This window comes from Microtus pennsylvanicus, chromosome 2 (genome assembly GCF_037038515.1).
Source record: "Microtus pennsylvanicus isolate mMicPen1 chromosome 2, mMicPen1.hap1, whole genome shotgun sequence".
In the NCBI taxonomy this organism is placed as follows: Eukaryota; Metazoa; Chordata; class Mammalia; order Rodentia; family Cricetidae; genus Microtus; species Microtus pennsylvanicus.
The window spans coordinates 5,309,229-5,885,944 of NC_134580.1; the positions used below are offsets into that span (position 1 = coordinate 5,309,229).

The 576,716-nt window shown below is 45.5% G+C and overlaps 11 protein-coding genes and 1 long non-coding RNA gene across 60 annotated transcripts; 2 read left to right on the plus strand and 10 right to left on the minus strand.

Moving 5' to 3' along the window:
- Window positions 1-20,689: 20,689 nt before the first annotated feature.
- Window positions 20,690-27,757, minus strand: Mb (myoglobin). Its single transcript, XM_075959734.1, has 3 exons — window positions 27,579-27,757; window positions 22,393-22,615; window positions 20,690-21,291 (listed from the first exon to the last, which is right to left on the minus strand). Exons 1-3 carry the CDS (start codon window positions 27,671-27,673, stop codon window positions 21,148-21,150), a joined length of 462 nt encoding a protein of 153 aa, XP_075815849.1. The 5' UTR covers window positions 27,674-27,757; the 3' UTR covers window positions 20,690-21,147.
- A 24,540-nt stretch (window positions 27,758-52,297) lies between these two features.
- LOC142843016 (apolipoprotein L6-like) lies at window positions 52,298-65,327 on the plus strand. The gene is made up of 4 exons (XM_075959735.1): window positions 52,298-52,395; window positions 56,095-56,164; window positions 58,116-58,965; window positions 63,328-65,327. The coding sequence occupies exons 2-4, from the start codon at window positions 56,127-56,129 to the stop codon at window positions 63,463-63,465; spliced, it is 1,026 nt and encodes a 341-aa protein (XP_075815850.1). The 5' UTR covers window positions 52,298-52,395; window positions 56,095-56,126; the 3' UTR covers window positions 63,466-65,327.
- Window positions 65,328-79,546: 14,219 nt separating this feature from the next.
- Rbfox2 (RNA binding fox-1 homolog 2) lies at window positions 79,547-312,433 on the minus strand. 37 transcript variants are annotated; one of them, XM_075959737.1, is made up of 15 exons: window positions 312,133-312,431; window positions 229,882-229,932; window positions 131,962-132,186; window positions 118,582-118,725; window positions 114,873-114,926; window positions 106,492-106,584; window positions 103,756-103,816; window positions 100,804-100,857; window positions 100,592-100,686; window positions 98,687-98,829; window positions 95,161-95,200; window positions 90,166-90,197; window positions 86,843-86,931; window positions 86,215-86,287; window positions 79,547-84,641 (listed from the first exon to the last, which is right to left on the minus strand). In XM_075959737.1, exons 1-15 carry the CDS (start codon window positions 312,310-312,312, stop codon window positions 84,587-84,589), a joined length of 1,389 nt encoding a protein of 462 aa, XP_075815852.1. In that variant the 5' UTR covers window positions 312,313-312,431; the 3' UTR covers window positions 79,547-84,586. The 37 variants fall into 37 exon arrangements, with proteins under 37 accessions (XP_075815852.1, XP_075815855.1, XP_075815851.1 ...); XM_075959740.1 differs by having other exon boundaries at window positions 98,687-98,819; window positions 100,594-100,686; window positions 312,133-312,430; XM_075959736.1 differs by having other exon boundaries at window positions 118,582-118,728; window positions 312,133-312,428.
- Window positions 312,434-373,032: 60,599 nt separating this feature from the next.
- Window positions 373,033-516,645, minus strand: LOC142843019 (apolipoprotein L3-like). 5 transcript variants are annotated; one of them, XM_075959781.1, is made up of 6 exons: window positions 462,907-462,926; window positions 417,141-417,285; window positions 380,935-381,037; window positions 377,744-377,870; window positions 377,158-377,241; window positions 373,034-375,236 (listed from the first exon to the last, which is right to left on the minus strand). In XM_075959781.1, exons 3-6 carry the CDS (start codon window positions 380,945-380,947, stop codon window positions 374,357-374,359), a joined length of 1,104 nt encoding a protein of 367 aa, XP_075815896.1. In that variant the 5' UTR covers window positions 380,948-381,037; window positions 417,141-417,285; window positions 462,907-462,926; the 3' UTR covers window positions 373,034-374,356. The 5 variants fall into 5 exon arrangements, with proteins under 5 accessions (XP_075815899.1, XP_075815900.1, XP_075815896.1 ...); XM_075959784.1 differs by lacking the exons at window positions 380,935-381,037; window positions 417,141-417,285 and adding an exon at window positions 415,086-415,188 and having other exon boundaries at window positions 373,033-375,236; window positions 462,907-463,009; XM_075959785.1 differs by lacking the exons at window positions 380,935-381,037; window positions 462,907-462,926 and adding an exon at window positions 415,086-415,188 and having other exon boundaries at window positions 373,033-375,236; window positions 417,141-417,284.
- On the minus strand, window positions 387,313-394,759 carry LOC142843021 (apolipoprotein L3-like). Its single transcript, XM_075959788.1, has 4 exons — window positions 394,731-394,759; window positions 391,598-391,686; window positions 390,357-390,483; window positions 387,313-388,631 (listed from the first exon to the last, which is right to left on the minus strand). The coding sequence occupies exons 2-4, from the start codon at window positions 391,608-391,610 to the stop codon at window positions 387,752-387,754; spliced, it is 1,020 nt and encodes a 339-aa protein (XP_075815903.1). The 5' UTR covers window positions 391,611-391,686; window positions 394,731-394,759; the 3' UTR covers window positions 387,313-387,751.
- Window positions 408,002-516,618, minus strand: LOC142843020 (apolipoprotein L2-like). Of its 2 annotated transcripts, XM_075959787.1 has the most exons (4): window positions 462,907-463,009; window positions 415,086-415,188; window positions 413,532-413,721; window positions 408,002-409,995 (listed from the first exon to the last, which is right to left on the minus strand). In XM_075959787.1, the coding sequence occupies exons 2-4, from the start codon at window positions 415,096-415,098 to the stop codon at window positions 409,104-409,106; spliced, it is 1,095 nt and encodes a 364-aa protein (XP_075815902.1). In that variant the 5' UTR covers window positions 415,099-415,188; window positions 462,907-463,009; the 3' UTR covers window positions 408,002-409,103. The 2 variants fall into 2 exon arrangements, with proteins under 2 accessions (XP_075815902.1, XP_075815901.1); XM_075959786.1 differs by lacking the exons at window positions 415,086-415,188; window positions 462,907-463,009 and adding an exon at window positions 516,516-516,618.
- On the minus strand, window positions 443,015-515,027 carry LOC142843024 (apolipoprotein L3-like). Of its 4 annotated transcripts, XR_012909550.1 has the most exons (5): window positions 494,638-494,738; window positions 482,808-482,910; window positions 476,274-476,463; window positions 473,283-474,142; window positions 443,015-443,098 (listed from the first exon to the last, which is right to left on the minus strand). XR_012909550.1 is itself a non-coding variant. In XM_075959793.1 (4 exons), the coding sequence occupies exons 2-4, from the start codon at window positions 482,818-482,820 to the stop codon at window positions 473,359-473,361; spliced, it is 987 nt and encodes a 328-aa protein (XP_075815908.1). In that variant the 5' UTR covers window positions 482,821-482,910; window positions 494,638-494,738; the 3' UTR covers window positions 472,404-473,358. The 4 variants fall into 4 exon arrangements, 3 of the variants coding, with proteins under 3 accessions (XP_075815908.1, XP_075815910.1, XP_075815909.1); XM_075959793.1 differs by lacking the exon at window positions 443,015-443,098 and having other exon boundaries at window positions 472,404-474,142; XM_075959795.1 differs by lacking the exons at window positions 443,015-443,098; window positions 494,638-494,738 and adding an exon at window positions 483,022-483,140 and having other exon boundaries at window positions 472,522-474,142.
- On the minus strand, window positions 443,096-463,030 carry LOC142843023 (apolipoprotein L6-like). Of its 2 annotated transcripts, XM_075959790.1 has the most exons (4): window positions 462,907-463,028; window positions 452,157-452,259; window positions 446,304-446,493; window positions 443,096-443,961 (listed from the first exon to the last, which is right to left on the minus strand). In XM_075959790.1, exons 2-4 carry the CDS (start codon window positions 452,167-452,169, stop codon window positions 443,166-443,168), a joined length of 999 nt encoding a protein of 332 aa, XP_075815905.1. In that variant the 5' UTR covers window positions 452,170-452,259; window positions 462,907-463,028; the 3' UTR covers window positions 443,096-443,165. The 2 variants fall into 2 exon arrangements, with proteins under 2 accessions (XP_075815905.1, XP_075815907.1); XM_075959792.1 differs by lacking the exon at window positions 452,157-452,259 and having other exon boundaries at window positions 462,907-463,030.
- Window positions 501,785-515,076, minus strand: LOC142843025 (apolipoprotein L3-like). Its single transcript, XM_075959796.1, has 3 exons — window positions 514,948-515,076; window positions 505,649-505,838; window positions 501,785-503,519 (listed from the first exon to the last, which is right to left on the minus strand). The coding sequence occupies exons 2-3, from the start codon at window positions 505,819-505,821 to the stop codon at window positions 502,736-502,738; spliced, it is 957 nt and encodes a 318-aa protein (XP_075815911.1). The 5' UTR covers window positions 505,822-505,838; window positions 514,948-515,076; the 3' UTR covers window positions 501,785-502,735.
- Window positions 516,646-527,701: 11,056 nt separating the features above from the next.
- On the minus strand, window positions 527,702-532,344 carry LOC142843022 (apolipoprotein L3-like). Its single transcript, XM_075959789.1, has 3 exons — window positions 532,248-532,344; window positions 529,847-529,973; window positions 527,702-529,352 (listed from the first exon to the last, which is right to left on the minus strand). Exons 1-3 carry the CDS (start codon window positions 532,258-532,260, stop codon window positions 528,488-528,490), a joined length of 1,005 nt encoding a protein of 334 aa, XP_075815904.1. The 5' UTR covers window positions 532,261-532,344; the 3' UTR covers window positions 527,702-528,487.
- A 10,190-nt stretch (window positions 532,345-542,534) lies between these two features.
- Window positions 542,535-554,162, minus strand: LOC142843018 (apolipoprotein L2-like). Of its 2 annotated transcripts, XM_075959778.1 has the most exons (7): window positions 554,118-554,162; window positions 553,582-553,684; window positions 549,184-549,373; window positions 546,469-546,579; window positions 546,285-546,314; window positions 545,446-545,559; window positions 542,535-543,641 (listed from the first exon to the last, which is right to left on the minus strand). In XM_075959778.1, exons 2-7 carry the CDS (start codon window positions 553,592-553,594, stop codon window positions 542,783-542,785), a joined length of 1,317 nt encoding a protein of 438 aa, XP_075815893.1. In that variant the 5' UTR covers window positions 553,595-553,684; window positions 554,118-554,162; the 3' UTR covers window positions 542,535-542,782. The 2 variants fall into 2 exon arrangements, with proteins under 2 accessions (XP_075815893.1, XP_075815894.1); XM_075959779.1 differs by lacking the exons at window positions 553,582-553,684; window positions 554,118-554,162 and having other exon boundaries at window positions 549,260-549,345.
- Window positions 554,163-560,187: 6,025 nt separating this feature from the next.
- Window positions 560,188-568,805, plus strand: LOC142843026 (uncharacterized). 3 transcript variants are annotated; one of them, XR_012909553.1, is made up of 4 exons: window positions 560,188-560,469; window positions 561,282-561,470; window positions 562,371-564,302; window positions 568,120-568,805. It is a non-coding gene; the product is annotated as an uncharacterized LOC142843026 (long non-coding RNA). The 3 variants fall into 3 exon arrangements; XR_012909552.1 differs by lacking the exon at window positions 568,120-568,805 and adding an exon at window positions 566,574-567,918; XR_012909551.1 differs by lacking the exon at window positions 568,120-568,805 and having other exon boundaries at window positions 560,193-560,469; window positions 562,371-565,577.
- Window positions 568,806-576,716: the final 7,911 nt, after the last annotated feature.

The window sequence follows — 576,716 nt, forward strand, 5'->3', positions numbered from 1 at the left end:
AAACAAAAGCAAAAAAAGATAGATAAATAGATGGATGGATAGATAAATAGATGATAGATAGATAGATAGATAGATAGATAGATAGATAGATAGATAGATAGATGGGAGAGCATGTCTGAATATGTACAGAGGCAGGAAGGCCTGGAAGAGTCCAGAATAGTCATGACCAGACTGAGCTGTACCATGTAAAGAGAAGGGAGAGGGGAGAGGGAGGAACCAGGTGCAGCAGCCAGGAGGCCCAAAAGCACAAAGAAGGCAGGTAACCAAAATGGTTGACTTATACAGGGAGGGGTAGCCCAGTCCCTGGGCTGGAGAAGATTAGGGTGATGGCTGTGTATGCCAGCCGGGAGGACCCTGTACCAGGCAGGGACTGAGGAATGCTGGGAGAATCAGGCTGCCAGCATCCACTATGGTATCTTAAATAGGGCACCTCAGCCATTTGTCCCAGGTTTGAGACCTAACAAAGGCCCGGTTCTGGTTCACCTACATAAACTCAGTTCTCAGCTTGGATCTGGCACAGATGAGCCCTCGGTCTTTGAGATCTAGTGTGACCGTTTCCATGACCACTGTCTGTGCACTTGGCAGGCATTGCTCAGAGCAGAGTCTACACTGCCCCTAACCATCAGCCTCTGCCAGTTCATGGCTGTGTAGTGACCTTTCCCAAGAATTGGCAGAGGCTGGTTGAAACCTAGCTTTGGGAGATGCGAGTGTCAACGGATGTAGCAACTGGACAGCCTCCAGAGACAGCCATATCCCAATTGGAGACATCTGTGTTACTTTATCTGGCACAGAGCCCCTTGCAGACGTGACTAACTTAAGAACTTGAGACAGGACGCAACCCGGGTGAACCCCTGGGGATACAGGAGTAGGACAGAGCAAAGAAGCAGCCACTCTCAAAAAGAGAAGAAACCTGCACTGCCCATCCCTGTGGTCAGTGAGGCAAGAGTTGAATTGTGCGGCTCAGATCTGGAAGTGTGTGTTCGGGACAGGAGCTGGGGCTCAGTTGGCATCGCTAAGCCCTGGGTCCCATTCTCAGAACCATATAAACTGGGTGGGGTACTGTATGTCCTTAATTCCAGGACTCAAGAGGTACATAGGACTCTGTGTCCAAGAAGAAACTAATACATTCTATTTGAAACTTCTAGAACCATAAGGTAACAAGATAATGCTCCAAGCATAGGTGGCCGCTGGAGAGGATGGTGAAGAGGGAGGACTTTGGGGGTCTCCTGGTTCAAAACCCCACTAGGCCTCTAAGCCCAGGCAAGAGCCATTCGGTGTTGTTTTTCAGGTATGGGGAGGGCACCACTTCTAGGGAAGGAGGCCTCAGGTTGCTCTGGCCCCTCACACTGGGCAGTCTGGGAGAAGCTGTCTGGCTGGAATCCATTTTCCAGGCAAAGAAACTGAGTTCTGGCATTGTCCTCCATGCTGATAGGGTGAGGGCAACCCTCAAGACCAGTGAATCTTTTTTTTTTTGATTTTCGAGACAGGGTTTCTCTGTAGCTTTTTGGTTCCTGTCCTGGAACTAGCTCTTGTAGACCAGGCTGGCCTCGAACTCACAGAGATCTGCCTGCCTCTGCCTCCCGAGTGCTGGGATTAAAAGCGTGCGCCACCACCGCCCAGCTCCAGTGAATCTTCTTAAAAACATGCTTCTCTCCCCTTCTGAGCTGGCTCCTGTTTGTCCCCAGAAGGCAGGAGATAGTGGGGTCTGGAAATGGACTTCACTGAGGGTTTAAGATGTCCCCTGGCTCATCCAGGTAGTCTCCTGGAGACCCAGGTGACTCTGTAACTCCCAGAGCCCCAGGCACAACCCTGCCTTGAGCTACCATGCTCACCAGGGTCCCCAGTTCTCACAGTTGCCCTGTGACTATGAAAAAAAAACTAACCAAAAAAAGAAAAAAGAAAGAAAGAAAGAAAGAAAGAGAAAAAGAAAACCTGCCGGGCGGTGGTGGCACATGCCCTTAGTTTAGTCTCAGCACTCAGAAGACAGAGGCAGATGGATCTCTGTGAGTTTGAGACCAACCTGGTCTACAAAGAGAGTTCCGAGGCAGCCAGGACTGTTACACAGAGAAACCCTGATCTCCAAGAAACAAACAAACAAACAAAAAACCCACAATGACCAAGACAACTTATAAAAGACAGCGTTTAATTTGGCTTACAGATTCAGGTGAGAGTCCGTGGTAGAAGCACACAGGAACAGCTGTGAGCTCACATCTTGACCCACAAGGCAGAGGCAGAGGGAGAGTGGATTAGGAATGATGGGAGACTTTTAAAACCTCAAAGCCTGTCCCCATTGACACACCTCCTCCAACAAGGCCACACCTTTTAATCCTATCCAAACAGTTCCACTAACAGCAGACCAAGTTGAACCATCCCTGCATCTGTGGGATGAAGCCGACTTGGTCATGGTGGATGATGATTCTGGTGTTCTTGGGTTTGATTTGCTAGTATTTTATTTAGTATTTTTGCATCAATGTTCATGAGTGAGATCAGTCTGTAATTCTCTTTCTTAGTAATGTCTTTCTGTGGTTTGGGTATCAGGGTAATTGTAGCCTCATAAAAAGAGTTTAGCAATGTTCCCTCTGTTTCTGTTGTATGGAATAATTTGAGGAGTATTGGTAATAGTTCTTTGAAAGTCTTGTAGAATTCTGAGCTGAAACCATCTGTCCTGGGCTTTTTTTTGGTTGGAAGACTTTTGATGACTGTTTTTATTTCTTCAGCAGTTATAGGTCTGTTTTAATTTGCTTATCTGGTCTTGATTTAATTTTAGTAAGTGATATTTATGTAGAAAGTTATCCATTTCCTTTAAGTTTTCCAATTTTGTGGAGTACAGGTTTTCAAAATAGGACCTGATGATTCTCTGGGTTTCCTCCGTGTCTGTTGTTATGTCCCTCTTTTCATTTCTGATTTTGTTAATTTAGATATTCTCTCTCTGCCTTTTGGTAAGTTTGGGTAAAGGTTTGTCTGTTTTGTTGATTTTCTTGAAGAACCAACTTTTTGTCTCATTGATTCTTTGTATTGTTTTCTTTGTTTATATTTTGTTGATTTCAGCTCTCAATTTGATTATTTCCTGCCATCTAGTTCTCTTAGGTGACTTTGCTTCTTTTTATTCTAAAGTTTTCAAATGTTCTGTTAATTCACTAGTGTGGGATTTTTCCAGCTTCTTTATGTACGCATTTAGTGCTATGAACTTGCCTCTTAACACTGCTTTCATTGTGTCCATTAAATTTGGGTATGTTGTGTGGTCATTTTCATTGAATTTTAGGAAGTCTTTAATTTCTCCACACATGTGGAGGTCAGGAGAATACGTGTAGGAATTGGTTTTGCCCTTCTCTATGTGGGTCCTTGGAACCAATTTTAGAAATTCAGATTATCCTCAGACTCTTATTTTAACTCTTTTTTTTTTGAGAAGACATTTAAAACACACAAAGGAAGAAAAAAATGCCAGTATGGAATTTACTAAAAATATCTTTCCGGGGGAGCAGTGGGGCTGGAGAGATGGCTCAGAGGTTAAGAGCACTGACTGCTTTTCCAGAGGCCCTGAGTTCAATTCCCGGCAACCATAAGGTGGCTCACAGCCATCTGTAATGAGATCTGATGCCCTCTTCTTGTGTGCAGGAAAACATGCTCTATATAACCAGTAAATAAATCCTTTAAAAAATATCTTTTTGGTAAGAGGCTGTAGAAGAACTGTGATGAAGACACAGAGATCAGGACTTCAGGTGTTATTGAGTGGCCTCTAAAGGAAAAGCTTTAACCGAGCAGTTGCTGACAAGATATTGACAAAGCCCTGAGGAATGAACCATAGCAAAGGCAGGAAGGGTCCTCAGAAATATCCTCGCCAAGAAAGAAAACCATCCCAGTTGTGTGGTCCCTAATGAGTTAATGGAACTCAGCAGCTCTTGTTAGTAGTCAATAGCTTCTACTAACTGCTAATAGCTAGTAGTTAACACCTGACAGAAGAGAAGCCCAGCGGTCTTGTCTCCCCCTCTCCCGAGTAAAGCTGGATGTGACACACGTCTAGACTCACCCTCTATCTGCAGGAATCTGAATTAGAGAATTCACTAACTAATGGAATTAGAAGGCACTGGGTGGGGGCATAGACAGCAGGTTAAACAACCTCTGGTTTCAAGCGGAAAAAAGAAAGAGAAAATTTATAAAGTAAAAGATCCTGTACTCAACTGCTTCTGTTGAAAATGCATATATGATACAAAAATTTTGCTGGGCGGTGGTGGTGCACACCTTTAATCCCAGCACTCGGGAGGCAGAGGCAGGAGGATCTCTGTGAGTTTGAGGCCAGCCTGGTCTACAGAGCTAGTTCCAGGATGGCCAGGCAGTGACACCTCTATCTCGGAAAAAAAAATTAGTTATATCTCCAGGAAATATAGTAATGATTATAAGTACACATATAAAAATATATACACAAGCCGGGCGGTGGTGGCGCACGCCTTTAATCCCAGCACTTGGGAGGCAGAGGCAGGCGGATCTCTGTGAGTTCGAGACCAGCCTGGTCTACAAGAGCTAGTTCCAGGACAGGCTCCAAAAACTACAGAGAAACCCTGTCTCGAAAAAGAAAAAAAAAAAATATATATATACACACATATACACATGTAAACACAAATGTGCACATGTACACATAAGTAAACATGTAATTATACACATGAACACACAAATGCACACAGAAGTACATGTACACATATACACAGAAGTGTATTATGTACACACAGATATACAAATGTACATACATGCATATACACACAAACATGAAAATGTACACAATAAACATATAGTCACATGTACACATATATATTCATATAACTATATGATGTACAGATACACAAATAAACATGTACAATAATTATACACACATATACACTCATACACATATGTACACACATAAATGTACAAACAAATATTTACATGTATACACATAATTTACACATGCAAACACACAGAAACACACAAAGTCACACACAAATATACACAAACACATATAAACATATATACACATGCAAAAACACATGAATATATATGTACACATAAATTTACACACGCACACACATAAATATACACATGTATGCTGTGGGATAATCCTGTACACTGTGAATATGTATTACTCTCATTGGTGAATAACAAAGCTAATTTGCCCTATAGCAAGACAAAATAAAGCTAGGCAGGAAAGCCAAACCGAAAATACAGAGAGGAAGAAGGGCAGGGTCAGGAAAAGAGAGACAAGCCAGCCACCAGGAAGCAGGTTGCTAGAGGACAGGTAAAGCCATTAGTCATGTGGCAAAATGTAGATTAATAAAAATGGGTTAAGTTGTAAGAGCTAGTTAGTGATAAGCCTGAGCAATAGGCCAAACATTTTGTAATTAACATAAGCCTTTGTGTGTTTATTTGGGACCGGGCAGTTGGACAGAAAAGCTCTGCCTCTGTTTATACATGTACACACAAAGAAACACATTTGAATGCATATATACAACATAAATCTACACATGTACACACAGGTAAAAAGGTGTACACATGCATGTGCACACACAAATATACACAAACATATACACGTACACAAATATAAACGTACACGTGCACACACATAAATACACACATGTACATATATGTGTGCATATTGAATATTCACATGTACACATGAAAGCATATGAATAGCATATAAATATGCATATGGACATGGTCTTAGTCATTTATTTCTGTAAAACAACACCATGACTAAGGCAACCTTTTTTTGTTTTCTGTTTTTGTTTACAGGGTTCTCTGTGAAACAGTCCTAGTTGTCCTGAAACTCACTCTGTACACCAGGCTGGTCTTGAACTCACAGAGATCTGCCTGCCTCTACCTGTTGATTCCTGGGAAGCAGAGTAAGGGATAGTCTGTGAAATGACTAAAGTAAACCCACCCTGTCCTCCAGTGTTGTTTTGTACCTGCCTGGTCACTGCTCAGCTGACCATCCCTAACAGCCACATTCATCATGGTGAGGCTTCCTGGATGGTCATGACCTTGATCATGGTCTAAACATATTATGTAGTGTCTGGAAGATGCAGCCGAGCCTTACAAAGAGAGATGTTACCAGACCACTCTAAATCCTCACTAAAGTATTCCCCACCCCCAGCCCTGATGTAATTGTGGTTTTTGTCTTTTAGAAAATGCTGTACCCCTGAGCTTGGGCACCAAGAATCTTACCAGAAGGGTGAGCCCTCTCTTGGTCTGGTCATTAAAAAGAACTCAGAACTTGTAATTGGCTTAATCACTGTGATTGCCAGTACCTATCAGAAGGGGGTCCTTTCATTTGGAGGACCCCAGTAAGATTTCCCACGCTTGGTGGGACTCAGCCTCGCTTCCAACCTTCCCGGCAAGAGAGAGGTCTCAGGGGAGGGTGTCCCATGACAAACATTCAAGGCCCTTCTCCTCTCAGAGTCCGGAGAGGTCCGGAGTAACTGCTGTGTCCCAACGCCACAACGGAGTTCTTTTGACACTGCTGGGAGGTGAGCCTGTGTGATGAATTCAGTTCTGGTTCTGGTTGAGGAGGACGAGCCCCACCGGGAGCCTTCTGGATAAGAGGATGCGCTCCAATGGAGTCTTCTTCTGGATAAGGGAATAGGCCCAAGAGAACCTGCTGGAGATTAGGAGGGTCCTTTTTCAGGGAGCCCTCTTCCTGGTTTGGGAAGAAACTTTCTGATGAGAAATTCTTCCCCAGTCTTCCCACACTATTAGCATTCCAGTAGTGGGGGACCCTGTATCCTGGCTGTCTCTCAGTAGAGAGATATGGTTTCAGTTTCGCTTGACTTAGGGAGTTAGTTGTTTATTTGATTTCTTGATTTTGTTGCTTGTGTTTCTGTTTTGTCTCGCCTCCCCCCAGCACCACCCCCTTCAACGGGAGCTGACTCTTGACGGGAATTCTGCGGGTTTTTTCGGATTCTGCCAGTAGGTGGCACCCTCTGTACGTCGTTGTTAGCAGTCTTTTTGTCTGCTAGGATTGTCTTTCCTCTCAGGACTGGAAATTTCCAGGTCCTGGAGGCACACCCCTTGCCCCACCCGCAGCGCCTTTCGTCGGGGGATCCGCAGTGGGGGGTGGTTCTCGGGCTCTGGCCGGACCTCTAGCTGGGGCCTGCTTCACTCCTCAAAGCCCCCGGGACCTAAACAGGCTGCGCTCCCTGTGTGCCCCGTCCCAGCTTGCTTCATCTGGGGTGTGGAACTCCTGTTCCTGGAGCGGGGGAGTGACCAAGAGATTATTATTTTTTAATTATTTATTTATTTATTTTGGTTTTTTGAGACAGGGTTTCTCTGTGTACCTTTGGAACCTGTCCTGGAACTTGCTCTGTAGATCGGGCTGGCCTTGAACTCACAGAGACCCACCAGCCTCTGCCTCCCAAGTGCTGGGATTAAAGGCGTGCACCACCACTGCCCGGTTTATTGTTATTTTTTTAATGCGAGATTATCCATTGGTTCCAGCTGCCCCTGTGAACTGGGTCAGATAACGACCCTACCTTCGCTTCGACCACAGCTCCAGTGGTCAGTAAGGCCTTACTGAAAAGTAACCTGGGAGCTCCCTTGCTCCTACTGACCTCGGAGCTCTGGACAGTTTGAACACACAAGCTGGACTGCTGTGTGACGATTTTTGCTCTTTTGGCTTTTTTGGGGGGTCCCGCCACCCAGCTCCCAAGTAAACACACACAGAAGCTTGGCCTTAGTTATGAATGCGCGGCCTTAGCTTGACTTGTTTCTCGCCAGCTTTTCTTAAATTATCCTGACGACCTTTTTCCTTTGGGCTTTAATCTTTCTTGCTGCTGTGTATCTTACTCTCCTTACTCCGTGGCTGGCTGGGTGGCTGGGCCCTGGTGTCCTCCTCTCCTTATTCTCTCCTTGTTCTCTTCCTCATTTCTCCTTCTATTTATTCTCTCTGCCTCCCAGCCCTGCCTGTCCTTGCTCCTGCCATACTATTGGCCGTTCAACTCTTTATTAGACAGACCATCAGGTGTTTTAGACAGATAAAGAACCACAGCTTCACAGAGTTAAACAAATGCAGCATAAACAAAAACAACATACCTTAAAATCATATTCCCCAACACCGGACTAGAGAATTCACTCCCTCTAAATTAATTTTGGAATCCAGTGAACACTGCCCCAACCTTTTACCCCTGGTCCTTCTTGGCACGTGATGGACTCCTTACAAGGCAGCTACCTCTGTGAGATTAAGATTGGAAGGCTGCCTCTCCCCCCTCACTGTTGTCCCATTTAAGAGAACCCATCTTTGAGGAAATTGTTCATCAGTCTCTTTTAGAGTCTTTCCAGGCTCTCCAGCAGGACGAGACTGCAGCCCCTCTGGGGTTCGAGGTGCCCGTGCAGCTCCCTCTTCGGTTGGTGCCTCGTCATTCATTCCAACCAGGGGACCAAGAACACATCAAGAAGTTTCAGAAAGAAGTACTGGAAAGGACCTCATACTGGTGTCCTGACAGTCCCTGGGATTCTTCACTCCCGTGCCAAGTCTGTTCCAGACTAAGACTAGAAATAAAACATCTCACCTGGACCAGATGCACTCAGGCTGAGACTCTTTGACACAGGACTCCTCTTTGGTTATCCCTCCCCCTTTCTGCCTCTTGTAATACCAGTCTCATGGCTACTCTTAATCCAGAAGCTCATTTCTCTTCCGCAGGACCCGGGTTTGCCTATACCACTGGTCTCATTCACTGTAGGACCTCAAAACATCTGCATACAAACACACAAACATACACACACACATGTATGTATTCTGCTGAGTCTGCTTAATGTCACTCATCTGTACGTGTGTTTAGAACTGATTACTTGGGACTGGCTAACCAATCAGGAGGTCTTGTCCAGGAATAAAATGGATTCTTTCTCTCTCAGCAACCATTGATTTCCTATAGTTTTTCATCTAGAGGTGGGGCCTTATATCATAATTCTTGGTATGTTTGTTTGTTTTTTTTTTTTTTGGTTTTTTGAGACAGGGTTTCTCTGTGGTTTTGGAGCCTGTCCTGGAACTAGCTCTTGTAGACCAGGCTGGTCTTGAACTCACAGAGATCCTCCTGCCTCTGCCTCCCGAGTGCTGGGATTAAAGGCGTGCGCCACCACCGCCCGGCCTTGGTATGTTTTTTAATACCTTTTTTCTTTGTTTTAATTTTATTTTATGTATCCTAGGTTTTACCTGGATATATGTCTGTTAGGCCGTGGCCATTAGTCAAGGAGAGCCCTATATAAGCTGCCCTGGAACATAATAAAGGCGGCTTTCTTGTTTCAGGGATGATCTCTCTCTCTCTCTCTCTCTCTCTCTCTCTCTCTCTCTCTCTCTTTGTGTGTGTGTGTGTGTGTTTCAATCTCCAGCCCCTTGCCTGACTTGTGAACAGTCCCATAGTACAGGCAGGCCACTGCAGGTGGAGGTCCCCAGCAGGATCAGGAACTAGGGATCCCTGAGAGATCGCCCTTGGGAATGGTGAAGATGTACTGAAGATGGGGATGTGTCTGTGTGATTTTTTTTTTTTTTTTTTGATTTTTCGAGACAGGGTTTCTCTGTAGCTTTTGGTTCCTGTCCTGGAACTAGCTCTTGTAGACCAGGCTGGCCTCGAACTCACAGAGATCCGCCTGCCTCTGCCTCCCGAGTGCTGGGATTAAAGGCGTGCGCCACCACCGCCCGGCTGTGTGATTTTTTTTTAAAGACTTATTTATTTATTATGTATTCAGTGTTTTGCCTGCATGTATCCCTAAAGGCCAGAAGAAGGTACCAAATCTCACTGCAGATGGTTGTGAGCCACCATGTGGTTGCTGGGAATTGAACTCAGGACCTTTGAAACAGCAGGCAAAGCTCTTAACCACTGAGCCATCTCTCCAGCCCCCGTCTGTGTGATTTTTACATCCCCAGACCCTTGCCCGATAGTGGTTCTGGGTAGTGCAGGCACCACAGGAGGCACCGCTGGGATTGGGAGCTAGGGACGCTCTGAGGGACGCCCTTCGGAAGACTGGCCAGCAGGAAAGTAATAAAGACAAGACGAGACGGTGAATTGAAGGATAGGGGCATATTTTTTTCAAGTCCATTCTGGTAAAGGAAAGTAATAGGACTATGGAATGTGCACAGAAAATCTGGATTATGTATATCACTGTGTTTTCTTTTGGTTTTTTGACTGGAGAGACATTTGATTCTGGGGACTACTAAGAAAGGTATCTTGATTTCAAAATATGGGCCTAAGGATTTGTTGCTTTGGAAAAAAGGTTCTGTTTTTGTTTCCACAGAAGATGAGAACCTGTGGAATCATTCCAGACTAATGTGGTTTTATGGGCCAACACCCCCTGAAAGGTCACCGTGAAGTCCCCCCCACCAAATCACTTTACCCAACCAACAGCAGGAAGCACTTTAGAGAGAACTACCCCCAAATTCCCTAAATGATTGTTTATTGAAGGTTGTGGGGTCGGGGAGCAGCTTGGGGGTGGCATTGGGCTTGTACCATAAGCCATGGCCAACAGGAACGATGGGCCCTGGTCAAAAATCTGCCAGCTGAGGCTGGTGGGCCTGGATATGACTAATCATATAAACCCATATGAATAATTGGGCTACAGGACAGACAGCCATTCTCATGCAGCTGTCTGTACCTTGAATGATTCTGCCCTCAACTGCTCTCAAGTTTAAACAGCTGTTGGGCAAAGGAGACAACTGCTGCTATGGTCCGGATTAATCAGCTGGTGCCAAGCCATCCCCACAGAGACTTCGGGATCAGCCCTGCTTGTAGTGGCCGCTGTTGTCACTGCTGCGACCTCCGCGGCAGCTGGATTTGCCATTAGCCAGACAGCTGCTGTGGCTAGCTTGTTGAACGTAGAATGAGCATGTTCACTAGGGCATTTTCCAGCTTACAAGAGCAGTTGGATTTCTTGTGGGATTTGCATGTGGTTAGTTGCTCTCCCTCCTTCCATCACATTTGTGACATCCCCGGGCCAGTTAAGAACCTTAGTGCTGATTATATAGAAAAGGGGGAGATGTTGGAGACTGCAGACCCTGAATTTTCTGTGACCCCCCTTGCCTGCCAGAGTAAACAACTTGTTTTTCTATGTTTGCAGCTGCTCTGAGCACAAGATCCTCAGAGTTCCTGATGGCAGGGGAGTGGTTTCTGGTGGGCTTGCAGCTGAAAAATCCAAAGAGTTAGGGCATGGCCATTAGTCAAGGAGAGCCCTCTATAAACTGCCCTGGAACACAATAAAGGGAGCATTCTTGTTTCAGGGATGGCGTGTGTGTGTGTGTGTGTGTGTGTTTCAATCTCCAGCCCCTTGCCTGACTCACAAACCATCCCATAGTACAGGCAGGACACCACAAACATTAAAACAGACAAAAATATATCCCTAAGCTTTATGAATTTCTGACCACAAAAGGTTATCACCTGATGTTCCTGCCCTAAAATCTTAAAACTGAGCAGAACAAGTTGTTCTAACTCTTGCTTTTGGTCCATGGAAATGCTGCAGAGGTAAAGGCATTGTTGTGTGGAGGTAATAAAGCTCCCAGTATGTGCCCTTGTGGGGAAGTAATAAAGGTCCCAGTATGTGCCACTGTGTGGAAGTAATAAAGGTCCCAGTATGTGCCACTGTGTGGAAGTAATAAAGGTCCCAGTATGTGCCATTGTGTGGAATAATAAAGGTCCCAGTATGTGCCATTGTGTGGAATAATAAAGCTCCCGGTAAGTGTAGTTTGTGAGTTAATACAATGGGAGATTAGCCAGAATGCATCTGACTTAATCAGGTCAAAACCCTTAAGAAGAGAAAGTGATTCCCTCTTGGGATTCCCTTTGCTGGTTCTATTCCTGAGCATTGTACGCGTCAGAAAACTTCCAGTGGCCTGTAGGACCTTAGCATGGCTTCCAGTCAACAGCCCGCAAAAAGCTAGAACCCTCAGCCACACAGCACATCTAATGAGCTAATTGTGCCAGCAACCTGAATGACGGTGGAGGCAGTCTTTAATTCCCCAGAGGAGAAAGTGCAGCCCTGACAATACCTTCATTACAGCACACGAGACGGGGAAAGAAGCCAGCTGTACCCTGCATGAACTATGAGTGGTTTTAAGTCATTGAACCTGTGTAACTTACTGTGGAGGGGAGAAAACCAGTCGGCCACCACATTTACGTGTGAGTGAATGACAACTGTAAAATTGGAAAATGCTGACGGTACATCTGCGTTGAGCGTTGCTAAGGGTCATGTTGCTAGGCTCTCCAGCTCCCTTTGGGAGGATTCAGGAGGCCTGTGCTGTACTAGGACTCGGTAAGGATGCTATCTGTGCCAGGTGCTAGCACCTTCTCTTTCTTGAGAGGTGAACCTGAGGTCGCAAAGACTCGGCAAGTTCATTGCCAAGGAGATCCAGGGCATTCACTAAGAGGAGGGCCTCCCAGGAGCTTCCAAGTTCAGGCTTACGGGGGGGGGGGGGGTGTTCCCCAAACCCCCTTTACCTTGGCCAGGCTGGGTTCAGTCAGGGCTCAGTGTTCAGGGGTGGAAATGCTTCAGATGGCCTTCCTTCAGGGAGATGGATGGCTACAGGGTGCCATCTAGTGGCAACGAAGAGACATGCTGTCCTTCCTGAACCTCCGAACCACAGCGCCCATTGGGATTCCAAAATAGAAGGCCCTAATCCTCTTTGCAGCCGGCTGGAGTCGAAAGTGAACAAAAGGGCTCTCTTAATTTTCAGTGGCGGCCTGGTTGAAGCAGCCCTGCCCAGTCAAGGACAGACCTGAGGGTCCTGCAGAGAGGCAAGGCTTGTCCTGAGTTTGAGCTGGAAAGCTGTGGGGGCTCTGGGAATGCAGAGGGGTCTCTGTGAGTGGAAGGATGATCCCTTAGGATTTGGTCTGGAGAGCCAACAGCTGAGGGTTACCAGGCAAAAGGAATTGGCCAGCACAGTAGCCCAGGCTGTTAATCCCAGCACTCAGGAGGCAGAGGCAGGTGGATCTCCGTAAGTATAAGGCTAGCCTGGTCTAACAGAGTGAGTTTCAGGACAGCCAGGGCTACACAGGGAGAACTTTTATTAAAGAAACCAACCAGCCAAATGAACAAAACAACAACAACAACAAAACAAACAAAAAAAACCTTAGAAATGGTTTCTTTCTGGAATTTTCCACTTAACATTTTCAGAGCACAGTTGGTTATGGGTCCCTGAGAAGTAGAGAGCTAGACCAAAGCTGAGAGGAAGGTTCTGGAGCTGGAAAGACAGTTCAGTGGTTAAGAGAGCTCATTGCTCTCCCAGGAGATCCAAATTCAGTACTTGGATCATGACCAAAATCATGAGCTTCTGTGTGACTTTAGGCAAGTTACCTGACCTCTAATCTTCAATCTTCCCACAGAAAAGAATGAGAGGTCAGAGGTCATCCTTCCTAGGTGACTGAGGTTCAGGTCATGCCTGTTGTGTTTCCTGCTGCTGTGGAAAGTGCCTGGTCTTCAAAAGAATGTAGCCTGTGTTGCCCGGTGGTGGCACATGCCTTTAATCCCAGACAAAGGAGTTGGAGGCAGGTGCATCTTTTGAGTTCAAGGCCAGCCTGGTCTACAGAGCTAGTTCTAGGACAGCCAAGGCTACACAGTGAGACCCTATCTTAAAACATTGCCCCCAAAAGAAAAGAATATAGCCTGTGTTGTGTTCCCTTTTGGATGCTGTGATCAAATGGGGTCACACAGAGCCCAAGGAGGCTCAAGTGCTATCACAGAGGTGTTTCAACCCTGGAGCACCACACTGTTGGCCAGACAGGAATCCTGGTATCCACCTTTGTACTGACTGAGTAGAGGTCCTGGGTCACCAGGAGGACAGTAGGGAAATGTCACTGTGACTTCTGGAGCTTGGCTGTAATGATTTGGTGGTCTCTTTATGGCCCCTCTGATAGCTTGAGTGAAGTCTGTGTGGTGCTGCAAGGACTCTTGGGTGCCATGTGTGGAAGTCTTTGGGAGGAGAAGCCTGCTGGCCTTGGGAGGAGCCACGTGGGGGTAGAGCTTCATGCCCCAGCCTAGCTCGGGATCTGACCATTCTTCGCTGGCACTGCTCTGTCTTTGAGTGACAATCACAGAGACGCTCTTGGGAGCCACCATCTGTGGCCATATCACAGATGCAGAGATGAGAACAGGCCCTTCCGGAACCCCTGACATCACTCTTGCGGTCCTGGACCTCCTCTGGTTGTACAGTTGTTCCACCTGCCTGGGTGACCCTGCCTGACATATGGGCTAGGACAGGATCCCTGCACCTCCGATTCTGGCTGAGACTGACACTGGAGGAACACTGGTGTGGGCAGCAGAGCTGGCAGTAATGTGGCTTGGAGTCATGAGAATGCTGTGCTGTGCCCTAAGTGTGCCAGCCCAGTGGAGGTGTGTGACCTCTGTGCAATCTCTCCCCACAGAGCCTAGTTGCTGGGTGGGAGCAGGCTCAGGGAGCTGGGATTCCAGGTGGCCACCGTTGCTGCATTCCCGCAAGCCTACTGAGATCCTACACCCCAGGGTGCTGAGGTCCTCCACCTCATGTTGCTCCTTGCATACAGGGAAGGACTCAGAGACCCCATCGTCTGGGTCAAAGTCAATGGTAGGGCAAAGCTGGAGACTCAGAGGAAAGCCTCAAGCTGTCCTTGTCTCCCCCAGAGGTTTCTGGGTTCTCACAGCACCTGGGCTCAAAGCCTAATGGGAAAAGCTGGGCTTCTCAAAGCTAGGACCCATGCGCGAAGGGTGAGATGCAAGGGCCCTAAAATGCAGGCAGCTCTGGGCTGGCTCCTGGCTTTATCTCCCACTCTCTGTTGCCTCAGGCAAGTTCCTTGCTCACTCTGTGTCTCTGAAAATGTCACATGAACAGCATAAGGGTATGAGTGGTACCTGCTCCCCAAGAATGGTTGAGCTCAGTAGAGACAAGTGCTCATGGGTCCCAAACTCTGGAGTCTAGGTGACTGTCATACATCCAGTTCCTTCCATGAGCACATGAGTAGATTAAGACCAAGGGGTTGGCATCACCCTGAATCTGTAATTGTACACAGGACGCGGGGCTATGGGCAACCTGAGGAAGCAGAAGGGACCCTAAGTCCCCGGGGTGGGGCTCACACAGGGGCTCCCTCTTCTCACAGATTCCAAAGGATAGAGGCCCTACCAGACCCTTCATTCCTTTCTGGCAGTGATTAGGGTGGAGCCCAGGGTCTCTGACTTGCTAGGCGATTGCTCTATGCCCAGCCCCTGCCCCAGCTTAGCATGGGAACCTCACTCACTGGCAGTGGGCAGTTTAGTGGGTCTTTGTATACCCGGGATTGAGCCCTGGTGCCCCAGGCTACCAAGGCTACCCTGTCCCCACCAGTTACTCTCTTCCCTCTGCTGCTTAACCTGGCACTGTGACCCGCATTTGGCCCCGATACAATGGAATAAGCGGTTTGAGATACCCGGAGCTCCTGTTTCTGCCGAGGAGGGATCTGAGGTGAGTGATCACATCCTGGACTGAGCCCACATGGCTCAGAAACTGAAGGTGGGTATGAATGATGTCGGTGAGACTTCCGAGGATCCTGGCCCCCCCTTCTTAGCCTGGAGCCCAGAGTTACTGAGCAGCTTTGGTGCCTGAGGTTGGGGTAGTGCTGAAGGTGAGGATTTGGGCTTTCTCCAGAGCTGCAGGGGCAGAGGACCTAGCCCTCAGTGTCCCAGGAAGAAAGGAACAAGTGGGGAGGTGGGTAGAGAAAGCCTTGTGACTGATTTACCCTGGGGAGTGGGGACATAGTCCTATGTCACTTAGATGACCCTCTTCCAGCCCTTGGCCATGAAGCATGACTCAGCTTGGCCATGGGACCATTGTCCTCTCTGCCCCTCACCTGTCACTCTGGTAAGGCTGCCTCTCAAGATGTCATGGCTGCCAACACCAGAAGCCTGTGCCAGGACGAGCCTGGCCAGCACTCAGGGCGGTGCATCCCTGCACGTCTCTTAGTGGCCTCAGCTGGCCCTGTGTTCTCACTGGGGCAGTCCTATCCCGGTACTGGCGTGTTCTGGGTCACCATCCGGCCAGGCCTTGCCTCTGACCTTGAGCCATTTGGCCCTTCCAAGAGCCAAGCGTCACTGTGTAGTAGCCACAGGGCCACAGCCCCCGGCCCACCTCATGCTTGTGAACCTTTCTCTCCACGTTCAACCGTTACGGAGTCCAGGAGACTTTATGGGACTGGAGGGTGAGAGAGAAGCCAGAAACCAAGACAGAGTCAGGAGTTCAGAGGCCAACATGCCTGCCCATGGGGTGAGGCACTCGGAGAGACAGAAACTGAGAGTGTCTGTATCCCCAACCATACAGTCAGAGCTAGGCAACCCCCAAAGACAGCCTAATTCTGCTGTACAGACACTGGGGTGGCAGCTCCCTGACCTGGGGCTGCCGAGAGCAGTGGGCAGAGCTCTTCTGATCATTTCTTCTCAGAGTGGACCTGATCTGAACCTATCCTTCGTGTCCCCTCACTGCCTGTCACCCGCTTCCTCTCATCTGATGCTCTGTCCCCTTGGATCCGGACAGGGGCGGTAGACCTGGCTGTGCCACATTGCCTTTGGGAGATTGAGGGACCTGAGGGATAGGCGCTTACCAGACTTCATCTCCTCCCTCCCTCGGTGACCCCTTGCACTTGGCTGGAGAGAAAGGAGGAGTGGGAGAAGTCAGCTCCTGCCACCACCCTGGTCAGAATGCCCTCTGAACTGCGTTCTGGTGACAGTGACAAGAACGAGCACTTCCAGGTGTATTCTAGGCCCGCAAGCTACTTTAGTTCTTCTGAGCCCCCCAAAACGTTAATAATAAGAAAATTATTGTTGTACTTCAAGAGGGGAGACTGAGGCACGGAGGGGTGGAACAACTCGCCCCAGGTCATATGGCTCAGGAGAGTCCCCCAGTTGCCTCAGTCAGGCGAGAGGTGAGTGACCTGGGTGGGACCTGGCTACCACTGAAGGCTGGATGTCGCCCTAGACTCGCAAGCCTGGCCTGACCGCAAACAGTCAGAGTAGGATTTGGCGTCTGGTTTCAGCTGGTGGGCTAGTGAGCTCTGGGCTTAGAACACCTGTGAATGTCTGTTCTCTGCTTATCCCAGGGAGCCGAGAGTGTAGGAGCAGGCTGTGCAAACATACACATGTACACACACGTAACCTTCCCTCTGGGACCATGCCATGCCATTACACACCACTCATTGCAAGCTGAAGTTCTGGGTACCAATGCTACTCTGCTTCTTCTTAGCAGGGTTATCTCGTGTGTGTGCACAGCGAGCTCCTTCTTTAACTGTACCTGTGTCCCCGTCATCTGTACACCAGGAATGGCAGTTGTACCGTTAAGGTTACCAGAGTCCCAGACCAAAAGGATGTAGAGAAAGAGGTTTAGAGTAGGGACCGGGTACTGGGACTGGTGCAGGTGAAGTCTGCAGGGTTGGAGGTCCAGGAGAGAGCCACACAGTCCCCGGGAACAGAATTCCTTTCTTACTGGGAACTCTTAGCATTTGGGACAAGGCCCACCATCAGATTGGAGGTCTTCTGCCTCTTGCAACATCTCTTGGTTTAAATGTTAAATTCCTCTCCACAGCAACATCAAGAATGGTGCTTGACTCCGATATGGGACACCATAGCCTGCCCAAGTGGCACATAGAAATATCATGTGTGCTGATGGCGATCATGGCCATATTCCACTCACAGAGCTATTGGAAGAACCAACAGGTTAGACTAAATAAACATTTTGGAAGTGCCTTTCACTCCTCATGCCTGGCTCCCCCATTACTACCGCAAAACACTCCCAGAAAAATTTAATCCTGCCCCGAAACACACACCATTCAGGCCCTGAGTTTAACCATTTCTGTAGGCTAACCCAGTTGGCTTGTTTTGGGGGAAATCTGGTGCAGAGTTTCCCGCATGGACACTGGTTGGCTTACCACTCACTGCTCAGTGGAACCAGAGATGCCCACCGCTTCCCTGGGTCCCACCCCCTCTCACCTGACTCAATCTTCGGTGTTGAAAGCCCCAGATGATCCCATGTCATAGCTCACTAGGTCCACAGTTCCCTGCTAGCTGGTGGGGATGGGGGTGGGCAGCCCTTTCTACCGTCACATGTGAGCATGTGCATATGCACGGGCTCAGACAGATGGACGCATAGACAGACACACAGAGAGCCACAGAGCTCAGAATCAGAGCTTCCAGTTTACAAGTCAAGCTCACATCAGGGCACACCCATCGGTGTTCCAAGCTGAACGGATGTGCCACGGGCTACTTGTGGAGCAAAAGCACACTGTCGCCCTACAGGGGACGTCAGTAATCGCAGCTTCTGTTTCGGGAAGCATGGTGGCCTTTGTGTCACGAATCCATTCCATCTCACTACTGTAATAATTCCAGATTTGAAACAAAGCAAAAAAACAGCTGGATGCGGTGGCAGACACACTTAATCCCAGTATTCAGGACGCTGAAATAGGCTAACTTGCCCCAGTGGGACAGTGTGTTTTGGACACTAGTGGGTATTAACCTCAGGAACTGCCTTTATTCTTTTTGGCCCACACCTTATCAGACTATAAATTTGTACTCACGCCTCAGGGAAGGCCGTGGCTGCTGAAAACAAACAAGAAACAACCCCTATCTTTGCCTGAGTGCGTGGAAGGGAAGCTTGGGTCCCTCTAGAGCCAGGAGGATTGCAGGCAGGGCAAAGGCTGGAATAACTCATAGGACTCTCTGCCACTTGGGGTGGGAAACCCCTCTCTGAAACACTCTGGAACATAAGCAAGATTGCAGGGTTCCCAGAAAAAGGGGTTCTGCTCAGGGTCACCTCCAGATCACAGAGCACCCCGTGTGGATTAGGAAAATACATTCTCTCTCTGTGGCCATAGCTTGGTACATGGAACAGAGACCCAAGCCTTAGAGGCTGCCTTTGTGTGGCACCGTGCAGAACACACACCTGCAGCCTGGAGGAGACAGCAAAACCCGGATGGATGTGTGGGGCCCGAGTACAGAGGGGATCCATGCCTCAACTCCAGGAGGGGCTTTCAGGAGCAGCTGGGGGTACAGTGGCCCCAAGGACAATACCAGGATCTAGTTAAAATTAAACTGCCGCCTCTGCCCTCACATACCAAGACTCAGCATGTGGGCTCTGCCAAAGCTTGGCTGGGGCTGAAGAGAATCCTCAAACTGAAGCGAGTGTCTGCCCCTGGCGCCACGAGGCCTCAGAGCAGACACTCAGCCGAGCGAGCGTGACAAAAGCAACTGGCGCGTGTGCACGCGGAGCTCTTAACGCACTTCTATTTTTACCTTCGGCTTTGACATGATTTGCCGGATGAATGCAGAGCAAATGACAAATACCTGGCATTCCTCCGCAGCCTGTGCTTCTTCCTGCTCATTTAACAACTGGGAGCCAGGAGTGTGTCCCTGACGGGAATGCTGACGGATGGCTAAGAGCAGGGGGGAGGGGGGGACCAGCTCCTTCGGCTCCTAGGAAGATCACATGTCAGGACGGGCCTGTTGTCTGAAAGTCAAGGGAATTTCTATAAGGAAAAGGCATAGCCACACAGAGGAATGAAGACATCATTATTATTATGAATCATCATTACTATTGTGTGTGCATGCTTGATATGTGTGTGTATGTGTGTGTACATGCACACACGCACAGATGTGCACACATGGATCCATGGTGGAGGTCAGAGAATAAATTCATGGAGCTGGATCTCTTCTGCCATCTTCTCGTGGGTCAAATTCAGGTCACAAGGTACTAAGAGACACCCCTCTCTTTGAAACAATGGACTCCCCAAGTTGGGATCTCATGTCAAGAGAGAAAAAGTTGAAGTTTTGTGCAGTCAGAGGAGGTGCTCTGTCTCCCAGGAAGAAATTTCTCACAGTTTAGACAGCTGTCAGAGCCCTTGCAGGACAGGGGAGAGGAGACAACAGTGCTGGGCGAGACCACACACGGACCAGGACTGATCAGCTACGCGTATCTCTGGCCCTGTATTTTAACCTCACCTCATATTAGGACCCTGAAGATTGACTTGAGGTACCCCCGAGCCTCTCTGTTCCTCTTTCCGAGGTGTGACCACACTGAATAACTCTCCTTTCTCTACTTTTCCGTGTTTCTATCTGTCTACTCAGCCTTTTGAGCACTGGTGGCTGAGCCTGGCTGATTGGGCTCTGACTGTATCAGCCCCAGGAACAGGCCTGCTCCAGGGTCCTTGGTGAGGCTCACACGCTCCATCGTGCAGGGACAGGGAAGGAAGGGCCCCTATCTGGGCTCCAATCGGTGTCATAATGGTGGCAATGTAAGCAGGACCAGTTGACCTTGGCAATGTGGGGATCAGTGCCAGGTGCCCAGGGCAGGCTACAGGGGGGAGATGTCACTGTGGATCCAACAGCGGAGGAAATGTGAGAAGGTCACCCAGCCAGGAAGTAGCAGAGCTGAGATCCAAACAGTGGCCTGGAAGGCAACAGGGACTCTGACCCCAGGACAGGGCCTGCAGCCAACAGTGGCAGCTGCTGACCTTCTGGCCATAAAGAGGACAGACAGCTGGGAGATACTACCCAAACACAGGAGGGGAGAAGAAACCCACGTCTCCGCTGTAGCCCGGTGTGTGCCTGCCATTGAGAGGTGACTGGCAAAAGGGGCTTGTCCAGCATCCTCTCTGTCTGCCTGCAATCCCAGAACACACCTTCCCGTTTCTTCCCAGGATGCTTGTGGGTGTTTCCCTTGCTAGACGGGCTAAAAGCACCATGCAGAGACAACAAATGAGGAGTTTCAGGGTGTTTTATTGAAACAAGGTGGGTCAGTGGGAACTTGAGTGGCAGGAGACGTCCAGATGCCTGTGGCCTCCATTTTACCCTCCACTCCTGCTAAGCAACCCTCCACCTCAACTGTCAGGGTCTGGCAGTCAGTGAGTTGGATTTGGGATCAAATGTGCCAGTGGGAAGAGGGATTTCCCTGAAACCAGAAGGAAGTGGGTTGGGACTTAGGTAACAGGAGGACTGAGCATGGCCTAACAGAACTGAGGAAGCAGAGGCCTCTTTGCACCTCCGGGTCCCAGGTGGTACCACCTGGAGCCCTGTCCCCAGGGGTGTGGGTGAGTTGCCTGGACGCCGTGCTGCGTTCTCCTCTCCTGCTCTCTGCTAACCTAGGACACTGCACACTCTACTTGCTACATGGCACTGGGTCCCAGCTTGGGGGGCCGGGCAGTGGGAGCAGGCTGCTTATCCCTGGAAGCCCAGCTCCTTGTACTTGGCGGCAATGTCATTCCGGAACAGCTCCAGGGCCTTCCCCAAGGCACCCTGAGCATCTGCTCCGAAGTCGGAATGTTTGCTCTTCAGAACGTCGATGATGACTTCTGAGATAAACTGCAAGGAGGGGACAAGAGGTTGCAAGTCCAGGGGCTGAGCCAGCCAGGAGCCGAGGGTGCCCACCCACTGCCCTCCTCTTTATTCCAGAGCCGTTTCCTGGGCCCTTATGATGTCCCAGGTGCCATTCTGTGCAATCATTGTGAGCCAACTCCTTTAAGCCCCCCTACCAATAGGAGGCAGGCACGACCACCATCCCTGCTTTGTAGATGGGGAAACTAAGGCAGAGAGGTGTGTCAGAGACTTCAGCTACATAGCACACCCTGAAATCACAGCCAGGAAGGGCACTTGAACCCAGGGGGTGTTACTTGAGCCCCCCCCCCCCCACTTCACCTCTGGAGCTCAGGATGCTTGCCCACCCAGCAGCCAGCCCATGAGAGCTCATACCAAGCAAGTGGTGGCATTTTACTGAGGAGATGACCAAGTGGCCTGGTCGAGGTCATGCAGCAGATTTACCAGCTGCTCATCATTTACAATAAGCTACGGTTGGTCCCAGGGACTGTGGACAGGCCCCTGATAGCTCAGGAGTGGGGTGCAACTCCTGTTTTGATCATTTCCACAAGGCCCTCATGTGCAAGTGACAAAGCAGACATGGGAGTGGGACACAGCAGAAGGAGGCACTGAGGGACACAGGGACACAAAGGAGCACAGGGCTCCTTTGTAAACACACCCCTGTTAAGTCTGCCCCACAACTCACAGATACAGCAAAGATAGTGGGGCTTGGGTCTGCAGAACCAAGCCCAGCATCAGGGAGTGGGGAGAGTCCTGTGCCTGACCCCGCTCTGCCCTGGGACTCCAGCTCCAAAATGGGGACTGAGAGGACCCCTGGGGACTCCTTGTCTGGCTTCTCTCCAGGTCACAGTACAACTGCTTGCTGGACCACCATGGAGTGGGGGCAGGCATGCATTGGAAAACAGAAGTACCCTTGGCTCCCAAGTGGGAATCCTGCCTCTGTGACTTGCATGAGCAGTCTGTGCCTCAGTTTCCCCATATGTCTAGTGGCTGCTTTAGTGGGAAGCAACCAGGCCACTCCCATAGAGCTACTGAGCTGGGGTTTAGATATATGCCTTCGGAGACTTGCCCTGCGCTGTGGCCACCTACCTCCAGGTACTTGACGGGGATCTTGTGCTTGGTGGCGTGTGACTGGGCCAGAGGCTGGATCTCTGCAGCATGCTGTCCCTTCTTTTTCAGGATGCCACCTAGGGCTGTGAGCACTGTGCAGCCATGCTTCTTCAGGTCCTCCGAGCCCTTCATATCATCCTCGGACTTCAGGTTCTTGAACTTTTCAAACTTATCCAGGGTCTCAGGGTGAGCCTTAAACAGCCTAAGGGACCAGGAGGGATGGAGTGAGACGGGTAGAGTCTGAAGGACTAGACTCCTGCTGTGTTTCTTCCCAGTTGTGGGGTGCACCACACCTCTCCCTGCTTCAGTATTCCCTATGGATGGAGGTGACATGACCTGATCTAACAGGTCAAACGCGTTTACCCATCGAGTGTCGGGCGCAGTGCATGCGGGATAAATGCCTGCTGTTCTGTTATCATCGGTACCCTCACCCTCTTCTTCTCCTGGTCACTGAGAGGGCAAGGGCAGTGACGTCTCTGCATCTTCACCCCATTTTCTCTGTTACCCAGAGAGTGGGGTGTGTTGGGGCTCAGCACCCGTATGTCAGCTCTATGCAGGGCTCACACCTACCCTTCCTTGTCTTCCACGTGCTTCGTATCCTATAGACAGGGACGGACTTTGAAATGGAAGGTCCCCAGCAGGATCTCAGGGCTGGTGTGCAGAGAAGCCAGGCAGCCGCTGGATCTGGGTGACTCAGAAGGCTACCCCGGTCTAGGACCTCTGGCCAGCTGTGACTGCCGTGAGACACCCCCTATCCCAGCGTAGACTTCAGAACCTCCCTCACTCCTTTTCTAAGGATGATGGCAAAGTGACCCACCAAAGGCCATAGCTGCTCCTGCCTGCCACCCTGGGAGCTCTGGCCTCTTCCAGTCGGGGACCCAAGCCCTGCTCTAGGAAGACGGTGAGGGCCGCAAGGACCACTGCCCTTCCCAGATGAGGCCAATCCCTGATCCACTTGGGGACAAATGAAACACCATCAAAGGCACTGGCCTGCCCTGGGTCACAACAAGTGGGCATCAGATCTCAAAACTGGAGCCTGACAGTAATAGAATTCTCATCCGGTCCCCCCTAGAGCCCCACCCTGACGTGTTTATCAGGGTGACCTTGGCTGCCCAGGCTCTGCGTTATCCTGATACCGTGTCTATGCGCACGTACGTTCCTCTTTGTGTATCAAGCCGTGTGGGAAGCACCTGGTCCCCATGGCCCCTGCCCAACAGTCCCATGGGGAGGGTCTCCTGTGACCAGGACACCAAGTTGCTTCAGCCAACCCAAGAGCTAGGTCTGGCTACTGAAGAGTCACTTCCCTCCACAGTCCCCCGAGTTTGTGGTCTGCTGATGCCCCAGCTCTTCTCTCGTGGTGCCCCATTTCCCCATGGGACCAATGGGGCCTGGGTGTGTGTGGGGGTGCTGGTGCTCCTCCCTGTTCCAGTCCCCCTTCCAGGCCTGCCAGTCTGGTTAGGACCACAGCGAGGGACGGGTGGTGGCTCCTGAGATTTGAGCGAGAGCACGAACGCCACCTGCGGTTTGCACAGAGGACACACTCGTGTAAAACACTACGGGTCTTACCTGCAAATTCACCCAATCCCCACAGTACACCTGAAGCAGAGTCTGCCATTGCATCAGGCCACAGAGGAGGAACTGAGGGGTTTAGTGCACAGCCAGCAGAGGGAGCCTGGGGGCTCTGCCTCTCAGTGCAGAACCCCTTCAGTGCAGGACAATAAGGGCGCGATGTCCCACAGCGGGGATAGTCCCACGTCCCTAGTGGATGGGTGCCTGATGCAGCCACCGGGGTATGTCTATGTCCCCCTTCCTCATCCGTGGTCATGCATTGCAGACAGGCCTTCCCACCACTCAAGCACTTCACTGTGTCAGTCATCAGCTCTGTTGACCACAGGGGCCCCTGATGTGCCCATTCCAGCTGCACAGACTCAGGAATGCCCAGGAATCACTACTTGCTCTTCAGGGAGGCAGCCATCACCACAGCACACCGCTAAGAGAGCCTGATGTTAGCAAGCATGTAGAAATGGAGGCACAGGAGGCCTGAACGTCCTGCAGGGCTTTCCCCCTTCACCTTCTGGGTGACCACTTGAGCCCTATCACAGTCACACAAAGGCATCCTGTTTGTAAACGGTAACATACGAACCCACGCCCTCCACACACCACACATGCTCGCAGAAGCACATACACACAGACGCACAAGTCTGTTCTTCATGTGTGTGGAGAGCCAGGCACACAAGCTGGTGCCATGACGATTGACGGGTCTGTCCCCAACCGTGGTTGTGTCCCAGCCGCACCCCGGGAGCCCATCCACAGCCGTGTGCGTCACTGACAGCTCGTCTCTGGCACCTTGTCCAGGGTCTCTGACTATTATTATCTAGCGACAATGATCCTTGAGTTCCTGCTGACAGATGGGTAGCCTGACACCCACCAGTGAGCCCAAGGTCATCAGGCTGGATGGGGCCCGAGGAGAGCAAGAACAGGAACTTGAGGCTTTAGGCTTTTAGAGATACTGCATTCTAGTTCTGGCTCTGTCCCAGAGTCCTGTGTGATGCCGAAATAGCCACTCATCCTTTCTGAGTCTTGGCTCATTGAATGCAAACCAATATGGTTGTTTAGGTGATTTCTAGAAGGCTTACCCCAGCCTCCCCATTCCCCAGCCCTAGGCAGAAGAGGACGAGGCTTGCTCACTTCGCAGGAGGAGAGGTACAGGCCCCATATAGTCACCTGGTTCTCTGACCCCTGAACTCCACAGGTGGAGTCCCTGTAGTGGCCCAGAGCCCATGCCCTTGAATTTCCTTGACTCTGGGGTTCCTTTCTTCATCCTGTTTCCAGGTGGCCAGGCTCAGAGGACAGGCTGGTCAGAGAAGGGAGGCTGCCTCTCTGTTGGCCTTTACACTGCCGCCCAATCAGAGCCCAGCCTAGGAGTACGTGGGGTGGTAGCTAGGAGGGTCACCAAGAGCATGGACTCCAGCCAAGTGGCATGGATTTGTATCCCATCCACATTCTTACTGCCTATGTGATTTGGGACAAGATGCCAAACCTCTCGGTTAGATATAATACATGAGCTCGTAAAGGTGTTCGTGACACAGGGGCTTGTCTGTGAGACTCCCTTCTCCTCTATGTCTCCAGCTTCACCACCACTATCACCACCTGGAGTCTTTCTTAGGGGCGCCATGGCACTGACACGGGCTGGTTCAGACTCTGTGAGTCGGTTCTGGCATTATGTGAGATGTTGCTTCCTTAGAAGTTTTTCCAAACCTTTCTTGGCTCCTAAATCCTTTCCCTAACAAAAATGACATCATAGGGGTTGGGGAGATGGCTCAGCAGGTAAGAGCACTTGTTGCTCTACCAGAGGAATGGGGTTCAGTTCCCATGTGTGGTGGCTCACAACCATCTGCAGTTCCAGGGATCCAGCGCCCTCTTCTGGCCTCCTTGGGCACTGCATGCATGTAGTGCACATCCAAACATGCAGGCAAAATACTCAAACCAAGTAAGAAAAATCTTAAAAGACCAAAAAAAAGAAGAAGAAGAAGAAGGAGAAGGAGAAGGAGAAGGAGAAGGAGAAGGAGAAGGAGAAGGAGAAGGAGAAGGAGAAGGAGAAGGAGAAGGAGAAGAAGAAGAAGAAGAAGAAGAAGAAGAAGAAGAAGAAGAAGAAAAATGCAGGTTTGAATGAACCAGAAAAGATCCAGACAGGAAGAGCTGAGGCTTTGGGGCAACCAGCCCCTTCCACCTGGAGCCCACAGCTCTGCTAGCGGCTGGATCTCCTAGTTCTAGAGCGCTGTGTTTTCCAGCTTAGGCCTGCTAGGGCACTTAGAGACATGACCTTGCTGAGGTCAGCAGACGAGGCTGGGGTTGGTATCTGGGACAGGCCAGGAGCCCAGTGTCCATGGGACACTTGCTACCCTGAGAGATGGCAATACTCCCTGGGAGGCCACCTTCTTGCACCCACAACCGGAGAAGGCTGGAATAGCTGGTGTGGCCCCGTGACCCAAGTCTGAGACATGACATGTACTGGGGGCTCTTCAGGGTCAGCAGCCCTGGGCATGATGTCCCACCTGGCCCTGGTTCCTGGCAGGCCTCCATTACTCCCCTGGGAAAGAAAGTATATCTCTCTGATTATACAATACCCCGAGTCTCCTTCAAAGCCCCAAGTCACTGCCCAGGGCCTGGCAGCCTTGGGATCTTGCAAGACTTTCTTCTACCTACTCTGGCCCCCAATAACCTGCTGTCCACAACAAAGGATAACAGAGACTCTGAGTCCCAGGGCAGTCTCAGAGAAGGGAAACAACTTGTCCAAGGTCACATAGGAAATCTGTGGCCTAGGATTGATGCTAACTTGGGGTAGGGGTTAGTCCAGTCAAATAGGCCTGTAGTCCCAGCACCGAAGCGGGGTGGGGGAGCAGTTGGAGAAGAAAGACAAGCAGGAAGAACCAGGGGTTCCAGCAGCTGCCCAGCCTCCTTCTAGTGTGGCTGCCCAAAGGGCTCTGACCTCAGATGACCTTGCCCCCAAGCTGAGGGGCTAGCAATGGACAGGGGCCGAGGGAGTATGCAAGACCATTGGGATCAGGAGGAAGACTCACCCTGGATCAAAAGTAGCAAGGAATTCATTTCCAAATTACAGCTTCAAGGACATTGTTGGGGCTGATAGCAACAGGGCCACCTCCTCCCAGAGCCAAAATATTGCTCATGAATATCCCACTGGGCTTCTGAGCCAGCCAAGCCCAGAGTCCAGGGAAGAGCCCCAGCCTCTGGGTGAGGCATGGCAAGTGAGGTCCCACGTACAAGCCTCAGCACCCTTCACTTGCCCAGACTCAGAATCTCGGGTTTTCTCGGCTTATCTAGGAGATCCTTGCAGTAGAAGGCAACCACTTGCTGCAAGCTTCCAGTTCTCACGAGTGGGCAAGCCCTCCCTCGGCTTTCATTATTCTGGCCATCTGCCATAATAAGCTTCTTCTCGGCGCTCAAGCTCATTCCAGCTGCTGACGTCAGTTGGGCTGGATGGGTCCCCTTTTCCTTTCCTCACTCCAGGCCCCAGCACTTAGAATCAAGTGAAATCTGAGCTCTTTATTGCAGCCAACTGGTCTACCCTGCCAACTTCCACCTTGCAGCCATACGCTGGTAATCTTAGGGGACAGGTGGCGGGATGGGGGGTCTCTCCCTCTTACCCGATGAGCACAGCCTGTCCATGGCCGGCAAGGTCAGCCTCCACCTTCCCCCAGGCATTCAGCACCAGCTGCCACTCCCCGTCACTGAGCCCCATGGCAGCTTCTGAAGAGGACCAGAGGAGTGAGCCGAAAGGAGTGAGTGTGGGCCGGCTGTCAGTTGTGGTTTGAGGCCACCTGGTCCTGGAGGGCTTTTATACCTTCCCGATGTTATTCTGGCCAGGATCACTGAGTACCACATGCTCCTCCTGCCTCCCTCCTCAACCCCCCAGGGGTCTAATCTCTGCCTTTCTCTGCCCTCACATGGGCAGCTATTTTGAGGCAAGTGCCATTGTGGGGAGCTAGGACAGCTTGGGGCAATAGGGGGTGGGGAACGGGGACCCGCCAGGCCACTGTCTGGGCTTGCACAAGCCCACGAAAGGGCACTGAAGCCACTGCCAGCAGCCACTGCCAGCAGCTGAAAGTTAATTCTCCCCGTCTGCTGCCCAAGGGGACTTGCCATGTTTCTAAGCTTGGGCACAGGCATCCAGCTGGCCCCCAGAAGTCTCCTATCACTTTCCGACTGCTTTTCTTTTTTACTACATGTGTGTGCGCGCACATGCATGTGTGTATGTGTGCCACAGCATGTTTGTAGAGGTCAGAAGACAACTTTCTTTCCTTTTAGAAAGACCCAAGGATCTTCAGATCCTTGGCCTTTGTGGCTAACCATTGTACTCACTAAGCCAACATGAAGCCCTCCGCTTACTTCCAGTCACCCCAAACTGAGCCGGAAGTGGTAAAAAGGAGCCACCGTGGGTCTGCAATTGCTGCTGAACCACAGACAAGTCTCTGAGTCTGGGTCCAGCTCTGGGCCTGCTCCCTGTTCCCTTTGGAAGGTTGTGCTACCATGCTCCATGAAGCCCTTAGCCCCTTGTCTTGCCTTGGGATCTCCTACCACTCAGCTCCCCTTGCTGCCTCATGTGGCATTTCCAGCAAGGTGGTAGCTGCCAGAGCTCCCAGATTCTGCCAGGCCCAGCCCCCCTTCTCTTTGCCTGGCTCTTGCAATTCTCCAAGAGTCCTCAGGGCAAACACCGACATGGGCCCCAGGATGAATAACACAGCTGGCATTTGATATTAGTGAGTCCAAACTCATGTTCTCAAAAGCCTTATTCAGGAGCTACGGAGGTGATGTTCAGTGGTTAAAGGTACTTGCCTCCAAGCCTGAGGATCTGAGTCCCATCCTCAAGACCCACATGGTGGAAGAAGAGAACAGACTCCTGCAAGCTGTCCTCTGAATTCTCTCTCTGTGTGTGCATATACAAAAAACAAATATAAAAATAAATTTTAAAATTTTGGGGGGGATTTTATGGGGTATCAGAGGGTCTGCTTCATTTATCTATGTATCTTTTGAGCCCCACACTGGTCGCTCTACCAAATTTGAGCTTGTTGAAGGAGCTGCAGGCTGCGTTCTGCCACCCAGCTCCCGCCACCGGCTAGCTTTACTCGAAATAACAACACACAAATTGTATTCATTTAAACACTGCCTGGCCCATTAGTTTCAGCCTCTTAACCCATTTCTAATAATCTGTGTAGCACCGAGGTGTGCTTACTGGGAAGATTCTAGCCTACGTCCATCCTGGGCCGGAGCTTCATCATGTCTGCTCGGGAGAGGGGAGCATGGCTTCTGAGCTCACTTCCTCTTCCTCCCAGCATTCTGTTCTGTTTACTCCACCCACCTATGTTCTAACCAATAAAATGGGCCAAGGCAGTTTCTTTATTAGCCAATGACCTTCCTCCATCATGAGCTGATGAAATACTGTTGAATAAAAGATAGATGGCTTTCTAAGGAAGACAGAGGCTGAGCAGAGTTCCCATCTATCTGTCCAGCTACCCATCCTTCAACCCATCCATTAGCCAGCCAGTCAGCAGGTGGCTATTATCCATCTATCCATCCATCCATCCATCTGTCCATTTATCCCCACACATCATTCACCAACCAATCATTACTCATCTATCAATCCATTCGTCATCCATCTTCATCCATTATCCGTCCATCTACCCATAATTTATCCATTATTATCATCCACCCATCCACTATCCATCCTTCATCCATGTTCCACCCATCAATTATCCATTATCTCTCTGTCTGTCTGTGTAGTAATAGGGAGCGGCGGCAGGGCTGCGTCCCCAAACACCCCAGCCGCCTCTCCTGACCGGCTAGCTTATGCCCCAAATAATTACACGGACACTGTATTCTTTTAAACACTGCTCTGGCCCATTTCTAATCATCTGTGTAGCGCCCCTAGGTGCGCTTACCGGGAAGATTCTAGCCTAAGTCCATCCTGGGTTGGAGCTTCATAGCGTGCGTCTTCCCTGGAGCAGGTAGCATGGCGTCTCTCTCTAGATTCTAGCCTAAGTCCATCCTGGGTCGGAGCTGGGGCATGGTGTGCGTCTTCCCTGGAGCAGGCAGCATGGCGTCTCTCCTGCGTCTGCTCCGGAGAGCGGAGCTGTGGAGTCTGACCTCACTTCCTCTTCCTCCCGGCATTCTGCTCTGTTTACTCCACCCACCTAAGGGTGGGCCTATCCAATGGGCCTAGCAGTTTCTTTATTGCTTAACCAAGGAAATCAACAGATTGATATATGACACTCCCCCATCATGTCTGTCTATCTATATCTATCCATCCATCATCCATCAGCCCTCATCCCTTCATGTCCCCTTCCTCCATCTACCCATCCGTCACTTACCTACCATCTAGCCAACAGTCACAGAATACACACGGTATGGCAGTCACTCTGTCACATGCTGACCAAACAAAATCAAGCACATCCTGTGGCCAAGAAATTCACAGCACTCCCAAGGAGGCTGCTCAGTGCTGTGATGGAGGTCCCAGGAACATTTTTGTTTGTTTAGGATTGTGGTAGTTTGAATGTCATTGGCCCCCATAAGCTCATAGAGAGTGGCACTATTAGGAGATGTGGTCTTGTTGAAGGAAGTGTGTCACTTTGGGGGCGGGCTTTGGGGTCTCTTGCTTAAGCCTCATTTGGTGTCCCAATCCACTGTTACCTTCTGATCAAGATATATCCAGCGTCACGTCTGCCTGCATGCTGCCATGCTCCCTGTCGTGATGATAATGGACTAACCCTCTGAAACTATAAGCCACCACTTCAATTAAATGTTTTCCTTTGAAAGAGTTGCCACGGTCATGGTGTCTCTTCACACCAATAGAAGCCCTAACAAAGATGAGGGTGTTCCAGTTTTTGTATTGTTTTGATTGAGACAGGATCTCACTGCGCAAACCTGACTGGCTCAGAACTTGATATGTAGCCCAAGATGGCCTCAAACTCACAACCGTTTGCCTTCATCTGTCTCCCAAATGCTTGAACTAGACCCAGTGGCTTTTCAGGTTTTAAAGTGTCTCCCTGGTTACCATTCAACCACCAAATGAGGACGGGGGCACTGTCTAGCTCAGAAAGAAGAGGCCACATACATCTGACAATGCTGGGTCTTCTCTGGGTATGTCAAGAGTGGCTGCCCAATCCACCCACTGAGACAAGGGGGCTGATCTAGTGGGAGCTCACCAAGGCCAGCTGGACTGTGACTGAAAAAGCATGGGATAAAACCGGACTCTCTGAACATGGCGAACAATGAGGGCTGATGAGAAGCCAAGGACATTGGCACTGGGCTTTGACCCTACTTCATGTTCTGGCTTTGTGGGAGCCTACCCAGTCTGGTTGTTCACCTTCCTAGACATGGACGGAGTGGTGCAGACCTTGGTCTTTCCACAGGGCAGAGAAACCTGACTGCTCTATGGACTGGAGAGGGAGGGGGAGAGGAGTTTGGGGGAGGGGGAGAGGGGTGGGAGGAGGGGGAGGGAAAGGGGAGGCTGGGAGGAAGCGGATACTTTTTTTCTTTTTCTCAATAAAAAAAAAAAAGAGAGAAATAGAGCCCAGCACACACTCCAAAAAAAAAAAAGAGTGGCTGCCCAACCTCCATGGTACTTCAGAGCGGTGGCTCTCAATGTGTGGCTCACGACCCCCACAGAACCAAATGACAGCAGACAGATATCCTGCATAACGGATATTTATATTACAATTCATAACGGAAACAAAATTATAGTTATGAAGGAGCAATGAAAATCACTTTATGGTTGGGGGTCACCACAACATAAGGAACTGTGTTAAAGGGACGCAGCATTCAGGAGGGTGAGAACCACTGCCTCAGGGAACCTGTTCTAGTGAGACCTGCTGAGCTGGGAAAGGGGAGCCACGTTCTGGGAGCATACGATTGATCCCCTCAAACCAACCACTGGCTGCAGATGGTGGGGTCAGGGATGATACCCGACTCAGGGCCGTCAATAACAGGACTCAACCTGATCAGCTGGGGCTGTTAACTCTGCAGCAGTCAGATCTCCCCTCAGACTGTGGCTAGAGGCAGACAGGCAGGGGGAAACACAACAGGAGAAGTGTGAAACTCTGTCCCGCCCTGGGGAAGAATGCCAGAACAGAGGGCTCTTGGCCGCCCTGGTTCCTACACCCTCTCGCAGGTCAATTCCCATGAGTCCTCACTTCCAGAGTCCTGCCCCAGCTGGGTTCTGAGCCGCAGGATGGAGGTGTGAAGTCGGCGAAAATGAAGAGCCAGGCGACTGGTTGCCTTTCAGACAGATGGCCCCGAATGGCTCGAGCTGTCTCTGTTTACACACGTTCCAATGCATCCATGCATGGGCAGCTTCAATTCATTTCTCCTCGTTAGCCATGTTCCCAGAGTCATTAACATTTATCCAGTTTAGTTCCTTTTTCTCTTCCCTGCTCCCTTGACGTCACTAACTGACCTTTACCCTGTATCTAAGCATTAATTTTATATTGTAAGCAAAATGATTATAACTAGCCAGGCACACCTTAGTACTGTGCCCAGGTTGGCAGCAAGCATGGTTAGAGAAATGGGAGCTACTCGGACCCTCTGGTTAGTCTTTAATGGTAGGATGCCTGGATATCTGTGTAGTCAGCTGAGAGCAGGAATCCATACCTAGAACATTGTCTACAGGTGTAAGAAAATTTCTAAGTGGCCTGCGTATCACCTTTGTGTGAGCAGCACTTGAATCCTGTTCTTTAGACAGTCTCTGAATGACAGTGATTATAATGCCTGACTCTTAGTTCTTGGGCCCAAGTTTGTATTCTTCCTGAAGTTCCTACCTGTTCCTTTACTCCCAAGGGGCTAGGAGCTCTAGATTGATATTTTGGCACTGAAATAAACGAAATAAATTTATGCCCTGGCACCTGACAGATGTCTGACCTTTCACATCCTTTATCTTTTCCTTATATGTCCTTACAAGTTTTTAATTGTCATCTTTTAAGAAATCGTCTCCTACCTGGGTGGTGGTGGTAAACGCCCTAAATCCTAGCACTCAGGAGCAGAGGCGGGCAGATCTCTGTGTTTGAGGCCAGCCTGGACAGTCAGGGCTACACAGAGAAACCCTGTCTCAAAAAACAAAAAACAAACAAACAAACAAACAAAAAAAAGGAAAGAAACTTTAACTACAAAGGCCGCCGGGGCGACCAGATGAACTGGTTTTTCTGGTAGACTGCAAAAAGGCTTAATTTCCTTGAAGAAACTTTAGAAGAATTATCAGTTTTTGTTCCCAGTAAACTCAACCTCAGCCACAATCACAACTGACAAACTAAGAATCATCATAGAAATAGGCACAACGGAAGTTAGAGCGGCCCGAGGCTCAGGAGCTTCCAGAGTTCTGGGCAGGAGCATCACCTCCATAGTCCTGGGCAGGAGCGGCACCCCTGCGGGTCCTGGGCAGGTGGGTGGGATTCTCCAAGGGGCCTGCATAACAAGCTCCATATTCCCAGAGGTGACAGCATGGTTTCCGCCGGTTCCTTCTGCAACAGCAGCCACTGTAGGGAGTGAAAGGCAAGAACCATTCTTGCTCATGCCTGCTGCCTGCCTAGGCTGCGGGCCACCAGGGCCCAAGCTGCTGAAGCAGGTTCAAAGGCACCGGCTCCAGAGTGAAAGTCCATGTGTCATTTATCTGTCTCTGTGTTCCTTCTCTGTCCCTGGCCTAGTCAGTGCTGGCCTTAGAGGAACTGACCCTCTTCCACTTCTTACCCCTCTGCATCTCTGAGGGGATGAGTTCTGGGTCAGGAGGAAAAGGCAGAAGGAAAGAGGCCAATTGTCCCAGGCTGGCCAGACCACCTAGGCCATCCCAGGCTGGCCAGACCACCTAGGCCACATGCTCACCTCCTTGACATGCCTGCTAGAACCAGCAGCTAGGTCCTTCCTTCCATCAGTGGAACACTGTGAGGGACTCACACTTTGTTGTGTGTCCCTGAGGAGCAGCCTCCAGGGATTAGCCTACCAGGGCTCATTGGTGCAGTACTACCCAGCTCTGCTCTGTCTCTAGCTCCCCAGAGTTGTCTGGTGGTAGCCCCGGTAGTTAAACCGTCATCAGTACCTCAGTGGTGCTGAGGTATTTAACTGGAAGCTGTCTCTGGTTTGGCAGGTGTCTCATGAGCCAGCCTGCTCGGGGAAGCCTATGGCTCTGAAGTAGATGAATTTTTTAAAGCTTTACCGTTAAGCTTTTGGGGAAGCATGCTGTCTTTGTTAGGGTTTCTGTTGGTGCGAGGAAAAGCCATGACTGAAAAGCAAGGTGGGGAGGAAAGGGTTTATTAGGCTTACACTTCAGTATTACACAGTTCTTCACTGAAGGAAGTCAGGACAGGAACTACAGGGCAGGAACCCAGAGGCAGGAGCTGATGTAGAGACCATGGAGGGGAGCTGCTTCTCCTGGCTTGCTCAGTTCTCCTTCTTATAGAACCCAGGGCCAACAACCCAGGACGGCACCACCCACCATGGGCTGGGCCCTCACCCATTGATCACTGAATGGCAGAAAATGCCTTACAGCTGGATCTCATCGAGGCTTTTCCTCAGCCGGAGCTCCAGCTTGTGTCAAGTTGACACATAATATCAGTCAGTACAATGTTCAACTGTGTGTACTTACACATTGCCACAACAAGTCCGCCTCTTGGTGGCTATGGATATCCAGAGCCAGCCCCTCTGTTTGATGCCTGCTAGTCTGTGACAGCTGTACCCTGGCCAGGCTGGGAGGCTGCAGACCCACCGTAAGGAGGCCAGGATACCTTGGTGTGCAAAGCTCCCGACAGCCTGATTTCTACACACTCTTGTCAGACGTGTGCACACGCGTGTTTGCTAGACGCCCGTGGGACAAGCTGAACTACCAGTCAGCCCACTCTCCACCTGTTCCAGAGTGTTTGCAACCCCAATGGTGAGGCCAGTAAAACCCATCTCAAGCCTTTGGAATCTTGAGTCTCAAGATCCATGGACGAAAGTTCTTGGTACACAGGAACTTTTCTTTTGGTTTCTAGATTCCAGGCATAGACATCTGGGATGGAGAGATCTAGAATGACAGCGCCATGGTGTCTAGGCGCTAAAGAGACTGTTTAAAGTGCACCATCCAGGTTCTCACTCAATGTCACCATCTGCTGCTCAAAGGCTTCTAGGGTCAGTGAACACTACCCAGAGATACAGGAACACTTTCTGTTGACCCCGAAGACACCTGCATGCTACTCACTCTCTTGCTTGGACTCTGCTTGCTTCTGGGCTGTAGAGGGCCTGCAGGGTCTCACACAGCAAGGGGAGGGGCTGGGGCTAAAAACTCATCTAACTTTTTTTTTTTTGTCCAGACCACACCTTCCAAGGATTCTGAGCACCACACCAGACAAGGGCAGCCAGATCCTCAGTCTGGGATAGAAGACTGGCTTCCATGTTCAATCTGCCAGTGCCCACTGGGCAGTTACATACCTTGGCAGCTGCAAACCTGGCCTTACTCAAGGCCCTAAACTTCTCTAGTTACCTGGGAATTTGATAGCCCTTGGGCAACTGACAAGCTTCTCTTGCAAGGGCGAGAGATGGCTCCTTCAGACTCTCCTGGGACTTAGGACACAGACAGGCGAGGGTGTGTGTGAGCACTCTGGCTCCTGAAACCTGGGCCCCCTCCCTCTTTCCTCCTTGATCTGGGCAGGGCTTATGCCTGAGTTCTCCCTCCCTCAGCTCAGACACATCCCTGGTCAAGCCTTCATTCTGGCTGTCACAGGCCAGGACACAGGTACAACAACCTGATGTTGGCAGGACTGGGACACCCTGACGGGGTGGGGGACCCACAGGCTCTCTTCGGATCTCTCATCAGCTCACCACCACGGTTGAGGCTGTCCCTCCCAGTCATTGTCATACTGGCCGTGCCAACCTTTTCCCAGATAGCCTCTGGAGCCTGAGCCAGTGACCAAGACTAAGAGCAAAGGAGGCGGCACACAGAGTCCAGGAGACACACGGAGCTAAAAATACAGTTTACACACAGGCTTCTCCTTCCCCGAAGGCCCTTAGGAGCTTGTTGGAGAGGCTGGCAGGGACACAGGATCTGCTTGTTCCGGTCAACAGGTGTGGCCCAGGGCACCAGCCTTCTTCCCTCGTACCCTCTACCGTTCCCCCAAACCTGTCACCTGAATGATCCAGGCCCCCTCCACAGTCCCTCATCCCAGGGCTTGCCCATTCATCTGCTTCCCTGGTCACACCCTGCCTTCACCTTCCAGGCTCCAATGCAGGCTTAGACCTCTTACCTCTCTGTTTTGGGGTGCAGCCAATCTAGACTAGCAGAACCCCATTTTTACTCTGCGAGTACACCAGAGCCAGGAGTATAGACTCAGGAGTGCAAAACACAGCTCTTGCTCCAGAAGAAGTTGGACCATTGTCAACTGAGCCAAACAAAGCTGAACAGTATTGGGAATGGGTTCATGTCCACACATCCACATACGCATGTATGGCATACACACACACACACATAGGTAGGTGTGACACTATTCACCGTGGAATGGCTATGTGAAGCGTTTGTTTCCTTGCTTGTTTTTGAGACAGGGTTTCATGTAGCCCAGGCTAGCATTGGTCTCCTCATTCTCCTGACTCTACCTACCAAACACTGAATTACACACATCCACTACTACACACATGTCCTACATGAACTCTTTATAGTCAGACAACAAACTAAAAATAATAAATTAAGGCACTTAGCAAACACATTGGTGAGGGTGGCCAGCAAGGCATGTTCTGGGTAATCCTTGATGATTTCAAAGGCTAGCTGAAGACATTCTTAGGTGTGGGGGTTTGGGGAGCTGGCGGTTTCACTTGGTAGTAGGAATATGTTATGCTCAGATAGAGGGGTGGGTGATAAATGGCTAAGAATATGGAAGATAGCCCAAGGTAAGGCTGGCCTTGGATCTGCAACACTCCAACTCTCCATAAGCACAGGGCTCTAAGCAGTCAGACTGCAGGATCTTCCATCTAGACACGACCTTACACAGCGAATCTTCCTTCACACACAGACTCCACAAACACACCACACTTGCTGTACACCCTGGCTGCCCCCTCCCTCCTCCCAGAGCCCTTCCTTTGGGGCAAACACTTTTAGAGTCCCCAGTCTCACACCTGAAGAAACAGAGGCACAGGAAGGTCAGGAACTTTATTCAAAGTCCCAGAACTACAGGTCCGCAAGCATGTCAGAGCCCAGGGCATCGGCGTCCACATCCGGACTTTCAGGCTCAGCGGTGGTCTGATTTAGTTCTCTTCGCCTCATCTCCCTCAGCACTAATAAGAACCAGGCCTGGGCGTTCTGAACACTTATTCTGGTGTATGGATTCCATCCAGGGTCCCGGGGCCAGAGAGAAAAGGTCTTTCCTAGTGGTTGGCAATGGGCGTGCCTTCTGCCATCTAGTGGCAACAAGAAGAAATGCCATTGCCGTGCATGCTTGAGATTCTGTGTTCACCACCCCTGGCTGGGAATGCATTCCACCGTGGTTAAAAGATGAGTCACACACACTCCTGGCTCTCAGGGTCTCAGAGTCAAATTCTTGTGAGGCAGATATCGTGGCAGAAACCATGGGAGGGCCGGCAGGCTGTGCCCAGCTTGTGGGCAGAGCGACAGTTCTCTCAGATGTTTGAGAACAGGAGGGAGCGTGGGTACTGAGGGAGGTTAGCCCGGGTGGAAGAACCTGGTGGCAGGCGCGGACTTGAGGGTGCAGAACTTGTGTGAAGCTCTCGGGGCTGCGGAGAGAAACGTGCTCCCTGGGCTTCCCAATGTGGTGGAGGAAACGTCGCTTTAGCGTGTGTGTGTGAGCAGCTATGAGGGCAGCTCAGCTGGGCTGTGACACTCTGGAGTCACATGGCTGGCTGGTTTCGGTGTTGTTCTAAGACATTTCTGCCACGAAGAGAAAGAGCGACCACTTAATTTCTTCCACCATCTGTAAAATGAGAATTTTAAAAGGTGTTCATTCTCAAGTGCCATCATGAATAGTGTATTGTATGTGCACGTCTATGTGAATATTTCTGTGTGTATGTCTCTGTGTGTCTGTGTGTGTCTCTGTGTGTATGTCTCTGTGTGTCTGTGTCTGTGTGTTTGTCTATGTATGTCTGTGTCTCTGTGTGTCTGTGTCTCTGTGTGTTTGTCTATGTGTGTCTGTGTCTCTGTGTGTATGTCTCTGTGTGTCTGTGTCTGTGTGTTTGTCTCTGTGTGTCTGTGTCTCTGTGTGTTTGTCTATGTATGTCTGTGTCTCTGTGTATGTCTATGTGTGTCTGTGTGTTTGTCTCTGTGTGTCTGTGTCTCTGTGTGTTTGTCTCTGTGTGTCTGTGTCTCTGTGTGTTTGTCTCTGTGTGTTTGTGTCTCTGTGTGTCTGTGTCTCTGTGTGTCTGTGTCTGTGTGTTTGTCTCTGTGTCTCTGTGTGTCTGTGTCTCTGTGTGTTTGTTTATGTGTGTCTCTGTGTGTCTGTGTCTCTGTGTGTCTGTGTCTCTGTGTGTCTGTGTCTCTGTGTGTTTGTTTATGTGTGTCTCTGTGTGTCTGTGTCTCTGTGTGTCTGTGTCTCTGTGTGTCTGTGTCTCTGTGTGTTTGTTTATGTGTGTCTCTGTGTGTCTGTGTCTCTGTGTGTCTGTGTCTCTGTGTGTCTGTGTCTCTGTGTGTCTGTGTCTCTTTGTGTATGTCTATGTGTGTCTGTGTCTCTGTGTGTTTGTCTCTGTGTGTCTGTGTCTCTGTGTGTTTGTCTCTGTGTGTTTGTGTCTCTGTGTGTTTGTCTCTGTGTGTTTGTCTCTGTGTGTCTGTGTCTCTGTGTGTCTGTGTCTGTGTGTTTGTCTCTGTGTCTCTGTGTGTCTGTGTCTCTGTGTGTTTGTTTATGTGTGTCTGTGTCTGTGTGTCTCTGTGTGTCTGTGTCTCTGTGTGTTTGTCTATGTGTGTCTGTGTGTCTGTGTGTCTGTGTGTTTGTCTCTGTGTGTCTGTGTCTCTGTGTGTGTGTCTCTGTGTGTCTGTGTCTCTGTGTGTTTGTCTCTGTGTGTCTGTGTCTGTGTGTCTGTGTCTCTGTGTGTGTGTCTCTGTGTGTCTGTGTCTCTGTGTGTCTGTGTCTCTGTGTGTTTGTCTCTGTGTGTCTGTGTCTCTGTGTGTCTGTGTCTCTGTGTGTCTGTGTCTCTGTGTGTTTGTCTATGTGTGTCTGTGTGTCTGTGTGTCTGTGTCTCTGTGTGTTTGTCTCTGTGTGTCTGTGTCTCTGTGTGTGTGTCTCTGTGTGTCTGTGTCTCTGTGTGTTTGTCTCTGTGTGTCTGTGTCTCTGTGTGTCTGTGTCTCTGTGTGTTTGTCTCTGTGTGTCTGTGTCTCTGTGTGTATGTCTCTGTGTGTCTGTGTCTCTTTGTGTTTGTCTATGTGTGTGTGTCTCTGTGTGTTTGTCTCTGTGTGTCTGTGTCTCTGTGTGTTTGTCTCTGTGTGTCTGTCTCTGTGTGTCTGTGTCTCTGTGTGTTTGTCTCTGTGTGTCTGTGTCTGTGTGTCTGTGTCTCTGTGTGTGTGTCTCTGTGTGTCTGTGTCTCTGTGTGTCTGTGTCTCTGTGTGTTTGTCTCTGTGTGTCTGTGTCTCTGTGTGTCTGTGTCTCTGTGTGTCTGTGTCTCTGTGTGTTTGTCTATGTGTGTCTGTGTGTCTGTGTGTCTGTGTCTCTGTGTGTTTGTCTCTGTGTGTCTGTGTCTCTGTGTGTGTGTCTCTGTGTGTCTGTGTCTCTGTGTGTTTGTCTCTGTGTGTCTGTGTCTCTGTGTGTCTGTGTCTCTGTGTGTTTGTCTCTGTGTGTCTGTGTCTCTGTGTGTATGTCTCTGTGTGTCTGTGTCTCTTTGTGTTTGTCTATGTGTGTGTGTCTCTGTGTGTTTGTCTCTGTGTGTCTGTGTCTCTGTGTGTTTGTCTCTGTGTGTCTGTGTCTCTGTGTGTTTGTCTCTGTGTGTCTGTGTCTCTGTGTGTTTGTCTCTGTGTGTCTGTGTCTCTGTGTGTTTGTCTCTGTGTGTCTGTGTCTCTGTGTGTTTGTCTCTGTGTGTCTGTGTCTCTTTGTGTTTGTTTATGTGTGTCTGTGTCTCTGGGCTCAGCAGACACCTTCCCCACTTGTCCTAGGGTCATTTTTTTTTCTGGATAACATCTAAAATGGCTCAATAAACCCTTCTATTTCAGATATCTTTTTGAAATGTTTTAGCTCACATAATCCCAGCACAAAGACTAAAGCTAGATCTGGGTTGGTGGGTTAGGACAGAGCTTGGGTGTGGGTGACACCAAATTCCAAATAATAGGGTGTCATAAGAGTCTATTCATTTCTCTTTCATTTGGAAGTGCATTGAGAAAAACACCTACTGGGTTCTGTGTGTGTGCGCTTGTGTGTGTGTGTGTCTGTGCTTGTGTATGTGTGTGTCTGCACATGCGTGTGTGCGCTTGTGTGTGTCTGCGCATGCGTGTGCACTTGCGTGTGTGCTTGTGTGTGTGTGTCTGCGCATGTGTGTGCACTTGCGTGTGTGCGTGTGCTTATGTGTGTGTGTCTGTGCATGCGTGTGTGCGTGTGCTTGTGTGTGTGTGTCTGCACATGCGTGTGTGCGCTTGTGTGTCTGCGCATGTGTGTGCACTTGCGTGTGTGCGTGTGCTTGTGTGTGTGTGCATGCGTGTGCTTGTGCACTTGTGTGTATGTCTGCGCATGCGTGTGTGCTCATCCACTCACCTGAACACAGAGGCTGGAGAAGGATGCCAGAAGTCTGCTCTATGACCCCCACCTATTTCTCGGCAGCTGAGTCTCTCTCACTGTCTCCACCTCCACAACGCTGGGTTATAGGTTACCCTTATAGTCACATCTGGCTTTTCCTGTGGGTGCTGGGCATTTTAACTCAGAGTCTAATACCTGTACAGCAAGAGCTCTTAACCAGTGGGCCATCTTCCCAGCCCTAAAGGATTGTTTTAAAATAAATTTCTTTACGACTTGTCTTCATTAAATGCTTGGTTTGTTTAGCTAGTTTATTTTTTGCCTTTTAATTTTTAAAACATGTTTTTAATTGTAATAGCATTTCATAATTTTCCTCCCCCAGCCCTCTAGAAACCCTCCCACGCTCCCCACTCTCAAGTTGAGAGCTTTTTTTTCTTTTATTATCGTTGTTGCCTACATATACATGTGTGCGTGCGTGTGTGTGTGTGTATGCACAGGTGTATGTGAACATTACCTGCCGAGTCTGTTTATGTTGGTGGTGTGTGTGTGTGTGTGTGTGTGTGTATGCACAGGTGTATGTGAACATTACCTGCCGAGTCTGTTTATGTTGGTGGTGTGTGTGGTTTCAAGGCCTGCTCTTGAGACAGGCTAACTCTCTATCTCTCGGCAGCCATTATGTGCCTGCAGCTCTTTGTGGGGGCTGGGACCCTGAAAAAATGTTTCCAGTGATATGGCCATCATCCTGATCTTGTATATGTAGCATTTCTCATAGAGACTGTTTTGCAGCAGACTTCTGGTCCTCTGTGATGTTCCCCGAGACATAGCTATGATGTACCTGTATCTTCTGGGGCTGGCTTCCCACAATCGGTTGGCCTCTGGATCGTGATCAGTTGTGGTTTTCTGTGATGGTCTTCATGTGCTGTAGAGAGAGGCTTCCTTGATGAGAGGTAGGAGCGACACTTATCTGTGGGCATAAGGGTAAGATAGAGGATGTAGAACTGGGCAGTGGTGGTGCGCGCCTTTAATCCCAGCACTAGGGAGGCAGAGGCAGGAGGATCTCTGGGTTCAAGGCCAGCCTGGTCTGTGGAGCAAGTTCTAGGGTTCCCGGTGCTACAAAGAAAAATTCTTTCTTGAAAAACAAACAACAAAACAAAACAAGAAAGCTTTGGAATGCAGAGAGGAGTTATGCTGGTCTAGCGAAATGGTGATAGCGGCTTCTCTTCTAATGTCCACGGCCTCAGTAGCTCCAGGAAAACCAGCATGATTCCCCTCCTGTTGACCGGGCCTTACGTCCAAATAGGGGATTAATATCCAGGGTATGCAAAGGCCTCAAAAACATAGAGACAAGGAAACAAGTGACATTAAAAATGGGCTAGGGATCGAAACAGAGAGTCCTCAATAGAAGAAATAAAAATGGCCACGAAATACCTCAAAATGTGTTCATCATCCTCAGCAATTAGAGAAATACAAACTGAAACAGCTGTGAGATTTCATCTCGCTCCATTCATAAGGCCTAAGCTCAGCCAAACAGCCAGCTGCAAACGCTGGCGACATTGTGGAGAAAGAGGCGCTTTCAGTCACCGTGGGCAGAATGTACATCTGTGCGTCGCTCTGGAAACCAGTGTGGAGAATCTTCAAAAAGTAAAACTAAACCCGCCATACGGCCCAGGGGTAGAACTCCCTGGCACGCATCCAAAGGGAGACATCCTACGCCACAGGTACTTGCTCAGCCGTGTTCACCGCCTCCCTATTTACAACAGTCAGGAAATGGAAAAGTAAAAAAACGAGGAAAACCTAACTGCCCTTCAACACATCCATGGATAACGGAAATGTGACAATAAACACAGTGGAATATTGTTCGGCTGTAAAGAGAAACGAACCGTGAAATTTTCAGCTAAATGGATGGCAGTAGAAAGGATCATCCTGAGGAGATAACCCTGACCCAGAGAGCGAATGCCGCGTGTTCTCTGTCTTTTGCGGTTCGCAGCCCCAAACCTGCAGGAGTGAGCACACACACGGAGTAACCACAGACAGCAGAGAATAACAGGGGAGCATAGGTGGGGGTGGGACCAGCGGGGGAAATAGGGCGGGGCTCTGACTGGGGATAGGGAAGGGAACTGTGTACCGAGGAGTGAGAACAGTCACACCAAGGTTGTTTAATAAGGTCCCGTGGAATCATTTTATTTTACATTCACCTAAAATTACATATAATATAAATACATTCTAAAGGAAGTTAGACCTCTCGGGGCGAGCATACACTCCGCAAGAACCACAGACCAACAAAAACTGCAATAGTAGGTATAATAAGCCTTTCCAACGGCTCAGGTTAGCCCTGGCAACTCCCCAAACCATAGAGATCATCCATGGAGCCCTTGGTTGCCTCTCAGGGGCTGAGAACCTTGGCATCTGCTGCTGAAGACACCACACACTTAGGACACAGGACTTGGAAGATTTGAACTAGATCTGACCTGAAAGTCTCTTTCCTGCAGTCGAGCGTCCGTGGTTCCAGAAAACACTGTGCAAGCTGCCGATGGAGGGAAGCCCTGCGCAGCCTAGATACCTATGAACCATAACAAGGACCAGCACAGTGAGGGTTGCGTAAAGGTGTAGAGTGTCACTCAAGGGCCAGAGGCAATCGGCAGCTATATAATGTTATTTTATATACCTATGTAGCTGAGTTTGCGGAACACTGCCTTAGGTGAAAAGGGGTCCCGAATTCAATGCCTGCAGTAAGCTACTCCATCTATGTGCTGTTCACACAAGGACCAGCAGTGACTTTTAAGAAGGGACCTGGTCCCCAAGCAATGCCTCCTGTGTGATGCTTCACCAGGCCTTCCAGATGAGAAGCAAGGCAGGCTTGCATTTAAGTTTCTTCCCAGTAACGCTCACCCTCGGCTCACCAAACTATCAGGACAATGTCACACACACACACACACACCCAAAAAAATTTCCCTTTCACACCTTGCCATCTGTCTCAGCCTCGCCCATCTCCTACACACTCTCTTAACTGGTGACAGAGGCAGAGAGACACATGCGCTCTCGGCCACGGAATTACAGCCAGGGCCTATTAGGTTTTTTAAACTATGGATAGGTTTGGGCAAGAAAGACACTTAAGAGCCTGCAGTGGGGGACGTGGCCAAGGCGGTGGTGGTGCTGGTAATGCAGAGGAGAGAGCGACCACGTGGCAGAGTGAGGGGGCGGGGGAGCAGCCGGAGTGGTCAGGGTGAATGACTCACCAACAGATGGCGTGCGTTACTAGGAGGCCCGGGCCGGCAGGCAGAGTCTGCGCAGCCACTGCAGTGGCATTGAGCTGCCAGCGCGTCCTGGGCAGAGGCTCCAGGGTCGGCAGCGTCCACGTGGAACGGGGTGTCCTCTGCTAGGTCCCCAGCTTCTCCACCCTGGACCTCTGTCCTCTGGAAAACCCAGGACCTACTCCCCAAAGCTTTTTCCCATGGGTGGGGATCTAGTAAGAAAAGGGGCCACCAAACACCCCTGGTCTCTTGGGTGAAGCCAAAATGGAAGAAGAGAAGTGCTTAGAACTAAGCAAGAGGTTTAGAGACCCCTCTGAGAGGGCTGCGAACTGATTTAGCCAGCCAGCTCTGCACACTTGCAGGGAGGACAAAGACAGGCCTCTCTGGGCCAGGGCCATGAGGCCAGAAGTGGGTGACCACACGGCTGCCGTGGGCATTGCTGGAGAACGGAAAACATCTGCTTCTACTAACGGTTGTGCTTGGCAAAAGCTAGGAGATGGTCAGGGGCAGGAGGGGGAGGTGAAGGGGCAGATGGAGGAGTAACAGCTCTGGTGGGGGGGCACTGGGGGATAATTAGCATACGCTTGGGGAAGCAGAAACATAACATCTGGAAACCCCAAAATGACCAGTCTGGCTGGGTGGGGAAGTTTGTGGAGTGGGTTGGTCAAGAAATGAGGTTTTAAAAGAGGGACTGAGTAGGAGCTCATTGGGCACGATTTTAAGCTTGGAGCATTTGGTGAAGCTCCAGCCATCCAAGGAATGGCTGGAGCAAGGGGCGGTTCCGGGGCTCTGGCATGAATCACAGGGCCAGTTAAAATTAGTCCCAGTGGCCCAGAAGCCAGAAGGCACAGTGTGTGAACTGTGTGGCAGCCAGCTACAGCCTCAGGGGAATCTTGGGCAGGGAGTGCTGTGTGGCATGGGGCTCTGTGTCCTCCCAGGAACTCATCTGGGGCTGTGGGCAACACCCTGGGGCCTTTTTGGTAGTGTGACCCACGGTTGACTCCCTGGTCAACCTCTCTGGAGCTGCCTCAGCCTGGAGAGCTCCCCCTTTCTTTGCAGCTCCTCCAGGGAAGCACTCTTCTCAAGAATGCTCACCAGGTGGCACTAACATAGGTTCCTTCCTTGTCTTTGTGGCTCAGTCCACTGTCACTTTAAACTGGACGATGAGGGAGAAGTTTTCACCCAGCAGCAGAGGCTGCAACCACTCAGTGACCCTGGTCCCCCCTTCATCCCTCCCCACACTTTCCTCTCATGAATTCAGGTCTTTAATGTCAGGCGATGGGAAGAAACAGTCAAAAATGAGTCAATTCTGGCAAATTCTGCAAGCCCTGTAGTTGCCTAAGCGTCTCTGGAATCATGTGGCTACAAGCTTCGATATTCTTTTCTTTGTTCTCACACATGTCTTCCTTGGAACGGAGGTGGGGGGCGCTCTGCTTGCAGGGACGCAGGCTAAGAGAGGCGGTGTCTGGGGCTGAAGTTCCTCCTCCTCCCCTTCCAGTCCTACTTGCCCCCAGGAGCCCCCATCCTCCCGTCTCTTTCAAGGACACTGCTGTTGGCGTCTCGGCCCCGACAAGCGGCAGGATGATCTCATCTCCAGATTTGAGTTGATTTTTTTTTAATCCTCAGAAAATGTTTCCAAATACGGTCCCATTGCAGGTCACATGGTCTCAGGCTCAGCTCTGGGGGAGGGGGTGTCATTATTTGACTGTCTACAGAAGGGAAAACGCAGGCTTGGCGAAGAAGGGTTAGTCTGCGGACCTCGGGGAGCGCATCAAGGCAGCCAAGGGAGGCCCTGACCCGGGGAGGGAGGCTAGGCCAGTGTCTGGACGGCCGTGGTTCCGGTTCTGGACTCTGGAAAAGCATTCATGTGAAAACCATCTGTAGCTCGGGCTGCACTGGGGAGTCCCCGCATATGATCACGCGGATCACTGGCGGGTTTCCCTGTCTGCTGGTGGCGGGGGGGAGGGAGCAGCTTCTCCCACCGCTCATGAACAGGACACGTCATTCCCATGGAGTCCTGGCCTCCACCCGCTTGTATAGGCCATTACCACCACAGGGTTGGGGGCCGGGGCACTCCCTGCCCTGCCTTCCCTGTCCTTTAGATCATGTTCTCCCTGGAGAGGGTCCCTGCTCTCGAGTGAAAACCCATGGTTCCATCCCCATGTCCTCAGCTTTCAGCGGTCATGGAGCAGAGGGAATTGGATTTAGCCTGGGAACCCAGGAGCCAGCCCATTCGGCCTCGGTTCCCTGAGACAGGGAGAGCTGGCTGCTCATTCTTACTGACAGGGTGACAGACCACAGACTAACTCCATACCAGGCACAGGGCCAGGAAAGCCCACTCCCCGAGTTTGCTCTGTGGTGGTCCTGCCCTAGCCCAACCTTTCCTTCTGGCCCATTTGGCCCATCCCCAGCCCACACCCACCCCACTGCCACATTCCACCATGGTTGTCATGGTGTGGCTCGGAAATGCCCCTAGAGGCCACACACTGGGCTTCATACATATGATGCTGCCGGAAGTAACATGACTTTAAAAAATTTTTAGTTATGTGTATGTCTGTGTGTAGGTATGCACACACCAGTGTATGCGCACACCAGTGTATGCGCACACCAGTGTATGCGCACACCAGTGTAGGCGCACACCAGTGTAGGCGCACACCAGTGTAGGCGCACACCAGTGTATGTGCACACCAGAGGATGTACACACCAGAGTAGGCACACACCAGTGTATGTGCACACCAGAGTAGGCGCACACCAGTGTAGACGCACTCCAGTGTAGACGCACTCCAGAGTAGGCGCACACCAGTGTAGACGCACTCCAGTGTAGGTCCACACCAGTGTAGGTCCACACCAGAGGATGTACACACCAGAGTAGGCACACACCAGTGTATGTGCACACCAGAGTAGGCGCACACCAGTGTAGACGCACTCCAGTGTAGACGCACACCAGTGTAGACGCACACCAGTGTAGACGCACTCCAGTGTAGACGCACTCCAGAGTAGGCGCACACCAGTGTAGACGCACACCAGTGTAGGTCCACACCAGTGTAGGTCCACACCAGAGGATGTACACACCAGAGTAGGCACACACCAGTGTATGTGCACACCAGAGTAGGCGCACACCAGTGTAGACGCACTCCAGTGTAGACGCACACCAGTGTAGACGCACACCAGTGTAGACGCACTCCAGAGTAGGCGCACACCAGTGTAGACGCACACCAGTGTAGACGCACACCAGTGTAGACGCACTCCAGAGTAGGCGCACACCAGTGTAGACGCACTCCAGTGTAGACGCACTCCAGAGTAGGCGCACACCAGTGTAGACGCACACCAGTGTAGACGCACACCAGTGTAGACGCACTCCAGTGTAGACGCACACCAGTGTAGACGCACACCAGTGTAGACGCACACCAGTGTAGACGCACTCCAGAGTAGACGCACTCCAGTGTAGACGCACACCAGTGTAGACGCACTCCAGTGTAGACGCACTCCAGTGTAGACGCACTCCAGTGTAGACGCACACCAGTGTAGACGCACACCAGTGTAGACGCACTCCAGAGTAGACGCACTCCAGTGTAGACGCACACCAGTGTAGACGCACTCCAGAGTAGACGCACTCCAGTGTAGACGCACACCAGTGTAGACGCACTCCAGAGTAGACGCACTCCAGAGTAGACGCACTCCAGTGTAGACGCACACCAGTGTAGACGCACTCCAGTGTAGACGCACTCCAGTGTAGACGCACACCAGTGTAGACGCACTCCAGTGTAGACGCACTCCAGTGTAGGTGCACACCAGTGTAGACGCACACCAGTGTAGACGCACTCCAGTGTAGACGCACTCCAGTGTAGACGCACACCAGTGTAGACGCACACCAGTGTAGACGCACACCAGTGTAGACGCACACCAGTGTAGACGCACACCAGTGTAGGCGCACACCAGTGTAGACGCACACCAGTGTAGACGCACACCAGTGTAGACGCACACCAGTGTAGACGCACACCAGTGTAGACGCACACCAGTGTAGACGCACACCAGTGTAGGCGCACACCAGTGTAGACGCACTCCAGTGTAGACGCACTCCAGTGTAGACGCACTCCAGTGTAGACGCACTCCAGTGTAGGTGCACACCAGTGTAGACGCACTCCAGTGTAGGTCCACACCAGTGTAGGCGCACACCAGTGTAGGTCCACACCAGTGTAGGTCCACACCAGAGGATGTACACACCAGAGTAGGCACACGCCAGTGTAGACGCACACCAGTGTAGGCGCACACCAGAGTAGGCGCACACCAGTGTAGACGCATACCAGTGTAGGTCCACACCAGAGGATGTACACACCAGAGTAGGCACACGCCAGTGTAGACGCACACCAGTGCAAGTGCTCAGCGAGCTCAGAGGAGTCGGATCTTCTAGAGACGGAGTTATGGGCAGCTGTGTTCCACCTAATATGGTTACCTGGAATTGAACTTGGGCCTTTGGAAGGTCGCTACATGTTCTTAAGAGCTGACCTGTATCTCCAGCCCAAAGGGTGATGGGCCCTCTAAGAAAAGAGACCTAGTGTCAGGAAGCGAGGTCACTATGTCCACACAAGGAAAGGGGTTGGAGCCCAGTTCTCTTCCCTTATACTCCTTTGTTGCCCTGCCCTGCCCTGCTCGCCTCTCCCCCTCCTTCCCACCTCCACTGCTTCCCTCTTGTCCTCCTCCTTCTCTCTCACCTCCTCTCCCTCCTCCCTGCCTGTCCTGAGGTGAGCTGTTTCCTCCACACTGCTTAGGGTGCCTCACCACAGACCCACGGGACCAGCTCACCACAAACTGAAGTCCCCGAAACCATGAGCCCAAACACATCTTTCAGCCCAGACTCCTCCGGCATTTCGTTTCCAGTGACTGCCCCCACCTGCTTCCCAGAGTTCAGAACAGGGTACCCTGTCTTATTTGCTTTACCCACAGTCCGGCCCTGAGCCTGCCTTATGCCAGCTGGAATAATTCCCCCCCTCACTGGTCTGGGGGCTAATTGAAGAAAGAGGAAAGAATGCGGGTGACATCAGCTTTTAATGCAAGGTGGGATGCAGTGGGTGGATATTCCTCCCATGAGCCCCAGAGGCAGCTGGGAGGGCAGTGGCACTTGCTGCCAGGCCTGAGAGTATCTGAGTTCAGTCCCTGAGACCCACAGGGTGGAAGATGAGAATCAGCTCCGGAAAGCTATCTGCCCTCCAGGTGAGGGCTGTGGCACGCACATTGTGTCGCATGTGCACAAATACAATAAATAAATATTTCTTTTCTTTTTTTTTTTGGTTTTTTGTTTTTCAAGACAGGGTTTCTCTGTAGCTTTGGAGCCTGTCCAGGAACTCAGGAACTAGCTCTTGTAGACCAGGTTGGCCTCAAACTCACAGAGATCCGCCTGCCTCTGCCTCCCAAGTGCTGGGATTAAAGGCGTGTGCCACCACTGCCTGGCTGTAAATGTTTTTTAAAAAGAGCATCTCCTAAGAGAGTCAAGTACAAAGCATACATATATTCATATATATCCTTCATGCATGCACATAAGTGCCTATAGGCGAGTTCACTCCTGGGTGATCTGCTGTGTGTGTGTGTGTGTGTGTGTGTGTGTGTGTGTGTGTGTGTGCGTGCGCCTGTACATGCGTAAACTCCTACTGCACTCAAGACAATCTGTTGTCTATAGGAACCTAAGTCAGGGAACGTCTGAGGAGCTACCAGAGCTGAAACACCATGCTTTTAGGATTAAGTTCAGTGCCCTCCCTGCTCCTCTCCACTCTACTCATAACCACTGCCTCCCTGTTCTGCTCTGCCTGTGGTTCCCAGGGTCCTAAACGTTGCTTCTAGGTGGAGCCTGGAGGGCAGAGATGGTAACTTATAACATTCAACACAGTGCAATCTCAAACATCTTCAACACAAAGCATGCTTACAAACAGAGGCCAGGAAAAGATAATTGTTTCCGGGAATCAGAGACTTGCAGGGTCAGAGTGCTCCCTGGGCCATCCCCCTGCGGTGGATGTGTCCACAGCCATGCATATATGTGTGTACATGTTGAAACTGTGGGTCTTTTCAGACATCAAACCCTGGGGCTGCTCAAGTCTCCTGGAGAACAATACATGCTATTTGCAGAAAGCCCCTGCAGGCACTCCTGTCTGATCCTGAACCTGGCTTCCTGTGACTTACAACACTCGATACAATATAAACGATATGCAAATCGGTAGCGATTTACGGTACCGGGAAGCATCTGTATGTGTTCAATGGTCGAGCAGTACTTTCCCAAGCCAAAGGGAAAAGGATGGTTGTGAAACAGTACGGTAATGTGGAGCTGGCAGGCTTTAACCTCCTCATCCTCCGGGCTCAACCTCCAGAGCGCTGGGATTACGGGAATGCATCCCTCTGCCAATCCAATATTGCTATTTGTGGTTGGTTGATCCACAGCTGTGGAAGCCCCAGATGTGGCCGACTGACTGTAGCATGTGTGTATGAACCACTGTAGCTTAAGCTGATAAAGATGAGGGTTAATTTAGAGGTCAATTTGATGCTCTGTGTCCCTCAGGGAAGTTTCTCCCTGCGGCGAATGGCGGTTAACTCAGGGCTCACAACTAATCAAAGTTCAGAGAGCAGGCGACCGCGGAGGGCTCAGGACACCCATGTCTTGCCTTCTCACGGGGGCTGAGGTCAGGTTTTCCCACCAAATGTGTGGGCTAATCCTGTGTAAGTATTCACGTATGTGTGCACACCTTTGTGCACAGGTGTGTGTGTGTGTGTAGGCCAGAGACTGACAAGAGTCTCTCCATCAGTCACCTTCCACCTTAATTTTGAGACAGTGTCTCCCACCGAACCTGGCTGCCTGGCAGGCAAACCTAGGATCCTCCTGTCTCCACCTCCCTAGCGGGGATTATAGGCATGGAGCTTTTTACTATGTATGCTGAGGACCAAACACAGGGTGTCATTCTTGCATGGCAGTTTACTGAGCCTTCTGTCTTTAAAGCACTTCATATCAAAGGATCTCAGATGTGGGTTATTAGTCCTGATGCTCTCTTCCTAGGGGGCTTGTGACGAGGGTCACACATCTGTATGAGATGCAATAGTGTATAGGCGTGAGGTCCTTGTGTACTGGGGACTGTGGACCCCCAGACCCTGAATTTCCTGTGACCCCCTGCCTGCCAGAGAAAACAGCTTGTTTTCCTATGCGAGCAGCTGCTCTGAGCACGAGACCCTCAGGAGTTCCTGATGGCAGGGGAGTGGTTTCTGGTGGGCTTGCATGGCCATTAGTCAAGGAGACCCTATGTAAGCTGCCCTGGAACACAATAAAAGGGACATTCTTGGCGGTTACCCGTGTCACTGTCTGTGTGTGTTTCAATCTCCAGGCCCTTGCCCAATACACGAACCATACCGTAACGTGTAGCGCATAGAGCAGAACCGCGTTGCGCTACGCTTGCGCTCACAGAACACACAAAGGCTTTTCTAAACAGGAGGGAGTTGTACCTCTTTCTGCCTTGGATTGGATATAGCTAATAACCTGGTGACCTATGCTGTCTGTAGGGTTAGTCTTCACCCGAATACCCCATTATTCTTATTCTTATTCCAGATGCTACCCAGACTCCTGAGCATCGTCTCTCCGTCAACGGGAACCATCTTTGTGAATGAGGTCATTGATCCTTTGCAAAAGACAAGTGTGTTGAGGAGTTTTAATGTAATCTTTGCTGTGAGACGTGTCACAAGGAAACTTGTTGCCAAAGTTGTTCTGTGTTTTGCTACATCAAAAATAAACCACTTGGTGTCAGGGTCTAGAAGTTTGAACCGATACTGGCTAAGTTGTATTGAACTGGATTTCCTTTCTGCCTCATGTGGATCTTACTCTGCTGTGTGGCAATTGCAGAGGACCCCCCCCCCACACACACACACAGTAAGAGACAGCCTGGGACGGGGGAGGGGTGGGGGGGAACCCAACACTGTAAATACCGCTGCTGCTGCGGCTCTATTACTTTCGGGCTGCCTGCTGGGTGACACAGTGCATGCTCAGGGGTGTCTCACAATTGTTTAAAGCCACCAGCACTAGCTTGGTGCCCACTCACAGGACTGCAGATGTAGATGCCCCGTGGACTTCCCTGTTCTGGCTCTGCAGGGACCACTCAGTATGGAGCCTGGCACCCAGCTGGGAAGCAGAAGTGAAAGGGTTTCTTTGGCAGAGCTGGGGATGGAATTCAGAGTCTGGCCTGTGCAAGCACTCTGACCCTGAGCCATGCCCCAGCCAGTCCTCTGCCCTCCCACCTCGCTGCGCACGTGGGAGAAACAGAAGAGCGTGAAATGTCAAAGCGGGCCGCTTCTCAGCAACGCCTGTTTTGCGGGAAACTGCCTTCCAAGGTTTCACAGCACCCTTTGAGGTTAAGAAATATTCAGTTTCATAATCCTATTCCCGCCTCCATGAGCCACCCCACTCCGACCATTGGCCCAGTTGGTGAATAAAAATGTTTGCCCTGGCTTCTGTCCCCGTTCAGCCCAGGCGCTGGTCCCAGCTCCTGCCACGCTGACCGGAGGGCTCTTGGTGAGGTGAGGTGAGTACTCAGACCCTGCTCCATACATCTGAGATTCCACTGGGAACCTCATGGGCTCGGATGGGCCGCTTGTGAGGGGCACATGGCTTGGCATGCTTATTTACTCGGAGTTCCTTCCTTTGAGTTGAGTTTGGTTTGTTTTTAATCCTCTGTGTAATTCTGAAAAGTTGAGGCGTGATGGATCCTTAGCAAGGGATTGGCTAGCTAGCTGTTCCCCAGACAAAGAGACACTTCTAAGAGCAAGCTAGAGTCCATGGAAATCATGGCCCTCAAGGCTGCGCCTGCACTGCTGAGAGGGTCTGTCTTCTGCAGGGAGGACAGAGAGCCCCTCTTCCCTGCTGCCCGCCCTAGCCACTTGGGCCCTGGAGGACAGCAGGGCCATCCTTCCTGTCATCACCACAGCAGAATCTGCCACGGTACATCCTGGGCCACCAGTTGACCCATGACAGACGAAGGTCATTATGGGTCAAAGGTGGAGAAATCAGGCTGGACATTGAAGAAAACCCAGAAGGCTGGAGTGGTCCCAGAGGCAGAGGATTTGAGAATGTGAGAGGCCAGGGTTCAATGCCCAGCAGTGTGTGCAGTGGCGGGGAGCCGGGCCCAGAGGACTGTCAAGCAGGTCCTCTTAAACATTCTCTTCAGCCACACTCACCTCTGCTTTCTCCTCCTCCTGAGCTGTGACATCGGGTGACTTAGCTTCTACTTTGCCTTTCTCACTTGCCATGTGGCTTTAGCTGTTCCCTCTGCTCTGGTTAGACACTCAGTCACCCCCAGCCCCTTCAGATCAGTGGGACGGCTCATGGCCTCTTGAGCTCAACCAGGGGCCGGCCTCCATCACACCCCACAACACAGAAACACCCATCAGCCTTTGCGTCAGCACAGAGGTCAGCTGAATCGCTGTTCACGCCTCAGGCTTGACATTGCCCTTGGACACACTGTGTGCCCACTGGGGAAATTTAAGGGCTTCTGTTACCTGGCCTAAGCTGTCACCCATTTGTTCCAAGAGTAACAATGCCAGACTTCCTGTGACTCCATTTCCTCTCCACAGCCTGAAAAACAGTCGTCTGCACACAGGTCAGTGTCCCTGCTGCCACCGAGCTCCCAATATCCCTGCAGACTAGGCCACCTCCAACAGTGGCAAGGTGGCTGACACAGAGGCCCTGGGATCTTGGGATTTCCTGGGTTCTCCTGAGGGTCCTTTTGAGTTTTATGGTGGCTCCCATATGGACGCGCGAGTGACAAAGTCATCCTCCTTTGGGTGGCTGAGTCAATCTCTAGCCCCTCTTCCTCTTGTAAGCCTTGGCACCTCCCCCCAATGTTTACAGGGTTTTCTGCAGTCACCTCATTACAGAAGCTCCACGGTAGTCAGGACTGCCATGAACAAGCCAGGGTAGTCTTTTTATCGCCACGGCCCAATCACGTGGGAATGCCTAGGGTCTTAGCTATCCTGAGAAGAGGGAAGAAGACGATGTATTTCTGCAATAACAGGGAAAAATCCTGGAGCTGGTAAGATGGCTCAGCAAGCGAAGAAGGTGTCTGCCACCAAGTCTGAGGACCTGACTTTGATGCCCAGGGACCAGAAGGTGGAGGGGAGGACCAATTCCTACGAGCAGTGCCCCACCCATCGCAAGGGCACAGTGGCACAAACGTGCTTCCTGGCCCCGCACTCACAACATTCAGTGATCGATGTAAAATGCTGAGGATAAAATCCAAGCGCATTTCACTTTCAAGAAATTGATTGGCCCCATTTTCACTTCTAAAATTGAGTAACACTTCACAAAATGGAGCGAGTGTTCCAGAGAGCTGAGTGGGCAGGCTGGGTTCACAGACCTGGAAGAGTCGGGGAAGGAGGCATAGCATAGAGAAGTGGTCACTTCAAAGTTACTGCTCTGCTTCAGCAGGGACCGCAAGTTCATTATTCATATATATTTATGTATAATATATATCAATTGATTAATTAATTTTGGTGAGGACTAGGCAGAGGGAACTTTTGCTGAAACTGGCGTTTAGGCAATGGGGTGTGGGCTCTCTCCTGAGGTCTCTGAGGGTGACAGACACCCTAGGTTCCTTTGGTCTGGAGCATCAGCGTGGGCCACCCCAGATTAGGCTTTTAGTTTGGTGTGTCAGAGCCCAGCACATGAGTTCAGTCAGATGATGACTTCTCTACTGAACATGTGTTAGAAAATCAAACATAATGTTAACATCTTCTATAAATATAATTTGTACAACATCCTTAACAGTGCCATGTTGTTCTGTGAAAATGAGCTTTGAATCATTATTACCGGTTTGTTCTCAGTAGCCAATAAGAAACAACCCCAATACATCAATCAATAAACACAGAGAAACCCCTTTGCAATGCATTTGCATCATTAAATGCTACACAGCAGTGGTGGTTTTTAAAACTCTGGATACCGTTGACAACATGGGTGGATTCCACAGAGGTCCTGGTGTATGACAGAAATGGCCTGGGGTGGTAGTTTAGTCCATAAAGGACTGTTCACGCAAACATGGAATCCCGAGCACCCAGAGCCCAGGTTAAAAAACAAAACAAAACAAAACAAAACAACAACAAAAAAACAGGCATGGTTGTGAGAGCTACACAGAAAGGAGGTGGAGACAGGATGATCCTGGGGCTCACTGGGCAGCCAGACCAATGCAATTGGGAGAGCTATAGGTCCGTGATAGACCCTGTCTCAAAAACAGTAATAGCAAACTGGAGAGATGGCTCAGCGGTTAAGAGCATTGGCTGCTCTTCCAGAGGTCTCGAGTTCAATTTCCAGCAACCACATGGCAATTCAGGCTTGTCTGTAACTTCTGTTCCAGGGTGTCTGATACCAATCAGATATAAATGCAGACAAAACACCAATGCACATGAAGTAAAAATAAACAAATAAAACCAAAACAGAAGAAAACCCAATCATAGTGCCCAAAGAACAACACACCTGAGGTTGGCCTCTGACATCCCATGCAAATGCATACGCATGTGCAGACACGTGTGCACCCACAGAACACGCATGCACACACATACACGTTAAAAAAAATAAGTCTACTTAACAATGGTTCTAGAAGTCAGAGTGTGGTGCTGAGAGGAAGGGGTGAGTCTTGACTCGGATAGTGACAATGTGGGGGGACAGTAACTCTGCAGTGCCTCTGTTTTGCTTTCAAGGTGTCAGTTACTGCAATCTAAGAAAATTAAATGGAAAATGCTAGAAGTAATCCATACATTCTAAACTGCACAATGCTCGGAGTAGTCCCGCCTGTGACAGCAATGATTTCTCTACCCGGTGTTTCTGCACTGTAGATGCCACCTGCTCATTAACCCAACACGGTCTGTGTAGGGCTCAGCATCCTCTTTGGTCTCAGCAGCCCGTCAAGATCTTAGGAGGAAAAGACTATCTGGTTCTCAACTACCTTGTGCTAAGAATTACCCTGTGCCAAAGTAGCCTTTCAATATAAATATTTACAATTTTTTTTCCAGTATAAATATTAACACTCATTGGACTGAGCACTTTACTGGGTATGCTGCTGTGTATAGGTTATACTTTAATTGTAAATTGAAAAACAATAGTTTGCAGATATTGTAGTTAGTATAAGCCATGGTTTAGTATGATTTCTGCATAATCTAAAATCCTTCCACACTTGAGTTTTATAATGTTTTATGATATTAGCAGTAAATTTGCTTTTTATTTTTCCAATTAGAAGACAACTTGACTCATAAGGACTTGGCTCAGATGGAGAAGGAATTTAAGGCTGGCGTTGACTTGCAAAGGTAACCCAGGGTGGGTTTCTTGGGAAGGGCTGGTTCTATAGAAGGCAGCATGTGTTCTTTTTTTTTTTTTTTAAGATTTATCTATTTATTTATTTATTTATTATGTATACAACATTCTGCTTCCATGTATGCCCGCACACCAGAGGAGGGTGCCAGATCTCATTACAGATGGTTGTCAGCCACCATGTGGTTGCTAGGAATTGAACTCAGGACCTTTGGAAGATCAGGCAGTGCTCTTAACCTCTGAGCCATCTCTCCAGCCCCCAAGGCAACCCTTACAAAGGAAAGCATCTAATTGGGGGCTGGCTCACAGTTTTAAAGGTTAGTCCATATCATCATGGCAGGGAACGTAGTTGGCACCCATGGGACTGGGGCAGTAGCTGAGTGCTTTAATCCTGATCCACAGGCAGGCAGGCAGAGAGAGATAGAGAGACCCTAGGCCTGGAGTGGACTTTTGAAACCCCAAAGCCCACCCCCAGTGACACACTTTCTCCAACAAGGCCACACCTCCTAACCCTGATCCTTTCAAACAGTTCCAGTCTTTGGTGAGTAAGCATTCTATGAGCCTATGGGGCCACTGTTATATAAAGCCTCATGCCACTCCAGGATGGCTGTGGGGGAAGGGTGGTTTATATTCTCAAAAGTCCCCACAATACCAGGGAAGTGTTTTCCCTGGGGAGAAAGTACTGCAAGGGATGACTGAAATACTTTGGAGAGATGATAAAGATTTAGTCAGAGACACAGTGTTGGGCTCCAGGGACAGAAATCTCCCCACTCTAAGGTTTCTCTGCTGTAAGCCCCAGAGAGAAGGAAGTCCTCCTGGCCCATATGCCACACAATTATATATGTGAAATAATACAACGAAAAGATCCCCTTTTCAATACATCAACGCATTCAAGGTCAGCCGTGCATTAGTCCAGATCCGGACCCAATGTCATGCAGAGGCTTATGGGAGGCGAGCAAGTGATGGCGAAATTTCCCAGGACTGGATGGGAGCTCACGCTATGCTGGGGGCATGGCTGCCCAATACAGGGGGTCCTGGACATAGCAGGCTACAGCGTTCATTGCCTAAAGCCATGTAGAAACGAGACGTCATATCCATGTAACACGTACCCTCTAACTAGATCTGTGTCCGTGAGTCGACCCACCGCAGATGGCGTGCCGTGCAGTCAGGCCTGTGACGGTTACATCTTCACTAACAAGGACAGACTTGCTTTCTCAAGTCAGTCCATACGATACTGCATCAATGTCCTACAAGATATTATATCATCTGGACTCGAGATTCTAGAGATTATTCAAAAAACAGGAGCTCCTGGATGGTGTTAGCACACACCTTTAATCCCAGCACTCGGGAGGCAGAGGCAGGCAGATCTCTGAGTTCAGGGCCAGCCTGGTCTACAGAGTGAGTTCCAAGACAGCCAGGACTGCACAGAGAAACCCTGTCTTGAAAAACAAACAAAACAAGAGAAACGAGAAGCCCAGCAACTGTAGCCATAGTCAAGTCAGTCAGAGTGGAGATATGTTATACAATATGGTCTCCTTCTCCTCTTCCTCCTCCTCACCTCCCTGTGCTCCACACCGGACCTCCTCTTTCTCCTCCTTTCCCCAGGCTCCCTCCCTCCCTCTCTGCTTCCTGGGCCCTTTCTTGGTCAGGATAGTGGCATTCACCCCTCTAGGGTGGTACTCTAGCTCTTCAGAGCGGGGCTGGGAATGTCCCTCAGAACCATTCTGTCTTCTTCCTGTCTTTGAACAGGGCCAAGGTCACCTCCAGGGTTGTCCCTCTTCTGGGATGCTTCTCCTCATTATACCAGTCACTTCCTGCAAAGGTTGAGCTCAGGGCTTTGTAGGAGATGTGGGAAGGGTTCAAAGTTAGGCATAAAAGCTGCCTGGAGGCCACATGGGCTTTTTCCTCTGGGAGGTTGAAGCTGTCTTTTTGTGTCCTCACCCACAGGGACAAGGATGGTGGTCCTCGGGGTGGAGATTCGACTGATGAGGAAGAAGTGGAGGTTGAAGATGATGCTCTAACAGATGAAGAACGAAGGTTTCTAGAACAATTCCACAGCTGGAGAAAGAACGAAAACAAGCGCATTAGAACACTCTATGCCATCGCTGACAACATTGACAAAAGAGACCGAAAAGCCACCAAAACCAAAGTGATGACTAACTCTGCGTCAGTCATCTCTGGAGCCATGTGTCTGCTGGGTTTGGTCCTTGCTCCAGTGACTGCAGGCGGAAGCCTGGTGCTCACTGCTGCTGGGACGGGTTTGGGGGCCGCTGCTGGGATCACCAACATCGTGACTGATGTGAAGGAAGACTCTCACAACAAAAGCGCCCTAGCTCAGGCCAACAGAATCATACCTAGTAGTGACCAAGAGCTTGAGGAGGTCACGGGAAAGAAGACAGCCTATGCCACGGCCGCCAGTGAGATTGTCTACAAATGTACGAGCGCCTGGGAAACCATCCGAAAGCACATCCGAGCCCTCCAGCTAACCAAAACACACCCCCATGTCGCCTCGGCTGCCAGCAAGCTCATGACTGCTGGCCGGGTCTCAACCCGAAGCAGCAGGCAGATACAAAAGGCCTTTGGGGGCACAGCTCTGGCAATGACCAAAGATGCCCTCAGGAGGAACAGTCTACCTGCCATCTTCTTTCTCGGCCAGGACATATATGCTCTCTCGAAGGACTGGGAGAAACTACAGGCTGGAAAGCCAACAGAGCTTGCAAAAGAGTTAAGATCGCGGGCTCAGAAGCATGAGCGGGTGGTATCAGAACGCACCTGTCGCTATGAAAGGCTGAAGAAGGTGAGGGCTGGGTTTTGGAAGGGGCCAGGTGGCAGAAACTGGCATCTGTGGGGCCAGTTTAGAAGAGCCATGGTTAAGGAAACCTTTGTATACACGCATGTGTGCGTGTGTGTGTGTGTGTGACTGTGTGTGTGTGCATGTGTTGTGTTGTCAAGTTTTCAGGGATGTCTCTCACCACATGGCATACGGTAGCCCCAGAGGTCTTTTCTAGTTAGGTTTCTATTGCTGTGCTAAAGACCATGATCAAAAGCACTTTGAGATTGAGAAGGAAAGGGTTTGTTTGGTTTACACATCCCGAGTCACATTCATCGGGGGAAGCCAGCCCAGGAGCTTAAGCAGGACCCTGGAGGCAGGAACACTACTCACTGGCTTGCTCCCGCCCCATGGGTTGCTCGGCCTGCTTTCTTATGCCACCCAGGACCACCTCGCAAGGGAGGCACCACCCATAGCAAGCCAGATCCTCCCATTGCAGGCACTAAACCAAGAAAATGCCCTACAGACATGCCCACAAGCCATCTGATGGAGGCGTGTCTTCAATTGAGGTTTCTTTTTCCAGATGATTCTCCGTTAAGTTGCTCCCCAAACAAACAAACAAACAAAACAACAACAACAACAAAAGCTAATCAGGACTAGATCCAAATAGTATCCAGGGCTCAAGTGCCCCTTGAAGAGCAGGAGGCCAGTCTTCAGCTGGCTTGGTTAGCCTTCTCTTTCTTCTTACAGCTTCCTGGTTGAATAGAATAGGTCTCCGAGTCACAGGGAGTGTTTGGACTACCTACCTTCTCAAACCCCATGTGGAATCTTTACTCTCTCTATATTTGGAGTGTGGGTGTGGTTAAGGTTGAATAAGGTTGAAGGGGTAGATAGAGCCTTCTAGGCCTGATGTCCACAAAAGAGAAGGCAGAAACTGGGGAGCCCATGCCATGCACCTGCACAGGGGAAAACTATGCAAAGGCTTCCTCTTAGGAGTAATCAGACATCTGCAAGCTGAGAAAAAGTCAGCATGCAATAGGAGTTGAACTGGCGAGGGACAGAGTAAACAGTCTGCCTCTCCCTGGGGTGCTGGGCAAGTGGTGAGCATTGAGAAGCACCTGTGGTGGCAGTAGTGGTGGATGGTTGTGGTGATGGAGAGTAGGGATGATTGGTGATGGTGGTGGAGGTGGTGATGGTGGTGGAGGTGGTGGTGGAGGTGGTGATGGTGGTGGAGGTGGTGATGGAGATGGTGGTGGAGGTGGTGATGGTGGTGGTGGTGGTGATGGTGGTGGTGATGGTGGTGGAGGTGGTGATGGTGGTGGAGGTGGTGATGGTGGTGGAGGTGGTGATGGTGATGGTGGTGGAGGTGGTGATGGAGATGATGGTGGTGGAGGTGGTGATGGTGGTGGAGGTGGTGATGGTGGTGGTGGTGGAGGTGGTGATGGTGGTGGAGGTGGTGATGGAGATGGTGGTGGAGGTGGTGATGGTGGTGGAGGTGGTGATGGAGATGGTGGTGGAGGTGGTGATGGTGGTGGAGGTGGTGATGGAGATGGTGGTGGAGGTGGTGATGGTGGTGGAGGTGGTGATGGTGGTGGAGGTGGTGATGGTGGTGGAGGTGGTGATGGAGATGATGGTGGTGGAGGTGGTGATGGTGGTGGAGGTGGTGATGGTGGTGGTGGTGGAGGTGGTGATGGTGGTGGAGGTGGTGATGGAGATGGTGGTGGAGGTGGTGATGGTGGTGGAGGTGGTGATGGTGGTGGAGGTGGTGATGGTGGTGGAGGTGGTGATGGTGATGATGGTGGTGGAGGTGGTGATGGAGATGGTGGTGGAGGTGGTGATGGTGGAGGTGGTGATGGTGGTGGAGGTGGTGATGGTGGAGGTGGTGATGGTGGTGGAGGTGGTGATGGTGGTGGTGGAGGTGATGGTGATGGAGATGGTGGTGGAGGTGGTGATGGTGGTGGAGGTGGTGATGGTGGTGGAGGTGGTGATGGAGATGGTGATGGTGGTGGTGATGGTGGTGGAGGTGGTGATGGTGGTGGAGGTGGTGATGGTGGTGGAGGTGGTGATGGTGGTGGTGATGGTGATGGAGATGGTGGTGGAGGTGGTGATGGTGGTGGAGGTGGTGATGGTGGTGGTGATGGTGATGGAGATGGTGGTGGAGGTGGTGATGGTGGTGGAGGTGGTGATGGTGGTGGAGGTGGTGATGGTGGTGGAGGTGGTGATGGAGATGGTGATGGTGGTGGTGATGGTGGTGGAGGTGGTGATGGTGGTGGTGATGGTGTTGGAGGTGGTGATGGTGGTGGAGGTGGTGATGGAGATGGTGATGGTGGTGGAGGTGGTGGTGGTGGTGGAGGTGGTGATGGTGGTGGAGGTGGTGATGGTGGTGGAGGTGGTGATGGTGGTGGAGGTGGTGATGGTGGTGGAGGTGGTGGTGGTGGTGGAGGTGGTGATGGTGGTGGAGGTGGTGATGGTGGTGGAGATGGTGATGGTTATGTAGTCCAGGCTGGCCTCAAGCCTATGATCCTACTGTCTTAGGCTCTCAAGTGCCAAGATTATGTGTTTGTGCCACAATCCCTGGCGTAAGCATTGTTAACTCACTGATAAAAATCACTATTAATATTAACGAGAAGTCTTTACTATAAGAACTCTTTCCAATGTTCATCTTACCTGTAGATAAGCTAAGATTTTGAGGGACAGGACAATTTGACTCCCTAGCTGGTAATTAACTGTTTAACTCCCTGGTTCTCTGGTTGCCTTGAGGGAAGAATTATCACCCAAGAGCCACTGAATGGTGCCCATGCCATCACTGGTTGCTTTGGTTGCCCCATAAATTCCCTGAGGAAGCTGCACGGCACTGACAGCTGCTTGCTGCTGAAGTCTAACTGCAGCTCCTGGGATCACAGCCCTGGAACCTGGATGGTTCCAGCTTTGGCCTTCACAACTCTCAGTGAAATGTAAATGACCCGGCCACCATTTCCACTGAGGAGCTTCTGCCGGTGCCCTGCACAGGGTATGCCTTAACTGGTGCAAAGGTTACCACCGATGTTAACAAAGACTGTAATTTGCATGCGGATGTGCTATGGTTTGGGTCAAACACCCGTGTTGGCAGTATACAAGCTGTTTGGCTCACTCCTATGCTGTCTGCTTCCAGTGTCACATTAGACCCAGTAAGGCTTCTCTCCCGTGGCCTTTCATTCGTCACTTGTAACACAGGCTGAGCTGGTGACACAGGGCGAAGGCAGCTGAGCATGAATGGCAAGCAGACCACCAGTGGTCCCTTTCCTAGGGCAGCTCTCTACCCCATCCTCTGGAGGCCCCGCTTCCTAATTCTGTCACATGGGGATTAGGTTTCTCAAAACTAGGTAGTGATAAACTGGATTTGGTGGCACACACCTTTAATTCCAGCACTCAAGAGGTTGAGGCAATGGATCTTCATGAGGTCAGGACCAGCCTGGACTACATACTGAGTTCCAAGTCAGTCAGGGTTACTTAGTGAGACCCTCTCTCAACACACGCATGCGCGCACACACACAAACACATGCACGCACACACGCACGCATGCACGCACGGTAGTAGAAGACCCGGATGGCAAATGCTGGCACTGACACCTGCCTGGCTGGAAAGCAGCTGCCTAGTGAAGCCAAACCTGGCCTGGGACTCTTCTACTTAGTGACTTTCCTCCTCCCTCTTCCCCTCCCCCTCCCTTTCTTCCTCCCCCTCTTCCTCCTCCCTCTCCTCCCCCTCCTCCTCTTCCTCCTCCCTCTCCTCCCCCTCCTCCTCTTTCTCCCCCTCCTCCCCTTTCTCCCCCTCCTCCCCTCCCTCCCCCTCCTCCTCCTCCTCTTCCTCCTCCCTTTCCTCCCCCTCCTCCTCCTCCTCTTCCTCCTCCCTTTCCTCCCCCTCCTCCTCTTTCTCCCCCTCCTCCCCTTTCTCCCCCTCCTCCCCTCCCTCCCTCTCCTCCCCCTCCTCCTCTTCCTCCTCCTCCTCCCTCTCCTCCTCTTTCTCCCCCTCCTCCCCTTTCTCCCCCTCCTCCCCTCCCTCCCTCTCCTCCCCCTCCTCCTCTTCCTCCTCCTCCTCCCTCTCCTCCTCTTCCTCCTCCTCCTTCCTCTCCTCCCCCTCCTCCCCTTCCTCCCTCTCCTCCCCCTCCTCTCCTTCCTCCCCCTCCTCATCCTCCCTCTCCTCCTCCTCCCCCTCCTCCCCCCCTCCTCCTCGACAGGCCCTCACTTACACCATCCGGGAAGGCCTTTAACTCATCATAACCAGGTTGTCATCCTGCCCCAGTCTCATGAATGCTGGAATTATGTTTACACCACGGAACCTGGCTCTTCTTTTCTAACAAGACTCAGACATGGATAATTATACAATGCTCACCTTCTTTTTCTTTCCTCTCAGAGACTCAGAGACTCAAAGAAGAGGCCTGTGAGATCTTTGAAAAGAACCATGGAGATTCAGCCTCGGCCTCTATCCTCCACTGAGAAAGCAAAGCCCAGGGGACAGCAGCGAAGACAAGCTGAGACCTTGGGGTTTTGAGATCAATAAAGGGGGACCAGGGTGGGAGTAGCAAGGCTGTCAGAGGTGATGCCTGAGACTCACACACAAGGAGGTGCCAGGAAGGTCCCTGGGGTCTCAGAAGGGAGGGCTCTGTTAACCCCACTCCTGAACCTGTCTTCCTTCTTCACTCTAACTCAACACCACATCCCCTCTCCCGGCCCCCATCACTCACACAGAGAACCAGATTGGTTTTTAGACAGATAACAGGCTTCCTGCCGGCCAGCTTCCCCAGTAATTAGCAATGATAAGGTAGGTGCGAGGATTCCCCGCCCACCTGGCCTCTTTGCTTTCTCTTCCTCTTGCCCAGGCCCAGTGGGAACTGCTGGCTCCGAGTCAGGTTTCCACACAAAGGCTGTCACTGGAACCTGCTAGGCCAGATTCCAGGGGAAGGACAGAGGCGGCCTGTCTCCACTCTTCGGACCCCCGCGTCCTGAGCCCTCAGCTGGCAATCTTCAGCACTTCACCTGGCTGCCGGGTCTCTCATCTTAAAAATCCTTTTCTGTCTGTGAAAGTCACACATGGGTAGTACAATACACGCACACACACACACACGCACATGCACACACACGCACACACACATACATACACACATACACTCTGGGAAGGCAAAGGCTGGGGGGAGAAACGGCACAGGAGGGTTGGGAGTGTGGCATATGCACACAGAACTTCCTGTTAGGTGTTGGCTGTCCACTGCTGTCCTTAGACTCTGCAGGGACCCTCCCTCCTAGTGAGTTGAGCCCCTTTCTCTAATCCCTCACTTGCCTGTGTCTGAACCTCCCACCCGGCTCTCTGAGGTACACAGAACTGCCTGCCTTCACCCCTTTCCACGGCAGGCAGGTATGTTGGCACACAGATGCTTGGGCTTAGGGGTATGGTGAGCACACACAGTTTACAGCTGTCTGTCTCCACCTGGGGGAGATACGTGAGTAAGGGTGCTCACTGCTGCCGGGGAGAGCTGTGTCTCCAGGCCACGCCCTCCAGGCTCTGCTCTAAGGAAGGGGACTGTGTAAGAATTCAGGACACACTCTGATTGGCCAGGAGGGGGGGGGTAAGAATACAGGACGTACTCTGATTGGCCAGGAGGGAACTGAGTAAGAATCCAGGGCATACTCTGGCCAGGGTAAGAATAGAGGACGCACTCTTATTGGCCAGAACCAGGCTTTTCTGGGACAAGCCTTAAGTACCGAGGGAAGAGAAAGAAGAAGGTGGGTTCTATCTGCACTCCCCTTTCCCAAGTGCTGAGGGCACGACTTTCTCCTGCCACTCACTGTAGCGGAAGAACATTGGCAGAAGCTTGCTCCGTGACTTTGGAGATGCTTTCCTCAAAACCAAGTCCACAAACTGGGATACTTGAGATAAAGACCCCTCGAAAGGGAAAGGAGAGGAACCCACAGGGACGCTGTAATGCAGTAAAGAAATTTGAGGCTTGTGTATGCATGCATCCATACGTGCAGTGCTTAGGATGCATCAGGGCCTCATGCATGCCACAGCAGTGCCGTATGGCTGAGCCGCACGGTGGCCCTGGCAGCTGTGGAAAGCAGAGAGAGACTGGGTTCACTGCACTGCCAAGTGGGGCTTGTTGAATGCATTTGTGACCTATGGACTTGAAACAACAATCAAATAGCAAACTAATGAAGCTGGGTGGTGGTGGCCAAGCCTTTTTAACCCCAGCACTTGGGAGGCAGAGGCAGGCAGATCTCTGAGTTCACAGCCAGCCTGGTCTATAGTTAGTTTCAGGACAGCCAGAGCTACACAGAAAAACTGTCTCAAAAAAAAAAAAACTTAAAAAAAAAGCAATAAGCTAACAAAAGCAAGCCCGAATAAACAGACTCCTGCACTGTATCATTTGGTGTCTGCTCCCATTGTTCTTACAACCATTCCACAGGTGTGTCTATGCGCAGTCTTCCCAGTAGAAGGCGCTGTAACAGGAGATGGTGCTTAGCACTGACTGTAGCCCACAGCTTGAACTGTCCCCTCCTTCATTAGGGACTTCCACTAATGAAGTGGGGTTTGTTGGAGGCATTGTTTGGGGAGGTTTAGAAGGTGTGGCCTTGCTGGAGGAAGTACATCTGTCTCCAGGCATGGCCTTGGAGAATTTCAGACCACTTCCTTCTCCCTGCTGGGTGCTTGCGGCTGAAGAGGTGGGCTTAGCTTCCTGATACCACTGTGTCTCCCCACAGTGTGGACTTGTATCCCCCTGGAACCAGAAGCCGAATACCTTCCTTCTCTAAGTTGCCTTGGCGATGACATGTTATCCCAGGATCAAAAGAGTTTTGCATTCTGTAAAAACCATCACTGGGCTTCTGGTAGGTTTCGACTGAACCTGTCGGCTCTTCGGTCAACATTAGCATCTACAACAGTAGTTCTCACCCTTCCTAATGCTGCGACCCTTTCATATAGTTCAGTCATGTCGCGGTGACCCCAACTATAAAAATGGTTCTTTATATTTTTATTTTCTTTTTTATCTTTTCTTTTTTTTTATTTATTTATTAAAGATTTCTGTCTCCTCCCCGCCACCGCTTCCCATTTCCCTCCCCCTCCTCCCCGCCACTGCCTCCCATTTCCCTCCCCCTCCTCCCCGCCACTGCCTCCCATTTCCCTCCCCCTCCCCCCATAAAAATGTTTTATCGCTACTTCATAACTGTAGTTTTGCTACTGCTATGAATCATAATGTAAACATCTGGGTCACGACCCACAGGTTGAGAACCACTGACCTACACAACATTAAAGCTTCCAACCCACAAACACAAGGTATCTCTTCATCCATATAGGTGATACTTCTTTCCATGATGTTTACGGTTTTTCTCTGTAACCTCTTCACTTTCTTGGGCACCAAAAATTTGAAGATGGTTTCTGCACATGTTATGTCTGTGACAGTATCTTTCAGAGCTCTGTGACAAAAACCCCTGAAAGGAACAACTTGCATGAGTGGGAAAAAATTCATTTCCGTTCACAGTTTCAGAGAGTCTCAGTCCCCTGGGGAGTGGGCAGTGTGGCTGAGTTCTCAACAGCAGGGGTGTGTGCTGGAGGATCCTGGCATCTTGGGGTCTGATCATGACTTCTAAAATCCCCACCCTTCTGAGTCACTTAGCCCCCATGCCTTCTAGCATAGCCACTAGCTGGGGACTGTTCCAAGCATGAGCCCGCAGAGTCTCCCAGATCTAAACATTTACCCACATTGCAGGCTGTGACTAATGCCATGCTCTAGAGAAGGCTCCGTGCAGCCCAAGAGACGCTGAAAAAAGGAGAAAATCTCGTTCTCGGTTACCCACTTCCCACCATCTACAGAGCCCCCAGGGCTGATTCCCGAGGCAGTGGGGGCTGGCTTGAACTAGGACCTACCCCTGTTAACTGAGAATTGAGCAAATGAAGCTGGCTCCACTTAAAACAATTGTATAACTGTCAAAGCCACCCAGTGCAGTGAGCACCAAGCATGGGACTTCACATAGACTTGTGTAACCACAACCCAAAGGCCGGAGCAATACAGTTTCTGAGTAATCTGATGCGCCATTGGAGGGTGCACCAGCCCAGGAGAAGACAGAAGAATTAACAGGGGGATTGGTGAGGTGGCTCAGCAGGGAGAGTGATGCTGACGGCCGGCCAGAGGGCCTGAGTTTGGTTCCTGAGACCCTTGCGGTAGAAAGAGAGACCTGACTTTCACCAGTCCTGTGACTTCACAGGTATGGAGTGGCAAGTGTTGCCCCCCCCCCCACCCCGACTCCCCATATCCAAAACAAATAAAATGCAAAGAATTCAGCAGAGGGCAGTCAACACTTGACCTTACTTCCTGTAGAGCTGTCGGAGAACGGGGCTCTGGCCTGAGTCATCTGAGAACATCTGGCCCACAGCTGAGCAGTGAGCCCCTCTCAGGTGCAGGCTTCCCCTGGAGCCTCCCTCTCACACTTCAGGAACAAAAGACCAAGTGTCCTGCAAGCAGGCAGGACCTAGGGACAGGAAAAGGAGGTGCTGGGCAGCTGAGGTCCCAGCCTAAAAAGCTAATGGGTAAACTCCTCCCTGGGGATCTGGGAGAGGGACGGGGAGGGGGCTGCCACGATTTCCTCAGTGGAAGCACAGGAAAGAAAGGCACTTTGCAGGCAATACGTCACCTAAAGGTCACCTAAGATGATTGTGTGGCATGTGCGTGTGTGCGCGCGCGCGTGCATGCGTGTGCATTTAGTCTTTCTGCCTTTTTTGTGGGGGAGGGGGACAACAACAGGGTCTCTCACTGAACCCAGAGCTTACTTGTTCCAGTAGACAATCCGCTGGGGGCCCCCTGGGCTCTTTATAGGTCACCACACTTGGCTTTTTAGATGAGTGCTGGGGATCCGAACTCAGGTCCTGATGCTCATGTGGTAGTCACTTTACCCACTCCCAAGCCAACACTTAAAATTTTGAAAATATTTATTTTGTGTGTGTGTATATTTGTGGGAACGTGGGCATGATCATATCCATGTGTCACACACACATACATACCATGGCGCGAGTGTGCAGGGTGTTAGCATGGCGAGTGCGCAGGGTGTTAGCATGGCGAGTGTGCAGGGTGTTAGCATGGCGCAGGGTGTTAGCATGGCGAGTGTGCAGGGTGTTAGCATGGCGAGTGTGCAGGGTGTTAGCATGGCGCGAGTGTGCAGGGTGTTAGCATGTGCAGGGTGTTAGCATGGCGAGTGTGCAGGGTGTTAGCATGGCGCAGGGTGTTAGCATGGCGAGTGTGCAGGGTGTCAGCATGGCGAGTGTGCAGGGTGTTAGCATGGCGCAGGGTGTCAGCATGGCGCAGGGTGTTAGCATGGCGAGTGTGCAGGGTGTTAGCATGGCGAGTGTGCAGGGTGTTAGCATGGCGAGTGTGCAGGGTGTTAGCATGGCGAGTGTGCAGGGTGTCAGCATGGCGAGTGTGCAGGGTGTCAGCATGGCGAGTGTGCAGGGTGTCAGCATGGCGAGTGTGCAGGGTGTCAGCATGGCGAGTGTGCAGGGTGTCAGCATGGCGAGTGTGCAGGGTGTCAGCATGGCGAGTGTGCAGGGTGTTAGCATGGCGCAGGGTGTTAGCATGGCGCAGGGTGTTAGCATGGCGAGTGTGCAGGGTGTTAGCATGGCGAGTGTGCAGGGTGTCAGCATGGCGAGTGTGCAGGGTGTCAGCATGGCGAGTGTGCAGGGTGTTAGCATGGCGAGTGTGCAGGGTGTTAGCATGGTGAGTGTGCAGGGTGTTAGCATGGCGAGTGTGCAGGGTGTTAGCATGGCGAGTGTGCAGGGTGTCAGCATGGCGAGTGTGCAGGGTGTTAGCATGGCGCAGGGTGTTAGCATGGCGAGTGTGCAGGGTGTCAGCATGGCGAGTGTGCAGGGTGTCAGCATGGCGAGTGTGCAGGGTGTCAGCATGGCGAGTGTGCAGGGTGTTAGCATGGCGAGTGTGCAGGGTGTCAGCATGGCGAGTGTGCAGAGTGTTAGCATGGCGAGTGTGCAGGGTGTTAGCATGGCGAGTGTGCAGGGTGTTAGCATGGCGAGTGTGCAGGGTGTTAGCATGGCGAGTGTGCAGGGTGTTAGCATGGCGAGTGTGCAGGGTGTTAGCATGGCGAGTGTGCAGGGTGTTAGCATGGCGCGAGTGTGCAGGGTGTTAGCATGGCGAGTGTGCAGGGTGTCAGCATGGCACAGGGTGTTAGCATGGCGAGTGTGCAGGGTGTCAGCATGGCACAGGGTGTTAGCATGGCGCAGGGTGTTAGCATGGCGATTGTGCAGGGTGTTAGCATGGCGTGAGTGTGCAGGGTGTTAGCATGGCGAGTGTGCAGGGTGTCAGCATGGCGAGTGTGCAGGGTGTTAGCATGGCGAGTGTGCAGGGTGTCAGCATGGCGTGAGTGTGCAGGGTGTTAGCATGGCGAGTGTGCAGGGTGTTAGCATCGCGAGTGTGCAGGGTGTTAGCATGGCGAGTGTGCAGGGTGTTAGCATGGCGAGTGTGCAGGGTGTTAGCACGGCGAGTGTGCAGGGTGTTAGCATGGCGCGAGTGTGCAGGGTGTTAGGCATTTGCCTTTCCACCTTATTTGAGACAAGTTCTCTTGCTCGCTTGTATATATGACAGACAACTGACCTTCCAGCTTCTGGGGACTCTCTTGTCCTCATCTGTCTCCTCCAGGGTAGAAGCTGGGATTCCAGGTGTCCTATCTATATGCTCTCACCTCTTTTCGGGATTTGAACTCAAGTCCTCCCACTTCTGTGGTGCGTATTTTAGCCGCTGGCCTATCTCCCTGCTAACTATTTTCTGTTGCATTTGACTTTTTACAAAGATTTATTTATTCTTTGTGTGTGTCTGTGTGAGGGTATGCTGTGTGCATGCTGGTATCAGCAGAGGCCAGGGGAGTGCATCAGAGCCCCTGGAAGGGAATTACTGCTTGTTGTGAGCTGCTCAACACGGAGGCTGGCAATGAATGGTTCCTGGAAGAACAGTGTATTAGCTAGTTTTCTATTGCTGTGATGAAGCACCATGACCACAGAAACTCCCAGAAAGATGAGTTTGTCTAGACTTATAATTGCAGAGTGTTAGTGTCAAGATGGCTGAGCAAAGGTGTGGCGACTGGAACAGGGAGCTGAGGCCAAAGGCATACGCCCTCAAAACCCACTACTAGTGACATACTTCTGCCCGCAAGACAACACTCCCGAACACTGCCACCATCTAGGGGTCAAGTGCTCAAATGCTCAAGACTATGGGGGACGTGTCATTCGGAGCCCCACAGGCAGCGGTGCCTTTCTTTAGAATACGTGATGGTTTGAATGAGAAATGTCCCTTGCAGACTCGGGCATTTGAACACTCTGTCTACAGTTGGTGGCGCTGCCTGGGGAAGTTTAGGCGGTGCAGCCTTGCCAGAGACAGCCCATCATCAGAGACAGGCTTTGAAATGCAAAGCCTCACCTACTACTTCCTGTTTGCTTTCTCTGCTTTATACTTTTGGCTCAAGATGTGAGCTCTCAGCTTCCAGCCCCTTCCTCCACGCTTCCCACCATGATGGCATTCTTATCCTTCTGGAACCCTGAGCCAAAATAAACTCTTATTTATATAAGTTGCCTTGGTCATGTTTTTTTTTGTTGTTGTTGTTTTGTTTTTGGTTTTGTTTATTTGATTGGTTTCAAGACTCTGTGTAGTCCTGGTCATCCTGGAACTCACTCTGTAGACCAGATTGGCCTTGAACTCAGAGATCTGCCTGCCTCTGCCTCCCAAGTGCTGGGGTTAAAGGTGTGCGCTGCCACACCAAGCTGGTCACGGTGTTTTGACACAGCAATAGAACAGTAACTGACACAGAATATTAAGTATGCAGCTTAATTTTTACATTCTTACTCATTATATGTGATCAAGGTGTCAAAGCTAGCTCCCTGAAGCTCCTCATCTTGTCCGCGGTCAGCATTCACTGACTCTGTTTTCTATGGTCGTAATAAACATCTGTGAACTTTGTTACTTTAAACAACACCCATCTATTCTGCCAGTTCGGTGTAAAAAGTCCCAGCAGCTCAGCTAGCTGGCAAGCTCTCCTTGGCTGGCCCAGCTCTTGTCTCGTTGCTGTGGGACAGAAGGCACTTCCAGGTCACAGTTGTCGACAGATCTAATTTCCTTCTAGGCTTCCCAGAACATGCCTGTTCATGTGTTCTCTCTCTCTCTCTCTCTCTCTCTCTCTCTCTCTCTCTCTCTCTCTCTCTCTCTCTCTCTCTCTCGTCACATTTTCTAATTGCCACATTTCTTTCACCTGCAGACACAGAAAGGTCCTACCCAGGTGACCCCTGTGTCCTAAGGTCACAGCAGCAGTTCTATCTGCAGAGTCCCTTTGCCCCATATAGTCAGTCACAGGTGACACTCCGTGGCAGACTCCTATGCACCCAGGCTGGACAGTCTTTACCCCAGTGTTGGTTGAGGATTTGGGGTGCTCCCAGACCCCAGCTCCTCTCCTGGTCTGGTGTGCTTCCTTCCTCTCTGGCTGTTGCATGGACTCTCGGCTCTGTAAAGCAGCAACGAGGTGGAGCTGGGCTCCGTGAGCACACTGTAGGGAATCCCTAGTAAGCTGCCTTGCTCATCACTCTGGGGGCTTTGGTGCACAGGTGCCAGCCCAGTGTGCAAGCCTGCTTCTTCCCAGTGATTTCCCCCTGGGAAATCCACACAGCCTTCATTCCCAGCTTTCACCAGTCTTCACAGCGGGGCTCCACAGCCTGTGGAACTGGTGTGGGGGAGGCATTTGGAAACACCTGGAAGCTAGTAAAACCCTAGAGCTTGCCGGGTCATTCTGGGGTGAGCTGAGAGAGTCGATGGCGGCAGAATGACAGTGACAGTGGGCTCAGAAGGGTTCCGGTGCAGCTGAGGCCAGACTCTTGTGGAAGTGGGATTCAGGGTGTTCACACCAGCCTGTAGAGATGATACTGAGGATGTCCACGGGCGTATTAGCCACTCTCATACTCCTTCTGGCCCACGTTTCTCAGGACAAATGGCTAACGGTGGTGCCTATCAGCACACCAAGGCACCGCTGGCCTCCAGGCCCCCTCGGTACCTGTGTCTCCTCTCTGCTCTTGTCACCCCGCCCCTACCCTAAACTTCTCCAGCTCATGGGCTTCTCTTCCCCTGTTCTCATTCCTATGTATCCTGCCATTCCAGTTACGCACCGTCTTTGCTCCTCCCCCCATGGCCCAGCTCAGTTTATGGGCCATGTCTAGTGACCACTTCCTGTCCCTGCTCTGTCTGTGCTCTTCCAGATGTCTCTGGCTGTTCTCTCCCTCATGTTTACAATAAAAACCTTCTCCTGAACCATACCTTGGAACGGTCATGTCCTCAATTTATACATTATAACTTAAAGATGGCCCCTAAGCACCCCTTTTTACTCATATATAACCTTCGATTGATATATATATATATATATATATATATATATATATATCCCACAATATCTTTAATCCCCAACTTATACCTCTAAGAACATTGACATTGCGATGCCCAGTCTGTACCCACCACTCATCTCCAGATCTCTCCTTGCAAGTTCAAATTCCACCCTGAGACAGTACCCCTCGCCTTGCTCCTCCATCAGCTCCGAGCGACCTTTGTTTTTCTGCGATAGGCTTTCTTCATATAGAGAAAGCCCACCGCATCTTTGTCTTAGAGAGGGGGGAGAATCGGTAAGTCAGACACTTTAAGTGTTTATATAGAATGTAATTAATCAAAGTATCTTTTCCCTCTTTGTCTGTCTGCCAGGATCCATCTGACTCATGGTCCCTGAAATCCACGTTGAAGCATGTATTAGAATTTTCTCCTTTAGGGTGGGTGACACTGTGTGCCTAGGTCTCATTCAGAACATTGTCCCCATCACAGGACAGGGGTCCCCGCTCTGGCTACTGTGAATAGAGCTGCGTGCCTTTCTGAGAGCCTGTGTGGCAGCCATCTCTCCGTCGCTGGAGGACAGGGACTCTGTCACCACCAAGTCCCGAGGCTGTACACTTCATAAAGAGCTCTATGTAGCTCATAGCTGTGATGCTTAGCAGTGAGTTCACTGTGATGAGGGCTTCTCGGTACATGATGTCACTGTGCGAGTCTGTTGGAGAGGGTCTAATCCCACAGACAAGCCAGAGAGGGATTTGAGGAGGGGCCATTATGGTGGCCACAGGCTTCATCTCCTGAAGGTTCCACAATCTCGTGACATTGCACCTCCCTAATACCTGGGCTGCCACCTACTCTGGGAAAGGGCCTCTCTTCTCAGTTAGTAAGTTCTTCCAGTAAATGTTCTCATAGATCGCCCAGAAGAAGAACTCTTAGTTGATTCTGGATCCAATCAAACTGATGAACGAGATTAAGCTGCAAAGGAGGCACTCATCAACATGTTCTTATCTGAATCTTTAAAACTGACTTTCACTGCGATTTTAATTTGCATTTCCTGAGGCAATGGACACCTTCTTTAGTGCCATTTGTCCCAGGTTTATCTTTCGATAAATATTTGCTCTTAGTTCTTTGCTCCTTAAATTAGACTGGTTGGCTCTGCATTGCACAATAATAATGTGTTGTGTTGTTTTGTTTCGTTTGTTTTTGTGTAAACCTTCTATGGTAGTTTGAATATAATTGGCCCTCATAAGCTCATGGGAAATGCCACTATTAGGAGTATATATAGCCTTGTTGGAGGAGGTGTGTCACTGTGGAGATGGGTTCCCCCGCTGCTGATCAAGATGTAGGACTCTCACCTCCAGCACCATGTCTGCCTGATGCCGCCAGGTCCCACCATGATGATAATGGACTAAACCTCTGAACTGTAAGCCACTCCGTTAACTGCCTTCCTTATGAGGGTTGCTGTGGTCACGGTGTCTTGAGGAAGCCCTATGGTTTGGGTCTGCACTGAGGCCGCTGTCGGGATCTTTGGTATCCCTCAACTGCAGGCCAGATTGCTCCCTGCCACCCAGGACACTCCATGACTTTCCCGAGAGCCAGGAAGTAGGCAGCTCACTGTCTTCGGGGCACATATCTCTCTCTAGAAAAATCTGATGGTGCTCTCCTCAGGGTGGGAAAGTCGGCCAGAGGCCCCTCCTGCTTCCCCAGAGGTGCACAGACAGGCTGGCCCATAGCCATCTAAAATGGTCTTGTTCAGGAGCTGGAGGACCCAGGTTGTTCCTGACACTGCTGTGAGGCCTTGGGGCTGTTTTGTGCAAGCCCACTTGGTCTGCAGTGCTGGCTTCCTTCTCACAGGTTTGTCCCTTGGAATCTGAGCCCACAGCTCAGAAGTGCAACCTCAGAAGAGCCTTGCTGTATATACCACAGGAAGGCTGCAGCCAACTGCATGGGTCAGCCGCAGCCGTTCGGGAAGCCTCCTAGCAGACAAATTGACGTAGAGCTGTGATTCTCAAACTCTGTAGACTGTAATGAGCCAGACTCGGACCAAAGGAATTCAGAAGGAAAACTGAACCTTTTTAAAGGGCATTTTAGTTAATAGAATTTTCTAGCTCCATCAGGTGGCACGGGCTTGTCATCCCAGCTACGTGGGAAGCTGAGGCAGGGGGATCACAAGTTCAAGGCCAGCTCCATGAATTTCCCTTACAAATGTTTAAGCTGGATGAGAACACCAGAGAACTATTGGCCATTGCAGGGCAAGTTGACAGGACCCCAGGATGGTCCGTGAACCCCGCCTCGTGGCTAGCTCTTCATAGTTGCTCCTGGAGTCGTGTGTGCATTCAAGGCCCTAGTCCCTGCCACACTGCAACTTCCGTGTTCTCAACAGTTGCTGTCACCAATGTTTTGATAAATGTCTTAGGAAACAAAACTAATTTAGTGGTAAGAAAGCAGAGACTAGTGTCAAAGGACGGCAGTGGAGTTTGAGGCTCCTGCTCCCCTCCTCCACCCCTGCTCCCCTCCTCCACCCCTGCTCCCCTCCTCCACCCCTGCTCCCCTCCTCCACCCCTGCTCCCCTCCTCCACCCCTGCTCCCCTCCTTCACCCCTGCTCCTCCTCCACCCCTGCTCCCCTCCTCCACCTCTGCTCCGCTCCTCCACCTCTGCTCCGCTCCTCCACCCCTGCTCCTCCTCCATCCCTGCTCCCTTCCTCCACCCGCCCTGCTCCCCTCCTCCACCCACCCTGCTCCCCTCCTCCACCCCTGCTCCCCTCCTTCACCCCTGCTCCTCCTCCACCCCTGCTCCTCCTCCACCCCTGCTCCACTCCTCCACCCCTGCTCCCCTCCTTCACCCCTGCTCCCTTCCTCCACCCGCCCTGCTCCTCCTCCACCCCTGCTCCTCCTCCACCCCTGCTCCACTCCTCCACCCCTGCTCCCCTCCTCCACCCCTGCTCCCCTCCTTCACCCCTGCTCCCTTCCTCCACCCGCCCTGCTCCCCTCCTCCACCCCTGCTCCCCTCCTTCACCCCTGCTCCTCCTCCACCCCTGCTACCCTCCTTCACCCCTGCTCCTCCTCCACCCCTGCTCCACTCCTTCACCCCTGCTCCTCCTCCACCCCTGCTCCACTCCTTCACCCCTGCTCCTCCTTCACCCCTGCTCCTTCTCCACCCCTGCTCCACTCCTTCACCCCTGCTCCACTACTCCACCTCTGCTCCGCTCCTCCACCGGCCCTGCTATCTCCTCTCACTCTGTGCTTGTGCTTTTCATTGAAGATTCTCATGACCAAGCTGAGATTGAGTCTACATCCCCACTGGCCTGTAGTGGAAAGTGGTTTAAAATATTCCACCACTCATGACCTCTCACCCACACGCATACAAATTGGATTCTGACTTGGTTATTAAAAAGAAAAAAAAAGACGTGAAATTGTGGTGCATGTGCATGTTGGGATAGAAGAGGTTTCTCTAGATTACAAAATGGATGAAATAATCCCTGGTAGTGGCCTGCCTGTGAAGACAGATCTGCATTTATGACTCAGTGCTCAGCATAACCAGGAAAGCTTGCACACACTCCTTCTGTAACGGGTAGTATTTCTAAACCGCTGGTGGTGGTCTCAGTGAGAATGGAACTGTTTAGGAGAGAGCAGAGGCGTGGCCTTGTTGGAGGCTTCAAAAGTCCACCTCATGAATGTAAGCTCTCAGCTACGGCTCTAGCGCCATGCGTACCAGCCTGCAACCATGGTCATGTACTCTAACCCTCTGCAACTGTAAGTGCCAAATTAAACTTGTTAAAACACGTTACCTTGGTCAAGGCAATAGAAAAGAAATTAAGACATCCCCACTTATCTTTTTAAAAATCATTTCCTATCCCCAAGAGATTCCAACCTGGAAAACTTTCCCATGCACTTCCGGACCACGTCACGAAGAGAGGCAACCCTCGGCACTTATTTGCTTGGACTATGGAAAGGAACAGACTTTGGTTCCCAAACCATAGTGTCGGACTTGGGATGGGTAAGGTCAAGGGTGCGAAGAGCGAATATCGAGGGGATGACAATCGCCTTTCCACTTTTGGCGAAACCCTAACACCCCAGAGGCAGGGGCAGGCAGTTCAAAGCCAGGTTGGTCTGCATATTAAGTTTCAGGCCAGCTGAGGCTATATAGAGACCTTCTCCCCATCCCCAATCCGAAAGACTCATCACTTATCCGGCTGGCATTATCCCAGCTCCAGCGAAGCTACTAGCTTATTGGAAAGTAACTGTTTACACATTGTGCTTGGGGGGGGGGAGCAAGGGTAGGGCAAGAAGCCAAGTGAGGCCATTGTCATAGACCGGGTAACATGAGGTGTAAAAATGCCTTTAGTAGGTAAAATAGTGCATGCAATCCCAGTGCCTGGGAAGGCAGGAAGTCTCGAGTTCAAGGACGCCAGGGTAATACAGTAAGACCCTATTTTTATCTTTAAAAAAAAAAAAAGCCTTGGGGCTGGAGAGATGGCTCAGCGGTTAAGAGCATTGCCTGCTCTTCCAAAGGTCCTGAGTTCAATTCCCAGCAACCATCCGTAATGAGGTCTGGTGCCGTCTTCTGGCCTGCAGGCATACACACAGGCAGAACATTGTATACATAATAATTTTTTTTTTTTTATAAAAAGCCTCTTGTATGCCTTCATGGTGACATTTCCCCAGGTGACTGGGTGCTGATCCACAGTGGCGTTTGATCCCTCTTCCTGAGAGAATTGGGTCACCCATCCCAGCACTTTAGATGGCACAGGGACACACTTTTCTTTTAAAGACTTCTTACGTGTGTGCGTGTGTGTGATTCATGTGTACAGCTGCCTGTGGAAGCCAGAAGAGGCCATCAGATCCTTTGGAGTTGGAATTACAGGGCGTTGTAGTCGCCCCATATGGGTGCTAGGGATCGAACTTAGGTCCTCTGGAAGAACAGCTGGTGCTTTTAACCACTGGGCCAGCTCTACCAGCTGGGTACATATGCTCAGTTGGTTTTTGACCTCCTTCCTAATGAACACAGCTCATTAGCACCCCCGAGTGCTGACACACACAAACCTATGCTTGCAGGGTGGGATGCAAGCACAGAAGCGGCTGGGGCTTGGAGAACTGTACTGAGTTTAGATTGTAGACTGGAAAACGGAACTTTAGGGAGCTGGATATATGGTCATACTTTTTACAAGGATCCAGGTGAAAGCCTGGAGAACTGACTGAGAAGCCAGGAAGCCTGTTTTCCTTACAACTGAGATGAATGCATTAGCAAGCTCCCAAGAGGCCAAGGTCAGTCATGTACCTTCAGACTCACCGGTGCCATGAGAGCGAACCAGGTAGGTACAGAGGCAGTACTGGGAAGTCATTTAAGCTGATGGGTGGTCAGGGCTTCCCAGAAGGGTGCTTAGATCATGACCAAGGGGAGAGCTGGGGCAGAGCTTGGGCAAGCATCTGAGACAGGAATGAGCTCAGCTGTCAGGGCAGGGTGCAGCCAGGGTTCAGTGAGAGGCAGGTGGAGAGGAGCAACTCAGAGCTCAGAAACTGGCTGGTGATGCTGTCTCCAAGGGAACATGATACAGCAACAAGGGTTTCTGAGCAGTGTGGTTAGAACAGGGTCCGGGGTCAGTGATAACTGACCCGGAAGAGGAAGGACAACTGGAGTGTTGCCTCCTTTCAAAAGGTTTTTCTTCTTTAATTAGAGCAGCAGCTCTCAACCTGTGGGTCATGACCCCTTGGGTGGGATGTCAAACAACCCTTTTACAGGGGTCGCAGATCAGATATTTATATGATGATCCCTAATAGTAGCAAAACTTCAGCTATAAAGTAGCAAGGAAATAATTTTATGGTTGGGGTCACCACAACACGACGAACCGCATTAAAAAGTCACAGAGTTATGAAGGTTGAGAACCACCACTCTAAAGTATATTCATCACACAAAACTGTGTGTGTGTGACAAGGTCTCACTCTGTAGACCAGACTGGCCTTGAACTCAGAGATCCGCTTGCATCTGCCTTCAGATAGCTGTGATTAATGGTGATTGTACCACTGCTGGCTAAAATATAGCCAAAATTTATGACACAGTTTGGTTGGTAATCTCAAGGGCTTTGGCAGGTGCCACTCAGCCCTGGTCACTCTTCTTACCACACAGGCCTGCTGACGACTTGACCTTGGTGGTGAGAAACGAGCGTCTGCTGTACTCCACCCAGATTATGGGCAGAAATACTGTTGGAATTAGTGACATTTTGGGATGCACACAGGGTAAGAAAGGGGTCAGCTAGATATGAGCTGGGATGCCTGGGGCTGGACCCTGCCCTGCTACTTCCCATGTGACTTTGGACACAATGCCTACTCCATGCTTTAGCTTATGTGTTTAGTAAGGGGACACGGTAAGGGCTAGGACCAGTTTCTCTCCTTGAAGTGATCACACTATCCTGCCACCGTGTCACAGACCCAGAGCACAGGGGACAGTCCCATGAGCCCCAAGTTCTCCAGCCAAGTGCTGCTGCTGTGTATTAAATGGGTTTCTCAGTTTAGGGAATGTGCCAGTTACCGGGGCCAGCAGAGGCAGCTGAGAGACACCACACAGGACGGAGCAGTGTTGGCTTTCACCTGAGGGAGAGCCTCGTGTGGGAGGTGGAGTCAGGCGGCAGCAGAGCAAAGAGCAGGCAGAGAGAAGGTGGGAGCTTATTCTGGGTTACCATGGAGAAAACTTGGGATTTTTGGGGGGTGGGAGAGGAGGAGAAAGCATTAAAGATTTAAGAGCCTAGGCAGGAAAAGGCTCACGCTGTGAGAGAGGAGACAAACCCCGTAGAGACAAAGTGGTAAGGTCAGGTGCAGGGCACAGGGGGGTTCACCTGAGAGCTGAGGACAGGAAGAGGCAAGGCTCACACATTTGCGAGTCTACCAGAGGATCCCACTCTCCCCAGGACTCAGGGAGTGGCTGAGAAACCACTAGTGAGGGATGGTTGAAGGCCAGTCCAACAGCAGAAGCCTTCCACACAGTTAAGGTGAAGAAAGGAGTCGGGTGGCAGAGGCCAGGGAAGCAGGCACCCCAGGAGGGTTCAGCTGGTCAGCGGAGCTGGCATATACGCAAGTGGGCAGCAGGGGTTGAAGAGGAGCTGGCTGCCAGCCAGAGCAGGTGGAGTCACCTACCTCCCAGCTCCTGGACAGCCTTCCAGGACAAGTGCTGTGGCTTCTCCTTCTCTTTCCCTATTAGAGCCTGGGCTTCAGGCAAGAAAGAAAGATCCACAGGCAGCCAGGTGGTGTTTCTCTCTTTTATTTAAAAACAGTGCTTCATTACCGTCTGCAAAGGCTGAGGCAGGGCCCCTCCTCTGCTTAGAGTTTATAAAAGCCAGCAACATGATCAATAATTTATACACATGGAGAGTAATACAAAAAATAAGGAATAAAAGCTAAAGATCTAACTACTCCAACCTTCACAATTCCAGCTACTTGATAATAATAGGAGTAACCCAATGAATACTGTATGGTCTGAAAGCTACTATACAATATGATTCTTAGGGAGAGGAGGAGGGAGTTAGAGACTGTCACAAGCCCCGAGAGCTTCTCTGGAGTTAGCAGGGAAACAGGGCCCTGGGCAAGCAGCTCCGGTGTCCTAGGGGGTGATTGAGGGAGAGGCTGGGAGGGAAAGGGACATGGCTAGGTGGTCAATTGTACAAGCGTCCGAGTATGTCCCCATGCCCCAGTGGTACCTGTCCTGCCACAGGGAAGCTGCACGTGCTAGGCAGACCACTCCCTGCCACAGGGGTGTGGAGAAGAGAGAGGCTCTGTGGTACAAGACTGAGATTCAAAAACCTGGAGCCTCAGTTCTCTCGGCAGCTCTAGCTTCGGGCGTGTCAGCCCCAGGTGGCTCTAGCTATTCACAAGCATAATGGTGACATAAGGGGAAAATTCATGTCCCTTGGGGGAAAAAAACAAGGATCAGTTCATCACTCAATATATAATGCAGCCAAAATGAGCTGCCCAACAAGCACGCACACACAAAAATACTGTGAACAGAAAATACAAGAGAACAGCTAAGCTAGGAGTCCTGATGGTGACAGACAGCGATTAAAGCATGTCAGTCCCCGGAAAAACCAAACCAAAAGCATTTTCTGAAAAACTCAAAAACTTGCGTGCCCCTGGGAATCTGGCATTGGTAACCGGAAGGGGGAGGGGAAGGAAAGAGCATCGCTGTTCCCTTTTTGCCTGCCAGGGTAAATGCAGCCCTCCCAGTGCTGGCATGGACAGAACTAGCAGACAGAGGGCTGCCCCCTAGGCCGGAGGTCTCTGTCAAGGCAAGGTTGAGTTTTGGCTGATGAGCAGTTCTCAGTTACCAATCCCTGCCAGCCAGCACCACCATGGCTGAACTCAACTACCGTTTTCCTGAGTACACTGTAACTGGCTACAGTTTTGGTAACTTGCATAAGAACATGGCTTCCACAGCCAACCACAATATTTCAGGGACCTGTGCCCCCTGGCTCACTTCCAGTGCCTCGCTGAAGAGTTCGGCAACCTGTGGTAGTTGGTGAGCCTTTCAAAAGGATAGTTGCCAAGGACTGTCCTGCACTCAGTAACCTAGAGGGCACATGCTGGTTAGGACACCCAGAGCCTGCTTGGGGTGGGGCCCTGTTTCCCGCTCTGGCTCGGGAATGGCAATTGCCTGGCTGATGAGGAAAGCAAAGGTAAAGGAAGAACACAGGAGAGGGAAGGCGTGGGAAGAGGCTTCCGGACAGCAACATTTCCAAAAATATAGTGTTTTATGCAACAGAGAATCAAGTGTCACTGGTGTATACTACAAATGGTCAGACATTCTCAAGAGCATGACAAAATAAAACACACGTTCACATCAGATGTTCACCGTGCCCACTATTGTTTCCTATCTGAAAACAGTGCAAACAGGTAACTTATGCTTTAAAACACCACAACCCCTTCCCCACCCCCCAAAGTCCCTTTCCTCCTAATATCCGGGGAAAAGTCTGCAGTTCTGCAAACATTGCCATGCTAGAGTTTCGAGTAGTGGAGAACTGGCTGGGCCAAAGGGGAAGGTTCGGCAGGCAGCTCCCTGCCCCCCCCGACACACCTGTGTTCCAGACTGCCCTTGGTTGGTCTTGTTCGCCTGGCACAGGAAAAGGGGTGCACTATGCTCTTCTTGCATATCCTTGGGGATGCTCCATTCATCTCACAGTCCCTTATGTCTGGAAGCTACATGACTAGGTACAGGATGGAGGTGGTCACAGATCTGGAGGCTGCTCCTCTAGGAACACACAGCCTAAACTAAGCAGTTCAGCCCCTGAAGAGCTCCCCTTAAACTAAGAGCCAAGTGTCAGGTCGTTTCCAAGAGAAGAAAGCATGCTGGCTCAATTCAGACTGTGGCCGCTGCAGGGGTGATGGTGACTGGTGACAGGAGGTTCCGGGAAACCTGAGAGCCTTAAAAATGACAGGTAACACGGTGGATCTGGGCTGAGGTCGAACTAAGTAACACAGAAATGCTAGAAAAGACCTAAGGCAGCTCTCCGGGCTGAAAGAGGGACAGCCAGACAAACGTTTTCACTACAAGTCTCCTTAAAGGAGCCCAGCCTCTAAGTAAGAGTCGCAGCATAGAAAGCTCAGGCTACACCAGCCTGTCAGCATGTCAGTCCCATGCTGTGTTCTAACATCAGTCATCTTGGAGACCACCACCCAGCATCCTCTATAGTCACAAATGCCCGTCTCCTCCAGCTCGCTTCCCAAAGCCGTCCAACATGCCAGCACTGTGGCCTTGAGGACCAACTATGAGGCAGATACAATGGAATCCAGACACTTGGGAGCCCCAACTCTCAGTGCTCACCCTGAAATCCAAAGACCCTTGCATAAAAAGCCAATTCCATCTAGTCTTCCTTGGAAAAGGAAGCCGAGGAAGTGGCATGGGAGAGTGTCCTTGTACAAGAAGCACAGACACACTGGCAAACAACTGGCCTTGGAGGCCTCAGCCAGAACCAGCTGAACTGAAGTGCGTGAAGGCCCCTCCAGCACTTCCTCACCCTGCCAGGGCCACTCTTATTCCTGTCTAGGAGAAAAGAAAAGATGCCTTCTTTAGTTCTTTTCCCATTTCTCCCCTTTGTGGATACAGCTGTTGAGGGATTGGCCTAGTCTTCCTTGGGTGAAGAGGCCTTTTTATTAAAATGGCCCTTATTAAACATGACCCCAAATTTCTGTTCCTTTAGTCAGGAAATTCTCTCAAAATGAAATAAAAGAAACAAAAATATCTCTGCCCTCATTCTCTAGAACTCCAAAAGGCCTTAGCCCATCCCTTCCCCCAACTAAAATATTTATGTACAGACAAAGAAAACTGTCACAACAGCAACAACAAACCAAACTTTGGCCTTGGGGAAGGGACTCCATAAATGGCCAGTGGATGGCCAATCTTATTTCCCAATCTACACATTGCCCCAGAATCAATGACTACACTGAAGTCTCTGGCTTCCATGCTGTCTCCTCAGATATCACAGGAGATAGGATCTGAGAGCAGGATGGTCTGTTCAACTGCAGGCCAGGGCCCGGCTTACAAAGGATGCTTGATGCGGTCAAACGTCAGCCATTTTAATTCAGGGATATGAATCATTTATCAGTCAAAAACGTGTAGAGGCAGAGGCAAAAACAGTAACAAAAGAATCAAAATCCCAATAAAAATAAACCTAAAACAAACCAAAACAAAGCCAAAGCTAGTGTCTCTAAACTACTCCCTTTAGCAGCGACTCCTTAGGTAAACTGACCAGGGAGCCATCTGATGTGCCCTTTTCCTACTGCTTTCATTCTGGAGCCTCTATGGGACCCTTGTCATATCAGGCACACCTCAAATCGAGGGGAGAAGTCCTTTGGAAACAAAACTGAAGCCAGGTTTTACTGTCAAGGCCCCTGCAGGAGGACCTTGCATTTTACACCCTTCTTCCAAGGTAGGCTTGGATTCCATGGCCTGTCCTGTTTATGTTCCCCAAGGGGCTTGGGTGCTTGCTGGGACTCTGGAGGACAGTGTGAAGCTGGGTGCAGCGGTCACAGGGGCAGGAGACTCATGAGGCTTTGGAAGATGGAAGTTCCTATGGCTTTGGAGTGAGTACAAAGTGCCTCTGCCTGCCCTATCTGATTACCACAATGCAGGGACAGCCGACCTAGGGCTCGGCTCCTCGTCCTGCCCTAGCAGAGGCTTTCTGATGCCCGTGTCACTCTGTACTGACTTTGTGCTGCAGGAGAAGGAAGGGACACCAGGCTGGACTTCCCTTCTCTCCTACACACTCTTTAATGGCTCTAACAATCTGTACTTTCAGTCCTCAAGCTGTGCCCAGATACCTGGGGGATCTGGCCACTGACTACTCATTCTTCTGTCCCTGGGTCCTAGATTCCTGAATCTTGAGGACATGGGAGTAGCATGTTAATAAAAGAATAGATGAGCTGCACAGTGGCTCAACTAAAGGGGCAGCAGCCCAGCAGGAATGCTGGGGTTTTCTGTTTCCTATTCTGGAGCTCACTCCAAGGTCAGTTTTCTACTGAGGTGTCTCTTACCCGCAGCCTGAGAGCATGCTGGGAAATACCAGCTCTGTATTCCCAAACTATGCCAGCACTCGCAGGCTGTGAGTGTAAATGATTGTAAAAAGAATGCAAAGCCAGGAGGGAAGAGGAGAGAAAAGCATCTTTTAAATTCTCCTGTTTTACAAGCACAAATAGACTCCTACCTAGCGGCCTGTGGATTCCAGCCACAGCCAGTCAGAGTCTCCGGCCAAAGACAGGCCAGAAGAACACACTGCTGCAGAGCTGGCCCACTCTGCTTGCCCCCAGCCACTCAGCACCAGATACACTTTGGTAATTCTGTCTGCTGGCTTCTGATCCAATACGTTTCTCCGCTCCTTCCTCCTGGGCTGCCTCTTCTGTGACTGACAGAACAAGCTAAGCACGAACGTATAGATGTGGAAATGCAGTTATCTTTTTTTTAACCAGTTTTACAAAATTAAAATAACAAAAAAAAAAATCAAAAACAATCCTCCCCCAAAAAACCAAAAACAATCCTCCCCCCAAAACAAAAAACCCAAAAAAATCAAAAACAAAAAAACAAACAAACAAACAAAAAGCACAATCTTTGGAACAAAAGAATTAAAGGCAGAAATTTAAAGGAAAAATACATATTCAAAGAACATAGTGAGGTATAAAAAAGTATTCTCTCTTTTTTGTTTGTCTGTTTTCCTCTTCATCTTGCTCTAGAGTCCTCTACTAGTAAATATTGCAATAGCCAGGCCTCATGAACTGGGGGCTGTCCCATTTGCAGGGGTCTCACGTCACTTCAGTAGGGGGCAAATCGGCTGTAGCCACCTCGGTACAAACTCGCCTGCAGTGATTAGAGACATAAAAATATTGAAAGGTGATGAGAAGCATTAAAAACAAAGCACCAAGTCCCGAGAAGGGGTCAGTCACCATCACTCGGGCAGCCCAGGTGGGGGGCAGCACAATGGCTTATCCCATAATTCCCACAATGACTAGGCAGAGAAGGCAGACCTGGCACAGTTTCTAACTAGTTCTTTAAAGAGAAGTCCTACAAGTTTGCATTTGTGATGCTATTAGCATCCTGACAGGAACTGGACTGGGAACTCCCTTCTCACATGTGACCTGGGAGAGTGTGTTACTTCTGACTTCTTCTTGGCAGAGGTGGTCACATCCTGGCTTGAGATGATTCTAAATCAGTCTTTCAACCAATGAAACAGATCTCCTCCATACATCTACAAAATACAGGTATCTCAATATCATGGGGCACCGATTTCTGAAATGCTCAGGGATGCCCAAACTCATCAGCTCTAGTCCTCTGTTAGCAAGGTTTAGTGTTCTTGTATAAGCAGACACATGCTCTGCAAATGACTACTCTCTCTAGTGTACGAAAGCCTACAGAAGGTAACGTGCTCTCTGCAAACCACTGTCATACTGCATTGTTTGGGGAGTAATGGGAGTGAGTTCCATGAGGATAATCTCTTCCTGATATTGGAGTCTGTGTGAGCTGTAGATGTGCAGCGTCACCCTGGCTAGTTCCTCACTGTTATCAACTCACTTTCTCTGGTATCTTGTTTCTTTCTATGAGAAACTTCTCAGGAATCTTACCCTGAATCTTTCTTTCAGTGTAGGGGCTTTATTGTTTAGCATGAGATAAAACAGTGTCATTATGGAATGGCTTGTCCTTGTAGCTATGAATCCCAACCAGCAGGAAAGGCATCTAAGCCACATCCAAGAGGGCTGCAGAGAGAACATTAGTCCTATGGGTTATTCTAGACATGCTCTAGATGCTCCTTCCCTACAACTGCTACTAGAAACTGCCTCTACAGTGTTGACAATACCGTGAGTCCCATATATCAAAAGGCAGGGGGATAGCAGGGATATTGTTAGACCTTGGCAATTAAAAATTGAATACACTACTGTGAAAACTGGGCATCTTAACATAACGAAGCCCTTGATACTATCGGAACACTATGCATGCACCTGGCACTGGAACCCAGTCCCTTCATCTTCTTTAAATGATGTCCTTACGTGGGGAAGACTGTCACCATCAATCCCTTCCTTCGCACTGCCTTTCCAGACATACAGTAAAGAAAAGAACAGAAACTCCCAGAGTCTCAAATGGCTTCCATACCTTGGCAACAGATGACAATGTATCACTTCCCCAGATCTTTCCAAGTTTGTGTGTAAAAGTCAGGAGTAACATAGTTTAAGAAAAAAATGGTATGCACAAGGTGGATACACACACCTTTGATTCCAGAACTTGGGAGGCAGAGGCAGGCAGATCTCTGAATTCTAGGCCAGCCTGGTCTACAAAGCAAATTCCAGGACAGCCAGAGCTGCTACACACAAAAAACCCTTGTCTCAAAAAAAAAAAAAAAAAAAAAGAAAGAAAGAAAAAAAAAAGCATATAAACTTACCACAGCGCCAACTCCATAGCTGGCGGCAGGGGCGAGGGCATGGTAGGGGTCAGCTGTGTACACCCTGCCGTAACTGGAAAAGAGAAGGACGTCAGATGAAGAAAGGCGAGACTGAAACAGAAGGCCCTGTGCTGCAGACTTGGATTCATGATAGGGAAAATGGCAGATGGAAAGAGCCTTCCTAGGGCTGTTCCTAAATGCAGTACCTGGGAAATCCTTATGCACTTTTGTAAAATGGCAGAGGAGGGATCAGATGAGGAAAAAAACTGGCTGTGATCATAGCCCATGAAGAGACAGGACAACAGAGTGAGAACAGCTAGGTGGTGGCAGTGCACGCCTTTAATCCTAGCACTCGGGATGCAGAGGCAGGCGGATCTCTGTGAGCTAGAGGCCAGCCTGGTCTACAAGAGCTAGTTCCCAGGACAGGAACCAAAGCTACAGAGAAACCCTGTCTGTGGGGGTGGGAGGGGAAGGCGCAGGAACAGGAAGAGCCGAGGCCTGGGTACTGGCATGGCAGGAGACCGGTCACTGAGGGCAGGTCTAGACATGATGAGAGGAAAGGGGTGACGCTCAGATGACACGGGGCTCAGGGCATCCAAGAGCCTGCTTGCCTTGGCTCTGTACATACCCGTCGCTGTAAGCGGCTGCAGCGGCTGCAGCAGCTGTGGCTGCGGTTGCAGTAGCAGGCTGTGCATATCTGTAGGCTGCATATCCACCCTACAGGAGAGAAGAGAACTGACTTTACAGCTACCTCTCCCTGAGATAGACACCCCCCCTCCCCAATACAGACACACACGTGTAGACACAAGGACAGACACAAACACAGACACACATGGGAAGGGATGTTTCAAACTGCACCAGTCTGCATGTTCCTCCTATGGTAGGAAATCAAGCATTAGCCAATGTCAGAATTTGGTTTTCAGTTTGTGACAGTAAGAAAAATAAAGCACACAAATACTATATAGTAATTTTAAGAAATACAGATATGATTTTGAATCTTACTTCACAGTGTTTTCTGGAACTCTTGATAGGGGAAATATTCATGGTATGTTGGGAGAACTCTGAGTACATGTATATAACAGAGCTAAAATCTATTACACCCAGAGGTGTCAAGTTCAGATTCTCTGTCCTGGGACTAGTTGGTTGCTAGGGAATGTAGCAGGTTATAGGAAGGTCTGACCCAGAGATTAGATCCATCTGGCCTATCAGGTCTGTGGAGCATAACCCTGAGAAGGAAGCAACCAAGCATACCAGGCAGGAGAGCATCAATGCCTGTGAGACAACTGAGCCTGCCACCTGCAGAGAATGTGGTTGTAAAAGGCAAATGTCTGACCCTAGTTCTCTAAAGAAAACCCTGTTAAATCCAGCCCACAACCCAGGGAAATCGTTGCAAGTGGTTTAGAAGCACTGGCTAGCACTGACAAAATCAGACATGCCTCTTAATCATTTAACTGTTATTTTTTCCCCCTTCTGGAAGGATTCAAGGACAGTCATGTAATCAGGGCTCTTGAGATAGGATACAACTGGTAAGGCCTCATTTCACTTATTCTTCTACAATTCACCTAGTTTATCTAAATCTAATTCAGATACACATCTTTCTTTTTTCTTTTTGCATTGGGGTGGGGGTGCTTTGAGGCAGGGTTTCTCTCTATAGTCCTGGCTGTGCTGGAACTCACTCTGTAGACCAGGCTGTCCTTGAACTTCAAGATCTGCCTGCCTCTGCCTCCCGAGTGCTGGAATTAAAGGTGTGTGCCACCACCACCAAAGTATTTTCTTTCTTTTTAAAAATTAATTTATATTTTTTAATATATGAATGCTCTGCATGTATTCCTACACGCCAGAAGAGAGCACTAGATTCTATTAGGTAGATGGTTGTGAGCCACCATGTGGTTGCTGAGAATTGAACTCAGGACCTTTGAAAGAGCAGTCGGTGCTTTTAACCACTGAGCCACGTTTCCAGCCCCAGGCTAAAGTATTTTCTAATGGGATCCTTGCTCTTCTCTGGCACCCTACCTAGCAGCTCTGGCTGATAAATCTCATTTTGGGAACATGTATAATTTTATGAACGTCTAAGCTTCCTCTAGTAAACTGCCAGCAGTATGAGGGAGCATCCATCCTGTTCTAAGACTATGGTGTAGGAAGTCCCTGTCAGCAACTTCAAATATACCTTTCATGTCCGTGGTCCAGCTGCCATGCAGCATTCCTTTGCTGACACTCTATAGGTGTCCAAAAGGGACAATCTGAGTCACATTACAAAACCCCAGCAGTGGCATGGTCCAGGTAGGAAAGTGGCAGGAAGCACCCTGTGACACTGAGCCTCCGGAGAGGACATGGGATGGTGAAACCGCTGGTTAGAGAAGAAAAAGTTCATCGTTATGTTCCATCTTTATCTGGGCCATAAAGGCTCAGCTATTCATTCTGTTTAGATTAGAAGCTGAATCTTTAGGGAAATGTCTTTGTAATAAAAGTAATTTAGCACCATGTGCTTTGTCTCTTTAGCATTCCTTCAAAATAACCTTTACAAATTTAGAAAGCTAAGACAGTGAAAGGAGCTAAGGCCTGGCAACCACTTAGCTAGATACAGCACTTACAGACTGGAGCAGGGCTGTAGGTTCCCACTGGTAGGACAGACTCAGGCCTGATCCCTGAGAGCTCTGAGTTGTGGCTGCTAACTGGGAGAAAGGGCTCCAGAACCAGGTAACTGACAGCAATGGCTCCCTCAGTAGCTGAAGTCCTTCCCACTGGGCAGGAAGTGGGCCTTTTCCATCTGCAGTATTTGCTTCCATGAGTGGCTTCTAACTTTGGGGTTTGATTGATAAAGCTCTCTGTGGTTCAAGTGCAGGATGGGATGAAATACTTTACTGGCACTGAGGGGCTTGGGAGAATACTGGCAATAAGAAAACCCCATTAAAGTTCTTGGGAAGCTTTGAATCTTTCAGCAGTTACCGAGAAGTCATTGAAAGGAGGGTTGCATGTGGGAGGGAGAGGTAATACTTTTTACCAAGCAAGCCGGGAATTCACCAATGCCTAAGGAAAAGAGCATCATCTGGAAACTAGCAGGAAGCTATTTCTTTCAGATCCGAAGTCTTTTTGCTGCTGCTGCAATTGGGTATTCTACAGAACATTACACAAAACTCAGGACAAAGTCTACAAAATACAATCTACTTAATTGTATTCTAGGTTTCAGAGTGTGCAAGGGGCTAAGAAATTTCCCCCAGACTTTACTTTAGACAGCAAATTTGAAGGTTTTTATAGAACACGAGAACAAACTGCAGTTTGAAACACCAAGGTTTTCATTACTGTTTCTTAAAATTTTCAAAAGAACAAGGTGGGAGAAGGAGAAGAGGGCTCAGGCGTGGGGGGTGGCGCCACATTAATATTAATCACATTAAAACTGAGCATGCCGACATCCGGAGCTAAAACAACAGCAAAACCACCACGTCCAGACTGGCACTGGCTAACTCTATCTATCCCAGCATTCTCTTGGGACAGCGGTTTGCCCTAGGCTCTACCACAAGCTCGGTGAAGTACACAGCCTCAATTACTAGAGCGTGCAGCCACAACGACCTGGCATTACGGAGACAGTCAGTCACCACTTGAGTTAACATTCCATACCCTAACAACTGGCCCTCCCCAGCCCAAAGGAGGAGTAAATCTTGCCCACCCGAGCCCTGGCCCATACCACAATGTTAATAATTATAACAAGCAGTAACCCATCTGTTATATCAGAGAAGGGAACAGAGACTCCACTGAGAGATTTAGAGTGAGATGTTAACATTTCTTCAGCTGACTGCACAAACAAACAAACAAAAAAAGAGGAGAAATAATTCGTTTGGAGATATGAGGTCATGAATAGCTGATGTGTATTGCTTTTAACCATGCACTGATGCAAAACTGAAGCAACCATTAATAAAAATTAAAAAGGACATATGTATTTACACACAATCAGACCTGTTTGATCTGAAGCAGTTTGCAGATTCTATCTGTGTGTGATTTGAAATAAAACAAAAAATGGGGATTAGCATGGCCACAGCACACCATAGTGTAGGAGGGCACACACAGACGGCTTCTGGAACTCTAAGAGCTGCCTAAGTTTAGCATGGCTAAGCCTGGTTTAAATACACACATGCCCCTTGGAAAATACTTAATTTCTTTGTAACCTTTCTAAACAATACCTAGTGTTCCCAATTAGGTGGTCCAATCCTACATTGTTCTGCTATTCAACCTGCTTGGTTCTGGCGCTAGAATTCAGACCCAATCCACAGAGCTCACCCAGCTGCTCACTCTCTGGGAACAACTGCATATTCTTATCTAGTGTTCTTCCAAGGTTTCTCCTATATCTGAGAATTTTGTTTTCTCAATAATTTGCCATATCTTTGCTTCTATTTCCAGCTTCTCAAAGCTAAATGCTGTTGCTTTTGCCCCTTTGCTAATGACTTTCCAAAGATGTTAAAGGAAAGTCTATTTCCTGCAGCCCAGTGTTACCTCCTGGAGGTTGGCTACTCTTCCTCCCTGAATCAGTTTTATCACTGAATTAACTCTGTACCACTGGGACTCTTTTGTACCATTTCTATAGCTATGTTTGAGTCAAAACAGATTCTAACCATCATTCCCCTGCTCGTGACCCTTGCCTGCACATCTACAGATTTTTTATCTTATCTTGATTTTAACCTTGACTTTAATTTTATTGTATTTTTGTTTTAGGTTTACATTAAAACAGGACTTTGGTGAGCATGTGATGTCAAGACACCTTCTCTCTATCTGAAAGACAATGACATGTGACACCAAGGAGGAAAGTGTGCAGTTCAAGACCAGCAGACAAATGGAAGCTTGTTATCTCATGTAGTGTGCACATGGACAGAGCAAGGCAAGTGTGTGCACGTGTGCGTTCGCATGTGTTTAGGGGACTGGCAGGCATGATGGTTAATGGCATCAGCAAGGAGTAGATCTATTCCACTCAGCAAAGGCCTAATGTTTGGCCTCTAACTATTGGTTTTGGCCCTAGGTGATCCTAGTGCCCTCTTTTCCCACTGCAGCTGAGAGCCACCGCCTCATGAAACAGTGAGTTCTCATGAAGACATGGCACAGACAAACATTTTGTAATTACAAAATTACAATCTGTGCTCTAGATGGCCAGATCGATCTACTCTGGAAAGTGTCAGTTAAAGTTCTATCTCATGATTAAATTTGTGGCTAAGGAGAGATTATTATGATCAACTTAAATATCTTTGACTTACATGATAGAGAGATAATCTTTAATGAATTTCAAATACTTTACTATTCCATATCTCTCCAAATTAGTTCATATCTAAAACGTGAGCTAACTGGGTTATAAAGTAGTGGTCAATGTTCCTCTGCTAGCACCCAGCTGTCTGCAAGCCCTCTAACAGGCTGCTATTATCCAACACTTGCTGACCTTATCTGGGGATAGGAAAGAGGGCACAGGAGCTACAAGTCCCAGTGTGTCCAGACCTGTAGCAGGCTCACACTTCTGCAGCAGCACAGTCCACCTCTGACTAGGACTTCACTATGCAGCTCAACACGGGACTCAAGGAAGCAAGAAAGCCTTGTGTAGGCAGACGTCTGTTTCCTCAGCTGACAAGATCTCTGATACCGAAGACTAGTTTAAACAGCACAGGCAAATGTGACTGACAGGCTGAAAGAGGCAGCAGGGATGGGCTAGTGCAAGTGGCGTGTCTGTGCAGATGTGTGCTGATGCGACTGGAAGGCTCATCTTGCAGTAAGTGCCGTGATGTGTGGATGTGATGTGTGCACTGCTGAGGTAGCAGGCCTTAGATCACACGCTCACAAGTCTTGATTGTCCAAAAAAGCCTCTGTTCCCATCTCTAACGTGGAGCTGGAATGGTTAGTATAATTCAATTTTTTCACTGCAATCCACAATCTGATTGATTGGCAGGTCACACTGGCACTCCTACCTGAGGTATTTTAGCGCTAATGATTGGTTCCTGTAAGACTATTCTATAACAGAACACAGGAAGAGCAGTTCAAAAACACAGCTGTGGAAGAAAACAATCATACAAAGAGCCCACCATGGGCTGCCAGCCTTTTCTTTCCTTTGGATGCAAGCATGCTTTTCACAGGTGAGAATCAGGAACAGTTGTTATCCCATTTAGAGGATGAATTAGGGTGAACTACGGCTTTTTCTACCGGGAAAAAAGGGGACAGCAGGGATGGGGATGGGCACACACCTATCCTGGAAGACCAGACCTCTTTACAAATGGAGGACATGATGGCTAGATCATCTCCAAACACAAGTGTACCATGAGTAAGCAGAAGTGCCATCAGGAACTGCTCTGAGAGCAGAACAGGGAAGAGGACTTGAGAAGTAAAGCCAGCCTCCCCATGTCTTCTGCTCATGCTCTGGCTGGGCTAGCATCTTTACACACTAAATCCTGCACTCATCCCATTCCAGGACACACTTCTGAGGAAACACAGCTAAGGGTGCAGTGATAGATTCCCAGTTAGGAAAATGTGCAGAGAAAAGCAGAACAAATTCAAAGCCAGACAGACATCTGTTGCTTGTGATTTTAAGACTTTCTTAGCTCCCTCACACTCAACCTCAGACAATCCGTTTAAGCAGTTATAGTTTGAAGAAGATACTGTGGTCTTGGTTTTCACTAGAGGGCTCAGATATGGTCTCAGCACTAGGGATCAACTTTTTTTTTTTCTCCTCCTAGCAATACCAACATAGATGGGAGAAAGAAAAAGGCAGCAAACAGGCAGCAGAGCTTTAGCAAGGGCCACTGGGAATGAAGGGTACTGTGGCCAAACCACTGTATTTCTTGCTTAGCTTCTATAGATTACTTATTTAGATTAAAAATAAGAACAGCGCTGGGTAGTGGCAACTCACGCCTTTAGTCCCAGCACTCGGGAGGCAGAGGCAGGTGGATCTCTGTGAGTTTGAGGCCAGCCTGGTCTACAAGAGCTAGTTCCAGTACAGGCTCCAAAGCTACAGAGAAACCCTGTCTTGGGAAATAAAACAAAACACCCCCCAAAAAACCCCAAAAAACCAAAAAAACCCCCAAAACTAAAAAAGAGAAACCCTTAAGAACACCTTCTTGATGGCATTGAAAAGTCAAAAATCATCTCTTATTAAGATGTTACAATGTAAAATAAGGAAATAGGAGAACCACAAACAAATATTTAGTTGGTTGGTTTAAGGTAGAAATAGGCAAAACCAGAATAGAAGTAGGATATATTTTAGAAAAATCAGGGTGGTGGTGGCACATGCCTTTAATCCCAGCATTTGGGAGGCAGAGGCAGGTGGATATCTGTGAGTCAAGGCCAGCCTGGTAGAGAGAGAGAGAGAGAGAGAGAGAGAGAGAGAGAGAGACAGAGAGAGAGAGAGAGAGAGAGACAGAGAGAGAGAGAGAGAGACAGAGAGAGACAGAGATAGATATCCAAAACACTCAGCGTTACACAGAGAAACCCTGTCTCAAAAAACCAAGAAAAAACCCAAAACAACAAATCCTTGCCCCCTAAAACAACACAAAGTCCTAAACAAACAACAAAACCCTCAGTTAAGGAAATAATTCAAATGGTAAGCCTGCTCTACCAGAGCAGATTCCAAAAAAAGTAAATGATACGAAGTTGAGTTTTCTAAGAATATGGAGGATGCATATGCTAACATAGTATGTAAATATGCACATTCAGAAATGCATAATCTGCCCAGTCTTCAACTATAAATATGGGAAAGGTACTTCTAGAAAATTTGCTGAACAAGTATTAGAATTAAAATACAAAGAGAGCTTGTATGCAATTCTGGCAATCACAATCTGAGACACGGACTGATGACTCATGACTAAGGATCTTTACTAGGTAGACACGCTTAAGGCCTACTCTAGTACATGCTCAGCATGCTATCCTGACTCGGTGCCTTCTGAATGGTCTGACCTCAGACTGCCGAATAAGCAGGTATCAACAGCCTCAAAGCCCAGAGAGGCGAGGCTACAGAAAGCACCTCCTGGGTATGCTGACCTGCCCTACCGAGTAACTTCCTATTTATAAAACTGTCTTAATAATTTGGGTCGGTAGACTATGCTAGCATTCAGAAAAAGACCATTTGGAAAGCTTCCTTCAAACAGTCTTCTAAACTCAAAAGCTCTTCCTGTTAGCTACCACACTTTGTCCATCGTTTAAGAGTATGTGACCAAAAAATCATGTAACTTCACCTCCAGCTAGATGGATGATGGATTAAATGCCACTCCGGCTGATGGAATTGGCAAATCTTCACCATAACTGAATGGTATTAAGAGTCCAGGCTGTGAGTTATGCTCCTCAGATTCCCTGGCTGACCCCTAAGGAACAGACCCCTGACTGTGGTCTTCATCTGAGATCCCCTAGTTTCTACATGAGCCTCTGAATATCAGCTCCTTGATGGCACTTTCACAAGTTTATGCTCTTTAGATGATGTAAAATCAGAAAGAACACAGCTCAGAAAGCGTATTGCCGTTTACACACACCAAAGCCCTAATGCTCTGAAGAGGGTGTGAGATGGGAAGGGAAGCACAAAGAGGGAAGAGCTGGTCAGGCTAAACTTGTCCTGCTATTCATGTATGCAGATGATGAGACAACAATACGACTTTAAACCTGCTGATCATCTCACAAGGTAAGAGATGCCCAGAACACTCGTGAGCATAGGGAAGGGGAAGAATATGTCCAGTAGACTGACCCCAGCAACCGTCATGAGACCCAAAGGCTTAGTTTTTGCACCCAGGGGCAAGCGCAGTGGCAGAGAAGCATGCTTGCATTCTTAAAATATATAATATATATATCCACAAGGAAAAAGTAAAACAAAAATTAAATTATAATTTTTAAAAAGGAAAACAAAATAAAACGAAAATAAAAACAAAACAAACTAAACAGAAAAAAAAAGGCTGGCTTGTCAGGGGATGGGGTCAAAAAGGCCCCGGTGTATGTACTTACATAGAGGTCAGCACCGTAAAATCCGTCCTGGTAAACCACACTGCAGAAATCCACACAAAAACAAAAACAAAAAAACAAAAGAACAGAAACACATTCCGGTTATTGAGGACGGCAGCATGCACATGCGCTACACAGGCAGGTGATGTATGAATGTGACCTGGACATGGGGCCGCGGCAAGCTGTGACAGAGATGTGCCAAGTGCACACGTGCGTTCCACGGCTCCAGGACATGCAAGGAGAGCTAAGGGTCTGCAAAACTAGACCGAGCACCTGGACACTGGGTAACTCAGACTAATGACACAAACAGTGCTCCTGGCAGGGCCTCATGTAGCTGTCTGAGATCTGCTGGTTTAACAGATCGACTTTAGAATCTGGAGTATTTTTAAATGTAAGTGTGTCCTAGGAGAACGCTGTTCTTTAAAAGCGTACAAAGGGTAGGGGTGGTGAGGGATTAACTTCAGGAAGAGAGTGAACAAAACGAATTCCAGAACCTGTGTGCAAAGTGTGTTCCAAATGATGCTTATTAGTGTATTTTCATTTTCAAAGTAAAGTGTAGGCTTTTCCTGTTATCCATACATCACCTGCTTTTCACCCTGCACATTAGACATGCGATAAGATTTGGCTGATCACACAAGCATGCAAAGTATTATTATTCAGCATTTTTGAGAACCAATGCAACACCTTGGAAAAACAAGTCAATCAATTCTGACCAAAGTAAACAGAGAAATGTAATTAAAATAAAAACCAAAAGAACAAAACAACCAAAAATACCCACAATGCATTGCTTTCACAAGCAGAGGTAATGAGCTCAAGGTTAAGGTGATTGGTCCAAGAATTGAAAGGTGCAGTGGGATCCCAGATAGTAACAATATAATCCAGAGTGGGAAGGAGCAACTGGAAGATTTTAAGGGTTCTTTCTTAACTAATAGTCTAAGAATTCTGAAAACTACAATTGGTGATGGAAGCACTGTGCATGCCGAGGCCTGTCCTGTTTGATTTAAACAGTGACCGAGGCAGCTGCGGGCAGGCCTCACCCTCCTATTTGGTAATGGGCTTTGTCAAGCAGGCAATGTTAGTTTTTTTAAACATAAATCTGGAGCAGCACTACACTGTTATGCTTAAAATGTAGAAGTGCTTTTGTATACACAGATTTCCCTCAGAACATTATTTTGGGACCAGAAGACATGAACAGTGGTAGAGAAAAGACAAGCTTTCTCTCACATTTGTCAGGTCAAAACTTGGCTGTTTAAATGTATTTTCAAAAATCTGTTTTTGTTTATTCAGCTAGATAAAATGGACAGTTTCTCCAGTTATAATGAATAAGCTAACAAGTCGCAAGGTCACACCTTGCGATGCACCGATTGCTAGGCCTGTTTTGCGCTGCAGAAAAAGCAGACACACTTCCGGTGCCTGTAAGCAGGCTTTCCCTGTTCAGTCTCCATTTGCAGCTAGAGTCTGGTATCAGGTTGAATGTGCCTCTCCAATGCATTTTCAAAAAAGACCCGTGTAGGAGAAGGCTGATGAGTGGTAAGCATGGAGGTCAAGAGGATTAATCTCCATTAATGTCAGTGAGGGGACACAGGCAAAGACTACAACACATTCCTCCTATAAAGAATGTTGCCATTAAAAACAAGGATATTTTTGTTCTAAGGCAAATCACTTATTGTAACTATTTGAATTCTAGAAGAATTCTGATCATCCCTGTACCCAGTGCCGTAAGAGGTGAGAGCACAGTGACTCACAAGGCTGAAAGCAGTTCTAGGCCATTCCCCATGAAATACTGGACTTATTCCTTGCCATCTTCCATGTAAACAGATGGTATAGTTAATAAAAAAGAATACAAGGGAAATTAGTGTTCAATGCAACGCACAGAAACTGACATGATCAGACAAAAAAGATTTGTTTAAGCAAATCTATATGCCTGACAGAGACTTAGTAGAGAATGGTTCTTAAGTTTGGCCAGTATACTGAAAGGACCTACACTGAACAGAAGTGAATTCTGCTACTTTATGAAGTAGCTCAGGAAGTTACAATAGGTAGTCCGTAGAGTCTGTGCACTATCCCTGCAAATGTGGCGACAGTGAATGCTTTCGGGTTGGAATGGGAGACGCATCATGAGCGGTTTTTCTAGTGTGCTGAGCTTGCAAAAGATGCACTTTCATGTTTCACTCAATTATTTCTTGGTGAAACAAAGCTGTATCTTCAATTAATTTTTTAAAAAAGAGATGTCAGAGGTTGAAGGTCAAAGGTCAAGTTGAGACAAAAAAGGATAAAATTAAAAGCAAGTCATGGCAGAAGATGGAGATGATGGAATGCATGGGATTTAATTATCTATAAATTGCAAATGAAAGTTATTCTCTGAAGCAGTTCCCTTGCAGTGTCTTGGAGTCTGCCCACTTCAGCATGCATACTTGCCTTGTCTAATAAAAATGCTTTAATTCTGTGGCATGGAGGACTCCTAATGGTATGTCCATTGGTCTATGAATGAATGAATGTTAAATTAGTATACCTCCTGGTGAAGCCAATTTTGCTATCAGAAAGGGACATGCTATCTTCCTTTATGTTTTAACTAAAAAGCAGCTAATTGGTTTTTCTGCAGCTCTTTATATTTCTCCAGAATATAGGAAAAAACAAAACAAAAACAACAACAGCAAAAAAAAACTTCATAGGCAGAGAAAAGATGAAGAAGAGAAATGTCAAATCTTTTAAAAGAGAAAGTCCTTGGTACAACTGAATTAGAGAAGTTCACTTTATATAAAAATATACGTTAGGCTGACACAGATAAACAACTGAAAGCCAATCTGCCATCTTCCCTCCTTTTTCCCATTCAAAAACAAAGGATTTTTTTGTTGCTATGGAATCTTTCCACTGCATGAGACACCCTCCACTCCAAACGGAAGACGAGGATGCTCAGCTACACCAGCTGCTACTGTCTCAGAAGCCAGCTGCAGCTGATTCCTCCTACTTCTCCCTCTCTCCCTCGATTCAATTGGACTTGGTTTGTCTTTGAATTCACCTCTTTCAATCTGTTTCCTACAAAGAAAGCAAATCCATTGTGGGTAACTAGCTTTGCTGCTCACTACCCAGGCAGAGAAACCATGGGGTGGGCACATGTGCTGGCCTCTGGCCCCACATGGGGTGGTGAGACGGGGTGAGCACAGCAGACGCAGTCTGGCACTAAAATCTCCAGCTCCTTTCTCAGTTCTCTGTAGTAGTGTTAATTCACACTCGTGCGCTGCTGAGTGAGCTCCATGCCAACACACCGCTAGCAAACACAAGACGGCTCTGGCTACTATCTTAAGCCATCACCATGAAGGCTTAAGGTGGCCAAAACGAGGGTTTGTATAACGAATTGACCCTCGGACACATTTCTGTATTTTGGTTCTTGCCCTCTATCCATTGATTTGAAAATATTCACACAGCATCTAAATGCTGCCCAGCAACATCCTAGAAATCAGAGAGGTCTTCCCTTCTTTTTTATTCAATTGCTCATTTTAGAAACATGATTCTGGAATCTAATGCTTACCCTGGATAGGCGGGGATGGCTGTTGGAGGTACCGCTCGGACTGCACCATACACTGTCCGCCCTCTGCCCCTCAGATGGGCTCCTCTGAATGCAGCTGCCGTGGTGGCTGCAGTTGGGTAAGGAAAGCCAGGAACTAAAGGGAGACCCAAAATATAACAGAAACTTCAACTTGCTTTCAGGAGCTGGACAAAACCAGACTAAGAATTAACTGTGGAAAAGGTAGAAAAACAGGCACCAAATCTTTCCTGAAAAAATAGCAAGTACACTTATTAATACACCCCTGACACTGCAGCTTTGAGGGAAGAAGTGGAAAGAGAGACACAGGATGATCAAGCGATGATTCCATGGCTCACTCATCACAAATCTTGAATTTACTCTCCCTTTTAGGTGTTCCCAGTAATAATACATGAGAAGAGGGGTTTCTGCCAGAAGCAGCTCTGAAGACCACCTCAGTAAGATGCACAACACTTAGTTTCTGTGGCGGTTTAAGTCAGAGTAATATACATTTTAACTAGTCAATTATTAATTTCATTTCTAGTTTATTTATCTATTTAGTTTTTTGGATTTTTTGAGACAGGGTTTCTCTGCAGCTTTGGAGCTTATCCTGGAACTCACTCTGTAGACCACATTGGCATCGAAATAACAGTGACCCACCAGTCTCTTAACTTCATTTCTATATGTTATCATGTAATATTTATTACTCAAAAGGAATGTTCTTTATATATTTTTACATGGTACTAACCTCAAAGGAAAACAACAGTTTTTAGAGAATTCATTTGTCAATTTTCTCTAAAATATATATACATTTGTTTTTTTAAGACAGGGGTTTTCTGTGTAGCCCTGGCTGTACTGAAACTCGCTCTGTAGACCAGGCTGGCCTCGAACTCACAGAGAGCTGCCTGCCCCTGCCTCCCTAGTGCTGGGACTAAAGGCATGCACCACCACTGTCTAGGCGGCTCTACAATATTAACCTTTCCAGCTATGCTGTATCCTTTTACGAGGCAGACATTTTCCAAAGGCCTGTTCTAAATATGCTTTGCTCTGGAAGTCATGCAGAAACACCCCACTCTGCTGAATCCAGTTGAGTCACACCTCTTCCCAGGGGAAGAGGGCTTGGGTCAGAGTGACCTAGAAAGAGTAAGAGAGTGGAGGGTAGTCCCTGACAGTGGAGCTGTACTAAGTGGTACTCCATGGGAGAGTGGGCCTGGGGTGGTGAGAAGGCTTGAGTAATGCAGTCTATACACACTCATGTCTTTGACTCCCTTATGATCAAATATAGAGAGGATATTTACATTTTACCCTCTGCATACTTTCCAATGAAATTTGTTTAGTGGAAGCTTCCAGAGTGTGAGTTACACAGAACAGAACACTGTGGTATCTATTATCCTTTCAAGAATGCCCCCTTACCCTAGCCAGACATTGATGGCGCACGCCTTTAATCCCAGCACTACAGAGGCAGATGCAGGAGAATCTCAGTGAGTTCAAGGCCAGCCTGGTCTACAAAGAGAGCAGCACGGCAGCCATACACGGAGAAACCCTATTAAAAAAAAACAAAACAAAACATCAACAAAAAAGAATGGTTCTCTTTTTTTTTGGCAGTTCTATATCATGCTAGAAGAAAAACAGACCAAATCAGCATGCCAGCGGCAATAGTAAAAACCCATGCCAGGCCGGGCATGGTGGTGCACACCTTTAATCCCAGCACTTGGGAGGCAGAGGTAGGCGATCTCCGGGAGTTCAAGGTCAGCCTGGTCTACAGAGCAAGTGTCAGACAGGCTCCAAAGCTACAGAGACAAACCCTGTCTCGAAAAACTAAAACCAACCCCTCCCCCCAAAAAACAAAAACAAACAAACAAAACAAACCAAAAACCAAAAAATCCCATGCTAGATCAGTGTAGGCTACTTACTGATTAGAGGAATGTAAGTGTTGATGCCTCCTCTTCCTGACAAGGGCACAGCCGCCTCATTGCCTAGGGACACATCAGCTTGAAAGCTGGAGGCTAGGCACATTTAAAAAATTAAATAAAAAATAGAAACGTGAAAAGATTACAAAGACACAGCCACATGAAAAGCACAGAAGGCATTATGTGTCAGAAAGGGAAGCAGTACAATACTACCTGCATATAATTCAGGGCCATACACAGCTCCAACTACTGGACTTAATTTCCAGCCTGAAACAGAAAAGAAGACAGTGAATGGGTTATAACTATGTGAACTCTGCATGTCAAGATGGTTCCAGGCCTCTCTGGACTGCTTTTCCTCCCGAGGTTAGACTTTGTAGGAAAGGGCAATGGTATCATCTTTAAGCAGCACCACTGAGGGGATGAGGGCTTGGGCAGGTAGGCAGGGGTGTACAGTACTGAGTGAAGGGCTGGGAAGACAGAGGGACTGTCCAGATCCGATTGTCTATGGATACACCTGTGGGGACTGGCTTGATTATTAACTGATACAGGAGAGCCAAGCCCGCTGTGGGTGACATCATTCCCTGGGCAAGTAGTCCTGTGTTATATAGCTAAGTCTGAGCTTTTCAGCGGTCCAGTAAGCACTGTCCCTCCAGTTTCTGCTTGAGAGCTGCTCTGAATCCCCTAACAATAAATACTTGCTTTTAGTCTGAGTGTTTTATCACAGCAACAGACTAACTAGAGCAGAGGAAGAAAATGGAGAGAAGAAGGTGGAGGGGTGAGAAGAAGAGGAAACAGAGATGCACCGTGGGGTTTGGCAGACAGGACCTGCTCTGAGCTTAGAAGACAGGCAACTGGTGCCAATGACAACACTTTCTCATCCACCACCTTAACAGTACTTTCCATTAGAGGCTTCGGTAAAGTCAACTCTGACTGAATTCAAATGTGACCTGGAACCTGATGGCACATTCTGCTGTACCACACAAGTTTTGCAGGTAAATGAAATCCCCTTTCATAGTAAAAGCTGAGAATCAGTAAGTAGAAAGGGAAAGATAGGCAGTAATAAAATACGAAGTCCATTCCCATCTTTTGAGCATGGCTTCATGGCTTCTGAGGTTTTAATTTGTAACAAACATATTTGATGAGCATATTACTCAAACTCTGAAGGACAACATAGTGATGTCAAACATTAAGTTCAAGATTTAGAAATGTGGAGTTTCCAAATAATACTATGTTGGGAGAAAATTTTATTGTTTTATATACTTACAGGAATACGGCAAGTATTTTGTTGGTAAGCAAGGGAAATATGCTACTCTCTCTAGTAGTGAGTAAAACTCTATATAAAAACTCAAATATCAGCCGGGCGGTGGTGGCGCACACCTTTAATCCCAGCACTCGGGAGGCAGAGGCAGGTGGATCTCTGTGAGTTCGAGGCAAGCACGGTCTATAGAACTAGTTCCAGGACAGGAACCAAAAGCTACGGAGAAACCCTGTCTCGAAAATCAAAAGAAAAAAACAAAAAAAAAAAAACAAAACAAAACAAAAAAAAGAACAAAACAAAAACCCCAAATAACTACCAACTTTTCCACAGGAGAAGCAGCACACCTGCATTTATTTCCTTGAGGGGCCCGGGCTATGACTTCACTTTCCAGCCCCTGCCATTGCAACACTATGGAAATAGGACACAGAGAAGGAAAGGCCAGTTCTATTGAAATTAGAGATTTTCTTACTTTTCTTTTACATTTACCGTGTGTGCGCGTGTGTTTGTGTGCATATGAAAAACACATATGAAGCAGTCAGAGGACAACTCACAGGAACTGATTTTCTCCATCATGCATGTATGTGGGTTTCATCAGGCTTGGAGGTAAGCATCTTTACTTACTGGACCCTATGCAATCCAAGCTATGTGCTCTGAACTCATTATCCTCCTGCCTTAGCCTTGCTAGTGGCCAGGGTTACAGGTATAAGCCACCATTATCTGGCTAAAACACCTCAGTCCAATCCCCGTTCTGATAAAAATGCTCACGAGGGCCAACAAGACGGACGGCTCAGTGAGTCAAAGCATCCGACACCATGCCTGCTTGATCCATGGGTCTGTATGGTGAAAGGAGACCAGACTAGTGTAGGTCTGAGGGTGTCTGATTTCCATGTACATGGACCTGCACACACCTCCCAAAATGAACACGATGCTCATGTGGGCACTCATGAACAAATTCATTTCCTCCAGAGCCAGAGTTTCAGGTAGTTCGGGGCCACCTGACAGGAGTGCTGGGAACTGTACTTGGGTCCTCTGCAAGATCAGTATGGGCTCTTACCCTGAGCTGTTACTTCAGCCTAAATTTTTTATTTTTCAGAGAACTTAAACTTATTTTGTATATGAGAGTATGGGTGTGCCAACGGAGGGCAGTGGAAGTCTGCGGTCTCCTTTTCCCTTGCTGAAGCAAAGGCCTTTATTGTCTCTGCTACTATATGGTGTATTTCAGGCTGGCTGGCCCAAACTTCTTCCTGTTCTTCTGTGTCTGTCTCGGATCCCTGGGTAAAGTGCTGAGATTACAGCTATGGGTCAGCAGACATGGCTTCTCCTGGAGGTTCCAGCTCCTGAACTCCACTGTCAAAGTTTGTACGCCTAGTACTTTTACCTTAGAAGCCACCTTTCCAGCTTTTGTTTGTGTTGGGGCAAATTATTCACTGAAAATCCCACTCTCACTAATATTCATTAAACTTACTACATGACATGCCATCTTGGAATAAGAAGCTACACCATAAAGCCCCATGGAAAGCAAGGGATTGAGACCTACAAGAGACTAGGCTTTTCCTTCCCACTAATCCAGATCACAGTCATCTGAAGAGACCAGCGGGAAAACACACCAGGGCCACCAGGGCAACCCGGGCAATCCCCACATTACAAGGAACTATAGGAGACTGAAAAGGAGGATGCTCACAGGCTACCTAGTCTGCTTTAACAGGTAGCCTCAAGCAATGGTATTGTGTATAGATGAAAGTTACTGAGAACAAAACACCTTTGTAAGTAAAAAGCTTAGCTTAGTTTTAAGGAAAAAACTTGAAAGAGGCTGGATGTGAACTGAGCAGATGGTCCTAGAAAGCCATGAAAACTCCATGTATTTATGTGAGGACAACATTCCCCCAAGGCAGCTAGTAACTCCTCACCATTTGCATATGGTGTGACCATCTTCTTATTGGTCATGACGCGTGCTGTGGCATTATTCACCTAAAAATAATAGGCAGACAAGAGGGGAGGGAGGGATATATTAGGAAACATGACACTGCTTATCCAGTAATACAGTACATAATTTAAAATGTAAATTCCTGATAGCATTTAGATAATTAACACAGCATTATGAAATATTCATAGGATTTTAATGCAAGTGCTTATTAAATGAGGCTAACAAGAGTAAAATGCAGTTTCCTGGTGTCTTAAGAGAAAACTGTGGTTGTTCTTCCTCTCGGCACTCAGAGAAAAGGAGCAGTTACAGGTTCTCTGGCCGGCCTTGGGCTGTCTCTGTACTGAGGACAATTTGGCAAAAAGTAAACAGGGAACAAGTGTGTCTGCAAATGAATCTGGAGCTTGTTTGTAAAACAGAGGCTTGCCACCTTCCTCTCCTGCGGGTCTACTTTTTTTCTTTTCTCTATACTGTCTGGGATTAGTACATAAATACAGGAACTATAGATTCCCAAGTTAACAGTTGGAGGGCCATCCTCAATTTCCTAGACCACATGAATCACTCATTTAAGATGAAGTTTCCTGAGGGCCTTTGGCACAGGTGCTCACAGTGAAGATTTGAGTGTTTCTCCTGTGCTGTGGTCCTCTCTAACCCCTAACAAAAGCATACAATCTGGGCATTCTCCACACCAAGGGAAGTAGGCCTCACAAAGATGGTATTGCTACAAAAAGGAGTGATGAAACCTAGGAGCCAGGACACTGTGGGCGTCCTCAAGACCAACCCCAGAGTTCCTGTCAGAAAAATAAAACCTCACCATAAACTCAACCATAGCCAGCCTTAAGCTCAGAGCTTATGAAATATGAATGTGTCTCATTTACTGTTTGAAGCAAAGCCTTACTAGGCAGCTTGGGCTGAGCCTGCAATTTGCTATGTAGTCAGGTTGGCTTCAAACTTGTGATCCTCCTGCCTCAGCCTACTGAACACTTAGATTATATATAGACTTGTGCCACCAAGGCCAGCCTACATTGTCTCTAGGAATATACATTTGTGCTAGATTTATGTTATGAAGACCAATTTTAGGTAAAATTGGAATTTAGAAACATCTGATATCTTTTATGATTTGTAGGGTGACCTCCCCGCCCCTCTCTATGTGAGACAGCTTGAAACTCCATTTACTCTAGTTTGACCACCAGATAATGTAAACATTTCACACTTACAAGGAAAGAATGGAAGACAACAAGGATGAGACTGCGAGCATGCAATTAACACACACCAAGAAAAGAAAGAAACAGCATCGGAAAAAGAGGGGAAATGAACAGCAAGGTCGGAATGGAACAAGAGCTTGAACTAGCGACTAGAGCAGAAAGCCACCAAGCAATTCAAAGGAAAAACAGCCAGAACCAACCAGACACTACCAGTCAGCAAGAGACACCAACAGCTGCCAGACAGAGGAATGGGAAGGAAGAAAGGAAGGAATGAGAAGCCACAGAAAGAGAACAGAGTGGTGGGGAAAATAGGAGAGAATGTGAGGAAGGTATCAGCGGAAAAGAGCTGCACAGTGGTTTGGGAAAAAGGGAAAAGTTGGGGTAGGAAGTGCATTAATAAAACCAGCCAAACTGGAGTTCAGTAACTCTGAGTAAGATGCGCAAGGGGAAAAAAAAAATCATCATGAAGTCAGTAACCAAACAGCTCAGACTGCTACAAGACAGGATGTACATCCAAAGTCCAGGCGACATCACCCCACAGCAGTGAAAATAAAAGGGGCGGGAAGGGAGAGAAGCAAGTCAAACCACATCTGGTAGTGTTAATGTGAGATGGCAGATGGACTTTTCTCTCTTAATTGTTTTGTGATTACATTTTAAAAGCTTCTTCTCTAGCACTTTCGATTCACTTACCGCCAACGGGCACCATCGCCAGCATTGTGTATAGTTACCATGGAAAGAGTGAGTCAAGTGAAGGGCCCTAAATGCTAAACCATTGAAAAGGGGGAAAAAGCAAAATATGCAGACATCTTACTCGAATGGTGGCTTTTATATTTAATACTTAAAAAAAAAAACCGGTAAAGAAGAGAGGAGCCAGTTAACCTTCAATGCGTTAGTCCCTCTAGTGCTGGTGAGCCCAGGGGCTGACTTAGCAATCACAGTATCTGTCCATCTATGCCACCAGCTGCCCTTGAGCCCTCTGCTATCAACTCTGTAATCAAGTCTTGAAATTCTTGGTATTAAGTAAAGTTTAGAACTACCAGAGCTTTGGACTCTGTCTCCCCCCCCCCCCAACCTCCACCATTGTCTATCCACACTTATCAAACGCAAACGGAGGGGAACTGGCCTCCAAGACACAACGTTACAAGCTAGGTAGTTTTTAAACATTTTAAAAGTTAGTTTTGTTTAGGCCTCATACAGGAATTCAGAGTCTTGCAGAAACTGAAGCAAAGAAAAAAACATCAAGAGAGCAAAGGATAAACATTTTGGAAGAGGAAAAAAGGGAATGAGAGCACAGGTAAGCACACATTCCCCGCCCCCAACTACACCTCAGACAGCCAAGGGGGGAGGGAGAAGCAGACAGGGTGTTACTTTTATATAGTGTGGTGCAAGGAGGTGAAGACAGACACAGACAGGTGTGCACACACGGACAGGACAGGCTCCAAATGTGAAATAAGTGAGGCAGTACACAAAGAGAAAGAAAAATATAAACAAGAAATTGAATTATTGAAGACATGCACCTCGATTTTACGGCCCTCTACCACGGTGCCGTGCAATTTCTCCCTGGCCCTGTCTGCATCAGCACTATTCTCGAAAGTTACGAACCCGAATCCCTGCATGCAGCGGGAGAAGGGGAAAACATGCACATGGTTATATTTAAATACTCATCTCTTGGTAAACAGAGAAAACATCACAGTATGAAGTGACGCCAGCACAACTAACACCAGCAATTTCTTCCAAAGGCACATTTTTATCCATGCATATTTTGTAAAGGGAAATTTAAACTCAATAAAAAGATAAAGAACTGTAATAATAGTAACAGTAACTTAATTAACAACAATAACAATAACAATAAAATATAAAGTACGTGAGACCAGACCAAGAGTAAGGTAGGAAGTTACTTGGGTTAAACTATTTTACCAAAAATCTGAACATAAAAACAGAACCAAACCACAGAACTATTATTACCATGTGCACAGGCACACATTGGTGCATGTGGCCAGCAGAGGTAAATGTAGTGTCTTCCCCAACTGCTTTCTACCTTATTTTTATTTATTCTTTAAACATGTACTTATTTAGTGTGTATGTGATGGGCATGCACGTGCCGTGGCACACAAGAGCAGGGTATGGGTTAGAGGACAACTTCCAGGAGTTGGTTCTCTCCTTCTAGCTAGTGGGTCCCAAGGATAGGACTCAAGCCACCATATATACATACAGCTTTAAAAAATATTTGTTTATGTGTGTGCGCGTATGTGTGTTACAATGTGTGGATGGAGGTCAGAGGACAACTTGAGTGAGCTGGTAATCCTTCCATTATGAGTTCCAGAAATCAGTCTCAGGTTATCAGGTTTGGCAGCAGGTACCTTTAATCTGCTGAGCCATCTTGATATGTCTGGCTCCCCCACCGCATGAGTGCGGAGGATCAAACTCAGGTCATCATGCTTACAAGGAAAATACAAACTGAGTCATCTTTGCAGACTCTGTGTTTTTCTCTCAGTTGACTTGCTGACCCCCAAATCTATACTTCTTTCACATTCAAGGTTAATGGCTCCATGACAGGATTTAAAGTCATTATTTTAGCTCCACTTTACCTTTGGGAGTAGGATAATTTAGGACAATAGTGAAGTCTAGTTCTGTGGGTAACAGTTGTAGAAGCAAGGGAGACTGCCAACAAATTACAAACAACTAGAATGTTTCTTCAAAAACAATTTTAAACGATCAGATTGGCACTTTACAGAAAACCTGTGTACAGCTGAATTATGGAAAACTGATACCCTAAATTGCCTAAATATCATGTATCTGTTGATGTCTATCTCTGCTGTTAAAGGTAAACCAGTGATTTTCCACATGAGAAAGAGAAGAAACAGGCAGCTCACGACCTGCTTACAGACTACCTCAGCAAGTGCCCACCAAGTCCACCACCGGGGCACTGGCTCTATCCACCCTCCACACTGTAAATTCTCACTTCCTAGAAGCTAACACCTGCAGAGGGGACCCTCAGGACTCCTGGGGAGTCCCTGCTGTGTAAGCATAAGCAGGCCTCCACATATAAACCCAGCTTAGGCAGATGTGACCCTTCAGCAGTCCAACCGAGCCTTTCCACCTACAATTTGCATACTGCTACAGATACTACAGGAGGGCATGCTCTGACAGAGAGCGAATGGACGTTTCCTGTGGTGGAATATCAGGGGTAACTGTTCTTAGTACTCTCCTATAGAATGTATACATTTGTTGAAAACAGTAATAGGAAAGCATTTTCAGATATACATTTTTATGTTAACCTGTTGTAGGTACTTTGATAACCTCAAGGTACAAAAGGCAAGTTACTGAGGATGCCAGTGTCTTTCTTTTTTCTGAAGATGACCAGATCCTGAAGACAAGAAGCCTAACTTTCCTACCCGAGACTCTATCAATTGGCAGGCAAGGAGAACTGGTTTTTAAGAAAGGTCACATACAGTGATGAGTTTTTAAAGATTTATTTGACTTTTAATTGCCAGTGTGTCTGTGTGCACATTAGGTGCAGGTGCCTGAGGAGCCCAGAGGCATCAGGTTCCCCTGGAGCTGGGCTTAGGAGAAAATGAGCTGTTTGACTTGAGCTCTGGGAACCAAATTCAGGGTCCTGTGCAAACACGACACATTTGTGGCCTACTGACCCATCTTCCCAGGTCTACATTAAGAGTTTTTACATCAACCTGAAAAGAATTATAAACTTCCTTCCAACTGATTCTCAGAGCCATAACTCTTACGTCTTTGGTTAAGCTAATAAATTATAGACAGCTCTGACTGTTATGTGGAAATGTAGACTTGGTTTTAACAACAAGACTGCCCATGTGTACCTGTGCACCAACACCCAAACTGCACACAGCTGTCCTAGTACAGCTATGGGGACAGGGCAGTGAGGGCAGATCTGGTAGATACATTCTACAGGTAAAGAATGATTTAAAATGAAAGGTACCAGCCTGTGTTACACAGTGATGTTAGAACTTCAGCTTGATGGACTGCCTGCGGACTCTATTTGTTAAGTTGCATTATTCTGCAAATGACAAAGTTTAACACTAACATTCATGTTAGGGGGTTCTCAGTAATGACTATTTGGGGGAAAACTTCATTTTCAAATGTCTAAGTGTTTTATATTCTAAGGTGATCAAATGCCAAAGGAAATGCTAATCAAACTAAAGACATCAAATTAAAGCAGTCTTCCCAGCAAGTCTTCCCTGGTGAGCGAGGAAGAAGGTCACTTGATGGTTGGGATACTCTGATATGAAGCAGAGGTAAGATTTCATTCTTCCCTTTGAAGATAAACAGATCCTGTGTAGGCAGAATAATGCTCTCCGCCCCCTAAGTCCCTCAGATCTTAATCCCTGAAGCCACAGAATATGTTACCCTGCAAGGCAAAAGGGATTTTGTAGATATGATTAGATTAAATGATTTCAAGGTAGGGAGATTACCCTGACAATCCTGGTAGGCTCAATGCAATACCAATGGTATCTACAAAGCAAAGGAACACAAGAGGGCCAAACTCCAAAATCCAATGTTAGTAGCTTCAAAAAGGTCTGGCCCTGAAAACAGAGGGGGCCACAGACCAGTAACAGCAGGCATCCTCCAGAGGCCCAGAAAGGTAAGGAGCTTCCCAAAGCAACATAGCAGAACTTTCAGTTCAACTCCCTAAGACTCACTTTAGATGCCTGACCTCTAATGTGTAAGGCAATAGACACATAGCTCTTAGCCATCTGACTTTGATGTGGGATTCCCCTCTGTATGCTGTGATTACCACTGATTGATAAAGAAACGGCTTTGGGCATGTAGCAGAGCAGAACAGAGGTAGGCCGGGAAAACTAAACTGAATGCTGGGAGAAAGAAGGTGGAGTCAGGAGAAGCCAAGTAGCCCCCACCCCCACCAGAGACAGATGCTGGGACAGAACTTTACCCAGTAGGCCACAGCCACATGGTGATACACAGATTAATGAGGATAGGTTAGTTTAAGATGTAAGAGCTAGCCAATAAGAAGCTAGAGGTAATAGGCCAAGCAGTGATTTAAATAATGTAGCTTCTGTATGATTATTTCTGGTCTGGGCGGCCAGGAACTTGTGGTCAGAGCACACCCCCTTAAGAATCAAAGTCTATTTGTTAGGAGGGTAGCCAAGCATTTTTGTTAAAACTTTAAAAAGACATTTTTCCCCATCAACCTAAACCCCATGCTTCCTTATCTAACACATTAATATTCCAGTTTCAATACTATAAACTTGAAGTTTAGAAAAGGCACAGGAACTATACTAAGGACAACAACAGCTTCTCTGGGCTTAAGGGTCATCCACAGAAAAACATGCTCCGAAAACCAGGCTTTAATGTACCTCTATCCTTCAAAACTGAAGTAAGTTAAGTCCGAACCTCTAGTTTTAAAGGGAAAAAAATAAAAAAGTAAATTTAACACAAGCAGCTTTAAAATGACCATAAGTTATGCTGAAATATAAAACTCAACCTGCATTAGTATAATATATACTAATAAATATGTGATATAATTTGTAATAAAGGTAATTACTCATTTTTTTTTTTTTTGAGACAGGGTCTTACTATATAATCCTGCTATCCTGGAACTCTCTATGTAAACCAGGTTGCCCTTGATTTCAGAGATCCACCTGTCTCTTGCCTTTCAGAGTACTGGGATTAAAAATGTGTGTCATCATGCCCAATTTACTTTTTTTTTGGGGGGGGGGGGTGTTTCTCTGTGTTACCCTGGCCATCCTGGAACTCACTTTGTAGACCAGGCCGGCCTTGAACTCACAGAGATCCACCTGTCTCAGACTCCCTGAGTGCTAGGATTAAAGGCCCATGCTCCTACGCCTGGCTTACTCTTAAATTCTTAATAGGAGAAAACAGTTCAAGTGTGTAAGGCAATGATAATACTCTCATTGATAAAGTAAACTTTTTTTCATTAAAAAAGATGCCACGTTTGCTTACATCAACCTATGCAAAAGAAATAAATGTGTGCCACATGTACTTTCTGATAGTCATTAAAATAGGAGATGAAATTAATTTTAACAACATATTCAATCCAGTGTAATCATGTATTTTCATTTCAACATGACAGTAATATAAAAATCCTATTAGGTGTCTAGCGTTCTTCCTGTGCTAAGCCTCTGCAGTGCGATGTGTGCTCATGGTGTGAATCTCAGACTTCTTCACATTTCCAAGGCTCACAGTGGCTGCCACAGTGGACCACACAGGTCTATACATACTTCCTGTAGGGCTCTCTGTCCTCCAATGCTAATGAAACATTCTAGTGCTGCAGCAGCTCTTGCCCAACTGTCTTAGCTGTACTTAAGAAACAGGGCGTCGTGTAAAGGGCATGGCCGTGCTCCAACTTCTATCAAGGGGAATAGTATGTGCATACCTGCCTTGAAACCCATTTATCATCAATGACACACAGGAGCCAAGTAACTGTCACCTTTTTGGTCTGGTCTCAGGCTGTAATAAGCAACAAGCAGTAAGATGAAACAGTGTAAAAACATTTTTTTAAGTTGTGATAATTTTTTAATTTTTCCATCTCAGAAGAATGAGAGAGAAAATTTACCACGTAGTTTTTAAAGGAGAAATCAAAAGCAGATCTCCTGGGTGTGGCCAGAACACAGAGATTACAAAAATAAATGGGGGGAGGGAAACTAAAACTCAGGAAGTGGTCACAAATAAAAATAAACGAAGCCTTCTGGACACATATATTGTTAATTAAGTACAGTGGAAAACATTTCACACCATCATCTACCAACTCTACTGAAAACCATAAAGGCTCACTTAGTGTGACTTCAAAAAAAAATCTTTTAACCATATTTGGAAATAATTTATCTTTATGTGAAAACAGAAGCAAAGGCAATGGTCAAGACAGCAGAGCACAGCTCGTGTGTGAGGACAGGAAGACACTGTGCGTCTCGGGCACTCCATCTGAAGCAGGGCCTGTCACAAGGATCCACCTGAGAGAAGGAATGAAAGCACACAGGCACGCACCAATAAGCGTGGGGATCGTCACGAAAACCTGCTCTGTAGTTAGGTGATGGCGAAGAGGAGTGGAAAGTCCCAAGTTCAACAATGGGGTGAATGTAGGAAAAAACTCTCAGGTATTGGAACCTACAAGCAAGAACTACCAGCTCAAGTATCCCACAGCTAAATGGCAGCCATGACTTAGAGTTCTGTTGAGTCCACATGGGACACCAGTACAGAAGTGAAAACCAGACTCACGGGCGGATGTGCTGTTATGGTTTTTCTTTTACGTTCTACTTTTCATTAAGGGTCTGTTTTCCCTCTAAAAAGGTATTTTACAGTTGGTACTCAAAGGAGTTACAAAAAGAGTAATACTGTAGTTTATTATTTAAATTGGGTCATTTTGAGGAAGAAGGGACATTATGAATAGCTAACAAGACACCAGGAACAGACTTGGCCTAATCTAAAATGTATGACTAGTCTGTCTAGGTAACCGCATGATACGCTGTCACTCTGCTTCTACTAGTGAAATCTGAGAATTAAGAAAGCTGTGGATCAATTCACACTCACTTCTTAGAGCCTTTGAGGGAACGAGCTAATTTTTGGGTCAGGAATATTACTTCTCATCACACATTCACAGCAGACTCTACAGGGGGAGCTGGAGAAGGCTAAGCAGAGTGCAGGGAGCACTGCTCATCCCCTTCCAAATGAACTCACTATAAAAAAAGACAGTTTGGGATGCAGCCCATTGGCTGAGTGCTTGCCTAACAGGCAAAAGGTCCCGTGTTCCAGATCTAGTACAGGGTGGGGGAGGGTGTTTTCGTTTTGGTTTGGTTTTTGGTCTAGAATAATTTGGCTAAACAATGTACATGTCAATATCACTTATTGTGGGCTAATTTATGACTAGTTTCATTACTACTTAAAAACTTTAATAAAGCTAATTTCTGCAAAGAAGAGTATGCTGTTTAAAAGCCAGGGCAGGGCTTCTGCTAAAACCACAGTACCACAAGAAAATCTTTCTGAAATTTTGTAGTCAACTCCAAATATATAAAAGAAATGAGAAGCCACGTGTGGTGCACACCTTTAATCCCAGCACTCAGGAGACAGAGGCAGGAAGATCTCTGTGAGTTCAAGACCAGACTGGTCTACAGAGTGTTTCAGGACAGCCAGGACCACATAGTGAAACCCTGTCTCAGAACACAAACAAACAAAACAAACAAACAGAGAAAGGAAAAAGGAAAGAAAAGAAGAATGCTTATTCCTTCTCTTGGGTGGATCCCAGGAGACATCGCTGGCCTGACTCCACCCTCACTTCTTAGTAGATCTTCAGTAGAGTCCCAGGGCTGCCTACAATGGGAAAGGCCTCACAGAAGTCAGGAAGGCAAAGGTCCCATCCAGGGTTTTCTCTTCTGAATTCTATGCTTTGCTCTGGATACACTTACCAAACAGCAGTGTCTATAATACAGCCCAAAGAAAGCAGGGGCAGTGAGGACACTGAAGTTACAGAAGCAATACACACCTTGAGGGTCCCCAAAGGGAAAAAGGCAGGCACGTGCCATTCTTTTAAAATGAGATTTCATGGGAGAGGTAACTGGTTATGGCGAAATTAAATATTGGAAGCAGATGAATCCTAAAGTCAGTGAAAACCTTTAGAAAGCTCAGTTTCCTTCTAAGAATTCAGTCATTCTTTTCTGTCAGGAGCAAGTGTTCGGTACCTGGGGCAATTACACTGGCCTTCAGGCTGGTACAGCTTAGCCAAGGTTATTTGAAGTACTCACAACTTAAGGCCAAAACTGTCTCAATTAACTACTGTAGATAAATAGTGTGGTCAATGATCTTCATTTACTGATTTTCATTTTCATCTTCATTCATATGCTACCACCTTGAAGCCATGGTTAGTTTCCCACTTTGTAACTAAACGCTTAATAAAAATAAATGTAAGGAAATACAAGCATCAATAATTTAACAGGTTAGTTAACAGATTCACTTGAAAGATACTTACCAGGTTAAGTGCTGGAGGAAGGTCTGTATAGACATATTAATCTTTTTTTGTTTTAAATGAAAGCTGGAAGCTTAAAGTATAATTACCTCTTTACAATGAATAAATACCAGTTATTGGTATACTCTATAAGGGATGCAAGGGTACTGAGGCATCAGGATAGTGTGCATGTGTGCATCCGTGAAGGTGGGCGGGAGGTGAGGGCTAGCAACTACTAAAGCACAGGAATCTGCAGTGGACTGAAGAAAGGTAAATGTTAACTCATTTACTCCATTTAGCTTTTCCTTAAATTCTATTCTTGGGGCTTTAATCATGGCCAAGACCTATTTGAAAGCAGCAGACATGACCAAATAAACATTAGTTTTAAAATGACTAATTAATAAGGAAAATATTTAAACTGAAATGTGTAGAGGGACTGACTACATAACTAGCATGGACAGATATTCTGCTCATTCTAATATAAACCCTGTTGTCAGCCCAGAGTACCCTGAGGCTCGCTCATGGCTGTGACCTCACTACTAACTGAGTGGAGGCTTGTCAAAATTACTCCAAAGAGAACAAGCGACCGGGGAACTGAGAGAAAGCAGCCCTCACCGAGTTGTTCTAACTAAGCATGCCATGTTGGCATATCATAAATTGACTCATTCCAAGAGAACTCAGAACGGATTTTCACATCCTCTTGGTGCCTCTCTGCCTTTGAGACAGTGTAGGCTGACCCAGGCTGGCTGAGGAACCTTGCCTCCTGCCCTTGGATCTACCATACTCCTCCTCTCTAGCTCCCCTGCTTCCTGACACCCTCCCAATGTGAGCAGCCTCTTTCTGGAGAATTTAACCCAGGGAAGATACTTGGCAACACGGGACCCACTTCTGCTCTGTTCCAGTGAAACAAGTCTCAGGAAGCTGAGCACCAGACACTGACACAGGGCTTACCTTGGAGCCGCGCTCATTAAAGATTATTTCCACATCTAGGATTTTGCCAAACTGCTGCAGAGACAAAAACAAAGGCACTTACTTAAGGTCAGGCTTTGTCTAGACACTAGCCCTCCTTCTGAAGGAGACAGCTTTTCTTCTCTGAACTAGTACTCATTTAACCTGCATGTTCCCACGTGTCAGCAGATCCAACATGAGCTTCTGAAAGGGCCCCATTGGGCCAGTGGCTCCTCTATCAACTCAGGTGCGTATATGTCCATGTGTGGAAGTCACAATCCAAACACTGCACACAGATGTCCTACTGGGTCTTTTTCTAAATGCTACCTTAATTTTTTTTTTTAATGTCTCAGTTTTAAAAAGTTAAATTTCACCAAACAGAATCAGTACACTGTTGAGGGCACTCTGCTCCAACCCTCCCTCCCTTAAAAACGGTACAAAAGTTAGATAATATAAGGAAAAAGAAAACAGAGATTAACCACAGGCCTTCCTTCTATCCTTCTCCTCAGGCATACAGATATAACAGCAGATGAACGTCACATACTGTTTTTGTCTTTTGAAACTGTGAACAATGACTGGTCCCAATAAACATGCATTTGTTACAATCTCTATACTTAAAACATTTTTTGACATAAAAATGATTTCCACTTATTTGCCATTTTAATAGTTCTGTAACAAAATTTTAGGAGTCTTTTAAAGTAACAATTTGATCAATAGTTATTTAAATATCATCTCAGAGCTAAACCATACAGAGGCACAAAGCTCTACTCTTAGTAGCTAAGCCCCACACATCTATGCAGGGTTTGCACCTAGTCACTCGAGAGAGGTGCTTGGGGACAGCCTGAGTGAGAGGGAGGCTGCAGGGCCCACCCAGGCAGCACTGACTTGACCTGTCTCCCATTATCTGCTTCATTTGGGTTTCAAACTAAACTATACAAGGTTGGAGAAAAAGTCCTGAAAAATAGAAAAACATAAAGCAGAAATGCCGTTTTCATACTAAAGTGTTAATGCTTCAAACAGTAAATTGTTAAAAGCCCAAGTTTTCTATGTTAGATACTTGTACTTGATTCTAGCTTCATCATTAACAGAAAACTGAGAAAATGAAGGAAAAGAAAAATGGTTTTTATTATATAATAGTATTTGAGAAATTATTTCTATGCCTATCTTATAATAACTAACATGGAATGTTAGGCTGTTATTATTTTTTTTTTAAATCTTTTCACAGGGTCTCTCAGTGTAGCCCTGGCTGTCCTGGAATCTGTTCTGTAGACCAGGCTGGCCTTGAACTCAGAGATTTGCCTGCCTCTGCCTCCCAGGTGCTGGGAATAAAGGAAAGTGTCACCAGAGTCTGCCTCTACTGCATTTTTTTTTTAAATTATTTTTTTGTACATTGGTGTCTTGCCTCCATGTATGTCAGTGTGAGGGTGTTGGGTATCCTGGAACTGGTGAGAAATGCCATGTGGGTGATGGGGATTGAACCTGGGGCCTCTGGAAGAACAGCCAGTACTCTTAACCGTGGAGCCATTTCTCCAGCCCCTTCTATTGTATTCTTTTTTTTTTTGTGAATGAATTCCTTTTTTTATTTTTATTATTTTTTTTTTATTAAGAAAATGAGAAAAAAAAAACAAGTTTCCACCTCCCAGCCTCCCATTTCCCTCCCCCTCCTCCCACCCTTCTCCCCCTCCCCCCACTCCTTTCCCCCTCCCTTTCCAGTCCAAAGAGCTGTCAGGGTTCCCTGCCCTGTGGTAAGTCCTAGGTCCTCCCCCCTCCGTCCATATCTAGGAAGGTATTCTTATAGCGTCTTTTTTATATAAAAGTTTTTTTTTTTTTAAATTTGTATATGTGTATGTCTGTGTGTGTACACGCATGCACATATCTATGTGGGTATCCACGAGGGCCAGAAGACTGTGTTGGAACTTCGGGGCCTGGAGTCACAGAGGTTGTGTGATTCACCATGTGGTGCTGGGCCTCTGCCATAGCAGCAAGTGCTCTAACAGCTGGGCCATTTTCTCAGCCCTTTCATAACCATTTTTTTTGAGCAAGGTCTACCCTCTTTTATGATTAAAAAGAATGAAGCTGAAGTAGCTGTGCTGGCTAACTGAATACAGCATGGAATCCCTGCTTTCTCATTGTTACTGTTCTAACGACAGGCAACCAGAAAGAAGAGACAGTCAAATGTCCTTTGTAAAGAAAAAAACTTCTTTCTACTTTATGCTTTAGGATAAGGCATGAATCATTTTGAGAAATCACTAAAGGACCAAGGCAGCTCTTGGAAGGCCACATCCTTCTGACTCAAGAGAAAACATCACTAACAGATGCCAAGCCTGCTGTCCTCAGCATCCAAGACTGAGTGAGTCTCTACTGTCTTTGATGGGTGGTCAGAAGAGAACCAGACAACTCATTTTCTTAGACGTGCCTTCTTCCACGTGTCTCTTCTACTGTCTGTCCACTCTCCTTCCTCTAAGATGGGAAACAGCTGTCACCATGACACATGGGAAAACTTTTTAGGTACTTCAAGAATGTCATTACACCTTAACTCTGACCTTATCTTTGATGGCAAAAATATATCCAGGTAGTTAGCTGTGACAGAACTTGGCTCCCATGCCTTGTCACCATGAAGTGGCACAGCCAAGCCATAGGAGGGCATCTGTTCTGACAAGCTATCCTATGAAACATTTAGGGAACTATTGACTGTTTCCTGTCCTAGGTCAAGTTAATAGCAGCCAAAATAAAAAAGACTTAGAAGTCATTCACTTTCAGCAATAGGACTTTGTGCTAATATACATTTGCTTTTGTGATGGTAATCTGGGGAGGAAGCGAACAGTTGAAGGAACTCATCAGAGGTAGGAAATCAGTGTCCCACGTTTTTAGGTGCTGGACCTGACACTACTGAATATGAGGGTTGGAAACAAAGTCCTGGAGATACTGGTATTACTTCATTTACTTCTAACACTCAAGTTAGAAATTATTACTTCATTTTTAAATATAAACTTCAAGGTCAAAAAAGAGATTATATAAATTTCCCAAGGCCCTAAATAACTAGGCTCTTTAAAATGCCATTCCTTATTTGTTCCATTTAGATGCGCCACCTGTAAACCTGTATTATCTACACTGCATGTGTCCTGAGACAGTGCAGCACAGAGACCAGAACTAATGCATCCGGAACAAGGGAAATGAAGAGGATTGTGAGGGGCAGGAGGCAGAAACATGTCAGGAAAATGAACATGCCGTTACACAGAATCTCTTGGGAATCTTTTATAGTGCAGATGTCCAAACTGCGCCCTAGGAAAACTAAATCATACCTGGGTGGACAGTACTTTTTAGGCTCCCCGGAGGATTCTAATGCACCCACAGGTTAGGAATCATGCTATAAAGGATCGTGGATGTCTGTTCTTTTAGTGAAACCAAGAATATTCCTGACATGTTCACTAAGGTTGGTGTGAGAAGGGTGATCACCTCCGTGGTTTGGGCACTGACTATCTCATCTTCAGGAACGACCTCAGTCCTAGCTAGCTGCATGTAGTTTCTATGTCTGTGTGACAACCTGTAACACTAATGTCTAGGGTAGGAAAAGGTTTTCAGACAAAAGTGATTTACTTAAGGCTCTTTCTTAACTTCCTTATAGTTTCACCCTAAAGTCCTAATGACTAATAGTATCTCTGGTGGATTAAATTGTTCCAGTTAAATCCATAAAAAGGTATTAGAGACTTACCCCAAACATCTGCCGGAGGTCAGGGTCCCGGAAGCGGAAGGGAATATTAGAGACATGTAGTCGCTTGGGGGTGGATTTACTCTCTGAATTTTCACTACTTTGTGTCTGTGACTGTTGTCCATCTGTCTGTGCTCCACCTTCTGTCTGCTAAAGAAACAAGTAAACACAATGAACACCTTGAAACACAGTAATTCTTTCCCAAGAATGATATAAAATGAATTCTCCTCTACTACAGTACCTGTCAAACAGTGGATGTGTAAGCAAAGATTTGTTACTGTCCTTTTAAAGAAGAAAAAGCTCAAGGTGTCATTGATGCTCAAAATGCTTTTAGTCTACAAACAAAATTTGGGTCTTTTGATTATTTTTAGTCCATTAGCAAAATGGGAGCACTGGCACAGAACCCTCTGTGGTTTGCTGGAGCCCACGTGGAGATGTAAAAATAGCCCTTCTCTTCTCAAGCCCCGAGTAGAGCCTTCTATTTTTTGAGACCTCTCTGTTTTGAAAACAAAGCATCCCTTGTGCTTGGTTGTAGAGGTCATAGCCTCTTTAGCTCCATTGCCTCAGACTCTCAAGGAAACCAGTAAGGCAGTACTTTAACATTCTATTCTCTTTTTGGTTTCAGAGTTTACAATGCTATTACTTATGAAGGTGGAAAAACCTAGTGATGACAGTCAATTTACCTAAAAACTGAGGCAGCTTCTTATCTTGAATTCATCTTTATTCTCACCTCTCCCTGATTCAATTCCAGGTGACTCTGGTATTAGGGGATACTTACCTGTGTCCTAAATGCAGGTTATGTTTCCAAGGCTTTATGGGGCCTGGGCTATTAGATAACACACTAGTCTGTTTGTGTCCATGGTGACAGAGTACGAGCATCCTTTCCTTTGAAATTTTATTGTGTCTGTATGAGTGTATGCATGGGGTGGGGTATGGTGCGCTGTGGAAGCCAGACAAGGGTACCATATTGCCTGGAGGTGGAGTTAGACTGCTGTTAGCTCCCATGTGGGTGCTGAGAATGGAAAGAGGGTCCTCTGCAAGAGCAGTCAGTGTCCTTAACCACAGAGTCATCTCTCCAGCTCCAGGTAGTAGACAGTTTTAACCAAAATAACATACACATCTGACCTAAATTTTCCCACACCAACTCTTCAAAGTTCCTATGTTGATAAACAATATTTTAAGGCATTTATAGGACTGATATATTCCTTGTGGTCCTCATTTGGCAATTTAGCCTTACATTTTTACCATTCCCTATGCAGTGCATGTCAAACCTAATAATTTGAGCTGGTTAGTGAAATGGGCTGTTCTTTCTAGCCTTTTAAACAAAATAACGCAAACAAGACAGGGTCTCTCATGTAGCCCAGGCTGTCCTGGAACTCTAGAGATTCACCAGCCTCTGCCTCCCAAGTGCTAGGATTAAAGGTGTGCACTACCACCACCCAGCTTTATTATCTTAATTGAAACAGAACTGAGTCTAGCAGATTCTTCTGAGTGACACAGGGAAAACTTTCCTTAACCCAATGTTCAGGCTAAAGGACACTGTGAATCAGAGGCACTTCTTTTGGCTTAATATGAATCCTGAAATAAAGTCAGCAACTTAAAATATAAAGGATAATCAAGAATAAACTTTGAATGAAATAAACATTTGCTTCTTAAGTTATTCTAAGGATGGCAGCTTTTTTTTAATTTATTTTTTGTTTTATGCACATTGGTGTTCTGCCTGCATGTATGTCTGTGTAAGGGTGTCAGATCCCCTGGAGGTAGAATCAAACCTGGGTCCTCTGGAAGAAGAGCCAGTGCTCTTAACCACTGAGCCATCTCTCTAGTCCCAGGATGGCAGCTTTGCACTTCATCCCATATAGGCCTTCCTGGTGCATTAAATGTGTAATGGCTTGTAGGATGTAAAAATAGCAAAAAAAGAAAGGTTGTAGAGCAATGTTCTGTAAAAGTGCAGGGTTTAACTCCCAAAGGGAGCACAATGCAGACTAAACAAATTCAAAGATGAAATAGTATCATGAGCACCTCTACATAGTCAAAGCAAGAATCATCAACTGTAACGAAATCTTATTCAAGTCTCTCTTATCTCACAACTTATCACGTAAACCCCTTTCAATCTTTAAAAGCACCAGATTCAGTCTTCAGAATGCCAGCCTGCCACACAGCGAGTTTTACACACGCTTACATTGCCACCATGCTGCCTGTCATGGTGCACGGGCACTGGCAGAATAAACAGGAAGGAGGGATTCTGCAGAGCTGTTGTTCCTGAGGATTTACTGTCCTGAAGACTAAATTTAGGAAGGTCATAAGCAAAGAGTGGCTGGGTTCTCCAGTCTCTAGTGAGTACTTGTTAATTCTGGGAAGACCTGGCAAGTAGCAAGCTGATAGCCATTTTCAAAATTTTTAAGTCTTCTAAAATTTCTTTTTTTTTAAGTAAATTTATTTTTATTCAAAACATTGGGTGTTTTGCCTACATGCACGTCTGTGTGAGGGCGTCAGATTCCCTGGAACTGGAGTTACAGATAGTTATGGTGACTTGCCATGTGGTTGCGGGGAATTGCTTTTAGCCACTGAGCCATCTCTCCAACCTCCAAAATCTTAAGTCTAGGGCAATTTAAAGAGATTTGCCAGGCAGTGGTGATGGTAGTGGCTCACACCTTTAATCCCAGCACTCAGGAGGCAAAGGCAAGTGGCTCTCTAAGTTTGAGGCCAGCCTGGTCTACAGGGTAAGTTACAAGACAGTCAGAGCAACACAGAAAAACCTTGTTTCAAAAAAATCAAAATAACAACAAGTAACTAATTTAAAAAGGAGATTTAATAGTAAAATATAATCAGTAAAAATATACAAATCAGGAGAGATGGCTCAGTGGTTAAGAGCAGTTGCTACTCTTGCAGAACCATAAGCACAGGCCTGTATGAATCTTCATCAGAAAGTACACCCATATAGCCAAGAAACTGGAGCAAGAAGCAGGGCCCACTCCAGTCCTCAGTCCTTGCCAAAGTCATTGCTGTGCTAATTTGTACACCCACCCTCCCTTCCTTAAAGTACCCCACTGCATAAATAAACAGAATTCATCTTAGTTAGTGCCTGTTAACAGTAATTTCTTTGTAAGCATCTAATTCACATCTTTGGGTACTAGCTGAATACATACCCAGGAGTGGACCTGTTGGGTCAAGGACATGTGTACCTTAGCAATACCACCCCATCCAAAGTGGTTGTACCTGCTGGGCTTGTGCTCTCCGTACTTGCAATACAGTTGTTGGAGTCCTTTTGGTAGGAGACAATGGCTTTACATTGAAGCCAAACGTATGTTTTTTAGGACACTGGCAATCTTAAATATCTATGCAAATCTTTTATCCATTTTTAACTGGGATGTTTGGCATTTGCTTATGATTACAGGTGTTCTTTATAAAACAATTATTCCAAAAATTAATTTACTTACTATATGAACACTGTATGTGTGTGTATGTGTGTATGAGCATGTGGGGGATGGGGGTTGCCCTTAGCTGAGGGATCTTAGACTTGCCTTGAGGGAACAAGGGTTTGCCTCCCATGAACAGGGCTTCAGACTGTCTTTCCCCTCTTTTTTTTCCTGCCTGTTTTTCTCCCTTCCCCTTCTCCACTTGCATAATTTTACTGGAAAACAGGAATTCCCCACATGATAACTGTAACTATTTATTTAATGCATATTGTATGTTAGACCTGACCTAGGTTTACTAGCGATCATATACTAGCTAAGGATATCTATCTATCTATCTATCTATCTATCTATCTATCTATCTATCTATCTATCTATCTATCTATCATCTACCTATCTATTTATTTTGGATACAATATTCTGTTTGCATATATGCCTTCAGGCTAGAAGAGGACACCAGACCTCATTACAGATGGTTGTGAGCCACCATGTCGTTGCTGGGAATCAAACTTGGGTCCTTTGGAAGAGCATGCAATGCTCTTAACCGCTGAGCCATCTCTCCAGCCCCCTAGCAAAGGATTTTAATGTAAATTTTTCATAACCCTACACAGTAGGTAATTTTTTTCTTAACGAGCATAGTAGATGTTATTTTAATCCTCATTTCTAGATAAGAAGTCTGAGGAATAAAAAGGCCGGGACAGTATTTTAACCCAGGTAACCTAGCTCCACAGCATATGTTCTTGGTTGTTTTTTTTTAAAGATTTAAAAATTATATTAGTTATGTATAGTTTTTTATGACTATATGTAGGTATGAGCACATAAGTGAAGAAGCCTGCTAAGGCCAGATGCATGAGATTGTCTGGAGCAGGACTTACAGATGATCACATAGCAAACTGTCTCCAAAAACAAGTAAGACCCCAAAGATGAAAAAGTGTACATCTGCACAGGGCACATGTGAGAAGTATCTGAAGGACTGGAAAATGTCTGTGTAAGTTCATGATGAATGTGAGCACTCAGGCTGTTGCTGCCCTACCACACACCACATTAGGATATACAAAACACATTATAATGTTTTAAGTAATAAATGAATCATAGACGATGATGACTGACACAAAGTTCTTGCTATGTAGCCTTGCATGGCCTGGAACTCATAGAGATCCCCTGCTATTTTATGATTATTACAAAACTTTATTATAAAAATTTTCAATAAAAATTTATACTATTTGTTTCATATTTTTTTAATTAAAGAGACAGAGTACCATGTAGCAGAGTGGTTCTTAACCTTCCTAACACTGTGACCCTTTAATACTGTTCCTCATGCTACGGTGACCCCCCAAAATTATTCTCATTGTTACTTCATAACTGTAATTTTGCTACTGTTATGAATGATAATATAAATATCTGTTATACAGATGGTCTTAGGTGACCCCTGTGAAGGGCAGCGAACCAAAGGCTGAGAACTGCTGACTGCAGAAGCTCCTGGATGGAGCTCCTGACCCTGCTTTCTCCATCTTCCAAGAACTGGAATAAAAATGTGTGTCACCAGGGCCAACTCGTTTTTAAAACTCTTGTGATAACACTTAGTTTTAAAAACATAAACACTGTACAGCTACAGAAAATGTTTTCTTTTTATCTGTGATGGTTAGCGTTGTCAACCTGACACAACCTAGATCACCTGGGAAGAGGGTGTGGTCACTGAGTGACAGGAGTTTTCTGGCTCCATTATAACACTCTTTTGAGATAGGGACTTACTATACAGCCCTGGCTGGTCTGGAACTTGCTACATAGACCAGGCTTGCTTCAGACACAGAGACCTACCTGGCTCTGACACACCCAATTCTCCAAGATAGCCTTAAAGAACCACTGTCCTACATTTGGCCCATCACTGACCAGGACGTTGTCCTACTGTTTCTGAGCATAACTTAGGAGCCATAAAGATCACAGGGGATACAAAAATTTCTGATATTTGAAGTAAAGTCTGGATTTGTTATTAGCACCTTTGGTCAGTTTCCCCCTCAAAAAGATGGGTCTACTCCTTCTCAAGAGAATGTCTGTCACATATTCAGATCAGAGTATCAGCCTGCAGCCCAGTGACAATGCTCGTGCTTGTGGCAAGGAAAGAATTTTGGCATAGATAACACATGCTATGAACACCTTTCTTTCTACCACAGGAAATATAAAAAGGAGCAGCTAGCTATTCAGTGGTGGGAATGACAGTCTTAGTAGCTTTCATTGGTGACATGAAGGGTACAATGATTGCCACCAGCATGGTTTACTATCACTGTTTTGATTCCTGCTAAGATATTGTAATTTTGCCTATTATTGCTTTTGGACTGATGCAAAAGCCAACAAATGTAGTGAAAATGGCAGGTGTTGTATTATCATGGAAACTTCTTAACCCAGTGTCCTTCCAAAAACAAACAAACAAAACCAAAACCCTTGGGAACTGCCCATGACCTGTGACAACATGAGGAGAGCCACTGCCACAAACAAGTGTTTCATCCTGCATTCTCCTCCAACTCACTGCAGTTTTCATTTATTCATTTATTTTCTATCAGGTATAGAAAAACAGTATCTGTCTCCTAAAAGCATCATTAAATTCTTTTCTTTTAGATTTTTATTTTTGTCTGCAATGTGTATATCTGTCATACACAAGCTTGGGATCCACAGAAGTCAAAAGACAAAGGTGAATTCCCTGGAACTGAAGTTATGGGTGGTTATAAACCACCACATAGGTACTGGGAATTGAACCTGGGTCCCCTGCAAGAGCAACAAGTACTCTTAGATTCTGAGTCAACTCTCCAACTCCAGTGATGTATTACTAAAACCTTACTACCGCCAATCAGTCACGGAAGCTGAATTATACCACTAAGCTCTCTCCCATTAAGTGTTTTGTTTTGTTTTTAGAAAGGGGCAGGCATAGCTGGGCAGTGGTGGCACACGCCTCTAATCCCAGCACTTGGGAGGCAGAAACAGGTGGATCTCTGTGAGTTTGAGGCCAGCCTGGTCTACAAGAGCTAGTTCCAGGACAGCCAGGTCTGTTACACAGAGAAATCATGTCTTGAAAAACCAAACCAAACAAAAAACAAACAAAAACAAAAAATAGGCTTGGGCTCTCAGGAAAAATGTAATTCAGTAGATACACTTTTTACGCTCGACTGCTTCAAAAGTTTTGGTATATAAGCTTGCTGTCATTTAGAAGAATTATCTGTACATGTAGGACTGGGCTCCTCTCCTCTTTACAGGACAGGATGCAATCCTTAACTGCTATTGTGCTCACCAACACACCGTGAGGGACCAAATGACCATCAAAACAAGCTCTCAGACATATGTTAACATTAATTTCTAAAATTCCTTTTAAAAATAAAGACTCCAGAATTCAATGTTCAGTTCTCATCTTTGAATGAGAAGTCCTTTCTCTCCCAACAAGACAGGAGTATCCAATCCAACACAAGCAAGAGCTGCACTCAGAACAGCTGAGCTTACAGCAATAAGCAACAAAACACTGGCCACGTGCAGTAGTATACTGCAATCCCAGGACTCGGAGGATGAGGCAGAAGAGTATTGAGTTTAAGGCCTGTCTGGGATACAAAGCGAACCCTGCCTCAAAAATCCCTGGGCTAGGGAATGTAACTCAGAAGCAAGCACTTGCCTAGTTCTCATATGCAAAGTCCTGGGTTGACCTGCGCATCACCAGAATGACATGAGGTGCCCACAGCAACCGTGTCAAAGGTGTGTGCATTTCTCGTTTATTTTCACTGAATTCCAACAAAGGTGATTATTAGCTTCATCGCACAGAGAAGGATGCTTTATTCAGCCATTATATGGCTGCCTACTTGTCTACTTATTTTGCTTAAATCATTATTTCTCTTGCATTCACTTCCTCTACATAGCCATTATGGCCCCTAGTAAGAACCACACTAGTGACTCACTATAGAGCTGGGCACTTAAGCTTCTGGCATCCCTGCTGCCTATGCTGCAACAAACCATGTTCTAGAAGTACATTTTACTCACTTTATTTCTTTGCTCAAAACTTCCAACAAAGTCCTTGATTCTCATCCCAGTGTTCAAAAGTTCTTACCAATTCATGCTCAAATGATTTTTCTCCCACAAGCCTTCAACAAACACCCCTGACCTTTGTCCAAATGGGAATCCATGCTTTGACCTAGACATTTTGGTTCCTTCTCTTTAGCCTTGGACTGAGATGCGACTTTCTTAATCCTTTGTATCACCATCTATGCAGGCTTGAATTCCTACCGCTGATAATACAATACCAGACCAATTATAACAATTACAGAAATACCCAGCCTCTCCCTCTTGAGCATATCTATACCTTGCTTCATCTTTTCTACAAAAAGCATCAAGTTCTGGGCATTGGGAGAAGTTATGGGATGCAGAGATGAACACAACTGAACTTTGGCTTTAGAAGCTTCAGAAAGTCAGGAAGGCTTTCTGGTAATGACAACATCTACATGGACTGAGTGACAAGATGCTCACAGCATGATAAGACTAATAAATATGCATACAATCTATTTCCACTGGGCTTGAGCAGGAGAATCTGAGTGGCACAGTGAAGGGTATGGACCTAGAATTCCCTACTTGGGTTGTTTTATATGTCACAATAAAACAGTCTGAAAAAGTATTTTAAACTAAAAGGTGCTGTGCAAACTCAGGTTATGATTAATTAATTTGCTTCCTGTCATCTGCCTCTTGAATTTAATTGGCCATGCAAACTGCTAGACTATTTTATGAGACACACAAGCAGATGGTAAAATTTTAGTAGAGGAAATGTTAGGTCTGAGTTTTACTACTCAACTCAGTCTCTAAGTGATATATTCCCATCTCCTACAAGTGTGGGAGGAGAGTGAGGAAGAAGAAACCTCATGCAGCAACAAGTATCAAACTGGTAAGACTCTAACAGGACAGTCTGAGCTTATGGCTGTGGTCTGACTGGGATGAGAAGTGAACTCACCAGAGGGCTAAAAGGGAGATCCTAGGAAAAAGAGAACTACAGAAAGGCTAGATAAACTCTCCTTTTCCATGGAGGGTGCAAAACTAGACAGGTAAAAAGGAGGAAAGGAAGAGAAAATAGAAACAATGAAAAGAAAACCCAAGGCAGACTTGAGAATGAGCTGGCTGAATTCTGAATGCCATCTCCTAACGGTCAGGCAGCTAACAGAATGAACTGGATTCTCTGAAGCTGCAGGTGTTTCAGGAGCATCTGCCTTCTAGCTGGGAAGGTGAGGAGAGGGAAAAGGGTGAGGGTGAGGGAGAGGGAGAAAGAGAGCGAGAGCGAGCAAACGACAGGGAGAGAGAGAAGAAACATCAGGTAGAAACATCAGTGTCCTGGCAATGGGGTTCCAGTGTGGGCAGACCGCTTAGAACACATGTGCATATGCCTTCCCTCAGAAAACAAACAAAACAGAATCACTATGGAAAGAAGGAAAGAGCAAAGTGTGATCCAGATTAAATACATGCGCAGTAAAAACAAAAACAATAAAACAATAACATACAAAAAAGAGTGGTAGGAGAAAAATCTGTAGCATGAAAAAAAAGCAATAAAAAAGAAAAGAAAAAAAGGAAAAAAGGAAAAGAGGAGTAACCAGAAATGGACCCAGGCCTAGATGCTAAATTGAACATGACTGCCAATGTAGCAAATACAAATACAGCTCGGGAATTAAGAAAAAGTATCATAGCAAGTAAGAAATCTGTATACAGAGATACATAGAATAATGGCAAGTCAAGAATTAAAAAGTGAAATAACAAATAAATTTACTAGCTTGAGATCAATGGCAGATCTGAGATGGTTCAACAAAGGTGGAATCAGCTGAAAACAGAAATTATTAAATTTAACGACAAAAGAGAGATAAGTACTGAAGACAAACGTTCAGATTTTATTGAGATTTAGATTAAACTTTATAATGAAATAAAAGTCTCAGTAGGAAAATAACAAGTGTTCCCCTTACACAGAATAATAATAGAGATAAGCAAATGGAGCTGTGCTGGTTAGTCTTGAAATTAGTTTCAAATCAACTTGACACATCTAAAGTCATCTGGGAAGAGAGAACCTCAGCTGAGAAAGTGCCTCCCAGGGGCATTTTCTTGATTGGTTATTGATGTGGAGGGCTCAGCTCACTGTAGGTGGTGCCAGCCTGGGCTGGTGGTCCTGGGTGCCATAAGAAAGCAGGCTGAGTGAGCCATGAAACAATGTTCTCCATGACTTTGGCTTCAGTTCCTGCCTCCAGTTTCCTAACTTGAGTTTCTGTCTTTATTCCCCTTCGAAGTTGGACTGTAATGTAGAAGTTTAAGATAAAATAAACCCTTTCTTCACTAAGTTTTCTTTGGCCACGGTGTTTTACACAGTAACAGAAGCCCTAATTAACAGGAACAGAGGAAAGAGAAAGACATGAGACATGGGAACTGGCAGGCACACCTGCCCAGATTAACAATTACATGAGACATGGGAACTGGCAGGCACACCTGCCCAGATTAACAATTACATGAGACATGGGAACTGGCAGGCACACCTACCCAGATTAACAATTACATGAGACATGGGAACTGGCAGGCACACCTACCCAGATTAGGAAAGAGAAAGACATGAGACATGGGAAATGGCAGGCACACCTGCCCAGATTAACAATTACATGAGAACGCTGATGGATCAGAAAAAAGATGGACATTTCTAGAGTAGATAAAGAAACAAGATTTAATTTTTTGTTGTTGTTTGAGACAAGTTTTTTTTTCTCTGTGTAGCCCTGGTTGTTCTGGAGCTCACTATGTAGACCAAGCTGGCCTCAAACCCAGAGATCCACCTGCCTCTGCCTCTGGAGGGCTGGGATTAAAGGAGTGTGCCAACACTGTAGGCCTTGAAGCTCCTTAAAATGAGATATATGTTAAAGACACTAAAATAAATAAAAAAGACCTATCATATAAACAGCAAACACAAAAGGGCTCATGTGGTTATATTAAAATGAGACAAAGTATATTTTAAGGCAAGAAACGTGAATAGAGACAGAGAGGGCATTTCTCTCTACTATCTAGAGTAAACCACAAAATAAGTTTCATTAAACTTCAAAGGGTTTCAAACCACAATTGCTCTCTGTAGACCAGGTTGGCCTTGATCACACACAAATCTGCTTGCTTTTGCCTCCTGAGTGCTGGGATTAAAGGTGTACACCATCACTGCTCAGACCAAAACTAAGGAAGTTTTAAGAATATCTTAAAATGAAAATAATAGCACAATCTATCACTTCTTGTGGGTAGCACTTAAAAGAATTTTTACAGGAAACTTACAGCTTAAACACAGAAGGAAGAAATCCTGAAAAAAAAAAATCAATCACCTTAGTTTCTAACCTGAAAAGCTAAAAAGGGTCTATGCTACTTTTCCAGAGGATCTGGGTGAGATAGCACCCAAATAGCAGCTCACAGCCACCTGTAACTCCAGTCCCAGGGTACCTGCTGCCCTCTGAGGGCACTGTATACACATGGTGCACAGGCAGGCAGGCAGGCAGACACCCAACACAGAAAATAAAATGTAGAGGAGGAAGAGTCACATACTAGTCAAGAAGAAGACAGTGAGATCAGAAGGGGACAGTGGGGAGAAACTCAGTTGGGTGCAGTGCTTGCCTGATCACTGTGAGGATCTGAATCCAATTCCCAGAACTGAAGTGAAAAAGCCAAGTGTAAGGGCAGACACCTGTGATCCCAGCTCTGCGGAAGCAGAGGCAGACAGATGCCTGAGACCTGCTGGCTGACCAACCTCGCCTGCTCAGTGAGTTCCATACCAAGGAAAAAACAAGATGGGTGGCTTCCAAGGAACCACACCTGAGTGTGGCCTCTGGACTCTACATGTGGTACACACATACATACACCCACATCCTCACACACAAATAAATACAAATCTTAATTTGTAGACTGATCAGAGAAGGCATAAATTATCAAAACCAAGAATGAGCCAGGCATGGTGATTAATCCCATGCTTTTAATCCCAGCACTTGAGAGGCAGAGGCAGGTGGATCTCTGAGTTCAAGGTCAGCCTGATTTACAGAGCAAATTCTAACACAGGCTACCAGGCCACAAAGCTACAGAAACCCTGTCTCAAAAACCAACAACAACAAAAAACAAAACCTACCAAGAAAGTAAAAAAGGAGAAACAGCAGTTATAAAGACCATTAACTCTTCCTGAAATAGAGTTTGTGTTAAAATAACATGAAAAGCCTTGTATACATATTATTTTTCCCTTTTCATTCCTTTATAGCTATATATTTATTTATAAAAAATAAATTTATTTTTATAATTTATTTGGTTGAAATAGTTGTCTTAGAAAGTCTGTGAGTTCATTATCATTTGAAAGATAACTGGACCATGTCTGACACAGGAGTCTGTACATTCCTTGTCCTGAACAAATACTACAAGGAGCCTCTCATTACCTCTCAGATCTAGATACTGCCTTCGAACCAACTGGATATTAAATACACACAAGTAACTATCATTAGAAAGACAACATGTTTTCATGGAAACAACTTTTTTTTCATGGTGGAGTATCTGATATTTAGAAAAATAAAATGAATGTCTTTGCAGGTTCTATCCACGTTTATTTAACTGAAGTTTTTAGCTTCGTGAAGTGAATATTACCAAGATGTTTAAAGTCTAAATGATGCACCCCTGTTCTAATGATACTGAGGAAAAACGGGATCTAATCATGAGAAACAGATCTATCCACACAATAGAACATTTTGACATTTAGAATAAAATCCTACAGACAATATGATGTGATTGTGGCATGTGTGGTGATTGTATAGTATCTGTGTGATTGTAGGTATGTGTGAGATAGATATCTGTGGTAAGCTTAGGGCATTTTCTTTTCCTTTATTAAGCAGTTAGGGGTGAGGTCAAAGAGGTGGTTGAGCTAGGGAATGAAAACCAAGGACAGTCTGGATGGTTTTCTAACTGTGCTAGAAAATTATTAGGAGTTAGGCAGGCGCACAGGACAGCATAGACTAGAAAACAAAACCATCATGGCTGCTATGTAGGGGAAGAAAAGTTAGAGGTAACTAAAGTGGTGTTAACACATGAGCCTCACAACTGAGTTATCCCCAGCCCCTTTGTATTTTAGAGACAGGGTCTTGCAAGTATATCAAGACTGGCTTAGATTCTCTTTGTAACTCCAGTAGACCTTGAATTATGGCAATCCACCTGCCTCAGACTCTAGGGTGCTAAGATTTAAGACTGTGCCATCACCAGGCCCATCAAAAACTCTTGAGGTGGGCACTATGACCTTTATTTTCTTTTCTTTCAAGGAAAAGGAACATTAAATAACTTGCCTAAACTCATTCTTTTGAGGCCAGGTTGCGACTTAAGCTCAGCTCACCCGAGTCAATCCCAAACAGCTGGCAGAAGAGCTAAGCTCTGGGAGAGGACATGAGAAAAGGACTGAGTTGAACATAACTGTGGAACTGGATTCTAAGATGCTGAACTCCATAATGATCAATGGTAGAAATGAAGGCTAAGGAACCAGAGAAGCCTAGTGTTTGCTTACGAAAATGAGTGACTTAAGTCTAAGTTTTAAGTGTCTAAGTACAAATAAGACTGAAGAGTAAGACTTGAGTGTAAGAATATAGAAAAAGCACCATAAAAAAAAAGAAATAGGGGTTTCAATACCTAAACCCAGAATACCAAAACTGTTGAGAACAAGAGGAAGAAAAACCATCAGAACATCCATTGCTGAATAGGAAAACCAAGAGGGAGGCACAGTACTAGGGAACAGGGAGGGGCAACGAGCCTGCTGATTTGAGACGGTGTGGGTGAAAGCAGTGTGTAGGGAATGGTACGACAGATGGTGCAGGAAGGAGGGTTCCAGAAGGACAACCAATACATGCACAGACTAACTCAAAGGGCTTTCAGTCTTCGAGGAAAGGTGAAGATTTCATACATCCTTCGACTTTGAATCTTCTACCCCACATACCGTGAGAGATCCATTTTGGTTGCTGGGTGAATTGCTACTTTGCTCTCCGTGGGCCTGTGTACTCCCGTAGAGCGTCAGATTATGTTCACTGGTCTGGCCGGCATAGTCCTGAGTGTGTGGCACTCCGTATTCTGTGGGAATTCCGTTCTGTGGAGGTGGTGGGAACGGGATGGTAGTAAAAGGCTGAACCATTGCGTCAGGAGTTGTTGTTGGCTCCTGGTTACCCTAGAGCAAACCACAGGAGAGAGAACAGTGAGTGCATAAATCTTCATTATAGAATGACTTACAAGGTAAGTATACAGAGCTCTGGCATGCTTTCTCACTGTCTCCCACTCAGGAAAAAAATGTTTGGGTCATTAGATAACCCTCACTCTTAAAAAAAAAAAAAGATTACTTTTATTTTATTTGAGTGTTTTGCCTGAAAACATGTACATGTGCCACATGCATGCCTGGGGCTCACAAATGTCAGAAGGAAGAATAAGATCCCCTAGAATTGGAGTTACAAAAGGCCATGCCACCATTTGAGTGCTGTGAACTGAACGTGGCTCCCTCTGCCAGAGCAAAGTGTTCTTAACCACTGAGCCATTTCACCAGCCTAACCAAAATAAGGTAACTCTAATTCCTTATGAGGCAAGCCTGTGTAGGAAACCAAAAAGAAGCAATTAAAATGATAATACACGATATCTAGAAGACTGACACCACAAATTAAAGTCCTGAAACAAGACGGCCTCTAGAATCTTAGAGTTCAGAAGATAAAATAGTATTAAATAATCAGCTTAGAGTTTTAGACATCAAAGTAGAGAGCTACTTAAATTACTACTAGGTTAACAATAGAACTTTCCTTCAGTTAAAAATATAAGGGAGCAGTGAGATGGCCTGGTGGGTAAAAGCACATGCTTGACAACCTGAGTTTGATCCCTGTAACCCACAGTGAAGAGAAAACTGACTCCTGAAAGTTGTGAACCCAGTACCTACTCCCAAAAAACAAATGTCAAAAGATATTAAAATCAGACTAAATATGGCATGTTTTTCATAGTTATTATGAGCCTTGAAAGCTGAAGTCACAGTACCCCTCAACCTCCATTCCCAGATGCTCTCAGACAGAGATTTGGGATACATAATTTTAACTGTGTGACATGAAAGTGGGGGTTGTTGGAGGTGGGCGGGTGGGAGGAGAACAAGTGGATGTGAGGTAGGAGGAGAGATGATAACAAAATCAAGTCATGCTTGAAAATGCTGTAACGAAACTCATGCTTGGTATGCTAATTAAAAAAAATAAAAAAGTTTAAAAAGATGAAGTAACTACAGAAACTGGAGCCATTTTGGAGTCATGGCCTCTGTCTTCTGTCTGTTCAGTCTTGAAGGTCAAATATAAAAAGAAATCTTATGTTACAGATTCAAAAAAGCCCATCATTGTCCCACTTCTCAACAAGACCTCCTAATCTTCCAACTCACCCAAGAAAAGCAAATGCCACTATTTTACTGATCATACAAGTCTGCAATATCTTAGGCTACTGGAAATAGATTCTAAGATGGCCAGGTATCACAATAAAGGCAAGCACTTAGCTAAGTTGCATCTTCCCTAATGTTTAAGATGTTAAAAGACTGAGTATCACAGAAAAGTTGGGTAACACCGGTTCCCTGTTAGCTATGAACAGAGGCAATAATTCCCCCTCTCCCTGTTCCTGATTATCCACTTTGCCCTTGATTTGAGAGGGAATTCTCTAGCCTGTGAAAACTGCAGTGAGCGAAACTCCGAGCATTTTCTAAACATTACTTCAGGCTTTCACCATCAAACATGTTAGCTGTTAACATGTCTCAAAAAAGACAAATTCAAAACTATCCAAAGGTCTCATGCTGCCGGGCGGTGCACGCATTTTATCCCAGAACTGGGGAGGCAGAGGCTGGCAGATCTCAGTGAATTCAAGGCCAGCTTGGTCTACAAAGTGAGTTCCAGGACAGCCTGGACTGCTACACAAAGAAACTCTGTCTCAAAAACCGAAGTCCCAAGTCTCTTGTGTGCTAGAAAAGCACTCCACCATTGAGGCCATACCCAGCCTGCTCAGGTCACTTTTATCTGTCTGTCTGTCTATCTCTCTATCTATTTATCTATTTATTTTTAGTTAGTTACTTAGTTAGTGTAGTATTCTGCCTGTATATATGCCTGCAGGCCAGAAGAGAGCACCAGATCTCATTATAGATGGTTGTGTGATGGAGGAAGGTCATTGGTTAAATAAAAAGAAACTGCTTGGCCCTCATTGTTAGAAGATAGGTGGGAGGAGTAAACAGAACAGAACGCTGGGAGGAAGAGGAAGTGAGCTCAGACTCCACAGCTCTCCTCTCGGGAGCAGACGCCTCAGAGAGACGCCATGCTCCCAGCTCCCAGGCAGAAGCACGCGATGAAGCTCCGACCCAGGATGGACATAGGCTAGAATCTTCCAGGTAAGCGCACATAGGGGTGCCACACAGATGATTAGAAATGGGCTAAATTAATATGTGAGAATTAGCCTAGAAGAGGCTAGATAGAAATGGGCCAAGCAGTGATTAAATGAATACAGTTTGTGTGTTGTTATTTTGGGCATAAGCTAGCCAGACAGCCGGGGTGCTGGGGACGCAGCCCTGCAGCCCTTATTACTACAGTTGTGAGCCACCATGCGGTTGCTGGGAATTGAATTCAAGCCTTTGGAAGAGCAGAAAGTGCTCTTAACTGCTGAGCCATCTCTCCAGCCCCCTCAGGTATTTTAAAAGAAGCTTTAGCTAGCATTAGTACAGTTATTCTGCAAACACTGAAACATAACAATGAACAAAGGCTATTATAAATGAAAAACAAAGATGTGGTGGAAGATTCATTGTTCTTAAAAATGATCATCCACTCCAATCAACCACCATAAACCCAACCAAACTCTCAGGCATTTTCACCTGGAGATGCAAAAGGCAGCATGAAAGAAATAACAAAACTAACCAAGATTTCCAGACGTATAAGAAAAATCAATGAAAAAATCCTTAGGACAGAAGCAAGAACCATTAAGAAGAAACCAATAAACAAAATTCATCAATATTTTAAAAAAATTGTTCTTTGAAAGACACCATCAAGACACCAATTAAAAAAAAATGCCTCAGAGACTATGAGACAATATACAGCTAGCAAACGACCAGAGATAGGATTTAGCAAGAAACTTTTTATAAATATATATAACAGTCAAAAGAACAAATTCACCAATGGCAAACAAGACTACGTGTTTAGAACTAAAACTGTGTAAGGTTTATATTTTTAAACTTGTTATTAAAATAGTTTATTATAAAATACAGCATATACAAAACAAAATTTGAATAACTAAAAGTTGTAATTTGTTTTGAATACTTAACACTAATCATCCAAATAAGAGGCCCCGATGCTCTTCTGATTAGAAGCACACGGCACACACACGTGGGAGGTGGCAGACTGGGTGTTTTCCTCATGTGTATAGGAAAGCTACCAGGGATGTTGGAGAAGGGAGAAAGGGAAGCCTGAAAAGGGGTGTGCATCATCATACAATGAAACTACCATAATCAGACAGAGCACCCGGAGGGCTAATAGAGTACCAAGGAGCCCAGACAGTTCGGCTCACACAGAAGCTTCTACAGGAGAACCAAAATAAGAGAAAAGATGAGAGTATAACTGGGGTGTGTGGAATTCTTAAGAAAGGAAACCTAAAAAATAGAAAGAAGTGAAAGGGAGCTTCAGCAATACTGATCAAGAAGTTAAGAAAAGAGGGGTGGGAAGAGATAGAACCTGGCAGACAAGTGGATTTTAAAGTCCAAAGAGGAAGCAACCAGAACAAAATGTGCAGAGGAAAGTCAGACACCAGGTTAACATGACTTGGAACCGAGAATTGCTTTACATAAAAATTTTTCCTTTACTTCTTAGAAATTATGCTATAAGGACACAATTTGTTGTTGTTGTTGTTTGAGACAAGGTTTCTCTGTGTAGCAGCTCTGGCTGTCCAGGAACTAGCTCTGTAGATCATGCTGACCTTGAAGGACATAAATTTTTTTATTTGTAAGTTTTTTCTGGAAAAATGTCCATTTTCCATTGCTAGGTAATTTATTATTATCTAGGAATATGGTTTAATGTACATAGAATTTGAAATCTTATTTTTTAAACCATTTCAAACCTTTACTATCTATCAATACATCCATCCATCTACCTACGTGTTTTGTGTGTGTGCGCACATGTGTGTGAGCATTATGGGACATGCGTGGAGGTAGGAGGACAAGCTGATTCCATGTCCTCCCTCGATGTGAGTCCCTGGGATCAAATTCAGATTTGGTGAAAAGTGTTTCTACCTACTGAGCCATCTTGGTAGCCCAGAATTTTAATACTTGATCATCTCTTCCAAATCTTTTGGTGCTCTGCCTGTACCCATAGTTGGTAAAGCACACTGCTTCCACAGTCCTTAGAAGATTGAGGCCTGAAGACAGGCATGAAACATAAAAAAATTCAAATTCAGGTGGATTGGAGGATGAACAGAGCCTAACATATTGTCTTTTAGAAACCTTCAGAAAGGGTCTACCAAGAAACACATGAGGGTTTAAAGACACAATTTTCTAAGTTCAGATTAGTGGCTAAGGGACTTGCCTCTGGCTCTGATGTTGCTCTTCTTGAACTCTAACCTCCATTCTCTACCCCGTCCCTGATGGTAGTGAGACTAGATACACAAGTACACAGTATGAATCACCCATGGGGCCACTCCTGACAGGGCGGGCTCAGTCAACTGAATAAACACACCAAGTGGTGGGAGATGGGGGAAAGGTAATCTTTCTAGGGTTCAGTCGCAGTCTAAGCACTGCAGAGATACAGCCACAGTGGGACTATGTCTTCCAGAAGAGGGGTGCAAGCCTCCACCAGGAGGTCAGGAATATTTTTACTTGAGAGATGTGACTGACAGCAAATACTTTTTCAATTGTCTGCTAAAATATAAAGCAACTGTTTATTTGCTAAGAGAATACACTTTGGGATAAAGCTTATGTTTTGTACACAAGCTGAGGGAATTATAGAAACAGAACTCATGAGAAAACGATCAGGAACCACAAATGCAAGCATAAACATCAGAATACAAGAGATGGAAAAGAGAATCTCAAGCGCTGAAGATACAATAGAGGACATAGACTCATCAGTCAAAGAGAATATTCAATCTAACAAAGGCTTAACACAAAATATCCAGGAAATATGGGACACCATGAAAAGACCAAACCTAAGAATAATAGGTATAGAAAAAGAAGTCCAACTCAAAAGCACAGAAAATATATTCAACAAAGTGTATGTTTTGTAGCATTTGTTTTGGCAAATATATTGTGGTTAATTGTTTTTCATCAGAAATCTGAAGTCATTTAACAGTCTTAAATGTTAAGAATTGTGGTTCTGGCGCACGGCTTTAATCCCAGCACCTGGGAGGCAGAGGCAGGCAGATCTCTGTGAGTTGGAGGCCAGCCTGGTCTACAGAGGGAATTTAGGACAGCCAAGGCTACACAGAGAAACTCTGTCTTGAAAAACAAAAACAAACAAAAAACCCTAGTTTAACTAGGATGCTACTAATCAAAGGAATAAAATATTTTTCCTTTTAAGTATTTTACAAATGTCATTATTTATTCCTTGGGAATATCTTCAGTTGCCTTCTACCTTAGTTTTGAGACACCTCTGAGATTACAGGTGTATACTAAAATACCTGGCTTCCACATGGGTGGTGCTGGGGATCAAACCTGGGTCCTCATGCTTGCCCAACAAGCACCTTAACAACTGAGCCATCTTCCCAGCTCTATTGATTAATTGGTTTTTATAAAGGCAGACCAAGTTTGAAATCTGAGCCTACCAAAACAATTCCCAGGGAAAAAATAATGACACATGTGCAAACACATGCATATCAAAAGAGACATGAAAATCTCTCAGTTGAAAGAACCTGAGTAAAGAGGATTACTAGTTAGATCTGTTGGCAAAGTGGAGAATTTTGCCATATCTGTGACAAAAGGAAGAAAGCATCTACGTAACTGTCACCACAGAAAGATAAGGAAAAAAGCAGTAGATTTAAAATCTAGAGGCAGAGCCTGGGAGAAGGTTCAATGATCATTACACTTGTCTTGTAAATGTGAGGGCCATTTACAAGTCTGGAAACTCAGAACCCAGTAGTGATTAGCTGTCCTGGTGGCTGGCTGATGACCTCAGGCTGGAAAGCAGAGTTGAATCACTAGAGCACGCCAACTGGCCAGACTGGCCATTTGCAAGCTCAAAGTTTGTGACCCTGCCTCAAAAGATACCGTAGAAAGCAAGTGAGGAAGACTCCAGACATCCATCCACATGAATGTTCACACATGTGCATTCACATAGATAAGTGCACCCCCCCCCCCATAAACATATACATACCGACAAATCCACACCATACACACATATACATAAAAAAGAAAACAAGCTGGGCTGGGGTGACTCACACCTTTAATCCCAACACTTGGGAGGCAGAGGCAGACAGATTTTTCTGAGTTTGAGGTTAGCCTAGTCTACAGAGTAAGTTCCAGGACACCCAAGGCTACACAGAGAAACCCTGTCTAGAGGGAGGGAGAGGGAGAGAGGGAGGGAGGATAATAAAATCTAAACTCAATTTAAAAAGCAGTTTGTAAGGCTGAAGAAATGGTCCAGCAGTTAAGAGCACTGGCTGGTTGCTCGTCCAGAAGACTCAAGTACAACTCCCAGCATGGCAGCTCACACCTGTCTGTAATTCAGTTCCAGGGTAGTCAGCACAAAGACAGAAGATGTTAGGTAACCTGCAGAGCTTTAGAGGCATATCTAAACATGGTGCCTCCACGAAACTTTAAATTTTTACATCTGGATGGAAAATCCAAAAGTTATTTTTTTCACTTATGTTTCTGGAACTTGGTAAATAAATGACCTTAAAAGACTCACAAAATCAGATGAACTGATTATATATAATAAGGAGCCTACTAACAGAAAAATCTATTGCAACTGGAAAATGAACAAATTGTTATTTATTTCAATCGAGGATCTTTCTCTGTGGCAGTCTCAATAGTTAGCTGGAATACTGACCCCAGAGGCCAGGAACAAGTGCCACACCCCAGCTCTCCACTTCCATAAATTCACAGTTCACCTTTTTCCTGACAGCAGGTATGCCCATATTTTCTTGGCCCTAGTCCCCTACTCAGAAGAAACTATGTTTAAAAATCTAAGGATTGCTATCCCATGCGGTAAAGCTGCATTTGGAGTGATGCAGTGGTGGGAAGAGGTTGTGGGCTGCAGGGGGGACTAACATGTTCTGTAATTCAGTAGCACTGCTTTAGAGGAATGAGTGACGGGGAACCAGCAGCAGCAGCTCTCCAGGGCTGTGCTTCTAGAAGGGTGCTGGTCAGGAGGAAGAAAACAGCTGCTGTAAACACACATTTTCTGCAAGTAAAGGATCATCTTCTCAATAGAGCCTACAAAGAGAACAAACACTATCTTTTTTCCAAAACTGAAAACTTACTAAACTGCAAGCCTAACAGTTGATCCTTCTCTTATATAACCAAACTAAACCTAACTGTTGCTGCCATGTGACGTGCTGAACACAGCAGTGCAATCCCAAGCACTTGTGAACAGTGCTACAACAAAAACAAACAGGTAATGTACTATGTTTACTTCCATGCTTAGAACAAAAATAAACGAGTGTCTGTAAGCTTACCTCTAAATCAATTCTTCTCTCTCTCTCACACACACACACACACTTTGACTTACTTAGAGAAGTGACAAAGTGACAATACAAACTTCTCCCCTGAGGCTGAGCTTTGCTATCTCACACATCACTGAATATTTAAACAGGAAAATAAATATTTTAGAACAAAAATACCTGAACCAATAGTCTATTAGATTAAACGTGACAACTCTGTAATAGTCTTAATGTCTCCAAACTCTCAAAGACTCTTCCACTTCCCCTTAAAGCAGCACTCAGAGCCCCAACCTTCCATGAATCATGCCTTCCATCAGCAACAGAAGACCACCAATTCCATCACCTGCTGCCCTCCTCCAATTCCTTCCTTTGGATTATAAGTCTAGTCTTGTCAACGTGATTGATGGTTTATGCAGTCTACAGATGATTCTCTTTTCAGCCAAAATTCCCACAACAATTTAAGTTAATTTACTATGTTCTTCATGGATAATTAAGTTTACATCCTTCATATGTCAAAACTGGAATATTATTAGGAATAGTAACAACTCTGGTTCAGAATAAAACACTGTAGAAAGGCTTCAGAGTGTCTTCAGAATTATAAAATAACTTATGTTTTAAGGGTAGTGCTCTACTATAGTCTCCTTCTTCATGATGAGGAAAAAAATTCATAAGATACACATATAGTAACTGGGAAAATTCTTCCCTATTCCTTCCCCAGAACAAAACCAGATCGTGCCTACAATCACAATTCTATTATGGCTTGGGTGTTCAAGTCTCTAAGCTGGTCAAAAATGAACTACAGACTTACTCATTCTAAGCTCCAACCTGCATGAGTGTCCGATGGGAGAACAGTTGTGATTCTTTAGAGAATATCTATGGAAACGATCCCTTACTCTGATGTACCATCTGTGAAAAACGCAACTTCTCTTTCCCATCAGCTCAGGAAGAGACGAGTTATCAGCGCCACTAAAGCAGGTATAATCACTGGAAGGGTACAGTGAGAGTCCAGAGGGTTGTGTTATACACATACACACACACACACACACACACACACACTAAGGGAGAATGAAAAATCAGACGGCTGAGAATGCACAGAGTTCAAGGCCAGCCTGGGCTACATGGGACTCTACCAAAAATAGAGGTCGGAAGAGATGAGTGGTTAAGAGTACATACTGCTCTTGCAGAGGACCTGTGTCCAGTTCCCAGCACCTACATTGGGAAGCTCATAACTGCTTGTAACTTCAGTTCAATCATATGCCCTCTTCAGACTCCCTCTGCACTCTACAAGTGTATACACACACACACACACACACACACACACACACACACACACACACACACACAATTTAAAAATAAATGTAAAAAAAAATTAAACTTCAACTTGACTCATTTTAAAAGAAGTTACCAAAATAATTCTTTGAAATTAAAGGAGCTGTGCTCTGGTCTACTCTGCCCACTCAGCTCATTCTTGCAGTGTCATGGGACAGACCCAGTTTCTACTGGGGGCAGCCACCAGATTAGCCACAAAGTCCTTGTGGAGCTTACTTTCTAGTAGGGAGAGAAAAATAAAGGCAAACTAGTAAAGCAATGACCAGATGGACTGCTGGGAGGCAGGTGACAGGGGGACTTCTACCTTCAGCAGGAGGCCAGGGAAAGTGACATCTGGTCAGGTATCTTTGGAAATCAAGGCAGCAAGATGTCTGTTTGGATGGAAGAGCACAAGAGACAAAGGGAGCACAGTATTGAGGTCCAGAGCAAGAGACTTGAAGGCGTGTGACCAAACTGCAACAGAGAGGCAAGGTACAGTGACAAGTGATTAAGTGAGGAAGGTGGCAATGGGATAGACTGACAGCTGAGAGGGAGCTGGTCAAGCTGCAGGGAGCAGCATTCTGGCTTCTGTGGTCTAGGAAAGAGTTCCGGCAGGGACGTGATGTGGAAAGGCCAGGCTGTATGTGGTTCTTTCAGCAAGGTAAGAGCAGGTGGATCCATCCCAAACATCCACTCGAGATATGGTGCTCACAGTGTCGGAGATCCAGAAAAGACGTCTCATCCTGGCTTGTCCTTCAGTTTCTTTAAACCAATTACTCTGCTCACGTCTCCCTATCTAGCTAATTCACACACAATGTTTGAAATTGGCTCAAGCATTTACTCTTGTCTGGGCTCTTTACTCACTTCAAACAGATCCCTCTCTTCTTATCCCTACCCTGATATTTAACTTTCCTAGTTCTGTATCCTACATCCTTTGTTTGCTGACCCAATGACTTTCAACAGAGCAGGACTCCCTAACTAGGTGATGCCCCGTTCCAATTCTTCTTCTTAGGTTCCACGAATATTTGAAACCTTTCAACTATTCCATGGTTATTTTTTTAAAGATATAAAAGTTACAATTTACTGTATATAAGTTTCTGCCAAAGTGATACTGAATAAACACTAGAACAAAACCTAATATGGGGAAACAGCACTGCAGGGAGACAAGGAGCTTTGACAAAAGGCTTCTAACTCAGAAAGGTCCTTAAAGCTACCTCTAAGACATAACTGGCAATCCATTTTTCTCTTTTAAGTTTTATTTTTGACCTGAACAGACGGCTCGGTGCTTTAAGAGCATCTCTTGCTTCGCTAGAGGATCCAAGATTGGTTGTTACCAACCACACTGGATAGCTCACAACTGTTTATAACAGCATATCTAGGATCTGATGCCCTCTTCTGGCTCCTGCATACACGTGGCATGTACTGAACATAGACAAAGACACACATACATAAATAAAAAGTAAAAACCGCTAACCCTTTATTTTTATTAAATGTGTCCATTCAGGTGATGGCAAACCAAATAGTTCAGAGACTTGTGAGGAAGAGCAACTCTATTCCTAGCTCTTCAATGGGAGTGGTTCTCTTTTAACATCTCTTTTTTTAATTAATTAATTAATTAAAGATTTCTGCCTCCTCCCCTCCACCGCCTCCCATATCCCTCCCCCTCCCCCAATCAAGTCCCCCTCCCTCATCAGCCCGAAGAGCAGTCTGGGTTCCCTGCCTTGTAGGAAGTCCAATGACCTTCCACCTCCTACCAGGTATAGTAAGGTGAGCATCCAAACTGCCTAGGCTCCTACAAAGCCAGTACGTGCAGTAGGATCAAAACCCAGTGTCATTGATCTTGACTTCTCAGCAGTCCTCATTGTCCGCTATATTCAGCGAGTCCGGTTTTATCCCATGCTTTTTCAGACCCAGTCCAGCTGGCCTTGTTGAGTTCCCGATAGATCATCCCCAATGTCTCAGTATGTGGGTGCACCCCTCGCGGTCCTGAGTTCCTTGCTCATGCTCTCTCTCCTTCTGCTCCTGATTTGGACCTTGGGATTTCAGTCCGGTGTTCCAATTTGGGTCTCTGTCTCTGTCTGCTTTCATCGCCCGATGAAAGTTAATCTCCAGGAGGATGACTATATGTCTTTCTTTGGGTTCACCTTCTTATTTAGCTTCTCTAGGATCAGTAAGCCAGACCCAAAAAGAGGAACATGGGATGTACTCACTCATATTTGGTTTCTAGCCATAAATAAAGGACATTGAGCCTTCTAACATCTCTTAAAGAGGCAGAGATCCTAGGCAGGGGGCTGCAGATGCTTGGGATACTTCTAGACTTAGACAGGTCAACACAACACAGTGCACACATAGTAGGGCCTGACACCCCACTCCTGAGGCTCCTGGAGAAAGGAAGGAAGGACCACGTGAGCTTGCTCCTCACAAACTTGCACAGTGAGTGGGAAATGAGCCACAAACAGTACTCTGCCAGCCTTGCATAGGGCAGAGGAGTAGAGAGACACCCTCAATCAAATCTATCAATAAATAATACATACTGTTTTGGGCAGCATTATTGCCTCGCCCTGAGAACTTTCTTGGTAACAGTGTTAGCAGGTTTTGCCTTAGAGAACTAAGGAAGTCTTGTGTCTTCTATTATACACCATTTTCCTGCCCTCTCTCTGCATGTCCTTTTCTGAAGTATGTTGTTAGTCTCAAACCCTTTGCATTCTTAACTCTCCTTTGACATTCAGTTGCTAGTAATTATTATTATTACAATCCAAGATCTCTGAAACCTACATGGTTTCCTAAAGTTCCCTTCTGCTCCCATGGTTATCGGTTTCCCCTCAGGTCAGGGTTTCTTTTCATTCCCTCTGGCTCTTGGATGCTTCAAGTTCCTCTAGGATTGCCAATGATCTTCGTGCTCCAATTTCCCAGGTAGAAAGACCTGCTTATAATGATGTGGTTTCCTCTGCTCAGCTGTTTTCTGGCATTAAAATTCCAATTGTGAACTCAGAATGTGGTAGGGACAGAAGGACACCACAGGCTTCCTGTTAGTGTGGAATGTCTCTCCACTTCGCCAAGTATCACAGCAATGAATTAAACTTCTAGAGCTGGAGAGATGGCTCAGCAGTTAGAGAGCAAACTGTTCTTGTAGAGGATCTCAGTTTCATTCCCAGCATCTGTGTTGAACTGCAACTCCAATTCTAAGGAGATCTGATGCCTCTGTGGGTACCTCTATACACCCAGCCCCAACACCCCTGTGACAAGCACTCCTATGCACAGTTAACAATAATAAAATTTTTTAAAACTAAGGAGTTAGAGAGATTGTTTAGCAGTAAAAAGTACCTTTTGTTCTTTCACAGGATCCAGGTTTGTCGCAGCACCCACATGGCTGTTCACAACCATCTATTAACTCTAGTTTCAAGGATCCAATGCCCTTTTCAGGTCTCTGTGGCCACTGAACAAGTGGTTAATACATACAGATGCTGGTAAAACACCCACATACATAAAAAATAAACCTGGATGAGACAGAATGTGCCTTTAATGCCAGTATTCAGGAAGCAGGCAGATCTCTATGGGTTCCATGCCAGGTTGGTCTACATAGGGCAGTCAAGGCTACAATAGTAAGACCTGGTCTCAAAACAAAAAGCTAAAACCAAAACCAAACCCACAAACAACAACAACCCCCCAAAACCCCAAACACAAACAAAACAAAATATAATTAAATTTCTCATAACATGTTGATCAGGTTCCTTGGAGAGAAGTCATTACAACATTGGTTATCCCACTTTCAAGCTGAAGAAAGGGGGTGGCACAGTAGGCGGGGGAAGTGCTTGGAGAGTCCTGAGCAGTGCCAAGCAGCTAGCCACCCATCTAAACAGAACCTTCGGCTACTTTCCATCTTCATGTTGTGCTAGCTTCACTGCCTTTACCACAGCAGTCTCACAAGTCTGCCCCAGGCTTTAGCTCCTCCTCCTTTTTAACCTATCAGTTTTTTCATCTGCATTGTTTCCAGAACTTTGTTTAGCCCTGTGATCAGCTATGCCATGCCATCTCCACTTTCTTCTGCTGACTCTCCCTCCCTCCCTCCCTCCCTCCCTCCCTCCCTCCCTCCCTCCCTCCCTCCCTCTCTCTCTCTCTCTCTCTCTCAAACTGCTAGTGGATCTTACAACGGATGGGAGGCAATGTAAAGAGTTCTAACCCAGAAGTCAAGGCTTGCATTATGTAAGACAATCACAACTTTAAACAAGCTCTCAGTTCTAGACTTCATTGTAAGTGACAAAGGTTGGCTATCAAGGACACTGAGAAGTCACTAAAAACAAATTGGAGCTTCAAAGGAAAATGAATAGAGTTTGCTACGATTTCTGAGACAGTCCTTGTACTTAAGCTTCAAGAAAAAATTAGGTACACTGGCCAGGGTGATGGCTAGTGGGAAAAAGCACTTGCTGTGCAAATAAGTTCAGATCAGTTTACAGGAATCCATGCAAAACCCAGACCCAGTGATGCATGTCTGTAATTCCAACATTTCTCCAAGTGTGATGGGAGGAAGAGACTGGGGAAAGCTCTGGAAGCCTGTGAGCCAGCTGCCCTGGGATACACTGCCCAGGGGCAAACATCAGGAGATCCTGATTTAAGCCAGGCAGTGGTGGCGCATGCTTTTAATCCCAGCATTCGGGAGGCAAAGACAGGCGGATCTCTGTGAGTTCGAGGCCAGCCTGGTCTACAAGAGCGAGTTCCAGGACAGGGTCCAAAGCTACAGAGAAACACTGTCTCAACCCCCTACCACAAAAAAGAGAGAGAGAAAGAGAGATCCTACTTTAAACAAGGTAGGTGAGCCCTGAAACTGTACTCTGACCATCACACAAACATGCACACTCAGCGTTATGTACACACACCTCAAAACAAATCAGTATTTTAAAGGTAAAATTAGATGCAATGAGACTGTGGAAAACAGAGCAACTCAGAGGATCATCAGAGCCAAGTGCACGCTTCACTGTGCCATCAAAGTACACAAGACAATGTGGCAGCAATTATTCTAAAGCTGACACACGAAAGATTTGCAAGTGTCTATCCACTCAGGAAACACAAGAAAAGTCAACTATTTACCAACTGGAGGGCCTCCTCTTTAGTGAATGCAACAATGGCCTAGACAAGAATGCAGTACAAAGAGGAAAATGACTGCTGCCACCTCACTGATCTAACAGATGGATCTGTAAGGCACGTCATGGACTCTTACCCTTCAGGAGCAGCCACGAAACATAAACCAGCGATTACAAGGTTTAATCCCGGTTCACAAGACAAATCAGAGAAGGAATCACCAGCAAGCCTCTTCCCCTGTCTTAGAGGACAGAAAGGCATGCAAACCAGAAAGGAGGCATGCTGAAACCAGCCACTCAGAGTATCCTAGGGAAGGAATCTATCTTCCATTGGATCTAAAATGTACAACACATCCAGATTTTTCTCTACATTTCCTGTGAAAACCAAGTCAATGCTTAATTTTAAAAGGTGGTGGTGTATCAGCTATCTATTTCTTCTCTTTACCTAAATCTGATAATCCATATCAAAATTACACAGTTATTACTGAAAATAAAAATTCAGGTTGGAGATGCATGGGTGGAATACTGGTCTAACATGTGCAAGGCCCTGGGTTTGAATTCCACCGCAGGAAAAGCTGCAGGTAAATTATTTTTAGCAGGGCTGGAAGAGTGATGGCTCAGCAGTACAGGGCACTGGACTCTTTTCCAGAGGACCGGGGTTCAGTTCCCAGCACTCATGGTGGCTTATCTGTAACTTCAGTTTTAGGAAACTTTAGGCCTTCACTGACCTCCTTGGGCGTCAGGCATGGCACACGCAGTGCTCAGACATATAAGACAAAATAGTCATACACATAGAATAAATGAGGGGACATTTATTTAATCTAAGTGGGGGAGGGACGAGGTTGGGGGATGGGACAGTTGACAGCACAACTTTAACTTCTCATCCCTCCTTTCCTGAAGGAGGCACTATAAGCACCTGACACTTGGCAGTTCAGGTCAGCCCATCTGTTAGGCAGCAGGACACAGACAAAGGAATATGAGTTCTGGCTTCAATCCTGCCTTTAACATGTGCCTGAGCAACTCATAGCCTCTCTGGAGTGTACTCTCATTTCTAAATGAACACACTTGGGATTTAATAGTCTGTAGTTCTGATACAGGAGCCTTAATCAAGTTTCTAGAAAAAGAAGAAATGTGTCTAATAATATTACCATAGAAAAGTTTTTTTTTATAACAGAGTCAGCAAAATGTTATTAAACAGTTTATTTGTTCCCAAGCTCAAAGAGCTATAAGCTATTGCAGACAGCTAATAAAGCTGGCCCTCCATATCTGCAGATACATTTATTCCCAATATGTAGAAAAGGATGAGTCAGTATTAAAGATGCAGACCTTTCCCGTCTTTATTCCTGGAAGACTCAAGGATAGCAACTGTTCACAGCATTTACACTGCATCAGGGTTTGATAGCATACATGGGTTTATGTAAATACCTCACAGGAGTGGACCCAGCTCTTTAGGGGACACCTAGATGGTTGAGCATTCCAAGTCTTTAGCACCTTGCACAAAACTCTCCACAAGAATTACTACACTCTCAGACTCTCAACCATGGTGCTGATACAAAATGCCAACAGTTAAACTTTCCACTTCCACTTCCACAGTGGAAGTAAACAAACAGTTACACTTCCACTTATCCTAGAAGAACTTAAGGCTCTCAGAAAAGTAAGACATTTCTCAAAATATTGGATAAAATGGCTTACAAAAATTTAATAAAAATTGTCTCTTTAAAATGCCTTGCAAGAAAAGTCAGCAAGATGGCTTAGCAGGTAAGGATGTCTGTCACCAAGCCTAACGACCTGAGTTTGGCCCTTAGAACTCTAGAACTCCCATGTGGGAAGGACAGACACCAGCAAGTTGTCTCTGGCCTCCACACATGTGTGCTTACACACACACACACACACAGAGTTTTGTAAGTAATCTCATAATCATCACTAGGTTAAAATAAAAAAACAAAAACAAAACATAGTCATGGATATAAGTCACTCATGAATAATTTTACAAATAATTACTGCTTTCTATTACCATGTCTTCTATAAAAATTCTTTTAACCAAAAAGGAAATATCAGTCAAAATTTGGTGTCAAAATCTTTCCCTGTAATTTTAAATGAAATTAATATCTCTTTTTATGACTGTAAGTCTCACACACTTTTAAGTAATTAATTAATTGGAGACAGTCTTACTACACAGCCTGGTCTGGCTTTGAAGTCCCAATCCTGTCTCAGACTCCCATATACTGTATTACAAGTATATATGACTACACCTAGCTCAAACTATACTTTTTAAAAACTGTATCCTTATTAATAACTATCTGCTAACTTCTGAATTGGCTAAATAGGGAATGTTATTCTGACATCTGAGATCGATAGCCCCTTTAAAAGGAAAATTTAAAGCGTATGATGAGAATAATATGAAAATTTTTACTGTTAATTCAACTATCATTTTCAAAATAGTATTTCTAAAAGTAAGTTCAAATGAGAATCTTGTGTGGGTGAGATGATTTTTTGGTAAAGGTGTTTGTCACCAAGCTTGACAACCTGAGTTCAATTCCTGAGATGGCATGGTGGAAGAAGACAACCAACTCATCAAGCTGTTCTCTGACTTCCACCCATGAATATGAATGAGAATGCTCATACATAGGTGTACACACACACACACACTATCAGCCAATCAATAATTTTGATTTCCCATTCAGGATGAGTTGAGGCAAGTCTCATAGGCTAAATGACAAGCAGGTTCTTGCCAGTAAGGTGGTGGCATGTTATAAAATGAAACAGAAAAATAATACTTTAATGGGGAAAAAGATATTATAGCAAACTTTTGATAAAGACATGATCTTAATAATACTGAGTATATTAATATGCTAAAGCATATTATATATGAGTATATAATACATTAAATACAATACACTGATATTTATACGAATTAATACAATTAGTCTAGGACAGTAAAGATTCTTTTCTATGAAGATTAACTTAAAGAATTAGGTAAAATGGGTCAAGACAACAGAAGATTGAATGGAACAATCAGTAGTATCTAGTATCTTCCATTTGTGTGCGTGTAAAAGTGATAAAAACACTCAGGCGACTCTAGAGGAAAGAAGTAGGAGGGAGGTGTGAGAAGACAAAAGCAGAGACCGACCCAGTTCACCTTAAGGAAACGGTGTCTACTTTCCAGGAACCAACATGGAGTTGAAAGTATTGCAAGGCTGGCAACATAATCAAACAGCAGAGGAATCTGGACTCAGATTGGAAATCTCTCTGTACTCTAGATTTACGAGGTTGCATGACCTCTAGAATCTCAAAGTTTTATGCAATAAGGGCGATGGGGGAGACAGACATACACTGAACTACCTCAACAGAGTATGCTGTTTGTGTATGACAATTACTCAAAAGGTGACTGGCAAGCAATCATAATTCACATTTGTCAATGCGGTATGTATACATCAGTACAAAGTAGGTGTATAAAATGCAGTTCTTTTAACGACAGTCATTACTGGTGGCACTTAACAAGAATGTTGGACATAAACTCTTTGGGTTTACTCAAATTCCATTGTTGCCAGATTCAGTGAGTTCATTTAGGTAAAGTGCTGAGAATGGTATCTGAAAATGATATCACATAGTTGCATAATGATTAGCTACTATAATGACTGTTCTAGACAACAGGAAGGGAAGACTACTTATGAGACTCCTGCCGTCATGGAGTTTGGGGGATGATGAGAGAGACAACAGACAATGACAGGCACTAAGACCAGTGGCAAGAGGATGAAAGATGGTGGAGAACAGGAGCAGGCAGAGAGAGTCACAGGCACAGTCCCTTGAAGAGAAGGGTGGGGTGGGCAGAGGTGGCTCAGACGCACAGAGCACAGCAGCAAGGTGAGAGGGAAAGGCCTGGCAAGAAAGAGCAAGGTGCTTCAAGGAAACAGAGAGGGACCAGTACCACCAGAGGAATCTGGGTGACAGAGATGAGGCTGGATAAACAGGTTCCTGATTGTGCAGGGCTTTGGGGAACTGGAATGGATATGGGATTTTATTTGGGATTCTAAAAGGTTTAAATTCAGAACTGACAAAATCAGACTATGATTTTAGGTGATTAACCCTGGACAGTGTTCTCTAAGGAATTAAATGACTCCAAGGTTTCCTGAATTTAATCATTCCAAAAGTAACAGAGGAACACTCAGAATCTGGAAGGAAATGGGTATGATGCTCCACAGTGGAAGGCTGCAGCATTCTGACTGCTCACAAGAGGCCGAGCATCTGAGCTCAAGAACAAAGGCGCTGCAGTCCAAACTGCAGAGAGTTTTCTGGTAGGAAGCCCCATGACTGGGACTGGCAGAGCTCATGTACAACCTATGTGGTCAAAACATGCAAGGAAAGAACTGACAGTGGTTTTAGAATGTCAGGGGACACTGAGTGAAGTCTTGTGGCTCTAGAATCAAACATGTACAGTAGATCCCTGAGACTGGGGTCAGTGGAAGGAGCTCTTGAGTGACAGCATGAACATCACAAATAGGTTTTCCATGAGACAACCTAAAGAAAGGCATTACATCATGAGTGGTTAAAAGCTGAGCAGTTCACAAACCACAGGTCAGAAAGAGGTTCCCGATAGCCATCTGTACGATGTGACTTTGCAGTTTCTTCAGGGAGAACACAACCATGGAGAGGGCTCTCATTACCTTCCAGCATAGGCTGGCTTCTACCAATGCAGGCTTCAACGGGAAGCGGTAAAACACCAAGCTTTCTCAGTCTCAACTTCCAGACTGAGCAGTAAAAGGAAAAATTAAAGTGGGAAGGGACAAAAGAAAAGAGGGGGTATGGGATGGAGGCGAACACACTTATAGCCTCACAGATGCCGAGATTTGTAACAGCCCCATTTATGGAATTCTGGGTACCTTCCAGGAAAGATAAATAATTTTTAGAACAGTGATAGTTTTTAATAGTCAGTCTTGGTCTTAGTAAGGAAATGGTTAAAACTGAAGTTATGACCAGTGTAGAGGAATTCAGAAAGAAACAAAATCAATGTAAAAAGTATAGCGTTTTCTCTTTCTTTCTGGTTCACTGTAAAGGAACAGAAATTTAGCCTCCAATCCACATCCCCGCCTATCCCCAAACTTTCCCCAGAATCCTGTGCAGCCCATAGAAAGTGGAAAATATGCCAAAACAAACACTGTGGGCTCCACTCTGCGGGAGGAGGGGCTGAGGCTGTGTGGAAGGAGTGCAACTGGCAGGCAAGAGAATGGAATCACTTCAGATGAAGGCCACAAAATGGAGACTCAATGAAGGGCAGGACTCCCAGATTCACAGAAATGGGATGTGCTTAGCAAATTCACAGACCAGATTCCCAAAAACAGTCCATTTCAGAAAGCACAAACCCAAAGGGGAAGGGAAACCGAAACAAAGCAAACATACCTGATGTCTTATCTGCCTTTAATTAGAGCATAAAATATCCCCTCCACTCCTCTCCTCCCAACTACCCTGAACGCAGAGGGTACAGCTCAGGTGAAAGACTCAGGCCTTCCAGCTACAAAGGGGGAGATAGCAGACAATGGAGCTGGTGATTCATTACAAAAGAATACACTCTAGAGCAGCCTGCTGCCTCTTGGGCTACGGGAATTATTTAAAGGAATAGCAACCTCCTTCCTAACATCCCTTATTCCTAACACCTTCTCTCCTCCTGGTTCTGATGGAAAACAGATTTTGAAGAAAATGCCAGCAAAGCACTGAGTTGTCCAAGAAAGGGAGGGCCCTTGTGTTTCATAGAAGTTGGCAGTCTCACATCGTTGTGGAGTAAAACATCTGCTTTCAGGTTGTACTGTAAGCTTTTCCCCTTTGCCTGATAAACTTCCCCCCTCAACAATGAACAGAAATTGTGTTTTGCTAAATGTTTTTTAAAATGAATTAGGGAAAAATGGTTTTCAACCTTGCTTTTCTAGTTTACACATATTATGGGAATGATATTCTTTCCTTTTATCCCACCTTGCTTTTCTATAGATCTTTAATATGTCAATCAAGTTAAAGAGACTTCAGTCAAAAATTTCTGTGACATGAACATGAACAAGAGATAAAAGTATACTTAAGTGTCAATTGAGCATGTTTGGCTACTGCTGCATGAAAATTTTGCCACTAAAATACTATTTTTACTAAAAAGCCAAGTTCTATTTATTGTCAGTAATAAAGTTGTTAGCTAGTAAAACAAAAAAGGTCATATAAAGCTATAGTATATATATATATATATATATATATATATATATATATATATATATATATATATATATATATACATATAATAATCACAAAGCACAGACTGTGCAAAAAGGAATTACTAACAAAATGCTTTCTTCCACCCAGTGATGGGGATGAGGGACAGGCAGAAGAGTCTAAGGCAAACCAAGGTGTGAAGTGACCAAACACCTTACCACCTTTCCACAGCCTAGTTATGATACTCAGTATGGCAATAGCCATTTTAATTCTGACAGTGACCCCTGACAAACACAGTGACAGTGAAAACACTTAGGTGACAGGGCATTATCAAATGTTTGGATTTGCTGTCTGGCTCAAAACATCCAAACCTATACAACAAATTCAAACAAACAAAAAACAAACCACAGGATAGACCAAAGATTTGGCCCCACTTACTATTTCCTTTGACTTTTAGATTGCAAACAACCATCTCCATGACTTTCAGGTAGATGGTGAAGACACTGAAATAAATGTCACACAATTCTGAATTTCACAGATCCTACTGTATTAATTCAACATGAGAAAACGAGTTTTCTTTCCTTCAGCGCTTAGTACATCTGAGAAAACAAAGATTAAATTTATCTGTTGGACTCCTAGTCATTAAAAAAAATTTCCTTCCCAGGTTCCATTTATTTGTTCGACCTTGTTCCTAAAATTATACTTTCCATATATCTGATGATTAGGAGCACAACACAGAGTACAAACAAGCATGCACATTCTAACTTGTCACACACATTTCAATGTTTATAAAATTGCCAAGAGGTAATTCTCCATGAGGCCACAGAAGTCTGATCCTAACAGCTCCTGTTCAGATGACTCCTCCACTGGTTCTACAATGCGTGCGAGAGCTGCAGCATTAAAAGCCTTCCACAGAGCCGAGAGTGGCTGTTCTCTAACACAGCTCCTCGGTGGAGACCTGGTATGCACTCAGGTGAAGTAAGTAACAGCTCACACGGGCTTCGGAGAGAATCAAGACATGGAGATTTTGACAAAATAAAGTGATATTTCAAAAGCATTAATTAGCTTTTAAGAAGTATTAAAAAATAAAAGAGTTTTCTCCCCTTTCCAAAGGAGGAATTTCTTGACAATTCCCCAACTTAGATTTGGAGAAAATCTTCTTGGAAGGATTTATCTTTTAAAATTTCCCTATTCTCTGGATCAGGATAGATTCCTCCCTACAGGTTTCCCTCCTTCAAAACGGCACTGCAGGGCATTATATAACATTTAACTAAACAGGGCTCCAGCACCGAAGGCAATGCCTATCGGATAGCCTGCTGCCTCTCGCCCTCCGGTGGTGACTCTGAGAGGAAAAAAGAGGGGAGAGAATACAAAAAAGGGGCAACGTCCTTAAAAGGAAAGCCCTGTCCAGTGAGGGAAGCCTGGGGTGAACTGATCCCAAGTCTAAGACTAAAGGGTCTGAAAGTCCCATCATAAAAATGATGTCCTCTGATATGGCACAGCCTCACCACTTTCTCCCAAGCCACACACAAGGAAAAGGGGGTAAGGGAGCATACTGTAGGGTGACAACCAGAAAAACATCCCTGCCAGGAATGGAACAGCAGCCACCTTTCCATTTGTCGGGAATGACTTGCTAAAATGCAGAGTAGACACTGCTTGACACAAGCAGAGAGGCAGAGAGAAGGGGGTGGGGAGAAGAGACAGAGATGGAGATCTTCCATTTCCTACTCCATCTCCTTCAAACGTCGTTTAAAGCGGCAATTGTCACTTATGTACACATTTATCCGGTCAGGAAAAGCAGTACCTGCCTCTGCTACACCAAGATGCTCCATGGGTTCCTATGGAAAACATCATTTACCAAAGACAAAGCCACAGAAATGAAACATTCTTTCCTAGCCTTCATTTTTGATCGTCGGTTTAGAAAGAAGGCAGCAAACTGCAATTCCACAGCCAAGCCTGAGAAACCCCAGTGAATCAGCTTTCCCAGTAACACAAATTTTTCTGCAATTCTTAAAAGGAAGTCACTCCCTCTCCCCTTTCTGGCAGTCTACAAGAATCTCTTCCTACCTCTGCAGTCTCTCTCCCTCCCTCTTCTCAGAACCAAGACAAAGAGGTAGACAAATCCCCACAGGCTCCTTCCTGAGCTACAGCTGCACGCTACAGGAAACTGGGATCGGCTATGAGCCCAGGGAGGGGAGGAAAGGACACCGATATAGTACACACGTTCGGAGGACCAATACTTCAGCTGATAACAATAAATCTGCCTTTTAAAGAAGACGATCCTCATTAAAACTTGGCTGGCTATACTCCACCCCAAGACCTTCCTGCAGATCCCTGAGACAGAAATGTGTGGAGGACGCACAAGTCTTACCTGAGTTACCATTTTCTTTTTCTCCATAAACCAGAAGAAGCAGAAAAAAACTAGCTGGAAGCCGCGGTAGTGGGGCACACCTCCGTGGCTCTCTGCCACCCCGTCCCCAGCTAGCTGGCGAAGGGCGGGTGACTGGCTTCCCTTTATTCGTTTTCCTGTCTTTCTCTTTCTAGTGTTTCTTCCTTTCTTTTCTCTTCCTCTCTGGCAGTCTCTCCCCCTCCTTCTTTCTCCAGCTCCCTCCCATATCTCAGGCAGATGGCTGAAGGAAGCCCCACCCCTGAATGCCTAAGGTAATTAATCAGAGTAGAGCCCCACCTCTTCCTCCTCCCCCCGACCCCTCCCAGCAGGCTGACAGCTCCCAACTCCAGAAGCAGGCTTGCTGGAGAACAGGCAGCTTGGCCTGTGCTTTACTGTGCGCACGCGTGTGTGCGTGTGTATGTGTCTCGAGCACATACGGCAGAAGGAGGGGGGAGAGTGAAGGGGATAGGCGCCATGTGCTGGCATATTACAAGGTTGTAATGGTGATATTAATTATATTTCTCTAGAAGCACTTACCACAACTTATTACAGTTAATACAGATTTAAGAGATTATGGCGATGAATATCTGATAATAAAAAAAAGAAATGAAAGTTAAGTTTTCCCCCACTGATGGACATTTATAGATAAGAATGGGTCTAGTGAAAGGTGTGGAGCAAACTGCTGCTCAGTGACTAGCAGGAAGGTTTTCAAGGACAGCAATGCACAGAATGGTGCTGGAAGCCAGAGGCAATGTAATGAGGGCACAGGACTAGCAGAGAAGGGAGGTCAGTTACATGCCTATTTTTTTCTCCTCTAAAAACCCTGGAGATTCTGAAAAGGTGTCATCATAAATCTCAAGGTGTGCACATCTGACTACTGATGCTCAGGTTAACGAGAAGTGCTTTTCCTGCTTCCTCGATGGTGTTTCAGCTATAGTGAAAAAGAAGCTGCTATAGTGAAAAAGAACTTTTCTCAGATACCTGCAACGGCACTTCGTCTTTACTGCAAACAGTAACAGTTACTACAGAGCTCCAAGAACACAGTAGCTCAGGAGAATGTTTACTCCATAAAATGCTTCTTTTAAGTCCTCACATTTAAAACTCAAATACAAAAGCCTCAGTGATGAACTGGGCAGGAGGGTTCATTTCGTTCTGTCCTTTACTAGTGATCTCAGAGGAGAAAAATATCCATTGAATTTTGAACGTAAATTTCATCATCCCTATAGAAACCCTCAAATTATGTGAGTATTTGATAAATTTAGAACTTTTGCTAATTATCTCATAAATTTAAGATTTTTATGTGGATTCTGACAAGATTCTGTTCTAAAGATTACACATTTTAGTTCTACTATATTCACTGAAATTTAGAAGAGATCAATTACAAAATTACTTATTTTAAAAATACTCAAAACTATAAGTCTGTAATCACAATAGTACAGGTTCTTGCTGTCTCCACCAGGACTGTCTGGCACAATGTAGAACCAGGCTTTTTAAATCTAACACACCACCACCATGTTCTCTCAATTGCCAATTCTTTTAACAATTCCAAACAATGTACAGACTACAAAACCATGAACAAAATCTGGAGACTATAGTCAGGGCAGTGTACTCATTGCATGATAGAGCAGAAGTTGTCCTGATACTTTACAGATATAAAGAAATATGTGCAAAAGAATAATCTTGAGCTGAAGAGATGGCTCAGTAATTTAGAGTGTGCACTGTGCTTTGAAGAGGACCTGAGTTCAGTTCTCAGCACCTACGCTGGGCAGCCCCAGGTGACTTGGCACTCTCTTCTCAATTCCGCTGACACCCATACACATACACCTTTTTTTCAAAGGACGGGGTCTTCAAGTACTACATTAAGCAAACAAAAATGGGAGAGGAGGAGTAGACCATAAAATTAATACCTTAATGAACATACCGAAGTCTGAACATCCAGGGCTTTTGGAATGTACAACCAAATGACATTAAAAATTTTAAAAGGCGCTGGGTGGTGGCGGCACACGCCTTTAATCCCAGCACTCCGGAGACAGAGGCAGGCGGATCTCTGTGAGTTTGAGACCAGCCTGGTCTACAAGAGCTAGTTCCAGGACAGGCTCCAAAATGACAGAGAAACCCTGTCTCGAAAAACCAAAAAAAATTAGAAGGCAAAGAAAGAAACAAAGAAGGGGTAAACAAAAGCAGAATGTGGCAATGCACGCTTGCAATCCTTCCTGTACTTTTAAGAAAAAGGTCATATTTATAAAACAATTGTGTTTTCAGCTTTCACATACAAAATAAACCTGTAGGTAGGTCCCTGCATAGCACGTTTTGAATCCATCAGGTGATCATACTACCCTTGACAAAAGACAAAAGCACCAGAAAAGCTACTTGGATACTTGAGTGTGACTTCAGTCCCCTACTATAAAAAAGGGGGGGGGGTACTTTTTAAAAAATAATAATAAAAAAAAGGGAAATGAAAGGTTCCTATAAACAAAAGTGTCGGACAAGGATAAAGGTTTCACAGGTCCAGAAACTTAAAGGATTAGTATTTTAAACTCCAAATAATAGGCTTACAAATTCATTATCACAAGGAACAGTATAAGCTAAAATAAAATATGCTGAAATGATTTCTATAGCCTCTGAACAATAGGATCACCGTGACCACTGGCTGGTGGTATTCTGAAGTATGTCCCTGACTTTAAAAGCTGACAGACAGGACAATTTGCTCTTTGGCACCCAAGAGATAGAGGAGCAATTGAACTGCCTGAATCTGACCCAGGAAAACAACTGAAGTCCCTGGTGGCTGAGTGTACCAAGGAAAAGTTCCTTTGACAGTTTGCTGTTGTCTCTCTCTTAGAAGGATGGGGAGGTGGGTATCTGAACAGAGTGCAACAGTCAGCTAAAGAAGATCATGTCTACCCGGTGCAGGAGCCACTGGCTTTCAGAGGTATGCCTGGATGTGGGAGGCACTCGGAATATTTGCTGAATAAACAAACACAGGAAAGGGCACTTTGTGTCTCAATTTCTTGACCATTTCCTTGGCATTTCAGTCTTCAGAACCTTCTCTGCTGCTCAAGTGAAAGCCATCTCAGTGAGTCACTGAGGAATTCCAGGTGATGACCAAATTCAACAGACATGTCATATCTTTTCTGACATTTCTGTGCCATTTGGAATTCTGTTTTTGGGAAATTCACCCTTAGCTTCAAATTTTGCTTCATCTACTGTCACCCTGCCAGTCACAGCCAGTCTTGGTGCTGCTGTTGCTGGACCTCAGACTGAATACAGCTGTCCCTTGGCAGCATTCCAGGCAATGAGGTTCCCTCAGCTGTTTACCCATCTCAAAATGGGGGAGAGAGAGAGAAAGAGGGAGACAGGAAGAGAGGGGGACAATATACCAGTTTCTTCTAATTTTTCTTGCTCTCCATTCACTTCCTTCCTCGGCACTCCCTTAATGTTGATACTGCATGAGGTACTGTCCTCAGTCTCCTTTTAGTGCAACTCTGGTTTATCCTCCCAAAATGCACAGCTCCTCACACCAGCACCCTGGTGGAAATATGTCTTCTGTGCTTTTCTGTGCAGAGAGGAGCCAGGTACTTAAAAAAGCCCAACTCTTGCAGGCAGATCTGTCTAGCAGACCTGTCAGAACCACAGTTCCCATCCCTCTAGCACTCTGTCACGTTTTGCCACAGAGCAACTAGTTAGTTCAATGCTGTTTTTGTTCTGACCCTTGAAAACAGCTTCCTATTTGTGAATCCATTCTCCAAGCCTTACTTACAGAAATCCTCACCCCTGAAAACATTTCCTGATTTAATTGCTTTCCACATCCCAGTTAGTCGCCCAACATCTGTGTACACACTTTACCTTGGCATATATCAGGGACATAAGTCTCTGCATACTTCTGACTACACTGTAATCATCCAGAGGGTGGAAATCATGCTGTATATCACATCTCAGTTCTTACCAGTGCTTGGATGAACTACCACTACTACCACTACTACCACTACTACTACTGATGATGATGATGATCCTTGCTCAACTCAAACGATGGATTAATCTGTTTCTAGACATTATTTAGGCATACTTTGCTAAATAAGAATGGAAAGTATCACTGAGTAGTAGTGGCACATACCTTTAATCCCAACACTCAGGAGGCAGAGGCAGGTGGATCTCAGAGTTTGAGGTCAGCCTGGTCTACAGAGCAAGTTCTAGGACAGTCAGGGCTACACAGAGAAACCCTGTCTCAAAAAAAGAAGAAAACAAAAAAACCCACAAACAAATAAAAAACAAAAAAGAGGGTGGTGGTGGTAGAAAGTAGCTTGGTAGTTACTGAAGTACTATGAAAGCATTCTTTCTAAGAATATATTTGGTAATATTTTCAAACTTACAAATTTATTTCAGTATCTTTTAGAACACTAATCTGGAAACATATGTAAAAAATAAGGTGACAAAGATTTTTATTTTCTCCTTCATTAGAATACTTGAGACTGTAGACAGAATACCTGCTAATTAGAAACTCACTTCATGTTGGCTGTGGGGAGTGTACACCTTTAATCCTAGTTCTGGGGAGGCAGAGGCAGGTGGACCTCTGTGAGTTTGAGGTCAGCCTGGTCTACAAGAGCTAGCTCCAGGACAGCCAGAGCTGTTATATAGAGAAACCTTGTCTGGGGGAAAAAACAAAGTAAACAAATCTCTTCACATACTTTTTTATAATTTTATGCTTGTGACTCAACTTCCCTACTTCCCACCCACACACCAGCTATGCTATAAAAGGAGATCCAGAGTCTGGAAGCAGGGCCTCATACTTTCCCAGGCTGCCTCTGACACCCAAGTGAAGAGCAACGAGGAAACCTTGTTAGCACAAAAGCCCTTCACTATATGCCCCTGCAATAACCCTAAGTGACAGTTTATTCCTACATGGGATACCTTTCCAGAAGCATCTCAAGATATGACTTCAATGTCCTCCTTTGTTCCAACATTCCTTTCAATATAAATTAATTCTATAATTGCCAGCTGCTTTTTTCCTGTATTGCAGGATGCAATACAGTCAATTTCAGAAAAATGGATAAGAGTAGATTTTAAACCTTATACATTTATATATTCACAAATTCTTCACATTTACTTCTTACACCCCCAAATCCAACCATTAGAAAAGAACATTTAAAAATGTACTAACACCCTGGTAAGGCCAGATAGATCAAAACCTATTACTTTATTAACTACAATTTGGCTTTAGGTAACTTATTCATATCTTATAATAAATATTTCAACCTTAAACAATTTGAGTCATTTACACAACTGAAATGATGTCTACCTCCTTAGGATTTTCCATGACAAATGAAGGAGAAATTTCTCAGATCAATACTAAAAGGGTGCAATGTAAACAAATGTGTCAATACTAAATTATCAAGATAAAACATGATTAAACTGAAAACCAAAATGTGCTCTTTTTCTTTTTTTTATTTATTATGGATACAATATTCTGTTTGCATATATGCCTGCTAGAAGAGGACACTAGACCTCATTACAGATGGTTGTGAGCCACCATGTGGTTGCTGGGAATCGAACTCGGGTCCTTTGGAAGAGCACACAATGCTCTTAACCGCTGAGCCATCTCTCCAGCCCCAATGTGCTCTTTTTCTAACACTAAAATATGCCTCGTGTCTCTAACTAAATTACTAGAGACTATACAGACTTTGCTGTCACTGTATCTCTGTGTCTGGCATAGGTAACTGGCACATGGGAAGTACTTTTAAAAAGGTACAATAAACTAATTCAGGATGAGAAATTAAAGAATATGTATATCACTATATGTCATCATTTCTTGGAGAATCACAAAGCAAAGGCACTAAAATTCATGTTCTAGTGCACTCCCACACGTATTTTAGTATCAATGATATCTTTTGCAGAGGTAACTCTGTCTTATCCTTCCATAAGTCAAACATCCTTGGGCTGCCCTTGGCTGTCTAAACCCTCCAATTAGTACATTTAGTTGCCTCCAGTGATTTAAGAACCTGCTTCCTCTTCCTCTAACCACCTCACTACTAGTGGGTGATAGGACAGTACTTTGTAACATTTTTCACTAAGAAACAATTGTGACAATAAATAACACCCTAATTTGCAACAATAGCTACATTTTAACTATCTAGTCAGAGGTGGTAGTTATTTAATCTAAAACCACTTACAAGAATTTCAGATCCTGGCCCCTGGTTAATCCCAGCCCTAGGAAGGGAGAGACATGTGGATCTTAAAGTTCAGGCCAGCCTGGTTTTACATAGCAAGTTTTATAGTACAATACTGTCTAAAATAATAAAATAACTAAATAAACAAAGGAGAAAGAATGGAGGAATGTATTTTATGACAGGGTTTCTCTGTGTTACAGCTCTGGCCATCCTGGAACTAGCTTTGTAACATGGCTGGCCTCAAACTCAAGAGATTCAAACACCTTTGCCCCCCAAGTGCTGGAATTAAAGGTGTTAGCTACTATAGCCTGCTAGGAGAAAGAACTACTTTGGATATAATTTCTCTTCTTTTTTCTGGGCAAGGAAACTCAGTGTCTCTTAAACGCATCTCTAGCAAGCCTCTATCTTTTTTTAACTTACCTGTACTTTTAAACTGATTGGATTCTACAGGAATTATAACTAATAAAATAATAAATTTCAATTGCACGGTTTTAGCCAGGCATTACTTTATTAACATTAAGAGTAATGAAAGGTCAAGTATATGAAATACTTTACTGACTTGTGTTGAAGAGAACTCTCTTTGTTTCATTATCCCAACATTAGCAAATCTAGAAATACTCAATTAAAAACAGATATAAGTCTTATTGAAAAATACTATTCAGTCACATCCTTAAGCGTTTTTATTAGTACACAACCCCAAGTATTATGCATTGAGTTTTGATTAAAACAAGTGTAATAATATAATAGAAGCTTAGGGGAAAAAAGCATTTTATAGTCAGTGTAAGAGTGTGTAGCAAGAGTTTCAGGACCGCCAGGACAACCATACAGAAAAACCCTGTCTTGGACCAAAAAAAAAAAGTATATGGAGCAAACAACCATTTATCACTCATTTACAAATATACAGAAAGCTATTCCATCAAAATCTTAATAAATATGTTCATAAAATATAATCCTTCATGCAAATCTACTTTTTAATATTCCATTAGTTTACTGGAGAGGCAGAATGAAGAAACATTTTTAGTTTTAACCTCTCATTCCCTGTATTTCTTGGCTAACTTAATTTTAGATAGAATAAACCTACAAACAGAGTAAGGCCAGGGAAATACAGTTTAAAATACTAAACCCTGTATTCACCAATAATAAATCTGAGTGAATAATATTTAGAATATCAATTCATCTTATCACAAATGAACCAAAGTTTTACTGCTCACAGCTTTTATTCAACTGTATCAAAGTTTGAAGAGAACTCTTTTTCACTGAATGATCTTATGTATCTCACAGATGTATTTCATGAGGCCCACCAGTATTTACTCTTATGATTTGCTTCTAGTCTAGTCTCATGACACGTCCAGCCTTAAATGGGTAGAAATACAATACCCTGATGTGTCAGTAAAGAAACAGTCCACGGGTAAATGAAATTCATAAATGCAGCAAACCTCATTATGACAAATGGAATGTACAACTGCACTTTATCTAAAAACTCAAAAATCATGGAAAAGGCTATGTGCTTCCAATAAAACACCAAGATCAACATGTCAGGAGACAGAATACAGAGAAACAGACTACAACTTCTGCAAGGTTCTAAGACTGGGTCCTTGAGAAGGAGTTTACCAGGCCCCAAACTTCCAGTAAGACCTCTGGGAAATGGAGGTGGCTGGGGTTAAGATCCTGGCCATCTTTTTTAACTCTGTGCATCTCTGCTCAACCTGCAACTTAGGTGAAGGTTATTAGAACTGGCAACTAAAAGGACAGTAATTAAAGATCATAAAATATCTGTAATTCAGAATAATTCAAACAATCAACAAAAATGAAGTTCTTTGAGCATGGGTATATAGACTGACTACCACAGTGGGGCCAGGATCCAGAACTGTTCCCCATTTACTCTCTGTCCTGCTACCAGTCAAAAGGCATTTACACAATGTAATATGCTTTAGAATGGCTGAACCTTTTCTGGTTCTGGGTTTCAACAAGTTAACAATGAAAATGTCACTAATTCTACCACAAAATAATTGAAAATGTTAGGCTAAACCAAATTAAAATAGTCTAGGCCTGGCCTTGATTATGTATTACCTTTCTGAAAAAATATAGTAACACTTGGAGACTGTCACCCATACCTCTAAAGAGCCTGAAGTTTATTCTATCATGGTGGCATTATAAATATTACATCTATACTGCCTAACCCATTCTGTCTCCTCAGTCTCTAAAGCTCCAGAACTTCTAAAACTGAAAAGCCAACCACTCCTGTTCAGTTATCATCACTATTAAAATTAGATCTCTTACTACAGCAAATTAGCCCCTCAAAAAACAAAACAAAGAAAAAAACCACCACCACCACCACCAACAACAACAACAAAACCTTGAGAAATCTATCCCAAATGACACCAAGTCAAATGATAGAAAGCCTGTACTCTTCTATCATAACACTTTCACGTCAATCAAATGGTGTTTGGAAAACAAATCATAACCCAGCTTACCTGGACAAGAGGATACTGATAATCCATGCAATATACACCATACATAGCAGAGGAAAAGAGGCTCCAGATCTGGACAGCACAAAAATCACCTTAAGTTTTTGTCCTGGCTGATGTGTCCTGTCCAAGGGAACTAGAAGCACCCTCAAAAATTCTTGTCCTATTTTCCAGTCTACACAGATAGCTGTGCTGGCTCAGCTGGTGAGGTTAGAGTTTGGTTCAGACTAATAGGATTCAGCAGTATACATAAGAGATGTTCAAAGAAAGCAAACCGCTGCAACTGAGTTAGCTTTACACACTAAAGACAGCACGAGGGATTGGTTTTTAGCTGACAACTCCACCAGAAAGCCAAGAGGCAGAAGATGATAGCCAGGGAAGAGACCTCTGGCTCCTTAAAGTGGCAAACAAGGGCAGAAGCACAAGAGCCAAAATAATATGGTGCAGGCTGTGTGTCAAAGGGAATACTCGCAAGCTAGGACACGGAAGGCTAGTGGGACTGTATTATTTCTCTAGCCCTCCCTTGGGCAGGAATGTGCGTGCATGTGTTCTCTCTCTCTCTCTCTCTCTCTCTCTCTCTCTCTCTCTCTCTCTCTCTCTCCCTCCTTCCCTCCCTCCCTCCCTCCCTCCCTTCTCACTGTCTCCAGCAGAGACAGGTGTTAGGATTAACAGCATAAAAGCCAAGCCATGGAAAGAACTGGCAGAAAAGAGCCACACTGATACATGCAGTAAAAGGTCCCTTTCATGATACTGTATGTTTCTGTATCATTTAACACGCAGCCCCCTCCTGCTTCAACAGGAGCTAGGACAGCTGGCAGGATCAGCTAGAAAAGAGGAAGGTGGCCCCAACTCTGAGCAATATGAATCCACTGGAGGCTTGCAAATATGCAGGGCGTACTCTCAGCTGTTCCAGTCAAACTTGGAGGGATTAACTGTGGCTGCCTGTAAAGAGATGGGGGTGGAGAGGTCGCTACAGAAAAGCAGTTGCTTTTCTCCTTTTAGGAAGCAGCTTCAGCCACCCTGCCATTGTTTGCACACACATGTGCACACATATTTCTGTAACTGATATTAAAAGCAGTAACAAATACAGACAGGTGTGAGGTTAGTTAGCAGCCCACAGCAAGCTGAGTTGGCTTTCATCTACAATCGAGCCAGCTAAGTAGTCATTAGAAAATAACACACAATGCACAAAAGTGAAAATAAATGGCTCATAGAGATATACCGGTAAAACTATTTCTCTTAAGAAATATCCTATTTGGGACAAACATTCAAAAATTCAAACGATAATTCTAAGTTTGTTTCAGTGTTATGACCTCCTAATCTACTAAGGCAGAGTCAGTAATGCTAGGACATGCCTTCATGGGGTTGGTGAGGCTGAGTGTTGAGGGCCTGCACTAGCATGGCTGTTCCCACACATCTTAAGTGCAGCCTTCTATGACCATTGAAGTTAAGTGCAAGAGTGTCCAGGAGAAACTGTTCTTTAAGGTTCAAATTGCACTGACACATCTAGAGATGGTCTTCCAGGTACAACATGTACCTAAATCAATCAGATTACAAGGACCATACAAAATACTAGAATATTCCTAGCTTGGCAGCACTAATTCTCTATTAATTACAAATGAGAATAAAAAATAAACCAATTCAGCTTGGCAGAGATAGCACACACCTTTAATCCCAGTTCTCGGGAGGCAGAGGCAAATGGGTCTCTGTAAATTTGAGGGCAGTCTGGTCTACAGAGTGAGTTCCAGGATAGCCAGAGCTACATAGAAAACCCTTTTCTCAGGGAAGGGAGGCAATCCATTCAATGTAGTTAAAACATCTGGTATGATGGGGCATGCTTGTAAATCCCAGCTACTGAAAATCTGAGGCAAGAAGATCAGAGTTCAGGCTGGAGAGATGGATCAGCGGTTAAGAGCATTGCCTGCTCTTCCAAAGGTCCTGAGTTCAATTCCCAGCAACCACATGGTGGCTCACAACCATCTGTAATGAGGTCTGGTGCCCTCTTCTGACCTGCAGGCATACACTCAGACAGAATACTATATACATAATAAACAAACAAACAAATAAATAAATCAGAGCTCAAGGCCCAAATGGCAAAGGATAGAAAGATCACCTAGTCCCATACCAAAAGACAATTATTTACATCTACTCTACATGAGATATTATGCTAAGTACTAGAGAAATGAGTAGCAACAACCTGGTGCAAAACATATTGAAGGTACAGGTGAAGTAAGGGGTGAAATACCGCTGCAATACAAATCTAAGCACCGTGAGCAGCTCAGCACACGTGGACTAGTACTGCTAAAAGGCTCTCTACACACACTTCCCATCACTAACCTTTGCCAACTCTGAAGGAAGGTCAGCAGAGGCTCCCACCATCTTAACATTTGTCTGGCCACACCTTAAAGCCTATAATGTCCATTTCAACTGTTCTCTCTGAAGCTGATCAATAACAGAAGAGGGCTGGGGTAGGTCTCGGGGGAAAGCAATTGCCTAGTATGCAGAACATCCTGGGTCCTACTCTAAGGTAGGCAGGGGCAGGTGTTTGCAATAAAAATCTTACCCAAAATATCCTCTTAAATCAAGGAATTCTATGTGACTCCAACCTCACTACATGGTATATAGAAGAGTATTTCATGACTGGTCACATGACACTTGTCAGTTAGCCCCTTAAGTCACTAATAAATCTTCTGAGATTCTGTGTTGGTAGTCCAGTCAGTAAGAGCACAACTGCCCATTTTGATCATTGATACTGACTCAAAAAAGTTTTAGATTTAGCATTTTGTAATTCAGAATTTTGCATTAGGAATATCCAACCAGTGCAGCCTATGAAAATATTCCAAAGCCTCACAAACAGTCTGAAATCTAAAACTCTTCTGGTCCCTCACATTTTTGATAATGGGTATTCAACCTGTACTGTTAATAAGTAATACACTTTCATTTGCAGCACTGGGTAGGCAGTGCTAGGAACTCAAGGTCAGCCTGGTCTACATAGTGAGTTCCAGGATAGCTAGGGCTACATGTGAAACCCTGTTTCAAGAAAGAAAAAAGAAGGAAAAAAAAAAGGAAAGGAAGGGTAGTAAAATGTACCTATAAATAATAGCATCATAGTTACTTAAATCTTGATAGATAATATAAAGGAGTAAAAAAAAATAATGCTTAAGGCATTATTTATTATTATTATTATGTAGAATAACTAAAAATTAGCAAATGAAAGGCAGAGAATTTGGGGCTGGAAAGATGGCTCAGCGGTTAAAAGTATTGACTGCTCTTCCAGAGGTCCTGAGTTTAATTCCCACCAGCCATATGGTGGCTCACAACCATCCACGATGAGATCTGGCACCCTCTTCCGGCCTGCAGGTATAACACTGTAAGCAGGCAGAACACTGTATACATAATAAATAAACAGATTTTTAAAAAAGAAAGAAAAACAGAGAATTGTACAGGTGCCTTCCTCACTGTGGCTGGCCATCTTTTTCATCTCTCTTTGTCCTAATGCCAATGTGGAAAGGAATTTGACAGTGAGACAACTGGAACAAAAATGAGCTGTTCTAATTGAGACCCCTAAGATCAAACAACCTACTTACTCCCAGATACGAAGAGATCATTCTACAGTACCTATGTCCAGCCAATCCAATCCAACTAAAACCACCCAAATTCCTGGTCCACAAAATGCAGTGAATGAATAACTTTCACTGTTGTAAGAAAGTAGGTTTTAGAAAAGATGTTTAGTGTTTAAATATAAAATAGCTCCTACGGCGAGGGGAGAGGAGTAACAGCAGCTGAGTACTACAACTGAGACCTCTGAACTGTACCAACACCTCCCTTCTTAAACTGTTCTCTCAGATGCTCTGTCACAGGACAAGATACAACCAACACAGAAAGTGGAATTGCTGCTGTGACTGACCCTGACCACACCCTGTTGTTTCAGCTTCTTTCCTCTTATTATCTGGCTCCCAGTTCGAGATTAGAGGCCATCATTGCAGGTAAGTTTAGGTGGCAGGAACCTAGGGCAGCTGGTCCCATCTGCAGTCAATAGCAGAGAGATCATGTATACATGCTTGTACTCAGCTCACTCTTTCCAGGCTTACAAAATCTAGGACCCAACCCTAGGGAATCCTAGGTGGTTTCTACTTCTTATTTTGACCATGTACAATGGGCAGGTCTTTATGACTCAATTAACATAATCAAGACAATCACCACAAATATGTCCATTAGATAGCCATCTGTCTAGACAATCCCTCATTGAGAATTTCATCCTAAATCAACTCTAGATTGCATTAAGTTGATAATTAAAAACTATTCTATCATAAGTACATAAGCCTTTGAAACTGGTTTATCGAGAAGTTTAGAAGAATCTGAAGAAGTAGGCTATGGATTCGAGACGGCTCAGTGAGTAAGAACACTGAGGACCCAAGTTTTGATTCCTAGTTCACAACTGTTTGAAACTTCAGTTCCAGGGGATTCAATGCCCTCTGTTGGCCTTTGCAAGCGATGCATGCATATAGTACACAAACCATACATGCAGGCAAAAAACTTGTACATACAAAATTAAAATCAAAGAAAAGAAAGAAGTAGGCTAGAGAAAGCCTAGAATATAAACCAAGGTTACTGTGCAGCTCTGGATAGGAGGTCAGAAGACCAGGATGCCACAGAAATGTGACTAGGAAAGATTGTATTCATGTGATTTCAGATGGGAACACCAACTCTGGGAACTGGACTAGAGACCACTCATGTTACTTTACCAAAGAGAAAACTATCTTCATTTTGTCTGTGTGCGGAGACTTCGTGGAAGGCTTGTTTAAAGGTTACAAACAAATCTTGTAGAGAAATTCAAGTAGTTCATCCAATATGTAGACTACTACATGATTATTACTAACTGCTTTTAGCTAGGTTTAGTAAAAATCAGGCACAAAAAGCAGAGCACAAGGATTTTTAAAGCTTGTGGTTTGGACAAAAAAAAAAAGAGGCTACATAAAGTTTAGGCTTTAGAAATCAGGGTTGCTGAAGAGATGGAAAATAAATCTGGCATCAGAGCAGCAGGAAAGATGCCTCAAAGGCATCTCAGAAATTGGCTAGACCCCACCCACCTTAACATGTGTATGTATCTGAACAATTTTTCCTTTAGAAAAGAGAGCTATGTGGTCCCTTGTTTACACAGACCACTTAGGAAACGTTTCCCCAATTCAGACATGTGGGCATTCAGAAATCTCAGTATTTTGATTCTGGGGGTTCTAACTATGAGTCAAGCTGATAGGTACTTTGATATCATGTGTGTGATATTGGTTTTACAGGTATGCAGAAAAAGAGCTGAGACCATAAAGGTTTCTACCCAGATACAGAAGAAAGCCTAGGAGGCCACTAAATGTGTGGACAGTGTTGGCATCCCCATGGGCAGCCCCTAAAAGTATGTGAAGCTGTGAGAGAAAAGGAGAAGCTGCAATGGAGACTCCAGGAGATAAAAGATGAGTAGGAACATGAAACCTCTGCTAAAGATAGGGGCAGCCAGCCCAAGACAGGGGCCATGAAGGTAGCAGTGCTGAAGGGACAGGGTTGCCCATCTCTGATCTCTTATCACAAAAGCACATGCCCATGATGCCAGAAAGGGGCTACAGGATTTAGTCTTCGTCCTTTTGCTATTGTCTTATCCTCCCTTCTGGAATGGGATGTTACTGTGCATCAGTGCAGTTTGGAGGAACAGATCAGTGAAGTGTATCCTTGGAAACTGCAACCCCACCTCCTGCCCATCCCCACAAGGTGGGCTGCTTTCCCTCTACCATGCTACCTCACCGCAGACCAAAAACATCAGACCCAAACTGAAATCTCTGAAGCCACAAGCTAAAACAAGCCTTTTCCCCTTCAAAGCTGTTGTAACTATTCTAGGTCCTTAGGATTTCCATAGTAATTTTACAATAGGTTAGTCAATTCCTATAAAAATTTGGCTGGGATTCTGATTGAGGTTACACTGAATGTACAGACCAGTTGGAGCCAACTTAATAGTCTAGAACACAGAGTCCATGCACAGCTATTCTTCCACTTCCTTGTGCTATCCATGCTCTTCTATACAAGTGGAGACTGTGATTATCTTCCTCTATCCATTGTAATATCGACCACTTTTCTCAAGTTCTACTAGACTCCATCCCTACAAGAATGAGTGTATGGGAAGTACACTTGAACACATAGGCACAGGAGACCATTTTCTAAATATAACTCCAGCAGCACAGACACTGAGAGAAACAATTAATAAATGGGACCTCCTGAAACTGAAAAGCTTCTGTAAAGCAAAGGACATGGTCAACAAGACAAAATGACAGCCTAAAGAATGGGAAAAGATCTTCACTAACCCCACATCAGACACATCTGATCTCCAAAATATATAGAGAACTCAAGAAAATTGGACACCAAAAGAACACATAATCCAATTTAAAAAAATAGAGTACAGCCCTAAACAGAGGAATCTAAAATGGCTGAAAGACACTTAAGAAAATGTTCAACATCCTTAGTCATCAGAGAAATGCAAATCAAAACAACTCTGAGATTCCATCTTATACCTGAAAGAACGGCCAAAATCAAAACTGATAACAACTTATGCTGGAGAGGTTGTGGGAAAAAGGGAACACTTCTGCATTGCTGGTGGGAATGCAAGCTGGTACAACCCCTTTGGATGTCAGTGTGGTGATTTCTCAGAAAATTAGGAAACAACCTAACTCAAGACCCAGTAATACCATTTTTGGGTATCTATCCAAAGGATGCTCAATTGTGCCACAAGGACATGTGTTCAACTATGTTCATAGCAGCTTTGTCATAGCCAGAACCTGGAAACAACTTAAATGCCCCTCAATTGAAGAATGAATAAGGAAAATGTGGTACATTTACACAATGGAGTACTACACAGTGGAAAAAAATAACGGCAATTTGAATTTTGCAGGAAAATGGATGGAGCTAGAAAACATTATTTTGAGTGAGGCAACCCAACACAGAAAGATAATTATCACATATACTCACTCATAGGTGGTTTTTAAACATAAAGCAAAGAAAGCCAGCCTACAAACCACAATCCCAGAGAACTTAGACAACAATGAGGACACTAAAAGAGACTTATATAGATCTAATCTACATGGGAAGTAGAAAATAGAAAAAGACAAGATCTCCTGAGTAAACTGGGAGCAAGGGGACCTTGGGGGAGGATTGAAGGGGAGAGGGGAGCAGAGAAAAAGGTAGAGTTCAATAAAAATCAATTAAAAAAAAAGAATGAGTGTAATGATGTTGGGGGTGGGGTGGGGGAGACAACAGAAAAATCTAGAAACACAGTCAGAGGTACAGGGCAATTCAAAGAGAGAATAGTATTCCCAACAAACAGTATCTAACAACTGGAACTGGACATCTGCACAGTCACACATGGTAAAAATGAACCAACGTACACATTTGTACTGTACAGAAAATTTGACCACAGGCTGAAAACACAAAACAGGATACTACAAACTTCAGGAATAAAACTCCTTGGATTAAGCAAGATTTCTGAGCTATGATTGCCTAAAGGTGTTGCCCAGTTGTAGGGTGCATAGTCAATGCCCTTGGTCTGATACTTAGCACCAAACAAACAAAAAACAAGCCATAAAAGAACAAACCAACAAATCAGACTTCACTAAAAAAATTTTCCTTACCAATGAACACTGTGAGGAAAAGAAAGCAAGTCACACATTAGCAAAACCATTTATAAAGCATGTATTTGATAAAGGGCTTTAAGTCAAAAAACAAGAAAATTGTACAACTGACAACTGGAATCAGTACTTTGCAACTTCCTAAAATATCACAATATACCTCACGTAGTCTACCCAGTCTAATTTGCTAGTATTAATATTTACCAAGGAGAAATGAGAATGTATATTCATATAAATACCTGTACACAAACTCTAAAGTACAAACAACCCAAACGCCCATCAAAAGATAATGCTCACCATACTGTCACAGTCACAAATGAACTTCAAAATAATGATACTAGGTACAAGAAGTCCCAGGCATATGGCTTTTACCATATGATTTCATTTTTGTCAAATGCTAAAAGTGCAAACTTACATACAATGACAAGAAACAAATCACTGGTTGCTTGTTAATGTGCTGGGACAGGGGAGGCATCAGGACATGAAGAATCTGGAGATCTTCAATCTGATGATTATCTCAGTTGTGATGATGATTTCACTGGTGTGTACATGTCAAAACTTAATAAACTGACTTCAATGTGTACCACTTAACTGTGTATTAAGTACACCTCAGCAGAGCTGCCAATGAAAGACTCAGTTCCTGGCCCCCTCATTGCAGAGAGGTTTTGGAAGGTTAGTTGTGTGCTTTGAGGCGAGGGAAGTTTCGCAAAGGGAAATGGAGAAAGCCTCAGGCTGTCCTATGGTAAGTAAGGGATAATGATGTAGTGGAAATTAGGTCTGAAAGTAAGCAGAGACGGCCAGGCTGCTCTGGAAATGACTAACCACCCAGGCTAGGCTGCTGGCAGACTCCTTACTTAGCACTTGCACACAGCCTTTTCAGTTTGTTGTTCACATCCTTCTGTTACTCCTGGAAAGAGAAGGACTATGCAGTTTAGCTTTGTTCTGCAAGTATCTCCTACACTCAGCAGAATTCCAGAATGGCCTACACAACAGTGTGTGTGTGCTGGAGACGGTCTGAAGCCAGACTAGCTGGAGTCAAATCTTAGCAGCAAGGCTCTACAACTGTATGATTTGGTAGTTATTTAATGTCTCTCTGCCTCAAATTCTTCGTCTGAAAGAAGAAAGTAACAATAGCACTGTGTAAAATCAGTTAGTGCACAAACAAGGCCAGTACATAGTGAGGCTCCTCAGCAACATCTCCGATAATTTAGGAAGGAGAGAATATTATCTATATATGAGTTGTTTAGGGGGATGCATGTTTTTTATGCCTATCTCTTATTTATCTAGTAGTACCATAGATAGATTAGATAGATAGATAGATAGATAGATAGATAGATAGATAGATAGATAGATAGATAGATAGATAGATAGATAGATAGATAGAGATGATAGATAGATAGATAGAAAGACAGAGAGATAGACAGTCGGTCATCCCCTTGGGTCCACAGAAAAGTTAATAGAAAGAGAAGCTGTGGAGTCTTAGATGTGTGACTGCCTCTCTTCCCAGACTGTGTTTGTCACCTTGCATCCTACAATGCACATGCACAGTCAGACATCAGGGCAGCTCCCCTAACTATCATCCCTGCTGAGGAAGGGGCAGGGTTCTGACAACAACGAAGCAGTGTGGGAATCCCTGGGTCGGCACCAACCCCTTGCTCTATTCAGACCTGTAATCTCTTCTGACTTTGATTTAATGCAACAATTACTGGTAATGTGGTTTGAAGGAGATAAAATGCCCAGTGTAGCTATCTGTCGCTTGCTCTGCTCATGATGCAAGAACATTTTTAAATTAAAATTCCCTTTATGATAAAGGAGCCGCTCCACTGAATTTTTCTGTGCAGGCCTGATACGGAGCCTCCCTGAAAGAGGATTAGAAGCTAAAGCCCCTACCCCTTCCTATACAATTACCCTATACCGAAAGTAGGTCCTTTAGCCCTAAGTTTTTCTCATTTATGTAATTAGATTCTTCTTCTACTTTTCAAGACTGTAATGTCAGCATTGGAAATTCACTAAAGATCCAGTTCTCCTTTTGGTAAAGAAATTATAATAATTTCCTTTTAAATAAATAAACAAAGTATCATTCATATATACATGCCTAAAAAAGACATTGTGGGCCCAGCCTCTAACTCTAACTCTGGGGGAAACTACAAGATAAAGGCCAGATACCTAGTGAGATACTGTATTAAAAAAAAAAAAGTGGGGGTGGGAAGAGACTCAATTTATTGAGAAATCAATAAAACTCCCTCCCTAACCAGTTTTATATCACTTCAAACCACAACAGTTTGCTATATACAAACTGTATACAAGGAAATCTTAGTCATAAGAGTACTGTAAGGTATTCTTAACCCTTAAGTTGTATAATGGTTAAAAACATATTCTAAGGTTTCCACCTACAACATCAAAACATCACCTTACCACAATCCAAAGACTTCACTAAACACTCCTGCTCAAAACTGCATTCTGGGGCAGCAAGAAGGTGTCTGCCACCAAAGCAGCCAAGAGCTGGATACTCAGGATCCACATGGTGGAAAGCGTAAGTCATCTCTTGCACACTGTTCTCTGACCTCTACACAGGTACTGCAGCAGCCCCCTCCCAATAGAACCAACAAACAGCTAATGTGGACATGCTAGTTAAAAACAACCACGAGCACCACTCTACCCAGAGAACCGAGAGAGAGGGCACTCTTTAGACACCCAGTAGTCTTGACCAATCACAACACTGCTGATCCAATTAGGAAAGTTCCTACCCCCAAATAAGAACGTATAGCTATCTAAAATTTCTCATCTTGATTGCTGGGATGGTCAATAATAATTATCCTTTGGGGGAAAAAGTTAAAAATGAACTAGAGAGCGTAAGGTTTCATTCAGTTAAGAGTCTGCAAAGCGCCAGGTGGTGGTAGTGCATGCCTTTATCCACATGCCAGCATTTTGAAGGCAGAGGCAGGTGGATTTCTTTGAGTATGAGGCCAGCCTGGTCTACAGAGTAAGTTCCAGGATAGACAGGACTACTGTTTCACAAAGAAACCGTGTCTCGAAAAATAACCATGAAAAGAAGTCTGCAAAGTGAATACAAAAGCCACAAGTCTAAATGTGTATTTTTGTTTCCTAACACACACTGCACAATTTCAGTATAAATGTTAAAAAAAGAAAAACAAAACGAACTTTTTTCTGTTCTACCATAGGAGAGTAGTATACCAGTTATAGTTAATTTAACTAATATTTTGACTAAGAGCTTCTAAATGTGCATGCGCGTATGTAGACAGACAGACAGACAGACAGACAGACAGACACACACACACACACACACACACACACACACACACCCTTCCGCAGAGTAGCACATGCCTTCTCAGGAAATCCAAGATTAAGACTAGAGTCCCTCTCCAGAAGCCTGCCAAGACCTATTTTAATCTTAGCTATAGGAATATAGAACTCACATCATGCTTACAATAGTAATGTTAATCTGGAGACCTGTAAAGGGTTCTGTAGCTCTTCACGAGAAAGCTCAAGTTCTCTTTCAAAGACAGAAGGAGGGGCACGGCTATCTTAGAAAAAGAGTTATGTACATACACACACACACACACGCATGTACACATACAACTGCACATACACACACATGCATGCACGCAAGCACTAGCACTTTGGGAAAACAGCCCGGCATAATTAATAAGATTAAAAAGGACTTAGGATCAATAAGATGAGAAAGTCTGATCTTTACAGGATTAAACCCTAAATCCTAGCATCAATCCAATGATTTCTAAAATCAACGCCATGTAATAGGATTAAATCAATAGCTACTTTTGTTTTCACAATGTGAACAATCATAGTTCAGGCCTACCTCATCTCCTTATGGTTAACGACAGGGGCTTCTGCTGAGGCTAGTCCTGCTGATAAGCATACTTCAGGGTCCAAAAACCACATCTCCTTAGTTCCAAAGTCCAGTAGTCTAGAATAAAGTTTCTTTTTCATTCTTTTCCTCTACATGTGTGGTGGTAGGAGAGGTTTCATTGTATGACAAATGTGAGCTAAGCCAATGTAGACTTAGAACTATTCAGTGTGATTATCTAAAAACATCAACAAACTAACAAGTGGTTCACAAGCCATTACTCCTCCAGAAATCCAAGAATCCAGATGACAGCCCTGGGTGCTTTAAGTTAAGGCTGTGGGTCTGTATTCAGCTTCTAAATGTGTTACTGCTTTTATTGTTTTGAAACAGAATCTCTCTACATAGACCACGCTCTCCTTGAGCTTAGAGATCTGCCAGAGTGCCTTTGCCTCTCAAGTACTGTTCATTGTTTTCTTTGCTTTTGTTTTGTTTTGTTTGAAGACAGGGTTTCTCTGCAGCTTTGGAACCTGCCTTGGAACTCGTTCTTGTAGACCAGGCTGGTCTTGAACTCACAGAGATACGCCTCTCTCTGCCTCCCGAGTGTTGGGATTAAAGGAACGCACCACCACCGTCTGACTCTGCTCATTGTTTTTAAGAGGTAAGGTCTATCTTGCTGGGGCTAGCCCAGAACTCTTGGACTCAAGGAATTCTGGTACATCCACTCCCCATTGTTAGAAGAGCTGTGAACCAGTGTGTAAGGATGGTGTTCTCTATCTTACAGACGGTAGCACTGCCTCTGGTGATGGCAAATCCAGAAAATGTGCTCAACTGCTGACTCCATAAGCAAGAGCAAATGAACATCACTTATTTTTCTGGAAATATCTGCATGTTAATTTGTACACTTTTCTGTTTGGCAGTATTCAATTAGCATAACGAAACTACTGATTTCTTCTTCCAGGAAGATAGTGCATACACAATTTTCACTGCTCGCCCTTTGGGTACAATTTAAAAATCTACAACAATTCAGATTCACACAAGTCTAAGGAAGTCTTTCTTTGGGGGGGGGGGGTGTGCTTGACCACTGAGATCCATCTCCAGTCCTAGCTGTGCTCTGACAGTGAGCTGTATCTATAATCACAAAGACTCTTCAAGGCAGAGAAGAGAAAGCAAACTGGGTAGTGCCCTCAGGGCAGGGGGTGAGTTCCTAGATTTTCCTTGTTTCCTGTGGACCAGACCTGTGGCTCAAGCACCTAGAAATAACAGAGGGCATGGATAAGGAGCCCTGCATCTCTAACCAAAGGAAGAACAATATACACAGCTTTCAGACTTCTGAAATCGAGCCAAACAGAGTCACCAAGAAAGCAAATACTGTGTGCTGGGTCTTGACCTCTCCATTGCCAGGTGCCTCAGCGTGTCATTTACAATTACAGACATTTATCCCTGAGAAGCTAAAAAAACTTTTTGGAAGGGGGGGAGGGATACCAGAAAATTTCCAAGACTAAAAAACAAGGAAAAGTTCTTAGACACCAAAATCATGATCTGTAAGTGGAAAAAATAACTAGACTTTATCATAATTAGGCTTTTGTTTTGCTCTGTGACATGAAACAAGAAGAAAATCAACAAAATGGAAGAAAGTATTTGTAGACCATGTATCTGAAACTCTGTAATTATAAAAAGAACTGTCAAAATTCAAAAATAGAAATCATCCAATTAGAATATGGATAGACAGTGGCATCTCACCAAAGATATACAGCCAGTCAAAGAGACATGTAGACGGGCTCAGCATCTTTAATCAACAGAGAAATGTACCCTGAAACTATAGCAAGACAGAGTACACACTGACAAAAGGGTTAAAAAGAGGAATGACACCAAATGTGACGAGAACATGGAAAAAAATGAATCACCCAGGAGTCCAAAGTGCAGAAGTTTCTCTAAACTCCTAAGGTACTGACTAAAAAGATTTGAAAAGAAGGTAAGTTCCTCAAAACGCAGAATCTATTTCTACCTGTCACAGAACACAGCTCTAATGAACATGGATACTTCTATTCTGAATCTAATCCATCCTTTATCTGTATTATCAAGCAATAGTGAGCATCAGTTCACATTAATTGATTATTACTGGCTAGGCTCAGGTTCTGAACCCTAGCCTACCCCATACTGGTTCTTTCAAGGCAGGGACTGACAGACTCACTCCAGCTCCCAAGCTCCCCAGTGCCACTGTGGGGCACATCCACTGACAGACCAACATCCTCCTCTTTGAGAAAGCTGGGCAGTTAACAGCTCTTTGAACTAATCTGGCTTCAGATCTCCATGTGAAAATGTGGGGCTAGGAATGCATCACCCCTGTGGCCATGCTTACATTTTACTAAGTTGTCCCACATCTTGGAGTCAGAACAAGTTCTAATGACATGTTTCTACTGCAGATTTACAAAAGTAGAAATTCTTTTAGTCTGAGAAAATTAAAGACTTTAGACCAATGTTTCTTAACCATTTTCAAAACCCTTGTTTCTTAATACCTACTTTTATCTCCTGAATCTTCCAGCAACCCAGAATAGCATGTACCATCTATTTTCTGATGTGCTTATTATTACCTGGAGGTTTAACCTTTTCATTCTTTCCACAGGGTCTTACTATGTACTCCTGGCTGGTCTTGAATTAATGGAGATCTTCCCGCCTCATCCTCCACATTAAAAGAATGTGCCACCACACCCTGCAAAAACTCTGAGCCATAGAGTCTGTGTGTGTCACTTCCATGACCTCGCATTCCTTTCTAGGACTAGGGTTCTAAACATACAAACTGTCAACGCAGACTGGTAGGGCAAGGACCCTTTAAAAGGTTCAGAACAGTAACATATGAACAGAATAAGCTAACAGAAAATAGCACTGCTGGGCTGTCACATAAACTCCAGTGGTAATAAACAAATTTTCATTATTGACTATTATTTACATGCCAATATAACACTGTAGTCTGGGCAGCTGCATCTACACCGGTGTACTAGTAATTAGTGGTGATAGGATATGTCACATCATGACAAACATTTCAGGATCATGCTTCCTGTCACTTTTTAATAATAAAGACACTTTCAAAAATCAACAACAACAACAACAATAAACTGCAAAGACAAAAACAAGCACTAGGGAGCCAAGATGTGGGCTCCAAATATAAGCCTGTGACCATAGCCACTCTCCCCAATACCTGACCCAATCAAGTATGATGTGTCTCTGAAGATCGGAAGGGCATAGGTCAAGTGCTTTAACCTGAGGGCCCGGCTTAAACAGGAGTATCTGGTTTAGTACAAAGACCCCAACTGCCAAACACACATCAAAGATCCCGCTTTGATCCACTGGACCTATACAGTATCAACAAATATTTATCCTAATTTCAGACCCACCCCTGAGAACTCACTTCTAGGAGTCGTGTCGGCATTTGTGCCCCTTGTCTTCTGGTACTGTTTTCAAAACAGATATGGGGGAAGTAGAAAAAGACAAGATCTCCTGAGTAAACTGGGAGCATGGAGACCTTGAGACAGGGTTGAAGGGGAGAAGAGAGGCAGGGAGGGGAGCAGAGAAAAATGTAGAGCTCAATAAAAATCAATTAAAAAAAGACATGGACAGAAAGGAAAGATTTATCCAGGGAGAAAAATTGGACCAACTTTTAAGATTTCCTATTAAGTTTAGCAAGGATGACTCTATTCTTGAATAAATAAATCTTTTACTAATCACTGAAATAAAAAAAAAAGTCCAAAACTTATGGGCTACTTAAGCTGTGCTGAAAACATTAGGACCTTGCTGTGAATAGCAGCTGTTCTGTGAGAACACACATAGACAGTGTAGGACGCATGCTGGATTTACAACCTTTTTGAATAAAGTTTGAAAAATGCAGGTCTCATCTCCCCCCCCCCCCCCAAAAAAAAACCTAGGGGTATATTATTAGGTTAAACATCTAGTAATTTTAATTTTAGGGTCTGTTTAGTGATAGCATGCAAGAATCAACAAACTGTATGTGTTTAACTTTACATGCAAAAAGTGAATTCCAAAACTGAGTTTCGTCCACTTACCTTTACACTGACACAACTACACCAAACATGAAATTTAAAGAAAATACCTGCCGTGGATGTTTTTTAACCCTTTCAGTGCTAAGGGACAGCAGCATTTCTAGGCATGCTTTATTGCTTCCCTACTTTTGAAATTGCTTGTGTTAAGGGTTCACACTTCTCATTCTTAATTCATGGGCTGGCTTCCAGTCAACAGTCTTCTTGGGGAAGCTGGCACATTGACTGCTGCCCTTGAAAAAGACTCCAAAAGTCATTATATTCATTTGTGCTAATTACCTGGGGAGGAAGAAGAATAGCTTTGACAATGAACAGTTTCCAAGGCCCACATTGCAAAAAATAACTGTGTTTCTCCATGTACTTACAGATGTACCAGGAATCCAGACGAAAGAGAACATAAAAAATGTTAAGATCACAGAACAGGAAAATAGGAAATTGCGAATGGCCAAGCAGTAGAATTCTTCAGATCAAAAAAAGCCTCAAAAAAAAATGGGAATATAGGGAAACTGAAATAGTAGGAGCAAGAATTGTGTAAGGGAAATACAGCCTGATCAAAGTAGAACCTGAAGAAGCTGACCTTTCACAGAAAAGAAGCGAACATCCAAGTGTGTAAGCCTTGTGGATACATCAAACTAGCTTCATCTGGGCTGTTCTTTTCTAAGAGTTCAGTGGGGGTGTGGCAGGCAGTGCTCAGCCCTATACAAGAACTACAGGCAACTAAATAATGCTGAGAGCGGGAGAAATCATCTTCCCTTGGGAAGAACACAGCCAGTTATCCAGTACAAAAGGTCCTGACTGAAAACATACACACATACGAGAAACATTATACAAACTGAGCTTGTTATATTTATGTATTTAGAAATATATATGTATTATGTATTTAGGAATATAAATTTATATAAATATATTTATATATGGAAAACTATATATTCACATATATCCATGTATGTATGTATGTATGTATGTATGTATGTATGTATGTATGTATTTAGCAAGTAATGAAAATAAAAGGCCATAAATTTGAAAGACAGTAAGGAGGGATATATGGGAGAGCTTGGAGACAGAAAAGGGGGAAATGTAATTCTATTATAATCTCAAAAGTAAAAATAAAAGAATAAAATGCTTCAGTAAAAGTATGTATAAACGTCAGCATCTCTAGCAACTTCTGGATAACATCTGGGACCCATGCTGTGAGAAAGTGTACTTAGCAAAGGGCAGTCAGTAGCAAAAGAAAAACTAACCAAGTTTGTGCTACAGCAACTAAAAAGTAACTCAAATCAAGTAAATTTATGAGGTTTTAATATGCTTAACAGAAAGATATATAAAATATTTTGGACATTGCTTAATCTGTTAAAGAGTTAACACATAGATTAACTTTTAAGTTCTTAGAAATCATGTCTAATTCATGGAAGGAATAGACTGCTTTGGTGCCCTAGGTGCTGGGATTCTATTACAGCCATGTGCCACCACACTGGGCTACAAACTCCATTTTTCAGTGAATTAAAGTGTGTCTTCTTTGCCCGCCCATTCACATGCCTCTTAGCCTCCATTCTTAGCCTCCATTCTTAGCCTCCAGGTAGCTATTGATAGGAGCCCACTAAGGAAGGCAGTAAGGTTACCCTAGGCGTGGGGGGAAAGAGGCCAGATCCCACTTTTATTAGTATTCCTGTAAGAAAAGACACCGGAATTGTTTCCCCTCCTGGACCCCAACCACATACATATGAAAAAGGGATGTGAGCCAAAAGGTAAATGGCAAAAGCCTTGGAATAAAGCAGGCCTTGCTGGCAGGATGATATTCTGAGGTGAGGTTCTATTGGATTACTGGTCTGTGGTAATTTTTTTTTTTTTTGCATTAGTCCTAGCAGGCTAAGACAATCAAGCCCTGAAGTCTTCTGGGAAAGCCTTCAAAAGGTGAAGTTCTAACTTAAAGTACGAACACATGCCTTACCTTCTTTTTCCTTCTCCTTTCTTTCAGCAGATGAGAATAAAAATGTTACCAGAGGCCACTGACAGGGTTTAGTTTTAGCAAAACTCCAGACAATGGACTTATGTCTGTCTGTGATGGTGTTCACTACATAACCCAAAATAGCCTTGAACTTGATATAGCCCAAGTTGGCCTCAAATCTGTGTCCTCCTCTGTTTTTCTGCTTCCTACGTGCTGAGATTATAGGTATGTATGTGGGAGGATGGGAGGATTGCACATAAATTCTTTAAAGACACAGCAGAAACTCAGTGAACCTTCATTCAGCTAATGAGTGGGTAAATAGATGTAGTTATAAAAGTAATGTATCACTTTCCCAGTTCCCAAACAATGCACCAACTGCTCATAAGCAGGGATAAATCCTTCTCTCCTCTTCTTCTCCCCTCCCCTACTCTGAACTTTTTATTGGTTTCAGAAATCTTCTGAATAAATTTGTTTAAAGAAATAGTAGAAATATAAGTAAAAGACTTGTATTTCTGGGGGCAGGACCTGAACTCATGTAGAAGATACATCCCCTGACACATATGTGAAGGGGTTGCTAGACTGGGTTAAGGGAGGAGGAAATGTCCACTTTTGCTGTGGGAAGCACCACCTGGTGCCCAGGAATGAACAAAAAGGACAAAGGCAACTGGGCAGCAGAGCACTGTCTGTCAGCTTCTCCACTCCTCCAACCTCTTTCCCACTGTGACACTATCCTTCCGCAGTGAGCCAAAGAAATCCTTCCTAAATTAGTCAGGTATTTTGTCACAGGCAAGAGGGAAGTGATTAAATCAGAGCTCTACTGCTCAATTCAAATACAATTTTAAAAGGTATAAGTTAAAATTTAGTCTTCTTATGTGAAAGGAGCAAATTTTAGCATTTCAAAAGAAAATGAATGTTACTGAAAAATGATAAACTAACATTAAACCAAAGTATATGGCCTAACCCCCCCAAAAAAAAATTGATTCTATGAATAAATGGAGCAGAGGGCTGGAGAAATTGCTCAGCAGTTAAGAGCGCTGGCTGCTCTTCCAGAGGACCTGGGTCAGTTCCTAGCACTAAGATGGAGGTTCACAACCCATCTGTGAACTGCAGTTCCAGGGGATCCAGCACCACCTTCTGGCCTCCCTGGGCAATGAGCACACACATGATACACAAGACATACACAGAGGTAAAGCATCAATAATGTTTAAAATGCCAAGAAGGAAAAAGAATGTTGTTCTTTTATTACTGTAACAACAGAAAAAGTTGGCTCACCTTATAAATAAAGACTGCTAAGCTCAAGCTAAAGCCTTCCAAGTGCATGCTGAAAGGAGGGTACATCCTCTGTACAGACTCACAAAACCACAGACTAAAAACATGCTGGTTTTTTTTAAGTTAGGTTGTTTTGAACACTGATCACATTATATACATACATACATACACACACACACAGGTTTTTAAATGGTGGCTAGGTTTCCAGATTGGGCCACAAGAACTACTAATACAACAAAGGGTGTGTGTGTCGGGGGGTGTCTTTGAGACCACTGAGCTATAGCAACAGGAAATAGCAGGAAGCTTCAGATAGTGCTGAAGTGGCACACAGGAAACGGTTCCCCAGGCGTGTTCCCAGTTGGTAGGAGACTAAATCAATCACTGGCCACGGAAGTGGAGGTGTGGAGACAGGAGGGAGGAGCAGGAGTGCCTGGTTCAGTGCCTGGTCCTGGTACAACCTTTAAGGCTGGCTTTGTTTGTGGTTTTCCTCCTCTATAAAATATCAATTTTACCTTTGTTTGGACACCTATAACATTTCCTTTTGTGTATATACAAATGCATTTTGAGACAATGAACTGATAAGGAAATTTTACTACATTTTATACACAGAACAAAAAGATAGAAGGCAGGGAAAACAAAACAAAACAGGAAGATTCTGAGCAGACTGGGAAGGGAAAAGTCAAACTTACTATATGTTGCTGAACAGAGTGGGGGAAAGAAGCAGTAAGAACCCGAGGGCCTAAAAAGAGGCTGGAGGAATGAGAGAGGTGGGGGAAGAGGGCCCAACACACCTAGGGGATCCTTAAAGAGGGAAGAAAACAGGTGGCAAAGAGCCTGCTCAGTCCTGCTGCTTGGGAGCACAGCTGGCATTGCACAGCTGGTCTGGGGCTACAACAGTAGTAACTGCGGCAACATCTACATGCCAGGCATTCTTTGAGAGCTTTCTGTTCCACAAACATCTGTCTTCAATGCTGTTATAATTTTTAGTCAGGGGAGTACCATGGTTTGTCAAGAACCATTCAAACAGTACACCTCCCAGAATCAGGTGTGGCTCCACTGACGCACCAGTTGCCTCATGCACACAGGCGCCCATAAAAGAGTGACAAGTAGCAAGGGCAAAAGATGCTCCATCACTACTTCGTATCTCTTTGTAAAAGAAAGGGTCACAGGTAGCAAATGTCAGGAATTTAGCACCCATTTGACAAATACACTGGGGAGACAATAAACAAGCCAAATAAAAATCTCTACAGGACAAAGTCTTTAATCCCAGCACTCCTGAGGCAGAGGCAGAGGCAGAGGCAGGCAGATCTCTGAGTTGAGATCTCTGAGTTCGAACAAAGTCAGCCTGGTCCACAGAGTGAGTTCCAAGACAGTCAGGGCTACACAGAGAAACCTTGTTTTGGAAACAAAACAACAAACAAAACTCTGTATAGGACATGCAGGTAGGGTTGGTTTCTTTTGTGTGTGTGTGTGGGGGGGGTCTTTCAAGACATTTTTACAGTATTTAGAAGATATTTAAGTGTAAAAGAGAATTTGAAGGCTTGAAAGGGGAAAATAGTGAGAGATGGGAGAGCAGGAGGAACGGAAGAGCAGAGATGCTGAGGTGTCAAGCCATAGCAGACCTTGCAGGGCCCACGCTTTGCTCTGAGCAACACCCACAGTGAATTCCCAGCATGATTAACACTTTAAGAAGACTGTTTTAGATGAATTACTCAGGGCTGGAGGTGAGGAGACCAAGCAAAGAGCAGGAACAACAATCCAGGCAAACGAGGATGGTTCCCTGAATAGGATAGAGCTAGCAGTACTAGTGAAGGGTCCATACCTACATTACTTTTGAAAGGTAAAGCCTAGGGGACTTGCTAATGAGCAGGACTAGCACAAAGGAAAAAGATAAGGCCACAGTCACTACAGTGCTCTGTAGTTCTAAGGAGTTGAGAGATGTCATTATCTGAGAAGAGGAAAGCTATGGGCATGTCAGAGTACAGAAGAAAGCCAAGTGAAGACCAGAAGTTCACCAGATGGCTCAGTGCTAAAGCACTTGCCAAGCAAGCTTGTTAAATGCTATCCCTAATACCCACATGATGGAATCTGAACTGACTCCTACAAGTTACCCTCTGACCTCCACCAGTGTACTGTGGCTGGCAAGTAGAAATAAAAAACATCATAAGTTCAGCTTCAGAAATGGTAAGTTTAAGGTAGTTATTGCACATGGAAATGTCAAGTGAGCATTATCTGTAAGCTAGGAGAGGTCTGGCCAAGGGGTATGCATTTGAGAGCATCAGCATCCAGGCAGAATTTTGGCCCTCTGTATCAGTGTATCATCAGTCTATACGCTTTTCTTTTTTTCCCAAGGGGAATAGGAGTTGGGAATTTCTATTTGTGAGGATTTACATTTTATGACTTTTTAAAAAAATAAAACTATCCCAAAAATATTCTGTGATGTGGGAGTGTCATATATCAATCTGTTGATTTCATTGGTTAATAAACAAACTGCTTGGCCTCATAGCTTAGAACGTAGGTGGGTGGAGTAAACAGAACAGAATGCTGGAAGAGGAAGTGAGCTCAGAGACTCGACAGCTCTCCTCTCGGGAGCAGACGCCTCAGAGAGACGCCATGCTCCCGGCTCCTGGGCAGACACACGCGAAGAAGCTCCGACCCAGGATGGACGTAGGCTAGAATCTTCCCGGTAAGCGCACCTAGCTGTGCTACATCGAATATTAGAAATGGGCTAGTCCAGGTGCAAGAGTTAGCCTAGAAGAGGCTAGATAGAAATGGGCCAAGCAGTGATTAAAAGAATACAGTGTCCGTGTAATTATTTCGGGTAAAGCTAGCGGGGTGGCGGGACACAGCCCCGCGTGGGCGGCCAGGTGCCGGGGACGCAGCCCCGCTGCCCCTATTTCCAACAATTCTGAAAAGGTTACTTTTAAAACCTGGTTCTATTTTACTCTAGACAAAGAACTCCAGGCAACAAAGAGTGCCGAGAGTGGGAAACCTTCCTCAGGGAAGAGCGTACCAAATGGCTGTCCAATACACACATGCAAGTAACATTTTAAGGACTGGGCAGGTGGTTTTCATTTTTTAGGAATGAACACACACATGAGTATGTATGCAACAACAATTTAAAAAAAAAGAGGCCATGAATTTGAAAGAGAGCAAGGAGGTTATATGGAAGGGATTGAAGGGAGGCAAGAAAAGGGAGATATGATGTATTCTATTATAATCTCAAAAACTGAAAACAATTGTTTAAAAAACCCAACTCTATTTGATTAACAGAATTCCTTAGATCCTTTTATAAATCCAATACTTGTTATGAGATTTTAAGAGTATTATTACTATTATTTTGCATCATTGAAGCGTTTTCAGTGGACAGTGGTAGTGTACAGCTTTAATCTCAACACTTGGGAGGCAGAGACAGATCTCTGTGAATTCAAGGCCAGCCTGGTCTACAAAGTGAGCTCCAGGACAGCCAGGGCTGTTACAGAGAAACCCTGTCTCCAAAAAATGGAGGGAGGGAAGGAGAGAGGGAGGGAAAGAGAGAGGGAGGGAAAGAGAGAGGGAGGGAGGGAGGGAGGGAGGGAGGGAGGGAGGGAGGGAGGGAGGGAGAGAGGAAGGGAGGGTTGGTTGATTTTGTGTTGACCTTTTCTCACTTATGTGAAGTAAAGACTAAACACAGATCAACAGCACACAGCAACTCTGAAGAACAATGTAACCAGGAACGAGCCACTGTTTTCTCACCGAATCACAAAGCTTTGTGGCATCTTTCGAAAGCACATAAGTCTGAAGGCTGTGTTCTGCGGGTTGCTTAGTTTTCTCTGAACACTGACAAATTCAGTGTTTCAGTCTTTTACCCACAACAGTGAAGAAAGTAAAGTTTTAAAAGTAGGTACCCCACAATCACTACTGAATGACTCACAGGATGCAAAGAAAGCAATGTTCTAGACTCAATGGCCACAGACACGACAGGTTATGAGCAAAATCTAAAGGGTACTGACAGTTGTTTGTTTTGTGATACAGGGTCACATCTGTAGCTCAGGCTAGCCTGGGGCTTACTAGGTAGTCCAAGTAGCTACAAACTCATAGTAATACTACTGGCTCAACTCCCAGGTATTAAGATTACAGGCATAGAGCCATCAGGCTAGCTCAAAACTTTCATTCATTCATTCATTTATTTATTTGGGTTTTTTCGAGGCAGGGTTTCTCTGTGGCTTTGGAGCCTGTCCTGGAGCTAGCTCTTGTAGAACAGGCTGACCTCAAACTCACAAATCTGCCTGCCTCTGCCTCCCAAGTGCTGAGATTAAAGGCATGCGCCACCACTGCCTGGCTCTCAAAACTGATCTTTAGAGGATGTCCTAACAGATGGATTTTCTCACGTTAAAAATCAGTGAACAAGTGATAAGTTAGGGTGCCTACTCCTGTCCCCTTTTTCTTTCCCTCTCTTCTTCCTATCTACAATGAGGTAAAGGCACTCTTATCCTATGTGCCTGCTGCCATGATGTGGCACAGACCCAGGAAACTATTCCTTGAACCCTGTGAGAGTGTGAGTTAATATAAGCCTTCCTCCTCTGAGCCGTCCCCACTACTAGTCAATCATGGTAAAGATGAAGCACCTGGTGCAGTATGGCATGCACACAGTGAGCTGGAAATAAAGCATGACACGGAGAGTCTGCATCTATCATTCTGAATAATGCTTGTAAATAAGAAATAAAATGTTTTGCAACTATAAAGACACCCATTTTCTTCAATAAAATTAGCTTATGTTTAATTTTTATGCTATGTCTAGGTTACTATGGTTTTTGAAACCTTTGACTGCTCTCTAAGCTATGAATGAGAAGAACAGAAGCCATTGTAAGCAGGACCACTGGAAATACACATGGAAGTCTAGAATCAGAATTTGGAAGATGGCACAAAAGGTGCCGAGTGACAGTAATAAACTATCAGGTCCATATAAAGCCTTCTGAGGTAGATATACTTCTAAAGGAAAATGGGAAATCAAAATGTACACTAGGCAGATCCGGATCCGCACAGCTCGAGACCTACAAAAGGGCAGGAACAGAACGAAGGGTGGCATGACAGCGGTGCAAAGACTGATGGAACGACTCGCTCGCCACCACACCCGTGACAGTTCCAGAACTGGGACTAGCTTTAGCTGTGCCGAACAGAAAATCTGCCTCAGATGGCACTGATACAACAGGACTCAGCTTTTGTGTTTTTAAATTAGATTTATTCATTTCATTTGTGAGTGTTTTGCCTACATGAATGTATGTGCACCACATGTGTTCTTAGGATTAGTGGAGTTCATAAGAGGACATTGGATCCTTTGGAACGGAATTATGGACGGTTGTAAGCCACCAGGTGGTTGATGGGAACTGAACGTGGAGGTCCTCTCCTGAAAGAGCAACAAGCGGTCTTAACTACTGCGTAGTTCTCAGGGTTCAGTATTAATACATCTTCACAGTTTAAAAAAATGAGAAAGAGGCACTTCTGTAGACTTCAAAGACATCCAATAATTTTGCTCTAAGGAATACTAGGTGATCTCTATTCACCTCATTGTAAGATAGCAGATCCAAATCCTGCTACAAAACAACAACAAAGAAACTCCCAAAGTTGATGACCTATGGTGGTTGAGTACGCGTCTAGCAAGTAGAAGACCCTGACCTAAATTCCCAGTGCTAATAAAAACAAACAAACAAACAGCAAGGGCTGCACTTGTAGCTCAGTAAAGTGCTTGCCTGGCTCGTGGGAAGCCCTGTGTTCAATCCCCAGCACTGGTGGAACACACCCCATACCCCAATACTGAAGAGGTGAAGGAAAATGGATCAGGAATTCAAGGCTCAAGGCTGTCCTAGTCTATGTGAAACCCTGCCTTTAAAATATACACAAACATACATTCATGCATCATAAATAAACACAGAACAAAACAAACCTAAAATGATTTGATACTGTTACAAAACTAAAGGAGGGACAGACAAATGGGGAAGGTGGCCAGAGCCACAGCTGTAAAAGAGTGGCTAGAGGGTAGCTCACGTGATAATCTACAATATGGCTGATATCAAAGCAATGAATGCTTCTATGAGTAAAGAATCCCAAGTAAGACAATTCCTCACACACTAGAAAATGAGTCTGCAAGAATACAGAAGAGTAGCAGCAGCTCTCAGAAAACAGAAAATAGAAACAGAAAAAAAAACATGAAATATTATAAAGGGAGTTTAAAAAAGACAGGAGATGTAACTGGTGGGAACACGAAGTCTTGATTTTCATCCAGCACCCCAGAACAGAAATATTGGGGGGCACTCAAGTGTGACTTATAAACCCTGTAGAAGCAATATACATGAAATACACAAGAAAAAGCACGCTGCTTTGTATGGGGTAGAGGGGAGAAAGGCAAAGGGGCTTGTTCTGCAGTCCAGCTCTCCAAGTGCTATGACTACAAGTGTGCACCACCATACCCATCTGTTATTCCATTTGCCCTTTTAATTTTACTTCTAAATTAGTCATAAAGCTGAAAAATACAAAAAATTTAAAGGGCCCATTGGATTCAGATGCTAAACATTAAAAAAAAAATACTTTCCTTTTAACCGCGCTAAAGCATGAATGGAGAAGCCAATGACTAAAAGAAGAGCAAGGACTTGGCTTAGAGTATTATAAACCTCAAGCTGATAATGACAAACTTCACAAGTATCCAGGAAAATCAAACATCCAGCAAATTAAACCATAGGGGTGGGAATGGAAATGGGGCACAAACATGAGAGCTGAGGTCTGACCAACAGATTCATTAGCAGACAGGTTTCTGGCAATGTTGGCAGGAGCCATTTTAATAATACAATGGTAATAGAAACCTGTGTGGTTAAGAGGGAATGAAAGGAAAAGCGGCATCAACAGTCCTACTGCATCTGCTTCAAATGCAAAGAGAATCCGCAGTTGCTGGCAGAAATAATAAAGCGGGAGGTGAAAGGAAAGCATACTGTACACAGATGGAAAACCCAATAGAGAAAACTCAATGATTCCAGGCGGAGAGTAGCTGGATCCAAGATCCAACACACAGCCAGGACCTTGGCTGATGGTGGTGCACAGAAGATCCTCTCCTTGCTGTTTCAGGTTCTCACACACACTAAGCAGTTCATTTCAGACTCACAAAAAATAATATGACAGCTATTTTAAATAACAAACATTCAATTTGTCATTTAATTCAGTTAACTTCTGAATGATCTAGGGTATGAAGTCAAATAAGCAAGTAAACCCTAGAGGCATTCAGAATCACAACAGTGCAAAGCAATCAGGCTTCAGTTAAGTGGAATACAAACCTAGAATTTCAGGTGGACACTGCTACACTGCCAATTCATTATACCTACACATAATGTCTAGTCAGCCTTCCATGTAGTTTGTCAAGTACCCAGTTAGTAAGAGTGAAGACAATCAGAAGAAGCATGTAAAGAGCAGCAGTAGCTCATGTTCAGATAGGAATGTCATTCCACATTTCTAGAACCAAGAAAATGGGAAAGAGTAAGTGACTACCATTCCTAAGATGGTTTTTGTTGCTGGAGAAAAGGACCTCATGAAGTTACCTTAGGAGCTGCAGTACCATATTCCCTGGTCCATGTGTGGGTCACATAACCACAATGATGCTTTAGTCCTCCAAACAGTTTAAAATCCAAAAATGAGTCTCTACATACTTGGTTTCTTCTCTACATCCTTTCCACAAACCAAAATTTAAGAAAAGAGTGTTTCAAGTATGCTATGTGGCCGGGTGGTGGTGGCGCACGCCTTTAATCCCAGCACTCCGAAGGCAGAGGCAGGCGGATCTCTGTGAGTCCAGCCTGGTCTACAAGAGCTAGTTCTAGGACAGGCTCCAAAGCTACAGAGAAACTATGTCTCGAAAAACAAAAAAACAAAACAAAACAAAACAAAAAATTCTATATGATAGCGTGCTGTAAAACCTTCAAGAATTTTCTAGGCTCAGCAAACAGCAACTGAAAGCTCAAGGTCCTCCAGTGTACCCACAAACATCTCTTCCAAGCCTGTCACTTCCAATGATAATTGATGTCCTGGTTTTCCCACAAATTTTGCTTTCTTGCTTCTTTTCACTCTACAAATGTCCATTATGTGCCAGGTACCTTTCTAGGGACATATAAATAACCAACAACTTCATGAAGGAAGAACGTCAATTGGTAGGAGGTAGAGAAAAATAAAATTGAGAATAGAAGATGGACAAGAAGGTAATCAGCACATACATAAGCCATTCCTTTATGACATCTGAATACCAGACAGTGAAATGGCTAAGTGCTAAAGCCTGGAGGCAACAAGTGTGGTTGATATGTTCAAATAGTAGATGTTGGTCAGTGTGACACCTGAGGAGCAAACAGAGAAAAGCTTCTAAGGAAATGAAGCTACACTTAAGCAGGAGAACAAATAGTAGGGGCTCCCAGGCCAAAGTAGGACATGTGGACTTTAATCTGATTGAGATATGAACTACTCAAGAGTTTTGGTGAAAACAACAACACATGACATTCATTCTGGGTCTGAGAATATAAATCAGTGGCTTGCCTACAACACATGAAGCCTTGTGTTCAATTCCTAGTACTGAAAGTAAACCGTATCTCTATCTGTGTCAGTTCTTCTGCCTACTGCCAGGGTATTATTCACCACTGTGAGCTACAGTTCACAACTAGCCACATCCATCTCTCTAGACCAGTGGTTTTCAAAGTACGAACATACCTGCTCTACCTGCAGCATCAGCATCCATGGGAAACATACTAGAAATGTAAAGTTCTAGGCCCACTCAGATCCAAGGAATCTAGCTGGAGGCAGAGCTCAATCATCTGAATCTCTTAATACGTGACTATGTCTGAAATTGTTGCTACTGCCCAATGGGTTCATTAAGGTTCCTTGTTCTTCTGAGAGACTACCAAAATAATCCCACCGTGTCACTATCAAGGCAGTAAACCCAAGCCTTAAGGACAGCTCATGTTTGCCTGTCAACATTGTTCCCAATCCTGCCTACTACTCCCAAGAACTGAGGTCAACAGTATCCTCAGCAGGCTCATCTAAAAATCCACCCTTTAGTCCATGGTGCACCTTACTCCCTTGCTCTAAAGGAAACCTGGCAGCTCCTGGAATACATCTATTTCTGCAGCAAAAGATGCTCACCTGCTTTGGCAGAAGTGAGCATCCTCCTTGCTTCCCAGCACAGCTTCCGAAGCCACCCTCTGCTCCCATCCAAACTGCAGATCTTTTAAAAGAGGTTCCACTTCCTGTCGTCCTAGCCTTAGTCTTGTCTTCAACTCAGGACTTCAATAACCACACACAACCAACATTTAGTCTCCTAGGATTTGTTTTCAATGTTTCTAGCACCAAATATATTTTTCAGCTATTCACCTGAACCACCTACTAGCATCAGGCTAACACCAGCATCCCCTCTAAAAACGATAGCATCTAAAGAAGAGTTTGTGTATGCTAGTTTTCCACTGCAGCAGTTCTCAACCCTTGTTATGCTTTCTGGCCTACAAAATAAATCCACCCTTTTTCACTGTCTCTACTCCCCATCTGTTTCTCCTTTCTTCCTCGGACAGCTTAGATGTGACAATGTAACATTACTCATTGTTCTTTCTAGAAGGTTAACACCTTTCCTCCACATAACAGCTATGTTTTCAGCCAACATGTATTAACTGTTCAAGTCTTATTATTAACATGATAGATAACCTAAGAGTTTCCTGAGCTTTCTTCTCTTAATGTGTCTGGCTATGTGTATGTGTGCAGGTGCACGTGTATGAGCATGTGTGTAGAGGCCTGGAAACAACCCCAGGGTTGAGAGCACTGCCTTTTAAGTAGGATCTCTCACTGGCCTGGAGATTGCCAATTAGGTTAGTCTGGGAAGCCAGAGAGTCACAGGGAGCCATCTTCCTGTCTCCATCTTGACTTCCTAGCAGGAAGAGGTGTCCATTACCACACCTGGTATTTTCATACTTATCAAGTACTTTACTAACAGAGCCATTCCCCAAATCCAGTTTTCCGGATATTTGTTTGTTTGTTTGTTTAAAGATAGATTGTTGTTCTGTTGTCCAAGCTGCCTAGAACTCACTCATGTACACTAGCTGGTTTTGAACTTGAGGTGATTCTTTTTCCTTTGCCTCCCAACTGTTGGCATTACAGGTGTGACCCACCATGCCTGACTTACCAAGATGTTATGCACTAACCCAAATTTATTCCAATTGTAAACTCTGTAATAAGAAGGGAAGCCTTTGTTATCTAATATATAAATCTGATGACACAGTACCTTGCCTAGATTCATTAGTGGATCTTTATTAGAATATGCAGTCTCCTATGTTTTCTTTCTTACCAATAACTGTCATTCTACTTAGGCCCTGCACACAGGTTATGGGGGGCGGGGAGGAAGGGGGAATGAATATGAATGAGATTTGGTAACCTATTTATTCTCTTTTAGAAAATCCTTTTAACGCCTCAAAGCAATATTTATCTCTTTCCTCCTGAGCGTGTCCTACTCCCAAAGCCAGTTCTACCTTCTCAGAGCACAAGCAATTATCCTCTGTACTTTTATATACTTCACTTCTCTTATCCTAATGGATATGCTCAGTTCACTTTTAAACATGATAGTCTACTGTCTTTTCTTTTATATTCCTGGAGTACCTAAAATCAAACCTAGCATCTTGACCACTGAGCTATATGTCCAGTCCTAAGTCTCTTGTATTTAAAACAATACGAACATAGCTTCTTCCCACACCTAGCTACCTGCTGAATTCCTCAGAGTCAAACTTCTGCATCTACTGTTCTATCTTATTTTCTTGTCTCTCCCCCATGGACTGCCTCACCTGACTCCATAACAGGCAGGTTTCTGTCCTCATCATTTGCCCAAAATGGCTCTAGCTAAAGTCACTAGTAATCACCATGTTGCTGACCTCCAATCTCCTACCCAGGTTTCCACATCCTGGATTTACTCCAAAAGAACAGGCGCCCTGCTTCCTGTCAGGGCCTATCCCACTCTACCAGGAACTAACTCCCTTTCTTGCCCTCCATTTCCTTGTGAGGTCATTCTCATTTTCAGCATGCAGTTTCTGCGACACTTTACGGAGTCTTTCACAAATTAAACCTCGATCTTTCCATGTTTTCCTGGACCTGGGTAGACAGCTACCTAAACAGTATTTCCCCTACGAACATCTCAATTACCCCAAAATATTAAATCCAAAATCAAGTACATGATCCCCTTTACCTTTCCTTCTACAAAAACCTGTCACTCGTCCAGATCACGGCAACACCCTGCCTATTTTACCTGAGTCTCTCTCCCAGAGTGCCTCTTCTACCAGTCCCGTCCTGAGAGCGCTTCTCTATTATAGTCACTGTGCTTGGCTGCATTCTTACTCTGCCTTAAACTGTATAGATAGCTTTTAAAAAATAAAAATAAATCAAAACTAACTACAAATTCTATTTCATGTACTCCTAAGTGGGCTCCTTACTGTCAAATGCCCATTTGTAGTATTGAGTCTTAGGTTATCTGAACTGAACAGCTTCTACATTTTGTGATAGCCCAATTTACTACTGTCTCATTCTCTAGCCCTACAGACCAATTAGGATGGCAAGTAATTTCTGGAAGGTGGGCACTAAAAATAACTTCCATTTAAAAGGTGCTGTTATTATTGCCTTATATTTAGTTATCACAAAATAACCTCCAGAAAACTTTCAGAGACACTACATTTACAGTCTACCCATCCTGTTTTGGAAATCTGAACACTAACACTCCAATATGCTGCACACGGATGCACTGCACAAGCAAGGCCAAGGTCCAGTCTAAGATGCCCATGTGCTCTGCCACGTCACTCTAAAATGGCTAAAGGAGACTTTTTCCTGAGGACTCCATGAACATTTCCCACGAACATCACATCCTTTCCACAACCTGCGAAGGAAGGCTCAAGTAACCAGTGGTGGTGAAAACAGAATTCACATCTCCTTATTTTCCCTACTCGGCTCCTGGGTCATCCTGAGTGCAGGGGTGCCAACAGGAAACCACTGAACAAATAAGAGAGAGGGTAGGAGTGGTGCAATGTGTTTGAGGACACACAATTTTCTGCTCTCTAGTTTGTAACATGAAGAGATGGAGAATTCCCAGCGTTGTTGAGGACTAACGTGGTACATATATGTCCATCAGACATGCTCGCACTCAACAGGCTACTTAAATAAAGGCCATTGTTTAAGAGAGATGAGGCTGAGATTCTAGCCTGGCCATTTGCTAAGTATTATGAACTCTCTCTTGATCTCTTCCTCCTCACTTGTGCAGTAAGTAGTGACATCCTTTAGCAATGTTGTGAGAATGAAACAGAACAATGCAATACATAAAAGAACTTCCCTAACTAAATAAAACCAGACAACAATTCCTATTGTTAGATACACTCTTCATACACTGTATTTACTCTTGAAGGGCACATGTCTTTGACCATCTTTGTATTTTGCTGGTTCCATACATTGCAGGCACTCCTTAAACACTGGATAAACTGATTTACTAAGACAGAATTAACTGATGACCACACAGTTCAAACGAGATCCAGAAATCCAGCCATACAGTGTGTGGTAAGAGCTCCCGCTGCCAGACTAGCAAAGCTCGTTTGGACTGGAGAGCAATCGTGTCTTCTGAGGATTTTGGAAAGTGCAGTATAATTGTTTACTTGATAAAAGTCACAAAATCAAGCAAGTGTGTTTGCTTAACTTAAGAATCAAGTCTTTCTGTTTATTTCTTCCTTGTTGTCATCATTTGAGATGATGAAGACAGGGTGAATCAATGACATAAGGACTCTCCATAGTGCTGCATATACTCCCCCAAAGAGTTGAGAGGCAGCCTTAATGAGGGCTTCCTACCCACTAACACTTCTAATATCAATAAGGGCTGAACATAAAACTAATTTGTGTTTATCAAAGTTCTCCCTATGTGAATTCAAGGACATCTCAACACAATGGGGAAAAAACATTCAGGGATGGTCTGCAGTCTGCTTAAGCAAATATTCAAAGCAAAAAGCTAGCATGTGCAAGCAAGGCGGTGTACCTATAATCTCAGCAACTGCAAGATGAAATGGGAGGGGGGTCAGGAGTTCAAGGTTATCTTTGTCTGTTCATTTTGCGACCATCCTGGACCACATGAGACTATCAAACAAACAAAACGAAACACAAACAGGTGCTGTGTGCTAGTTATTTACTGAGCATCTACAGCGTGCCCCACACCGTGTCATGTGTGTCATCTCAAATCATGGTAATCACGTGATATGATTAATTCTCCCACACAACAAATGAGAAAACTGAGGTCTGCAGGTGAAGTAACTTGTTCACAGCCACACAATTGGCACAAGCAGCATTCAGTGAAGTCTCCAACACGCTAACTCTGCACTAGATTAGTCCTCCTATTGACACCACCAAATTCAAAGACACAAGGATGGCAAAGAGGCAAACAATACAGCATTTTCTCTCAGAGTTCTAAACACAAGGGCAAATTAATGATCTATACTTAACTGCACAGACTAAAACACCGAGATGGTCTGTAACCTTACCTTTCAATTACAGGTTAGATGAATGTCCGTCCACACCACTCAGAGGTACCAACAACTGAACATAGCTCAACAACTTTTCTGCAACACTAGAAACAGTGTGCTGACATATTATTACTACTGAACCAAGCAGACAGTTGGAGATAATACATGTGGCATAGGCTTGTGCTCAAAGAGCACACCTTTTGGGCATACTAACCACTATACAAAATTCTCAAAATCAGGTGCATCTGGGCTAATCCTATGTCTCATGAGTACAGAAACTGAGGCACAAACAGTTAAAGGGTTACTTGCAGTCAACCAGCTGATATCCACTACCACTGGCCCAGGCTAAACCTAGAGTGGAGCTCTGCTCTCCCATGTCTACCCTGGTAAGTTTCTCCCCACACAGCATCTCAGGGATTTCTGCCTGATTTAATCCTTGACCACTAGATAACCTCCTCCATGTTCAGGGGTTGTACACAGTTAGCTGTCTATGGGCCAGACAATGAAGGAGGTAAAGAGAATTTCTGGAGCTAACAACAACATCCAGGGGCCACAGTAAACATAACACAAAGCTTGGGGCATAGGGGATTTGTGTATGCACACATGAGTACATGTGGAGACCAGAGGATGACACAGTCTTTCACAAAACCTGGATCATTTTTAACTAGACAGGCTGGCCAATTTTCCTGTCTCTACCTCCTTTCCCCAGTGCTGAGGTTACAGGTACACACTGCCAACAACCAGATTTTCTTTTACATGGGTGCTAGGGCTCTGAACTCAGGTCTCACACTTGTACAAAAAGTACTTATCTACTGAGCTACTCTCCATCCCTAAAAATTAACATTTTTATGAACAGGGCTTGGTGACAAGCATCTTTAATTCCAGCACTCGGGAGACAGAGACAGGAGGATCTCTGTGAGTTTGAGGTCAGCCTGTTATACACATCAAATTCCAGGACTGCCAGGACTACATAAAGAGACCCTGTCTCCAATAAAGGGAGGGAGGGTGGGAGGGAGGGAGGGCAGGCTTAGGACATACAGTGGCAACTGCAACCAAGGAAATCACAAGACCTTTGGCTGTTCCAGTTCTCTTGGCACAACAACATCTCAATGCAACATGCGGTATATTAGTCGGCAAGGTGTTCTAGGGCTATAGTAAAGGGACTAAGATAAATGTGTAATGGTAGACAGAGGAAATAAGAAAGGAGACTGTCAGTGTCAGTTTCATCAAGTCTAAGTAAGCAGAAATTAGATTAATTCAACTCCTATCCCTTCATAAGGTCTCTTAAAAACAACCAAAAGACAGAAGAGCCATCCTTCCCGAGAAGGATGTGGACCAATCCCCCACCCAGCGAAACTACTTAGTGTGCACTCATGTGCCAGCAAACCCGAGTTCTCATAAACACAATACTACAAAAATAAATCAATAGAAGGGAGGAAATTACATTTCAAGGTCATATTCAAATGGAAAGGAGAAACAGATAAAGAAGCCTCCCTAAAACATGCCATATAGATACATATTCTGTAACCCAGCTCCATCTTCACAAACACTGTTAAAATACTGGCTTCTGGCATTTACAAATGTAACTTCCCGGAGCCAAGTAGGTTCCTGTGATTCCAGACATCTGGGCTGGAGGGCAAAGGGCAAAGCGAAACTTCCAAAACCTGGCTAGTAGCCAAAGGCATTACATGGAATAATAGTCTCCCTTAGCAACACACAACAGCTGTCTGCTCAAGACAACTATCGCCATCTTTACAAAGGATTATTGATACTAGTATTTTTGCAACTAAAAGCAAAGGGGGGAAGAGGACTCTGTATTTTTTTCCTTGACATTTTCCTAACAATTTTTATATTTCGTCATTTATAAACTTCTCTAACTATAGAATGTTCACTCTATCCCAAATTACACTGCCACAATTACCAGCAAATTAAAATTAAGTAAGGTACATATTAAGTTCTGGCTTTACAAATGTAAAATGTTTTATAATAGTAATAGTAATTTATAATAGTAATTTATTAATTACTATTCCAGTTGCCATGGGCCTTGTTTCTAAGTATGAGCAAGTCATTCTTTGTGACTTAATTACTTCCCTACAAGTTTTAGTAACAACAATGACCTATTTCACAAGACAACCTTGAAGGACATTAATTATTGGATAAAAACGCACAAAGGCTTATTAAGGACTGTGCCATCTACTGGTGCTATCTACAGATGTGTCTTGATTATCAAGGCCAGTGTTCTCTACACATACCACACAAGCCCATCCTGACCCACAAGGAAGACTGCCCTTCTGAAGCTTCCAGCTCATGCCACCCGCCCACTTGCCTTCTCCAAACCTACCAGGCCCAGGGGACAGCACTGCTCTGGGAGCTCAGCCCTTGCACCAAGTCTAACAAGATAAACAACATTTAGAAACCAGACTCTAATATTGTAATCTGCAGGGTTCAAAGGCCCGCACACCTGTGTGAGGAAGGGCTGTGTCCTGTGCTCTGCGGAGCATCTGTGCAGGCACAGAGCCTCAGCTTTCCACTCCTTATATGTGCAAGTGCGAGCCTCACCACAGCACTCTACTCACCCAGAGGTACATCATGGCAGAGCCGCCGCAGACTCAGCTGGCGTTGAGCCTGGACTGCAAAAAGGCACTTCAGTGAACCAGAGGAAAAAGGATACCAGAGTGGGGTGCAAGGGACCAAGTGGGGAAGAACCTCTAAAACCACTTGAGTTAAAAAAATCTTCTAAAAAAATAAAATAAAATAAAAAAAAACACCAGCTTTCTCCCCCTCCTCCCTCCTCTCCAGCCGACTGTTCTGTTGTTCTCTCCTCCCTCTCACCCTCCCCCCCCCTCTCAGGGAGTTCCCAGCCCAAGTGTCTAAACTGGAGCGTACAGCACACACTCTTTGTATTTGCCTTCAGGGAATCTCTCTAGTCATTCTCCTTCTAGAAGCACAATCGCCACCTTCAAAGATTATTGCAAAAGGTAGAACTGGGCAGGACTGGAAATGAACAACCAGCACCAGGTTCTAGTGCTAGACATAAATTAGTTCAAACATGACTGATGCAACCAACAAACTCTGCCCTCCAAGATCAAGGCAAATGCACCAAGCTTGCCCCTGTCCTGATTCTTCTAGGTCCCCCGGCAGAGGCTAGACACGTACACAGAATCTACTGGGTTTCTACATTTCTCCTCCATGACACTGGCCTGGGGCTTTTTGTCTCCTTACCCCTAAAAACTCTCAATCTATAAGACTTTAAAACATGGAAAAACTCAGATACACACTTTAGGGGGGGAACAAAAGCTTTTCATCTCCATCATTATTAGCTCTTGCTACCATCACTACTTAGCACAGCCTTCTGTCTGAAAGGACCAGCAACAAGGGTTTTAAGAGTCGCGTGGCTCTTCGGTCACTAGCCTGCCAAACAGACTCTTTACCTGAACGTGCTGACAGAGCAGGGTACAAGGCCTGAGTCTAAATTCCTCAACCAAAAAACACAGGTGTGCCACTCCCACCCTACACCCTCGGGAGTCAGACAGAAAGAAGATCCTACAGTCAGAAGTTAAATGGCCAGGGCTACAAAGTGAAACCAACAAAACAAAGCCCACCCTACTGCACTTGAGTCTCCTCATGGGCCTGGAGCTTGTAACACGGCATCCACTACCTCTACAACAGGTATTTCCATACCAGTCTTCTCTCCGCATCCTTCAGGTACAGTTTATCTAATTTTGGCCCTGGAATATTTTGCATAATGACTGACACAGAGCTACAAAATATCCTCAAAATGTTACTGTTTTTGAGGACCATTCTGCTTGGTTAATTTATTTAAAGAAAACCAAAACAAAATTGAAAACAAAAAGTCTAATACCTTCCAGATGCTTCTGATATGTTTAAACAGCTCTCTCCATCTTGGGAGACCCCCGAGAAGGGTTGCAAGTCCGTCCCAGGAAGGCTCGCCACCTCTGGTGCTTGTTGCTGTGCTGCTCTGGTTCCATATGCCTGCTAAAATAGTGTCGTTTCTCTGAGAGTCCGGGCCTAGTCCCTCGTAGTCCCTTTTCTGCTGCTTCCTCTCTAAATACAGCCTCTGCAGGGAGTCTATACAATTTTTGCTCCCTTCATCCCTTATCAGCTCTTTTGGACTTGGTGGATTGGGGTAGGGCTCTCATCTTTGTCCAGAGCAGTAGTTCTCAGTATTCCTAATGCTGCGACCCTTGAATAGGGTATCATGTGTGGTGACCCCCAACCATAAAATTATTTCTTTGCCACTTCATAACTGTAATTTTATTATTGTTATAAACAATTTAAATACTAATATATAGGATATCTGAGATGCGACACCCCCCAAAAGTAGGGCAAGGGTAACCTACAGGTTGAGAACCATTGGTTTTGATCCTTTCTGTTCTTTCTACAAAACATCTCTCTGCTTCCTCTGAGGGCAAGGTTGCCGCCTTTCTAGTATAAAAAGCAGAATAAAAGTTTCTATAAAGCTGGGACCAAATTTTTGTTTTTAATTTTTAAAAAAAATAAGAAAACAAATATTTCTTTTTTCTGAGAAACTCTAGAAACCCCAGCACTAAGAAAACACCTCTTAACAATGGTATTTAGAATTTGTAGTATGTCCACAATTAATCCATACATGAAATTTTCCTGTCTCACAGACAATGATCTAAATTTGAAGCTACCAGCCCTGTCCCTCTTCTACAAGAAATAAATACGTTAACATCACATTAAGAAACTGTAGTTAGGAGAAGGGTGGGAGTAAGACATGGTGTCACTGTGGAGCCCAAGTTAACACTGAACTCGCAGCAATCCTACTTCAGCTTCCTAAATTCTAGAAGGACCAGCTTATGCTACTACACTTAAGACTTTGTTGATGCTTTTTAATCATTCATCAACTGTGGCATGAATAAAATAAACATGACTAAGTTCAAATATTCAACTTTCATTTTAAGGGGTAAGATAAAAATAAAAACAAATCTGCAGCTAGGTGAGTTGGTGCACGCCTTTAATCCCAGCATTAGAGAGGCAGAGGGATCTCTGTTAAGTTCAAGGCCAGCCTGGTCTACAAAGTGAGTTCCAGGACTATAGAGAATAGCTCTATCTTGAAAAACAAAACAAAATAATAATAAAGCAAGAGAAAAATACATGGAAAAATCCTCAAAATGAAGCAAGGAAAGTCTAGATATGTCACAAATGTCAGAAAATCACCTTTACAATCTTCTCAGGTAGAACCACTTAGAAATGTCTTTGAAACCATATGAAATTTTTTGTTTTAAATGTATGTAATTCTTTCCTTATTATAACTTCTCAATTAGGTAGACAGTCAGAAAACAAACTGCTGTGTTGTTCCTTCACAAACAGGAAGAATACTAACAGACAAGTCAAGGGACTCTCCTGTGTTCATGCCCATGCATGTTCACATTCTCTACCTTTAAACAAAAGAAACAAAGAGGCAGGAGAAAAAAGTCTTTCCAATCATCAGAGTCAAACAAGGAAACCTGTAGTTTATAGCTGCATAGGATTCATGTTAAGGAGCTGGGGACACAGTAGAGTAAAACTGCTTGGGTAGCATGTGTGGGGCCCTGGGTACCACCACAAAAGAGCCTTAATGATTCCACACTCCGCAGCTACCTGAAAACTCACACACAGAGACTATGCCTCTATGTTCTGAATTCATGGGCCTCTGTATGAGAGTTCAGGGGGAATGGGTCAATTTGAGTACTAGAGGAGGCATTCTTCCAGGGAAGGTCTGAAAAATATCTAGCATGTTCAATTCTGGGAGAAAAAGGTAATTCTTAACAGCTTGTGGATGTTGTCAACAATATCAACAATACCCTCGGCAAACACACTTACGGAAGTGCTGGACTTTATACATGAAGAAAAGTAAGCTCCTGTGACTGAAAGGCTGGGGTAAAGTGTCTATATACAGAGAGGCAGCATAATTGCTCAGGAACACACCTGAAAAGTCAGGCACTGAGATTTAAGAACATGAGGCAAACATCTATATACACTTTATTTGTTTCACCTCCAGGCCTGGGAAAAACAGTAAGCCTCACTTCAATGATGTACACGTTAAATGGCTGGGCAGGGTGGCCCATGTTTTTAATCCTTGCATTTAGAGACAGAGACCAGGTTTACAAATGAGATCCTACCTTAAAAGGAAAAAAAGTAGGGTAGAGATATCAGATAGGAGGTCCAGCTGAATTTGACTTTTAATAAAAACTCAAAAGGATGAGCCTCTTTTTACCTTATTTCCTCTCAGCTTAAAATAGCAGGGTTCCCACAAGGTGGTTCTCTGACAGGACTTTGCTGCTCAAAATGAGCCCCAAGACCAGCACAGAGGAGCTTCTTAGATATGGAGATTCTTCGTCCCACTCCAAAAGACAGGCTCAAGATACACATTGCAACAAGAGCTCCAAGTGCTTCTAATGCACAGGCAATCTCAGGAGCTGGTCAGAGAGCACTGGCTCACGACAGACCAGCTGTGGAGAGACCCTGCACCAGCAGCAGCAGCACCATCTCTGTAAGCACTCCAAGCTCATTGTAAACTAGACATTCAGTACCTCACTACAACTTCCTAGTGTTCTTGTAAGCGGACCTTCTCTATCACATATATCAAAGTAAAATGAGGTCAAAAGAGGTTAAACACCACTCACACTCTGACTGAACTGACTAAAGGAGCTGTAAGCCGAGTACAAGACGCCATGATCATTTCTATGTCATACCTACTCATCAGCAACTGAGACTGGCAAGGTCACCCTGCATTCTACCTCTGCCCATTACGAAGACAAAAGCCAAAGCGAGAACTGTGACTCAGAAGAAACAGGCTGCTGAGGCACTGACTAAAGCAGACAGTAGGTGACAAAAGGTCCTGAGAGTTGTGGTTGTTCTAGGACAGCTAAAATAAGCTGTAGTTATATACATAAAAGGGAGGGAAATCTCAAAGTTGGCTTCTTGGCAAAGGCAAGCAGAACATCTGTTAGGGTTCCTTCTCCAATTCCAAGGCAAAGAAACCAGAGCCACCATCCCTGAAACAGACAACTTCATTATGTTAGGGGCCCTGTTTCAAATACTCTCTCAAAGAACCTCCCCAACTCGGACTTTCTCTAGTACCACCCCTCGCCATAATTTTAGACCTCAAGATGACTTCCTACCCCAGCCGCCTTGCATTGCCTGCTCACTCCACCTGACACCCGACCACATTCTCACTCACTACTTCACAGCAGAACTCAAAGAAGTCATCTACATCTGTCTCCTCTTCACCTCCCTCCAATCAAAGTTTCCAAGTCCTGCACTCCACTGAGTCTACCTCTTCCACCTAACCCAAAGAGTCAACTAAGTTGACAGTCTTTTAAAAATGTTCTCCTCTAGTTTTGGACATGCTACAACTTGGGAATTGTGCTGTTTTATTTTGTTTGAACATTATCACTGGTTTCTCCTTATTGACTTTCTGGGCTTTTCCCTCATAAGAAAATATTCCTTGTTATTCAATCTAATCATTCTCTTCTCTGAATTTTCTCTTCTATTCCCATTGATTTGATTACGGCATTAATGACAATGTGGCATACCTAGTAGTGATACTGGAACATGGGAAGGGAGGCAGTCTAGGTTAGGTATGGCAAAATACTACATGCTTAAAACTGCTTCTTTAACCTGTCACCACCATCACCTCTGAAATCTAGCGTGCCCCTGCCATTCCCTACCTAAATGACTGGCATCACCTGACAAGAACAACAGCAAGGAACCCTTCCTGGACCCCTATGCATCTGACTTCTCTTGATGTGGCTCTCATAACCCAGGAGGGTAACATCTCTTTCATGATAAACCTTACAACACTTTCCCCATTTCTGTTGCTGTTCCCCTTCAAAATATCCATCTCACTGCAGCCAGGAAACAAGATCATAGTACACACTGCCCTCCCCTTCCACAGAATACACAAGATTTTTTTTTCTATCCAAACTCCTTTAATATCCTCAGTGCTCTGCAAGGTTCCCAAACCTCCAACCTCTCTTCCAACCATTACCTCCTCTGTCACTACTCTGAATATACTGGGATCTTATTCTAGCTCCTGATCAGGTAAACTCCACCCCTCTCCTCCAGACTCCACACTCCTTTATTCCTTCATCTCAAAATCCCTCTACATTTGGTATCTGTTCTCGGCTAGGCTGCTCTTATCTTTTAAGTCTTAACTTAAACATCCTTCCCTGAAATGAGACTCCCCAGATACTATATCTAGATGAGGCCCTTCCTCCCAACCCCTGGTCCCCTATCACCATGCCCTGTTTCTTTTCTTCCTGACAGCTCCAGAAACTCTCTAAACGTTTTCTCCCTGTCTGTGGCTAGTTCCTCCTTTAGAAAGCAGTTCTTTGTGTATCAGACACACAAGTGAGACTTTCTATCACAGAACATTTATTTTATCCCTTGACTCTTTGTTATGGAAGGTCAAAGTTATTCATAGGCATTTCTGACACTCAGCAACTGTCTAACTGAGTCCTATAAATAAAATTAGAGTGCTACTAATTTCCTCCTAGTTACCAAAAGGACAGAAAGCTTTACCATCACTGAAAGTCATAAACAGACATCAGCATCAGTGACTTTAAAATATGACAAGTGAAAATAATAATACTAGTATTAAAAAAAGTGCCAACTTACTCATTTGTTTTAAGCTAATTTAATTATCAACATTCCAAACTGCCTCATTTTCCAATGCTGTAAATTTATTCTCAGTATGAATAAAACCATCCAACTGAAAACAGCACTCTAATCAAACTAGGCACATTAAGTCTAGATGAGGTGGTCCTATGTGAGTATTAAATTACTCAATTCCTCAGCCACAGTCAGGTGCCACACATGGCAAGTAGATATCACAGTGAACATGGCAACTACAAAACATTTTCATCAACAGGAAGCTCTATGGATAGACCTATTAAAGAATGGTGACAACCAGGAAGCAAAAGGACTCTTACATACATAGAAGATGACACTGTTGTGTGTGCCCAAGTGGGAAAGCTCCTGGGGCCTTTTCTCTGAAAGTACCTTAATTTAGGTTAGGAGAACTTCTGTCCTGGTGATCTGGCTAACTGTGCACCAAAGTTCAAAAGGCAAATGAGGAAAGGAATATAGGCAGTAGTGGGAGAAAGGGCACTGTGTTAGATGTAAGAAGACCCAAAGGAGAAGATCCAAAAGGCACAGAAGATATAAGGAAAATAAGGGCAGAATAGCATTTAGTAAGAAACACCAGCCCCCACTCCCACAGCACACACAGATGCTCCAGTCATTGCAGATGCTGACGGTTATGCTAAAATCCATTTTCAGAAGAGCCTGCATTTCACTGTTGGAAATCAACAGTTGTGCAGTGCTCTTAAAGGACTTACTTTCAATGACTAAAATTTAAATATCTTGGTTTTCAAAGGAGGGAAATCCTCTCAAGTAGCTAGGATACTCAACAACAACAACAGCAACAACAAAAATAAACAAACAAAACATCTAAAAATGCCCTGAATGGTTAAATTTAAGACTTAAGTTTAACTAATACAAGCAAATGTTGCTTACAAAGCAGGTGTCTACAAGTGTAAGGCAGGCTCCCAGCTTTCTTGAACTATGGGAGTATAGGGACTATTAAATAGTGTCACACAAAATAGCCTCATACACATCACAAGTGAAAAGAGAGAGGTTCAGAATGACACACATCACACTACCAATTATTTAACAAAGAGAAAGAGCCACACACAAGGCCGAAACACCAATGCCTTCAGAGCAGTGGTTCTCAACCTTCCTAATGTCATGACCCTTTAATACAGTTTCTCATGCTATGGTGATCCCAACCATAAGATTTTTCTCATTGTTACTTTGTAACTGTTATTTTGCTACTGTTAAGAATCATAATGTACATATCTGCTATGCAGGATATCTGATATGTGAACCCTATGAAAGGACCTTCACCCAAATAATGTATTTCATGCTAACCAGGAAACCCTGGCCAAGAAATCTAGGATTACTAGTCAACGCTCCTAACCCCCTGTTCCTACTCTGCACAGAGTAAAACTGAAATCAAAGTTTACCATAGCATTCCTAAGTACTACTAATAGAACAGTCCAAGTACAGGCTCAGAGGTAAAGTCACCTTAGCCTGGTGTCCTGAGTTCAACCCGAAGAATCCAATGGTGGGAGAGAACTGACTCTCCCAAAAGGTCCTCTGACCTCTACATACATAATCAGACCCACACATGATATCTCTCTCTCTCCACACACACACACACACACACACACACACACACACACACACACACACTTCTATAAAATTAAATATTTGTACTCATTATTCTCATCTGAAAATACAGAAAGAACAAAGACAATGAACAGAGATGTTGACAGATCCAAGATATGCTAAAACACAGCCTTATGTGCACATGTATTTACATAGTCACACATTCCCTATTACAGACAATGGGTAAGTGTGGTCAGAAAATGGAACACAAAAAAAATTACATGAAAGCAATTAAGTAGACAAAAACTTGGGCCTGGAGCTCAAATTGTCTAGCCTCTTTTATCAACTTTTCCCATTTCTGTATCTTTCAGAAACTATTCTATTTGGGAACTTCAATTCCCTTCTTCACAGTACCAGGAAAGTTGAGTGCAGTGGCATTTCGTCTGTATTTTATTTTATTTTTTTTAAATATTTATTTATTTGTTACATATACAATATTCTGTTTGTGTGTATGTCTGCATGCCAGAAGAGGGCACCAGGCCTCATTACAGATGGTTGTGAGCCACTATGTGGTTGCCGGGAATTGAACTCAGGACCTTTGGAAGAGCAGGCAGTACTCTTAACCACTGAGCCATCTCTCCAGCCCCCTCGTCTGTATTTTAATAAATAAAGTTTGCCTGAGGATCAGAAAAGTAAAACAGTCACACTGGCCAGCCTTACAGACCTTAATGACACCCACCTTTAATCCCAGTAGCCACACTAGCTTGCCATAGAAACCAGGTGGTAGTGGTGCACACCTTTAATCCCAGAACTAGAGAGGAATATGAAACAGGAGGAGACAGCTCTCAGTCAGAGTCTCATTCTGAGATTCCTGGAGGCAGGATCGCCATTTTAGACTGAGGTCGAGGTAAGAGCCAGTGGCAGGCTGTTTTGCTTTTCTGACCTTAAGGTTGAACCCCAATTTCTGTCTCTGAGTTTTTATTAATTGTGCTTCATTTGAGTAGCTAGAAAGGAGAAGGAAACAAAAATAAAACAAAGAATAATTAAAGATTTAAAAAGCCTTATGAATGGATTCTGCTCAAGTCTATAAGCTGCTCCATCATTTCACAAGCTGTCCATAGGTAGCCCAGATATATAATTTTATTGCTATCTTTAAGATTTGTTTACTTTTACTATGTGTCTCCAAGTATGCATATATACATATGTATATGCACGCTCACATGCGCACGCGTGTATATCACCTATGTGCCTAGTGCCCAAGGAGGCAAGAAGAAAGCATCAGATATCCACAGAACTGGAATTACATACAGTTGTTTGCTGCCAATGCGTGTGCTGGGAACCAAACCCATGTCCTGTGTGAGAGCAACTGCTAATAACTACTGAGTCATCTCTCTAGCGGCCCCCCCAAAAATTTTTTAAATGATCATATCATTTTAAAAAAATCTTGGGCAGGCTTTAATCCCAGCACTGTGGAGGCAGAGGCAGGAGGACCTCTGTGAGTTTGAGGCCAGCCTGTGAGTTCCAGGACAGCCAAAGCTGTTACACAGGGAAACTCTGTTTTGAAAAAACAAAAATACAAAAACAACAAGAAAAAAACAACAAAAACACCTTTCAAGTGAGAAAGGCCAAGCACACCAACAGCTCTACTTAGTAGACCTGAGGAGAGGGACATGGGAAGGGGAACTTAATCTGTGTGTCACACATGCAGTCTACTTTGAAGATAAATAAATCATAAATATTTAATTTCAACATTTTGAGATTTTATTTTCAAAATAAAACTGGCTTAGTTTCTTTTAAAATTTTTGTATTCCTAAATTGCTTACTATCTTCACAATGCACTTCACAGTTTGAAAAGGTAAATGAAATTACCTCTTTCGAGGTCACTTGTGATGACCCTTACTCCATATGAACTTGAGTCACCAGTACTGTGTTGTTCAATCTAGTATACTTTAAAGATATTCTAAGGCCAAATAAGTGAAAATTACATTTTAACCAATTTTACTATTTGCCTAATTTAAGAATGAACAGATATTTTTGACAAAGTTTACAAAAACTGATAGGAAGAAATTACTAAGGGGTGTCAGAGATGAGCTGACAGGCAGACAGATGCCAAGAATTTGCCACAAAATTTAAAGAGCTACAATCAGGATAAGGGGGTGTGAGAAACAGGCTCCCGACAGTGGCAGGTTTTCCTTCTTCACTGGAGGTTGGTTTGTGTAGTTCCTGCTCTGAACTGCCGCGCACATGCAGCTGTTAACAGTGAGAGCTGCCCTACCTGCCTAGATGGACACTTACAGCACCAGCTCCTGTGTCTGAAAGCAGGGGAAGGCTAGCACGTCTTCTGAGCTAGTAAGGAAAAGTGGCTGGAGTAGCCTCGTTCTCTAAGAAGGTAGCCTACCTAAAGCCACACAAGATGGACTACACGGTTCTATGCCAGATCTAGCCAATAAGGTTTCAAGAGCCAAGAGTTCATAAATATTAGTACAGACCACTAGTTTCAGGCCATGACAACACTTTTAATAACACAAATGAGTTCACTGTGATTTATTTTAATTATTTCTGAAAAATAGTTTATTTTTAGTAAATATTATAGTCCCCCACATGGGAAGCTACAAACCATGCCAGAAATGTTCTATGAGGAGATAAAATACTATTAATAGAACTATCAGTTGCTCCTTACTTAGGTTGTAACATAGTTTCCACTTTAAGCTGATATGACCTCCCCTGACTTCTCTGGGTCTAATGTTCTCTCATCTCAAGTCTCCACATTTATCTTTATCTCTAGGGTACTTAAGTGAAGCAAGCATGGCTGCGAGGAGGGAGAGAGAAGTTCCATTTCCTAAGCCTTTTCCTACAACAACGTGTAAGGTCAATTTTGGAAACTTAAAAGGGAGCCCTTACTTTTTTGTATTTGTGGGTGGGGATTCCATGGATGTTCAACAACCATCTGCAGCCATGCTCCACAGTGAGCACCAGTGCTGGCGAAGAACGCCCGTCTCCCCTCATCTGTGCTGATCTCACTCTGTAACTCTCCTTAACCTGGGGAAAACTGTCAAACAAAACACTCCAAAAGAATAAATATCAGTGTCTACATCCTCTAATTTAAAAAAAAAAAAAGGCTGAGCAAGGGGACCAAAGACAAACCGTAAGAGATTAACTTTTCCTAAAAATTGTGATCTCAAGGATTAGGGTGACGGTAGATGGGCTTTCTTTTTTTACTTTTGTTGCTGACATCTTTACAATCTCACTTTAAAAGCCGGGGGTGGTGGTCAGGTGTGGTGGTCAATGCCATTAACACCAGCACTTGGCAGGCAGATCTCTATAAGTCTAAGGCCAGCCTAGTCTGCACAGTAAGTTCAGGCCAGCCATGTCTTCATAGTAAGACTGTCTTTAACAAAAAAGTGGAGCTGGAGACGGCTCAGGGTTAAGAGCACTGCTGCTCTTCCAGAGGACCCCCAGGTTCAATCCCCAGCATCCATATGTCATCTCACAAAAGTCTATATAATTCTAGTCAAGGGCTCTAACTCCTCTTCTGGCCATTTTTACCTCTCACTAGCTGTGTCAGAACCCAGATTCCATCTCGTATCAGCCATGTTATCCCTATGGAAACTCTAGATTTTACTTCTCTGGCGACTCCTAAGTCCTATTTCTAGAGCTTTGAGACATCTTTAGTGTCTGGTTCAGCAACTTTTATTCATTCTGCCACTTGCTGCACAGTGGTCTTATCTATAAATGAGACTGTCCCTGGGAGACAAAGACGTGCCACACCCCCCTCTTTATCAACAATATCATGGCATGCATATCACAGGCACAGTAACTGGTGAACTCATAACTGTTGGATAAAAGGCATCCCATGAGCCTCACACAGCACAGGACTGGGAACCTCAACCTAACACCAGCAGAGTTAAACTGCAAGCATTTTCTGAGGATGAAAGGCAGGATTCATGGGTATTAAATAGCAAAGACCCACCTTTTCTAAGAGTCATCACAATTCACAAGAGTTCAGAAAAATGGACATGTACCAGGCCATGGGTACTTTTCTTTACCCCAGGAAAATTCCTTTTCCTTGTCTCTACCCTCCTGCATCTTATTCTTAAAGGCCTACTTAGACTTGATAAAGAAAAAAAAAATAAAGAGGAAACAAAAGAAAGAAGTTAGGATTGGGGTCCCTATTAAATCAGATGGTTAGGATATATGAGAAACAAAACTCTTCTTTTAATCCTCCCACCCAGACAAGCTTTCTCTGTGTACAGCTGCCCTGGAACTCACTCTATAGATCAAGCAGACCTCAAACTCAAGAGATCTGCCTGCCTCTGCCTCCTGAGTGCTGGGATTAAAGTATTGCACCACCGTGCCTGGCTTTAAACTTTATATATTGAGGAGTAGTGTTGACACTGGCATGTAGAATTCAGAACACGTTTTGGGAATCAGTTCTCTCTTTCTACCATGTTGGACCTAGGGATAAAACTCAGTTGGCAAGCACATGTACCCACTGAGCCATCTACCCAACACCAAAGTTTGTGTTTGTTTCAAGATCAAGCACAGGTGAGTGCACACATACACACTATTCTTTTCTATAGAAAGGAATATATGAGTGTATGTGTGCGTGTGTGTGTGAGAGAGAGAAAGAATGAATTCCAAGTAAAAGTGAACCAAATACTACTGATCTATGTGATGGAAAAGACTTAATAAAGGAGTTTTGTTTTGAACTTCTTCCAAACTCCATTTCTCCTTTAAACCACTGATACGAGACTGGTAATCACAAACACAAGACAAAGAGAAGGGAAAAAACAAAGGTGTGTGCACCTGCATTGGAGGGTGGGGTTTGGCAGCACAAGACCATGAAGGAAGGGGAATACCCAATGCTGAACCAGTTTTTGCTGTTGTTGCTGCTGCTGCTCATGAAAAATGTCTAGAGGCTGTCAGCCTGCTAGAGTAACAAAGCAGGAGGAAGTCCTGGCTCTTCAGGACAGGACTAAGAGCTAAGAACTCAAACTTTCAGAGTATTAGAGTAAGATGGCTGGCAGGATGTCCAGGGCTTTTCCTGCCATCCAGTGGAATGGAGGGAAGTCTGGGCACCAGAGCCAGTCAGGCCTTCCCAGCGAAGTGACCTTGGGCAGTAGGACAGACTCTCTGGTCTGCAGTTTTCTCATCTATAAAACTGAGCGGGCAGTAGTTGCTCTGCTGAGTTGTGAGAAACGAAAAGCAAGCTGTTTCAGAACAGGCACCCACTACAGGTCAAATGCTTTTCCCTTACACCTCAGACCCTGGCAATCTATAAAACACTAGTGGTTTGAATAAGAATATGCCATAATCCTTCTTCTCTCTCTTTTCTTCCCCTTTTCATTTTGCAGAATAGGGCATCAAGCCCAAGTAGGCAAAAAGCAGCTTTCCTAAGGTTATACTCCTGGTGAGCGACAGAATTCAAGCTAAAAACAACCTCCTCCCTGCTCACCCTGCTCAATGTGTCCACATCTCATGGGGGTGGCTCAGAGTCTATACTGTTACAATCATTTTCTGTGACCCAGACACCTAAGAGTTAATAAGCACTCAACCTTACTATGACAGGAGATGTCAGGCAGGGCCTTATGGGAGGAGGCCAGAAGCACTGAAATCTATTCCTCTTTGTGATTGGTTGGTTCCCAAAGGGGTGGGAAGAAGAGAAAAGAATGTCACCGGATCTCCACAGTAAACAACAGCAGGCGCATCTGGGCAGGTTTTCCACTAAATCTGTGACAGATTTCTGAATACTAGTGAGCACCACACTCGGGAAATGGTAACTTCTGACCTTCACCACCTTTGCTGTTCAAGGACTAGATTCCTAAGAATACGGTCGGGATGACTGAATACTTATTAGGAGCAGTTTCATATTTCCACAGTGCAAAATTAGTGCCCCATACTCCACCCTTCCCCCTTTAGAGTGGACCCAGCCTGCCGTCTCTCTCACTGGTTTTTTGGCTGTGTCATTTTAGAAACATGACTTGGCTACTCAATCACAATCCCTCCTCTGGTTTGCCTTACTATCTTTCAAAAGGAGCCTCTCCACTTTGAATGAACGGAATGGGGAGGGAGGGGGGAAGGAAGGAGGGAGGAAGAGAGGAAGGGAGGAAGGGAGGGAAAGCTATCTCATTGCAAGCTATAACTCTGCAATTGTTAACACACACGTGTGGAAGAAAGAGAACAGGGAAACCTAATACCCTGCCAAATCCATTGGGAGGTCTGCCCAAGTCATTAGCCAGGCCGGGGCTACTTAAATGAATTAGTTGAGGTGACGTCCTTCAGTCCTAGCTACATTCTCTCCCCCCAGGGTAGAGGTAGGACTGTGAGACCCCCTTACACCATAGCTATCCAACTCTTCATTGCTCAGGAGTTTCTCTGTCCCATTTTGAAATTTTACACGAAGTGTGTGTCTGTTCTGTGAAGAGAATTGGAGCAACATTTGCTCTGCCGGGTAGCTGACAAGGACTCCACATGCTCAAGCAGCAAGGAGCCACCAAAACTAGCTCTGTGGCCTTTGTACCTACAAACTGCCACAAATTCTAAACTGGAAAGAGGTGGGGTGAGGTGCTCGTACTCAGTGGCAAAGTTTCAGAACCTAAACCAAGTCAGTGCAAGAATGAACTTGAGCTCACCTTTGGGTGGCCTCAGAACCAGGGCTGGGCCAAATCCTCCCCTGCCCAACAGAACAAACCAGAAATGCTGGACAGCCCCATCTCTCCAGAAGACCTGCAATCATTCTGACCTGAAGGGCAAACATCTCCCTCAGCATAGAGGAAGTACGTGCAGGGTCTTCCTTCTTTTGTGTTGGCTGTTATCCCAAAGCCAAGTTTAATGTGTTGCTAATGCCCTTTCCTAACACAGGGGTCTCCTGTATACATCTTACAAGCACTAGTGACCAGGTAGTCTTTTCTTAGGAATGTTCAGTGAATTAACTACTCGGGGGAGACAGGAGCAGAGCTGTTAGAAGCACAGGCTGACTGTCGGGCAGGTCTAGATTTAAATACCCGTTCCACCACTTTCAGCCTCTGAGACTTGAACCTCACTAAAGCTCAGTCTATGCATCTGCAAAACACAGCTTCTCCTGTCGCCTTGGAAAGAGAGTGGTCATTAAGATAATGAGGAGTTGAAGGGATGTGTACATAGGTGTGTGTACTTAGTGTGGTACCTGATGCACAGTAAGCATTCAATAAAGAGTAGCTGTTGCTATAAATTATAATGGAGGACTGGAAAACAACTTCTGTGAAGGAGTAACACTGCCAGTTGACAACCATCCTATTAGCATTTCTGCACTTGACCCATCCATGGATGAGATATAAACAAGATGAGGCTGCCAGACCACTGAAGAAACAAAATGCATCTCTGCCAGAGGCTCATGGCTGGAAGGAAGCACAGAGAAAAGGAAGTCATGAAGTCAGATAGTGAGGAGGGTCTCAATACAGAGCAGCTTAAGTGCCCCACTGTAATAGGCTACCATAGCCAACAGATCTGTAGAGATAAAGTAGAGAGCTTAAAAGCAAACCCTTTGCAGATTTGAGCATGAAGAATGACAGAACAAGAGCAGGGAATGTGAACATGAAGAGGAAGGACTCTAGTCTCAACACTTCACATTTTACCAGGTATGGAGCTGACAACCACAACCAAACATTTTTAGGGAGACGCTGTAAGATTGTTCGGATAGGGTAGGTAGCAGCATGCTTTTATCGAATAGAAATAAGCTCTCAAGAAATTACAATCATATAATAACAGACAAACATACTACATGGGAGAGGATTCTGTGACTCTGGCCCCTGAGCTTTCAACCCAGTGCTGTTGAGATTGTTGTTTCTTGAGATTTTCATTATCATCACCCCAACCTGTCAAACTCACACTCACCCATAGCTCAAAGCTGTGTTGGAGTAGAGCAGGGCCAGGCCAAGTCTCGGTCACAACAGTACAAGTCCACCAGGAAACTCTCTGGGGAAAGTGCACACTGATAATAAGGGCCCTGTATCACAGGCCCAGCTCATTACTAGCTAGAGTATGGGCATACCACATTATGGCCTGGGGTTAACTTCAAGAACTACTCGACATGACTAAACCCAGCTCTGACCTTCAGTGATTTAGGACCTGTAGGCCCAGCTTCTGTTCCTTAGCCTGGGCTGTTTTAATGTTAGAAAAAAATGCCAGTGAAGAGATGGGGCATCAAGACAAGTAATTACAGCTCATTCTCCCAGACTGACAGTTCACATCAAGACACATCTCTGGAGTGTAAACTAAAAGCAAGTAGCAGGAAACAATGAGACAGATGTGTAAAGTCACCCTGGAAAGGCAACCTACTGGCTTGCTAAAGGGACCCCCCCAAATACCTTAGCTGAGAAGGACACACAGGGGCTGTCATACCCCATACACAGAAATGATGACTGGTGGATTAGGACCTAAATGAAAGAAAGGCGCTATCTGTACTGGACTAACCATATGGTCAAAAAGCAATCCCGCAACTGCCTGCACTCAGCAAACTGGCAGCTCTTTAGAAGGGGTTCTCAAGGGATCCAGAGCTTCAGGAACCATGGGAAATGTATCCAGATTAGATCAGCTAAGGCCTCTCCAGTTCCACACGAGGTGCTGTACAGGTGATGTGCTGGCCAACACACAAGATTTATACAATGGGTTCCTGAAAGCCACACGCGTTCAGGTCAGAAGCGCTGCTGCTCTACCACAATGACCCACGAAGAAGCGGGTACTAGCTATCCTACTTCCTAAGCTGTCAGTTGTAGATACTCAAGCATGCCTGGTTTGTCTGTTTTACATAGCAGTTCCCTATTCCCCAAGATTTATTTATTATTCTGCTTCCTTTACCCTTTTCTCTCTAGCATGAAAAAAAATACATTTTCTAGAAAAAGTAAGTTTTTACATGATAACCATGCAAAGGAACAAGACTTAGCAACAACAACAAAAAAAAGGAGCATCAACACAAACTCCCACCCAGCATGGACAGACATGTGAATACACAATGAAAGGAAGCCAGACTCCAAGGACCACAGGCCTGACTACATGCAAAGGAAAAAAATCTGTCGAGAAAAAGAACTAGTCACTGCCCACAACGTGGGGCATGGGTGGAATACAGGAATCAGGAAGTGATGACTAAGTGAGAAGCGGCTTTGTATGAAGTGATGGAATTGTTCTAAATCTGATGCTGGGGTGGCTGAACAATTCTGTGAGCATACAAAGTCAGTGGAATTATATATGCTAAATGATTCAACTGTATAACATGCAGGTTATAGCTCAGGGCAGGTGTTTTAAAATCATACTAAGAAATGACATCTTTCTTCAGGAAAAAAAAAAAAAACTACTGAGGGAGATTTGGTTTTTCCAGCCAGCCATCTCTGTTTGCAGAGCCTACCAACTCCTGCTCCTCGGTAGTAGTACCCATGCCAGGCTTCCACCTTCCCAAAAACAACAACTGGGCTCATGCCATCTTGATTTGGGTCTTATAGTCAGCCCATGCTTAGTCCTTCGACACACATCTAATTGTTTGTTTGTGCATCAGAAAAAGTGAAGCCACACAGAGAGAGACAGGCACTGCCATGAGCGAGTGTAAGATTTACAGTGACACGGCACATCATGGGAACAGGGAGAAAGCACAGGTTTGGGAGCATCAACACTTCAGGGTTGTGATCAAAGCAGTGAGTTCCTTTAATATCTGCGTTCAGCTCCCACTTCTGTAAAATGGAAGCACCACCTAGCAGTTAATAAATGTGGCTATAACAAAAGGTAAACAAGCAACAAAATCTAAGTGAATTATTAATATGGTGTCTACCACCCGAAAGTACTCGATAATAAAACCAATTACAGAAGCTGTACACCCAGTATTTCTCATGTTACCTAACCAGCAGGTTGGCCTCCATGTCAAAAAGTCAGTGATAAAAGCAGTTTACTAGCTCCAAGCAGGTCATAACCACTTCCCAGATGACACAGTCTACCTCAATCAGTCCAGGTGAATGCAGGGTATTACTGGCAGGCTCTTCAATTTGTTTTCCTATTTTTCAACTCACTTTTAATCTCAAACATGTTAAGTATGGCCTCTCTAACTTCACATTGCCTCCTCACCATCATCTGTATTTATCATCTTAATTATAACACTTTTTAGCTACTCTGGGTAACTGTTGCCCAGCACAACACTAATAATCCTAGTCTTCCTAAAAGTGTATCATGGAAACAGGACAGACTTAGAATTACAATGAAGCTTGATACTCTCACAGCGGGATCCTAGGGAATAACACAAAAAAATCTGTAGTAGTCAATAACGTGAGAAGAAATTCTCAGTAGGGTAGGATTGAGCTGCAAGTCTATTACAATACAACTGACACTCTGGAAAAAACTTAAGAGTGTGCATACACACAGAGCAGCTACGTACAAACAAGACTAGAACAATGAATGAAAGGTTCAACACACCAGGGAATTTTTAGTTTATCCTTTTGATCTACTGTGTATTTTACATTCTGTTTGATGGGTGTGTACGGCTTTTAAAGGGCTTAAAACATTAATTCAATGACTCAGCATTCTCTTAGTAACTAGCACATGGCTGTGAATCAGAAAGACCAGGCTCAGAGCTTCACCCATTACTGATCATAGGCAACTGACAAGTGAGTGGATGTTTCTGGGTTTGGAATCCTTGCCTAGAAAGTGAAGATGAAAATTCCTGGCACCCTTCATTAAGGACCAGTCTGTGCTCGGCTACCCCTTCCTCTATAACAGTGGCTCTCTCTGCTGAGAGTTTGAGCCAGAATTCTCTGGAGAGCATGCTGGAATGGGCTGCTGGACTCCACCTTGGAGGTTGGAAGACCATAAATTTACAGAAGCTCAAGTGGTGCTGATGCTGCTGGTCTAGGAGCCGCCCACTGAAGACCACCCTTCCGTGTAACAAGAATGAAGTCACCTGACAAAACACCACACAGCCCTTAAGGGCCTTTTTAGATCAATGTTATTCCAGGGCTACTTCATTACAGGATATGAAATAAACAGTGTCTAACACCACACAATCATCTAAGAGCCAGATCTATTGTGTAGGATAGCTCATGTCAGGACACTCTCTAGGAGCTGAGATTCTAGTGAAAATGGGCAACAAACAAGGCCAAACTCTGATGTGGATAAAAACATCTGAGAATGTTAATAGAAATCAAACAAAATGTAACAGATACTGTGAGCCCAGGACAAATTGTTTGGTGCCTATCCAAGATCAATGGGCACTTGCTTTGCTCTGGGTGCCCTCTGCTGACAAAACCCGACATTGCCATTTCTCCTTTGTTCCTTTCTTCTCCTACCAGGAGATTGAGGAGTCCACATAGTATGACTCAGATTGTAAAAAAGTTTCCAGTTAAGAAATTTCCCTCAGAGGCAGGCGGATCTCTGTGAGTTCGAGACCAGCCTGGTCTACAGAGCTAGTTCCAGGACAGGCTCCAAAGCCACAGAGAAACCCTGTCTCGAAAAAAAAAAAAAAAAGAAATTTCCCTCAGCCTACAGTAGGCAGGACGGACTTTCTTCAGGCAGCTTTCCAAGGCCCTTTTCCTATATGTAGGGTTCCATCTTGTCTCCACACATGTCTACTAGTTCAAGGTTGAAGAATAAGAGACTGGCATTTGCCAGAATGATTTTGTGGCTATAAGCCAAACTTGCCTGTCATTTTGGAAGTGGCAAGAAAAACAACAACAACAAAAACCTGTTCTTGTAAAGTACCCAGTACAACGTGAAATGTTGCTGGTATCTTGGGCATCTATGTTGGTGAGAACTTTACCAGCCCTGTTCCAGCTATCAAGTGTCTTCATGTCCACCTTCTTTAATACTTCACTTGAGAGAACAAATGGAACCAAAGGTAAAATGACAAATATGAGCCAAAAGAATCGGCAACAAACCCAAGACTCAAGGTCTTTTGTTATTTATAACATTTCTCCTTTGTTAGTTAGGGTCTTGCTATATAGCCCTGACTGGCCTAGAATTCAGAGATTCTTTCTCTCTCACAGAGGCCTGCCTCTAGGTCCCTAGTGACTAAAGACTTCTTTCATTAAGCCATTGAAGACAACCACATTTTAACCACCTCTATAAATGGGAGAATAAGAAAAACTAATAATGAACATGTAACAATTTACAGGGGTGAGATCCTGCCTTTTCTAGTACCACAACTAAGCTTTTCCTAACACCAATCTTTCATTAATAACAATCTCTTTTTTAAATTGTTTTTCATGGGGCCAAAAGCTACACAGACTATAGAAATATCTAAATTAGGGACCACTTAAGTATGATCTTTGGGCCAAAATCAGCTCGTTATTTGTTGTTTGACCCACATAGTACAGCCTATGTGTAAGATATGCAGTCTCCTCCCTCACCTCCCCTTTCCCAGGTGTTCTTGTGCATCTATTTTTTAGAGGTCCAAGGTCCACCTACCTTGTTTTTGAGACAGTCTGTCCCTGGGACCTAGGGTTTGAAGATTAGGTTAGGCTGGTCGTCCAGCAAAGCCCAGGGGATCTACCTGTCTCTGCCTCCCTTGTGGTGAAACTTAAAGTGTGCCACCATGTCCAGCTTTTTACACAACTGGGAGAGACTGCTTATGCACCAAGTCATTTTATCAGCTGAGATAGCTAGCTCCCTAGCCCTTTTGTTTTGTTTGTGGATGAAAACAAAAATCAAAAGCAGGTTTAATTTTTTTTAATTTTATTAAAAATTCTAATTTCTGGGCCCACCATGTTAGCAAAGGCTACACACACTGAATTTCCAACTAACACAGTGGACGGACCAGAGTCTGCATATCTAACTCAATACTTGACAAAAGCAGGCCTACCCGATTCTAAACTACTGAGACTGTGATTTAGGGATGCTCACTTTCATGCACCGTCTGAATGAGGTCTCTGCCTCTGCAGTCGCTCACCCAGAAACTCAGCTCAAGCCCTGCACACTGGGCACACCTGACCCATCTTGTTACCAGAAACACTATGAAAGGTGTTCATAGCTTTCCAGTTAATACTTTGCATTATTCCTTTTGTCAAATAATGAACCTCTCAGAGGGTTGAAACATCAGGCCCAAACTAGATCTGACACCAAAGTCCTAAATCATTCTCCAGTAGTTTTCAAACTGCTCCAGTCAACTGCAGGACCCCCCAAGCAAAAGAAACCAAGAGGACAGGCTCCAGCTTCCCTTTGTTTTTACCAGAACCAACCACCACTTACCTAAATGTACAAGCTGTCCAAGTAATTCAACTGTGAGCTATGAAATGACTTCAGGCATTTATGGTTTGCTACATAGTATGCATTCCCTCTCTCTTCTAGAGTATGACATCAGATCCCACTCCTTAGGAATGTTATCTCAAAACTTTTGGACAATACCCACATGTGAGTTACTAGCCTCATCTATTAGATTTCAACACATGCCTAACTCAGAAGTTTGATTAACACTGAGCATGTAGGCATGGCAGGGCTAGACTCTCTTTTTGTCCTCCAAGAACTGTCACAAGAAACACCATGTTACCTTGGAGCTCTGAAGTTTTTTTGTTTGTTTGTTTGTTTTGTTTTTTGTCTGACTACACAATACAACTGTCTAGCATCCAGGACTCCTGTATTGCCCAGATCTCCAATATGGTGGTAAGCAAGTTGGCATCTCCCAAGAACTTTAAGCATCCTTTCCACGGAGGCCTGCTTCCATCCAGTCCCCTCAGTGTGGTCAACATCCCTGTTCGACTGAGTGGACTCTGAGCATTTTATTCATATCATTCTACCTCCTCCTGAAAGCCTCAGAAGAAACCCTTTGCATAGCAATAAACTGTAGGATTCACCAAGCCTCTTACAGGTTCTGGCACCGTCGTGCTCTCCATGTTTCACTGCCTGCACCACATCACCCCTACCTGATACTTGCTATCCTGAGGTTAGAACACAGCTACTAGAACTAACATGTGGGTTGAGGATGGGGGCAATCACAAAACAGCAGAATTACCGAGCTCTTAGGTGAGTCTATGATCCATGATGCCAGGAAACTTATCAGAGCACTGGCTACAGGAGCACTGTCCTAATAATAGTAAGAGACATACAGAGAAAGTTCTACTATTCAATAAAGACATTTATTGGATGTTCTAAGAGTCTTCGTGGGATACATAAAATGACAGATTTACATTTAATACCCACTTGACCAAACTCATTAAACTTGTAAGAGGTGCTCTCTCACAGCAGATCAGATATCTTGCTTCTTGAGTATTAATTTTTCATAAAGCTCTGGCAAGGCAAAGGCGATAAAATCTGGCAAGTCTGGCCAAAGCTGTCCTGCTCCTCTTTGTTCAAATATATCAGGTTATTATGACAAGGCTGTATGGGTCATAACCCTTTAACCATCACCTAATGGCAGTGATAAAGTACCAACAGAAGCGGAAAGTATGTCCTTTGGAGGATAGAAAACACCAAGAATCTATTCCTTAAGAAAAAAAATGCATCCACAAGACTTCATAGCAGAGGTAGCAACTAAAGTGAGACTTAGGGATGGGCTGAATTTAAACATGGGAAGTACCCCAGTGATGGTCCTGAAATTCAAACCCATCCTAAAGAATCTACAACACCTTTCCCTTACCCAGTCCTACAGTAAGATTAGAATAAAGAGAACCTTACATGAGAAAGAAGGGAGGAGGTTGGGGCCAGTCCATGTACTCAGGGTAGTAAGACTCAGTGAGACCAGAGCTGTGTTTATGTATAAATACATTAGAGAGAACATGCTACAGAATTCTAGTGGCTCAAAACTTCAAAAACTAAAATACTGTTGATTAAAACATCATCTGGATGAGCCTCAAAAGCATTTTGCTAGGTGAGACTCACACATGATAGATTATATAGATCATATAAATCCATCAATAGGAAACATCCAGAAGAGAGATTTCATAATCAAAAATCTATCATAGCATTTGTCTTTCAATCAACAACTGACTCAAAGAGAATCTGTGTGAATACAGGGGTAACAGAGGTGCTCTAAAACTGGAATACAGTGATGGGCCATGACTCCACAAATTATCAAAAGTTGTTGAATGAAAACATTATACTGTTTGAACTTAATGGTATGGAGATTATATTTAAATAGAGCTTTTACAAAGCAATCGCCACACATACATTTAAATAGATTCATATACTTTATACATTTATACATCTGAGCAGAAAATAATATATAAGGAAATAGTCATAATACTTCACCAATTGACTATAAAAATATTTACAGTGCTAATGATGCATCATGTAACCTATAAAGCAACGATAAATAGTGGCTTAACAAATAATGATTTTATTAAATGGAAGACAGTATGCTTATAAAACAAAATTCCTACTTTTATCAGCAGAAAGCCAGAGGATATGAACAATTGATCAACAAGAAACAGAAGAATACAAGTTGGCAGATCCATGATGGTAACAACAGAAAAAAACTCTTTTCCAAGAGAATGCAGTTTGTGAACTACCTGAGGAATGAGATCCTGAAGCAAGAATTTAGGCTGAAATACCTATGCAGTTGAAATGCACATGCCTGCTCTTCCTCCACTAGAGAGGGTGTAAGGACAGTGTGTGTGTGTGTGTGTGTGTGTGTGTGAGAGAGAGAGAGAGAGAGAGAGAGAGAGAGAGAGAGAGAGAGAGAGAGAGAGAGAGAGAATATATTATGGGCTTTAAGAAACAGAAGGAATATTTAATTTAGGAATTAATCTAGCCTCTAGCTGGAGGAAGGTAGATCTGGGAGATCTAGGAACTGGGATGCGCAGGTAGGACAGTGAATGCTCAAAGATACCGGCATCCTTCTATGTTTTTGTTTGTATTTATGCTGGGGCTTACACCCAGGACCTCGTGTATGTCAAGTGTCCTTTACACTCCTGGCCCCTAAAGTTGAATTCTGAAGGACAGGAATGATTGGGATAATGTTTTCCAAGAGTCACAGATTATAATCCATTACCAAGTCCAGGGGAGGTGAACGTGCATGTACACACACTGGCTCAGGATCTGAAAGGCACACCTCACACAGACCTGTGTCCAGCACTGAGCTATGTAATTGAGCCCTTCCCCACATCCCCACCCACCATTCCTGCCACGGGAAGCACAGCAGCCAGCACTTCGTTGCTACAAGGTCAAATGGTTACAAGAGGTACCTTTGCTTTTGTCCTTACTTTCCCAGTCAAAATAACTAAAATTCTGGAAAGTTCATCACAAAAACTGGTCTCAGGGGCTGGAGAGGTGGCTCGGTAGTTAAGAGCACTAGTTTCTCTTACAGAGAATCTAGGTTCAGTTCCCAGCACCCATACAGGAGAGGAGCTCACAACCATCCATAACTCCAGAGAATCCAAGCCCCTCTTCTGGCCTCAGGGGCACCAAGGTACACACATAGTGTCCACCCATATATACAGGCAAAACAGTCATAAAAATAAACAAATATATAAATCTAAAAGAAAACTTTTAGACTGGTCTGAAATAAAGTCAATCACTTTGAGCCCCTCTCAGCATCAAAGGAGATGTGACTCCCTTGTACCTAACAACTTAAATGTCAGCTCTGAAATTTTCACTTATTTCTGTGAATAACTAAAGTATATCCATCCAATCAAATGAGCTTTAAAAGCAGAAAGAAGGCTGGGCTGTGGTGGAGCATGCCTGATGGAGGAAGGCCATTGGTTAATTAATAAAGAAACTGCTTGGCCTGATAGGTTAGAACATAGGTGGGTGGAGTAAACAGAACAGAATGCTGGGAAGAAGAGGAAGTGAGCTGAGACGCCATGCATTCTTCTCTAGGACAGATGCGATGAAGCAAGCCGCCAGGTCAGACATGCTGAATCTTTCCCAGTAAGACTGGTGCTACACAGATTATTACAGATGGGTTAAAGCAAGACATGAGAGTTAGCCAGAGAGGCTAGATATAATGGGCCAGGCAGTGTTTAAATGAATACAGTTTGTGTGTTGTTATTTCGGGGCATAAGCTAGCTGGTGGCCAGGAGCCGGGTGGCAGGAATGCAGCCCGCAGCTCCTACTACACATGCCTTTAATTCCAGCACTCGGGAGGCAGAGGCACACGAATCTCTGTGAGTTCGAGGTCAGCCTGGTCTACAAGAGCTACAGAGAAACCCTGTGTCAAAAAACAAACGAAACAAAAAAGCTGAAAGAAAAGTCTTTCTTCAATTAAATCAAGAACCTAACAATATAACGATAATTTCCTCTAATTTTAAAATAAAGAGATTAAACTATAGGCCATTAGTCCTTTAAAGCAAGACAAGAAGAAAACTTGACAGTTGGACTTTGGGACATGGGTGCTTCAGTTTTCTTTTTATGAAGTAGGAATAAAGCTAAATTTGGGAGAGTTACTCTGCAAATCAAATAACATAAAAGAGCTCTGTAAACAAAAGCCACAGAGCACTTTACAGACATTAGTTTTTGTAATTCACTGATAATCTCATTTCTACAGCGACTTCAACACCTGAACCTAAGGCAGTCTATGCTCTTGTCTCAAATCCTGACTGAAATACGTCATTCCCCAACAGCTTAAGTGGGAGACACTGAGATGTGCTTGAATTAAAGCTCCAAAAGAGTGCAAGAGGGCACTGTCACATTAGCTTTCAAAGCGTACTTTACAAATACCCCATACAACTGAGCATGTCTTAGATGGGCCACCCTGTTAATCTGTGCACGTCTGCTTCTACCCTTACCCATGCCTGCACCGAGGTGACTCCAAAACAATAGTCAACCTAGTAACTCTAGAGATGGACAGAGCTCCTGACAGTCAAACCATATCAGCTACAGCTGCTGGCAGTGTGCTTTTAACCAGCTCACGTATTACACACACTAGCTCTGTATTTCCTAGCCGACACGCTTCCAGTCATCCTGCTTGCTAAACCCATTCACAATTCTGTGGTCCTCCTCTAAGCCCTTCTCACAGCAGCTGAGCTACATGTAACCTGGCCATACAAACTTAAGTTCTTACAGTAGAACTAGATATTATATAAATTGTTTAAATTGAAATTAGCAGTTTCCCTGCAAACAGTTCACAATTGAAAGCTCTGAGAACATTAAAGACAGAAATTCTTGCTCAGTCATATTAGATATAGGCAAGACAAATGTAAAGACTGAGAGAACAAGAACAGACTTCCATGAAATACTAAGAATGCCATTAATGCCTTGCTTCTCTTTGGAAAAGCACACACACTGCCAAGTCTGGCGACATACCTGTGACCCCAGCACTTTGCAGGCTAAGGCAGAAAGAACCCAAATTGGAGGTGAGTTTAGAACACACGGGGAAGCTGTCTCAAAAAAAATAAAACAAAAATTAACAGACTCTGAACATTTTGTGAAGCCCCACTATCAAACAATTTAGTAGCATTTCTGGCAGTAGATCCATATGCACATAAGACACCTTGACCTCCTACTGAATGACTCCAGGGTAAACAGAATTTGTTTAAATTAAAATACAATACTTTAAGTTAAAACAAAGCTTAAAATTATTCTCCATTTTAACCAAATGTTTAGTTAACCCTTGGTAGCTTCCTAGTCCTTATCACACTACAAGAACATGACTGTTTAATCACAGCTGAAATGAGCCTTTATCCCATGCCACCCAGTTTGGTCTGGGGTTGTATCGGTGTAATTGTCAGCATCTCTTTCCATTTTCAGAACTGCCCCAACTTAACACAACAGATTAGTCACCTTAATAACAGCAGATACATAAAGTTGTGACACCCAGCGATGACACAGGACCACCAGCCTTAGGACTCCTGATGTACTTTCAAGGTTTCCTCTGACAGTCAATTCCAAAGCAATAATCTTAGAACATCAGTGAGGTTTTCATAGAGAACCAAGACCTCTTCTAATTGGATTACTATTCCTAAATCCCTTCTATACAAGAACTCAAGATGTGACACATGCAATTATCTTTCCATCTAAAAAATAATACAAGTCAACAAACAGCTTCGTTTTCACTATACCTGGGTACATTTATAAGCACATGCATGGCAGATTATAGCTGGCTGCCCACCAGAATTAGATGCTAAGACCCTGCAGCTGAAACTGCACACTCTGGTAGGGGGACATGGAAAGCTCAGGCTAGGACTGAGAAAGGAGCATCTTCGGCCGGCCAGCCTGCAGTGTCAGAAGCTGCTGTTCAGGTGCGGGGGAAGACTGTCAAAACTCTACTCAGTGGTAGACAGCGCTGTGATAACAAAAACAGCCAGGCAAAACATGCCCACTAGTGTGCAGTGGCATGACTTTCATGAAGATAACCAACCAACCACCTTCAGACTGGAATCAAATCTACTCTACAAGAAGAAATCCATGCTATAAATCTGGTCAAAAGCCTGTTGAGGATGGTATGGGGTCGTAGGTTCTAGCAGAGAAGTTGCAACTGTTGTTTTTCCTGAAAGGACATGATATCAAGTTGCTACCTAAGCAAATATGCTTATCCCTATGGATAAATACTGCTGACAGCTTTGATCAGAGGAACTCCTTGCCACTGGACAGTATTTACTCATACATAACCGTTGGTCAAGGTGCTAAGAATAAGTGATCATGTTGCACTCAGCTTTAATGAGACATCTATGTCACCCCCCTCCAAGACATCGCAAAAGAGAGGGCAGAAAGAATAAAGGAACTGAGAATGAGATGGAACATTACAGAATGCTGTCTTCTGGGCATAGAATGTTTGTGACAATCTTGAACTCAAAGAAGCTATAATTACCTGCATAAGACTGGGCCATCAACATTTATCATGGAGCAAGATGGGACTCAAGAGGTTCACCTATCCCTAAGGATTTATAAGTAGTTAATGGTTTCTTTTAGGATGCTCCCCCAATGATATAGCAATGCTACTGTAAATAACCTCTCACCTTGTCCTTCTAAAAACTGCCTTAATAAAATCCACTAAGTCACAGGGGCTGCATGATAAGGCAGAAGAAAGACAAACTGGGAAGAGGAAAGGGTTAGTAAAAGCAGTAAGAGGGAGACAAAAAGAGAGCAACAGGAGCAAAAACATGATTAATATACTATATACATGTAAGAAAATACCATTTTGAAACTCATATATAACAAATATATGCTAATACCATTTTTAAAAGGCAGTTAAGTAGCTAAGACTTTTAAATATTTTTTTTATTTTATGTGCATTGGTGTTTTGCCTGTATGTATGTTCATGTGAAGGTGTCAGATCCCCTGGAACTGGAGTTACAGACAGTTGTTAGCTGCCATGTGAATGATCAGAAATTGAACCAGGGTCCTCTGGAAGAGCAGTTCTTAACCACTGAGCCATCTCTCCAGCCCCCACTACTTAGGATTCTAAACGATTAAATGACATTACCAGTCTAAGATCCTGGATGGCTTTGATAAATACTTTTTTGAGTTGATTCTACATCTGTAAAAGTAGAACAATGTTAGCCTTCCCCAGTTAAATAGAAAGATCATACTGGCAAGTATCAGCGTGGATTTGAGCACTTTATGAATTAAATGGACTGCAGTCCCAGTCATTGCTCAGGAAAAAAGATTATGCCAACCGTGCTTAAGAAAGCCAAAGTAAGGCTAGAGAGATTGTTGAGAGCATTCGTTACTCTTGCAGAGGACTTGGTTTGGTTCCTAGCACCCACAGGGGAGCTAAAAACCATCAATAACTCCAGTTCCAGGAGATCAGAGCCCATTTCTGAACTCTGGGGTCACCAGGCACACATATATGCACGCAGAACACTCAAACACATAAAATAAAAATAAATCTTAAAACAACAGCAAAAAAATACCTTGTGCCAGGTATGATGATGCACACCTTTAATCCCAGCACTTGGGAAGCAGAGAGGCAGGCAAAGATCTCTTTTGCGTTGCAGACCTGGTCTATAAAGTGAGTTCCAGGACAGCCGGGGCTACATAGAAAGACCCTGTTTCAAAAACAAAACACCACCAAAAAGGAAGAAAGTGAAACTTTACCAGTAGATAAGTTCCCCTCTGCTTCTCTTCCTGAGTTATAACCATGTTTTATCATTTATAACAAGATGAACGTGTTGTATATACAATATGATGCTGGTCCACTAAGTTGACCATGAACTCCTACCTAGATCTATATCTAAACATCACAAAATCTAGGAAATCTCTAAGTGGAAGTAAAAACAGGAGCGAGCGAGTGTCAATCATCTTCCACCTCAAGAAGGGAAGGATCACAAGCACAAGAGCAGTTAAGGATCTGATTAAGAACTGACTTGGACTGCAGCCTTGGGGAAGGTGTTTTACTGGTTTCCTTACCTTTCCAAAGGGAACACTTGCCTGTCTTTTTGCCTGTCTATTTTAAGAGAAGTCTGGTAAAGTAAGATCTCCTGAGTAAATTGAGAGCGTGGGGACCTTGGGAGAGGGTTGAAGGGAAGGGGAGAGGCAGGGAGGGGAGCAGAGAAAAATGTAGAACTCAATAAAATCAAGAGGGAGGGAGGGAGGGAGGGAGGGAGGGAGGGAGGGAGGGAGGGAGGGAGGGAGGGAGGGAAGGAGGGAGGGAGGTCTGAGAGGAAGAAATAAGTCACCGATGACAGCATCCCACAACAGTCAGAAGAGCATCAGATGCTGCTGAAAGCCCTGGGTAGAAAGAGTTCTGACATGTTTAGAACAGAATCCTAAAAGAATTAGAAAAGCAAATAAAGGCTCACAATTAAAATTCACCCCACCACCCCACCTCCATCCCAGCTCCTGGATTTGCAAAGACAAATCCACACTGGGGAGCTGTAAAGATCACAAGTTCAGTTCCTGCCCAGCGCAGACTGTTCAGTGACCAGTGTTTCACACTGATAAATGCCTCCCAAGTCTCAAAGCACCAAGTGAGAGTTCACGAGGTTAGGTGCATTAATTAGCAGCACTTATTTGGATTCTGTATACATCAAATACAAAAAGCAGTTATTCAATACTTGTGTATTTGCAGTCTTCTATGATCCCTAATTCAAAGACCCAGCCGCAGTACAAAACAAAGCCCAAGAAAATAAACTGAAATAAACCTTTCACCAACAGAACATGCCTCAAGTAAAACCAGCAGCTCTGCCCCACTGCAAAGAGTCTGTACCAGCCTACAGCGCAGTAGCACAAATAATGAACACAGAGTTACACAAACAGCTCCCTGTGGCAAAGAAAGAGAAATGAAGGATTGTAGGGCAGAGACACTACTGTATGAGCTTTAACAATTCCTTACTAAGTCCTTTTGCTTACCTCCTCATTGATCTGCAGTCCCCACAGGAACACAAAACTGGACAGTATTCTTCCAGAGCCTTCAAATTCAGAAGTCTATTTCCCTATAGGTACATCATTACCCTACCTTCTAATACCCAAATATGCAATATTTTATAAATAATGAACTATGTGTGTTACTGTTTAAGACAAGATTAGGATACTGAACGTGATCTCTTATATGTTGGCACCCTGGGTAAAAAGCAAAAGACAATATAGAGAAAAACCACTCTGTGTAAAGCAGCCCCTAACACTACAGTTTCATTTCTGCATGCAGAAATCTGCAGCGATTTCTAACCTACAACCACTAAACCCAACCTGTGAGACTCTGTAAGGACTCATTTCTAGTCACCAGCATGTTCTTTCTGATGTATGCCAAGAATCAAAATTATCAAATGTCATAAATACCACTGTCAATAGAAATTCCAGGGCAGACCTACACTAAAAAGAAAAACAAACACACTTGACTTCTACATTCTCTTTAGATTTGGGGTCAGTAACCGTATCTTTCAAGAAAGGAGCCCATATTCTATTTGAACAGTAAAGATCCCACTGGGAGATGAACCCTGAGAAGAACAAATCTTCCTCTGTCCTTCCTCTCCTACCTGAAGGCATTCTGACATCAAGCTAGCAAAAATAAAAATACCAGGCAAAAAATCTTTAATGCAGAAGGCAGTCAAGGAGAGAATTGTTGATTATCCTAGTTGGTGATGAGACTTGAGTCACCTTCTAGAATGGGTACTACTCAAATCTTTCACTTATGGCACTGCCATTTCATGTGTCCCTTGGACAAGAGTAACATAGATGGCTTTTATGGACAGCCCTATAAAAACCTATAAAGCCTCTGAAAGTATCAGAAATGACCCTTTCAAATATCCTTTAAAATGTCAATATCCTAGCCAGGCAGTGGGGGTGCACACCTTTAATCCCACCACTCGGGAGGTAGAGACAGGCAGATCTCTGTGAGTTCAAGGCCAGCCTGGTCTACAGAGCAAGTTCCAAGACAGGCTCCAAAGTTACAGAGAAACCCTGTCTTGAAAAATAAAACGAAAAAAAAACAAAACAAAAATGTTAATATCCTACTGACAAGATGAAGTTAGTTCACACATTTCTCTAAGGTATGGTTTTATGGGTCCTACCTTATGCCTTCCAGTCTCGTCTGCTCAAATCTTTAAATACCAGAAACAGCATGTTTTACACACCAGCTGTACTGAGGCTGAGGCTTACACATCAGCTTTACTGAAGATGAGGGCTTTACACACTGGCTGTACTGAGGTTGAAGGTTGTACACACCGGCTGTACTGAGGCTGAGGGTTATACACACTGGCTGCCCTAAGGCTGAGGGTTTACACACCGGCTGGCTGTCCTGAGGCTCAGGGTTTACACACTGGCTTTCCTGAGGCTGAGGGTTTACACACCAGCTGGCTGTCCTGAGGCTCAGGGTTTACACACTGGCTGTCCTGAAGCTGTCTTCAGCCCAGGCTGCAATAGAGGTTGGAACCAACAAACCAACAACAAAGGCTTTCTCTCAAGTAAGCTTTTCCTTATTAAAACTCACCCAACTAAGAACACCCCAAGGAGAAGAATGAATTGTTTTGCTGCAGATTATTGCAAAGACTTAAGTAATCTGGGAAGGCAAAAGCCAAGTGATAGAAAATAAAAAGACAAGTCTAATATTAAGAACTAGGAGGTATCAAGAAAACCAGGCTAAAAAATTACACAGCCTAGAGATAAAAAAGCATCAGAGATATTACCACTAAAAGACCGTTCCTCCTATGAGATCCATAATTTAAATAACATGATTACAATACCTTTAAGATTAAGAAATGAACTTAATTCATAATCTCTAAAAGCAAATTCATTGGCAAAACAAACTGTATTACCTTCCAAAATAAGTAATTTCAGAAAAAAAGATACCATTTTTCTCTTAATGCAGCTTTTCAGAACACACATAAAAGAGTTAGACAAAACAGGCACCCACCTGACTGTCCCGTGCTGGGAATCCATGATAACCAGGGGTCAGTGGCTCGTTCTAAGACAAAGAGAAAAATAATAATCAAACTTTAAAAGAAAACGTTAAGAATCAAAATCATCCAAACCAATCAAAAATGAATTTCTGCCCAATTTCCCAAATTTGCCATTTCGGTATTCTACCTGCCTACTATACACACTCCCCAGCTAAGTTCTACAATGCCACAAACACAAATACACTACAGACAAAACCTACTTTCCTCTTTATGCAAGTAAACTGTTTTCTTTCACAGTGAACCTCAAGCAGAGTATTACTGAGACGCGGGGAGAATAATTCCTTAACTTCATTCACCCTTGGAGTTTGAGCAGACCCAAAAGTTCTCCACTAGGAGAACCAGAATTCCACACATTTCCAAGTGTATCGACCCTACCGAAATGTTTTCTAACCTAGAAGGTTTCAGTTTATTCTATCAGTTCTTTTAAACACAGATGAAATTCTACTTCTCTTTAAGACTTCCCTACCACTCAATCACCTGTGGACTGAAGGGACTCCTAGTGTGCATACATAGTAGTATCACTTAAATTCCTTGCACAGTTAACTTTCCATGTCATTATTTTAATTTCCTTCTTTAAAAAAGTCATCATATTTAGTGTGTCTCATCTTCACACCAATCAAGATCCACGAGGACAGAGGTGCTAGCTAACAGAAGCTATTGCAACTAATTCAGTCCCACAACACACTGCCTGAACATCCACTTATGGCTCAGAGAACCCACATGATCACTCAGGCAACAGACACTGACTACTAAAAATCCCAAATTAATGTTAAATGACTGAAGACATAAGAAACTTGAATAAAACGATGTCCTTGTATCCCAGTAAACGTTAGGAGGAGGCATTGTATACACAAAGGAGTAATAGCAGCATATACGTTCTTCGTAGCTTCTAAAGAAGCTTCTAAAGAATCTACAAAGAACTTGCAGCTACTTAAAGAACCCCATTCTCTTCCAGGCACCTGGACTTTCATTCATACTGATGGGAAGAGAATAATTTTTCTACTTAATGGTAGCTACATCAAAGATGTAATTACATTTAAAAGCATGAATATGTATGCATATACAGTCAAAGTAAGCACTCACTTCAAAGTATCAAAGAGTCAATTTAAGTTTAGACAGAGCCATTGTATCTTGTCCACTATGCTGTTCCCTCCCAAGATTTAGCACAATGACTAACACATGGTAGACACCTAAAACAATATTTAAGCAAATAAATGGAATTGGTTTTATATAAGCTAGAAATTCTAATCTAAGCTATTTTCTCTACCTAAATTTCTGTTGGTCATTTAAATATTTGTAGTCTCAAGTCAAAATAAAAACCACTAGTTGTTATAAGAGATAACTAACTGCCTTTAAAAATTATGGATATCAAAAACAAAAAATCTTGAGAAGAAAAGAGTTGAAGAACAGGATTTCCAAATTCACTACAAAGCTACAACAATCAGGACAGTGTGACACTGGCATGTCTGTTTCTACATAAAGATGAACTATCTTCCCCCATAACCATTCCTACGTGTGCATGTGTGTGCTGCTGGGAAGTTAACCCAGAGTCTTACATGTACTAGACAAGCACTCTACCACTGAGCTATGTCCCCAGCCCTTTTAAATTTACTTAAATAAAAGCCTTTGGATGAGGTGAGGACTAGATATGCAGGTCAATAAAGTACAACTGAGAAATGAACAGATTTTTTTAAAGCCTCACAATTATGACCAATTAATGTTTTAAAAAGATGCCAAAAAAGCCAAAGGTAGAAAGAATAGTCTTTTTAAGAAAAAATATGAGACAATTGAATAGCCACATGTAAAAGGATTAAGGCCCTGTGCTATGTAGCAAATTAACTCCAGACAGACTGACCTAAAATTGAAACTTAAAAAGGAAACCTTCAGTACCTCTGGATAGCAGCACTTTCTCCACTACAACACCAAGAGCACTGAAGACCAGAAAGTGAGGTCAACTAAACACCATTAAGATTTACAACTTTTGTCCTTCAAAGGACACCAGGGGGAAAAAGCAATCTACATAATGGAGACCATTTGCGAACCACATTTGATAAAGGAAAAGTGTCCAAAGCATAGAAAGCACTCTTACAACTCAGTAATCGAAGAAAAAATAACTTTAAAATGAAATTAGGGTTTGAATGGTCACTTCTCCTAAAGCTATGCAGATGCAGGTAAGAAAAGGGCAAGCAAGGAGACTCAGTCTCATAAGCCACTGCTACAGTCTAACCACACAGACAACACACAGTGAGGTAGTTAAAATCAAAAGTCTTGAAAACACCAAGTATTGAGGATGGAAAAATCAAGATTCTGTACACAACTGGTGAAAAAAGAAAAGTGGTAAATCACCTTATGAACATCCAAGTCGTCCCCCAAAAGGTAAAACACAAGGAGTATGACTCTGTGGTTAAGAACATAGACTGTTCTTGCAGAGGACCTGAGTTTCATGCCCAGCACCCAAGTCAGAAGGCTCATAACTGCCTACAACTCAGGCTTTGATGATGCCTGTGTATCACCTGTAGGATGGAAAGACAGATAGACAGACAGACAAACAGACATACACGATGAAAAAATAAAATAAAATAAGCCGGGCAGTGGTGGCACACATCTTTAATCCCAGCACTTGGGAGGCAGAGGCAGGCGGATCTCTCTGAGTTCGGTGCCAGCCTGGTCTACAAGAACTAGTTCCAGGACAGGCTCTAAAGCCACAGAGAAACCCTGTCTCAAAAAATAGATAGATAGATAGATAGATAGATAGATAGATAGATAGATAGATAGATAGATAGATAGATAGATAGATAGATAGATAAAGTTGGGCACACTGTTACTGCAGGACTCAGAAATTCCACAACAGGGAATACAGCCAAAGAAACAAAAACACACATCCAATCAGAACACTAAGTGTCCAGAGCAGCCTAATTTCAGAGCACCCAGAGAGTGACCAACAGAACAATTAAAGAAATGGGATGCTATGTGTGGATGAATCTTGAAAACAACACAGTAAGAAAAAAAAAAGACCAGAGAAAAAATGGCCACAAGTGTCAGCCTTCTATTTACAGGAAATGTCCAAACCTGACAAATCCATGGTGACCGAATAGATGAGTGGCTTCAGAGGCAACAGGGTAAGATGAGCAGTAACCACTAGCAGGTTTTATTTGTGGTGATGAAACTGCTCAGAATCGGGTACTAGTGAGAGATGTACAGCTCAGTGAAAAAACACCTCAGTCAATCTCGTACTTTAAAATAGTATTAGTAGAGGGCCAGCCAGACGGCTCAGTTGGTAAGGGAGCCTGTCACCAAGGCTGAGGACCTGAGTTCAGTCTCTCGGACCCACAGCATAAGAGGCAAGAACTGACTCCCAAAAGTTGTCCTCGTGGCATGTATTTGTATGTACGTACAAAATATATGTACGTGTATATACTAACATACATTTTTTAAATTAAAAACATAATAAAAATGAAAATAATAATAGTTAAAAAAGACAATGTTGGCTCTCTTTCACACTAGAAATTACAGGAGAGACATATAACAGATACGGCAGGGTAGGGCAGGAGAAAACAAGACAGGAGAGAATAGAGAACGTGGCTCCTGAAATCCACATGTACTATCCTTGTCCTAGATTCTGCACATTTACCTCACTACTATTCCCTAACAGTGATGATGACCAAGAAAAAACTCAGATCATGAGCAGTTCCCACAGTATACTCCAGGATGGGAAAATGGGGAAGAGGACAAAGCAAAGAGGAGATGATACAGGAATGTGTCAGGGTCTATTTCCTATCTTTGGAGAACTGCTGACCTTAGCCTATAGAACCCAGTACTCCAGAGTCCTGTTCTATTCATTCTGCAGGTTCTCATCTCAAGGACCATTCCATATTACCCTTTAATTATAAAAATTTCAACATTTTCTCAGAGAGATTATATGATTAAGAAAGTAGTCAAAGTTGCAAACTTGCAAACTTGGTCTCTTTGTAAGGCTCCTCGTAGTGAGATCAGGACCCGTCCCTGGCACTTAGCTGGCTTTTTGGAACCTGCTCCCCATGCTAGCAAGGGGAGGAGCTTGTTTCTACCTCAACTCAATATGCCATGCTTTGTTCAAGCCCATGAAAGGCCTGCCCCTTTCTGAATGGAGTTAGGAGTAGTGGACAGGGAGGGGAGCATATGGGAAGCGAGGAGGAGGGCATCACAGGGGAGGAGGAGGAATGGAGGGGGATAGGAGGAAGGGAAAACTGCAGTCAGCATGCAAAATAAATTTTAAAAAGCTATTGAAATTAAAAAAGAAAGTAATCAAAAGTCCAAGCACTTGTTAACAAGGACCCATTCTCCCAACATACATCCTGTGTTCTGACATCCTAGAAACCAACAATATAGAAACTCTGTTAAAAAAAAAAAGAGAGAGAGAGAGATAGAGAGATATCGTGGTCTTGGAAGTCAGTATCATCAAAAACACTAGAAGTGAAGACTGAAAACATCACTGCCTGTTGTACAACAAGGCTAAGGCTACTTACTGGGAACTATTCTGGGACTTGGAGAGCCAAGTCTCAGACTGGTCTGAAATAAATGAAAAAGCACGGCTTTCCTTTTCAGTTTTACTAGGTAGACTCCTATCTCTTTGCACTAACTTCGCATGACTTTGGATTTTCTAAATATGGATCTTGCAGTATGTGTTTTATAGCAACTTGCTCAATGCTGTGAGCTTTCATTTCCACTAATGCATGCCATTACGTTCCACTCATTCTGAATGCTGCTCTAGTACAGTATCCTTATAAATGCCAACAGGTATTTCCATCTGACTTTCTTGCTGATGAATACTGAAATTCCTCTTGGTTATACTGTGTTTACTAGCCACACAGCTGATATAGGATGTCCTTCTGTACATGTGCTGCTTTTTATTGGTTGGTAAACAGAGATGTTTTGGCCAATGGCTTAGCAGAGTAAAGCCAGGCAGGAAATCCAAACAGAGATATACATACAGAGTAGGCAGAGTCAAAGACACACGATGTCATTGCTGAAGGAGAAAGACGCCAGAACCTTTCCTGGAAGCCACAGTCTCGTGGCGATGCACAGATTAATAAAAATGGGTTAATTTAAGATATAGGAGCTAGGTAGGAATATGCCTAGGTTGTTGGACATGTAGTATTGTAATTAATATAGTTTCTGTGTGACTATTTAGGTCTGGGTGGCCAGGAAACCTAAGTGCAGTCTTGCACAGCCTGTAGGCATCCTTCTGAAGTTGAGACACCACTTCTCACTCATGAGATCAGCAAAATAAAATGAAACTATTACAATCGTCAAGATGCGCAAGCAGGGCTTGTCATACCTGGGGTAGAAAATAAGTATGCAGGGGCCACTGGCAATCAGTGGAACAAAATCACCTAGTGGAAACACATCATTCTCTCTACTCTGGAGAATCACTAGTCCATGTGCTCAGGAAGCATGTGTGCAGACTGTCAGTCACAGTGAAAACCTAGGAGGAACTTCAATTTATCATTTATGAGATTTCAACAACCTATGTGCACATTTAAAAATAAAGGCAAATCTCTAAGAATGATCTAAGCTCATATAATTTGGCTTGCATGGCATGCACTTTACTCACTTAAGATACCTTGCTGGCCCAATGTTGAGTTTTAAGCAGTGTGTGTAATCACTACCACAGAAATGCTCATTAGCTACTGAGGTCAGCGACTAAACCTGTGTGAACATGTGAAAAAGCAACAAAAGATCCATAAGTAAGCAAAACCATAATAAATGCAGAGTGTGCTAGTGGACACCGAGGAGTGACACAGCAAGACAAATGCCACCTGCTTTTCCATCTTTGCTGACACACCTGTGTTTGAAAGATCCACTCAAGCAGAAGAACCTTCCATTGTGGAGCAAGGATGAACCAGCAATGGTTATCTGACCATCAAGGCACCAGTGTCCTTGCTATTGACAGTACAGTCCTGATGATCACATGTAGTGTGGATAAAGCTATTTAGAACCATGGGGTTCTTTTTGAATGAGGGAGAGGCACAACAGCCTAGTATCCCTAGTTTCTTATTTAGGACAAAACCCCAAATAAAACTGACAGATTGGTGCATGCCGAATAGACAGCAGTATGGTTGGGTTTTGTTTGTTTGAGTACTGATCAGTTTCTGCCTTTGTCCCAAAGATGGGGGACCCAGCCCAAGGCTCCATGCATGCCAAGCAAGTGTTCTACCACACTCTTGTTCTTGAGACAAGGGTTTTTAAAGACACTTTTTAAAAACTGCTTTCTAGAGCTCGAGAGATGGCTCAGAGGTTAAGAGCCCTGGTTGCTCTTCCAGAGGTCGGGAGTTCAATTCCCAGCAACCACATGGTGGCTCACAGCCATCTATAATGAGATCTGGTGCCCTCTTCTGGCCTGCAGGCAGAACAGTGTATACACGATTTAATCTGGGGGAAAAAAACCCACCCTACTTTCTGAAAATTATCGGTATTAGCGTACAAAAACACCTTGCCACAAATACTGCTTGGGAGGAACCAATAAAGCAACTTTAAATACAACTAAGAGCACTTACCAATGCTGAGCTTCAAAGGTCCTGCTTCTGGTTCACAATTACAATTGTGAAACAGACCCCCAAGCAGCAGTCCATACAGCACTAAAGCTAAGTCTCCCAGGAGCCAAGGGGGTACCACACTGCACATCCTCCTGCCTTATGTACTCAACAGGTCATGCTTTACCAATCTAAAGATTATCATGAAAGCATGTCATCCTGGTCAGGATCACTGATGAAGGCTGGGTGGGAACAGAGGCAGAAACAATAAATATACAATAAGATAAACTAATCAGTGAAAAATGTTCAAAAGCTAAACCCCTGTTAGGTCTCAAGTTGTCCAGACATCAATAAATGAGCACACACTGAACTACCGGAAGATTTCTAGTGGTTAGGGAAAACCCAGCATTCCTCAGGAACTTGTGAAACTGGTTCTTCCCTTACTGCTAGAAGGGGTGCATGGCTCCACTGACATAGACCTATGGCTGCATAACAAAGCCCATTCCACCCGCAGGCTCTCTTAGTCCCTAGCTACAAGTACTTGTTACCCATCTCAACCCCCCCTTAGGGTGTCCTGGTCCATCCCTCACCCCAGCCACTCACACTCCTTATGATCACCTATTCTCTATATCCTGCACTCACTCTCTCTTATTCTCTAACTCTTGCTATCTCCACTATTCTCTTCTGCTCTCCCACTTTCCAAGCACTGGCCATGTCCAGTCTGATTCCCTTACACTCTGTTCTGGACTCTTCCAAATGCCTCTGTCTGTTTTTTCCCCCTCTCTCTCATATCTACAACAAAATCTTCCCTAATAATGGAGTGGTCATGTCAGCAGTTTGCTTACTGCCCCCTCCCCAAGACATCTGGTGTCAAAACTTAGAAGAGACACAAATGGACCCAGTTTAACACCACCACTACTTTTTATTTTTGTATCTAACAAAATCAAACCAATTTCACAAAATGGAAGAGGAAGGATAGTAAGAATAAAACAAAATTTGTGCCTTAGGAGAAGAAAGGAAACAAAAGAAGGTAGGAACTGGCCTCTTCTCCACCAGTCATATGTTTGAACTGAAATCATTGCCTTGCATATATTTGGAACAATGGAAGTAGAAATGATTTATGCCACACGTACTAGGGGCAATTCCTCCAGTCATTTCATTACTTTGCTCACTGCAAGTTGCTTCTTTTCAAGTATTGGCTCTAGTTTAAACAGAGAATGAAGTAAATACCACAGGCACTGAACATGAGCGTAAGCTGCATATGAATCCCCGCTGCAAACACCTCTAATAGAAGTGAGGCTGCTAAGCAATCATGGTATCACTCTGTTCCCAAACCACAGGGTTCAAAGTACTTAGAGATAAGGTGAAGGCTCTGAGGGGTGTAGATCTGGTAGGTCTAGCATGCTTCCAGTTCAAGGTTCAATTGCTAACTGCTAAAGCCATTACATAAACCTTCTTGCCATTACAAAATACAGCTCACTGCACCTACTGGTCACAATGGATGACAGTTCTTTGTCACACTCACACACACCCTGACCTTGATGATTTCACCATTTGTTTGCTTTAATTAGAAACACCTGGTTGAACACATCTCATATCAAACCTGAAAGAAGACTGTATTAGCTCCTCAGAGCCCATCTCTTTAATAAGCCATGAGATCTAAAACATAAATCAACCCCTTTCTTTTAGAGATGAGTAGGCTAAGAGGTTGAGAGATGTTCTCTATTTTACCTTTCAAAGAATCGGGTATCAAGTAAAAGGCCCTGCTAGGGAAATTAGAATTCTCTGTTCTCAAATCATATTGACCACTGACCTCACTCCAAGTCCTGCTTCCATGCAGCAGGGAAGGTGTGGGCTTTGGGAGTCAGAAAGATACGTTTTCAAATACTGGATATATTGCTTTCTAACTGTGTGATGCTAGCAAGGAAGCACACCTCAGTTTCTCGACTACGTAAGAGAGAATGCCTACCACACACAGCAGTGATGGTCAGGTAACACAGGACAAGTTTACCTGGCACAGAGATGCTCAAAAGAAGGACTCCCTTGTTGCAGTTTCTACAGCTGATCAATGACTCAGAGGAGAAATTACATGACAAGTGAACGTGCACTCCACAGCTTACTTACCAGGTCTTCAGTCAACTAACCTTTCTCTTAGCACCTTCTAACACCAGTCCCTCAGAAATCGTGCCAAATGACCACTCAGTTTCATAGAAGATGTTAAAAACTTGATATAGTGATGCTTCTACCTTTGACCACTGTAGTAAAGCTGCGAAGCATCTAGAAGGACAAGCACCCACTCACTACCTGCCTCCCGCTCAGCTGGGTTTACACTCTGGAGTGGTGACTCTAAACTTTGAGTTACCACCATGTCTAGCACCCGTGCCATCCACCTTCCATTCCTATCAGCAGTAATACAGAAGGACTCTAATTTCTCCCCATCCTTACAGACACGTGCTTATTTTGTCCTCTTTTTTCTTTATTAACAGTTATCCTGTGGGTGTGAAATAGCATCTAATGATTGCTTTAACTTTCTTTTTCTTATGATTAGTGACCTGAGCATCTTTCTGTGTCATTACTGGTCATTTAGATATGTTTACAGAACTATCCTGACAGTATATTAAATTATTTTGCTTAACTGGGCTGCTGAAGATTATTTTGTTACTAGATGCTATTGCTCATCTTGTGTTTAGATACCAATATAGTTTTCTCCTCCTCCTCCTTTTTTACAGGACTTCTCTTGAGTTTACCTGCCTATCCTGAAATTTGCCCTGTAGGCCAATCTGGCCTCAAACTGAGAGATCTGTCTGCCTCTGCCTCCACTACCAGGCTGCAAATATTTTTTTCCACCAGTAAGTTGCCCTTTATTCCATTATTAGTGTCCATTGACACATTAGAGTTTAAATCTCTGCATTTTTAGTTTGCTTTTTAAGATAGGATCTTGCTATGTAGCCCTGCTGACCTAAAATGTGACAATTCTGCTTCAGCCTCCTAAGTACTGACATTATAGGCAGGAGGTACTACATCCAGCTAAAATTTTTAATTTTCATAAAGTCAAACGGTTTCTTCTTTATTCTGTGCTTTTAGTGTTGTGCCCAAGAATCCATGGTAAAATCAAGGGTCATAGAGATTCACCCTAAGTTTACTCTGATGGTTCTAATGTCCTCACCTCATGTCTAGGTCTTGGTTCCACCCTGAGAACACCTCTCTACAAGCACATAAGGATCCACCTTCTTTGCATTTTTTTTAAAGGTCCCTTGGGATCCCACCCATTTACCATCGTCTTCAGTTTTAATGATATGTGTGCATCTGCAAAGATGTCTATCTCCAAACTGCCTTTTCGCCTGGGCTCTTTAATTTTGCTTTTCTAGCATGCATGATGTGGAACTTTGTCAGTAGAGGGCACAGCGGAGACACTTTAGGAGGAAAAGGTCTTGCTTCCAGGTCCTAGCTGTTCCTATAGGAAAAGCAGTTCTTCCTTCCAGCTCCTGTGACACAGGGCAGCCAACAGCTGGAAGCTTCCCCAGGAGCCCTCTGCAGGCTGTTACACAGCAGAAAGACCTCTGGGAATTCAGCTCCCCTTGAATTCTCCAGGATCCTGGAGGGTAAACTGGCAATTCAGTATGAGACTTTGTTCTCTGTAATCCAGAATTATGGCCATGCCCTCTCCAACAAAGTCCAGATCTGGTCTGGAGAGGTGAAAAGTGGGGAAGCCATTGGAGGAGCCAGCTCTTGGGTATCCTACTTCATAAGTGGGTGCTATCATATAAAAGTTACACTAATTTATGTTTTATCATGTATCAATCATAATAGCATATTATAACTACTACTATGTGTCCCATTCTTTCGAGTTTACCTTTATTAACATAAGCCAATCCTGTCCAAATTCCAGCAGTCTCTCTCTCCTGATTAGACCCAGACTGCTACATGTGAAATGAGTAAAATATTAAAAGTTACTGACTCGTACAAGATAAACTTTGTATTTAATGTCTCAATAACCCTCACTAAAACTCTGTGATACATCATTCTATAGTAAGGAAATGAACTCAGAAAAGACTATAAATTTTCTCCACAGTATTACATATCCAGGTCTATTTAATGCTCCAGTGTCTGCCAGTTCTCTACTCTGTTACTTCTTTTTCTTCACAAAGCCTAGAAATGCATCTATGTACAGAAGGACACAGCAAGCCCCACTGTTACCCTTCGAAGGAGCTTGATGTCTAAGAACTTAGATCTGGGCAGAGTTCTAGTTCAGAACCAGTCATAATGGCTCCTATCAGCTGAAGCTTGCTTTCCTACTGAGAACCTGAATTTAGGGGCAGCATACCCCTCTATGAAGAGCCCCAGCATATCCACCTCAGCACTCAAGTCTCTGCTAAGCTTCCTTGGTAGACACATTTGTCACAACTTACTGTGACAAAGTCTGTTCTGGTGTGAGAAAGGAAGCCTAACCCTTTCCTTTAGTGGTTCATTCACTACACCCTCTTGTTATATTACTGCACTCAATGCTGTTAAGTCCTAGCAAATCACCAGGCCTGGGATGTCTTGGGAGCCCCCAAAACATCCCCTGGCATGCTAATCACTTTATTAAATGCTGAGGTGTACAGATAAGTAGTTCCTTTGCCCTCAAGGAACTTCATAGGCTATTTATATTTCCCTTCCTTCACTACTCTGGTCTTCACTTCTTAGTCTGCACAACACTTAAGTGGATTAGATACATTTCCCTAAGCTAAATTCCATTCTTAGTGCTGAAGTGATGGCAAATAAATATTTAATAAGTCCATCAGACAAAATCTGAAATACAGAGCTCTAATAAACTCAAAAGGCTACATATACATTGTTCTCTTTACCTTCCCCACCTTAGTTTTCTTCATTAATAACAAATTGATAAACCCTTCATCATTCCAGGTAGGGATGTAAAAAAAAAAAATCAGCTGTTAGGGAAGACAGTTTGCCAGTTCCTTGGGAAGTTAAATGAAGACCTATCACATGACCCAGCCATTTCACTTCCAAGTACCATAAACCATAGACCAGGTACCCAAGCAAATTCTGGACACACTGCTCCCCAGCACTTCTTGCAACTGTAACCAGCACATCAGTGATAAATAAAGTGTGACTTCTATAAACAAGGGCCGTTATTAGGCACACCCATGTGAGCCATCTAGCAGCTTCTCATCCATTGCTGGAGAAAGGCAGACACAAAAAGGCATGAAATATAAAAAACAGAGTCAATATTCTAGAAACAGAAAATGGACTGGTGGTTGCTAAAGAGAAATAGAGGGTCAGATTTCCACTGGCTCATGGAAAATGTCAGGTGATATGGAAGCACTGCTAGTGCTTGACACCGAGAATCTGCTATATGCCAACAAATTTCCCACTTTAAGAAGTTAATCTTGAGGCTGGAGAGATGGCTCATCAATTAAGAGTACCAGCTCTTCTTCCAGAGAATGTAGCTTTAATGGCAGCTCACAACTGATACTCTAGCTACAAGTGTTCCAACAACCTCTTCTGGCTTCCAAAGGCATTGCCTGCACATGGTGCACAGACATACATGCAGACAAAACACCCACATACATAAAACAAAACAAAAAAAAAACCTACAATAACGGCCGGGCGGTGGTGGCACACACCTTTAATCCCAGCAGAGGCAGGCGGGTCTCTGTGAGTTCGAGGCCAGCCTGGTCTACAAAGGGAGTTCCAGGACAGGCTCCAAAGCTACAGAGAAACCCTGTCTAGAAAAACCAAAAACAACAACAACAACAACAACAAAAAAAAAAACCTACAATAAGTTTTTTATTTTATTTTTTGAGACAGGGTTTCTCTGTGTTGCTCCGGTGGCCTTGAACTCACAGAGATCTGCCTGCGACTGCCTCCCAAGTGCTGGTATTAAAGGCGTGCGCCACCACTGTCCAGCTCACAATAAATCTTTAAAAGAATAAATAAAAAAGTTAGTAATATGTAAATTTTTACTCAACTAAAATGATTTTGAAAGCAATACATTATACAGTACGCTAAAGCTGAAATAAACAAGCCTGATATTACTGAAGCTTAAGATAAACCCTACTGTAGCAGGTAAGACACATAAAGCCCTTATTGGACATTCAGCCTACATACAACACACTAGATACTACAACTATTGGGATATTCCTGATTTTCAAAGTACTCCTCAAATTAAATGCCTTAAGATGTACAGCAAAAACAATCTCCTTAACTTAGGACTGGGTTACCTCATGCCTGAATTCCTCTAATAACAGTCTCTTGGTTGGTCCAGCAACATGGTCATCAAAATGTACCTCCATGGCTTTCTTAAGGCCAGGGTTAACTGCCTACAACCACACCTTAAAACTTCGATATTAATAGCCCTCTTTATCTTATATGACTAATTCACAACATTCTAAGCTTGGTCTCACCAGTTTAGTGGCCTCTTAAACCAGTATTCCTATGGAACTTTTTAAAAAATATGTGTAGTTTTATGCAAATAATAGTTGTGTGTGATGATATATACCTGTAATCCCAGCACACAGGATGTGGAGGTGCAAGAGCCACAAGTTCAAGGCTAACCTAAACTACATAAAACAACCTCAACAAACCAAAAAAAAAAAAAAAAAAAAAAAAAAAGGAGGCAAACAACAAATTGTCCCATGGATTCTTGTCTCAAGGAACTTCGACTATTAAGGGAGAAGGACATATAAAAAATTAACATAAGCCATGCAATAAATTAAAACAAAGGCCAAGAAAAACAGGCGAATATGGCTGAAAGTGGGATAGGAAAGCGTAAATTAATCCTAATAAAGCACACCTCTGGGTAATTTTCAAAAAAAAATTTTTTTTTTTTGTTTTTGTTTTTCAAGGCAGGCTTTCTCTATGTTACAGTTCTGGGTGTCCTGGAACTCACTCTGTAGACCAGGCTGTCCTAGAACTCACTGAGATCTATCTGCCTACCTCTGCTTACTGAGTGCTGGGATTTAAGGCATGCACCACCATCACCCAACAATTTTCCAAAATTTTAATGTTTCCTTGAAAACTCAAAATACTGTCACTATTTTCCCTGAAATAACAAGCATCCTCTTTTAATAAAATGTCTGCCATGTCCCCAAGCCTCAGTACTCATGGTCTATGGGTTGTTCTTTCAACTAAAAATGGCATCCCTTGGAAAAGCAGCTAGTTCAACTGGTAACTCAAATAATCACAAAAGCACTTTTTACTGCAACAGACAATATGCTCAGTACACACCACACTGCTTTCTACATAATGTCATTTTACCACAAGATTAAAAAGAAGTATAATCAGGGTGAAGAATTAACAGTAACAGCAACTGTTGTGCCATTCTCCCCTTCTTTAATGCTGAGTATGTGTCAATGAAGAATATAATTTCTTGGAGGCTAAGGAGGTGGCTTGGTTGGTAAGGTGCCTGCTGTACAAAGCATGAGGACTTGAATTCTACCACCACATAAAAGCTGAGAGCAGCACACATCTGTAACCTCAGGGCTGAGGAGACAGAGACAGGAGAACCCCTGAAGCTCACTAGCCAGCCAGTCAGCCAAATCATCAAAGTTTAGGTCTAGTAAGATCTTATCTTAAAAACTAAGGTGGAAAGTGATCAATAACAACATCTAATACAACCTTTGACTTCAACCTACATGCCTGCACACACACAGGGACATGTGTATACATGGACACAATTGGAAAGCATGTTTGCGCATTCATGGATGTGTATACACTCACACAGAATGTAATTCAGTAGTCATTACATTCCTTTACACCAACGGTTTGTACATGGCATAATAGAACCACACCTTAGTCTGACATGTCATAATTTGTGAAAGAGAGTTACAAGAGGAGAGAACCATAGTTGTATCACAACTATCTGTGATCAGCCTCTCAGCCTCAAATTCTTCACCTTTTAAATGATATCACCATCTACTTGTTTTAAGGATTAACGTATTATTATATGCAAAATGGCCTGCATAGTCGCTGTTCCTTAATGGGGCAACCTTGCCAGAGAACAACAAAGATAATGAGAAACAATGCTTCAGCTATATATAAAACACTTCCACACCCCAAAAAGGGTGGGAGGGCAGGTCTGACCAGTACAGGTTGAGATTCCTGGTGTGTGCCCTCCTTACCTGCACCTATTCAAACAACACACATAGGAAAGCCAAAACAGGCTTATGGTGCCTTTCCTGTGGTTACAGAGCTGCAAAGAGGAAGGGCTTGCTGTGAAACATCTTACTGGAAACAGTCCTGGTGAACAGGTCACATTAAGCTCCACCCCCTAACCCCGCCCCATACCCTTAACTTCTGCATCTGTGGATTCATCTGACCTCAAATGAAAACATTCAGGGAGCAGCAGAGGGAACTTTCTGTATTGAACACAGCATACACTTTTTTTCTTATCAACACTCCCTAAACAACACAGAATAACAATTATTTACACAGCACTGACACTGGATTTGTAAATTTATAAAGAGATTTTTTTAAAGTATGCAGGTATATGCGTATGCGTTACTGAAAAAAAAACCCACTTCATTTATGTTAGACAGGTGAGCAGATTTGGGTGACTGAGTGGATCTTGACACCAATCCCTGCAGACACCGAGGAACAACTATGTTTCCTTCACGTTGACTCAGTTCAGACTGGTTGGGGTTAAATGACATGCCCAAGGGCTCATAGGCAGTAAATAACAAAATGGCAGGGAACCCAAGTTTTCTAACTACAAACTTGGGGTTCTTCCAGCTGGAACTTAGAACTCTCTAAGAAGATGAAATTTGTTTTGTGCAATAATTGATAATCATCTGCATCTGGATTTGAGTGGAACAGCAGCCATGATTACAATGCTTATTGTGACTAAATATGCCAAATGATAACCATTAACAAATTAGTGTGTTGTGATTCTCAGTTCAAACTGGCGCTTCACTGAGCCCAACCAAGGTTTCACAAGCTTTGGCACTTAAAACAACAACAACAACAACAACAAAAACCCTCTTAATTAGCTTCAGAGCACAAAATAAACATCCCAAATGATCATTCTGTAATATTCAAAAAGTCTGAGACACGCTAACATGTTGAATATTATGATATATTTAAATTAACAGTTCTATCCAAAAATCAATATAGACAAAACCATCATTTTTCCCCTTAATTGGTACATACTGACTGTTTCAATTTAGCTTTTACAGTTGTTTCTTGACTCACACTGCTATTCAACATGTCAAACCAGCTCTACCGCCTATTGGCACGGTGACTTAGGACAACCCTTCTAGGCATCTGGTTTTTTAGCTATAACATGCATGTAATTATACTTATACTGTACACGGATGTTAAGAGTCCGCATATCGCAGAGAAGCACCTGCAGGTCAGCCTACCTTACACAGAGAAGCTTACAGTCACTGGTACTGTGAGATTTGAGCTAGAAATCCTACCTTTCCTCTCGGTCCTTAAGATCTGCATGACTAAATACAAATGGGCCTTTCCTATTTCCTACTCCTGTGTCACTTCCAATGCCAACTCCCTGCTATCTGTCCTAGGGTCCCTAGAACAATTCCCTGAACTTCCTCTCATTGTGCTGATTCCTTGTTCAGAAAGAAGGCAACACTCACTGGTCAGTTGATAATTATCATGCTAAATCTTATTTGAGTGTTTTGCCTGAATGTATGTAAATGCACTACATGGGCGTGTCTGGTACCCATGGAAGCTAGAAGAAACAGCTGGATCCTCTGGAACTGTTTAAGGATGGGACAGCTGTAAGCCACCAAATGAATGCTGAGAGACAAACCCAGGTCATCTACAAGAGTGAGGACTCATAACTGCTGAGCCATCTCTCCAGGCCAGCATGATAAACTTCAAATAAAAGCACCTGAGAGCTTGATTCGGGTGAATGGGGGTATGTATATGCAATTTCTTCATTCACAAATTACAGACAAGTTTCCTCAATTTTGTGAATTTGCAGGGGTCAACACATTGGAAATGTAATGAATTTCATCCAAAATGCAATCATCTTCACGATCATGGTACCTTCCCTGCCAGGTAATTCTTTTTCTCTCAAAATCAAAATCTAAAACCCACAAACTCCCTTTTCTTAAACATGTGATCAGCTACCCGGAATTCACAAAACTGTCTTCATCAGTTCTCTTCTTCAAAACACTTGAATCCTGAGTCTACTCAACTAGTCAGCTCCTGCAGTTCCTCCTCTTATGACCCTTCTTGGCAATAATAAACATTTGGTAGAAGGTGTTTTGTAGGGAAAACCTCTGTGTGTACAGTTAAATATCTGAGATATCTGAGAGACAGGTTAAGTGGAGAGGAATCTAAAGAGATGATACTACGATTTAAGAAGGGGCCCTTCTGAGAAACAGGACTACTATACACATTTGCCAGTAAAAGGCTGAAGGAGAGGCAAGAGGGACCGTAACTTTTACACACAGACAAGGTGCTATACAATTCATATACTTTAAGTCATGACTGGTCTTATGTCACTATCAAATGATGACAGTGAGATTCAGAGAAGTTAACTGAGAAGCAAACAGCTACTTACGGTTGAACCATAGTCAGAACTGTAAATGTTCTTTCCATTATATGTTAAAGACAGTCTTAGTGCAGAAAAACCTTCTCTCTAGGGCCAGGCAAGAACGGGATGATCTGGACACTGGCTTAGCAAACTGATTCTCTTCTGGCAATGGAGAAAACCTATAGTATTATTCCCAGTGGTGCCTTTTACTTTAATGTAAAGACAGGCCACTTGGTTCCTTGTTAAAATGCAGGCTCTATAAATCAGAGCTGGTCTGAGTGACACCTGAAGTTCTCACCTCTTCTAGATGACACATGATGAAGCTGAGGTACCTGGTCCACACTCTAAATGGGTTACTCTGAGGAGTTCTCAATCCTAGCTGATAACTGGGCAACCATTTAAAACTACTGAGTTCTGGGTCCCAGAGTGATTCTAATAGCACACCGGGACCAATGGACTACACTATCCCAGATAACTTCTTCCCTACAGTTCTTAATCTCAAAAAATACATTTTTGGTGGGAAGTATACTTGAACACACTGGCACAGGGAACCGCTTCCTAAATATAACCCTGGCAGCACAGACACTGAGAGAAACAATTAATAAATAGGACCTCCTGAAATTAAAAAGCTTCTGTAAAGCAAAGGACACGGTCAACAAAACAAAAAGACAGCCTACAGAATGGGAAAAGATCTTCACTAACCCCACATCAGACAGAGGTCTGATCTCCAAATTATACAAAAAACTCAAGAAAATTGGACACCAAAAGAACACATAATCCAATAAAAAAAATGGAGTACAGACCAAAACAGAGAACTCTCAACAGAGGAATCTAAAATGGCTGAAAGACACTTAAGGAAATGTTCAACATCCTTAGTCATCAGAGAAATGCAAATCAAAACAACTCTGAGATTCTATCTTACGCCTGTAAAAATGGCCAAAATCAAAAACACTGATGACAACTTATGCTGGAGAGGTTGTGGGGAAAAGGGACCATTTCTGCATTGCTGGTGGGAATGCAAACTGGTACAACCCCTTTGGATGTCAGTGTGGTGATTTCTCAGAAAATTAGGAAACAACCTCCCTCAAGACCCAGTAATACCACTTTTGGGTATCTATCCAAAGGATGCTCAATTGTGCCTCAAGGACATGTGCTCAACTATATTCAGAGCAGCTTTGTTTGTCATATCCAGAACCTGAAAACAACCTAAATGCCCCTCGACCCAAGAATGGATAAGGAAAATGTGGCACATTTACACAATGGAGTACTACACAGCAGAAAAAAATGACATCTTGAATTTTGCAGGAAAATGGATGGAGCTAGAAAACATTATTTTGAGTGAAGTAACCCAGACACAGAAAGACAATTATCACATGTACTCACTCATAGGTGGTTTTTTAAACATAAAGCAAAGAAACCCAGCCTACAAACCACAATCCCAGAGAACTTAGACAACAATGAAGACCCTAAGAGAGACTTACATAGATCTAATCTACATGGGCAGTAGAAAGTAGAAAAAGACAAGATCTCCTGAGTAAATTGGGAGCATGGGGACCTTGGAGGAGGATTGGAGGGGAGGGAAGAGGCAGGGAGGGGAGCAGAGAAAAATGTAGAGCTCAATAAAAATCAATAAAAAAAATACATTTTTGTTTGGTGTGTGTGTACCCCATGTGTGGATGCATTGTGTGTAGGTGCAAGTTGGCTAGTGCATATGGAAGATTGAAGCTGATGGCAGTGGTCTTCCTCAATCTACAATTTTTGTGAGGCAGGGTCTCTTGCTGAACCCAGAGTTCACCAACTGTGGCCAGTGAAGCCAGCCTGCTTGCTGTGGGGATCCTGTCTCAGCCTCCTCCCTCACGGGAACACATGGTGCTGAGCATCCAAATTCCAGCCCTCACCTGCACAGCAACCACTTTACCGAGCCATCTCCCCAGTCCCTGTCAAGTCTTAATACTTTTCAAATAGCATTCTATTTAATTATTTGGGAGAGAGAGAGAGGCATGCCACACTATTTATATGGAGGTCAGAGCGCAGTTTGTAGAAGTCAGTTCTTTCCTTACACCATGTAGGTTACAGAGATCAAACTCAGGCCATCAGGCTTGAACGCCTTACCCACTGAGCCATCTCATTGACTCCTTTTGTTTTATGATACAAGGTCTCCAAATGTAGCCCAAACTGGCTTTGAACTCATAACTTTCCTGCCTCAACCTTCCCTGTGCTGCAATTCTAAGGATGTGTGTCCCATCACACTGACTTAAGAAATTATTAAATGACCAGTTAGCAAGCACTGAGAACAAATTTGGAAATGTTTTACATATTGGCTTGCTTACTCCTCAAGCTGCATTTTTGAGGCTGATTCCTACATCACAGCTCATTTATATATGAGGAAAAACAACCCAGCAAGAGACAGCGAATTGCCCAAGGTCAGCTATAGAAGAGCAGAGGCACATCTGAACATACAAACCACGTGAGTCACCTCAGAGATGTCATCTAGGGAAAGCTAATGCTCTTATTCCGACATGCCGCCATCATTTAAAACATCACCGCTAAACTACAGCACACAACAGTTCTTGTTCAGAAAACAAAAATGCCTTCAGAACCAACATGCGCTTAAAATAGCTTTAACTGGGCTAAAAGCTCGTTTGAGGATGGACGGAACCAGGCAAAGCAAATTCTGACTAAGTTTTTAAGAGGAAAATCCAGAGTCAGAATTGGAAAATGTATTCCTCTCACTGGTCTCTAAAGCTGACTGACTCAAACCAGTTCTTTCTGTTTTGCACAATGCTACTATCGCCAGAGCCAGGTGACTGTCTGAAGGACAGTACTCATTCGGACGGACGCACAGATTCCGTTACATGCTTTCCTTTTAGAAATCATCCTTTTAGTCACATCTAAACAAATACATTTGTCCTTGACTGCCAATATAAACATGTCTGTGCTCAGAACTGTCTTGAAGCTTATTAGTTTCCTCTCTGCTGAAAAGCAACTGCTTTAATTTCAGAATTTAAGCGTTTTATTTATTTACACCCATCCATATAAAAATAAATGCTTTAACTGGGCATTAATGAATCATTTAACTGCATGTAATACCATAAAAGAAATAGTGCAAAGGTAGCTAATTACATTTCTAAAATACGCACCCAAATGCCCTCACATACAAGGGATAAAAACATACACAAGTATTATAGGGATTTAGTTATAAAAAGATGATATATTTTTATATCTGGTGAGCTCCTTTGCGAAAGAAACATGTCCTTTTTCAACAAAGAAAATATTCTGCAATTCAGAAATGATTTACAAAATTTTTTCTCAAACGAAGCATTAATGCAGATCAGCATAATTCACGCAACCAACCTCTGCTTGAACTGGACTCCCCACACCTTACTGAGGGCACCGTTCCCCTCTACAAACTCCCACTCCACCCCCACCCCACACACACCCAACGCCCCACCAACCTCACAGGGGTTCCTGGGCTGGTCCATGGAATCTGATGACATCACTCTCTCTTCCTTCCTGGAATTCTAAACCCTGCTGCTCTCCCCTTGCATACAGCTACCATCTCCATGGCAACCTCACCTCCTCCTGCTTCCCTATTGGCTTCATGGAGCAGGATACACAAAAAGGTTTTCCGTTCTGCCCCCACTGCCCGCCCGCAAAAATGATGCTTTCAACAGGAACCTGAGCTAAATTTAGCCACTTGCGATTCTGTGTCTTATGACTCAGAAAACATGGAAATATCCTCCTTCCTATAGTCTACCCGCCCCTAAACCACACCCCAAAGGGGTTGTTTCTCCTCCTGTCTGGCCCCCAACTCAAACAGCAGTATGTGCTGGGCCTTTAGATCTTCTGTCCCACGTACAGAGAACATTCCACCACTCACCTCCTCCCATCAAGAGAGGAAAAAACAGAATAACAAAAACACAGTTGGGGCATTTCATGTAGGGAACATCAGTCTCTGCTGCCTCCTTCCACCCTAAGTCAAGAAGAGAAAAGCCATGCCTACAGGCAGAACAGTATCTGCCCTCTGACGGAACTTCCTCCATTACAGAAACAGAAGTGGGGAGGGGAGAGTGAAAGCTGACATACTGCAAATTCTGCACCCAATGCTCATCTCACAGGCTGACCTACTATGGAAACTGGAGCAGGATCTCACACCCATCATCTACAAAGTAGCTCCAAACAGGGATGCTCTCCAAACTGCTGACAAAAGGAATGGGAAGCAGTTTAGATCCCTGAGTCAAAGGGACTGAGTGAGTTGACACAATAAATTCCTGAAACATCCGAAACTGCCACAGAAGATGAACTTATAGAAAATGACCTTTTCATAATCATAGACATGCTATAAAATATGTATATAATATCTCAAATCCCTGGACAGTCCCTTCAAAGGTCTCCACTTCAGGAGCTGGTCTGTGCTTAGCGTGCATCTGGAACGGATCCTACTCTTCCCTTAATTCAAGCTCTATTTCTAAAGTGGCCCCCACTCTCCCTAAATAACAGCTAAAATTGGAGCAGGGCTTTGCTTCTCAATCCAGCTGTCCATTTCCCATCTAGGAAGAGATTCTTTCTAGAACCTACTTGGCTGATCTAAACTAAGAATGCCCTATGTGACTCTGTGATGTGGGATTCCCCTCTATATGCTGTGAATATCATTGGTTAATAAAGGAACTGCTTTGGGCCTATAGCAGAGCTACAGAGGAACAGAGCTAGACAGGAAAAACTAAACTGAATGCTGGGAGGCAGAGAGAGGAGAAGCCATGTAGCCCTACCAGAGAAAGGTGCCGGAACTTTAGCCAGTAAACCACAGCCACATGGTGATACACAGATTAATAGAAATGAGTTAAATTAAGGTATAAGAGTTAACCAATAAGAAGCTAGAGTTAATGGGCCAAGCAGTGGTTTAAATAATATAGTTTCTGTGTGATTATTTCGGGCTGAGCAGCCAGGAACCAACAAGCAGCTCCTCCTTCAACAACTCTGAAAGACTAAGCATAAGCTGTAACTAAGCTGGAAAAGCACCAAGCAGGTCAGAGCCTTCTATCAGAAAAGGGGGCAGATAATAAGGCACACCCAGGAAATTTGGGGGTTTGGTACTGGGCAGAAACTCAGCTCCAAGACACCCGTTTTCCAAGAGGGTGGCATCTAAGTAGCATAATTCTGCATGGCAAAAGATAGTGTTCTTAAACTAATATGCAAAGCCATCTAGAATAAGTTTCAAAAGCGCATGAGGGACACTAAAGACTCTTGTCCCAATAGTGGCGGCAGACATGATTAGCCTGCCTCTGAGATGGAGGTAGATGCTCTCCAAACTCACCCCTAACCAACCAGTCCTTGGATGAAATCACTCATACAGCACTGCTGTAAGTGACTCCATAGACTATCATAAGCACAATTTTTATATAATGTATATATATCCTTACTTCATGTGCATTCGTGTTTTACTGCATGTATGTCCACGTGAAGGTCAAGTCCCCTGGAACTGGAGTTACAGACAGTTGTGAACTGCCATGAAGATGTTGGGAATTGAACCCAGGTCCTCTGGAAAAGCAGTCTTAACTGTCAAGCCATCTCTCTAGCACTGAGCACAATTTTTAACACTCACAGATGGTGACCTTACTCTACATGGGAAGACCCAAGTGGCCTCTGAGACTGTCCATCATATCAGCTACTGAAGACAAAAATAGTGAGCTGGATATATTCTTATCTCCACTCTGAAAATGAAAGTTCAAGAAGTCAGTGTGTCTAATATCTCCCTCAGATCTCTCAACTCCAAAACCTATGCAGTTTTTCTACTCTCTTTCACACACAGTCATAATTATAAAAAAAAAGTCTAAAATATCATTTTGTGTCTATGTTCTCATGTCATCAAAAAAATATAAATTGTTGGACATCAAAGTTAATGTCATACTTTCACTGCATTAATAACCATTGTTAACTATAAATGGGTACTCAACAGTTACTAATTTATTATTCTAATCCTATTATTCTAAACTTCTGAACAAACGGTAATGGTTTTACTCAGATCTTTTAAAATTAAGATGAGCTTGAGAAATTACATGCTGAAGTGAAATTACAAAACTTCAGATAACATATTCTGGAATTTAATTTTCTTGTATTTGAGATAAAAAAATTATCAGAGTATTAATGTCTACATTGACCCAGTATAGTCATATATGCCTATATAGTCTCATTTGCTTGTTCTGCTCTGATGGGGAGCAATTGTAAATAGGTTTTGGTACCTGGAATGGAACCCAGAGCCTCACACATGCTAAGTATGAGCAGCTCACTCACTACTGATTGAGCTATGCCTCAGCTCCTCATCCATCAGCTTTACTCCAGAAACCCTAACACAGTCAGAATCTATATTACTTATAATTTCCACATTCTACATACAGAATCAGAGCATTTCTGCAGGGATCTCACTAAAATTAAATCAGATGATTAGAGGACCATGCTAAAGAGGCCAAGGTCACATGTCTGATACTCGTGGGATCCAGCTGGCATCACTTCTCTCCTACTGCCACACAGAATTAATTATTAACAACATATGTGCTTGCTTTTACTAAAAAGTAATGTAACCTACATCTTATGAAAACAAATTCTAAGCATGCATCTACCAACAATATATAATATAATTAGCTTTTATCCTTTAGAAAATAGATACTGAATTCTGATATTCATTAAACACTTATCACAAGCAAGTCTCAAAAGATAAGTGCTTTAGGCAAATGAACACAACAACTCATGACATGCAACACAGCAAAAGTATACACTTGTAGGGGGAGAGTAAACCACGTAGTTAGCACCAGAGAGTGCATGAAGCACACATTAGCAAAATTCATTAGGTAAAGATTCTTAGGTAAAGAATGGAGGCAAAGGCATCCCACGAAGAATGAACAAAAAGCTACAAACGAAGGAGAGAAGCAAGGCAACACAGCAAACAGAGAGAACTTTAAGGTACATTGTAAAGGCCAGGTTGAAAGTTGAGGAAAATGACCAGTCAATAGAAGGCACAGGCAATCTCTCTTAAGATCTTCCACAGCAGATAGGGTTTGCTTAGCATGTCCTTTTCTGTTAGTTCTTCAAAAAGTAATGAGTTAAAACATTTTAATGTCAGCCAGACATGGTGGTGCAGACCTTTATCCCAGCACTGAGGCAGAAATAGGAGGATCTATGTGAGTCTGAGGTGAGCCTGGTCTACAGAGCTAGTCTAGAACAGACACAGAGAAACCCTGTCTTGAAAAACAAAACAAAAAAAGTTTTGATATTATGTGGACAGTTTTTATCTTTAAAGTGTCCATGGCAAAATTAAAGACCAAAAAGAGGTTATACCCTGAAAACAAAGCAGCTAAGAACACTGATGAAGAATGTTCTTCTGTCCAGAGAACAAGTCCAAATTTGCTGTCTGATGAGGACAGTGAACATTTTCTTGTTCTTCTCAGAGATCTGGTTTGAAAGTAAACAGGAGATTATTTATCGTGTCTCTTTTCCTATGTCTCTTTAAAAAGATTATTAGCGGGGGCTGGAGAGATGGCTCAGCGGTTAAGAGCATTGCCTGCTCTTCCAAAGGTCCTTAGTTCAATTCCCAGCAACCACATGGTGGCTGACAACCATCTGTAATGAGGTCTGGACAGAATATTGTATGCATAATAAATAAATAAATATTTTTAAAAAAAGATTATTAGCATACTGAATATTTGGTAAGGAAATTATAATTTTCAAAAGGTCCCTTCATCCCCATGCAATACTCTAACACTTATATGTATGTGTGTATTACATCCTACCAGCTGGACAGGCGGAATACACCACATGTGAGAGGCCAGCTACCTATCAGCCGCAGCTACCAAAGGAAACTATTTGTTAATTTGATAATATGCAAAAGTCCTCTGTCTACGATGTAATACAATCTCACAAAGGGAACCCACCCCAAGAGAAACCTAGCACCAGGACAAAGAGAAAGAAAACATATTGACACCCTAGAAGCCCATCTTGTTGTGCCTTTGCAGTCACTCTCAGCTACTCACAACAACATAAACACCCCAATCTGACTCTGCTATGGCTTTTCTATAAAGGATCGCATGCCATGCTTCCTTCTGTACTAGCTCCTTCTCGGAAGAACTGTTTGTACTCAAGAACACGTGTGTGTGTTAAATACTCTATTTTACAAATGTATCATAATGTACTGGAAAGCACTTTGGTGAAAAACATTTCACTTATTTTCAGTTTGGACTATGTACAAGCTACTTTTCTGTGGTTATGACCAAACACCTGACAAGAGTAAATTTATGGAAGGCTTGGGAGGGGGTCTGCTGTGGATCAAATGGCAAGGAGCATGGTGGCAGGATGCTGCATGTCCACATCTGGGCAGGCCAGGTAGCAGAGAGATGAGCACTGGTGCTCAACTGGCTTTCTCCCTTTTCCTTTTTTAACTCGGCCTGACCCCCAGCAGGGGTTGATGCTGGCCACAACAAGGTAGGTCTCCTTCCTCAAAGAACAAGGAATAGCTCTAAGTGATTCCAAATCCATCCAAGTTGGCAACAAAGACTATCTCAAGTTTATAAATCATGCTGTCATGTACATTCTTGTACACACTCTTATGGCAATCATATATACACACTGCAGGTTTCTGCTGCTGTGGCAAGGAGTCGGATTGCTATAGAGAGAACTCCTGTTTTCAGCTTTGGGAGACACTGCCAACCATTAGTTCTCCAAAGCTATGCTACTTAACCTTTTCCCCAGCACTGTATGAGGACTCCAGATGCTGAATGTCTGCCTTCTTTGTTCAGTCATTCCGAAGGCGGGGTAAGAGAACCTCACGGTGGCCCTCTGCTTTACCTTAGAGAATAGTCATGTGACCATTTTTTTTTGAATGGCTGGATATCATATTTTGTAATGTACCTATTCATATATGCTGCCCGCTTTGCTACTGGGATTTTTTTAAGTTATTTGTAGAATTCCTTTTATATACTGAGTTGCAGGAATAATTGACCTATTCTGGATAGCAGCCAAATCTGTGTGTTGCAAATACTTGCTCCGACTCTGTAATTTGCTTTTTTACTTTCTTAACAGTGTCCTTTAATGAGTAGTTATTCCTAAAATTAATGCATTCAGATATCCTGAATCTTCTGAGTAGCCCTGTTCTGTGGTGATATTTTGTTTATGCGCTAACAAATAAAGCTTCCCTGAAGATTAGAGGGTGGAGCTAGTCACTAGTTAACTACAGAGTTCTGGAAGTCTGTACAGACAGACAGGAAGTCATATGGCTGGGCAGAGAGAGGAATATAAGGCAGGAGGAGACAGGAGCTAGGCCCTTTTTCAGCTGAGGAGTTAGCCAGGTAAAAGTTGGCTGTGGCTTGCTCCTTTGTCTCTCTGATCTTTCAGCATTTACCCTGATACCTGGCTCCAGGTTTTTATTATTAAGACCAATTAAAATTCATGCAACACTGTTCAAATAAAGAGTATCATGAAATGATGGCTGTGGTGGAGGAGTTATGCCAACTTGATACATGCTAAAGTCATCTGGAAAGATGGAACCTCAACTGAGAAAATACTCTCACCAGACTGGCCTGCAGGCAAGCCTGTGGTACACTTTACTGATGAGTGATGTGGGTGGTGGATCTCTGCGCAATAACAAAGCAGACTGAGCAATCCTCTGCCTTAGCTACTGTTTGAGCTCCTGCCCCGACTACCCTCAGCAATGAAGTGTGAGCTGACAGTTTTCAGCTGAGATAAGCCCTTTCTCCCTAAGTTGTCATGGTTGCGGTGTTTTAACACAGCAATAAAACCCTAAGACAATATCTGTCTGCTTTCCTCTAGAAACGTTAATAAAGTAGCACTTTAAAATCATTTAAGATTCCCAGGCATATTGTACACCAGATAGATATGCAGTTTCTGCTACCATATAGGTAGGACAACTCAAACTTTATCCTAGGGTTTAGAGGGGTCATCAGTCACAAGATAGTGTAGCTAACAAGCCTCTCCATAAGAAGTACTATACAGTTTAGACTTCCAGTTTTCAAAACTTTATACATATCTAGTCTTAAAATACTTCACTACATGAACAAAAACAAGCTCATACATTAACCTCAGTTGACAGCATGATTCAAATATTAGTTGTGTTAAGCAATTAGATCCAAGGACTCTGACATCAGCGTGCCCAAAATAATAAATAACCCTCCATTATCCTTGCTCTGAGCAATTTCTACTTCAACAAAGAACATGAGGGGAAATCTACTTTATTACCGCAACTGCCTCTTCAATTCACATATCTAAAATCCACATCATTTAACAATTTTCTTAAATATATAAAAAGATCTTTAAAGGGGAAGTTACAAGTTCAGTATTTTCGAAGCCAACTATCTAAAATAACAGGCTCCACAAATGATATAACATTTTCCACAATGTAAAAAACAAAACAACTAGGTCATTCCAGGCAGAAAAGAGAAGGGAAAACATGTATGTGTACACACATGCTGTCATACACCCAGACAACCCTACTCTTTTCCCCAAATGTTTTCTAATTCTTTTGCCCATAACTGTTTATCACTTTCTTCATGGTCTTGGAAAGGTTTTTAAGAAAAACAAAGCAAAACAAACAAACAAATCAAACAACAACAACAAAAACCCCTAGTCTTAAGAAAGAGAACCAGTAAGCTAGAGATTTTATATATACACACACTTTTCATAAAACAAAGATTTACATTTCAATTCAAGATCGAAAGCTAAAAGGGGCTAAATGAAAGAACAATTTTGTTAGATGAACAGAGTTTTTAAAAGAACAGTTACTGAATTCTCCCCACACCTATATTTTATTATATATCTTAAGATAGAACTTGTGCTCGAAACATGCAGAACAGGTGAGCAAGCTGCCTCCCACCCGGAATTCCAGGTTGTGAGCACATCCTCTAAACCAAGCAAGGACCGGCTGGTGAGCTTCAGAAAGACTCCAGGACAGTAACTGTCAAGAGAATCCGCTCCTCCTCTTTCCAATATGGGTGGGTCTGGATTAGCAGCTTTTTATACAGGTTCGTGTCATTCTACAATTGCTCTCAAAAATTTTCAACTAAAAAAAGGAGGGACATCTTTTAGAGACCTAAGTCTCCCTAAAAACAATAGCTAAACAGTTTGCCTTTTTCTCTCTCTAGTATTAACGTTTTATATATCAGAGGCAGGAAGTTAGCCAACCTAACAAAATAAGATAATGAAAACAAACAAAAAGCTTAGAATTGGGACTGGAGAGATGGCTCAGAACTTAACCCTAACCCTAACCCTAACCCTACCCTACCCTACCCTACCCTACCCTACCCTACCCTACCCTACCCTACCCTACCCTACCCTAACCTAATCCTAACCTTACCTTAATACTAACCCTACCCTAATAAGAGCACGGTCTGCTCTTCCTGAGAACCTGAAGTCAATTCCCAGCAACCATATGGAGGCTCACAACCATCTAATAATGAGATTCGTATGCTCTCTTCTGGCCTGCAGGCATTTATTCAGGCAGAATACTGTATATATAATAAATAAATCCTTAATAAAAAAGTGTAAAATTATTTCTGCCTTCTAGGTCACTGCACCCTTTTAAGGAGGTTCTGGGAAAGATGTGGCAGGAGAATGTGCAGTGCCTGGGACACAGAACACAGAGTTGATCCTGTGTCTACAGTCAGCAGTTCTGTGACGCGGTGAAAACAGCTTTCCTATGTGAAAGGGGAAATGAGGTTGCCTGCCTGACAATTCTAATGAAGAAGAGGTAATAGGGGCCTTGTACTCAACAAATGACAGCCACCCAAAAGGTGCACACCTTGGCTAATAATAATAAAGAGGATCCTATTGGTCACCTAAGAACTACAAGTCATGGGTGTTTAAATATGGGTAATCTCCTTCAGCTGCAAAGCTAGGGCTCATTCATAATAAAGGTGATCATATGACCTGTCTTAAGGCATTCTACTTCAAATACTCCAACCAATCATGAACATCGAAGCATCCAGATAGTAAATCTTACTACTCATTCATCAGTTACAATTCATGTTTGGCTCAAGAAAAATCTGAGGGGAAGGCCACACAGATGGTTCCATGAGTGCTGACACTTGCCGCCAAGTCCATTGACCTGAGTTCAATCACCAGAACCCACACGGAGGAAGGAGAAACGGGCTTCCATAAGATCTCCTCTAACAACTAAGCTAAACAGACGAATTTGGCTGCAAAGGCCCAGATAAACCCTAGGGATGGCAGAGTTTCTGCAATCATCAGCTAGATCTAAAAAAACTGAGCGTTGAGATCAGCACACCCTCAGTCATTAGGCACTTGAACTAAAATAGAAAGTCAAGTATATACATAAATATGTTTTTGATGGCATCTAGAAGGCCCCAAAGAATATTCATAGAGTCTATAGCAGAGCATCACAGAATCCTCTTTTAAGCCATGCAGGCCTGAGATACACTGCAGCGGCTGAAAGGACAGCCAAATTCAAGCTAGTGTCACACAGTACAGCAGGTATACTTCCTTGGTAACAGGGCTGCCCAGGGTCTGAAGGCAAAACACCTTCCTCTGAGTTCAAGGTCATGCTTGCCCTTTGGCACAGACACAGCTTTGTGGTCCACAGTGAGAGTGCTTCAAGTGAACAAACCACCACACACCAGTATTCTGGACTCTTTAGGAAGACTGCCAGGATGCTTTGAAAATTAAAAATAAAGAGGGCCTTGGTTTTCCTGGTCTAATTTACATGACAACCAACTCCCCTCAGATTCAGAAACGGGGAGGGGGGGCTGCCCTAAATAGTCGTAATCATCTTTGTTCTCATCCATAAGAATTATGCATACATTTGAGTCCCCTGAAAACAATGGAGAAGAAGAGGCTGGTAAAGAGAGCAAGCAAGAGGACAGGGTGGTTCAGAGACTGAGGCACAGAGACAGGACACCAACATGGCCACTCTGGGCTCCAGCAGTAAGGGCTGTTTCTTATTAGGTGAATACAATTGCAGAGCTGCACAGGAAGTACTCAGGGGCCCTCACAGTCAGCCTTAGCCCAAACACACTGAAAACCTTTATACTGTAGCAAGCCCATCTGGAATCAGTTAGGACCAGGCTTGTAGTTGGCCTTCTCTTAAGACAAAAAAAGAAAGGAAGGGGGGAGGGATGACAAAGGGAGATAGAAAACTTCACTTCTCCATCTCTTCCTGAGAGCCACAATTAGGAGACCCATATGATTAGCGGCTAGCATCCTCTCAGGGCCCAGCAACCCCAACAAAATTAAAGCATTCATGCAATCAAAATTCCTTTTAACAATTAGTACTTTTAAATGCTATATTTAGACATTCAGATATTGCTCCACTTTTTTAAAGCTGTAACTGAAGTATATCCTTTTGTGAAACTTTTGGCATTTATCCTGTCTTCTAAACTGTGCAAAAAGTACAAAAAAGATTTGTATAGTTGTCCTAGCATTCAAAAGGAATAATTCTGAGTTGATTATTAACACTTGTTTCTTCAGGAAGCCAATTTTTATTGATGCTTTCTATTAAAAATGGGAATCCTGACAGAGTAGAAAAAGCCTGGGACTCAGCTCAAGAAATCTGAGTCTTGACAACAATCTCAGCCATCATTTAGTAGCTGTTACTTAACTTTCCAGGTCTCTGTATTAAATAGAGTAAAATGTGCACAGCAGTCTCTTTCAGAATGCACTGAAACTGCTCCAGTTCCTCATACTTAATAAAACAGAAGCATAGATGAGAGCCATACTTCTAGGCAGTTTCTCATTCCCTCCAGGCGATAGATAGTTAAGTGTATTACAGAGGAATAGACGCAGCCTGTCCATTAGTTAGTAAAACTCCTGTTCAGGTCCTTCTCATAACCTGAGAGACCAACAGCCCAAGGCAGGTATGTACAGGGTTCAAGGAAGAAGTGTCTACTAACTAGCTCCTGGACCCAGCAACTATCAGAGTACAGCACCAAGACCAGAAGAACTAAATTTACAAATAAGCCACAGAAAGTGCTCCATCCATTGTTCTCAGTTTAAAAGCTTCTTATGTAACTAAATTACTTAAGGCCAATTTACCAAGACCAGACTGAGAAGAAAGCAGACTATGGAACCACCCTACACCCCAGGAGGCTACAGGCTAAGGAGAGGCTCAAGTGCTGGAAGGTGATTTTAGTTCATGCAGGTTCCACTCCTGCACCAACCATTAACTGGAAATATCTAAGGGAAACAAAACCAAAACACTACACTGCTATGAACATATACAGATTTTCTGTCCTTATTTCCTAAACAATACACCAATTTAATAGCCACTATTAGCCGGGCGATGTTGGCGCACGCCTTTAATCCCAGCACTCGGGAGGCAGAGGCAGAAGGATCTCTGTGAGTTCAAGACCAGCCTGGTCTACAGAGCTAGTTCCAGGACAGGCTCCAAAGCCACCGAGAAACCCTGTCTCGAAAAAAAAAAACAAAAAAACAAAAAAAATCCACTATTTACACAGTGTGCCAATGTATTAGATATCTTAAGTGCTCTTCAGTACCAAGAGAAGACTTATGTGCTGTGTACAACAACAGATACTTACTGGGAGTTCTGTCACTGGTGCTCCCCCAAGCCTTCCTTAAGGGGTACTTTTTTTTTTAAGGAAGAAAGGAAGGGATGAAGGGAGGGGAGGAGGGAAAAGGGGAAGGATTTTTTTTGAGGGTGTCAGATCCCTTGGAACTGGAGTTGCAGACAGCTGTGAGCTACCATGTGGGTGCTTGGGATTGAACCTGGGTTGCTCTAGAAGTAGCCAGTGCTCTTAACCGCTGAGCCATCTCTCCAGCCCCAAGTGGTACTTTTTAAAGAAGGTGTTTTTTTGTTTTGTTTTGCCTTCAGTATCTGTTACAAGAGTTAACAAATCTGAAAACTGTTTCACCATGAGATGTTCAGGCTGGCACTATAAACTGTCTAACCTCCCCATAGTGCTGATGAATGTTAAACAAGCAGTCTCTGTCTACACAGAGGGCCAGACCTAATAAGCCACATCAGGCCAAATTTAGCAGAGTACCACAACTGTGACCCTAATGGGCACTAGTTACACCTAGGCAGCCAGGAACCAGCTCCTGGCCTCAGGCTGAGTTCTAGCAACTAAACTTTGAGGGATTAAATTGCTATTTGCTGGCAGCCTTGCCTTCAGACACAACTAAGATGGCAGGGATTGCCACAGATGAAATGGAGAGTTTTCGGCAAGAGGGCCCACTTACACATCACACCTGCCCCGTCTCCAGTCAATAGCCAAGATGCTTTCCTCAAAACAGAAACTGATCTAGCTCCTTGATCAGCTAGAAGCAAAGAAACCCAATTTGTCCAGTCCTAGAGAATATTCCTTAGCCTCAAGTCCTGAGTAACAGATGTGGGATGGTTCTTCCACAGAACTACATGGGAGTCCCTAACAACAGTCTCCGCAGGTAGTTAACATTCTTCCTCCCCAGAGTGACAAAACCTCAGAAATTCAGAAAGGCTCCAGGACAGAGAGTGGAGGTTGGGGAGGGTGTTCTAAAAACACAAAGGTACACTCCCTGAGGAACAGTGGAAAACTGAACAGTAGGGGGCACGTCTGCCGGGTCCAACCCTCTCTGAAACATTACACTTCAAATTAAATCCAGAGCCTTGGCTGCTGGGCTGACTCCCAAACCAACTCTGAACAAAACTGGACTGGTCAGGATTCTTCTGGCAAACAGCAGAAGGGGCCAATCAAAACTCTTGACTCTGCCAAAAAGCTACAGCCTTTTCCTTAAAGGGAAACACCTCAAGGGTAATGGTGTGTGTGTGTCTTCTGAACTCCCATTTTCAATCAACTTCATTTCTATGATTTCCTTCTCCTACACTTCGTTCCTTCTGCATCACTGGCAGTAATTAGAATCACTGAGTCTAATAAAAAGCAAGTCAAGGTTCTACAAAAAGACAGCGAGCTGGGCATTCCTGACCACAGAAGATAGAGCAACCCCTCACCTTACTGCCATCACTGAGAGCCAGGCTCAGAGAACATTCTTCCCCTGGTCCTCACCTCTCCCCTCCTGCCTCTCACCAGTAACTCAAAACTCCACCAACCAAGTGTCAAAGCGTCAATGTAAAACTGCTGAAACAGGTATCCACAGCTAGGTTACCGCAAGGCCAGTAGGGCTTCTCAGAACAACTGTTAAAAAAAAAAAAAAAAACTTTTCTTTTTAGGTTTCTAACCACCAGTGAATAGCATTATTGTTTGTCTTCTTAAAATGAACTAAAACGTATTACTAAAGGTGTGAAATCAAATTTTCAAAGAAAATTTCAAAGACACATGGTCTTGTAGGATTGCACACTTACAAAACTATGGCCAAATTGCTATGAGTTTCTAAGTGCTTTCAATTTCTGTACCTATCCTGTCTGAACTGGTAATAAACAGTAAGTGAAATAATATCAGTCCATAAATGACACCGTGATTAACACTGACACATCAGAGGAAAAGCATGCTGGGACATCTTGCAATCCTCACAGGGAATCTCAGCTCAACAACTTCCTGGTCATATGACCTTGGCCATGTCGTCTAGTTTCTCTGAATCCCAGTTTGGGCGTTTATAAATAGAAATGTAATGTCACAAAACACTCCTCATTGTTATGAAGGATTAGGAAAATGTAGAGGCAAGGAGCCCAGTACCACTGTCAGGCCTCTAGGTACTTCCTTTGAAAAACTCTGCTAACCCAAAGGCAATTTGAACTTCAGCAAAGCCTCACCTTGGGAGTTTGTGTTTTCACAGCTAATTGTAACTAGCATAATCCAGGCCTACAATCTCTTGTATTTCCTTTCGGTCTCAGGAAAAACAAACTTCCTTGCTTGCCAACATGAATTCTCTTTTGATCTCTTGCAGTTTCTATTTGACCCAAGATATATTCCAATCTCATTTCAATCAAAATACTCCCAGTTCAGTCACTAACTGTACCACTGTGCTTTTGTTATTACTGTTATCATACTAAATACTACATCAATACAATTTTATTTATTTATTTGGGCTTTTTGAGGCAAGGTTTCTCTATGCAACAGCTCTGGCTGTCCTGGAACTCACTCTGTAGACCAGACTGACCTCAAACTCAGAGATCCACCTGCCTCTGCCTCCATAGTGCTGGGATTAAAGGTGTGCACACCACCGCTCAGCAAGGATATTCTTTTAAAAAAAAAACAAACAGCACTATGTATTTAACATTCTAGTTTTTCACCTCCCTCCCTGCTTCACAGGATGAGGAGTCTTCCTTACTGTTGTCCTAACTTAGCCACTCCATGACCCACCTGCTCTTCAGGATACCCCAACTCCTAGCTATCAAATGAAGACGTCGAGCAATACAGTTGCCAAAATTCTCTTCAGTTCTCTGTAAGATCTGATCTGGGCTGCCTGCTCTGACAAAGCCTCCTGCTCCGTCTTTCTGTTGCGAACAGTTTTAGCAGCCATTCTCCCCACGATGGCACTTAGCATGCTAACCCTACCATGTAAAGCTCTGAGCAGCACCACCCTCAGCCCTCCTTTCCTTTCCTTTCCTAGCCACCGAGGAGAGGCAGAACCCAAGAGATCCACCTCTGCACAAGGTTCCTTCCATCAAAATATGCATCCTCCCTGTGAAATCACAATCCAACGCTACACTTCTGTGTACTAAAAAGCTGCATTTCCATTTATACTAGTGTCAAAGGGAGAAAATACTTGCAAATGCACATGTAAAAAGGGGCTGCTGTATTAGTTCTATTTCTCATGATAACAAAATACCTGACATGAAAAGCCTAAGGAAGGATTTTCTAGGGATTACATCCTTTCAGTCTATGATTCAGACTGTGGCAGTGATTTAGAGTGGCAGTCTGGAGGGGAGAGAAAGCAAGGCTATGGTTACACACTGCTGAGACGACAGGATAAAAAATGGGTGGGACTGGAACCATGTCTGGGTATATTTTCTTTTTTAAAAAAATTATTTATTTTTATTTTATGTGCATTTGTGTTTTTGCCATGGCTGTCAGGCCCCTGAACTGGGATTACAGACAGCTGTGAGCTGCCATGTGGGTGCTGGGAATTGAACCCGGGTCCTCTGGAAAAGCAGTCAGTGCTCTTAACCACTAAGCCATCTTTCCAGCCCCTGGGTATATTTTTAAAGGTCACCTCCAGTAACCTAACTCCATCAGCCATCCCCCATTTCCTGAAGGCTCCATAACCTCCCAAAACAGCACTAGCAGCTTTGGATCACGAGTTCAAATACATTGACCTGGGGGCTGGAGAGATGGCTCAGAGGTTAAGAGCACTGATTGCTCTTCTGGAAGTCCTGAGTTCAATTCCCAGCAACCACATGGTGGCTCACAACCATCTATAATGAGATCTGGTGCCCTCTTCTGGCATACAAACATGCATGGAAGGAATGTTGTATACATAATAAATAAATAAATCTTTAAAAAAAAAAAAAACAAATACATTGACCTGTGGAGAACCTGTAACTGGTAAGAGATGAAGAACTTTCCAAACAAACTCAGAAAGACAATAAAAATTGGAGCTAGGGAAATGGCTCAGTGGTTAAGAACACTGGCTGCTCTTCTTGAGGTACTGAGTTCAAGTTCCAGCACATGACAACTCAAAAAAAAATACTATAACCATAATCTCGTGAGATCTAATGCCCTCTTCTTGTGTGCCAACATATATGCAGACCATACACCTAGCTATATAAAATATATAAATATTTTTAAATTAAAAAATAAATAAATGAAAGGGGCCAGAGTTGTGGCTTTAGTAGTACAGCACTTGCCTAGCATAAACAAGGTCTTGGGTTCCATTCCAGTCACCAGAAAAAGAAAAGGCAAAGATTTACAAAATCCATCAAAGAGGTTCAGAGGACAAAGACACAATGAAAAACACTCAACCCATTAGTACAAATTAAAATCACAAAGATAGACCATTGCACACCTCCTGGCATGACTTTGGTGGGGTTCTTAATCTGACAATACCAGGTGTAAAAAGAAGCAGATATAGTCTTTGCTGATGGAAATCCAAATACAACAGCTACTTTGAGAAACTTTGGTGTTCCCCATAAAGTTAACCATACATTTAACTACATGGTCCACCAATCCCACCTCTACTTATTTACCCCAAAGAAATAAAAACATAACTATGCATAAGAGTCCACAAATAAATCTTTATTGTAGCTTTATTTACAAATATCAAAAACTGGAGACAACCCAAATGCTCATCAAAGAGTGTATAAACTACTAGTTATTACACAAAACACAGTGGATTAATCCCAAAGGAATTGCACCAGAAGCCAGATTCAAAAAGGTATGTATTGCAGCATTTATGGAAAGGCCAGCAACTGGGAACAAGAAGAGAGGCCTACTTCAAAGGAGCCCAAGAGAACACTGTATGTACTTTGATAGTGACAATGGCTGCATGACTAAGTTTACCAGAATTCATAAAAATAAAATCTTCAAGGATGACTATCACTGCATATAAAATACACCTAGTAATTAAAATATACATAATCTTCCTCAAAAAATATATAGAAAGTGCCAGGTGGTGGTGGCGGCACACGCTCAGGAGGCAGAGTCAGGTGGATTTCCATGAGTTCGAGGCCAGCATGGTCTACAGAGCAAGTTCCAGGACAGGCTCCAAAGCTACACAGAGAAAGCCTGTCTCAAAAAAACAAAACAAAATAAAAAAGTTATAAAAAGCATCCCTTTCCTTCCATCACTGGGTAGTAAAACAACTAAGTAATGCCCACACCAGCAGACCTACAGCCAAGATACGGGAACTATCTGAGAGGGGCTAGTGGCAAAGCTAAGGCATGCAATCAAGAATGGGCCAACAGCTACTGACTGAGGACTCCAGGCATGAAGTGCAGTTGCAGAAGTGGAAGAGATAGTCACTGTGGTTAGAGAATATGCTCCACTGAGCAAAGCAGTAACTTTATATTAAGGCTAAGGCAGTCAAGTTTCTCCTACTGGAGAAGATATTTAAAAAACAGAAAGGGCGAGAGCAGGTGTTAAATGGAGTTATTTGTATAAACTCACATTTTACAATATAAAATGCATGGTTTATAACATATTTACACATACAAACAGTGGGCATGCATAGAACACAAAGATACAAAGATATGCATTATGTTGTATTTAAAGCACTTTACTCTGTCTGCTGACAGCCTAGAGGCAGTGACAAATCTAACAGTGCGCATACCTGCCACCCAGACCTTGGTTTCTAATCCCAGCCTCTATCTGAAAGAATCAGAGCTCCTTGGAAATGACTCATTCCAGGGCTTTGACAAGAATAATATATAACAAGCCAGGGGAAAAAAAAGAAAGAAAAAAAAACCTTATTCCAGAAAGCAAGGAAATGTCTCATAAATGATAGAGATAGACCAAATGGCAAAGAAGCTTAAGGTGGGTCCGACTAGCCCTACTCAAACGCAGGACAGCTTGAGTAGCAGAAATTATATAACTTCATTATTACACACTGAAAAAAGAAACACAGAGAAATGAATGAGAACACTCCTTCCTATAACAGAATGCACTGATAAACACAGACCACAAGAAATGGGGTCATTTCATCACTCAACTAGCACAGAAGGGGCTGACCCAGGGAGGAATTACCAATAGTATTAAGGTAAGGGCTGAGGCTGTAGCTCAGTGACACAACACCCTAGCATACTCAAACCCGGCCTTCAATCCCCACCACCATAAACATCACAAAACAAAAAGCTTAAGGCCTCAGGTAGAGATCTACTGTAAAACACAATAATGTATAATCTCAAAATACCTTTCCACAAGAAAGCAAACGATTATAACAGAGGAAATGGTGATCTGATAAGGTGATTTGATGTGGTCCTCCATGGAGGCCATACCCATTCAAAAGCTTGGCCTACTGAGAGTGACACTATGAGGAGGTGTGGCCTTGGAGTAGGTGTGGCTTGTTGAAGGTGTGCCACAGTGGGAGCGAGGTCTGAGGTCTCTTATATGTTTAAGAAAACCCAGTACGTGACAGTTCACTTCCTGTTGCAGAACTCTTAGCTCCTTCTCCAAGACCATGTCTGCCTACATGCCACCCACTAAGATGATAATAGACTAAACCTCTGAACTGTAAGCTAGCCCCAAATAAATGTGTTCCTTTTTAAGAGTTGCTACGATCATGGTGTCTCTTCACAGCAATAGAAACCCTAAGTGAGTTGGAAAGATGGCTTGGCAATTAAAAGCACTTCCAGAGAACCTGGGTTCAATTCCTAACACCCACATGGCAGCTCACAACTGTCTGTAAATCCAGTTCCAGAGGATCTGACACCTTCACTGCAGTGCACATAAAATAGTTAAATAAATCATTTTTTAAAAGTCCTTAAGCTGGGCAGTGGTGGTGCACGCCTTTAATCCCAGCAGTAGGGAGGCAGAGGCAGGTAGATCTCCGTGAGTTCAAGGACAGCCTGGTCTACGAGAGCTAGTTCCAGGACAGGCACCAAAGCTACAGAGAAACCCTGTCTCGAAAAACAAAAACAAACAAACAAAAAAAAAAAAACCTTTAAAAAACTCTAAGGCAGCTTAAGTGAAGACACTTGGCAGATACCAACTTTACAAGGTCATCCTAGTTAATGTTTTTTTTTTTTGGTTTGGGGACTACAGTGAGACAGGGATTAGAGGCAGCAAGAACACAGCACCATTTCTGCCCTATTCCTGACAAACTAACCACCATCAGGAGGAAACTGAGGAACTCAGAGATCTAGATCTTCAAAAATATCAAGCACATTGGCCAAGACCTGAGCGTGGACCTCAAGGTCATGCAGTGGAAGGAAAGAGACAACTCATTATCCAACCTCCACACTGCACCTGGACGAACCCTGGCGCCTGCTGGCCAGACAATCTAACCTAGTTGGTGACCTCCAAAGAGACCCTATGTCAAAAAAAGTCAATATTGACAGCCCCTGGAAGACAACACTCAAGGTCGACCTCTAGTTTCTACATGCATATGCATGCACACACACACACATTTAAAATGTGAGTTTAAAGAAGGACATGAAAGAACTAACAAGGACTAAGAAGAAACTATTTTCCTAATGTGAGAGCCATAAACAAAGCTACGTAGGAAAGTCTTGCCTAGAGGGTACATACTGGAGTATGTGCAGGGGTAAAAAGATTTCTCATCTGCAACCTGTTCTCAGAAAAATGTCAAAAAAGAAATAATGATAAAGGATCACATGTACACATACAGATGCCCCACACAGACACCCCACACCCACATACAGACCTCACACCCACCTCCATATAGAGACCCCACATAAACATACAGACCCCACACCCACATACAGACCTCACACCCACCTCCATATAGAGACCCCACATAAACATACAGACCCCACACCCACATAAACATACAGACCCCACATAAAAACACAGACCCCACACCCACATACATGCCTATCTGGCAACAGGCAATGAAGCAAACACAATAAAGTATGATAACTGCAAAATCTAAATGAAGGAAATCAAAAGTTATTAGATTAGGGAACATAACATCTGAGAACAGAACAGGCTAATGGCTAAAGTCATGTCAGTGAAGAACCCTATCTGACCAACACATTACACATAAGATACGAGCAATTAAAAACTCACAAAGCGAAAAACATACAAGGGTACTTGACGGGTCTTAAATAACCATTCTTTTTTTCTTTCTTTGTTTGTTTTTTTGTTTTGTTTTGTTTTTTGGTTTCTTGAGACAGGGTTTCTCTGTGTAACAGCATTGATTGTCCTGGAACTCTTTCTATAGACCAGGCTGGCCTTGAACTCACAGAGATCCACCTACCTCTGCCTCTTGAGTGCTAGGGTTAAAGGCGTGTGCCACTAAGCCCTGCTGAAACAACTATTCTTAACCATTCTTAAATATTCTTAAACAACTAACCCTTAGGTATTTTTCACCCTCAAAAGTTCTCTATGATTTATGAAGTAATTTATTAGAAAGAAAGCAGGGGTCATCATAGGACTAGAGCTGTTTGGCATAGCTGAGCTAAATTACTGTTATAAATTCTACCCTTTTTATGTATGAGTGCTCTATCTGCATGTACACCTGCACACCAGAAGAGGGAGTCAGATCACATTACAGATGGTTGTGAGCCTCCATGGGAACTGAACTCAGGACCGCTGGAAGAGTAATCAATGTTCTTAACTGCGGAACCATCTAGCTAGCTTTCTACCCTGGTTTTTTATGCCCCCCCCCCAAAGTTTCTGTGTAGAAAGACAGCACCAAGTAAATACAAATCATACCATCCTTAAAGAAGCAGGTCCTACCATTTAATCATGAGCACATGAAGTGATTTGCTTCTGATTACAAATCAAGTGGGGTCAAAGCAGGCTCTGTACATCTTTAAGGTCCACATCTTGTCCAGACATCATCTACAAAGGGCTCTGTGTAGTTCAAATGTGGGGATTACCCCTTACCAGTCAGTGCCTATGGTAAAGGCTTGGCCACAGTGTTATGTACTTAGGAGCTGGAACCCTTTAAAAAATTCTTAGGTCACCAGAAGCATGCCCTCAAAGGAACTACAGAAACTGGGTCTTTTCTCTTTTCTACCTCTCCCGCCTCCTGGATCCAGATGTAAGATTGCTCTGACCCACTGACTCACCAGGATATGCCACCCTCACCAGAGATCAGACCTTAGACTTCAATCTCCAGAACCATTAGTCAGAATAACCAAACATCACCTTCCTCAAAAAGAAAACACCACTTGGCCGACATTTAAGCAACAATAAAGTGCTAGGAGATGATTCAGTGAATAATATTTGCTGATCAAGCACAAAGACCTGAGTTCAGATCCCCAGAACTACATAAAAGCTGGTCCGCAGCGCACATGTCTGTAGTCTGTAGCACTCTTAAGGGAATACGGGAAGCAGAGACAGGAGGATTCCTAGAAGCTCCCAGGCCAGGGGTCTACTCTATCTCAAACAAGGTGGAAGGCAAGGACTAACACCAGGGGCTGTCCTCTGACTGGCACAATCACCACAGTTCTCTGGTAATTATCATTAGTTTCATTTTATTTATGAGAAAGCGGGGACTTCAGAGACTGAAGGTACACGCACACAAGCGACAGCCTGACTGAAAAAAATCCTCCTTCCTGCTCTACCTCCTCATAGTTTGTCAGACCTGACAGGCTGCTTGGATTCCACTAACAAGTCTCCTCTCCCTGGATATTCAAGTCCTTCGTATTTAATACTTTTAAATTCCAAACATTCACCAAAGTTAATCTGGCTCCGTTTGGAGACAGATCCTTCAGTAAAATCTAGTATATTCGCTTTTATGTTTTCACCAATGTGGGTTGTAAAAATATAACACTTTTCGCTTATGTTCCAGGAGCCCCAGAAGATTAAGGGAGCAGCCAGTAGTCAGCCCACCACAGAATTCACTGTATATTCTACAGCACACAACACATCCGCATCCATTTTATCTGGCAGCAGGAAGAGATATAAGTTAGGGCCCTACAATTATCCCTGTAGAGAGGCATACCGAAGGGAATGCAGGCATAACAGCTACAATAATGGCAACACAAATAGCCATCTGTACTTAGAGCCAGGCATGCCAAGAGCTTTTAAACACCCACATCCCTAATGCCATGCTCTCCCTCCATGCAGGTGGGCCAATTCCTTTCCATTCTTTTCCAGCCCACATAATTTCAAAGGAATAGATAATCTGCTGCCAGGAACAAGAAGCAAAGAAAGCCACTGTACTTCTAAACACAAAAGACCAAAAAGCAAAGGTCTTAAGGCTCCAACTGAATGAGCTGGCACTTCCCACTGCCCAGTCCCTTCTCTTTGACATCTACCCACATCCCCATATTCCCAGATATTCAGTTCTTCACTGTAATGTGGCCAGTACTAGTCTCCCCATGATAATAGAGCCACTGAGAATAGGGTTTCTCCCCTCCTCCACCAGGATCCTAAACAGCACCTATAGATAGTGCTGAGGACAACAGTGCAAAATAAAGATATGCTGGATCAATACAAAAAGTGCTGAATGAACATGGAAGTGAGTTGTGGAAAGGGAAATGGTAGTAATTTGAGGTGCAAGGGTACAGGACTACCAGCACAGAAACCACGCTAGCTCAAGTCTACACTGAACAAACTGCTGTGGTGAGCATATTTATATGGGAAAATTTCTTAACAGTCTTTAACAGAGAACTTTAGAATAAGATAAACTTAAGAGCATCACTTACTTAAAACAAAAACCCACTTCTCTTTTACTGTTATATCCTCAAGCACAAAGCAGAAATAACCAAACGACAGTCCTCCCACCCCGTTCTGATTTCCAGCTGTTCTCCAAGGGCTCCACTCTCAGCTTTGTCCTCACCACTTACCCGTGAGGTTCCCAAGAAAACAAGGAATGCATTCCAATCCTCATGAATTCTCAGAGGACTGTCTCCCCCGTTCTTCTGATTTGATTCTTAGGGTTTGTCAAAAAGATGTGCAATTTATTACCAATCACAGCAAACCTCATCTGGGGTGATGATGCAGTTAACAACTCAACAAAGCACCAGGAAGACAACTGTGAAGAGGACACACCAAAGCACCTACCCTGCCAGTCTTACCTGCAGAGAGCTGTCCTAGGACCTCCAGTTCTAACCTTCCAGCCACCCTGGACAACCCAGTTTACTAACTTCACTTGTAAAAATCAAATAGAACACAGTGTGATAAAGCAGTTATAAGGTCTTAAGGTTGCTTCTGTTTGTATCCTCAATCACAGTTTTGCTTAAGATGCTTTTCCCTCCTGATGAAAAACACAGCAATTACATTGGGGAGGCACTGGTCTTGACCAAATTTTATGTAATAGGAACATCAGAGCTTAAAGCAACCTCAGAAATAGCTTCCCCCAACTCTGAACAGATGGAGAAAGGTTCATAGGAGTCAAAAACTGCTAATGGCAGTTACACTGTCAAATCAAAAATGACAGAGCTGTATCTGATTTGCCCCTAGCAGTGCTGAGCACTTGGCATGAACTGAACTGGATGAGCACAGCTAACTCATGGGAATGCTAGAACTGTGGCCTGTGACACCCTACTTCAATACCCAGGCACACAATACTCCTTTATCCCTGAACCAGCACTGAGATTTCCAGCCTGTCTTTCTTCTAACTACTCTGGGCTTTTTGTTTTGTGACAGAGTTTCATCGTAGTATTTCATTTAGAGCCTGTCCTGGAACTACCACCTGTAGACCAGGCTGGCCTCGAACTCACAGAGATCCGCCTGCCTCTGCCTCCCAAATGCTGGGATTAAAGGCATGCGCCACCACTGCCAGGCTCTAACTACTCTGAAAACTATGCATTTCTAAACTAGTTTAGAAGACAACCCTCTTCAAAGAATTGAGGTCTTGGGTCTTGGGAGAAGTCAGTGGAGAGGAAGGTGGGTGATCATGCAATTACAGTACTCATATAAAAATCCTTTAACAATAACATTTAAGCTGGGCAGTAGTGGCACACGCCTTTAATGCCAGCATTCCAGAGGCAGAGGCAGGCAGATCTCTTGAGTTCGAGGCCAGTATGATGAGTTACTGGACAGCCAAGGTTAAACAGAAAAACCCTGTCTTAAAAACAACAAAATTTAAATTTAAAATTTAAATGAAAACATCCCTCTTTGTCCATTTAGAGTCCCTTCTAATAATTCCCTTAAAAACAACAAAATTTAAATTTAAAATTTAAATGAAAACATCCCTCTTTGTCCATTTAGAGTCCCTTCTAATAATTCCCTTAATTAACAAGCCTTCTCTCAAAGACTGTCCTCTCTGGAACTCTTCCTCATAATAACTTAACTTACAAACCATCCCAAAGTCTGCCCTTTCCCCTTGTGGGTAGCTTCCTAAGATAGTGGCATACATAGATTAGATAGATAGATAGATAGATAGATAGATAGATAGATAGATAGATAGATAGATAGATAGATACAGACAGACAGACAGACAGACAGACAGACAGACAGACAGACAGACAGACAGATTGGCCGAATTTTGAGATGCAGATTCCTAAACCCTATCCAAACAATTCTGGTTTTACACTCTGAATGAGGTGTGGCTGCCTAAGCTCGTAAGCACTGAATGTTAAGGTTCTAAGGAGGTTCTGATGCACAGCTAGCAAACGCTAGAAAACCTTTGCCCTGAAATCTCAAGCAGTTCATCATTTAGTCATTCTATATTCTAAAATGAATAGTAGACTGCTCTGGCCTGAGGCAGAGCACTCCTGATAGAAGGCCTGCTGGAGTACTCTCTGCTGCACTCAGGCAAGTCTGACCACAGAGTCCCAAAGCTCACTGATGATAATGATCTATCAGTCAGCGTCCCACTAAGCTAAAAGAACACAGAAGGAAAAGGGGCTGTATGGGGGGCTTTCCACTCAAAAACATTTTAGTTTTTCACTTTTTTTTAAAAAAAAAACCAAAAGCCCAGATGGTATTTCTGCATCAAAAATAGCTTTCTGTGGTACATGTACAAACCCAGCTCCAACAAAGCACAAGAATACATCATGCATTTTCATGTGTTCTCTTGTGCATACTAATTCCTGTTAAAGCCACGAAAACTATTCACGTTTTAAGTGATGCACTCAACAAACACTGAGAATCTACTATATGAAAGGTATGACCTAAGATATGTTACACATCTATGTTAAAGACTCTTAGAAGGCTAGATGATAGGTTAAAACTCCCTGATTATAAAATGTTGTAGATCCAAAAGCAAATTATCCTGGGCTACCTTTAGTTCCCTAATCAGTCAATAGCTGCCTACCTCTGTGTGAGTCTTAACATCTTTTTAAACTGCAGGTAAAATATCTGGAATGTATAACAGACCAGCAGCCTCCACCATATCAAAGGCTGAAAATGCCATCAGGTAACGCCTAACCTATAGTGTTCCCTGCTTTGCTGTAACTCACCCACTTAATGTTCCCACCATTTTTTTTTTAATGCCACCAATTAGCAGGGTAGTGGTAACACACACCTTTAATCCCAGCACTCAGGAGGCAGAGGGAGGCAAATTCTCTGTGAGTTCAAGGCCAGCCTGGGCTACAGATGGAGTTCCAAGACAGCCAGAGCTGTCCCCATACAGAGAAACACAATATACAGAGAAACCCTGTATCGAAAAACATAAGGAGGGGGGGGCGGAGACGATATCAATTTGTGGCTTTCTTTTGTTATGTGACTGTGTTATAAATGTTCATGTAAACACTCCCACACATTATGCCAACACATCATGTAAGGCAACATGAATCCCATTCCCAGGTCACAGTCACTCATATTTGACTTAGTATCTGTTATCTCTTAGTTTAAGGTGACAGCTGTATTTTGCATCGATCTACACGGGTACTGGAGTTACAGCAATGAAGTCGGGTGTGGAAGTGCATGCCTTTAAACACTGCACTGAGGAAGGCCACGGCAAGCCAATCTCTGTGAGATCAAAGCTAGCCTGGTCTATCTAGTTAAAGGTCGGCCAGGACTAAGCAGGACTATCTTTTAAAAATAAATGATAGATAGACAAACAGACAGATATATGATAGACAGACAGACAGAAGCAATGAACACATTAGTCTCATGGTGCTTATACTCTATTAAGAAGTCAGATAGTAAACTAGACAACAACTAAGATAATCTTACACGAAGCTGAGCATGGTGGCACATGCCTTTAATCCCAGCATTCAAGAAATACAGGCAGAAGGATCTCTGTGAGTTTGAGGTCAGCCTGGTCTACAGAGCTAGTTCCAGGACACCCAGGGCTACACAGAGAAACTGCCTTAGCCCTACCACCAAAAGATAATTCTAGATGGTGGTTAAGGTTGACAACAGAATGAAACAGTAGTTATCAATGGTAGTGGGCTCACTGGGTCCTCAAGGCCAAACCAAAAACAAGAAACTTTCCATGCTCCTTTTCACATTCTCAGTACACAATGAATGTTTTTGTATTGTTGTTTGCTTTTATTTTAAGACAGGGTCTCTCTTCAAAGCCCTGGCTATCCTGGAACACACTACATAGACCAGGTTGACCTCAAGCTCAGATATCCACCTGCCTCTGTCTCCTGAGTGCTTGGGACTAAAGGCATGCACCACCAGGCCTGGCTCATAGTGAGTATTTTTAATAAATCAATTTTTAAAATATAGAGGAGAAAGTAGAAATTTCTAGCTGGTAGCAGTAATCACAACCAACTAAAAGCCAAGAACTGTGAAGTCTGAGTTGCTCCTATCACCTATGGGACTGTAGACAAATCCTTCTCAGTAAAACAGGCAGACCTAACAAACTGGACTGGTGTCACACATAGAGGTACCATGATGTACACACACAGGGACTTCACAAAATTGAAGTGAAAGGTTGCTATCTACACAACTGCAGACTACTCCACATAAGAACGGGAGTTCTTATGCCAGGAGAAGCCAGAAATCTGAATTTCACCAGGCATGGAGGCACACAATTTCAATCTCAGCATTCAGGAGCTGAAGATAAGAATAACAGGAGGAGCCGGGTGGTGATGGCGCGTGCCTTTAATCCCAGCACTCCCAGAGGCAGAGGCAGGCGGATCTTTGTGAGTTCAAGACCAGCCTGGTCTACAAGAGCTAGTTCCAGGACAGGCACCAAAGCTACAGAGAAACCCTGTCTCAAAATACCAAAAAATTAAAAAATTAAAAAAAAAACAGGAGGTGCAGGGCCAGCATTAGATACAGAGTGAATTCAAGACCAGCCTGGGCTACATGAGACCCCACCTCAAACTTCCTTGCTACATTCCATGTGAGGTGTTTAACACACACACACACACACACACACACACACACACACACACACACACACAAAATCAGGATTTCACATAACCTTTCCCCAGTATTTCAATGATAAATCCAATGTCTTCAAAATGTTAGTCAAGGCTGGAAACATAGCTGAATTGATAGACTGTTCCTCTAGTATGTGATCTGTGTGGCCCTGGGTTCAATCTACAGCATTTAAACATGATCTGGTAGTGTAAGCCTGCAATCCCAGAACTCAAGAAGTGAAGGTAGGATGAGAAGTTCAAGGTCACTCTTGCACTCAAAACAATTCTGAAGTGTAGAGGCCAGCCCTTAAATAAAATACGGTTAGTCAAACACAATCCCACATGCAAGAGGAGTCTATCCACTCCCATACAGCTTGCTTCTCTAGCCCATATCATTCCTAACTTCTTCCTAGTTCTAAGAATCCAAGCTCTAAACAGCTTTTAAAGAAAAGGGCTAGAGAACATTCCCCTCCCAAATGATCTGATGAGACAGAGGAAAGTGGTTATCACTGCTCTGCAGGCAGCAAAGGAGTCAGCAGAAAAGAAGCCCTAATCTAGACTGTTACAATTTTGCCCACCTGTGTTCAACAGGCAGCTACCCTAGTTAATCGGGTGCTTAGACAGGTACAACCCATGTACACAGACACATGCACCACACAGGACGATGAGGAAATCAGTTACACTTAAGACTGGAGAGATGTCCCAAAAACACAGCAGGAATGTGGTATGAACAGCAGGATGGCGAAGACTGAATAATTCAGACGCCTGACTCATTTAACAAACTGAGTCCCATGGCTTGTGTGCTGGGTTTCCTCAGCTAAAAGCAACTGAACTGCTGTCTGAATGGACAGCCAACTGCACCTGTGGTAAGGGTAAAAGTTTATTTTTTTGAGTGCTAACTCGCCATAAATGACCAAACCTGAAAGTAAGCAGTGCTCACACACTGCTGGCTGGAAAGGACCAGTGTGAGCACTGCACTCACGCTCATCTTCTGAGAAAGCCCCCAGAGGCGGAGAGAGGGAAGCAGATCTGGGTTCAAGACCAGCCAGGGCAAAATAGTATGACTGCCTCAGAAAACAAGACAAACAGCAGCCACAAGCACCATGAAAGAAAGAAATATATCAGCCACAAGGGCTACAAGTACAGCCACTTCTCCCAGCCTTTTCCACTATTACCCACTGAGGAAGCAAGGTCAAAGCATTAACATCTACCTGCAAGATGGCAATGCCACTTCTGGCTTACGGGTGCCCATCCACTATTAACCCAAACCCTCAGGCCTGTTGAGAAAATAGATCCAGTTACACCCACAGCATCAGACAGTCATCATTAACTTTTTTTTTTCCTGTGGAACTTTGGAGCCTGTCCTGGAACTCACTTTGTAGACCAGGTTAGCCTTGAAATCACAGTGACCCACCTGCCTCTGCCTCAAGAGTGCTGGTATTAAAGGCTTGCGCCACCACTGCCCTGCTAATTGGCCCGACTTTATCATTAACTCTTAAGACTGATGGATGGGGTGTATGTAAAGATTTAAAATGTTAAAGCCTACTAATAAATGACACAGGGAAGGAAACTGGTGAGCGAGCGGCTCACTTCATGTGTCTCTGATCACGCTGGCATTTTAACTTCCAGTTTTGCCTGTTAATGACAACAGGAGAATATTCAAAATGGTTCAAGTATTTCAATTTCTGGAAGCTGCAATGCTGACGTGGTGCAGATTACTCTGTCCATGTTGAATCTGGGAAATACTACTTGTTAAGAACACACTGAGCACATGCCAGCTTCTAAATACTGCAACACTAATGTCACGCTGCTGCAACAATCAAGATGAAGAACGTATCTGGATATACTTCAAATCCTAAGGCTCTAAAGAAACAAAAGTTCTAAAGCAAAGAGCAGATCCTAACTATTGCACTAGTTAAGCAGTAGGAAGTGTGTCTTGTCAGGCAATTAATGCCACAGATAAATACACTTAGTGTGAGCTCATCCTTTTAAAAACCATTTTGAAAAGTAACCTGATTTCCCAAAGTTATCAACAGCCATAAAGAACTTCTCAAAATTCAAAGGCTGACTGGGAAATATTTCAGCTCTAAAAGCAAAGAAGAAATGGCATTAAAATTGAAAAGTAATTAAATAAAATCTGCTTCTTCCAGTGATAACAAGTTTTCCTACTTACATCCAGCCAAGCTCTAGGGAATTAATCTGCCGGTCCATTACACAGAGTGTGTAACACAACAGCAGTGACTCAACCCACAGAATCCTCTAGAGAAGACAAAAGATCGAAACTTATTCAAACTGGGCTACAGATCAAGATCCAAGGTCCATAAGGCAAACTCCGAAGAGTCTCAGACAGAAAAGCGCCCTGGATTTCCAAACGCTTAATGGCTGCTACACCTAGAAATGAGAATACAGTCTTACCTGCTCTTTCTTCTGTCCAAAAAAAGAAACGAAACAAAAACATTGCTGACTACTTTTAATATACCAGAAAATGGATGACAACCTTTCCAAAATGAATAAAATTATGTCATTCATGAGGTGATATTGGGACAATACTTCTTTTTTTCTTTTTAAAGTTAGGACCTCATGTAGTCCAGTCTTCGAATGACCTTGAACTTGGGATGTTCTGAGTCCTAGAATGATAGGACATGGCCAGAACTGGTTTTATGCAATGCTGGGGGAAATCAAACCCAGGGTTGTTTCATACACTGAAACAAGGTCTCATTATGTAATCCTGGCTGGCCTGGAACTCAATTTGTAGACCAGGTTTTCTTAAAGTCATAGAAATTAACCTGCCTCTCCCTCCCTAGTGTTGGTATTAAAGACATGTCCACAGGAACCAAATCAACACAACATCATTTACATTACATCTGGAATGTATGTGTTCTATACAAAAGGAATCGTTATATCCAAACACTAATCATCTAATTAAATATAGGGCTTACTGTTCACCAGGCTCTGTGCTAGATACTAGGGGAAATGATCAAGCATGGTATTCAACTGCCCTCGAGGAACTCAGTGGATCATATAAAATAAACAAGCATTTACAACATGGTCTGTACTAGCTTAGATCTTGAATGTGCCCAAGTCATGTGTCCAGAGCTTGTCTCTAGTCAGTATCACTACTGGAAGGTGCCAGAACCTTTAAGGGGTGGTGTTAGACTGGAGGTTTCAGGACAAATAAACCCCTGACCCCAGTCAGAAGCTGGCACTTGCAGAAGCCCATGAATGAGACAGAGATTTCCACCAGGACCCAGCATTTAAAAAGCCCATGCAAAACACTGGACACAGCAAGCACTTAGCTCTGGATTCCAAAGTGATCACTGGATTCAGGACACACCTACTGGACCCCTAAACCCAGACAATACTCCAATACCTTATTAAGGTCACTACCTCCCACCCTCTCTAACAAAAAGTTCTTAACCCTATCCAGTCCCTTGACTTCATGGACCTCCTACTGTGAGACTGTGAACTCGCCTGCAGGAAGTGACTAATCCCTACAGAAACTGCCTTTTACTTTTTAATTCAGCTCAACTGGATTTATTGCAGCAATGGAGAAACAACCATTCAGGTGGCCCTAGTGGAAGAAGCAGAACACAACTCCCAACACAACGTTCTGGCCACGACAAGCCCAAAGCAGCAGGGCCAGGAGACCATGAATCAAAACACCTCAAACCTTTTCTCCTTTGACAGCCGACTACTGTCTTGGACAATGTGCAGCCATAATGGAAGCTGACACACGGATCACAACACCGTTGAAACACTGAAGGGTCACTCTAAGATCACTACAGTGCAGTGACAGGGATCAAGAGTAAAACTAGGAGTAAAAGGATCATTTAAGAGGCTAAAGACAGTGGTTGCAAACTGGGCAAATGGTGGCACTGGTTCCTGAGTTTCATTCCAGTAGAGTTTGTCACCAAAAACAGATGAGGAATGTCAGTTTTATACAATGCTAGATCTGCAGTGGCTACAAAGTAACGAAATACAGATATAAGCACACAAGACACGGGCAGACACAGTTATCTAAATGTAAATCAATCACAAAAAGCAAACTGGAAATTGTCATCATACAGATAAAGGGATAAAGAGATGTGTTTGCCCAAACAGAGCATATGTAATAACGCAAAATGAAAGGCTGGAGCAGAGCTCTCCCTTTAAAGGACTGAGAACAGCAACGGCAGGCAGGGAGGCAACATTGTCAACGGATAATTCCAGACCAGCCAGCCAGCAGAGCAGAGGCACTGTAAGGACAAGACAGCAGAAAGGGAAACTCACCAGGATTAGCCATAGGATGATACTGAGGGAAACAGTAGTAGCTGAGATAAAAACCAGACCGTATCAAGCTCAACTGGACAGACAAGTATTCCAAGAAGGGGGCTGTAAGGAGGGAGAGAAGTGAAAAGAAATCGAGTGAAGGGGGCTGGAGAGATGGCTCGGAGGTTAAGAGCATTGCCTGCTCTTCCAAAGGTCCTGAGTTCAATCCTGAGCAACCACATGGTGGCTCACAACCATCTGTAACGGGGTCTGTTGCCCTCTTCTGGCCTGCAGACATACAGACAGAATATTGTATACATAATAAATAAATATTTAAAAAAAAAAGAAGTCGAGTGAACATAATCAATCATGAGAGAAAACATGCCGGATTTTAAACATTCTGTTCACAACTGATGAAACAAAACAGAAAGACAGGTCAAAATCTAGGAGAGTCAGGAGTATTTACTGTAGGAGAAAAGGTAGCAAAGGAAGGATGACATGTTCGTTGGTCTGCGAGGTAGTTCCTTGTATAAAAGCAATTGCCATACAAGCGTAAGACAAGAATTAAGTGAAAAGGGACAAAATGGCAGGAGCTCTGGTCTAGGAAAGCTGGAAACCATGAGGGCCCAAGGCTGAAGGCTGTAGTGACCTGGGCTGGATTTGCAAGGATACTGACCAAAGGGTTGTGTAAGCAAAAAGCAAACTAACAATTTGAACAAGCTGGAGAGGGGAACAGAGAGTAACAAAGACAAGAACACAGAGGCCAAAGCCAGGCATTTCTGTGACACTGGAGGCACAAAAGCTGCCAAGTGCCTGAAGCCAAGACTAGACAGACATAATGAGAGGACTCTATAACCTTTTCAGAAATGAAGTAGCTCCAGCCTGACAGAGCTAGACCTTAAAATAGGCGGGGGAGGGAGACTACAGTCAGTAGAGCAGATGTTAACTCTCCCCAGAGGCACTGGAGTCTCCTAAAATAATGGCTCACAGTCCAAGAGCCAGAAGTTGTTTTAAACGGGGAGGGGTTGGTAAGACAAACAAGACAACAAATGACATCAGAGTGTGAGACACCTGGGACTTTGTCCAGGGGAGGACTCAGGGACACCAGTGGAGAAGAGAGATGCGCAGGGGGAGAAGACCCTCATCTCCCTCGACAGGAGCACTAGGCGCACTCACTGGGAAGAAGGGACTCAGTTAGAAGGCGCAGGACAGAGCCAGTGAAGAGGCTGAGGAGGAGCTTTGCTATTAGACAACAGGAAAATGGACAGACCACAAGAGCACAAGCCACTGAATCAGATCCAGAGGAAAACTAAAGTCGGCTAGGCCTGAGATGGGAACACACGGACACCTGAGCTGTACCTTCTGCATGCAGACAAGAGCTGCAGAGCTGAACCCTAGGGCCACTGCAAATTCTTAAGGATGTTTTGTGTTTGTACTTTCCCTCTATTTTGCTAGATCAGACAAGACAACTCTCTAAATGGAGTCATTTAAGATCTGGATCAATTCAGGCTGGCAAGGTCTAACACTCAGACTTCTGACACCTCTGGCAGTAATGACTAACAAATAAATGTCAGGTAACTAAAGCTTTATTACTTCAAGACTCAAGCACTTTGATGCCTTTAGTGAAAAATAAAATAAATTAATCAATGTTACCGACCTAATCATATGCACAGCTCTTCTGTACCAAGTGCTGCATTTGTCACATAACATGCCTTTAATCTTCACCAATTTACGAGGCAGAAACTACTAGCAGCACCTTCCAGGTGAAGGCACTGACCCGCAGAGAAGCTAAGCAACTTGCCTGCAAAGCCAGGTGGCTCTAAACTTGAGATTCTTGACCACTGAGCTCTGTTTTCTGCTCACTGAAATTTATGGCCATGGCCATCCACACATACTTAAGAACATTTCCCCTCATACTTAAGAACATTTCCCCTCACCTATACAATTCAGAACTCAGCTGCCAAGGAGTACAACAAAATCAAAGGCACTAGTGTAAGAAAATTAAGTATGAAGAGAGTGACGAGATAATGACCAAAGGGCCAGAGATGCAACTCAGCTGACAGTGTCTGCCTGACACCAGGCCCTGGCTGATGTGGGATTTCCCTCTGTATGCTATGACTACCATTAATGAATAAAGAAACTGCTTTGGACCTATAGCAGGGCAGAATTTAGTTAGGCAGGGAAAATTAAACTGAATGCTGGGAGAAAGAAGGGTGGAGTCAGAGAGATACCATGTAACCCTGCAGGAGGCAGATGCAGGAACTTTAGCTAGTAAGCCGCAGCCACGTAGCCATATACAGATTAATATAAATGGGTTAAATTAATATGTAGGAGTTAGCCAATAAGAAGCTAGAGCTAATGGGCCAAACAGTGATTTAATTAATACAGTTTCTATGTGATTTCAGGGCTAACCGGCCAGGAACAAACTAGCGGCCTCCTTACTACAGCTGGCTTCAACCTCAGCACCACATACACAGGCAAGTTGGTCATGTGATCCGTGCACTTACTATGTACAGGCAAGATCAGCAGTTTAAGATCACTCTCACTTCACAGAAGGTTGGAATCCAGCCTGGGCTAGGTGCAACCATCTCTAAATTAAAAAGGAAAGGGTGCACCCAAAACTTAATTTTAATAGCTAAACAAGGGCAGAAAATACAAGGAGGAAGAGGACCCAAGTCAACAGCTTTTTAACTGTTATCTAAGAAAACAAATTTACACAGCCATGAGCCTATCGCAGACTTTCACGCTGAAGACATATTGTTATTTGGTTTGTTTGTTTTGTTTTTGTTTTTTTGAAACAGGATTTCTCTGTAGCTTTGGAACCTGTCCTGGAACTCACTTTATAGACCAGAATGGCCTCGAACACAGAGATCCACCTGTCTCTGCCTCCCGAGTGCTGGGATTAAAGGTGTGTACTACCATCGCCCAGTGACTGTTACATTCTTTAGGAAACACCTGGCTAAACCATAGTATACTATAAAACATGAAGTCAAGTGGTTTGAACTGAAACTTGCTCTCCTGAATCTTGGCCCTATCCTAACCCAATACTTTCCCCAGTACTCCTCTTAAACTTGTACTAAAGCTCATTTTCTGACCCAAGCAGAAATCTACTCTCAAGACTGTATCTCCTGGGCCACTTAACCTACAGCTCTTGCTTCTTGACTCAATATAAGCTTCAGAAGTTTGGGGCTGAGTCCAAAACAAAACAGCTACTGCGATAGGAGGTGCACATGAACCCACCTCTGGATACAACTGCATCTCTGCCTTTTCTACTTTTATATTTTTCACCTACCTTGACTTAGCCTCAAATGGAAATGAACACACTCATCTCCCTACTTACAACAAAGAAAGCTGGATATCCTACTGCATTTTCAAAGGCCCTGAATCTCATTTAACAGAAATGTGATGCATAGAGAGTTAATTTACTTGTACTTTTCAAAATGCCCTTAAGAAAAGGTGAACGATTAATTCACTAGTACTTTTAACACATTTACCATGCACAGTCCCGGCAGCATTGTTGCACTCCTGAGCCTCAGGTGATGCACATGTGACAGTGGAGCTCTCCCCACTAAAGGACTGTTTTTATAATAGGTCAGAATCTGAGGTCTCGAAATAAACAATTATTCCAGGTAATCCCGCAGAACTGAGAGCTGAGGGTGGAGTGACATTCAGCCACTGATTGGCCATAAGAAGCCAGTGATGTGCAGGCAGGCCTTAAAGCACATCACAAACACTCTGCTACTAGGTCCATTCAAGAAGTGGTGCCTCATTCTCCTCCCACCAGAAGCTAGACTTGCTTCTAATAGCACAGGAAGAAACAGCAGCAGATCCACTGTTGCAGCAATACCCCCAGGTGACCGAGGTCCAGGCAACTGCAAGCTTGAACCTCATGAGAGACCCCAGGCTTCTACCAAATTTGTGACCAGAAAAAAAACTGTTGTTTGAGGCCAGTTGGCATGGATGCATTGCTAGCCAGACATATGGGACATTTACACAAGTCAAATTTTTCTAATAATCACCTTTAAAAGGTTTAAAAAAAAAAGGTGAGACTAATTTAATAATATATTTTATTGACCCTAATATATCTAAAATATTGGAATTTCACACACTGATATAAAATGGTATTTTTAAAAGCATAGTGAAATAGTTCACCTAAGTTTTATGGGGTTTTGTGGGGGAGTGGGGTTGAAACAAGGTTTCGCTGTAGTTTTGGAGCCTGTCCTGGAACTAACTCTTGTAGACCAGGTTAGCCTTGAATTCACAGAAATTCACCTGCCTCTGCTTCCTGTTGCTGGATTAAAGGCGTGCGCCACCACTGCCCGGCTTCACCAAACTTTTGTAGTAATTCTTCAAAGCCTATGTTTAACATTTGCAGTGCATTTTAACCCAAACCAGTCAGTTAAGCTCCCTGACTGAACTGTGGCTGGCAGAGTCGGCCTGTACAGTGTCTGCTCTGCAGCTTGTTTCCCCTCTAGAAAGTGGCAATATGTAAAACACCAAACACCCAAAGGTTTCTTTCTCTTTTCTTCACTTGGCTATCTCATTTATACAGGTTCCAAAGCTGGAGAAAACAGTGTTTAATTGTTTGCTGCAGAGAAAAGGAAGGATCCCTTTGAAAAGCCCAAAAGAAATGAATTCTTCCTACAAAGTACCAAAGTCAAGAATATAGAAAACACTGCCTGCAGCTTCATTAGCGGGTGCTTCCCTCACACACACTGACCTAGGACTAAAGGCAAGATGTGGTCTGATCTGAAGTAGAAGCCTATGAAAGAAATAGAAGGGTAAAAAGTAGAGGAAGCCAGGGATGGTGGGGTATGCCGTTAATCCCAGCACTTGAGAGGCAGAGGCATGTGGATCTCCCCCGAGTCTACACAGTGAGTTCCAGGACAGCAGGGCTATGTAGAGACCCTGCCCCAAATGAAAGCGAGAACTGAACTAGAGCTCGAGTCCCAGCACCCACACGACAGCTCACCACCATCTATAACTCCAGTCCCAGGAGGAGCTGGTACCCTCTTCTGCTCTTCCCAGGTATTTCATACACAATGGTTCACAGACATACAAACAGGCAAAACTTTGCCCATACACATAAAATAAAAAGATTCAAATATTTAAAAATAAATAAATAAAAGCATGGAGAAGCAGAGGCAGCACATCTGGCTTTCTCCTCTGCCACCTCCTACCAATGCTACATCCTAGAGTCCGTAAGGAGGGACCAAACTAGGTAGGAGACAGTGATCGCCACTAAAAAACCTACTCCAGTGTAACCAACTCACCCTTTTCTTCCTCCACCATTTCTAGATTCAGATCATTATGGGGGTAAAGGAAAGTCCAGCTGTGTGAGTCACTGCAGCCATCCCAAGAGGCCTGGGCAAAAATCCCAAAGACGGCTGGAAACAGCTGCTATGAGATCAACAGCAATGAGAACAGGAGGCTAAGGAGGAAGAATTCATAGTTTATCACACATGATTCAATTCTGGCCTCACAAAAGCTACTTCTGAATTTTTCCTCCCAAACAATGTTTCTTCTCCCTTAAGATTATTTTCCTAATGAAGGAAATGACAGATTCACAACCAAAGACCCCATGAAAGTACTAGCCAGTCAGTGAGACCACTACCACCATGGGTTCCCACAATACATAGCAGACAAGAATCCACCAAGTGACAAAAGAATGTTTTAATAGTATCTGCTAAAGTCAGATACCTCTAACTTAAATAAAACTTTGAGAAGAAAAATGTCCATGGGTAAATTACTTGCTGCATGAGTGTAAGGGACCTGAATCCAAGTCCCTAGAACGCACACCAGACAGGCAGTAGTAGCACAAGTCTTTAAACGTAGCACTCCCATTGGCAAGATGGGAGGCAAGAGAGAGGAGTGCCCCCAGAAGCTTGTGGACCTGCAAGGCTGGCTTTAGCAGTGGTAAAACATCACCAAGGAAGCTCTATCTCAAACAAGGTGGAAGGTGGAGACTGATATGCAATGCAAGGCTGTCCACTGACCACTGTGGAACAGACTTACCTACACCCACAAATGGGAATGCATAAACATCTCACACACGAAAAAGGACAGGGAAAAAAGACATCGAGAAATACAAGGCTGCTTGAAACCAGAGAACTAGCTCTAGGGAAGTGGGGTTCTTCTCTTGGGCCTCATGTGACAAAGATTTTCAAGCACTGTTGATTAAGAAAGAAGACTCAGAAGAGTTTTTTTAGAGAAGTCCAAGACAACCAGCCTCAGTACTATTAGTCCACTTCCCACTGCGCCCCAAAACTGGTCACACATCAATTCCAGAAGGAAAAGTGGCTACACACAGGTCCTGATGCACTATCAGAATGAACAGCAGTGCTCCAGAAAGAAGGTACCAATTCTAGACAGGAACTTCTCGGTGACTGACAGGAAAGAACACAGACCTTTCCTGGCATCATGCCCACTAATAGTGACTTGGTGGGCACCAATTTATGAGACCTTGAAAACTAAGGAACAATCTCTTCCACTGGCTCTCTCTACACCCAGATGGCAATTCTTTAAAATCTCTGGCTTGCTGGACGGTGGTGGTGCACACCTTTAATCCCAGCACTTGGGGGGCAGAGACAGGTGAATCTCTGTGAGTTTGAGGCCAGCCTGGTCTGCAAGAGCTAGTCCCAGGACAGGCTCCAAAGTTACAGAGAAACAAAAAAAAAAAAACTTTGGCTTATGACTCAAATAAATTTGATCCACATACTCCTTGGTGGGTGGTCAGTCTGGCATTTTTCAGCCACTACAGACAGTCACATGATTGAAGCAGCCCAAACCGGAGCCAAACCATCATGAGAATGGAAGAAAAGCTGCCTTCAGAAGAGATGCAGAGATTACTAAAAGCCAATGGAGCCAGGTGTGGTGGCACACATTTTATCTCAGGCAGATGTCTGTCTGTAAGTTCAAAACCTATGTGATCCACATAGCCTCTTCCAGGCCAGCCAGGCTTATCTCAAAAAAAGAAAAGAAAGAAAAAAAAGAAAAAAAAAAAGAAAAGAAAGAAAAAAAAGAAAAAAAAAGAAAAGAAATGATCCAGGGAAAAGCCCCTTTCATCCCACCACCTGCTATCAGTAATACTATCCCCTAAACAAGACACAAAATAACAAATTCTCTACATGCTCCTCCCTCCCACTTTTTTTTCTCTATAGAATTTTATTTCTTCCACAAATGTTACTTACTCTGACATGATTCTGCAAAACATTTTGCAGTAACAAAGAGAGTCAAGGAAGTCCTGCAAGCAGACCAAGAGGCTGTTTCCAGGGTAGCACTGCTGTGGGAGCTCCTTCAGCCAATAGCCTTGAAGATACCAGCCCACTTGGGCGTGGTCTCTTATACTATATTTTCAGCTGTAAAGCGTGTTCGCTAGCTTTGCTAAACTGTTCTTGTTCCTCGTTTGTGCAGACGACCGTGATCTAGGACAGTGATCTGTGAATCTCCCCTAAATAAATAACCCCTTATTATACGTAATTCTGAACTAGCGTGGGATTATTTTGTTTGTTCTGCCATCATCTGGCGCCCAGGATGGGACTCAAACCCACGACCCTAAGATTTAGAGTTTCATGCTCTACCAACTGAGTACCAGCTGCGGAAATGGATCTCATAGAAAGAACATCGCCCCCGTGACAGCTGGAAGCAATTCTAGAAGATGATGTCCCCTCTCCCAACAAAGTTTGTACTCATTGTTAGAAACATCATTTAGGGGTTGATTTATTACTCGTATAGGGTTGGGGTTTGGGGTGGAAATTATGTAAGCCCAGATATCTCAAAAAATATACATATGGAAAATTGAATAGGATAATAGGTAATTTAGTGTGTGAACTTTTGACACTAATAATAATAGTAATAATGAGTAATAGAATGAATACTTGTGAGCTATTATTTATGGACAATTTACATTGGTATAGATTTTTGTATATTGAGACAAGTTCAAATTATATTTGTTATATTGAATATGCTCCTATTTGTTTACAATATTTGTACACCTATACATTATATATTTCTATCTCCGATCAAGATATTTATACATTGTTTACATTTTGAGGTTGTTGTCCTCCTTTAATGCACAGTTGTTTAAAGATTGTTTAATATTCTGATAGGAAATCTTAATCATTAAGTTATAAGTATTAAGTATTATAGGTCAATAGTCAGAGATTCCACCTTACACCTGTAAGAATGGCCAAGATCAAAAACACTGATGACAACCTATGCCGGAGAGGTTGTGGGGTAAAGGAAAGATTCCTGCATTGCTGGTGGAAGTGCAAGCTGGTACAGCCCCTTTGGATATCAATGTGGCGATTTCTCAGAAAATTAGGAAACAACCTTTCTCAAGACCCAGCAATACCACTTTTAGGTATATACCCAAAGAATGCTCTACCGTGCTACAAGGACATTTATGCTCAATTATGTTCACAGATAGCAGCATTGTTTGTCATAGCCAGATCCTGGAAACAACCTAAATGCCCTTCAACCAAAGAATGGATAAGGAAAATGTGGTACATTTACATAATGGAGTACTACAGAGCAGAAAAAAAATAACTACATCTTGAAATTTGCAGGTAAATGGATGGAGCTAGAAAATATCATTTTGAGTGAGGTAACCCAGACCCAGAAAGACAATTATCACATGTACTCACTCACAGGTGGTTTTTAAACATAAAGCAAAGAAAACCAGGCCACAAACCACAATCCCAGAGAACCTAGACAACAATGAGGACCCTAAGAGAGACTTACATACATCTAATCTACATGGCAAGTAGAAAAGACAAGATCTCCTGAGTAAATTGGGAGCATGGGACCTTGGGAGAGGGTGGAAGGGGACGGGAGAGGCAGGGAGGTGAGCAGAGAAAAATACAGAGCTCAATAAAAATAAATAAAAAGAAATTATGATGGGCTGAAGGGTCAGAGTATCGAACTCAAGTATGCACATAATAACAGAATTTTTCCTACAGGTTTTCCAGTTTTCAGCCAACATAACAACAAGATAGTCATAATTAGAATCTAAGGGCAAAGCACAGACTGACCTTCTTTAAAGCAGCTGGATTTTTTTTTTTTTTTTGCTTATTTACTTCATGTGTGTGTGTTCATGAGCTTGGTACCCATAGAAGTCAGAAAAAGACACTGGATCCACTGGAATTGGAGTTAGAAATGACTGTGAGCCACCAAATAGGTGCTTGGAACTCAACCCAGGTCCTCTGAAAACCAGCCAGTGCTCACTGAGGCATGCCACAACTGACCTTTTAAAAAGAACTGATACAAATAACCAATGCTTGAAGCCCATCCAACTCAAGACCTACAAGCACAGACAACTATAACACAGTCCAACACAAACTCATAAGCTTACTAAAACATGAAATTGTGTCCTTTTTTGTAAGTCAACTGCAGTTCTGAAGTATGAACTTTGTAAATGACATCATGTCACAACATCAAAAGGTTAAAACATCCCTGTGAGGAATTTGCCTTCCATACTGTGAGTTAGACAGTAACTTGGTACTCAATACACCAGGAAGCTATTAACACCCAAGCTCACAGTCCCACAGAGAATAGGCTCACCAGACAAAGGTTAATTTTCATGAAGGCACATGTGAAACACCAAACATACATAAGAACATTATCAATTTTACAATATCCAAAAGGAAGACTTGTCAAAGCCATAGACCCTAGAAAAACGGTAAAATGCCTACTAACATTTAAATAGATTTGTAGAGCTGGAAACAATAAATCATCAGAAGAACAACCCCGAAACATGCACCCAAGGACTTCACAGACCTGCTTTTAAATAAACACTATGTATGTGCAAAAAGACTTTGAAGCTCTGACTTATGCATTTATGATGCTTATTCATAACCTTTGCCTTATGCCTAACCTTGAAGAAAAAAAAGGAAACTAAAGAGAATTAGAAGAAAGGAAGGGCCAGGCAGTGGTGGTGCACGCCTTTGATCCCAGCACTTGGGAGGCAGAGGCAGGAGGATCTCTGTGAGTTCGAGACCAGCCTGGTCTACAGAGCTAGTTCCAGGACAGGCTCCAAAGTTACAAAAAAAAAAGAAAGAAAAGAAAGAAGGAGGGAGGAAGGGAGGGAGGGAGGGAGGGAGGGAGGGAGGGAGGGAGGGAGGGGGCAAAGGCAGGGAGCTCGAGGTGATGACTAAATAAAGGTGAACCAAGTGTTTTCTTCTTTAAAAAACTCCCATGTTTCTTGGGCTCTATGGCTCATGCCTGTAGTCTAGCTTCAGCAGGATTACCAAGAGTCCAGGCCAGTCTGGACTACTTAGTCAAACTGTCTCAAAAAGGAAAGAAAACAGAGAAAGACTCCTCAGTCTCTTGTATCTCTGTAGTAAGGGTCCTGTCTTCAGCTGTGCCCACCAGGACCCCACCACTCACCCCAGCAGCACACCTGCCTACGGGGCCTGAAGACCTTTACTGGGACTCGAGATTCTTTCACTCCCCACTGACAGTTCCTCTATTGGTTTATCTCATTTACTACACAACCAATGTTTACTGAGTGACAACTGTGTTCCATTATAAACAAAGGGAGAAAGGAAGAAAAGGTTAGTTCCCAGTCCTGATCTTCAGAAATTGCAACCTAGGGAGAGATTTTCAGCATTAAACTTCTTACCCATATAAGAATGGGTAAGAATCATCAGGCAATGGTGGTGCACACCTTTAATCCCAGCACTCGGAAGGCAGAGGCAGGTGGATCTCTGTGAGTTCAAGGCCAGTCTGGTCTACAAAAGAGAGTTCTAGGACAGCCAAGGCTGTTCCACAGAGAAACCCCATATCAAATTCCAAAGGAAAAAGAATGGGAAAGAAAAAGAATACAGAAGGCAAGAGTCATGCATTCAGCTACACAAAGCAAACTGCTAACACTGGGCACCTCTAGGGGACCAGCAGAAATTGGAGGTGGTGGTCACTGTGACAATGGTTTTGTATCTCAGAGAGTGTATGTGGAAGGGATATTTGTAAAAACAAATTTACATGTTAATTTGAAATTATAAACAAACTTTAAAGACTGGATGTGGTGGTATAATGCCTGTAATCCCAGCACTTAGGAGGCTGAGCCAGGAGGATCACAAGTCCAAAACCAGCCTAAACTACAAAGCAATACTCCTTTATTATGTTTAAATTAAATTTTTTAAAAAATGAGACAGTGAAAAAGAAACTTCAAGAAAGCGACAATGTCTAGTTAATCTACTGCCCCTGTGCCTGTCATGCACAGTGACTAGCAGTGACCAGAGCTCCACAGCCAGTACACAGCAGAATAGAAGAGAAAATCAAGTTTCATAAATTACTGTCTATAATCACCACTGTTCTGTAGGTTAGTGCCACGTCTCAACCTCCAAACTACTGGATGGCCCTTTCCTGTGGGACTGGGACAGGGCCTCTTAAGATGTAAAGCCTCACCCTGCCCTCTAACCACTAGATGCCAGCATCTCCACAATTACCAAGTCCAACGATGCCCTCCATCATCTACCTCCACTTTCTCAACTTGTGAAGCATTCTATATACAACTTGCCTAGTGATTTCAATGCTCGATCTTGTTTGTTCAACACTCAAGCTGACAGATATATCCTCACTCCAGGGATCACCCCACAGTCACCCACCAGACCCTCAGGAATCATCACTACCCAAACCTGCAATGTCCTGATCTCAGTCTCAGATCACCTGTCCTTCTTTTCTCCAACCCCTTTAGTCTACCCAAACCCTCAGCAGCAGATCAATGTTTGGTCCTGGGTAATGGCACTAGACTACATTCATGGACTTTTAAGTCTGCTTGATAAACTTAAGAAACCGGGGCTGGCAAGATGGCCCAACAGGTAAGGAAACTTGCCATGCAAGCCTGCCTGCCTGCCTCAATTTGATCCCTTAAACCCACATAACAGTGGAAGGGAAGAATTGATTTCAGTTATCCTAACCTACACAATGTACACCAGGGCATGTGTGTCTACACACGTCTATCATTCATACATACAGAAATCATCCATATACACTAATAAAAATTTGGGGGATTTTTTTTTTTTTTTTTTTTTTTTTTTTGCTTTTCCTCTGTAGCTTTGGAACCTGTCCTGGAACTCGCTCTATAGAGCAGGCTGGCCTCGAACTCCACCTGTCTCTGCCACCCAAATGCTGAGATTAAAGGCATGCACCACCATTACCCAGCTTGGAAAAAAAAATTTTTTGAAGCCATCCAGACCACCTGACTTCAAGCCTGAAAGTTTCTCACAAATCTTTACTACACAGAGGAGCAACTACTCTTTAACCTATTTCATTTGTGGTTGTTGTTGTTACTGCTGCAGCTATTTTAAATTTTTAATTAGCATACAAAGGGTGAAAGATAATTGTGACATTGCAAACAAAGTATGTTTTAGAAGATTCTCCTCTCCCTTATGTTCCCAACTCTCCTGTCCCCATCCCCTTATTACCTCCCTGCCCTGTCTTTCATGTCACAAAAGGAAGCTCCACTGATTAAGAGCACTGGATCCTCTAGCACCCCTGGGTTCAATTCCCAACACCCATAGAGTGGCTCACAACTGTCTGCAACTCCAGTCCCAGGGGAGCCTACATCCTCTCTGGTCTCTACAGACACCGGGCACACAAGCAGTACACAGACATACATGTAGGCAAAACACCATACACATAGAAATAAATACAATTTAAAAAAACATATGGAAAGGCTCGCAAATTTACATGCTACCATGCACATGGGCATGCTCACCTTCTTTACAGTTCCCACTCAGTGAGGTGCTGCCCACATGAGCACTGTGCTTACATTCCTGAGACAGCGGCTTGATATACAGTCTGGCCTTGTACTCACAGTGATCCTTCTGCCTTACCCTTATGGGATATAAGGGTTCACCACTGCTCTCAGACCAAGAGTAGCTCCTTGTACAGTCTCCCTCCTGTCCAGGAAAAGCACTCACCACCTACAATTCTCTCTTCCCCTAACCTCACATCCATGAGACACTCAAAACAAAGTAAATCTAGGCCAGCCTAGACTACATGAGCCCCCATTTCAAAAACCAAACAAACAAACCAAAAGAGTCACTTGGCCCCTACTGAATCCAAGGCAGAACACTTTTTACTAGCTTTTGTCTCATGAGGCAATTGTGGGGTAAGCAGCCTGGCAAAAGTTTTAGCAAATTAGAGCCAAATCCTTCTTAAAAATGTGTTCTAAACTTTTTCTTGACCTAAAAGCTTTGACAAGTGTCTTAAAAGCAGTTCTAGTGAGCCATTTTTGGTAACATGTGAGCAAAATTATTTTTAGCTGGAAAAGTTGACTTCAATCCCTCTCTCATAACTCAAGAGGCTCTGACCAGGTTCAGTTCAAGCTTTGTTTTTCAGAAAAGCTTGTCTTTGAGTGGATTCAAAGCATAGAACATTCAGCACCAAAGGAACAGCTTTCTCCAGAAAGGGCAGACTGTCACAATGCAATAATACCCGGGACATGCAGAAATCATCACTTGCCTAGCTGCACCTACTCAGTGCACTATGGCAATGAAGCACTCAGCTCTCTGGAGCGTCTCAAAGTTTCTCAGGCTTGAGCTGGCAGCAGCATCCCAGGCTATGAAATGCAAAACCTATACTTGCATAGGAGCAAGGGCTTTGATGAATTAAAAATAAACAGCACAAAGTTCAAGCTGTTTCCACAGAGCAAAACTGTGATTCCAAACTGAGGGCAAGTTTCTTCTATGATGACGACAGCGAGAAAGAAGAAAAGGGGGGAGTCCGCTGGAGGCAACACCTGACGCAGGGCAGGGGTGGAAACCAAGGCCTCGGGAGTGCTAAGCAAGTACCTTACTGCACTCTATGGCCAGCTGCAGCTTTCTACAGTTTTACTATACCAGCCCCACTACAGAGCATACTCCCTGAGGGAAAGAACAGCCACTCAGTTAGCTTGTGAACACTGGCATAGGACGGTCAGGTGATGGCTGTCTTCAGGATGTCAATGACACTGTGGAAAATCCCCACTGTCAGCCCCAACCCTAGCCTTGCAAGCCCTGTCCATTAACACGCCACTGCTTCTGCCTAGAATGGACTGCTTCTTTCTCTCCCTCTCAATGCTTCACTACAGCTCCAGCAGAACACTTGAGAACTCTGCACCCCACTCCTGTGCTCTCTCCTGTAGGTCACAAAGCCCCTCCAGCTACCTGCACCCCACTCCTGTAGGTCATAGAGCCCCTCAAGCTACCATCAGCTCAACTTTGGGAACAAAAGGCTTCTCCCAAGTCCATCTGCCCATAAAAATGCCAACAAATGTAATGAAAATGTAGATGCCCGCAGAGGCTTATGCACTAGTTCTAAGTCACCTGGTTTCTTCTCAGCCCATTGCCTGGCCTGCACTTGGCCTCTTATAACTGTACTGTTAAATGACTCACCTGCATGCACGTTCAATTTTCTAACATTATTTTCCATTTTTAATTCTTCTCTGCATTTGCCAATTCCTTCATATAAACACTTCCAGTCAACAATAAGTGACATAGCTAATAATAAATATACATAAAACTATGCATAATAGCAGACATTACATAAATATGCTTAGTAATGAAAATACCCCATGTGTTCACAAAACTTTGTATTTAAGACAAAATTAAGCTAGCTGCATGGCACTAGAAGTGCCACTTCTTGACTGTCACGGCAGAACCAGCAAACCTCTGCTCCAATGCACCACTTCACTCATTTCTATAACAAATACAGGTTAACAGATCTGAAGTTCTATAATTATTCCTACAATTATAAATATAAAAACTTTCTGCAGTGCTGGCATGAATCTCATGCTGCATGCTCAAACACTGAGTGGCACATCTAGTCAATGCATGCATATCAGTCCCCTTTATATACAGTTTAACTTCCAAAACTTCAGTTATTTGGTCAAACAATCTAAAAATACTAAAGAGAAAAGTCCAGAAATAAGATAAGTTTTCAATTGTATACTATTTTGAGAAATGAGAATAAATTATCCACTTTCCCACTTGGCCCTTGGAACTGGAGTTACAGGTGGTGTAAGCTGCCATGTATATGGGTGCTGGAAACTGAACGTAGGTCCTCTGCAAGAGCAGAAGAAACACTCTTAACCACTGAGCCAGCCTTCCAAATAGATCTTGATGAAAGATATGTGACCTTTCAGCCTCACAAACAATGTAGACCTGGCTGGCCTTGAACTCAACTCAGAGATCCGACCACCTCTGCCACTCCAGTGTTGGAATTAAAATGTAGTATCATGCTGAACTGAGAGATGTACTCATATTGCAAAGAACAAGAAAGTTCTTAAAACATTAGCAATTTTCTTTTCAGAGAGGAAAGAAAAAGGGCGCTAATAAATTTTGATCTAAAATGGCTTTTTTTTTTTCTTGGTTCTTCAAGACAGGGTTTCTCCATATAGCTCTGGCTGTCCTGGAACTCACTCTGTAAAATAAATGTCTTTGTGATTTATTACTAGTTAATGTTTTCACTGTGTACATATTATATATATATAAAACCCAGAGTTGTATTAAAAAAAAAAAAACTCTAGGGCCACCAGAACTACAGAATGTTATTAGCAAAAGCACCATACACCTCAGTAGTAAACAAAGGGAAAGTAGACTGAACAAGCTGGAAATGTCCTCCCTGATGCCTAGCATTCAAACCATCAGAAGGTGTTAACTGGAACTAAGCTGGGAGAAGGGGGGCATTATTACATTATTATATGAACCAAAACATCAACTTACCACTCAAGACATGTCCCCCCTCAACCCCTCTGATACAGTAAGCCCAGCTAACAGTTCCTATCTGGGAAGGCTGCAGATCCACGCAAGGAACCACACGAGGTAGATGTTTAACTAAACTGATAAGCTGCAAACTGCCTTCTAAGTATCTGTTCTTATACCCATACATAGGCAAAGGCGGATCAGACAGAGAAGGTGTCTCAGGATCTTATTACAATGTTCAGATTTGGTAATACATGTCACCAAAGAATTACCTCCATCAGTAGTCTACGCACACATCACTGCCCCACTGAAAATTCAAGACACTGTGCCCACCACTTCATGATTCAAACAAACTCTGGTTTTAGGTTAAGAAGTAAAGATTTTAAAAATAATAACCCTATCCCTTAGGCCTGCACCTCACGGCTCCTATAGTTAGGCTATGTTATGCCATCATTTCCTAAGCCACATTCTCCAGAAGGTAAGACAGACGACATATCAAATGAGTGCTGTTTCCCTAGAGATACTGGCTAGGCCTGTTAGGCTAACTGGGGGACATTCTACAGATTGTGAAGAGGCTCACATCACCTTTCCCACTGGCGACAACACTGGCAGCTTAGCCCCCACCTCCAGCAGCCACCAACCTAGATCGATGGCTCTTATCAAGATCACAGAGTAACCTGATCTCCCTGCCAACCCATCTCTAGACTGCTACAGCAGGCGCTTTTCGCTATCAGGTTGCACAAATGCCTGGAAACCTTACACTGGGTGTGAAGGAAAGAGCCATAGGTGAAACAACAGAGCATCTGGTGCCCTGTCTGCTTCCATTCACTATTGAGGCAAAAGACTCAGGCCAGTAAGACAGAGCAAACCTGATTCACCCATTGAGGAGCCTTAGAGGTCACAATGACTATGTGATGAGCCTGGACTGAGGAGAGGCTGACCTCCATCTGGAAAGGAAGGCACACTGGCCTCATTCTCATTTTCCAGGCTACTGGGATGTTGGTCCTCTATACATTCTTCCTCATGGGAACAAGGCCTCCTACAGAAGCCAACTCAAAAACAGTTCGTCAGGCATAGCAGCATTTGCCTTTAATCCCAGCCTTCAAGAGGCAGAAGCAGTCCAATCTGTGAGTTAAGACCAGCCTGGTCTACATAATAGTGAGTTCCAAGACTACACAGAGGAAACTTGTCTCAAAATGAAGTACAACAGTTCTTTCCCATCTTTAAATGAATTGATCTGTAAAGTAGTCAAGCTAGAATCAAGCCAAAGTTTGAAATCTAATCCTCTACCATCCAGAAAGCAAAATATTTCCTATATGTTGAGCAGCACCTTTATTTATTTGTTTGTTTGTTTGTTTGTTTTTCGAGATAGGGATTCGCTGTAGTTTTAGATCCTGGCTCTTGTAAACCAGGCTGGCCTCGAACTCACAGAGATCTGCCTAGCAGTACCTTTAAAAAAAAGATTGATTGATTGATTATGTATAGAGTGCTTTGCCTGCATGTATGCCTGCACACCAGAAGAGGGAACTAGATCTCATTCTAGATGGTTGTGAGCCACCATGTGGTTGCTGGGAATTGAATTCAGGATCTCTGGGAGGGCAGCCAATACCCTTAACCTCTGAGAATCTCTCCAGCCCCTAGCAGTACCTCTTTACTTTCCCTCAGGCCTTAGTTACGCAGAACCCACACTCTAGGAAACAACATCAACCTGGGGCCTTCCAAAAACAGGTGTTACATGCAGCGAATGGCAATTATGGTTGCTGAGATGCGAACATCTACTACCAATTAAACCTTTTCCCACAGCTCAACACCAAATTTCACTACATGGCAGTGACATTCAATCAAAATAAGCCTGGGTATCTGAGAGATGTCTGATCTACAAAAGATGCCATATGAAATAAAACCACTGCAGTGAGACTGCAAGTGCAGTGACTCAAGGCAGATCCTGAGGACCATGAGGAACCAGATCAATGACAAATGGGCTATCTAACACACAGCTTGCTCTACTAGTACAGAGACAGGCAACCCGAAACAGCTGGTTGAGAAGGGAGAAAGCTGATGCTACTTGTCTTTTACTCCAACAACTCTCTGGATATCAACAGTCAAGGATAAAGGTGCAATTTAGGTCTCTGGCCTTGTGCTTCTGCTTCCAGAAAAAAAAAAAAAAAAAACATGAAACCAAATAAAGTCCAGGACTAATCATTCATTCACACTAGACACACATATATGGTTATCTGAAAAGACCAAAACAAAACCATCTCAATTCTAGAAAGCTAACAAATAGATGGGGGGAAGAGTAGTCAAACTGGCAGAAGAGTATGCCTAAAAAGAGAAAAGAAGCAATCAGAGTTGAGGATTAGTCCTATGTTAGCGTTGTCAGAGGTCAGGAAATATATAGGAACTGTCTCTGTTGTGGAGAAGCCACAATTACCACCGCAACAGTTACCCCAGTAGAGAACAGAAAGCTGGCAGAAGGCAGACTTTCTACTCCTTAATCTCTGTGTATTCTGAATAGTAACCATGTGGATATACTGTAGGTTTATCAGGATGGCGGCATTCACCTTCAGTCTCATCACTCAGTGGGCAGAGGCAGGCAGATCTCTTGAATTTGAGGTCAACCTGGTCAATATAATGAATTCCAGGCCAGCCAGGGCTACAAAATGAGACCTTGTCCCAAAAATAAATTATTAAGTACATGAACTATTCCCCCTAACTAAGCCAAGGGCTGGGAAAAGCTACCTTCCAAACCTTTGGTCTTAATGGTTTTATTTTGCCTTCTATGATCAATCTCCTAACTGATGTGCTGTTTAGTTCATCATTCAATCAACAATTAGAAATGAGATAATTCTGAGACAAAACAACAAAACCAGCCCATCAGACACACCACAACCAGTGATCTCATGTAGCTTCCCACAAATCTAAACCACAGGAAACCAAGATAAACACACAAAGCCCTGACATAAGACTTGGTAAGACCCTAGCTGTATCCAAATAACATAGGAAAAAAACTGGGTTTCAGTGCTGCCTTCAAGTTCTACACTAAAGCAACATCACTCGAAATGTTTTTGAGACAGGCTTGGTGGACACACCCTTGATCACAGCACTTGGGAACCTGAAGGAGGGAGAAATGCTTTCAATATTAAATCATGTGGCATTCAAGGACAAAGAAGTACCTATTGCTCCATTTTTAATCTGTCATGCCAGTAATTCCTATGGAAGAACTTGATAAAGAGCCTCTAGATTGGCAAAGGACTCTCAGTTTGTCTCTCCCTAGTCCTACCTTTTAGGACTGCGCTATAGGGACTGGCTAAGGCCTGTGGGGAAGCCTTTTACAAACACACCAAGTTTCATAACCACTACATGCAACTTTAGGAAGCATACATGCTTCAGATTCAGGGATGTGAGCATTGAGAGATGTCTAGAGATACACACAGTTTGATCTGTTTTCAATAAACATTTGGTAAGTTATGACTATTCCCTGGCACTGGAAACTGCATACGTGGCACAGGGGAGAAGCTCAGTCACCAGCTAAGGGCTGTGTAAGGCCCGTTCTAGTCTTGTAATCGGGGACTGAGAAGAGCATCCCACACCTGAAACCGTGGCAGAACACTCACATTGTCATAGTAAAAGCATTTACACTCTAGTAGAGCAAATGAAAAATATAGGATCTACTACACAGCAGAAAAAAATGACATCTTGAAATCTGCGGGCAAATGGATGGATCTAGAAACATCATATTGAGTGAGGTAGCCCAGACCCAGAAAGACAAATGTCATATGTACTCACTCATAAGTGGGTTTTAGACATAAAGAGAAAAAAAAAAGCCATCCTACAATTCACAATCCCAGAGAACCTAGACAACAAAGAGGACCCTAAGAGAGGCATACATGGATCTATTATACATGGGAAGTAGAAAAAGCCAAGATCTCCTGAGCAAATTGGAAGCATGGGGACCGGATCATGGAGGAGTGTAGAAGTGGAAGGGAGAGGATGGGAGGGGAGTGGACAAAAATATATAGCTCAATAAAAAAAAGAAAAAGAAAATGTAGGATTCCAAAAACAAATGTTGACTACAGTGTGCTCACATCTGGGGCAGATGGGACTCACTAGGAGAGGGAGGCATTTCATTTCATGTTCTGTTTATAAAATCAGGAATCAGGAATTAACTTAGAAGTAGAAACCCTGGGCACAAATCCAGACTTCGTTAAGCCAGTTTGGAAACCCTGTATAAGACTTCACATCCACCACTGGGCAGTGGTGATGCACATCTTTAAATCCCAGCATTCAGGAGGCAGAGGCAGAGGCAGAAGGATCTCTGTGAGCTCAAGGCCAGCCTGATCTTCAGAGCAATCTCCAAGACAGCCAGAAACCTATCTCAAAAAAAAAAAAAAAAAAAAACCTGCAATCTGCTTTGAAATGTACAGTATGGCAGTTCTATCTTTTTAACTCTAATTCCCAGAGTGATCTGCCTTTTTAAAAAATGATATTTATTATGTTTCTCAAAGATCAACAGAATACAGTTTTGGATACTCTAATTTAAACAATTTGCTTTGCTTAAAACATGTTAAACTAGATGAATTGTTTAGGTTTGATCAAGCTCTGGAAAGATACTGTTAAATCAAGTTAAGTTTTTACTAACTGTCTAAACTAACACTAAAGTTAAAATCCAAATAAAGTAAATGAGCCTACAACTAAACCCAAGGATATCAAAGAATGCTTAAAATAGGCTTTCCATGGCTAAAAGGCAAAGCCTAGTGTGACGTAAGTAAACATGAGACACAAACACACAGACACGCACAGGATCATCTATCATCACAGCATTTTTAGCCAGTTGACAAAAATCATTAATGGTCCTGATAAGCATCTTTCTGAGTGACTACCATCCCACACAGTAACAGGAGTCTGAAGGCAGGTTGTGCCCAAGAAACCAACTGATCACTAATACTGTAAAACAAACAACTCAAAGCCAAATTGTTTTTGTTTTGCTTTGTTAGTTTTTCAAGACAGGATTTCTCTGTGTAACAGTCCTGGCTGTCTTGGAACTCGCTTTGTAGACCAGGCTGGCCTCAGACTCACTGAGATCCGCCTGCCTCTGCCTCCCAAGTGCTTGTGCTAGAACTAATGGCGTGCGCCACCACTGCCGGTCAAGGCCAAATTGTTAGAGCAAAATGACCTATTTAACATGTTAGGAAGCAGCTACAGACCTATGCACAGAAGGGAGCCAAAAGATATCTACAACGAGCAATGAGTAATATGAGCCGGAGGTAATCAAAATGTTAGTATCTACAGCAAGGATGTAATCATCCTTTGCTTGTGGTACTTCCAATCGGGATCAGGAGAGAAAAAAAAATCAAGGCAACCTGAAAGAAAAATAAACAGAATGTCCCCTTTAAATGTGATAAATGCCGGGCTGGAGAGATGGCTCAGCAGTTAAGAGCATTGCCTGCTCTTCCAAAGGTTCTGAGTTCAATTCCCAGCAACCACATGGTGGCTCACAACCATCTGTAATGAGGTCTGGTGCCCTCTTCTGGCCTTCAGGCATACGTGCAGGCAGAATATTGTATACATAATAAATAAATAATTTTTTAAAAAATGTGATAAATGCCAAGAATGGTGGTGCACACCTTTAGTCCTAGAACTTGGGAGGCAGAGGCAGGCGGATCTCTGTAAGTCTGAGGACAGTCTGGTCTACACAGTGAGTTCCAGGACAGCCAGGGCTAGAGAGATACCCCATATCAAAAACAAACAAATAAACAAAAAAAATATGCCTGGAATAAAGCCTAATACCCAAAGCAAAAGTGCTTTTCCTCAACAAAAGAGAAAACAAGGAAGCAGCCTCTATATGGGAAAGACCTCATATACAAGAATGTTATTGGAGGCCGGGCGGTGGTGGCGCACGCCTTTAATCCCAGCACTCGGGAGGCAGAGGCAGGCGGATCTCTGTGAGTTCGAGACCAGCCTGGTCTACAGAGCTAGTTCCAGGACAGGCTCCAAAGCCACAGAGAAACCCTGTCTCGAAAAAAAACCAAAAAAAAAAAAAGAAAGAAAAAAAAGAATGTTATTGGGGACTTGGGTCCTTTAAAAAGGAAGGAACCTATGTGTACGGCTTAACACACCCATCTTAAAAACTCAGCTTCCTCCCTTGGAAAAGCAGGTACTTAATGCTATCAGCCAACCACTATCTTTGATAATTCAAGAATATTACCAACTTTGTGATGGTGTTTACCATGAATACTCATGAAATCATAAAATTTCTAGATGCCACACAGTGCAAGACAAGACAAAAGGAAGGGGTGCTGTAGCCGTTCTCCCTCTTCCTCTTAGAACCTGCTGCATTAGCCGGGCGGTGGTGGCGCACGCCTTTAATCCCAGCACTCGGGAGGCAGAGGCAGGCGGATCTCTGTGAGTTCGAGACCAGCCTGGTCTACAGAGCGAGTTCCAGGACAGGCTCCAAAGCCACAGAGAAACCCTGTCTCGAAAAACCAAAAAAAAAAAAAAAAGAACCTGCTGCATCCACTCAGAATCTAAAAAGCCAGGTAACACATAGCATGACCACTAGCCCTCAAGAAGCCTCTATTATACTAACCAGGGAAGTCTGGAAGATGAAAAGCAAGCCAGAGTTATAAAGGAACGAGTAGCTCCAAGTGAAAACAGAGAACAAGGGCCAGAAGAAAATGTGTGTAAAATTCTTCTATGAATCTACCTCCAAAGCTGAGATTTAAAGAAATGTGCCAAGCTTCCTCATTTTCAAACATACCCAACATGAGTGATCTAAAAAACAAACATGCAGGTAGGCATGGTGGTGCACTCAGGAGGCAGAGGCAGGTGGATCTCTGTGAGTCAGAGGCCAGCCTAGTCTACATAGAGAGTTCTAGGACAACCAGAGCTGCTTGCTACACTAGCCCAAAAAAGGGGGGGAGGGGGTATATAAAATGTTTCCACTTACTAATCTTCCTGGACCCCTTACAGTATCTAATGAAACTGATGAGGTAATCTTGTGGCAACTGTAGCCATACACCTCAACCACAGCCCTCCACACTCTCTGGGCAGCATGGTAAAAGGCAAGTCAACAAGCTGCTCCACTGAGCCTGACATGTTACTTCTAAATGCCCTTCTCACTGATGTGGCTCCTGTTTTCCTTGACACACTATTACAAAGGAGCTTTTACAGATACACACGTGCAGTCAATTAACATCTGAGTACAGGAAACCAAATATCAGGTTGCCATGCCCACCTGACACATTTGGCTGTTCAACTCCACCCCAGCTTCTGTTCTGAGAAAGTCTTTTCTCACCTTTAACCCTGATACCAATGGAGAGATCCAGTAACACACAGAGCATGCAACACCCAGCTGTTCACAGGAGCTGCAAGGCAGACACTAAGGGCCAGACCCTCAGGGAAAATCTGGGGAAACTATTAAAGCCATCTGTGATCCACAACTGAGAAACAGAAGAAACATCTTCACTTCTACAAGAACAGGGTTCCTTGGCCACTTGGGGCAGGTACAGGTACAGTCTTATGGACCCCTAAGAATTTCACAGGCTAGGCAGGAGAGGAGGTGTGGACATTTGATCAAATGTTAAATCTAGAAAGTCCTATAACAGGGACTGAGGAGATGGCTGGGGGGAAGGAGGTAAAGTGCTTGCCACACAAGTGTGAGGACTGGAGTTCAGCTCTCTAGAACCCAAATAAATGTCAGTGGGAGTGGAAGCCAGCCTAAGATCTGAGTGAAAGGGAGGCAGAAATGGGGAACTGGACCCCAACAAGCTCATTAGCTAGGCTAGCAGAAAAGGCAAGCTCAAGGTTCAGCAGAAGACCTACCTATACAAGATGTAAGTATATGAGGGACAGCGATCATGGGAGACAACAGACATCAGTTTCAGGCTTCCAAACCCACATGTGCGCCATACACACACATGCAAACACACATGCACATGTGCATACAAAGCACACACATATGCATACCAAAAGAAAATAGAAAAAAACAACTAACAAAACCATAAACATGGTAGATAGAAGTAGTCAGGAGACATCCGGGAACAATCAACACTCTGGGAAGTCTTAAATACTGGGCCTTACAAATAAGGGGTAAGGAGGCAGAGGCAAAGGTAGAGAAAAGAGGCAGGGGTTTCCTGAAAAAGGAACAGAAACAAAGTGGAGGCCTTGGTGTTCTCAGAAACTACAAGTCTCTGTATATGGACATGGAGGTTGAGTGCAGAAAAAAAAGGGGCTGGTAGGCTAAACAGGAGAATGGACATGATTCTGAGGAAAGCACAGTTCCAACAATATTTTGAGCAGAGTTAACAGTAGATCTGCTTCTGGGGAGTCACTCCAATCAACAGTCTGAAGCTGGTTTGAAGAACTGAGAAAAGAGGTTCCCCTGTTCAATTCCACAAATTCAAGCCACAACAAAACAAACAAGACAGAAATCAATCTACTTAATGCAACATAGTTATTCAACAAACTTTAAAGATTTGAAACATGTTTTCACTAATCCTGTATCCCAGGTCCTCTGGAAGAACAACAACCAACCTGTCACCCACCTCCCAGGAAGGCTCCCTGGATTCTACAGACTAGCTACATTACCCTCAGCCCCAGCAAGAACCAAGATATTTCAGTAGCCTTCACTTCTTACAAAGAATGAAGCTCCCCCCAACACACACACACACACACACACACACACACACACACACACACACAGACCTTAATGCCAGGTTCATTCTCTTCCTCCTCCTGAATATAGAGCAATGAGGTTTCCCAGTTTGACACACAGCTCATCTCTAAGTCCCCAACTCTGGCACTTAATCAATCAGAAGCACATTAACCACTCTATGCTGATCAAGCAGTAAGCAGGAACTTACTGAGTGCTGTACAGCAGGATATAAGGAGAGCTGGGAATCAACGTTTAGCACTGATAGGCACTTTAAATAATCTCAGTTACTCATTGTAGCAGCTCATAAGCATTAACTCTCCCAGGTCACAGATACGCAGGAAAGCACTCAGGACCTTGCCAAGGGATGGTAAGTGGAGAAGCCAGGACTCAAATCCAAACGGGAGACTCCAGGGGTGTTTACCACACCACCAGTAAAATATATTGATAACAAATGTTTAGACAGCCAGCTTGGTAATAACAGGCTCTCCCCCTTTAAAGGAGGAGAGAACCCTTTAAAGTCTCAGATAAGGGATCACCCAGAAAAAAACAGGCACAATTAGATGATAACAAATGTAATCCCCAAATGGTGCTAAAAGGATGACTCCCAAACATTAATAATCAAAACCGTTCAGGCTTAGGAACTAAAGAGATGACTCACCAGGGTAAGAGCACTTGCTACTCCCATTCCCAGTCTCCATATTGTGGCCCGAATTCCAGGAGCCACAACAGGCACATGTGCTACACATACATGCACACAGGCAAACAAATATTCATATACATAATGTAAAATAAACAAATCTAAAAAAATTATTTTTTTAACGCTCAGGTTCAAATAATCAAAGCAACTTAGCCATACTCCAGAGAAATGTACCCTCCACACACACTGCCCTCAGGGTCCCTAAGATAATATGTAGGGGGTGGGGAAGAAACACCCTGCTGCTCCCTTGCTCTCTCAGTTGATTTCCCAAACCATTTTGCTAATCCAAATTATAGAAATATGCGCAGGATTCACATGGCAGTTCTGATCCGCTTTGTCCCAATCCTGGCTCAAGCAGCTTTGCACTACCCTAACTGGATCAGCATCGGCCAATGGGCTTATTCAAGCTGATCTGTGATGGATTAGATAATGAAACCTTAGCCATGTAAGCTGCCTGCTCCGACTGGGGCGGCAGGGGAAAAGAATAAGAAACTCAATACTGCTAGGGGCCACCTAAACACGGCAAGCACTCGCCATGTCCCGCTCCATCTGCCCCGCTCACGCTCCAGGGGCTGCCATCTCATGCCCACCATCTCTACAGTTCTCTCCCTCTTGTCTCTACTTGAAGTTTAAGTGTGCACCAGAATAAAGACGTTTATGATGTTGTGTTCGCAAACATATAGCAAAGATTCAAACAAATCCGCTCACTAAACAATTGTTTCTGCAATTAAAGCCCAACAGCTACTAAAGGCCTGAGACATCACTGGCGCATCACCATGCATGTTTACAGTAAGGCTTCTGCCCTGCTTTCCCCTCATCCTGTAATCTTGAGGCCTGTCCGCACTAGTCTGCTTCACAATAACATGAAAGTTCAATCTCTAGTTAACTCAGGTTATGTTCAGATGTCAGTGAGATAGGGAAAAGACTGAAAAGCTGGCTGGGAGACGAGAGGAAGCTAAGACACAATCCCCTCAGCCTGAGTTACCCAGAAGAATAACTCTACCTGTGACTCAAATACATCCCCAGGTTTACATTCTGGGCTGCCAAGTCATACATGAAAGGAAATTTTTCAAAAGCAAAACAAAACAAAAATAAAAAACTCAGTGATTTTTTTCCCCTTGACCATGCCTCACTTTTCTCCACCTGAATGAGTCCTCAAACTTCAGTAGACGCCCTAGCTCCCAGAGTGACAGCATTTGGAGATGGAGACTCCGGGATGTATTAGGATTTGATGAGGGCATGAGGGTGGGGTCACTGAGGTAAGTATCATTGCATAGCTCTGGCTCTCTCTACCCTTGATGCACTCAGTGAGCAAAGACCACCTTGGCAGACAGCCAGAAGGCACTATTTGCAAGCCCCAAAGCAGACCCTCACTGGGTCCCAAACCTCTGGCTGGCACCGTCTTGGGCTTTCACAGCTGTCAGATAAAAATGTCTGTTATTTCACCACCAGTGGATGACTTTTGGTTGTCGCAGCCTAAGAAAACTAAGGCAGAGAGAAGTAAGGTTTAAGTCACTTACATGAGATACTATCCACAAAATTACTTGTAAGAAAAGCATGTTATTGAGTAACTTTACTGAGAGTAGCACAATGCCCAGCTTCAGAACCAAAAACCCAAGCGAGGGTCCAAACACATACCCACCTAGAAGGAATCAACCCGGAAACGAGCAAATAGAAAGATCCACGACTTCAGTCGACACCAAATTCACACACAGGATACCTGGGAGCCCTCCCGAGACCAGAAAGAGCCTCCCTACTACTAGAGTCACTAAGACATGAGCTACACCTGAGGGCCAGGATCTGCATGTAGTCCTAACTACTCAAGAAACTGACTTCAGAAGACAGCAGGCCTGCCTAGGCCACAGAAAGTCTGAGGCCAGCCCAAGCAGAGTAATAGATACGATCACAAAATATAGAGTAAAAACAGGACTGGGAATGTAGCTCAATGGTAAAATGCTTGCCAAGCATGATCAAGGGTTTGCTCTCCAGAACTGGAAAAACAAAAAAAGAAAAAAAAAGCACACAACTCTCACAGACTACAGATGAAGCTCAGTGGTAGGGCAAGTAAGTACCAGCCATACATGAGGCCCTAGGTTCACTCCCCAATGTGTATGCACTTATATACACATTAATACACACCACATTTGTACACATTTGTACACCACAGTTGTTCACACTGCTGGACTCAGAAGCAGTTACTAAGCCGCAAAATCATCACATATCAAATTTCCACTGCCATAAAGACTTTTGCTGAAGGTTATAAGTAATAATTAAGAAACATCTTACCCTATACTAGAGCCAAATTCCTAGAAGGTTACATAAAATCACAATTCTTGATGATTCAATTGTTTGCAATGACTAGAAAGGATGACCCAAAGAATTCCTTGGTGTGTTTGGTAAAACCTCCGTGTCTCCATATCAGCCTTGCTAGAAGTGAGAGGATGGGCTGACCTCTATTCATGCCACACACTCAGCTTTCCAGTAAGGACAGGAACTATTTCCGGGCCCCATTTTTTTTTTAAGAATTTTTTTTAAATTTTTTATTTATTTATTATATATACTGTATTCTGCACCAGATCTCATTACAGATGGTTGTGAGCCCCCATGTGGTTGCTGGGAATTGAACTCAGGACCTTCGGAAAAACAGGCAGTGCTCCTAACCTCTGAGCCATCTCTCCAGCCCTCCAGGCCCCAATTTTAAGAGCCACATTTCTCACCCATGCTTCAATTTCACACCAATCCCATCTCTTTCCTCCAACTCCACAGTCCACGTTTCTCTATTTCCCTACTCTTCCCCAGGCTAAGTAGCCTCTTCTCCCCTCATGGGGCTTCTGTGTACTGGTCTAGAGAACACTGTTTTCCTCTCTCCCCAGAGTTCCTCCTGAACTGAAGGTTTATAGCACAAGCCCAGACTCTGGAGCCCCAGAATTCCACTTTGGAAATAATGATGTCCAAAAGTTAGTGGGCCAATCCAACAAGACTCAGTCTTGGAACCTAATTTAGGATTGTAGTTCCATTAAGTAGAATTAACTCAGTCAACTACTGCATTGGGGGGGGGGGGGGGGTTAATCCTTTGCACTCTAGGGCACTGAGTAATTTTATGATCGTCCCTTTACTCAGGAATCTCATGATTAATTTAATCCCTAGGTTATTTTTAAGTGGTAAATTTCAGCTTCAACTTAACAGACATTCAACGTTTATTATAAACTCAGGTATTATGAAGAATAAACAAAGGAAATACAATTTCTGCCTTGTAAACGCTTACAGTTTAAGGAAGTAGGCACAAAAAGCCTCTGATGACAATAAAAGATGAAACTTAAGTACGTATAAATATACCAGCAGGCAAAAACAGAGTCTGATAGTGCCAATTATGCTGTAGGTAAGTCTTCAAAGACCCAGTATGACTTCAGAAAGACTCCAGCTGTCTTTCAGATATGAGAAAAATATATACTCCTAGAGAAAGCCATACACTAAAATGCCTGTATGACAATAAGGTACTTACATAGAGCCTCCAGGCCCGTCTAAAGTGCTGATGTTATCTCCTGACAAGGCCTGTACCTGCGCCTTCTGTCCCACCTACACTGGCCTCCTGTGCAGCACACCAAGCTGTTTCTCTGCCAGTGTCTCAGCCCTCTGGGTTCCTCTTCCCTAAACCACTGAATGGCCTCAATCCTCTTCCCTAAAACCTCTGAATGAACCACATCTTCATTTCAAAGGTCACCTATAGAGAGACCTTCCTGCACTACCTCTAAAGTTGTCTGTTTCTCTGCTTAATTTTCTCACAAGCTAACAAAAACTGCTGATTTGTCTCTTTCCGTGGGCTATTCAATAAAAGTAGGATTTCTTTATATATCCTCTAGCGTTAAAACAGTGCCAAAACACCGCCACTCAGGAGGCAAAGGCAGGAAAATCTCCAAATTCAAAGCTAGCCTGGTATACACAGCAAGCTCCAAGACAGTCAGGAGTAGATAGAGAGCTGCAGCCTCAAAAACAAAACAAACAAACAAAACAGTGCCTAAGAGTGTCACAACTGCTGGGTAAACACTAAAGAATTACACACCCACTTTTTGTTTAACTTTTCATTCATTTGTCTCCCTGCCCCAATCACATGCACAGTTAGGAAAGGAAACTTGGCTTTTAAGAAGACAACCTAGAAATCATTTTATACAAACACTTTTCTAAATAAGAAAACAGAGGTCCCAAAAAGTGGGTTTTCCCCAGGATAATAGAGCTAGTTAAAAACAGAGGGAGGACTAAGTCAATGATGATGTTAATACCTGTATGAAGTGGCGCAAAAACTACAATAATGAGCTGGGTATGGTGGTACTCGTCTGTCATCTCAGAAATCTACTAGGAAGGTAGAAGCAGGAAGGTCAGGAGTCCAGGAGTTCAAGGTCACCCTCAGCTACCACAATGAGTTCAAGACCAACCTAGGCTACAAATAAGGCCCTGTCTCAAAAACAGGGAAAAGTAAAGAATATCCATAAATATACAGAGTAAAATAATTCTCCCAAAGGACTTAATTCACCCTTCCTCTGAACATCCCAAAGTCCCTATGCATTACTCCATTCCCAAGAATCACTACCCTTAGCCAATGTAAAAGCAGTCAGCAAATAACAGACCCCAGGCAAAAGAATGGGAAAGCAAAGAGAACTATTAACTAAGACTAACACAGAGAAAGTGACCACACTGTGTGTACTCCTATGTGTACACACACCAAGTGAATATGCCCACCCACGGCCTCTCTGTCATCCAGTGCTAACACACCTCACTTTGTCTCCCCATTCTTCTGAGGCTCTGAGATTGACCTCACAATCCCTCTGCCTGACAGACTTCTTCAACGGGAAATAAAAGCCAGCAAACAAAAGAATTCAAAAATAAACACCAAGGGAGTCTTTTTTAACCAACAGAGGTAGGTAAGAGGGTGGATTCTGCAAAGCAGACAAGAGGCACACAGCAAACATGCCAGGCTTTAAGTACAGCTCCTTCCCTGCCACAGGAAGTCAGGCAGAGCATGGGAAGTCTTTGAGCACTGCAGAGATTCCCAAGAGTGGTGTAATAGGGAGAGCACAGGAATTAGAACCAGCTAACTGGGTGGCTTTAGTCAAGCCACTGTCTGCTCTGGACTTCTAATTCCCTATCTATAAAAAAGGAGGTTGTTAAAACATGCTGGAACTTGAGTACACCCTTTCCCACCACACACACACAAAAGAAGCAAAGTACTGACTTCACTGAAAGTGCACATAAGCCATTCTGCATAACTCTTCCAAGTCTATTGGACTGAGAACTCCTGGCAGAAAAGAAGATGGGTATCTCTGGCCCCTTCCATCTCTAACATTCTATGGTTCTAAAAAGAATTTAACAGCATCCCATTGCTGCTGGGTGAGCCCCTCCATTTCATAGCTAATATTTTCTAAACAGAGACTAAATCCTAAAGCCTATAAAGGATTCATGCCCTTCCTCAAACTAAGTCAACCCCTCATCAGTCAGCTTACCCTTGAGGCCACAACTCAGAAACCAGTCTCCTAACAACCCTATAAATTTTCTTTTCTACCCCGGGACACTAAGGAACTCGTCCGACGAATAAAGAATGCAACGGGTAAAGCATGCCTGCCGGTGTCCCTCTTCAGACTTACTAACATGCTGCACAAAATTAATGAGACTGAGCAACACGGTCCCTCCACACTACCAAACTCCGCGGACTTCTCGGGACTCCACAAGCTAAGCCACATCCCCTTCAGGCTCTCTCCAGGAGTTAGTCGGCTGGCTTTTCAGTCTGTCCTCCACATGCCGCTCCCCTCTCCCCATCCCAATGTGCCCAGAGTAAACCAAAAGGCGCCCCCTTCTCGGGAGCTTGCCCACTAGCTTCCACCGCTCTCGACTCGGCCCAACAGTTCTCCTCTGGACAAACAGATCCAGGACGCCCCAACTTCTAGAGGAACTGGGGACGGGCTTAAGAAACAGACTGCATCCCAATCCTGATCAATCTCCCAACTCCAAAAGGAAAACCCCACTCCCTCGCGCTGCCTCCGGGGCCCCTTTATGGGCGCAGCCCCTGCACCGGGCCCCAAGCCCACTCTCTAGCCAGGCCCACCCGGCCCCCCAAGGCCCGAGCCCGCCGCGGCCCGCCGTAACCCGGCGCCCGTCCCGCGCGGTCACCTGCATCCCGCCGTCGGCCGCCTCCTCGGTGCGCGGCCGCTTGCTCACGCTGGGCTCGGGTCCGTCTGGCCCCGCTCCGGGCACCGGCAGTTCCAGCTCCGACTCCCGCTTCATGCCCCGGGCAGCGGCACCGGGCCCAAGCTGAGGCGGCTGCTGCTGCGGCTGGCCGCCTTCCGCCATCCGCCCGCGCCCCCTTCGCCTCCGGGAGCCGGGCGACCCGCGACAGGCCACCTCCCCCTGGGCCTAGGAGCCGACAGTCGCGACAAGCGGGCGCGCGCCGGCCCCGCCCCCCGCGTGCGTGCGTGCGTGCGCGCCGGCCCGGAGTCCCGCTTCGGCTTCGGCTTCGGTACCGCTCCGACTCAGGCTTCGGCTGCGGCTCCGGTTTCTGCTCCGGCTTCGCGCTAGCCGGCCGCTCGCTCACTCGCTCAGACCCGCGTGCGCCGCTCCCTCGGTCCCTTGGTCCTTCGGTCCCGCGCTCCCTCACCACTTGCCGGCTGCGCGAGGAAGGGGGCGGCCCGGGCTCCCGGCGTGGGGAGGGCTGTTTATTTGGGAGGAGGAGGAGCGCGAAGCCGCAGGCACCTCACTGGTCGGGATCCTCAATCCCGCCACTGTGGCAGCGCCGGGAAGGCGGGGAGAGAAAAAGGACGGAGCGAGGGAGGGACCTGGATGTGAGGGACTCGGGCCGCCCGCGCGAGAGGAGGCTGTGGCGAGGGGGCGTGGCTACGCCCCTCGGCAATGCTGCCGCCTCCGCGCGGGCAGCCCGCAGGAGGTCGGGAAGGGATCGGAAAAGCTCGGGAATCTCCGGGATGCTCAGGGAGGCTTGGAGAGGGAAGGGTCCGCCTCTTTTAGGGCGGCGGCCGGAGGGAGGAGCTTGAAGGGCCTGAGTACGGGGCTGCCGCTCTGGCTAGTTGTATTAGTTGTGCGAAGTGGAGACCCGATCGATTGATCCCTGACTGTCTGAGATTTAGGGGAACAGTGGGGCACTCGGCGAGAGGAGAGTCTCTTTGCCTGCTCCTCTCCCTCCCAAAAACTGGGAAGTTCAGGGATGAAGGCTCCCATATATACTTTTCTGAGAAATTTTGCTATGAATAGAATGATCGCATTCCTGATTATCTTAATGATGCCTGATGTTTATTAGAGCTTTACGGTTTACACAATGTATTCACGGACCCGTTTTGAGCCTGCTAATAAAAAGAGCATACTTTCAGTCTGGGTGGATGAACCTGAATTTGCTCGTGTCCTGGAGCAGAAACGTGGTCCATCCAGCATTCTCTTGTTTTCACGGTTGCTGCCTGAGTAGCCCTTCACTGCTTATCATCTTCATGCAGTTAGGTCTGTCCAGTAGGTTTTCTCTGCCTGGTTGTAAATGGATACTGAATCTGCCTCTCTGGGTCCCATACTATCACACGTACATTGTCAGGGAATGTTGCACAATAGCATAAATTCTAGCCTTTCCCTCGCTTGCTACTTTAAACAAGTTAGTTTTTCTCTTTGGATCCCAACTGCAGTATCTGTAAAATAGTCTTTTGGGTCAGTGGTTCCCAACCAGGGGAGGGTTGGTACCTTTCCAACACCTCCTATTTCCTTATTTGCTGTTTGATAAATTTTCTTTTACACAAATGGAGGCTGCTGCTAGCATCTAGTGAATATCTAGTGAATAGAGGCTGGGTATGTTGGTCAAGACTTTACTGTGCTTAGGACAGTCCCCACAGGAGAGAGCTGTCCAAATCAGAATGTCAATATAGTTCAGAGATTGGGAAACCCCGGGTTGGATGACTTCTAAGGTCACTTGCAACAGCTATGACTTGGCCTTTAAACTTGAACTAAGCCCCTAAAAATGGACCAAGTGGTGAAGATCTCTGCTGCAGAGTCAGACCAGCCCAGTAAGGCCTGATGTGCAGGCTAATTGGGAAAGACTGCCTTGAAGCTGAGCTTTCCTACTGAGCACACTGTATGTTTCTAGGCAGCAATAGCTCAGCCGTTTACAAGTCTTGACACCTTATGGAAGGGAGCCAATTAGTGACTCTTGTCCCTCTGCTTCTACAACTAAATTAGCATAATGGTATTTTTAAAAGAATTATTATGAAGATCAAATGAGTTATCAGCATTCAGAATTTGATCATGTTGTGACTCGAATCAAAAAATGTCCTCCAAAGGCTCCTGTGGTAACAGCTGATAGACTTGTGTCAAGTATTTGGGTCATGAGGACCTAATTACTATGGTCTAATGACCTACACAGTGGATTAATGCATTGATTGATTCATAAATGGGGGGGTGTTGGGGGATGGTAGAAGCCGTGGAAGATGAGGACAGATTGAAGGAAGTGGGTTGCTAGGGCCATGCTCTGAAAGCCTATCCCTAGTCCCCGACCTCTTCCTCTGTCTCTAGCCTCCTCTAGTAAACCTGGAGGTGAGTTTGTTTGTTCCACCAGGGAATCCTTGCTGTGGTGGTGTTTATGCCTTGCCACCCTCTCTCAGACCCAGGAGCCACGGAGTGACCAGGACCTGGAATCATGAGGCAAAATAAATCCTTCTCCTTTACATTGTTGTCTCAGATTCTTTCCCACCGAGACAAAAAAAACTAACCAACAAGTTCAGGACGTTATTTGTGTTAGTTACTGACATTATTGCCATTGTGAATTTTATTTATTTAAGTGTGTGTGGGTGTGTGTGTGCACAGGCATCTACATGACACAGCACCCATGTGGAGGTCAGAAGACAACCTTCAGGAGTTGGTTCTGTCCTTCCACTGTGAGTTCCTGGGACCAGAATTTCTCAGCCAGAACTTTTACCCACTGAGCCATCTTACTGGTCCAGTCGTTATGATTTTATTCCCATTGTAACTCAGATGGACCAAATAAATGTTTTTTACCAAAATCAAAGACTGTCACCACTATTTTTTAGGCTATTAAGTGTTTGGGGGCACAGTGAGCTAGCAAGATCTCTTTTAGGGGCTAGATAGTCTTGAATAATCTACTCAGTGAAGGGCACTTAGTCCAACTTAATGTGCGTGTGTCCTTTCCATACTGGCAGAAACCCTGCTGGCTCATGCTTAGCCGGTACTTCTGGATCCAACTGTGACAGCTAGCAGACACAAGAGTGAGAACCCTTGCTGAATTTTCAGGGGTGATTCCAGGAGAGCTGCAGTGGCCAAGCTTGCCTTCAGATGCCCAGCAAAAGAAACGAGTTAATTATTATTGCGGTTGCTGCATAAGGTGTCTTAGATGAGGCTCCATCAGATTCAGATGGGATGGACAAAGCTCCACAAGTCACCCAGGGATGTAACCACTAATGTTAAACCAATTATTCATTTGTACTAAGCCTTGCCTCCCTCTTTTTTTTTGTTTGTTTGTTTGTTTTTTGTTTTTTCGAGACAGGGTTTCTCTGTGGCTTTTGAGCCTGTTCTGGAACTAGCTCTGTTGACCAGGCTGGTCTCGAACTCACAGAGATCCACCTGCCTCTGCCTCCCGAGTGCTGGGATTAAAGGGGTGCGCCACCATCACCTGGCTTGCCTCCCTCTTTTGTAAGATGACAATAATAATCATAGTCATGATGTTTTTCTGAACCTTAAATGAAAGCATTTAAAAGAATGTCTAACGTAGTAACTGCTTAATAGGTAGTAATTATTTGTCATCTAATTTATACGGTGCCAATAAGCTACTGGCCAGGAGTTCATAGGTCTGGGAGTGGAAACCCAGACATCTCTTACTATGACTGCTTGCGCCACCAAAGTGGAAGCCCCCCTCCCTACCAGCTTATTGTGCTTAACTAGACAGCTCCCACTTGAGTCCAGGGTCTCCTACAGGCAGTGTCCTACACGGAACAGACGGAGCCTATTCTGTCCACCCAACCGTGATAGTTAGAAGGAAAATCAGGGTGTCTCAGGGCTGGCCTGTGGAGCAACAGTGGCTGGGTTTTTTTTTTTCAAGTCTAAGAACATAAATAGTTGTTTTCTTGATTTTTTTTAACTTGCTAAACTGCTATCTTTAGAATAATTCTCCCCTCCCTACCTGCTTTGCCAAAAATCTATCATCTAAATAATACCAGCTCTTTGAAAAATAAGATTTGGGAACAGAGGGCTGGAGAGATGGCTCAGAGGTTAAGAGCACTGACTGCTCTTCCAGAGGTCCTGAGTTCAATTCCCAGCAACCACATGGTGGCTCACAACCATCTGTACTGAGATCTGGCGCCCTCCTCTGGTGTGCGGGCATACATCGAGGCAGAATGTTGTGTACATAATAAATGAATAAATCTTTAAAAAAAAGATTTGGGAACAGAGCTGCTTATTACTCCAATTATAGCTGCTTGAGTAGTACCAAAATTCCTAGGAAGTAGAGCGGTAAAATGGAGGAATGTTTGGATGATTTGGAACAAAGAGGAACAGCACCATGCTTTGTAAACACACATAAAGCATTTAAGGAACAAGAAGAGACTAGAAGAAGGCCCATAAGATGGCTCAGCAGTTATGAGCATTTGCTGCCCTTGCAGAAGACCTGGGTTTGATTTTCAGCACTTGCATGGCAGCTCACAACTGACTGTAACTCTAGTTTCAGGTCATTCAACACCCTTTTCTAGCCTTTGAGGATGATACACACGTATGGTACACAGACATATATGCAGGCAAAAACATAGGTATAATATAAAAATAAATAAACTTTTTTTTAAAAAAGAGAAGATATAGCCAGGCGGTGTTTAATCCCAGGACTCGGGAGGCAGAGGCAAGCAGATCTCTGTGAGTTCGAGGCCAGCCTGATCTATACAGAGAAACCCTGTCTCAAAAACGAAAAACCAAAAGAGAGAGAGAGAGAGAAGAGATTAGAAGTCTGCCAATGAGCATGTCAAATACAACTATAATTGCAAAAGACAGTTGATGACTTTTTTTACAATCTGAAACTACTTGTCTAGAAATAATACCCAGTAGCAGTTTCCTCCTCTAATTCAATATCCCATCCTAGAGGTTCAAAATCAAGAAGTAAACAACTCCCAGGTCTCAGGAAAGTCCTGAAACTTAAAAAAGTCACAATGTCCCCTCCCCCAAGGCTATATAAGCAACAGGATCCCCAGAGGTTCTCTTACTTGTGGAACTACCTATAAATCCTACAATGGGCTCCAGGGATGCAGTTCATATGAGTCAGCACCCATGTTAGAATGGGCTTTTCTTTGATGCACCTGCCTTTAGGTTGTCCACGTTGCTAAAGGTAACCCCTCATTCATGTTACTGTAACCAGCCCTCATAAACTTAATGTCTCGCAAGCTATGTCTGGGTGGTGGAAGTGTTTATTTGATCTGTCATTGGTGCTCTGTCTGGGGCAAGGAGATATTTATTCACATTACCTCAAGAAAAAAATCATACAACAAAGCATGGAAGAGAACAGAAGAAAACACATTAAAGATTATTTTCAAACCAAGCAGTGGTGGCGCATACCTTTAATCCCAACATTCAAGAGGCAGAGGCAGGCAAATCTCTGTGAGTTCGAGGCCAGCCTGGTCTACAAGAGCTAGTTCCAGGACAGGCTCCAAAGCTACAGAAGCTACAGAGAAACCCTGTCTCAAAAGAGAAAAAAAAATTAAAAAAAAAGATTATTTTCGAGATGGGGAGATGGCTCCATGGTTAAGGCACCTGCCGCACTGGGGTGAGGGCAAGAGTTCAGGTCTGAGCATGACAGCCTGCCTACCTGTAATTCCAGCACTCCAGAGGCGGAGCCAAGGGATACCTGGAGTGAGCCTAGCCAGACGAGACTCATCAATGAACTCTGGATTCTGCTGAGGCCCTGCTACAAAGAACAAGGTGGCTAGTGACTGAGGAAGACCCTCAGGCCTCCTCACACACGAGCACATTCCAGATACAAGGGTTCACATACCAAGCACACATATGTATGCATGAGGAGGTAAATTTTTATTGTTCCTTGGCCTTTCTGCTAAAATCAACTGCAGTACCTGTTTTTACTTTAATATCTAGTGCATGCTCTGAGGACATTAAACGGATTTTGGGAACAGAGAAATAGAGTACGAACTTGCTTGAAAAAAGAAAGGGAAAAAGAATTTCTGAGAAAAAAAATTATCTTGAGAAATTACTGTTTCCCTGAGGTCTTTTCATCTATCCATTTAACAAACTATGGACAGGCTTCTCAAATACCAAGGTGACTAAAATTTGCTCTAAGTACCGAACAGTCCGCCACACCGGAAGAACAAATAAAGAGCTAATTGCAATGCAGCATGATTGGCGCTCATCTCTCACAGTGGGCAAGAACACACACTTTGGCTTCTGCTGGACATGAGTTTAAGTCTGGGTTTCCTTGGGCTCCATTTGTACAAGACTGTTAGCGTTGATGATGACCAGTTTGCCTTTTACAGCACATACACTGCCCAACATCCACTTTCTTACTTCAAGATCACAATTTTGTTCAATTTCCCCAGCCTTGAAAAAGAAGGGAAGGGGGAGGGGGTGAGGAGCCTGGTAAGATGGCCCAGCCAGGAAAGGCAATTACTGCTAAGCTTGATGACCTGAGTTTGACCACCAGGACACACATGATGGAGGGAGAAAACTGACTTCTCTACATTGTCCTCTGACCTCCACGTTCAGCGCCTCCCCCCCCACACACACACTAAATGTAAAGAAAAAGGAAAGAAGGAAGGAAGGAGGGAGGGAGGGAGGGAGGGAGGGAAGGAAGGAAGGAAGGAACGAACGAACGAACGAACGAACTCCAGGCTTGCTGGCAGCGAAGGACAGCCATGTCACACAACTGTGGCCCTCAAGATGTACATAGGAGACAGCTTCCCTTCTCAGCTAACAACAAAGCCACTAGAAGAAAAGGATTTTTGCCCTTTATCCTCCCGCCTGCCTAGATTGCAAACTGGGGAAACAGCAGTCAGCTCATCCCGCAACAGCAAGGCAGCGTTCTGAGAGAGGTATTTTAGAACTGCCAGATCCACACGAACCCGGCTACCTGTTATTTGAGAAAAGGAAGCTCGCATTTGGCTAAACCACTGTGGATAGGTTTCAACATGCCGGCAGCCCAACTCAAGTCCTAACTGATAGGGATCTATAAACAGGATAAAGGTAGTGTGTTCCCTGGGGTTCTTTTGAGCATTAAATAATGCATGTAAAACAGCCAGCATAACACCTGGTTCTCAGACACCGAGGGGGGGGGGTGCCAAAGACCTTTTGCTCCTCCCACTATGTATCTCATCCCTATTAACATGGCTGTCTCATGTGCTGCAGAAGTGGATGCTACTCCCATGACTGAAGGAGATAGAACGGTTATCACCCAGAATGTTGCATTTAACTGGATCTTTAAAGATGAACAAGTTCCAGGCTATGGTTGGGTTTGGGGTTTCTTTTGTTTGTTTGTTTCTTTCTTTTTGTTTTCTGCTCTATTTCTGCATCTATGTGTTTATTTTGTGTGCGTGGAGGTCAAAGGACAACTTGCTACCTTCAGTTTTTTCCAGCAAGTGGGTGGGGGCCTGAGGGGTCAAACTCACGCTTGAAGGCAAGGACTTTAACTCACTTAGCCACCCTGGCAGCCCCAGGCTATGGTTTCAGATGAAAGAGAAGTAAATTCTTGTGTCTGTCTTTCCTCAGTAGGAAATCAGGCACTAACAGTTTGGCTCAGAACAATGACAGTGGTCTTCAAATAAACTATGAAAAGCTAGTGACACTTCCCTCTGGAAGTGGGGACCAGAGCCCAGGCCCACAAGACTATTATTACAAGGCCCCCGAGGTGAACAAAGATCTTAGAAAGATGGGTTCAAACCGGTTAGTTAACCCAGTCCCTTAGTATCACAGTCAGTCACAAGCTGGTGATGTCTATAAGCTCTTAGAGAACATTAGCTTGACGTAATTCTTTTCTTGATTCCCGCGTCCCTCGAATCTAGCAGGGACACAGAATGTAGGTAAGACTGCCACAGAATGTAGCTTTTCCAACAGTCATACAGCTATTTCAGCCTGGAGGACCAGGAACCCTCAGTGGTACAGTCAGGTCTAAGAACCACCCCCAGAACAGGTAAAGACTCCCAGCAGAGCAGGTGCTCCTAAACTGTATAGCCCACCAAACAGAATTCTCAGAGCCCAGTCCACCCCATCTCCAGAACTGACCATCTTTCTAATCAGAGACCAAAGAGTGCACATAAATAGAAGAGACCGCTTTCTAAGCCAAAGCTTCAGTTTTCCCCAAAAAAGAAAGGCGGAGAATACCCTTGGTGATTCAGCAGCCAGAGGAAGTGGAAGCAACTCCTGCCGAGAAGCTGGCAGATCCCGGAGCAGACACAGAGTCTAATAAGAAATTGAGTTCCTCAAAAAAAGGGCCAGGAGATGCTTAAGCCTCATTAGAACTGTAAAAGCAGCCATTCGAACCCAAGCCCTGCTATTGACTCTGACCTCGCTTCCCTACGTCCTCTCGGCTTGTGGCATTATTGAACCTGGGTTTTTCCTATAGGCCAGGACTTTGCCAACCCTTTCGCCCTTCACATAATGTGTTTGTCTGGTTTCTATTTCTGTAGTTTGATGAAGGATGATAGCAGGGTATTGAGCTGTTGTTTTTCATTTAGTGCACTCTCCACCCTCGCCCTGCCCCCTGCCCGCTACCCTGCTCTTAAGTCATGTTGTCATTGTCTGATTTGTGACTGGCCCTAGGTTTTTATTGCTTCCTCACAGAATGGAGGAAAGCCTTGTTTTATTCCATTTTCCAGGCCCAGCTATACATAGCCTCACGTACCCGTCCTTCCTGAAGACAATTACCGGGTTTCAGTACTGGCAATGACCTCAGAAGGGAAGGGCAAGGAAGTGCAGATATTTATTTGCCCAGCCCCTCATAGATAGCAGCCCTGAACTAGTTATGTGCTTTGTTTTGTTTGCCTTTCTCTCTCTCTCTCTCTCTCTCTCTCTCTCTCTCTCTCTCTTTTTTTTTTTTTTTTTTGATTTTCGAGACAGGGTTTCTCTGTAGCTTTTGGTTCCTGTCCTGGAACTAGCTCTTCTAGACCAGGCTGGCCTCGAACTCACAGGGATCCGCCTGCCTCTGCCTCCCGAGTCCTGGGATTAAAGGCGTGCTCCACCGAGTGCTGGGAATAAAGCCGTGCTCCACCACCGCCCGGCTCACTTTGCTTTTAATTCTCACAAAAGGCCTGTTAAGTAGGTAGCATTACGTCTCCTTTTATAAATAAATAAAAAAAAATGGAGACCTAGAGAAATGAAATGACATGTTCAAGGTCACACGGGATAATTAATGACAAGGACATTCCTGGCCTTTTACCCCATTTCTATCCCTTCCAGTGCAGTCCTGACTTTATGGGGCAAAGTTTGCGCAAGTGTATGTGGAGGTCAGAGGTAAATCTTGACACATAGTCTCCTTTTTTTTTTTTTTGGTCATATCACTACATACACTACGTAATCTTAGCTGGCCTGGAACTTGCTGCGGGGATCTGCTGTCTCTGCCACCCCTGTGCTGGGGTCCTTAAATGTGCTCTCCGGAGTCTGGGTTTGTTTGTTTGTTTGTTTTGACTGGGTTCTTGAGACTGACTTCAAATCCTCCTTACTGCCTGAGGCATCTCACCAGTTCTGTAGATACCTCTTTAGGGACCTTTTAATGTGTTTTCATTTAGCAGGTCCAAATTTTACAGGAAAAAAAGAGACCAGAAAGGCTTAACCTTTCATTCTCAGACACAGAATGTAAGTGCCTTGTTCCGTGTTGGTGGCATGGACTTCTGGACTTTTGGAATCAAAGCATGAAGTCTTTGTTATGTTTGCTGTCCCTGCTGGCCTCTGCTCCAGTGTCCTCCTCTGAGTTCCTGTGTGGCTGTCAGTATCAATCCCAGCAGCCTTCACTGGGCTGCTATCTGATCGACAGTCCTTGATCCGTGCAGGTTGCCTCAGTCAAGAGCACAGAAAAACATGGTGGCATCCCGCAGTTTCTGGGACCTTGGGACTCCAAGTTGCTGACTCAGGCCCCTATTGTGAAGCCACTTGGGCATCTCTGCTCTCAACACCTTGCTAGAGGGGACCTGCTAAACTGCTGCTCCCCAAACCCTTAAGAGCAAGAGTGAACAAGAAAGGGCTCCTCCCCTCTCAGATGTCACACAGGCCTGGAGTGCTCCACCTCACTTCTCTGAGGTTTCACATTGGACACAGGCATCAACCTCCTGACATCCTTGCCAGCCCTGGCCCTGGTTCCCTGCAGCCCCAAGCTGCACCTGCCTCTTCTGAGCGGCGTGCCAGACTGGTCCAGCTGATTCTGACTCTTTTGAACCCCTGCTTTCTTCCGGAGCATAGACTTCCCATCCAGAGTCATACAGGGTTAGGTTTGGCCAGTAAAAAAGACCAGGCTTTTTTAAAAACAGAGATTTTCTTAAAAATTCATTCCAAAAGTACAGTTTTTTTATTTTGGTGTTTGGTTTTTTCAGGACAGGGTTTCTCTGCAGCTTTGGAGTCTGTCCTGGAACTCACTCTGTAGACCAGGCTAGTCTTGAACTCACAGAGATCCGCCAGCCTCTGCCTCCTGAGTGCTGGGATTAAAGGCATGCATCACCACTGCCCAACCCCAAAAGTATGTTTTGAGATTCAAAAGCTAGGTCCTGGTTATTTCTCTTTCCATTTTCATTTTAGCAACAATGTGTATGTGTATACATATGTGGCATGCATGTATGTGCATGTGTATGTATTTATACATGTACTTTGCATGTGCATGTGTGCATATTCATATATGTACTTGTGTGTGCATGTGTATGCATGTGTGTGAAGGGCAGAGGTTGATGTTGGGGTCTCCTTAACCACTCTTCACCTTACTTGTTTGTTTGTTTGTTTGATTGGTTGGTTGGTTGATTGGTTGATTGGTTACTTGGCTGAGACAGGTCCATTGTCACTGAGCCTGAAACTCACTGCTTCAGCTACCCTGCCTGGCCGCCAGCTGCTGCACTGAAGTCCTTCTGTCTTTGCCATCCCAGGTCTGGGATTCTGGGTACATTCTGCTGACTTTTTTCCCGGGGACCCAAACTCAGGTCCTTATATTTGCTTCCAGTGGGCATTTTACCCACTGAACCATCTCTCCAGCCCCACTGTAGCAGTTTTGTTCATGGAAGGAGGGAGAGTGGAAAGGCAAAAGGTGCGGAGGAGCCCAAGGAGAGGGAGAGGCACAGTTAGTGTCTCTGTGCTAAAGACAGCTCTGGGTCTGTTTTCCTGTGAAACCAGATAACAGTCCCAGCCTCCCCTGGAGTCAGGATGGGCATGGGAGACAACTCTGGCCATGGAGTGTGGGTAAAAATGATGATGAAAGCCATTTCCAGCTCCGGCTCCTATGGTTCTCCTGCCAGCCCTCTTGCCCTCTTTCTTCCTTCTATGGTGGCTGGGGAGACCTGAATCTGAAGACATGAACATCGCAAGAGGAAGGGACCCAAGCCCCCATTATCCAGTGGAAGCAGCTGTGGGTGACGCTCGGAGGCAAGTGAGGCATAGACTTTTACCTGGTTAAACCTGCTGAAGTCTTCATGAAATTTGAGGGCAAATGGATGGAACTAGAAAAAAGTCATCCTGAGTGAGGTAACCCAGAAAAACAAACACGGTATGTACTCACTCATAAGTGGATGTTAGATGTAAAGCAAAGAATGATCAGGCTACAACCCACAGCCCTAGAGAAACAGGTAACAAAGAGGACTCTAAGAGGGATGCCTGGATCACCTTAGGAAGGGGAACTAGATCTCCTGGGTAAACTGGAAAGGAAGTAAAAGGGAAGGGCATGGGGGATGGGAACGTGAGGGATCAGGATGGTCAAGTTGGGGGAGGGACGGAGAGGGAAAGCAACAAAGAAATATCTTGATAGAGGGGGCCATTATGGGGTTAGGGAGAAACTTGGTGCTAGGGAAACTGCCAGGAATCCACAAGGATGACCCTCAACTAAGACTCCTAACAATAATGGAGAGGGTGCCTGAACTGGCCTCTTCCTGTGATCAGTTTAGACTACCCATAGAATCTTAATCCAGTAACTAATGGAAGCAGAGATCCACTGGGCCAAGTTCTGGGAGGGAAGAAGGGTCATATAAGCAAGGAGGTGGGGTCATAATCATGATGGGGAAACCCACAGAGAGAGCTGACCAAACCTGTGGGAGCTCACGGACTCTAGACCAACAGCTAGGAAGCCCGCACGGGACTGACCTAGGCCCTGAGTATGTGGGTGACAATTGTGTAGCTTGGTCTGTTTGTAGGGCCCCTAGTAGTGGGACCAGAATCTGTCCCTGGCACATGAGCTGGCTCTTTGGAACCCATTAACCCTATACTGTTATGCCTCCCTCAGCTTTGATGCAGGGGACTAACAACTATAAAAGTGGAACTCACAGAAGTAGCGAGGAGAACGCTGGTTTCCAGGGGCCACGGGGGTGGACTGGACATGGCTGGTCTCAGGGCTGAGAGTTTGAGGGAGGCTGGAGGAAAGAGTCTGGAGATCTACTGCACAGCATCACATGGTTATACTGTCTCAGAGACCTGAAAGTTGCTCAGAAAACAGACTGTAAGTGTTCATCACACATGCACAAAGTAGTGGAAGAATGAATGTTAGTTAATTAGCTTGAACTAATCATTTCACAATCTATATACACATATCAAAACACCATACTGTATTCCATAAGTGTGTGTAATTTTATCTGTTCATTTAAAAATAAATATAAACTTGTCATTTCTTTAAGAAATGAAAATCTCTTGTCATTCAACAGTAAGCCTTCTGTCAAATTATTTGGCCATATACTCCTGACCCTGATTTTTGTCACCAAGGAACATCTGATGTCCAGTCCACTCTGGACACTCTCAGAGAGGCTTCTGGTTTTCTGTCAAACCACTGTGACCTCGTGATCATCCATGCTGGTGCCAGCCAGCTTTGGCTTAGACATCTCAAAGCCCTCCTTTCTTTCCAGCCTGTAATTTAGGACTCGACCGCTGTCCCTTTATATCCGTTCAGCCAGTGTTGAGCGACTCCTCATTGGGAACGGGACCATGAAGAAGACAAAGGCCTTGCTCTCAGGAGCTTACTTACATTCTAGTGTGGAGAGCAAGAAAGTAGCAGGAGAGAAGAGTGATCTGGGTAAGTGCCATTCAGAGGCCAAAAGTGGGTGGAAGACTGATAGAAGCAGGCCTGCTTTGGATGGGAAGCCCACGGAAGGCTTCTTTGTGAGGGCCACCTTTAAGATAGAAGCAGAATACAAGATGGTGTTAGCTATAGAAAAATAGAGTGGGGAGATAGTCCGTAAAGAGAGAACACCTTGGTGGAAGGCCAAGGGGTGGAATGGGGGCTTTCTAGGGGCCAGAATCACTCTCTTTCTTGTCCCTCTCTTAGGAGAACGCTGAGCACACAGTAGGTATGCCGAGAACTGCAGGCTGAACAGCTCCTTGACAGCTTGTATGATATACAATCTTTGTTATTAACACACTTCCTGATAGAGGAAAGTCCACCGAATGGGGCAAGTCCACGCCTGTAGCACTTGAAGGAAGCCAGGTAATAGCAGCCAATTCTCATGCAATTCCATGAAGTTGTGTGTGTGTGTGTGTGTGTGTGTGTGTGTGTGTGTGTGTGTGTGTGAAATCTCCAGATATTTAAGTGTTAGGTTACTTTCAGAGTATGAGAAAAGTGTTAGAATTAGTTCATCACTTTGAAGGGTCAAGTGTTTTCTGTGCCTATATCAAAATAGTCCATGCTGGGTAATTTTATAAAGAAAGATAGTTTCCTCCACAATTTGTTTGTTTAGTGTGTGTCAGAGAGGAGGAGAGAGAGAGAGCGAGAGAACATGAGTAGCATCTAGCAGTCAGAGGACAACTCGTGGAAGTCTGTCCTCTCCCTCCACCCAGTTGGCTCTGGGGCTTGAACTCAGATCCTCAGGCTTGGCAGCAAGCACATTTTCATGCTGGGCACTATGACAAGCCCAGATCTCACAGCTTTGGAGGCTGAAATCTAAGATCCAGCAGCCCCATCTTGTTCAATCTCCGGCGAGCGCGTGATGGCAGATGGCATCACAATGGCAAGACGGGCAGCCTAGCGCAGAGCAGCTCAGCTCGCTCCTTTAATGACAGCCACTCTCTAGAGAACTGGCTTACTCCAGGAGGCTGGCTGGCAAGGATGCCCTCCAGGGGCAGCACCTGCAGGGAGCTTTCCAGGAAGGTTCCCCCACCTCACACTGCTGCACTGGAGACGGCTTCCAGCACGTGTACCCTCAGGGGACAGACTGAGCTTCCACCACACCTGACCTGCAGACTCCAGGGCCTCAAGCACGAGGACTTCCTTTTACGTAACCACTCTCAGTATCTGTTACTTTTTGGTTCCTGTGATAAAAATACCCCAAGAAAGGCAACTGAGGGGAGAAAAGAGTTTCTCCTAGCGTATGGCTCGGGAAGGAGAGTCCATCACAGACTCAGCAGAGGAGGCTCACAACGGTCAGGAGAAGCATGACGGCAGGAGCCGGGGTTGACTGATCATGTTTTCATCCACACACAGGAAGAGGGAAGAACTGGGTCCAGGCTAGGACCCCTTCAAAGCCATCTCCAGTGGCATACTTCTTATAGCAAGATCCCACCTTTTAAAAGTCCCTTAACCTTCCATCTGGGGACCAAGTCTTCAAATACATGAGCCTATGGTGGCATCTCTCATCGAAACCACTACAGCATCTTACTACCTAATGGCAGACCATAGCTACTGAACATTATTTGTTAATTGAATGAATTTTTTTTTAAGGAACATATCCTGGGCGGGGTTTGGAGAGATGGCTCAGCAGTTAAGAACACTGACTGCTCTTCTAGAGGACCTGGGTTCAATGCCCAGCACCCACAATGGCAGATAGTAACTCCGTAACTCCAAAGTCTGACACCCTTACACAGATAAACATGGAGGCAAAACACCAGGGCACATTAAAAAAAAAAAGAGAGAGAGAGCACATCTCACCCACAAGAATGAATCTCATTGGCTCATCTCAACGTGATCCAAGACTTAAATCAGCACCGTTTGGCCAGGTTTGTGTTCCAGTGGGGCAGGGCACGAACTTTGTTTACTGTACAAGTGTATGTGATGGGGTTCAGTGTTTTCTTCATGATGCCGCTGTCCCAAATAACTTGAGTGGCCCAGGGGCTTTCTGGAGAGGAGATCAAATGTCTCCAAAACTGGCTAATTTTCCCAGGCAGCTCAGCTGGATGAAGCTGTAATGAGACAGACATGTCTTGGCCAAGTGTGTCACTGTTGGTGCTAACAAAACTGTAGACTCGGGCCGGGCGGTGGGGTCGCACTCCTTTAATCCCAGCACTCAGGAGGCAGAGGCAGAGGGGGATCTCTGTGAGTTCGAGGCCAGCCTAGTCTACAGGAGCTAGTTCCAGGACAGGCACCAAAACTACAGAGAAACCTTGCCTCTAAAAAACAAAAACAAAAACAAAAACAAAAAAAAAACCAAAAAAACAAAACAAAACAAAAACCCTGTAGACTGCGTACCCTGGAAGCCCAAAATATCTCTCCCCAAGGGACTAAACTGTAGTGTGTAGTTTTTTTTTCTTTTTTTTTCTTTTTTTTTTAAATTTATTTATTTATTAAGGATTTCTGCCTCCTCCCCGCCACCGCCTCCCATTTCCCTCCCCCTCCCCCAATCAAGTCCCCCTCCCTCAGCTGCTCGAAGAGCAATCAGGGTTCCCTGACCTGTGGGAAGCCCAAGGACCGCCCACCTCTATCCAGGTGAGCATCCAAACTGCCTAGGCTCCCCCAAAGCCAGTACGTGCAGTAGGATCAAAAACCCACTGCGATTGTTCTTGAGTTCCCATTCTTCCTCATTGGCCGCTATGTTCAGCTAGTCCAAATTTATCCCATGCTTTTTCAGACCCAGGCCAGCTGGCCTTGGTGAGTTCCCGATAGAACATCCTCATTGTCTCAGTGTGTGGGTGCACCCCTCGCGGTCCTGAGTTCCTTGCTCGTGCTTCGTCTCCTTCTGCTCCTGATTTGGACCTTGAGATTTCTGTCCGGTGCTCCAATGTGGGTCTCTGTCTCTGTCTCCTTTCATCACCTGATGAAGGTTAATATTCAGGAAGATGCCTATGTGTTTGTCTTTGGATTCACCTTCTTATTTAGCTTCTCTAGGAACATGAATTATAGGCTCAATGTCCTTTATTTATGTCTAGAAACCAAATATGAGTGAGTACTTCCCATGTTCCTCTTTTTGGGTTTGGCTTACCTCACTCAGTGTAGTGTGTAGTTTTAATTAGCAGAGGAGGAAACTGACTGGCAAAGAGACCTTCCCAAGGCTGGACGACTCTTGGACCTGTGTGGGCTCTCTCCACCTTTGTAAGAGGCACCCAAATATGTCACAAAGCCTCCCAAATGGGAGCAGCAAAGTTGGCTGTGGGGTGAGTTCTCTTCTTTCATCTTTTATTTGTGTTTGGGGACTCTGAACAGGTGACCTGGCTTATGTACCGACTACCAGCTGAGCCAACTCACTAGCCCTGTAGACTCTGCACTAACACCAGGCCTGCAGCCCTGAAAGGGTTTTTCTAGAAACAGAATTTGAACACTAGACGATGTGACAGATACTTTGCTTGGCTCCTTCCACATACCTGAGATAGGGTCTTGTATATCCCTGGCTGGCAATCCTTCTGCTTCGCTGTCCCAAGTGTTAGAATCTAAGGCATGCACCACCACGCCCCGCTCCTCTGATATACTTCAAGACTTCCCTGTTAACTTGTATTGCCCAGTGCTGAGTGAGTGATGTGTACACAGCTATTATACGGTGTCGCTTTGGAAGGTTGGGGAAAGAAACTGTACATGTTCGGGACACATGCAATATTTTTTCAGATTTTTTAATTCATGGTTGGTTGAATCCACAGATGAGAAAACTAGGAAGGAAGAGTGGACAGTAATACTGTCTTCTATCAGATATCTCAGAAGGGGTCTGTAGGATGGGAGTTGGGTGGGTGGAGGTTTTCCTACGTGAGAAACATCTGCAACACCTGGCATAGGCTTCCTGTCCGCACCACGGGCCAACCATTGTTCTAAGCCATGGCTCTCAGAATTTTGTCCAGGTCTGGTGAGGGTTTTTCAGGCCCTTTCAGGGGATTGTTAGGATAAAGTGTTTTAGAGCAATGCCAAACTTTGTCCATATTTTTCTTTTCCTTCCTTCCTTCCTTCCGTCCTTCCTTCCTTCCTTCCTTCCTTCCTTCCTTCCTTCCTTTCTATCTTTCTTTCTTTCTAGCCAGGGTTTCTCTGTGTTACATCCTGGAATTCACTCTGCAGACCAGCCTGGCTCACAGAGATCCGCCTGGCTCACAGAGATCCGCCTGCCTCTGCCTCTTAAGTGCTGGGATTAAAGGCGTGCTCCACCATGCCCGGCTCTTTTTCATTCTTGTTACCTCATCAGTTACAGCAGAACTTTCCAAAACTATAAGAGAGTTGACAAGATAGCATACAAATTGTTTATCTGTGGCTCTTCTGCTCGTTTTATTTATTATTTTTAATCTTTTAAGGATTAATTATTATTTCACTATTTTATGTGTATGGATGGTATGGATGTTTGGTCTGTGTGTATCTGTACTGTGTGCATGCCTGGTACTCTGAGACATCAGAAGAGGGCATCAGATCCCCTGGAAATGGAGCAGAGTTGCCACCATGTGGGTCCTCTGCAAGAACAGTCAGGGCTGTTAACTGATGAGCCAATTCTCCAGCCCCCTTTGAAGGATTTTTATTACATTTATTTATTCTGTGTGTGCATATCTATTATGGTTTTGGGCACATGTGTGTCACAGCATGTATGGAAGTCAGAGGACAGTTTGTGAAAGTCAGTTCTCTCCTTCTACCATGTGGGTCCCAGGGATGAAACTCTTGTCAGGCCAGGCCAAAAGTACCTTTATCTACTGAGCCTCTGCTTTTTAGTTTAGTTTTGTTGTTGTTTTGTTTTGTTTTTTGAGACAGGGTTTCTCTGTAGTTTTGAAGCCTGTTTAAACATGCCCTAGAACTAGCTCTTGTAGACCAGGCTGGTTTCGAACTCACAGAGATCCATCTGCCTCTGCCTCCCAAGGTATGCCACTACTACCCCCAGTTCTTGTAACATGAGGGCCTTGCTTGTTGGGGTTTCTGTCCTGCCTGGTTCCCACAGTCGTTAGGTCCCATAGAATCACACAGAAGTCTACATAAGTTATAAACCAATTGGCCCATTGGCTCAGGCTTCGTATTAGCTCTTATAACTTATATTAGCCCATTATTCTAGTATATGTTAGCCACATGGCTCAGTACCTTTTTCAGCAGGGCAGGTCATATCCTCCTTCTTCAGTGTCTGGACAGGTCTGCAGGAAAAAACTTCCTTCTTCCCAGAATATTCCTGTTCTCATTGTCCCGCCTCTATTTCCTGTTGGTTGTCCCGCCTATACTTTCTGCCTGGCTACTGGCCAATTAGCGTTTATTTAAAACATAATTGACAGAATACAGAATTATTCCGCACCAGGTTCTACTGAGCATCTTACTGACCTTTAAAAAAGCATTGTTTGTTTATTTATTTTTAAGATAGGGCTCTGTGCCTTGAATTCACTACCCCTACCTCCTGGGTGCTGGCATCACAAGTATGAGCATCAGGCTCACCTGACTTTATTTCTAAAACCTGATGAGGGGCAACAGATAATAACCCTGTAATGGGTTTGTTACAGCTTTCAATCATATTTAAAATACACTATGGCGGGGGTCCAAAATTTTGAGATCCTTGTTATTGTAGACGCTATAAGAAGTTAAACTGGGTGGTGGTGACACACACCTTTAATCCTAGCACTCGGGAGACAGAGACAGGTGGATCTCTGTGAGTTGAGCATGTTCCAGGACAGGCTCCAAAGCTACACAGAGAAACCCTGTCTCAAAAAAACAAAAACAAACAACCCCCCTCCAAAAAAAGTTAATAAGAAGTATAAGAAAATGAAAAAGGAGAAGGAATGGGAAGGGCTGAAAGGGGGAGGTGTAGGGCAGAGAGGGAGCTGTCTGCAGTATTAAATTAAGAATTATAGGGGGCTGGAGAGATGGTTCAGTGGTTAAGAGCACATACTGCTCTTCCTGAGGGCCTGAGTTCAATTCCCAGCACCCATGACAGGAGGTTTACAACTGTCTCTAATCCCAGCTCCAGGGGATCTGACACCTCAGACCCCTGTGGGCACTTGCGTTCATATGCATATACCCATACCCATACACATAATTAAAATAGTAAAAACAAACCTTTAAGAAAACGAATTATAAGCTGGGTGGTGGTGGGACATGTCTTTAATCCTGGCACTTGGGAGGCAGAGGCAGGGGTATCTCTGAGTTTGAGCCTAGCCTGGTCTATGTTGCGTCTCAAACCCTGGGACAAAAGGCTGAGATGCCTATTTAACACATCAAAGTGGACTTGGCCAGGTTTTCTCAGCATCTCTCTGTTCCTAACTATTGCAGGGTATGGCTGGCACACCTTAACCTCTGCCCTGAACTCTCCAGCCCAGGAGTTGGGCTGCCTGAATTCCCAGAGAGGCTTTTCCCTTTATAATGCAGACATTCTATTCCCAGAGAAGCTTTTCCCTTTATAATGCAGACATTCTGATTACCTTCCTCTTTTCACCTTTTGCCCTCTTGGCTGTTGCAGCTGGTTTCCCTTTCTCCTCTCCGTCCCCCACCCCCATCTTCTCACAAGCCTCAGGGTCAGGTCCACTCTGGACTCTCCCAGATGTCCCTGCCTCTGGCTATCCTCTCCCTTTTATCTACAATAAGCTTTCTTCTCCACCACGCTTAGGAGTAAACACGTCCTTCCTTTTCACTCTTCTTACACAGAGAAACCCTCATTAAAAGAAAGAAGAAGAAGGAGAAGAAGAGGAAGAGGAAGAAGGGGGTTATAACTTGGAGTGAAAAGATAAACATAAATCAAATATTTGGTATTTCCAAGTGGCTTTTTAAATTTTTTTTTAATTTTTGGTTTTTTGACACAGGGTTTCTCTGTAGCTTTGGGCCCTATCCTGGAACTAACTTTTGTAGACCAGGCTGGTCTTGAACTTACAGATATCTGCCTGCCTTTGCCTCCCAAGTGCTGGGATTAAAGGCGTGCACCACCACCACCCAGCTCTGAGAGGTTTTTTAAAATTCTTTCTATACAGACAGGGAGATGGTGTCAAACACCTTTAATCCCAGGACTTGGGAAGCAGAGGCAGATGGATCAAATCTCTGTAAATTCGAGGACAGCCTGGTCTACAGAATGAGCTCTAGGACAGCCAAGGCTGTTACACAGAGAAAGCCTGTCTTGAGAAACCAAAGCAAAATTCTTTCTATACTCCATAAATATGCACACGTATGCTAGCAAAACTTGAAATAAAACAAAAGAAAAAATGCTCCCTGTTGTGGGTATTTGATAGCATGGTATGAAAATGGCTCTGTTTCACCTCTCCCGCCTGAGGTACCCTCTGATTGGTTTAATAGAGTTGAATGCAGTAGCAAGGCAGGGAAGGGCAGGCCTTCCAGGGAGAGAGTGGAACTCAGGAAGAGTCTGAGAGGCTGGGGGGATTCACCATCCAGAAGCCGAGGAAGTCAGATGTATTGTACCGAGGAGAGTTAATGAGTCACATGGCAGAGCATAGATTGATATAAATGAGTTAATTTAAATTTTAAGAGCTAGTTCGGAACAAGTCTAAGCTAAGGCCAAGCTTTCGTAATTAGTAAAAAGTCTCCATGTCATTATTTGGGAACGGGTGGTCCAAAGAAAGCCCAGCTATTGCTCCCATTTATCCTGTTATCCTTTTTATCATGAATTATAAATAAATATATAGGAACTTATCATTCAAAGAAATAAAGAGGGCTGGAGAGATGGCTCAGAGGTTAAGAGCACTGGCTGCTCTTTCAGAGGTCCTGAGTTCAATTCCCAGCAACCACATGGTGGCTCACAACCATCCATAATGAGATCTGGTGCCCTCTTCTGCCCTGCAGGCATACATGCTTATAGAACACTGTACATAATAAATAAATAAATCTTTTAAAAAAAGAAATAAAGAAAAATTCTTCCTGTACTTTGAAATTCTACTTGATATTTCATTCTCCTCCTTCTGCAAAAGAAACCTCTGTTTTTTTTGTTGTTGCTGTTCCTTTGGTTTTGGTTTTGTTTGAGACAGGGTTTCTCTGTGTAGCCCTGACTGTCCTGGAACTCATTTTTTTATTTTATAGATCAGGCTGGCCTTGAACTCACATGTTCTGATGCTTTTAAAAGATGTTCCTCTCCTTGGGGGGCTGTGGGAATGGAAACCAAATCTTCCCTTCTACCACCAAGCCACAGACAGACAGAGTCCTCTGTCCCGACGCTGTCTGAGTTCTGTTCCCCCCACACCAAGAGTTGTACTATCTACGTGTCTTTTTTAGTTTCGGGAAACAAAGAGGCCATCTGCTCCTGTGGTAAGGGATGGCAATATGGGTCCGAATGAAGTCCCCTAGCAGAATAGGCTGGCCAGACAGACAGAGCACAGTCACAGGCTGCCCCGGCTGGCTGGAGTCTTCCTCCAGGGATGTCCAGAGCACAGGGCAACTGCTGGAGAGTGATACACAGACTTCGGTCTTGCGCGAATGGGCAAGATCTTGTTTCACTGATTTGTCTGATTTGCTTCCTAGCTCAGTGCCTATCTCTAGGCCTTAAGGTAGCACAGAATTGAAATGTGCTGACTCTGTAGGCAGAAGAGGGACGCGGAGCGCTCCTGCCTGGGGCTAGACGGACCAGGAGGGGCCAGCAGGAGCTCCTGCTCGGGGCTAAGCTAGGATCTTGCGATAACAGCCAAAGCGTGTCCATCTGCTGACTTGCAGGACTCTGGACTAGTCGAACAGCCTGTCCTGCCCTCTGGACAATCCGGCACAACTGTCACTCTTTTTTTTTTTTTTTTTTTGAGACAGGGTTTCTCTGAATCTTTGATGCCTGTCCTGGAACTAGCTCTTTTTTTTTTTTTTTTTTTTTTTTTGGTTTTTTTGAGACAGGGTTTCTCTGTGGCTTTGGAGCCTGTCCTGGAACTAGCTCTGTAGACCAGGCTGGTCTCGAATGGAACTAGCTCTTGTAGACCAGGCTGGTCTCGAACTCACAGAGATCCTCCTGCCTCTTCCTCCCGAGTGCTGGGATTAAAGGTGTGTGCTACCATCGTCCAGCTACAGCTGTCACTCTTGAACCACAGCTCTGAACTGTCTTTGTCCAAACAAATTTTTCTCAGACTTTTAAAGGCCCTGTGTCGTTTCTGGCTGCTGGTGTTATCAGATGTCTGAAGTGATCTTGATTGAGGTTTACTTTTTCTCTCTAGTTGCTTACAGAACCCTCCTCTCCCTCCTTCTCCTCTCCCTCGCTTCCTTCTCCTCTGCATTCTCCTCTTCCCTCTCTTCATTTCCCATCTCCCTCCTCCTCCACCTCTCAGTGTTCTGAACTGTAACGGTGGTATGCCTTAATGGGAATTAGTTTTACCCCATTGTGCCCACTCAGCACTGGTTGGACTCCAGTTTTTAGGCTTTTATTTATTCATATTTTAATCATTGATCCTCTCTAGCAGATAGTGATGGTGCACACCTGCCTTTAATCCCAGCACACAGGAGACATAAGCAGGCAAATCTCCATGAGTTAGAGGTTAGCCTGGTCTACAGTGTGAGTTCCAGGACAGCCAGTGCTGTTGCACAGAGAAAACCAGTCTTGGGGGAGAAAAAGCAAAACAAGGGAGATATCTGTGATCCCTGGGTGGTGGTGTCACACACCTTTAATCCCAGCACTCAGGAGGTATGGACCAGTGGTCCTCTCTGGTCTTCTGCTCTCTTCTAGAATGTCAGTTACCTAGTAACAGGGTGGTCTCCACTAGACTTTCACTTACTCCTCTCCCCCCCACTTACAATCTCTGTCTTTTTTGGTCCTTTCCTTCATCAGTTTGGAGGGAAATAATAACTCTTTTATTATTATTTTAAATATTTCAGTGATCAAGCCTGCTCTCCCTCTCATTTTCCTTCTTCTTTTCCTTTCCTTCTCTCTCTTTAAGATTTATTTATTTATTATTATGTAACAATGTTCTGTCTGCATGTATGCCTGCGGACCAAAAGAGAGTACCAGATCTCATTACTGATGGTTGTGAAACACTATGTGGTTGCTGGGAATTGAATTCAGGACCTCTGGAAGAGCAGCCAGTGCTCTTAACCATCACTCTACCTCCCCTTTCTTTTTTTCCTTCCTTTCTTTTTTTTAATTTCTTTTTGAGATAGTCTCTCTGGCCGACCTCAAACTTGCTCTGCAGTGAAGATAGGATAGCCTTGAACTCCTGATCTTCCTGTTCATCTCCTTTAGTATTGGAATTACAAGGGTGTACCCCACATCCTAATCAGATCTTTGCTTTTTTTTTCAAGAGTAGGGGAGCCACAACAGGGTTTCACTGTGTAGCCCTGGTTAGCTTATAATTCTTCATGTAGGCCAGGCTGGCTTTGAATTTGTAGAGCTCTGCTCACCTCTGCATTCTGAGAGCTGGGACTAGAGAGAGGTGTGTACCTTTAGTCTCAAGACAAATGCTTCACACACACACATGCGTGTACACACACACACACACACACACCTCCATACACCTTGTCTGTTTCTTCCAGGCTGCTTATTCTATTTATTCTGGTCTCTTCAGCACACTGCTTTCCCAGACTCTGAGGTATCCCCTGGCTTTCCTCTCAGGGTGCCGCTGACTGACCTTCTGGCAGCTCTGAGCACATATGGGCTGTCTGCTCCAAGCTTCACCACAGGGTGCTCTGGGTAGCTGTTTGCTGGGAATCCCAGTATGCCAGAGTTTTCATGAGTTTTCATTAGGTTGGTCATCCTCCACTGCTCTCCCTGGAGGTTGAGGTCATACTGAGTAATGGCTGAGGGCTGGGCAATGGGAATGGGGAATGTGCTGTTTCCACGTTTGGCTCTTAAAACATACTCGTTTCTTTTGTTTTTTTGTTTTTGTTTTTGTTTTTGTTTTTCGAGACAGGGTTTCTCTGTGGCTTTGGAGCCTGTCCTGGAACTAGCTCTGTAGACCAGGCTGGTCTCGAACTCACAGAGATCCGCCTGCCTCTGCCTCCCGAGTGCTGGGATTAAAGGCGTGCGCCACCACCGCCCGGCTGCATTTTCTAATTGTATTTTATGTATATGTGTGAGTGCCTACATGTATGTGTGTGTACCACGCACATGCTTGGGACCCTCAGAGGACAGAAGACGACACTAGAGCCTCTGAAACTGGAGTTCTAGGCAATCGTGAACATCCAGGTAGATGCTGGAAACCAAACTCGAGTCCCCTGCAAGAACAGCAAGTGCCCTTACCTGCTAACCCACCTCTCAAATTTGGTTTTGAGACAAGGTTTTACAATGTAGCTCAAGATAGCCTCGAACTCACAGCAATCCTCCTGCCTCAGCTTCTCAAGTGCTCAGATTACATTCACCACACCCCAGTTCATTTTTTCCCTTTTCTTTGTTTTTGTTATTTTTAAACCTTTTTTTTTTTTTTTGGTTTTATATTTCGTTTGTTTTGAGATAGGGTCTTGCTATGTAGCCCAGGTTAGCATCCAACTTGGGATCTTTCTGCTTCCACCTACTCCGTTGCCCGGATCACAGCAACACCCTCATGCCTCCGAGACCAGAGAACAATCTTAGAGTTGTCTTACAGACTAGGAGGGTGGGGTGGGTAATGGGAGGCAAACCTAGGACTCTGACTGAGTCCCCTCAGCTCCCCTGCCAGGTCTTATTTTAGCTCCACCCCCACTGCTGAGGCACCCTGGCAGCCAGCCACTTCTCTCTGGCAGACTCCACCGAGTAAACCACTGGTGCTCAGCCTTCACACCGCTACCTCGGACTTGGCTTTCCCAGCCTGCTAGCTTAGTCACCACCAGCCCTCTCGCGGCTGTGGCTTCCCAACCTGCTTTTTCTCAACAGTGTGGGTTTGTCTTTTTTTTTTTTTTCTAGAAATTCTGGCGAGGGTTCAGGAGACAGCAAACTCTGATGCATATTCAACCTGTCGATGTAACCTGAAAGAACCAGAAAGTTCTGAGCTATAGTCCTGCTTCATGAGATGTGAGGTGGAAGATCCCCACAGGGTTAGGGAGAACTTATAAATTCAGCTAACTCTGAAACTTTGCTGCCTGCCACTGTTCCCAGGTACTCTGTTGGAACTGAGGGCATATCGGTCTTGATCACATATTGGTTAAGCAGAAGAATGGTAAAGTGGTTTGGATGAAATTATTTCCCCGTAGACTTGAGCACTCGATTCCCCTTTTGGAGACTCTAGTTGGGGAGGTCTAGGTGGTGGACCCTTGCTGGAGTAACTGCAAGGGGGTTCCACGAGCAGATTAGGCAAGGTACAGAGGTCATGAAATGTCATTTTGCGCGTCCTCCCTGAGAAAATAACCCATGAGGCGGCTTGAATTCCACAGCCAGATATCCCTCTCCAGAAGGAGCCCAGTGTTTCTGGGGGGTGGAATGGGAAGTCTGCATGGAGCCATTTGGTTTCCTAGCAAAGTGCCCTGGTTGTCTCTAGGGAGAGCTCATGTAGATGTTGCGTCTCAGGGGCAGCAGGCAAAGCCCCACCACCACCCAGGGGCAGCAGGCAAAGCCCACCCAGGGGCAGCAGGCAAAGCCCCCCCAGGGGCAGCAAGCAAAGCCCCCCCAGTTTTGTTTATTCACATGCGTGTATTGGGCAGGGGCTTTCTTGAAAATAAATGCAGTGAGCATAACACTCCAAGCAAAACCACTGTCCGCTTTGGTTGCCAATGATAAAAATGTGAGGTTTTAAGCATAAGTTAAATTTGTTTGTTTGTTTGTTTTTTGAAACAGGGTTTTTATGTGCAGCCCTGATCCTGGAACTCATTTTTGTAGTCAAAGCTGGTCTCAAATTCACAGAGATTTGTGACTCCAGTCTCAGGGGGTCCAACGACTTCTTCTGGCCTCCTCCGGCACCAGGCATGCATGTGGTACATAGACATACACGCAGGCAAAACACCCATAAACATAAAAACAAGGGGCTGGAGAGATGGCTTGGTGGTTAAGAGCACTGGCTGCTTTTGCAGAGAACCCGGGGTTCCATTCCCAACACCTACAAGGAAACTCACAGCTGTCTGTAACTCCATTTCCATGGGGTCTGACGCCCTCTTCTGTCTTCCGAGGGCATCAAGCACACATACATAAAGGCAGGCAAAAACATATATAAACGATGAAGACAGTTTCTCAGAAAGAAGAAAGTACCACTTGTTGACTTCCATAAAAAGGCTGCACAACCATCTAGGAGATTATTAAAACTTTCCTCCTTATCCCAGGTTCAAGTTCCTGTGAAGTACATGTGGGTCTGAGTTCCTCCGTGAATCTCAATCAGAGCAGTCCATGCTCCAGGTTGTGCAAACAAAACTGAGAAGAAATAGAAGTTCTATTCCGTTTCAGCCACACAAGGAAAACACGGACGAGACCGGGAAACGCCATCATGCTGCTCACCAGGTATCTGTGCAAAGTAAGATTTAGCTTTTTTCTTCTTCTTCACAAAATATTGGATATGATGGATTTACTATTTTCATTTAATTTTTGAAAGATTAAAACAACGCTCGCGGGCATGCGCCTGTGCCTGTAGAGGGTATTGGGTCCCCTGGAGCTGGAGTTACAGATGACTGTCAACTGGCATCTTTGGGGGATCTGTGTGTATGAGTTATGGTTTCTCTGTAGCTTTGGAAGCCTGTCCTGGAACTAGATCTTGTATACCAGGCTAGCCTCGAACTCACAGAGATCCACCTGCCTCTGCCTCTCGAGTGCTGAGTTTAATGGCGTGAGCCACTACCGCCCGGCTGTGTGTGAGGTTCTGATGGCTTGTAACAGCCCAGGATGAGAGCTACCTCTTCTGTGCCCACGCAGGGCTCAGTCCGAGGGCATAACGTGACTCAGAAAGCCTGGCTGGAGAGATTCTAGTTTACTAAAGCTCCTTCACTTCAGCCTCTCCATTCCTTCCAGCCTGCGGTGGCAAAGGTCAGCCACTGCGGCATGTAATAACGGCCTGCAGGTTTTCCCAATGCCGGCATGTTTTAACGGACGCCCTTCCTATCCTGCCTCACAGCGTGGTCTGCAGAATCGAAGGAACGCTCCTGGACTACACTAGGGTAAATGACAACAGGCATGTTCAAACAGATCAAACCGAAAGCCTGGGTCATTCAGGGACCCAAGGAGAAACCAGCCTGGCTCCAAGAAATTCAGACTGGCCCGTAACGCAGACAGGGCCACGTGATAGGTGTGCGAATCTGGCAGTGCGAATGGAGTTACAGGCGCAGTGTTACCCGGGATTGCAAACGCTTGCGGTTCCCACCCATTTCGTGGCAGGAAGTCCAGTGTTTTCCAAAGGTTTTCCAAGAACGCCCAGAAGCCGGAGCTTCCCACCCGCGACCGCAGCAGAAGCTCTATTGCGCCCCCTGGAAGCTGCTCGCCGCTGGCTCCTGCCTCCTGGTGCGAGAGGAGTGGCCTGCCTTCATCTCTGCTTGGAGTGCTTCGGTGGTGGCCCATCACGTGCCTCCTACAAGTATCCTTTAATTGATGGAGAAAAGAAACCTGCTTGTGCTGCAAAGCTTCACAACAAAGCTGCCAGTGTCCCTAAAGATGAAAACATCCTTCAAGCCCTCTCGCTTCAAGACCAATTTTGGAACCAGGGTCCAGGAGTTTGGCCTGCCCACTTACCTTGTGAGGCGCTCAGGGTAGCAGAGTTATACAATGAGCTTGCGTGGTTTGGTTTCAAGCCCCTTTCACGTTCTTGGGCCTTTGATTTTCGTTACAGCCGTACCACATAGAGAACTATAGCCATCTCCATTTCACAGTCGGGAAACTGAGGCATAGGGGGCTCACCAAGATTGAACGGTATTACAAGGCTAATGTTGGCCGAGCAGATTCAAGCCTAGGACATGCGAGGGAGCCCAGGTTCCTCCGGACACGTGTTGACGGAGGCTGCTCCAGAGGTCTGTGTTATTTGTGTACTCTGCTAGGCTCTGAGCTCCACACATCCACGCCCTAGGCACTGTCTCTGTTACTACCGAGTTACCTGAGGGCATTTGTTAGCTGTGCTCAGCTTATGATTCCTTTTGGTCACCTAGTAGCTGGGTGGGTCTCAGTCCATCTGTGGAGGAGCCCTCTAAGAATAGCTGAGGCTCTTGGACGCCGAGGAAGTTCTGCTAAGAACAGCAGGGCTAATTGTACTCTCTTTGCAGCCCTTCTGCCAGCTGCCCTCCAAATTTTGGATTTACCCAGTCAGCTCCCATAAGCAAATAATTTCTTTCTATAATCTCGCATGTGTGTATGCCCCCGCCCTGCCGTCAAGTTCCCCTGTCCCACCAATGGTACCTGGAGCAACCAGCACTGGAGCAGCCCCAGCAGAGTGGTCATTTCACCTGCAGTTCTGACTTCACACAACTTTCCCCATCAAACTCTGCTTGGATTCTGAGACTCACAGCTGGCTTGGAGTGGAGCAGGATGGGCCCCTCCCTTTGTGACCAGCAGCCCCCCTCTCGGTTTCTTGAGCAGTCCTGATCTCCAGAGGTGCCCATACCTCTCCCCAGCCTGCCCCTCCTTTGCCTTCCACTGTGTGAATGAATGAGAACTTCTTCAGGACACGGAAGCCTTGGGGGGTTTGGAGCCAAGACAAGGGATAGCTTAGTGTAGGACCAGAGCATGGCTGCTGAGCCTGGCTGGCTGCCCTTAAACCAGGGGCACTTTCTCCATCAGAGTAAGAGGGATGACTTACGTGAAACGACTTAGCACTGCAGTGTGGGAAGTCTCTTGCTCTCATTTGGGTCCTCTTCCTCCTCCTCTCCTCCTCCTCATCATCATCATCACCATCTTCATTATCATCATTGGCAGCATTATTATCATCATCATCCTCATCTCTCTCTGGGTTTTTTGAGACAAGGCCTAGCTATTTTTATTGGATTTGTCATAACCGTATATGGACTTTATGGCTAAAGCGATTAGGGCTCGAATCCTAGACTCTCGTCTTCCCAGCTGTGTTGCTTTGAGGAAGTAACTTGATTTCTCCGTTGTTTGGTTTTGGTTTCCTCATTCGTTAATTGGGTGTAATTACTTATCTTGAGATATTTATTTCAAGAAGTCAGTAATGAGCTGGGCATGGTGGCACCAGCTTTTAATCCCAGCAGAGGCAGAATGGAGGCAGAATGGGTCCACTCAGGTGGATCTCCAAGTTTGAGGCCAGTCTGGTCTGCAGAGTGAGTTCCAGGACAGCCAGGGCTACACAGAGAAACCCTGTCTCAAAAAACCAAAATAAAGAAGTAGTAGTAGCAGTCAATAACGTAATGTATGCAATGTACTTTACACCTCAAGGATGCGGGTAGACGGTGTCTCACCATCACAGCATCCCCGGCATCCCCAGCATCTCCATCCTAGCAACAAGGTAGACTTGAGTGGCTTCCACAAGGCGTCTTGATGAGCATCACCACAAGGAGGTAGCTATGATCACACTGGGCATCTGTCTCTCTGGAGCAAAAAACCGACCTGGGGCCCATTGTCTCTGAGGGCTGTGTTGGGAATGGAGAGCTTATAAAAATAATGTCACGTTCACAGACTGACTAATAAGCTGAGTGCTAGGCTCCCTGCCCCACAGAGGGGAAGCCCTGCACGAGGATCCAGGTATCCCGTCCTCCTTCTCTGAACCTGCACTCAGTCCTTCTGCTGCTCTATCTCTCACAGGGTGACACCCTCTCCCACATCCTCCCAGGCCTGTCTGGCCCCTGCCAGACCCTCAGGTCCCGAGTTCATCCCTCTCCTGACTCTTGTTTTAGCCACTTCAGCTTAGGTTGTTTTCAGCTCCCTGCTTTTGCTTCTTGCTTGCAGCTCAGGTCTCAGCATCTATAGAAGCTTCGGCTGTTGCGTCTACTCCCAGGTCAGGTCTGACTTCACCCTAGGAGCCTTTCCTACCCTTTTCACAAAACCCAGGTGGCAGGAGGAATGTCGCATGTTGTTCACACAGCTTCTTTCACCCTCTGTGGACTCTGACCTCTGTAGGGCAGGAAGCCCAGCACCAGGTTCCTTACTTCAATCTGTAAATATTTACTGTGTTCCTTCTCCATTAAGTGCCATGGCCCTGCTGGTGACCTTTTTCAAAATAAACAAATAAGAACCCTACAAACAAAGGCTTCCACAAAGGGCGTGGTTAGACCTGGACACACTGTGTGCTTCCGTTTGCAACATGGTAGCCGGATAAAGTACAGATTTCTTGGCTAACCTTGAATTTCAGACAAACAAGAAATGATTTTTGAGTGTTCATATGTTCCATATGATACACAGGACATAAAATAAAGGACATGTAACACAGTGGGCTGGGGATTTGGCTTAGATGTGGTGTGCTTACCTACCATGCACCATGTCCTAGATTTGGTTCTTAGCACCACATAAAGAAAGGCCTGTTGGTGCCCACATCGTCAGTGTGATCCCAGCGTTTAGGAGAGAAAGTGAGAAGAGAGGTTCAGCGTTACCTACCAGTGTGGCAGGAGATCTGTCTCAAAAAAAAAAAAAAAAAAGAAACAATATATCCCATCTGGTGTGATCTGTGAAGCTTCGAGGGGAAACAGGTAGACCCGTACTCAGCAGGAGTGGGTGCAGCCGGTCAGTAGCTGCCCCAGTACTTCTCATCAACGTTCCATGTTCCAAGGAAGCACAGGCCCGACAAAATCCACATTTGTTTGTTTGTTTGCTTGAGATCTATGTAGCCCAGGCTGGCCTCAAGCTCTTGATCTTTCTGCTTTAGCCTTCCTTGTCCTGGGATTACAGGTGTGGCCACCACGCTGGACTGACATCCACATTTTTAGGAGGATTAAGTTTGTAGCACTCAGCAACACTTTAAAAAAAATTATCTGTCTGTCAGGTGGTGGTGGTGCACACCTCTAATTCAGGCACTCGTGTTGTAGGAGCTGCGGGCTGCGTTTCTGCCACCCGGCTCCCGGCCGCCTGGTTAGCTTATGCCCCGAAATAATTACACGGAAACTGTATTCTTTTAAACACTGCTTGGCCCATTAGTTCTAGCCTCTTAATGGCTAATTCTCACATCTTGCCTAACCCATATTTAGTAATCTGTGTAGCACCAATCTTACCAGGAAAGATTCAGCATGTCTGACCTGGCGGCTTGCTTCATCATGTCTGCCCTGGAGAGGAGAGGCATGGCGTATGCCTCACTTCCTCTTCCTCCCAGCATTCTGTTCTGTTTACTCCACCCACCTATGTTCTAACCTATCAGGCCAAGCAGTTTCTTTATTTAACCAATGACCTTCCTCCATCACACTAGGGAGGCAGAGACAGGTAGATCTCTGAGTTCCTGGTCTGCAGAGTGAGTTCCGGAACTGCCAAGGCTACACAGAGAAACCCTGTCTTGAAAAAAACAAAAACAAACAAAAATTGTCTGCTGTGGGATTTGGATAAGATGATAGAACAAACACATGTTTTTATGGCTCCTTCCATCTCTAGTTCCTAACAAGGACGGAAAAGAAATACCTTTAAACAACAGATTCAGACACGTGTGTGGAAAACAGAGCAGCAGGAGTGGATCAGGAATATCAGCAGAGTGCAGAAAGAGAACCTCGAAAGGGATACATACTGATACCAAGAAGCCTGGGATATAGAATATATGCAGGAGGACATGGCTGGGGACAATGGGATTCCCTGGAGTTGTCCAAATCCCACAGAGCATCTGAGGGTTCGTGTGACATCTTGAGGCTATCATGAAGGTAGCCATAAAATGTTTACCACTTCTTTTCCCTACTCGGCCAGGAAACACTGAGCAATGGATCTTGACTCCAGACCTGAGGAGCAAGTCTCGGATGTGGGTGGGAGAAGCAGGAAATGGAACAGTGCTGGTCAGCTGAGGGAACCCGGGAGTAAAAGGAGACACCATTCTCTCTGCTCTCACACGTTGTCTCATCGTCACGCTGGCTCCAGGCAGGTGACAAACGTCCCTCAGCGCGATAAAAGACAAATCCACTAAAGAGAAGCACCAAGCTCCATAAAATGTGGGTCAGCACTTAAGGAAATAGGAGGAAGTGTAATAGAAGTCATTACACGTCTTCAGAGACTGTGACAATCAGTGTAGCCAGGAATTCGATTGTCTAGATTCCTTGCTCAGGTGTCCTCGCACCACTTCGGTTCTCGGTGACTCTGACTCGGCTCCAACTGGGAGCTGCTGTATTTCTTTATTTGAATTCCGTCCTCATCATCCCCAGAGTTCCCGTTGCCAACCGTGTGCCTGTCTGATGCATCAAAGAATTAACACTTTGTATTCTGAAAGTAGCCCTCAGCCAACGGTCGATAAGACCTGGAAGAAATACCGCAATTCTCCTGCACCTTGGTTGGAATGAGTCTGAGTGTGTTCCGCCCTGGCATTTGCCAGCACGACTGTGACTGTTGTCTTGACAACACATACTTCCTTGGCTACCTCCCTTCCTCATCTTACTGCCCTCGCTGCTCTGCAGGTACTTCCTGGTATCAGGTTCCAAATGCGCTTCTGCACACAAGCAATTTAAAGACTTGTTTATTGAAGAACCCAGCTAGGCTTAAGTAACAGGCAGCTGCAAGGAAGGAAGTCGGAAAACAGACTGATTAGCATGGGGAGCATAGATGTAGAAGAAGCAAAGCAGATTTGAAAAACAGGAAAGTTATCATATCAGTGACCGTATTGGTCTGACTATCGTATCTTCCAATGTTCGCCTAAAAGGATAAATAATTTAAGGAAAGAAATAATCTAAGAAATAGTACAAGAGAAGACGAGTATCTGCTTCTGATGGAATTCGTGAGCATCCAGGGTAAGAAGGAGCCTTAACCATGGGCAGATCACTGGCAAAGAAACGACTGTGAGGTTCTATCAGCGACACTGAACAGGGAAGACAATGGGCCATCTCGCCAAAGCTCTCCTGAACTGTTTGCAACTTAAAATTCCATGCCGTCAAAGCCAGGGTGTGAGGGGTAAATAAAGGCATTTATAAACGTATGAGGGTCTTGACTGGAACCCTCTTTCAAGCAAAACTCAAAACTGGGTTCAATAGCAAAGCTCAAAACAGCTAAGTTTTAGCCTCCCCCAGGCTGCACAGATGGTAGACTTTCGAGAACTAGGGCTGTATCTCACACACAGTCAAATCGCCACTGACTTTCAAACACAATCAAATTCCCCTCTTCTCAGAACATCGCAGTGGGTCTCCTGCCCCAGCCAACTCTACTCCAGTGGTTCTCAACTTTCCTGATGCTGAAACCCTTTAATTCAGTTCCTCATGTTTGGTGACACTCAACCTTAAATTATCTTTGTTGCTGCTTCATAACTATAATTTGACTATTGTTGTGAAGAGTAATGTAAATATCTGATACGCTACCTGTGAAAGGGTTTTTAGTCTTCTGGTGGTCACAGGTTGAGAGCTTCTGCTCTTCACCCTTCTGAGTATTGCCTGCTGGCAGAGTGCCCCCTGCTGGATTCTCCAGTCCTTCACTCCATCCCTCTCCCATTCTTGACACACTATGGCCTATTGACCTCAGTGGTTTTCTCAGATGGTCCTCTCTACTCTTCCCTTGATGGGTAGGGTTAAACCCAAGAGCCCTGACGGTGTCATTGGGAAGTGGCGGGAACTGAGACGCCAGAAGGAGTCACTGGGAACGTGTCCTAGGGGAGGGTATCTTACACCCAGCCATTTGCTTCTTGTTTCTCGGCATCCTGGCATCCCGAGTGCATCCCTGTACCTCCCCACCATGATGCTCTGCCTTCACAGAGGCCCAGAAGCCACAGAGCCAGCAGACCACAGGCTGAGACGCAGAGGCCATGAGGCAGTGTTAATTTTTTTCCCCTTGGCTTTTTCAGGTGTTTATGATGGTGGTGGAGCACGGCTTACACACCTTCTCGCATCCCTGTTGACTGGGGACAGAGGAGAAAGCTCTAGAACAGAACTGGGAACTGGGATGGGGGTTTAACGGGAGACACTTTGGTAGATGAAGCACGTATTGATACATGATGGAATGTGTGCGTATGTGTGATACTGCCTTACTCAGGGAGTTTACAGCGTGTGTCTGCTTGCTTTATACATTACTTTGTCCTGAATGTGTGCGTATGTGTGATACTGCCTTACTCAGGGAGTTTATAGCGTGTGTCTGCTTGCTTTATACATTACTTTGTCCTGGCAGCAATATTTTGAGGAAGGCTGGCAGGGAATCATAAGTTTTCCATTTTATAAACTTGAAGTCCAAGACCCAGAGAGGTTAAATTACTTGTTTAAGGTCACACAGTCAAGGGCAAGGCAGGGCAGGGCAGGCACCTGATCACAGTCCTTACCTCACTCCAGGTGTGCATAAATTGAACACATGGGACTGAGTGGGATAAGAAATGCCTGCGATTGTGGCGATAGGATGTGTTTCTATTTATAGCACCATTGTCTGCCGACTCTGCTGAGATCCGTTGTGTTTAGGGATTTCCTGTTCCACGGGGGCAAGCCTGGACACTCCTGCCCATGCTTGTATGCACTCCCTGCCAGGGCCATGTCCGGAAAGGATGGTGGGCAGAAGGACTGAAGGAAGGTGTATGAGAGGAACCTGTAGACACGTTTCCAAGCTGAAAGAGTGACAGTCTCCCCTCTGTATCCCATGGTCATGAGATGTTGCATATCCTTACCTGGGCGTGAGGCTGGCAGAGTGGGAATTGGAAGACTGGCCGAGCGCATGGTGAGGCCGAAGCTGACGATGGGGACCATAGTGCAGGAGCCTTGTGCCTTCAGAGAAGCTGTAAGGAAAACAGTGGCCCTTGTCATTGTTCCTTTCTTAGATTTGGCGCAAGGACCTCACAGAAAGCCCTGGGTGCACAGGGGACCGCAGAAAGGAAGAATCCAGCAGGGGGCGCTCTGCCAGCGGACTTGCCCGGCTTTGCCAGCACAGAGTCCCTCTGACTCCGTAGGAAGTGCCTTCTCTCAGGGTTTCCTGAGCATCCAGTACTTGCCCCTTCCTTGAAGAGTTGTCCCACAGCTTTCCATGCGTCTAGTGTGGTCAGATGTGCTCCCTGGCTCATGTGGGAACACAGCAAGAAGGTCTAGGGCTCAGAGAACCAAGTCAGGGCTCCCGGGCATCCTGGCTTTGTGCCTGAGCGAGCCGCTTGACTTTCTTAGGTTTCCGCTCCTTTTCTGTGAGATGTACTGCTCTCAAGTACCTCAGTGTGGCTGAGAGGAGACCGGCACAGCGGGGATGGGGAAATAGTGGGAAGGGGCAGCTGCTCACTGGCCAGTTGTCACCATAATTGACACCCTTCATAGCATAAAGGACGGGCTTCTGGAGACGAGGTGGCTGGAGTCCAGGGAAGATTGAAGGGCGGGGTGCAGAGGCAGCAGAGGTCCCAGGAGGGGAGGGAAGAGAGGGTTAAGTGAACAGACAGTTACCTTTCCACACTTCCTTGCTGTAGCTGAGAGCCTGAGGAAAGATCTGCTAAGGGCAGGGAACGGGATCAGGTTCAGGGAAGGGAGTCTGGGTTAGGGAGAGCCTGCCCCTCTTCTCTGGGCCCACACCTCCCGTCTCTGCCCAGGCAGGCAGCTTCCCACTAGGCTGCGGTATTGTGGCAGCAGGCGTGTTTCTGTTTGAGCATGTGTTTTGGAGCCAGTATGAAGGTGAAGAATCTCCAGTTACCAGCATTCCTGAAACAGAGGCAAAGGACGCAGGCCTGACAGAAGGAAGAGACACCAACAGGGAGGAGGAGGGGCCAGAGGGGTTGAAGGACAGAGGTGCTGGGACAGCCACCTTTGTTCAGTTTTACAGCCGTTCCCAGGCCCTCTCTAGAGTCACCAAGATGGAGTGGAGCCATTGTCTTCCCTGGGCTCATGTTTGAGGAAAGGATTGGAGATCAGCATGGGACCCCAGCCTTGAACACTAGGTCAGGTAGGCTTCAAAAAATGCTTGTGATGCCCACTCACAGAGGGCAGAAGGACTAGGGCTCCCCAAGGTCAGCCCTTTCCATGTGTGTGAGAGTGTGTACAATCTTGTGTCATGCCACAAGAGACAGCTTGCACGGCCACTGTCCTCCAGCAAGTCGGCTGGGGGCTCCAGGGTTTCTTGTGAATTAGAGTTTGTATGACTCAAGACAGTGTACATCCACGGCACATGGAGTACATTATTGTCCCTGTTTTTCCGACGAAGACACCGAGGGTCAGAGAGGCCAAGTGACCTCATGAAGGTCGCAGCCACACTTAACTGGAGCTCTGGGACCCTGATCCTCCCCTTGGTTCAGGAAGTGTCTCTCAGGTTTGCAGGGCTCTGACCTTATAGATTTTTCTACCTTTGAAAACTGCTCAAATCCCAGCAGACCCAGGGAATGTCACTTCCCAGAAGCAGCACGGCATCTGTGGCTTCTCTTGAATTCTGGCTGCCTCTTTATGCCTTGACTGTGCCTAAGTGGATCATCTGGGGGCAAATTGTTGGGTTTGAGTAATAATCTCAGGCTCTGGGCTTGCAGATCTGGGTTTTAACCCTGTTTTTGGAAGCTAAGAAACTTACATCCAGGCAGCAAAGCACAGGGGTTGAGTAAAAGCTACAGCAGGAGGCTGGGCAGTGGTGGATCACACCTTTAATCCCAGCACTCGGGAGGCAGAGGCAGGCGGATCTCTGTGAGTTCAAGGCTAGCCTGGTCTGCAAGAGCTCCAAGACAGGCTCTAAAGCTACAGAGAAACCCTGTCTCGAGGGGTGGTGGTGGGAAGCTACTGCTGGGAGGGGTGCTACTTAGTGGCTAAGAGCACTGGCTGCTTTTACAGAGGACCTGGGTTCAGTTCCCAGCACCCACATGGCAGTTAACTGTCTGTCACTCCAGTTCCAGGAGATTCGACACCTTCTTCTGCCCTCTGTGGGCACAAGACAAACAGGAGGTGCACATAAATACGCAGATAAAATACCCAAGTACATTTAAAGAGTCCTTCCTTAACGGGTGGGGATGTAGCTCAGTGATAGAATACTTACTCACTTGCCTACTTTGTGCAAGGTCCTGGGTTCAATACTCAGTACCATAAAAACACATAGTATATAGATGGGTAGATAAATAAACAGATAAACAAATAAAAAGTGAAATTCTTGCCTGCATCTCTGTACTCTGGAGGCTGAGGCAAGAGGATGGCAAGTTCGCCAGTCTGGGATGCTTAGGGAGATATTTTCTTTTCTTTTTTTTTTAAATTTATTTATTTATTATGTATACAGTGTTCTGTCTGTTTGTATGCTTGCTGGACATGAAGAGGGCACCAGACCTCATTACAGATGGTTGTGAGCCACCATGTGGTTGCTGGGAATTGAACTCAGGACCTCTGGAAGAACAGTCAGTGCTTTTAACCTCTGAGCCATCTCTCCAGCCCAGGGAGATCTTTTCTCAACAATAACAACAACAACCCACAAAGAAAAAGGGACAAGAAACCCTTCCTCGCCCCAAGGGCAGGCATAGAGCAGTTATTTCCCTGTCCCAAGGGCAGGCATAGAGCAGTTATTTCCCTGTCCCAAGGGCAGGCACAGAGTAGTTATTTCCCTGTCCCAAAGGCAGGCGTAGATCCACTATTTCACATTACTTTTCCTCTAGAAGTCTGAAAGGTTCGTCTCTCACAGTGCTGCTTGACATGGGTTTATATAGCATGAGGTAGGGATCTGCTTGCATTTTCCCCTTTGGATGCACACCCACTAAATTGACAAACCCACTCAGGTTAGAGAAACAGATTGGGGCAGGCTATACACAGGCTTCCGTCACAAGCTGTGCAGCGGAGGGGTTACTCATAAAAAATGACCGTGATGCCAAGGCCGATGAGAGAGTAGATTTGATCAGGCAGGGAGGAACCCTTAGGTGAGGCTGCAGGAACACAAGAGGGATGTATTGGTAACCATGGTGATCTCACAGCGGTCCTATAGACACACAGCTGATGAATTGAGTTTCCTTCCAAAGGAGGCTAAAAATCAGACTGGACAATGGCTTGGGGCTGAGCAGAGACCCAAGCTCTCTTCTGCCAGTTCTTACTGAAGCCTAGCCTTGCCCTTGGCCAACAGGCCCAACCCCCTCAAGGCCCCAAGGGCACTCAGGTACTCAATGGACTCTTTCTTTTATCCATGACCCCAGATCCCGGAGTCATGAACCACTGTATTAGCTGCAGTTAGGGGCAGAGGAGGGTCTGACAGGAGGACCCACCAGAGCAGGTAGCTTGGCGGAGTGTCACGTCCTACAGGATCAAGTCCAGACAACCCACTGCAGGTGGCACTAGAACGTGGCACGCTGCTGGAGTGTTCCACTCTGGCCCTACTAAGGTGTGATCCAAGGGAACTGACTTCATCTCTAGCCTTCACCGCAAGTGGGAGTCTAATAAGAAGTAGTTATCGTGAGTCCAAGAGCTCTCGAAGTGAATGATGCCTGTACATGAGCAAAATTCTTTCTTTCTTTCTTTCTTTCTTTCTTTCTTTCTTTCTTTCTTTCTTTCTTTTTCTTTTGTGACACTGAAAACACTTTTATTTTAAAATTTTTATTCATTTTACACAGCAACCACAGTTCCCCTCCCGCGCCGTTCTTCATTTGCGTCAAGCTGTGTAGCTGAGCATGGCAAGCCACAGAATTTCCCCTCAACCTGTGTTTGTGCAGCGGACTCATCCATTTCAGCTGTGCAGAGCCACTTCCCTGGGCTGCCACCATCCTCTCCAGGGATCTGGTTCAGTGCAAAGAGCCATGATAAGCTGCAGACTGAGAAGCCCTTAAACAGAGGGGTGCCTCAGAACCGGCTGAAAAGGAAAAATGCCCAGACGTGCTCTCTTTGGGATGAGTCAGGGAGCAGGAACTCCATAACACAGATGCCGTGACACCATCCTTGCGAAGATATTGCTCAGCACAGCCGAACACGCACGCATGCACGCCACGCACGCATGCACGCACACGCACGCATGCACGCACATGCACACATGCTCACATAGCGAGTTTCCTGTAGGGCTCCACAGAGAGCGGCTCACGCTGATTACCTTAGAGCCCACAGTCCGGGCTCGCAATTTTTTGCTCTTCTTTTGAGTCTCATCTGTGGCATTGACATTCCTGGCAAACGCTGACTGGGTGCTGTTCTGCCAAGGTCCCAGCTTCTGGTGCTTTGTGCAGGTTGAGGATTGGGGGGAAACTCGGCTCCCCACCCCCTCTCAGCCTCAGCAGACTCTGCTCTTCTCCCTGCTGTCCAGGCAAAGGCACAGAGATATTGAATAACCTTCTTGAAAACACCTGCCATAGAAGGAGGGGAGCTGGGATTTGAATGCAGGCAGTGGAGGTTCCGTTTTAGCTAGCTTGCAACACTGCCTCTCTTTATATATTTAATAATCTACTGTCATTTTCTTAGGGACCATTTTTATTTTTACTTCTTTATATGCTTTTAAAAAAATAAAAGCAAAACCAACAAATGGCTTGAAATTGATGACTCCATTGTCTGATTTCTTATTGTCTTCTGGCAGCTTTCATCTTTTGCGTATTGTGGCCCGATAGGATGTACAGGTGAGGAAATAGTGTGACTTCGGAAGACCGGAGGCCAGTCCTACTCAGGCCTGCTTTGATGGCGATATGACCTTCCTTTCCCGGGCTTCAGCCTCCATCTGCAGAGGTAGGACGATGCCAGAGCTGACAGGCTCCATGCGCCCTCCTGCACAAGGAGTCTCTGGCTCTCTCTGATCTATTTTTGCCTGATACCTCTCCCAGGGGCTTGTGGGCTGAGCTAATTTCTTTGGCTGGCCCTGATCCAGGCAGCTCAGGTGGAGAGTGCTAAGCTAATGAGGCCAAGGTCATGGGCCAGTTAGCATCCCCTGGAGAAAACCCGTGGCCTTGTGGCCGGACTGCAGCTCTTGCTGCTACCCAGCTCTGCACTGAGGCAGCCCTGGAGGGAGGAAGGAGTGCACAGCCAGCCGCTGCGAGTCACCACCACGTCCAGTAGGAACCACTGGAAGGCCCAGGTCCCAGGAACCCCTGCGACTTCAGGGTGGTACATCCTGATGTTATGTCCATATGCCAGAGGGACTAAAGTGTGGGAGGCGGGGGTGGGGAGAGGACCAGATGGCCCACCAGAGTTTTCCCCTGGCAGCCAGTCAGCCCGAGGAGGGCCAGTTCTGCTTTAGAAAAACTAAAGCACAGGGCATGACCATGTGCCCCCAAGGTCAGCATTGCACGGCTGGCTGCTGGCAGCAGACTTCATCTGTGTATCAGTCTGGAGCTGGAGCTGGGAAATAGCTTCCCTTCTTCATATTGATCCTGCCATGAGAGATGCTGTGACCACATTTGAATGGATGCAGAATCACCAGTGGGTTCAGCTGTGTTGTTGTCAAATATTTGTATTTCACTGAGTCTGGGGAGTTCATTATTTGCAAGGAAATTATGCGATGGCTCCAGAAAAAGAATCGTTTCTTTCAGAACGTGCTGCCACTTTCTGCTCCGAACATTTTGCAAGTCTGCGTTTCCTCATCCCAGACTTTTCAGTTCTGTCCAGTGTATGTACAGTATTAATTATAATTAATAATTGTGAATTATGTTCTGACTGCAAGGCGGCGGTGGACTAAACACAGGCCATGGCAACCGTCTGAGATCGGTGCCGCCCTGATCCCTACTTCACAACTGAAGAAACAGACAGATGGAAGTGACATCATTTGCCTGCTCTCACCTGCACGTTTGTGTTTGGGGTTCCCTATTCCAGAGCCTACTCTCTGAGTCATAGTCCATGCACTCTTTTTTTTTAAAGAAGATTTATTTATTCATGTATTTTATATATATGAGTGCTCCATCTTCATGCACACCAGAAGAAGGAATCTGATCCCATTACAGATGGTTGTGAGCCACCATATCGTTGCTGGGAATTGAACTCAGGACCTCTGGAAGACCAGTCAGTGCTCTTAACCTCTGAGCCATCTCTCCAGCCCCCAGTCCATACATTCTTAAGCACTTACTTTGCATCCCAGTATCTGTGTATGAAGCACTGGTGAGTGAAAAATGAAGGGGCCCTTCCTTCCCCAGGGGCATGACCGGGCAACCCAGCGCTATTGGCAGCTCTGATCCCGTGTAAATGGCGTGGGTGAGTCTGCAGGTCATTGTGCTGGACATAAAGAGCCAGTTCTCAAGGTTGTTTGAATGGTTCCATTCATATCACACATGCAACCATCTTGGAAGGTAAGATTATAGAAGAGAAGGTGGCTAGGGTTAAAGAAGGCAGGGCGGGAAGGGAGTGGGTGTGGTTGTGCAGCTCTAGGTGGGAAGAGAGCTTGGGAATGCTTGCTGCTAAGCTTGCCGCCTCGGTTCCAGCCCTGGAACCCACACGGTGGAAGGAAAGAAACGACTTGTACAAGTTGTTCCCGGCCTTTGTGCTGCGGCACTGACAGTCGTGTTCTCCCTGCCCCCACGACCGCCCCCATGGGTGTACAGCACAGGCATAGAAGTACACCACAGGGAGGGCAGCCACAGGAGTACCCCGGCAGCCCACATGGCCAAACCCAGATCTGTCTGAGTAGATACGAACGCATGGCTCCCGTGTTTGTAACGTCTGAGGCTTTTCTCTGGCCTCCGCATCCATCCACCCACCCACCTCCCCCACACAGCAAGAAAGTGCTATGTGCTCTCGCCTTTGCTAGGCGCAGGTCTGGAGATGGCATTTTACATCCTCCCACAAGCAGTGGTGACAGAAAAGCCCTGCCTGGTGCGGTAGGAAGGGCAGCACTGGGGATGGTAGGGTGGCTATGCAGCGCTGTGGGCTTCTGGGCCTCAAGGGAGAGGAGGACGCCTCGGTAGGCAGGAAGGTGTCAAGCCAGCCCTGTGGCTTCTTTTTCCCACCAGGCCTGAAGACCAGGGCCATTCATTCTGCTATGCAAAATGCATAACGCAGCCTGTTTCCCAGCTTGTTCAGAGCAATTTTAAGTGACAGACAAAATGATCCCTTTGAATTTTTCTCAAACCTTTGCTGCTTGCCGCAGCTTATCTGGCGAAGCACCTAATTGGAGGAGAAAATGAAAGAAGTTTCCGGCACGGCGTCTCCGCCTGTGGGTCTGGCTCACCTTTCACATCCGATTCGTTCCTAATGCTGATGATCATGTTTCTCCTGCTAAGGAATCATTTCTTTAAAAACTCCTTACTTTTTTTCCCCTCTTGGAATGCCTAGTCTAGCTTCATACATATTCACAGTAAAAGGAATGATAAAAAGCTGCTGAAACCAGAAACTTCTATATTGGAATCTTAATTTCCGTTGCATACTAGATATTATCATGACCTTCAGGTGTTCTTTAGCCCTAGCCCTTGAACTCTGTGATGAAATTGATAATACAAAACAGGATAATAACCTCAAATCCAGAGGACCATGAAAGGGGTTAATGAGAAACCATCTACCCCAAAGCCCAATGTCATTCGTGACACATAGTGGTCAAGCGATACTCAATATTGTTAGTTATCACAGTTAGTGTAAGAAAACACACACTTTCACAACAACTCCGGTACCCTACGTGCTACAGGAGTTTGCATGTACCAGTCAGGAGAGTCAAGGTTATGCTGCAGTAACAAACAGCCCCAGCAGAGTCCTTGTTCATGCCGCATGTTCATTATGACTTACCTCCTTTTCTGAATCTAGAGTTGTGGAGCAGCTAAGTGTCAGGGACATCAGAGATTGTCAGGATACAGGGAAATTTCTTCTATCAGCATTAATGCTTGGCTTAGAAACGGAGCAGGGTTGACTATACATACTTGTGTAAATATGTGTGTGTGTGTGTGTGTGTGTTTGGGCATGTGCACATGTGAAGGCCAGAGGTCTCCCCTATCACTCTCCACCTTACGTTTTTGAGACGGGGTCTGTTACTGAATGTAGAGCTTACCCATTTAGTTAGACTGTCTGGCCAGTGTGCCCCACAGATCTATCTGTCTGCCTTCGCCCCCTAGTGCTGGGATCACAGGTACACAGCTTTTTATATGGGTGCTGAGGACCCATATAAACTCAGGACCTCGTGGTATTTCTGCAAGCACTTTTCATACCTAGCCATCTCCATAGCCCTTAGTTGTACAGTCTCACCTGAGGTGACGAGATCAGAAAGAATAAGCCTACCACGTTCAGAAAGGAGGAAGGCAGGAAGAATGTGGCCAGCGGCCCTAACAACTACCACAATGGATTTGAAAACTGCGGCCCAGGCCAGAGGTATGGAGGCTCAGACAGTGAACAAAGATAGGAATTAGAGGGCAGGGAGGAAGAGGACGGTCCAGCACAAAGGTTCAACGTACTGGAATGCAGGGCAAGGTTGAAGCCATGGGAACACTGGGTACCTTTCTCAGATGGGCCTGAACCCGAACAGCCCAGGGACTATTTTTGCTGCAGGCACAGCAGCTGGTTCTGTTGAAAGTGGAGCATTGGATTGTTCCCACTGATGGGAAGCATTGGAGAAGCAGTGTCTTCCCGGCCCTTACATTTAGACAACAGCCACAGAACAACACCGCCCACTCTCTTGGATTCCAGAACCTAGTCACTGCTTTCAGCGGTTTAGGGAGCCCCAAGGTAGTGTTGCTGGTGTGTTTTCAATTTAGAGCCTCCTCCTTCTTCCTGGCCGCGGCCCCTCGCAGATCCCCAGGCTTTGTACATCTCCTGTTACTTTTGACGTCAGGAGCAGCCGCTCTGTGGGCGCTGGCTTCCAGGTTCCCCGAGGCTGCGGAGGCACAGTTCCAACTGCCGATGACTGTGCCGACAGCGCCACCACCTGTCCTTGCTGAAGCTGCAGGCTATGCGCCGGCTTCCATTGTCCCAGATCTCACACAGCTCTGGCCTAAGGATTCAGGGGAACTCTCTACAGGGATTTGCCAATGGCTTGACCCGGTGGTGAGCTCGCTTTCTCTTCAGACCCCTGCTGTGTTCACACTCTGCATACAAGTTCCCCCTCTGACGTCTCCCCAGGCACGGGTCTTTTGGGATGCAGCCTGCTGCCCAGATCACCCTTGGACCCCTTTCCTTCCAGTCTCCATCTCTGTCAGTCTTCAAGACTCCAGCATCACTTCTGAGGAAGCTGTCTTCCGCTCTTTGGAGGAAGTCCAGTCCCCTGCCTGAGCTCTCCTCCCGATAACCATGGAGGCTATGGAAGAAGGAATGGTTACCAGCCAAAAGTATTTTCAAGGGGCAAATGATGTCCTCAGATTGGCTGCTCACACTGTGACCCTCCAGAGTGAGATGCAAACTTGCCCAGCATGCTGGCTTTACTGAGAAGTCTTTGTGTCTTTGGTCCTAATCTGCTACTATGGGTGGCCAGGAGAGAAAGCCTTTCCTATACTCTCTCTTTGCCAAGGGCGGCTCCCAGCTTCCTTGTACACGGGGAAATATATTGATCCTCTAGTTACAGGAGGCCTTGCTCCCGGCACCTTCAGGAGCTCAATGAACGGACCCTAGATTAGAATCCAGGCTGTTACCTCAGAGGGGACTATTTGCCCGATTAGGACAATGGCTACTTCCTTTAAAGGCAGTTGGAAGGGAAGCCTTGTTCCCATGTTGACCCTGAAATCACTGACTGTTTGAGGCTTTTAGCCACTTACACGGTCTAGTATCCAAGAGACACAGGGAGGCAAACTGAAACTACACAGAAGGAAGTGGTTCCATCCTCAGCATCAGTGCCCCCAGGATGCCAGGTCCAACCTCACCTCATTCTCCAGAATCCTGTCCTGTTGGGGGCCTGCTAGGGGCGGGGCTCTAGCAGGAGGCTGGCTGCATATTTGTCTTTGGTCCTGACACCACTTCCCCGTGGCCTTAGTTTTTCTCTCCACTCTAGGTTCACCTTTTGCAGACTCCAAGCCCTATCTCAGCCAGCTCCGAGTCAGGGTACAGAGTGAAACCAGTGCCCCAGAACACAGCCCACGCTGTTTTATTGAGTCTTTTATTTACTCACTCCTCGGCTTTTTTTAAATATTTATTTATTTATTTATTATGTATACAATATTCTGTCTGTGTATATGCCTGAAAGCCAGAAGAGGGCACCAGATCCCATTACAGATGGTTGTGAGCCACCATGTGGTTGCTGGGAATTGAACTCAAGACCTTTGGAAGAGCAGGCAATGCTCTTACCCTCTGAGCCATCTCTCCAGTTCCTCGGCTTTTTTTTTTTATTTTTGGTTTTATTTAGTTTTATTTTGCTTTTTCCCAAAACCTCTAATAGAAGGTTTTCATAGAAGGCTGTGGGTGTCGTTCAGGTGCCCCGGCACAGTTAAGTTTTGAAACATATCCAGGTCAAGTTTTCACACAGGCATCTGAAAATCCAGTACTTCCTCCTTCTCTGTTGTCTTTTCAACGAGTCAGTTACCTGAGATCTGAAACTGTTAAATGAAAATTTCCAGAAATAAAATAACTCCCTGACTGGAAGCTCCTTTACATTTTTATATTTTTAAATATTTATTTTTATTTTATGGGAACGGCTGTTTTGCCTGGGTGTATGTGTGTACAACGTGTCCATGCCTGGTGCCCATGGAAGTCAGAAGAAGATGTCAGGTCCCGTGGAACTGAGTGACAGGTGATCGTGAGCCACCATGTGGGTGCTGGGAATTGAACCCAGGCACAAGCAAACAGTGACTTTAAGCTCTGAGCCATCTTTCCAGCCCCCACTGAAGAGCTTCAAGTCATAAGGGAAGCTGGTAGCACAGGGAGGAAGACATGAGACGCTGTCCACACTATTCAGGTGGTGGGTTAATCAAGAAAGCGTCCTAATTCTGATAAAAATAGCTTCTATTCAAAGCAAAGATTCCCCAGTATGCCTCCAGGGAAGACTCAGGGGTTGGGGTTTGAGGCAGAAGAGTTAACTGATTGTGATATCTGAGGAAACACAGGTGGAATGAGCAGAGACTGTCGTCAAATCATCGCTGTGCACCCGGCAGGGTGGCACACGCCTTTAATCCCAGCACTTGGGAAGCAGGTTGATCTCTTTGAGTTCTGAGTTCGAGGCCGGCTCAGGCCAATAGCACACTTTTGCTCAGGATTTCTCTCACTCAGGGCTCCTCACTTCCCTACACTAAGTGTGATGGGCACTTGGAGAACTGCAGTCTCAGAAGAAGAACTAGAATATAATAAAAATATTTAAAGAAATAATGGCCAGAGCCATCCCAATTTTGGTGAACGAGATACATGTATGTAAAGAAGAGGTTTGGCGAATCCCAGAGTCAATATACAAATTCCCCTAAGCCCATCATAGTAAGCTTGCTGGAAACCAAAACCAAACACAAAACTTTAAAATTATCCTGAGAACACATTGCATAACGCTACATATGTGTTACACACATGTCAGCCACACAAACGACAGGGACGCTTGGTATGAAGCTGTGTGTGGCAAGAGTGTGACTGTATGCTATCTTAGCATGCATTTGTTTGGGTTGTGGAGACAGGGTCTCTCTATGTAGTCCTAACTGTCCTGGAACTCATTTCTCACCAAGATCCCACTGCCTCTGACTCCCCAGTGCTGGGATTAAAAGTATGCACCATCACACCCAGCCCTTAGCCTCAATTTTTAAATAGAAGTTTGCTTCCTCTTGCCAGAAGCAGAGTGTCATCACCTCTGACACAGTTTCCAAGTCTATTTTTCACAACTGTTTGGATTGCTCCGTGCATCTAATAAAGGTGTGGGCTTGTGAGTCCCCTCTACCCTTCAGCCAATGCCTCTCTCTCTCTCTCTCTCTCTCTTTCTCTTTCTCTCTGCACCCCCCCCATCCACCAGGCATGCTGGGTACCCCCCCCCCGGGGGGGGGCCTGCAAACACCACAACCTCTTAAACCTTCACATTACAGCTGTGCTATTGAAGTCTGCTGCATGCTAACCCCTGACAGCCAGGGCCACATCAGAGGGACCCATTCAGGGGGGCTCCCTGCAGGTATTCTGCCTGGGTCTATAGTGGCTGCTGGGGACAGGAGCTACCTGCTGAGTTGATAGAAAATACTCAAAGAGACTCATTCAAACCCCAGGGGAGCTGGGAGACAGTGGTCCAGCATCATTAAGCGTTTGGGGAAAGCCTGCCAGCTCCAAATCCTATATTTAGAAGAAAATTATCTCTGCGAATGAAGACAGGGCCTGGTGATGTAGCTCAGCTAGGGGTAGAGTCTAGCACATTTGATCATCAGTAATACACAAACTGGGCAAGGCAGTACAGGCCTTAATCCCAGCACCTGGCAGATAGAGGCAGGAAAATCAGGAGTTCAAGGCCATCCTCAGCTATGTAGTTAGCTCAAGGCTAGCTTGGGGGGCTGCATGAGACCCTGTCTTAAATGAACAAATAGATCAAAACATGATGACAATGGCATTTCTAGATAAATGACAGAAGTCACCACTGCCTGGAGAGATGGCTCTGTGGTTAGGAGCATGTGCTGCTCTCGCAGAGGACCTGGGTTTGGTCCTCAGCACCCACATGGCGCCTCACAAGTATCTGTAAGTATCTGTCCCAGGGTTTCTGACACCCTCTTCTGACTTCCTGTGGTACCACTGTGCTCTGGTGCACATAGATACATTCAGACTGAACAGTCACATGTGTGGAAGGGATGGATGGAGGAAGGGAGAGAGAGAGAGGGAGGGACAGACAGATATAAAGAACAAAGATGGCCTGACCTCCAGAAACTGTAGACAGTTTACAGAAGCAAATCCCTCAGGCCCAACTCCAATGACACCAAATGGAGAATCGATTCTCCAGATAACAAACAAACATCAGAAATTATAAATATGGCATGTGCCTATAATCCCACCCACAGGGGAAGCTGAGGCAGGACTGTGGCTCCAAGACCAGTCTGGGCTACACAGCGAGACCTGTTTCCAAAAGAAAGGGAAAAAAAACCGAAATTATTAGTAACCAAAGGACTATTATTTCTTTATTTTTAATTAATTGATTAAGTTATTTTTAATTAATTAAGTCATTTTTTGGTTTTCGGAGACAAGGTTTCTCTGTGTAGCCTTGGCTGTCCTGGAACTTGCTCTGTAGTCCAGGCTGGCCTTGAACTCACAGAGATCTGCCTCTTTCTGCCTCCCAAGTGCTGGGATGAAAAGATGTGTGTCACCACCGCTAGACTATTTTTTTTTTCAAATACCTGTTGTTTGGGGCTCAAGAAGTTCAGAGCACTTGTTATTCTTGCAGAGGATCCAAGTTCAGTTTCCAGAGCCCACCTGGCAGCTTACAACCATTGTGACTCCAGTTCCAGGGTGCCCTCTTCTGGTCTCCTCTGGCACCAAGCAGTCATATGATACACATACATAGATGAAGACAAAACATTCATACACATAAAATTAAAAAAAAAATAAAAAAACAAAAAAGAAGCAGAGTGGTGGCGGTCACGCCTTTAATCCCAGCACTCGGGAGGCAGAGACAGGCGGATCTCTGTGAGTTCGAGGCCAGCCTGAGCTACAGAGCGAGTTCCAGGAAAGGCACCAAAGCCACAGAGAAACCCTGTCTTGTAAGGTTTCTGCTCTGGGCATACCTGGCGGCAACAACACAAAGGTTAGACGGTGTTACACTTAGCTTCGCAGATGCAAGGCCCCTGTGCTTTACAGGATGGCAGATAGAGGGTACCAAATGGGAAATAGGTCAGAGGAAGCCTGTGGGACGATGGGAGCCCACCAGAGAAGCATCAGAATCACAGCGAGGGGCCAGGCCGATCCCTGGAAGAACTCCCTCCATGTTGTGTGTGTTACAAAGAACAAACAGATGTGTAAGGTGGAGAGGGGAGAACACACAGAGGAGGAGTGTCCTGGAGGTGAGGGGAGGGGTAGTCAGAACTTCAGTGCAGCTGGAGCACAGGGGTGAGGCAGGGACAGAGAGAAGAGAAATACCCGCAAGGCCTGTGTCCTGGTGCACAGTCTGTGTGTCTGCATGTGTGCCTTAGCTCAGAGTCTGTGTGTCTGCGTGTGTGCCCCAGCTCGGAGTCTGTGTGTCTGCGTGTGTGTCACAGCTCACAGTCTCTCTGTCTGCGTGTGTGCCCCCAGCGCACAGACTCTGTGTCTGAGTGTGTGCCCCAGCGCACAATCTGTGTGTCTGCGTGTGTGCCCCAGCGCACAATCTGTGTGTCTGCGTGTGTGCCCCAGCGCACAATCTGTGTGTCTGCGTGTGTGCCCCAGCGCACAATCTGTGTGTCTGCGTGTGTGCCCCAGCGCACAATCTGTGTGTCTGCGTGTGTGCCCCAGCGCAGTCTCTGTGTCTGCGTGTGTCCCAGCGCACAATCTGTGTGTCTGCGTGTGTGCCCCAGCGCACAATCTGTGTGTCTGCGTGTGTGCCCCAGCGCACAATCTGTGTGTCTGCGTGTGTGCCCCAGCGCACAGTCTCTGTGTCTGCGTGTGTCTCTCAGTACACAGTCTCTGTGTCTGCGTGTGTCTCCCAGGGCACAGTCTCTGTGTCTGCGTGTGTGCCCCAGCGCAGTCTCTGTGTCTGCGTGTGTGTCCCAGCGCACAGTCTCTGTGTCTGCGTGTGTGCCCCAGAGCACAATCTGTGTGTCTGCGTGTGTGCCCCAGCGCAGTCTCTGTGTCTGCGTGTGTCCCAGCGCACAGTCTCTGTGTCTGCGTGTGTCCCAGCGCACAGTCTCTGTGTCTGCGTGTGTCCCAGCGCACAGTCTCTGTGTCTGTGTGTGTGTCCCAGTGCACAGTCTCTGTGTCTGCGTGTGTGTGCCCCAGTGCACAGTCTCTGTGTCTGCGTGTGTCTCCCAGGGCACAGTCTCTGTGTCTGTGTGTGTCTCCCAGGGCACAGTCTCTGTGTCTGTGTGTGTCTCCCAGGGCACAGTCTCTGTGTCTGCGTGTGTCTCCCAGTACACAACCTCTGTGTCTGCGTGTGTGTTCCATCTTACCTTTGAGAGCCAAAGAGGAAAAGACTGCCTGACTCATTTTTATATTCTTGGAACCTAGGAAGTTACCAAAATTATCCATGAAGGTTTGATGGCTGGATGGGTAGATGAAGGAATGAATGAATGAATGAGTGAGTGGGTGAATGAATGAGGTGGGATGCTTTTCAGCTTCGTTCCTTCACCTCATTCTGCAGTCTCCTTGCAATTCCACATGTTCAGCTCTCCTTATTCTTTTGGGGGCAACACTTGCTCCAAGTCCTTTGTGTCTCTTGCTAGACTTCAGCTTTGTGACCTTGGAGTCGGACGGGTGGGTGAGAAGCAGATCCCAAGTGGACTCTTTAAATATTCATGGGAGAGAAGCAATCCCAGCTGGACCTTTTAAATATTCATAGGAGCAGAGGCTCTGGCAGGCCGGACAAATATGAAGAGAATCAGAAAGGCCTGTGCAGCCGACACGCTGAATTAAAATGAAGCTGTAGTGATGTGACTGGGGGTGACTGAGATGAGGAGACCCCCGAAACCTTCTGTCGTCCTTGGTCCTTCACTTCCAGGCTTTAGGAAATGTGTGCTGCTCCAGTGACAGCTGGATTGTTCCTCCCTGCAACCCCTGTCCACCTCTCGGCACTGTGGGCCCTGCTCCTTTTCAAACCTGGGCAGGGCTGGCATGGTTTTCTGGGTCACAGTACCTCTGTTTCTGTTCTTGGTTGTCCTGGGAAGTGGCATGAGTTTTTCCCAGGTAAGACTCTGGAGTTTCTTTCACAGCCTTTCAGCTGGCGAGACAGCAAACCAAGAAGCATGGGTCTCCAGAAGCTGCCATTGTGGGAAAAGTACAGCATCCCCCACCCACTTCCCAGAATGACTGAGTCACAGGAGAGGTCTCCTCCTACCAGCACCAGCCAACATCTAATTTGGGGTTGAACTCCACCCATGGTTCCCTTGTCTGAGCTTTTTGAATGTTACTTTCCTGGACCTTTTTGTCTTTCTTTCTTTCTTTCTTTCTTTCTTTCTTTCTTTCTTTCTTTCTTTCTTTCTTTCTTTCTTTCTTTCTTGGTGTGTGTATGTCTGGGTAGGTGGGCATGTGTGTGTATGTCTGGGTAGGCGGATATGTGTGTGTATGTCTGGATAGGTGGGTATGTGTGTGTATGTCTGGATAGGCGGGTATATGTGTGTGTGTGTGTGTGTGTAGGTAGGCAGGTATGTGTGTGTTGTGTGTCCGGGTAGGCGGGTATATGTGTGTGTGTGTCTAGGAAGGCAGGTACATGTATGTTGTGGGTCTGGGTAGGCAGGTATGTGTGTGTGTAGGTAGGCAGGTACGTGTGTGTTGTGTGTCTGGGTAAGTGGGTACGTGTGTGTGTCTGGGTAGGCAGGTACGTGTGTGTTGTGTGACTGGGTAGGCGGGTACATGTGTGTGTGTCTGGGTACATGTGTGTGTGTCTGGGTACATGTGTGTGTGTCTGGGTACGTGTGTGTGTCTGGATAGGTGGATATGTGTGTGTGTCTGGGTAGTTGGGTATGTGTGTGTCTGGGTAGGCAGGTACGTGTGTGTGTGTGTCTAGATAGGCAGGTACGTGTGTGTTGTGTGTCTGGGTAGGCGGGTACGTGTGTGTGTCTGGGTCTGGTAGGTGGGTACATGTGTGTATGTGTGTATGTGCATGTGGAAACTAGAGGTCAACCTTGGGGAATGTTTCTCAGGGGCTATTTTTAGACATAGGGTCTCTCATTGGCCTGAAGATCACCAACTAAGCTAGGCTCACTGGCCAGCAAGCTCCAGTACCCACCTGTCCCTGACTCCCCAGTTCTGCGATTACAGACAAGGGGCCACACCTGGCTCTTTTTAAATCTGGGTGCTGAGGATTGAACTCAGGTCCTCATCTTGTGCAACAAAGCATTTTTTTTTAACCATTCCTTTTCAGTCCTGTCCCTGTGTCCTCCCGCTCCCAGGGGCTGTTCCCACTTACCCCGAGTGCCCCCATGATCTGACTTCTGAAAGTCCCATCCTGGTCTGCCCAGATCTTAGCCGCTCTGCTGGAGTTTCTACGCAGCTCCTTCTGTCATCTCTAGGAAGCACCTTTTGCTCATCCCCTACATCTCAGCTCCTTATGGGGTGGGAAAGAGCCAGCCCCTTTGTCTCAGGGATCCTGCGCTCCGCTGGAACTGCAGTTGTTCTATAGTCTTTGCCGAGGAACAGCTGGAGGCAGCAGCTGGATTTTCCTGGTACATCTGGTTCTTACACTTCAGCCTCTCTCCCCTGCTCAGTCAGTGTGCTACCCCCCAGATGAGATCTACCCAGCATCCCAACGGCAGCTCCAAAGACTGCTTTTGAGCAGACTCCCCTTCTCCCTGCTCCTCGGAGCAGCTGGACTCCTAGAGACAGGCCTTTTAAATTCTTCTAGCTGATGGGACTAACTAATCCCCTGGAAAGACTTCACTCTTCCAGGATGACGGGACAGCCAGAGCTTGCACCCTCCAATTCTACCACCCAGGGGCTACGACTAATATAACAGCCCTCTGGGGATCCCTGCCCACATCTGTGCTGAGGGAAGGTTGGCTTTCCATGGTCATCTGTCTGAGAGGCTGGCCTCACTCTAGGTCCTTCTCCGATGGAAGAAGACAGGACAGAATCCAGGGAAGGGAAGAGGTGGGGGAGGGGAAGCGATCTATTGCCAGAGTCCTAGTTAGTTTTCCACGACCAAAGCTACTCGGAGAGAAAAGGGCTTATTTGGATCACACATCTCAATCACATTTATATCCTCATATGTACGCACATCCATGTGTACACACAGGTTTCAATAATTAGAATCTGCCTATGAGAGAAAACATGCAGTGTTTGTCTTTCTGAGTCTGAATTACCTCACTTATTATAATAATTGCCAGATCTATCCATTTTCCTGGAAATTTAAAAATAGAACCATCATATGACCCAGATATTCCACGCCTGGGCATGTACCCAAAGGACTCTGTACCTGCCCCAGAGATGCTTGTGCATTCACGTTGCTGCTCTAGTCACAAGAACGGGAAATGGAACCAGCCTGAATGCCTACCATCAGATGAAGGAACGGATAAGGAAATGTGGTTTTCACACACGGGATTTTATGCAATAGCAGAGATCTCACAGTTTCCACTGTGAGTCTGTGACAGGATCAAGAGATATTAGGGAAAGGAATGAAGGACGGTTGTCACCCTTACTAACCTTGGGAAGCCTGAGTGACAACAGCAGCCTGCCCCCTCCACCACCCAGCACAGCCTCATGGAATAGCATAGTCTCTTTCCATCTGCGTCAAACCTTTGCTTTGGCTCAGACCCCACAGCTGCAGCCACCACGTGAATGTTGGGGTCCCCACATTGTCCAGTGGTCCCTAAGTCCTAATCTAGGGGCATGCGCCTTCTCAGCACGTGGTTTACTCCTGTGCCGGGAGGGAGGCTCTGAGCCCAGCTGTAATCTCCAAATCCTGCCCCGCACCTCTCCTCCTCTGTCCTGGCCTTCCTGTGGCCGGCAACAAACTGACCACTGTGAGGAAACTTCAGCAGGGGCCACTGGTGGAGATCTATAACCCCACTATTGTGGAAGCTGAGGCAGGAGGATTACGAACTCAAGACCTGTCTGGGCTACAGAATTTCAACACCAACTGGGCAACTTGGTAAGATCCTGTCTTAAAATTGGGGAGGGAGGGTGTGAAAAGGAGGGAAGAAAGGAAAGAAAGAAAGAAAGAAAGAAAGAAAGAAAGAAAGAAAGAAAGAAGGAAGATAGTTCGGTGAGTTCCTGTCCCCCAGCCCAGTGCAAAAACCTGTTGGTGTTTGGCCCTGCACTGGAAACTGGCCTTGGAGCTTGGGGAGTCTCTCCCAGCGGCGTCTCCTGGGATCAGTGTGGCTGGCTCATGTGGTAACCAATTTATTCAGTCAGCTCCTCCTCCACCCGCCCTCTGCCAGATGTTGATGGAAAACTGAACCAGGAGGCTGGGGGTGGAAGCAGGGAGGACTTGGAAAGAAGGAAGTAGGAGGCAGCAGGGAAAGAAAGAACAGAGAAGTTAGCAGTCCCCGCTATCGAGGAAGAAGGCTTTGATTTATGTGTGGGAGAGCGAGAAGGAAGCTGCAGCTTCAGAGGCTCGGTCGCCCAGGTAGGCTAGTCCACCCAGCTGGCTCCGTTGCCAGCAGTTCCTGTCCTGTGTGAGGACGTGACAAAGACAGTGCCAGCATGTTGGTTTTCTCTACTGGTGCAGGGGGATGACGCGGAAGCTCTCCAAGGGCTCAGGTTAGCTGCCTGCTTGCTCAATCCTCCTCCCCCTGCGTACAGCCCTTTGCCAGTTTCTTAGCCATGGATCATGGCTCTAAGACCGCTCGGGATATTCGAACCTCCCCCCAGGAAACGTGGAAGCCTACAAGGAAATCCTCAGAAGCAGAAGGCTGTGAAGGGAAGGCCTGGAGGGAGGCTCAGCTCTGTCTGCCGCAGAGATTTCTGGTCTCTCTGGGTCCTGTTTGCGCTAAAGCCTCCTTTTTAAAGAGTGCGGGAGCCCCCGTGTGGACATTAAGGGAATACTGTGAGCTTTCTCATTCCTGAGTGTGTTCCATGGTTGGTGGTATTATTTCGGGAGGTTGCAGAACCCTTTGGAGGTAGGACTAGCTGACATACGTGAGTCCCCAGGGGTGGATCTCTGAAGGTTATGCCTGCGCCTTCCTCCAGGCCTGCAGTTTCCCTGGGCTAATGTTCCATGCTTCTGGCGTCTCTAACTCCCTGGTGTCTCCATTTTTACTTTCACAGCTTCCCTCCTGCCCCAGTAAGGGCTGGTCGAAGGGAATTTACACTGCTATGCATTCTCTGGCCCTCCAGGCCTTCCTTTGAAGAGTGGACATTTCGATGACTCTTTAACTTTTGTGTTCTCCGTGTGTTCAAATACAGCATCACACTGATGTTGGTGTCTGAATCGCATTGAATCATGGCTGCACTGGTCTCTGAGAGCCTGGTCATTTTCACAGGGAAAATCGCTTGGGAGGCCCCAGAGAAGCAATTTGTGGTGTGGGGTGCAGGGCAGAAGGTGCGTCCATGTGTCCATGCAGAGGTACGGGTTCACCCTCCATCCTTAAAACAGAGTCAAGAGCTGCTGGTAAAATGAAATCTCTCAGAACAAGGTTGACAAATCAATTTTGTTTTGATTTTTTGAGCCAGGGTTTCTCTGTGGAGCTCTGGCTATCCTGGAACTTGCTGTGTAGACCATACTGGCTTGAATTCAGAGGTCCACCTGCTTCTGCCTTCCGAGTGTTGGAATTAAAAGTGTGTGCTGCCACCATCTGGCAAAAAGATGACTGTTTTATACAATCTTCACATTCAACCTCCCGGCTAGTTATGATTACAGGCTTGGACCAGTAGGATAGGCGAGGACATTTTTCGGGAGGTCATTATTCAGCCTGGTACAGATTGAATATAAAACAATTTCAGTAGGTGGGCTGGGGAGACGGCTCAACGGTTAAGAGCACTTTGTCCTTCCAAAGGACCCAGGTTTGATTGTTAGCACCGACTTGATAGTTCACAATCACCTATAATTCCAGTTCTAGGGGATCTGATGCCCTTTTCTGGTCTCCAAGGGAAGTACATGGTGCAAATACAGGCACAACACCTATGCATATAAAACTAAAAAATGAAATTTTTTCATCAGGGATATCTGAGGGAATTTGTTGAATCCCAATTCCAAACAAAATCTAAGGCTCTTCAGGTGCGTAGGCTTTGGTAGAGTAACTATATTACTCTAGGACCATCTGGTCCAGGCCCTTCTCTGTGCTGTTAAATGGGCAAAGACTGGAAACCAGGGCTCCTCCCCCTAATCAGAGAAAAATGCAGACCAGGAAGGACAGAGGCACCAACGCATCAAGGCACACACTCTGTTGAAGCATCCCCGTGTGGACGTAATGTGTGGGTGGCATCCCAGGTTGATCAACAAGGCGAGGCCTTGCTTTTTGCTGTGATTCTCCTCAGCTGGCAATGCTTGCTCCAGCAAATGGCTGTGATTCCAGCTTCTGAGAATGTGCCCTGCAACTCTCAGCTGAATGCAGGCCAGCTCCCTGTGACCCCCCAAACCCAGAAAGGCTCTGTATGAACTAGAAAGAGGAGGGAGAAAATGAGATGGGGCATGAACAAGGAAGAAAATGAGAAGAGAAAGAAGTCAGGGAAGAAGAATAGAAGGGGCAAGGGGAGGAGAAAATGAACCAAGACCTGAAGGCAATGAGCGGTCGGAGTTAGGTTCTCAGGGTCTTCCCTCCACACTGTTCTTGCCTGGACACAGGAGAGTCAGTCTATGTTGGTGTGAAGAATAAGTGGATAAGCAGGAACTCTGTAGAACAGGGTGAACAGATAGGCCCGAATCCCTCTAGGGAGGGAGAAGTTCCAGGGGACCTCTCCTTAGAGGTGGACAGCCAATGGCTGAAAGAATACCAAGGCTGGTGCAGGATCAGGGATCAGGGATTGGTGACAGCTCAATAGGCAGAGATTCCCAGACAGATGCACAACAGACAGGGAGTCTACTTGCTTTGTAAAACTCCAAATCTACCAAGCCAGGACCACACAGAGGTCACAGCACGGTCCCTGCCTGTCATTCATTCCTCAGACCCAAGTCATAGAACAGGCTTGAAGGAAGGGAGGCAGGATCGTGTGCAACCTTTGAATCTTCCTCATATCTATTCTCCCTGGGTCTGGGGCATCCCTCAGGTGAGCTGGTCAAGACGGTCAGATACTGACCAAATTTACATAACTCTTTGGGATCCACAAGGACACAGGCTACCTCTGATGTCTGCTGATCAGAGAAGAAACAGGATCTGGCTTGCGTGTCCCTTGGCATCCCTTGCAATAGGTCCATGAAACCCTCTCCTCTCCTGGCCTTCTTTATTACAGCAATAGAAATCAAATTAAAACTAGAAAGATCTGTTACATCTCATCTTTAGTCAGTAGATTATATACGGAGGGAACTCAAAGGCAGCTTGGTCTTGTCCCTTTTGGCAGGAGGCTTACTTCGTCTCCGAGATTCTACTTTTTCCTCACTAAGATTTAACTCTGAGGGATCGGAGACACTAAGGCCATTTCTGTGTTTCTCCTGAGCTGTTGTATGACACCTAGAATTAAGGTTAACTCCAAAGGAACCATTGACAGCACGGTTGTGCAGATCCTGTCCTACCGAATGAAGTTCAAACATGCTCGTTACAGACTGTGAAGTGCCCCTATCAGGAGCTTCAGCTGGCCTAGCAGATCTGTGTTGGAGACCAGCTGCGGCAGGTATACCACTTACCAGGGTAGGAAAATGGGGATTAGAAAAGTTAGTAAAGAGAACAAAGACAGTCTTTGAAAATAATAAAACAGGGCTGGAGAGATGGCTCAGAGGTTAAGAGCATTGTCTGCTCTTCCAAAGGTCCAGAGTTCAGTTCCCAGCAACCACATGGTGGCTCACAACCATCTGTAATGAGATCTGGTGCCCTCTTCTGTCCTGCAGGCATACACACAGACAGAATATTGTATACATAATAAATAAATAAATATTTTAAAAAAGAAAATAATAAAACAGAAAGCAGGATAGTACTAGGAGGGAGTTCCAGTGAATACTGAAATCACTGGGTTTAATTTTCCATACACTTTTATATCCCAATACAATAGCGGGTGGGGGTGGGGAGAAGGCGAAAGACTGTTTTAACGTGATACAAAGGACAACTAGCACAGTCACTTGCTTCAATACTTAAGACATCAAGTTGGTCAAGTCATTAATTTTTTTTTTTTAAGACAGGGTTTCTCTGTGTAACAGCCACGGCTGTCCTGGAACTAGCTCTTGTAGACCAGGCTGCCTTCAAACTCACAGAGATCTGCCTGACTCCGTCTCCCAAATGCTGGGATTAAAGGTGTGTGCCACCTCCGCTCAGCCAAGTCATTAATTCTTGAGAAAAGCATTCTGTTGTTTAGGCATTGAACCCACACTAGACCAAGTATACTGAAGGCAGTCACTCCCTAGGTCAAGCCTTACTCAAGAGAAGGAACAGAAGTATGTTAGAATTCTCTGACCTTAGGTCATAGTGGAGTGGATCTACCTGTTTGGGTCATCTTAATGTCCAAACACCAAGTAACCACGCCCTAGGTTAGGGTGCGTAGCCACACTTGTCAACAACTTTGAGCAAGCCGAAACTCCCTGATCCTCCGACAAGGTGGAAATAGGCTCATATTTTTGGGCCTCCACAATCCAGGGGTGGGGGAGGAGAGCTGCTATTTCAGAAAGACTGTCTAATGGAAGCCACTGGGATCTACGTCTCTACTGGAACATCAAAGTAAAAAATCAGTACCAGTTAGTGCCGTCATCATGGTTTACAGGGACAGGAGTAGGGACATCCATATGACACTGGTTCACAGGGGAGCCATCATCCAGCAGCCTTGTGTCTTGGGAAACAAAGATGGGAGCTCTTGAATTCCTCGAGCTCGAACACTGATGCACTCAAGGTATTTTTGTTGACAACATAAGTAAAGTTCTGTCATAAGTAAAGATACCAAATATGTTATCTTAAGACAAAAACAATAGGAAAGATACCTCAAACCAGAAAGAGGCCAGATACCAGCCGTAGTAGAAACTAAGACATGGTGTCTAAGGCAGGAGGGGCAAGCATCATGCCAACCTGAGGCCACCATCACACTCTGCCCAGTATGGAGAGGAAGACCAACTCTACAAATCCATCCTGAAATGTCAGGGTTCTTAAAAAATCTTTCACATTTTCTCCTTGCATAGCATCAAACTCATCATGGAGAAACAGCAGGGAAGAAGGCAAGGTGGGAATGGTCATCGTGACTGTCCCCGTGGTTGAATTGCGAGACAATATGAAGATTAATAGAGCTTGCCTCTGGTTGTGTCAGAGTTTGCAAAGATTGCTTGGAGAAGGCTCTGGCTTTATTGGTTTAACTTACTGAATGAATAAAATTCTAAATACTGTATTAGGAAGTGAAGTATACATAGAGATACTGTTATGGTTTTGGTCCCTGGTCCCTTTAAGAGACAAGCCATGCCCACTCCCTCTCCCCCATCCGCTGAGGCAGGCTGATCTTCAGCTTCCGGCTTGAGCTTGCTCTCTTTTCCATCTTCCTCTTGGAGAGGCAGCTTCGCTTCTGCCTCTCTCCCCCCTTCTCCGCTTCCCCACTTCTCCGCTTCCCCCCTTCTCTGTCTCTTTTTTCTCTTCTCTTCTCTCTCTCTCTCTCTCTCTCTCTCTCTCTCTGTCCCCCCTCCCTGAATAAATATTCAACCTTACTCTGCAAGTCGAGTCTATCCATGTCTCTGTCTTTTGCCCACCCGCCATGTGTCTCCCTGCCTGGGACCAGCCACTGCTCGGGGACCGGCAGCCATTTCTGCCTGGGACTGGCTGCTCCCAGGGTCTGCTGTCTGCTGCCACATGGTCCGCCACCACCATTTGGGACCTACAGCATTTCTGCTGCCTACTGCTGCCAGGGATCTTGCAGCATTTGTAAAAAAAAAAATTATAAAAGATACAGTGGTTCACTTGGGAGCCAGACATTGGATGCTATGTCTTGGCTGTGTCTCCTTCCTGTGTATCTTTGCTGCTTGCTGGCTGCCATGTGGTAAACAGCTTTTCTTTGTCGTGCCTACCCGGTGAAGTTGACCACAGAACACACTGCAGTTTTGCTGGTGTTGACTGTTTGCTGCCATTTCTTGTTTTTGCTGTAGTTCTTGGTTATTATTCATAGAACCATTGTGACAATCAAGGTTTTCTTTTCTTTTTTTATATTTATTTATTTATTATGTATACAATATTCTGTCTGTGTGTATGTCTGCAGGACAGAAGAGGGCACCAGACCTCATTACAGATGGTTGTGAGCCATTATGTGGTTGCTGGGAATTGAACTCAGGACCTTTGGAAGAGCAGGCCATGCTCCTAATCGCTGAGCCATCTCTCCAGCCCACAATCAAGGTTTTCTATCACTACAAAGACACTCTGGTGCTCCTCTTTAGGGTCTTGTGCTTTTCCTACACCCAAGCACCCCCCCCGACTCTCCACAGTTTTCATCATTTTTCTTTTTAATTTATTTACTTTTGTTCTACGTGCATTGGTATTCCGCCCACAGGCAAGCCCGTGAGAAAGTGTCAGATCTTGGAGTTACAGACAGCTGTTAGCTGCCATGTGGGCACAGGGACTTGAACATAGGCCCCTTGGAGAAAAAAAGTCAGTGCCTCCAACCACTGAGTCATCTCTCCAGTCCCATATCCATCATTTTTATAACCAGGATCAGAAGTCACACCTGCTCTGTTGACTGAGCACGTGCCAGGGACAGCCATCTGCAATGCTGTGGGCTCCATGAATCCTTCCCTTTTTGTGGCTGAGGAGTCACAGCCCATCATGAGGACCATCCTATCTTCCCCACATACAGGACACCCCTGGTGCCTAAACTGAACACAGACCCCAGGGGCAGCAGCTGCAGGCACAGTCCTGCTGCCTGTCACTTGTGTTCAGCAGGGACAACCTGGTCACAGCTCCTCCTCTGCGCTGTCCTTCCTTCACCGTGTCCATCTCTCCTGTCCCTTTCTGGGCCTCTACTCATCTCTGAGCCTCACTGGTCTCTGTCCATAGCCTTTCTTTTGTTAAGAGCACTTCTAACACCCGAGACACATATTACATCACATACATTCATCTTAAGTTCTTTTTAAATGTATCTCTATTTTGAAAATATTTGGATACCTACTAGAATACTTTCACCAATCATTGCCCTATCTATGAGAAGTGACAACAAGTCATCTCAGTTCTCCCCCACACCCACCATGCTTGTTTGTCTCCTTTGTAAAGAAAGGTGTGCTCCTGGTGGGCAGAACCATGGAGGTGAGGTGGCCCTGGACTGGAAGCTGCAGGGAGCTCTCTGGGCACTGGACACCTAAAGTGGTCATTCACTGAAAGGGCTATGGTGCAGTTGTTTTGAGAGTCCTGAGAGCCTGGAAGAGTGCAGTGACAAAGGCACAGGCTCTTCAAGTAATCTGTGTCCTAAGGACCAGACTGAGGGAGTCAGGAGAGAGGGCAGGGTTCAAGGTCAAGGATGTGGTGAGCTCTGGCGATGGCTCCTGAGTTTGGTCAGGGTCAGAATCTGAGCCCTGGCACAGTGTTCACTAACATGGGTAAATGGGCTCAGCAGTAGAGAGGATGCCATGAACTTGGACACTGGGGAGCAAGTACTAGGCAGCTCAGGATGCAGATAGATTTCTTTCCCAAGGTCGCCCATGACTCCTGTCACTGCTCTCCACCCCCAGGGAGATGGTTACATCCACATCAGGCTTTCCCTTAGCCAATCATTCCAGCCCAAGGAAAGACAGAGGGGTCGTGGAACACAAGAATGTTCCTCTAATGGATAAGACCTAGAATATACACAGGTCATATCTCAGGCCAGTGTTCAGAACTTGGGAAGAAGGCCGCTTGAGCTGCAAGGGAGGAGGGGACCCTGCTCACTGTTGCAGCCTCAGGGTACATCTGTGGTCAGAAGGGGTGGCAACAGAAAGAAGAAAAATGGTTCTTATAAATCTGAAATATTCTTGTTAAACCACAATAAAGAAAACAGTCTGTAAAGGAGGAGATGATAAGAATCAGAATGGCAATTATCAACTTTCTGTAGTCAACAATCTAGAACACGTGTGATATCATTTACAGAAAATACACAAAGCATGACCAGGTCGGTGTTTATAAGTTTATTCTTCAGATATTATGGACCAAGTGGAGCCTCCATGTGCATCTCAGCAGATCTCATCCAATTACGGCAGCAGATCTGAAACTTCAGTAGGAATTAAGTCTTGGATATCTTCAAGAGTCTGCTTGCAGAGAGTAGAACTCACCAGCCATATCCCGTCACCTCTCCTTCCTTGTCGTGTCCACGGCTGGCACATAAAACCAAGAACCCGTGATGACCGTGCAGATGATGTTCCCAGCATTCCTTCCTCTCTACCCTCTGAGTATTTCATCAAAGGCACCCATCACTCCATGTGACCAAACCATGAAGAAAGAAATGGAATTCATATCCAAAGTTTGATTGTAAGATTTGGAAATATTTGGAATAAACACAGAATTAGGCAGAATTAGGAAGGAGGAGATGGTCTCTATCAGAAAGCAGTGGGAAAGTTGGCAGCTCAGGGACCTGTGAGGATGGTGAGCTTCAGTTAGGAGCAGTGTGGTGGGTGTGACTGAGGAGCAGCCATGCTGTGGCTTAGTCAGGCCTTGGATGTTCTCCCCAGCTTGGGAGCATGGTCCTCATGTGGGATGCTGGAGGTTGTTAGATCTAAGAGGAAGGTGGAGTCTAGTGGGAGGTAACAAGCCTGTCCCATCTGTGTTCTGTGTTCTGGCTTCCTTTCTCTTGATGTGGCCTCTCCTCTAGCAGGCACTACCACCATCCGGCATTGGTATAAAGAGGATACACTCAGGAGTCCATGGCTCTGTCCAGCACACCCCACCCCCAGTCCTCTGAGCTGCACTGAAGAAGAGGTCACTGAGTCAGGCTGTCATAAACCCGGATGAGCTCCTGCAACTTCTGCTCCAGTTCCTGAGCCTGCTGCCGCAGCTTTTCAGCAGACTCTGCCTTTGCACCCTCCTGCAAATGCTTTGATTCTTCTATGAGACTGACCACATCTAGCACAAGGGTGAGACCTGCAGTGGCTGCACCCATGATCCGGGCTCTTTTGGTCATTGCAAGAGCAGTGCCTCTAAAGGCTTTCTTCACTTGTCTAGTGCTTCGGGCTGACACCTTCCCTGTGGTCATTAGACGCTTGGCACTATTTGTCAGGCGAGGGCTGGCTTTGGTCAGCTTGATGGCATCAATGTTTTTCTTCATGCCTTCCAGGTTCCGGAAGGAATTCTTAGATGCAGAAATAAGCCTGGGGGTGTTCTTCTCCAAAACTTCTTTAATGACCTTCTCAGTGTTGTTGCTTTTAATGTCGTTCTCAGTGTCATTGCTCCTTGGCAGAAGCTTGCTGGCTTCAGCTTCCACCGACGCTGTGCTTACCTTTTCCACAATGGTTGTGGAAACACTCGTCACAGCTGCTGCTGCCCCAAGCCCCAAGCCTGTGGCTGAAAGTCCCAGACTGAATCCTGCTGACACAGGTGCCAGAGCGATACCAAGGATTGTCATGACTCCAGACACAGCACCAGTGGAGCTGGCCACCACTTGTGTGATGGAGCAGCCCCTGTGCACCTTGTCAATCTTGTCTGCAAGGGCGTGGAGCTTCCTGATGCTCTCCTCAAGCTCCCGTTTCACCTGAGGATAAACTTTCAAAAAGCTTTCCTTCTCCTGCAGGTCCTCTTCATCATCTACATCACTATCCACTGTGGTCTCACTGTGAGCATCATGTAAGTCATCTTCCTCGTCCCTGTAACAGGAGAGGCCAACTGAGTGAGGAAGAGAGTTTGCAAAGATCTGTCCTGTGGCAATCAGAGCATCTGCTGGGAGGAGACTGCTCCAGCTGTACAGGGCCTTTCTTTCATTGAGGAGCAGGTTTGAGCTACAGATGGTGATTTTAATTGTTAAGGACACAATGAGTTAAAAACTATTTTAATATGTTCTTTTAATTTTTATTTTATTTGTTTAAGTGTTTTGCCTGCAGATATGTGAGTAACATGTGCAGGCCTGGTTTCATGGAGGGCAGAAGAAGGAATTATATCTCTAGACCCAGAGTTACAGGCAGTTGTGAGCCATCATGAGGATGCTGGGAACTGGACTTCTGCCACCTGGCAGAGCACAAAGTGTTAACTCCTGAGTCATCTCTAGTCATTTATCACACCTTTTTATTGCTAGACATTTAATAAAGATGGCTTCCCATCAAGGCCAATGTTATCACTACCAAAATACTTCTCTGTAGGAACTCTAAAACACAGAGAAGTGAGGTTAGAGAAAAAATAACCCTTTATTTTAGGGAAGTTAGTTTTCACTGAAGAGAACACTTTCCCACCCCAAAAAAACTCCCCCTGGTATCAGCTACTGGGCACTGACCTGTCTACCCTACAGTGACCTGCTGGAGAGGAATGTCCACATTTGTCTCGGGACTTTTTATTCGAGAGTCTGCAAATTGCACACCCCTGAGAGAGAAACCCTGCACAGGTATTCTTTGAAGCTGATGTCTCTTTGCCCTGCAGCTGTGTGTACACCTGAGCTGCTGGGGCTGCTCACAGCCTAGACCCCTTCCCCTCAAAACCCAGCACACAAAGCTCCCTTCCAGCTGTGAGCAGAAGATAAAGAACCATGAGTGGATCCCCATGGCACCTCACTGTGCCTCTGCAAGTGTTTCCACGGCAGGCAAAACTGAGAAAACACAACATGTAGGTTCCCTAACTCTCGCTAGAATGAATTCCCAGCCTGAGAAAGGTGATGTGTGGTGGGATTTTGCTGTCATTTCTGACCTCCAGGGGATCTAGACACTAAAGGCATGGGCTCCAGGAGAGAGGGAGACCCCAGGACTCTCATTGGGACTGTGTATGTGATCAAGGCCCGAGAAACTTCTGGACACTGAGACTTAAGTAGACAAAGAATTTTTTTTCTTGAGAACACTTCAAGCTTATCTAAACTGTCTCCCCGGTATAGCTAGACCTTGCGTTTCCATGTCTTTCCTGTTTGTGCTAGGCCTGACCTGCCCACGCTTAGCAAGAGTCCCAAAGTCAGGTTGTGAGAACACTCTACCTTTGATTCTCAATATTCAGTCAGGTTCCCTATCATAGCACAAACACGTGAACCTGAGCTCAGTCTTGTAGAGTCCACAAAGAAAAACTTGGTGCTGGACCTGGCCTTCAATCCCTGTTTGGGGATGTAGAGTCACGAGGATCCCTGGTGCTCTCTGGTCAGCCAGTGGAGTCAAATTGATGACTTTTGGGTACATAAAGGTAATTGTTTTTAAAGGGGCTGGGGAGATGGCTGCTTCCTTCAGATTGTGTATTTCACCCACATTTGGTTGCTCCCAGCTGAAGGGGTCTGATGTCCCTTTTGGCCTTCATGGATAACACTGTGGTTTAGGGACCTCACTCATACTCTTGCTTAGTTTTAGTACCTTGGTTTCTTAAAGGTTCTATGTCCAAAAACAGTCACCTGTGTTTAGGACTTTTCCAGATGTGTTTAGGGACTCAACTCAGTCCTTACCGCTAGTGACACCATTAGAATACCTCCCGTGGCAGGAGCTCAGAAACACATTCAAACTGCTTCTCCCTGAAGCCGTTCAAGCTCTTATGCACAGTCCCCTTACCCCAGTCTCTCTTTTTTCCAAACCTGAGAGAAAAAGCTTCATTGACTCTGTTACTGCATACCTCTCCATCTTGTCCTCTTCATCTTGTACATCAGGATCTGGAACGATCTCAGCAAGAGCTTCACGCAAGACGACTTCCTCTTCCCTGTATCAGGAGAGACTGACTGAGTGAGGGAGAGAGCTTGTAAAATAAGCTCACTCAAGTGCAGGAAGTATACATGCACGCGCGCGCACACACATACACACACACACACACACACACACCACAAAAACTAAAACCAAAACTTTTTTCCAAAATCCCACTTTCAGTGAACTGCTGGGCACATACTGCATGCTGGCCATTTGCTGAGCCCCCCACATGCATCCTCTTATGAAATTTAATGGTCCCCAAATGAAGCAGAAGGAAAGAAACTAAGTTCTTATGGACACAGGAGTAGCAGTGGCAGAAACAATCCTGTCCCCTGTGACTGCCATCTCCCCTCAACAAGAGGCCATCTTCTGCTAGTGATTAGTACTGAGGAAATATTTACTGAGAAGGGACACCCTGAACACTAACTACTTGGTCTACCTGCATAGAGAATTCCTGCCCAGAAAAAGCCAGTGACACAAGGCCCTGGTGGCTTTGCTAGCATCCCTAGGGAGGTGACCTGGACAAACCAGCTTCTTCCACAAACTGTTTCCAGGCTTCCTCTTCACTCAGCATGAGCTGCAGGACCTCTGTGCTCCTTGTGTCCAGGAGGTACCCAACCATAGACTCAACGAACTCATTTCTCTCTAGATTGGTTGGAAAAAGAATGTGGTTAGAGAACCCTGCTAGAGAACTTGAACGACATCAGGAAGACACTGGTTAAATATTTCTGAGCATCTGTCCCTTGAAGTATACTTTGGCGTCACTAGGGATAGAGGCTGAGTTGTGAGCTTTAGCTCATTTGTAAAAGCCCCAACCCAGGCGACTGTATTTGGACATCTAGCCATTAAGGAAACAACGCAATGGAAATAAGTGAGGCCATGAGTGAGGTCCCCAATCCACAGTGTCAGTGCCTCATAGCAAGAGGAAGACACTCCCTCCCTCCCTTTCCCTCCTTCTCTATCTTAAACCTGCTCCCTTTTGTCTCTTCCCTTGCCTCTCTTCCTCTCTCGAGACACATATAGGGCCCATGGGCTGGTAGAGGTACAGGCTCCCTCTCTCCACCAGGAAGAGATGCTCACTATGGCCCAACTTGCCACACTTTGTTGAAGATCTTGGATTTTTGGGCAGTGAGAGAAGAGGTCTATTCTTTTAAAGCCACCTAACCAGTGTCATGTTGTGATGTCATCCGAGAAGACCAATGTACCAGAGTCTTACCATGGTGCTTTACAAAGATAGGTATTGTCTTCAGGCCAGAACAAGCAGGAAGTGAGTTCCCCATCCCCAGGAGGAGGGAAATTCTAATGAAGGCTTCCACATAACTGTGTGCCTGTGTCACGGTCCTTGAATGTAAGTTTTTCCCCTGATTTTTATTTTCTGTATGGGAATATTTGCCTGCTTGTACGCATATCTATGCACCATGTGTGTGTCTGGGGCCCAAGGAGGGCCTTGAATCCCCTGGAGTAGCAGTTACAACCTGCTGTGAACCTGATGTGGGCGTTGGGAACTGAACCCGTCCGTGTCCTCCGCATGAGCAGCAAGTGTTCTTAACCACTGAGCCACTCTCCAGTCGAAACATGACTTTCCACACTGGAATGGTTAATTATTAATCCCGAGTTTCACCCCAGTGGATGAATAAATATGTATGAGATCACCCGCCCTTCTCTATGCGGTCTGTGAGGAGGGTCCAGATATAAGTAGAGCAGGGGTGCTGGGAGCGAATGCGTGGTTCAAAGACTGAGCTGAGGCATCATGGGAAGTGGGGCCTGGCTGGAGTCAGGTGGGCACCTGGGATGTGTCTTTGGGGCTGATGGATGCCTTGTCTTGTTCCTTTCTTGTTTCTGCTTTGTCTGTTTTTTTGTGTGTGTGTGTGTGCCATCGTATGAGTTGCCCACCCTGTCTCCCTGCCAGGATGGATCGAATCATACAATATTGTAAGCAAAATAAGTCTATTCTCATTGGTCAAAATATAATCAAAGTGAGTAACAGTAGTTTTTTTTTTAAGTATGCACTGGTGTTTTGCCTGCATGTGTGTCTATGTGAGGGTGTCAGATCCCCTGGGACTGGAGTTACAGATACTTGTGAGCTGCCATGCAGGTGCTGGGAATTGAACCTGGATTCTCTGAAAGAGCAGCCAGTTTTCTCGACTGTTGGGCCGTCTCTCCAGCTTTGAGTAACACTAGTTTTAAAAACTAGCTTTTAGGAGAGGGAGAGGGAGAGGAGTGGGAGGAGGGGGAGAAGGAGGAGAAGGGTGGGAGGAGGGGGAGGGAAATGGGAGGCTGGGAGGAGGTGGAAACCTGTTTTTTTTCTTCCTTTTCTCAATAAAAAAAAAAAAACAAAAAACTAGCTTTTAGCGAATGAATGAATGAATGAATGGTCTACTGAGCCAATAGAAAAATTTTAAAAGGAAATGGAGGTGGCATGGTGGTGCATGACTTTAATCCCAGTACTTGGGAGGCTAAGGCAGGTGGATCTCTGGGATTTGAGACCAGGAGAAGCCAAGGAACACAGAGATTGGGGGACTGGTGTGGTTCAGGTTGGTGTGGGCTGTAGGGTGTTTTCTGGGTGTAGTGTGTTTCCTGGGTGTAGTGTGATTCCTGGGTGTAGTGTGGCTCCTGGGTGTAGTGTGGTTCCTGGGTGTAGTGTGGTTCCTGGGTGTAGTGTGGTTCCTGGGTGCAGGGTGGTTCCTGGGTGCAGGGTGGTTCCTGGGTGCAGGGTGGTTCCTGGGTGCAGGGTGGTTCCTGGGTGTAGTGTGGTTCCTGGGTGCAGGGTGGTTCCTGGGTGCAGGGTGGTTCCTGGGTGCAGGGTGGTTCCTGGGTGTAGTGTGGTTCCTGGGTGTAGTGTGGTTCCTGGGTGCAGCGTGGTTCCTGGGTGCAGGGTGGTTCCTGGTTGGGAGCCATTTGTGGGTGGAGTTTTTCTTTCAGTTTCTTTCAGGGTTTCAGCTTCAAGTTCAGACTTTTCTTTGGAATGAGAAAGGACACCATCAGGCCCCACCTTAGGTAGGCACACCTGGTAAAGGAGCTCTTGTCCTGCAGTGCAGGGCAGGTGCCCTAACACAGCCTGAAAGGGGAATTGGATTCCTTGGCATTACTGGGGTCCAGGGAGAGGAGGCTACCAGCAGGGAGGGTCTGCTGTGCAGCATGCACCAGCCTGCCTTATTTTATTCTGATCCCCAGACATGGGGACACTGGGCCCTGAAGGACAGGTAATTTGAGGTGAGAGTTTCCAGGTGACAGAGATGGACTGTGGGCAAGGCCTCACTGAAGTGCAGTTACTTCCTGCTCAGGCAGTTAGGAAAGGTGGGTGCCTGAGTTGGATAGGGTGGGCTCCCTCCTCAGGGACAGGGCCCCAGTGCCAGCTGAGAGCGAGTCTCCATGAGGGGCTGGAACTGCCTTCATCTGAACCTTATTGTCTCCTGTTCCCTCCGTTCTTGTTTCCTCCCTCCTTCAACTCCTCTCCTTTCTCTCCCTCAACCCTCTCTCCCTGCCACCCATCCTGGCATCCATTTTTCAGGCTGGTTATTGAGAAGGTGACTTCTGAAAATGCACCCCAAGACAAGGCCAGGAAGGGGGGCTACTCTGACCCAGGACTGGGGAACTCTCTGCTCCCCCTTGGGGTTCTCCTCCTGCATCTTTGACTCCTCAGCAGGCCTCAGCAGGGAGGCCCTGGCAGTCCTAGGCCATGAGCAGCAGCAGAGAACACACTGATTACCTGTGGAGCCCATGACAGCTGTGGGTCTTGGGGTCACTCACGGGATCCTGACAGCTTTCCTTACAGCTCACCGGGTGTCCAGGCTACAGGAGGAAATAACAACCTGTGGGACAGAATGGGGACAGCTCTGTGACCAGGGATCTGGTGACCCACAGATCATTCGATGTTGACTGCCAAGGGCAGAAAGAACTGAACCCAAAGCCTCTCTGCTCCTCTGGACTCTGTGACTGCTATTTAAGGAAGCCTGTCCTCTGGCTCCAGCCCTGCTGTCCTCTGTCCTGGCAAGGAGGAGGACTAATGGCATGCTGGGGACAGTGGAGAAGGTGGCAGCTGAGGACACAGCTGTGGAGAAACAAAGACCCTGAACATGGAATGAGAGATGGAGAAGAATGTTCTGGAAGCCACCTGGGTGTGGGCACCGTGTTTGTATTGATGGTCACTTCTTTCTTCCTTTTTTTCCTTCTTCACTCCCCCTCCTTCCCTCTCTTTCTCCTTCCCTCCCTCTCTCCCTCTTTTTTCTTCTTCTTCTTCCTTCGCTTCCTCCTCCTCCTCTTCTTTTTGTTTTTTTTGAGACAGAGTTTCTCTGTATAACAGTCCTGGCTGTCCTAGAACTTGCTTTGTAGTCTAGGCTGGCCTCAAATTCACAGAGATTCACCTGTCTCTGCCTCCCAAGTGCTGGGATTAAAGGAGTGTGCCACCACTGTGCTGCTCAATGGTAATTTCTTCTTCTTCTTCTTCTTCTTCTTCTTCTTCTTCTTCTTCTTCTTCTTCTTCTTCTCCTTCTCCTTCTCCTTCTCCTTCTCCTTCTCCTTCTCCTCCTCCTCCTCCTCCTCCTCCTCCTCCTCCTCCTCCTCCTCCTTTTCCTCCTCTTCCTCCTCCTCCTCCTCCTCCTCCTCCTCCTCCTCCTCCTCCTCCTCCTCCTCCTCCTCCTTCCTCTCTCTTTCTCTTGAAATTGTTTTTTGACACGGGGATTCTCCATGTAGCACTGGCTGTCCTAGAACTCACTCTGTAGACCAGGCTGGCCTCAAACTCACAGAGATCCATGTACCTCTGCTTCCTGAGTGCTGGGATTAAAAACATGCACCACCACTGCCTGGCTGTAATTTCTTATACTGACTGACTTAGTCCCTGCTCTGTTGCTGTGAGGAGACACCATGGCCAAGGAAACTCTTATAAAATAAAACATTTGGCTTGTTTACAGTTGCAGAGGTTTAGTCCATTTATCTTCATGTTGTGAGCATGGTGGCATGCAGGCAGACCTGGTGCTTTTATAGCTGCGAATTCTACAAACAGATCCACAGAGAGCAGGAAGTGAGAGACCCTGGGTCTGTCTTGAGCTATTGAAATCTCAAAGCCAACCCTCAGTGACACACTTCCTTCAACAAGGCCACACCTACTCCAACAACACCACATTTTCTAATCCCTCTCAAGTAGCGCCACACCCTAGAGACCAGGCATCAACATATGTGCCCATGGGGGCCGGTCCTATGCCAAGCCAGGATGCTTACTGTTCATGATGCTCTGGCTCCTTACACATACAAAATGAAGTCTTTACACATGCCTTAGTAGGTCGAGATCTTCTGAATCCATGTCAAGGAGGTGGTACAGGCACGTATTTAGCTAATATGAGTGTGTTTTCAGTGTTGATAGAGAAAGGACTTGAACCCAGAACATGATAATCCACATCTCACTCGCAGATGACTAAACTCCACTGTCTTAAAGACACAACTACATTTCCCCTTCTTTATATTACATGCGTGCATCATAGTCTGTGTGTGTTATAAATGGTTCTTCTGTTTCCACAGCACTGCCTGTGCCAAGTACCAGGTCCCCATATTAGTAAATGCACTGGGATCCTTTGATTCCAAGGGACCACAACCTCCTTGCTTCTGCAATATCTTTGTCCTATCAGGACCTGGAGTCCTGCCTGTTTCCCAGCCCTACTGTGTGTGTCTTTGACCCTGCTCTTCTCCCTTACTCCCGGACTTTGTGGTGATCCTAATCATTATTTAAATAGTGATACAAAGAATGTTCTCATTGCCTGTTAGAGCCTGCATTTGAGATTATTTCCTTATGACATTTGTAGGAGTAGAAGGACTGGGTTAAGGGCGTTAACACAGGCAGTGTGTGAGGACGCTCATTCCTTCATTCTGACCAGTCCTCAGGAGTCTTTGGGGGTGGGGAAGACTTCATTAAGAGAGAAACACAAGCTGCACTGGGATTGTCTGGAAGCTGGGAAGGAAAGAAACATGTTTTTAGCAGTGTGGGTCGGAGGCATCAGCTCTTCCTGGGACCTGACCAAAACGAGAGTGAATGACCTGGTGGTGTGGGAAGAGCTGAAGATACTGGCGGCTCACTCTCAGGACTGCACTCCGACCTTGTAACTGACAGATAAGTGTTCTGCCCAAACCCTCCAAGTGTGTACACAGCCCAGGCTGCCCTCAAACTCACTGTGTAGCCCAGGAGAACCTTGAACTCCTAATCTTAGACCTGCCTCATCCAAGTGTTAGAATCCCAGGTTTGTGCCCCTCCCCCCGTTCAAGCCTTCTCATATTCGCACCAATTTATAATGAAATAGAAAGAATATTTTAAAAGACCTAAGAATCAGTCAGAGTCTTAGACATAGCAGGTGTTCTCAAGTCCCCTCTCCAAAGTGAACCCCAGATTCAGCTCCTCAGGGCCAGCATTCTTTCTGTTCAGTAATGCTAAAAGGGACTTGGGACTTAAGGTGACGGGGATGGAGTCATCTCATCATTTGAAGGTGTAAAAAAAAAAATCACATTAATACAGAGATGCAACTTAAAAGTCATTTAATGCACAAAGCATTTAAAGCTCTGGAAGATGCCTATTGGTCCAGCTCTGGGTACACATCCCCACTGTAGCTGTTGGCTGTGGAAGATGGTAGAGTTTTGTAGAACAGATAACAACAACCATCCAGGACAGTAATATGCTCAGGTGGGGCCATAGCCACCCACATGTGCAGCAGGCAGACAGCAGAGCAAGTCCATGGAAGCCTGTGCTGGGGTGTGAGGTGCAGGTCAGAGTAGCTTGCTTAAGGCCAAATGGGGGTGAGGAGAAGTGACCATCTGTACTAGTCAGGATCTCTAGAGTAGCAGAACTCACAGAATCCATCTCTCCACATAGAAAGGGGTTTATTAGAATGACTCACGGGCTGTGGCTCAGCTGGTCCAACAGTGGCTGCCTACGAATGGAAGACTGAAGACTCCAGACGCTGCTCAGTCCACAAGGCTGGATGTCTCAGCTGGTCTTCAGTATATGCGGGAATCCTGAAGAAGGAGGCTGTAATGCAGTGAAGGGATCGACTTGTTAGTGACGCAAAAACAAGGAGGCAAAGATCAACAACTGCCTTCTTCCGTGACCTTATATAGACTTCCAGCAGAAGGCGTGGTCTAGATTAGAGTCAGAAGATCGTTATTAAAGAAGAGTCTTCCCACCATAAGATCCAGCTCACTGGTACATCTTCTCACTTCAAATTAAGCAAAAGTCCCTCACAGGTGGCCCCATATTTGGGTTTTAATTGAATTCCAGACGTTGACAACCAAGACTAGTCACACACCACTCAGCCAGAGTCCACCAACCCCAGGAGGTGCTCTGCCACCCAGACTCAGAAATTCAGTGGTAGGAAAGAAACCTTTTGAAAGCCCATGAGACAAATGCTGAAACTCAGCTTCGTGGAGCTAAGACTGACTGGGAAGTTTGTGTGTGCCTGTGTTTATGTGCACTGTGTGGGATGTTGTTTAAATTAGTTCAAGTGAAAACAGTTTACATTTTCACCATCTATACCCTGACTCTGACTTATCGGGATGCAGGATTTGGGGCCTGGCTTCTTCCCTCTGAGCATCTCCAGCATCAGAGACAAGCTCCTTCTTCCTGGTACCCACTTTCCCATGGCCTCTGCGGCATGTGTGCCAGACAGCCGGCTACCAAGGAGAGCAGTGCCTGCTAGGGATGAGCAGAGCAGACCATCCTAACTCTGTTTATCTGATTAAAAAGAGAGATTCTGAGAGGGAAAGTACTGTGCACAGCTGATTTTGACTTTGTGTGTTTTTTTTAAATAATTCCAAGGTTTCTAGAATGCTCTTTGTTTGTATAAACACACAGCTTGCCCCTCCCTTGACTGTGCCCTTTGATCTCTCAAACACACAGCCTATGCACTGTTTGCAGGATTGTGCACCTTGCCCTCTCTGTCCCCAGGCTGGCACTCTCTCCCACCCAGCACACAGAACAACCCTGGCCTTCTCTCTGCTGCCCCACAGACTGAAGAGAGCCTGGCTAAGGGCAGGGGGTGCAGGCTGGACATCCACTGACTTCCTTCCTTCTAGAATCCAGAACAGGACACTCTTTTCTGGGCCTCAGGTTCCACCATGGATCCTGGCACAGACACACATACTGAGAGATTCACGCTGCAGTCTCTGGGCTCCTTGTATCTCACACGTCCACATTTGCCACCATCCGTTCCTGTGGCAACATCTTAGGGAACTCCAGGATGGTCAGGACACAAGAATGGGAGGACTCTGGGTTCTCTGCTCTCTCCATTCACATCCTCAATTCCCCCATTTCCCAGAGGGCACCCAGAACAGCCACCTTCCCTCTGAGGTGCTATCGTCATAAGTCAGGTGGTCTGGAGGATCTGGGCAGCCAGGAAGGAATGAGCAGCTTTCGACAACACATCTAAGGATGTCTGACAGTCTCTTGTGCAGACTTCTGAGGGAGTGGAAAAAGCACCCAGATTATAACGTCGATGCAGTTCAGCCACAGGCTGATGAACCTGTGACCCTGCCCATTGCCTAAATCACAATTATAAAATGGGGCAATAGTCCTCTTTACAGTGGTTGTGGGGATGGGCCGATATTTCCTGACTTACGGAAGAATCTTCTCCCGACTAAGTTTGATGGGACACAGTGGTCCTTAGCAGTGTGTCCAGTCCCCAGTCCCAACCAGAGGCAAGCTATGGACCGATGTTCCCAGCCTGAGAAGGGCAAGTGGGGTCACACATTCTGAGCAGCTGATGATCCAGAGGACGCCTCAGACAAGCCACCCTCTTGGTGCCACTCTCTTCTCTGTCTTGCCATCTCTAATATCCACTCAGAGGAGCAACCCTCTCATCCCACAGTGCTTGATGAGTCTTTGTGGTCTCAGCCACCAGTGATTGTGGGACCCTCAATGGATCACTTGCCATCTCTAATATCCACTCAGAGGAGCAACCCTCTCATCTCACAGTGCTTGATGAGTCTTTGTGGTCTCAGTCACCAGTGATTGTGGGACCCTCAATGGATCACTTGCCATCTCTGCTGGGCTCTGTCCCTCTTTCTTGTACAAACTCCTCCCCATCCCTCACCTGGCTTCATGGGGTACAGACCCTGGCTCCAAGCTCAGGAGCAAATGTAGATGGTACAAATGGAAGTGTCCAGAAGGAATCCCAACTGAGGCTTCTAAGATCCTAATTAGCTCATGAGGACGTCAATAGCAGCAGGGAGGTTGGAATGTTACCGATCATGACCTAATAATACTTTGTCTCTGACTGTTCTTAGTCCCCTGAATATCCATTTATTGCCACTGCTGTGTTGGATTTAACACTCTCTGACTAAGATAAAAAGCACTTGAGATGTATTAACACAGTAGACCACTAGCTTCCTTCAGCCCACAAACTAAGACCTCTCACGGATGACACCCGAGGTCTGTAGCCCTCTCCAATGTCTCCCCGATTATCCTGGAAATGTGTTCATTTATGGCTTTCTTTGTCTGTTACTATAAAAGCTTCATGAAATGGTTACCATGTCAGAGGATGGACTTTGGGGTCATCTAAATCTGTCTTCCTGAGCCATGGTCACTCCTATTTGGTTCCACAATCAATTATATCTTTTCCCGCTTGAGATGAGAGTTGTTTTTTTTGTTGACTATAGCAATGAGCAGCTGCTGCCTCTCAACCCGGAGCCCAGGCCTGGGACTTCATGTCAATTCCTGTGCTGCTTTGTCCTGCCATCAGTTCCCTTACTGCCCCAGTTGGAGGAGAGGGATCACTCACACTGTTCACCTTGGCTGCACCATCTCCATGAAACACACACACACACACACACACACACACACACACACACACGGGAGAGGTGGGAGGAGAGGAGTGTTCCCACACATGGAGCCACCTGAGGGAGATTTCCTTGGAGTCCCTGAGCTTCTGGAAGGAGGGAACAGCACTTGCACCTGGTGTCCTTGCTAATGAAGAGTTCAGGAACCTTTGTGTTTAACCCCTGACCGGCTCACCAGCTGTTAGAGGAAACACGGAGAGCTAGGATACCTCCCAAATCTTCCAGGTTCTCATGCCCCAGGACAAATACACACAGTGAGGTCGTTACAGCAGGAGCAGTTTATTTAGGGCACGAAGACATGCCTGAGGACGGGAATGGACTGGGGAGCTGGGGAAGGCACAGGCTCCAAAGCACAGGGCTGGGGGCTCATGGCTTATCTGCATAGCACACACCTTCTCTTGGGTTTGTGTTCTGTGACTTCTTTCTCATGCTTTGTTTCCGGTAGCCGAGATGGGGAGGGCTTTCCAGTCTTTGTGATAACTGGCTTCTTCCATGTTTAGTCCAGAGGCCGTTCTCTCCAATCCCTCCCTGGCACCTCCTCTGGTCCCTGTCTCAGGCTCCAGTTGGACACACTTAACCCACTGCTGTGCACATGAACCTTCCATGATCAGCCATAGGCCTGCATCTCTGTCCCAAGGACTTGGCTGGACTCTTGTTCCCCTCTAACAGTGTCTCCACAGTCCCCATCTCTGTTCAGTTCCTATCCTCTGACCTCAGCATGTTTTGGGGGATGGGGAGACTAATTGGGAGATAAGCAGAGTGGTGTAGAATTTTTCGAGCTTCCCCATTGTCTCCTCCAGCTCTTCAGCCAGCTCCCTGAGAGCTTGAGCGGACTCTGACTGTGCCCCTTCGTACAGATGCTTTGATGTCTTCACAAGGCTGTCCACATCTTGCAAGAGAGACACACCTGCAGCGGTGGCCCTCTTGAGGCGGGCTTCATTGCTCATCGCCAGAGGGGTTCCTCTCAAGGTGGCCCTCACCTGTCTAGCACGCTGGTCGGGGATCTTTCCTGATTTAGCGAGGATCCTGGCATCTTCTTCTAAGCGAGGGTTGGCTCTTACCAGCCTGAGGGCATCCATGTGTCGCTCAAGGGCTTCAAGATCTTCGACGATATCTTTGGCAGCCTGAGGGAACTTGCTGGCAACCCTGGCCATGGCTGCTCCAGCCTCCAACATATCCATGCCAGTTGAATCATGGTGACCAGTTTTCACTTTATCCGAAAACCTGCTTGCTTCCTCCACAATGGAAGTAGCAACATTAGTCACGGTAGCTGCTACCCCCAGCCCCAAGCCAGTGGCAGAGAGCATCAGACTCCCCTCTGCTGTCACTGGTGCCAGAAACAGACCAAAGAGGTCCAGCGTGTCGGAGAAGGTGCTGAAGGAGTCAGCCACTACGTTGGAGATGGCGCAGCCCTTGCGCACCTCCTCAGCGTGGTCAGCCAGGGCGTGGAGCTGCCTGATGTGCTCCTCCACCTCTGCCTTCAGGTGACAAAACGCTTTCAGAAACCTCTTCCTGCCCTGCAGGTCTCTGTCTGCTAGGGCCGAGAGTGCTGTCAGGTCCCTCAGCACTTTGTGAAGAGCCACTGCCTTATCCCTGTAAGAGCGGAGGTCAAGTGCATGAGAAAGATGCCTCTCGTCTGTGTAAAACAGGCGGTCACACCCCCCTGCAGTTATGTATCCAGTCACCACCCAACAGGAACTCTAAAGGTGCGCAAGTTCCACTTTGGTGCGTGATATTAGGTATTTCAAAGACAAACTTTGGGGCTGGAGAGATGGCTCAGTGGTTAAGAGCATCGCCTGTTCTTCCAAAGGTCCTGAGTTCAATTCCCAGCAACCACATGGTGGCTCACAACCATCTGTAATGAGGTCTGGTGCCCTCTTCTGGTCTGGAGACATACAAACAGAATATTGTATACATAATAAATAAATAAATATTAAAAAAAAAAAAAGACAAACTTTGTTGTCCTTAGTATGGGGGAGTCACCATAAGGGCTGGAGAGACACTCAGTGGGGAAGGAGCTTGCCGTGTGAGTATGCAAGCTGGAGTCCCATCCCTCAAACAGCAGTAAAAAGAGCCCGACCCCGGGGATGGCTTTGTAATCTCGGTGCTGGGGAGGCAGAGACAGGTGGACCCTGGGACTCACTGGCCATGTCGTCCAGGCTACTTGGCAAACAAGAGTCCAGTGAGAAACTCTGCTTCAAAAACAAGGACAGTCCCTAAGGTACAGCTGAGGCTATCCTCTGACCTCTCCGTGTACTTATGCACACCTCGCACATACATGAACACACACATGTTTGCATGTGTCTCATCGTAGTCAACCTGAAAGGCAAGGTAGCTGTGGACATTGCAAAATTGTGCTTAACTACCAGGTAAACGCCATCACCTCCTGACAAATGTGCTGAGGGTTGACTCCTTGCCACTAGCACCACCACCATGTGTGTGCTGAGGGGAGTCTGCAGATGAACACAGAACCCCGAATGACATCAATGCCCCCTTCATTCACGGACTCTTTGTGTGCTGCAGAGAGATCGTTTTCTCCAAAGACAAGATTTCTCATTCTCCTCAGCTGCTGGAATGTCCTCTACAGCCCTGGCCTGCCAGACAGGTGTGTTCACCTGAGCACTTCAGCCGTGAGACCATCTAACTTGAGCATCCTGAATCTGGAAGATTCTAAAGACCAGACCAGTCTTTGACTAGGACTACTTCCAAGTTCATGTCTCTGCATCCTATTCAGAGTTTAATCTCACTCAGGACCCAAAGACAGACCCGAGGAGACACTGTACCCTGGTCTTCCTCTTTCCCATATGACTATTACCCGCTTTACAACCAATTCGGCTATTCTGGTTGGTTTATCGAGGAGGGGTGGCTGAACATGTCTTTTCCTGGCACAGACCGTGACCAGGAGTTTGGTACCACATGTGAGCGGTGGGCAGCAGCTGCCTCCCAGTCTTAAGCATAGGCTTAGCAGCTGTTACCAATCCATGTGTTTCTTTGGCTCTGCCCAAGTTCAGCCAAATTAGTAGTAAAGAATAATGCCATCTGACCTTGACATGCGTGTCCGTACCCATGTATTACACAAGCCTTACATACTCCAATCCACTAATCAAAAATGAAATGATCTTTTCCCCTGTGGGCGCCATGTCCCCTCAATCTGATGTGGCTGCTTGTCAGGGACAGCGTGTTAGAGTTGTTTCCAAGGATTGTTGAGGAATGCCCTTGACTCCATCTCCTGGGACTGTCTGAAGTGTATGTGCCTGCCCAGGAGATCCTGTCATGAAGGGGTTTGGGGGCAGTGCTGGGGCACCCCAGAGAGGTAACCTGGGCAACTTGGCCTTGGATACAAACGCCTCCCAGGCTCCATCTTCGGTCATCAGGCGATGCAGGCCACCTCTGCCTGCTGTGTTCTGGAGGTGCCCAGGGGCTTTACCGGTGAAGAGTCTGCTCTCTACGTGAAACAAAGAATGAAGTTAGAGACAAGTCAGAGGGGCTGAGGTGACATGGAGAACAAGGTTCTTAGTGTCATGCCATGAGCGTTTGTCACATGCCGTTCTGCTGATGGACTCATCAGTGTTGTGGTGTTGTGTCCTTTGGTTTCTATGCAGTAGTTGTGAGGCCCTGTGTCTATATTTGTAGGTAGAGTCTACGTGGAGTGAAGCCATTGCAATGAAGCAATATAAACCGAGTCCCTAATACACCCCGGAGAACTCCCTCCTTTCCTCTTTCCTCCCTCCATCCCTCTCTCTCTTTTTCTCCCTCTCTCTTCTGTTACTTTTCATACAAACACAGCAGCAGAGGCTTCTGCACTTACAGTGAGCCTGCTCCCATTGCAAACCAGGCAGAGAGCCTCACGCTAACCAACCTGCCTCACCTTCCTCATTTACATTGGCGTCCAGAGCTGAGAGGAAAGACAGACTTCTGTTTTCCATCTGTCTGGTATTGTGAGACATATCGTGGGAAGGAGATATATATGGAGGTGTCACTGGGGAAGGGGAAACTTCAGGGCTGGTTTGCATTTACCTTGTGCATCTGCCACATCTGTGCCTCCAAAGGTGACTTTCTCTGCCTCTGACACCAGTTTATTGGGTCAAAGTGCAACATTGGAAAATGGAACAGAAATGATATCAGAGTGTGTTGAACACAGCAAGGTATTGTTTTTGGAGTTATCTTATATTCATAATGAATATGTCTAAGTAGATTACAGAGCCAATGATGACCTGCTTTGGACGAGACTGCAGAAGTATTTCTTCCCCGATGGGAGCTCTGCCCTCTCTGGATGTTTGGAAATTACACAATCAGTGTACCATGTCGGTGAACCACGCTGACTTTGGGAGGTGTGATGGCGCCACATGCCCTGCTGTCCTCTACATCACAGGGCTTGCTTGGTCACCGCAGAGAGGACAGGTGGAGGGAAAGTAACCCCTTATATGTCCCCATACAGGGCTAGGACATGGATCCCTAGAGACTTAGAATTAGGGCACACACCTTGGTCACTGGTGGCCTCATCCTTATCTGGTGTGCAGATAAGAGCAGAGGGCAGCAAGGTCAAGGGTCATGCCTACCTCTAGAGGCCATGAGTGTTTCTGGATCCTGGTTGCCCGTCACAGGATCAGTGAGGGATTTTTCTGACAGCTCACTGGATGTCCCGGCTCTAGGAAGAAGAAACACAGTTGGGCTAAAGTGGGGATAACTGTAGGAAAGGTGGGTGACCACATCTCTTGTTGTTCCACAGTTCCCTTCAGGGTGGCTGCCAAGAGTCAAAGTGACTTAATTCACAGAGCTCAGTCTTTCCCTGAATCACATAGCCGCTATTTAACAAAACCAGGCTTCTGGCTCCCTCCTGTCTCCCTCGCCCCAGCCTGGGAAGAAGCCTACTGTCCTGTGGGTTCCAAGGGAAGTGTGACACACTGAGGACATAGTTGTGAAAAACATTCAGATCAAGACAGAAAGTGGAGAGAAGGAAGAACATTCTGGCGACTACTCGTGGGTGGGAACTGTGTTTGAGCAATGCCAACTACCATCGACAGAGCAGCTCTGCTTCAGGGGCCTGAGCAGCCAGGCTGGGGCTTAGGACTCTGAGAAGAGGCAGAGAGTATGGAGTCTGCATTCTTACTCTGTCCTACTCTGTGATGACATCTTGTTTTGGTGTAATAAGAATATCCTGTCAAAAACTAAAGTTGAGGCCTGGGCCATGCTCTGAGACATCCCAGCCTCCTCCAGGGAGCTCAGTAAGTATCTCTCTTGTAAATTGCATCCTTGCAGGTACTGTGTTTCAGTCACATGGCCACATCGAGTCCCTGTGCCATGGCAGAAAAAATGAAGTCCCTTCCTGGTCAAGTACACCTTGGTGGGTCCTTTCTCAGGTCTCCTTATACAGGATACGGAGAGATTCCATGGCACAGCTGGCCCTCACCTTCTCCACATCCATCCAGACATTCCCGCTAGCACCACCCACCCGCAGCCTAGATCCTAATGAAGGTTCTATCTACCCTCCCTCCAGCCTCTGTGGTGAACCCTCTGCACCACTGAGAACAACCATTCCACTGAATGACAGGTATGTCCCTGGGTCCTTGGGCTGGAGGACATCAACTTCACAGAGATAAGTCACTTCTGTCTCTTGGAAGAAAGCTGTGAGGTGTCCCTACCTGGATAGCCAAAGGTTCTCTTCTCTATGAAGCCTTAGCAGCATGGGGTGTTCCCAGGAAGATGGCATCTCTGACTTCCTACTGTGTGTAATAGCCACCTCCACCCCTTTGCCCCCACTGTCCTCCACACAGAATTGGTTTTTCTCAGACTTGAGGTCAATAACACAGTGACTAAGTGACTTGGTCCTGACCAACAAGGCACAAGAAGGATCCTGAGGGGTTTCTTGGGGCACCTGCTAAAGGCACGGTGTGTGGAAGACATGCAGTCCCTACCACTTCCCTCCTGCCTCACAGGTACAGGACCTCAGAGGCTGTCAGCTGAAAAGTAGGAAATTCAGGCGACAGTAAGCATTGGTGAAGTGTCTGCAACGTGCATCTTATAGTTTTGTGTGAGTCTGGGCAGGAGAGATGACTCAGCGGTAGAGTTCTTGCCAGGCAGGCCCTAGGCCCTGGGATTGAAGCCCAGTACCACAAAAATGAATAAATATATAAAATTTTGTCTTGCTCTACCTGTATTAAGCCCTCCATCTGGCCAGCAGGACAGTGAGCCTTCTTGGATGAGTGACTCCCTGGTTATGTCCCAGGAAATGTGAGGGTGAGCCTGTCCTTTTCTGCTCCTGGCCGACTGAAGTCCCAGGCTGAGAGCCTGTGTCCTCCATCAGTGCTCAAGCTCTCAACACAGCATCTCCTGGTGTCTACTGACTTCTTCACTTGGGCAGAAGAGGTGAGGACAGCACGCTCCTCTCTGAGAGAATCCTTAATTCTCTCCCAGGGGCACGTTCAGAACCTTGAACCTATCACAGAGGTCCCCAGCCTGATGCAGGCTCTTCTCCTAATCTCCTCAAACAACGTCCAGTTTTTTTTTTCAGGCCTGTATTGGGCTGTTCCTCCCCATAAGATGCCTGCATCCTCCACCCACTGAACTCTCCCAGGCCTTCTCTTTCTGGCTGGCTTCTGCATTCCCTCTGTGGACTGAGCACAGTGTTTTCCTGGGCCCCTCTCTCCATTAGTCTTGGTCCAGCACCAGTGTGAGTCATGTTCCCCGTAGTAGCCCAATGCTGGTTCCAGAACCATCTAAGTGGGTACTGTCGTCCCGAGCCCACAGTGCCCCTGATCTGGGCTCTGGGGGACATTTATTGGACATAGAGTCACTAATCTCTGAGGACATGGCATCATTAAAAGATAATGAGTAATTGCTTTTTAATTTTCTTCTTCTTCCTCCTCCTCCCCTCATTTTATCTTCCCAATGTTTCTAGAACATTCTCCTCGTCAACAGTCATACAGAACTAAACCCCCTCCCTCCACACACACTTGAAGTCTGATCTTTGACCTTGTGGTTAACACACAGTTCAGTGAGTTGTTTACCTGATTGTTCACATTTTCCCTTCCTGCCCCAACACTGACACCCTTCCCCAGCTAATACACAGGGAACCATTTCTCTCTCCTCCATAGACTGGACAGAGGTCAGAGGATGTCCAGGGGAGGCGGGCCTGTGACCCACCTGCTCAGCCTCTTCAAAGACTCCCTCAGCAAAACCCACTCCCTAGGTCCTCAGTTTCCCCATGGCATGGCATAGATGCACACTCAGAGACAGTTGGTGGCACAATCTCCGGGCTTCCTGTATCTCCAAATCAGCATTTATCCCCAGCTGGTCTAGGCAGCCACAGTCCTGGTCCATCGTCAGATGCTCTCAAGGACCAGTGAGTTCTGAGTCTCCTGCCCTCCTCCACACCCTTCAGTTTCTCCATTTCCCCAGCTGCTGGACACCCAGAATCTGCTTTCTGTCAGGAGTCTGCTGTCTGGACCCCCTAGGCATCCTAGCTCCTGAGCTGAGCCCCAGACCACATGCTGACCCCATCTGAGGGTTTCTTGTGTTTAGTGCAGAGAGAAAGATCCAGATGCCAACCTGGCTGCAGGTTCTTCTGAACTCTGGGCTGTCAATGATGCTTGAGTTCCCTTGGTTCATCCCTACAATGAGGCAATTATCCCTCTTTCCCCGGGTAAAACTGTGAGGATGAGGAGGCAGAGCAGCCAAGGAGGCTCAGCTTACCAAGGAGTCTCTGCAGGGGTGAGTTTGTCAGGACCCAGATGGCCTAGGCTGTGTAGATCCGGTCACCAGCTGCACATCTGAGTCAGAAGGAGCAGCAGCCTCTGGCCTGATGAACTCAGCTGGGAAATGGAAAGCAAAAGTTTCACCTGGGCAGCCTTGATCCAATCAACACACTGGAATGGACACTTGGAGGGTGCCACCCACAGCCCCGCCCACCTTGCTGAGTCAACAGAGAGACCTCAGCTCAACATTCCCAATTCTGCTCTGGCCAACTCATCTCTGGTGGGCTCCCTGTGGAGGGAAGACACACCACCACAAACTGGGGAACCCTCCACAGATCACCTCCAGCTCCTTGCTGCTCTGCCAAGCCTCCCCAGTGCCCTAGCAACCCCCTTCCCATCCCCTACTGCACTTCAGCAGAATGTCCCTGTCCCAGATATTTGAAGAGGACAGCGCTGCTGATGGTGGCAGGCACAGTGCGTAGCCCCCCGTCTATGTGGATACTTCTGCCTCCCGTTTGTGCTCTGTGCTCAGATCCGTCACACAGAACCTCTGAGAAAGCCCAGGAGCTTTCACGGCAGACTCTCTGGCTCCCAGACTGGCTGCCATGACCCCTTGCATAGAGGAGCCAAAGCCCACTGCAGACAGGAAGTTTGAGTCAACAACAGGTAGTGACGACTGTGGAACAAGTCAGCTTTGTTCCAGGCTGCATGGAATTTAAACAAGGCTGGACCTCGTTGGCCATTGACCCTGTGGCAGGACAGGTTCCATTCCATTCGTGTGTCCTTGGAGCTTGTTGGCCATCCTCACTCTTGAGAAATCCACACTACTGCTGCCAACACACTTACCTCCACATCGGGCTGGAGTTTAATCATCATTTCTTATTATCCAGAACTTTCCTGGTTTATAACAGACAGCAGTGATTGTGTTAATATGGAGGGAGCACTGTGACTTTCTGTTGAGGATACTGAGCTACTGGGAGAGGTAATGGCTTAAATCTCAGGATTCAGAGACTTTCCAAGCCCAAGCCAAGATTTACCATCAGACATTAAACTCTTGTGACCATACTTTCTACCTTGAAGTTATTTGGAGTCTGGGCAGTTCAGTCTCAGCACCCACATCAAGCAGCTCACAGCCTCCTGTGATTCCAGGTCCAGAGGAGCTGACAGCCTGTTATGATCTCTGTAGGCACGGCACACAAGTGGAACACACAGACAACCAGGCACACACACACACACACACACACACACACACACACACAGAGAGAGAGAGAGAGAGAGAGAGAGAGAGAGAGAGAGAGAGAGAGAGAGAGAGAGAGAACCAATAAGATTATCAAATGTAAAGTTACTTTTTTGCTGCTCTTTTTCTCCACACTCCCCTGCTCTGTCTCTTTTCCCTCCATCACCAAGGATTTAGCCTGACAGTGAGAAATTCACAATCAGGTGCAGATCATTAAAATGTCCACAGACAGCTGAGTGACAGCCTGGAAGGGGATCTCAGAGTAGAGCATAGAATGAACAGGAACATTAATACAGTCATGAGGAGAGTCAACATGGAGCAATAGGACAGTCTACAGATTTGCCTGAAAGAGAGAAATAAGAATATCAACCTCCAGGGAAACAAGGAGAAACCATCTCACTTGGACATCCTGAAGACAATGCAAAGAAATGGATCACAGACCAGTGACATGACAAAAAATGTCATGCAGTGTGGCTGCCACTCCAGAGGTGGGGATGCCGAAAGGACCTTTGCTCCAGATGCAATTGGGAGTATGGCCTTAATGTATTTTTTTTAAAGATGCTAAGCCCTTCTTTTTTTTTTTATTGAGAAAAGGAAGAAAAAAAAACAAGTTTCCACCTCCTCCCAGCCTCCCATTTCCCTCCCCCTCCTCCCACCCTTCTCCCCCTCCTCCCACTCCTCTCCCCCTCCCTCTCCAGTCCAAAGAGCAGTCAGGGTTCCCTGCCCTGTGGTAAGTCCTAGGTCCTCCCCCCTCTGTCCATATCTAGGAAGGTGAACATCCAAACTGGCTAGGCTCCCACAAAGCCAGCACATTGCGTAGGATCAAAACCCCGTGCCATTGTCCTTGGTTTCTCATCAGCCCTCATTGTTCGCCATGTTCAGAGAGTCCAGTTTTAACCCATGCTTTTTCAGTCACAGTCCAGCTGGCCTTGGTGAGCTCCCAGTAGATCAGCTCTACTGTCTCAGTGGGTGGATGCACCCCTTGTGGTCCCGACTTCTCTGCTCATGTTCTCCCTCCTTCTGCTCCTCATTGGGACCTTGGGAGCTCAGTCCAGTGCTCCAGTGTGGGTCTCTGTCTCTATCTCCATCCATCACCAGATGAAGGTTCTATGATGATATGCAAGATATTCGTCAGTATTGCTATAGGCTAGGGTCATTTCAGGTTCCCTATCCTCAGCTGCCCAAGGAACTAACTGGGGACCTCGGCTTGGGCTCCTGGGAGCCACTCTAGGTTCAAGTCTCTTGCCAACCCTAAGGTGGCTCCCTTAACTAAGAATTGTGCTTCCGTGCTCCCCTATCCAACCTTCCTTTATCCCAATCCTCCTTTTCCCCCAAGTTCCCCCATCCTCCCTTTCTCCCTTTTCTCTCCCCATCTCCCCTTACCCCCATCCCACTCCACCCCCAAGATCCCAATTTTCTCCCCGGCAATTTTGTCTACTTCCCATAGCCAAGAGGGTAACTACATGTTTTTCCTTTGGTTCACCTTCTTACTTAGCTTCTTTAGGATCACCAATTGTAGACTCCGTGACCCTTATTTATGGCTAGAAACCAATTATGAGTGAGTACATCCCATATTCATCTTTTTGGGTCTGGGTTACCTCACTCAGAATAGTGTTTTCTATTTCCATCCATTTGCATGCAAAATTCGAGAAGTCATTGTTTTTTACCGCAGCGTAGTACTCTAGTGTGTAGATATTCCACACTTTCTTCATCCATTCTTCCATTGAGGGGCATCTAGGTTGTTTCCAGGTTCTGGCTATTACAAATAATACTGCTATGAACATGGTTGAACAAATTCTCTGGTCATATGATAGGGCATCTCTTGGGTATATTCCCAGGAGTGGTATTGCTGGGTCCAGGAGTAGGTTGATCCCGAATTTCCTGAGAAACCGAAACACTGATTTCCAAAGTGGTTGCACAAGATTGCATTCCCACCAGCAATGGATGAGGGTACCCCTTCCTCCACAGCCTCTCCAGCAAAGGCTATCATTGGTGTTTTTGATTTTAGCCATTCTGACAGGTGTAAGATGATATCTCAAAGTTGTTTTGATTTGCATTTCCCTGATCGCTAAGGAGGTTGAGCATGACCTTAAGTGTCTTTTGGCCATTTGAACTTCCTCTGCTGAGAATTCTCTGTTCAGTTCAGTGCCCCATTTTTTAATTGGGTTAATTAGCATTTTAAAGTCTAGTTTCCTGAGTTCTCTATATATTTTGGAGATCAGACTTTTGTCTGTTGCGGGGTTGGTGAAGATCTTCTCCCAGTCAGTAGGTTGCCTTTTTGTCTTGGTGACAGTGTCCTTTGCTTTACAGAAGCTTCTCAGTTTTAGTAGGTCCCATTTATTCAATGTTGCCCTTAATGTCTGTGCTGTTGGGGTTACACATAGGAAGCGATCTCCTGTGCCCATCTGTTGTAGGGTACTTCCCACTTTCTCTTCTATTAGGTTCAATGTGTTCTGACTGATAGTGAGGTCTTTAATCCATTTGGACTTGAGTTTTGTGCATGGTGATAGATATGGGTCTATTTTCATTCTTCTACAGGTTGACATCCAGTTATGCCAGCGCCATTTGTTGAAGATGCTTTCTTTCTTCCATTGTATACTTTTTGGCTCCTTTATAAAAAATGAGGTGTTCATAGGTTTGTGGGTTAAAATTCGGGTCTTCTATACGATTCCATTGGTCGACATCTCTGTTTTTATGCCAGTACAACACTGTTTTCATCACTGTAGCTCTGTAATAGAGTTTGAAGTCAGGGATGGTAATGCCTCCAGACAATCCTTTATTGTATAGGATTGTTTTGGCTATCCTGGGTTTTTTTGTTTTTCCATATAAAGTTGATTATTGTCCTCTCAAGATCTGTGAAGAATTTTAATGGGACCTTGATGGGGATTGCATTGAATCTATAAATTGCCTTTGGTAGAATTGCCATTTTTACTATGTTGATCCTCCCAATCCAAGAGCAAGGGAGTTCCTTCCATTTTCTGGTATACTCCTCAATTTCTTTCTTCAATGCCTTAAAGTTCTTGTCAAATAGATCTTTCACTTCCTTGGTTAGAGTTACCCCAAGATATTTTATGCTGTTTGTGGCTATCGTGAAAGGTGAAGCTTCTCTGATTTCCCTCTCTGCTTCCATATCCTTTGTGTATAAGAGAGCGACTGATTTTTTGGAGTTGATCTTGTATTCTGCCACATTACTAAAGCTGTTTATCAGCTGTAAAAGTTCTTTGGTGGAGTTTTGGGGGTTGCTTATGTACACTATCATATCATCTGCAAATAACGAAAGTTTCACTTCTTCCTTTCCAATTCGAATCCCCTTGATCCCCTTATGTTGTCTTATTGCTATTGCTAGAACTTCAAGCACTATATTGAAGAGGTATGGCGAGAGTGGACAGCCTTGTCGTGTTCCTGAGTTTAGTGGGATGGCTTTGAGTTTCTCTCCATTTAATTTGATGTTAGCTGTCGGCTTGCTGTATATAGCTTTTATTATATTTAGGTATGACCCTTGTATCCCTAATCTCTCCAATACTTTTATCATAAAGGGATGTTGAATTTTGTCAAATGCTTTTTCAGCATCTAATGAGATGATCATATGGTTTTTTTCTTTCAGTTTATTTATATGATGGATTACATTGATAGATTTTCGTATGTTGAACCAGCCCTGCATCCCTGGGATGAAGCCTACTTGATCATAATGGATAATTTTTCTGATGTGTTCTTGGATTCGGTTTGCCAGTATTTTGTTGAGGATTTTTGCATCGATGTTCATGAATGAGATTGGTCTATAATTCTCTTTCTTGGTTGAGTCTTTGTGCGGTTTTGGTATCAGAGTAACTGTAGCTTCATAAAAGGAATTTGGCAATGCCTCTTCTGTTTCTATATTGTGAAATACATTACGGAGTATAGGTATTAGGTCTTCTTGGAAGTTCTGGTAGAATTCCGCATTGAAACCATCTGGTCCTGGGCTTTTTTGGTAGGGAGGTTTTTGATAACCTCTTCTAATTCTTCGCGACTAACAGGTCTATTTAGATTGTTCACCTGGTCCTGGTTTAACTTTGGTATTTATCTAAAAAAGTGTCCATTTCCTTTACATTTCCAGTTTTGTGGCATATAGGCTTTTGTAGTAAGATCTAATGATTCTCTGAATTTCCTCTGTGTCTGTGGTTATGTCCCCCTTTTCATTTCTGATTTTATTAATTTGCAAATTCGCTCTCTGCCGTTTGATTAGTTTGGATAGGGGTTTGTCAATCTTGTTGATTTTCTCCAAGAACCAGCTTTTTGTTTCGTTGATCCTTTGTATTGTTTTCTGTGTTTCTATTTTGTTGATTTCAGCCCTCAGTTTGATTATTTCCAGTCTTCTACTCCTCCTAGGTGAGTCTGCTTCTTTTTTTTCTAGAGCTTTCAGGTGGGCTGTTAAGTCTCCAATGTGAGCTTTCTCTGTTTTCTTTAAGTGGGCACTTAGTGCTATGAACTTTCCTCTTAGGACTGCTTTCATAGTGTCCCATAAGTTTGAGTATGTTGTTTCTTTATTTTCATTGAATTCCAGGAAGACTTTAATTTCTTTCTTTATTTCTTCCTTAATCCAGGTATGGTTCAGTAATTGACTGTTCAGTTTCCATGAATTTGTAGGCTTTCTGGGGGTAGCATTGTTGTTGAATTCTAACTTTAATCCATGGTGATCTGATAAGACACAGGTGGTTAGTAATATTTTTTTGTAACTGTGGATGTTTGCTTTGTTACCAACTATGTGGTCGATTTTTGAGAAAGTTCCATGAGCTGCAGAGAAGAAGGTATATTCTTTCCTATTTGGGTGGAATGTTCTATAGATGTCTGTTAAGTCCATTTGACTCATTACCTCCTTTAATTCTCTTATTTCTCTGTTAGGTTTCTGTCTGATTGACCTGTCCATTGGTGAGAGAGGAGTGTTGAAGTCTCCTACTATTAGTGTGTGCGGTTTGATGGCTGCCTTGAGTTTTAGCAATGTTTCTTTTATGTACGTGGGTGCTTTTATATTAGGGGCATAGATGTTCAGGATTGAGACTTCATCCTGATGAACTGTTCCTGTTATGAGTATAAAATGCTCCTCTTCATCTCTTCTGATTGATTTAAGTTTGAAGTCAACTTTGTTAGAGATTAGTATGGCCACACCTGCTTGTTTCTTAGGTCCATTTCCTTGATAAGCCTTTTCCCAGCCCTTTACTCTGAGTAGGTGCCTGTCTTTGTGGTTGAGGTGTGTTTCTTGTAAACAGCAGAATGTTGGATCCTGTTTTTTATCCAATCTCTTAGCCTGTGCCTTTTTATAGGTGAGTTGAGTCCATTGACATTAAGTGATTTTAATGACCAGTGGTGTTAAAAAAGTGGTCACTTTTTTAGTCGTAGAGTTTGTGTGTTTCCCTTCTTTGATTTGTGTTGGTGAAGGGTCTCTAGATGTCTGAGTTATTGTGGTCATTGTTGGACTCCTTGGTTAGTGATTTTCCTTCTATTACTTTCTGTAAAGCTGGATTTGTGGCTGTGTATTGTTTAAATTTGTTTTTATCCTGGAAAATTTTATTTTCTCCATTTATAGTGAACGAAAGCTTGGCTGGGTATAGTAATCTGGGCTTGCATCCATGGTCTCTCAGTTTCTGCAGTACATCTATCCAGGACCTTCTGGCTTTCATGGTTTCCATGGAGAAGTCAGGTGTAAGTCTGATAGGTTTACCTTTATAAGTAATTTGGCCTTTTTCCTTTGCAGCTCTTAATATTCTTTCCTTATTCTGTATGCTTTGTGTTTTGATAATTATATGGCAAGGGGATTTTTTTTTTGATCCAGCCTATTCGGTGTTCTGTATGCTTCTTGAATCTTCATAGGTATATCTTTCTTTAGGTTGGGAAAGTTTTCTTCTATAATTTTATTAAATATATTTTCTGGACCATTGAGCTGCACTTCTTCTCCTTCTTCTACTCCTATTATTCTTAGGTTTGGTCTTTTTATTGTGTCCCATATTTCCTGAATGTTTTGTGATGAAAGTTTGTTGGACTTGCTGTTTTCTTTGATCAGTGTGTTTATTTTCTCTATGGTATCTTCAGAATCTGAAATTCTTTCTTCTAACTCTTGTATTCTGTTGGTTATGCTTGTTTCTGTAGACTCTGTTTGTTTACTTAAATTTTCCATGTCCAGCCGGCCCTCTGTTTGTGTTTTCTTCTTTGCCTCCATTTCAGTTTTCAAGTCTTGAACTGTTTTCATTATCTGTTTGATTGTTTTTCCTTGGTTTTCTAGGGTATCATTCACTGATTTATTCAATTCTTCAAACTTTCTGTTATATTTCTCATCCATTTCTATAAGGGTGTTTTTTACATGCTGTTTAAGGGCGTCAATCACTTTCATGAAGTCAATCTTTTCTACTTCTTCTTGATTAAGGTGTTCATGTCCTCTCGTTGTGAGGTCGCTGGTTTCTGGTGGCTTCATGTTGCTTTTCAGCTTGTTGGGTGAATTCTTGCCTTGGCGTCTGCCCATCTCTTCTTCCAAATGCTCCCTTATGGATCTTCTTTTACTGGATCAGGTCTCCTTGCCTACCCAACGCTGGCTCTCCCCAATGTTGGCTCTCCCCAACGCTGGCTCTCCTGGCGCCGAGAGATCAGGCCTCCATGCTGATGGAGCAGCTCGCAAACAAAGCGCCTACCCTGCATGGTGCAGGCAGGCCATAGAAGCAAAGGAAGTCCCACCCGCTTGGGTGCCCCGAGGATTCGGACCCAGTGCCCAGACAGGCTGGGCTGGGTGATGTTATGTGCCGAAAGAGGGTGGTGAGGCCGAAGTGGGGAGGGTTCTGGATGGAAGCGGTGTGGGCTAGGAAGAAAGAGGCGGTATGCCGGGAGTAGAGGCCCTGCAGAGAGCCCAAGAAGGATAGGGGGCCAAGGAACCTCTGAACTCCGTGTCCCCTGGCCTTAATGTAATGGGAAGCAACCCTGCTTTGGCTTTGGGAGGAAGGTGTGATCACTAGCACCACCTAGTGGACCTCAGAGGGCTCTGCAGCCACGGCATCTAGGTACCCTGGTTATTACAACCATCCAGTCCACACCATGGACTCAGTCAGACATGCTGGACACTGTACTAGGTGCCCAAAACACGTCCACCTCTCTCCTCGTCTCCCTTTCTCTAGGGACATCACATAGTAGGGACAAGTGTCTTTCAACTGACTATGTGAAAAATGGGGCATCTGAAGTCACTCAAGAGGCAAACATCCCAGGTCTGCAAAACCAGGGAAGAGAAGTGCATCCCTTGTTCACAGCTCTGGGTGAACACAGGGAAACAGAAGAGGCACTCATTGCCCCCGTCCCTGAGTCTAGCAAACCACCTGATTTCGAGAAGAAGCCTATTTGTCTTTGCTCAGATGAGACAGCAGAGCCCAAATCACAAGAGCCAACTTCCAGGAGGGTCTAGAGGAACTGTAGGCAGAGGATGGCGTGTAACCACAATTACCCTATTTCCATGACAAAGTGCAGATAACTCTCCTCAGTTTGACACACATATGCAGGTCAGGGATGGCAGGTGTGTCTATGGAGGGACCGCAGTAGCTCTGTGATTCCAGTTCAGACAGGCTCTAGGGACTGACACAGACCCTGTGGCTCACCTTCAAAACTCCTGCTGAGACCTGAGGATGCTGCCAGTGAGCTTTAAAGAGGGGATCCAGCTTCAATGGTGCCCACATAGGAGTGGGAGGAGAGAAAGGAGGGTCCATGAGAGTTGCTCTCCCTTCCCCTGCAGTTCCTCATAGTGAGGCAAGGGCACCACTCACTCCTTAGTCACCAGAGAGACGGTTGGCCGGCGTCCCTGTCAGGTCATTATGTTTAACATATCTCAAAATGTGGTCCTGGTCTCCACCTCCTTTGCTGTCGTAGATGTAGGGCGAATAGGGCCGCTGCTATTGATGCAAGCTAGTCAACGTATTCCAAAGCCAGTCCCCACATGAGTGAGCCCACAAGTGTTATAAGTAAATGGACAGCTGACAGATCAATCGGACTATCCACGGAGTGTATATGCTCACTCCACCTGGAGAACCTGTTTTTGCAGAGCTATGGGACAAGCTTTGGATAAGTGACTGTCAATTCTGTAAAAATCTTATAATATCCCTGCAGTGTATGAACCGACTTTTCCTGTAGGGTAACTGGATACCTCCCCCCACACCGTGAAGCCATGGTGTGAAAAATATTCAGTCAAGTCCTTTTCTCATAGCCAAAATCTACATAAAAATGCTCCCCACAAACTTTCTTTATTGACAGTAGTCACTGATAAGAAAGGAGCCAATAAGAAAGCAGGCAATGTGTCTGCTCCAACAGCAGACTCGGAAAGGTGGAATCTACTGTCTCCTGCTCTGATGTAACAGACTGCTAATATTCTGTATTTACCCTCCACCTTGGTTTCAACTAACATAGGATCATAGCTCAGGAAATTAACTGTTTGTACAGGAAAAAGGCCTGAGTCTCTAAAACTAGCTTCAGAGAGGAAAATTCTCACCCGGGCACCCTGCTTTTGTAGTGGCACGTGAGAGTTTACCACAGGCTGTGTTAAAAATGGGTCTAACATCCCGGATGTCAGTGAGACAAATATTAGTATTCAGGCATCTGTACGGCCCTTAGGGTCCTGACAGGATCCGTCCTCACTGCGGTCACTAAGAGCTCCTCCTGTGCACGTTTGCTATGTTCCCCTATAAAAGGTGGGCCTGCTCATCCCCCAGCCCCCCGCATCTCTTTTCTGGTGCTCCTGTCCGCAGAGGCTGGTCTCTCCTTTCCCCTTCCCCTTCCTCCCATTCCGTTTCCCCCAACAAACACCCTCCACGTGAGCTCTGTGGCACGGCATCTTTCTCACTCTCGCTGCTTTTGAAAATTACAACACTGGGAAATTCTGCACTGAGAAGTCACGTCCTGCAGTGAGGCTCACACAGGAGGTTTAGTGGAAGAGGAGGGAGAAGGGGGAGAGTGGAGCAGAGGGGGGCAGGAATGGGGCAAGACTGGTCCCTTCCCTGTGGACAAGAGTGGTGAAAGATAGAGATACATAAAGAGAGAGAGGAGAGAGAGAGACGGTAGGTGGGCAAGGCCCACCGTTTAAAGGGAATGTAGCAGATGTGCACAGGAAGTGCTGTTAGTGGCTGCAGCTGAGGACGGATCCTGTCAGGACCCCAAGGGCAGGCCAGTACAGATGCCTGAATACTAACGACAGGAGCAGCCACTTCCTGGCTCTGGTGAATGTCACCATTATCCTGCTCAGGACACAAACTCTCCCTCTAATCCTTGGAGGTCACCAGGTTTCCTGCTTCCCTTGACCTCACATCATCCATAGCTCCGCATTAAAGACTATGGCAGGTGGGATCCAACACTTCCTGTCCATTTCCTCTGTCCCACGCTGCCTCCTGTTACATGGTTGACTGTTTCATCCATTTTTCCTGAGCAGTAACTGATGTTTATCCATTCCAAGTCTATACAGCATCAGGCAGACAGCCTCAGGTGACCTGAGACATTGTCTAGGCCAGCACCCCATTCCCAGCTCTGGAAAAAGCTGAGGCTCATGGACTGAGCCTCCTCCTTCTTTCCAATTTCAGATAACCTCAATATCTTTTATAAATGATAATTAATTTCATTTATTAACTCAGTGTGTGCATGTGTTTTGGAGGGAATGAGTGGGTGCCATGGTGGGCTTAGGGGTGTCAGAGAACATCTTGAGGTGTTGGTGCTTGCCTTCCACAACAGGGGTCTCCCAGGATCAGGTTCACATCTCCATGTTTGGAGGAAAGTAACTTCATCCTTTGAGCCATCCTGCCAGGCCAAAACCATGTCTTCCGACCCCAAGGGGTTGCACACTACGCACCACAAACTGTTTGGCTTCTGATAAAATCAGTCTGCATCACCGGGCCCTGAATGCACTATTGTGAAAACGCTGAGCAGTAAAGAATCAAGCCATACAGAGGGCTGTGGAGCTCAAGGCTGTTTTCACTGTCTGGCCTGGACCCAGCCAGAGCTCTGCAAAGTCCAGCCCAGACTGGGGTTTTCTCACTGTGTTTATGGGCTGAACAACAGTGTTGAATTCATACCCTGCACAGCCACCTGCAGAGGGCGCTTGGAGAGGAGATCTAGTGCAGTCAGGCATGCCTTCAGAAGCCGGGCTGACAAGGTTCCAGCGGTTTCTGCTATTTCTAATTGAAGAGATAGCTTTCCTAAGTGTTAGCCGTTTCAAAGTCAGGGGAAGTGAAGGTACAGTTGGGTTTCAAGTGAAGCAACAAGAACACAGGTCTGAGGTGAGCACTTTATCCTAAGTACGTTAGAAGTGAAGTTTTAATTCTTCATAATTAAATTCCCTTGAGGAGGAATTGTTACTTAAGCTTCCGCGTGTACAAATAGGTTGACTGCCCCAGGTGCCCATTAAAGGTGATAAATGTGTAACACGTGTTTCTTTCTCACCTTTACCACCACTGTCCCAGCCCTGCACATGCGGATCCATTTTAATTTCATTGGTCCCTTAGGTGCCCTGACCCCTGCCAAGGGCTCCACCCTCTCTGCTGCCACCACCATACCACCCTCAACACCAACACCACCACTGTCACATCCAGAGGTCACTTTCCGATGGACAAAGCATGGGTTGGTGACATACAGGACACCCTCAGATGCCTGAACTGAACACAGACCCCTCCAGGGGCAGCAGCTGCAGGCACAGTCCTGTTGCCTGTCACTGGTGTTCAGCAGAGACAATCTGGTCACAGCTCCTCCTCTGTAGTAATATGAGCGGTGGGGCTGGGTCCCCAACACCCCAGCCGCCTGCTCGGCTAGCTTATGCCCTAAATAACAACACACAAACTGTATTCATCTAGTCACTGCTTGGCCCTATAGCTCTATCCCTTACTGGCTAATTCTGATATCCCGATCAACCCATCTCTAATAATCTGTGAGCACCGGTCTTACCGGGAAGATTCTAGCCTAAGTCCATCCTGGGTCGGAGCTGGGGCATGGCGTCTCTCTGAGGCGTCTGCTCTGGAGAGGAGAGCTGTGGAATCTGAGCTCACTTCCTCTTCCTCCCGGCATTCTGTTCTGTTTACTCCACCTACCTATGCCCTAACCAATAAAATGGGCCAAGGCAGTTCCTTTATTAGCCAATGACCTTCCTCCATCACTCCTCTGCACTGTCCTTCCTTCACCCTGTCCATCTCCCCTGTCCCTTTCTAGGCCTCTACTCATCTCTGAGCCTTACTGGTGTCTTTCCATAGCTTTCTCTTTTGTTAAGAGCACTCCTAACACCTGAGATACATCGTTACATCATAGAAATTCATTTTAATTTCTTTTTAAATGTATCTCTATCTTGAAGGTATCCTTCTACCTACTAGAATACTTTCACCACCCATGAAGTAATGCTGTATCTATGGAAAGTGACCACTGTCAATTCTCACTGACACCCACCATGGCTTGTTTGTGTCTTTCGTAAAGGAAGGTGTGTTCCTTGTGAGCAGAACCGTGGAGGTGAAGTGACCATGGACCGGAAGCTTCAGGGAGCTACGTGGACAGACACTGGACACCTAAGTGATCATTCACTGAAAGGGCTATGGTGCAGTTGTTTTGAGAGTCCTGAGAGCCTGGAAGAGTGCAGTGACAAAGGCACAGGCTCTTCAAGTAATCTGTGTCCTAAGGACCAGACTGATGGAGTCAGGAGAGAGGGCAGGGTTCAAGGTCAAGGATGTGGTGAGCTCTGGCGATGGCTCCTGAGTTTGGTCAGGGACAGAATCTGAGCCCTGGCACAGTGTTCACTATAACACGGGCACATGGGCTCAGCAGTAGAGAGGACGCCATGCACTTGGACACTGAGGAGCAAGTTGCTAGGAGGCTCATGATGCAGATTGATTTCTTTCCCATGTTTGTCCACTACTCAGTTCTCTTCCCACTCTGAGCCCCCAGGGCAATGGCTTTGTCCACATCCAGCTGTCCCTTGGCCAGACATCCCTTCCAAGCAAGGACAGAGGGGCTGTGTGACCCAAGAGTGATCCTCTAACAGACAAGACCCAGGAAGTACACAGGTCATCTCTCTGCCTCAGGTGTTCAGAACTTGGGAAGAAGGCCACTTGAGTGGTAAGGAACGAGGGGACACCGCTCACTGCTGTAGCCTCAGGGTGCTTCTGTGGCCAGAAGGGGAGGGTGAGATCAAGAAGGAAAACGGTTCTTGTATAAATTTCAAATATTCTTGTTAATCCACAATAAAGAAAACAGTTTTAAAAAGAGGAGATGATAGAAATCTGGAGACAATTATCAACTTTCTGTAGTCAACAACTTAGAAAACATGTGATATCATTTTCATACAACACAAAGCATCACCTGGCCGCTGTTTACAGTGTTTACAAACTAATTCTTCACATATAATGGAGCAAGTGCAGCTTTCGTGTGTATCTCAGCAGATCTCATCCAATTAGAGCAGGTTTTAAACTTCAGTAGGAATTAAGCCTTGAGATTTCCCCAAGAGTCTGCTTACAGAGAGCAGAACTCACCACCACATCCTGTCACCCCTCCTTCCTGTAGAGCCCACGGCTGGCACATAGGACCAAGAACCTGTGATGACCCTGCAGATGGTGTCCCCAGCATCTACCCTCTGAGCATTCCACTAAAATCTCCATCACTCCATGTGTCCAAACCATGAACAAAGAAATGGGATTCATATCCAGAGTCTGATTTAAGATTGGGAAATAATTGGAAAAACCCAGAATGAGGCAGAACTAGGAAGGAGAAGAAGTCTCTATCCAAGCATTCAGAAAGCAGTGGGAAAGTTGGCAGCTCAGGGACCTGTGAGGATGGTGAGCCTCAGTTAGGAGCAGTGTGGTGGGTGTGACTGAGGAGCAGCCATGCTGTGGCTTAGTCAGGCCTTGGATGTGCACCCCAGCTTGGGAGCGTGGTCCTTATGTGGGATGCTGGAGGTTTTTGGATCTAAAAGTGCAGGGAAGTGTAGAGGGAGATCACAAGCCTGTGTCCCACCTCTGTCCTGGCTTCCTTTCTCTTGATGTGGCCTCTCCTCTAGCAGGCACTACCACTGTTATGGCATTGGTATAAAGAGGATACACTAAGGAGCCATCAAGTGTCCATGGCTCTGCCCATCACACCCCACCCCCAGTCCTCTGAGCTGCACTGAAGAAGAGGTCACTGAGTCAGGATGTCATGAACCCAGATGAGCTCCTGCAACTTCTGCTCCAGTTCCTGAGCCTTCTGCCGCAGCTTTGCAGCAGACTCTGCCTTTGCACCCTCCTGCAAATGATTTGATTCTTCTATGAGACTGACCACATCTAGCACAAGGCTGAGACCTGCAGTGGCTGCACCCATGATCCGGGCTCCTTTGGTCATTGCCAGCGCAGTGCCTCCAAAGGCTTTCTTCACCTGTCTAGTGCTTCGGGCTGACACCTTTCCTGTGGTCATTAGACGCTTGGCACTATTTGTCAGGCGAGGGCTGGCTTTGGTCAGCTTGATGGCATCAATGTTCTTCTTCATGCCTTCCAGGTTCTTGGAGGATTTCATAAATACAGAAAACAGCTTGGGGGTGTTCTTCTCCACAACTTCTTTAATGACCTTCTCAGTGTCGTTGCTTTTAATGTCATTCTCAGTGTCATTGCTCCTTGGCAGAAGCTCGCTGGCTTCAGCTTCCACCGACGCCGTGCTTACCTTTTCCACAATGGTTGTGGAAACACTCGTCACAGCTGCTGCTGCCCCAAGTCCCAAGCCTGTGGCTGAAAGTCCCAGACTGACCCCTGCTGTCACAGGTGCCAGAGCGATACCAAGGACTGTCAGGACCCCAGACACAGCACCGGTGGAGCTGGCCACCACTTGTGTGATGGTGCAGTCCCTGTGCACCTTGTCAATCTTGTCTGCAAGGGCGTGGAGCTTCCTGATGCGCTCTTCGAGCTCCAGTTTCACCCGAGGATAAACTTCCAAAAACCTTTTCTTCTCCTGCAGGGCCTTTTGGTGTTTCTCTTCATCTGCTACTTCTGTATCTACTGTGGTCTCACCATGAGCTTTATGTGAGGCATCTTTCACTTTCCTGTAAAGGGAGAGACCAACTAACAGAGTGAGGAAGAGAGTTTGGAAAGATCTGTCCTGTGGCAATCAGAGCATCTGAGGGAATGAAATGGAGGATTGTCTTACAGCTGTACAATGTCGTTCTTGCATTGATGAGCAGGTTGGATCCATCACACAACATTTAATTGTTAAGGACACAATGAGTTAAAAATCGAATTAATGTGTCCTTTTAAATTTTTATTTTACTTCTTTGAGTGTTTTGCCTGCTGGTGTGTGTGTGTGTGTACCATCTGCAGGCCTGGTGCAATGGAGGGCAGAAGAAGAAATTGGATCACTAGACCCAAAGTTACAAACAGTTGTGAGTCATCACGAGGATGCTGGGAACTGGACTTCAGTCACCTGGAAGAGCAGTCAGTGCTCTTAACTCCTGACTTCCTACGTATAACCCCAGTAACACAGACAATAGGAGTAACAATGAATAAATGGGACTTCCTGAAACTGAGAAGCTTCTGTAAAGCAAAGGACACAGTCATTAAGACAAAAAGGCAACCTACTGAAATGGGAGAAGATCTTCACCAACCACACATCAGACAAAGGTCTGATCTCCAAAATATATAAAGAACTCAAGAAATTAGACATTAAAATTCTAAATAACCCAGTTAAAAATGGGGTACTGAACTAAACAGAGAATTCCCAACAGAAGAATTTCAAATGTCAAAAGATACTTAAGGACATGTTCAACTTTCTTAGCTATCAGGGAAATGCAAATTAAAACAACTTTGAGATACCATCTTACACCTGTCAGATGGCTAAAATCAAAAACACCAATGATAGCTTATGCTGGAATAGATGTGAAGTAAGTGGAACACTCATCCATTGCTGGTGGGAATGCAAACTTGTGCAACCATTTTGGAAATCAGTGTGGCTGTTTCTCCGAAAATTGGGAGTCAACCTACCTCAGGATCCAGCAATTCTACTCTTGGGAATATACCCAAAAGATGCCCAATCATACTACAAAAACATTTGTTCTACTATGTTCATAGCAGCATTATTTGTAATAGCCACAACCTGGAAACAACCCAGATGCCCTTCAATGGAAGAATGGATAAAGAAAGTGTGGCACATATACAATGTGTTAAAAACAATGACATCTTGGGGCTGGAGAGATGGCTCAGAGGTTAAGAGCATTGCTTGCTCTTCCAGAGGTCCTGAGTTCAATTCCCAGCAACCACATGGTGGCTCACAACCATCTGTCTGGTGCCCTCTTCTGGCCTGCAGGGTTATGTGCAGGCAGAACACTGTATACTAAATAAATAAATATTTTTAAAAAAACAATGACATCTTGAATTTTGCATGCAAATGGATGGAATTAGAAAACACTATCCTGAGTGAGAAAACCCAAACCCAAAAATATCAATATGCTATGTACTCACTCATTAGTGGATTCTAGCCATAAACAAAGGACATTGAGCCTATAGTTCATGATCCTAGAGAAGCTAAGTAATAAGGTGAACCCAAAGAAGAACACATATAGATCCTCCTGGAAATTGGAAGCAGACAAGATCGCCAGGCAAAAATTGGAAGCATGGGGGTGGGGGGTTGGAGTGAATGGGAGGGAGGGAGAGAGAAGGGAGAAGGGGAGGGTTAGGGAGAGCTTGGGGGAGTGGGATGGTTGAGATGGAGGAAGGACAGATATGGGAGCAGGGAAGGAGATATCTTAATTGAGGGAGCCATTTTAGGGTTGGCAAGAGGCTTGGCTCTGGAAGGGCTCCCAGGAGGCCATGGGGATGACCCCAGCTAGGACCCTGGGCAGCGGAAGAGAGGGTGACTTAACTGGCCTTGTCCTGTAGTCAGACTGATGACTACATTGAATATCACCATAGAACCTTCATCCAGAGACAGATGGAGACAGAGACCCACATTGGAGCAATGGACTGAGCTCCCATGGTCAAGTTGAAGAGCAGAAGGAGGGAGAATATGATCAAGGAAGTCAGGACCACGAGGGGTTGGTTCACCCACTGAGGCAGTGTGCCTGAGCTAATGGGAGCTCACTAACTCCAGCTGGACTGGGAATGAACGAGCATGGGATCAAACTGGACCCACTGAATGTGATGACATTTGGGGCAGACTGAGGGACCAATGATAATGGCACTGGGATTTGTCTCTAGTGCATGTATTGCCTTTTTGGGATCCTATTCTCTTTGGATGCACACCTTCCTAAGCCTGGATGTAGGGGGAGAGAGACTTGGACTTCCCACAGGACAGGGTGCCACGCCCTCTCTTAGGAGTGGAAAGGGGTGGGGAAGGGTGTGTGGGGGAGCAGGAGGAAAGTGGGAGGAGGTGAGGAAGTGGGAACTTTGATTGGTATTATTTATAAAGTAATAGAAAAAAGAAAGAATGAAAAAAAACCCAAATAGGTAGGCTCTCTAGCTCTCCGAAGGATGAATTTCAAGCCTGAGAATGGTGACATGTGGTGGGATTTTGCTGTCATTTCTGCCCTACAGGGGAATCTAGACACTAAAGGCATGGGCTCCAGGAGAAAGGCAGACCCCAGGACTCTCATGGGGACTGTGTATGTGATTAAGGCCCAACAAACTTCTGGACACTGAGGCTTATGTGGGTAAATATTTTTCCTTGAGTCACTTTATTAAACTTTTCTAAGCTACTTTCACAGGGTGGCTCAGTCTTGACTTTCCATGCCTTTCCTGTGTACGTTGGTGTTCCCTGCCCAGACTTGCCAAGAATCTTAAGTCAGGTTGTGAGACCGCTCTGCCTTTGATACTCAATACTCAATCAAGTTCCTGTGTTTATCTTCTGGTGTCTTAGTCTTGACCTCTTTCAGGAGGAATCCCATGAGTTCAGCTTCACAGTGCCCCTGCCCCCTGCTCACTACTGCCCCTCACTCAGCTTGTCTGCCAGAGTCCCCAGCTGAATGCCTATCCAGAAATGTTCTGTCTCTTTCCCTTAGGGCAACAGCCCAGACCAGCACCTTCCTGACTGCTAACTCGTGTCAGAACATGGCTTCTCTACCAAGGCATCTTTCTTGGTGTGTGTCACCCTGTGTGAGCTGTCACGTGACTGCGCTGTGTCTTGAGGACAGCAGACAATTCTCCCTTAATATCTAGATGCCTCCTTAGAATGTGGCTAATTAGGTAAAGTGTTTGCCATACAAACACGTGGACCTGAATTCTGAGTTCCAGAGTCCACATTGAAAAGCTGGGTGAAATTCTATCAGGCTACTGTTACCTTAATACCCAAACCACACAACGATGCAACAATGAAAGAGTCTCCATGTAGAACACTGATGCAAAAACTAGATAAAATTTGGCAAACTCAATCCTAGAATACTTAAAAACATTCACCATGAACAAGTAGGGTTCATCCCTTACATGCTGGGATGGTTCAATATAAGAAAGTCTGTCAATGTATCCACAATATAAACAGACAGAAAGACAAAAACCACATGATAACTTTCTTACATGCTGAAAAAAGCCTTTGGCAAAATCCACCCCATTTCATGATAAAGGTTTAGGAAAGATCAGGGATACAGGAACATACCTATATGTAATATAAACAATAAACAACAAGCCAACAGCCAACATCAAATTAAATGGAGAGAAACTGGACAGACCAGCTCTTTCCACAAGTTGTATTCCAGATTCCTCTTTAGTAGGCAGGCCCTGTAGGGCCTCTGTGTTCCTTGTGTCCCAGAGGTAGTCAACCACAGACATGATGAAGCCTTTCCTCTCTGGATGGGAAGGAAAAGGAATATGGTTAGAGGACCATGCTGGAGAGCTTGAATGGATTCATGAAACTAGGTTTCAAAATGTGTTTCTGAGCATCTGTCCCCTGTCACTTTTGGTAGGGACTGAGTTGTGACCCTTAACACATTTGTTAAAGCTTTATCACCAGGTGACTGTATTTGGAGATAGATAAGGAAGCAAGTGAGGTTGTGAGTGAGGTCCCTGACCCAGAGGGTTAGTGTCCTCACAAGCAGTCAGAAGAAGCACCCTCCCTCCATTCCCTCCTTCTCTTTCTCTCTTTTATAGTCTCTTCTCTCCAGACACACAAGAGAGACCTTGGGCTAGAACAGGGTATGGGCTCCCTCTACCAGCTTGGAAGAGAGTGCCCCCCCCCCAGGGCTAATCTGCCACACTTCAATTGTGGTTGCTGGATTCCAGAACAGTGAGAGAAGAGGTCTTTTCTCTTCAAACCACCTACCCAGTGTCACTTTGTGATGGCATCCTGAGAGGACAGATATATCAGGGAGATGTCATGGTGCTTTGCAGAGACACGTATGGTTTTCAGCTCAGAACAGCTAGAAAGTGAGTGTCTCATCCCCAGGAAGAGGGAGAGTCCAGTGATGGCATCCATCTACTGTGTGCCTGGGGCCCAGTCCTTGAATGTGATGTTTTCCCTTGATTTTTATTTATGTATGGGAATTTTTTGCCTGCTTGTATTTATGTCTATGCACCATGTGTGTGTCTGGTGACCAAAGAGGGCCTTGGATCCCCTGTAGCGGCAGTTACAGCCTGCTGTGAACCTGATGTGGGCGTTGGGATATGAACTCATGTCTTCTGAAAGAGCAGCAAGTGCTCTTAACCACTGAGCCACTCTCTAGTCCCAAATTGACTTTGTCGCTGGAATGATCAGTTATTAATCCTGCGTTTAATTCGCTGGATTAATAAATATCTGGGATATCAGTAGCCCTTCCCTCGGTGGGGTGTGAGGGAGTTCCCAGAAATAACAGATCCTAATTCTCTGAGTGCATGAGTGGTTCAGACTGAGCTGAGGCACCTTGGGAAGTTGAGCCTGGCTGGGGTCAGGACGGCAGCTGGGATGTGTCTTGGGGCTGATTGCCATCTTGTCTTGGCCCTTTCATATTACTGCTTTTGTGTGCCATGATGTGGGCTGCCCACCCTGCCTCCCTTCAAAGATGAACCAAAATATGCAATATTGTCAGTGAGATAATCTGCTTTCATTATTTACAACAATGACAAAAGTCAGCTTTAACAACTAACTTATGTTATCATCTTTGACTCCTCAGCAGGCCTCAGCAGGGAGGCCCTGGCAGTCCTAGGCCATGAGCAGCAGAGAGAACACACTGATTACCTGAGGAGCCCATGACAGCTGTGGGTCTTGGTGTCACTCAGAGGATCCTGACAGCTTTCCTTACAGCTCACCAGGTGTCCAGGCTACAGGAGGAAATAACAACCTGTGGGACAGAATGGGGACAGCTCTGTGACCAGGGATCTGGTGACCCACAGGTCTCTCAATGGTGACTCCTAGGACAGAAAGAACTGAACCCAAAGCCTGTCTGCCTCTCTGGACTCTGTGACTGTTATTTAAGAAGCCTGTCCTGTGGTCCAGCCCTGCTGTCCTTTTTCCAGGCAAGAAGGAGGACTAATGGCATGCTGGGGACAGTAGAGAAGGTGTCAGCTGAGGACACAGCTGTGGAGAAACAAAGACCCTGAACATGGAATGAGAGATGGAGAGGAATGTTCTGGAAGCCACATGTGGGTTGTTCCCAGTACCCAGTTTATATTCATTATATGTTCTTTTCTTCGTTTTTTTTTTTTGTTTGTGTTTTTGGGTTTGGGCACAGGGATTCTCCATGTAGCCTTGGCTGCTCTGGAACCCACTTGTTGATCAGGCTGACTTCAAACTCACTGAGTTCCACATACCTGTGTGTTGTTGGTTTTCTTTGGGGGCCTGTTATCCAGCTCCCAAATAAATCTCATGTGGAGGCTTATTCTTACTTAAGCCTTAGCTTGTCTTGTTTCTTGTCTGCTCTTCTTAAATTAACCTCTCTCTCTTTTGTCTCTTGGCCTTTTCCATCCTCTTACTTCAGTAAATCTTACTCTTATTTCATGGTTTGCTTTGTAGCTGGGTGACTTGCCCCCAAAAGAGTAATAAGAAAAACATCCACTATTTTAGCGAATTAATGTGGGCTGTATTTCCATTTGGCCTGAGAAAGTTGAAAAAAAAAAAAGGAGGATATGGCTCCTTTAAGAGTTTCTATGGGTGTATCGGTGTAAACGAATGCAGAGAAATTGTAAATATATATATATATATATATATATAGCTTTAATGGAGAAATAGACTTACAGAACTACTGTTCCTGCAGAGACCAGGAAAGCAGAAGCAAGCGCTGCGAGCACGCTTGCCAAATTTATAGGCAAACATTAGCCCGAGGTGAACACGCCCCCTAAGGGGCGGGACTTATCCCTACATATGGGGGCTGGAGAGATGGCTCAGTGGTTAAGAGCATTGCCTGCTCTTTCAAAGGTCCTGAGTTCAATTCCCAGCAACCACATGGTGGCTCACAACCATCTGGAATGAGTCTGGTGCCCTCTTCTGGCCTGCAGGCATATACACAGAATATTGTATGCATAATAAATAAATAAATAATTTTTTTTTTAAAAAAAAGAGTTTCAATGGGGTCCAGACAGTGGTAGCACATACATTAAATCTTAGCATTTGGGAGGCAGAGACTGTGAAATCTCTGTGCCTGTCACGCCCCACCTCGTCCAGCAAGGATGACGCACAACACACTGGAGCTCTTCTCACTGCAGTTTATTCCAGGACTTTATTCACTTTTCTCTCTCTCTCCCTCTCTCTCCTCCCAGGCAAACCTCTCCCAGCCCTTAAAAAGGCATGGGCTGCCAACCCTGGATTGCCAGATGGGCACTGCCCATAGGCCCACGCATATGCAAGCAGCTGATGATCATTGTGTGATAATAGCATAAGTCAGGTCTTAGTCATAATTAGGAGCTGATTATCAGGTGTGGCTTCATGCAGCTTGCTACAGTTCCCCCTTTTGTTTTGTAAAGCAACAGGTAATAGTAGAGGTCTGATCTCTGTTAAAAATTGAACATGTACTAGTGTTTGTCCAGGTGTCATCCACTCAGAGAACACTACACCTGTCCGGTGCCTTTTTACAGAGGTGGGAGCTAGACACCAACCCACTTGCAATCAGACTTGCTATTCTTGAGGCTGATGTATGCTTACCTCAAGTGCAGTGTGCAAGCCTCGCATCCTGTGCTCAAATATAGATAACCAAGCTTGAGGGGACTGTCCTGCTTCAATAGCCATGAAGGCCTGAATGATCATAACTGCATTGGGATGCTGTGAAACCCTTATGTGACAAATGCACCACAGGCATACCAGGGAGGCAAGCACCATTAAGCCTGTTAGGGCTCTTATCCCGCCCACTCCTTCAGATGATCCATGGAGTGATCCAGGAAGATAGTTCTTCTGCCAGGCTGGTATCCATGCATGTGGAATTTGCAGTCACCATTGCCACCTGCAACTTTTCCAGTTGTTGTTTGAATTTACCAGACCAATTGCCTAAAAGATATCTAGACAATTCTTTAAACAAATTAGTTGCATTAGTCATATTGAATGTTGGTCACACACAGCCCCGGATGGATAGAAATGTCTGACAGACTAGGCTATAGACTTGCCTCTAATAACATACGCCAGCTGCCATACCCCCGTGGCACATTCATTCTTATCAGCTGAGTGCATGGAAGACACCTTCTCCCTCATGCACCTCTTTGGCTTCCCTAGCAGCTCAGCTGATCCTGCTTCTACTAAGTAACCATATACCGCATTCTCATGGGTTGTCTGATCTTACACAGGATTTAAAATGAATGCCCATGGCAACAGGTGTTGAGATTGCCAGCAGTAGAATCCCCAATCACCACTAGACCCAACCTCCCATTTGGGCTATGGTATTCTACCAACCCTTTGGCTAAAACAGAACACACAGGTACCTGCTCCTACAATAGGGCAGTCTCTTGATTTAAATTTGCTCTGCTGCAGACTCTTCAGTGGCGTGCAGAGCCTGAAACTGCCATTGTCTTTTCCTTTCCTCGCGGCTACGCATTCTCGGGCAGCCCTGTGAGGTCTGTGCTCCAGCTTGTCTCAGCTCCAGCACTTGTTGTTGCGTTTGCTGATACTCTTGGCACTGCTGTGGCATCCGCCAGGCTAGGCACCGACTGGGCTGAGGCAATGTGCCTTCCACCACAGCCACTTAGCAAAGCTCTGCTCCAGCTACCTTCTCCAAACTGGTGCATGGAGTGGCACGGAACTCAGGAAAGCAGGCTGCTCTGCAACCACTGAAGGGTGGAGCAAAACTCAGGAGAAAGCAGGCTTGTTGCTCTGAAGGGACCCTGCTTAAATTATCTTATAGGGAATTTGGGCGTTGTCAATCCGTCTGGCTACTTCCTGCTGAGTGGGGATGCTGCATTCTTACTGCCATTTTCCAGTAGTGCTCGGACTCACAGCAACACTGGGGGAGAGGCGGAGGTTCCACTTCCCCACCCCCCACCGAGCTGTAAGGTGGAGGCACGGTAGGTAGGGCTGAACAGTGGCAGGCCCCAACCCAGTCCAGCCTGCCGGTTGCCCTCTAGGCCAACGGTTGTGGTTGTGCTGCGCTTCTACGCCCTGAGGCAGGTCCCGGATGTTTGCAGCTTTGCAGACCCTCAGCGCTGCTTTGCCTTGGAGCTGCCTGGAGCTCCTTGGCCTTGGATCCACAGCTGCTCACACTTCACTGCAATCTCAGGTGGTCTGGGTAATTCAAACCACGTGAATACAACTCCCTTCCTTAGCATACCTTGCTCAGTGGCAAAATTCAGATCTCTACCAGGCTTATCCCAGGATAACACATTAAGATTGCCAGAGATGGCAAACAAAGGTGCAATTGTGTCACATTTAGCCAAAAACCTCTCCAAAGTGCTCCGTAACAGCTCGTTAAGAGCCAGAAAAATCAGGTGTGGTGTTGAAGCGCCCATTCTAAAATCCCATTCTTCCTTTTAGTTTCACTTTAAACCGTCCACTTTGGTCGTGGCTCTGCTTTCCCGCTCTACCTTTTCTATAGGTGAGAGCATAAAATCCGCATTGATTGTGATTCCTCAATCTTACTGGTGCACCCCCTGACTGCAGCAAGTTCTGGGCTCCACAGAAAGAGGTTTAGAGGTTCCCCGTATGACTTGTCCCCGTATGACTTGTCCCCATACGAGGCCACCACTTGTGACAGCCAGTCTCATCCCGCAAGGATGACTCGCTACACACTGGAGCTCTTCTCACTGCAGTTTATTCCAGGACTTTATTCACTTTTCTCTCTCTCTTTCTCCTCCCAGGCAAACCTCTCCCAGCCCTTAAAAAGGCATGGGCTGCCATCCCTGGATTGCCAGGTGGGCACTGCCCATAGGCCCACACATATGCAAGCAGCTGATGATCATTGCATGATAATAGCATAAGTCAGGTCTTAGTCATAATTAGGAGCTGATTATCAGGTGTGGCTTCACATAGCTCGCTAACGTGCCTTCAAGGCCAGTCTGGTCCACAGAGCTAGTGCTAGGACAGGCTCCCAAACTACAGAGAAACCTTGTATGAAAAATAACAACAAAGAAAGAGTTTGTATGAGATAGTGAAACCTTGAGCAGCTAGTACATTAAGTAGAAAGAAATTAAAAAATAAAAATGGCAGAGCAGGGGATGGAGAGATGGCTCAGCGGTTAGGAGCATTGCCCGCTCTTCCAAAGGTCCTGAGTTCAATTCCCAGCAACCACATGGTGGCTCACAACCATCTGTAATGAGATCTGGTGGCCTCTTCTGGCCTTCAGGCATACACGCAGAAAGAATATTGTATACATAATGAATAAATAAATATTTAAAAAAAATGGCAGAGCAGGCCTGAGATAGTGAACTCCATAGGAACAGGACTGAGCCAGTGACCTAGTCCAAACAGGTCTGAAGCAGCGAACACCAAAAGAGCAGGTCTGAGCCAGCGACCTGGGCCAAAGCAGGCCTGGGACAGCGAACTCCATGGGAGCAGGAATAGACAAAGACCAGGGTAATTTGCAGAAGCAGGATTGGGCCAGGAACCTAGGCCAGAGCGGGCTTGAGACAGCAAGTTCCACAGGAGCAGGAATAGATCCAGACCAGGGACATTTGTGGAGGCAGGACTGAGCCAGCAACCTGGACCAGAGCAGACCTGAGACAGCAAACTCCACAGGAGCAGGTACAGGAGAGCAACCACTGAGTGAGTGGGCCAGATCCAGAGACTGCTGGGGGTCTGGGCATGAGTCTGGGACCTCAGAGGGAGTAGGCAGGAACCAGAGATATCTGCAGATCTAGGCATGAGTCTGGGACCTCTGAGGGAATAGGCCTGAGCCAGAACCTCTGTGGGTCTGGTTTTCGGTCTGGGACACCAAAGAAAGTAGGCAGGAACCAGAAACACTGTCGGTTCAAGTGTGAGTCTGGGACCTCTGAGGGAGAAGATCAGAGCCAGAAGAATTTACAGGCAACACCAAGCCAGGGACCTCTGCAGGAGTAGATCCAGATCAGGGACTTTTACAGAAACAGAACTGAGCCAATAACCTAGCTTAGAGCAGGCCTTAGACAGCAAACTCCATGGGAGTGGAGCAAAGTCCAGGAGCACTGAGCACCCTCCAGGAATAAGGAGTGACCAATGGGGTAACTAGAACTGTGGCACTAAGTGTAACATGAGGAACAACCCTCTGAACCTTGGATTCACTGGCACCTAGAAGATTAATCACTTCAGGAGCATGTTTGAGACTCTTAAAGAGGAAATGAGAAATTCCCTCAAAGAAATAGAAGAGAAGACAAACAAAAAATTGGAAGACATCAGCAAATCCCTTAAGGAAAACCAAGAAAAAAACAATCAAACATATGAAAGAAACTATTCAAGACTTGAAAACTGAAATAGAGACAATGAAGAAAACATAAGCCAATGGAATTATAAAAACAGAAGTTCTGAGAAAATGATCAGGAACCACAAATGCAAACAGAAACAGCAGAATACAAGAGATGGAAAAGAGAATCTCAAGCGCTGAAGATACAATAGAGGACATAGACTCACCAGTCAAAGAAAAATTAAATCTAACAAAAGCTTAACCCAAAATATCCAGGAAATATGGGACACCATGAAAAGACCAAACCTAAGAATATTAGAGATAATCCCAGAAACCACATGGTGGCTCAGAACCATCTGTAATGAGGTCTGGTGCCCTCTTCTGGCCTTCAGGCATACGCACAGAAAGAATATTGTATCATAATAAATAAATAAATAAATATTTAAAAAAAGAATATTAGAGATAGAAGAAGGAGAAGTTCAACTCAAAATCACAGAAAATATATTTAACAAAATCTTAGAAGAAAAGTTTCTAAACATAAAGGAAGATATGCCTATAAGATATAAGAAGCATATAGAACACCAAATAGACTAGATGGAAAAAAGTCCCGTCACCACTTAATAATCAAAACACTAGACATACAGAATAAAGAAAGAATATTAAGAGCTGTGAAGGAAATAGGTCAAGTAATATATAAAGGCATACCTATCAGAATTACACCTGACTTCTCATCGGAGACAATGAAAGCCAAAAGGTCGTGGTCAAGCATTATACAGACAATAAGAGACCACAGATGCCACCCATGACTATTACACCAGGAAAATCTTTCAATCACCATAGAAGGACAAAACAAGATATTCCATGACAAAACCACATTTAACCAATAGCTACCCACAAACTCAGCCCTACAAAATACTAGAAGGAAAACTCCAACTCAAGGAAGTTGGCTATATCAACAAAAACACAGACAATTGATGGTCTTATAGCAGCAAATCCCAAAGAAGTGGAAAACACACAAATTAACAACACCAACAATAAAAAGTAAATTAACAGGAGATAGCAATCACTGGTCATTAATATCATTTAATACAAATGGGCTCAACTCAACTGTAAAAAGATATAGGCTAACAGATTGGATACAAAAACAGAATCCATCCTTCTTCTGCATACAAGAAACACACCTCAACCTCAAAGACAGACATAGGGCCGGGTGGTGGTGGTGGTGCATGCCTTTAATCCCAGCACTCGGGAGGCAGAGGCAGGTGGATCTCTGGGAGTTCGAGGCCAGCCAGGTCTACAAGAGCTAGTTCCAGGACAGGAACCAAAAAAGCTACAGAGAAACCCTGTCTCGAAAAACAAAAACAAACAAACAAACAAACAAAAAAAAGACAGACATAGCCTTAGAGTAAAGGGTTGGGAAAAAATTTCCAATCAAATGGATCTAAGAAACAAGCTGGTGTAGCTATCACAATGTCTAACAAAGTAGACTTCAAACCAAAATCAATCAAAAGAGACAAAGAAGGACATTTCATATTAGTCACAGGAAAAATCCATCAAGAGGAAATCTTAATACTGAACATCTATGCCCCAAATACAAGGGCACCCTCATATGTAAAAGAAACACTACTAAAGTTTAAATCATACATTAAACCCCACACACTAATAGTGGGAGACTTCAACACTCCACTCTCACTTCTGGACAGTTCAGTCAGACATAAAAATTAACAGAGAAATAAGGTAACTAACAGATGTTATGACTCAAATGGACTTAACTGACACTATAGAATATTCCATCCAAACACAAAAGAATATACCTTATTCTCTGCATCTCATGGAAACTTCTCAAAAATTGACCTCATACTCGGTAACAAAACAAACCTCAACAAATACAAAAAATTGGAACAACCCCATGTATCTTTTCAGATTACCATGGATTAAAATTAGAATTCAATAGTAATACTAATTCCAGAAAGTCAACAAATACATGGAAATAAGCAATGTTCGCCTGAATCATCAATGGGTCAAGAAAGAAATAAAGGGGGAAATTAAAGACTTCCTAAAATTTATTGAAAATGACCACATAACATAACCAAGTTTATGGGACACAATGAAAGCAGTGTTAAGAGGAAAGTTGATAGCACTAGATGCCTACATAAAGAAGCTGGAAAAATCCCACACTAGTGAATTAACAGAACATGTGAAAACTTTAGAACAAAAAGAAGCAAACTCACCTAAGAGGACTAGATGGCAGGAAATAATCAAATTGAGAGCTGAAATCAACAGAATAGAAACAAAGAAAACAATACAAAGAATCAATGAGACAAAGAGCTGGTTCTTTGAGAAAATCAACAAAATAGACAAGCCTTTATTCAAACTAACAAAAAGGCAGAGAGAGAATATCCAAATTAACAAAATAAGAAATGAAAAAGGGGACATAACAACAGACCTGGTGGAAACACAGAGAATCATCAGGTCATATTTCAAAAACCTGTGCTCCACAAAATTGGAAAACTTAAAGGAAATGGAAAACTTTCTGGATAAATATCACTTACCAAAATTAAATCAAGACCAGATAAGCAAATTAAACAGACCTATAACTACTGAAGAAATAGAAACAGTCATCAAAATCTCCCAACCAAAAAAATCATAGGACCAGATGGTTTAGGCTCAGAATTCTACAAGACTTTCAAAGAAGAACTAATACCAATACTCCTCAAATTATTCCACACAATAGAAACAGAGGGAACAGTGCCAAACACTTTTTATGAGACTACAGTTACCCTGATACTCAAACCACACAAAGACATTACTAGGAAATAGAACTACAGACCATCTCACTCATGAACATTGATGCAAAAATACTAAATAAAATTCTGGCAAATCAAATCCAATAACACGTCAGAACCATCATCCACCATGATCAAATCAGCTTCATTCCAGAGATGCAGGGACGGATTAACATATGAAAATCTGTCAATGTAATCCATCATATAAACAAACTGAGAAATTAAAAACCACATGATCATCTCATTAGATGCTGAAAAAGCTTTTGACAAAATACAGCATCCCTTCATGATAAAAGTCTTGGCGAGAGCAGGGATACAAGGAACATAATTAAGGCAATATACAGCAAGCCAACAGCCAACATCAAACTAAATGGAGAGAAACTCCCAGCGATTCCACTGAAATCATGAACAAGACAAGGTTGTCCACTCTCTCCATATCTGTTCAATATGGAGAGAGTGGACAACCTTGTCCACTCTACTCTAGCTTGAGTTCCTAGCTAGAGCAATAAGTCAATAAAAGGAGATCAAGGGGGATACAAATTGGAAAAGACGATGCCAAACTCTCACTATTTGCTGATGATATGATAGTCTACATTAAGCAACCCCAAAAATTCTATGAAGGAACTTCTACAATTCATAAACACTTTCAGTAATGTAACAGGATACAAGATTAACTTAAAAAGATCAGTAGCCGTCCTGTACACAGATGATAAATGGGCTGAGAAAGATATTAGAGAAACATCACCCTTCACAATAGCCACAAATAGCATAAAATATCTCAGAGTAACTCTAACCAAACAAGTGGAAGATTTGTATGACAAGAATTTTATATCTTTGAAGAAAGAAATTGAAGAAGACACCAGAAAGTGGAAAGATCTCCCATGCTCTTGAGTAGGTAGAATTAACATAGTAAAAGTGGCAATCTTACCAGAAGCAATCTACAGATTCAATGCAATGTCCATCAAAATCCTAGAAAAATTCTTCACAGACCTTGAAAGAACGAAACTCAACTTCATATGGAAAAGCAAAAAACCCAGAATAGCCAAAACAATCTTGTACAATAAAAGAATTTCTGAAATCATCACAATCCCTGACTTCAAACTCGGCTGCAGAGCTACAGTACTGAAAACAGCCTGGCATTGCCATAAAAACAACCAACGGAACTGAATCGAAGACCTGGATATTAATCCACATACCTTCGAACACATGATTTTTGACAAAGAAGCAAAAAATATCAAATAGAAAAAAGAAAACATATTAACAAATGTGCTGGCATAACTGGATATCAACGTGAAGAATAATGAAAATAGATCCATATCTATCATGCATAAAACTCAAGTCCAAATGGATCAAAGACCTCACCATAAAACCAGCCACACCGAACCTTATAGAAGAGAAACTGGAAAGTACACTCCAATGCATTGGCACAGGAGACCACTTCCTTAATATAACCCTAGTAGTATAGACACTGAGAGAAACAATTAATAAATGGGACCACTTGAAACTGAAAAGCTTCCGTGAAGCAAAGGACATGGTCAACAAGACAAAATGACAGCCTACAGAATCAGAAAAGATCTTCACCAACCCTACATCAGACAGAGGGTTCATCTCCAAAATATACAAAGAATTCAAGAAATTGGTCATCACACAGACCTAAACAGAGAACTCTCAACAGAGGAATCTAAAATGACTGAAAGACACTTAAGAAAATGCTCAACATCATTAGTCATCAGAGAAATGCAAATCAAAACAACTCTGAGATTCTATCTTACAACTTAAGAATGGCCAAGATCAAAAACACTGATGAGAACTTATGCTGGAGGGGATGGAGAAGGGTTGAAGGGTAGGGGAGAGGCATGGAGGGGAGCAGAGAAAAATGTAAAGCTCAATAAAAATCAATAAAAAAGAGAAATTGATAATCAAAAGAACAAATAATCCAATAAAAATGGAGTACAGACCTAAACAGAAATTTCTCAACAGAGGAATCTAAAATGGCTGAAAGACACTTAAAGAAATGCTCAACATCCTTAGTCATCAGAGTGTAGTAATAGGGGCGGCGGCGGGGCTACATCCCCAAAACCCCCAGCCGCCTGCCCGGCTCGGCTAGCTTATGCCCCGAAATAATTACACAGACACTGTATTCTTTTAAACACTGCTTGGCCCTTAGCTCTAGCCCTTACTGGCTAATTCTGATATCCCTATCAACCCATCTCTAACAATCTGTGAGCACCGGTCTTACCGGGAAGATTCTAGCCTAAGTCCATCCTGGGTCGGAGCAGGTAGCATGGCGTCTCTCCTGCGTCTGCTCCCGAGAGGAGAGCTGTCGAGTCTGACCTCACTTCCTCTTCCTCCCAGCGTTCTGTTCTGTTTTCTACACCCACCTAAGGGTGGGCCTATCCAATGGGCCTAGCAGTTTCTTTATTGCTTAGCCAATGAAATCAACAGATTGATATATGACACTCCCACATCACTTCCCCTTTTTCTGTTTAAACAAAAAAAGGAAGGCTTTAACCTTAACATAGCAAAATTACATATAACGAAACAGTTATCAAGTAAAAGTTACAATAATCTTTATCATAACTAAGGAAAACTATAACTATAACTAACTATTCTTAACTTCATCAAAGACTCCAGAAAGATACAATACTACATAAACAAACAAGAAAAAAGCAACTTTTAAAACTCTAGAAATGACAGAGACATCTCGCTGCCTGGACAGTCACCCAAAGTTCCTCTGTACCGTTGGGGCATCCATATTCAGCCTTCAGGCCCATGGTATCCAGCAGACATTTCCATAAAGCAGGAAAATTCAAATTCAGTTCAGTCACTATCTGTTGTGTCCTGCATAATGTCTTGTAGACTCTTTCATGAATCAGGAACCCCGAAAGATCATCTCACCTTTAGGCAAGTTCAGCAGTCCTCTCTCTGTGGGTTCTCTGTGTCCAGTTTATGCAATAGTCCAGGCAAGAGCAGTTTCTTGCCCAAATGGCTATCAAACTCCAGAAGGATCCTCTTCGATGCCCATCTTCTTCTTGAAGTAGATTGGTGCTGCCAGGAGCAGAGTGTCTCATTCTCATGAAAAGTCCTAAGTTATTGAAACATTAAAGGCCATATTCTGCAGTCTTTGAAAGATATGAAGAATGTCTATCTAACTGAAATGTATCTCTATATATCTAGAAAATCTAACTAACATGACTACAATCTTGACTATTACTGATGATTATCCACTAATCTATATTTCTTAATTATACAGTACATATTTAAATGAACTACACAATCACAATACCTTAATCAAAATCAGAAACACTTATACATATAACAAAATTGACCTTAAATCTCTATCAATAAAGCAAAATCTATACTAATGCAAATTATTCATATCTATATCCTTTCCCCCTTTAAATGTAAAAGAACGTTTATAAACCATACTTGGGAACATGGGCGCAGTTTTTTCTCTCCAAACTGCTTCCTGCTGAATGGGGGCGTCGTTAATTAGGTCTTTCATGGTATAACCTGTGTGCCAGGGTCATCTCAGTTGGCAGTTGAGCAAAGCAATTTTCTGAAGATGTTCACAGCAACCCTTCAGGAGGACGTGGTCCATCATACCAAATCGTAATAGGAGAAATTAACAGGGTCTCATCCTCTGTGAAAACAAAAGAAGACTCTCTCCAAAGCATCATATCCTTAGACCCAAATTCTGAAATCATACCCTCATGATATCCGTTCTGGTTCCACTTGTCAGCCCATATAATGAAATGTCTCTCTGCACTCAGCTCCTTCACAGTCAAAAATTTTAAAGAAAACACAATAATACAAAGAATCCAGACTCTCTGTGAATTTTTCATCTTTACGCGGCTTATTTTTACTCTATCACTTTACTTTATTCTGTCTCTTTAAAGACTTTACCTTTTTTTTTTAAACCATTAACTTTATTCTCTATATTCTTTTTCTTCTCTCTCCCAAGCCTACGTACATTCATCCAACAGTGTGACTCATTTAGTGGTCTGAATCTGTCCTATTGTGAATCTGCAATTTTTTACTATCCAGGAGCAATTTTGATTTGCGCCTTTAAATCACTAGGCGCTTAAGAATCTAAGCTGTGACATTCCTAGGTTAACTTTTTGCTTTTTGAGCGCATATCTTTGACCTGGAACAACCCTGTAGACCAGGCTGTCTTTGAACTCTCAGAGATCCTCCTGTCTCTGCCTCCCAGGCATTGGGATTAAAGGTGTTAGCTACTACACCTTGAACTCACAGAGATCTGTTAGTCTCTGCCTTCTAGGCACTGGGATTAAAGGCGTGTGCTACCACACCTTGAAGTCACAGAGGTTTACTTTAAGAATTTTAACTTTTAGTCTGCATATATTTTTAACACAGTTTAAACCATTTAGAAATTTTCTTTGTCTTTGAATCTCTCTTTATTGTATATCTCTCTTTTTCTGACCACAAGAGCCTTTAATTTACCAAGCAATCTCAGTAGGACTAAAGGCGTGGCTTTGCCAGCTAGATCCAGTCCATTCCTTAGCTTTCCAGCCTCATGGCTGAGGTACTGGCTGCAAGGTCCCTGCCAGCCAGCGAGCTACAACAGACAACACTCAAATCCTCTCTCGGTAGCCGGCCCTCCTGCCTCAAACAGTAAGAGTTTGCCCTGGCAGGATGGCCCAGAAAGCCGGCATTTTTAAACGGCACAGCTTTTTTCCTGCTAAGGCTGAAAACCGAAAAGCATGTGTTCAGCTTTTCGTCAACACTGTTTAAGTGTTTCGTGGCAGAACCTCTTAATGAGCCGCAGTGTTTTGCAGCTAAAGCTGAGTCAGGAAGCCTCTTGGGGCTACCAGGTAGGAGCGGCACTCAGCACTTTAATCATGAGACTGAGCATACAGCACAGAAATTCTTTTCATCCAAGTTACATCCAACTCTGACACACAGAGCACTGCGCAGTCTGAAAACACGTCTCTGTATGGCGGCAGGAATCCGCCATGCTCTTCCGCCTGCCTAAGCCTGATTCTGCCTTCTGCCCAGGAGCAGGCCGGGAGCTCTGAGTCATCGTCATGGTCTCAGAGCACTCTCCTTCCGATCCCAAGCCGGAACACAAACATAAAGCCAGAGTTTGCACTGGTGGCACAGCCCCAGGAAGCCACGCTTTGAAATGACACAGCGTTTTTTTCTGCTGCTGTTGCCGAATCAGGAAATCTCTCTACGGCACGCCACGAACAAACAGCAAAAATCTGTGTTAAACGCTCTCTTCCTTATTTTTAAGCCTTCTCAGGTTTTTTAAATAGGTTTAGTCCATCACGTGGGCGCCATTTGTAGTAATAGGGGCGGCGGCGGGGCTACATCCCCAAAACCCTCAGCCGCCTGCCCGGCTCGGCTAGCTTATGCCCCGAAATAATTACACAGACACTGTATTCTTTTAAACACTGCTTGGCCCTTAGCTCTAGCCCTTACTGGCTAATTCTGATATCCCTATCAACCCATCTCTAACAATCTGTGAGCACCGGTCTTACCGGGAAGATTCTAGCCTAAGTCCATCCTGGGTCGGAGCAGGTAGCATGGCGTCTCTCCTGCGTCTGCTCCGGAGAGGAGAGCTGTCGAGTCTGACCTCACTTCCTCTTCCTCCCAGCGTTCTGTTCTGTTTTCTACACCCACCTAAGGGTGGGCCTATCCAATGGGCCTAGCAGTTTCTTTATTGCTTAGCCAATGAAATCAACAGATTGATTGATATATGACACTCCCACATCAATCAGAGAAATGCAAATCAAAAGAACTCTGAGATTCTATCTTACACCTGTAAAAATGGCCAAGATTAAAAACACTCATGACAACTTTTGCTGGAGAGGTTGTGGGGAAAAGGAAACATTCCTCATTGTTAGTGGGAGTGCAAGCTGGTACAACCCCTTTAGATGTCAGTGTGGCAATTTCTCAGAAAATTAGGAAAACAACCTTCCTCATGAACCAGTAATATTACTTTTGGGTATCCAAAGGATGCTCAATCGTGCCATAAGGACATGTGCTCAACTATGTTCATTGCGACATTGTTTGTCATAGCCAGAACCTGGAAACAACCTAAATGCAGCTTGACTGAAGAGTGAATAAGGAAAATGTGGCACATTTACACAATGGAGTACTACACAGTAGAAAAAAATGACAATTTGAATTTTGCAGGCAAATAGATGGAGCTAGAAAACATCATATTGAGTGAGGTAACCCAGACCCAGAAAGACAATTGTCATATGTACTCACTCATAAGTTGTAATTAAACATAAAACAAATAAAACCAGCCTACAAACCACAATCCCTGAGAACCTAGATAACAATGAGGACGCCAAGAGAGATCTAATCTATATGGGAAGTAGAAAATGACAAGATATCCTGAGTAAATTTGGAGCATCGGGACCATGGGAGAGGGCTGAAGGGTGGGGAGAGTCATGGAGGGGAACAAAGAAAATTGTAGAGCTCAATAAAAATCAATAAAATTAATAAAAAGTAAAAATGCCTGACACAGTGTAAGCATTGGAATTCTAGAGCTCTAGAAAGGGCCAATGCAGGTCTTGATCACCCACATATGACCGGGTTGTGGGTTTTAGCCCAAGCTTTCTTAACCTGAAAAGACGGAAGATCCAACTGTTAAAAGCCACGGTCGGGGGATCCAGGTGTATTTTAGCAGTTTCAAAGTTTGCTCGGGCAGTCAGAAAAGACACTTAATAAAAGATGTCTAGATGGAAAAACCTCTAACCAGGTTCCAGTGTGTTTTATAATGTACATACATTAAGAAATAAAGAAAAAGTGAATAGTCATAAAATGCATAGTTTATACAATAAAGTTGTTAAAGAGAGAGTAAAAGGAAAAAGTCACATAAGATGGGAAATCCATAGGGAGTCTGGATCCTGTGTAGTTGTGTGTTGATTTTGAATTTTTTGATGGCTGATGGGCAAGAGACAGCTGCTGGGAGAATGGGATTGTGAGTTGACTGCAAAACTGAACTTTAGGAAAGCGTTAAGTTGAAAAAGAAGTCAAAATATGTATTTTTTTTAACTAGAAATTAAAAGTGCTTTGCAGTTTTGTTCGCAGAGGAGATGAGAGGTTGTTGACTCCTACAGGAATCATCTGGATCAGGTTTGATCATGGGAGACCTCCTGAAACTTGACAGGTGAATTTTACTTAATTAAACAAATGTAACACTTCTTTGCACCATTAAATAAATAACCTAGAGCATAAACAAAAGTAGCACACGTTAAAATAATATTCTACAACACTTAGGCATCCTGAGGGCTGGGATTAAAGGCATGTGTAACCATGTCTGGCTGGAATTTCTTACACTTACTGTCTTAGTCACTGTTCTATTGCTGTGAAGAGACTCCATGGCCAATGAAACTGTTACAAAATACATTTATTTGGGGCTTGTCTACAGTTGCAGAGGTTTAGGCCATTTATCTTCATGTTGTGAGCATGGTGGCATGCAGGCAGACCTGGTGAAGTTATAGCTGAGAATTCTACATTCAGATCCGCAGGTAGCAGGAGAGAGAGAGACCCTGGCTTGCCCTGAGCTTGTGAAGCCTCAAGGTCCACCTCTAGTGACACACTTCCTCCATCATGGCCACACCTACTCCAACAACACCACACTTCCTAATCCCTCTAAAGTAGCCCCACACCCTAACGACCAGGCATCAAATGTATGAGCCTATGGGGGCCGTTCCCATTCCAAACCAGGACACTTACTGTCCATGATGTCTGGCTCCTTACTCACACATAGGAGTCTTTGGACATGCTGTATCAGGTTGAGACTCTTGAGACTCCATGTCATGGAGGTTGACAGGCACATATTTAGATAATGTGTGTGAGTTTTCAGTGTTGGCAGAGGAGGACTTGAACCCTGAACATGGTAATCCACATCTCACTCGCAGATGACTAAACTCCACTGTCTTAAAGACACAACTGCATCCCCCTCTCTTTATATTACATGTGTGCATCATTGTGTGTTATAAATGGTTCTTCTGTTTCCACAGCACTGCCTGTGCCAAGTACCAGGTCCACATCTTAGTAAATGCACTGGGGTCCTCTGTGATGCCAAAGGACCACACCCTCCTTGCTTCTGCAATATCCTTGTCCTATCAGGACCTGGAGTCCTGCCTGTCCCCAGCCCTGCTGTGTGTGTGTGTGTGTGTGTGTGTGTGTGTGTGTGTCTTTGACCCTGCTCTTCTCCCTTACTCCCGGACTTTGTGGTAATCCTAATCATTATGCAAATAGTGATACAAAGAATGTTCTCATTGCCTGTTAGAGCCTGCATTTGTGCTAATTTCCTTATGACATTTGTAGGACTAGAAGGACTGGGTTAAGGGCGTTAACACAGGCAGTGTGTGAGGACGCTCATTCCTTCATTCTGACCAGTCCTCAGGAGTCTTTGGGGGTGGGGAAGACTTCATAAAGAGAGAAACACAAACTGCACTGGGATTGTCTGGAAGCTGGGAAGGAAAGAAACATGTTTAGCAGTGTGGGTCGGAGGCATCAGCTCCTCCTGGGACCTGATCAAAATGAGAGTGAATGACCTGTTGGTGTGGGAAGAGCTGAAGATACAGGTGGCTCACTCTCAGGACTGCACTCTGACCTTGTAATTGATGACTCATTCAAACCCTGCAGGCACACACCTATCCAGGCTGTCCACACATTTACTCTGTAGCCTAGGAGAAACATGAACTCCTTACCTGCAGCCTCATAAATGCCTAATCTTAGACTTGCTCCACCCAAGTGTCAGGAGCCCAGGTTTGTGCCCCCTCCCCTGTGCAAGCCTTGAAATACTCACAGGAATTGACAATGAAATGAAAGAATATTTTTAAAATGTAAGAGCAAATCAGAGACTGACACATGGCAGGTGTTGAGAAGTCCCCTCCCTGAAGTGAAGCCTGGGTCAGCTCCTCAGGACCAACATCATACGTTTTCAGTAATTCTGTCAGGGACTTGGGTCAGGGTGACAGGGATGGAGTCATCTCCTCAATGCCAGGTTCAAAAATAATCATTAACACTGAGATGCATCTTAAAAGTAACTTACTGACCAAAGAATTTTAAATTCTGGAAGATGCCCTTGATCCATCTCCGGGTACACATCACCACTGTAACTGTTGGCTGTGGAAAGTTGTGGAGTTTTGTAGGACAGTCAACAACACTCACCCATGACTGTAGTATGATCAGGTGGGGTGACAGTCCCCGAATTATCCAGCAGATAGACAGAAGAGTGAGTCCATGGGAACCTTTGCTGGGCTTTGTAGAGGTCAGAGTAGCTTGCTTAAGGCCCACGTGGGGTAAGTTGGGGAGAAGTGACCATCTGTACTAGTCAGGTTCTCTAGAGTAGCAGAACTCACAGAATCCATCTCTCTACATAGAAAGGGGTTTATTAGAATGACTCACGGCTGTGGCTCAGCTGGTCCAACAGTGGCTGCCTACCGATGGAAGACTGAAGACTCCAGACGCTGCTCAGTCCCCAAGGCTGGATGTCTCAGCTGGTCTTCAGTATATGCGGGAATCCTGAAGAAGGAGGCTGTAATGCGGTGAAGAGATCGACTTGTTAATGAGGCGAAACCAAGGAGGCAAAGATCACCAGCTTCCTTCTTCCATGACCTTATAGACTTTCAGCGGAAGGCGTGGCTTACTTCCTCAATATATCTGTATAATGACACGCCTTCCTGCTTTAAATCTGACTTAGAAGTGAGCCTCACCACTTCAAATTTAGCAAAATCCCCTCACAGGTGTGCCCTACATTTGAGTTTTAATTTAATTCCAGATGTAGTCAAGTTGACAATCAAGACTAGTCACACACCACTCACCCAGAGTCCATGAACCCACGGGAGTGCACTGCCACCAAGACACAGAAATTAAGTGTTAGGTAATGAACACGTTTGGAAACTTGTGGTACAAAGTTTGAAACATAGCTCATTGAGCTAAGGCTGACTGGGAAGTTTGTGTGTGCCTGTGTTTATGTGCACTGTGTGGGATGTTGTTTAAATTAGTTCAAGTGAAAACAGTTTATATGTTAACCATCTGCATCCTGAGTCATTGACTGATCTGGGATCCAGGATTTGGTGCCTGGCTTCTTCCCTCTGAGCATCTCCGGGTTCAGAGACAAGCTCATTCTTCCTGGTACCCACTTTCCCATGGCCTCTGCGGCATGTGTGCTGGCCATCCAGCCACCAAGGAGAGCAGTGCCCTGGTATGCATGAGCAAAGCAGCCATAGTAACTTTGTTTATCTGACGAAAGAGAGAGATTCTGAGAGGGAATGTACTGTCACGATGTCACACAGCTGATTCTGACTTTGTGTTTTTTAATAATTCCAAGGTTTCTAGAATGCTCTTTGTTTGTACAGACACATAGCTTGTCCCTCCCTTGACTGTGCCCTTTGATCTCTCAAACACACAGCCTATGCACTGTTTGCAGGATTGTGCACCTTGCCCTCTCTGTCCCCAGGCTGGCACTCTCTCCCTCCCAGCACACAGAACAACCCTGGCCTTCTCTCTGCTACCCCACAGGCTGAAGAGAGGGTGGCTAAGGTCAGGGGGTGCAGGCTGGACATCCACTGACTTCCTTCCTACTATTCTCTGGAACGGGACACTCTTTTCTGGGTCTCAGGTTCCACCGTCGTACTTGGCACAGATACACTCCCATGCTGGGGCTCATGTTTCTGTGGAGAGGAGACTCTGACTGTGCACACTTGCTCTGTCCACACTCAGCCTCTTGCCCTGAGCCATCGGGTGAATGATACGTGGATCTGTTTCCTGAGGATCCCCAACTGTAATCCCATGTGAGATCTTTCTTTGGAATGGCATCACTGCCCACCCTGTACGCGGACAGTATTCTATGGTAAACGGTGCCCACAGGCTCTTCCCTTCCTTATGTATTTATTTTTTTCTCTGTCATGTGGACAGCAATGGAACGCGGCCACCATCACACTCCACCCAGTAGGGAGCAGAAGATCAACTCTATGAGTCCGTCCTGAAACTTGTCAGGGTTCTTAAATCTTGTACACTTTTCTCTCCCATAGCACTGTACTCGTCATAGAGAAATAGCAGGGAAGAAGGCGAGGTGTAAGGTCATCGTGATTGTCCCCTGGGCTGAATAGCAGACGGCATGTGTGTTAATAGAGCTTGTCTCTGGATGTGTCTGAATTTGCAGAGTTTGTTCTGGAAGGCTCTGACTGATCAGTGGTTTAACTTACCGAATGAGTAGAATTCTGGAGTCTGTAAGGAAGTGGACCACACTTAGAGACTATGGGTCACTCGGAGCATGTCATCAAATGCTAATTCTTGACTGTGTCCCCTCCTGTCACTGCTTGTTGTTTCCTGGCTTCCATGTGGTAGACACTTGCCTTTGCCGTGCCTGCCCTTCCATGAGCCACAGCTGTCCTGCTGCCTGTCACTGGTGTTCAGCAGGGACAGACCTGGTCACAGCTCCTCCTCTGCGCTGTCCTTCCTTCACCCTGTCCATCTCCCCACTCCTTTTCTGGGGTCTGAGCCTCACTGGTCTCTTTACATAGTTTTTTCTTTTTTAAAGTGCTCTTTTAATAACGGAGATACATTATTACATTACATAATTTCATTTTAAGTTTTTAAAACATGTACTCTATTTTGAAAATATTCTAGATTAATAATAATTACTAGATTACTTTCACCACCCATAAAGTTCGTGTATCTATGAGAGGTCACAATGAGCCATCTCAATTCTCTCCCTATTTTCTCTTTCCTAAAGAAAGGTGTGTTCCTACTTGGGCAGAACTGTGGAAGTGAGGTGGCCCTGAATTGGACAGCTGCAGGGAGATCTCTGGGCACTGGACACTGGGTGCATATAGTGGTCATTCGTTCAAAGGGCTATGATGTAGTGGTTCTGAGAGGCCTGAGAGCCTGGAAGAGGGCAAAGACAAAAGCACAGGCTCATCAAGGAATCTCTGTCCCTAGGCGCCAGACTGACAGGGTGAGGAAAGGGTACAGGGTTCACGTCAAAGATGTGGTGAGTTCTGGTGATGGCAAAGAAATGGATCACAGACCAGTGACATGACCAAAAATGTCATGCAGTGTGGCTGCCACTCCAGAGGTGGGGATGCCGAAAAGACCTTTGCTCCAGATGCAATTGCAGCCATTGGGAGTGTGGCCTTAATGTAATGGGAAGAAACCCTGCTTTGGCTTTGGGAGGAAGGGGGTGATCACCAGCACCACCTAGTGGACCTCAGAGAGTTCTGCAGCCATGGCATCCAGCTACCCTGGTATTACCATCCAGTCCACACCGTGGACTCAAACATGCTGGACACTGTACTAGGTGCCCAAAACATGTCCACCTCTCTCCTCCTCTCCCTTTCTCTAGGGACATCACATAGTAGGGATATCACATAGTAGGGATATCACATAGTAGGGACAAGTGTCTTTCAACTGACTATGTGAAAAATGGGGCATCTGAAGTCACTCAAGAGGCAAACATCCCAGGTCTGCAAAACCAGGGAAGAGAAGTGCATCCCTTGTTCACAGCTCTGGGTGAACACAGGGAAACAGAAGAGGCGCTCATTGCCCCCAGCCCTGAGTCTAGCTAACCACCTGATTTCGAGAAGAAGCCTATTTGTCTTTGCTCAGATGAGACAGCAGAGCCCAAATCACAAGTGCCAACTTCCAGGAGGGTCGTAGAAAAACATTAGGCAGAGGATGGCGTGTAACCACAATTACCCTATTTCCATGACAAAGTGCAGATAACTCTCCTCAGTTTGACACACATATGCAGGTCAGGGATGGCAGGTGTATCTATGGAGGGACAGCAGTAGCTCTGTGATTCCACTTCAGACAGGCTCTAGTGACTGACACAGACCCTGTGGCTCACCTTCAAAACTCCTGCTGAGCCCTGAAGATGCTGCCAGTGAGCATAAAAGAGAGAGGGGACCCAGCTGCAAGTTCAACGGTGCTCAAATAGTAATGGGGAGGAGAGAAGCAAGATTTCATGAGCGTCTCCTCACCAGACAGTTCTGCAGAATGGGGCAAGGTCCCCGCTCTCTCCTTATTCACCAGAGAGAAGGTTGGCTGTTGTCACTGTCATGACATTATGCCTCAAATATTTCAAAAATGTTGCCCAGATTCCTCCTCCTCTGTTGTAGTTGACATAGGGAGATGCATCTGCCTGGGTCTGCAATGACTCCAAGCCCAGTCCCCACAGCCAGGCAGCAACACCAACTGCAGTGTTGACAGTGCGTCTACCAGGCAGCAACACCAACCGCAGTGTTGACAGTGCCGTCTACCAGGCAGAAACACCAACTGCAGTGTTGACAGTGCCGTCTACCAGGCAGAAACACCAACCGCAGTGTTGACAGTGCCGTCTACCAGGCAGCAACACCAACCGCAGTGTTGACAGTGCCGTCTACCAGGCAGCAACACCAACCGCAGTGTTGACAGTGCCGTCTACCAGGCAGCAACACCAACTGCAGTGTTGACAGTGCGTCTACCAGGCAGCAACACCAACCGCAGTGTTGACAGTGCCGTCTACCAGGCAGAAACACCAACTGCAGTGTTGACAGTGCCGTCTACCAGGCAGAAACACCAACCGCAGTGTTGACAGTGCCGTCTACCAGGCAGCAACACCAACCGCAGTGTTGACAGTGCCGTCTACCAGGCAGCAACACCAACCGCAGTGTTGACAGTGCCGTCTACCAGGCAGCAACACCAACCGCAGTGTTGACAGTGCCGTCTACCAGGCAGAAACACCAACTGCAGTGTTGACAGTGCCGTCTACCAGGCAGAAACACCAACCGCAGTGTTGACAGTGCCGTCTACCAGGCAGAAACACCAACCGCAGTGTTGACAGTGCCGTCTACCAGGCAGAAACACCAACCGCAGTGTTGACAGTGCCGTCTACCAGGCAGCAACACCAACCGCAGTGTTGACAGTGCCGTCTACCAGGCAGCAACCGCAGGTTTTAGCCTCCACTGTACCATAGTTCCCACAAAAAGACTCCAGTAGGTGGCTTTACAACACGTCAAATATATTTATTTATCCTATGGCACCTTCTTTTGTATGGTTGACTGTTTCATCCATTTTTTTCTGAGCAGTAACTGATGTTTATTCATCCCAAGTCTATAGAGCATCAGGCAGTCAGAGCCAGGTGACCTGAGACATCGTCTTGGCCAGCACCCATATTCCCAACTGTGGAAGAAACTGAGGTTCATAGGCTGTGTATGCTTCTTTATTTCAATTTCAGATGATCTCAGCATCTTTTAAAAAAGATATTTCATTACATTTATTAACTCAGTGTATATGTGTGGTGTATGTGTGTGTGTGTTTTATAGGCAGCGGGTAGGTGCCATGACAGTCTTAGGGTGCCAAAGAACAGCTTGAGGAAGTCAGTGCTCAATTTTCCCAAAGAGGGTCCCCCAGGATCAAGTTCACATCTCCATGTTTAGAAGATAGTGCTTTCATCCTTTGAGTTGTCCTACCAGGGACAAAACCTGTCCTTTGACCTCAAATGGGTTGATGCTGCACACACACCTCATCCTGTGTGGCTTCTGGTAAGATCTGTCTGCACTCAGCAGGCCCGACTGTGCTGTTGTGCAGAAACTGTCCAGCGAAGAAGCAAGCAGCACACAGACAGCTGGGGAGCTCAGGATTATTTTTCACTGTCTGGTCTGGACCCAGCTAGTGCTCTGCGCTTTCCTGTCCCAACCTGGGTTTTCTTACTGTTTTTGTGGACTGAACAACAGTGTTTAATTTGTTCCCTATGTAGCCACCTGCACAGGGTTCTTAGAGTGGAAATTATTGCATCTGGACATGCCTTCAGATGCAGGGCTGACAAGGTTCCAATAGTTTCTGCCAGGTCTGTTCTGATGGAGGAAGGTCATTGGTTAAAAAATAAAGAAACTGCCTTGGCCCATTTTATTGGTTAGAACATAGGTAGGTGGAATAAACAGAACATAATGCTGGGAGGAAGAGGAAGTGAGCTCAGAGACGCCATGCTCCCCTCTCCCGGGCAGACACATGAAGCTCAGAACCAGGATGGACGTAGGCTAGAATCTTTCCCGGTAAGACTGATGCTACACAGATTATTAGAGATGGGTTAATCGGGATATGAGAATTAGCCTGTAAGGTCTAGAGTTAGTGGGCCAAGCAGGGTTTAAAAGAATACAGTGTCGGTGTAATTATTTCGGGGCATAAGCTAGCAGGCGGCCTGGGTACTGGGGACACAGCCCCGCATCTCATATCACTACACTGTTCTAAGAACTACCTGTCAGTTCCTCCTTGCCTTCCAGATCTGCTGTCCTAGCCTTCTACCTAGAGCTCTGTTATGCCCAGATCACAGAGTCCCTGCAAAACCAACTTGGAGACCGAGTCCTGTATGTAAAAGCAAAGAGCCTTTATTCTTACACAAGTTTGCAAACTTGGACTTTCTGTGTGTCTATCATATAGGAATAGTTGGGGAGTCCTGATGTCAGTTAGGGTAGGGTTTTTGTAGTAGTGAAGGTAGGGGTGAGGAATTTCTAAGGTTTAAGACCCTGACTGGGTGACGTTTGTCTAGGGGTGTCCTGGTGAAAAGTGATGGAGATGTGCTGGAAGGTGATCCTATTTACAAAGTTTGGAATTTCCTTCAGATGGGCTGTTCCTGGGTAGTTCCTCGGTGGTTCCTGGGTGGTCTCAGTTTGTGGCCTTTCTTGCAACCCTGTATTGCCTCAGGTAAACTATTGAGACTCAGGCCTCTATTGGACTGTCATCGCTGGGTCCTTCAAGCTCCTATCTAGGGTCACTCACAGTATCTCTTGAACCCTGACTATGACACTGCTACTGGACTCTCTGGGCTTTGGGAAGGGAGTTGGCATTTGGTTTTCCATCCCTGACCAGTTGCTCATCCTGGGCTCTCACTGTGTCCTATCAGCCTGCATTTCCCTTCCTACTGAACACAGCTGGGCTCCAGATCTCAGTAGGGACAGTCAGGGTCCACCCAGCTCTGTGCTGCTGCACTGGGGGGTCTTGGCCTCCTCAGTCCAGAGGATCCTGCTGTTGTTACAGCTCCTCACATGGGAGGAAAGTGACTGAGACAGAACCTGGGGACATGGGTTGATCATGTCTACAGCTTTCTGACTTGTCCCCAAATGAGTTCTTGAGTCTTCTCGCTTACAAGACTTTTGACTCTGGTTTTCTCACATGAGGCTTTCAATAGTAACTTTAGGAGCACCTACTGTGTGCTGACCATATTCTGAGCACTCCATGTCGTGTTCCTGTTCCTCTTACATTAAATAGCAGTAGCAATGACACTTAGTTGGGAAGTGGTAAGGAACTCGCCAAATTCACATAATTAACTGGCGATAGAAGTGGTCCTAACAGCTATGGGCATCCTAGCCAAGAGAATGGCCTCCTGTCCTATTTAGATTCAAGGAAAAGTTCATTAGTTGGACTTGTGACCACGAGAGGGAATGAAATGGGTACTTGAGAGAGAAGATGGCAATGTTCTGGCATCTGGGGGAGGGACCAGTGTGTAGCAGCCGTAATATGTAATATCAATGGAGGTAATAGCACCTGGGTGTGGACCCCCATGCTGAGCTCATGGCTCTGTGGGGAGGAGACCCCGACTGTGCACACTTGCTCTGTCTACATTAAGCCTCTTGCCTGGAACCAACTGGGTGACTGATATTTGGCTCTGCTTCCTGAGGATTTCACAACAGTAATCCCACGTGAGATCTTTCTTCAGAATGGCCTCACTGCCCACCCTGTAGACGGTATTTTGTGGTAAGCAGTGTTCACAGCCACTTCCCTTCCTTTGTATTTTTTTCCTTACTGTCATGTGGACAGCAATGGAATGAGGCCACCATCACACTCCACCCAGAAGGGAGCAGAAGATCAACTAACTCTATGAGTCCATTCTGAAACTTGTCTGAAATCTACATTTTTCCTCACACTGGACTCATCATGGAGAAATCGCAGGGAAGAAGGTGAGGTGTAAAATATCATCGTGATTGTCCCCTTGGCTGAATAGCAGACAGCGTGTGTGTTAACAGAGCTTGTTTCTGTTTGTATCTCTATTTGCAAAGATTGTTCTGGAAGGCTCTGACTTGATCAGTGGTTTAACTTACCGAATGAGTAGAATTCTGGAGTCTGTAAGGAAGTAGGCTACACCTAGAGACTATGGGTCACTCGGAGCATGTCATCGAATGCTAATTCTTGACTGTGTCTCCTCCTGTCACTCCTTGTTCCTGGCTTCCATGTGGTAAACACTTGCCTTTGCCGTGCCTGCCCAGTGAGCTTGACCTCAGCACAGCTTCGTTTTCCTCGCTGTGACTGCACTCAGTCCGTGTGCTCACAGGGTCCTTGATTACTCATCAGAGACATGGGTTCGTAGAGCCGTTGTGACAATCAGGTAAAGAACAGTCTATCACCATAAAGTGACACCCTGGTGATAATCCTTGAGGGTCCTGTGCCCTCCCAGTACACAGGACAACCGCCCAACTCTCCTTCTCCTCCATCATTTCCATTTCAATAGTTTATCTTTATAGCTGGGTTCAGATGTCACACGCGCTACAGCTGGGTCTGTGTTGACTGAGCACGTGCCAGGGACAGCCATCTGCAGTGCTGTGGACACCATGAATCCTTCCCTTTTTGTGGCTCTGGAGTAACAGCCCATCATGAGGACCATCCTATCTTCACACATACAGGACACCCTCAGCTGCCTGAGCTCAATGCAAACATCTCTGGGGGCAGCAGCTGCAGGCACAGTCCTGCTGCCTGTCACTGGTGTTCAGCAGGGACAACCTGGTCACAGCTCCTCCTCTGCGCTGTCCTTCCTTCACCGTGTCCATCTCTCCTGTCCCTTTCTGGGGCCTCTACTCATCTCTGAGCCTCACTGGTCTCTGTCTATAGCCTTTCTTTTGTTAAGAGCACTTCTAACACCTGAGATACATTATTATATCATAGAAATTCATTTTAAGTTCTTTTTAAATGTATTTCTATCTTGAAAGTATCCTTCTACCTGCTAGAATACTTTCACCACCCATGAAGTAATGCTGTATCTATGAAAAGAGACCACTGTCAATTCTCATTGACACCCACCATGCTTGTTTGTCTCTTTCGTAAAGGAAGGTGTGTTCCTGGTGGGCAGAACCATGGAGGTGAGGTGGCCCTGGACTGGAAGCTGCAGGGAGCTCTCTGGGCACTGGACACCTAAGTGATCATTCACTGAAAGGGTTATGGTGCAGTTGTTTTGAGAGTCCTGAGAGCCTGGAAGAGTGCAGTGACAAAGGCACAGGCTCTTCAAGTAATCTGTGTCCTAAGGACCAGACTGATGGAGTCAGGAGAGAGGGCAGGGTTCAAGGTCAAGGGTGTGGTGAGCTCTGGCGATGGCTCCTGAGTTTGGTCAGGATCAGAATCTGAGCCCTGGCACAGTGTTCACTATAACACGGTCACATGGGCTCAGCAGTAGAGAGGACTCCATGAGCTTGGACACTGAGGAGCAAGTTGCTAGGCAGCTCATGATGCAGATTGATTTCTTTCCCATGTTTGTCCACTGCTCAGTTCTCTTCCCACTCTGAGTCCCCAGGGCAATGGCTTTGTCCACATCCAGCTGTCCCTTGGCCAGACATCCCTTCCAAGCAAGGACAGAGGGGCTGTGTGACCCAAGAATGATCCTCTAACAGACAAGACCCAGGAAGTACACAGGTCTTCTCTCTGCCTCAGGTGTTCAGAACTTGGGAAGAAGGCCACTTGAGTGGTAAGGAACGAGGGGACACCGCTCACTGCTGCAGCCTCAGGGTGCTTCTGTGGCCAGAAGGGGAAGGTGAGATCAAGAAGGAAAACAGTTTTTGTATAAATTTCAAATATTCTTGTTAATCCACAATAAAGAAAACAGTTTTAAAAAGAGGAGATGATAGAAATCTGGAGACAATTATCAACTTTCTGTAGTCAACAATCTAGAAAACATGTGATATCATTTTCATATAACACAAAGCATGACCAGGCCGGTGTTTACAAATTAATTCTTCACATATAATGGAGCAAGTGCAGCTTTCATGTGCACCTCAGCAGATCTCATCCAATTAGAGCAGGTTTTAAACTTCAGTAGGAATTAAGCCTTGAGATTTCCCCAAGAGTCTGCTTACAGAGAGCAGAACTCACCACCACATCCTGTCACCCCTCCTTCCTGTAGAGCCCACGGCTGGCACATAGGACCAAGAACCTGTGATGACCCTGCAGATGGTGTCCCCAGCCTCCATTCCTTTCTACCCTCTGAGCATTCCACCAAAATCCATCACTCCATGTGACCAAACCATGAACAAAAAAATGGGGTTCATACCCAGAGTCTGATTATAAGATTGGGATACAATTGGAAAAACACAGAATGAGGCAGAACTACGAAGAAGGAAAAGGTCAATATGAAAGCAGTGGGAAAGTTGGCAGCTCGGGGACCTGTGAGGATGGTGAGCCTCAGTTAGGAGCAGTGTGGTAGGTGTGACTGAGGAGCAGCCATGCTGTGGCTTAGTAAGGCCTTGGATGTTCTCCCCAGCTTGGGAGCGTGGTCCCTATGTGGGATGCTGGAGGTTGTTAGATCTAAGAGGAAGGTGGAGTCTAGTGGGAGGTAACAAGCCTGTCCCATCTGTGTTCTGTGTTCTGGCTTCCTTTCTCTTGATGTGGCCTCTCCTCTAGCAGGCACTACCACCATCCGGCATTGGTATAAAGAGGATACACTCAGGAGTCCGTGGCTCTGTCCAACACACCCCACCCCCAGTCCTCTGAGCTGCACTGAAGAAGAGGTCACTGAGTCAGGATGTCATGAACCCGGATGAGCTCCTGCAACTTCTGCTCTAGATCCCAAGCCTGCTGCCGCAGCTTTGCAGCAAACTCTGCCTTTGCACCCTCCTGCAAATGCTTTGTATCTTTTACGATGCTGACTATATCTAGCGCTAGGGAGTGACCTGCAGTGGCTGCACCCATGATCCGGGCTCTTTTGTTCATTGCCAGAGCAGTGCCTCCAAAGGCTTTCATTACCTGTTTAGTGCTTTTGGCTGACACCTTCCCTGTGGTCATTAGACGCTTAGCTTTATTTGCTAGGCAAGGGTTGGCTTTGGTCAGCTTGATGGCATCAATGTTCTTCTTTATGTCATCCACAGTGTTAACAAATTTCTTAGATACAGAAACAAGCCTGGTGGTGATCTCCTTCAAAGAGTCTTGTATGTTCTCCTCGGTGTCGTTGTTTCTTGGCAGAAGCTCGCTGGCTTCAGCTTCCACGAACACCATGCTTACCTTTTCCACAATGGTTGCGGAAACACTCATCACAGCAGCTGCTGCCCCAAGCCCCAAGCCTGTGGCTGAAATTCCCAGACTGAATCCTGCTGACACAGGTGCCAGAGCGAGACCAAGGATTGTCAGGACTCCAGACACAGCACCAGTGGAGCTGGCCAGCACTTGCATGATGGTGTAGCCCCTGTAAACCTTGTCAATCTTGTCTGCAAGGGCATGGAGCTTCCTGATGCTCTCCTCAAGCTCCCGTTTCATCTGTGGATAAACTTCCAGAAACCTTTCCTTCTCACGTGAGGCATCTTTCACTTTCCTGTAAAGGGAGAGACCAACTAACAGAGTGAGGAAGAGAGTTTGGAAAGATCTGTCCTGTGGCAATCAGAGCATCTGCTGGGAATGAAATGGAGGATTGTCTTACAGCTGTACAATGTCGTTCTTGCATTGATGAGCAGGTTGGATCCACCACACAACATTTATTTGTTAAGGACACAATGAGTTAAAAACCATATTACTGAGTCCTTTAAAATTTTTATTTTAGGGCTGGAGAGACGGCTCAGCGGTTGAGAGCATTGCCTGCTCTTCCAAAGGTCCTGAGTTCAATTCCCAGCAACCACATGGTGGCTCACAGCAATCTGTAATGAGGTCTGGTGTCCTCTTCTGGCATGCAGGGATACACACAGACAGAACATTGTATACATAATAAATAAATAAATATTTAAAAAAATTTATTTTATTTGTTTGAGTGTTTTGCCTCTATGTGTGTGTGTGTGTGTGTGTGTGTGTGTGTGTGTGTACCATCTGCAGGCCTGGTGCCATGAAGGGCAGAAGAAGGAATTGGATCACTAGACCCAGAGTTACAGGCAGTTGTGAGCCATCATAAAAATGCTGGGAACTGGAATTCGGTCATCTGGAGCCAGTGCTCTTAACTCCTGAGTCATCTCAAGTCACTTACCACACATTTTTAAATGCATTTTTAAAAGATTTAATAAAGATGGATTTTCCTCAAGGCCAATGTCATCACTACCAACATATTTCTCTGTAGGAACTCTAAAACACAGAGAAGTGAGGTTAGAGGAAAAAAATAACCCTTTATTTTAGGGAAGTTAGTGTTCACTGAAGAGAACACTTTCCCAAATAAAAACCTCCTCTTGGCATCAGCTACTGGGAACTGACCTGTCTACCCTACAGTGACCTGCTGGTCAGGGATGTCCACATTTGCTTGGGTACTTGGATTTTGTGTGTGTGCAAATTGCACACCCGTGAGAGAGAAACCCTGCACAGGTATTCTCTGAAGCTGATGTCTCTTTGCCCTGCAGCTGTGTGTACACCTGAGCTGGTGGGGCCGCTCACAGCTAAGACCCTTCCCCTCAAAACCCAGCACACAAAGTTCCCTTCCAGCTGTGAGCAGAAGATAAAGAACCATGAGTGGATCCCCATTTCCATGTGGGTCCTACCCCAAGGCACCTCACTGTGCCTCTGTAAGTGTTTCCACGGCAGGCAGAACCAAGAAAACACATGTAGGTTCCCTAGCTCTCGCTAGAATTCCCAGGCTGAGAAAGGTGATGTGTGGTGGGATTTTGCTGTCATTTCTGACCTCCAGGGGACCTAGACACTAAAGGCGTGGACTCCAGGAGGGAGGGAGACCCCAGGTCTCTCATGGAGACTGTGTATGTGATCAAGGCCCAACAAACTTCTGGACACTGAGACTTATGTGGATAAATACTTTTCCTTGGTCAACTCTATTAAGCTTTTCTAAGCTACTTTTATAGTGTGGCTCGACCTTGGCTTTCCATGCCTTTTCTGGGATGGTTGATGTTCCCTGCCCAGACTTGTCAAGAATCTTAAGTCAGGTTGTGAGACTGCTCTGCTTTTGATACTCAATACTCAATCAAGTTCCCATGTTTAACTTTTGGTGTCTTATTCTTGACCTCTTTCAGGAGGAATCCCATGAGGTCAGCTTCACAGTGCCCCTGCTCCCTGCTCCCTACTGCCCCTCACTCAGATTGTCTGCCAGAGTCCCCTGCTGAATGCCTATCCAGAAATGTTCTGTCTCTTTCCCTTAGGGCAGCAGTCCTGAACAGCTCCTTCCTGACTGCTAACTCGTGTCAGAATATGGCTTCTCTGCCAAGGCATCTTTCTTGGTGTGTGTCACCCCGTGTGAACTCTCACGTAACTGTGCTGTGTCTTGAGGACAGCAGACAATTCTCCCTTAATATCTAGGTGCACTGTTAGGATGTGGCTAATTTGGTAAAGTGTTTGCCATACAAACACATGGACCTCAGTTCTGTGTTTCAGAGTCCACATAGAAAAGCTCGGTGCAATTCTTTCTATCAGGCTACTGTTACCTTAACCCAAACCACACAACGATGCAACAATGAAAGAGTCTCCATGTAGAACACTGATGCAAAAACTAGTTGAAATATTGGCTAACTCAATCCTAGAACACTTAAAAAAATCATTCATCATGAATAAGTAGGATTCATCTCTTACTTGATGGTTCAGTGTAAGAAAATCTGTCAATGTAATCCACAATATAAATGGACTGAAAGATAAAAACCACATGATCATCTTCTTAAATGCTGAAAAAGCCTTTGGCAAAATTCACTCCCCTACATGATAAAGATTTTGCAAAGATCAGGGATACAAGGAACATACCTATATATAATATAAACAATAAACAACAAGCCGACAGTCAACATCAAATCAAATGGAGAGAAACTGGACAGACCAGCTCTTTCCACAAGTTGTTGTCCGAATCCATCTATGGTCGGCAGGACCTGCAGGGCCACTGTGCTCCATGTGTCCCAGAGATACTCAACCACAGACATGACGAAGCCTTTCCTCTCTAGATGGGAAGGAAAAGGAATATGGTTAGAGGACCATGCTGGAGACCCTGAACGGCTTCAGGAACTAGGTTTTAAAATGTGTTCTGAGCATCTGTCCCTTCAGGTATAATCTGGTGTCACTTTTGATAGGGACTAAGTTATGTCTCTTAACACATTTGCTAAAGCTCTATCCCCAGGTGACTGTATTTGGAGATAGAGGAAGGAAGCAAGTGAGGTTGTGAGTGAGGTCCCTGACCCAGAGTGTTAGTGTCCTCACAGCAGCCAGAAGAAGCGCCCTCCCTCCATTCTCTCCTTCTCTGTCTCCCCCACCCTCCCCCTTCTCCCTTTCCATGACTCTCTTCTCTCCAGACACACAAAAGAGACCTTGAACTAGAACAGGGTAAAGGCTCCTTCTGCACTTGGAAGAGAGTGCCCCCCAGAACCAATCTGCCACACTTTGATTGTGGTTGCTGAATTCCAGAACATTGAGAGAAGAGGTCTTTTCTCTTTAAACCACCTACCCAGTGTCACTTTGTGATGGCATCCTGAGAGGACAGATATACCAGGGAACAGTCTTGGTGCCTTGCAGAGACACATATGGTTTTCAGCTCAGAACAGTTAGAAAGTGAGTCTCTCATCCCCAGGAAGAAGGAGAGTCCAGTGAATGCATCCATCTACTGTGTGCCTGTGTGAATGTGATGTTTTCCCTTGATTTTTATTTATGTATGGGAATTTTTTGCCTGCTTGTATTTATGTCTATGCACCATGTGTGTGTCTGGTGACCGAAGAGGTCCTTGGGCCCCCGGAGCTGCAGTTACAGCCTGCTGTGAACCTGATGTGGGCGTTGGGATCTGAACCCATGTCTTATGAAAGAGCAGCCAGTGCTCTTAACCACTGAGCCACTTTCTAGTCCCAAATTGACTTTGTCACTGGAATGATCAGTTATTAATCCTGTATTTCAATCCACTGGGTTAATAAATATCTGGGAGATCAGTAGCCCTTCTCTCGGTGGGGTGTGAGGGAGTTCCCAGAAATAACAGATCCTAATTCTCTGAGTGCATGAGTGGTTCAGACTGAGCTGAGGCACCTTGGGAAGTTGAGCCTGGCTGGGGTCAGGACGGCAGCTGGGATGTGTCTTGGGGCTGATTGCTGTTTTGTCTTGGCCCTTCATGTTACTGCTTTTGTGCGCCACGATATGGACTGCCCACCCTGCCTCCCAGGATGGAGCAAAATATGCAATATTGTCAGTGAGATAATCTGCTTTCATTATTTACAACAATGACAAAAGTGAGTGACGTCAGCTTTAACAACTAACTTGTACAGAATAAATGAGGAAGTGGTCTCAGAGCCAAGAGAAGAATTTTACAAAGCCAATACAGGCTGGCATGGTGGTGCACACCTTGAATCCCAGCACTCAGGAGGAGAGGCAGGTGGGTCTCTGTGTGTTCTAGGCCAGGCTGGTCCACATAGGGAGTTCCAGGAGAGGTAGAGCTACGAAGTGAGAGTCTGTATTGAAAAATAAATGAAAAAAACCCAAACAAAACATTAAAAAGAATTGGATTTGGCAATACCAGGCAAAGAAGACAGGAAGATGAGCATTTGTGGATTATTCCATGTATATACATATGCACACACACACACACACATATATGCCAACACTCTACTAATTCAGAATTTAAATTTTTAACAATAATTTTAAGTGATTTTTGAATTTTCATTTTTAATTGTCCCATTGTAATTGTGTGTATGTATGTAACACAGTAGGATATTTCATGATAAATTAGCATGTTATTAGTTTAAAATTTTATCATTCAGTTTAGAATGTTCAAAATAGGGCTAAAGAGATGGCTCAGCAGTTAAAGGCACTGGCCGTTCTTCCAGAGGTACTAGGTTCAATTCCCATCATTCACAGGCACCTCACAAACTGTCTGTAACTCCAGCGCCAGGGATCCAACACCCTCACACAGAAATACATGCAGGAAAAGACAAATTTACATAAAATTAAAATAAATAGATCATTAAAAAAGATTGTTCAAAATTCAATTCTCACTATCACTACCTGTTCTGAAATATCCAATTAATTATTGTTAAATATCGAATTACCTAGCATTTCTTTTTTTTGGTTTATTGAAACAGGTTTTCTTGTGTGGCAGCCATAGCTGTCCTAAAACTTACCCTGTAGAGCAGGCTGGCCCTGAACTCACAGAGCTCCTCGTGCCTCTGCTTCCTGATTACTGGGATTAAAGGCTTGGCCTCCACCACCCGGCCCTAGTCAGCATTTCTGATGTGTGATAAATGGAATCCTGAAATGACGGTGGGGACCCATAACCCAGCACATTGCAGATGAGGCAGGAGGATTGTGAGTTTGCAGTCAACTTGTGTGACATAGCAAGACTTCTTTTGAGTGACAGGGAAGAGAGAGGGAAGAGGGAAAGAGAGGGGTAGGGAGAAGAGGAGAATGAAGAATAAGAAGGGAGGAGGCATACGGGGCAGTTCTGGCAGTAAAGGCGGCAAAAGAACACATGAACTTCCCGTTAAAGGAGACCAACATCGTAATGACTACAAATCTTCTCAGGTCACTTGAGGTCAGTTCCTGCCCACGCGATGTGGGGGTTATGATATTAAAGAGAAGGTAGTGAGGACGAGCTGTGTTGTAACACACCTGGAGGGTGTGCCTCTCACGGTTGAAAATGACATTTCAAGGACACACTACTGAGACCAAGTGTCATTTGTAAAGGCTCCTGCTGTGATGAACACGCTAAGATCGTCAGCACACGGGGTCTCTGCTATTGTGATGACACACTAAGATCGTCAGCACACGGGGTCTCTGCTATTGTGATGTCACACTAAGATCGTCAGCACACGGGGTCTCTGCTATTGTGATGTCACACTAAGATCGTCAGCACACGGGGTCTCTGCTATTGTGATGTCACACTAAGATCGTCAGCACACGGGGTCTCTGCTATTGTGATGACACGCTAAGATCGTCAGCACACGGGGTCTCTGCTATTGTGATGGACACTAAGATCGTCAGCACACGGGGTCTCTGCTATTGTGATGACATGCTAAGATCGTCAGCACACGGGGTCTCTGCTATTGTGATGGACACTAAGATCGTCAGCACACGGGGTCACTGCTATTGTGATGACACACTAAGATCGTCAGCACACGGGGTCTCTGCTATTGTGATGGACACACTAAGATCGTCAGCACACGGGGTCTCTGCTATTGTGATGACACACTAAGATCGTCAGCACACGGGGTCTCTGCTATTGTGATGGACACACTAAGATCGTCAGCACACGGGGTCTCTGCTATTGTGATGACACACTAAGATCGTCAGCACACGGGGTCTCTGCTATTGTAATGGACACTAAGATCGTCAGCACACGGGGTCTCTGCTATTGTGATGAACACGCTAAGATCGTCAGCACACGGGGTCTCTGCTATTGTGATGGACACTAAGATCGTCAGCACACGGGGTCTCTGCTATTGTGATGACACACTAAGATCGTCAGCACACGGGGTCTCTGCTATTGTGATGACACACTAAGATCGTCAGCACACGGGGTCTCTGCTATTGTGATGACATGCTAAGATCGTCAGCACACGGGGTCTCTGCTATTGTGATGACACACTAAGATCGTCAGCATACGGGGTCTCTGCTATTGTGATGACATGCTCAGATCGTCAGCACACGGGGTCTCTGCTATTGTGATGACACGCTAAGATCGTCAGCACACGGGGTCTCTGCTATTGTGATGACATGCTAAGATCGTCAGCACACGGGGTCTCTGCTATTGTGATGAACACACTAAGATCGTCAGCACACGGGGTCTCTGCTATTGTGATGGACACTAAGATCGTCAGCACACGGGGTCTCTGCTATTGTGATGCACACGCTAAGATCGTCAGCATACGGGGGTCTCTGGTTGGTGGGACCCTCCACACTGACCCTGGTTTCCTCGTGTGTCAGGGTCTGACACCCCAGCACCTGCTCAGGCTTTCCAGGCTTCCCCATTTAGAAGGGAACACTTACCCTGCAGACTCCACGTGCTCTGTAGCCTTCCTCATGGACCCTAGAGCCTCTTGCATGCTCTAAGTGACCTACATCTAAGCTTTCCTCCCTTCCTTATTCTATTGCATGATTTCTCTGTTATTAACATCTATTTGTTGTCCAATGTGGAGAGATTTGAAACGCCATTTCATTCAAGTTTATCATATATGTTGGCAATATTCACTCGGTACCTTCTCCAGTTACTAGTCTGCCTTTGGCTAATAGTTCCCCTCTATGTCCCTCTATGTTCTCTCTCTCTCTCTCTCTCTCTCTCTCTGTCTCTCTCTCTGTCTCTCTCTCTGTCTCTCTCTCTCTCTCTCTCTGTCTCTCTCTCTCTCTCTCTCTCTCTCTCTCTCTCTCTCTCTCTCTCTCTCTCTGTCTCTCTCTTTCTCTAATCTAGGTTCCACATTTGAAAGAAAACAGTCAATATTTGTCTTTAAATCTGACTTATTTTGGTCAACAGGATGCCCCACAGTTCCACCATTTTCCTGCAGGTGGCACACTTTCATTCATCTTCATGTCTGAATAAATTCCATCGTCATGTGCACCTCATTGTCCCTATGATCTGTTGATGTGCAGGATTGCTCTTCCCATGTCTCAGTTATTGTGAATCTCACTGTGATGGCCATGAAGGCCCCAGCTCCTCTTTAACGCACGCATGGAGGCTCTTTGGGAAGTACATCTTTGGCTGGGATAAGTTGGCCACATTGAAGTTCTATTGATGTCCTGACCATGTACACAGCTCTGTAGTTTTTTTCTCTCATTCTTTAACACGCCTGCTGTGCAGTGTGGGTTGGTCAAATTGAGCAAATGACTTGACTGCCTAAGCAGCAGAGGTGAGGGAAGAAGACAGTGAGCACAGGGCTCAGGACACCAGTGTGGAACAAGGGCTGGTGTACGGGGCTTCCTGGGCTTAGGGCTGTTCCTGGGTAGAGTCACTTCTGAGCAGACTTTTGTTGTTGTTGTTGTTTTTCTGGTCTTCTGTTTCAACTTCATTTTTTTTTTTTAACGTGACAAAAGAAAAACCAGGCCTGACTTGAGACCAACACACCTGGTAAACAAGCTCTGGTCCTGGCTGTGCAGGGCTGTACAGTGGATGGGGATTAGGTCGCCTGAAGTTAATGGGGTGTAGTAGAGGCTGCAGCAGACTCCAGCCTGCCTGGACACATGGGGACACTCGACCCTGAATAGGTAATATGAAGAGACAGTCTCCAGGTAACATCTATGGACTGTGGGTGTAGAAACTTCCTGCTGAAGCAGTTAGAACAGGTGGGTGTCTGAGCTGGTGCGGGGTGGGCTCCCTCCTCAGGGACAGCACCACAGGGTCAGCTGAGAGCGAGCCACCAAGAGAGGGCTGGAGCTGCCTCCCATCTTCACATTCCCTGCCTCCTGCTCCCTCTGCTCCTCCCTCCTTGGCTTCCATTTTTCAGACTGTGTATTGCTGAAGTTACTCCTGAGAATGCATCCCAAAACAAAGCTAGGAGGGAGGCTGCTCTGACCCAGGACTGGGGAACTCTCTGCTCCCCCTTGGGGTTCTCCTCCTGAGGCTTTGACTCCTCAGCAGGCCTCAGCAGGGAGGCCCTGGCAGTCCTAGGCCATGAGCAGCACAGAGAACACACTGATTACCTGAGGAGCCCATGACAGCTGTGGGTCTTGGTGTCACTCAGAGGATCCTGACAGCTTTCCTTACAACTCACCGGATGTCCAGGCTACAGGAGGAAATAACAACCTGTGGGACAGAATGGGGACAGCTGCTGTGACCAGGGATCTGGTGACCCACAGGTCTCTCCATGGTGACTGCCAAGGGCCAAAACAAAGTGACTCAAACATGTCTGCTTACAGGCGCTGTGACCGCTATTCAAGAAGCCTGTCCTGTGGCTCCAGCATGCTGCCCTCTGTCCAGGCAAGGAGGAGGACTAATGGCATGCTGGGGACAGTGAGAAGGTGTCAGCTGAGGACACAGCTGTGGAGAAACAACAGACCCTGAACACTGAATGAAAGATGGAGAGGAATGTTTTGGTAGCCACGTGGGGGTTGTTCACAGTACCCTGTTTGTATTGATTATGCTTTCCTTCTTTCTTTCTTTCTTTCTTTCTTTCTTTCTTTCTTTCTTTCTCTTTCTTTCTTTCTTTCTTTCTTGTTTTTTTTTTGGGGGGGGGGAGTTGGCACAGGGATTCTCTATGTAGCCCTTTCTGTTCTGGAACCCACTTGTAGACCAGGCTGGTCTCTGACTCACTGAATTCCACATACCTGTGTGTTGTTGGTTTTCTTACTTCCTTGGGTTGCTGCCACCCAGTTCCCAAATAAATCACGCATGGAGGCTTATTCTTATTTATAAATGACCAGCCTTAGCTTGTCTTGTTTCTTATCAGCTCTTTGTAACTTAAATTAACCTGTTTTTCTTTTGCCTCTTGGCTTTTTCCATTCTTTTACTTCAGTAAATCTTACTCTTCATGGCTTGCTTTGTAGCTGGATGGCCGGCTCCCAAAAGAGTCATAAAAAAACCAACCACATTTGGCAAACTAATGTGGGCTATATTTCCATATGGCCTGAGAAAGTTGAAAAAAAATAAAGGGAGGATACGGCTCCTTAAGACTTTCTATGGGGACCAGACAGTGGTAGCACACACATTAAACCCCAGCACTTGGGAGGTAGAGACAGTGGAATCTTTGTGCCTTTGAAGCCAACCTGGTCTACAGAGCAAGTTCTAGGACAGGCTTCAAAACTACAGAGAAACTCTGTCTTGAAAAATAACAACAAAGAAAGAGTTTGTATGAGACAGTGATACCTTGAACAGCTAGTATATTAAGTAGGAACAAATTTAAAAAGTAAAAATGTCAGAGCAGGCATGAGGTCATGACTCCATAGGAGCAGACTGAGCCAGTGACCTGGGCCAAAGTGGGCCTGGGACAGTGAACGCCATGGGAGCAGGAGCGGACAGAGACCAGGGTCATTTGCAGAAGCAGGATTGGGTCAGCAACCTAGGTCAGAGCAGGCCTAAAGTGGAGAGCTCTACAGAAGTTTGATTGAGCCAACCTCCTAGGCCAGAGCGGGCCTGAGACAGCGAGCTCCACAGGAGCAGATCCAGACCAGGAACATTTGTGGAGGCAGGATTGAGCCAGCGCCCTGGGCCAGAGCAGACCTGAGACAGTGAACTCCACAGGAACAGATAGAAGGGAGCAACCACTGAGTGAGTGGGCCAGAGCCAAAGACTGCTGTGGGTCCAGGCATGAATCTGGAACCTTAGAGGGAGTAGACCTGAGCCAGGACCCCTATGGGTCTGGGCATGAGTCTGGGACCTCAGAGGGAGTAGGCGGGAACCAGAGATCTCTGCAAGTCCAGGCTGAGTCTGGGACCTCTAAGGGAGTAGGCCTGAGCCAAATCCTCTGGGAGTCTGAGCACACCTGAGTATGGGATCTCTGAGCGAGAAGATCAGAGCCAGAGACATTTACAGGACCAACCACAAGCCAGGGACCTCTGCAGGAAAGGATCCTGACCAGAAACTTTTATAGAAACAGACCTGAGCCGATACCTAGGCCAGAGCAGGCCTGAGACAGAAAACTCCATGGGAGCAGAGCAAAGCCCAGGAGTACTGAGCAACCTCCAGGAATATGACCAATGGGGTAACTAGAACTGTGGCACTAACTGTACCATGAGGAACAACCATCTGAGCCTTGGATTCACTGGCACCTAGAAAATTAATCACCAGAATCACAGACAGTCACGACCACACCCATTAGAGGAAAAGATGAGTACACAAGTTAAGAACACATGCAACAGCACAAAGAACAACAGACCACCAGTAAAATCTAGAGACCCTACAACAGCAAGACTTAAACACCAAATATAGATGAAGCAGAAGAAAATGACCTAAAAAATAACTTGAGGAGAATGTTTGAAACTCTTAAAGAGGAAATGAGAAATTCATTCACAGAAATGGAAGAAAAGACAGACAAAAAAATTGGAAGACATCAACAAATCCATTAAAGAAAACCGACCAAGAAAAAACAATCAAACATATGAAAGAAACTATTTAAGACTTGAAAACTGAAATAGAGACAATAAAGAAAACACAAGCCAAGGGAATTATAGAAACAGAAATCATGAGAAAAAGATTAGGAATCACAAATGCAAGCATAAACAGCAAAATACAAGAGATGGGGGAAAGAATCTCAAGCGCTGAAGATCCAATAGAGGAAATAGACTCATCAGTCAAAGAAAACATTAAATCTAACAAAAGCTTAACCCAAAATATTCAGGAAATATGGGACACCATGAAAAGACCAAATCTAAAAATAATAGGTTTAGAAGAAGGAGAAGAAGTTCAACTCAAAAGCACAGAAAATATATTTAACAAAATCATAGAAGAAAACGTTCCCAACCTAAAGAAATATATGCCTATGAAGACACTAGAAGCCTACAAAATAACTAACAGACTAGATGGAAAAAAGTCCCCTTGGCACTTAATAAAACACTAAACATACAGAATAAAGAAAGAATATTAAGAGCTACAAAGGAAAAAGGCCAAGTAACATAAAGGCAGAGCTATCAGAATTACAACTGATATCTCTTTGGAGACAATGAGCCAGAAGGTCATGGTCAAACGTTATGCAGACAATAAGACACGGTGGATGCAAGCCCAGACTATTATGCCAGGAAAACTTTCAATCATCACAGAAGGACAACACAAGACATTCCATGACAAAACCAGATTTAACCAACACCTAGCCACAAACCCAGCCCTATACAAAATTCTAGAAGGAAAACTACAACCCAAGGAAGTTGGCTACATCAACAAAAACACAGACAATTGATGAAATCACAGCAGCAAATCCCAAAAAAGGGGAAAACACACACAATAACATTACCAACAATATAAACTAAATTAAGAGGAGATAGCAATCACTGGTCATTAATATCCCTTAATATAAATGGCCTCAACTCAACTATTAAAAGACACAGGCTAACAGATTAGATACGAAAACAGAATCCATCCTTCTTCTGCATATAAGAAACATACCTCAACCTCAAAGAAAGACATCGCCTCAGAGTAAAGGTTTGGGAAAAATTTTTCCAATCAAATGGACCTAAAAAAAACAAGCTGAATTAGCTGTCCTAATATCTAATGAAATAGACTACAAACTAGAATCAATAAAAAGAGACAAAGGAGGTAATTTCATATTAGTCACAGGAAAAATCCATCAAGAGGAATTCTTAATACTAAACATCTATGCCCCAAATACAAGGGCACCCTCATATGTAAAAGAAACACTTCTAAAACTTAAATCATACATGAAACCCCACACACTAATAGTGGGAGACTTCAACATTCCATTCTCACCACTAAACAGTATAGTCAGGCAAAAAATTAACAGAGAAATAAGGGAACTAACAGATGTTATAACTCAAATGGACTTAACAAACATCTATAGAATATTCCATCTAAACACAAAAGAATATACCTTTTTCTCAGCACCTCATAAAACCTTCTCAAAAAATGACCTCATGCTCGGTAACAAAACAAACCACAACAAATATAAAAAAAATTGGAATAACCCCATGTATCTTATCAGATCACCATGGCTAAAAATTAGAATTCAACTGTAATACTAATTCCAGAAAGCCCATAAATACATGAAAATTAAACAATTCTCACCTGAATCATCAATGGGTCAAGGAAGAAATAAAGGGAGAGATTAAATACTTCCTATAATTTAATGAAAATGACCATAAAACATACCGAAATTTCTTGGACACAATGAAAGCAGTGTTAAAAGGAAAGTTGATAGCACTAAATGCCTACATAAAGAAGCTGGAAATAATCCCACACTAGTGAATTAAAAGAACATTTGAAAACATATGAAAGAACAAAAAGAAGCAAACTCACCAAAGAGAACTAGACAGCAGGAAATAATCAAATTGAGAGCTGAAATCAACAAAATAGAAACAAAGAAAATAATACAAAGAATCAGGGAGACAAAGAGTTGGTTCTTTGAGAAAATCAACAAAATAGACAAACCTTTATCCAAACTAACCAAAAGTCAGAGAGAGGATATCTAAATTAACAAAATCAAAAATGAAAAAGGGGACAGACATTACAACAGACCCTGAGGAAATACATCATATCATATTTCAAAAACCTGTACTCCACAAAATTGGAACATGTAAAGATATGGACTACTTTCTGATAAATATCACTTACCAAAATTAAATCACTACCAGATAAGCGAATTAAACAGACCTATAACTGCTGAAGAAATAGAAACAGTCATCAAAAGTCTCCCAACCAAAAAAGCCCAGGACCAAATGGTTTCAGCTCAGAATTCTACAAGATTTTCAAAGAAGAACTAATACCAATACTTTTCAAATTGTTCCACACAATAGAAACAGAAGGAACATTGCTAAACTCTTTTTATTAGGCTACAATTACCCTGATACTCAAACCACACAGAGACATTACTAAGAAAGAGAATTACAGACTATCTCACTCATGAACATTAATGCAAAAATACTAAACAAAATTCTGGCAAATCAAATCCAATAATACATCAGAACCATCATCTACCATGATCAAGTCTGCTTCATCCCAGAGATGCAGGGATGGTTCAACATATGAAAATCTGTCAACATAATCCACCATATAAACAAACTATGAAATAAAAACCACATGATCATCTTATTAGATGCTGAAAAAGTTTTTGACAAAATGCAGCATTCCTTCATGATAAAGGTCTTGGAGAGAGCAGGGATACAAGGAACATACCTAAACATAATAAAGGCAATATACAGCAAGCCAACAGCCAACATCAAACTAAATGGAGAGAAATTCTCAGCAATTCCACTGAAAATCAGGAACAAGACAAGGTTGTCCACTCTCTTTGTATCTATTCAATATTGTTCTTGAGGTCCTAGCTAGAGCAATAAGACAACAAAAGGAGATCAAGGGAATACAAATTGGAAAAGAAGAAGTCAAACTCTCACGATTTGCTATTGATATGACAGCTTGTATAAGCGACAACAAACATTCTACCAAGGAACTTCTACAACTCATAAACACTTTTAGTAATGTATCAGGACACAAGATTAACTAAAAAAATCAGTAGCCCTCCTGTACACAGATGATAAATGGATCGAGAACAAAAACAGAGAAACATCACCCTTCACAATAGCTACAAATAGCGTATCTTGCACTAACTCTAATCAAACAAGAGAAAGACTTGTATGACAAGAACTTTAAATCTTTGAAGAAAGAAATTGAAGAAGACACCAGAAAGTGGAAAGATCTCTCATGCTCTTGGGTATGCAGCATTGTAAAAATGGCAATTTAATCAAAAGCAATCTACACATTCAATGCAATGCCCAGAAAAATCACAGCAAAATTCTTCACAGACCTCAAAAGGACGGTACTCAACTTCATATGGAAAATCAAAAAACCCAAGATAGCCAAAACAAACCTGGACAATAAAATAACTTCAGGAGGAATCATAATCCCTGACTTCAAGCTCTACTACAAGAGCTACAGTACTGAAAACAGCCTGGTATTGTCATAAGAACAGAAAGGAGGACCAATGGAACTGAATCAAAGACCCGGATATTAATCCACATACCTTCGAACACCTGATTTTTGACAAAGAAGCAAAAAAATATCAAATGGAAAAAAGAGAATATTTAACAAATAATGCAGGCATAACTGGATATCAACATGTAGAAGAATGAAAATAGATCCATATCTATCACCATGCAAAGACTCAAGTCCAAATGGAGCAAAGACCTCAACATAAAGCCAGCCACACTGAATCTCATAGAAGAGAAAGTGGGAAGTACACTTGAACGCAATGGCACAGAAGACCACTTCCTAAATATAATCCCAATAGCACAGACACTGAAAGAAACAATTAATAAATAGAATCTCCTGAAACCGAGAAGTTTCTGTAAAGCAAAGGACACGGTCAACAAGACAAAATGACAGCCTACAGAATGGGAAAAGATCTTCACCAACCCCACATCAGACAGAGATCTGATCTCCAAAATATACAAAGAACTCAAGAAATCAGTCATCAAAAGAACAAATAATCCAATAAAAAATGGAGTACAGACCTAAGCAGAGAACTCTCAACAGAGGAATCTAAAAAGGCTAAAAGACACTTAAGGAAATATTCAACGTCCTTAGTCATCAGAGAAATGCAAATCAAAACAACTCTGAGATTCCATCTTACACCTGTAAGAATGGCCAAGATCAAAAACACTCATGACAACTTATGCTGGAGGGGTTGTGGGGTACAGGAAACATTCCTGCATTGCTGGTGGGAATGCAAGCTGGTACAACCCCTTTGGATGTCAGTGTGGCGATTTCTCAGAAAAATTAGGAAACAACCTTCCTCAAGACCCAGTAATACTACTTTTAACGTATATACCCAAAGTATGCTCAGTCGTGCCACAAGGATATGTGCTCAACTATGTTCATAACAGCATTGTTTGTCATAGCCAGAACCTGGAAACAACCTAAATTCCCCTTGACTGAAGAATGGATAAAGAAAATGTGGTATATTTACATAATGGAGTACTACACAGCAGAAAAAAAACGACATCTTGAATTTTGCAGGCAAATGGATAGAGCTAGAAAACGTCATTTTGAGTGAGGTAACTCAGACTCAGAAAGAAATTATCACATGTACTCACTCATAGGTGCTTTTTAAACATAAAACAAAGAAAGCCAGCTTATAAATCACAATCCTAGATACCCTAGACAGCAAGAGGACCCTCAGAGAGACTTACATAGATCTAATCTACATGTAAAGTAGAAAAGACAAGATCTCCTTAGTAAATTGGGAGCATGGGAATTTGTGGGAGGGTTGAAGGGGAGGGGAGAGGGAGGGAGGTGAGCAGAGAAATAGATAGAGCTCAATAAAAATCAATAAAAATTTAAAAAACTAAAAATGCCTGACACAGTGTAAGCATTGGAATTCTAGAGCTCTAGAAAGGGCCAATGCAGTTCTTGTTCACCTACCTATGATGGAGGAAGGTCATTGGCTAATAAAGGAACTGCCTTGGCCCATTTTATTGGTTAGGACATAGGTAGGTGGAGTAAACAGAACAGAATGCCGGGAGGAAGAGGAAGTGAGCTCAGACTCGACAGCTCTCCACTCGGGAGCAGACACCTCAGAGAGACGCCATGCTCCCAGCTCCCAGGCACACTATGAAGCTCCGACCCAGGATGGACAGAGGCTGGAATCTTCCCGGTAAGCGCACCTAGGGGCACTACACAGATGATTAGAAATGGGCTAAATTAATATGTGAGAATTAGCCTAGATAGAAATGGGCCAAGCAGTGATTAAATGAATACAGTTTGTGTGTTGTTATTTGGGGCATAAGCTAGCCGAGCAGGCGGCTGGGGTGTTGGGGACGCAGCCCCACCGCCGCGCCCATATTACTACATACCTATGACCAGGCTGGGGATTTAGCTCTAGCTTTCTTAACCTGAAAATAGGGAAGATCCTACCACTAAAAGCCATGCCCGAGGATCCAGGTGTATGTTAGCAGTTTTAAAGTTTGCTCGTGCAGTCAGAAAAGATACAAAATCAAAGAGGACCAGATGGAGAAACCTCTAACCAGATTCCAGTGTGTTTTATAAGGTATGTAGGCTTAAGAAAGAACGAAGAAGTGAATAATCATAAAAATGCAAAATTTATACACTTAAGTCTTTAAAGAGAGAGTAAAAGGAAAAAGTCACATAAGATGGGAAATCCATAGGGAGCCTAGATCCTGTGTAGTTGTGTGTTGATTTTGAATTTTTTGATGGCTGATGGGCAAGAGACAGCTGCTGGGAGAATGGGATTGTGAATTGACTGCAAAACTGAACTTTAGGAAAACCTTAAGTTGAAAAGAAGTCAAAATATGTATTTTCCAAGTAGATATCAAAATGCTTTAGTGTTTTGTTCCCAAAAGAGATGAGAGGTTGTTGATTTCTTTAGGAACGATATGGATCAGGTTTGATCAAGGGAGACCTCCTGAAACTTGATAGGTGAATTTTACTTAAATATTCTAAAGCATAAAAAAGTAGCACACATTAAAATAATATTCTACAACACTTCTGCATCCTGAGGGCTGGGATTAAAGGCATGTGTAACCAATGACTGGCTGGAATAACGTAAGCTTACTGTCTTAGTCACTGTTCTACTGTTGTGAAGAGACGCCACAGCCAATGCAACTCTTACAAAAGAGAGCATTTATTTGGGGCTTGTCTACAGTTGCAGAGGTTTAGTCCATTTATCTTCATGTCATGAGCATGGTGGCATGCAGGCAGACCTGGTGCTTTTATAGGTGAGAATTCTCCATTCAGATCCGTAGGTAGCAGGAAAGAAAGAGACACTGGCTTTCCCTGAGTTTGTGAAGCCTCAAGGTCCACCCCTAGTGACACACTTCCTTCATCATGGCCACACCTACTCCAGCAACACCACACTTCCTAATCCCTCTTAAGTAGCGAGCGCCACACCCTAACGACCAGGCATCAAATGTATGAGCCTATGGAGGCCATTCCTATTCCAAACCAAGACACTTACTGTCCATGATGCTCTGACGCCTTACTCACACATAGGAGTCTTTGGACATGCTCTATCAGGTTGAGACTCTTGAGACTCCATGTCATGGAGGTTGACAGGCACATATTTAGATAATGTGTGTGAATTTTCAGTGTTGGCAGAGGAGGACTTGAACCCTGACCATGGTAATCCACACCTCACTCTCAGATGACTAAACTCCACTGTCTTAAAGCTACAACTGCATTCCCCCTCTTTATATTACATGTGTGCATCATAGTCTGTATGTGTTATAAATGGTTCTTCTGTTTCCACAGCACTCCCTGTGCCAAGTATCAGGTCCACATATTAGTAAATGCACTGGGGTCCTCTGTGATTCAAAGGGACCACAATCTCCTTGCTTCTGCAATATCCTTGTCCTATCAGGACCTGGAGTCCTGCCTGTCCCCAGCCCTGCTGTGTGTGTGTGTGTCTTTGACCCTGCTCTTCTCCCTGACTCCTGGACTTTGTGGTGATCCTAATCATTATGTTAATAGTGATGCAAAGAATGTTCTCATTGCCAGTTAGAGCCTACATTTGTGCTAATTTCCTTATGACATTTGTAGGAGTAGAAGGACTAGATTAAGGGGCATTAACACAGGCATGTGTGAGGACGCTCATTCCTTCATTCTGACCAGTCCTCAGGAGTCTTTTGGGGGTGGGGAAGACTTCATTAAGATAGAAACACAAGCTGCACTGGGATTTCCTGGAAGCTGGGAAGGAAAGAAACATGTTTAGCAGTGTGGGTCGGAGGCATCAGCTCCTCCAGGGACCTGATCAAAACGAGAGTGAATGACCTGTTGGTGTGGGAAGAGCTGAAGATACTGACAGCTCACTCTCAGGACTGCACTCTGACCTTGTAACTAATGGCTAAGTGTTCTGCCCAAACCTTCCAAGTGTGTACACAGCCCAGGCCCTCAAACTCACTGTGTAGTCCAGGAGAATCCTGAACTCCTAATCTTAGACCTGCCACACCCACGTGTTAGTATCTCAGTTTTGTGCCTCTCCCTTGTTCAAGCCTTCTCATACTCACATGAATTTATAATGAAATAAAGAATATTTCAAGCCGGGCAATGGTGGTGCACGCCTTTAATCCCAGTACTTGAGAGGCATAGGCAAGTGGATCTTTGTGAGTTCGAGACCAGCCTAGTCTACAGAGCTAATTCCAGGACAGGCTTCAAAACCACAGAGAAACCCTGTCTTGAAAAACAAAAATAAAACAAAACAAAAAAAAAGAATATTTCAAAAACATAGGAGCTGGTCGGAGTCTGAGACATGGCAGGTGCTGTGAAGTCCCCTCCCCAATGTGAAGTCTGGGGCAGCTCCTCAGGGCAAATATCATATCTTTTCAATAATGCTAACACCCTGACTGAGATCAGGGTGACAGGGATGGAGTCATATCATTAATACCAGGTTCATAAAAATCAAATTAACACAGAGATGAAACTTAAAAATAACTTAATGACCAAAGGATTTAAACATCTGGAAGATGCCCATTGGTCCAGTTATGGGTACACATCCTCACTGTAGTTGTCAACTGTGGAAGCTTATGGAGTTTTGTAGGACAGTCAGCAACACCCACCCAGGACTGTAATGCATTCAGGTGGGGCCGCAGCTCCTCAGCTATGCAGCAGAGAAACAGGAATGTGAGTTCATGGAAACCTTTGCTGGCATGCATGGTGCAGGTCAGAGTAACTTGCTTAAGGCCCAAGTTGGAATCTGTACTAGTCAGGATCTCTAGAGTAGCAGAACTCACAGAATCCATCTCTCTACATAGAAAGGGGTTTATTAGAATGACTCACGGGCTGTGGCTCAGCTGGTCCAACAGTGGCTGCCTACGAATGGAAGACTGAAGACTCCAGACGCTGCTCAGTCCCCAAGGCTGGATGTCTCAGCTGGTCTTCAGTATATGTGGGAATCCTGAAGAAGGAGGCTGTAATGCAGTGAAGGAATGGACTTGTTAGTGAGGCGAAAACAATGAGCCAAAGATCAACAACTTCCTTCTTCTATGACCTTATATAGGCTTCCAGCAGAAGGCAAGGCTTAGAGTCAGGGCTTCCTTCCACAATAGATCTGTATTAAAGACACATCTTACAACTTTAAATATCTGGCTTGAAAGTGAGCCTCACCACTTCAAATTAAGTAAAATATCCTCACAGGTGTGCCCTACATTTGGTTTTAATTTAATTTCAGATGTAGTCAAGATGACAACCAAGACTAGTCACACACCACTCAACTAGAGTTCACGAAACCCAAGGAGTGTGCTGCCACCAAGACACAGAAATAAAGTGTTAAAAAAGAAACACGTTTTGAAGCCTGTGGTACAAAGTTTGCCAGATATCAGGCTACCAAGGAGAGCAGTGCCCTGCTAGGGATTAGCAGAGCAGCCAATCCTAACTCTGTTTATCTGAAGAAAAACAGAGATTCTGAGAGGGAAAGTACTGTGCACGATGTCACACAGCTGATTCTGATCCTGAGGGGAACATGTAATTTTTAATAATTCCAAAGTTTCTAGAATATTCTCTGCTTGTACAGAAACATGGCTGGCCTCTCTCTTGGCTCTGCCCTTTGATCTCTCAAACACACAGCCTTTGACGCTTTTGCAGGATTGTGCACTTTGCTCTCTGGGTCCCCAGGCTGGCAGTCTTTTCCACCCAGCACACAGAACATCCTCTGACCCCCTCTGCAGTCCCACAGACTGAAGAGAGCCTGGCTAAGGGCAGGGGGTGCAGGCTGGACATCCACTGACTTCCTTCCTTCTAGAATCCAGAACAGGACACTCTTTTCTAAGCCTCAGGTTCGACCGTGGATTCTGGCACAGACACTTATACTGAGAGATTCACAGTGCAGTCTCTGGGCTCCTTGTATCTCACACGTCCACATTGGCCACCCTCTGTCCATTTGACAACACCTAAAGGACAACTCCAGGTGGTCATGACACCAGGATGGGCGGACTCTGGGTTCTCTGCTCTCTCCATTCACATCCTCAATTCCCCCATTTCCCAGAGGGCACCCAGAACAGCCACCTTCCCTCTGAGGTGCCCTAGTCACACATCAGGCTGTCTGGAACTAACTGAACCCGTTAGTGAACCCATCTGTGGGTGTCCTACAGTCTCTTGTGCTGATTTCTGAGGCAGAGGAGAAAGCAGCCAGATTCCAAACTGGATGCTAGTTCAGCCATAGGCTGATGAACCTGTGACCCTGGCCAATACCTAAGTCACTTTATAAAATGGGGGAATTAGTCTTTTTGAGAGTGACCGTGGGCATAGACAGATATCTCCCTACTTACGGAAGAATCTTCTGGTTGTGTTAGATGGACACAGCTCTCCTTAGCAGTGTGTTCAGTCCCTGGCTATGCATTTGAGTCACAGACAGAGACAAGCGCGGGGCCAATGTTTCCAGCCCGAGTAGAGCAAGTGGACTCACAGCTGCTCAGCAGCTATGATCCTGGGGACACCCTTGTCAAGCTGCTATTTAGGTGCCAGTCTCTAAGATGAGCTGCTCTGCCGTAGCAAAGAAATCCAATTAGGTAAGATTAAACCAAATTATAAATGCCCATGTTTTATTAAATACAGCACTCTTAGGTTGCCAAGAGTGTGGCAAGGGAGACAGGAAAGTGGGGAGCACACGCAAACTCGGATCCGCGTGTTCCTCCTCTGCGAGCCCACTTAAGTACCCTGTGGGGGTGGTCCTGACCCTCCCCTGGGGAGAGATCTGGACCTGGCATGCTGGGATTTGGACTCCTGACCAATGCAACTCCCAGGCCAGAGGACTGGTATGGATGCCAGGGGCTGGGTAGGGCTGGGTTAACCTCCCAACTTAACATTCCAGACTCTTTGGATATAGGGGTGACAGCTGAGGTGATAATTATGACCAACATTTTCAGCTCTGTTTGGAAAAAGGGCATAGACACAAGTTTGACTACTTCCTGTGGGCATGGGACGATGTAGTAGAGGGGAGGGCTGAAAGTTGGAGGGTTCACGCTCAGTGGGAGTTGTGGCGGGAAAGGCATCCTGTTCACTGTCATCCTGGAGATGCCAGGCATTTGTTTCTTGAGTGAGGTAAGGAGGCAGGTGTCTAGGAGAAAAAAATATTGTTATTACTGGCCCTATGAAATCGGACTAGCCATGGAATGAGACACAATAGCAGATGAAACCAGAGTTTAGTTGGTAGGTGTCCTCGATCCAGAAGAGTTGGCAAGTGTCCCGATCCAGGAGAGCTGGTAACAATGGTAAATTCCCAGGACTGGTAAAGATGCTTTTGGTGTTATCCTGGGAGTGCTTTGTTGGTTGATCTTGACATTGGCCGCAGGAGTAACCTGCAAAAAATGCTTCAAACTGGCTGGGGTTAAAAGTTAAAAACCTTGGATTTTACCAGACCTGATTTTGATATAGCGATAGAACTTTTCCAGGAACCTGTAAGAGAACTGGAACAGATTTTATCTCTTGGTGTCATAACAAAAGGCTATTATTTTAGGTTAGAAGGCTATTCAAGGAAATTGGGAATCTGAACCTCTGAAGAGTGAAACCTGTTAATCCTGGACTATGAAGCCTGTTAAAGTACAGTACCTTGAGTTGTCAAATGCCTTTAGACAGATCTGGGAAGAATAGATGAGCAAAAACAAGACAGCTTTTGGCTAGGAGGCAATCCCAAGTCCTCTCCTTACCCTTGGAGAACATCAGTCTTAGAAGCTGTACTTATCAGACCCAAAGATTTTCCTGTGAGGGAGAAGGTTATTCTACATATCTTGGCAAGATGAGCAGATCGATTCCCCAGGTGAAGTGTCCAGGAAGCTGGAGTGGTAAAAGGCCTCTTTATACTTCTGTGTGGGTGGCTTTGCCAAACCCAGAGGCAAGGTGGAAGGTCTTCTGTCTTCTTAGAGGACACATAGGGTGTTGCCAAAACTGGCACGTCTCTGTGTTAGGAGCTCTATTATTGCTAAAATGCCATGATCTCAGCTCTATAAAGGTACTTGAGAACCAGGTACCATTACCTGGTATTAACTGGGCATATAAGCTAAATTTTTAGAGCTGTTGTAATCTGGAAGCACACATATACACAAAACTTAAATTCACATCACAAAAACACAGTTTCATACTTACATAAACACATTGTGGCCACATTATTTTAATAGAGAAACAAATAGGACAGCCTTAGAAACCTGTGTCAGCTGACTAGGAATTGCCAGAGGGTACAGAAACATAGGGATGAAACATTATTTACAGAGTTTTAGAGTAGAAAGATGGGGAAAAACAGATTTGTTGTCAGCAGGGAGTGGCGGGGCCGCGATGGAGATGCCAGAGTGGCCTGAGCGTGGATGGCAGAGACCAGGGAAACAGCTATGCAGAACATAAGGCCAAGCCCCCGGCCTGTGCCAGGGCCCCTCATAGCCATGCTGTCCATGTACTGGAGACTACGGAAGTCGGGGTGGGACTAAAGACCATCAGCAAATGAACAGACAGAAAGAGACAGAAGTGGGGGCGGAACAAAAGAGCTGTCTGTGGAGTGGAGCCTGAGCATTCCTATGCCGCACGAGGGAGTCACTGGGGCTCTCTGCGCTAGGTGGGAGCTGGGGTGGGGGGAGTCAGGTGGGATAAAAAGGCAGTTGAGAACCAGGTCCCAGCCACTAGGCGGGATCTGAGCGGGAGGCGGGAACGTAAGTCAGAGTGAGACAAAGGGGCCATCAATGAATGAACACACAGAGAGAGATGGAAGTGGGGGTGGAATGAACGGCGTGGTCATGAATGAACAGAGAAAGAAAAGCAGAAGGGGAAGGGAAGAACGAGAGCGCTGCACCTGGAAAAAAACGCGCGCTTTGGAGTATAATTTGTTGTAAGTTAGATCGTTCCAATTTTAAAACGTTTGTAAATGCCTACTTAAGGGCATTTTGAAATCGGCTAGGAATCGCAAGAAACCTGCATGCCTGTGACACGAGCCTGTTGCAGTGCGTCCACTGGAATGGTACTCAGGTAACCCGCGTACATGAGAAATTGGTTAAGGATGTCTCCGTTACCAGATATCATCTCAGCAGGAGGCCCAGCCTCCGCCATGTGTATGTGTGTTAGGCTTTGACATGGCAGAGACTTCAGCAAAAGCCTGAAAAGCAAATGTGTTACCCACTACCCTACTCAGTAACCTGCATGGATATATGGGAATCGATGCCCTAGTGTGGGCTCACACAGAGCCCTGCCACTTCTCCACAACAGAAGATTCTGAGAATGGTCCCTTACCGCCTCCTCAGAACGTTCTGGCAGGTGTATTCGTCAATGTGAAGAGGGAATGAAGACCATGTCATTTTGTCACCAATGCTCTTCCCTCTCTCACTCCTCACCGTCACTCAGCAGGCCCCAGAGTCTGTCCTTAACAAGCCACTGTGTGTGATCCTTACCCTGGAGGACCCCCTGGGTACAGCACTCACCTGTATTTATCATGAGGTTGTAGGGGTTGTCTAAAGGGAAGTAGAAGCTATTAGGGGGTTGCAAGCAAATATTTAAAGAAATCTGTGTTCTCAAGGTCAAGAAGGCCCCTGTGGAGAATGTGCAGGTGCAGTAACACAGAAGAAAATTTTGAACACTCTTGCAGGTCAAGGAGGGAGCCAAAAGCAGATTGAAGGAGGAGTTTTGCTGTCTAATTATCTCTCATCTCTCTGTACTGACCCTCACACACCCTTTATACAGGTCCCTGAGTCTAGGCGGTCTGGGCCTCACAGGGTGGGGAATGCACTTGTGCCCAGCCAGGCAGACAGGTGCGGCTTTCATCCATTGTTCCAGAGGGGTTTGTAGATGACAGAGGCCAAAGAAAGTGCCTGTGTGAGAGAGAGTGAGCACACAGGAAGGCCATGGAGGACTCAATTCCCTGACTCCCTGGGAGAAGTTTCACAATGAAGGGAAGCTAGGTATCTGGTACCAAGGTCATCAGTCAGGCAGTACTACACAGGTTCAGTGTGTCATGGCAGAGACCCAACTTGGCTTGACGGCAGCCATCTTGAGATACAACCATCAAGTGTGTCCATGGGAAATCCCACCCTACTTTCCCGGTAGGGTCTCCTTGCCATTTCAGTGGCACATGGGACTTTACCACAGGACCCTTGTGCTGTCTGTGTTAGAAATGGGCCTGACGTCCTCAGTGTTAGTGAGACAATAACAGCCACTTTCTGGCTCTGATGAATGTCACCATTATCCTGTTCATCCCAAAGGCCTCCCTCTAATCCCTGACTGGCCACCAGGCTTTCTGATTCCCTGACCACACATCGTCCATAGCTCTCCAATAAAGACTATATACAGTAAGTTGCATTCCAACACATCCTGTTTCTTTTTCCCATGCCACCTTCTCTTGTATAATTGTTCTTGCATCAATTTTTTCCTGAGCAGTAAATGCCATTTATTCTACCCAAGTCTATAGAACATCAGAGAGTCAGAGATGGGTGAGCTGAGACCTCATCTTGGCCAGCATCCCATTCCCAGTTCAGGAAGAACCCAAGACTCATGGGCTGTGCCTCCTCCTTTCTTTCAATTTCAGATAATCTCAAAATCTTTTTTAAAAAAGATATTTAATTATTTTTATTAACTCAGTATTTGTGTGTGTTTTGTAGGGAGTGCCATATTAGGGGTGTCAGAGAACAACTTGAAGAAGTCAGTGCTCACCTTCCACCATGGGTGTCCCTAGGATCAGTTCACATCACCATGTTTGGAGGATGTAAGGCCCTGGTCTCCCTTATTCCTGGGGTGCATTGGCGGGGACAGTTTATGATCAACTAACTAAGCTTCCTGTGTGTTTCTGTGCTATGCCTGCCTGCCCCGCCTGGTGGTTAGCTGCAGGGCATTCACTCCATTGTTAATATGGTAATATCCCACCTGCCTGAGCGGAGATCCTTGTGCTGCAGTTAGGTAGATAAGGACTCCCCCAATGCTGAATAAAGTGGCATTCGGCTGATCTCCTTTCGAATGACCCTGGTCTCTCTGTGTGTTCTTTTCAACCTCCAGGCCCTTGCCCGACTTGCTTTCAGTACAGTGGCGCGCGAACTGTACCGAGGGTGTAACACAAAATCGGGTGTTACAGGAGGAGGGTGCCTTCATCCTTTAAGTCAACCTGCTAGGCCAAAATTATGTCTTTTGACCTCTGATTGGTTGACACCACATACCACAAATTGTTTGGTTTCTGATAAAATCTGTCTGCTCTCACCAGGCACCCAATGTGCTGTTGTGTAGAAACTGTCCAGCAAAGAAGCAAGAAGCACACAGAGACTGGTGAGCTCAGGTTTATTTTTCATTGTCTGACATGGACCCAGCCAGTGCTCTGCAAAATCCAGCCTCAACCTGGGTTTTCTTACTGTTTTATGGATTGAACAACAGTGTTGAATTTGTTCCCTGCACAGAGTTCTTAGAGTAGAAATCCATTGTAGTGAGGCATGCCTTCAGAAGGAGGCCTTGCAAGGTTCCAGCAGTTTCTGCCATGTCTATTCTAAGAGACACCTGTCAACCCCCCCTCCCTTTTCCTTCCTGCCCTGCTTTCCCAGCCTTCTACCTACAGCTCCTATCTAGGGTCACTCACAGTATCTCCTGAACCCTGACTATGACACTGCTACTGGACTCTCTGGGCTTTGGGAAGGGAGCTGGCATTTGGTTTTCCATCCCTGACCAGTTGCTCATCCTGGGCTCTCACTGTGTCCTATCAGCCTGCATTTCCATTCCTATGAAGCATACCTGGGGCTCCAGATCTCAGTAGGGACAGCCAGGATCAGCCCAGCTCTGTGCTGCTGCACTGTGGGGTCTTGGCCTCCTCAGCCCAGAGGATTCTGCTGTTGTTACAGCTCCTCACATGGGAGGAGAGTGACTGAGACAGAACCTGGGGACATGGGTTGATCATGTCTACACCTTTCTGACTTGTCCCCAAATGAGTTCTTGAGTCTTCTCGCTTACAAGACTTTTGATTCTGATTTTCTCACATGCGGCTTTCAATAGTAACTTTCAGGAGCACCTACTGTGTGCTGACCATATTCTGAGCACTCCATGTCGTGTTCCTGTTCCTCTTACATTAAATAGCAGTAGCAATGACACTTAGTTGGGAAGTGGTAAGGAACTCGCCAAATTCACGTAATTAACCGACGATAGAAGTGGTCCTAACAGCTGTGGGCATCCTAGCCAAGAGAATGGCCTCCTGTCCTATTTAGATTCAAGGAAAAGTTCATTAGTTGGACTGTGACCATGAGAGGGAATGAAATGGGTACTTGAGAGAGAAGATGGCAATGTTCTGGCATCTGGGGGAGGGACCAGTGTGTAGCAGCCATAATAGTTAATATCAATGGAGGTAATAGCACCTGGGTGTGGACCCCCATGCTAGGGCTCATGGCTCTGTGGGGAGGAGACCCCGACTGTGCTCACTTGCTCTGTCCACACTCAGCCTTTTGCCCTGAGCCAACTTGGTGACTGATACTTGGATCTGTCTCTTGAGGATCTCATAACTATTATCCCAGATGAGATCTTTCTTCGGAGATCTTTCATTGCCCACCATGTACACGGTACCCTGTGGTAAGAGGTATCCACATTCACTTCACTTCCTTTTGTATTTACTTTTTTTCTTTGTCATGTGGACTGCATTAGAACAAGGCCACCATCACACTCCACCCAGCAGGGAGCAGAAGATCAACTCTATAAATTCATCCTAACACTTGTTTGAGTTCTTTAAAAAAATCTTCTCATTTTTCCTCTCATAGCACAGAACGCGTCATGGAGATAGCAGGGCAGAAGCTGAGGTGTGAAATGTTATAGGGATTGTAACTGAATTGCAGACAGCATGTGTGTTAATAGCGCATGCCTCTCATTGTGTCTGAATTTGCAGAGATTGTTCTAGAAGGCTCTGACTGATGAGTGGCTTAACTTACCGAATGAGTAGAATTCTGGAGTCTGTAAGGAAGTGGGCTACACCTAGAGACTATGGGTCACTCGGAGCATGTCATCGAATGCTAATTCTTGACTGTGTCTCCTCCTGTCACTCCTTGTTCCTGGCTTCCATGTGGTAAACACTTGCCTTTGCCGTGCCTGCCCAGTGAGCTTGACCTCAGCACAGCTTCGGTTTCCTCGCTGTGACTGCACTCAGTCCGTGTGCTCACAGGGTCCTTGATTACTCATCAGAGACATGGGTTCGTAGAGCCGTTGTGACAATCAGGTAAAGAACAGTCTATCACCATAAAGTGACACCCTGGTGATAATCCTTGAGGGTCCTGTGCCCTCCCTGTACACAGGACAACCGCCCAACTCTATTTCTCCTCCATCATTTCCATTTCAATAGTTTATCTTTATAGCAGGGTTCAGATGTCACACCTGCTATAGCTGGGTCTGTGTTGACTGAGCATGTGCCAGGGACAGCCATCTGCAGTGCTGTGGACACCACGAATCCTTCCCTTTTTGTGGCTGAGGAGTCACAGCCCATCATGAGGACCATCCTATCTTCCCCACATACAGGACACCCCTGGTGCCTGAACTGAACACAGACCCCAGGGGCAGCAGCTGAGGCACAGTCCTGCTGCCTGTCACTTGTGTTCAGCAGGGACAACCTGGTCACAGCTCCTCCTCTGCACTGTCCTTCCTTCACCCTGTCCATCTCTCCTGTCCCTTTCTGGGGCTTCTACTCATCTCTGAGCCTCACTGGTCTCTGTCCATAGCCTTTCTTTTGTTAAGAGCACTTCTAACACCTGAGATACATTATTATATCATAGAAATTCATTTTAAGTTCTTTTTAAATGTATTTCTATCTTGAAAGTATCCTTCTACCTACTAGAATACTTTCACCACACATGAACTAATGCTGCATCTATAAGAAGTGACAATGGGCTGTATCAATTCTCACTGACACCCACCATGCTTGTTTGTCTCTGTCATAAAAAAAGGAGTGTTCCAAGTGCACAGAACCATGGAGTGTGGTGGCCCTGGACTGGAAGCTGCAGGGAGCTCTCTGGGCACTGGACACATAAATGATCATTCATTGAAAGGGCTATGGTACTCAGTTCTCTTACTGCTTTGCACCCCCAGGGAGGTGGCTTTGTCCACATCCAGCTGTCCCTTGGCCAGACATCCCTTCCAAGGAAGGACAGAGGGGCTGTGTGACCCAAGAATGATCCTCTAACAGACAAGACCCAGGAATACACAGGTCATTTCTCTGCCTCAGGTGTTCAGAACTTGGGAAGAAGGCCACTTGAGTGGTAAGGAACGAGGGGACACCGCTCACTGCTGCAGCCTCAGGGTGCTTCTGTGGCCAGAAGGGGAAGGAGAGATCAAGAAGGAAAACAGTTTTTGTATAAATTTCAAATATTCTTGTTAATCCACAATAAAGAAAACAGTTTTAAAAAGAGGAGATGATAGAAATCTGGAGACAATTACCAACTTTCTGTAGTCAACAATCTAGAAAACATGTGATATCATTTTCAGAAAAGCATGACCAGGCTGGTGTTTACAGTGTTTACAAACTAATTCTTCACATATAATGGAGCAAGTGTAGCTTTCGTGTGCATCTCAGCAGATCTCATCCAATTAGAGCAGGTTTTAAACTTCAGTAGGAATTAAGCCTTGTGATTTCCCCAAGAGTCTGCTTACAGAGAGCAGAACCCACCACCACATCCTGTCACCCCTCCTTCCTGTAGAGCCCACGGCTAGCACATAGGACCAAGAACCTGTGATGACCCTGCAGATGGTGTCCCCAGCATCCCTCCCTTTCTACCCTCTGAGCATTCCACTAAAATCTCCATCACTCCATGTGTCCAAACCATGAACAAAGAAATGGGATTCATATTCAGAGTCTGATTGTAAGATTGGGAAATAATTGGAAAAACCCAGAATGAGGCAGAACTAGGAAGGAGAAGAAGTCTCTATGCAAGCATTCAGAAAGCAGTGGGAAAGTTGGCAGCTCGGGGACCTGTGAGGATGGTGAGCTTCAGTTAGGAGCAGTGTGGTGGGTGTGACTGAGGAGCAGCCATGCTGTGGCTTAGTCAGGCCTTGGATGTTCTTCCCAGCTTGGGAGCATGGTCCTTATGTGGGATGCTGGAGGTTGTTAGATCTAAGAGGAAGGTAGAGTCTAGTGGGAGGTAACAAGCCTGTTCCATCTGTGTTCTGGTTTCCTTTCTCTTGATGTGGCCGCACCTCTAGTAAGCACTACCACTACCGTAGTATTGTTATAAAGGGGATACATTCAGATCCATCAAGTGTCCATGGCTCTGCCCAGCACACCCCACCCCAGTCCTCTGAGCTGCACTGAAGAAGAGGTCACTGAGTCAGGCTGTCATGAACCCGGATGAGCTCCTGCAACTTCTGCTCCAGGTCCTGAGCCTGCTGCCGCAGCTTTTTAACAAACTCTGCCTTTGCCCCCTCCTGTAAATGCTTTGGGTCTTCTGTGATGCTGACTATATCTTGCATTAGGGAGTCACTTTCTGTGATTGCAGTAATGATCCAACCCCAATTGGTCATTGCCAGAAAGGTGCCTTCAAAAGCTTTGCCCTCCTCTTTAGTGCTTTTGGCATTTAGGCAAGGGTTGGCTTTGGTCATCTTGATGACATCAATGTTCTTCTTCATGACTTCCCATAAATGGACGGATTTCATAAATACAGAAAACAGCCTGGGGATGTTCTTCTTTACAAATTCTGTAATGTCCTCTCCAGTGTCATTGCTTTTAATGTCGTTCTCAGTGTCATCGCTCCTTGGCAGAAGCTCGCTGGCTTCAGCTTCCACCAACGCTGTGCTTACCTTTTCCACAATGGTTGCGGAAACACTCGTCACAGCTGCTGCTGCCCCAAGTCCCAAGCCTGTGGCTGAAATTCCCAGACTGAATCCTGCTGACACAGGTGCCAGAGTGAGACCAATGGCTGTCAGGGCCCCAGACGCAGCACCGGTGGTCTTGGCCACAACTTGTGTGATGGAGCAGCCCCTATGCACCTTGTCAATCTTGTCTGCAAGGGCGTGGAGCTTCCTGATGCTCTCCTCAAGCTCCTGTTTCATCTGAGGATAAACTTCCAGAAACCTTTTCTTCTTACGTGAGGCATCTTTCACGTTCCTGTAAAGGGAGAGACCAACTAACAGAGTGAGGAAGAGAGTTTGGAAAGATCTGTCCTGTGGCAATCAGAGCATCTGCTGGGAATGAAATGGAGGATTGTCTTACAGCTGAACAATGTCGTTCTTGCATTGATGAGCAGGTTGGATCCACCACACAATATTTAATTGTTAAGGACACAATGAGTTAAAAACCATATTCAAGTGTCCTTTAAATTTTTTATTTTATTTGTTTGAGTGTTTTGCCTGCAGGTGTGTGTGTACCATCTGCAGTCCTGGTGTCATGGAGGGCAGAAGAAGAAACTGGATCACTAGACCCAAAGTTACAGGCAGTTGTGAGCCATCATGAGGATGCTAAGAACTGGATGTCAGCCACCTGGAGGAGCAGCCAGGGCTCTTAACTCCTGAGTCATCTCTAGTCACTTACCACACATTTTTATTGCTAGACATTTAATAAATATGGCTTCCCCTCAAGGCCAATGTCATCATTACCAACATACTCCCCTGTAGGTTAGTAAAAAACAGAGAAATGAGGTTAGAGAAAAAATAACCTTGTATTTTAGGAAAGTTAGTGTTCTCCAAAGATTACACTTTTCCAAATTAAAAAAAAAAATCCTCCTCTTGGCATCAGCTACTGGGAACTGACCTGTCTACCATACAGTGACCTGATGGTCAGGGATGTCCACATTTGCTTGGGTACTTGGATTTTGTGTGTGTGCAAATTGCACACCCCTGAGAGAGAAACCCTGCACAGGTATTCTCTGAAGCTGATGTCTCTTTGCCCTGCAGCTGTGTGTACACCTGAGCTGGTGGGGCCGCTCACAGCTAAGACCCTTCCCCTCAAAACCCTGCACACAAAGCTCCCTTCCAGCTGTGAGCAGAAGATAAAGAACCATGAGTGGATCCCCATTTCTATGTGAGTCCCATCCCCAAGGCACCTCACTGTGCCTCTGCAAGTGTTTCCACGGCAGGCAGAACCGAGAAAACACAACATGTAGGTTCCCTAGCTTTCACTAGAATGAATTCCCAGGCTGAGGAAGGTGATGTGTGGTGGGATTTTGCTGTCATTTCTGACCTGCAGGGGATCTAGACACTAAAGGCCTGTGCTCCAAGAGGGAGGGAGACACTGGGTCTCTTGTGGAAACTCTGTATGTAATCAAGGACCACCAAATTTCTGGACACTGAGTCTCATGTTGTCAAATACTTTTCGTTGAATCAATTTTATTTAAGTTTTCATAAACTGCTTCCAGAGTGTGGCTCAATTTTGGCTTTCTGTGCCTTTTCTGAGCATGGTTGGTGTTCCCTGCCCAGACTTGTCAAGAATCTTAAGTCAGGTTGTAAGACTGCCCTACTTTTGATACTCCATACTCAATCAAGTTCCTGTGTTTAACTTCTGGTGTCTTAGTCTTGACCTCCCTCAGGAGGAATCCCATGAGGTCACCTTCACAGTGCCCCTGCTCCCTGCTCTCTACTGCACCTCACTCAGCTTGTCTGCCAGAGTCCCCAGCTAAGTGCCTATCCAGAAATGTTCTGTCTCTTTCCCTTAGGGCAGCAGTCCTGAACAGCTTCTTCCTGACTGCTAACTCGTGTCAGAACACGGCTTCTCTACCAAGGCATCTTTCTTGGTGTGTGTCACCCCGTGTGAGCTCTCACGTAACTGTGCTGTGTCTTGAGGACAGCAGACAATTCTCCCTTAATATCCAGATGCCCCCTTAGGATGTGGCTAATTTTGTACAGTGTTTGTCATGCAAACACGTGGGCCTGAGTTCTGTGTTTCAGAGTCAACATAGAAAAGCTGGGTGCAATTCTTTCTATCAGGCTACTGTTACCTTAACCCAATCTACAATGATGCAACAATGAAAGAGTCTCCATGTAGAACACTGATGCAAAAACTAGTTGAAATATTGGCAAACTCAATCCTAGAACATGTAAAAAAATCATTCATCATGAATAAGTAGGATTCATCTCTTACTTGATGGTTCAGTGTAAGAAAATCTGTCAATGTAATCCACAATATAAACAGACTAAAAGACAAATACCACATGATCATCTTAGATGCTGAAAAAAGCCTTTGGAAAAATCCACCCCCTCTCATGATAAAGATTTTGCAAAGATCAGGGATACAAGGAACATACCTATATATAATATAAACAATAAACAACAAGCCGACAGTCAACATCAAATCAAATGGAGAGAAACTGGACAGACCAGCTCTTTCCACAAGTTGTTGTCCAAATCCGTGTTTGATCGGCAGGAGCTGCAGGGCCACTGTGCTCCATGTGTCCCAGAGATACTCAGCCACAGACTCAATGAAGCCTTTCCTCTCTAGATGGGAAGGAAAAGGAATATGGTTAGAAGACCATGCTGGAGACCCTGAACGGCTTCAGGAACTAGGTTTTAAAATGTGTTCTGAGCATCTGTCCCTTCTGGTGTGACTTTTGATAGGGACTGAGTTGTGTCCCTTAACACACTTGTTAAAGCTCTATCCCCAGGTGACTGTATTTGGAGATAGAGAAGGAAGCAAGTGAGGTTGTGAGTGAGGTCCCTGACCCAGAGGGTTAGTGTCCTCACAGCAGCCAGAAGATGGTCCCTCCTTCATCCCACCCTCCTCTTTCTATCTTTCCTATTCTCTTCTTTCCAGACACACAAGAGAAACCTTGGACTAGAACAGGGTATGGGCTCCCTCTACCAGCTTTATAGAGAGTGCACCCCAGAACCAATCTGCCACACTTTGATTGTGGTTGCTGGAATCCAGAACATTGAGAGAAGAGGTCTTTTCTCTAAAACCACCTACCCAGTGTCACTTTGTGATGGCATCCTGAGAGGACAGATATACCAGGGAACAGTCTTGGTGCCTTGCAGAGACACATATGGTTTTCAGCTCAGAACAGTTAGAAAGTGAGTGTCTCATCCCCAGGAAGAAGGAGAATCCAGTGATGGCATCCATCTACTTGTGTGCCTGTGGCACAGTCCTTGAATGAGACAACTTTTCCTCTGATTTTGATTTTATGTATGGGAATATTTGCCTGCTTGTATGCATGTTTTTGCACCATGTGTGTCTCTGGTGACCAAAGAGGGCCTTGGGCCCACTGGAGCTGCAGTTACAGCCTGCTGTGAACCTGATGTGGGCGTTGGGAACTGAACTCATGTCTTATGAAAGAGCAGTAAGTGCTTTTAACCGCTGAGCCACTCTCTAGCCCCAAACTTGACTTTCCTCACTGGAATGATTAGTTCTTAATCGTGAGTTTCAATCCACTGGGTTAATAAATATCTAGGAGATCAGTAGCACTTCTCTCGGGGGGCTGTGAGGGAGTTCCCAGAAATAACAGATCCTAAGTTTTCTGAGTGCATGAGTGGTTCAGACTGAGCTGAGGCACCTTGGGAAATTGATCCTGGCTGGGGTCAGGATGGCAGCTGGGATGTGTCTTGGGGCTGATTGCTGTTTTGTCTTGGCCCTTTTGTTACTGCTTTTGTGCGCCACGATATGGACTGCCCACCCTGCCTCCCTTCCAGAATGGACCAAAATCTGCAATATTGTCTGTGAGATAATCTGCTTTCATTATTTACAACAATGACAAAAGTGAGTGACGTCAGCTTTAACAACTAACTTGTACAGAATAAATGAGCGAGTGGTCTCAGAGCCAAGAGAAGAATTTTACAAAGCCAATACAGGCTGGCATGGTGGTGCACACCTTGAATCCCAGCACTCGGGAGGAGAGGCAGATGGGTCACTGTGTGTTCTAGGCCAGCCTGGTGCACATAGGGAGTTCCAGGAGACGTAGAGCTACAAATTGAGAGTCTGTATTGAAAAATAAGTAAAAAAAAAAAATTAAAAAGAATTGGATTTGGCAATATCAGGCAAAGAAGACAAGAAGAGTATTTGTGTATTATTCCATGTATATACATATGCACACATACACACATGCATATATACGCCAACACACTACTAATTCAGAATTTAAATTTTTACCAATAATTTTAAGTGATTTTTGAATTTTCATTTTGTCTCATAGTAATTGTATGTATGTAACACAGTATGATATTTCATGATAAATTAGTATGTTATTAGTTTAAAATTTTATCATTCATTTTAGAATGTTCAAAATAGTGCTGGAAAGATGGCTCAGCTGATAAGGGCACTGGCTGTTTTTTCCAGAGGTACCGGGTTCAATTCCCATCACCCACAGGCACCTTACAAACTGTCTGTAACTCCAGCACCAGGGATCCCACACCCTCACACAGACATACATGCAGGAAAAAGACAAATTTACATAAAATTAAAATAAACAAAGCATTAACAAAGATTGTTCAAAAGTCAATTCTCACTATCACTACCTGCTCTGAAACATTCAATTAATTATTCTTAAACATCGAATTAGCTAGCATTTCTTTTTTTGGTTTTTTGAAACAGGTTTTCTTGTGAAACAACCGTAGCTGTGCTAAAACTTGCCCTGTAGAGCAGGCTGGCTTTGAACTCACAGAGATCCACCTGCCCCTCTGTTTCCTGACTGCTGGGATTAAAGGCTTGGCCACCACCACCTGGCCCTAGTCAGCATTTCTGATGTGTGATAAATGGAATCCTGAAATGACGGTGCAGATCTATAACCAGGACATTGAAGATGAGGCAGGATTGTGAGTTTGCGGTCAGCTTGGGAAACATAGCAAGACTTTTTTGAGTGGCAGGAGAGGGAGGGGTAGGGAGAAAAGGAGAATGAAGAAGGGAGGAGGCACACGGGACAGTTCCAGCAGTAAAGGCCTTCACTCACGACCAGCAGAACACGTGATCTTCCTGTTAAAGGAGACCAACATCGTAATGGCTGCAAATCTTCTCAGGTCACTTGAGGTCAGTTCCTGCCCACGCGATGTGGGGGTTATGATATTAAAGAGAAGGGAGTGAGGACGAGCTGTGTTGTAACATACCTGGAGGGTGTGCCTCTCCCGGTTGAAAATGACATTTCAAGGACACACTACTGAGACCAAGTGCCAGAAAGACTCCTGCTGTGATGGACACACTAAGATCGTCAGCACACGGGGTCTCTGCTATTGTGATGTTACACTAAGATCACAGCACACGGGGTCTCTGCTATTGTGATGAACACTAAGATCGTCAGCACACGGGGTCTCTGCTATTGTGATGGACACACTAAGATCGTCAGCACACGGGGTCTCTGCTATTGTGATGACACACTAAGATCGTCAGCACACGGGGTCTCTGCTATTGTGATGTTACACTAAGATCGTCAGCACACGGGGTCTGCTATTGTGATGACATGCTAAGATCGTCAGCACACGGGGTCTCTGCTATTGTGATGACACACTAAGATCGTCAGCACACGGGGTCTCTGCTATTGTGATGACACACTAAGATCGTCAGCACACGGGGTCTCTGCTATTGTGATGACATGCTAAGATCGTCAGCACACGGGGTCTCTGCTATTGTGATGGACACTAAGATCGTCAGCACACGGGGTCTCTGCTATTGTGATGGACACACTAAGATCGTCAGCACACGGGGTCTCTGCTATTGTGATGACATGCTAAGATCGTCAGCACACGGGGTCTCTGCTATTGTGATGGACACACTAAGATCGTCAGCACACGGGGTCTCTGCTATTGTGATGAACACACTAAGATCGTCAGCACACGGGGTCTCTGCTTTGTGATGGACACTAAGATCGTCAGCACACGGGGTCTCTGCTATTGTGATGACATGCTAAGATCGTCAGCACACGGGGTCTCTCCTATTGTGATGGACACTAAGATCGTCAGCACACGGGGTCTCTGCTATTGTTATGACACACTAAGATCGTCCGTGAGCACACGGGGTCTCTGCTATTGTGATGACATGCTAAGATCGTCAGCACACGGGGTCTCTGCTATTGTGATGAACATGCTAAGATCGTCAGCACACGGGGTCGCTGCTATTGTGATGGACACTAAGATCGTCAGCACACGGGGTCTCTGCTATTGTGATGGACACTAAGATCGTCAGCACACGGGGTCTCTGCTATTGTGATGGACACTAAGATCGTCAGCACACGGGGTCTCTGCTATTGTGATGACACACTAAGATCGTCAGCACACGGGGTCTCTGCTATTGTGATGACATGCTAAGATCGTCAGCACACGGGGTCTCTGCTATTGTGATGGACACTAAGATCGTCAGCACACGGGGTCTCTGCTATTGTGATGACACACTAAGATCGTCAGCACACGGGGTCTCTGCTATTGTGATGACATGCTAAGATCGTCAGCACACGGGGTCTCTGCTATTGTGATGACATGCTAAGATCGTCAGCACACGGGGTCTCTGCTATTGTGATGACACACTAAGATCGTCAGCACCTGGGGTCTCTGCTATTGTGATGTCACACTAAGATCGTCAGCACACGGGGTCTCTGCTATTGTGATGACATGCTAAGATCGTCAGCACACGGGGTCTCTGCTATTGTGATGACATGCTAAGATCGTCAGCACACGGGGTCTCTGCTATTGTGATGACATGCTAAGATCGTCAGCACACGGGGTCTCTGCTATTGTGATGACACACTAAGATCGTCAGCACACGGGGTCTCTGCTATTGTGATGGACACTAAGATCGTCAGCACACGGGGTCTCTGCTATTGTGATGACACACTAAGATCGTCAGCACACGGGGTCTCTGCTATTGTGATGGACACACTAAGATCGTCAGCACACGGGGTCTCTGCTATTGTGATGACACACTAAGATCGTCAGCACACGGGGTCTCTGCTATTGTGATGAACACACTAAGATCGTCAGCACACGGGGTCTCTGCTATTGTGATGACACACTAAGATCGTCAGCACACGGGGTCTCTGCTATTGTGATGACATGCTAAGATCGTCAGCATACGGGGTCTCTGCTATTGTGATGGACACTAAGATCGTCAGCACACGGGGTCTCTGCTATTGTGATGACACACTAAGATCGTCAGCACACGGGGTCTCTGCTATTGTGATGACATGCTAAGATCGTCAGCATACGGGGTCTCTGGTTGGTGGGACCCTCCATGCTGACCCTGGTTTCCTCGTGTGTCATGGTCTGACACCCCAGCACCTGCCCAGGCTTTCCCGGCCGCACCATTTAGAAGGGAATACTTATCCTGCAGACTCCACGTGCTCTGTATCCTTCCTCATGGACCCTAGAGCCTTCTGCATGCTCTAAGTGCCCCACATCTAAGCTTTCCTCCCTTCCTTACTCTACTGCATGATTTCTCTGTTATTAACGTCTATTTATTGTCCAATGTGGAGAGTTTTGAAACGCCATTTCAGTCAAGTTTATCATGTATGTTGGCAATATTCACTCGGTACCTTTTCCAGTTACTCGTCTGCCTTTGGCTAATAGTTCCCCTCTATGTTTACACTGTGTGTGTGTGTTTGTGTGTTCTAGGTTCCACATTTGACAGAAACAGTCAACATTTGTCTTTAAATCTGACTTATTTTTGTCAACAGGATGCCCCACAGTTCCACCATTTTCCTGCAGGTGGCACACTTTCATTCATCTTCATGTCTGAATAAATTCCATCGTCATGTGCACCTCATTGTCCCTATGATCTGTTGATGTGCAGGATTGCTCTTCCCATGTCTCAGTTATTGTGAATCTCACTGTGATGGCCATGAAGGCCCCAGCTCCTCTCTAACGGATGCGTGGAGGTTCCTTTGGGAGTACACCCTTGGGTGGGATAGCTTGGTCTCACTGAAGTTGTACTGGCATCCTGACCAATTGCACAGCTCTGTAGTTTTCTCTCTCTCATTCTTTAACACGCCTGCTGTGCAGTGTGGGTTGGCCAAGCTGAGCAAATGACTTGACTGCCTAAGCGGCAGAGGTGAGGGAAGAAGACAGTGAGCACAGGGCTCAGGACACCAGTGTGGAACAAGGGCTGGTGTAGGGGGCTTCCTGGGATTAGGGCTGTTCCTGGGTAGAGTCACTTCTGAGCAGACCTTTCTTGTTGTTGTTATTGTTTTTTTCTGGTCTTATGTTTCAACTTCACTTTTTTACATGACAAAAGAAAAACCAGGCCTGGCTTGAGACCAACACATTGGGAAAACAAGCTCTGGTCCTGGCTGTGTAGGGCAGGTGCCCTGACACAGCTTGGGGATGGGGATTAGGTCGTTGGAATTAGTGGGGTGCAGTAGAGGCTGCAGCAGGCTCTGCTCTGCCTGGACACATGGGGACACTCGGCTCTGAATAGGTTATAGGAGGTGAGAATCTCCAGGTAACATAGATGGACTGTGGGCAAGGTCTCTCTGGGGTGTAGTAACTTCCTGCTGAAGCAGTTAGAACAGGTGGGTGTCTGAGCTGGTGCGGGGTGGGCTCCCTCCTCAGGGACAGCGCCACAGGGTCAGCTGAGAGCGAGCCACCAAGAGAGGGCTGGAGCTGCCTTCCATCTTTACATTCCCTGCCCCTGCTCCCTCCGTTCCTCCCTCCCTCCTTGGCTTCCAATTTTCAAACTGGGTATTGCTGAAGTTACTCCTGAGAATGCATCCAAAGACATGGCTAGGAGGGCAGCTGCTCTAATCCAAACTGGGGAACTCTCTGCTTCCCGGTTGGGGTTCTCCTTCTGCATCTTTGACTCCTCAGCAGGCCTCAGCAGGGAGGCCCTGGCAGTCCTAGGCCATGAGCATCACAGAGAACACACTGATTACCTGAGGAGCCCATGACAGCTGTGGGTCTTGGTGTCACTCAGAGGATCCTGACAGCTTTCCTTACAGCTCACAGGGTGTCCAGGCTACAGGAGGAAATAACAACCTGTGGGACAGAATGGGGACAGCTGCTGTGACCAGGGATCTGGTGACCCACAGGTCTCTCCATGGTGACTGCCAAGGGCCAAAACAAAGTGACTCAAACATGTCTGCTTACAGGCGCTGTGACCGCTATTCAAGAAGCCTGTCCTGTGGCTCCAGCATGCTGCCCTCTGTCCAGGCAAGAAGGAGGACTTCTGTCAATGTGGGGACAGTGCAGAAGGTGTCAGCTGAGGACACAGCTGTGGAGAAACAAAGAACCTGAACACAGAATGAGAGATGGAGAGGAATATATTGGTAGCTACCTTTGGGTTCCTCCCAGTACCCTGTTAGTATTTATTATGAGTTCTTTTCTTTCTTTCTTTCTTTCTTTCTTTCTTTCTTTCTTTCTTTCTTTCTTTCTTTCTTTCTTTCTTTCTTTGTTTTTTTGTGTTTTGGCACAGGGATTCTCCATGTATCCTTGGCTGCTCTGGAACCCACTTGTAGACCAGTCTGGTTTCTAACTCACTGAGTTCCATATACCCGTGTGTTGTTGGTTTTCTTACTCCTTTGGGGGACTGCACCCAGCTGCCAAATAAATCACACATGGAAGCTTATTCTTACTTATAAATGACCAGCCTTAGCTTGTCTTGTTTTTTTTTTTTTTTTTTTTTTTTTTTTTTTTTTTTAGCTCTTCTTAAATTAACCTGTCTCTCTTTTGCCTCTTGGCTTTTTCCATTCTCTTACTTCAGTAAATCTTACTCTTATTTTATGGTTTGCTTTGTAGCTGGATGTCTGGCCCACAAAAGAGTAATAAAAAAAACCTCACAATATCTTAGCAAACTAGTGTGGTCTATATTTCCATATGGCCTGAGAAAGCTGAAAAAAAGGGAAAATATGGCTTCTTTAAGAGTTTCTGTGGGGGCCAGATGGTGGTGGCACACACATTAAATCCAAGAACTTGGGAGGCAGAGACAGTGGAATCTCTGTGCCTTTGAAGCCAGCCTGGTTTACAGAGCTAGTTCTAGGACAGGGTCCAAAACTACAGAGAAACCCTGTCTTGAAAATAACAACAATAAAGAAAGAGTTTGTATGAGATAGTGAAACCTTGAGCAGCTAGTATATTAAGTAGGAACAAATTTAAAAAGTAAAAATGTCAGAGCAGGCCTGAGGTAGTGAACTCCATAGGAGCAGGACCGAGCCAATGACCTAGGCCAAATCAGGACTGAGCCAGCAACCTAGGCCAGAATAGGTCTGAGGCATCAAACTCCAAAAGGGCAGGACTGAGGCAGCAACCTGGGACAAAGCAGGCTTAGGACAGTGAATGCTACAGGAGCAGGAGCAGGAGCTGAACAGACCAGGGTCATTTGTGGAGGCAGGATTGGGCCAGAGCAGACTTGAGACAACAAACTTAACAGGAGCAGGTACAGGGAGCGAATGGGCCAAAACCAGAGACTGGTGCAGGTGCAGGCATGAATCTTGGACCTATGGGGGACTAGACCTGAGTCAGGACCCCTGTGTGTCTGGGTGTGAGTCTGGGACCTTGGAGGGAGTAGATCAGAACCAGAGACGTTTATAGGACTAACCCCAAGCCAGGGACCCTGCAGGAGAAGATCTAGACCAGGGACTTTTACAGAAACAGATCTGAGCCAATAACCTAGCCTAGAGCAGGCCTTAGACAGCAAACTCCATGGGAGCAGAGCAAAGCCCAGGGGTGCTGAGCAACCTCCAGGAATAAGAAGTGATCAATGGGGTAACTAGAACTGTGGCACTGAGTGTAACATGAGGAACAACCATCTGAGCCTTGGATTCACTGGCACCTAGAAGATTAACCATCACAATCACAGACAGTCATGACCACACCCATTAGAGGAAAAGATGATTACACAAGGTAAGAACACATGCAACACCACAAAGAACAACACAGTACCAGTAAAATCTAGAGAGCATACTACAGCAAGACTTGGACAACCAAATATAGATGAAGCAGAAGAAAATGAATTAAAAATAACTTCAGGAGAATGTTTGAGACTCTTCAAGAGGAAATGAGAAATTCCCTCAAAGAAATAGAGGAAAAGACAAACAAAAAATTGGAAGAAATCAGCAAATCCCTTAAGAAAAACCAAGAAAAAACAATCAAATATGAAAGAAACTATTTGAGACTTGAAAACTGAAATAGAGACAATAAGGAAAACACAGGACAAGAGAATTATAGAAACAGAAATTATGAGAAAATGATCAGGAACCACAAACGGAAACATAAACAGCAGAATACAAAGAATGGAAGAGAGAATCTCAAGCACTGAAGATACAATAGAAAAAATAGACTCCTCAGTCAAAGAAAACCTTAAGTCTAACAAAAGCTTAACCCAAAATATTCAGGAAATATGGGACACCATAAAAAGGCCAAACCTAAGAGTAATAGGTATAGAAGAAGGAGAAGTTCAACTCAAAGCTACAGAAAATATATTTAACAAAACCATAGAAGAAAACTTTCCAAACCTAAAGAAAGATATGTCTATGAAAATATAAGAAGGGTACAGAACACCAAACAGACTAGATAAAAAAAAGTCCTGTTGCAACTTAATAATCAAAACACTAAACATACAGAATATAAAAAGAATATTAAGAGCTGTGAAGGGAAAAGCTAAGTAGCATATAAAGGCAGACCTATCAGAATTACACCTGATTTCTCATTGGAGACAATGAAAGCCAGAAGGTCGTGGTCAAGCATTATGCAGACAATAAGAGACCACAGATGCCACCCATGACTATTATACCCAGCAAATCTTTCAATCACTATAGAAGGAAAAAACAAGATATTCCACGACAAAACCACATTTAACCAATAGCTACACACAAACCCAGCCCTACTAAATACTAGAAGGAAAACTCCAACCCAAGGAAGTTGGCTACATCAACAAAAACACAGACAATTGATAGTCTAATAGTAGCAAATCCCAAAGAAGGGGAAAACACACAAATTAACATCACCAACAAGGAAAAGTAAACTAACAGGAGATAGCAATCACTGGTCATTAATATCCCTTAATACAAATGGGCTCAACTCAACTGTAAAACGATCCAGGCTAACAGATTGGATATAAAAACAGAATCCATCCTTATTCAGCATACAGAAACACACCTCAACCTCAAAGACAGACATCGCCTCGGCGTAAAGGGTAGGGAAAAATTTTCCAATCAAATGGATCTAAGAACTGTCGCTAAGACACAAACGCAACCCACTAACTGGGAGAAGATCTTCACCAACCCCGCAACTGACAAAGGTCTGATCTCCAAAGTATATAAAGAACTCAAGAAACTAGACCCTAAAAGGCTAATCAACCCAATTATAAAATGGGGCATTGAGCTGAACAGAGAATTCTCAACAGAAGAACTTCAAATGGCCAAAAGACACTTAAGGTCATGCTCAACCTCCTTAGCGATCAGGGAAATGCAAATCAAGACAACTTTAAGATACCATCTTACACCTGTCAGAATGGCTAAAATCAAAAACACCAATGATAGCCTTTGCTGGAGAGGTTGTGGAGAAAGGGGTACACTCATCCATTGCTGGTGGGAATGCAAACTTGTGCAACCACTTTGGAAAGCAGTATGGCGGTTTCTCAGGAAATTCGGGATCAACTTACCCCTGGACCCAGCAATACCACTCTTGGGAATATACCCAAGAGAGGCCTTATCATACAACAAAAGTATATGCTCTACGATGTTCATAGCAGCATTGTTTGTGATAGCCAGAACCTGGAAACACCCTAGATGCCCTTCAATGGAAGAATGGATGAAGAAAGTATGGAATTTATACATATTAGAGTACTACTCAGCAATAAAAAACAAGGACTTCTTGAATTTTGCATGCAAATGGATGGAAATAGAAAACACTATCCTGAGTGAGGTAAGCCAGACCCAAAAAGAGGAACATGGGATGTACTCACTCATATTTGGTTTCTAGCCATAAACCAAGGACATTGAGCCTATAATGAGTGATCCTAGAGAAGCTAAATAAGGAGAACCCAAAGAAAAACATATAGGCATCCTCCTGAATATTAACCTTCAGCAAGCGATGAAAGGAGACAGAGACAGAGACCCACATTGGAGCACAGGACTGAAATCTCAAGGTCCAAATCAGGAGCAGAAGGAGAGAGAGCACGAGCAAGGAACTCAGGACCGCGAGGGGTGCACCCACACACTGAGACAATGGGGATGTTCTACTGGGAACTCACCAAGACCAGCTGGCCTGGGTCTGGAAAAGCCTGGGATAAAACCGGACTCTCTGAACATAGCGGACAATGAGGACTACTGACAACTCAAGAACAATGGCAATGGGTTTCTGACCCTACTGCATGCACTGGCTTTGTGGGAGCCTAGGCAGTTTGGATGCTCACCTTACTAGACCTGGATGGAGGTGGGGGTTCCTTGGACTTCCCACAGGACAGGGAACCCTGATTGCTTTTCGGGCTGGGGGGGACTTAATTGGGGGAGAGGGAGGGAAATGGGAGGTGGTGGCGGGGAAGAGACAGAAATCTTTAATAAATAAATAAATTGAAAAAAAAAACAAATGGACCTAAGAAACAACTGGTGTAGCTATCCCAATGTCTAACAAAATAGACTTCAAACTAAAATCAATTAAAAGAGACAAAGAAGGACATTTCATATTAGTCACAGGAAAAATCCATCAAGAGGAAATCTTAATACTGAACATCTATGCCCCAAATACAAGGGCACAGTCATATGTAAAAGAAATACTTCTAAAGTTTAAACCATAGATTAAACCTCACACACTAATAGTGGGAGACTTCAACACTGCACTCTCACCACTGGACAGGTCAGTCAGACATAAAAATGAACAGAGAAATAAGGTAACTAACAGATGTTATGACTCAAATGGACTTAACAGCCACTATAGAATATTCCATCCAAACACAAAAGAATATACCTTATTCTCAGGACCTCAAGGAACTTTATCAAAAATTGACCTCATACTTGGTAACAAAAACCTCAACAAATACAAACAATTGGAATAACCCCATGTATCTTATCAGATTACCATGGCTTAAAATTAGAATTCAATAGTATTACTAATTCCAGAAAGCCCATAAATACACATGGAAATTAAACAATGCTCACCTGAATCATCAATGGGTCAAGGAAGAAATAAAGGGAGAAATTAAAGACTTCGTATAATTTAATGAAAATGACCACATAACATACCCAGATTTATGGGACACAATGAAAGCAGTGTTAACAGGAAAGTTTGTAGTACTAAATGTCTACATAAAGAAGCTGGAAAAATCCCACACTAGTGAATTAACAGAATGTTTGAAAACTTTAGAGCAAAAAGAAGCAAACTCACCCAAGAGAATTAGACGGCAGGAAATAATCAAATTGAAATCAACAAAATAGAAACAAAGAAAACAATACAAAGAATCAATGAGACAAAGAGCTGGTTCTTTGAGAAAATCAATGAAATAGACAAACCTTTATTCAAACTAACAAAAAGGCAGAGAGAGAATATTCCCATTAACAAAATAAGAAATGAAAAAGGGGACATAATAACAGACCTGGAGGAAATACAGAGAATCATCAGGTCATATTTCAAAAACCTGTACTCCACAAAATTGGAACACTTAAAGGAAATATACAACTTTCAGGATAAATATCACTTACCAAAATTAAATCAAAACCAGATAAGCAAATTAAACAGATCTATAACTGCTGAAGAAATGGAAACAGTCATCAAAATCTCCCAACCACAAAAAGCCCAGGAACAGGTGGTTTCAGCTCAGAATCCTACAATACTTTCAAAGAAGAACTAATACCAATATTCCTCAAATTATTCCACACACTAGAAACAGAAGGAATATTGCCAAACTCTTTTTATGAGGCCACAATTACACTGATACCCAAGCCACATAAAAACACGACTAAGAAATAGAATTACAGACCTTCTCACTCATGAACATTGATGCAAAAATACTAAATAAAATTCTGGCAAATCGCCGGGTGGTGGTGGCGCACCCCTTTAATCCCAGCACTCGGGAGGCAGAGGCAGGCGGATCTCTGTGAGTTCGAGACCAGCCTGGTCTACAAGAGATAGTTCCAGGAAAGGCTCCAAAACCACAGAGAAACCCTGTCTTGAAAAAAAAATTCTAGCAAATCAAATCCAACAACACATCAGAACCATCATCCACCATGATCAAGTTGGCTTCATCCCAGACATGCAGGGATGGTTTAACATACGAAAATCTGTCAATGTAATCCACCATATAAACAAACTGAGAAATTAAAAAAAAAACCACATGATCATCTCATTAGATGCCAAAAAAGCTTTAGAAAAAAATACAACATCCCTTCATGATAAAAGTCTTGGAGAGAGCAGGGATACAAGGAACATACCTACACATAATAAAGGCAATATACAGCAAGCAACAGCCAACATCAAACTAAATGGAGAGAAACTCCCAATGATTCCACTGAAATCAGGAAAAAGACAAGGTTGTTCCCTCTCTCCATATCTATTTAATATGGTTCTTGAGGTCCTAGCTAGAGCGAAAAGACAACAAAAGGAGATAAAGGGGATACAAATCAGAAAAGAAGTCAAACTCTCAGTGTTTGCTGATGATATGATAGTCTACATAAGCGACCCCAAAATTTCTACAAAGGAACTTCTACAACTCCTAAACACTTTCAGAAATGTAACAGGATACAAGGTTAACTCAGAAACATTATAGGCTGAGAAAGAAATCAGAGAAACATCACCCTTCACAATAGCCACCAATAGCATAAAATATCTCAGAGTAACTCTAACCAAACAAGTGGAAGACTTGTTTGACAAGAACATTAAATCTTTGAAGAAAGAAATTGAAGAAGACACCAGAAAGTGGAAAGATCTCCCATGCTTTTGGGGAGGTGAATTAACATAGTAAAAGTGGCAATCTTCCAAAAGCAATCTACAGATTCAATGCAATGCCTGTCAAAATCCCAGCAAAATTCTTCACAGACCTTGAAAGAACAGTACTCAAATTCATATGGAAAAGCAAAAAACCCAGGATAGCCAAAACAATCCTGTACAATAAAAGAACTTCTGGAGTCATCACACCCCTGACTTCAAACTCTACTGCAGAGCTACAGTACTAAAACAGCCTGGTAGTGGCATAAAAACAAACAGGAAGACCAATGGAACTGAATCAAAGACCCAGATATTAATCCACACACCTTCGAACACCTGATTTTTGACAAAGAAGCAAAAAATATCAAATAGAAAAAAGAAAGCATATTTAACAAATGGTGCTGGCATAACTGGATATCAACATGTAGAAGAATACAAATAGATCCATATCTATCATGCACAAAACTCAAGTCTAAATGGATCAAAACCTCAACCAAAGCCAGCCACACCGAACCTTATAGAAGAGAAAGTGGGAAGTACACTCGATTGCATTGGCACAGGAGACCTTCCTAAATATAACCCCAGTAGCCAAGATACTGTGAAATACAATTAATAAAAGGGACCTTCTGAAACTGAAAAGCTTCTGTAAAGCAAAGGACACGGTCAACAAGACAAAACGACAGCCGACAGAATGGGAAAAGATCTTCACCAACCCCCCTCATCGGACAGAGGGCTGATCTCCAAAATATACAAAGAAATCAAGACATTGTCAGCATACAGACCTAAACAGAGAATTCTCCACAGAGGAATCTAAAATGGCTGAAAGACACTTAAGGAAATGTTCAACATCCTTAGTCATCAAAGAAATGCAAATCAAAACAACTCTGAGATTCCATCTTACACCTGTAAGAATGGCCAAGATCAAAAACAATCATGACAACTTATGCCAGAGAGCTGTGGGGTAAAGGGAACACTTCTGCATTGCGGGTGGGAATGCAAGCTGGTACAGCCCCTTTGAATGTCAGTGATGTGATTTCTCAGAACATTAGAAAATAACCTTTCCCAAGACCCAGCAATACTGCTTAAGGGTATCTCTCCAAAGGATGCTCAATCGTGTCACAAGGACATGTGCTCAACTATGTTCATAGCAGCTTTGTTTGTCATAGCCAGAACCTAGATGATGTGGGAGTGTCATATGTCAATCTGTTGATTTCATTGGTTAAGCAATAAAGAAACTGTTTGGCCCTGTGGGTGGAGTAAACAGAACAGAATGCCGGGAGGAAGAGGAAGTGAGGTAAGACTCCGCAGCTCTCCTTTCCGGAGCAGACGCTTCAGAGAGACGCCATGCTACCTGCTCCAGGGAAGACGCACGCTATGAAGCTCCGACCCAGGATGGACTTAGGCTAGAATCTTCCCGGTAAGACCAGTGCTATACAGATGATAAGAAATGGGCTAGTCCAGGTGCGAGAGTTAGCCTAGAAGAGGCCAGGTAGAAATGAGCCAAGCAGTGATTAAAAGAATACAGTGTCTGTGTAATTATTTCGGGGTAAAAGCTAGCCGGGCAGGCGGCTGGGGTGTTGGGGACGCAGCCCCGCCGCTCTTATTACTACAAATGGCGCCCAACGTGGGGCTAACTGAGTCCACAGAAAGCCTGAGAAAGCTTGGAAAAGAATAGAGTAAAGCATGTTACTTATGGCAATTTCTTGGGTCTACTCTGCTTGCTAGAGGCAAGCAAGTGCTCTCTTCTAAGAGAGGCTTCCTGACTCAGCTTTAGCTGCAAAACCCTGCAGCTCATTAAGAGGTCCTGCCACGAAACACTTAAATGGTGTTGACGAAAAGCTGAACGCATGCTTTTCGGTTTTCAGCCGTAGCAGGAAAAAAGCTGTGCCATTTAAAAATGCCGGCTATCTGGGCCATCCTGCCAGGGCAAACTCTGACTCTTTTACGTAGGTGGTTCACGCGGTTTGCAAGCATAGGCTGCTGAAGCTCACTTGCTGGCAGGGACCTTGAAACGCCGTGTGGCTGGAAAGCTAAGGAATGGGCTACACCTAGCCTGCAAAGCCACGCCTTTAGTCCTACTGAGATTGCTTGGTAAATTAAAGACTCATGTGGTCAGAAAAAGAGAGATATAGAGTAAAGAGAGATTCAAAGACAGAGAAAATTTTTGAATGGTTTAAAGTGTGTTAAAAATATATGCAAGCTGAAAGTTGAAGTTCTTAAAGCAAAAAACAAAAAAAAGGAATAGAGTTGTTGTGTGTACACACCTTTAATCCCAACACTTGGGAGGCAGAGGGAGATAGACCTCTGTGACTTCAAGGTGTGGTAGCACACGCCTTTAATCCCAGTGCCTAAAAGGCAGAGACAAACAGATGTCTGTGAGTTCAAGTAGTAGCAAACACCTTTAATCCCAATGCCTGGGAGGCAGAGACAGGCGGATCTCTGAGAGTTCAAAGACAGCCTGGTCCAAAGGGTTATTCCAGGTCAAAGATATGTGCTCAAAAAGCAAAAAGTTAACCTAGGAATGTCACAGCTTAGATTCTTAAGCGCCTAGTGATTTAAAGGTGCAAATCAAAAGTGCTCCTGGATAGTAAAAAATTGCAGAGTCACAATAGGACAGATTCAGACCACTAAATGAGTCACACTGTTGAATGAATGTACATAGGCTTAGGAGAGAGAAGAAAAAGAATATAGAAAATAAAGTTAATGTTAAAAAAAAGGTAAAGTCTTTAAAGAGACAGAATAAAATAAAGTGATAGAGTAAAAAGCCACATAAAAATGAAAAATTCACAAAGAGTCTGGATTATGTACATTGTGTTTTCTTTAAAATTTTTGACTGTGAAGGAGCTAAGTACAGAGAGACATTTCATTATATGGGCTGCCAAGTGGAATCAGAACGGATATGATAAGGGTATTATGATTTCAGAATTTGGGTCTAAGGACATGATGCTTTGGAAAGGAGTTTCTTATTTTGTTTTCACAGAGGATGAGACCCTGTTCATTTCTTCTATTCCGATTTAGTATGATGCACCACGTCCTCCTGAAGGTTTGCTGTGAACATCTTCAGAAAATTGCTTTGCTCAACTGCCAACTGAGATGAAACTAGCACACAGGTTATACCATGAAAGACCTAATTAATGACGCCCCCATTCAGCAGGAAGCAGTTTGGAGAGAAAAAAACTGCGCCCATGTTCCCAAATATAGTTTATAAATGTTCTTTTATATTTAAAGGGGGATATGATATAGACATGAATAATTTGCATTAGTATAGATTTTGCTTTATTGATAGAGATTTATGGTCAATTTTGTTATATGTATAAACGTTTCTGATGTAACTTTTACTTGATAACTGTTCCGTTATATGTAATTTTGCTATGTTAAAGTTAAAGCCTTCCTTTTTTGTTTAAACAGAAAAAGGGGAAGTGATGTGGGAGTGTCATATATCAATCTGTTGATTTCATTGGTTAAGCAATAAAGAAACTGTTTGGCCCTGTGGGTGGAGTAAACAGAACAGAATGCCGGGAGGAAGAGGAAGTGAGGTCAGACTCCGCAGCTCTCCTCTCCGGAGCAGACGCTTCAGAGAGACCTATCACAGAGGTCCCAGCCTGTTGCAGTCCCTGCTGCTAATCCCCTCAAGCAACTTCCATTTTTTCAGTCCCACCCTAGCCTTTTCCTCCCAAGAAGATGCCTTCATCCTCCACCCACTGAACTCTCCTAGGCCTTCTCTTTCTGACTGGCTTCTGCATTTCCTCTGTGGACTGAGCACAGTGTTTTCCGGGGCCCCTCTCTCCATTAGTCTTGGTTCAGCACCAGTGTGAGCCATGTTCCGAGTAGTAGCCCAATAATGGTTCCAGATCCATCTAAGTGGGTACTGTCCTATTGAGCCCACAGTGCCCCTGATCTGGGCTCTGGGAGACATTTATTGGACACAGAGTCACCAATTTCTGAGGATATGGCATCATTAAAGGATAATAAGTGCTTGCTTTTTTAATTATCCTCTCTGTCCTCCTTGCCTCTTCTTATCCTCCAATGTTTCTAGAACGTTCTCCTCTTTGACGGGCACAGGGGACTAATACCCCTCCCTCCACACACACCTGAAGTCTGATCTTTGACCTTGTGGTTAACACACAGTTCAGCGAGTTGTTTACCTGATTGTTCACATTTTCCTTTCCTGCCCCAACACTGACGCCCTTCCCCAGCTAATACACAGGGAACCATTTCTCTCTTCTCCATCCCCTACAGGCTGGACAGAGGTCAGAGGAGGCCCAGTAGGTCAGGTCTGTGACCCACCTGTTCAGCCTCTTCAGAAAAAGACTCTTCAGAAAAAGCCACTCCCTAGATCCTCAGTTTCCCCATGGCATGGCAGAGATACATACTCAGAGACAGTTGGTGGCACAATCTCCGGGCTTCCTGTATCTCCAAATCAGCATTTGTCCCCAGCTGCTCTAGGCAGCCACAGTCCTGGTCCACTGTCAGATGCTCTCAAGGACCAGTGAGTTCTGAGTCTCCTGCCCTCCTCCACACCCTTCAGTTTCTCCATTTCCCCAGCTGCTGGACACCCAGAATCTGCTTTCTGTCAGGAGTTGCTGTCTGGACCCCTAAGCATCCTAGGCCCTGAGCTGAGCCCCAGACCACATGCTGACCCCATCTGAAGGTTTGCCCATCCTTTCTTGTGTTTAGTGCAGAGAGAAAGATCCAGATGCCAACCTGGCTGCAGGTTCTTCTGAACTCTGGGCTTGCGATGATGCTTGAGTTCCCTGGGTTCATCCCTACAATGAGGCAATTATCCCTCTTTCCCCAGGTAAAACTGTGAGGATGAGGAGGCAGAGCAGCCAAGGAGGCTCAGCTTACCAAGGAGTCTCTGCAGGGATGAGTTTTCCAGGACCCAGATGTTCTAGGCTGTGTAGATCCGGTCACGGCTGCGTAAGTCAGAAGGAGCAGCAGCCTCTGGCCTGATGGACCCTGCTGGGAAATGGAAAGCGAAAGTCTCCGGAGCAGCAGCCTCTGGCCTGATGGACCCTGCTGGGAAATGGAAAGCGAAAGTCTCCGGAGCAGCAGCCTCTGGCCTGATGGACCCTGCTGGGAAATGGAAAGTGAAAGTCTCTCCTGGGCAGCCCTGATCCAATCTACACACTGGAATGGACACTTGGAGGGTGCCACATACAGCCCTGCCCACCATACTAGTCAACCGAGTGACCTCAGTTTAACACTCCCAATTCTGCTCTGGCCAACCCTATCTCTGGTGGGCTCCCCACGGCAGTGAGACATACCAACACAAACTGAGGAGCCCTGCACAGATCACCCCCCCTTCCTGCTCTGGCAAGCCTCCCCCGTGTGTAACACGAGGCCAGGCTGCTGTTTGTTGGGGTTTTGGTCCCACCTGGTACCCCACAACTGTTTAGCCCCAAAGAAAATCACACATAGGTCTCCATAAATTATAAGCTGATTGGCCCATTAGCTCTAGCCTCTCACTGGCTAACTCTTACATCTTGATTAACCCATTTTTCTGATCTGTGTTAGATATGTGGCTCAGTACCTTTTTCAGTGGGGCAGATCACATCCTGCTGCTTTGGTGATCTGGGCAGGAGTGGGAGGAATCAACTTCCTCCTTCCCAGAATTCTCTTGTTCTCATTGTACCATTTCTACTTCCTGCCTGGTTTTCCCGCCTATACTTTCTGCCTGGCCAATCAGCGTTTATTTAAAACATGATTGACAGAATACGGACAATTCTCCTGCACCACCCTTCCCATCCCCTATTGCACTTCAGCAGAATGTCCCTCCCTGTCCCAGATATTTGAGGAGGACAGAGCTACTGATGGTGGCAGGCACAGTGCATAGCGGCCCCCTGCCAATATTGATACTTCTGCCACACATTGGATCACATGACCCCTTGCATAGAGGAGCCAAAGCCCACTGCAGACAGGAAATTTGAGTCAAAAACAGGTAGTGACGACTGTGGAACAAGTCAGCTTTGTTCCAGGCTGCATGGGATTTAAACAAGGCTGGACCTCGTTGGCCATTGACCCTGTGACAGGACAGGTTCCATTCCACTCGTGTGTCCTTGGAGCTTGGTGGCCATCCTCACTCTTGAGAGAAGGACAGTAGGTGACACGGCCTCTCCACACTACTGCTGCCAACACGCTTACTTCCACATCGGACTGGAGCTTAATCATCCTCCCTTATTATCCAGATCTTTCCTGGTTTATATCAGACAAGCAGCAATTGTGTTAATATGGAGGGAGCGCTGTGACTTTCTGCTGAGGAATTTTTGCTACTGGGAGAGGCAATGGCTTAAATCTCAGGATTCAGAGACTTTCCAAACCCAAGCCAAGATTTACCATCAGACATTAACTCTTGTGACGACACTTTCTACCTTGAAGTTATTTGGAGTCTGGGCAGTTCAGTCTCAGCACCCACATCAAGTAGCTCACAGCCTCCTGTGATTCCAGGTCCAGAGGAGCTGACAGCCTGTTATGATCTCTGTAGGCACGGCACACAAGTGGAGTACACACAGACAACCAGGCTCTAACACACACACACAGACAACCAGGCAGTAACACACACATACACAATCACACACACACATACAGACACACATATACAGACACACACACACACACACACACACACACACACACAGAGAGAGAGAGAGAGAGAGAGAGAGAGAGAGAGAGAGAACCAATAAGATTATCAAATGTAAAGTTATTTTTTTTGCTGCTCTCTTTCTCCACACTCCCCTGCTCTGTCTCTTTTCCCTCCATCACCAAGGGTTTAGCCTGACAGTGAGAAATTCACAGTCAGGTGCAGATAATTAAAATGTCCACAGACAGCTGAGTGACAGCCTGGAAGGGGATCTCAGAGCAGAGCAGAGAATGAACCAGAACATTAATACAGTCATGAGGAGAGTCAACATGGAGCAATAGGACAGTCTACAGATTTGCCTGAAAGAGAGAAATAAGTACATCAACCTCCAGGGAAACAAGGAGAAACCATCTCACTTGGACATCCTGAAGATAACGCAAAGAAATGGATCACAGACCAGTGACATGACAAAAAATGTCATGCAGTGTGGCTGCCACTCCAGAGGTGGGGATGCCGAAAGGACCTTTGCTCCAGATGCAATTGCAGCCATTGGGAGTGTGGCCTTAATGTAATGGGAAGCAACCCTGCTTTGGCTTTGGGAGGAAGAGGGTGATCACCAGCACCACCTAGTGGACCTCAAGCGGCTCTGCAGCCACGGCATCTAGCTACCCTGGTTATTACAACCATCCAGTCCACACCATAGACTCAGTCAGACATGCTGGACACTGTACCTGGTGCCCAAAACATGTCCACCTCTCTCCTCATCTCCCTTTCTCTATGAAAATCACATAGTAGGGACAAGTGTCTTTCAACTGACTATATGAAAAATGGGGCATCTGAAGTCACTCAAGAGGCAAACATCCCAGGTCTGCAAAACCAGGGAAGAGAAGTGCATCCCTTGTTCACAGCTCTGGGTGAACACAGGGAAACAGAAGAGGTGCTCACTGCCCCCAGCCCTGAGTCTAGCCAACCTCCTGATTTCGAGAAGAAGCCTATTTGTCTTTGCTCAGATGAGACAGCAGAGCCCAAATCACAAGTGCCAACTTCCAGGAGGGTCTAGAGGAACTGTAGGCAGAGGATGGCGTGTAACCACAATTACCCTATTTCCATGACAAAGTGCAGATAACTCTCCTCAGTTTGACACACATATGCAGGTCAGGGATGGCAGGTGTATCTATGGAGGGACCGCAGTAGCTCTGTGATTCCAGTTCAGACAGGCTCTAGGGACTGACACAGACCCTGTGGCTCACCTTCAAAACTCCTGCTGAGACCTGAGGATGCTGCCAGTGAGCTTTAAAGAGAGAGGGGATCCAGCTTCAATGGTGCCCACATAGGAGTGGGAGGAGAGAAAGGAGGGTCCATGAGAGTTGCTCCCCCTTCCCCTGCAGTTCCTCATAGTGGGGCAAGGGCACCACTCACTCCTTAGTCACCAGAGAGACGGTTGGCCGGCGTCCCTGTCAGGTCATTATGTTTAACATATCTCAAAATGTGGTCCTGGTCTCCACCTCCTTTGCTGTCGTAGATGTAGGGTGAATAGGGCCGCTGCTATTGATGCAAGCTAGTCAACGTATTCCAAAGCCAGTCCCCACATGAGTGAGCCCACAAGTGTTATAAGTAAATGGACAGCTGACAGATCAATCGGACTATCCACGGAGTGTATATGCTCACTCCACCTGGAGAACCTGTTTTTGCAGAGCTATGGGACAAGCTTTGGATAAGTCACTGTCAATTCTGTAAAAATCGTATAATATCCCTGCAGTGTATGAACCGACTTTTCCTGTAGGGTAACTGGATACCTCCCCCCACACCATGAAGCCATGGTGTGAAAAATATTCAGTCAAGTCCTTTTCTCATAGCCAAAATCTACATAAAAATGCTCCCCACAAACTTTCTTTATTGACAGTAGTCACTGATAAGAAAGGAGCCTCATACAGCAGGCAATGTGTCTGCTCCAACAGCAGACTCAGGAAGGTGGAATCTACTGTCTCCTGCTCTGATGTAACAGACTGCTAATATTCTGTATTTACCCTCCACCTTGGTTTCAACTAACATAGGATCATAGCTCAGGAAATTAACTGTTTGTACAGGAAAAGGGCCCGAGTCTCTAAAACTAGCTTCAGAGAGGAAAATTCTCACCCAGGCACCCTGCTTTTGTAGTGGCACGTGAGAGTTTACCACAGGCTGTGTTAAAAATGGGTCTAACGTCCCGGATGTCAGTGAGACAAATATTAGTATTCAGGCATCTGTACGGCCCTTAGGGTCCTGACAGGATCCGTCCTCACTGTGGTCACTAAGAGCTCCTCCTGTGCACGTTTGCTATGTTCCCCTATAAAAGGTGGGCCTGCTCACCCCCCCCCCCCATCTCTTCTGGTGCTCCTGTCCGCAGAGGCTGGTCTCTCCTTTCCCCTTCCCCTTCCTCCCATTCCCTTTCCCCCAACAAACACCCTCCATGTGAGCTCTGTGGCAAGGCATGTTTCTCACTCTCGCTGCTTTTGAAAATTACAACATTGGGAAATTCTGCACTGAGAAGTCACGTCCTGCAGTGAAGCTCACACAGGAGGTTTAGTGTAAGAGGAGGGAGAAGGGGGAGAGTGGAGCAGAGGGGGGCAGGAATGGGGCAAGACTGGTCCCTGTGGACAAGAGTGGTGAAAGATAGAGATACAGAAAGAGAGAGGAGAGAGGAGAGAGAGACGGTAGGTGGGCAAGGCCCACCGTTTAAAGGGAATGTAGCAGATGTGCACAGGAAGTGCTGTTAGTGGCTGCAGCTGAGGACGGATCCTGTCAGGACCCCAAGGGCAGGCCAGTGCAGATGCCTGAATACTAACGACAGGAGCAGCCACTTCCTGGCTCTGGTGAATGTCACCATTATCCTGCTCAGGACACAAACTCTCCCTCTAATCCTTGGAGGTCACCAGGTTTCCTGCTTCCCTTGACCTCACATCATCCATAGCTCCGCATCAAAGACTATGGCAGGTGGGATTCCAACACTTCCTGTCCATTTCCTCTGTCCCACGCTGCCTCCTGTTACATGGTTGACTGTTTCATCCATTTTTCCTGAGCAGTAACTGATGTTTATCCATCCCAAGTCTATACAGCATCAGGCAGACAGACTCAGGTGACCTGAGACATTGTCTAGGCCAGCACCCCATTCCCAGCTCTGGAAGAAGCTGAGGATCATAGGCTGAGCCTCCTCCTTCCTTCCAATTTCAGATAACCTCAGTATCTTTTATAAATGATATTTAATTTCATTTATTAACTCAGTGTGTGCATGTGTTTTGGAGGGAATGAGTGGGTGCCATGGCGGGCTTAGGGATGTCAGAGAACATCTTGAGGTGTTGGTGCTTGCCTTCCACAACAGGGGTCCCCCAGGATCAGGTTCACATCTCCATGTTTGGAGGAAAGTCACTTCATCCTTTGAGCCATCCTGCCAGGCCCAAACCATGTCTTCCGACCCCAAGGGGTTGCACACTACGCACCACAAACTGTTTGGCTTCTGATAAAATCTGTCTGCATTCACCGGGCCCTGAATGCACTGTTGTAAAAACGCTGAGCAGTAAAGAATCAAGCCACACAGAGGGCTGTGGAGCTCAGGGCTGTTTTCACTGTCTGGCCTGGACCCAGCCAGAGCTCTGCAAAGTCCAGCCCAGACTGGGGTTTTCTCACTGTGTTTATGGGCTGAACAACAGTGTTGAATTCATACCCTGCACAGCCACCTGCAGAGGGCGCTTGGAGAGGAGATCTAGTGCAGTCAGACATGCCTTCAGAAGCTGGGCTGACAAGGTTCCAGCAGTTTCTGCCATTTCTAATTGAAGAGATAGCCTTCCTAAGTGTTAGCCATTTCAAAGTCAGGGGAAGTGAAGGTACAGTTGGGTTTCAAGTGAAGCAACAAGAACACAGGTCTGAGGTGAGCACTTTATCCTAAATATGTTAGAAGTGAAGTTTTAATTCTTCATAATTAAATTCCCTTGAGGAGGAATTGTTACTTAAGCTTCCGCATGTACACATAGGTTGACTGCACCAGGTGCCCATTAAAGGTGATAAATGTGTAACACGTGTTTCTTTCTCACCTTTACCACCACTGTCCCAGCCCTGCACGTGCGGATCCATTTTAATTTCATTGGTCCCTTAGGTGCCCTGGCCCCTGCCAAGGGCTCCACCCTCTCTGCTGCCACCCCCATACCACCCTCAACACCAACACCACCACTGTCACATCCAGAGTTCACTTTACGATGGGCAAAGCATGGGTTGGTGACATACAGGACACCCTCAGATGCCTGAACTGAACACAGACCCCTCCAGGGGCAGCAGCTGCAGGCACAGTCGTTGCCTGTCACTGGTGTTCAGCAGGGACAACCTGGTCACAGCTCCTCCTCTGCGTTGTCCTTCCTTTACCCTGTCCATCTCCCCTGTCCCTTTCTAGGCCTCTACTCATCTCTGAGCCTCACTGGTCTCTGTCCATAGCCTTTTCTTTTGTTAAGAGCACTTCTAACACCTGAGATACATTATTACATCATAGAAATTCATTTTAATTTCTCTTTAAATGTATCTCTATCTTGAAAATATCCTTCTACCTACTAGAATACTTTCACCACACATGAACTAATGCTGCATCTATAAGTGACCATGGGCTGTGTCAATTCTCACCGACACCCACCATGCTTGTTTGTCTCTGTCATAAAGGAAGGTGTGTTCCTGGTGAGCAGAACCATGGAGGTGAAGTGACCATGGACCGGAGGCTTCAGGGAGCTATGTGGACAGACACTGGACACCTAAGTGGTCATTCACTGAAAGGGCTATGGTGCAGTTGTTTTGAGAGTCCTGAGAGCCTGGAAGAGTGTAGTGACAAAGGCACAGGCTCTTCAAGTAATCTGTGTCCTAAGGACCAGACTGAGGGAGTCAGGAGAGAGGGCAGGGTTCAAGGTCAAGGATGTGGTGAGCTCTGGTGATGGCTCCTGAGTTTGTTCAGGGTCAGAATCTGAGCCCTGGCACAGTGTTCACTATAACACGGGCACATGGGCTCAGCAGTAGAGAGGACTTCATGAGCTTGGACACTGAGGAGCAAGTTGCTAGGCAGCTCATGATGCAGATTGATTTCTTTCCCATGTTTGTCCACTGCTCAGTTCTCTTACCACTCTGAGTCCCCAGGGCAATGGCTTTGTCCACATCCAGCTGTCCCTTGGCCAGACATCCCTTTCAAGCAAGGACAGAGGGGCTGTGTGACCCAAGAATGATCCTCTAACAGACAAGACCCAGGAAGTACACAGGTCATCTCTCTGCCTCAGGTGTTCAGAACTTGGGAAGAAGGCCACTTGAGTGGTAAGGAACGAGGGGACACAGCTCACTGCTGCAGCCTCAGGGTGCTTCTGTGGCCAGAAGGGGAGGGTGAGATCAAGAAGGAAAACGGTTCTTGTATAAATTTCAAATATTCTTGTTAATCCACAATAAAGAAAACAGTTTTAAAAAGAGAAGGTGATAGAAATCTGGAGACAATTATCAACTTTCTGTAGTCAACAACCTAGAAAACACGTGATTTCATTTTCATACAACACAAAGCATGACCAGGTTGGTTTACAGTGTCTACAAATTAATTCTTCACATATAATGGAGCAAGTGCAGCTTTCGTGTGCATCTCAGCAGATCTCATCCAATTAGAGCAGGTTTTAAACTTCAGTAGGAATTAAACCTTGAGATTTCCCCAAGAGTCTGCTTACAGAGAGCAGAACTCACCACCACATCCTGTCACCCCTCCTTCCTGTAGAGCCCACGGCTGGCACATAGGACCAAGAACCTGTGATGACCCTGCAGATGGTGTCCCCAGCCTCCATTACTTTCTACCCTCTGAGCATTCCACCAAAATCCATCACTCCATGTGACCAAACCATAAAGAAAGAAATGGGGTTCACACCCAGAAAATGATTGTAAGATTGGGAAATAATTGGAAAAACCCAGAATGAGGCAGAACTACGAAGAAGGAAAAAGTCAATATGAAAGCAGTGGGAAAGTTGGCAGCTCGGGGACCTGTGAGGATGGTGAGCTTCAGTTAGGAGCAGTGTGGTAGGTGTGACTGAGGAGCAGCCATGCTGTGGCTTAGTCAGGCCTTGGATGTTCTCCCCAGCTTGGGAGCGTGGTCCTTATGTGGGATGCTGGAGGTTGTTAGATCTAAGAGGAAGGTGGAGTCTAGTGGGAGGTAACAAGCCTGTTCCATCTGTGTTCTGGTTTCCTTTCTCTTGATGTGGCCGCACCTCTAGTAAGCACTACCACTATCGTAGTATTGTTATAAAGGGGATACATTCAGATCCATCAAGTGTCCATGGCTCTGCCCAGCACACCCCACCCCCAGTCCTCTGAGCTGCACTGAAGAAGAGGTCACTGAGTCAGGATGTCATGAACCCGGATGAGCTCCTGCAACTTCTGCTCCAGGTTCTGAGCCTGCTGCCGCAGCTTTTTAACAAACTCTGCCTTTGCCCCCTCCTGAAAATGCTTTGGGTCTTCTGTGATGCTGACTATATCTTGCATTAGGGAGTCACTTTCTGTGATTGCAGTAATGATCCAACCCCAATTGGTCATTGCCAGAAAGGTGCCTTCAAAAGCTTTGTCCTCCTCTTTAGTGCTTTTGGCATTTAGGCAAGGGTTGGCTTTGGTCATCTTGATGACATCAATGTTCTTCTTCATGACTTCCCATAAATGGAAGGATTTCATAAATACAGAAAACAGCCTGGGGATGTTCTTCTTTACAAATTCTGTAATGTCCTCTCCAGTGTCAATGCTTTTAATGTCGTTCTCAGTGTCATCGCTCCTCGGCAGAAGCTCGCTGGCTTCAGCTTCCACCAACGCTGTGCTTACCTTTTCCACAATGGTTGTGGAAACACTCGTCACAGCTGCTGCTGCCCCAAGCCCCAAGCCTGTGGCTGAAAGTCCCAGACTTAATCCTGCTGACACAGGTGCCAGAGTGAGACCAATGGCTGTCAGGGCCCCAGACGCAGCACCGGTGGTCTTGGCCAAAACTTGTGTGATGGAGCAGCCCCTGTGCACCTTGTCAATCTTGTCTGCAAGGGCGTGGAGCTTCCTGATGCTCTCCTCAAGCTCCAGTTTCGTCTGAGGATAAACTTCCAGAAACCTTTTCTTCTCACGTGAGGCATCTTTCACGTTCCTGTAAAGGGAGAGACCAACTAACAGAGTGAGGAAGAGAGTTTGGAAAGATCTGTCCTGTGGCAATCAGAGCATCTGCTGGGAATGAAATGGAGGATTGTCTTACAGCTGAACAATGTCGTTCTTGCATTGATGAGCAGGTTGGATCCACCACACAATATTTAATTGTTAAGGACACAATGAGTTAAAAACCATATTCAAGTGTCCTTTAAATTTTTTATTTTATTTGTTTGAGTGTTTTGCCTGCAGGTGTGTGTGTACCATCTGCAGCCCTGGTGTCATGGAGGGCAGAAGAAGAAACTGGATCACTAGACCCAAAGTTACAGGCAGTTGTGAGCCATCATGAGGATGCTAAGAACTGGATGTCAGCCACCTGGAGGAGCAGCCAGGGCTCTTAACTCCTGAGTCATCTCTAGTCACTTACCACACATTTTTATTGCTAGACATTTAATAAATATGGCTTCCCCTCAAGGCCAATGTCATCATTACCAACATACTCCCCTGTAGGTTAGTAAAAAACAGAGAAATGAGGTTAGAGAAAAAATAACCTTGTATTTTAGGAAAGTTAGTGTTCTCCAAAGATTACACTTTTCCAAATTAAAAAAAAAATCCTCCTCTTGGCATCAGCTACTGGGAACTGACCTGTCTACCATACAGTGACCTGCTGGTCAGGGATGTCCACATTTGCTTGGGGACTTGGATTTTGTGTGTGTGCAAATTGCACACCCCTGAGAGAGAAACCCTGCACAGGTATTCTCTGAAGCTGATGTCTCTTTGCCCTGCAGCTGTGTGTACACCTGAGCTGGTGGGGCCGCTCACAGCTAAGACCCTTCCCCTCAAAACCCTGCACACAAAGCTCCCTTCCAGCTGTGAGCAGAAGATAAAGAACCATGAGTGGATCCCCATTTCTATGTGAGTCCCATCCCCAAGGCACCTCACTGTGCCTCTGTAAGTGTTTCCACGGCAGGCAGAACCGAGAAAACAAAACATGTAGGTTCCCTAACTCTCGCTAGAATGAATTCCCAGGCTGAGGAAGGTGATGTGTGGTGGGATTTTGCTGTCATTTCTGACCTGCAGGGGATCTAGACACTAAAGGCCTGTGCTCCAAGAGGGAGGGAGACACTGGGTCTCTTGTGGAAACTCTGTATGTGATCAAGGACCACCAAATTTCTGGACACTGAGTCTCATGTTGTCAAATACTTTTCGTTGAATCAATTTTATTTAAGTTTTCATAAACTGCTTCCAGAGTGTGGCTCAATTTTGGCTTTCTGTGCCTTTTCTGAGCATGGCTGGTGTTCCCTGCCCAGACTTGTCAAGAATCTTAAGTCAGGTTGTAAGACTGCCCTACTTTTGATACTCCATACTCAATCAAGTTCCTGTGTTTAACTTCTGGTGTCTTAGTCTTGACCTCCCTCAGGAGGAATCCCATGAGGTCACCTTCACAGTGCCCCTGCTCCCTGCTCCCTACTGCACCTCACTCAGCTTGTCTGCCAGAGTCCCCAGCTAAGTGCCTATCCAGAAATGTTCTGTCTCTTTCCCTTAGGGCAGCAGTCCTGAACAGCTTCTTCCTGACTGCTAACTCGTGTCAGAACACGGCTTCTCTACCAAGGCATCTTTCTTGGTGTGTGTCACCCCGTGTGAGCTCTCACGTAACTGTGCTGTGTCTTGAGGACAGCAGACAATTCTCCCTTAATATCCAGATGCCCCCTTAGGATGTGGCTAATTTTGTACAGTGTTTGTCATGCAAACACGTGGACCTGAGTTCTGTGTTTCAGAGTCCACATAGAAAAGCTCGGTGCAATTCTTTCTATCAGGCTACTGTTACCTTAAACCAAACCACAATGATGCAACAATGAAAGAGTCTCCATGTAGAACACTGATGCAAAAACTAGTTGAAATATTGGCAAACTCAATCCTCGAACATGTAAAAAAATCATTCATCATGAATAAGTAGGATTCATCTCTTACTTGATGGTTCAGTGTAAGAAAATCTGTCAATGTATCCACAATATAAACAGACTAAAAGACAAATACCACATGATCATCTTAGATGCTGAAAAAAGCCTTTGGAAAAATCCACCCCCTCTCATGATAAAGATTTTGCAAAGATCAGGGATACAAGGAACATACCTATATATAATATAAACAATAAACAACAAGCCGACAGTCAACATCAAATCAAATGGAGAGAAACTGGACAGACCAGCTCTTTCCACAAGTTGTTGTCCGAATCCGTGTTTGATCGGCAGGAGCTGCAGGGCCACTGTGCTCCATGTGTCCCAGAGATACTCAACCACAGACATGATGAAGCCTTTCCTCTCTAGATGGGAAGGAAAAGGAATATGGTTAGAGGACCATGCTGGAGACCCTGAACGGCTTCAGGAACTAGGTTTTAAAATGTGTTCTGAGCATCTGTCCCTTCTGGTGTCACTTTTGATAGGGACTGAGTTGTGTCCCTTAACACACTTGTTAAAGCTCTATCCCCAGGTGACTGTATTTGGAGACAGAGAAGGATGCAAGTGAGGTTGTGAGTGAGGTCCCTGACCCAGAGGGTTAGTGTCCTCACAGCAGCCAGAAGATGGTTCCTCCTTCATCCCACCCTCCTCTTTCTATCTTTCCTATTCTCTTCTTTCCAGACACACAAGAGAGACCTTGGACTAGAACAGGGTATGGGCTCCCTTTACCAGCTTTAAAGAGAGTGCACCCCAGAACCAATCTGCCACACTTTGATTGTGGTTGCTGGAATCCAGAACAGTGAGAGAAGAGGTCTTTTCTCTTTAAACCACCTACCCAGTGTCACTTTGTGATGGCATCCTAAGAGGACAGATATACCAGGGAGATGTCATGGTATTATAGAGACACGTATGGCTTTCAGCTCAGAACAGTTAGAAAGTGAGTCTCTCATCCCCAGAAAGAGGGAGAGTCCAGTGATGGCATCCATCTACTGTGTGCCTGGGGCCCAGTCCTTGAATGAGACAACTTTTCCTCTGATTTTTATTTTTTGTATGGGAATATTTGCCTGCTTGTATTTATGTTTTTGCACCATGTGTGTCTCTGGTGACCAAAGAGGGCCTTGGGCCCACTGGAGCTGCAGTTACAGCCTGCTGTGAACCTGATGTGGGCGTTGGGAACTGAACTCATGTCTTATGAAAGAGCAGTAAGTGCTCTTAACCACTGAGCCACTCTCTAGCCCCAAACTTGACTTTCCTCACTGGAATGATTAGTTCTTAATCGTGAGTTTCAATCCACTGGGTTAATAAATATCTAGGAGATCAGTAGCCCTTCTCTCGGTGGCTGTGAGGGAGTTACCAGAAATAACAGATCCTAAGTTCTCTGAGTGCATGAGTGGTTCAGACTGAGCTGAGGCACCTTGGGAAGTTGAGCCTGGCTGGGGTCAGGATGGCAGCTGGGATGTGTCTTTGGGGCTGATTGCTGTTTTGTCTTGGCCCTTCATGTTACTGTTTTTGTGCGCCACGATATGGACTGCCCACCCTGCCTCCCTTCCAGAATGGACCAAAATATGCAATATTGTCTGTGAGATAATCTGCTTTCATTATTTACAACAATGACAAAAGTGAGTGACGTCAGCTTTAACAACTAACTTGTACAGAATAAATGAGGAAGTGGTCTCAGAGCCAAGAGAAGAATTTTACAAAGCCAATACAGGCTGGCATGGTGGTGCACACCTTGAATCCCAGCACTCGGGAGGAGAGGCAGATGGGTCACTGTGTGTTCTAGGCCAGGCTGGTGCACATAGGGAGTTCCAGGGGACGTAGAGCTACAAATTGAGAGTCTGTATTGAAAAATAAGTAAAAAAAAAAAATTAAAAAGAATTGGATTTGGCAATATCAGGCAAAGAAGACAGGAAGAGTATTTGTGTATTATTCCATGTATATACATATACACACATACATATATACGCCAACACACTACTAATTCAGAATTTAAATTTTTACCAATAATTTTAAGTGATTTTTGAATTTTCATTTTGTCTCATAGTAATTGTATGTATGTAACACAGTATGATATTTCATGATAAATTAGTATGTTATTAGTATAAAATTTTATCATTCATTTTAGAATGTTCAAAATAGTGCTGGAAAGATGGCTCAGCTGATAAGGGCACTGGCTGTTTTTTCCAGAGGTACCGGGTTCAATTCCCATCACCCACAGGCACCTTACAAACTGTCTGTAACTCCAGCACCAGGGATCCCACACCCTCACACAGACATACATGCAGGAAAAAGACAAATTTACATAAAATTAAAAAAAAACAAAGCATTAATAAAGATTGTTCAAAAGTCAATTCTCACTATCACTACCTGCTCTGAAACATTCAATTAATTATTCTTAAACATCGAATTAGCTAGCATTTCTTTTTTTGGTTTGTTGAAACAGGTTTTCTTGTGTAACAGCCGTAGCTGTGCTAAAACTTGTCCTGTAGAGCAGGCTGGCTTTGAACTCACAGAGATCCACCTGCCCCTCTGCTTCCTGATTGCTGGGATTAAAGGCTTGGCCACCACCACCAGGCCCTAGTCAGCATTTCTGATGTGTGATAAATGGAATCCTGAAATGATGGTGCAGATCCATAACCAGGACATTGCAGATGAGGCAGGATTGTGAGTTTGCAGTCAGCTTGGGAAACATAGCAAGACTTTTTGAGTGACGGGAGAGAGAGACGAGGGAGAGAGAGGGGTAGGGAGAAAAGGAGAATGAAGAAGGGAGGAGGCACAGGGGGCAGTTCCAGCAGTAAAGGCCTTCATTCACAACCAGCAGCAGAACACGTGATCTTCCTGTTAAAGGAGACCAACATCGTAATGGCTGCAAATCTTCTCAGGTCACTTGAGGTCAGTTCCTGCCCACGCGATGTGGGGGTTATGATATTAAAGAGAAGGGAGTGAGGACGAGCTGTGTTGTAACACACCTGGAGGGTGTGCCTCTCACAGTTGAAAATGACATTTCAAGGACACACTACTGAGATCAAGTGCCAGAGAGACTCCTGCTGTGATGAACACGCTAAGATCGTCAGCACACGGGGTCTCTGCTATTGTGATGACACACTAAGATCGTCAGCACACGGGGTCTCTGCTATTGTGATGACATGCTAAGATCGTCAGCACACGGGGTCTCTGCTATTGTGATGAACACACTAAGATCGTCAGCACACGGGGTCTCTGCTATTGTGATGACATGCTAAGATCATCAGCACACGGGGTCTCTGCTATTGTGATGAACACACTAAGATCGTCAGCACACGGGGTCTCTGCTATTGTTATGACACACTAAGATCGTCAGCACACGGGGTCTCTGCTATTGTGATGACATGCTAAGATCGTCAGCACACGGGGTCTCTGCTATTGTGATGACATGCTAAGATCGTCAGCACACGGGGTCTCTGCTATTGTGATGACATGCTAAGATCGTCAGCACACGGGGTCTCTGCTATTGTGATGACACACTAAGATCGTCAGCACACGGGGTCTCTGCTATTGTGATGGACACTAAGATCGTCAGCACACGGGGTCTCTGCTATTGTGATGACACACTAAGATCGTCAGCACACGGGGTCTCTGCTATTGTGATGACACACTAAGATCGTCAGCACACGGGGTCTCTGCTATTGTGATGACACACTAAGATCGTCAGCACACGGGGTCTCTGCTATTGTGATGGACACTAAGATCGTCAGCACACGGGGTCTCTGCTATTGTGATGACACACTAAGATCGTCAGCACACGGGGTCTCTGCTACTGTGATGACACGCTAAGATCGTCAGCACACGGGGTCTCTGCTATTGTGATGACATGCTAAGATCGTCAGCACACGGGGTCTCTGCTATTGTGATGACATGCTAAGATCGTCAGCACACGGGGTCTCTGCTATTGTGATGACACACTAAGATCGTCAGCACACGGGGTCTCTGCTATTGTGATGAACACACTAAGATCGTCAGCACACGGGGTCTCTGCTATTGTGATGAACACACTAAGATCGTCAGCACACGGGGTCTCTGCTATTGTGATGACATGCTAAGATCGTCAGCACACGGGGTCTCTGCTATTGTGATGGACACTCAGATCGTCAGCACACGGGGTCTCTGCTATTGTGATGGACACACTAAGATCGTCAGCACACGGGGTCTCTGCTATTGTGATGGACACTCAGATCGTCAGCACACGGGGTCTCTGCTATTGTTATGACACACTAAGATCGTCAGCACACGGGGTCTCTGCTATTGTGATGGACACTAAGATCGTCAGCACACGGGGTCTCTGCTATTGTGATGACACACTAAGATCGTCAGCACACGGGGTCTCTGCTATTGTGATGGACACTAAGATCGTCAGCACACGGGGTCTCTGCTATTGTGATGACACACTAAGATCGTCAGCACACGGGGTCTCTGCTATTGTGATGGACACTAAGATCGTCAGCACACGGGGTCTCTGCTATTGTGATGACACACTAAGATCGTCAGCACACGGGGTCTCTGCTATTGTGATGGACACTAAGATCGTCAGCACACGGGGTCTCTGCTATTGTGATGACATGCTAAGATCGTCAGCACACGGGGTCTCTGCTATTGTGATGACACACTAAGATCGTCAGCACACGGGGTCTCTGCTATTGTGATGGACACACTAAGATCGTCAGCACACGGGGTCTCTGCTATTGTGATGAACACACTAAGATCGTCAGCACACGGGGTCTCTGCTATTGTGATGACACTAAGATCACAGCACACGGGGTCTCTCCTATTGTGATGGACACTAAGATCGTCAGCACACGGGGTCTCTGCTATTGTGATGACACACTAAGATCGTCAGCACACGGGGTCTCTGCTATTGTGATGACATGCTAAGATCGTCAGCACACGGGGTCTCTGCTATTGTGATGTCACACTAAGATCGTCAGCACACGGGGTCTCTCCTATTGTGATGGACACTAAGATCCTCAGCACACGGGGTCTCTGCTATTGTGATGGACACTAAGATCGTCAGCACACGGGGTCTCTGCTATTGTGATGTCACACTAAGATCGTCAGCACACGGGGTCTCTGCTATTGTGATGACACACTAAGATCGTCAGCACACGGGGTCTCTGCTATTGTGATGGACACTAAGATCGTCAGCACACGGGGTCTCTGCTATTGTGATGACACACTAAGATCGTCAGCACACGGGGTCTCTGCTATTGTGATGACACACTAAGATCGTCAGCACACGGGGTCTCTGCTATTGTGATGACACACTAAGATCGTCAGCACACGGGGTCTCTGCTATTGTGATGGACACTAAGATCGTCAGCACACGGGGTCTCTGCTATTGTGATGACACACTAAGATCGTCAGCACACGGGGTCTCTGCTACTGTGATGACACGCTAAGATCGTCAGCACACGGGGTCTCTGCTATTGTGATGACATGCTAAGATCGTCAGCACACGGGGTCTCTGCTATTGTGATGACATGCTAAGATCGTCAGCACACGGGGTCTCTGCTATTGTGATGACACACTAAGATCGTCAGCACACGGGGTCTCTGCTATTGTGATGACACACTAAGATCGTCAGCACACGGGGTCTCTGCTATTGTGATGACACACTAAGATCGTCAGCACACGGGGTCTCTCCTATTGTGATGGACACACTAAGATCGTCAGCACACGGGGTCTCTGCTATTGTGATGGACACTAAGATCGTCAGCACACGGGGTCTCTGCTATTGTGATGACATGCTAAGATCGTCAGCACACGGGGTCTCTGCTATTGTGATGACACACTAAGATCGTCAGCACACGGGGTCTCTGCTATTGTGATGAACACACTAAGATCGTCAGCACACGGGGTCTCTGCTATTGTGATGACACACTCAGATCGTCAGCACACGGGGTCTCTGCTATTGTGATGACACACTCAGATCGTCAGCACACGGGGTCTCTGCTATTGTGATGACATGCTAAGATCGTCAGCATACGGGGGTCTCTGGTTGGTGGGACTCTCCATGCTGACCCTGGTTTCCTCGTGTGTCAGGGTCTGACACCCCAGCACCTGCTCAGGCTTTCCAGGCCTCCCCATTTAGTAGAAGGGAATACTTACCCTGCAGACTCCACGTGCTCTGTATCCTTCCTCATTAACTCTAGAGCCTCCTGCATGCTCTAAGTGACCTACATCTAAGCTTTCCTCCCTTCCTTATTCTATTGCATGATTTCTCTGTTATTAACATCTATTTATTGTCAAAAGTGGAGAGTTTTGAAATGCCATTTCAGTCAAGTTTATCATGTATGTTGGCAATATTCACTTTGTACCTTCTCCTGTGACTAGTCTGCCTTTGGCTAATAGTTCACTTCTATGTTTACACTGTGTGTGTGTGTGTGTGTGTGTGTGTGGTCTATACTCCACATTTGAAAGAAACAGTCGATATTTGTCTTTAAATCTGACTTATTTTTGTCAACAGGATGCCCCACAGTTCCACCCTTTTCCTGCAGGTGGCACACTTTCATTCATCTTCATGTCTGAATAAATTCCATCGTCATGTGCACCGCATTGTGTCTATGATCTGTTGATGTGCAGGATTGCTCTTCCCATGTCTCAGTTATTGTGAATCACACTGTGATGGCCATGAAAGCTCCAGATTCTCTCTAACGGATGTATGGCGGTTCCTTGGGGTGTACACCCTTGGGTGGGATAACTTGGTCCCACTGAAGTTCTGTTTTCATTATTTGACGAATCTCCATGAGGATTTCCAAAGGGCCCAAAAGAACTTACATTCCTATGAAGAGCACATGTCCCTCTCCCCAATGTTTGTTGCTTATTTCCTTAGTGATGGCCGTCCTGACCATGTACACAGCTCTGTAGTTTTCTCTCTCTCATTCTTTAACACGCCTGCTGTGCAGTGTGGGTTGGCCAAGCTGAGCAAATGACTTGACCGCCTAAGCGGCAGAGGTGAGGGAAGAAGACAGTGAGCACAGGGCTCAGGACACCGGTGTGGACCAAAACAGACTTACATAGGAATAATCTACATGGGCAGTAGAAAGTAGAAAATGACAAGATCTCCTGAGTAAATTGGGAGCATGGAGACCTTGGGGGAAGATTGACGCAGGGAGGGGAGAGGCAGGGAGGGAGCAGAGAAAAATGTAGACCTCAATAAATATCAATAAAATTAAAATAAAAACAAAAAATAATTATAAAACGACTTTGCATTATTAAATATTCTAGAGCATAAAGACAAGTGGCACACCTTAAAATAATTTTCTACAACACTTCTGCATCCTGAGGGCTGGGATTAAAGGCATGTGTAACCAATGACTGGCTGGAATATCGTAAGCTTACTGTCTTAGTCACTGTTCTACTGCTGTGCAGAGACGCCATGGCCAATGAAACTCTTACAAAAGAGAGCATTTATTTGGGGCTTGTCTACAGTTGCAGAGGTTAGTCCATTTATGTTCATGTCGTGAGCATGGTGGCATGCAGGCAGACCTGGTGCTTTTATAGGTGAGAATTCTACATTCAGATCCCCAGGTAGCAGGAGAGAGAGAGAGAGAGAGAGACCCTGGCTTGCCCTGAGCTTGTGAAGCCTCAAGGTCCACCCTTAGTGACACACTTCCTTCATCATGGCCACACCTAGTCCAGCAACACCACACTTCCTCATCCCTCTCAAGTAGCCCCACACCCTAACGACCAGGCATCAAATGTATGAGCCTATGGGGGCCGTTCCTATTCCAAACCAGGACACTTACTGTCCATGATGCTCTGACGCCTTACTCACACATAGGAGTCTTTGGACATGCTGTATCAGGTTGAGACTCTTGAGACTCCATGTCATGGAGGTTGACAGGCACATATTTAGATAATGTGTGTGAGTTTTCCGTGTTGACAGAGGAGGACTTGAACCCTGAACATGGTAATCCACACCTCACTCTCAGATGACTAAACTCCACTGTCTTAAAGACACAACTGCATTCCCCCTCTTTATATTACATGTGTGCATCATAGTCTGTGTGCGTTATAAATGGTTCTTCTGTTTCCACAGCACTGCCTGTGCCAAGTGCCAGGTCCTCATCTTAGTAAATTCACTAGGGTCCTCTATTCCAAGGGACCACACTCTCTTTACCTCTGCAATATCCTTGTCCTATCAGGACCTGGAGTCCTGCCTGTCCCCAGCCCTACTGTGTGTGTGTGCGTGTGTGTGTGTGTGTGTGTGTGTGTGTGTGTGTGTCTTTGACCCTGCTCTTCTCCCTGACTCCGGGACTTTGTGGTGATCCTAATCATTATGTTAATAGTGATGCAAAGAATGTTCTCATTGCCAGTTAGAGCCTACATTTGTGCTAATTTCCTTATGACATTTGTAGGAGTAGAAGGACTAGATTAAGGGGCGTTAACACAGGCAGTGTGTGAGGACGCTCATTCCTTCATTCTGACCAGTCCTCAGGAGTCTTTTGGGGGTGGGGAAGACTTCATTAAGATAGAAACACAAGCTGCACTGGGATTTCCTGGAAGCTGGGAAGGAAAGAAACATGTTTTTAGCAGTGTGGGTCGGAGGCATCAGTTCTTCCTGGGACCTGACCAAAACGAGAGTGAATGACCTGGTGGTGTGGGAAGAGCTGAAGATACTGGCGGCTCACTCTCAGGACTGCACTCCGACCTTGTAACTGACAGATAAGTGTTCTGCCCAAACCCTCCAAGTGTGTACACAGCCCAGGCTGCCCTCAAACTCACTGTGTAGCCCAGGAGAACCTTGAACTCCTAATCTTAGACCTGCCACACCAGAGTGTTAGGATCCCAGTTTTGTGCCACTGCCCCCGTTCAAGCCTTCTCATACTTGCACAAAGTTACAATGAAAAGAAAGAATATTTCAAAAATGTAAGTGCCGGGTGGAGTCTGAGACATAGCAGGTGCTGTGAAGTCCCCTCCCGAAGTAAAAGCCTGGGTCAACTCCTCTGGGCCAGCATCGTACGTTTTCAGTAATTCTATCAAGGACTTGGGTAAGGGTGAAAGGGGTAGAGTCATCTCACCAATGCCAGGTTCACAAAAATCATATTAACACAGAGATGCATCTTAAAAGTAACTTACTGGCCCAAGAATCTAAACATCTGGAAGATGCCCATTGGTCCAGCTGTGGGTACATATCGCCACTGTAGCTGTTGGCTGCGGAAGGTTGTGGTGTTTTGTAGGACAGTCAGCAACACTCACCCAGGACTGTAATATGATCAGGTGTGCCCACAGCAACCCAATTATCCAGCAGGCAGGCAGCAGAGTGAGTTCATGGAAACCTTTGCCAGGGTGTGTGGTACAGGTCAGAGTAGCTTGCTTAAGGCCCAAGTGGGGAAAGTTGGGGAGAAGTGACCATCTGTACTAGTCAGGGTCTCTAGAGTAGCAGAACTCACAGAATCCATCTCTCTACATAGAAAGGGGTTTATTATAATGACTCACGGGCTGTGGCTCAGCTGGTCCAACAGTGGCTGCCTATGAATGGAAGACTGAAGACTCCAGACGCTGCTCAGTCCCCAAGGCTGGATGTCTCAGCTGGTCTTCAGTATATGTGGGAATCCTGAAGAAGGAGGCTGTAATGCTGGTGAGGGACTGGACTTGTTAGCAAGGTGAAAACAACAGGCAAAGATCACCAACTTCCTTCTTTTATTACCTTATATGGGCTTCCAGCAGAAGGCGTGGCTTAGAGTCAGGGCTTCCTTCCACAATAGATCTGTATTAAAGACACAGCTTCCCACTTTAAATATCTGACTTAGAAGTGAATCTCGCCACTTCAAATTAAGCAAAATCACCTCACAGGTGTGCCCTACATTTGGGTTTTAATTTAATTTCAGATGTAGTCAAGTTGACAACCAAGACTAGTCACACACCACTCAGCCAGAGTCCACGAACCCCAAGGAGTGCGCTGCCACCAAGACACAGAAATTAAATGTTAGGTAATGAACACTTTTGGAAACTTGTGGTACAAAGTTTGAAACATAGCTCATTGAGCTAAGGCTGACTGGGAAGTATGTGTGTGCTTCCTGATGTAGAGTGGTTTCTGGTTAGGAGCTATTTGTGGGTGGAGTTTTTCTTTCTTTTTTCTCTTTTCTGGGTTTCAGCTTCAAATTCAGACATTTCGTTTAAATGAGGAAAGGAATCATCAGGCCCCGCCTTAGGTAGGCACACCTGGTTAGCAAGCACTGGTCCTGTGAGTGCAGGGCAGGTGCCCTAATACTGCCTAGAGTGGGAATTGGATCCTGGGAATTTAAAGGGGTCCAGGGAGAGGAGACAACCAGCAAGGAAGGTCTGCTGTGCAGCATGCACCAGCCTGTCTGTATTTTATTCTGATCCCCAGAACAACATGGGGACACTGGGCCCTAAGGGCACAGGTCATTTGAGGTGAGAGTCTCCAGGTAACATAGCTGGAGTGGGCAAGGTCTCACTGAGGTGCAGTAACTTCCTGCTGAGGCAGTTAGAAAAGGTGGGTTCCTGAGCTGGAGCAGGGTGAGCTCCCTCTGCTCAGAAAGCAATCCGAGGTCAGCTGAGAGCAAGTCTCCACGAAGGGGCTGGGGCTCCCTTCAATCTCAACACTTCCTGCTTCTGCTCCCTCCATTCTTTCGCTCTTTCCTTCACCTCCCTCTCTCTCCCACAACCACTTACATCTTCTGTCCTTCCACTCCTTCTCATCTCCTTCTATCCCTTCCTTTTCTCCTCCAATCCCTTCCCTCTCACCTCCTTCATCTCCTCCCCTCTTCTATCCTTCAGCCCCTGTCCTCGTCTCTCTCTCAACTCCCTCTCTCCCTTCATCTCCTCCTGACTTCTATTCTTTAGGTTGGTTATTGAGAAGGTGACTTCTGAGAATGCACCCCGAGACAAGGCCAGAAGGGAGGCTGCTCTTACCCAGGACTGGGGACCTTTCTATGTCCCCGCTTGGGGTTCTCCTCCTGCATCTTTGACTCCTCAGCAGGCCTCAGCAGGGAGGCCCTGGAGTCCTAGGCCATGAGCAGCACAGAGAACAGACTGATTACCTGGGGAGCCCATGACAGCTGTGGGTCTTGGTGTCACTCAGAGGATCCTGACAGCTTTCCTTACAGCTCACCGGGTGTCCAGGCTACAGGAGGAAATAACAACCTGTGGGACAGAATGGGGACAGCTCTGTGACCAGGGATCTGGTGACCCACAGGTCTCTCCATGGTGACTGCTAAGGGCCAAAAGTAAGTGACCCAAAGCCTGTCTGCTTCCAGGTGCTGTGACTGCTATTCAAGAAGCCTGTCCTCTGGCTCCAGCCCTGCTGTCATCTGTCCTGGCAAGGAGGAGGACTAATGGCATGCTGGGGACAGTGGAGAAGGTGTAAGCTGAGGACACAGCTGTGAAGAAACAAAGACCCTGCACATACACTGAGAGATGGAGAAGAATGTTCTGGTAGCCACCTGGGGGTTCCTAGTACCCTGTTTAGATGGTAAATTCTTTTCTTTCTATCGTGTGGGGGGGTGGGGGGGGTGGGTGTTAGGGCACAGGGATTCTCCATGTAGCCCTGGCTGCTCTGGGCCCCACTTGTAGACAAGGCTGGCCTCTAACTCATGGAGTTCCACATACCTGTGTATTGTTGGTTGTATTACTCCTTTAGGGGCCTTGTAATGGTGGAAGTCTTAAACATAATAACAACAGAGACAAAGAGGCTGTGTAGAACATCCATTTAAAACAGAATCACATCTGTGTGGCCACACCATTCACACATTCTTTCATACATGAAGTAGAGACGAAATTACTCAGCACCATAATCTGACCTGTCACCGAGCCGCTGTGCCACAACCCATGGTGGAGAGCAAAGCCTGGATTTAGAAACAGCTGCCTCGCGAATTCAACTAATCTTGTTGGTTTCCGAGGGACCAGTGGTAGTGGTGGCAGGGATAGACTAGAAGGAATGGGAGCGAGAGAAAAAAAGCATTTTCAGAATGGTGGGGAAGGGGCTGCACAGCGAAAAGAAAAGTGGAGCCGGCAGAACACCAGCAAGGCATTCATAGGCAGGTGGCTGATGATTTGAGGGTTTCTATTCCATAGCTGAAAACATGATACCCACGAAAACAGCGACACCACAAAGCCTATAGGAGAATGTCTTCTCTCTACAAGCAGGGTATTGATAAAACCAACTGTCCCCAGATCAGGTGACTGTGAAGCCAGAGGCTACAGGCTACCTTGGATGATTTCTCACAGTGGGGACCAATTACGAGCAGTTGAAAAGAAAAGAAAAAGAATAATAATAAAAATCCGAAGGATACCAGGTCCCAGAGCAAAGGCACACACTGCTGAGTATGCGCAGTGCTTGAGTGGGAGACCAACCTGCTTAGTCCAGTCACGTTCTTAGCTATGGGAAGCAACCATAGCTGTAAAGGCTGTGGTTGGGTTTATCACCTCCCCCCGTTTCTAAGTACGCCATAGGACTGCTGGGAACTCAACAGTCCATTCTTTGGGTTCAGAGAAATGATTTAGCTGACTGGAAGAGGAAAAGTCTCCACAGAAACTGCTGGTGTGCGTAAAGGTCAACGTTCTGGCAGATAGAACATGGGGCTTTTGTAAACAAACCTGGTTCCAGAGCCCAGGGTTTCACAAGTCCTGAGCTGGCCTGCCTGTGGGCAGGAAGGAAGGTAGAGAGAGCCTGGCCAAGTCATGAGCACCAATGCAATGGTAAAACTGCAAAGTGCAGTTCCGCAAGGGGCTGCAATGGGCCACTGCGGGTGGTTTAGGGCCGTGACAGGTTGGAGAACACAGCAGGCCATGAAGGGCAGCTGGTCCCACCACCCTAGGCTTATGCGGGTTCCAGGTGTGTGGGCGACAGCAGGTGAGAGACCAGTCCCATGAGTAGCCATGGCAGATGAGAAACAGAGATGGATAGGCATGCCATGCAGAGAAAGTGGGTATTTATTTAGTGGGTTATGGAGGGGAAAGGAAAGGGAAAGGGGGAAAAGGGGAAAGAGCAGAGAGAGAGAGAGAGAGAGAGAGAGAGAGAGAGAGAGAGAGAAGGAGTGAGAGAAGAAGAGAAGCTACCTCTTGGAGGAAGAGAGAGAAAAGAGAGGAAAAAGGCAGGTAAGGAGCAGAAGGAAGATCTGATTCCCTTGGTAGATGGGGGAGGGAGTGGGTGGGGCTTGTCTCTTAAAGGGACAGGACAGACCATTATAGGCCTGCCACCCAGCTCCCAAATAAATCACACTTGTAGGCTTATTCTTACTTATAAATGACTCGCCTTAGCTTGGCATTTCTTGTCAGCTCTTCTTAAATTAACCTGTCACTCTTTTGCCTCTTGGCTTTTTCCATTCTCTTCTGTCAATCTTACAAACAACATTTTAGCATACTAATGTGGGCTGTATTTCCATAGGGACTGCGAAAGCTGAAAATAAAGGGGGAGGATACGGCTCCTTTAAGAGTTTCTATGGGGGCTAGATGGTGGTGGCCCACACATTACATCCCAGCATTTGGGAGGCAGACACAAATGGATTTCTGTGAGTTTGAGGCCAGGCGGGTCTACAGAGTAAGTTCCAGGACGGGCTCCAAAACTACTGAGAAACCCTGTCTTGACAAACAAACAAACAAACAAAAAAAGTTTTTATGAGACAGTGAATCCTTGAGCAGCTAGTATGTTTTTTTTAATATTCATTTATTATGTATACAATATTCTGTCTGTGTGTATGCCTGCAGGCCAGAAGAGGGCACCAGACCCAATTACAGATGGTTGTGAGCCACCATGTGGTTGCTGGGAATTGAACTCAGGACCTCTGGAAGAGCAGGCAATGCTCTTAACCTCTGAGCCATCTCTCCAGCCCCAGCAGCTAGTATGTTAAGAAGGGACAAATAAAAAAAGTTAAAATCCTGACACAGTGTAAGCATTGAAATTCTAGAGCTCTAGAAAGGGTCAATACAGTTCTTGGTCACCCACCTATGACCAGGCTGGGGATTTAGCCCTAGCTTTCTTAACCTGAAAAGAAGGCAGATCCTACCATTAAAGCCACAGTCAGAGGACCCAGGTGTATGTTAGCAGTTTTAAAGCTTGTTTGTGCAGTCAGAAAAGATACACAATAAAAGAGGTCCAGATGAAAAATCCTCTAACCAGGTTCCAGTGTGTTTTATAATGTACATAGGCTTAAGAAAGAAAGAAAAAGTGAATAGTCATAAAAATGCATAATTTATGCAATAAAGTCTTTTTAGAGAGAGTTAAAGGAAAAAGCCACGTAAGATGGGAAACGCACAGAAAGTCTAGATCCTGTATAGGATTGTGTGGATTTTGAATTTTTTTTTGATGGCTGATGGGCCAGAGACAGCTGCTGGGAGAATGGGATTGTCAGCTGATTGTAAAACTGAACCAATATAGACACTTTAGGAAAGCCTTAACTTTGAAAAAAAGTTAAAATATGTATTTTTCAATTAGAAATCAAAACTGCTTTGGAGGTTTTTTTGTACAGGAGATAAGAGGTTGTGGTTTCCTTTATAAATGGTATGGATCACGTTTGATCAAGGGAGACCTCCTGAAACTTGACAGGTGAATTTTACTTAAACAAATGTAACACATATTATATCATTAATCAAATATTCTAGAGGATAAACAAAAGTGGCACACCTTAAATTAATATTCTACAAAACTTCTGCATCCCGAGGGCTGGGATTAAAGGCACATGTAACCAATGTCTGGCTGGAATGTCTTTTTTTTTCCTGAATATAATTTTTTGATATTTATTGAGTTCTACATTTTTCTCTGCTTCCCTCCCTGCCTCTTCCCTACCCACTTTAATCCTCCCCCAAGGTCCCCATGCTCCCATTTTACTCAGGAGATCTTGTCATTTTCTACTTTCTACTTCCCATGTAGATTGTTTCTATGTAAGTCTCTCTTAGTGTCCTATTATTGTCTAAATTCTCTGGGATTTTGGTTTGTAGGCTGGCTTTCTTTGCTTTATGTTTAAAAACCACCTATGAGTGAGTACATGTAATAATTGTCTTTCTGTGTCTGGGTTACCTCACTCAAAATAAAGTTTTCTAGTTCCATCCATTTTCCTGCAAAATTCAAGCTGTCGTTATTTTTTCTGCTGTGTAGTACTCCATTGTGTAAATGTGCCACATTTTTCTTATCCATTGTTTAATCGAGGGGTATTTAGGATGTTTCCTGGTTCTGGCTATGACAAACAACGCTGCTATGAATATAGTTGAGCACATGTCCTTGTGACACAACTGAGCATCCTTTAGATATATACCTAAAAGTAGTATTACTGGGTCTTGAGGAAGGTTGTTTCCTAATTTTCTGAGAAATCGCCTCACTGACATCCAAAGGGGTTGTGCCAGTTTGCGTTCCCACCAGCAGTGCCGAAGTGTTCCTTTTCCCCACAACCTCTCCAGCATAAGCTGTCATTAGTGGTTTTGTTTTTTTTTTGTTTGTTTGTTTGGTTGGTTGGTTTTTTTTTTTTTTGGTTGTTCAATACAGGGTTTCTCTGTGGCTTTGGAGCCTGTCCTGGAACTAGCTCTGTAGACCAGGTTGGTCTCGAACTCACATAGATCCGCCTACCTCTGCCTCCTGAGTACTGGGATTAAAGGCATGCACCACCACCGCCCGGCTGTCATTAGTGTTTTTGAACTTGGCCATTCTTAGAGATGGAATCTCAGAGTTGTTTTGATTTGCATTTCTCTGATGACTAAAGATGCTGAACATTTCCTTAAGTGCCTTTCAGCCATTTTAGATTCCTCTGTTGAGAGTTCTCTGTTTAGGTCTGTACTCCATTTTTTTTATTGGATTTTGTGATCTTTTAGTGTCCAATTTCTTCAGTTCTTTGTATATTTTGGAGATCAGACCTCTGTCTGATATGGGGTTAGTAAAGATCTCTTCCCATCTGTAGGCTGTCATTTTGTCTTGTTGACCTTTGTTTTACAGAATCTTTTCAGTTTCAGGAGGTCCCATTTATTAATTGTTTCTCTCAGTGTCTGTGCTGCTGGGGTTCTATTTAGGAAGTGGTTCCCTGTGCCAACGCGTTCAAGTGTACTTTCCACTTTCTCTTCTATGAGGTTCAGTGTGACTGGTTTTATATTGAGGTCTTTGATCCATTTGGACTTGAGTTTTGTGCATGGTCATAGATATGGGTCTATTTTCATTCTTCTACATGTTAATATCCAGTTATTATGCTTTCTACTACTTGTTAAATATGCTTTCCTTTTTCCATTTGATATCTTTTTTCCTTCTTTATCAAAGATCAGGTGTTAGAAGGTGTGTGGATTGATATCCGGGTCTTCTATTTGGTTCCATTGTTCCTCCTATCTGTTCTTATGCCAGTACCAGGCTGTTTTCAGTACTGTAGCTCTGTAGTAGAATTTGAAGTCAGGGATTGTGATGCCTCCAGAAGTTCTTTTATTGTACAGGATTGTTTTGGCTATCCTGCATTTTTTTGCTTCTCCAAATGAAGTTGAGTACTGTTCTCTCAAGTTCTATTAAAAATTTTGGTGGGATTTTGATGGGCATTGAGTTGAATGGCTGTAATTTCTTAAACTTACGTCTTAGTCACTGTTCTATTACTGTCAAGAGACGCCATTGCCCATGTAACCCTTACAAAAGAGAGCATTTATTTGGGGCTTGTCTACAGTTGTAGAGGTTTAGTCCATTTATGTTCATGTCGTGAGCATGGTGGCATGCAGGCAGACCTGGTGCTTTTATAGGTGAGAATTCTACATTCAGATCCCCAGGTAGCAGGAGAGAGAGAGAGAGAGAGAGACCCTGGCTTGCCCTGAGCTTGTGAAGCCTCAAGGTCCACCCTTAGTGACACACTTCCTTCATCATGGCCACACCTAGTCCAGCAACACCACACTTCCTAATCCCTCTCAAGTAGCCCCACACCCTAACGACCAGGCATCAAATGTATGAGCCTATGGGGGCCGTTCCTATTCCAAACCAGGACACTTACTGTCCATGATGCTCTGACGCCTTACTCACACATAGGAGTCTTTGGACATGCTGTATCAGGTTGAGACTCTTGAGACTCCATGTCATGGAGGTTGACAGGCACATATTTAGATAATGTGTGTGAGTTTTCCGTGTTGACAGAGGAGGACTTGAACCCTGAACATGGTAATCCACACCTCACTCTCAGATGACTAAACTCCACTGTCTTAAATACACAACTGCATTCCCCCTCTTTATATTACATGTGTGCATCATAGTCTGTGTGTGTAATAAATGGTTCTTCTGTTTCCACAGCACTGCCTGTGCCAAGTGCCAGGTCCTCATCTTAGTAAATTCACTAGGGCCCTCTATTCCAAGGGACCACACTCTCTTTACCTCTGCAGTATCCTTGTCCTATCAGGACCTGGAGTCCTGCCTGTCCCCAGCCCTGCTTTGTGTGTGTGCGTCTTTGATACCTGCTCTTCTCCCTGACTCTGGGACCTTGTGGTAATCCTAATCATTATGTTAATAGTGATGCAATTATGTTTGTGCTGCCTGTTTTAGTGCCTGCATTTGTGCTAATTTCCTTATGACATTTGTAGAAGTAGAAGGACCGGGTTAAGGGCGTTAACACAGGCAGTGTGTGAGGACGCTCATTCCTTCATTCTGACCAGTCCTCAGGAGTCTTTGGGGGTGGGGAAGATTTCATTAAGATAGAAACATCACTGCACTGGGATTGTCTGGAAGCTGAGGAAGGAAAGAAACATGTTTAGCAGTGTGGGTCAAAGGCATCAGCTCCTCCTGGGACCTGACCAAAACGAGAGTGAATGACCTGTTGGTGTGGGAAGAGCTGAAGATACTGGCGGCTCACTCTCAGGACTGCACTCTTCCCTGTAACTGATAACTCGTATTCTCATTCAAACCCTGCAGGCACACACCTATCCAGGCTGTCCTCACATTTACTCTGTAGCCTAGGAGAAACATGAACTCCTTACCTGCAGCCTCATAAATGCCTAATCTTAGACGTGCTCCACCAAGTGTCTGGGGCCCAGGTTTGTGCCTCTCCCTCTGTGTAAGCCTTCAAATACTCACAGGAATTGACAATGAAATGAGAGAATATCTCAAAAATATAAGAGCCATTTGGAGTCTGAGACATGACAGGTGCTGTGAAGTCCTCTCCCCGAAGTGAAGCCTGGGTCAGGTCCTCAGGGCCAGCATCATAAGTTTTCAGTAATTCTATCAGGGACTTGGGTCAGAGTGACAGGGGTGGAGTCATCTCAACAATAGCAGGTTCAAAAATAGTCCTATTAATACAGAGATGCATCTTAAAAATAACTTACTGGAAGAGGTCCATTGGTCCAGCTGTGGATACACATCGCCACTGTAGCTGTTAGCTGTGGAAGGTTGTGGAGTTTTGTAGGACAGTCAGCAACACTCACCCAGGGCTGTAATATGCTCAAGTAGGGCCACAGCCCAAGAACTATCCAGCAGGAAGACATCAGAGCAAGTCCATGGAAACATTTGCCAGGGTGTGTGGTGATGTTCAGAGTAGCTTTAAGGCCCAAGTAGGGTAAGTTGGGGAGAAGTGACCATCTGTACTAGTCAGGATCTCTAGAGTAGCAGAACTCACAGAATCCATCTCTCCACATAGAAAGGGGTTTATTAGAATGACTCACGGCTGTGGCTCAGCTGGTCCAACAGTGGCTGCCTACGAATGGAAGACTGAAGACTCCAGACGCTGCTCAGTCCACAAGGCTGGATGTCTCAGCTGGTCTTCAGTATATGTGGGAATCCTGAAGAAGGAGGCTGTAATGCGGTGAAGAGATCGACTTGTTAATGAGGCGAAACCAAGGAGGCAAAGATCACCAGCTTCCTTCTTCCATGACCTTATATGGGCTTTCAGCAGAAGGCGTGGCTTACTTCCTCAATATATCTGTATAAAGACACGCCTTCCTGCTTTAAATCTGACTTAGAAGTGAGCCTCATCACTTCAAATTAAGCAAAATCCCCTCACAGGTGTGCCCTACATTTGGGTTTTAATTTAATTTCAGATGTAGTCAAGTTGACAATCAAGACTAGTCACACACCACTCAGCCAGAGTCCACGAACCCACGGGAGTGCATTGCCACCAAGACACAGAAATTAAGTGTTAGGTAATGAACACTTTTGGAAACTTGTGGTACAAAGTTTGAAACATAGCTCATTGAGCTAAGGCTGACTGGGAAGTTTGTGTGTGCCTGTGTTTATGTGCACTGTGTGGGATGTTGTTTAAATTAGTTCAAGTGAAAACAGTTTATATGTTAACCATCTGCATGCTGAGTCATTGACTGATCTGGGATCCAGGATTTGGTGCCTGGATTCTTCCCTCTGAGCATCTCCGGGTTCAGAGACAAGCTCATTCTTCCTGGTACCCACTTTCCCATGGCCTCTGCGGCATGTGTGCTGGCCATCCAGCCACCAAGGAGAGCAGTGCCCTGGTATGCATGAGCAAAGCAGCCATAGTAACTTTGTTTATCTGACGAAAGAGAGAGATTCTGAGAGGGAATGTACTGTCACGATGTCACACAGCTGATTCTGACTTTGTGTTTTTTAATAATTCCAAGGTTTCTAGAATGCTGTTTGTTTGTATAAACACATAGCTTGCCCCTCCCTTGACTGTGCCCTTTGATCTCTCAAACACACAGCCTATGCACTGTTTGCAGGATTGTGCACCTTGCCCTCTCTGTCCCCAGGCTGCCACTCTCTCCCACCCAGCACACAGAACAACCCTGGCCTTCTCTCTGCTGCCCCACAGGCTGAAGAGAGCCTGGCTAAGGCCAGGGGGTGCAGGCTGGACATCCACTGACTTCCTTCCTACTATTCTCTGGAACGGGACACTCTTTTCTGGGTCTCAGGTTCCACCGTCGTACTTGGCACAGATACACTCCCATGCTAGGGCTCATGATTCTGTGGAGAGGAGACTCTGACTGTGCACACTTGCTCTGTCCACACTCAGCCTCTTGCCCTGAGCCATCGGGTGAATGATACTTGGATCTGTTTCCTGAGGATCCCCAACTGTAATCCCATGTGAGATCTTTCTTTGGAATGGCATCACTGCCCACCCTGTACGCGGACAGTATTCTATGGTAAACGGTGCCCACAGGCTCTTCCCTTCCTTATGTATTTATTTTTTTTCTCTGTCATGTGGACAGCAATGGAACGCGGCCACCATCACACTCCACCCAGTAGGGAGCAGAAGATCAACTCTATGAATCCGTCCTGAAACTTGTTAGTGTTCTTAAATTTTGTACACTTTTTTCTCCCATAGCACTGTACTCGTCATAGAGAAATAGCAGGGAAGAAGGCGAGGTGTAAGGTCATCGTGATTGTCCCCTGGGCTGAATAGCAGACGGCATGTGTGTTAATAGAGCTTGTCTCTGGATGTGTCTGAATTTGCAGAGTTTGTTCTGGAAGGCTCTGACTGATGAGTGGTTTAACTTACCGAATGAGTAGAATTCTGGAGTCTGTAAGGAAGTGGACCACACTTAGAGACTATGGGTCACTCGGAGCATGTCATCGAATGCTAATTCTTGACTGTGTCTCCTCCTGTCACTGCTTGTTGTTTCCTGGCTTCCATGTGGTAGACACTTGCCTTTGCCGTGCCTGCCCCTCCATGAGCCACAGCTGTCCTGCTGCCTGTCACTGGTGTTCAGCAGGGACAGACCTGGTCACAGCTCCTCCTCTGCGCTGTCCTTCCTTCACCCTGTCCATCTCCCCACTCCTTTTCTGGGGTCTGAGCCTCACTGGTCTCTTTACATAGTTTTTTCTTTCTTAAAGTGCTCTTTTAATAACTGAGATACATTATTACATTACATAATTTCATTTTAAGTTTTTAAAACATGTACTCTATTTTGAAAATATTCTAGATTAATAATAATTACTAGATTACTTTCACCACCCATAAAGTTCGTGTATCTATGAGAGGTCACAATGAGCCATCTCAATTCTCTCCCCACATCCACCATGGCCTATTTTCTCTTTCCTAAAGAAAGGTGTGTTCCTACTTGGGCAGAACTGTGGAAGTGAGGTGGCCCTGAATTGGACAGCTGCAGGGAGCTCTCTGGGCACTGGACACTGGGCGCATATAGTGGTCATTCGTTCGAAGGGCTATGATGTAGTGGTTCTGAGAGGCCTGAGAGCCAGGAAGAGGGCAAAGACAAAAGCACAGGCTCATCAAGGAATCTCTGTCCCTAGGCGCCAGACTGACAGGGTGAGGAAAGAGTACAGGGTTCACGTCAAAGATGTGGTGAGTTCTGGTGACGGCTCTTGTGTTTGTTAAGGAACACATGCTGAGCAGCTGGCACAGTGTTCACTAACATGGGCACATGAGCACAACAGTAGAGAGGACGCTATGAACTTGGACACTGAGGAGCAAGTACTAGGCAGCTCAGGACACAGGTAGGTACCAAGTTCGTCCAGGACTCTGTTCTGTCTCTGTTCTGCTCCCCCAGGGAGATGGTTACGTCCACAACAAACTTTCTCTTAGCCAGACATTCCAGTCCAAGGAAGGACAGAGGGGCTGTTGAACACAAGAGTGTTCTTCTAACAGACAAGACTTCGAATACACACAGGACATCTCTTAGCCCAGTGTTTAGAACTTGGGAAGAAGGCCACTTGAGCTGCAAGGGAGGAGGGGACATGGCTCCATGCTACAGTCTCAGGGTGCATCTGTGGCCAGGAGGGGAGGGCAACAAAGAGAAGGGAAAGTTTCTTAAAACATGGTAATAAAAATCAGGAGGCACTTAACAACTTTTTTAGTCAACAATTTAGAAAACATATAATGTCATTTGGAGAAAACACAAAGTCTGACAGGTCAGGGTTTATAAATTTATTCTTCAAATATTTTGGAATAAGGTTAGCCCTCCTGCCACATCCACGGCTGTCTCACCTGTGTGACAAAATGCCTCTCAGGTGGTGGCCATCTCAAAATGAGAGGCTTGTGCTTCTTGGAGCTTGGCCCCTGGCGGCTCCCCGGCAGTCTGCTGGAGTTGAGGTGCCTGATTAGCCTCAACGACCTCGTTCACTTTGTTCCTGGAGATGGTTTCTTGCATTGGCTCTGCTATCTTTTTCTTCTGTTCTATTTTTCTCTTGACAAAAACTTAATCTGTTCAGGGAACCAGGAAACATTCCTAACGGCTCCTTGAATACTCCTTGAATATGGAGGAACTGATGCGTCAGTTCCCTCCCTTGATTCAGGCCATTAATGTTATGATTAAGACTCTGGCTTGCTCTCTGGGGGAATTTACAGGTACCCTAGAACAGAAAGAGCTCATGATAGGAGATTTGGTAGAAGATGGACAAATTATGAAGGAAAATGTATGGAATGGCATGAGTTATCATTCATGGAGAGGCCAGCCAGAATGAGAAACCCCTGGTGCATTTTAGATAGGAAAGAAAGGCAGGCTATTCTTGATAACATGAAGTCGGCCATTCAATATTGGAACAAACCCTGGGGGTGGAATCCTGAAGAATGGTGTTTGGGTTACCTTGGTTACCTTGAGGGCAGATATGATTTAGGGCCATGAGAAAGCACAGTTAGTTAGTGGTGTGAGACGAATTTCTAAGAAAAGCTCTGCCCACCTGGCCCTGACCACAAGACTTGTTAAGAATAATCAATTGTCTGGAATCATTTTTCAATAGAAACTTTTATGTCTGCCAACTTCCTTCTGTAATCTCTTAAAAGTGATGCTTGAATTTTAGTAAAGTTGCAGCAGATTCAAATCTCATTAGAGTTGTGTCTGTCTGTCATTCGCCCAATCCTGGGTTCTCCTAAGCCTTCACCTCTGTTCTCCCTCAGTCTTCGATCTCCAAGAGAGTCAGTCCGTGGCACCCTCCAATGCATCTCAACAGATCTCATCTAATTGCAGCAGAGTTTAAACTTCAAGGGAATTAAACCTTGTCATTTCCCCCAGTCTGTGTCTTCTCTCTCTAGCAGGCACTGCTGCCACAGGAGCATTGCTGTGAAGGGATCCAGTCAGGGCCTCTCATGTATCCATGGCACTCTTTAGGGCAGCGCCTACCTCCAGTTCTGAGCGTCACTGAAGAAGAAAAAGGTCACTGAGTCAGGCTATAATGAACCCAGATAAGCTCCTGCAACTTCTGCTCCAGGTCCTGAGCCTGCTGCCGCAGCTTTGCAGCAGACTCTGCCTTTGCACCCTCCTGTAAATGCGTTGAGTCTACTATGATACCGACCACATCTAGCGCAAGGAAGAAACCTGCAGTCGCTACCCCCGTGATCCAGGCTCCTTTGATCATTGCCAGAGCAGTGCCTCCAAAGGTTTTCTCCACCTGTTTAGTGCTCTGGGTTGACACCCTCCCTGTATTTATGAGATACTTGGCATTAATTGCTAGGTGAGGTTTGGCTTTGGTCAGCTTGATGGCATCAATGCTCTTCTTGATGACTTCCAGGTTCCGGAAGGAATTCTTAGATACAGAAATAAGCCTGGGGGTGCTCTTCTCCACAACTTCTTTAATTGCCTTTACTGTGTCCTTGCTGATTGACAGAAGCTCGCTGGCTTCAGCTTCTGCCGACACCATGCTTACCTTCTCCACAATGGTTGCGGAAACACTTGTCACAGCTGCTGCTGCCCCAAGCCCCAAGGCTGTGGCTGAAAGTCCCAGACTGAATTCTGCCGTCACAGGTGCCAGAGCGAGACCAAGGACTGTCATGACCCCAGACACAGCACCGGTGGAGCTGGCCACCACTTGTGTGATGGTGCAGTCCCTGTGCACCTTGTCAATCTTGTCTGCAAGGGTGTGGAGCTTCCTGATGCGCTCCTCAAGCTCCAATTTCACTTGAGGACAGGCATCTAAAAAACTTTTCCTCTCCTGCCGGTCATTTTGGAGCTCGTCTTCATCTTCTACATCTGGATCTGGAATGATCTCAGCAAGAGCTTCATGCAAGGAAGCTTCCTCTGCCCTGTATCAGGAGACACTGACTGAGTGAGGGAGAGAGCTTGTAAGATAAGCTCACTCAAAATCAGAAGTATACATGCACGCACACACACACACACAATACACACACAAACTAAAACCAAAACTTTTTGCAAAAGCCAGCTTTCAGTGAACTGCTGAGCACATACTACGTGCTGTCCATATGCTGAGCCCCCCACATGCATCCTCTTCTTTTTCTTACAGCAAAATTTAATGGTCCCCAAATGAAGCAGAAGGAAATAAACTAAGTTCTTATGGACACAGGAACAACAATGGAAGAAACAATCCTGTCCCCTGTGACTGCCATCTCCCCTTAACCAGAGCCCGTCTCCTGCTAGTGATTAGTACTGAGGAAATATTTACAGAGAAGGGACACCCTGAGCCCCAGTTACTTGGTCTACCTGCATAGAGAATTCCTACCCAGAAAAAGCCAGTGACACAAGGCTCTGGTAGCTTTGCTAGCATCCCTAGGGAGGTGACCTGGACAAACCAGCTTCTTCCACAAGCTGTTTCCAGGCTTCCTCTTTAGTCAGCAGGAGCTGCAGGGCCTCTGTGCTCCTCGTGTCCACGAGGTAATGAAGCACACACTCAACGAAGCCTTTCCTCTCTGGATGGGAAGGAAAAAGAATGTGGTTAGAGAACCCTGCTAGAGAACTTGAACGACATCAGGAAGACATTGGTTAAATATTTCTGAGCATCTGTCCCTTGAAGTATACTTTGGCGTCACTAGGGATAGAGGCTGAGTTGTGAGCTTTAGCTCATTTGTAAAAGCCCCAACCCAGGCGACTGTATTTGGACATCTAGCCATTAAGGAAACAACGCAATGGAAATAAGTGAGGCCATGAGTGAGGTCCCCAATCCACAGTGTCAGTGCCTCATAACAAGAGGAAGACACTCCCTCCCTCCCTTTCCCTCCTTCTCTATCTTAAACCTGCTCCCTTTTGTCTCTTCCCTTGCCTTTCTTCCTCTCTCCAGGCACATAAGAGAGCCCATGGGCTGATAGAGGTACAGGCTTCCTCTCCACCAGGAAGAGATCAACACTATGGCCCAACCTGTTGCACTTTGATTGCAGAAATTAGATTCCAGGGCAGTGAGAGAAGAGGTCTTTTCTTTTTAGGCCACCTAAGCAGTGTCACATTGTGATGGCATCCTGAGAAGACCAATGTACCAGAGTCGTACCATGGTGCTTTGTCCCCAGGAGGATTCCAGTGATCACTTCCATTTACTGCTGGTACGGTCCTTGAATGTGATTTTTCCTTGATTTTTATTTTATGTATGGGAATATTTGTCTGCTTGTATACATGTCTATGCACTGTGTATGTGCATGGTCTCCAATGTGGGTCTTTGTTCCCTGGAGTAGCAGTTACAGATGTCTGTGAACCTGCTAGGGGTGCTGGGAACTGAACCCGTGTCCTCTGCATGAGCAGCAAGTGTTCTTAACCACTGAGCCACTCTCCAGTCGAAACATGACTCTCCACACTGGAATGGTTAATTATTAATCCCGAGTTTCACCCCAGTGGATGAATAAATATGTATGAGATCACCCGCCCTTCTCTATGCGGTCTGTGAGGAGCGTCCAGATATAAGTAGAGCAGGGGTGCTGGGAGCGAATGCGTGATTCAAAGACTGAGCTGAGGCATCATGGGAAGTGGGGCCTGGCTGGAGTCAGGTGGGCACCTGGGATGTGACTTTGGGACTGATAGGTGCCTTGTTCCTTTTTTGTTACTACTTTGTCTACTTTTTGTGTGCCATGATGTGAGTTACCCAACTTGTCTCCCTGCCAGGATGGACCAAATCATACAACACTATAAACAAAACAAATCTATTCTCATTGGTCAAAATATGCTGAAAGTGAGTAGCACTATTCTTTAAAAAAAGTTCAATAAATGTACTTTGGTGTTTTGCTTGCATGTATGTCTATGTGAGGGTGTCAGATCCCTTGGGACTGGAGTTCCAAACAGTTGTTTGCTGTCATGTGGGTGCTGGGAATTGAACCTGGATTCTCTGGAAGAGCAGCCAGTTCTCTCAACTATTGGGCCACCTCTCCAACTCTGAATAACACTAGTTTTAAAAACTAGCTTTTAGTGATTGATTGAATGAATGAATAAATGAATGGTTGCGCCAATAGAATTTTAAAAGGAAATGGAGGTGGCATGGTGGTGCGTCACTTTAGTCCCAGCCCTTGGGAGGCTAAGGCAGGTGGATCTCTGGGATTTGAGGCCAGGAGAAGCCAGGGAACACAGTGATTTGTGGACTGGTGTGGATCAGGTTGGTGTAGGGTGATCCTGAGTGTAGGCTGTTCCTACATGTAGGGTGGTCCTTGAGATAGGGTGTTCTTAGGTGTAGGGTGTTCCTGTGTGTATGGTGGTCCCTGGGTGTAGGGTATTCCTGTGTGTATGGTGGTCCCTGGGTGTAGGGTATTCCTGTGTGTATGGTGGTCCCTGGGTGTAGGGTAGTCCTTGAGTATAAGGTGGTCCCAGGGTGTAGGGTAGTCCTTGAGTGTAGGGTGGTCCCTGGGTGTAGGGTAGTACTTGATTGTAGGGTGGTCCCTGGGTGTAGGGTGGTCCCTGGTTCTAGGCTAGTCCCTGTTTGTAGGGTGGTTCCTGGGTACAGGGTGATTCCTGGGTGTAGAGTTTACTTCCTCAACTCCTTCTCTCCCTGCCTCCTCTTCTGGCTTCCATTTTTCAGGCTGGGTATTGAGAAGATACCTTTTTAATGCACTTCAAGACAAGGCTAGGAGGGAGGCTGCTCTGACCCAGGACTGGAGGACTCTCTGCTCCGACTTGGGGTTCTCCTCCTACATCTTTGACTCCTCAGCAGGCCTCAGCAGGGAGGCCCTGGAGTCCTACGCCATGAGCATCACAGAGAACAGACTGATTACCTGGGGAGCCCATGACAGCTGTGGGTCTTGGTGTCACTCAGAGGATCCTGACAGCTTTCCTTACAGCTCACCGGGTGTCCAGGCTACAGGAGGAAATAACAACCTGTGGGACAGAATGGGGACAGCTGCTGTGACCAGGGATCTGGTGACCCACAGTTCTTTCAATGGTGACTCCTAAAACAGAAAGAACTGAACCCAAAGCCTGTCTGCCTCTCTGGACTCTGTGACTGTTATTTAAGAAGCCTGTCCTGTAGTCCAGCCCTGCTGTCCTCTTTCCAGGCAAGGAGGAGGACTAATGGCATGCTGGGGACCATGGAGAAGGTGTCAGCTGAGGACACAGCTGTGGAGAAACAAAGACCCTGAACATGGAATGAGAGATGGAGAGGAATGTTCTGCTAGCCACCTGGGTGTGGGCACCGTGTTTGTATTGATGGTAACTTTCCTTCTTCCTTCCTTCCTTTCTCTCTCTCTCTCTCTCTCTCTCTCTCTCTCTCTCTCTCTCTTTCTTTTTTTCTTTCTTTCTTTCTTTTTCAAGTGTTAGGATCCCAGGTTTGTGGCCTGCCCCCTGTTCAAACCTCTTACTCACATGAATTCAAGATCAACAATCTCACATGAATTCAAAATGAAATAGTAAAAATATTTCAAAAACCCTAAGAGCCAGTCAGAGTTTTAGACATAGCAGGTGTTCTGAAGTCCTCTCCCCAACGTGAAACCCACGGTCAGATTCTTCAGGGCCAGCATCCTTCCTGTTCAATAATGCTAACAGTAACTTGAGACTTAAGGTGACAGGGGTGGAGTTATCTCATCATTTGAAGGTGTAAAAAAATCACATTAATACAGAGATGCAACTTAAAAGTCATTTAATGCACAAAGCATTTAAAGCTCTGGAAGATGCCTATTGGTCCAGCTCTGGGTACACATCCCCATGTAGCTGTTGGCTGTGGAAGATGGTAGAGTTTTGTAGAACAGATAACAACAACCATCCACGACAGTAATATGCTCAGGTGGGGCCATAGCCACCCACATGTGCAGCAGGCAAACATCAGAGCAAGTCCATGGAAGCCTGTGCTGGGGTGTGAGGTGCAGGTCAGAGTAGCTTGCTTAAGGCCAAATGGGGGTGAGGAGAAGTGACCATCTGTACTAGTCAGGATCTCTAGAGTAGCAGAACTTACAGAATCCATCTCTCCACATAGAAAGGGGTTTATTAGAATGACTCACGGCTGTGGCTCAGCTGGTCCAACAGTGGCTGCCTACGAATGGAAGGCTGAAGACTCCAGACGCTGCTCAGTCCACAAGGCTGGATGTCTCAGCTGGTCTTCAGTATATGTGGGAATCCTGAAGAAGGAGGCTGTAATGCGGTGAAGAGATCGACTTGTTAATGAGGCGAAACCAAGGAGGCAAAGATCACCAGCTTCCTTCTTCCATGACCTTATAGACTTTCAGCGGAAGGCGTGGCTTACTTCCTCAATATATCTGTATAAAGACACGCCTTCCTGCTTTAAATCTGACTTAGAAGTGAGCCTCACCACTTCAAATTAAGCAAAATCCCCTCACAGGTGTGCACTACATTTGAGTTTTAATTTAATTCCAGATATAGTCAAGTTGACAATCAAGGCTAGTCACACACCACTCAGCCAGAGTCCACGAACCCACGGGAGTGCATTGCCACCAACACACAGAAATTAAGTGTTAGGTAATGAACACTTTTGGAAACTTGTGGTACAAAGTTTGAAACATAGCTCATTGAGCTAAGGCTGACTGGGAAGTTTGTGTGTGCCTGTGTTTATGTGCACTGTGTGGGATGTTGTTTAAATTAGTTCAAGTGAAAACAGTTTATATGTTAACCATCTGCATGCTGAGTCATTGACTGATCTGGGATCCAGGATTTGGTGCCTGGATTCTTCCCTCTGAGCATCTCCGGGTTCAGAGACAAGCTCATTCTTCCTGGTACCCACTTTCCCATGGCCTCTGCGGCATGTGTGCTGGCCATCCAGCCACCAAGGAGAGCAGTGCCCTGGTATGCATGAGCAAAGCAGCCATAGTAACTTTGTTTATCTGACGAAAGAGAGAGATTCTGAGAGGGAATGTACTGTCACGATGTCACACAGCTGATTCTGACTTTGTGTTTTTTAATAATTCCAAGGTTTCTAGAATGTTGTTTGTTTGTATAAACACATAGCTTGCCCCTCCCTTGACTGTGCCCTTTGATCTCTCAAACACACAGCCTATGCACTGTTTGCAGGATTGTGCACCTTGCCCTCTCTGTCCCCAGGCTGGCACTCTCTCCCACCCAGCACACAGAACAACCCTGGCCTTCTCTCTGCTGCCCCACAGGCTGAAGAGAGCCTGGCTAAGGCCAGGGGGTGCAGGCTGGACATCCACTGACTTCCTTCCTACTATTCTCTGGAACGGGACACTCTTTTCTGGGTCTCAGGTTCCACCGTCGTACTTGGCACAGATACACTCCCATGCTAGGGCTCATGATTCTGTGGAGAGGAGACTCTTGACTGTGCACACTTGCTCTGTCCACACTCAGCCTCTTGCCCTGAGCCATCGGGTAAATGATACTTGGATCTGTTTCCTGAGGATCCCCAACTGTAATCCCATGTGAGATCTTTCTTTGGAATGGCATCACTGCCCACCCTGTACGCGGACAGTATTCTATGGTAAACGGTGCCCACAGGCTCTTCCCTTCCTTATGTATTTATTTTTTTCTCTGTCATGTGGACAGCAATGGAACGCGGCCACCATCACACTCCACCCAGTAGGGAGCAGAAGATCAACTCTATGAGTCTGTCCTGAAACTTGTCAGGGTTCTTAAATCTTGTACACTTTTCTCTCCCATAGCACTGTACTCGTCATAGAGAAATAGCAGGGAAGAAGGCGAGGTGTAAGGTCATCGTGATTGTCCCTTGGCTGAATAGCAGACGGCATGTGTGTTAATAGAGCTTGTCTCTGGATGTGTCTGAATTTGCAGAGTTTGTTCTGGAAGGCTCTGACTGATGAGTGGTTTAACTTACCGAATGAGTAGAATTCTGGAGTCTGTAAGGAAGTGGGCCACACTTAGAGACTATGGGTCACTCGGAGCATGTCATCGAATGCTGTTTCTTGACTGTATCCCTCCTGTCACTGCTTGTTGTTTCCTGGCTTCCATGTGGTAGACACTTGCCTTTGCCGTGCCTGCCCCTCCATGAGCCACAGCTGTCCTGCTGCCTGTCACTGGTGTTCAGCAGGGACAGACCTGGTCACAGCTCCTCCTCTGCGCTGTCCTTCCTTCACCCTGTCCATCTCCCCACTCCTTGTCTGGGGTCTGAGCCTCACTGGTCTCTTTACATAGTTTTTTCTTTCTTAAAGTGCTCTTTTAATAACTGAGATACATTATTACATTACATAATTTCATTTTAAGTGTTTAAAACATGTACTCTATTTTGAAAATATTCTAGATTAATAATAGTTACTAGATTACTTTCACCACCCATAAAGTTCGTGTATCTATGAGAGGTCACAATGGGCCATCTCAATTCTCTCCCCACATCCACCATGGCCTATTTTCTCTTTCCTAAAGAAAGGTGTGTTCCTACTTGGGCAGAACTGTGGAAGTGAGGTGGCCCTGAATTGGACAGCTGCAGGGAGCTCTCTGGGCACTGGACACTGGGCGCATATAGTGGTCATTCGTTCGAAGGGCTATGATGTAGTGGTTCTGAGAGGCCTGAGAGCCAGGAAGAGGGCAAAGACTAAAGCACAGGCTCATCAAGGAATCTCTGTCCCTAGGCGCCAGACTGACAGGGTGAGGAAAGGGTACAGGGTTCACGTCAAAGATGTGGTGAGTTCTGGTGATGGCAAAAAAAGGGATCACAGACCAGTGACATGACAAAAAATGTCATGCAGTGTGGCTGCCACTCCAGAGGTGGAGATGCCGAAAAGACCTTTGCTCCAGATGCGACTGCAGCCATTGGGAGTGTGGCCTTAATGTAATGGGAAGCAACCCTGCTTTGGCTTTGGAAGGAAGAGGGTGATCACCAGCACCACCTAGTGGACCTCAGAGGGCTCTGCAGCCACGGCATCTAGCTACCCTGGTTATTACCATCCAGTCCACAACGTGGACTCAAACATGCTGGACACTGTACTAGGTGCCCAAAACATGTCCACCTCTCTCCTCCTCTCCCTTTCTCTAGGGACATCACATAGTAGGGATATCACATAGTAGGGACATCACATAGTAGGGACAAGTGTCTTTCAACTGACTATGTGAAAAATGGGGCATCTGAAGTCACTCAAGAGGCAAACATCCCAGGTCTGCAAAACCAGGGAAGAGAAGTGCATCCCTTGTTCACAGCTCTGGGTGAACACAGGGAAACAGAAGAGGCGCTCATTGCCCCCAGCCCTGAGTCTAGCTAACCACCTGATTTCGAGAAGAAGCCTATTTGTCTTTGCTCAGATGAGACAGCAGAGCCCAAATCACAAGTGCCAACTTCCAGGAGGGTCTAGAGGAACTGTAGGCAGAGGATGGCGTGTAACCACAATTACCCTATTTCCATGACAAAGTGCAGATAACTCTCCTCAGTTTGACACACATATGCAGGTCAGGGATGGCAGGTGTATCTATGGAGGGACCGCAGTAGCTCTGTGATTCCAGTTCAGACAGGCTCTAGGGACTGACACAGACCCTGTGGCTCACCTTCAAAACTCCTGCTGAGCCCTGAAGATGCTGCCCAGTGAGCATAAAAGAGAGAGGGGACCCAGCTGCAAGTTCAACGGTGCTCAAATAGTAATGGGGAGGAGAGAAGCAAGATTTCATGAGCGTCTCCTCACCAGACAGTTCTGCAGAATGGGGCAAGGTCCCCGCTCTCTCCTTGAGAGAAGGTTGGCTGTTGTCACTGTCATGACATTATGCCTCAAATATTTCAAAAATGTTGCCCAGATTCCTCCTCCTCTGTTGTAGTTGACATAGGGAGATGCATCTGCCTGGGTCTGCAATGACTCCAAGCCCAGTCCCCACAGCCAGGCAGAAACACCAACTGCACTGTTGACAGTGCGTCTACCAGGCAGCAACACCAACCGCAGTGTTGACAGTGCCGTCTACCAGGCAGAAACACCAACCGCAGTGTTGACAGTGCCGTCTACCAGGCAGAAACACCAACTGCACTGTTGACAGTGCCGTCTACCAGGCAGAAACACCAACTGCAGTGTTGACAGTGCCGTCTACCAGGCAGAAACACCAACCGCAGTGTTGACAGTGCCGTCTACCAGGCAGCAACCGCAGGTTTTAGCCTCCACTGTACCATAGTTCCCACAAAAAGACTCCAGTAGGTGGCTTTACAACACGTCAAATATATTTATTTATCCTATGGCACCTTCTTTTGTATGGTTGAATGTTTCATCCATTTTTTTCTGAGCAGTAACTGATGTTTATTCATCCCAAGTCTATAGAGCATCAGGCAGTCAGAGCCAGATGACCTGAGACATCGTCTTGGCCAGCACCCATATTCCCAACTGTGGAAGAAACTGAGGTTCATAGGCTGTGTATGCTTCTTTATTTCAATTTCAGATGATCTCAGCATCTTTTAAAAAAGATATTTCATTACATTTATTAACTCAGTGTATATGTGTGTGTGTGTGTATGTGTGTGTGTGTTTTATAGGCAGCGGGTAGGTGCCATGACAGTCTTAGGGTGCCAAAGAACAGCTTGAGGAAGTCAGTGCTCAATTTTCCCAAAGAGGGTCCCCCAGGATCAAGTTCACATCTCCATGTTTAGAAGATAGTGCTTTCATCCTTTGAGTTGTCCTACCAGGGACAAAACCTGTCCTTTGACCTCAAATGGGTTGATGCTGCACACACACCTCATCCTGTGTGGCTTCTGGTAAGATCTGTCTGCACTCAGCAGGCCCGACTGTACTGTTGTGCAGAAACTGTCCAGCGAAGAAGCAAGCAGCACACAGACAGCTGGGGAGCTCAGGATTATTTTTCACTGTCTGGTCTGGACCCAGCTAGTGCTCTGCGCTTTCCTGTCCCAACCTGGGTTATCTTACTGTTTTTGTGGACTGAACAACAGTGTTTAATTTGTTCCCTATGTAGCCACCTGCACAGGGTTCTTAGAGTGGAAATTATTGCATCTGGACATGCCTTCAGATGCAGGGCTGACAAGGTTCCAATAGTTTCTGCCAGGTCTGTTCTGATGGAGGAAGGTCATTGGTTAAAAAATAAAGAAACTGCCTTGGCCCATTTTATTGGTTAGAACATAGGTAGGTGGAATAAACAGAACATAATGCTGGGAGGAAGAGGAAGTGAGCTCAGAGACGCCATGCTCCCCTCTCCCGGGCAGACACATGAAGCTCAGAACCAGGATGGACGTAGGCTAGAATCTTTCCCGGTAAGACTGATGCTACACAGATTATTAGAGATGGGTTAATCGGGATATGAGAATTAGCCTGTAAGGTCTAGAGTTAGTGGGCCAAGCAGGGTTTAAAAGAATACAGTGTCGGTGTAATTATTTCGGGGCATAAGCTAGCAGGCGGCCTGGGTGCTGGGGACACAGCCCCGCATCTCATATCACTACACTGTTCTAAGAACTACCTGTCAGTTCCTCCTTGCCTTCCAGATCTGCTGTCCTAGCCTTCTACCTAGAGCTCTGTTATGCCCAGATCACAGAGTCCCCCCAAAACCAACTTGGAGACCGAGTCCTGTATGTAAAAGCAAAGAGCCTTTATTCTTACACAAGTTTGCAAACTTGGACTTTCTGTGTGTCTATCATATTGGAATAGTTGGAGAGTCCTGATGTCAGTTAGGGTAGGGTTTTTGTAGTAGCGAAGCTAGGGGTGAGGAATTTCTAAGGTTTAAGACCCTGACTGGGTGACGTTTGCCTAGGGGTGTCCTGGTGAAAAGTGATGGAGATGTGCTGGAAGGTGATCCTATTTACAAAGTTTGGAATTTCCTTCAGATGGGCTGTTCCTGGGTAGTTCCTCGGTGGTTCCTGGATGGTTCCTGGATGGTTCCTGGGTGGTTCCTGGGTGGTCTCAGTTTGTGGCCTTTCTTGCAACCCTGTATTGCCTCAGGTAAACTATTGAGACTCAGGCCTCTATTGGACTGTCATCGCTGGGTCCTTCAAGCTCCTATCTAGGGTCACTCACAGTATCTCTTGAACCCTGACTATGACACTGCTACTGGACTCTCTGGGCTTTGGGAAGGGAGTTGGCATTTGGTTTTCCATCCCTGACCAGTTGCTCATCCTGGGCTCTCACCGTGTCCTATCAGCCTGCATTTCCCTTCCTACTGAACAGAGCTGGGGCTCCAGATCTCAGTAGGGACAGTCAGGGTCCACCCAGCTCTGTGCTGCTGCACTGGGGGGTCTTGGCCTCCTCAGTCCAGAGGATCCTGCTGTTGTTACAGCTCCTCACATGGGAGGAGAGTGACTGAGACAGAACCTGGGGACATGGGTTGATCATGTCTACACCTTTCTGACTTGTCCCCAAATGAGTTCTTGAGTCTTCTCGCTTACAAGACTTTTGACTCTGGTTTTCTCACACTAGGCTTTCAATAGTAACTTTAGGAGCACCTACTGTGTGCTGACCATATTCTGAGCACTCCATGTCGTGTTCCTGTTCCTCTTACATTAAATAGCAGTAGCAATGACACTTAGTTGGGAAGTGGTAAGGAACTCGCCAAATTCACGTAATTAACCGACGATAGAAGTGGTCCTAACAGCTATGGGCATCCTAGCCAAGAGAATGGCCTCCTGTCCTATTTAGATTCAAGGAAAACTTCATTAGTTGGACTGTGACCATGAGAGGGAATTAAATGGGTATTTGAGAGAGAAGATGGCAATGTTCTGGCATCTGGGGGAGGGACCAGTGTGTAGCAGCCATAATAGTTAATATCAATGGAGGTAATAGCACCTGGGTGTGGACCCCCATGCTAGGGCTCATGGCTCTGTGGGGAGGAGACCCCGACTGTGCACACTTGCTCTGTCCACACTCAGCCTTTTGCCCTGAGCCAACTTGGTGACTGATACTTGGATCTGTCTCTTGAGGATCTCATAACTATTATCCCAGATGAGATCTTTCTTCGGAGATCTTTCATTGCCCACCATGTACACGGTACCCTGTGGTAAGAGGTATCCACAGTCACTTCACTTCCTTTTGTATTTACTTTTTTTCTTTGTCATGTGGACTGCATTAGAACAAGGCCACCATCACACTCCACCCAGCAGGGAGCAGAAGATCAACTCTATAAATTCATCCTAACACTTGTTTGAGTTCTTTAAAAAAATCTTCTCATTTTTCCTCTCATAGCACAGAACGCATCATAGAGATAGCAGGGAAGAAGGTGAGGTGTGAAATGTTATAGGGATTGTAACTGAATTGCAGACAGCATGTGTGTTAATAGCGCATGCCTCTCATTGTGTCTGAATTTGCAGAGATTGTTCTAGAAGGCTCTGACTTGATCAGTGGTTTAACTTACCGAATGAGTAGAATTCTGGAGTCTGTAAGGAAGTGGGCTACACCTAGAGACTATGGGTCACTCGGAGCATGTCATCGAATGCTGTTTCTTGACTGTGTCTCCTCCTGTCACTCCTTGTTCCTGGCTTCCATGTGGTAAACACTTGCCTTTGCCGTGCCTGCCCAGTGAGCTTGACCACAGCACAGCTTCGTTTTCCTCGCTGTGACTGCACTCAGTTCATGTGCTCACAGCGTCCTTGATTACTTATGAGAGACATGGGTTCGTAGAGCCGTTGTGACAATCAGGTAAAGAGCAGTCTATCACCATAAAGTGACACCCTGGTGATAATCCTTGAGGGTCCTGTGCCCTCCCTGTACACAGGACAACCGCCCAACTCTCCTTCTCCTCCATCATTTCCATTTCAATAGTTTATCTTTATAGCTGGGTTCAGATGTCACACGCGCTACAGCTGGGTCTGTGTTGACTGAGCACGTGCCAGGGACAGCCATCTGCAGTGCTGTGGACACCATGAATCCTTCCCTTTTTGTGGCTGAGGAGTCACAGCCCATCATGAGGACCATCCTATCTTCACACATACAGGACACCCTCAGCTGCCTGAGCTCAATGCAGACATCTCTGGGGGCAGCAGCTGCAGGCACAGTCCTGCTGCCTGTCACTTGTGTTCAGCAGGGACAACCTGGTCATAGCTCCTCCTCTGCACTGTCCTTCCTTCACCCTGTCCATCTCCCCTGTCCCTTTCTGGGGCCTCTACTCATCTCTGAGCCTCACTGGTCTCTGTCTATAGCCTTTCTTTTGCTAATAGCACTTCTAACACCTGAGATACATTGTTACATCACATACATTCATTTTAAGTACTTTTTAAATGCATCTCTATTTTGATAATATCCTGCTACCTACTAGAATAATACTTTTATCACCCATAAAATTTCTGTATCTATGAGAAGTCATGATGGACTGTCTCAGTTCTTCTACCACATCCTCCATGGCTTAGTTTTCTCCTTCATAAAGGAAAGTGTCTTCCTAGGTGGGCAGCAATGCGGAAGCGATCATTCACTGAAAGGGCTATGGTGCAGTTGTTTTGAGAGTCCTGAGAGCCTGGAAGAGTGCAGTGACAAAGGCACAGGCTCTTCAAGTAATCTGTGTCCTAAGGACCAGACTGATGGAGTCAGGAGAGAGGGCAGGGTTCAAGGTCAAGGATGTGGTGAGCTCTGGCGATGGCTCCTGAGTTTGGTCAGGGTCAGAATCTGAGCCCTGGCACAGTGTTCACTAACATGGGTAAATGGGCTCAGCAGTAGAGAGGACGCCATGCACTGAGGAGCAAGTTGTTGGGCAGCCCAGGAAACAGGTAGGTACTTTTCCAATTTTGTCTGGGCCAGCACTCCATTCTGTCACTGCTCGGCACCCCAGGGAGATGGTTTTGTCCACATCAAGCTTTCGCTTACCAGACATTCCAGTCCAAGGAAGGCTCGAAGGGGTTGAGAAGCAGAAGAATGTTCCTCTAATAGATAAGACCTACAATACACACAAGTCATCTCTCAGCCCAGTGTTCAGAACCTTGGGAAGAAGGCCACTTGAGCTGCAAAGGGAGAAGTGGACACCGCTCCTTTCCAGCTTCAGGGCACATCTATGGGGAGCGCTACACAAATAAGGAAAATGGTTCTTGTATCAATTTCAAATGTTCTTGTTAAACCACAAGAAAGACAAGTTTTTAAAATCACGATAAAAATCAGGAGGCAATTATTAACTCTTTATAGTCAACAATTTAGAAAACACATGTTATCATTTGGAAAAAACACACAAAGTCTGACAGGTCAGTGTTTATAAATTTATTCTTCAAATGTTATAGAATAAGGTTATCCCTCCATGTGCATCTCAACAGATCTCATCCAATTGCGCAGATTTTAAACTTCAATAGCAATTAAACCTCATCACTTCCCCAGACTGTGTCCTCTCCCTCTAGCAGGCACTCCTGCCACAGGGGCATTGCTGTGATGGGATACAGTCAGGGCCTCTCATGTGTCTGTGGCCTTGTTCAGGGCAGCGCCTACCTCCAGTTCTGAGCTGCACTGAAGAAGAGGTCACTGAGTCAGAATGTCATGCAACCGGGTGAGCTCCTGCAACTTCTGCTCCAGTTCCTGAGCCTTCTGCCGCAGCTTTGCAGCAGACTTTGTCTTTGCACCCTTCTGCAAATGCTTTGAGTCTTCTATGAGGTTGACCACATCTAGCACAAGGCTGAGACCTGCAATGGCCGCACCTATGAACTGGGCTCCTTTGGTCATTGCCAGAGCAGTGCTTCCAAAGGTTTTCTCCACCTGTGTGATGCTTTGGGATGACACCTTCCCTGTGGTCATTAGATGTTTGTTATTAATTGCTAGGCTACATTTGGATGCCTGGACGGCATCGATGCTATTCTTGATGATTTCCAGGTTCTTGATGGAACTCGCAGATGAGAAAGGAATTCTATGGGTGCTCTTCTCCACAACTTCTTCAATGCCCTTCACTGTGTTCTTACTGGTGGTCAGAACCTTGCTGACTTCAGCTTCTGCTGACTTCATGCTTACCTTTTCCACAATGGTTGTGGAAACACTCGTCACAGCTGCTGCTGCCCCAAGTCCCAAGCCTGTGGCTGAAAGTCCCAGACTGACCCCAGCTGTCACAGGTGCCAGAGTGAAACCAAGGATTGTCAGGACCCCAGACACAGCACCGGTGGAGCTGACCACCACTTGTGTGATGGTGCAGTCCTTGTGCACCTTGTCAATCTTGTCTGCAAGGGCGTGGAGCTTCCTGATGTGCTTCTGAAGCTCCAGTTTCGTCTGAGGATAAACTTCCAAAAACCTTTTCCTGTTTTGCAGGTCATTTTGGAGATTGTCTTTATTGTCTCCATTATTGTCCATGGTGGTCTCCCCATGAACTTCATGCAAGGCATCTTCCTCTTTCCTGTAAAAGGAGAGGCCAGCTGAGTAAGGAAGAGAGCTTGTAGGTAAGATCTGTCCTGCGGCAATCACAGAGTATCTGCTGTGAATGAAATGGAGGAGAGTCTTACAGCCTTATGACAAACCACAATGTCTTTGATTGGTAAGGAGACAATGAGTTAAAATCCATCTTAATGTGTCCTTTTCATTTTTCTTTTATGTGTATGAGTGTTTTGACGTGTGTGTGTGTGTGTGTGTGTGTGTGTGTCTGTGTGTGTCTGTGTCTGTGTGTGTGCATGTGCTCACACGTCGCCAGAGGAGCCCAGAAGAAGGCATCAGATCCCTAGAACTGAAGCCTGGAGTTACAGAGTTGTGAGTCATCATGACGGTGCTAGGAACTGGACTTCAGGCACCTGAAAGAGCAGACAGTGCTCTTAACCACCTGATCCATCTCTCTAGTCCTTTGATACACACTCCTATTGCTAGGCATTTAATAAAGGTCAATGTCATCACTACAAACATTCTTTTCAATAGGAACTCCAAACCAAGACAGAGACTAGAAAAAAATATATATCTCTTTCATTTAGGGAAACTTAGTATTCTTTGAAGAGTTCACTTCCTTCACAGAAAAACCTTCTACAGCCTATGACCTTTGGATTGATCTTGATTTTCCTGCGCATGGTAGGCCTGCCCTGCTCAGGCTTGTCAAGAATCCTTATCTGGTTGTGAGACTGCCCTACCTTTGATACTCAATAGTCAATCAAGTTCCCATGTCTAACTTATGGTGTCTTAGTCTTGACTTCCCTCAGGAGGAATGCTATGAGATCATTTTCACAATCCCCCTGCACTGTGCTATCTAAGCTCCTCACTCCGCTTGTCTGCCAGAGTCCCCAGCCGAATGCACATCCAGAACTGTTCTGCCTCCTTCCCTTAGAGAAACAGTCCTGAACAGCATCTTGCTGACTGCTAACTTGTATCAGAATAATTATTGGTTCTCAGAGGAGCTCTTGGTATGTGACACTCCATGTGAACTCTCACGTGACTGCACCGTGTCCTAAGGACAACAGAGGATTCTCCCTTAAGGCCCATGAAATGAATTGTAGATGTGACTAAGTTAGTTAAGTGTTTGCTATTGAAACACGTGGACCTGGGTTCAGTCTTGCAGCATCCATGTAGATTTGCTAGGTACTGGACATTGCCCGCAATCCCTGCGGTGGGGATGTAGAGACACAATGATCCCTGGTGCTCTCTTGGTCAGCCAGTGTAGTCAAACTGATGAGTTCCAGGCAAATAAAAGTAATCATATTTAGAGGGAATAGAGAAATGGCTTCTTTATTCACACCGTGTACTTTACTTCCAGAAAAACTGAGTTTGGTTTCCAGAATCCACGCTTGGTGGTTCAAGTCTGAAGGGGGTCTGAGGTCCTCTTTGGCCTTCATGGATAACACTGTGGATTAGGAATCTCATTCATGCCCTCCCTTAATTTCAATACTTTGGTCCCTTAAAGGCTTAATGTCCAAATGCAGTCACCTTGAGTTAGTGTTTTTCATAATAAGTTTAGGGACATAACTCAGTCCCTACCACTAGTGACACCATTAAGATAGCTCTTGTGGGAGTTGGGTATTTAGCTCAGTGGTAGAGCAGTTGCCTATCAAACACAAGGCCCTATGTTTGGCCTAAACTCTGAAAAACAGTATCACATATGATGCTCAGAAAAGACATTTAAACAGCCTGTCTCTAATGCCATTCAAGCTCTTTTGTACAGTTCGCTAACCCTATTCTTTTTTTGCAACTAGAGAAAAATCTTCATTGAGTCTGTGGCTGAGTACCTCTCTGTCTGGTCCTGCAGGTCATTTTGGAGTTTGCCATCATCCACATCTTTTTCTACATCAGGATCTGCAACCATCTCACCAGGGGCTTCACGCAAGGCAGTTTCCTTTTCCCTGTAACAGAAGAGACTGTCTGAGTGAAGAAGACAGCTTGTAAGATAAGCTCACACAAGTGCAAGAAGTACACACATGTGCTCACGCGCACACACACACGCACACACACAGAAATGCACAGATAAAAGCAATTCTTTTGTAAAAAAAATCAACTTTCATTGAACACCTACTGTGTGCTGGCCACATGATGATCTCCCCAAATACATCATCTTATTTTTCTTACAATGAAATTCAATTGTTGAAATAAAGCACAAGGAAAGTAATTAAGTTCTCATGGTCACAGGAACAGCAATGACAGAAATATTCTTATCCCCCTTGACTTCCATCTCCTCTCAACCAGAGTCTGTCCCTTGTTAGTGGATAGTATTGAGGAAATATTTGCTAATAAAAAAAAGAAAAAAAATTAAAGGGGCTGGATAGGCGGCTCATTAATACAGATCGTGTACTTCTTTTCCAGAAAAAGTGAGTTCTGTTCTAAAACCCACACTTGGTGGCTCAAGGCTGAAGGCGGTCTGATGTCCTCTTTTGGCCTCCGTGGATAATAAACAATGTGGTTTAGGAACTTCAGATTTGGTCCTTCAAATGTTCAATGTCCAAATACAGTCTCCTGGGGTTAGGCCTTGTCCAAATGGGTTTAGGTACATAACTCAGTCTCTACCATTGATGACGCCATTAAAATGTCTTATGTGGGGGTTGGAGATTTAGCTCAGTGGTAGAGCACTTACCTATCAGCCACAAAGTGTTGGCCCTCAGCTCTGAAAGAAAAAGAAATCTCCTGTGACAGGTGCTCAGAAAGACATTTAGATAACCTGTCCTTGATGAGATTCAAGCTATTATGCACAGTCTCCTAACCCTGTTGCTTTTTTCCCAACTAGACAGTAAAGCTTCATTGAGTGGGTGGCTGAGTACCTCCCTGTCTTGTCCTGCAGGTCATTTGGGGGCTCGTATTCATCTGCGTCTTGTACATCAGGATCTGTAACCATCTCTCCAGGAGTTTCACGCAAGGAAGTTTTCTGTTTCCTGTCATTGGAGAGGAGGTCTGAGTGACGAGGACAACTTGGAAGCTCACTCAGTGAAAGAAGTACACACTCACTCACACACGCATACACTCACTCAGTGAAAGAAGTACACACTCACTCACACACGCATACACTCACTCAGTGAAAGAAGTACACACTCACTCACACACGCATCCACGCATACACTCTCAAACTAAAATCAGTCTATCATTAGAAATCAGCTTTCAGTGAGCACCTACTATGTACTGGCCTGTGTGCTGGACACCTACTGTGTGCTGTCCATATGCTGATCTCCCACACGCATCCTCTTATTTTTCATACAATGAAAGTCAATGGTCTCCAAATAAAGCAGAAGGAAAGAAACTAAGTTCTCAGGAACAGCAACAAACAAAAATGGCAGAAACAATCTTGCTCCTTGTGGCTGCCAACTCCCCTCAATCAGAGACTGCCCCTTGTTAGTGGGTAGTATTGAGGAAATATTTGCTGAGCAGGGACACCCTGGAGCCCAACTACTTTGACTGCCTGGGTAGAGTATTCCTGTGCAGAAAAAGCCAACTAGGTATGGGCTCTGGTGGCAAGCCACGGTGCCCATGGAAGTTACCTGGGAAGACATCTAATACCTAGAAATGGAGTTTCAGACAGTTGTGAGCCATCATGAAGATGCTAGAACCTGGACTTGAGTCATCTGGAAGAGTTGCCAGTGCTCTTAACTGCTGATTCGTCTCTCTAGTCCTTTGACACTCCCTGTCATTGTTAGGCATTTAATGAAGACACCTTCCTCTCAAGGTAATTTTCACCACTGGAAAGTTCTTCTTAAAGAGAACTCTAAATAAGATAGATATGTGTGGTTAGAGAAAAAAAATTACTTTTTAATTTAGGAAAGTTAGTATTCTCTGAAGAGTTCACTTTTCCCAAAGAAAAACCTTCTATGTCCTTCCTCAGTTGCTGAGACATGACCTGTCTACACTACAGCGATGTCCACATTTGCCTGGACATTGGGCTCTGAGACTCTGCAAATTGCACACCCGTGAGAGAGAAACCCTGCACAGGTATTCTTTGAAGCTGATGTCTCTTTGCTCTGCAGCTGTGTGCACACCTGAGCTGGTGGGGCCGCTCACAGCTAAGACCCTTCCCCTCAAAACCCTGCACACAAAGCTCCCTTCCAGCTGTGAGCAGAAGATAAAGAACCATGAGTGGATCCCCGTTTCCATGTGGGTCCCATCCCCAAGGCACCTCACTGTGCCTGCAAGTGTTTCCAGCAGGCAGAACCGAGAAAACACAACATGTAGGTTCCCTAGCTCTCGCTAGAATTCCCAGGCTGAGAAGGGTGATGTGTGGTGGGATTTTGCTGTCATTTCTGACCTTCAGGGGAACTAGACACAAAAGGCCTGTGTTCCAAGAGAGATGGAAACCCTGGATCTCTTGCGGGGACTCTGTATGTGATCAAGGACCACGAAATTTCTGGACACTGAGTCTCATGTTGACAAATACTTTTCGTTGAATCAACTTTACTTAAGTTTTCATAAACTGCTCCCAGAGTGTGACTTAATCTTGGCTTTCTGTGCCTTTTCTGAGCATGGCTGGTGTTCCCTGCCCAGACTTGTCAAGAATCTTAAGTCAGGTTGTAAGACTGCCCTACTTTTGATACTCAATACTCAATCAAGTTCCTGTGTTTAACTTCTGGTGTCTTAGTCTTGACCTCCCTCAGGAGGAATCCCATGAGGTCAGCTTCACAGTGCCCCTGCTCCCTGCTCACTACTGCCCCTCACTCAGCTTGTCTGCCAGAGTCCCCAGCTGAATGCCTATCCAGAAGTGTTCTGTCTCTTTCCCTTAGAGCAGCAGCCCAGACCAGCACCTTCCTGACTGTTAACTCGTGTTTAGAATACGGCTTCTCTACCAAGGCATCTTTCTTGGTGTGTGTCGCTCATTGTTAGCTTTCACATAACTGTGCTGTGTCTTGAGGACAGCAGAAAATTCTCCCTTGATATCTAGATGCCCCCTTAGAATGTGGCTAATTTGATAAAGCGTTTGCCATACAAACACGTGGACCTGAGTTCTGTGTTCCAGAGTCCACATAGAAAAGCTAGGTGCAATTCTTTCTATCAGGCTACTGTTACCTTAACCCAAACCACACAACGATGCAACAATGAAAGAGTCTCCATGTAGAACACTGATGCAAAAACTTCACAAAATATTGGCAAACTGAATCCTAGAACACGTAAAAAAATCATTCATCATGAACATGTAGGGTTCATCCCTTACCTGCAGGGATGGTTCAATATAAGAAAATCTGTCAATGGCCGGGCGGTGGTGGCACACGCCTTTAATCCCAGCACTCGGGAGGCAGAGGCAGGCGGATCTCTGTGAGTTCGAGACCAGCCTGGTCTACAGAGCTAGTTCCAGGACAGGCTCCAAAGCCACAGAGAAACCCTGTCTCGAAAAAAAAAAAAACAAAAAAAAGAAAATCTGTCAATGTATCCACAATATAAACAGACAGAAAGACTAAAACACATGATCATCTTCTTAGCAAGGATTTTGTCCTTGGCAAAATCCACTCCTCTACATGATAAAAGTTTTACGGAGATCGGAGATATAAGGAACTTACCTAAATATAATATAAACAATAAACAACAAGCCGACAGCCAACATCAAATTAAATGGAGAGAAACTGGACAAACCACCTCTTTCTACAAGTTCTCTTCCAGATTCCTCTTTAGTTGGCAGGAGCTGCAGGGCCTCTGTGTTCCTTGTGTCCCAGAGATACTCAACCACAGACATGATGAAGCCTTTCCTCTCTGGATGGGAAGAAAAAGGAATATGATTAGAAGACCATGCTAGAGACCTTGAACGACTTCAGGAACTAGGTTTTAAAATGTGTTCTGAGCATCTGTCCCTTCAGGTATAATCTGGTGTCACTTTTGGTAGGGACTGAGTTGTGTCCCTTAACACATTTGTTAAAGCTCTATCCCCAGGTGACTGTATTTGGAGATAGAAAAGGAAAAAAGTGAGGTTGTGAGTGAGGTCCCTGACCCAAAATGTTAGTGTCCTCACAGCAGCCAGAAGAAGCGCCCTCCCTCCATTCGCTCCTTCTCTGTCTCCCCCACCCTCCCCTTTCTCCCTTTCCCTTACTCTCTTCTCTCCAGACACACAAGAGAGACTATGAACTAGAACAGAGAAGAGAATCCCTCTACCGACTTGGAAGAGAGTGCCCCCCCCAGGGCTAATCTGCCATACTTTGATTGTGGTTGCTGGATTCCAGAACAGTGATAGAAGAGGTCTTTTCTCTTTAAACCACCTACCCAGTGTCACTTTGTGATGGCATCCTGAGAGGACAGATATATCAGGGAGATGTCATGGTGCTTTGCAGAGACACGTATGGTTTTCAGCTCAGAACAGTTAGAAAGTGAGTCTCTCATCCCCAGGAAGAGGGAGAGTCCAGTGAATGCATCCATCTACTGTGTGCCTGGGGCCCAGTCCTTGAATGTGATGTTTTCCCTTGATTTTTATTTTATGTATGGGAATATTTGCCTGCTTGCATTTATGTCTTTGTACCATGTGTGTGTCTGGTGACCAAGAGGTCCTTGGGTCCCCTGGATCGGCAGTTACAGCCTGCTGTGAACCTGATGTGGGCGTTGGGAACTGAGTTCCAGAAGAATAGAGCTACAAAGTGAGAGACTGTCTTTTAAAAAAAAAAAAGACAACAAACAAACAAAACGTTAAAAAGAAGTGGAATTGGCAATGCCAGGGGAAAGAAGACAGGAAGAGCGAGCACCCATGGATGATTCCGTGTATGCACATACGCACACACATAGACACGCCAACACTCTACAAATTCAAATTTTAAATCTTTTACAATACTTTTAAGTGATTTCTGAATTTTCATTTTAATTGTCTCATTGTAATTGTATGCATGGATGTAACACAGTATGATATTTCATGATAAATTATTATGTTATTAGTTTAAAATTTTATCATTCAGTTAAGAATGTTCAAAATAGGGCTGAGAGATGGCTCAGCAGTTAAGGGCTCTGGCTCTTCTTCCAGAGAACAGAGGTTCAATTCCCATCACCCATGGGCACCTCACAATTATCTGTAACTTCAGCACCGCGAATTCAGCACCCTCACACAGACATACATGTAGGAAAATACAAATTCACATAAAATGAAAATAAACAAATCATTTTTTTAAAAGCTTGTTCAAAATTCAATTCTCACTATCACTACCTTTTTAAAAAAATTTTTTTTTGAAACAGGGTTTCTCTGTGTAACAGCCCTAGTTGTCCTAGAACAAGCTCTGTAAACCAGGCTGGCTTCGAACTCACAGAGATCCTCCCGCCTCTGCTTCCTGAGTGCTGGGATTAAAGGCTTGGCCACCACCACCTGGCCCTATTCAGCATTTCTGATGTGTGATAAATGGAATCCTGAAATGACGGTGGCGACCCATAACCCAGCACATCGCAGATGAGGCAGGAGGATTGTGAGTCTGCGGTCAACTTGGGTGACATAGCAAGACTTTTTTTGAGTGGCAGGGAAGAGAGAGGGGTAGGGAGAAAAGGAGAATTAAGAAAGGAGGAGGCACACTGGGCAGTTCCAGCAGTAAAGGCCTTCATTCACGACCAGCAGCAGAACACGTGAACATCCCGATAAGGAGACCAACATCGTAATGGCTGCAAATCTTCTCAGGTCACTTGAGGTCAGTTCCTGCCCACGCGATGTGGGGGTTATGATATTAAAGAGAAGGGAGTGAGGACAAGCTGTGTTGTAACATACCTGGAGGGTGTGCCTCTCGCGGTTGAAATTGACATTTCAAGGACACACTACTGAGACCAAGTGCCAGAAAGACTCCTGCTGTGATGGACACGCTAAGATCGTCAGCACACGGGGTCTCTGCTATTGTGATGACACACTCAGATCGTCAGCACACGGGGTCTCTGCTATTGTGATGGACACTAAGATCGTCAGCACACGGGGTCTCTGCTATTGTGATGAACACACTAAGATCGTCAGCACACGGGGTCTCTGCTATTGTGATGGAGACTAAGATCGTCAGCACACGGGGTCTCTGCTATTGTGATGACATGCTAAGATCGTCAGCACACGGGGGTCTCTGGTTGGTGGGACCCTCCATGCTGACCCTGGTTTCCTCGTGTGTCAGGATCTGGCACCCCAGCACCTGCCCAGGCTTTCCAGGCCTCCCCATTTAGAAGGGAACACTTACCCTGCAGACTCCACGTGCTCTGTATCCTTCCTCATTAACTCTAGAGCCTCCTGCATGCTCTAAGTTCCCCACATCTAAGCTTTCCTCCCTTCCTTATTCTACTGCATGATTTTTCCCTGTTATTAACATCTATTTATTGTCAAAAGTGGAGAGTTTTGAAACGCCATTTCAGTCAAGTTTATCATGTATGTTGGCAATATTCACTCGGTACCTTCTCCAGTTACTAGTCTGCCTTTGGCTAATAGTTCCCCTCTATGTCCCTCTATGTTCTCTCTCTCTCTCTCTCTCTCTCTCTCTCTCTCTCTCTCTCTCTCTCTCTCTCTCTCTCTCTTTTTCTCTCTCTCTCTCTCTCTCTAGTCTAGGTTCCACATTTGAAAGAAAACAGTCAATAATTGTCTTTAAATCTGACTTATTTTTGTCAACAGGATGCCCCACAGTTCCACCATTTTCCTGCAGGTGGCACACTTTCATTCATCTTCATGTCTGAATAAATTCCATCATCATGTGCACCTCATTGTCCCTATGATCTGTTGATGTGCAGGATTGCTCTTCCCATGTCTCAGTTATTGTGAATCTCACTGTGATGGCCATGAAGGCCCCAGCTCCTCTTTAACGCACGCATGGAGGCTCTTTGGGAAGTACATCTTTGGCTGGGATAAGTTGGCCACATTGAAGTTCTATTGATGTCCTGACCATGTACACAGCTCTGTAGTTTTCTCTCTCTCATTCTTTAACATGCCTGCTGTGCAGTGTGGGTTGGCCAAGCTGAGCAAATGACTTGACTGCCTAAGCGGCAGAGGTGAGGGAAGAAGACAGTGAGCACAGGGCTCAGGACACCAGTGTGGAACAAGGGCTGGTGTAGGGGGCTTCCTGGGCTTAGGGCTGTTCCTGGGTAGAGTCACTTCTGAGCAGACCTTTCTTGTTGTTGTTATTGTTTTTTCTGGTCTTATGTTTCTTTCTTTTTTTTTTTTTTGGTTTTTTTCGAGACAGGGTTTCTCTGTGGCTTTGGAGCCTGTCCTGGAACTAGCTCTGTAGACCAGGCTGGTCTCGAACTCACAGAGATCCGCCTGCCTCTGCCTCCCGAGTGCTGGGATTAAAGGCGTGTGCCACCACCGCCCGGCCTGGTCTTATGTTTCAACTTCACTTTTTTACATGACAAAAGAAAAACCAGGCCTGGCTTGAGACCAACACATTGGGAAAACAAGCTCTGGTCCTGGCTGTGCAGGGCTGTACAGTGGATGGGGATTAGGTCGCCTAGAGTTAATGGGGTGTAGTAGAGGCTGCAGCAGGCTCTGCTCTGCCTGGACACATGGGGACACTCGGCCCTGAATAGGTAATAGGAGGTGAGAATCTCCAGGTAACATATATGGACTGTGGGCAAGGTCTCTCTCTGGGGTGTAGTAACTTCCTGCTGAAGCAGTTAGGACAGGCAGATGTCTAAGCTGGTGCGGGGTGGGCTCCCTCCTCAGGGACAGCGCCACAGGGTCAGCTGAGAGCGAGCCACCAAGAGACAGCTGGAGCTGCCTCCCATCTTCACATTCCCTACCTCCTGTTACCTCGGTTCCTCCCTCCTTGGCTTCCATTTTTCAGACTAGGTATTGCTGAAGTTACTCCTGAGAATGCATCCCTAGAGAAGATGAGGATGTGGGGCTGCTCTAACCCAGGACTGGGAGCTCTCTGCTCCCACTTGGGGTTCTCCTCCTGCATCTTTGACTCCTCAGCAGGCCTCAGCAGGGAGGCCCTGGAGTCCTAGGCCATGAGCAGCACAGAGAACAGACTGATTACCTGAGGAGTCCATGACAGCTGTGGGTCTTGGTGTCACTCAGGGGATCCTGACAGCTTTCCTTACAGCTCACTGGGTGTCCAGGCTACAGGAGGAAATAACAACCTGTGGGACAGAATGGGGACAGCTCTGTGACCAGGGATCTGGTGACCCACAGGTCTCTCCATGGTGACTCCTAGGATAGAAAGAACTGAACCCAAATCTTGTTTGCTCCCTCAAGTTCTCCTCCTCCCATTATTCTTTTTTAAAGATATAGTTGGGGGCCTGGTCCCCCGAGGGGTAGTAGCAGGTGACCCAAGGCCTGGGTGAGTCCCTGAGACCTTGGTGGGTCGCCTTGGCAGATGGGAAACTGCAGTGGGTGAGAGACAGAAAAATACCTCACACAGAGAGATTGGGTATAGAGTTTATTTAGTGGGTTATGAAGGGAAAAAGGAAATGAGGAAGGAGATAAGGGGGAAGAAGAAAGAGAAGCAGAGAGAGAGAAAGAGAGAGTTGGGGGAGAGAGATAGAGAGGAAGGGGAGAGAGAGCAGAAGTTACCTCTTCAGGATAGAGAGCTCAGGATGTAGGAGGCGAGAGATCTGCTTGCCTCAGTTAAAGGCAATGGTTGGGAGTGGGCAGGGCTTACCTCTTAAAGGGACAGGGTACCCAGGTGACAGGACAGGCTAGTAAATCATAACATTCCCACCTCTTTTTTATAATGCAAAGGCTGGAAGTTAGGCACAACAGGTTAAAGAAATCAGGAGGGAGGATTCTCAAGACAGCTTCCTGCTTATTTGTGGGCATTGTCTTGGGGGGACCTGAGAAAACTGGGTGCTGGTCATATCCTGGGGTAGCTGGTCACTTTTCATCTGTCCAGGGTTGGTGGTATGGAACTATCCAGTGTCTCTTGGACCTAGCAAGGTATTAACAGAACAGAGGACAAAGTTAAAATTAGGAAGAAAAATTTTTCAGTATCAGGGAATTGAGAAGGGTGTATCTGACCTGTTTAAGGTGGATCCTTTAATTGAGCTCCCTGGAACTTACAAGAACTTTTTGGGTTTATGAAAACATAAGTTTTAAACAGCAGCATATTTATACCACAATGACTGTGACAGATATTTTTGTATAATGAAAAGTATCTTTAAGACTATGAAAGGCAGCATGAGAGAGAATTTTGTCCTAACATCTTCTGTATAACTTGCAGGTACACACCTTAACAACATTTATTTTGTATTTTACTGAAATTTTTTGGTGAGGTTGTCCTTTTAAATGACAAAACCTCTCAGCTGTCAAACTGCATCAGAGATCTTTGAGAAGGATAAAATTTTACTTGAGTTATCAATTAAAAAAGCAACAGAGAACTTACTTGGTTGGCACCTAGAGCTACTCCTCAGAGTCCTTTATGGTCGCTGAGGGTCATATTTGCCTTTTGCTGTTTAGTGCAGGGTCTGCCAGGTTTTAGAAGATCCTGTGAGTTAGAAATCTGTAGGAAGACAAGCCTACCTTGACCTGAGCAGCTAGGCTGTCAATTCCAGTGATTCTGTCCACTGTCTGGATACCTTCAGTTTAGATGAAAGGCAGTTTTGGTCAGCATTTGATAAAGCAAGTTGTGGATGGACGTTGTTCTGTGCCTATCTGTCTTCTGTCTTCTTTGGAGGAAATAGCGTGCTGCTGCTAAGAGCCAAACTGTCTCTTTCTGTTACGAAAAGTTTTTTAATAATTAAATATTTAAGTTCCATATTTCCCAGATCTCTGGCAGTTGAGGGCTGCTTATCAGGTATAACTACAGTATAGAATCTGCCTGCCTGGAGAAGCGAGTCTAAGCTGGACTGCAATGGCTCTCAGCTTAGCAGAAGCTAATGGTGGAACAGACAACAGTAGAGAACGGCTTAATATATTCTAAAGCAGGGTCGGATTACATAAATAGTGCTTTTTGTAAGAGGCTTAAAAGTGTGTACCAATTTAGAACATGAGAGTTGTTGTTTTGTAGTCTGGAATGAGATAAGTAAACAGACAATTATAACGTGTAACAGTAAATATACACGTATTTACACCCAGTTGAATTTAAGTTTTTATACACATATAGCTAAATGAAAAGTGAGCAGAAGGAAGCTGGCTAGGGGCGGGACCTCACACGGAGGGTGAGGTCAAAGAAAATGGCGGCAGCCATGGTTGTCCATGAGGTGTGACTATCTAAATTTAGTTAGAATGTGGTTTGTTTTCCATAGCTGAAATGTGAGAACGACAAAAACAACACAAACCCCAGGGCAACTAGCCGGATGTCTCCAGGCTGGGGGGTGGGGGTGGGGGGGATTGGTAATAAAGTCAAGCTGATTCCCAGCCTCTTGGCTCAGGAACCAGGGGCTAGAGACACCTGTTGTGCCTAACTTCCCACCTTTTTATTATAAGAGATGGGAATGTTATGATCTACTAGCCTGTCCTGTCACCTGGGTATCCTGACCCTTCCCAACCCTCTCCTTCCACTGAGATAAGGAGGTCTCTTGCCTCCTCAGCATGAGCTCTCTCTCTTTCCATCTCTGTCCTGCAAAGGTAGCTTCTGCTCTCTCCTCCCCAACCCTGCCTCTCTCTCGCTTATTCCCCCTTCTTCCTTTTCCCCCATAACGCACTAAATAAACTCTATACCCAAGCTCTCAGCATGATGTATCTGTCTATCACCTGCTGCAGTCTCCCACCTGCTAAGGTGACCCTCCAAGGCCTCCTCTCTTACGACTCAACCCACCTCCTTCCAGGCTACTCTACTACACGACCCAGATAGCAGCATGCTTAACCTTCCTTCAACACAGGGTGCTCTCCTAACCCCCACCCTCACCCTCTGGTTCCTGTCCCCACAAATCTCATCTCTCTTCTCATACTCCTACCTTCCCCTGCCTAAATGATTCCAAACATTCGCCGCCAACTGACTCCCCTATAATCATAGATACCCAGATGTCCTCAGACATCAAACACTCTGAACCAATCCCAAGCAGGGTCACATCTGACCCCAGGTATCGAGTGGGCAGAGTCCGAGCAAATATTCCAAGAAACTGTGTGCAGGGTGACAGAGGCAGCTGGTAGCAGCCCAAGGAGAGAAGGAATCGACTTTGCAGTCAGGTTGTGGTGGTCAAGCAAACCCGAGTCCATTGACCCCAGAGAGCACTCCAAAAACTGGAAAGAGTGCTGCAGGGGTGGGGATATGGGGGACACTGGGCTTCCTGGAGCAGGCTATGGGTGTGTGTGTCCCAACCCCCACACGGATACAGGAGAGCCCCCGCCCTTTCCACTCATACCCTAACAGGAGCTCAAAGGGCTCAGAAGGTAGATGGCTGCCAGCCACCTGCTCAGTCCCTGTCCCAGAATCCTGGTCAAGTCTCTCTATTCTGAAACCTCAGTTTCCTCACAAGGCCTGACCCAGAGTGAAGGTTCAGAGTCAGGTTGGGTGCAAAAACCCTGGGTGGGGTCCTTGTGTCTCAAAAAGCAGTCCTTGTCCCCATTCTGATTAAGTCAGAGCACCCCAAAGCCAGCTTTGCCTGTCCAGGCCCCCACACAGAGATGTGTGGTCCCCCTATCCCCTATCTTGTTGCTTCCTGTTTCCCAGTGGAGGGACACTGAGAGCAGACTCCTCCCTGAGGTCTCCTGGTCACGTGTCAGGAACCTGGTGCACATGCTGCATCCCATAGGTTCTATGGTCCCATCTGAGGAGCCCCTCACTGTGTCTCATGAGCAGATGGGAAGGGGGAGCAGCTGGACTCCAAATCTGCTGCAAGGCTAGTTTCATTGATGCAGTGTCTGTGACCCGAGGCAGATGCCTGACCTTGTTGAACTTATCAACAAAACAGGGGCCATGTTCCTCTTTCAGAGAGGCTGTGGGGGTGTGCAGATGTGAGAGCTTAGACATTCCCCAATTTACACAAAAACTTCAACAGGCTGAGTTTGGATGGAGCTGGACGTCCTTAGCTGTGTGGACATGGTGACCAGCTGTGCATCCAAGTGGTTACCGAACACGGCCTCCTGTTGATTTACCCAAACCAGAAAACCAAAGAGAAAAAGTCCCACTTGGCAAGGAACTGACAGAACCCAGGAAATTTGAGTCTTGCTGGATGCTACCCTCATCCCACGCTCCTGGCTGACCCACTCAAAGGAGTGACCTTAGTCCTAGGTTCTTAGCTGAACCCATTTTAAATGGGGGGGGTCATCTCTGTGGCCTGGAGGGGAAAGACCCGGCACCACAGACTCAGGGACCCTCCACAAATCACCCCCTGTACCTCCTGGGTTCTGTTTATCCCCTCATTCCCCAGCTACAGCCTCAGCACCACCCCCACCTCCTGGGTTCTGTTGATGCTGACCTTGGTGCTGCCGAGGATGGCGTGCACAGCATCTATCTGGTCATCTACTTTTGTGGGTTCTCCTCCCAGGAACTCCTGCTCCGAATCACTCAGTATCACATCCTCTCAGGCCAACAGGCCCCCAAACCTTAGTAGGCCCCCAGACCTTAGCACAGCTGACTCCATGATGGAAGCACCATTCAGACCACAAACCCAGCACATAGACAGCATCACCTGACATAAGGAAAACTAAATTCTAACCCATCAAATTCCATGGTTCTCCTGGAAGTCTCTAAATGGGCTTTGTAGCTTCTGGAGTCAGCTCCTGGCTGACTGTTCTGCTTAACTGAAGTATGCCATGCCAGGATATGGTTTTTATGCTTAAAACTCACCCTGAGAAAGGCTCAATGCAATACTGGGATTTGGAGTACAGTTGTAGATACTGGGGGACTAACAAAGACTTTCTATTGGCTCGAGTCTGTGTCTGAATAGCCTTCTCTGGTGGATTCCCACATTTCTGGAGATCCCTAGAGACATCAGATCCCCTCAGAGCGGGAAAGAGCATAGTGGTCAAGGAGTTCAAAGGGGGTAGGAAACCTTCAACATTTCAGGTCCCCAGGATTCCCTTTGGTTACTTCCTGCCTGCTATGCCCAGTCTGTGGGGACCGCAAAAGACCACCAGGGAGACAGGCTCACCAAAATGCAAAAAGCAAGGATTATTATGTGCACAATACAAGCTGACAGGGAGCTCGTCAAAGCAACTGGTGCAGCAGGGGCAAGAGGAGGTACCCTGCCCTTCTAGAGGGCATTATTTAAAGGCAAAACCCAGAAAATTTACATTAGCGGAGTGTGGGGTGACGGGCTCAATCCTGACCGACTCTTGTCCAGGGACTTCAGAAATTTTACTTTTGAACCTTGCCTGTTGCTTGTCACGTTTTCTTATTAGCTGACCCTCAGGTGGGGACATTCTGTAATTATCTGTACTTTCCAGACGGCTACTGTGCCCCTAGCCATTTCTGAGGACTGGAATGTTTTACAGGAGATATCTTACACAAGACACAAGATGGAGGCAGAGGACAAAATGGAGGAACTTTGGTTCTTCACTGCCTAATATTTCCGAGGGGTCGGACACCTCCACTGGAAAAAAGAAACGCATTAGAATGTCACCTTCTGAAGGTAAGTCTCGTTAAGAGGCCGGACATGGCCATTGATCAGTGTCCGGGATCTGTGTGAGACGGCACCAGACTCCCCTGGTCTGCTCAGGTGTATGAATGTGTGGCGTCCACCCCTGGTTGTCTCTACTGTGTGTCTCTCTATGTGTTTCTGTCAGTTCTATTTCCCTGAATTGATCTGAGCAGTGGCGTTCTCTGGTGTGAGAGAGGGAAAAAAAAAAGACAAAACAAAACGGTCTGTCTGTTTATGACCTGTGCCTTCTTGTCGGGGACCTGAATCCTTTTGGTTCCGCTAGGTCACCCAGAAGCCTAAATTACCTCTGCCTGTCCCACTCAAGAGCGTTCTACTGTTTTGTTGCTGGACTCCCATTCATGGCTGGAGTCAGTCCCAGTCTCTATGAAGCGGTGGGGAGGGGGGTGTGTGGCTGACATCTAAGCAGAATGCCCACAAGGAGAAATAGTTTCCCAAACCACACACTTCCTTTTCTCCCCTGCCCCCTTTCTCTAAGCAGCCCCTGGGAATGGGAACAGGAAATGTTCCCCTGAGCAAAAGAGGAAGTTCCACTCCTTCCTCTTTCATGATGTATGTATCTTTTTCAACAAGCAATCTATGTAATTGGAGAACTCAAAACCTACCATTCTTTGCCAAAAGTAGAACACCCCTCCCCCAGAACCTTGTCAGTGTGCGGATTAGAGCAGGACTAGTCAGCCTGGACAGAATGGATTTTCCCTTATGTCCAACACTGACCAACGGGACTTTAAATAATTTTTCCCAGGTTCTTTCAGAAGGATGAACGACAGCTGCTGAAAGATTTCCTTTGTCACCCAGTTGGCCCCAGATGTTAGAAAATAGTTAGAAAAATTTGAAAAATGTATAGGTATAAACGGGTCCCAGTTGCTGGAGGAAGCTCAAAGGCGTTTAACAGCAGAGAACCAATTGAGAGACGACACCTTTTGCATAAACTTAAAGCCACTGTCAACTCTCATGATGAGACACAGTTAGACTTACAGATTCTGTCAGAAGAATATCTCCTAGCTGAAAGTCCTGCCCCTAATCAAAGGATACAGCTGGACTATCTCTTGGATTTACAATTATTGGGGATATGGGCCGAAATCCACCCCTCAATACTGCCTCAACACCAAGTTCATGTAATTGCTCAATTAATCAGTTCAGCTACTCTCTGCAGACTAAACAATACCCAATGACCCTGGAAACAAAAAAGGGAAGTTGTGGTCCACATTGCCAGGCTTAGAGAGACGGGCATCCTGGTGCCCTGCCAGTCACCCTCGAATACACCTCTCATGTCTGTCAAGAAACCTGGACCTCTGGTTCTCATGAGTCTGATTCTTCCAGAGAAACAGGTGTGCACTGTCTTGGACCTGAAGGATGCCTTCTTCAGCCTCCCGTGGGCACAGGTGAGTCAACCCATTTTTGCTCTTACATGGTCAGATCGAGAAAAAAGGTTACAGTGGGCAACTTCCCTGGACCAGGTTGTCCCAAAGATCTGAAAATTCTCCAGCCAGCCCTGTTTGATGAGACACTAAGTGCTGATCTCCTGCCCTTCATCAGAGGTTTCCTGGGACCACACTCTAACAACGTATACTCTAACCAAACCTCCTCCTAGCCTCTAAAACTGAAATAAGTTCTAAAAGCGCCACTGAGGGACTGCAGCAAGAGTGACCTTGGTCTCCAGAACACTGGCTAAGAAGGACCGACTTTGTACATCAGAGCCTACCCATCGTGATACCCAGCTGGGGGAGGCAAAAGGAGCAATCTTGGAGATTCAGTTCCAAAGACTAAGAGACAGGTTCAAGAGTTCCTAGGTGTAGCTAGGTATTGCTGCCTCTGAATATCAGGGTTTGTGGACATAGCAAGGCCTCTATATACCAGCACAAGGGGCAGGGACATTGAGTCCCTAATTTGGACTGAAACTAAACAAAAGGCATTTGAAACTTTAAAAGCAGTTCTGACTTCAGCTCCAACCCTAGCACTTCCAGATGTCTCAAAACTTTTCATCTGTCCACAAAATAAAAGACATTACAAAGGGGGTTCTAACCCAAACTTTGGGGCCATGTAAATGCCCTGTGTCATACCTTTCCAAACGATCAGACCCTGTAGTCACAGGACGGCCCACCTGTCTAAGAGCTGTGGTGGCAACCATTAATGAAAAACAAAACAACAACAACAAAATACAAGCTAACTCTCGGTCGGGATCTTATACTCACAGCACCCCACACTGCTGAGGCTCTCCTCTGAGGAACACAAGAATGCTGGGATGCCTATGTGAACCAGTACCAGGTCCTACTCCTGGGCCACTTTCGACTCAAGTTGGAGAAGCTGACTGCCTTCAATTATGATACCATCTTTCCTGATATCAACTCACCTATGGCTGTCATAAGATGAAAGATGAAACCAGGTACATGGGGGTTGGAGTAATTACTTTCACTGAAATACTTTTAGCCCAAGTCAGGTACCTCAGTCCACACAGCAAAATTGATCGGCCTGACCCAGGTTCAGATGGGGAAGAAAAAAGTTCCTCACCATAACCACAGACTGTTGCTATAGTTTTACTACCTGCATTTCCACAGGATGATGTATAGAGTAAGATGGCCTCTCACCTCTTGGGGAAAGGACATTAAAAACAAAGAACACCTTGGCTCTCCCAGAGTCTATTTGACTCCCCTCTCCCCCGACAAATACTTGTGGCCATGCTCTCTGGTTTACAGTGATTGTTGACTGTGTTTCTTCTGTCAAGTTTTCTTCCACTGAAATTTGTCCCCGTTTACTAATATGACTTTAGCTAGACAGCAAGATGCAGGACTGTGAGGGTCCACGCAAGCTGCAGGCTAGCAGGGATATGGGCCCTCTGCAGAGTACAGAACACACTGAAATGTCCGCAGACTCTTGACAGTCTCTGGGTTGAGCATCAGGATGGAGCTACAGATTCGATTCATGTGGTGGGGGAGTGGAGTAGGGGGTCTCTAACCTTAGGTCCATCCTACCTGGATGTCCTGCAGATCTGCTAAAGAATGGCTCAGTTGACCAGTGACATGCCAAGAAATGTTACTCAGGGTGGCTGTCATTTAAGAGTTGAGGATGATCTAGAGGTCATTTTAGCCCAATGGAATGTGACCCTGATGCAATGGGAAGCATTAGCTGAAGGATCTAGGGGGAGTTGTGTGGACCAAAGCATCTCCTAGAGGAGGTGTCAGTGACCAAGATGTCTGATCACCATGATTACCCTATCACAGTCCATACCCTGGAGAAGGCATGGCCAAGAGTAGTATTCACCTCCTGCTGGTCTCTCTTTTTCTAGTGGCTGGGATCTTCCACATGAGCCTGTGACCTGGTGGCTTCTGAAATCATCTAATGGCCAGGACAGACAAACCTCCCATGACGGAAAAAGCACAGGGATGAGCGTAAGTATGCTCTGTTGAGAGCCCCGTGTGGCTCCCTGGGAGAGGAAGGAAAGCCACTGCCCCACATGATCACAGTCTGGACACTTGGACCCCAAGAACATCTGATTTGTCTTTGTTCATTAGGGAAAAACTAGGCCCTAGATAACAAGTATCAGTTTCAAGAAGGTTCCACGTTTTCGAACCAAGTGCAAATATTGCTTCTCGGCCTCTGGACTATAAGCAATTGTCGAACTGCACATAAAGATGACAGACTCTAGGCTATGAATGTAATATTTTTGTTTGGAGCACGGATAACTTTGGCCCCAGTTGGCCACATGGGTAATCGTCAGGAGCAGCAGGGCCATTTGCTGAGTGAGCAGCTTTGGATTAAACCAGAGTGAGCTGACCCAGAATTGATCCAGAAAAGCTGGAAATCACCTGGAGACTTGCCGCTGATTATTGTGGAAGCTGCCTACAAAGTTCAGCCAGGGAGAGGACCTGGCCTCATGGTCAATAGATTCCTGAGTGGGAGAGGGGACATGTTACGAAAGTCACATCACCAGGCAGCTGGGTAGCAAATTTTAAAGGTACCATCCGGTCTCCTCTCCTATACTCCGAGTTAGAGGACATCGGAGAGTTGGCAGGTGTCACTGTTACGTCATAGCAAAGTCTTGAAATCCACCACACCTGACTTCTGCAACCAGGGTGAAGGGTCACCCCAGATACAAAAATGCCACATTACCCAGCCAATCCCCTTCTGAGTAAATGCACAGAAGCAATAACGAAAACAGACGCACAGGGAGATGTTTGTTCTCCCACGTTCCCGGCAACTTGGTTGATAACAGTCAAAGGCACAGCCTGGGTGTCCACCGTGAGCTGAACAGAGTGAGAGTGGACAGTGTGGAGTGGAATCTCTCAGCGTTTAATGGGCAGGAAATTCTGTCCCACACACAACATGATGAAGCCTGCCATTATTAGCGCCGACAAAATAAGCGGGACATGGAAGGACAGATGCTGCATGTCTCCTTCGTGAGGACAATGGGGAGGGAGAGCCCACAGGGGAGAAGCCCGTGGTCATTCCAGAGGTTGTCGAGAGCAGTGTCAGCCCACAGATGAAGAGATCTGGATGCTGGAGATGTTTCTCTCTCTCTCTCTCTCTCTCTCTTTCTCTCTTTCTCTCCACACACACACACACACACACACACACACACACACACACACCAGAGTGCTTATGGTGGGCCATATGTATATTTTACCACAGCTACAAAAATCTATTTTTTCTTTTAAAACTTTATTCTTCTCTCATATAATACATCCTGATCACAGCCTCTCCTCCCTCCCCTTCTGCCAGTTCCTCACCCCAGTTTCCCTCTCCCCCAGATCTACTGCTCCTCCAGTTCCTTTCAGAAAAGCTCAAGCTTCCCAGGGATAGTAACCAAACGTGGCATAACAAGATGAGGTAAGACTAGGTAGAAACCCTCATATCAATGCTGGAAACAATCCAGTAGGAAGAAAGAGTCCCAAGCAAGCAAGCAGGCAAAAGAATCAAAGACACCCCCTTCCACTGTTGGGAGCCCACAAAAACACCAAGCTAAACAACCACAACTTGTATGCTGAGGACATAGAGCAGACCCAGGCAGTCTCTGGGAGTCCCTGGAAGCCCTGGTTAGTTGATTCTGTGGACTGTGTTCTCCTGGTGTCCTTGGCCCCTCTGGCTCCTGCAGTCCTTCCTCTCCCTCTTCTGCAGGGTCCCAGGAGCTCCGGCTAATGTTTGGCTGTGGGTCTCTGCATCTGCTCCCATCAGCTGCTGGAGAAAACCTCTCTGATGACAATTGGGCTAGACTGGTCCTGTGAGTATAGAAGACTAGCATTAGACATTTTTTTCTCAGTCATGTTTGGTTCTGCCCTAGGTCTGTGAGTCACATAGCCACATAGCTTCCAGTTCCTGACCTCCAGACAACGCTGGGCACGGGCTCCCTCTTGTGACTTGGACCCCAAGTTAGACAGGTCATTGGTTGGCCACACCCCCAAACCCTGAGCCACCATAGCCCCAGTGCTTCTTGTCAGCAGGGTCAAAGGTTTTGTGGCTGGTTTGCTGTCCCAGTCCCACCACTGGGAGCCTGGCGGGTTACAGATGATGGCCAGCTCAGCCTGCATATCCTCCATTGCTAGGAGTCCTCGCTAGAGTCGACCTGATAGCTTCTAGGAAGTTTCCACTGCACTAGGTTTCCCCTCTGCCCCTTAAATGCCCACCTAATCCAGTCATCTCTCTCTGCACACTCTCTCCACCCCCATCTGTTCCTCCCTGTCCCCATCCCCACCTGTCCCCAAATCTACCCACAAATCCATTCTATGTCCCCTTCTCAGGGGGATGCATGCACTGCATGCAATAATTGTAGTGGATTATCCTTTACTTAACAAATAATATCCACTTATAAGTTATAATATCATAACTGAGTATGCTATGCCCAAATCACAGAGTCCCCCAAAACCAACTAGGAGACCGAGTACTGTATGTAAAATCATAGAGCCTTTGTTCTTACACAAGTTTGCAAACTTGAACTCTCCGTGTGTCCAATGTATTGGAGTGATCAGAGAACCCTGAGCTCAGCTGGAGTTGGGTTTTATCATAGCAGAGGTTGGGTGTGATGGATGGCTAAGGTTCAGGACCCCTGATTAGCTGACATTTGTTTAGGGGTGTCCTGGTGAAAAACGATGGGTGTGTGCTGGCTGGTGATCATATCTACAATGGTTGAAACGTTAGGAATTTCCTCTGGATGGTCTGTTCCTGGGTGGTGCCTAGGTGGTCTCAGTTTGTGGTCTTTCTTGTAACCAGGCATCGTCTCAGGGTAAACTTCTGAGACTCAGGCCTCTATTGAGCTTGTCATGGCTGGGTCCTACCTACAGAGTGCATACCATATTTGTCTTTCCGGGTCTGGGTTGTCTTGCTTAGAATTTTATTTCTAGTTCCATTCATTTGCCAGCAAATTTTTTGTCATGTTTTCTAACATCTGAGTTATGCTCCACTGTGTAAATGCACCACATTTTCTTTATCCATTCTTGGGTTATAGACATCTATGTTGTTTCCAGCTTCTGGCTATTATAATAAAGCTAGTATGAACACAGCTGAGCAATTCTAATATTTTTCAAAATCCAAACTTCTCTGGTAAAACTGATAGCCAAAGGGGTCTGGAGAGATGGCTCAGAGACGAACAAGGCTGTCATTTACCATTGCTGTTCTTGTCAACGACCAAAGTTCAATTCCCAGCACCCACACGACAGCTTACAACCATCCTTAGCTCCAATTCCAGATGATCCAGCACCCTCTTCTGGCCTCCTCGGACCAGGCATGCATGCAGGGCAGCCACAGACAGGCAGGCTAAACACCAACACACATCAAATACGAATAATAAATTGATCTTTAAGAAATTAAAGGAAAGAAACAATTGCAATGCTTTGACTTAGAAAATTATAGGAGGAGAAAGCAAGGTCCTGCCCAGGGCCATGACAGACTGAGCAGGACAAGGAGGCTCATACGCATGCCAGGGGCTGTCTGCTCTGGGCTCCTAAGAGAAAACACAGGTTTGCCTGGTGTCTTACACCGCTGGGCAGTGGGCATTATTATGGTGAGTAAATGCTATGGGACAGATACAGATAGATAGATAGATAGATAGATAGATAGATAGATAGATAGATAGATAGATAGATGATAGAGAGATAGAGAGATAGATGATAGAGAGATAGATAGATAATAGATGATAGATAGATAATAGATAGATAGATGATAGATAGATAGATAGATAGATAATAGATGATAGATAAATAGATAGATGATAGAGAGATAGATGATAGAGAGATAGATAATAGATGATAGATAGATAATAGATAGATAGATGATAGATAGATAGATAGATAGATAGATAGATAGATAGATAGATAGATGGATAGATGGATAGATAGATAGGTGGATAGATAGATAGATAGGTGGATAGATAGATAGGTGGATAGATAGATAGATAGGTGGATAGATAGATAGATAGATAGATAGATAGATAGATAGATAGATAGATAGATAGATAGATAGATAGAATGATAATGGTTCATCTTCTCACTCCCCACAGACACGTGCACTTCTGAAGAGGTGACAGTGGTGAGGAGCAAGCTGAGGTGCTGACTTCATTGCCATCCAGGACCATGGCGATGTCTGGGCCTGGCCTGCTGCCCCAGGCCCTTGTCTGGGTTCATGGCCCTGTTATAGCCATGGTCTCTGTTGATGATCATGGCTCATGATACCACTGAGGGCCCAAAGTATAGGGATGTACAGAGTTGGCCTTACCTTCACTGACAGCAACACTAGGGAGAACTGGTCTTGCCCCTCATTGGGTGAAACACTCAGGAGGGAGGGTCCTACACCTCAACTGGGCAACACAATAGAGCTGGCCGTGTCTTGGGGGACATAGGCGAGTGTTCTTTCCCTTGCTCCACCCCATGCCACCTGTGGCAGGTGGGAGAGCTGGCCTGAAGGTCAGAAGAGTGGGCGAGCCGTTCCTGCCCCTCACCACTGCAGCACTCCAGAGAGTGGCCTCGGCACCTTACCTGTGCAACAGAGTAGAGCTGGCCCTGGTGGTGTAGGTGTGGGAGAGAGGATCTGAGGGCCCGAGAGCACTGGCCCTGTCCCTTGCTCCTTGCTGCATATGATGCACTAGCTGGGGCAGCACTGGAGAGCTCGCCCTGGCTGTGAGGACTGGGGAGAGCTGGCTGGCTGACCAGCCCTGCACTACCCAGACCCAGAACTGTGTGGTTCTGAGTTCACCCACTACAGCATCCACCCCATCTGTGATCTGCTGGAGCACCTGAGAGGGCCGGTCGTGCAGACCCAAAGCTGCAGGATCTTCATGACACAGGGCAGCAACAGGATGTCCAAGAGGAATCCAGTGAGGGCCCAGCAACAGTAGTGTAGCAGACACCAGAGGCCTTGAACCAGACCAAAGAATGTTTGCAATGACCACCTGTAGTAAAGATACGTGGACAAAAGGGTCACAGTGCAGCTTCCATGATGAGATTTTTCTTTTCCTCTTTTTCTTTTTTTTTCCCTTAAATTTTATTTTAGTTCATTTTGGGGGGAGGATGCAAGGGCAGAGGGTGGATATGAAGGGGTGGGGAGATGATTGGAATTGAGATAAATGAGGTGAAAAACATAAAGAATAAATAAAAGGTTAAATAAAGTAGAAAAAGATTGTGAGGTTTGGTCAGTCTGTGGGACTGCTGGCAGTGGGACCAGGATTTACCCCTAGTACTTGATCACATTCTTTTTGGATGGATACCTTGCTCAGCCTAGATATAGTGGGGAGGGCCTTAGTCTTGCCTCTAAGTGACAGACTTTGTTGACTCCCCATGGGAAGCCTTACCCTTTTTGAGTAATGGATGGGGAGAGAGGTGGAGGAAAGGGTGGAGGGGGTGGAGAGGAGGGAGCTGGAATGGGGATAACTATGTAAAATGAGAAAAGATTATACTAAGAATTTTTAATAAAATAAAATAATTAGAAAAAGAAAATTATAGTTGTTTCAGAGACAGTCCTGGTCTGCAAACACTTCCTTATACGCTTAAGCGTGGTACTGCTGGGATTATATCCAGGTGTGATTCCTGTTTTCTTTTTTTGATCTACAGGAGAGAATGTGGTTATGGGTTCTGAGAATCTGATTTTCATCTCTGCACTTTCCCTGGAGCCTAAGATGAGTCGCGACACTTCAAACACCATAAGATCATTTCCCAGTTCCCGCCTGGCCTTGAGGACAGCGGACGTAGTGTAGATGGTCTGGCTGGGTCCCCCATGAGCAACTGCTATTCATGTCAATCATCCGCATGTTTCTGAAGCTCTTTGCTTTGTCTAATGGGGTGGTAAAGTCGCCTGAAATGCTGGCACCATGGGTTATGTGTCAGTTATCCACTCCATGCATGATGATCCAAGAATTGTTTCACCCGATCCTAGCTATCCGTGTTCTGAGAATTCTAATTGGCACCTGACTTTTCCTGGGAGTTATGAACAAATATCTATTTACACCAGGCCAAGAAAGGTGCTGGTGACAGACCAAAAATACGACCCTACCTGAGGCTGGCTCAGTAACTCAGTAGGTTCATTTGGGTTACTTACAGGAGATTATTTAAGGGGTTGCTTAGAGGTGTGTGGGTGACGACAGCTGTCTCACAGAGCAGCCACTCCTGCATGGGTGACTGCTCATAAAATCTGTGTTTGGAGACTGCTGCACAAGCTGTGGGCGGGCCAGCTGGAAAGGTCTCTAGCAGTTAAGGCGTATGCCTTAATAAACTTGGAGTGGAGGTTCCTTGTGAATCTTGTAATTTATGAACTTCTTAAGCCTTGCACGTTTTGTTACCTTCTTGAGCCTTAGGAGCATCTCTTCTCCATTCTGTATGGAAAGCTTCGATTGGGAAATGACAGCTCCACAGCTCCCTACCCCTTCCCTAGCTCTTACATTCTCTGTTCCCTCCACTTCCATGGTCCCTGAGACTTGCAGGGGAAGTAATATAATTGTGTGGTAACTCACTTGTGTTTATGAATGTACACAGCCCCACTTTGCCACAGCAATGGTCACTTATTATAGGGAGCTTGGCTGGGTATCAGCCTCCAGTGCACACTGCCCAGTGCATCAGCCTCCACTGTATACTGCCCAGTGAATCAGCCTCCAGTGTATACTGCCCAGTGCATCAGCCTCCACTGTATACTGCCCAGTGCATCAGCCTCCACTGTATACTGCCCAGTGCATCAGCCTCCAGTGCACACTGCCCAGTGCATCAGCCTCCAGTGCACACTGCCCAGTGCATCAGCCTCCAGTGCACACTGCCCAGTGCATCAGCCTCCACTGTATACTGCCCAGTGCATCAGCCTCCACTGTATACTGCCCAGTGAATCAGCCTCCAGTGTATACTGCCCAGTGCATCAGCCTCCACTGTATACTGCCCAGTGCATCAGCCTCCACTGTATACTGCCCAGTGCATCAGCCTCCACTGTATACTGCCCAGTGCATCAGCTTCCACTGTATACTGCCCAGTGCATCAGCCTCCACTGTATACTGCCCAGTGCATCAGCCTCCACTGTACACTGCCCAGTGCATCAGCCTCCACTGTATACTGCCCAGTGCATCAGCCTCCACTGTATACTGCCCAGTGCATCAGCCTCCACTGTATACTGCCCAGTGCATCAGCCTCCAGTGCACACTGCCCAGTGCATCAGCCTCCACTGTATACTGCCCAGTGCATCAGCCTCCAGTGCACACTGCCCAGTGCATCAGCCTCCACTGTATACTGCCCAGTGCATCAGCCTCCAGTGCACACTGCCCAGTGCATCAGCCTCCACTGTATACTGCCCAGTGCATCAGCCTCCACTGTACACTGCCCAGTGCATCAGCCTCCACTGTACACTGCCCAGTGCATCAGCCTCCAGTGCACACTGCCCAGTGCATCAGCCTCCAGAGCACACTGCCCAGTGCATCAGCCTCCACTGTACACTGCCCAGTGCATCAGCCTCCACTGTATACTGCCCAGTGCATCAGCCTCCACTGTATACTGCCCAGTGCATCAGCCTCCAGTGTATACTGCCCAGTGCATCAGCCTCCACTGTATACTGCCCAGTGCATCAGCCTCCACTGTATACTGCCCAGTGCATCAGCCTCCACTGTATACTGCCCAGTGCATCAGCCTGCAGTGTATACTGCCCAGTGCATCAGCCTCCACTGTATACTGCCCAGTGCATCAGCCTCCACTGTATACTGCCCAGTGCATCAGCCTCCACTGTATACTGCCCAGTGCATCAGCCTCCAGTGTATACTGCCCAGTGCATCAGCCTCCAGTGCACACTGCCCAGTGCATCAGCCTCCACTGTATACTGCCCAGTGCATCAGCCTCCACTGTATACTGCCCAGTGCATCAGCCTCCACTGTATACTGCCCAGTGAATCAGCCTCCACTGTATACTTCCCAGTGCATCAGCCTCCAGTGCACACTGCCCAGTGCATCAGCCTCCACTGTATACTGCCCAGTGAATCAGCCTCCACTGTATACTGCCCAGTGCATCAGCCTCCACTGTATACTGCCCAGTGAATCAGCCTCCACTGTATACTGCCCAGTGCGTCAGCCTCCACTGTATACTGCCCAGTGCATCAGCCTCCACTGTATACTGCCCAGTGCATCAGCCTCCAGTGTACACTGCCCAGTGCATCAGCCTCCACTGTATACTGCCCAGTGCATCAGCCTCCACTGTATACTGCCCAGTGCATCAGCCTCCAGTGCACACTGCCCAGTGCATCAGCCTCCACTGTATACTGCCCAGTGCATCAGCCTCCAGTGTATACTGCCCAGTGCATCAGCCTCCACTGTATACTGCCCAGTGCATCAGCCTCCAGTGCACACTGCCCAGTGCATCAGCCTCCACTGTATACTGCCCAGTGCATCAGCCTCCAGTGCACACTGCCCAGTGCATCAGCCTCCAGTGTATACTGCCCAGTGCATCAGCCTCCACTGTATACTTCCCAGTGCATCAGCCTCCAGTGCACACTGCCCAGTGCATCAGCCTCCACTGTATACTGCCCAGTGCATCAGCCTCCACTGTATACTGCCCAGTGCATCAGCCTCCAGTGCACACTGCCCAGTGCATCACCCTCCAGCGTATACTGCCCAGTGCATCAGCCTCCACTGTATACTGCCCAGTGCATCAGCCTCCAGTGCACACTGCCCAGTGCGTCAGCCTCCAGTGCACACTGCCCAGTGCATCAGCCTCCAGTGTATACTGCCCAGTGAATCAGCCTCCAGTGTATACTGCCCAGTGCATCAGCCTCCACTGTATACTGCCCAGTGCATCAGCCTCCACTGTATACTGCCCAGTGCATCAGCCTCCACTGTATACTGCCAAGTGCATCAGCCTCCAGTGCATACTGCCCTGTGCATCAGCCTCCACTGTATACTGCCCAGTGCATCAGCCTCCAGTGCACACTGCCCAGTGCATCAGCCTCCAGTGTATACTGCCCAGTGCGTCAGCCTCCACTGTATACTGCCCAGTGCATCAGCCTCCACTGTATACTGCCCAGTGAATCAGCCTCCACTGTATACTTCCCAGTGCATCAGCCTCCAGTGCACACTGCCCAGTGCATCAGCCTCCAGTGCACACTGCCCAGTGCATCAGCCTCCACTGTATACTGCCCAGTGCATCAGCCTCCACTGTATACTGCCCAGTGAATCAGCCTCCACTGTATACTTCCCAGTGCATCAGCCTGCAGTGTATACTGCCCAGTGCATCAGCCTCCAGTGCACACTGCCCAGTGCATCAGCCTCCACTGTATACTGCCCAGTGCATCAGCCTCCACTGTATACTGCCCAGTGAATCAGCCTCCACTGTATACTGCCCAGTGCATCAGCCTCCACTGTATACTGCCCAGTGCATCAGCCTCCAGTGCACACTGCCCAGTGCATCAGCCTCCACTGTATACTGCCCAGTGCATCAGCCTCCACTGTATACTGCCCAGTGCGTCAGCCTCCACTGTATACTGCCCAGTGCATCAGCCTCCACTGTACACTGCCCAGTGCATCAGCCTCCACTGTATACTGCCCAGTGCATCAGCCTCCAGTGCACACTGCCCAGTGCGTCAGCCTCCACTGTATACTGCCCAGTGCATCAGCCTCCACTATATACTGCCCAGTGCATCAGCCTCCACTGTATACTGCCCAGTGCATCAGCCTCCACTGTATACTTCCCAGTGCATCAGCCTCCAGTGTATACTTCCCAGTGCATCAGCCTCCAGTGCACACTGCCCAGTGCATCAGCCTCCACTGTATACTTCCCAGTGCATCAGCCTCCAGTGCACACTGCCCAGTGCATCAGCCTCCACTGTATACTTCCCAGTGCATCAGCCTCCAGTGCACACTGCCCAGTGCATCAGCCTCCACTGTATACTGCCCAGTGCATCAGCCTCCACTGTATACTGCCCAGTGCATCAGCCTCCACTGTATACTGCCCAGTGCATCAGCCTCCAGTGCACACTGCCCAGTGCATCAGCCTCCACTGTATACTGCCCAGTGCATCAGCCTCCACTGTATACTGCCCAGTGCATCAGCCTCCAGTGCACACTGCCCAGTGCATCAGCCTCCAGTGCACACTGCCCAGTGCATCAGCCTCCACTGTATACTGCCCAGTGCATCAGCCTCCACTGTATACTGCCCAGTGCATCAGCCTCCACTGTATACTGCCCAGTGCATCAGCCTCCACTGTATACTGCCCAGTGCATCAGCCTCCACTGTATACTGCCCAGTGCATCAGCCTCCACTGTATACTGCCCAGTGCATCAGCCTCCACTGTACACTGCCCAGTGCATCAGCCTCCACTGTATACTGCCCAGTGCATCAGCCTCCACTGTATACTGCCCAGTGCATCAGCCTCCACTGTATACTGCCCAGTGCATCAGCCTCCACTGTATACTGCCCAGTGCATCAGCCTCCACTGTATACTGCCCAGTGCATCAGCCTCCACTGTATACTGCCCAGTGCATCAGCCTCCACTGTATACTGCCCAGTGCATCAGCCTCCAGTGCACACTGCCCAGTGCATCAGCCTCCACTGTATACTGCCCAGTGCATCAGCCTCCACTGTATACTGCCCAGTGCATCAGCTTCCACTGTATACTGCCCAGTGCATCAGCCTCCACTGTATACTGCCCAGTGCATCAGCCTCCACTGTATACTGCCCAGTGCATCAGCCTCCACTGTACACTGCCCAGTGCATCAGCCTCCACTGTACACTGCCCAGTGCATCAGCCTCCACTGTATACTGCCCAGTGCATCAGCCTCCACTGTATACTGCCCAGTGCATCAGCCTCCACTGTATACTGCCCAGTGAATCAGCCTCCACTGTATACTTCCCAGTGCATCAGCCTCCAGTGCACACTGCCCAGTGCATCAGCCTCCACTGTATACTGCCCAGTGAATCAGCCTCCACTGTATACTGCCCAGTGCATCAGCCTCCACTGTATACTGCCCAGTGAATCAGCCTCCACTGTATACTGCCCAGTGCGTCAGCCTCCACTGTATACTGCCCAGTGCATCAGCCTCCACTGTATACTGCCCAGTGCATCAGCCTCCAGTGTACACTGCCCAGTGCATCAGCCTCCACTGTATACTGCCCAGTGCATCAGCCTCCACTGTATACTGCCCAGTGCATCAGCCTCCAGTGCACACTGCCCAGTGCATCAGCCTCCACTGTATACTGCCCAGTGCATCAGCCTCCAGTGTATACTGCCCAGTGCATCAGCCTCCTGTGCACACTGCCCAGTGCATCAGCCTCCAGTGTACACTGCCCAGTGCATCAGCCTCCACTGTATACTGCCCAGTGCATCAGCCTCCACTGTATACTGCCCAGTGCATCAGCCTCCAGTGCACACTGCCCAGTGCATCAGCCTCCACTGTATACTGCCCAGTGCATCAGCCTCCAGTGTATACTGCCCAGTGCATCAGCCTCCACTGTATACTTCCCAGTGCATCAGCCTCCAGTGCACACTGCCCAGTGCATCAGCCTCCACTGTATACTGCCCAGTGCATCAGCCTCCACTGTATACTGCCCAGTGCATCAGCCTCCAGTGCACACTGCCCAGTGCATCACCCTCCAGCGTATACTGCCCAGTGGATCAGCCTCCACTGTATACTGCCCAGTGCATCAGCCTCCAGTGCACACTGCCCAGTGCATCAGCCTCCACTGTATACTGCCCAGTGCATCAGCCTCCACTGTATACTGCCCAGTGCATCAGCCTCCAGTGCACACTGCCCAGTGCATCACCCTCCAGCGTATACTGCCCAGTGGATCAGCCTCCACTGTATACTGCCCAGTGCATCAGCCTCCAGTGCACACTGCCCAGTGCATCAGCCTCCACTGTATACTGCCCAGTGCATCAGCCTCCACTGTATACTGCCCAGTGAATCAGCCTCCACTGTATACTGCCCAGTGCATCAGCCTCCACTGTATACTGCCCAGTGCATCAGCCTCCAGTGCACACTGCCCAGTGCATCAGCCTCCACTGTATAGTGCCCAGTGCATCAGCCTCCACTGTATACTGCCCAGTGCGTCAGCCTCCACTGTATACTGCCCAGTGCATCAGCCTCCACTGTACACTGCCCAGTGCATCAGCCTCCACTGTATACTGCCCAGTGCATCAGCCTCCAGTGCACACTGCCCAGTGCGTCAGCCTCCAGTGCACACTGCCCAGTGCATCAGCCTCCACTATATACTGCCCAGTGCATCAGCCTCCACTGTATACTGCCCAGTGCATCAGCCTCCACTGTATACTTCCCAGTGCATCAGCCTCCAGTGTATACTTCCCAGTGCATCAGCCTCCAGTGCACACTGCCCAGTGCATCAGCCTCCACTGTATACTTCCCAGTGCATCAGCCTCCAGTGCACACTGCCCAGTGCATCAGCCTCCACTGTATACTTCCCAGTGCATCAGCCTCCAGTGCACACTGCCCAGTGCATCAGCCTCCACTGTATACTGCCCAGTGCATCAGCCTCCACTGTATACTGCCCAGTGCATCAGCCTCCACTGTATACTGCCCAGTGCATCAGCCTCCAGTGCACACTGCCCAGTGCATCAGCCTCCACTGTATACTGCCCAGTGCATCAGCCTCCACTGTATACTGCCCAGTGCATCAGCCTCCAGTGCACACTGCCCAGTGCATCAGCCTCCAGTGCACACTGCCCAGTGCATCAGCCTCCACTGTATACTGCCCAGTGCATCAGCCTCCACTGTATACTGCCCAGTGCATCAGCCTCCACTGTATACTGCCCAGTGCATCAGCCTCCACTGTATACTGCCCAGTGCATCAGCCTCCACTGTATACTGCCCAGTGCATCAGCCTCCACTGTATACTGCCCAGTGCATCAGCCTCCACTGTATACTGCCCAGTGCATCAGCCTCCAGTGCACACTGCCCAGTGCATCAGCCTCCACTGTATACTGCCCAGTGCATCAGCCTCCACTGTATACTGCCCAGTGCATCAGCCTCCACTGTATACTGCCCAGTGCATCAGCCTCCAGTGCACACTGTCCAGTGCATCAGCCTCCACTGTATACTGCCCAGTGCATCAGCCTCCAGTGCACACTGCCCAGTGCATCAGCCTCCACTGTATACTGCCCAGTGCATCAGCCTCCACTGTATACTGCCCAGTGCATCAGCCTCCAGTGCACACTGCCCAGTGCATCAGCCTCCACTGTATACTGCCCAGTGCATCAGCCTCCAGTGCACACTGCCCAGTGCATCAGCCTCCAGTGCACACTGCCCAGTGCATCAGCCTCCAGTGCACACTGCCCAGTGCATCAGCCTCCACTATATACTGCCCAGTGCATCAGCCTCCACTGTATACTGCCCAGTGCATCAGCCTCCAGTGCACACTGCCCAGTGCATCAGCCTCCACTGTATACTGCCCAGTGCATCAGCCTCCAGTGCACACTGCCCAGTGCATCAGCCTCCACTGTATACTGCCCAGTGCATCAGCCTCCACTGTATACTGCCCAGTGCATCAGCCTCCAGTGCACACTGCCCAGTGCATCAGCCTCCACTGTATACTGCCCAGTGCATCAGCCTCCAGTGCACACTGCCCAGTGCATCAGCCTCCAGTGCACACTGCCCAGTGCATCAGCCTCCAGTGCACACTGCCCAGTGCGTCAGCCTCCAGTGCACACTGCCCAGTGCATCAGCCTCCACTATATACTGCCCAGTGCATCAGCCTCCACTGTATACTGCCCAGTGCATCAGCCTCCACTGTATACTTCCCAGTGCATCAGCCTCCAGTGTATACTTCCCAGTGCATCAGCCTCCAGTGCACACTGCCCAGTGCATCAGCCTCCACTGTATACTTCCCAGTGCATCAGCCTCCAGTGCACACTGCCCAGTGCATCAGCCTCCACTGTATACTTCCCAGTGCATCAGCCTCCAGTGCACACTGCCCAGTGCATCAGCCTCCACTGTATACTGCCCAGTGCATCAGCCTCCACTGTATACTGCCCAGTGCATCAGCCTCCACTGTATACTGCCCAGTGCATCAGCCTCCAGTGCACACTGCCCAGTGCATCAGCCTCCACTGTATACTGCCCAGTGCATCAGCCTCCACTGTATACTGCCCAGTGCATCAGCCTCCAGTGCACACTGCCCAGTGCATCAGCCTCCAGTGCACACTGCCCAGTGCATCAGCCTCCACTGTATACTGCCCAGTGCAT

Excerpts from the sequence above, each read along its gene's own strand:
- Mb (XM_075959734.1), bottom strand. The coding sequence starts at position 27,673 with ATGGGGCTCAGTGACGGGGAGTGGCAGCTGGTGCTGAATGCCTGGGGG. Across the intron at positions 22,616-27,578 it reads GGACAGGCTGTGCTCATCGG|GCTGTTTAAGGCTCACCCTG; the intron begins GTAAGAGGGAGA and ends CTGGTCCCTTAG. Across the intron at positions 21,292-22,392 it reads TCCCCGTCAAGTACCTGGAG|TTTATCTCAGAAGTCATCAT; the intron begins GTAGGTGGCCAC and ends CCCTCCTTGCAG.
- LOC142843016 (XM_075959735.1), top strand. The coding sequence starts at position 56,127 with ATGGAGAAGGAATTTAAGGCTGGCGTTGACTTGCAAAG. Across the intron at positions 56,165-58,115 it reads GCTGGCGTTGACTTGCAAAG|GGACAAGGATGGTGGTCCTC; the intron begins GTAACCCAGGGT and ends CCTCACCCACAG. Across the intron at positions 58,966-63,327 it reads GCTATGAAAGGCTGAAGAAG|AGACTCAGAGACTCAAAGAA; the intron begins GTGAGGGCTGGG and ends CTTTCCTCTCAG.
- Rbfox2 (XM_075959736.1), bottom strand. The coding sequence starts at position 312,312 with ATGGCGGAAGGCGGCCAGCCGCAGCAGCAGCCGCCTCAGCTTGGGCCC. Across the intron at positions 100,687-100,803 it reads TGGCCCTGAATTATATGCAG|CCTCCAGCTTTCAAGCTGAT; the intron begins GTAGTATTGTAC and ends AAATGTGCCTAG. Across the intron at positions 95,201-98,686 it reads GCCATCCCCGCCTATCCAGG|TGTGGTTTACCAGGACGGAT; the intron begins GTAAGCATTAGA and ends GGATTTCTGCAG.
- LOC142843021 (XM_075959788.1), bottom strand. Across the intron at positions 388,632-390,356 it reads TCCAAGGCCAAGTTGCCCAG|GGATAAGGCAGTGGCTCTTC; the intron begins GTTACCTCTCTG and ends CCGCTCTTACAG.
- LOC142843019 (XM_075959784.1), bottom strand. Across the intron at positions 377,242-377,743 it reads GAAGAAGCTGGTTTGTCCAG|GGAAGAGGAAGTCGTCTTGC; the intron begins GTCACCTCCCTA and ends CTCCTGATACAG. Across the intron at positions 375,237-377,157 it reads GAAGAGGACAAGATGGAGAG|GGACGAGGAAGATGACTTAC; the intron begins GTATGCAGTAAC and ends CTCCTGTTACAG.
- LOC142843023 (XM_075959790.1), bottom strand. Across the intron at positions 443,962-446,303 it reads ATTGTTTATATTATATATAG|GAAAGTGAAAGATGCCTCAC; the intron begins GTATGTTCCTTG and ends CTCCCTTTACAG.
- LOC142843024 (XM_075959793.1), bottom strand. Across the intron at positions 474,143-476,273 it reads ATTGTTTATATTATATATAG|GAACGTGAAAGATGCCTCAC; the intron begins GTATGTTCCTTG and ends CTCCCTTTACAG.
- LOC142843025 (XM_075959796.1), bottom strand. The coding sequence starts at position 505,821 with ATGTCTGTGGTTGAGTATCTCTGGGACACATGGAGCACAGTGGCCCTG. Across the intron at positions 503,520-505,648 it reads ATTGTTTATATTATATATAG|GAACGTGAAAGATGCCTCAC; the intron begins GTATGTTCCTTG and ends CTCCCTTTACAG.
- LOC142843020 (XM_075959786.1), bottom strand. Across the intron at positions 409,996-413,531 it reads ATTGTTTATATTACATATAG|GAAAGTGAAAGATGCCTCAC; the intron begins GTATGTTCCTGT and ends CTCCCTTTACAG.
- LOC142843022 (XM_075959789.1), bottom strand. Across the intron at positions 529,353-529,846 it reads GAAGAAGCTGGTTTGTCCAG|GGCAGAGGAAGCTTCCTTGC; the intron begins GTCACCTCCCTA and ends CTCCTGATACAG.
- LOC142843018 (XM_075959778.1), bottom strand. Across the intron at positions 545,560-546,284 it reads CAACACTTTGTGGCTGATAG|GGAAAAGGAAACTGCCTTGC; the intron begins GTAAGTGCTCTA and ends CTTCTGTTACAG. Across the intron at positions 543,642-545,445 it reads CTGCAGGACCAGACAGAGAG|GAAAGAGGAAGATGCCTTGC; the intron begins GTACTCAGCCAC and ends CTCCTTTTACAG.